Here is a 576716-nt window from a genome sequence, read left to right as displayed (position 1 = left end):
TGGGCGCAGTGTTTGCCAGAAAATCCTAGGACGATTCAGAAGTGCATTTCAGGTAGCGATTCCGGGTGTTTCAGAATTCCTTAACAGGATCACACTGGACAAGCCAGGTGGAGAAGGAACTAGAGGGAATTGAGGCCAGGGGAAGTTGGGAGGGGGCAGCAAGGGAGCCCTCTCAGCCCTCCTGAGTGTCCCTGGCCAGCTGGAGGCAACCACTCAAAGGAGAGAAAGTAGCAGTAGAAAGGATGCGGCAGGGACCAGAGAGAGCAGGATGTGGGAGGAATGAGGCTGATACTCAGGGGGGGGAAAAGAAAAAGAAAAAGAAAAGAAAGAGGAGAGTAAAAAATAATCAGAACACCCGCAGCATGCCAGGTGTCCGTCAAGGGCACTGCATCGGACCCCTCCAGGCTTCCAGGGGAGGGGAATCCTCCAAACCTGCCTGGCCTTTTGCATCCCCATTCAGTGAGTCACTGTCGGTGGAGAGCGGGTAGGGACGGGTATGCAGGTTTGTGTGTGTCGATAAGGTAGGAGGGTTGGGGCCGAGACTGAGGGGTTCCGCAGGGAGGGCGGGCAGCGTTCAGCTCCGCGGTGGCAGAGCCGAGCAGGTGCCGAGCCAGCGGCGTCTGCAGGACAGGACGTCATCTGCCAAAGCAAGGGAGAAGGCCGGCCGCAGAAACAAAGGTGCTGGTCCTCGCGTGGGAGGGGGACTGCGGGGCACCAGAGTCCCCAGTCTTGGGTCTGCCCAGGGCTCCCGTCTGCGCCCAGGGTCTGGTTAGAAACCACACCCCAACGCCCCACAGCCCCCCACAGTCGGTGGAGAGCCGACTCCCTGGCTGTGGTCGCCTGAACCCCGGCTAAGGGGGCGGGAGCAGCAGCGGGATGACCGTGGGGAAGTGGCGGGTCTTGGGGTTTCGGGAAATCGTTGAATCTCGGGGAGAGTGTGGAGCCCCCGGGTCGAAGCAGGGGCCGGCCCAGGGCTCAGGGCGGGGCTGTTGCACATGCGGTCCTGCCAGACTTGCTCCCAGCTGGAAACGCTGAGGGTGACATCACAGGTGGAAAGGCCATGTTCGAGGTCCGAGAGTGCCTTCCTCGAGGGCTTTGACGGAATGGGCGATGGGGGCTGGGCAGCAGGTACCCCGACTGCTCCCAGCGACTCCAAGCCTCCCCTACTCCCCTCACAGAGTCCCCAGATCCTGAAGAAGTCCTGGGCTCTGTTCCCGCTCCCGGGGGACAGGGGGAGCTTCCTAATTCCCTCTCAGCCAAGAGCTCCTCCTCCAATCTGGGGTGGAAGCCCCCGGAGGAGACCAGCAACTCTGTTCCCCTACCAGAGAGGCCCCCCTTACTTAATGGCCAGTCTGCCTGTTGCGGCTGCCCTGAGCGCAGACCGGGAGGGTGCTTCCTTCTGGGATGGAGAGCAAGAGGCCTGTGGTGTAGTGAGGGCCCTGGCCCAGGGAAATCTCTTTCTGCCCTTTCTTACTAGATAAGGCAGGGGCTGGAGGTGAGCCGCGTTGATTAGAATCAGCGCAATGGCTGGTGGCCAAATGAAACCAGGGGACCGTCTCAGGGGTGTGGTTTCCCATCAGCTCCAGGATTTCCACGAGCACAATGCAAAAGGACATAGACCAAGTAAACCAGATCTGAAGACTCATCTTCAGTGGTGAACAGTGATAAAGAACGGAGAGCTTTTCTTATGTGTTGGGTGGGCACCGTCCTTAGCACTGTTCTAATGCATCTCATGCATGTTCCAAACATGCACAATCCAATTTCACGACATTGTTCCTGATTTTATAGATGAAGATTCTGAGCCATACACAGCTTCTGGGGTTCTGTTTTGCCTTTGTGAAGAAGCGGGAACACGGCACTGCCCTCTTCGGAAGCAAAAACAAGCTGATGTCAGGGATTCTTCCAGAAAAGCCCATTTCAAGGCCATTGCTGAGATCACCCCCCATTCAGCAAATGTCCCAAACACTGAATGCACTTCTGTGTCTCAGCCCGCGGCAATACTGATGTTCATCATAAAGACCTTCAACTACCCAGGAGAGGTTAATTTATGATTTGCCTGCTCTGTTGAATAAGGCAGGGGGAACAAGCTTTCACAAGATCTCTCATCAAAATCAAATTACCTAAGTTAAACAGTTTAATGCATTAACCCCTCTCTGAAAAGCTGGTAACTCCTTCTAGAGGACCCTTAACTTTAAACACTGCTGCTGGTGCTCTTAGGCCGCTCGTGTCCCTTGGCATCTGCCCAGCAGGAACCAGCCGGGTCTCACCATTATTTCCCTGACAAGGACTCTCAGAAGATGGCGAGGATCACGTGGGGGAAGTTCTCTTTCTTCTCCTGGCCTTGGTCTGAAATTCCCCAAACGCTTGGGGCCCAGCAAGGCTGGGCGGCAGGCAGTGTCCCCAGCCGTTGCCCTGGCTTCCTGCCCCCTTTACACAAAGCAGTCACTGTTGCAGAAAGCGAGGGTCCTGTGACCGACCATTTGGCACTATCCCCTGCCTGGCATTCGCGTGGGAGAAGGAACTTTCTCTCTCCCTGACAATAGATTCTGACCACAAACCAGGCCCCTTTCAGAGAAACAGTTTCCCGGAGAATGGCTTTGCCTAGAGGTAAGAATGGAGTGGGAACAGAAGTGGTTTCTTGCAGGAAACCTGTTAATGTCCCTAAGAAATCAGTCCGCCCCTGGAGGCCTCCGAGAGCTTTCCACCGGCCACCCTCATGGGCGTCAGCTCTTAGCCTGCCTCTCTTCCTTTACCCTGATCGCCTTTTTGAATTCGTTTCCCACGGTGACATATTTGGTCCCTGGCCACTGTAGTTAGTTGTCTTGAATTCCAGCCCTACCTCTAAATGCCGGTGTAATGATCCTTTCTTACAGAGAGCATTCCCCTGGGTCACTTCACCTAGAACTTAACATTGGTGTACTACCATTAACCAAACTACAGATGTTATTTCGACTCCCCCAGTTTTCGCACTCATGTCCTTTTTCTGTTTCGGGAGAGTGTATTGTACCCTGTCTCCTGTGACCTGTGAAGGTTTCTCTGTTGTTCCTTATTTTTTCACGACCTTGACATTTTCAGGTATTTTATCGGATGTCCCTCAATTTAGGCTTGCCTGGAGTTTTCTGCTGGTTCGACCAGAGCTATGGATTTTCTGAAAGAATACCACAAGGGTGAAGTGCCCTTGCTTTTCACGCGGTATCAGGAAGTGCATGATACCAATATGACTAAATAAGTGGTGAGGTTAACCTTGATCACATGGGTAGGGTAAGGTGGCTCTGCCAGTTTCCTCCACTGCAAAATGACCATTTTCCCCTTTCTAGACTCTTCTGATTGGAAGTGAATCACTAAGCCCAGCTCCTACTGCAAGGGAGGGAAATGAAGCTCCGCCCCCAGAGGAGGGAGAATCTACGTATGTAAATGGGAATTCTTCTATAGAGAAGATTTGTCTCAGCTCCTTTATTTATTTATTTATTTATTTATTTATCTATCTATCTATGTCAGTATGGACTCAGGGATATTTATTTCATTATTTGAATTATAATGCAGTGCTTTTTCAAATTGTTGCACAAATCGTTCTGGCTTTGGTCATTGGGATCTCTCTCAGGTTGGCTCCTGTGTCTTTTTCATGGGCTCCCCCTCTTTTTTTTATAATTTTTTTTTATTTTTCATTATCTTCTGACTCTCTGACACTCTACAGGGCTGCAGGCTCACCTGTCTTTTCCCTGCCTTAAAATCTGTTCTTTCTCCAGGGAGCCCTGGTTCCATTTGTTGGAAGATGGTCTTTGGAAACCAAGTTCTGAGAGCTGGGTGTGCTTTTTGCTCCTGCGTCCTGGCTCTCTGCCCTCTCTGTGGACCCAGCTGGAAGCATCTGTATGTGGAGTGACCAATGTGTGTGCACTTATCTATATTTCTACACCTGCCTCTAGACATCCTTAAATAAAATGAGTTCACACCTGTCTCTCCAACTCGAACCCAACACCACTGGGCTTGTCCTGGCCTTCTGCCTCTCCTGCTTGTCCCTCCTTTCTTTGACAGTGTCAAACCGAGCTCCCGTTGCCTACAACATACACATGTATTTGTTCAACCTTGCTCTGCCGTAGTTTCAGAATTGCTAATCCATATTGCTGTGAAAGAAATTTTTAATGAGAATACAGTGTTTTTGAATAGTTCTTTTTGCCTTTAGCTTTTCAGATTCCTGTCGAAACGCTACTTTTCAAAGTTACTTAAGTCAGCTCTCTTTTCCCCCTCTTCTCGATGGGTGCCTTTTAATATTTTCAGAGCATTCTGCATGATGCTTCACCTTTGATCATCTCATTATTTCACGCGAGGGGAGAAGAAACCACGACATGCGGAGGAGGAACTGGTTGCCTCAAATGATCATTTGGACCCATGATTATACTTGGGGACTTCGGGCTTCACTGGACGACGCTACCTTTCCTGGAGCTGCTGTTCGCTTGGTGGGTCTGGGCTGCAGGGACAGTGGTGACAATGTCTGGTCAAAGGAGGAGGTGAAGTATGGCTATGAATCTCTTCCTTGGGTAGGCTGAATCATCAAATGTCAGGAGGAAGGAGACTTGGAGATCTCGTGGCTCAATTTCCCTTATCGATGGGGAGACTGAGGCCTAGAGAAGCAACAGGACGTTTTCCAGATGAACTAGCTGGTTAGAGCCATAAAGCTGGGGTAGGGGAAGGGATGGAGATAGGATCCAGGCCAGGACTCTACATTCCTGTGTCTGTGCTCCTCTCCCCACTCTGTGTGGGCTACAGGGTCAGAGGTCACAGGTCTGCAGAAAAAAAGCCCCTTGGAACTTGTTTAGACGGGTGGGAGAATTCACCACCCTTTCCTGAATAGAGAGGGAGATCCGGGAACGTTTCTTCATACCTGTGCATTCTGAACTGGAGGGCAAGTGCAGGAGCGGGGGCACCTGGGTGGCTCAGTGGGTTAAGCCTCTGCCTTCGGCTCAGGTCATGATCTCAGGGTCCTGGGATGGAGCCCCACATCGGGCTCTCTGCCCGCAGGGAGCCTGCTTCCTCCTCTCTCTCCGCCTGCCTCTCTGCCTACTTGTGATCTCTGTCTGTCAAATAAATAAATAAAATCTTAAAAAAAAAAAAGAATTGATTGATGTGCAGTTGTCCCTGCATGTCACACAGTGGTGATCTCATGCAAAAGTGGCCACTGGAGGGATCTAGTGAATTCCAGAACTACCTTTAAAAAAAAAAAAAAAATCAGTGTCATGTTCTTTCTTCACTGTCATCCCTCCTGGTACCTAAAAAATTGAGATAGGTGTCTGTCTTGCCCAGGTCAGGAGGTTATGTTAAGGCCCCTAACTAACTGGAAAGAAAGAATCAAACTTCTTTTTCTTTTTCTTTACTAACTGCTGATTTCTTAACCTCCAACCTCATACATGGAACACTGTAGGAATTCAATAACTATTTATGGGATGAATGAATTGGGATCACGTGAGGTATTTCAAGTAAAAGGACTGTTTCATCTCTGAGGCCCAATACAGATGTAAGGGATTGTTAATGGCATTAGCTAATGCTCTGTGCTAGGGCAAGTTGCTTAACCTGTCTGGACTTCAGTGTCCCAATTTACAGCATAAGATGATCCCGGCTCATCTTGTATCTGGAATTAAGCTAGATGATCTCTAAGGTCCCTTTCAGATCTATAATTCCATAATTTTAGTGTTCACTGTTATTATGAAGAATATTGTGAAAATTTCGAGATAGATTTAAGACTTAAAACTATCACAAACCATCATGTGATAAAAGTATCACAAAGCAAGGATGACAAGTTGATTTCTTTCCCTGTGTGAATTCTGGTTGATTGGTAGTGGCTGCCTGAAGTGCAATGTTGAGAAGGACTCTAGGTATAGGATTATAATGATTGATTAGTGATGTCTGTCATGGACACAGAATACAAAAGAGTAGGAAGCGTGCCAAATATCTACCATCTCCAACCAAGATGCTCAAAATAGCAGCTGCCCTAGAATTCCTGAGAACAATGTTATTTTTCTTTGATTTTGCCTGGTAATGTAGACATGCCCTGGGTGAGGCCAGAGCTTCCTGGAGGTAAACCCAGAGCTATATAGACTTGTAGTAAATCACCCTTCTCTCTTTCATTGCTTCTCTTTTTTATTTATCAGGCAAATAAAGCAAATTAACATGATTGATTAATTGATGATTGAGAAGTGAAATTTAATGAACACAACTGATTAACTGATGGTTGAGAAGTGAAATTTTAGACTCAGAATCTTTCTACCACCCTGAGACTCAAACAGATATGTGGCCTCTGTTCTTGAGAAAAATTGAGAATTTGGAATATCATAAAAATTCCATGTATAAACATGAACCCATTCATCCAAAAAATATGTGTTGAATACCTACAGTGTTCACTCAAATGCATGATACTGAAAACACGGATTATCTTTCCAGAAATAAAGCCTTTCCTTCTTCTCATGTCCACTGACTGGTCATTACAGATGGGTCCACGAGCTTCCTGAAGGTAACCAGTGCTTCCCTCTTTCTATCCTCGTGGTGAGGAAATGATAAGGTCTGGGTCTAAATCCCAGGATTTCTGAAGGAAATATACCAGTGAGGCTTCTTAAATCTCTCCTTGCCCATGGGGGATGCTACCCAGTTCAGGAGAGACCTTTTCAGCCCTCAGGTACCATCCTGTAGCTCCATGTGCTTTTGAAACCCAAAGACACTGTAAACGTGAGGAAGTTCCGGTTCCTCCCTGTACCCACAAGGGTGGAGAGGCCTCTGCATCTTGCTTTGGCGGTCATGTGTACTGACTCCTCCCGTCATCACTTCATGGCTGTCCAGAAATGTGCCTCAGTGAAGGAGTGGTGAAGGCAATCTTGGCCTCTCTTCTCCCTTCCGGGTGGTCTGGCTTTGCCGAAGTAACATTGGCTTCTGCCTACCCTCCCTCAGGATTGGTCTTTCTCTTCTGTCCAGGCAGTTCCTGAAAAGGCTGCCCTGAGTGAGTGATTACTTCAGGACTTGAAATAGCTTTTTTTTCCTGTCCCAGATATGACACAGTCACTTCCCCAATAGAACCATCGCTCCAAGAGGAACAGCGTGTCCTTGTAATGAAGCCAAGGGAGGTCACATGACCAGACAGCGGGGGGCCTCCTGAGACCTTGTTTCTCCTTGTTGGCCAGGAGTTGTCGACTGAAGCCTGTCTGTGGCAGACCCTGGCAAGCCATCCCCAGCTTGCCCTCTTCTCGGGTTTCAGTCCTGAACAGTTTGTCCAAGGAATTCATGTTAATGAATGAATGTCTAGGAGGGTGGTGGCGAGAATTTCGGGAGAGCATCTTTGGTGGCCCCGTGTCTGCACGTGGTTCTGCACTAGAAGAATCGAGGAATCCCCATGGCCGCTTACCTTCGCCCCAAGCCGCACCCCTCAAAGGGGCCATAAAGAACAGACAGGCAGCCCATCTTGCTGATTTGGGGAATTCTTGGCCTAGTCTGGAGCCAGTTGGAGTAGAAAGTGTGAAGCAGGGGAAGGAAAGGTTTTCCTTAGTTTTCTGGGTCAGATGGGAGAGAAAAGGCATCTAGGAAGGATGAAGACCAGCCCAACCCCAGCCCCGGAGTCCTGGACCTCACAGATATGGTCGAGTTTTATTAGGATGTTAGCAGGCATTCCAGGGGGAAAATATGATTTAGGCAGCCGTGCAGGAGCAGGGGTGAGAGAGCTGAGAAAGGTCTTGAGGAGGCCCAAAGAAGGGGAAAATTAGCTGAGTCAGAAGCCAACAAGAGGAACCTGAACCAGAGGAACTAGGTCCGTAGAGGCAGAGACAACCTCACACTGGGGGAGAGAGGCAGGGTTTTGTCCCTTTTTTTTTTTTTTTAACTCTTGAATCTCCAGGGTCATAAAAATCTATAGGAGACACAAAGTGGTCTTACATTTATTTAGCTAAACCTTGCAGTCCGCTAGAAGTCACCTTTTGGGTGAACGGGAGAATCCCCGATCAGACTAGGAAAAACCTCCGGAATGCCAGGAACCTGGGCAGACTTTCCAGGGCCATCTGGTTTTGCTGCTCACCCCCTTCCCTTCTTTCCAAGAGTGAAATAGCAGATAAATCCAGAAGCTCCGGGGATTTTGACCTCTGGAAGAACCGAAGCTGGCTGCCAGCCAGATGAGGCCACGTAACTTCGATTCATACATGGCCGGTGGGGAGAGCCATGAGGGGCTGCCTGGGTTCAAGTGCACAGTTGCAGACAACAGAGTTCACTGCAGCTACCCTCAGGAGGGGATTTAGCCGAGGACGTTGGGAAGCTGGCAGAATGCTAACAAGAGCTGGAGGGGGGCAGGCTCCAGGCTGAGCCTCTACAGACAACTCTCAGAATCAGGCTGCTGGATTGGGTTGGTACGGACTTGCTGTCCTTGCCGCCTCCGACCTGGCAAACCTGCTTTTCCTGCCACCTGCGGGACCCACAAAATACGTGCCTGCATCCCTCCTTTTCCGAATCAAGGTCTCAAGGGTGTACAGCCAAGTGCCAAACTCAAAGCCACGTGTCTGTACCCAGCAGCAAGGGAAGCTGGGAAATGTCTACACACAGGCACACCCCTGCACACACAGGTAGACACACACAATCAATGTGAATATCCCGACAACATGAAGAGATTACACCACGCCTTTCAAGAAGGAAGGAATGGCGGAGACTGGCTTCAGGGGTCTGTGAGCTGTGGCCTGGGCTACTCAGGAAAAGACAATGTGAAGAAAGTCCCCCAGGGTGTGGGTGAAGAGATGGAGTCCCCCATGGACCTCCCTTGGTAGAAGTATGCTCAGTTGGTCTTAGGCAAAATGAAGAATTAAGAAATGCTTGTGTTCTAGATTCTTCACAAAACCAACTGTCATCACCATTCATTTATTTTTAAGATCCTTCCAAAGAGAGATTTGAGTCACCAGGGCATAATTTTGCATATTACAATACTAGTCCATTGTGGGCATTCTGGAAGACACAAAGGGTCAGACAACACGGCTGCTGGTCTTCATGGGGAGTCAGGCAAACATAGACTCATGTCAACCTTATGGAAGTAGCCATATGATGAAAAGCACCAAATGAACAAAAACCACAATGGCAGTCAAATTGCTCAGAGGAGAGCTGTGGTTTGGGTGGCCAGGATGGCTTTTTGGAGAGGGCAGGACAGGAACTGTGCCTTGGACAAGGGGGTAGGATTTAGACAAACAGTCCTGGGGCGTGGGGATGAGAGGAACATTGTTCGGAGTGAGTGTGGTGTAAAATATGTCAACACAGCCCATTGGAAGAAATGGTCAGTTACGAGCCTAGGAGCAGTGCAGGGGTGGGGAGAAGAATTGTGGGAGATAGAGAAACTTGAACTGGGATCATGCTTGATTGCCCTGTGTATTCATGAGGACTACTTTCGTTTCCAGTGATAGAAATCCACTACCTGTGAACTTAAGAGAAAGGTGGTTTATTGTTTCATCTCCTTAAAAAGCCCAAGGCTTGAGTTTGAGACACAGCTAGATCCAGGTGCTCAGCTGTCATCGGGACTCAGCTCTGGGTTCGTCTTGTTGGTTTCACTTTCCAGCAGGCGTTCTCCATGTGGCCGTTCCTGGCAATGCCAGGCTTACATCATCTCGGTTCAGCCATCTCTTGCTCAATGTTTCTAGTGGGATTCTCAGAATTCTCAGGGCTGAGTCTTGTTGATTGGCTCTCCTGGGTCATGAGCAACCACTCCCTACACCCATCTGAACTAGAACTCTGACCAGGGGAATATGGGGTCTCTCACTGACCAGTGAGGTGACCTGAGAGGGCCCAAGACCCCAGGGAAGGATGGTCGCTGTAGCAGCTGCTCTTGGTACCTCATCCTTATTCCCTTAGCCCTTCCCGTTTTAGTGGACATTGGCTTGATTTCCAGCTAACACCTGCTTCTCTTTGCCTGAGGGCTTTCTGCGACCACCAGAGCCCACCTCCACACGTCCAAGACCAGCCAGTGGAGCCAGGGAATGAATGAACAGTTCCTACGAGCAGTCCTCCATCAATGACCGATGGGAGTTGATGCATACACGCTTCAGCCCTCTTTTCTCTTGGGTGGGAATACTCTGAGGTTCTTCTTCTCTGATGTTTCTCAGAGTTCCCCAGTCGGATTATATTCCCTTGGCCCAAAGCAGTCACTCGAAAGCTAACGCACTCTTTATTGAGTTCTTTCCCTTTCCTACCTCCTTTTCCTACTTCCCTGCTGGTGTCCTTGAGATCATCTCCGAAGAAAAGCACTTACCCTGGAATCTGCTCCCCCAAAGTCTGCTCTCACAGGATCCCACACTGAGAGATCCCTCAATGGAAGAGCGGACGGCTGTTGCCAGAGTAGAGGGGAATGGACACTGGGTAGGTGGGAACAATGGGTGTCAGCTTCCCTTGGTCAAAAGATGGGGCCTCTTTCATTTCCTTGCCCCTAATTTGTCTACTGCCTCTTAGGGATGGGAAGCCAGGTCCTTGAGGGAAAGGACCCAGCTTGCTCACTGGGGTGGCCCCAGAATCTGGTGCACAGCCGATGCTAAAATGCTTATTGTACCGAATTGAATTTTATAGTCCATGAACAGTGATAAAAGAGTTTCCTGAATCCATGACTGGCATGACTTTGTTTTTCCACTAAGATTAAATCAAGTGGAGACCGTGAGCAGTGGACATCGGAAGGAGGGAATCCCAGGAGATGTGTTCAGCACCAGTCACGGTAGTTTGGGCTTGAGGTGGTAAGGGTCTCTGCGTAGACCACGGTGACTAGCACACACAGGAGCTCAATAAATGTTTGTTGAATGAATGCAGGCTAGCGGTTGTGGAGGGGTCAGTGTCATCAAACAGATACTCAGGAGCAAGTGGAACAGCTAAGGTTGGGCTGTGTGGTGGGACAGAAGGCTGAAATTCTTTGGGGAATGGGACTTTGTGGGGAGTTAGGCTGCAGACTGAGCACTGTAGGCTGAGAGCCCTTAGTTTCAGATTATCGCTGGATGTTCCCCAACCCCACTTTCTTTTTTTTTTTAAATTTTCATTTATTTATTTATTTATTTATTTATTTATTTATTTAAAGATTTTATTTATTTATTTGCCAGAGACAGAGGGAGAGAGAGCGAGCGAGCCCAGGCAGACAAAGAGGCAGGCAGAGGCAGAGGGAGAAGCAGGCTCCCTGCCGAGCAAGGAGCCCGACGTGGGACTCGTTCCCAGGACCCTGGCTGGGATCATGACCTGAGCCAAAGGCAGCTGCTTAACCAACTGAGCCACCCAGGCATCCCCCAACCCCACTTTCGTTCCTCCCAGGCACATAGCTAGACTACGTTCCCAGTCCCTCTTGCAAGTAAGTGGGGACATGGGTGAGTTCTGACCCTTGGAATGTGGATGAGAGCGCCATATACCACCTCGAGGCTTGGCTCCTACAGCATTTCCTATGAGCCATCACTCTCCCTCTTGTCTTTCATTTGCCCGCTGGAGGCTGAGGAGGCAGCGGGGGACTGTGAGGACCTAGAACGTGATGGAGCCACTAGGTTGAAGGGACTTGGGGCCCCGGACTGCTGTGTGGAACGGAGTTCATCACCTTTGGTTTCTCATGGGTCCAGGACGAGAGTGAGAAATATACTGATACCGTGTGAAGCCCCAAGATTGTGGATTGCTACAGAGCGGTCATTTGTTGCCCTAGTACAGAAATAACTCATTTAAAAAAAACAAACTCATTTGAAAGTAGGGAGGGAGAGAGTGGAGGCCGGCATCACCAGTGAGGAAAGAGCCCTGGCTGTGATTTTCCTCCCATGAACTGAAAGCAGACAGACATGCCCGCAGATGCAGGGGGTTGGGAGAGAGAGCTGGTCCATCGGGGAGGTGTTGGGACCCCTTCGAAGCATGAAGGCTTTGTGGCGACGACAGGGATATATATCCAAGTGGAAGCTCAGGGGGACGTTGAGAAGAGGCCTGAGATTTGGTTAGAATCTCTCCTCGCAGAAGTGCTTCCTGAATCAGGGGAGGAGTGATTGGCCCAAGGAAGAGCTTGGAAGGGAGAGCAGTAGGGGGTCCCGGATGGAATTGCTGTGGCTTTCCAGAGTCAGCAGATGGCAGGGGAGCTGGTAAAGGTGTGTCAGAAGGGAAGGAGATGCCTGTGGAGACTCACAAGTCAAGGGTGGAAGAAGATTCTTTTTTTTTTTTTTTTTTTAAGAGATTTTATTTACTTATTGGACAGACAGAGATCACAAGTAGGCAGAGAGGCAGGCGGAGAGAGAGGAGGAAGCAGGCTTCCCGCTGAGCAGAGAGCCCGATGTGGGGCTCAATCCCAGGACCCTGGGATCATGACTTTAACCCACTGAGCCACCCAGGTGCCCCTGGAAGAAGATTCTAATGAGATTATCCTTCAAATGCTGAAGAGAGCCGGAACGGGCCTTACTTCTCCATGCACGGAGACGAACTGCGAACTGTGAGGAAGGTCACGGTGTGGGAGTGGAAGCAGGAAGATGCTGAGAAGAGAAACCAGCCACAGAGCTGAGTGACCTCGCTTTGCCTGGCGGCTGAGCTGGTTGGGGGAGACTCCCCAGGCATCGCTGGGAGAGCTTTGTGCCAGGAGACAGGGAACAGGGAGTTGTTTTTTGTGTCTCAGGTAGGGACGAGAGAAGGACAAAGAATGAATAGCATTAGGTTCCTGTGAGCACAAAGGGGCCAGGACTCAGCTACATTGGGTACAACTGCTAATGTGACCTCCTCAAGTACACAGAACCCACTCAGGTCCTGGAGGCCCCATATCTTACGTGTTCCAGCTCCTCCAGTCATGTATGTAACACAAAGCAAGCTGTTTCACAGCGCACGAGCCATGTGGGTTCGGGCACATTTGATCTCACTAAGCCTCAGTTTCTTCATCCATTAAATGGGGCTTAAACAATTCCAGGTTCTCCAGGGGAATTCCGGGAACTCCTCTGGAAAATAGCATGAATAGAATCTTTGTGGCCAAACCAGCCAATCTTGAGGGTCGGTGCCTTTCCAGAAGGGTAAGTGTCTCTGTCTGGTTCCCCGATCTGTTTTCCTGTTTCTCTAGGACTAGGAGGTACTATTAGTGGTCTTTGAATCTCAGCTTCTTCTGTGGGAGCTGGAAAACCTCACACCTCACAGCTGTGGCCACCTTGGCACCAGTGAGGTCAAAAGATCAAGGTCTAGTCCACAGTGAGAGGCAGGGCGGGGCCTGGCCTCTGTAGCAAACATTTTGAGGCCATGATGTGTGCCAGGCTCTGTGCCAAGGGCTTTCCTGGATCATCATATTTCATCATCTCCACGGATACTCTGCAGGGGAGGCACCATTCCTAATCTCCACACTGCAGAAGAGAACATAGGCTCACAGCGATAAAGTAATTTTCCCACTCAAGGACACAGGTCAGGTAAGTGCCAGGTCAAGAACTTGATCCAAATGGTTTGGCTTTGAGACTTCTAAAGACTGATCATCCTGGGGGAAACTGAGGCAGCACCTGGGTGATACTGGTTATTGGGGGGGAACCTCCTCCTCTCCCAACACAGAAGGGATTGCTATGTTGGCTTAAGGCATCTGGAAACAATCTTTAATGGGCAGCACTTTAGGGCAATCAATGACACCTTTACAGCTGGTGAGGGGAGAGCTTCTGGAAAGTTCCTTCAAACTCTACCCAACCCTCTTTCCAGAGAGGAATGGGTAATGTTAACCCACCACCTCCTCCCCTCCCCATCTCCTCCCACTCTGGGATATGGCACAGCTACCAGTTCTGGAAAGGGTCCCACTCCAGACTCAGCCCCCTTACCTCTGGGTGTGCTGGTGGTGGTTGCTTGGTGGTCTCCTTCACCGAGGCCTCCCTGATACTCCAGCCTACATGGAAGCCCCTCATCCCCTCACCCTGCTTTATTTCTTCCCCATGGTACATGCTATGTATTGTTTTATGTATTATCTGCCCCCCTTAATGGAACGGAAGTGCCAGAGGAACAGGATTTTATTTTGATCCGTTGTATCCCTAGTGCCTAGAACAGTACTTGGCACCCAACAGCTGCTAATAAATATTTGTTGAATGCATGCCCGTTTCCCAATCGCTGTGCTAAGTTCTGCCCGCGCATTATCTCACTGAATCCTCAAAGGCCTGTGGTTTGCCCACACTGGACCCCAGAACCAATTTCGGGAGATAGTCAAGTAGATATGTCCCCTCACACCCCTCCCTGCACCCTCCTAGCAGGACCTAGGTGTGAGAAACCGTAAGGCTGGACCAAGCGGGCATCACAGGCTGTGAAATTCACAAGGCTGGGGGTTTGGTGGGATTCCTCCCCGGCTGCTGTGAACGGCACCATCTGATCCCAGCACCTTCACGCCTCTCCTGGTGTGAAAGTCTTGAAGGGCACAGGACAGTCACAGCTCCCAGAACCTTCTTTCCAGAAATTAGCAACAAACCAAAGAGGAGAGAACCATTTGTGGGTGAGTGGGGCAGCGGGGTTAGGGGGTTGGGGGGGATGGAGGGTGGGAGGGAGACTTCTGCCCCTGCCCCCCTATTGATCCCGGAGAGGGTGATCTCAGGACATTGGGGTGTGGGTGGAGAGCTGGGGGTGGATAAAAGGAAGTTTTTTGGCCTTTTCTTCTCCTGGATTCTTGCTGCTGCCCTCCACTGCCTCGGGCTCAGGGGGAATGAGAGCTTTGGCCTGGCCAGAAGTCACCCCAAGGGGAACTGGAGTAAACTGGCCGGCCCTCAGCTCATGAGGGCTCCTTTCCTAGGCTGGGCCTTTTCAGAAAATGGGAAATTCCCTTGTATCGCACCCCGAGAGCTGATAGCTTACCCCCAGCCCACTATGGTAGAATGTATTTAGGACTTTGGGGGGCCAATGGCAGCCTAGTGCGGCTCACAAGATTTCCGTGTGTATGGCAGACACACGTCCATAACTTATTCGCATTGTGAAAACGTAACTGGTCATGTAGACGACACCCCTGCCCCCCGCCACACCATCCATACCACCTCACACAGCTCCCCTCTTCCTGTTTAATCCCAGAGGCTGCATTTAGGTTCCGTGAAAACCAGTACTCAGGAGGGCCTTTTTCTGACTGTATGGCCAACACCACAGCTGGCAAACATTCTTAGAGGCTGCCCAGTGCCAGCTGCTCCAAGAGGGTGGAAAGCTGGAGGAAAAATCCATCCCCAGCCTCGCTCCCTCGCCCCCCAGGGCTCGCTGTCTAGGTCTCTAGGAGCACAGAGCTGGTAGGTGAGCAGAGGAAGAATCAACACCTTCAGCTTCTCCTGCCGCTGGGTGGACATCACGCCATGAATTTGCTGTGCGATTGGGACAAGCTTCCCTGGTTTTCTGCCTTTTGTTATGATGCCATCAGCTGTTCCCTCATAGTTCCAGGGTAGGAAGAGCCCTCTGTTCATCCCTGACAGCACGAAACCCTGTGGGTTTGTGTACACAAGAGGCCATCAGATGTCTGGAAAAGAAGGGGTGAGGTGAGAGGGTCCAGACCTTTGCCTAAGCAGCAAGGGTTCCCTTCATGCCTAAGAAACTGGTCAGAGGTTCCCAGTTTTGGGATGGTGCTCTGGGGCCCGCATGGACATGACGACAGCCTAAAGTGACCCGGGGCTGGTTCAGAGGCAAACTCCTGGGCGTTCAGCATGGAGAACCTGAATCTGGCCTCCCCCTGGCCCTTTCCCAGAGTGGTAGACTGTGTTTCAGAGAGGGTACGTGTGACCCACTTAACCTTGGTCATGGTCAGTGAAAGAGCTGGTCTGGAATTGGGAATGCCTGTCGCTAAATTCACTGCTCTTATACCCCCATTTTATATGTAACCCATCAATAGTAATTTAACGTCTTACATGCCTGCATTTTCATGATCAAAATTACAAGCAATATTTTTTGGCTAAGAGGTTTAAATATTTCCCGGAGCCTGAAAAAAGAAAAGAATACGACTTTCCCCATTGCCTGTATCACTTCCCTGGAGGGACATGACGACCCCATAGAAACGTCAATAAAACAGAACTTGAACCTGGTGTACTGAACAGGGCTTTAACACCTGTTTCAACTCCCACATCTTGGAAATCTTGGGGAGGTATGCGTGTCCATCTGGGTGGGTGTGTCTGGGTGTATGTGTGCATACTAGAAAGGGATTTTTGTCATAATAATTTTTGTTGCATCGGTATCTGGAGGGGATTTCTGGAAGAACTCGTTTCTTCTAGAAGTGCCCATTTTTGGAAGAATCTGTCCATCTTTAGATGCTCAAGCATTATTCATTGCCAGTGGTGGTCACTGTTCCCAAGTCTTGCTTTTTGCATCTGCGGGCAATCCTGCGTAGAAAGTACCCAACTTTCTATACCAGAAGTTCAATTATAAAGTGGTTATGGGAACTGGGAATACATTTTCTCATTAAAAACAACATTATATATGGCTATGTGGTTTAGTTAATCCTTGAAACTTGTTTAACTTCATATATAGTTGAAATGCTGCCCATTTGGAATTAATGTAAGTCTGAAATGCTGCCTTTTCACCGTCAGTGCTTAAATAGAAAAACTATAAAACCAAATAAGAATTCCTTTTCAATTATCATGAATGCTGGTGGTAGGGGTGAGCAGTTTTATTAGGCATGGAGGCAAATGAAGACTTTGAGAATTCTAGATGGGACTTTTAGGTATTCTGAGGGCCTTGGGTGTGAAGGTCCTGGTTTCTTAGTATGGTTAATTTGACTACCAGACTATGCCTTCTCTTCCTTCTCTAAGGCATTGTTAGCCCCACTATTTAAGTTAATCAGATGTGATTAGGGCTTTGCTGACAAATGGAATAAAGTAAAGAAAGAGAGAAAGAGGGAAACATTTTCCCTCTTGAGATCACTAGGTAGAGCCCGAAGAAAGTGGGCAAATGAACTGCCTGTGTATGTGAGTGGGGAGACCCCATGTGTGTGGATCCCCTGGCACTCACTTTTTTGAGGGAAGGGGAGCAGGAGAGAGCTACTGCACAACCCCCTTGCATGGCTCAAGTCCAAGGGTCAAGGGTAGCCCAGAGCCCTGAACTCTCCTGGTGTCTGATGTGAGTCACCCCAAATCAGGATGTCCGCCCCACTCTGGCAGCCCAATCCCATGCAGTCCTGTGAAAGAAATACCCTGCTAGCCAGTAGGAGGGATCTGCATTTTCTGATGCCTTCCTGAGATGTGAACCCAGCCGGAACCCCAGAACAGCTCTGTAGACGTGAAGGCTGGCGCCCTTTGGGACATCTGATCACCCCCATACATTTGGAGAGTGGGGAGAGGATAGGGGAGGGGCTGGCTAGAAGGGTTGGAGAGCATCCCAAAGGGAAGATACAGGGTCTGGGGCAAGAGAGGGGGACTTAGAAGATTTCGAGTGGGGGCATAGCTGCACTTGTCTAAAGGCAACACTATGAGATGCTCTCCTGAGATGGGCCCAAAGAGACTTTGAATGACACAGAAAGAAAAGGGGGAGAAACTGGCATTTCAGGTCTTCCCAGTAAGAGAAGAAAAGGGATGGTGGGTTGAGGTGTGATCTGTTCCACGTGCTGTCAGCCAGCAACATTGTCCCTACCCCTGGCTTGGCTCAAATTAGAGCAAATAGAATGATGTTTAACTGACATCTCGAGTGCTGGTCAGGGAGAAAGCAACCACAAACTCACGGCGATTGCCAATGCTTGGATTAGAGAAGTAAGGTTTGATGGGTGCGGCCTGAAGGTCATAAAGTCAATTGATGGTTTTCGTTCTTTAAATCTACCCATAAGTCACACCAGCTGTGGATCTGAACCACGTGCTTTTGGTCTCCAGTGGAAAGGCTTTTAACAAATTCAGGTTTCTTAAGAAGCCATCAACCTACACGGAGGGAAGTTTTAAGAGACAAAATTGTGGAGCTCCTTGTCACATTTACGGTAAGAATGCTGTATTCTTTATAAGGAAGAAATTTCTCTTGGGTCTTTGTTCTAGGAAGAGTTGTTTTCCTCCTAAATACTCGGATTTTCTTTTATGGATTCTCGAAATCATATAATGGACCCTGTCTCCTTTTTTATTGCTTATATTAAAATTTGAAGTGATCTTGAGTGAATACAGAGTCACAACCTGCGGAATTAAAAATCTCACTGCATCTTCATCTTTTTTCCCTTGTTTCCTTCTTTTCTTTAATTTCCTTGTTTACCCATTGTTTTGCCTTCATTATAGTGCATGCATTTTTAAAAACTCATCTTAAACTATTTTGGGAACAAGGTGGTTAACTAAATACAAAGGCGGCAAAGGGGCGCTAGCTCACTCGGTCCATTTGCTGACTGTGGTCGGGTGGCTCGAACAACAGGCTATTCATGAGTACAGGAAATTTGCAAGACTGATGTTAGAAACTCTGGAAGTACCTGCACTATTTATAGTTGCATTTTTAAACAAATTCTTGAATCTGAGCGGTGAATATGTGCCATTCTAACTGGAAAGGTAATTATCAAATTCCTTAGTAGTCATTTGGCCATAGTATAGAAGTGCCCCTGCACTCGGGGAGCAAAAGACTGGTGACGGCTTTCATCTATGCAGCACTGTTTTCTTTTTAAGGTTAATTCCATTCAAAGATCAAAGTCCAAATACTTAATCAAAACCACTGATTTCGCAAATCCTCGGCCAATCTTGGACTAGATTTGCAACCACCAAGTAGTGAGGAAAGCAAAGCCAAGTGGGACCAGGCCTTTAAAAAGTACATTGGGTGTTGAACTATTTTTCTTTTTTCCTAGTTAGCACTAGTTAGCACTGAACCTGCTGCTCTTCAAGTTATCTCTCCTGTCAATTGGGAAAAGAACTAAACTGAAGCTAGAAATGGTTTGAATAGGGCAAGGAAGGATGTTTATCTTCTAAATACAGTTGACCCTTGAACAACACAGGCTCACATACATGTGTTTTATTTTTTTTCCAGATAAATACAGTACATTACTATAAATGTGTTTTCTCTTCCTTATGATTTTCTTTTTTTAAAGATTTTTTATTTATTTGATAGAGACACAGCGAGAGAGAGAATGCAAGCAGGGGAAGTGGGAGAGGGAGAAGCAGGCTTCCCACTGAGTGGGAGCCTGATGCAGGGCTCGATCCCAGCACCCTGGGATCGTGATCTGAGCCGAAGGCAGATGCTTAACAACTGAGCCACCCAGGCGCCCCCTTATGATTTTCTTTTTCTTTTTTTTTTTTTTTAAAGATTTTATTTATTTATTTGACAGACAGAGATCACAAGCAGGCAGAGAGGCAGGCAGAGAGAGAGAGTGAGAGAGGGAAGCAGGCTCCCTGCTGAGCAGAGAGCCCGATGTGGGACTCGATCCCAGGACCCTGAAATCATGACCTGAGCCAAAGGCAGCGGCTTAACCCACTGAGCCACCCAGGCGCCCCCCTTATGATTTTCTTAATAACAGTTTCCTTTTGCCAGCTTCCTTTAAGGTAAGGATACAGTATATAATATGTGTAACATACAAAATAGGTGCAGATCAGCTGTTTATGTTACTAGTAAGGTGTCCAATCAACAGTTGGCTCTCAGTAATTAAGTTTATACAAAAAAAAGTTTATACAAAATTTATACATTGATTTTCCACTGTGTAGGGAATGGTCACTCTGAACACCCATGTTGCTTGAGGGTCAACTGTATTTTCTTAGTTGAAGCACCCCTTCCGTTTCTCCCTGTGTCATCTGGTCCCAGGAAAGAATGGTAAGGAGTCTACGTGTTCACCGGTGGTACAAGTACTGGGTACAGTACAGCATTCTGGGGGTGGGCAGAACACAGGTGTCATTTGGGGAAGTGATTCAGTCTTCTTGGGCTTGCTTCCCTACAGGACCAACCAGAGGCCAAACTGGGAGAAGGAAAAGATTGGTCCTCATTCTTTTGGCCTCTTTTCCATGGAGAGTGATTCTGACTCTCACCTGCTTTGAATAGAAGGTGTCAAGGAGATTTTTCTGGTACAAATATTAACAGTGCAGAAAGTTGGCACTGAGTATGGAGGGGAGTTTGAAAAGGAAAGAATCGAGGTCACTGTGTTCTTTTTTTTTTTTAAGATTTTATTTATTTATTTGACAGAGAGAAATTACAAGTACACTGAGAGGCAGGCAGAGAGAGAGAGAGAGAGAGAAGGAAGCAGGCTCCCTGCTGAGCAGAGAGCCCGATGCGGGACTCAATCCCAGGACCCTGAGATCATGACCTGAGCCAAAGGCAGCGGCTTAACCCACTGAGCCACCCAGGCGCCCCATCACTGTGTTCTTAAAGAAAAGACTTTAAAGGGTGCCTGGTGGCTCAGTCTGTTAGGCATCTGCCTTTGGCTCAGATCATAATCTCAGGGTCTTGGGATCAAGTCCTATGCTGGGCTTCCTGCTTGGCAGGGAGCCTGCTTCTCCCCCTCCCCCTGCTCCCCTGCTTGTGCTCTCTCTCTCACAAATGAGTAGAATCTTAAGGGGAAAGAAAGACTTTGAAAAAAATCACAACTTGTAAATTTCAAAAGACCATCTTCTTTATAGTTTTTCTTTATGAGCTGTAGATACAATAAATACTCATTTGTACACACTTGCCTTAAGAAAAGCCCCTTAATGGGCTCCTGGGTGGCTCATTTGGTTGAGTGTTGGACTCCTGATTTCAGCTCAGGTCATGATTTCAAGGGTTGCGAGATGGAGCCCCCCCGCACTGACCCTGCCATTGGGCTCCGCATTCAGTGGGGAGTCTGCTTAAAGATTCTCTCCCTCTGCCCCTTTCATCATTACCACGCACAGGCATGCTCTCTTTCAAATAAATAAATCTTCAGAAAAAAGAAAAAAGAAAAGACCATCTGAAATGCACAGCAGTGGGTTTCCAGGGAGTTGTTTTTCTCTTGCTTGGATCTAAGGTCCAATTTCCCTACAATAGATGTGAGTGACGATCTGGTTGGGTGCTAAGTGGGGGAAGCCTCTCAAGTCAGTACGGAAAGAGGAGAGTCATGTCCCGGAAAATTACTGCAGAAGATAACTCTCCTACTAAGACAGGATATACATAGCTTTGTGCATCACACACTAATGGCCTTGCCTTTAGGGACCAAGATGCATGAAAAGATGCACGTGTTTGTCCTCCAGAATCCACAAACGGTGCCAACTGGTGCTAAGCTTGGTGAAAGCTGAAACCGGTCATGGAGGAAATCTCTCCTATCCTGTTCTCCCCCTGTGGAGCCCACCTTCACTGACAGGAACAGGCGCTCAGGAAACATTTTCATTCTTCAGATTGCTCTCTCTCTCTCTCTCTCTCTCTCTCTTCCCACGTTGCACTGTGAGGGCTCATCCTACAGCTGGGTTTGCAAGATAAGTCATTATAGTTGCCTAATTGCATCTTGTCGATCAACAAAATTAACATTTTATCTTAAGGTGGACTTATTTAATTAATTGAATCCAATGTATTAAAGTTTAATGTGAATTTATTCCCACTTCACCTAAGATGGGTAGGACTGGAGTAGGTGCAGCTATAAAAAGCAGGGCTTTTCAGGAGGGCGATGAGGGTGCCTGTCCACATTTGCTCTGAAGCCCAATTTGGAAGCTCTGGGCTGCGGTAACAAAGGTCTTCTGTGAGGATGACTCCTAACCACAGGTCACTTTCCTAACTGGGGTCCTGCTCTGGGGCTAGGCTGGGGTGGAGAGCAGGAGGAGTGAGAGGTTGGAGGGATGGAACCCTCCTGTCCTTCATCCCCGAACAGAAATAGGCATCCACAGGACTGGTCTGTCACTGAGAGGTGTTGGGGTCCCAGGCAGAGGGAACATTCACCCAACACCTAACACCCAACACATACTTCTGGTGCATCTGTGAGATGTGGGGCACCTGGGATAAGCTGGCATCTTCTTGAGGGGACAGCTTGCCCAGATTCCTTCTCTCCTCCCATGGAGGCAGAAACAAGGTGATAGAGATGGCACCATTAGGGCAGGGCCTTCTCGTTCAGCGACTTGCCCAGCCCCGCTGAGCATGTGAAGCAGGCCAGTGGGGTTAAGACGTGGGTTTTGGAGTCGGACAAACCAGGGTTCAAATTCTACTTCTGAGACTTGTGAGCTGCATGATGTTGGGCAAGTTGTTCGGCCTTTCTGGGCTTCAAGCAAGTTATGGAAATAGTCCGTTCATGGGAATGATACTTACTGAGCACCTTCTATGGGTAAAGGTACCGATGTTCTCTGCCCAAGAACCTTCCAGGCTATGGGAAAAGACTGATACTTGTATTTGGAAGGACAAACCATGGTAAGTGCTCCAAAGGGAACAAGAAGACTCCTGTGAGACCGTGTAGCCTCGACCCTAATCTGGGTCATTGTGGGGAGAGGGCTTTAAGGGAGGGCTCTCTTAAGAACTGCCATTCAAGTCGAGAACAGTGAGATGAAAAGGTTGCTAGCCAGAACAGTGAGGGAGAGAACGTTCTGGCAGGGTGGAAAGCATCTGTCCCACCACCATCTGTCCCCCTACCATTCTCCCATTGGCAGAAGATGCTCTTCTTAGCTAAAAAGAAACTTGCTGAGCCTCTGGGGAAAACTCTGTCACTGCCCAGAGCCTCCCAGAGAGATGATTCTGTGTCTCTAAGCCTCCGTGTCCCACCCCACAGGATGTGCGGGGCTGGTGGTCCTCAGGTGGCAGCCCCCAGCCTTCCCGGCTCTTTTCACCTCCCTGAGAGCATGTCTCTAGTGAGGCTGGCCTCCCAAGCTGGGCGCCCGCCAGTCAGTCTGGCCAGGGAAGGAACTATTTTGGGAATTTTTATGATGGAACAATATTTTTTTGGTAAACAAATGGAAAGCTGTTAAATAGGGAGGCTCACCCCCCAGCTCCAGGTTCACCTTTCTCCATGTGGAGGTGTCACAGAGGCGGCACTGTCCAGCGGGGAGAGAGTCCCCAGGGCTGCGCACCCCATCATTTCTTTCAGGATACACATCTGCAGAGCCTGGGAAGCTGCCCCCTCCCCATGCCCTGTCTTGGGTCCCTTGGGAAAAAAAAAAAAAAGGCTTAGTGCAGTCTGGGGGTAGTAGGTGCCATGTCTGATTAACCCCCTAAGGCTTGAGGGTGGCGTGCACTCAGCTCTCACAGGGACCTGAGGGACATCTGCCATCCTTCTCTATCTCCCTTGACAGGGAGGGCACCAAGGCCCAGAGAGGGAAAGCCCCTTTCCCAAGGCCTCAGGGCTCATCAACAGCAAATACGGATGGAATCCAGGTACTGGGCTCCTGTCCTAGTCCTCTTCTCTCTCTTCGGGAACCGTAAGCCAGACCAGCGGTCAGGGAGAGGAGAAGGGGCTGTGAGGTTGATATCTTGCAGGAAGCCTACAAACTCTCCACTCAGAGTCAATCCTGAATACCAAGTTCCTCAGCACCGACCCACCCCCCACCCCCACTGACAGGGACCTTCTTTACTTCGGAGGACCTGTCCTTGATCCTGGCCCTGCCCTGCCCCGGCTAGGCTTCTCCGGGGGCACTCACCTCTGACTGGCTGCTGCAGAGCCTGGGGCTGTGTGACCCAGGATCCCTCTCACTGGTTGGTGCTGGGACCACTCCTGCCTAAACATATTTCCTCCAGCAGTTACATCTCCTCTTGTTCTATCTGCAGCTGCCTGGACTACCTTTTCTCAGACTGGGCTACTGTCATTTTTTTATGTTTGAGTTGAGAAAAGTTAATTAGGGTCCCAACTAAAAATAGGACAAGTGTATTACCTTCTCTTCAAGACAGAACTAAGAGGCCACTTTATTATTATAGGAATGCTAGCTAGCTACCTCTTACTGAGCCTCTATTGGGCCCTCATAAACATGTTTTCACTCAGCCAAATAAGGATTATTTGTCCCACTTTACAGATGAAGATACTGAGGGCCAGAGAAGCCCAAGATCACATGACCAATGAGTACGTAAGGGAGCTGGATTCGTTCCAGCTCTGTCTGGCTCTAATGCTATAGCTCTCCCCACCAGGATGCCTCCAGGTATGAGACAAAGGGAATCTGGCCACGACAGTGGCAGAAACATGCAGTGGAAGGGACTTTGTATGCAAGCTCCAAAAGATTAAATGTTGGGACTTAAAGGACAAAGAGAACATATCACCCAAGTTTGGGGTCTTGTACTGATCAGGAGTCTTCCATTTTTGAACGGTAGAAACCCAACTCAATGTAGCTTAAAAGAGAACTTATCTTGGGGCGCCTGGGTGGCTCAGTGGGTTAAAACCTCTGCCTTCGGCTCAGGTCATGATCCTGGCATCCTGGGGTGGATCTCCGCATCGAGCCCCACATCGGGCTCCCTGCTCAGCGGGGAGCCTGCTTCCTCCTCTCTCTCTGCCTGCCTCTCTGCCTACTTATGATCTCTGTCTGTCAAATAAATAAATAAAATCTTTTTAAAAAAAGACAGAGATAGAACTTATCTTTATTTGGGTGCCTGGGAAGTCTGGGGAAATCTGGCTTTAGGAATAGCTTGATCCAGGATAGGATTTCTTTATCTCCTTCTCTTGATACCACATGGAGGCATCCGTGGTTGCTAGAGCCCCAGAATCATATTCTTTCAGCAGAAAGGGACAAGTTTTGTTCATAGCTTTAGTGAGAAAATCCCAGAAGGACTCCAGTTAGCTGGCTGAGGTCATCTGCACATCTCTGAGCCAATCACCCTAGACAGAAGGATGGAAGTTCGCTCAGCACTCAGCACGGGAGAGTCACTGAGCACAAAGGGATCCAGTAGGGCCCTGCTGAGAGGCTGAGTCCCTCCTGGGGGATGGACGGTGGGGACCTGAGTCACAGATCCGAAGACTGAGCCCTGGGAAGGAGTATGCGGAGAAAAAAGGAATGGTAGCCCGAAGTGCAGGATGGTCGCCCCAGTGGCAGACAACCTTTGCCAAATGGACCGCAAGCCTCATATCTGGTGGGCAGACCAAGCTGGTCTTACAAGATCTATAGACTCTGAAAAATCCCATTGGTTCCTGGTGCCTGGTTGGTTCAGTCCCCAGGGTCCTGGGATCGAGTCCAGCTTCGGGTTCCCTGCTCATTGAGGAGCCTGTTTCTCCGTCTCCCTCCGCTGCTCCCCCCCTGCTGTCTTCTCTCACTCTTGCTCTCTCCCAAACAAATAAATAACTAAATAAAATCTTTAAAATAAAAAATTCTGTCGGAGTAATAGGATGGGGTTGGCCCCAGGCGAGTTATGCCTTCTGGGGCATGTCTTTGCTGCACCTGATGGTACTCCTCTTTAGTTAAGTTCAAGCTAAGTCCATCAGCTCCATTTATTGAACACCAACTATATGCCAGGCAGGTGCATGTATTATGCACCAGAAGTATGGTGATAAAAGTAAGAAGCAATTCTGCCTTTTTAAGTCATTCATTCATTTAACCATCATTATTTCCCAGGTACTGTGTTAAGCCCTAGGTGTGCAAGTTTTGGTGAAATTCTTATTCTAGGCAGGCTGATGCATTTATGCCCCACCGATCATAATTCATCCAATGTATAAGTGATTTAATCTGCATGTAAAAAAAGTGCTTTAGGATTATACAGATAAAAGTGACTAATTTTGGATCAGGAGATACAAGGAAAGCTTGATAACATATCTGAGCTAGATTAGCAGAACAAAGGAGAAAGGTAAGTCTGGCAGGCTCTGGGGATGGGTGGTGAGTTGTTTGGGCGGGGAGAGCGCCCAGGGGCAGATGGTGGGAACCAGAGCATGGGTAGGAGGCCAAGCTTGAAGACCAGTTGCTTTGGTACCTTGGAAGGGAAATCCTTGCCTGGGACATGGGTCCATGCTATTCACTCATCTGCTGGTTTCCTTCTTGGGTCTCTGGTCAGCAGCATGTAGCGGCACATCCTGTTTGTGTCCAGCTTTGTTGCTTCTAAATCTGTAAGCTCCCCATGGGTGAGATTTTTCCCAGTTTCCACTCATTTTTCCTTTGCGCCGAGCCTCATTACGGGATGGGTCGTAACCAGGTCCCCCGGCGCTGATGTGGGCCTGGGGTCTCTCATGGAGAGCCTGGCCACAAGCTCTGCTCAGTGAGTGGGGAGCAAATCCAGGATAACCTTGTGCTGAGCATGGCAGAGTCACCTAATGGCCTCTCCATGCGCTGACCTATTAGAAGCCTCTTTATCACAACAGCTTAGTCAGTACCTAAGTGTTTGGTGGAAAGAACTTTGGACAGCTAGTTCTTTGCCTTGTGGTCTGGGACAAGTTACCTTGTCTTTCTTTTCTTTTTTTTTTTTTTTTAAAGATTTTTATTTATTTATTTATTTGACAAAGAAAGAGAGAGAAAGAGAGAGAGAGAGAGAGATCACAAGTAGGCAGAGAGGCAGGCAGAGAAAAAGGGAAAAGCAGGCTTCCTGCTGAGCAGAGAGCCTGATGCGGGGCTCAATCCCAGGACCCTGAGACCATGACCTGAGCCAACGGCAGAGGCTTAACCCTCTGAGCCACCCAGGCGCCCCTCACCTTGTCTTTCTGGACCTCTGTTGCCACACCTGTTGAAGGGGATACGAGTAACTCTTTCTTGCTCCATGAGAAGCATCGAAGGGGCTCCAGAGGTGGCTGGTTGGAAGAGCGTGGGCACAAGGCAAAAGAGTGTGGGAGCATTTTCAGGGCAAGTGAGTGATGGTCTCTGACCATGGTTTATCCCTTAGTCTTTTCCTCCTTTGGAGTTTTTGAGAGGCTCCATTAAACCACTGGCCCAGCTAATCAGAGCTGCTTGGTGGGGTGGGGGGTGGCTCTGTGTTCACCATCTGCCCAGAATAATTCCCTCCAACCTTTAAAGTGCTCAGAAAACACAAAGTTTGTCTTGGCTGTAATGGGCCAGACCTAAGGAAGTGATCTGGGTCAAAAAGCTTTTACACAATTGTAAGTAATGGAACGTACTGAACCCGGTTGAACCTCATTAAAATGCCGTCTCGGGCTGAGTGTTTATGTTTCATGCTCCTGATGTTTGAATGTTTAAATTCACGTGAAAATCATAAGCACCGAGATGAAATAGCTGGCAGGTTTTGGGCCACTAGTTCAAGACGGAGCGTACTTGATGGTGACAGCGGTGTTGATGGAGCACAGGGACCCTGAAGCGCGTGGAGGCCCAGCTTGCCCGTGCCCCGAGCTGCCTGCTCTGCAGTCCAGCCATCAGCACAGTTTGCCTTCCCTCAGGGGCCCCGGGAGTTTGTGCTTGACACACACCTGGTTGATCTATGACATGAGAAGGACAGAGCCTGTGGGATTTGGGAGAGGCCAGCAAAGAGCAAAGTTTAGTGGTTTGTTGGGGAAATTGAATGAAAAAGGGAAAAAAAAGAAGGGTGTCCAGGAAAGAAACAAGACAATGCGTCTGAAAAATTGGAAACAGATTTCGTGACTACCTCACAGTAGGAGAAGCCTCAAAGAAATTCGGGCTCAGTCACTCATTCCGTTCACGAAACAATAGATGTATTCATTGTCTACTGTGCGCGAGGGTCCTGGGTTAGTAGGTTCTGGGACAAAATCCCCGACTTCAGATGATGCGACTATTTAAAATGATAGCGGGAGCCTGGGTGGCTCAGTGGGTTAAAGCCTCTGCCTTCAGCTCAGGTCATGATCCCAGGATCCTGGGATGGAGTCCCGAATCCGGCTCTCTGCTCAGCAGGGAGCCTGCTTCCCCCCTCTCTCTCTGCCTGCTTGTGATCTCTCTCTCTGTCAAATAAATAAATAAAATCTTTAAAAAAAATAAAATGATAGTTATGGAACCTAGGTAACAACACGGAAAATGCATATGGTAGGGATTTGGCAGAAAAGGCAAGGGCCGAGTGTGTACAGTGTGATGACAACTGGCTTAGAAAAACCCAGATACAGAGGAGGAGGAAGTGAGAGGAAACCCGGGAACTAGGCAATGATTGTGTTAGGATCGTGGGGTTAGGCTCACTGGCCTCTAGTCTCTAACTTTCTGTGCTGTAGTTGTATCCATTCATAAATATATATATATATATTTTTTTTTTAAATAAGAAGGGCTGTCACCAGACAAGCTGAGCCTCCCACGTGAACTGCCTGTCCAGCCAGCCTTCCAGAAGAACTTCACAGCAGACAAGCCCATCCTTTTTGCACCAGCCCGGCTGCTGGCATTCTCCAGGTGCTGGGCCCTCTGCTTGGCGTCTGAATCAGAGATGTTAAAGCTTGGGAGGTGCCCGGATAGGTCAAAGGGCACCCCTGTTCTCCGTGACTGCAAACCCAGCAGCTCGCCGGTGGAAACGGAGAGGCCCCCGACCCAGCACAACCCGGGCGCTGGTATTTTCCCTGACTCTCGGGGCCGGGCGCTTGTCCATCTGGGGCACGAGATGAAGGAGTTGGCCAGATGCCTGCCTTGGGAATGGATGGGCCAGGCTTCGCATGCCAAGTCCAGACCAGGCCCTCGCAGCAGTGCCTGCTTCCCCTGGAGAGAGTGAAGGTTCTGTCTGCCCCTCCAAATAGGCCTGCTTGGGGCACAACTCTGGGATGTGGCTTTGGAATCAGACAGACCCAAATTTTTAAAAACTTTACAGATATTTAATTGAAGAACTACATGCACATGAATAAAGAAAGAAAATGGTACAGAAGGGCTGATAGTTAAAACCAGATTTCCGTTCCATTCTTTGGATTGAGCCTTGCCTCTCGGAGGCCATGGCTTTTAACTGCTTCAGTTTTGGGTTCTGCCGCTTTACCTTCTGATCTCTAAGGAAGACTCGAATACTGCCGTGTTCCGGGACCCTCCGGGATCATTGTCTGTTGTCTCCCTGCTCTGATAACGCAGAGGTTTCGCTCATGTGTACAGTTGGGGAGACATGGAAAAGCACCCTCCAGACCTTCCAAAACGGACTTGCCTTCCAGCTGTGGGGAGCATGGGCAGCAGATGGCCCCCAGCTGCTGGCTCCTGCTGGGTCAGCCTCGGAGGGCCCGAGAGCCACCTGGCCCCAGCTCACACCCTCTGTGGGGCAGCCTGAGCCCAGCGACTGACACACAGAGGGAATAAGGCCCTTTCCCCGCACCGTGGGGGCTCTCACGGGAAATACTCGCTCCAGGCCAGCTTGGTTGGGTCTGCGTCACAGCTGACTTCTCTCCCTGCCCGATTTTTTCTTTCCCTTCTTTTCAGGGTGTCCCTCCTAGTAAAGCTCATGCACCCAGGTCCCGTCTCAGCGTCTGCTTCCAGGGAACCCACCCCGCCAGTCACCCTTGTCCCTTTTGCGGTTTTTCGGCGTCTATCAATCTGTACCGTGTCAGCCCGATTGAGAAAGAGCTACATTCCCCCGCATTCCCTCTCCGTGGTGGTTCCAAGTCAGGGTGAACCACGAGCGACGTTGATGCAAAAGTCGGACGGCAGAAATGAAGCAGTAGTCGTTTTTGTTTGCTGAAGGTTGGCATGGGGCCAGGTGCTGCTGGAGCTGGCAGGGGGCCTCCGCTGGGCGGCTCACCTTGCTGGCCGGCTGCCCAGGGCTCCTCCAGCTCCTTCTCATTCTCCTCCTTCAGCTCCTCCGTGTCCTGGGCCAGGTGCACGGGCAGCTCCATGCAGGGGCACCTGCTTCCCCAGGAGCTCAGCCACATCATAGAGACCAGAGGCTCAGGGACCGATGGGGGTTTCTGGTGGCCCTTGTGGGCTCCAGCTGGTTTTTCCTTTTCCCTCACTTCCATCTTTTCCTCTCAACTGCCGGTACTGCTGACCTCAGGCCCAACACCAGACACAGAGGCCGGGAGCTCACGCATACCGTTGAAGCAGCTCCTGAAACTGCATGAGGTCTATCCCCCTGATGACTCCTTTTTTCTTGAATTCTAACTGATGCAGTCACTACTCCTAGTTCCTTTCTTTTTCTTTTAAGATTTAAAAAAAAAATATTTTATTTATTTGAGAGTCAGAGAGCATGAGAGTGGGGAGGGTTAGAGGGAGAAGCAGACTCTCCGCTGAGCAGGAAGCCCGATATGGGACTCGATTCCAAGACTCCAGGATCATGACCTGAGCCGAAGGCAGTTGCTTAACCAACTGAGCCATCCAGGCGCCCCTTTTAAGATTTTATTCATTTACCTGTGTGGGAGAGCAAGAGCACAAGCAGGGGGCAGCAGGCAGAAGGAGAAGCAGACTCCCCGCTGAGCAGGGAGCCTGATGTGGGGTGAGACTCCAGGAGGCTGGGATCATGACCTGAGCCAAAGGCAGACGTTTAAGCCACTGAGCCACCCAGGCATCCCCCGAGTTCCTCTCTTGATGACTCTATTTCATCCACTCTCAGCTGTACCTGACTCCTTACCCCATAAGGTAAGATCTTAGCATCATCGTCTCCTCTACCCCCCACCCAACCTCTTCTCTCCGTTGATATTTTTACTGAATTATAATTGACATACACGATTGTATTAGTTTCAGGGATACAAGGTAGTGATTTGATATTTCTGCACATTACGAAATGATCCCCAGAAGAGGTCTGGTTACCATCTGTCATGGTACAGGGTAGCGGCCGTGTTACTGCCTGTTCTATTCCCTGTGCTGTACTTTTCCTTTCTGTGATTTCTCTATTTTATAACTGGAAGTTCATTCTTAATTCTTTTCACCCGTTTCACCCGTCACCCCTAAACCCCCTCCCCTCTGGCAACCACTAGTTTGCTTTCTGTATTTATGAGTCTACTTTTGTTTTGTTTTGTTTGTTCATTTGTTTGGTTTTTAGATTTCACATAAAGTGAAAGCATATGGTATTTGTCTTTCTCTGTCTGCTTTACTTCTCTTCGTGTAATAGCCTCTAGGTCCATCCGTGTTGTCACAAATGGCAAGATTTCATTCCTTTTTACGGTTAATATGCCTTCTGTAGCAATACCACAACTACTCTAGCCATACACCTACTGATGGACACTTAGGTTGCTAAGTGCTTTTCTGAGTTATTTTTTAATTTCTACATTGTCAAGTGTGGTCACATTATGACCTGTCCTAAAATCATAGTGAAATTTTCCCTTCTTTGTTCAGAGTCCATTTTAAAAGTTGAAGACCAATGACTAGCAATGGGAGTAGTGCATTTTGTGTGGATAAACATCACAGGGTCTGGTGATGGTCTGTGATCGTATTTCTTTCCCTGAATGTTCAAGGGAAGACACCTGCGTCACTCAAACACAATGTTCTTGGCCCAGAGACCAAATAGATGTTCCATGTGCCATCATTTGCTCAAATTCATCTTACCTCTTTTGTTGTTTCATTTTTGGACCATGACTTTCTTGATTAGTGAGTTGCTTTTCCCAGAATTTTTGATTACTTTCTTGTTTCTGTTTGGGCAAAGAAAACTAAGTCTTTGCCCTCCTGTCCCAAATATTATCTAGCTTTTTACTCATTTTATGTGTTTCTGGGACTCTATTATATTCTTCTTAAAGGCTTTTTCCTTGGGACCCATTGATTTTATTGGACACCAATTTCTTTCAAGGCAGCTGTCATTCTAGGATTTTTTTCCTCCATTGGACTCTGGTTAATTGCACCATTTCCTGCATTTTCACCTCATCTTTATGTTCCTTTGATGGTCATTCCAGCTTTGTTGGAGTACATTCTTATTTCTCGCATCTACAGAGAATGCCCTAGAAGGAAATATCAAGTCCTTCCTTGAAGATTCGGCTGTGCGACTCGGACAAGTCCCTAACCAACTTGCGCATCAGTCTCCTCAACTACAACTCGGGGATTATGTCACCCACGTCATGGAATCGCTGTGAGGATCACATGTGATAACATTGGTCGAGTACCTGGTCTTTGGTGCTGAGCAAATTTTGGCTTATCTCCCTAAGTAAGTTACCTTTAGATCTTACGGTACTCTCCTTGCCTATGGAAGAAAGTCCAAACTCTTTAGCATAGCCCAAGGCCCTCCATAATTGAATTCCAATTGACCTTTTCAAATTGATGGCCTATTACTCCCTTCACATACCTTGTGCCCTGTCCAACTCTTCTCTAACACACCTGTGTCTTCTAGCCATCAGTCCTGGACTCTGCTCCCTCTGTCTGGAAAGCCTTTCTGAACTTAGCTTCTATGTATGCAAACCCATTTCCCTTTTCAAGTGCTCCCTCTGCCATCATCATCCTTCTCTGATCTCTAGCTATATGCGGTCCCACTCTCTCCTCTGGCTTTTACCCCTTCCCACTGGCTATGAGAGTTGTTGTGGTCACACACTTGGCAGGCTGCCTAGGGATGTACCAAACTCTTTCAATTTTTCTCTGCAGCTGGGGCAGCCACAGTCTTGAATGGTCCTCTTTTTTTTCAGGCTGGGCAGAGTCCAGGATGCCTCTAGGCAACGTTTTCAGAGAGCCAGAAAGTACTGCTTCCTTCCTCTCTCCTGCCAGTGGTGGCTTCCCTCCCCCACAAACAGCCCCTCCCCACCCCCACCCCACGGAAGGCAAACCTTAATTTTAGGGCAGCCACCTTTTTGCTGAGGTCTGATGGCTGTAGGAAAGTGCTCTGCCATCAGGTATCCCTTCCGGTAGGATTTAGTTAAGGGGACAAAGTACACATGCCTCTGGGAGGCACACATTGAGTATAATTTAGTGACATTAGCATTCACTCACTCACTCCCGTGTATTAGATGACTCTGGTGTGCCAGGCACTGTGGAGGGCTTGGGCACACAGAGAGAAAAGACATAATCCCTGCCCACCAAGAAATCACAACGATCTTAGTTTAAGATCACTTTCCAACCACGAGGTCTAGCTAACCGCAGGACATTGAAGCATTTGAGGGTGAGTAGAGGGTTGGGTATATGGGTTGGGATGGTGCAAGAGGAGAGTCTGAAGGTCCTGGTTGGTGGGGGGGGGGGTTCCTGGATGGAAGAGGATCCACAGAGTAGTGAGGTGCCTGAGACAGATTCTTCTCTACATCACAGCTTAGCCCTAGGGGATAATGGGGGCTGATGGGTCACCAAGTGAGGCAAGAGGTTGCGGAGAGGGTGGAAGGGAGGGTGATGCAGCCTCTGAGTACAGGGTTCTACCTACCCCATTCATGCTCCATACTCTCTCCTGACATGGGTAAGGCCTCCTCCTCCCCTCCACCCACCCCCCGCCCCGGAGGAGGGCAGCTCTTGTCACAGTACCTGTGAGGGAACCACAGAGAAAGTGGCTGTGGCTGAAAGTGCCTCAGCTCACCCGGCTGTGTTTTCAGCCATTTCTGTTCATTTGCAGGATAAGCATGGGATGCACAGGACAAGAAGGATGGTCCAAGCTGGTGTTCATCCTGGTCCAGACCCAGTCAGTCTGACTTGCACTGATGCCCAGGGCGGCCAGCACTGGATGTGCAGAGGCTTGGGGCTGTGTGTTTCTGAGCAGACATTGCAGCCTATGAAAGGCTGAATTCCGTCCGGTGGTCACATCCCGCACGGGCTGCCCTGCGGCACACAAAGCTCCTTTTGTAGCCAGTGGGACCGAGGGAAGGGGGAAGCTGAGTTCTTAATGTGACCAACCAACTTCCAGCTTACATCAGTCAATTTCTCCCTGAACCTTTCCAAAACAAAGCTTTGCTAATGCGGAGCTCTGGGAGCTCTGGGAGCTGCCTGAGCCCTGGCACAGTCCTCAGGCCCAGCTTCTCCTCACCCTTGGCCAGAGTTAGCGCTGGTGAAAACGACGAGGACTCAGGCTCTGGGAAACCTGGTGTGCAAGTTGGTTAAGTAACCACCCACAGGTCATGCGGCCAGTAAACCTGTAGCAGAGCTGACTTGAATCCAGATCCGTGAAAGCCTTCTCGTTGGGCTTTTGTGCTCTCTGCCCTATCCCTGAGGAAGGCTCTCCAGGAAGTCCACCTATATAGTCAAAGACTGCAGGTTCTTGTGGCTAGAAGGGTCCCAAGGGATGGCCAGTCCAACCCTTTTATTTCATGGGGGGCCAGGGGCTTTGGGATCTCTGTTATCTACAGAGATAGTGATTGGGATGGGGCTCAACTCCAGGTCTCCCCACTCCGTATCAGAAGATCTTTTTGCTGACATTACGCATGACTTTTCTTCGGGAGACGTGCATGCTTCAAGAGGGCAAAATTCCCTTGACTCTAAAGAACCAACAGATGATGGTGGCACCAAATGAAGTGACCTATAGGCCAGGGGCGTCCTGGTTCTTTTTTTTTTTTTTTTTTAATATTTTATTTATCTATTTGACAGATCACAAGTAGAGAGGCAGGCATAGAGAGAGAGGGGGAAGCAGGCTCCCTGCCAAGCAGAGAGCCCGATGCGGGGCTTGATCCCGGGACCCTGAGATCATGACCTGAGCCGAAGGCAGAGGCTTTAACCCACTGAGCCACCCAGGCGCCCCTTTGCCACATCATTCTACAGACCACTGTCTGGAATCAGGGAAGTGTTGGGGTAATTCCTACTGGAGCCCCAAAGTCTTGAGAACCAGGGGAGCCATGGTTGGAAGGCCCCATCCAAGGGCAGGAGAAAACCAGTGTTCCAGATCAAACTGGCAGGGAAAAAAGGGATAAATTCCTCTTTTCTCCACTTTTTGCTCTATTCAGGCCCTCAATGGATTGTGTGATGCCCACCCACACCGGAGAGAGCAATCTATTTCACTGAATTCACCAATTTCCCTGCTAATCTCCTGCAGGCACACTCTCACAGGTACATCCGAAATCATGGTTTACCCGCCATCTGCCCACCCCACCCCCCGCCTAGTCAGTTGACACAGGTAGTTAACTATCACAATGTCCTTGCTTTGCACCTGGTTCGTAAGTCTGCTTTTCTTCTTCAATTTGAAAAGGAATCAACTTCAGTTCCTCATTCCCATCATACCCTCCACACAATCCGAGGGCTTCCCAGTGCTGCAAGGCCTACCTGGTTGGAAGCAAAACCATGGAGCTCACTTACGGCACAATTACAGCTGCAAATGGCCATTGGGAAGTTGGATGTCGCTGGTGGTTCTGTGGCTGTGACACTGAGCCTTTAACAGGCTGCAATGTCTGCTCAGAAACACACAGCCCCGAGCCTCTGCACGTCCGGTGCTGGCCGCCCTGGGCAAGGTCTTTATGCGCATTGGATGAGGGCCTGTAGCCAAATAGTTTAGAAGATAGTCAGTGGAGCCAGATGAAGACCTGGGTTCAAATCTTGGCTCTGCCATGGTTTACAGGCCCTGTGACCTGTGGACCATTATGTAACCAACCTGTCTGCCAGTTTCCCCATCTGTAAAATGGGGATACTATTAGGGTTGGTTGGGAGGGTTAAATGAATTCACCCATGAGATGTACCTGGAACACTGGCACATAGTAAATGTTCTATAGGGGGTAGTTGTTATGATTATTACTGGAGGAATAAGTCAACACCATAAACATTGAGTGCCCGAGTGAGATTTGTGGATGCCAGGAGCATTGGAAGATACAGAGTTAATAAAAACAAGACACGGGTCCTGCTCTTGATGGGTTTTTGTTCTACAAGAAGATACTAGAAGATACTCATGTGAAAAGGGAGGCATGACACTCAAGTGAGGAGGATAAAGAAACCTGTGTTTTGAGAGGGGGTGTGGGATCCCAGAAGGGGAGGAGCAGAATCAGGCCAGGACCTGAGCTCTCTGAGCTCTCGGAGATGGGAAAATCACCTTGAATAATTTGGGGCAGTTGGAAAGGAAAGTTTTTTTCAGGTTAGAGACCTGATATGTGTGTGTGTGTGTGTGTGTGCGCGCGCGCGCATGTGTGTACCCACTCACAAAAAGAAAAGCCAATTTTTTTTTTTTTTTTTAAAGAAAAGAGAGAAAGGAACTTTTCCTCCACCTCCCTGTAACCTCATTCCACTAGGCGGCTTCATGAATTCATTAACACATCAGCTATGGTAACTCCGTTTTAGCACAATCCCAGCTCCCAGGGTGCGTGGGGGAATTCTGAGAAGCCAGCTTTGCCTGTCGGAGGGAGAGGGAGCTGAGCAGAGATCTCCAGGTCAGAGTAGAGCGGGTGCCTTATCCCTCCAGCAGCCGACTGGGGCCCAGCCTCCTGGCACCAGGAAGAGTAGGGCTCAGGGGTCATTCACATGGAAAATGACTTATGCATTGATTTCTAAAGCAAGATTTCTTGAAAAATAACAGAAAAAGAAAGGAAGACGTCAACCTGATTTAGAATCTCTTCACTCAGTTATTTTGAGCCTGTGTAACAAGACCTCAATTATTTGGAACCCCAGAGGGATACATTGTTCTGAAGGGTTAAAACTTGGGTGCCCAAACTCAAATTTAAATCATTTTGATGGGTTTTAAAAAATGTGTGCATGTTTTTTCGCTTTGTTTAATGAAATATCCGGAGCATGACTTGGGGTGCCTACGGTAGGGCTCCGCTGCCCTTATGATCTTGTACAGGATCAGGCTTGAGGCAAACTCAGCAGGCCCAGATTACTATGTATTTTGATTTTTATTGAAAAAACAAAACAAAACAACGACAAAACAAATCCCACCAAATACTGGAATTCTAGATTCAGTTCTGGCATATAAAAAGCTTAGAGGCTGTCATTCCTGTCCTTCTAAGAAGAAAAAACACAAAATGAAAAAGCAACAACTTTTCTCAAACTCTTCAGAGAGTGGGGCTTGCAGAGCATATCAGAACCTTGAAATCTGGAGAGACAGGTGAAGGCCGGAGCGCACGGCCGGCACTGGCTTACCTGGAGCAGATGCTGCTAGAGTCTAACTAGTGGGTCCCTCAGCCTGGACCCCAGGGTCATGTCTTTTAAACTTTCTGATCACCTCCTGTTTTCTCTTCTCATCCTTTCCAGGCTTAGCTATGCTCTGTGGCAAGCTTTATATCTATTCTTGCTGTAGGTAAGGTAGTTTAGCAAGTGGGGTGATGGGTTGCAGGGAGCAGCAGACAGACAAACAGATGGACAAAGGCAGAGGAAAGGCTCAAGTCTGGGCCTTGGTGAGTAAGTAAGGGCTCAGTTTCTGATCATCTCTCAGCTTTTGATGGTTCAATAGTATGATATTATCCGTTCGGACAAAGGTGACCAGTACTAGGAAAGCACCATTCCATGGAAATATGGTGGAGACATACCTGTAATTTAAAAATTTCTAGAGGTAATATATTAAAAAGTAAAAAGAACAGATTAACCCAATATTTCAACAGGTACTCAATATAAAAGTTATTAATGCAATACCTAACTTTTTTTTTTTAAGTCAAAATGCAGTGTGGACTTCTCAGTTGGTACTGGCCACGTTTCAAGGGCTTAGTAGCCACATGTTTGGGCCAGCACAGCTCCAGGGGATTGTATGAAACTGGAGTTAGGTTTGGCTGCTAATGGCAAAAGTGACCGAAACAACACAGAAATACATTTCTCTTACATAAATGTTCAGGTGAGCATGAAGGGCTGTGTGATAAGGCTCCTTTCTTGTGGCTTCTGTCTTATATCTTGTTGTCCCACCTTGCATGGCTTCTTTCCCAAATTCCTCAACAGTCCAAGATGACTGCTTCCGCTCCAGCCAATGCATCCATATTCCAGCCAGCAGTAAGGGGAAAAGGAAGAAGAAACCCTCTGTTAATGATACTCTAAGCAGTTCCACACATATTACCTTTCCTTCCATGTCTTTGACAAGAATTTAGTTGGAGGACGCTACCTCGCTGCAAAGGAGCCTGGGAAATGTGGCCTAGATTTTAAGTAACCATGGGACCAGCTAAAATTTGAGGGTTCTGTGAGTAAGGAAGGAAAAGAGAGCATATATTGCAAACCAACTGGTAGTGTTGGTCTCAGACCAATTTACACGAAAGAAATGCAGATTAAAATGGTAAACCAGAATGCCAATTTATTAACAGTTGATGGGACTGTAATTGCCAGCTAGATGGGAGTGCCTGGGTCAGCTGATGGTTGCAAACTCTTCCCAGTAAGATAATCTAAACGGTTGGAAGATTAATGGATCAGGCTCTCATGCTCTGATGGACCCCTTTCCATTTAAGGACATACCACCCTGCCAAGACCCCTGAAACATTCCTTCAGCCATGGGGGAGCCCTCTCTCTCTGGGAAGGCACCAGAGACCCTTGGACAAACTCCTGCCTTCAACGGTCCTTTATCTGAGTTCTGTCCTTTCCTCATCGTAGCTTTACGCAGCACAACTCTGCTTACATTTGTTACATTTTAGACTTTGAGAGGGCAAGATTTTGAAGACACACGAGCCCCCTGTTGTAGACTTTGGAGATAACGACCATCTCATCAGCAGCACTCAGTCACTCGAATTTATTGAGCACATATTGTGTGCCAGGTGTTATATTATGCTGAGAGTGAATAAGAACCTGGCTTCTATTCTTAAGAGGTGATCACGATGTCTAAAGAATTGGGAAGGTAATGATGGGCAGGGTTAAAAAACGAGTAGGTGTTCACTGAGCAAGAAGAACGAAAAGTCATCCAGGGTAGAAGGGACGGCATGTGCAAGGGTTTATAGACATCAAAGAACACGACACATGGGAGCAGGACATGGGTGGGTGGGATTTGAGGGGGAGGAGCTGCGGGCAGGATGCTTCCGGGGCCACTGGGGTGGTCTCCTCAACATCCATTCCCTCTTGGTAACTACCTGATTTTCCTTTGGATGTGCACCCTCCCTACACTTCCCACACACTTCTGAGGAAGTAGACTCCACCCTGCACCTCGGGTGAGGTGAATAGTCCAGGATGGACTGATCCGCAAAATCTCTTCTTGCCTAAGGGACAGCAGGTGACCCAATTCTAACTCCAGAGCCTGGAGAGGACTTTGCTGGCAGCTTCAGAGAGCCCAAGGATGAGCTCTTTCTCCGTCTCCTTCTACATGGCCTGGAGTGCGGGTATGATGCCAGGAATTGTTGCAGCCATTTTGTCACCATGAGAGAAGCCTGCCAAAGGATGAAGAAGGCAGTGCCATGGAGGACAGAGGGAACATCCTGAGAAACAGGGGCTCTGATGACATTGTTGAAGCATTGAGCCAAAATTACCCTGAAGCCTGTTCTTCTACCCCAAGGCTTTTAGCAGGTTTGGGCCACAGTGTGAGAGACGTAGGGGCTTAGCCTTTATCCTGGGGGCCAGAGGTATCTGTAAATAAAATAAAGAAAATCTGTAGAAGATTTTCTTTTTTTAAATTTATTTATTTGACCAAGAGAGAGATCACAAGTAGGCGGAGAGGCAGGCAGAGAGATGGGGAAGCAGGCTCCCCACCGAGCAGGGAGCCCAACGCGGGGCTCGATCCCAGGACCCTGAGATCATGACCCGAGCCAAAGGCAGAGGTTTAACCCTCTGAGCCACCCAGGCGCTCAAAGAAGATTTTCTTTGTTCTTTTTGTTTCTTTGATTTTCTCTTTTCTTTCTCCCTTTCTCCCTTCCTTCCTCTTTCTTCCTCTTCCCCCCCTCCCCCCTCCCCTCCCCCTTCCCCCCTCCCCCCTTCTTTCCTTCCTTCCTCCCTCTCTTCCTCCCACTCTTTCTTTCTTATTCCCTTCCTCTTTCTTTCTCGGACATTGCATGCTTTTTAAAGACTCACATGGGCAGCTATTACCCCAAAGAAAATTCTCTTAGTAAGGAATTCTGAAATGGTTCCTGAAAACTTTATTCCATAGAATTATTTATAAGAGGAAAGAAAATAGTGTTTTTGGTACCGTGTTTTGCTTCTTTAACACCTCCATTTGGTCATTCCTTTCAGGCGCTAATCTCCTTCTGCTTTGCAGTCTCTGTTTTCCTTTCTTCCACCTGCCAACCGCAGCGGCCTGTGTGTCCCTATGACCGTAACTGCACTTTGGTTTCTGGCCCTCCTACAGTTGCTTTGGCTGACTCTCTTCCCAGGGAAGGCTTTCAAGCAGGGCGTGAGCTGACTGACCCACATGCTAGGACATTGCCTTGGGGTGCCGGGTGCAGAGCCTGGACCAAGGTCAGAAATGAGGACCTGAGCTGAGAGAAGAGAAGAGGGTCAAGTTTGAGGGCCACTCCAGGGACAGAAGCCAGGCTGGCTGGAGCAGAGGCCGTGAGGACTGGGGTAGGCTTCAGGAAGCCGCAGACTTATCACCTGACGACAGGAAGGGACACACTCTCCTCCCTCCTCCTGCCTCCATCAGCGTCCCCCGGTGAAATCACCACCACCGCCAGACTCTTCATTCTCCTCTCTTGTAGGCTTCCTGGCCTCTGATTACAGTTCCTTAGGGGCACACCTGTCCTCTTCCCATCATGCCTCATCATCGTCCCCCCTCCGGGATGGGGCACACAGTTGGCACTTGGTTCGTGCTGAGTTGGATTGAGTCGATAGCATACCGGTTCTCGCTGAGCCAGGTGTTAGCTGCGCCCTCCTCCTGCCCCAGGGCTGAGTCATCTCTTTCATAAGTCGCCTTCAAAAGCTGCAGCCACGGTACCCGGCTTCCTTGTTGTTGGCAAGTGTTGGCAGCCCGTATGCCAGAACGCCAGGGAGGCAGCCACTAGGAACGCGCTGGGCCGCAGAGAGCAAGCCAAGTAATCAGGCCTCGTATACATTTACAAGAGGAGTGTGTGTGCTCCCCGGGAGATCTGTAACAACACCCCCTTTCCAGGAAGCAGAAGCCAGGCCTCCTTCCTTTCTCTTTTCTCACCTGTCCTGTCTTGTGGCCAGAAGCACATTCATGGGATTTCCGTGTTTCTAAAATAAATCAGTTTCACGACCATACTCTCTCAAGCTCTCCATTTTGCTCCCCGGGAGCCTTAACACCTTACCATCCTACTGGGCCTCCAACGCTGGGGTTCCACTTCACAAAATGTTAACACTTGAGCTCCCTTCTGGAGAGGGATCTCAGGTTTCCTGAGAACTGTCTCCCCCTGACCATCCCTCGCTGTCAATAATTTATCCCATAGAATGGTGACTGTCTTTGGGGTTGGTCACAGGCGGTACGGCCTTTGAGGGAACAATACTAACCTTTTACAACTTTGTGGGGCACCCCTCCTTATGCCCTTTTTATGGACCTCCACACGGTTCTTGAGATGTGCCTTCTTCCTCCAACCCCCAAGTTTTCCTCCTTGTCTCTCCAAGATTCCAGCTCTTCCCCTGCCTGGTCTGCCTCGTTATGGAAACTCCTGGTCCTGCTAGCCCGCACTTCTGAGCAGGGCTCTGAAATTCAGCTCTCATCTGCCCCACTGTTATGTTGTTTTCCCTGTCGCTATGGCAGGGATTAAGACTCTAGCCAGGGAAGGGAGGCTGAGGGAAGAAAGTGAGCAGGAAAAGCAGGAGGCTGATGGGAGAGAGCCTGATTGGAGGGTGTCAGAGCAGGAGGAAGCAGAGAGAAATTGGCCGAGCGTGTCAAGGGCGGAAGAGGGATTCCTGTTTTGTTCTATTTTGGTTTTGGTGTTTGAGTTTGGGTTTGTTTCCGGAGATGAGGAGACATACATTTAGTGCTGAATCCTGTCCCTGATGCAGAGTCATAGTTAAAGAAATGATCTCCCTTTGTCCATAATCCAGTGGCAATCTCCAGTCTCCAGATGAAACTGGAAAAACTCTCAAAATAACTTTTAGCTATTCTTAATTCATGTTATGGACAGGCCTGCTGGGTCAGTGTGACTGTGTGACTCAATACGACCCCAAGACCGGGGCTCTGACCTTCAAAGATTCCTGCCCTGGCCCCTTTGCCTCTCTGGGGTCAGACATCCTCAGGACCAAGGGAGATGCCCAAGCAGAGCCAAGGCCCAGGTCCACTTACTTTATTTTATTTATTTATTTATTTTAAAAGAGAGAGTGTGCTTGCATGCACGAGCTGGCAGGGGGTATAGGACAGAGGGAGAGGGAAAGAGAGAATCCAAGCAGACCCTGCACTGAGTATGGAGCCCGACGAAGGGCTTGATCGCACAACGCTGAGATCACGACCTGAGCTGAAATCAAGAGTCAGATGCTTAGAAGACTGAGCCACCCAGGTAGCCCAAGATATATTTTATTTAACAATTTTTTAGCTTGACTAATGCAGTTTAAATATTTATATATATAGTATATGGGTCTTTATTTGAATTCTTGGCCTGGTCCCACAAGCCTATGGGAAAATTGAAGATTTGCCCAGCATGGATACTTCTAGTTCCAGCTGTGCCTCCCAAAGTCTTTTTCTCCTTGTCCCATCTTCCTCTAGCAAATGACTGTGTTCAAAGACTCCAGTGCTATGTGACTCAGTTACTTGGCTTCCCATAGCTCTAGTAAGGGTGGCAGTAATGGAGTAGTACCATTTTGTGTCTCTGTCTATTCTTTCTGGTTGTTTAGCTTTTGAACCCCTTTTCTGTGTTTGGGAAATATCTCTATCCTGTGGACATGTACACACATACACACACACACACACACACACACACACACACACTTTTATGAGCCTTGGTAGGGAACAGAGCTCACATCCCAGTAAAGAGGACAAAAATGCTAGGAACTTGCTATAGCAGATGCCACCAGTCATCTGTGATATCTATTCTCTTCTTTAGTAAGAGACTCCCCAATTTATAGCTGGAGACTTGGCTATCTGGATCAAAGACTACATTCTGCTAGATGTGACCAAATGATCGAGTTTCAATCATTGAAATGTAAGCAAAGTGTTTGATTTCCAGGAAGTGGTTGTAAAGGAAGGGGGTCATTCTTTCTCTTTCCTGATAGCTGAAATGTGGACTTGATGGCAGGTGCTCAAGCAGCCACATTGGTACATAAGGAAGCATGCAGAGGCCCTCCAAGGAGCTTCAGCAGCAATCTTGCACACTTAGCCTTCCAATTTTTTATACAGAGTGAAGTAAATTTCTATTTTGCTTAAACCACAACTATTTTGAGTTTTCCATTATGTGGCATGGAACCCACATGTTCACAAATAATATATTTGTCTTCCCAGCCTCCCTTGCATCTAGGGCACAGCATGTGACCAGGCTCTACCTACGAAAGGCTCTCCGGTCAAGGCAGCCTCAGCAGGGAGCTTGATTTCCTAGAGCAGTGGTTGTACCCAGTGTCCAGGGCTAGCGGTATGGGTGAGGCACCCCACCTCAGTGCTTGGTGAGGGCAGCATGTCGTCACTAGGCAGAATGGCCTATTCTTGGCTGCATGGCTTCAAACTGGGTCTTCCCGCAAATTATCCAATCTCCTGTTAATCAGTTCCCTTTCTGTTGACATCTGTCAGAGCTGGTCAGTAACCCACACCCTCAGCCCCTGTCAAAATACTTTTCAGCAGTAAGAGTTCACCAAGAATGTTGGTTTTTGCCATCAAATGAGTCCACCGATGAGTCTGTAATCTGTTAACTCAGACTCGACATGAGGCATGAGTTTCATTTAAAAGTCAGAATTTTCCAACACACTTGTTTCTAAAGATGCTTCTGATGGGGGCAGAATTAAGTTCTTTTTGAATATTTGGTGTCTCTTGTCACAAGGATATGTGCCATCTGCTAGTTGAAGCCACAGTATTTTGGGAGGATACCAGCAACCGAAATTAAATATGAATTTAATTAAATTTAATCCAAAATTAAATTAGAAGCATATGCCAAGGGCAGTAGCACTTCACTTATCCAGAGGTGATTTATACAGCAACCTCAATTATTTGGAACAGGAAACAGAAAAGGAGCAAAAACCAACGAAACCCAAAACTGATGAAGAAACAAACAACCACCTTCAAAACAAAACATAAAAGAACGCTGGCAGCCAAAATAAATGTCCCAGAACTCATCCCTCAGAGTTTATGCATTTACCCAGAGGCAAGCTGTTTAGACCCTCCTTTAGTTTTACTCTCCGTGTAGATACAACTCCAGAGAAGATTCGGGTGAAGGACTCCCCATTCCAGAGCGGATTTGAAAAAGTCCCTTGGGGGAGGCGGAGGCTGCCCAAGGTTGACATTCTGATAGGAACGAGGTGTTTGCTAGTTTGTAGGAAAGGCAGAAACAAAGGCAGAAGCGGACAGCAGAGCCTCCCAGCCCGTTCATTCCGACAGGAACCACCCCGTGTTATTGTCCATCCACAAGTGCGTGCTGTGGTCTGTGTCCCCCCAAATCCATATGCTAACTCCTAGTCCCCGAGGTGATGGTATTAGGAGGTAGGGTCTTGGGGGGGGGGGTTAGGTCATTTTTGTCTCAAAAATGAGACAAGCGCCCTTACCAAAGAGGCCCCAGAGAGATTCCTAGACCTGCCACCGTGTGAGGCTATAATGAGTCTGCAACACGGACGAGAACCCTCTCCCGACCATGCTGGCACCCTGACCTTGGACTTCCGGCCTCCAGAGTGGTGAGAACTAAGTTTCTGCTTTTATACATCCCCCAGGCTGTAGTATTTTGTTGTGGCAGCCCAAAGAGCCCCAGAGCACTACGGGGCCCGCAAAGGGAGCCAGTATCTAGTGGCAGTGAAGATGTGGACATTGGGGGGTTCCCCCACTGCTGGTGGGAGAATAACCACTTAGGAAACTGGCTTGGCAGCACCTTGTAAAACCCAGCATGTGCAGAATTCTTGACCCAGCCTTTCCTCTCCTGCATACAGATGGTCCCAACTTACAAGAGTTCAGCTTACGAAAGTTCGACTTAACGATGGTTTGAAAGCCATATGCATTCTGTAGAAATCGTACTTTGAAAAAAAAAAATTGTAGTTTAAATTTTGAACTGTGATTTTTTTTTTTTCTGGGCTAGCCCGTGGCACGACACTCTCTCCTGACATTGGGCATAGGCAGCCAGCAGCAGCTCTATAGCAAGCCATGCAGTCTCAAGGATAAAAGACCGATACATTAACAACGGTTCAGTTTTTTGACTTTCGGTATACGATTCAAAAAATCAATATATTGAAGGCTAAGCTATGATGTTGGATAAGTTAGGTGTATTCAATGCATTTTTAATTTATGATATTTTCAACTTATGATGATGGGTTTGTCAGCACATAACCCCATTGTAAGTTGAGGAAGACCTGTGCATAGAAAGAACCCTTGCCCATGGTCATGGAAGACATGAGCCAGAAAGTGCATGGCAGCGCTGTCCAAAATAGTATTCAAAATCCCTCAGACACCCACCCAACAGTAGAATGCACAAATGCACTGTGGTATGGTCTGCAACGGAATATTATATATATACTCTCTCTATATATAATCTCTCTATATATCCTCTATATATAGAGAAAATCAACAAATTACAGCCACACCTAGCAACATGCATGAAACTAAAAAACACAACATTCAACAGAAGGAGCTACTCACAGCAAAATACACAAGTCAGGTTCGAGTTATGTGAAGTTCAAGAACCAGCAAAACAAATTCTACTGTTTGAGGCTATAGGGACATGTGGTAAAACAAAGAAAAGCAAGGACAGGATTAATGTCTGAATTAGTTACCTCTGATATGGAAAGAGGGGGCTGAGTATAGTGTAGTATTATCGTGCTGTAGTGATACTCTTTTTCTTATCCGGGTGGTGGGTCTATTGGTAGCTACTTGGTTTATATTCTTTATACTGTATATACATGTTTTACTCATATATATGATCTATCCCACCAACAATTTTTTTTTAAAAGAAGGAAGAAACAAAAGCAAGAGTCAGGTTTTGTCCAATTTTCTCCGTTGAAGACGGCGAGTTGGCATTTAAGAACGTTAGAAACATTTCCACCAGTAACACTTAAAAGGAAAAGAATTTGGGAACCTGGAGGGCTAAGTTTCAGTGATCTGGAAAGTTCATTTATACATGATTGTGGCTCAGCTTCTTCTCTCCATACAATGGAGATTATAGGTAGTGACCTGGAGTCCCATCTGTTTTCCAGTGAATTTCTGAATTGTGCATTGGCTAAAAAAGAAAAATGAGAGGAGTCTTGGTTGAGGCTCCTTGGAGATGGCACAGAGGACTTTCACCAACCAGCTCCAAGCCTGCATTTTGGCCTCCTTCCTTCCCTCTGGCAGCCTCCCCATGGGCATCACCTGGAAGCTGGTTCTAGAATCTCAGGCTCACCTTAAAGCTACTGGATGAGAATCTACTTCAAATGCAGACTGAAGTATGAAAGCAGTGCTCAAGCCTAGACCATGACCAAGGACCAGATACCCAGCTTTTTAGACTTTCAGGAAAACCCACCTTTCAAACAGGCGCAAGGTGGACACTCAGTACTGAACTCCATGTTGCAGTAAATAGTGCACAGAAAAATTTGAATGCACGCATTCATTCAATTAATATTAGCATGAAATTGCCATTCTATAGGTCAAAAATCATTGAATATTGTCAGATTGACATGGTCTGGCTTGGAATATTCATTGAGCTCCTATTATTGGCCAGGCACAATGGGAGTATTAGGGATACAACAGTGGGCCAAGCCAGCCTTGGTGGCTGCCTTCGTAGATCTCACAGTCTACCAAGAGAGACAGCAATTAATTTTTTAAAAATCCACACAAATAACATGAAATCACAATGGTGACAACTGCTACAAGGTAGAGGTCCCTGGTGCATGGATGGCCCAGGAGTTGACATGTTTCTGGCCAGGGGGTGGGGGGTTGTGGCCAGAACTAAAATCTCATGGGTGAGGATGGCGTGGGAGTGTGGGGTTCCAGGCAGAGGGCACAGCAGTGTTAAGGCTTCCTGTCACTGATTCCAGGAAGACAGAGGCTCTGCCCTGAGTGCAGGACCCAGCTGGCCTGGTCTGGATCTCTTCTCTCCCAAAGGACTACCAGAGACGTAGCTGAGTTTATCCTCGGCAGCTCCCCATGCTTTCTGCTTTTCCTGCAGCCTCTGTGTTCATAGAGGCTACTGGGGCTTTCTCTCTCCCATGGGAAGGGATTGGCTGACCATGGTTTAATGACCCTGTAGCCAGATCTAGTCACTTCACATCTGTGGGCCCTGATTTTGATCTTTCTTGTTCGAATAAACATTGATGGTCTTGGGATAGTTCTGTCATTCGTTCCCTGAATGCCCGTGATGAGCTCTCTTGCTGGTAGAACTTTGCATGTGCTGATCCCTCTGCCTGGAACGCCGTAAGACAACCTGTTCGTGTCTCTTCATTCCGAACAACCAGCTTACTCTTGGGCATTGGCAGCACTTGTGCAGGAAGTCCTCTTTATCCCTTACCCCCAGATCTTGTGTCCCTGCAACCCCCCACACATAAGTCAGCCCAAAGACGCATCACCCTTTAGCGCCAAATCTCATTTTCCTCATCAGTCCTCCCAGCTCTGGGTGCAATAAATGCTCAATACTCACTTGTTGAATACAAAACATGAAACACTGTGTTGAACCAGACACACAGCTGCAGCTTCACATTGGGGGTTGGCCTGCTTGGCTTTCTCACCACCATTATTTCCCCCTGTGATACTTGGAGCTGCAGTGGCCACGTTTCAACCAGGAGAGAAAGGCCAATAGAATCAAAGAGACAATAGTACAGACATTGCCGCACCGCAGAACCAGAACTGGTTCTGAAATCACTATTATGTCTGGGCTTCTCTTCATTTAAGGAAGGCGAAAGCCTATTCAGTCCACTGTTACATAGATTTTTCGGTTATTTGCAGCTCATAATGTACCTGAGAAGCTATGTCTCAGTAGCTGCCAGCACTGGTGTTGGAAGAAGGAGAGAATAGAAAGTCTACTGTTTGGCTTGTCAAAGAAGGAAATTAACATTTCTTGAGCATTTTTATGTCCTAAGTTTTTACCCTAGTCGCTACCTATATATGACATTTAACATCACAGTCCGTCAAGGTAGAATTATTCTGCCATCTCCCAGATGAGGCAACAAAGACTCGAGACCTGCGTGACTTGCCTCCAGCACGCAGCCAGTGTGGCAGAGCTGGTATGGGGGGTGGTCTGCTTTCTCTGCTCTGTCCCACCACTGCCTGAAGAGAAGGGGGGTGGGCTCTTAGCAGAGTCCACCAGCTTTTCTTGGGGTGGGCATCCTGGGAGCTTGTCTTAAATCTAAATCTCTCCCCAGTTGACTAGGATCCCTCTAGCTCAGCACCCTTTGTGTCCAGCAGCTATGCTAGCTTCATAAAGGTCAACTGGGTGTAGTTAGATCAGCAGCGATGGCTTTGTGGGTTAGCACTGGCCACTGTCACTGTCACTGCCAGACACACCCTGCAGTCTAATGGACCAGTTCTGGTCGGGGGTGGTGGTCACAAGTGAGGTCTGGGGGCAGGGAGGAGAGGGAAAGGAGAGGAGAATCAAAGTGTTTAATTGGCCCTGGGCCGCTATCCCCTGGGGCCTTGATGAGCCTAAGGTTAGCTCTTTACCTGATTCTTAGGGCCTTAAGGCTGGTCATTGATTCTGAGAGCACCTTCAGCCAGATCAAGTACAGTCTAGTAAGGCTTTGGAAGGGAGCCTGGAGGGCTCCAGAGACAGGCGGCAGCTGGACCACTTGGTCTCTCCTGACCTTGGGATCCAATTGCTGCAGCTGAGAGCCAGGTCCTTCCGAGGTGGGTCTGAGCATTCAGTGTGTGCACTTGTGTGTTGGGGGGGAGGGGCTCCACCCTACCGGCTGACCTAGCCCTGTGGGTTGTTATGGCAACCTCTGTTTGAGCCAATCTCAGATGGTATGGTTGTTTCTGAAGGCAAGCTGATAACTTCCTAGCTGGAAGCGTTGATTTAGGCTGGACTGAGAGACCCTCTAGATAAAGGGACCACCGCATTTCTGGCTTTGACACCTTGGGCTTCCAGAACTCAACTGTAAGAACCAGTATTTGTACTTTTGGCTGGGTACGGAAGTCCCTTTGAGGACCAGCAGGAATAAAACTGTCCCTCCACATTCTGAGTCCGGGCCTGAAGGCAGGCAACAAAGGTCCCCTGATAGGAGGAAGAATGCTTCTGGAACTCCCTTTTGCTGGCTCCTGGCCTCCCTGCTTATGTACTAGATCTGTGTTGACTGCTCTCTTTCCGTGCATATTTTCTGGGAAATAGGATGCAGGTTCTCCTCATGAGGACTAAGCAATAGTTTATGCACATGCTGACCGTTGTGCTAAGCACTCACACACCTCATTTACCCTCACTGTAGCCTCAGAGTGTACAGAGGGGAGCTCAGGCTGCAGAGGAGGGCACTGACGCTCCTTGCTAGGGGAGGCTTGCCAGGGGTCATGGAGCCAGGCGGTGGTAGGGACCTGGAATCGAGCCCAGGTTGTCTGACTGTGGAGCCCTTGCTGGAACCGCTAGCACACTCTCTCAGTTTGAGTCCTGTGAGCAGCCTGGAGGGGGACCAGGCATGTGTATATGGGGAGGTGGATGAACATAAGCCCAGGAAATACAAAGGCGACCCAGGTAAGTGGGGCCTTCCCTTTCGTTGCCATTCTGCATTGCATGCCCTGTGGAGAGAATGTGTAAGAGGCACCCCTCCCAGAATTTAATTATCTGGAATAAATATCAACTTGCTTCCTCAGAAGTTCAAATTTGGTTTAAAATAGCAATGCAGTGAATTCCAGTCTTTTTAGATTTGTAATGCTTCGTTGCTTTTCCTTGTTTCTTTGTTTCTTTTTTCCTCTCTCTTTTTTTTGATTTTGTAAATATCCCTTTGGCAAAAGGACATTTATCTATGATATAAAATTCAATAAAAAAAAGTTTGCTTTGGGTGCCTGAGTGGCCCAGTCGGTTAAGCATCTGACTCTTGACTTTGGCTCAGGTCACGATCTCAGAGCTGAGAGGTCGAGCTCTGTTCTCCGTGTGGAATCTGCTTGAGATTTTCTCTCTCTCTCCCCCGTCCCTCCCCATGCTCATGTGCTTATACTCTCTCTCTAAAATAAATAAATAAATATTTTTTAAAAAGGTTTGCTTTGAAATCTTCAAGGAAACCTCTTAAGATAATGGAGATGCCTAAAGCTGCTGTTACCTAAACTAAATGGAGCATATTACTAGACGTGTCCCCCCTGTGAACATACATCAAGTCGTACACTTACAGTCTGTGAACTTCTATGTTTGTATGTTGAACTCCAATTTAAAAAAATGCACTTAAAGTGTAGAAAAATAAAAGAGTGAGAGCCCTCTCTGGACAGTGTGTAAATTAGAATGAGGATCTGGGCATCTATGATCTCAGTTTTTTGGTGGTGCTGGTGTTGGAATTCTGGGTCTCGTGTGCACCTCTCAGGGCCCCCTAAGGCTTGCCTTCAAGGCCCACCCTTGTGAAGACTTTTCTCATGGAAGCCGGCTGGGGCCCTGTGTACCTGCCCTGTAGCTTTCAGGGCCTCCAAACCAGAGTTTGCACAGAGTTGAGTGCAAAGACCTCTGTGTGTGTGTGTGCACATGCACACACATGTGCAAGACAGAGAGGCAGGCCAGCAATTCTGGAAGCAGTTAGATTGTTTTTATTTGCAGGGCAGCTCAAGCACATGCTAGCTGTGTGACCCTCAGTGAGCTCCTTAACCTTCCTGAAACAGTTTCCTCATTTGCAAAGTGAGGATGGTAATTGGGCCCACATGAGACAATTGTAGAAAGAAGGATCAAGTAGTATAATTCACATAAAAGGCTTAGCTCAGGATCTGGTACATAGTCAACACTAATCAAGAATAAGGTATGGAATCAGCATCTCTGGGAGGGAGACTCAGTCATCCTGTTGTTAACAAACTCTGTAGGTTGTTAACCTACAACCTATAGGCTGTGAGGCTGACACATAGCCAAGTTTAGGATTACACTCTGACCTGGCCTCTGTCCCCACCATGGCTTGTGGAAGATCTAGAATGCTAATCCTCTTCTCTCCCTCTCTCCCAGATTAGAGCAGAGGTCTTCCTTTTGGAAAGGGTGCATGGATACCAAAGGAAAGTCATTTCTTCCTTCCTCCTATAAACATCCACTAAATGTGTGCCAAGCACCGTGTGGGGGAAGGATGGAAAGACGGTCAGGTGTGACTCCTGCCCTTCAGGGGGCTAAGTGATCACAAAGGAAACTGCCTGACAGCAGGCAGTATGGTGAAAAACACTGAGCCCCTGGGTTCTGCTTCTGGTTTTGCTCCATTTGAGTGTCTCTGGGCTGTCATGTTTACATCTAGAAAAGGAAGGGGATGGACTGGATGATTTTTGAAGTCCTTCAATCCCTGAAATTCTATGAATCCTTAAGTGAGTCCCTAAAAATGCTGTATTGTGAAACTCAACACAAAGGAAATATCAACCCAATTAAAAATGGGCGAAAGACATGAATAGGCACCTCACCAAGGAAGATACACAGATAGTAAATAAGCATATGAAAAGATGTTCCACATCACAGATGAGTACGGACTGCAGATTAAAAAAAACAATAAGATACCACTACACACCTATTAGGTCAAAATCCAAAACATCGACGACACCAAATACAGGTGTCATGCAGGACACGGAGCAAAAGGAGCACTCACTTGAATCTGCTGGGAATGCAAAAATGGTACCTCCACTTTGGAAGACAGTTTGGCTGTTTCTTACAAAAGGAAACATAGTCTTACCACACAACCCAGCAACTGTAGTCCTTGGCCTTTGCCCAAGTGGGTTGGAAAATAATGTCCACACAAAAACCTGCATGAGAAATGTTTATATCAGTTTTTGTTCCAAAACTTGGAAGCAACCAAGATGTCCTTCCATAGGTGAATAGATAAATTGTGGTATATCCAGACAACGGAATATTATTCAGTGTTAAAAAGAAGTGAGCTAACAAACCATGACATTGGAGGAAATTTAAATGAATTTTGCTAAGTGAAAGAAACGAATCTGAGAAGGCTATATACTATATGATTCCAACTATATGATATTCTGAAAAGGCAAAATTAAGGCAGTAAAAGAATCTTTGGTTGCCAGGAGTGAGCAGAGAAGAAGAATGAATAAGTGGAACACTGGGAATTTTGAGGGCAGCGAAACTACTCCGGATGATACTATTGGTGGATATATGTCATACATTGGTCCGAATTCAAAGAATATACAACACCAAGAGTAAACCTTAATGTAAACTATGGACTTTGGATAATAATGATGTGTCCCTATAGGTTCATCAATATAATACATGTTCCTTTCTGGTCAGGGTAGGGGCAGAGAGTGTAGTTGACCTTGAACAACCCATGTTGAAACTACATGGATCCACTTGTACATGGGGTTTTTTCTTCTTTTCTCTTCTCTTGTCTTCCTTCCTCTCTCTCTCTTTCTTTCTCTCTTTCAAGATTTTATTCAATTATTTGACAGAGAGAGAGTTCAAGCAGAGGGAGTGGCAGGGAGTGGGAGAAGCAGGCTGCCACTGAGCAGATAGCTTGATGCGGGGCTCGATCCCAAGACCCTGGGATCATGACCCAAGCCGAATGCAGATGCCCAACTGACTGAGCCATGCAGGAGTCCCTATACGTAGATTTTTTTCCCCAATAAATACGGTACTGTCAATATATTTTCTCTTCCTTATGACTTTCTTTTTTTTTTCTTATGACTTTCTTAATAACATTTTCTTTTCCCTAACTTTTATTGTAAGAATACTGTGTATAATACATATAACATATGAAATAGGTGTTAACTGACTGTTTATGTTATCGATAAGCCTTCCAGTCAATAGTAGGATATTAGTAGTTAAGTTTTTGGAGAGTCCAAAGTTATACACAGATTTTCAACTGCACAAGGTTTCAGTGCCTCTGACTCCCAAATTGTTACGGGTCAACTATCAGTGGGAAATCTTTGTACCTTTTTCTCAATTTTTCTGTGAACCTAAAACTGTTCTAAAAAATAAAGTCTATAAAAAATCAAAACTGGGGCACCTGAGTGGCTCAGTGGGTTAAGCTTCTGTCTTCGGCCCAAGTCATGATCTCAGGGTCAGAGGATCAAGCCCCACATTGGGCTCTCTGCTCAGCAGGGAGTCTGCTCCCACCCCCCACCCCTGCCTGCCTCTCTACCTACTTGTGATCTCTCTCTCTGTGTCAAATAAATAAATAAATAAATAAATATATAAATATATAAATAAATAATAAATTCCTCCAAAAAAAAAAAATCTAAACCAAAACCAAATAAAATGCCAAATAGTGCATGGTTGGGAGCACAGGCTTTGGAGTTCAACTGTTTGAGTTTGAGGCCTGGCTCTGCCTAACTAGCTGTGACCAACAACAACTTAGCTAAACATTCTGTGCGTAGGTTTCCTCATCCATGAGATGGGGATAAGAATAGTGCCTGCTTCATGGGTTTTTGCATGTATTAAATGAATTAATAAATCTAAAGCATTTAGCCCAGTGCTTGGCACTTGGCAAGAGCCCAGTCAATATTAGCCACTGTTTACAAAGTGAACCTTTGAAAGAGTCGATTCCAAACAATTGGCTGTAGCTACCTTTTGACCATAGCAAACCCTTGCGCTTAGGATAAACCATCAGTTGCCTGACAGGATAGCTTCTCTCTGCTGTATGTTGGGGTAGAAGATCTTTTTCAGAACCAGAGCTTCCAAGCCCACATGTGTTCTGAGGCCCAGAGAAAATGCCTCTTAATGGGACCATGCCAATGAGCCAGGCAGAAAAAGCAGTCATATATCTATGTCTCATTTGCCTGAGTGAGCAGGCAGGTCCCCCAGTTCCCATTCTTTCCTTCACCAGCCAAGCATTGTTATGTTTCTGATGTCACTCTGGGGAAGAAATCTCTGTGCTTGATTAAACTGAGGTTGGTGTTGAAACTTAAGGTGATCTTACTATCTTTTGACCATAGCAACCAGCCTTGAGCACCATGAGCTGTGAGAGATGAGTTCATCAACCAGTGATGAACTTGGATGTTATGTTGCATACTTAAAGTGCACTTCATAGTTATTGGACATTCTCCCAAATCCCTCTAATGGGATTATTGTGTTTGCAATTTGTACACATACACACCAATACAAGTAGTTTGATTTAGATTTTTGTTTTATTATTATTATTATTATTATTATTTGGTGGGCAAAGCAAGTTTATTGAGTGATAATACAAAACTCCCAAAGAGGGAGGGAACCTGAGAGAGTTGCCTTGGGATTTTTTTTTTTAAAGGTTTTAGTTATTTGACAGAGAGATAGAGAGCACAAGTAGGTAAAGCAGCAGACAGAGTGAGAGGGAGAAGCAGGTTCTCTGCTGAGCAGGGATCCCAACGTGGGGCTTGATCCCTGGACCCTGGGATCATGACCTGAGATGAAGGCAGATGCTTAACCAACTGAGCCACCCAAGCACCCTAGGATTTTTTCTTTTTATTTATTTATTTATTCTTTATTTATCCATTTATTTATTTATTCTTTATGTATCTATTTGTTCTTTATTCTTTTTAGTCCCTGAGAATCTTAAATAATATCTATTGCTTATAGATAAAGAATGAACCAGTTATTAACGTAATTAAGAACTATAGGCACTATAGTTGACCTTGGTCCAAAAGGGTCAAGTGTGGTCACAGCCTGTAAAGTGAGTGAGTGCCCCCAATAGGCAACTACACGTTCCCCTCCCGAGAAGATTTATTCATGTCACACACTTTCACTAATCATGATCTCTGTGGTAGAGGACATCCTACAGTGCTGGATGTGAAAGTCTCCCGAGCTCACATGAACACTTAAGCTACCCTATTTGAACTTCATAGCAGCCTTGTTAGACGGATCTGAGGTTCTCAAAGGCTGAGCCCTACTCAAGCTTTGTCAGTTGCTAAATGACTTAATTTGGACCCAGCTCTTTTGCTTCAAAGCCATATTCAATCTTTTAAGTTTTTTCTTTTTTAAAATATGTTATTTATTTATTTGACAGAGAGAGAGAATAAGAGAGCACAAGCAGGGGGAGCAGCAGAGGGAGAGAGAGAAGCAGGTTCCCTGCTGAGCAGGGAGCCCAATGCAGGGCTCCATTGGCAGGACCCTGGGATGCTAACCCATGCTAAACCAACTGAGCTAACCAGGTGCCCCTCGATCCTTTAAGTTTTAACATTTTCTCCCTTTGCTTGATGATGTGAACTGGTTGCAGGAGTAGGCATCACAGGTTGCACTTCTAAGAGCTCCCTTCCCTCTCCCCTGGCAGCGGCAGAGCCCCAATTTATTTTGTTCAGGGGTCTATGCCTCCTCCCAATGACTAAGCCAATCACCGTCATCCTGGCACCCTGGCCAGACACTTGTCTAGAGGTGGGCATGTGACTCAGTTCGGTCAGTGTGATGTGAGAGGAGGTCTAAGAGGGAAAAGAAACCGTCTTCTTTCTCTGATGGGCAGAACTCTCTATTTCCATTGGACTGGCTTTATTTTGATTCCTACTTTCTGTGGTTCTCTTGTGCAGAGCACCTGGCTGACTTCCTCTGAGTCCGGGCCCGTGGGCCTTGGCTCATCTCTGGATGACTCCAAGGCTGGGTCTACGGTTTGGTGGCACTTGGCAGCAGCTGCACCCAGGGCTAGAAGCAGGGAGCCGCAGGGTGCAGCTGTCCGGGCTCGACATACCTGAGTGGCTGGCCCAAGGGGAGCCTTGTGGACTCAGGAACCCCGGTTGCTCTCAGACAAGCCTCTCAGGGCATAAAACCTGAAAGGGAGCCCCCGACCAAACAAGCAGTTCATTCTGATGCTTCAGTAGCAGCAGGAGGCGGGGTGACAGGCAACGGCGCCTTCTAGAAGTGAGCACTCTCTGTGAGACCATGATTACTAAGCACTGTGGCTTGGAAAAACCCTTTCTTTGAGCGGCCCTGTCCCAAATAAGAAACCTCCAATAATCAGAAACTAACTTTTTACACATGGACAGCAACTGCTTCATTCGTAGTACCCAGGCCAGCTTCCCAAATGGATTTAGTGATCTTCATGGGAGGGTAACATTAACAGCACAGAATGATTGCCTAGAATTTCTATTTTCAGAGCAAGTCTTCTATTGGTTCACTTTATTCTTTTGTCAACCTTATAAAGAAGGTAAGGAAGGAGTTACCAACAACTCATGTGACAGTGGGAAATGCCCTTATGAGTACATACCCAACCATCCCCAGACTGTGGGTTAGACGCGTTACAGACAGCCTCATTAGTCCTCATGGTGACCCTACTTAGTGGGAATTCCTACCTTCACTTTACCTAAGATTATAACGAACCTCAGAGCAGAGATTAAGTCTTGGGGCTGGGATTTGAATCTAGCCTCTGCTGCCCAGTCACACGACATGTCTGGGTCTCAATTTCCTTAGATGGGAAATAAGGGGTTTATAAAATGGACTCTCTAAGGTCAATTTCACGCCAAACTCCATGATTCTATGAACGTTTTCCTCTGCCTTAAAAAAATGGAATTGAAGTATAGAAATGATCTTTGCCCAGCCCAAAATAAGAACCTAGAGGGATAAGAGAGCCCTCCTCAAAACGAGCTCTCTGGGTTCCCTTCTCCTTGTTCGAACAATGAACAGTCGGAGTCATTCCTGGTACTAGGACATTGAGATCAACGTGCTGCCCATGTAGCTGGCTTCAGTGCCCTTGTCGATTTAGCTTCTGGGCAGTCTTCATTGCTGCCAATGTCTTGTCTCTAAAAAAAATCTCCAGCCTCTCCTCCTAGGAAAGCAGCAGCTTGATACTCTGACCCAGGCTGGGTTCCAGGACCCAAGACTGGACACCTTGTCAGGGGAGATCTAGCTTTCAAAATCTCCCTTCCTGAGGCATCTCAGTTGTGGAGCATGAGACTCTTGATCTTAGGGTTGTGAGTTTGAGCCCCATGTTGGGTGAGGAGCCTACTCAAAATAAAATAAGATATATATATATTTTAAAAAGCTCTCTTCCTGAACCCTTACTTGTTTCAAGCACTGTTCCAAGAGATTTCCAGGCAGTATCTCTTTGTATATTTAAATCTTTATAAAATCTATCTGAATTGGATATTATCACACTCACCCCATTTTAATAATGATGAAATTGAGCACAGAGAGGTTAAGTAAGTTGCCCAAGGCCACAGAACTAGTATGCTTCGAAGACAGGATGCAAACAGGGGCAGTCTGGTTCTGGAGTCGACACTCTACCACTAGGCTTTATCGCCTTGCATGATGCATTAACCTTAAAAGACCGGGCAACTAGTTGAAAACCACACCTACGGCCACAGATGACAACTTGAGACACTGAGATAGTGAACAAGTTGGAGAGAGAGTTAAGCTTGGGCAGTGGAGCCTGAGGAGATCCCCTGGAGCACTGACTCTTTGACCCATGGGAAGAAGGAGCTAGTCTCCAGGGGCACCTGGGTGGCTCAGTTGGTTAAGCGACCGCCTTTGGCTTAGGTCACGATCCCAGGGTCCTGGAATGGAGCCCTGCGTTGGGTTCCCTGCTCTTTGGGGAGCCTGTTTCTTCCTCTGCCTCTGCCTGCTGCTCCCCCTGCTTGTGCTCGCTCTCTCTCTCTGTGTCAAATAAATAAAATCTTAAAAAAAAAAAAAAAGCCTCCAAAAAGCGCCCCCCCCCCCTTTTTAAGTAGGCTCCACACCCAGCATGGTGTGGATCCTAAGATCAGGAAATGAGCTGAAATCAAGAGCTGGACAGTTAACCAACTGAGCCACCTAGGCACCCCTCCAGAAAGGCTTTTTAAAGGACATTCACCCCTGCGCCAGTGAGTAGACTAGGCCTGGGGCACCAAGCTGACTTGCATAAGAGTTTCTGACAGGTTGAAGAAGGTTGATGCTGATGGTTTCTCTGTCTCATAACAGCCCTTAATTCTCCTTTGTACAATTGCAATAATTTAATTAGCTAATTATTCATTCACCAAAGAACTGGGCCAGTCTTGTTCATGGTATTGCTACAGCTCTGCACAGAGAGAGAATCCAGTATTTGTTGAATGAATGAATGAGTGAGTGGAAGTCTGGCCCTGCGGTCTCAAGGGTACTTTGAGCCAGAGCTCTTGGGGAAGGCTCTTGGAGGGGAGGGCACGAAAACAGCAAGTTGGCATTTGAGGAAGTATTTGAAAGGAAAGGCAGGCTTTAAAAAAGAGGAAGGAGAGGATTAGGGAGGTGTATTTAAGAGATAGAGAAACACTGGTGGAGGCCAGAGTAGGGAAACATGGGCATAAAACCTGAAAGGGAGCCTGTGAGTCTGGCCAGGGCTACCAAAGAAGCCCTTGTCCAGAGGCTTCCCTCTGCAAGGGGAGGCCTCCCTCAGAGCCTTGTCCTGAGGCCAGCCCAGAGATTTCTCCAGATACAGAAGTGAGCTCTAATTTTAACAGTCTTATCCTCAATTACCCAAGGATAGCAGATTGCCCCTCCGTTCCTGGTGTGGGAAAATTTTTGGTCCTGGGGTGAGTTTCCTAGAGTCTGGCCTGGGGACTCTCCTAACCCAGGTAGGTTGCTGGGTGAGTGGGGCTCTTTGGGCCAACTTAGGGCCACACTTAGAAAAACAGGCGTCAAAACCAGGCCTAGATTACCTGGAGCTGGAAGAACTTTCCTAGAAGTGCAAATCCCACCCCTGCCCCCACTCAGCCCGCCCACACAACAGCCCAGTCACTGGGCCCCCTTGGCTCCTTCCCACACCTTTCCCTACCCCACCACCAAATTGTTGAGTGTAAGAGGAAACGCCACCTCCCACAGAAAACCGAGGGGACTTTTTTTTTCCCTTTGAATAAACATTTGCTGAAATAACTTTTTATTGGTGGTTGTTTTAAAACACATAGCATAAAAAGTGTCCTGAGAATTATTCCCATCAAAACTTTTGTTCGGCTAGATCTGTGTCATCAATGTGGGCCACAATTTCCTCATCTATAAAATATGGTCCCTTTCTCATTTAATATCCTACCAGCGTGCCCAGCACCTGTTTGGTGAATTTTTAAGCGCCGAGAGCCCAGACTGCTTTTGGCATTATTGGAGATACAAAAAAGTCATTTGCTATTTCCTAGCCCCTACTTCTCATTTATTGGACTGCCAATGGGGAGCTCAGTATGTGATAGGCGCTACTGGAGTTTTAAAAACAAAAATATAAGGTGTTCTCGCTACCTATAAGGGAACTTCAAGCCCATTGGAATGACAATACATGTATGAAATAGATCAATTTAAAATAACATAGGATTTTTTTAAGAGATAGAAGTTTTTTTTTTTTTTAAGCTTTTATTTATTTATTTGGCAGAGAGATAGATCCTAAGTAGGCAGAGAGATGGCAGAAAGAGAGGGGAAACAGGCTTCCCGCTGAGCAGAGAGCCCGATGCAGGGGGTGGGTTGGCGCTCCATCCCAGGACTCTGAGATCATGACCTGAGCTGAGGGCTGAGGCTTAACCCACTGAGCCACCCAGGCATCCTGAGATAGAAGTTTTTTGAATACACTGCAGGGAGCGGTGGGCAGGACAGCAAAAGAGAAGCTGTCTGCTAAAATAGCACATGGTTAATGTTAGCTGGGCAGGGAAGTGCTGTTTAAGTTTAGAAGGGGGGAGATCACTGTGGGTTTGACAGATCTAAGAAGACTCCATAGAAGTAGGGCTTGGGTTGGCTAAGTGATGTTGATGGTGATGGTGATAAGGAATATAGCCACATTTATTGAACTCTCAGCATATGAAAGGCACTGATATAGTATTTTGTAAGTATCACATTTAAACCTTACACCAACCCTCTAATGTAGGAACCATGATTATCCCCATTTAACAGACGATGGAACTGAGATCCAAATATTTTAACAAGGAATCCGACCAATCCATAGTAATCCCTGCAAAGCAGGTGGGGATTGAGAAGGAAGGACAGAATGGAGAAGGGTCGTCAGTCGCTCTAGAAGCAGTATTAATGTGGGGGCTAGGTGGAAACCCCTTTGCAGTAGAATGTCTACATTTTCAGGTTAAACTCCTTCTTTTAAGAATGGCTTGAAGCTTCTTGAATACACACCCCTAAGGTTATAATGTACCTTTCTCGTCTGAACATATGGAACCGATTATCTCAAATCTGATTTTCTGTTATATTTGACCATACTGACACCCCATTTTTGCTTCCCTGGCAGTAGGAAGTCCACTCCTGTCATTGAGGGAGAGAGAGGATTTGAGGAACCTTGAGGTTTTGTGATTCTGTGCCTGTGCCTTCCTTTCTTCTCTCTTCTGCATCACACTTTGTCTGCTAACTTCTTTGCTTCCTCTTACTTCTCCAGTTTGTTCATTATTAGCATCTCCTAAGACTGAATCATAGGCCAGCTTCTGCTTATTCATTAACTCAAAATTTACTAATCAGCTATTATTTGAAATTTAATCTTTCTAAAAATTGTCTTTGCTCCGAAGGAGTTTGGTGATCCTACCTAAGAGTCCGGGTGTTAATTTCAGAGAACACCTGTGTATGAAAGCCTTACGCAGTGCCATCCCCAGCATGGGTCTTTTGTCTTCTATCGGGGTGTTTTCAGGACAATTTCAAAAGACAATATTCTGGATGCAGATTGTATCACATTTCCTCTAGATCGCTCAGGTCCTCATTCCCCTCCATTTTTTATGAATATCATTCATCTTCCTGGGCCTCTAGTCTGTCATCCTCTTTAGACAGGGACAATTACCTTCTTTTTGCTTTGCCTCCTCAAACAGAGTGGCAAGTGGTGTGTGGCTCCGAGCAAACATTCAAACAAGGTTGTCTGACTAAATTATTTAAGGGACTAACTGAACCCTGAGCTGTGAGAAGGCAGCTTGGTGCAGTTCTGTATTTAGTCTCAGATGGTGGAGTGGCATTTGATGGGTGAAGCAGGAATAGTAAGCAGATAACATTCCCCCATGTCAGTTCAGCTGTCCTTTATAAGCTTGACTTTGGGCCATTTTATTCATGTATTCTTCAGGGTTTTTTTGGTGGCAAGTGTCAGAAAATCCAACTTAAATGATCTTCACAAGCAAGAGAAAAGGGAGGTATTGACGCCATCACTGTGAATTCTAAAGACTAATTCAGCATGTTCTTGTGGCATGTTAGGTTCAGGGACTCAAAAGATGACGTCATACTGTTCTTCTCTTTGTATGTGTTGGCTCTCTTCTCTTTTCTCTCTCTCTCTTTTTTTTTTTTTTTTGGTGGGGGGGTTTGTCTCACTTTTCTTCTGTGTGTTGATTCTATTCTCAGTCAGTTTCTTGTCACATGACAAGAAAAATGGCCACCGAAAGCCACAAACTATATTCTCACATTAGTGTTTTAAAGGAAGGGAGTACCCCTCTTCTTTAACATTCACATATCAAATCTCAGGAAAGACTCTGATTGGCCCTGTTTGGATCAGGTGCCCACCCCTGAACCAATCATCACAGCTTTGAAAATAGACTACTCTAATTGGCCACCTCTGGTCACACACAGACATTTGGTATGAGGATAAAAGGGCATCATGACAGAGACTCCTTCAGGGCCACAGAGAGAGGGAGAGTAGTGGTTCTCCAAAACAAAGGAATGCTGAAGAGAACAACATACAGCCACTACACTCTTCTTCCTACTTCCATGTGGGCCAGAATTTTAACCAGAGAATTTACTATTTCTTCACCCTCCAAAGACTTATTATGTTAGATTAAAGAGAAAGTATTGAAATGACTGCATTGCTGTGGGTGCCAATGTATTATTCGGCCTTTAGACGGCAGAACCTGGGTGGCTCGGTCAGTTAAGCATCTGACTTCAGCTCAGATCATGATTTCAGGGTCTTAGGATTGAGCCTTATGTTGGGAGTCTGCTTGTCCCTCTGCCCCTCACTCTGCTCATGCTTTGCACTCTCTCTTTTTCAAATAAAATCTTTAAAAAACAAAAAAAGCTTTAGACATACTTGTTGTTTTATAAAATTCTCATTGGTGGGTATTGGAAGAAAAGCCTTCTCATTCTCAACTCACAAATTTTCTTCTCAAATACTTCAACATTGAAAAAATATATATATCATGTATTTTAATATGATATATTTTATTGTGTATATGATATATGTTATATATGATAATATATTTTAACAATATTAATATACAAATGTATATCTTATTATATTTTATCATATATCATATATATATTTTTTTAATATATCAGATATATATATCTTTTAAAACTTTAAGCCAAACCACTCCCCAAATCACTATCCTGTAATTTCTTCTCACACCTGAAGAAAGAGAACAGGACCTTCATTTCTCCTGGTGTCTTCTGGTAGGTGTTTGCTTGAGCAAGGAAAGAGGAGGAGGAAGAAACCATCATGAACAGGTCTCTGTAATTTGCAGAATATATAACAGTGAGTCTCAGCTTCTTGTTTGATATCCTAATACCATCCTGCCCTTCACCAAAGAATTCTTTATGTTATTTTCTTTAAAATTAGCAAATTAAAAAAACCCTGGTTTTTAAAAAATTTGTGATAATTCCGTGAATCACCAGGAACACAGAAAAATTAATATTGAAGTTGACTTTGCTTGTACAAGGAACTGCGAAATCAAATGTCCTCAGGGGCTCAGCTGGTCTTGTAAATGACCTGGCAGGCTGGGTGGAGACTGGGTCAAACTGGGGTTCTTAAGTCCCATCTCAGGGGGCATCTTCTAGTGGGATGCAACCCACTGCAGCCATTAAGGAGTAGGTGTTGTGGCAGATATTAGTTATTCACTGATACATGATTCCCTTCTCCTCCACGGTACCTGGGATGACTGAGCTTCTTTATCTCTTTGAGATTAAAAATGGTCATATGGGGCACCTGGGTGGCTCAGTGGATTAAAGACTCTGCCTTCAGCTCAGGTCATGATCACAGGATGCTGGGATCAAGCCCCATATCCAGGCTCTCTGCTCAGCAGGGAGACTGCTTCCTCCTCTCTCTCTCTGCCTGCCTCTCTGCCTACTTGTGATCTCCGTCAAATAAATAAAATCTTAAAATAAAACAAAATAAAAGTGGTCATGTGACTTGATTTGGCTAATGTAACCTAGAGTGACATATTTCGCTCCAGGAGGAAACCTTTAACTGCCTGGCCCTCTCCAACCTCTCTCTTTTTCCCTGCCATTGTGGCCATGCATACTCTCGCAGATATGGTGGTACAATACTGAGCCATCACCTGTGGGACTTCCGCCCTGGACAATCACCAGAACCCATGGTTGTCTCAGGTGGGTAAAAAAATAAGCCTTTCTTGTGTCGAGCTGCTGAGTTTTGGAAGCTGTTTTGTCCCGCAGCATAACCTAGGTCATCCTGACCATTAAATGTTGTCTGACTCATCTTTTTCAAGAGAAGTTAGAAATCTAGATTTTTGTGTGACATCTTTGATATGTTAAAAAAAAAAAAAAAAGTAAGGTTGAGACAGCAAAACCAAATTCAGCCTGCCAGTTCACAATCTGGGGCCTACAGGGTTTGATTGGAACAACTAATGAATGCCTTTTCCAGGGTGCAACAGTCCTATCAGAACTTAGCCGCACTTACAGTCTGTGTACACACCAGCTCTCTGTGACTTCGGGTATTGGTGGTCGTTAGTGTTCAAGACCTTGCTCCTAACGAGATCGGAGGTGGGGACAAATGAGGAATCCCGTCTTAAACTTTGCGTACCTCACAGGCCATGATATAGGACCAACAAATACTAGTACAAAGACTAGTGGATTGGTTGGTTACTCAGACCTGTCACTTTCTTCCTTAATATTGGAGAAACAGGTCTGGGGAATTAATTGTTTTACCTTGCCAGTTCACTTTTTTTTTCCTTCTGCAAAGAGCTTGGGAGTCATAGTTGTCCATTGTCCATTAAGCTTTCAAATGCAATTGTGTGAATAAGGCAGAGATACAAAACCCAGTGTGTTAATTGAGACTTTCTTAGTCGCACCGCAGGTCTTTCTTGACTTAGAGTGGGGTCCTTCCTTGGCTTATATACCAATATGCCCATCATAAGTTGACAATATCTAAAGTCAAAAATGCACTTAATACACCCAACCTGCGGGGTGCCTGGGAAGTTCAGTGTGTTGAGCCTCTGCCTTCGGCTCCGGTCGTGGTCCCAGGGTCCTGGGGTCGAGCCCTGCATCGGACTCTCTGCTTGGCGGGGAGCCTGCTTCTCCCTCTCTCTCTGCCTGCCTCTCTGCCTACTTGCAATCTCTCCCTCTGTCAGGTAGGTAAATACAATCTTAAAAAAAAAAAATACACCCAACCTGCGAACAGCATGGCCTAGTCTACCTTAAACATGCTCAAACACTTACATCAGCCTACAGTTGGGCAAATTATCTAGCACAAATTCCATTTAATACTAAAGTATTGGATAGCTCATGTAGTTTGTTGAGCACTGCACACGGAGAGTGAAAAGCAGAATGGTGGTATAGGTATAGAACCGTGGTCAGTGTACTGGTTGTCTACCCTCATGATCGCGTGGCTGACCTGGCGCTGCGGCTGGCAGTCACTGCCCAGTTTCAGGAGACAGGATCGAGTACATATCACTGGCCCGGAAAAGATCGAAATTCAAACTATGGTTTTTGATGAATGCATATGGATTTTGCCTCATCGTAACACTGGAAAATCATCCGTTGAACCATCATGAAGTTAAGGACTGTCATAATAGGAAATCTAAATTCAACCTGCCTTAGGTGGGATATAATTTACTGATTCTTCAGCTAAAAACTCCAGAGGGAGGGATGACATCAGCCATGGCCGGCAATGCCCTCAGAGCTTGATGCCTTTCCCTCCCTCGTTTGATTATCCTATACTTTTCTTTGCATTAGCTTCTCTCTCAGTGGTCCCCCTCTGGCAGTTTCAGGTCAAAATTCCGGTAGTTTCTCTTCCCAGGAGATCCTCAAAACCCCTAACCTCCTCAGACCCACTTAGAATATATGACACTCTCTCAGTCAGGCCACTGGCCAGGCCTGGGTGCATTAATCAGGCCTCTTTGAGTTGCAAGTGGTAAGAAAGCTAAATTCAAACTGTCTTAGGCTGGTCTCTTGTCTGTCCCTAAGAGCCAGTGGTTAGCTCCATGCAGCAGGGTAGGAAGAGGCAGGCCAACATCTCCATAAATGAGCCAATGTATGGCCTCTCTCTCCAGCTACTTCCAGAGGCAATGACTGTGTAGAGATCTGGGAGGGGGCGATGTGGCTGGCAGGGAGGGCTTGAAGCTCTGTTTACATGGCATTCTATATACAGCTGAAAAAATCCATATCAAATAACAGAGAAGACCTAATGGATGTTTTAGGGAGGTGGAGGGGGCTAGAGACCCCCAGCTTACTCCTCGGTGCCACCCCTGTAGCATATTTAATTTGTGGGGGAAGCAAAGGCCCAGTAGGACTGCCGGTGGCCCAGCCATGTCCAAAGCAGGCCCCGGAGAGGACTCGCTCTAACCACACACGCTAATTATTAGTCCCCACACATAGATCAGTTTAGTTTTTTCAAAGTCCCAGACGAAGACGCATAACGTAACATTGAGCCTGTTCCATGTTTTCTTCCATATAAACGTCCAGACCTCAGTCTCGTGGGGGAAACATCATAAGGCAGTTTCACAGTACCCAGCTTTGATCTTTCTGCCGTAGTAAAGGTGTAGTTGGCCTTTCTGGGGCTCCAGTCATGCTCTTCCACAAGACTAACCGATTACTACTCATTTTCCATTGTATATTCTTTGAGGCCCTTACTTTGTTTTCACTGGCTCACTTCAATGTTTTGAGGGAGACAGCTGATGGCGAAGGTGAAAATGGTCAGTCAATGTCATGGGTGCTTGGTCTGTCATCCGGTGGTAAGACCAGTCCCCTCATCCAGAAAGATTCCAGCGCCCTGGGAAGTAAGGAGGATAAAGCCTGACTGTACTCACACTGACGGCTCCTTCGGTTTTGCTCATCCGGTCCCATCTGTCTCAAGTCTTGTTTCTTTCACTCTGAGCATCTGCGCTCCAAGAAGGCATGAACTTTTTCTTTCACTTCCTTTCTTCTCTGGGTGATGACCTGACATCACTCTGGGAAGGAGGCTGAAGGTTACCGAATATAAACACTGTCACTCCTACTGGCCTAGGCAGAAAGGTAGGCTGCGCATCCAGGGGGTCCGGAGGTAGGAGATGCCAACCAGGGTGCCAAGGCCCTGGGAGCCCCATGTGTGCAGGGGGACTCTGTGTCTCTGTGCCTTTACATACTGGAAGGTGCATTTCCTCTGGAGTCGCCATTAACCATCTACCACTCAAGGAGTATGAAAGGCGGGAGTAAGTTGGCAGTGGAAGTCATAATGGGGAAGAAGAGGCCATTTGGGGTCGACTGAGAGCTGGGTGGGCTCACGGGAGCGTCCCTGAGCCGAGAGAAGCCTGCTGGAGTGGGACAGAAAGCCCAGGGGTCAGCCTGTGGAGCCCCAGGGAAAGCGGTGGGCTCTGGCCGCAGCCCCAGAGAAGGGCAGCCCCCTGCCGGGAGCCACCCCGGGCCGCAGGGCGCCCAGGTGGGCTAGTGGGTGGGGGTCATCCTCCGCCCAACCTTCTCCACCGGAAAATAAAACCGGCTCGCGAGATCCTCCCCTCACTCCCTCAGGCATGCAGAGTCCGAGGATGAAAACGTGCTGAAACCCCCTCACCGTTTGGGGGGAAAAGCGCTAAGGACTGAGGAAGATGGTTCAACGCAGGCTGCGAGAGCCTCCGGGAGCTCTGGGGCTCGTCCCGCCGCGCCTTCTCCCTTCCCGCGCGCGAGCGGCGGCTCGGGTCTCGGGGTGGAAGCGGCCGTGCGCGGGGATGCTCTTACATAACCGCCGCCGCGTCCTGCTTCCCCGCGGGGTGGGCGCCGGGGGACGCGCGGGAGCCGGGGCAGCGGCGGCCCCTGCGGGGAGAGCAGCGCGGCGCGCGGCGGGAGGAGGGCGCCCGGGGCGGCGGGGGAGGTGAAGGTCAGTGGGTGTGAGGCGCCGGATCCACACCCCCTCCTCCCTGTCCCCTCCTTCCCTTCCTCTCCGTCCCCCTCTGACGTCTGGAGCTGGCAGCTCGGCGGGTTCCGCATTCCCGACCCCTCCCCGCCGCCCAGGGGCCGCTATATAGCCGGGGCTGATGCAACCCGTCCCGCCGCCCGCCACAGCCTGCGGGAGGGACGCTCGGCGGCCGCGACGGGGGGCGCTGGCGGCGGCGGACGCTGCAGCGGCGGCGGGGCTGGCGCCGCGGCGGCTCCCGGGCCGGGACGGGCCTGGGCACCGGGCGGAGCTCGGCGGCCGGGCGGCAGCGGCGCTGCGTGGGCACGGCGCCTGCAGCCGGGCCCCGGCCCCGGGGGCGCCGCCTCCGCCCGCGGCTTGTGCACGGTGGGTGCGAGGGCGCGCGCCGGGGGGCGCCGGGCGGGGCGGGGCGGGAGGGGCGCGCCGGGCGCGGGCACCTGGGACGGCGGCCCCCGCGCGGGCTGGGGCGGGGAGGCTCCCGCAGCCCCGGGCCGCCCCCCGCGACCCCCCGCGAGCCTGTCCGGGCGGGGGGCGCTGCAGCCCCGGGGCCCCTCCGGCCCGGCGGCGGGGAGCCGGTGAATGCCTTTTGGTTCCCGCCCAGGGACGGTAGACTCCGTCGGCTCGCGGGGCAGCCGGGACGCTCCCTCCCGCGCTCTCCTCCCCCGTCCGTTTGCAGGGAGGTGCTCCCTTCGGGAGGCGGGGAACGCGGGTGAGTGGGGAGAAAACTGCCCGGGGACGGGGAGACGGGCGGCGGAGGTGGAGGTGGAGGCCGAGAGGCCGGGGAGGTGCAGGGTGCTGGTGGTGGAGGGATGACAGGGACCTGCTAGCAAGTCGTGCCGGCCCCCACCCCCTTCGCTGCGAGGAAGCGCGGCTCTCAGAGGACCTGGAGAAGAGCTGGGGCTCTCAACCCATTGGAGAGAGCTTCTTTCAGGGCCGTTGCTCCGGGGATCTGGGCTGGGAACGGGCTGGGGGCGAAGGGGGCGGCCCGGGTCCCCCGTGGACTCCCCCTGGTTCCCAAGCCAGGTTACATAAGGAGGAAAGCCTGCTCCTCTAGGTAACCTGCCCCTCCTCTCCTGCCCAGCCCAGTTTAGAAGACTCTCTTCTGCCCCGCCCCTCAAAGGAGGTTGAGGGATTGGGCCATTGGGGCAGGATCTCAGGACCCTGGAGTGGCAGACCCAGCTTTGCCTGGGTCAGTGGGAGGAGCTGGGAAGATGGGAGGTCTTGGCTCTTCTGCCGGGATGGATGGGCCATCCTTGCGGCGGGAGAGGCTGGTGGAAGAGGAACTCAACTGACCCCTTGGGTCAGCTCCAGTTGCAACGTTGCCGGACCCTTGCTCAGTGTAAGGCTCTCCCTACAGTGTAAGTTCAGGGCATCCGGTTATGACCTGACGACATGTGCTCAGGGCAGATGTGCTCAGGTCTGTCTCTCAAAACAGGCCTTGCAGACTGCGTGGGTGTGCGTACCCCGGACTAAATCTTAGTGGACTCTCCTCGAGGTCTTACTTTGAGGAGCATCTGATCTGAAGCTTTGAACCGCGATGGGGTGCCTGCTTGTCCTTTAAGACCTTGCTGCAGGCGGTGTGCCCAGATCGTCTCCCCCCCCACCACCTTCCTCCCCTGAGGATTTTTAAAAACACCTCCCATTGCTTTCATCTTTCCAGCAAATCTGGCTGCAGCTTGGATGGACGCCTTATCTTCCTTTGCAGGTTTCTAGGGGAGAGTTTAACCAGGTATCAGGTGTGAGCGTGGCTCTGGTTTTATATAAACCTAGGACCAGGGAAGAGAAGCAGGATCTATTCTTGTGCCTCTGGCTGGTGAAGGTTGTGCCTTGTTTAAAACAGGGAGGACAGATTTGTCAAAGACTCTTCTGTTCCTCTTCTTCTTTGGCTTTGGTTCAGAGCTGCCGGCAGCTCCAGAATCTTCCTGAAGAGCTGGGTGCTGTGAGATCTGAAGGGCTGTTGGAAAGCATGGGCGTTGAGGCCTCTGACTTTCCTCCTAGGTGGGTTCCAGCCACCTCCAGGGAGATGTGTTGGGAAGTGATAAGTGTCCCCGAAGGAAGGATTTGGATGAAGATCTCTCTACTCACTCACCGCCTAGCTTTTGCAGCCGCTGGGGTCTGTTGTCTCCCCCACCTGTTTGCGGGCCTGTGGGCATCCTTTCCAACCTACAGAATCCTTGGCAGGATGGGAAGGCCTAGGCTCCCCGGGCCCTGTTTGTCATGGAGCTGCTGGTGTTGCAGTGGACCGCCTCGCACGCCGAGGTCTCTGTTTCGAGCCAGGCTCTGGAAGAGAGGGGCCCTGTGCGATTCCAGGTTGGCCTGCTCCGTATTCATTCGGCCCCAGCTCAACTTGAGCAGCCAGACCCAGGGCTGAGGGCAAGCTCCATTCTTTTCTGCTTTTCTGCTGCAGGATGCAGTTTGCTTTTTTTCCATGTGAATGAATTATGTTTGCAACCGAAATGGGAGGAAGAGAAAAATAGAGTGAGTGTGTATGGGTATGTGTGTGTGCATACCTATATAGGTGGGGGTGTGTGTGTGTGGCAGCAGGCACATTATTTTTCCATTTTCCTTTAATTAAGGCTCTGTGGAGGTGTGTTTGAAAACAGAGGGTCTCCTATGCCTTTGAGGAGGGTGAGAACACTGTTTTGGCTGCGTCCCGGGCCATATGCAGCGTATGGTGGCCAATGAAACTGGGCCTGGCTCATTCTGTTGCTTGTCTTGGCAGTCGGTTCCGTGGCTTGTGTTACCAGCTCTGGAACTTACGGGCTGCCAAGCTCTGTGTGCCTGTGTGTGTGTGCGCGCGCGTGTGTGTGTGCGTGTGCACGTGTGCACTCTTGTGCGTGTGTGTGGTTTGGCTTCTCGAAGCTCCACAGAGACAAATGCCTTAGCGACCCAAGGTCGGAATTTTTAGTCTGTTTCTTTACATTCATAGCGGGCTGTGGCAGGCCCAGCCCCAACCCACCGTTCTGGGTTTTTGGTTTTTGGTTTTTTTTTTTGTATTATTGTTATGTTTTAGTCTGTTTTCTTGCTGCAGCCCCTGGGATTCCATTTGCAGAGCTTGATTTCCAAAGCTTGACCTGGCCAATGGGATTTTTTTTTTTTTTTTTTAAAGGGCCAAGAATTTGTCACACAGTGTGTGCAGGTCTGTGTTACGGGTCATACTGTGAACTGCCCCCACCAGAGATGGGCTGAGCGGGGAAGAGAGGAGGGAAAGCTTGTCCAATGGCAGTGCCTTCCCAGCTCTTCGCTGTTTGGAATAAGGATCTTGGCAGAAATGCCTTGATGTGTTTTTATTGAGCACCTACATTAGGCAGTGTTTATAGGCAGGGCCTTATCAAAGGCATTTCTCTGGTCTCCAGAGAAGACTCTTTCCTGGGAGGAGAGGTTCCAGTTTCTTCTTTGGCTGGGATGACATCAAAGATCATGCATGCTGGGGTGTCATATGGATGGCTTGTGATCCTGTCACCCCTCATTCCTTTCTTGGGAGGATGTAAGGACTGACCCCTTCTAAGCAGTGCGGGGATACAGTAGATGGAAAGACTCGGATGATGCTGGCCCGCTGCCTTTGGAGGCCAGCGTGGAAAACCCTGGTGGTGTCTTGTTGCCAGTGATCTATGCAGCTGTGTTCTGGCAGCTGGAGGAAACCTTAGGAGAAACTAAGGCAAAGCATGGGTGCTGAGCCTCGTTTCTGCACCTTTGCACCCACCGCTGATCGGGCATCCTTTAAAAAAAAAAGATTTTATTTATTTATTTGAGAGAGAGAGTGCATGAGAGAGCACAAGCAGGGGAGCATCAGAGGGAGAAAGAGAAGCAGGTTCCCCACTGAGCAGGGAGCCCGACATGGGACTTGATCCCAGAACCCTGGGATCATGACCTGAGCCAAGGGCAGACACTCAACCCACTGAGCCACGCAGGCGCCCCTGATCAGGCATCCTTTGTTTCTCTTCAGTAGTGACCTGGAAGCAGGGTGGTTTTGCCCCCTTGGGGTTTAGAGCTGGAAAGTGGGACAGCAGAGAGTCCCCTGGGGAAGAACCCTCTTCACAGTCATAGGAAAGGGAGATCAGTGCTAGGGGGGAACCGTGCGGAAGGGAGGTCGCGGGGTCATCCAGCACTGGTGTCCCTGCAGGAAGGAAGGCCTTCATGGCCACACTGACATCACGCTCACTAGGTACAGGCGCTGTTCCAGGTACTTTCCAGGTATTAACTAATTTAATCCTCTTCTCAGTCTTACAGGGCAAATAACATTATTATTCCCACTTTACAGCGGAGAAAAGTGAGATGTGGCGAGGTTAGGGAACTCGCCCGGTGTCACACGGCTAGTAAGGGGCAGAGCTTGGACTCCTCTTCAGATGATGGGGCTCCATCGTTCCTACTGTTTGCCTGCCTCCCTGTCCTGCCTGCAGAGCTGAGGCCCCCATCGGAGACGCCGGTGCCACGCGCCTGTTCTCGGTTTTAGAGTTTTCTCCGTTCTTCTGCTCCTTGCCTTCTGGATCATCTTATCTTTTGGAAGCTGATTTATCCACCTCATTTCAGATTCCAGGAGGGAGATCATTCCAGATGATTCCTTAGCTCCAAGAACAGGTTTGCTCTTTAATTCTCTGAGATTCACCATAGTTAATATTATGTTTTATCATCACTGGCCTGGCACCTTTCTGTCTGCCACCCCTCACCCCTTCCTGCCCATGGACTTCTGTCCCCCCACTCCTCACCCCCGTTTTCCTCCTGGGAATCTTCCCAGGCTCTGGCTCCCAAGACCTCCCACCCCCTCACGTTGATTCTCAGTCGCTGGCTACCCACTCGAACCCCATTAGTGTTCCTGGACCCTGACCCGTGAGCAGCCTTGATCCTTGACCTGCCCCCACTCACCTCTACTTTCTCTTAGTGCTGAGCCTTGTGGCCCCAGGCCTTTTGCACTCTTTACACACCCATTCCTGGCTCCCGATGCCAGCCCGGTCCAGCTGTTTGCCTAGAGGGGGGCTGGCCTTCTCAAAAAGACCCAGGGACTTTAGAGCTTCCCTTAAACTTTTATTTCTATGGGCAGAGTTCATGATGCAGATCCTGACTTTCTCTTAACCTACGTCCCACCACTTCTAATCTGTCTTCACCATTCTAGATTAAAATGATGATTATTGGGCACTTTCTCACAAGATAGCCCTGTACAAGGTTCACCCATCACAGCAAGACTGTTATTTCATTAAAAATTGTATCTTACAGAGTTACGTACAGTACACAAGGGAAGAAAATTAGAGGGGAAAACTTAGGTTCCTCTACCTTTCCTTCTTTTGGCTGAAATGATTCTTCATCTTAGTATCTTCCAAGGGGACCCAGTCTGGAATTGAAGTATATTGTGGCTTTTCTTGTGCTTGTACAAGGCAGTGCCCCAAACTGTGTGCCTAAGACCACCCCCACCCCTCGCCCCCAGAAGTCAAAACAGAGAGATACAGATGTTGGATCTCTATTTTAGGTTCTTGCCTCTTGGACCCATCTGGTCCCTATCTTTTCCAAGCCTGCTTTTAGGGAGCTGCATCAAACCTCCCCAAATCTTGGGTTTCAGAGCAGCTTGGTGTCTGCTGTGACCTCCTGAACGCTTTCCGTCTTATTCGTGACTTACTTGTCAGTCTCATCTCGGATCTGTGCATTACCCAGTTTTTCTTCATTGGCTAGTTTCCAAGTTGTTCCTGGTCAATGTCCCAAATTGCCCAAATCTTCTTGGATTCTGGGCCTGTCTTTTGAGGTCAAAGCCCCATTTGCCAGTTCTGGTCTTCTGCCAACGTATAGAGCTTGCTCTTTATTTATGCATCCCAGTTACTAATGGAGACATGGATGGTGTTTATCTTGCTTTCCGACCTCCTGGGCTCGAAGGGAAAAAAATCTCCGGGTTCTTCCCCTAAAGCTTTTTAGTGCGTAGCTCTCCTTTTCCTCCTAAATTGTTTCCGTATGGAACAAGCAGTTCGGGAGATGATTTCACCTCTTGTCATCTTTCCTATGTCTTCCTTGAAGTGGGTAAATTCCTCCTGGCTATTATTGGTTCCCAGCCACTGCCCCCCTCCCCCATTTTTATAGATCCCTAAATCACATCAAATTATTTTATTTTTCAAATCACCAAAGTTGCCTTTCAACCTTGGATTGTGAGCCAGCTCTTTCCAGTTAATGAGGACCCGGTTATGAAAAGCAGCCGCTGCAGCAGCTCTGTCTTCTGCCACCCTCCCCAGCCCCCCCCAAACACTCCCCCCACCCCAACTGTTTAGGATGACTTCGCGCTGGTGAATGTCAGCTGTTGCGATGGTCTCCTAGGAATGGCATGTGTTAAGGACTTTGTGGTTTGTATCTGAGCAGTTAGGGGCGCCCTTGCGGGGGTGGGGGTGCTGCGAGAAAAGGGGGATTTTTGCTTCTGTAGAGGAAAACCTGGTGGCTGAATCTCTGAGTGCAGCTTGCCATTGGGATGGGTTCACAGGGGAGCAGGAATGGCAAGAATTTATGGGGCTGCTGCTCCCAGGGGGTGGTTACCCCTCCGAGGGGGTCCCACAGTAGCAAAGAAACCATTATATTTTGGGATCATTTGTTAGTGTCTCATTTAGACCATCTGTATGAAAATAAACAGAAGCTGCGAGCAGAGCTTATCATTCCCGGAATAGAGTGGGGTCTGGCTTCCATCTTTCTGAGATGGTTTAGGCAGGGAAACATACAGAAGCCTCTGGAGTATTTTTCTTGGGGTCTACTGTGGGAACGAATGATCTGGAGGTGGATGATGCGTGTCTAAAACTCCCAGAGACAAATCCTTATCCCACTCGCTCAGTTTTGTTCCATCGTGACTTTATTTTTCATCGCTTGTTCATTCATTCGTTTTTACTTATTTATTAATTCACCAAGTATTTGTTGGTTACCCTTTCTGTGCCGGAGATGACGCTAGGCCCTGGGGTTCCATGGGGCAGCAACCAGCCATGACTGCTGCTTCCCTCTTGAACTCACCCCTATGCTTGCTGAGTGCCCACACGCACCTTTTGCCCAGTAGGAATTGGCCTTTGCAGTACGGGAAGGTTCCGGGGCTTCTGGCCAAGGAGGGGATTTTGTGCTGTATTTTTGCTTGGCTGCATAGTGGAGTTGTGATGCCCCCATCCCGTTAGGGGTTTGTATCCAGCTGAAACACCAGGCACAGAGCATTTCCCTGCCTCCTGTTGCCTGTCTGGTTTGACTAGCTTAAGCATCCTTTTTTGGGGGGGGGGCGGGGGGGGTGGTCACTGACTCCTTGTGGCATGAGTTCAGGCCTGGCAGAGGGGATATGGGAAGGTTTTCTCCTCTTCTGGAAAGGAAATGTGAGTTTCCTTTGTCAGCTTGGCTCAGGTAGCCTCAAATCACTCCCCACTGCCTGCCAGGTGTCCCTGTGGCTGGGCCCAGGCATTATTTTGCCACATGGAATGAGTCTTTCCATTGGGCCCTTTCTTGTTCTCCCTGGGGGAGGCCCTGGGAAATAGCAGCTCATTCAGTCTGCCCCAGAGCCACCTTCTGGTGCGGAAACCTGCAGGCCTCTCTGCATTGCAGGCCTGGCTCTGGAGGTAGGGCAGGGTGCTTTCAGTCCAGTTTAGGCTTAGGAAGGGTCACAACATCTTGACCCACCACATAGATGTCTCAGGGGCCATGTCCACATCTGGGCTCCCCCCCAGCATACCATGGGCTTGTTTGGGGAATTTCCTAAACCTGGATCTGCATGGAAGGCACAGTAGAGGGTCCTCAGTGCAAGAGAGTGATCCTTTGTTAGGGTCTAGTGTCTCAAAGTCCACCATTAAAAGATTATTAATATCTGCATATATATCTCTTGAACTCCAGTGGTGGGGCAGGGGGTACAAAAAAGACAGAGTGAGAAAGCTTTGGTTCTAAAATCCAGAGACCGGGAGTCCAGCCCTGGCTTTTCTTCTGTGTGACCTTGGACAAGTCATTTCACCCCTCTGAGCTTTAATTTCCTCATGTGCAAAATGAGGATGTGGTTAGATAAGCTCAGGGCCTCCTCCAGCTCTAAGATGATGACTTGATGTGAATGAGTCTCAGATCCTTTTCTGAAATGGCCCGGGGGACACTGGGTGCTAAGGAGGGGCGAGGGGCCGGTTGTGGGAGGCAGAGCAGGTGGAGACCAGACATAGGGCCTGGGGTACCAAGTATGAACTCGGGTGCCTGGCAGGGAACTTTGCACAAACGGCTTCATAGGCGGGTGCGCTGGGGTGCTGAGGGCAAAATGGCAGGTCCATCGTCCACTCACACACACACCCCTTTTTTTTTTTTTAAAGATTTTATTTATTTATTTGACAGAGATCACAAGTAGGCAGAGAGGCAGGCAGAGAGAGAGGAAGGGAAGCAGGCTCCCCGCTGAGCAGAGAGCCCAATGTGGGGCTCTATCCCAGGACCCTGGGATCATGACCTGGGCCGAAGGCAGAGGCTTTAACCCACTGAACCACCCAGGTGCCCCCCCCATACCCTTTTTTAAGGAAAGAGATGTCCAGCGGAAGTCTTTGAGTCTTTGTGGTTCAAGGGTGCCAATCCCTCACATGCTTTTCCCCTCAGAGTGCAGAACCTATTGAGAAAGAGACACAGGGTTGGATGGGGAAGCAAATTTCACCTTTAAAAGAGAACAGAGATGGAGAACATGGTGTGTACTTGTGGTCAAAAGGGGCTCCCTAGTGGGCCTCTGTCCTGCAAAATAGACCTGGCAGCGTGGGTGGGGACAGAGAGTTGTGGGTTATGCCCCCCGGGGGCCACTCCTGAGGGAGGCCATGAGCCCAAGACAGCATGGCCATAGGAGACCATGAAATCTGCCCAGCGGGAAAGTGTGGTCCAAGGGATGTCACATCTCCCCTGTCTCACCAAATACATCCCTCTCCGTGGGAAGAGGCTGATGGAGGTGGAAGGGTAGGACAAAGCTCCCCCAGGATTTCCAGGATCGTTAAGGTTTTGATTTTATGGCCCTATGCAGAGGGGTGGGAAAGGAGAGAAGTCCCCTTTTGCAGGACTGGAATCCTGGAGCAGCTTTGCACTAAAATATGACTTACAAGGCTGTACACATCAGATCTCCATATTCTCAGTGACTCCTGACTCCTAGGTGGTCATCAGTTGGGTGGCTGGATAGATGGATGGATAGATACGAGCCCTCGGAGGGACCAGATGAGTCTGGCTTTCTTGGTAGACATGCTTTTCTTCACTGCTATCTGTGTCTTGAAGGGACCCGTTTCTTACCCACAAGCTTCTCCCCGTAGAGAGAAGGAATGAGTTCCCTGGTGTTGACCTCTCTGACTTCTGTCTTTCTCTCATGCCTGCAGCTGTCTTCCTTTATACAGCTTCTGGGTCTGGCAGAGCCAGAATATGTGTTTGCTTGGAGAATAAAGAGACCAGGAGGGCTTTTCTAACCCAGGGCTCCGCTGGGCAGGCACCCACTAGTGCATTTCATCTTTGCCTCCGTATTATCCCCATAGAAACCAGACGCACGCACTCACCTGCACGCTTACCTTGAACTTTGACTTGCTTCATTTCGTATTCAGGGTGACTTAACAAGTATGCAGAGCGGGGTGTGTGATCTGAGGGGAGGCACCGCACCAGAGCAAAAATAGCTCCTTCTCAAACAGGTGCACCGGGGCCTGAGATCCCACGGTTGTAACCCGTTTTCTTCAGAGGCAGCCCGGTGCGGTTTAAATCCCGGCTACTCCAGTTTTAACAGTGTACCAACTTGAGCAAATTCTCTTCCTAAGCCTCGGCTTCTTCATCTGTGTAATGGGTCTGACCCTGTCTTACGGGGTCCCGGAAGGATTACCGCAGTGCCGAGCACATAGCAAATACCGAGTCAGTGTGGCCTTTGCTTGGGTTAAGCGTTGCCTTCAGTGGCAAGAATAACTTTGGTGGGAACCAACGGATCAGAGTTCTCCGCTATCACAGAATGGATGTAAAGGCAGGAGGAGCAGCTGGGCGGGAAAGGGGTTCAGGGGAACATTAGTGAAAGAAAGGAAGAGCCCCCCGCAAGGCATGGGGGCTTAAGCCTGGCTGACGGCACGTGTCCTGATCTTCTCCTACCCACTCCAGGCTGGGCTGCCGCTCCTCCTGCTATGATGCCTGGGCAGATTCCAGACCCTTCCGTGACTGCGGGCTCTCTGCCAGGGCTTGGCCCCCTGACCGGACTCCCCAGCTCGGCTCTGACTGCAGAGGAGCTGAAATACGCCGACATCCGCAACATTGGGGCCATGATCGCCCCCTTGCACTTCCTGGAGGTGAAGCTGGGCAAGAGGCCCCAACCCGTGAAAAGTGAGGTGAGCAAGCCTTGTTCCTCTGAGGGCACTCCGAGGGTAGACGCCTGGGTTACAGCCCCAGCTCCAGCCCTGCGTTCACTGAGGGACCTGAGCATTGCTGTTCTGCCTGGGGTCTGAGGACCGGTAGAATCTATGTCACTCATTAGAGATGCGGCAGCTCAGGCCCTCTCCAGAAACTTCTGCCTCAGAATCTGCATTTTAACAGTCTCTCCTGAGGAATTCACGGAGACATGTTAAAATTTGAGAAGGTCTGGCTCAGGCAGGATGCTGAACCTGTGTCTGGTTCTTCTGGAGGCCAAGGAAGGGTGATTCACAATAACAATAATGAATAATAATGTATTGGTGGTCTCTTTGGGCTGTTGGGACCATCGGGGGAGGTGGTGGGCACATGCGCATGCTTTGGAAGCCATACAAGAGAATGCCTACCTATAAAAATTATTATCGTGAGGCACCTCCCTGCCTCTTACCCGTCTTGGCCCCAGGCTGGAGCTGAAGGTAGGCACTGGGGGAGAGCGTGTGGGAAATCCGTTTCCCAGCAGCTGCTGGAGACAGGCATGGCGACGGTCACTCGGTTCCATCTGCTTTGGATAATGTTTGTAGAGGACCCGCAGGTGAAGCGCTGCCTCCACGGGTCCCTTGAGGCACAGTTCCCATGAGCCTTCTTTGCAGAAGAGCAGCGTTTCCCTGGGGACTGGTGAGAAGCAGAAGTCCTCTGCGTGGGTGAGCCTCTGCGCAGGACACGCCCCCAGCCACGTCCCCAGGGGTGGCAGTTAGTCCCAAGACCTGCCCCAGTGAGGTTCTTCATAGGCAACGGTGCCCCTGGATGTGGGTCCCTCCTGTGGCCTGGAGCTCAGAGGGCAGGACACTCAGGAGGGAGGGACTTTTGCGTGGGGACGGGGGTCTGGGTACTGCATTGGGTTTGTTATGCTACTGCTCTGCTCCCCCTGCCTCCCAATCCCCAGGAGTGCCATCAAATCTGCAAAAGGGGGTTGCGGGGGCTTGGTCAGGGGTGGCAAACTGGCCGTTTGCGGTCTGGATCTGGCTTTCAGAGGTGTTTGGTTTGGCCCGCACAGTGTTTGAAAAGAAACCTGAACCAACATTTCACCTGGAAATTTGGATTTTAATCTTTGATTACAAACTCGGGAGACCTGGTCACACGGTACCCCGCTGTAGCCTGGCGACATGGAATGAAGAGCTCTACCTCACCTCTTTCCCCCTCCAATTTGCCGCAGGCCCCCACCCCTCCCTATTGTCCTTGGTTTTGTTTCCCCTTTTGCTTTTGTTAGCACAAGCTGCCTCCATTTACCTTAACTGCTTGGCTCCGCTGGAGCAGGAGACACCTGCATGCGGTGCATTGTGGGTGCCCGTCAAAGCCTGTTAAGTTGGAGATGGAAGTTGACGGTAATTACAGTCTTCTGAGTTGATTTTGTAAATCAACGTGCTGTTAATAGCACTTCCTGGCTTTTTTAGTGCTCTGTTTTCTTTATGGAGGGCCCTCGTCTTTGGTCTTTTTGCTATTCCCTTTCCCAGGCTCATCACTTGAAAGCATCCGTTTCTGGGTCGTTCCACAGTATAATTGCCTCTGAAAAGCAGCAGCTGAGCAGTTTCACTGGGGCTCTGAGGCTGAGGGACCCGTGAAGAGCCAGGTGCCTTGGTCCAGGGCTGGCCCAGCAGGGGATTTGTCCCCGGGGGCTGAGTTACCACCCCGTTCCCTTTCTGCAGAGGGCACCCGAGGAGCTTTCTTTTTCTTTGGAAAAGGGCTTTATTTGGGTTGGGTATTTTTACATTTCACAGCCTCCCCCAGATTGGTGGCATATGCCTTGTACCTGACAGTGACGCGCTGTCTTCACAGGCCCCCACAAACGCGCACAGCCAGGCCGTGAAAATAACAAGCCGTTTTTAGGGCGTATTTGCATGTCCCCTCCCTCGCTGTCAGACTGCAGCCCCACGGGGGCGAAGAGGCAGATGGAGCCCTGCAGACACTGCTGGCATGGAGCGAGCTCAGCCCCGCACTGGGAACTGACCTCCAAATGCTTCCTAGGGCAGACCTAAGATTGGGGGAGGGTTATTCTTAGAGCAACGGAAAAATAAAGGAGGTGGGGAGAGAAACTTGCCACTGGAGAATCTTCTGTCCCGACGATTTCTTTGCACATGGCAAACTGCCTTTGGAGGATTCTTCACGTTGGCATTTTAAACTAGTAGAAGTTTCTTGAGGGATAATGAGATACTAGCTCACAACTATTAAGCATTTAAGTTGCACCGGGCCCTGTGCTAAGTACGGATTATATGATCTTCAGATTCCTTATTCCCGGATCCTGGTGATTGGGTTCTCCCCGTTTTAAGGTGGAGGAATTTGAGGTCTAGGGAGGAAGAGATGGAGACACCCAGGATCATACCGCTGGAAAGTGGCGGAGCTGGGGCTGTCTGGGGGCGCTGGCGCAGCTGCTGGGGAGGGGGCCCGGGCTGGGTGCGGTGCTAGGCGCTCTTTGTCAAGAGTGTCATGGAAGGGGTACCTGGGTGGTTCAGTGGGTTAAAGCCTCTGCCGTCTGCTGGGGTCATGATCTCAGGGTCCTGGGATCGAGCCCTGCATCGGGCTCTCTGCTCAGTGGGGAGCCTGCTTCCCCCTCTCTCTCTGCCTGCCTCTCTGCCTCCTTGTGATCTCTCTCTCTGTCAAATAAATTTTAAAAATCTTAAAAAAATATAAAGAGTTTATGGAACCCTTAGAAGTGACTGTTACCGTGATGGTGGTTTGTGCCCCCATGACAGATGAGGTCGATAAGACTTACAGAGGTCCAATGCCATGCGATGAGAAGTCAGCCCAGCGGTCAAACTTTATAGAGCCAGAGTGTTAACCTTAGACTGTGCTGCCGCCACCGCCCACCTCCCCACGGCTCTCTAATCCTTCCATGTGTCTAATCAGCCCGCGCTCAGGCTGGGGAGGCCAGATGAACCCAGCCTTCGCCATGCTCCATCATTCTGAATGCACAGCCCTGTTAGTGCTGAATCCTGCACTTCTGGAGCCTTGTCGTCCCCCAGGCCCCGGAGAGAGAGCTGGCCGAACTGGCCGGCGGGCGGTCCGCCTTGCAGAGGCCAGCGTTCCCTTGGGCCGTGGCCAAACACACAAAGCATTTCGGTAAAGGAACATTGGAGGAATTAAGTTAAACGACAGGTTTTGTAAATGATAGAGTGCTTTGTGCTGATGTTGTTATTATTATGTGGTTGACACTTGAATTGTTTTGTGCCAAGAGCTTGGCTGCAGTCCGCTGGTCCAGCAGATAGTGCTAAGCAACTACTGTGTGCTTGGCCCTGTGCCAGGCACTGGGAACTGAACCATAAACAAAGGAGAGGAAGCCCCCTTCTCTTGGAGCTGTATATCAGAGTCGGGGGCACCCAGAAATGCAAATAGACGAAGTAGTGTGTGATGTAAAAGGTCAGGTAGTGGTCAGTATTGTGAGGACAAATTTAGCCGAGCAAGCACATGGAGAATGGCCAGAGGGCTCGTTTGGATGGCTGGCTGGGGATTCTGGAGATGTCATATTCGGGGGGATGGAATTTCTAGAGCCGATGCTTCTCCCTAGCCTCTTTGTTCTTCTTGCCTTTCCAACAGTCCTTTTCAAGACAGCTGTGCTCTCTAGCTTTCTCCAGAGTTGTCCTTCTTTGGCATTTCATTCTGTAGCCCCTTCCAGCCGGACTCCTCAGCCAACTAGCCCCTATTGGCCTGAAGATCTTAGCCCTCCCCAGGGCATCTCCGAGTGCGCTGCTGGGCCCACACCCTGCCTCTGTGCCTGGAATGCATTTCCAGCATGGACAGAGGGAGACCAGAAGCCCCCCCCCCCCCTTGCACACATGAGGGCACATACACACACACTTAACCTGCTAGAGGGGACAGCTCACCCTCTGGTCCACTCTGCAGGGCCCTGGAGGACATTCAAGTTCAACGGGGTTTGGACTGGATGACCTTTTAGGAAAGAGGCTGCAAACCATCATTCCATGGGCAAGAGTCAGCCTACGGATGAATCTCATTTGGCCCTGACTGTGTGGTTTCATTTCTTGCCCTTTTTTTTTTTTTTTTAAATTTTTAAAAAATTGAATGTGTTGTTAGATTTAAAAGCCAGGAAATGTGGAATTTCTGGCTCCTTTAAAAAAAACCCAGAATATCTGGTCAGTCCAGGCCTACACCCTCATAAACACCAAGAAGCTAGAGCTGAGTAGCAAATGCTCACTGTATTAGCACAAGCCTTTAGTTTGCCACAGTCCCCACTATTCCCTGTTGCCTTCCACACAGCCTGCTTTTGAGTGTGTGTCCTGTGTGTAGGCCCCAAAGACGGGGATGACATCTTACATTTCCTTTTATTTCCACCACATTGTGTGCAGTCCCTTGCATGGATTGTATGTTTGATATGTGCTTGTTGGTTTAAATGTTAATTAACTGTGTCAACTTAGCAAGTCCCTTAACTTTCTACCTCTTGATTGCTGTATCTCTCAGTTCTTATCTCCAAACATTGTCCGTTTGTTTTTTATTTCTGGACTTTAGGGACTTTAGGCAGAAAAGAAAGAAAGAGAGAGAGAAAGAGAGGAAGAAAGAAAATCATGAAAATCAAACCAACTGTTTCTAAAACTTAGCTAATCATCAAAACTGCTTGCAAAACTTGATAGATGCAGATTCCCAGGCCTGACCGTCGGCCCATGGACTCAGAAGCTATGAGAGCAGAGTCCACGGAATCTGTATATTTAGTAGGTTCAGAGATTCCTCAGCTACACTTGGGGACCTTTTACTGCTTATACCTCTCCTTGGGCTCTTCTGATCCTTGATTGGGGGCATTCCGAGGGCTTCACCTTGAGGAATCAGGGTGCGCATCCCCTCCTGGGCTGTCTTTCCAGCACACCTTCCATGTGGAGACTGGGTCCGCGTCCTTGTCATTCTCAGAGCAGGAAAGACCTGGCCGTTTGTGAGTTTCACACTGGTCATTACCCAACATCTACCAGGGCCCCCCCCAAAAACACTGTGGGGCTTTTCACCACTGATGAAGTATGAATCTGAGTCTGTGGGCTACTGGGTGGTCTTGGAAGGTGTGCTCATCCTTGGCCACGGGTGGTCATCCCAGAGTTGGTGCACCAAACTGTTCACCCGTGTTTAGCCTGAGCATGTGCAGAGTTACCCCAAATCATCTGATGTGCTGGGTAAACGTTGGCGTAAGCACGCTTGTGTTTTTAGTGATTTAAAACATAAAAGCAGCCCACTGACATTTTTTAGCAAGCTTTGCATAATTGGTTTTTAATTTGCGGCTCTTTGAAATAGCATTGGCCTTCTTTCCCCTGACTCAGACACTTTTTCTGTCTCATACTTGTTTGGCAGAGAGATCCAATCTGTCCCTTCTTGGAACAGGAATCTCCCAGCTCATCTTTGAAATCCTGACTTTCCGCTTTAGTTCCGTCACTTTGTTAGCACGCTGTCAAGAGCCGTTAGCTTTTTTATTTCCTTTAATAGTTTCATTTGAGGGAGAGCGAGCGATCACTATAGGCCGCTCTGGATGTTTTTATCGTTGACCCCCGTGTTACCGAGTCCCCTGGGATGCAGGACCCCAAGCCTTCACAAGGGTTCTGATGCTCTGGGTTCACCTCATCGGTTGGTCACACCTGCTGTTGTTTGAGGGCAGTGTCCCTTGGAGAGAGGGTGGTGGGGACATGGCTGCGTCTGTGTGTCCTTAGAAATCAGACACCTCTGCAAAGTGCAGGGAGTCCTGTGCTGCCTTCTTAGAGTCTCTGCCTTAAGATGGGGGTAATCTTAGTACTCACCCCTTGGGGCTGCTCTGATGAGCAAATGAACGAATTCAGTTGGAAGGTCTCACGTAACGCCGGGCGCTCAGTAAGATACACAACAAACATAGGACAGAAATGTGCTTCACTTTTCCAAGGTGTTAATTATGCAAGTTACTTTGGATTATCGATTCCAACACTGTTCCTTGGGCTTTCATTTCTTTGAGGGTAATTTGCCCTTGGATATGGTGAGTGGCCCGAATGTGTGGAGGTCCCAGGTGTCACGGGTACAGGACACCATTCTGGCTTCCTAACCCAAGGGTCTGCTTCTGGAGCCTGGAAAGAGCTCCGGACTTGGGCTCAAGTTTCTGGGTTTGAAGTCTGGCTCCTTCGCTTACTCCCTGTAGGACCTTGGACAGGTCGGCTGTCTCGTTGAGCATCAGTTTCTTTCTCTATAAAAAGAGGAAACTCATACTCACCGAGTTGCATCATGAAGATTAATTGAGGCGCAGTGTAAAACGATGACCTTGACTCCAGCACAATATGATTGTAAATTGCCTCTTCTAGGGGCTGCGGCCCATGTGCAGTGAATCACACCACACATTCTGACAGCATTGGCCTTTCCAGTGTGTTGCACCTTTGACCTGGATTTCGGGGAAGCAAGCAGACCTTCCTGTGTCTGGTTGTTCATGCAAGAGTCATGCAGCCAGTTTTAGTTACCGCCGCACACTGTAAATGAGAAGGCCCTTCGACCCTCTGTCTTCTCCTAAGCTGCTTTGTGTGACCCTTATCTTGTTTCCTGTGGTGTTAAGGTCAATGCTAGAGTCCGTGAGCCATCAGTTTTTTTAGCAGCCGTACAAAGTGGCCTCTTCTGTTAAGGCTGGCCGTCTTTCTTTGGTGTCCCCAGGTCCACTGGCAGCCTGGACTCAGAGTTGGGAAAGTGGGTCATCTCGCCGGTGAGCTCCGCTGGCTGAACAGCGCTGGAGCCAGCCAAGCTGCTCTCCCTTCTACCACGTCCCCAAGACACAAGACCACTTGGCCTGAGGTTGGAGCTCTGAGACCTGGGACTTACAGGCAGATTTGGGCAGGCTGCAGGTGCTGGGAGTCAGGTCATGGGCTTCCTCTGGGTTTAGCAGCCCCTTGAGGCTGTGCACATTGTGCCCGTGCTGGGGCTCTGTGTGCTCTGCTTAGCGGCTGTGGCTGCAGGGGTCCCCTTCGCTAAGCACGGTGCCTGTGCGTGTTCTGGATGGCAAGCTCCCACACAGTTTGGCTCCATAACCCTTCTTCCTGCCCCTCCCCACAGCCAGCACCAATAGAAAAACTTGGCTCTTTGGAGGCACTGTAGCAAAGCAGGACTGTTGCATTGGAACAATTGGGCTCTGGAGAGGTTACTAGGCATTTGAACTTCAGTTCTGCCTTTGTATAAATGGGGGAGACAGGCCCCTGTCTCACACCAGATGCAAAAATTAGCTCAAAATGGATCTAAGACTTAATATAAGAGCTAAAACTATAAAACTCTTAGAAGAAAACAGCTGTTAATCTTTGTGAGCTTGGATTAGGCAATGATTTCTTAGATAGGACACCAAACTACAAGCAACAAAATAAAAAACAGGTACATCTGACATCGTCAAAATTAAAAACTTTTGTCCTTCAAGGGACATAAAGTAAAAAGATAGTCCACAGAACGAGAGCAAAGTTTTGCACATTATAGATCTGATAAGGGTCTCGTATATAGAATATGTAAAGAGCTATTACAACTCAATAATAAAAGTGGGTGATGCGCATTTCTTCAGAGAAGATACATGAATGACTAATAAGCACAAGAAAAGATGCTCAACATCATTAGCCATCAAAGAAATGAAAACCACTGAGAGACCACTTCACATCCACTAGGATGACTATACTAAACTTGTAACAAATATTGTAACAAATATTAGTGACCCTTTGGAGAAGTTGTAATCCTCATACTCTGCTGGTGGGAACATAAAATGGTGCAACCACAGAAAATAGTTCTCAAAAATTCCACTCCTAGATAGGTACCCAATAGAAAGAAGCAGATGTCCATGCAAAAACTTGTACATGAATGTTCATAGAAGTATTATTCACAATATTTCAAAAGTAGAGATGACCCAAATGTCCATAAGTGGAAGAACAGGTTAAAAAATATGATCTACCCATACAGTAGACTATCACTTGGTCATGAAAAGGAATAAAATACGGATACTTGCTACAACATGGATGAACTTGAGAACATTTACATTTAGTGGAAGAATCCAGTCACAAAGAACCATGTGCTGCAGGATTCCATTGATAGGAAATGTCCAGAATTGGCAAATCCATAGAGATGGCAAGGAGAACCATCCCTGGGGCCTGGCGCTGGGGGAGATGGGAGAGGTGGGGAGCGGCTGGTAAGGAGCGTGGGGTTTCTTTTGGAATTCATGAAAATACTCTAACATTTATGGTGGTGATAGTCACACAACTTTGGGAATATACTGAAAGCCATCAAGTTGTGGACTTCAAGAGGGCAAATTGGTGAATTTCATCTCAATAAAGCTGCTTTAAAAATGAGGAAGGATAATATCTATGTCACATAGGTGTGGTGAGGATTCGAAGACATAATGCTGTAAATGGCCTGGCATGTATCCGGGCTCCAGAATTCGTAGCTATAGTGATTAAAACCCCCTATTAAGCCAACAGCGGTGAAAAAACCAGGATCTCATTAGGGGCATTTTCTCCTCTTTTCCTTTTTATTGCTAGGGGCCATCCAGAAGCAACGAGAGCTATCTGGCAGGATTGTGTATGGAACTTGGGAGGAAATATGGAGTAATTCTGCCTACTCATTAGAGTCCCCTGGAGAGTTAAAAAAATATATATATATAGACATGAATGGAGCCTAGAGACTGAATCAGTTGGTCTGGGTGGAGCCAGCAGGTGGCTGTAGCCTGTGGCCGTTGGTGGAAACCTCTGGTGCCATATAAACCGGCCCAGGTCTTTGAAGGAGTGAGGACATCTGGGTTCAGGATAGAAGGCTCACGTGAGCAATGCACTTTATAGTTTGCAAACTGCTTTTGTAGACATCATCTCTTTTGATCTGTTTAACAACCGTACAGCGGGTGGGTGTTATTGGTGCCATTCGTTGTGAGAGAACTGAGATTTTGAGAGGTTAAGTCACTTTTAAAGCATAATTTTATTCTGTGCTTTTTTAAAATCAAGACCCACACACATGCTCATACCTATTAGTTATCAAATCTAACGCTTTGGGGAGCACCACGGGGGCGATGCCTGCCACCAGGTTAATTGACTTTGTGTAGACTTCAGAACAGAGCTTTTCCTGCTACTCCTCTTTAACTGATGAGCAAGCAGGGCAAGCTGGTACAGTGTGATTTACCTGTGTCCGTATTCACACACGTGCCACTGGTAATTACGGATCGGCGTGTGCAAGGGAACATGAGATGGGAATAATTTGGATCCTGAGGCTGTCAGAAATCCGCAGCTGTTCCCCATAACCTCGGAGCGAAAGGCTTTACATCAGTCACCACACACCTTATTGTTCTCACTGAATGACTACAGTAAGTCTGTGATACAATGTGAGCCCCTTAATAAAATACCGCCTGTGTCTGTTTAGTATAGCGTGGTATTATCTGAGCAAGAGACTTCTGCTGCCGAAACCAATCGGAAATCCACTGGCTCACGTTGGCGCACCTCCAAGTGGGGTCTGCAGAGCAGTGGACCAGCATCCGGGAGCACGTTAAAAGTTCTTGGGTCTCATTCTGAGACCACTGAAGCAGCTGTTCTAGAAGGTGGAGTCCAGAAATCTGGGAGGAAACAAGCCCTCCGGGGCATTCTGATGCTCTCTGTGGTTTTTGTTTTGTTTTTAAGATTTTATTTATTTATTTGAGAGAGAGAGAGAGATTGAGAGAATAAGTGGGGGCCAGGGGAGGGGCAGAGGGAGAAGCAGACTCTCCGTAGAGCAGGGAGTCCGACATGGGACACTATCCCAGGACCCCAGGATGATGACCTGAGTCGAAGGTGGACGCTTAACCCGCCGAGCCACCCAGGCGCCCTCTCTGCAGGTTTAGATGACCCTAGCGTCTCTTCCAGCTCCGACTGACCATGATCCTCTCTGAGAATGCTACGAGGGTCTAAGAACACGTTTTTCTCGACAGCGATCTCAAACTGTCTGGAGGGACCTGCACGCCATCAGCTGTCCATTCATGTGTGCGGCACCTGAATTTGTGTGAGGCGGGAAGCCCTTCTGAGTTTGCAGACATTTCCAAACCAGTTATTTCCAGGTATTGAGAACCTCCCCACTGCCAGCATTCACAGCCTAAGGGATTTCTGAATTAATGAAGCTGCTTTATAGTTTCAGAGGGAGGATCAGATAAGCTGTTCATTGCTGTAGCTGGCTAGAGTTCTCGGGGCTTTGCTCGGAGAACCTGGGGCTGGGGGAGCTCTCTGGCTCCACACCACCCCCACCTCACCCCCACCCCACCCCCACCCCTACCTGCCTGCGTGCTGCAAAGCCCTTCCTTCCCCATCTCTCAACTTTTATTGCATCCATTTCCTTACATGTATCACCCATGGTGAAACCCCTCCATCCTCCGGGCCAAGGCATCCCTGGCTGTGAATTCATCTGGTCGCGTCACCTGGGTGGGATTTTTATTAGCCAGAGTTCAGGACCCGCAAAATAGAGGTCGCCTGTTCTGCTCAGTGATTTGTCTGTTATCTATGCCTTATGCCTGAAAGAAATTGGCTGAAATCCGTGTTTTAGCTGCACACCCTGCATACAGATGAAACCGAACAGCATTGGTGGAGAATAATTAAGCCAAGGACCTTGATTTTCACCTTCATGATGAAAGACAAATGACTTCCAAGGCTTTAATAGGATGATGGTACTTGAAACGTTCTACTACTTTGGCCAACTCGGGACTTTGAGAACAGCTCTGCTCATGAAAATTCTTTGCAACAACTGCATTTTCATTTAATTGTAGGTAGTCATTTTGCAGGAGCTCTTGTCTGTGTTTTTTTTTTTTGGTTTTTGGTTTTTTTTCTTTTTTTACCCCAGTATAATCAAGGCATATTACACTGCTGTTGTTAAAGAATTGGTTTTAACTGTGTTCTTAACTCTTTTCGAGAAAATTGATTTTCCCTGCCAGATATATTCTGCTCCTTTCCAGTCTTTTGGGGGGTGGGGAGAGTCTTGTGGGGGACACTGTTTCTCTCTCTTTCTCATCTTTTGAATCGAATGTCAATTGGGCAAGAAAATTGACTGATGGCCTCGTGGGAAACGAAACCTCACCAAACCATAAATATGAAACAGGCCTGAAAAAGACGTATTTCAACAAAAGCCATCATTCTTCAAATAGCTCTTCTCTAGCAAAAGGTTTTCCTGACAATCATCAGCTCCTTTCTGTTCAGTGCTAGACTCTCCATCCCGGCCAAGGTGATTTTTCCCGTGTCTCCAGGCCCCCAGCTCCCTTTTGCAGGAACAGCATTTGTGCTTTTCTCGGCTGGACCATCCACAAATGGGTGTCACCCTGCCCAGCTGGCTTGTTCAGGCTTTGTTCCAAACACAATGCTGTCTTTTCTTAGCAGTGGAAAGGGGCTGTTCTCCGCTGCTTTCTGAGAGAATGGCCCTTTCCTATTCTGCTCATAGAAACCAGCCCCAAGCCTCAGCAGCTTATTGTTTTCCAGGTTCTCTTAACCCAGGAGAAGGTTCTTACTAAGGACAGGGGGCTGGGAGGGCCAAGGTCAGAGGGATGCTTTGTCTTGCTGAGATGTGTGGCGACTGAGAAGACAGTTCAGTTGGGATTGATTCCCCACCCTGCCCTAAACGCCCCCCCACCCCCTCCCCCCCCCCGTGGGCTCTGATGCCCCAACAATGGCAGCAGCGTCAGGCTTTCAGTACAAAAAGAAAGCGTTCCCTCCCTCTAGAAGGTGTTTAGGAAGTGGTGGTGGTCAGATGGCTCCTGCCACCATCTGACCGGGGACGGAGGCAGACTTCCTCCCCTTCTTTGAGCTTGAGCTTCCTGGCCTGTGGGTGCCGCAGGGTGCTAGGATCTCTAGGTCTGCTCAGTTCCGGAACCTCAGGATGGGGCTTACTTTGCAGCCCCGCCACTCCCCGCCACTTCCTGTGGACGCCGAGTGCGAGTGCGCTGAGCCGGTGCCTACCCACCTGCGCTCGCAGCCAGAGGAGGCGAGTGAGTCATCCTGGCAGGTGGAGGCCTTGCCCCTGGCAGCTCTTGCTCACTCAGAGCCTTCACCTGGTGGCTGGCTGGGCTGGCTTGATGCTTTGAGTGAGCCCGGCACCCACCACGTGGGTTTGCTCCTAGGTGGGTGTGTTTGCTGTAGCCTGGCCATGGGGGCATCCGGGCTGAAGTGGAGAGGGCACGGAACGGGCATGAGGAGTCTCGCCCAGGTCACCAGCTCTGTGGATCAGGCCTCCTTTTAGCAAACATTTAGTGAGCACTCCGGGTGGCCACAAACTCAGCGAGGTGCAGAGCACACAGAAAGCCAACGAGACACGCGTTGTGCTCTCACAGAACTCCCAGTTTCAAGGAGGGGGCAGAAACTTAGGTCACAATACAGCATGACAGGGTCCAGGATAAGCTCAGAGTTCTATGGGAGCCCAGAGCAAAAGGATACCTCCTCAGCCTGGAAGGGATGAGAACCAAGGAGGGCTTCCTGTAGGTGGTGATGCTTGATCTGAATGTACAGGGTGAGAAGAAGCCAAGGAGACAGCAAAGGCATGTGGCCTGCATAGTGTGGGGTATGGAGAGGGTCTGGGCCGCAGTAACATGGGGGCGGTGGGACAGATGGCAGCTGAGACCAGAGTTCATGAGGCCAAGTCAAAGCCTCCCTTACTTGACACATTAAGGGGCTTGAGCTCTATCCTGAATCGAATGTCAATTGGGCAAGAAAATTGAGGACCCAAGACCGGTAACTGGGTCAGATTTGCATTCTCGAAAGATTCCCCTTCCGTGGCTGGGATGGAGGATAGGGCTGTGCAGGGTCAGGAGGCCTCCTAGGAGGTCTAGGAGAGAGAGAGAGATGGAAGGAAGGCCTGGAAAGTGGCAATGGGGAAAAGGAGGATTCAGGATGTAGAGTGGGACGGCCTGGGTAGCCAAAACTGGACATAAAAAGAAGGACACATGAGTGAGCCTGGAGGCCTGAAGGTCTCCGTCCAGTGAGCACGTAGGCCACGGTGCCAGCCTGGGGCAAGAGTAGAAGGAAGTAGCTCATCAAGGATAAAGACTTTGAGGGGCTGAGGGACATCCAGATTGAACACCCAGACCATCAGCTGGATGTTTGGCCTCATGCCAGAGATCTGGTTGGCATTCGTACACAGACGGCGGTCGAAAGCACAGTGATCTGTGGCTGGTGCACGTGGAGTGAGAAAAGCCACAGGCCAGGGGTGGGACCCTGGGAGACATCAGCCTGAAGGGGACAGGAAGAGGGTCCTGGGCAAGGGACAGAAAAGGAGAGGCCAGAGAAGTAGAAGAGGGACAGACGAGGTCAGGGTTGTGCTTCCAGAGCACAGAGAATTCTAGAAAGAGGGAGTCAGGTGGAGCCAGAAGGCCCCGGGGGCAGGGGGGAGCTGAGCAAGCAGCATCCTTTGGACTCGTCAGTGAGGACCCAGGCCCTACCCTCGAGCATGAGTCTTGGAGGAAACCACTCCCTTCTCTGGGGCTCAGTCTTCTCATCTATAAAATGCAGGGGTTGGCTTAGGGGTTTCCCCTTTCTGGCTCTAAGAGTCTGTGAAGTGACTATTTCTGAAACTTTTTAAAAGGGAAAAGGTATCCTTCCCACATCCTCCTGCCTCTCCCCTCAGTCAGACCAACACTGCTCTTGAAGGCTGGGGGAGTAAAAACCCAGGGAGGTCAGAGCTGGCTGCCGCCTGTGGGAGCTTTGACTCCAGCCCCCTGTCAGAAGGCAGTGTGACGTCATGGATTCGGAGCCCTGTCTACTCCTGGCTTGGCAACCTTGGGCTGACCTTTGCCTTGTTTCCTCGCCTGGGAGAGACACCCCTAAAACCCCCCTTGCAAAGAAAGGTGTTAAAGGTTAGCAAGAAGTAGGCAATATTGTGTTTATTAAAGATGAGCCAGAGGATGGGAGAGAGAAACTGATTGGCCCACGGTCCTGGAGGGGGACATCTCGGTGACTAGAGCCAAGTGTCTGAGGACCCACCCTGCCGGAGTCTGTCCCCTGCTGGGGGTCCTTAAATCAGCTGCCCACACAAGTTCAGCCCTTAAAGTGTTCTTTTCAAGATGGAATTTGTTGCCAACTTTGAAAACTGGAAGATTTTACTTAAAAACTCATATTTTCATCAAGCCTTGAAAACTTGGAAGATCTGTCCGTGCTGAGACCATGCAGCCAGTGTGGGGCCAGCTGGGGTGTTCCTGTCTGCAGACCCCAGCCCCGTCCAGCCCTCTTCCCTCACTAATGGTTCCTTGCTTGGCCCCTGGAGGTGACTAGAGTTTGCAACTCGAGCCTTAGACTGACCATTTGGCTTGAATTTTCTCTTACGGCCCTGCCCAGGATTTCACAGCTGACATCCAGACTACGGCCGTTGAGAGAGGGGGAGGCTTGCTGGAGAAGACAGGAGAGGAGGGCAGAAGGTTTCCAGCGGCTCGGGCCCTGGAGAGATGCTGATGGAAAGGGGGGCTTGGCCCCTGCGGGGTGGGGGTGGTGGGGTCAGCCAGGGTGTTGGACGGAGGCCCCCGGGGTTTCCTCATTCCTCCCTCGGGGAGGAGGAATTGTGGAGGAGGAGGATTGTGGGCCTGGCCCTGCTGGCTTGCAGAGGTCTTGCCCCTGAACTGCCCTGCTCTGTGTGTGGATGCGTGGCTGGACAGGGGAGTGGCGAGGAACCGCAGCCTGGGCTCAGCGCAGCCGTGTTTATGTGGGGGAATGTCTGGTATGTTTGGTATTTGGGTGTTTACTTCCCAGGGTGCTCGTGGGTCCCTGGTGTTGAAATGTGGCTCCTCCGTGCCGTGTGGCTCCTGTGGGGGGGTGGGACCCTAGTGTGCCCGGCTGGGGCTTAACATGGAGGCTGTAGGGCTGCTACGGACAGCTTGTGTGCCTTAAAGCACCCTCAAGCCTGCCTCCCTCCACGTCCCCCCCCTTGGGTCTCCTGTGCCACATTCCACCACATGGGGGGTGGGTGTGCCCCAGGCTGTGCCAGCACTGCCTCCCTACCTCACCTGGGAAGGCAGGCCGGAGATCTGGCACGTGGCGGACACGCCCTGTGTCCCAGGCCCTGGGCTAGACTAGTTCTGGACTAGAACTCAGTCCTTGTTACAAGCTTGGGCTGTAGTGCTCAGTGCTTTCCTTGCACGGGGAGACTCAGAGGCCCAGAGAGGCCATGTCTGGGCTCAAGTCTGGGCTCCAGACTTGCCCAGGAGCACACAGGCCTCGGAGGCCCTGAAGGCTGGGCTGACTGCCCTGATGCCCTGAGTCTCCACTCGGCCTGCTTCTTTCTGTCCGTGCTATGGTTCCTAGCGCATGACATGGCCTCTCAGACCTCCGGCCCTCTGGCGAGTGTTGGGGGCTTGTCGCCTGCCTGACTGCGCTCGCCTTCATTGCTCCGTCCGTGGGAGAGCGGCCCTGTGTCCGGCGCCCCGGGTTACACAGCGTCATCGCTTGCTCTTGTCCTATCTCTTTGTCGGCCCTGCCAGATATATTTTTGGAAATGCTTATGAAATATCAGAATTCAAAGTCAAGTCTGGGCGAAGGTTGCCACCACGTGAAAGCCACATGGCCTGCGAGAGGGGAGTGGCGGGGGGCCCCTCCTCAACGCCGGTCAGCTTGGACGGGACCCATCCAGCGTTCCTTGTGCAATGAATTGTATTTATTTTAAAAGACCCAAATCGGAAAGAGAACAACATAGTCATGGCCCTCAGAGCCAGGGGATGAGGGCCGTGACAGAGACCACCAGCCCTTCAAAGAGCAGGAGGCACTTGGGCCCTGAGGCCAAAAGGCCTGGATCGAATTGGTCCCTGCCTCCCAGGCAGCCTTGATATCTTTGCTTTCTCATCTGTAAAAATGGGGGAGGGTAACAGGACTGTCCTAGATGGTCTCCTGAGACCGATTAGCCTCCTGGGACTTCTAGGCCCAAGGATTTGATGATGCCTGCTGAGGTGACCCACCTCTGTTTGCTCAAGTCCTTCTGCAGCCCAGCTCTGCCATATTCTCAGTGTTCTAGAAGCATGGCTCCTGGGTAGCAGTGATTCCCCCCCCCACCCACCCACCCACCGAATCCCTGGGGGACACCTTCTGCTCCTCCATTATTATCTGGCATCACCTGATTTCCTAAGGAAGAGACCCTGGTGTCCCAGAGGCGGAAACCTTCTCAAACTCCCTTCAGGCCACAAGAGGAATTTTTCAGGGTAGTTTCAGGGGTATGCATCAGGGATCCAAGGGGCAGGACCCAAGGGCCCCTCCAGGGGTGGAATCCAGAGGATTCTCCGCATGTGCTTTCTGTCTGTCCTCTCGGCCTGAATGAACCGCCGACCTCTGTTCATGCGTCTGTGTTCCTCTTTCTAAAGGCTCTGCCTGTCTCTGTATTTCTCTCTTTCCTCTCCATCTCTGTCATCACCTTCTCTGTCAGGAGCCCCCCCCCCCCCTCTCTGGACGGGGTGAGGCAAACAGGATACCCTGCAAGAGGCCGTTGAAGGAGGCAGTCAGTCTCGGGTGGCGGCGCTGGGCCTGCGTGAGCTCGAGAATGAGCGCCTCCTTCCCTGTGTGTCCTGGGCGCCTCCCTGGCCGCACCCCGGGGCCTGGCCCTGCTTTCCTCTCTGTCACCCACTCCCTCTTTTTGTCTCCCCGATGCCCCTCTCTGGTTGAGTGTTTGTTTCTGTCCCGACACAGGGTGTTCGGTTTCTGCTCGTCTCCGAACATCAGATCCGTATCCTGGTCTTTCTGCTTCTCAGGGCCCAGGGTTGAAGGTGGCTGCCCCCCGGCCCAGCAGCCCGATTTCAGATTTCCAGGAGCGAACACAGCCCAGCTTGGTCAGCCGTTCACACCTCGTCCAGTCAGCCGTGGTCAGGGGCTCACGTCCCCCAGCCCCACAGCAGAGCTCTGAGAACAGCCTCTCTGAGGAGGGACTGCCTGGCAGGAGGACCCTCTCGGCTATGGGTCCCCAAGCCTGTCCCTCCAATGGAAGTGTGGCACAGGGGCCAACGAGAAGTGTGGCACAGGGGTACCCCTCTCTTCTCACCCCAAAACACCGACAGCTTTGCCCTGGGCCTTCCTGGGAACTGGGGAGAGCTAGAGCTCACTTTGAGAACAGGCACCCATCTCCTGGGTCTTTAAATGTGTCCAGCTGCCTCCCTCTTAAATATTCTCATAAATTCCAGCTGTATCTGCAGAAAACAAATCGTCATGCCCCATTTTGGGGTTCCAGTTTTAGAGGGCTGAACTGTGTGTGGTGAGAACACTGCCTGCTGCCTCACCTCCTCCCGGCCAAGTGCTTGAGGGACCCTAGGGCACATCGGAGCTGTGGAAAGTAGCCTTGACCTGTGGGGAGAGAAGCCTGGGAGGAGGGTAGAGGCCGTGGCAGCGGTGCAGGGTGGTCTCCCTTCTGGCCCAGGCAGGGGACACAGAGTGCCCGTGGGGGAAGAGAAGGCTGAGGGCACTGCCCAGCTCCCTGCTTATTTTTGGCAGGACTTCAGCTGCCGTTTTCTAAATGTTCCCGGAGGGCTCTTGTGTAGCGGCAGGAGGATTTGGAGAAGACGCGGTGTCCGTGGGGGAGGTGTGGTCGTGGGGCTTCGGGCCATTTCTGGCTTTATTGGGAGATGTCAGCTGAGAGGGAGCAGGGGTGCAGGAGAGGCCTGGGGGGTGGGCTTGAAGGCTACTGGGGGGCCGTGGGACTTTAGCAGGGGTTAATCTTCACTGCCCAGCCCAGACTGTGTCCGGGCCTATTCAGGATTTGTGCAGACCCGCTGTACGCATCAGGGGCCTGCCCCGGATCGAGGCTCTGTGGTCCATGTGCTTCTGGGGAAGACAGGACTGAACCCCCAACCTTTGCTGGCCTCCTGTAGGCAGACCAAAGAGGCCAACCCTGGTGGAAAAGGCTTCTTACTAGCACCAAGGAAAGGCTTATGCAGAGACAAACACAGGCAATAAATCGCTTTTATAATTCTAGAATCCAAACCCGTGCCATCTTTTCCTGGCATCTTTTATTTCATTCATTCAACTAACATTTGCGGAGCCCGTATGAAGCGCCGTGTTCTGGCCAGGTGTTGGGGCTGCTCAGGTCCCCCATCCTTCAGCCTAGCGGGGAGGACAAATATGACGGGACATGAGAGAGACTCTTACAGTGGGGTACTCAGTGCTGCGGCAGCACAAAGCAGTTAATTCTGTCTGGGGAGTCAGAAGAGCCTTCCTGGGAGAGGTGACATTTGCTCTTGAAGGTGGAGTAAGAGTTCAAGGAGGAAAGGAAGGTCATCTCAGGAGGGTCCAGCTGGCGTGGAGAAGGGGGAGACATTTGGAGAGAGGGTGATGGCTGGAGGGGGTGGATGAGGCGGGACAGGGAGGCTGGAGCAGTCCCCCATGTGGGCATCAGCCTGGCCCAGCTGAGCTCTTAAATGCCCAGCACTGAGCCCCTTCAAATCTGTGGCAGGAGCAGCTTCCGTTTGTGTCTGGCTCTGTGCAGGTCTGGTGGTGGGGTCTTGGAGGACAGAGCTTGTATCTCCTGGGAAGTGGCTTCCCTGCCAGGACCCCGGCTTGCCCCGGCCCTGTGAGCCCTGCACTCTGCCCGGGTTGCACACATCACCTCGGCAGTTTGTGGGCAAACCCTCCTGGCCGAGGGGAGATTGCACTGCCAGCCACTTCCTCCAGTTCCTTCCCTCTGCCTGTCGTCACGGTTACCTCGGCGGTGCTGGGGGTGAGGTTGAGGTTGGGTGGAATCAATTTTGTCCGGGTTTCTATTTTCCCAGATGCAGGTCAGCCAAAGGGGCTGTCACTTCTGGTTCTGTTTCAAGGGAGGCCAAGGGGCTGGGAGGTGCTTGGGTGTGGCGGTGTTGACAAGGAGCCTCTCCCGCCAGCCTCCCAGGAGGGGTGGGCGTGGGTCAGGGAAAAGCTCAGAGGTGGTGGAGAAGGAGAAAGGGCTGCCTCACCAAGGCCTGTGCCGATGGCCGTGGGTGCTGGTCTCCAGCCAGGCTCTGGGTCCTCAGCTCCTAGAGCATGCCGGGAGTGCACGGAGAGAGGCTGTTTACTTTCCTGGCCTGGAGCCCTGTGGGCTGAGACCTTGTTCCAGGCCTCGGGCTGCCAGATTCACCCCCACTGGCTGGAGAAGTGAGAGAGTTGGCAAGCCCAGAGCAATCCGACGACTTTTCTAGTGGCCTCTGACTCTAGGCTGTCCCCTGCCCAGCTGGTCCCGTGTGTCCTCCAGATCCTCCTGGTAGCTAACCGGCAGCGAGAGGCACCGCATCATACTGATCCTGATGGGGCTGTGTGGGGCCTGTGGTCAGTCAAGAGCAGAAGGTTGAAGTCAGAGAAATCCGAGTTGAAATCCCAACCCTGCCATTTCTTAGTTGGATGGCCTTGGTCTTCAGTCCCTCCAACTGTGAAATGGGTCAGCAACAGGACCTTCCTCACTGATTGTGAGGATAGCATGACCTGTGTGGGAAGCATTTAAGAAAAAGGCATGGGAGAGCAACTCTTGTTGTTATTACTAAGGAAACAACAGAACCTGCAACTTCCATTGAAAGTCAGGGTTGGTGGGCTGTGAATTGCTACCTTGCCATTTATGGGCCCTGTCTTATGTGTGGGGAACTTTCTAATGTGTCCCGGGGGAGAAGCAAGCCAAGCTGGAGACTTAGGTAGCCCCTCTGCTTGTGTCCAGCTCAGGGCGCTCTGGGGAGCCCTGGGATCCTGGGGTGCGGGTAGGTGTCAGAGCAGGAGTGTGCAGAAGACAGGAAAAGAATCAGAGCTGGGTGAGGAGACTGGGGAGTCTGTGTGAGAGCACCAGGAGGTAGATGGGAGCCTCTGGAAGGACCAGGAGGGAGGGTAGCCCGGGGAGGTGGAAGTGCGTGGGAGTAGAATGTGAAATCTGCGTTCATGCCCAAGGCATTTTTAAAGGAAGTGCCTGGGAACCACTGGCCTGGAAAATAGTGCCCAGAAGGCTCGGGCTGGGCAAGGGACCTCTGTGTGAGTAGACTTGCCAGGCTCGGAGCCTCCTGAACTCTGGCAGAACCCGACCGCCCTGCTCTCCCAGGCCACTGACCCCTCCCGGGTTTGCCCACCTGCTCCAGAAGGATCCGTGGGCCGGCTGGGAGACGTTTCCACCCCATCAGCCGGGAAGCCGTGGGCTGGCAGGCAGGGGCGGCTCACTTTCTGCCGAGACGTGAGTTAGAAGGGGGACGGTCCGTCCGTCTGTGTGTGTCAGGAGGGACGCTGTCCTCCAGGCCTGCCTCCACGTCTGACCGGCGGCTCTGTGCCCTCACAGCTAGATGAAGAAGAGGAGCGGAGGAAAAGACGCCGGGAGAAGAACAAAGTGGCAGCAGCCCGATGCCGGAACAAGAAGAAGGAGCGGACGGAGTTTCTGCAGCGGGTGAGCGGGGTGGTGGGGGTTGGGGGGGTGGGCCGGGGCACCATGTCGTTCTTCAGAGTGAGCTTGTTACCAAAGCCTGTGGGATCGAGGTGGACCTGCTGGCATCGGTCCCCCCGGCCGCTACCCCTCGGTCCTTCCCTGCCTCCCAGCCAGTGCCCCTTCCCCAACCCAAGACAACCCAGGGCCACTGGCCTCAGATCCCGCCCAGCCAGATCCCCGGAAGACCAGAGAAGCTGGGAGGAGCCAAGTCCCCTCTATGAGATCAGACCTGGTGCTGAGGGACCCACATGGCCTAGGACGGTGCCGACTCATTTCGAAACCCTGGTGGCTGCCAAAGTTGTCTAGGGCGTATGCTAAAGATGTAGGCGACAGCCGCTGAGCTGGGAGCGGTGTTCCTGGCACCTGGAGAGTCTCCTAGCACCAGAGAGGCAGCTGGTGGCACCCTGAGCTTCAGGGGGCTCTTCCAGTCCCGCATCTCATCTGGCTGGCCTCAGCCTCCTCCCGTCCCCCCAGGGGGGACCCCCAAGCCTCTGCCCTCAGGGACCTTGGGGTCTGACCCAGCTCTGCATGCATGAAGACCACCAGAGGGGGTCACCTTCCCCCACCCCCCGCCCAGGCCCTCAGAGCGGGTCCTGACCCTTTCACATGGACCGTGCCAAGCAGGGTGTTTGTTCTCCATACCACCCCCCCAGCCCCCAACCAGAGTCCCAGCTCTTAAGCCTTTGCTATGTCTCAAAAATGATAGATGTCGGTGAAGGAACATGACCAGGAATGCTCATCAGTCCAGGCTGGTGGTCTCCAGCGTCCCACTCTGGATCGTTTGTTCATTACCAGGTAGTGATAGTAACACCAGTATCCGTGGCTCCGGCTCTGTTCTGTGGGATGCAGCAGGTAGCCGCCATTGCTAACGTTTGTAAAGTCGGGCAGTGTGCGGAGTCCTGTGAGTGTATTATCTCTTCGTTGGCTTGATAACTGTGTGAGGTTGGTGCCTTCATTATCATCTCTCTACAGATGGGGAAGCTAGGGCACGGTGAGGTTAAGTTACTTGCCCAGGACCCTCAGCAGCTGAGTGGTAGAACTGAGATTCAAGCCTGAGGCTACTTCAAAGCATTTGTTCTTAACACTCTGCTAGTTTTAATTCATTCATTCATTCATCTGTGTGTTCATTCTTTTTTTTTTTTTTTTAAGATTTTTATTTATTTATTTGACAGACAGAGATCACAAGTAGGCAGAGAAGCAGGCAGAGAGTGAGGAGGAAGCAGGCTCCCCTGCCGAGCAGAAAGCCTAATGCGGGGCTCAATCCCAGGACCCCAGGATCATGACCTGAGCCAAAGGCAGAGGCTTTCAACCCCTGAGCCACCCAGGCGCCCCGTCCGTGTGTTCATTCTTTCACTCAGTCATTGATTCATTGACAGACATTTTTAGACATGTACTAAGTTCCTAGCACTGTGCCAGCTGCCATGGGGGACACATAGGAAGGAGCAGACATAGTCTCTCCTGTGGGAGCTGGAGACAGAAGGCTCATGTGGCCTCGGTTTTCTCCGATGCTGAGGAATATATGGGTTTCTTCTCATGCTTGCAACAAGCAGAGAGAAAATCCAAGGTCACAGATGCAGACAGCATGGGGCCATGTCTACACCAGTGGGCTGTGAGTATCTGGGGTAGGCAAATGGCTGTTACAGGTCGGAGTTAGACTCCAAGAGCTGGGAGCCTTCTTGGAAGAGATGGTGGACCAACACTGGGCTGGAAGTTTTCAAGAAGGTTCCAAGGCACAGGTCTCCCACAGGCCCCAAGACGGATGGAGGGTCCCGCACCTCCTTTCCAGCCCTGAGTGCCTGAAGAGCTGGGCGGGGCATAGCAGGGAGTGGAGAAGTCTCACACCAGATGCCCGCCTTCCAGGGCTTGTCAGCCCGTTATCAGGCAAGATATGCCAAGTGAACACACACTGGTGCAGTGAAGGGCGCCCGATGAATGCTGCTAGCTGTCCTTCATGTTCCGGGAACATTTGCTGAGCACCTACTGTATGCAGACATCTCACAGGCCTCGTTTAATCTTATAACATTCCAGTAAGATAAACATTGGTTATCCCCATTGTAGAGACTGACCTAAAGCTCAGAAGAGGTCACATTACTTTCCCAAAGTCACACTGCTAGCAAGTGCTGGAGCTGGAATTCATTTATCCCTTGTTTATCCATCCATCCCTCCCTCCTCCCATGCAGTGTGTAGCAAGTACCCGCGGCAGAGCAGACAAGCAGGTGACGTCTGCATGGGACAGCAGACGGAAGCGGGGACTGGTCATGCGCGCTGCGTCAGGCACTGGGCAAGCCGGGCGGGCTGATAGAACACGCCGCGAGGTCCTAGCCTAGCCCCCGCTGAGGAAAGACTGCTTATCGAGACATAAAAGAGGCACAGGAGCTAAGGAGATGAAGGACAGCATGGAGGGGCTTAGCAGGAACCGTGCAAGCAAAGGTTAGAGGCAGGAGGTGTTTAAGGATGTGGTTACAGAATTGAAAAACATGTCAGTGTAGCTGTAGCTACACTATCGCTACAATGTAGCTACAAGGTAGAGTACAAGGGAGAGAACGGAGGGACAGGCAGCCCCCGGTCCGGTCCTCGCTATGTAGGATCATCCTCTGTGCTGCACAGTCTAGGGCAGTCCCCCTTTATGCCTCTGGTCCTGGCCTATTTATCAATAGCTCCCGCTTTCACTCTCACAAGTGTCCCCATTATGATGATGGATTATGCAGTCATGGAGAGCAATGGAAGGTTTCCGTTGGAGAGAGACAGACCTTGGAAAGATCCCTCCGGCTGCAGTGTGGAACAGGGATTGGGGCAGTGGGAAGGCCAGTTACTTGGCTATGGAGGTGTCCCTGGTGGCCTCAGGGTCTGGGAGGGAGGTTTGGGCAGGCCTGTCTGGACCCAGCCCAGTCCCCATCCCCTCTTCCCCTCTGGCCTTGGAAACAGAGTTGGGTGTGAGGTTTAAGACACAGACACAGATGGCTGTGTTGATGGCTACAGACCTGAGGAATTCTCTTGCCATTTATTCATTTATTATTTTTAAAAAGATTTATTTGTTATTTGAGAGAGAGAGAGAAGGGGCAGAGGGAGAGAATCCCAAGCAGACTCCCCACGGAGCACAGAGCCCAACATGGGGCTCCATCTCACCACCCTGAAGGTGGTGAGGTCGTCCCCACTCTCCGGCGAGGATTTGGAGCCTCAGAGGGCTGGAAGTTTGCTCAAGACCCCACAGCAGCTGAGGCAGGACTTAGAGCCTGGGGCTTCCTCTCCTGCCAGCATGCTATTTGGGTTGCCGGGCTCAGGGAAATTGGGGTCTGGTTCACAGGGACATAGCTCAAGTGGCAGAGTTGGGATTTTAATTCAGACAGGTCTTTTGGGCTCAGGAGGGGCTATACCAGCCTTCTTCCCTATACTTACCAAAAATGTTGGGAAGCAGAACTCTACTTTAAGTGCATTAGGTAAATTTTTTTTTAAAGATAAAATCAGAGGGGGCGCCTGGGTGGCTCAGTGGGTTAAGCCTCTGCCTTCGACGCAGGTCATGATCTCAGGGTCCTGGGATCGAGCCCCACATCAGGCTCTCTGCACAGCAGGAAGCCTGCTTCCTCCCGCCTCTCTCTCTGCCTGCCTCTCTGCTTACTTGTGATCTCTGTCTGTCAAATAAGTAAATAAAATCTTTGGGGGGAAAAAAAAAAGATAAAATCAGAGAATCTTAATGCTGAAAGTCCCCTGGGCCAATCATTTTATTTTCTGGGAGGAGACAGAAGCCCCAAGAAAGGAATTGACTTGGCCAAGGCCCCACTGCCAGGATGAAAAGCCAGAACACCCAGCCCCTCACCTGTATCTTTTCTCCGGCCTTTGCTGAGCACAGTGGAAGAGACAATGTTCATTCGCTTGCACTGATTCTATTCTAAAACAACAAATGGTTTCATTTTCTGTAGGGCAATAAATATCTACCAGAAGGCAAAACAACAAACAAAAACACAAGCAGAGTTATTTGCTTTGTAATTAACGTGTGACGATCCTAGCCCATAATTAAGAAACCCCTAGTTTCTTAATTAATTAGGAAAACAGACCAGGTAGTTGCTGTTATAAAACCACAAACAAGTTCTACAATCGTGGTTAAAAAAAAAAAGGTTCTTCTGAACTCAGCTTCTACTTTCCCAATAAATAAAGACATAGCACCACCCCACAAAACAGAAGGAAATAAAACTACAAAGCACTTAGTTGTGTTCTGACAGTCGGCCGGTCAGAGTTTGGGATGGTCCACGATATATTCTGACATTTTAAAACCAACAGAACGCAGTGCCGTTCCAGTGATGAATGAATGTGGGAAGCCACTCGCCTGCTTGGGTTTCTGTGTGGCACGGATGTTTGTCCATGACGTTGGTCCGACGCGCGGCCAAGGAGGTGGGGAGGCGTGGTGCCGATTGCGGCGTGTCTGACACCGGACCGCACACGTCCGCTTTTAATGTCCACTTGCGTGCAACCCAGCAGCTTCCTTGCCACCCCCAAACAGCAGCCCTGTCCCCCACCGCAGTCCTTGGACCCCTCCCCCAGGCGGCCTCTCTCATTCTCCAGATCCAGTCACCTGGGCCTGCCAGGCTTCTCTGAACCATCCTCCTCCTCTTCTCCTTCTGTCTCTTCAGAGGCCCTTGCTCAACGCTTAAAGTTGAGCCTCTTCCTTAAGCCTCCCTAACCTTTCAGTTGACGAGTGTTTTCTCTGAGTTCCTTTAATCCCCCACGAGCATCATCTTTTATATTTAAGATAACAAAGACTCAGGGTAGTGAGGAAACTTGCTCTAGACTCTGATTCCAAACCCTGAAGCTTTGTCTTATGTGACTCTAAATCCACCTTCCAGAAGGCTCTCTGCCCTTCTGTCCTAAAGTGACCTATGGTCACAGTGGAAGATCTCATCTCCTAAACACATCTTCAGCTTATTTCCCGTGTCTGGGTCCGTGTTCACTCAGGGCTCCCTTCCTGAGGTCCCTCTCCTCCACACCAACCGACCCTCTCAACTCAACCGTGTTTTAAACCTGGGGCCAGACCTAGCCATTAGGCCTCTTGGAAGGTGTTCTAAGCCCTGCACCCCTGATGGGCCCATAGTAAGCTCTTCCCCGCTGTGTGGGTCCTGGTCCCCAAGACATCCGTTGTAAGTCCTCACAAATGCTGGTGGGTGTTGGAGCAGAGACTCCCGAGACAGAGCCTCTGAGGACTCAAACTTGGAGCTAAAACCTTGGCTCAGGGGAACCAGACGGTCAGAGGGTTTGCGAGAAGTCCCCAAGGTCACAAGCTCATGAGACCCAGTGAGCAGGCACCCAAGATTAACACCTACGTGACCCCAACTGATGGGTCATGGACTCGTGGTTTCCACATGGGCTCTCTCCTGGCTCCCGGAGATGACGTCTCTTGGAATTCTGAGAACAGGGGACAGGGCCAGCCTCCCCATCATGCTTCATCCTGTTGAACCAAAAACCACCATAGCTGGTTTTTAATATTTTCCCCCTGAGCATTTTTTTCCTTTTTCGAGGTTGTTCTCCCCCAGTGTCTGGTCACGAGGCCTGTGCATCTTGGCCGTCTGAGCTGCCCGGGCTCCCATGCTGTGACCCGAGAGACCAGTGCAAAGACAGTTCAGGCAGGCCAGTGGGTGGGAGACAGGCAGCGGCCCTGGGATGTGTGTGGGCACCCCCCCCGAGGGCCCCCTGAAGGAGGCTGCTCAGCCTGGCCCCGCCGGCCCCTGGGCCCAAGCTGGCGTCATCCAGCTCAGCTGTTGCACACGCAACCGCAACCACAGCTTATCCTTTGCTGCTACAGGTTGTTCAGCCTTAGCTGTGGACATTCTGTCTAGATGGTTCTTCTTGTGGGGCCGTCCTGTGCAGGATGCTTAGTTAGGGGTTCCCCCCCCAGCCTCTACCCACTCGATGCCAGCAGCAACCCCCTCCCCAGTTGTGACAACCAAAAACATCCCCAGTCATCGTCCAGATGTCTCCCGGTAGGCAGAACCACTCCTAGTTGAGAACCAGTGGGCGAAAACGTCGCCGGCCCTTGAGTAAATTGTAGCTCTCGAACTGGTTGCCGGTTTTCAGACACAGTCCCATAAACATTATTCAGGAGCTTTTCAGCCTTCACCGTTTTGACCCCCAGACCTTGAATTGGTATATATGCTCATCCCCTATCCTCACTCCGAACAGGTGAACGCCCCCAAAATCAAATGGCCAGCATGGCTTCTTTTCCTTGGAAAAAGGGACTCCAGCTAAGCTGGAAGTTCACTGGGAATCTCACTTGGGATGTGAAATTTTATTTTGGATCCAGAAGGATGGCAGCTGAGTGCCTCCCAATGGGCACAGCTTCTAGATAACAGAGGATAAAGAAGAGGCTGTTTAAATGATTTGGGGCTAATAATCAGGAAACCCATGTTTTAGGAGGAATGACATGACCCCACTGGGCTTGGGGATCCCACAGGCCAAAATATCCCCAATGTACAGTTACACATCACACATCTAAGCACCTCGCCACCACACTGCCAACTGTGGGCCCCGTCTCACCCCCTCTGGACCCTTCTTGCCCCTGCTGTAGTGCCCCTGGACCCATATTCTTCTCCTACCCTTTGTTTCTGGGGCAAGGGCCGGGAGGCGGGAGCGTGTTGGCATATTTGAGTGATAACAAGGAAGTTGCTGTGGCTGGAGTGCGCTGAGTGAGGGGAGGGAGGTGGGACCAGAGACGGGCTGGTCCCCGGAATGTAACCCGGGTTCATCCCACATTGACCCTGTCCCGTGTCACCACTGTGACGGGCACTGCTGCAGAAAATCACTTACCCCAGGGGCCCAACGCTTCCTCCAGTGGGAACGTGACAGGCAGAAGACAGGCAGAGGCCAGCCGGGGATGCCTTGTACCTCCCCAGGTAGAGTTGGTCCCCAGCGAGAGCTTACAGCCCCATCTCTGTTCCAGGAATCTGAGCGGCTGGAACTCATGAACGCGGAGCTGAAGACCCAGATTGAGGAGCTGAAGCAGGAGCGACAGCAGCTCATTCTGATGCTGAACCGGCACCGCCCCACCTGCATTGTCCGGACGGACAGCGTCAAGACCCCCGAGTCCGAAGGCAACCCGCTGCTCGAGCAGCTAGAGAAGAAGTGACCATGGGTTGGGAGCAGGAGGACGAGGACGAGGAGGACGAGGAGGAGGATTTGGGAAGAGGGGAGAGAACCAGGGCTCCCAGAGGGCCCTTCCTTGCTGCATGACAAACTTGACAACGAGGCTCAGCCCAGCCAGTGCCGGCCGGGCTTTCTTTTTTTTTTTTTTTTTTTTGTGAAACTCTGATCAGCCACACAAGGGGAAGAACGGGCTGACGAAACCAGAAGGACCAAGCGCTGAGACCAAAGTAGACCCTCGGACGGAGCTGCCGTGCCTGGGGCCCAGCTCGAAGAAGGCACGACAGAGACCCCTGGCCAGAGAGACACCCCAGCGAATGGCCTGGGGCGCCGCTCTGGCCTCTCCACTGGGTGCCTGTGGAGGGACCTCGGAGCAGCCAGGAAAAGCCATGACTTGCAAACGAAATGTGGCTGGGCATGGAACTCAGAGACCACCTGCAGCCTGCCTGCCCCCGGCCGTGCCTCCCAACCCTGCTGCGAGGCCACCAGGGTCCAGCGTGGGTCCCGCTGGGAGCAGCAGCCGGGACGCACCCTCGGCGGCCCTGCCGGAGTTTGCTGCGGGCACGAGGCGCGGGCGCCCTTCCAAAGCACATACTCACCGAATGTTTACAGACTGGCTGTCCTGGCAGGGCTTTCAACTGCACATGTTTTTTTATACTTTCTTTTTTTTTTTTTTTAATATTTTTTACAAAAAAAAAAGATTTTATACAAGCAATATATATATGGATTTCTATAATCACTCGATGTGATATAGTATAAATATGCTACGGTTTGTTTGTTACGAGCAGATATCCAGCAGTTATGGCCATTGTGTGTAACCCTAAGTACTGTAGTCGTCTCTGGGTGTTGGGGGTGGCCGGGGCGGGCGTGGGGTGCATTTCCATCCTGGTAAACCCTTCATAGTACTCAGTCCTGTATTGCTCAGTAAACGTTACTCTTACCTACTCAGCTGCCTCTTGTGGTGTCTACCTAGGGAGTGGGGTGCAAGCCACGCTCGGGGGGGCCTCCCAGTGTGTGGCATCAGGGGATGTTTGGAGCATCTGCTGTAGGCCCTTGGTTTTCACCATGGCCCTCCCGGGTAAGTGTTTATATGCCCATTTTACAGATGCGGAAGTCGAGACTCGGAAAAGTTCAAGAACTCTGCAGTACTTCCTTAGTTTCTTTCCTCTGTGAGTGTCCCAAGTGTGTGCCCTGTGTGTGCCAGCCAATCTCCACGGAGCTGAGCAGTCACCATAAAATGACAATTATCTTGTTCTCTGCCAGTGTGGATAGTTGTTATTTATGACCTAGTGCCAATGATTTCCTCTCTTCTATTCTCTAAAGGTAGCTGCAGAGTTTGTGTTCTGTATTCAGCTCTTCTAGCGACAAATGCTGGGATTCACGATTTCTAGGTTCATTCGGCTCCTGCATGGCCACAGTCATCGGTGTTGAGCTCCTCATCCCCTCCCTGGGCCTCCCCGTGCCTTCCTGCCAGGTGGTCATAAATGAGGCCTCCGCCCAGAGTTGCTGTGAGAATCAACCGTGCAACCCCAAAGAAGGACAAGACCCATTAGCAATCAGATGGGCAGAAACCAGTATGTGTTGGTCAGGATACAAATTAAAGGGAACTTACAGAGGCCACTAGTGGGAAATCGGTGTGACTCCTGTGCAAAGCAGTTTGGCAATTACCGGTGATGCTAACGCGAAACGCATCCTTTGACCCAGCAATTTCCCTCCTAAGTCTGTGCCCTGGAGGAACTCGAGCACAGGGGCCCGAGGAAACGGCCAAGGTGTCACTGAAGCTCTGTTTGTAATAGAGAAACTGGAAACAGCCTAAATACACATGAAGAGAAGACCAGATAAACAAATTGTATTTTTATAGAATCAAATATTATTCAGCAGCTAAAAAGAATGAACCAGAGCTACAGGTGTCAGTGCGGATAAATCTCAGGAACACAGTGTTGAGCTGGAGAGGATGGCAATTTGCAAGAGATTATATGCAGTCTACCATGTATGCAATCTTCCTGAACATGTAAACTGATGCTTTACTTTTTACGGGTACACACAGAACTGGATAGTGGAGTTATAAAGGCATGCACAGAACTGCTCTAAAAATCAAATATCAAAATCAGTAATGGGGAATGCTCCTGGGGGGAGGGGAAAGAGGGGGTCGAAGGCAGCATCTTCAAGGCTAAGAAGGACACTGGGTTTCAACTGTATGAGTAAGATTTCATTTATTTTAAAAAACTGGAATCAAATATGGAATAATGTTAGAATTTGTCAGAGGGGAGTGATATCGTCACATTCTTCTGTATGCTTGGTATATTTCATAATAAAAGAAAACTTGCCACAGCGCAAATAGGTTTTGTTTTTCCATTCCTTCCACAGCAAACTCAGGAAATAAAATACAAAATCTGAAATTACAGTGGAGTTCCAGCAAGTGCTCTTTGAATTGATGCAAATTTAATGGAATGCCTAGAGGGAGAGAGAGATAATTCAAAGGGTGTGATTTGTTGAGCTGGCCCTTGTATTCAGTAAGGCCAAGCCCAGGAGTGAAGGGACCTTGGGGAGTGTTGATCTGCTGCTTTCAGTGGGTTCTGGTCCCTGCTCTCTGCAAACTGCGCAATTAAAGACATACGTGTTTTTCCTTAAATGCTGACTTTTTATCCCAACCCGAGGTAAAATGTAATCCACCGCACCTTTAAGTTAAGGCTCAAAGCAGAGTAAGGGGGAGGCATTTTAAAGAGCTGAATGCCGTTTCCACAGGCATGTTCATTTCTTGCTGTTGCCCTAAGGAATCACCACAGATTTAGTAGCTTAAGGCAATACAAATTTTAATGTCTTAAAGTTCTGGAGATTGGAAGTCCAAAATGGATCGCACTGGGTTAAAATTCAGGTGTCAGCTGGCCTGCATTCCATTTGAAGGCTCTGGTTGGGGGGGGGGTCTGTTTTCTTGCCCTTCCAGTTTATGGAGGCTGCCCACATTCCTTGGCTTGTGGCCCTCTCCCTCTCTAAAGCCAGCAGTGGCTAGGTAAGTCTCTCTCACGTCTCATCCCTCTGACACCTCTGACACCGACTCCTCTGCCTTCCCTCTTCCATCTTTTAAGGACCGGTGTTGATTATATTGGGCCCACCTGGATAATAAGGACAATCTTATTTTAAGGTCAAGTGATTAGCAGCTTTAATTCTATATGCAACCTTAACTCCCCCTTGCCGCGTAACACAACATATTATAACATAATATATTATAACATAACATAATATATTCGTGGGTTCTGTCCCCGAGAGGCCATAACTTCGCCTCCTGCAACAATAATTTAAGAGTTGGAGGTTCTTACAGCTCTCCTCCCTCCCTGGCAAGTTAGGTTGTTTTGCATCTAAGTGTTATGAGAATAGAGTCTCTATGCGGGGCGTCCCCCGTGCCTGGCACTGTGCTTGGCACAGAGCTGATGGTCAACACACAAGCACCATACACACAGACACACAAGCTCACAAATACACTCACAGATGTATGTGATACAGTATAGACATAGGCAGATACAGCTGTGCACAACACACAGACACACAGGCAGATACACACAGTTATTCACGTCAGGTGTGACTGAGCATAAAGTAATGAGATTGACACGTCTTACTCCTGTATATGACATTTCTATAATTTTGGAATGAACTTCTTCTCCATACTGACAAATCATCTTTCTTTGGGAAGAGCTTGTTATGGTTAATGACAATGTTAATCAAGTTGGGCATACTGTTTTGGCTTAAAAAACCTAAATATGTCACTGAGTTTCTTGTTTGGTTTTTAATACTGCTCTGGGGGCAAATCCTGAAGAAACAAGTGGAGTCCTAATGCTTGGACCACCTGCAGTGAAATTAACATTGAAGCATCAGCCTCCGCAGTTCTGCGGGTTGGTCCTCGTCTGGGTGGACGGTCCTGGGCACCTATTGTGCCCCATTTAAAATCCTCAAACTCTAATTCTAGTGCATGACTGGGTCTGAGCAGGTGTGGACAACCTCACACAGGTGCAAGCTGATCGTGCCCTCCCCACCCTCGCCACAGGCATGCCCTGCATTCCCACTTCCTGTCCTGGGAGACGTCCCGTGATCCCCTCCACACCTACATATATGCAGCCTGGAAATTCGGGGGAGTTGGCACCTGTAGGTCCTCCATTGACTAGCTGGGGGGAGGGAACAATAGATGAATTCTTTTCCCTTTCATCCTCCAGGTGGAGAGTGTCCAGGTGGAGATTTCTGGAATGTGTTTCCTAAGCTTCCTCAAAAGGTCTTGCAAGATTAAGCAGGTCCTGTAGAAGTGACCCGCAGAGTTGGCCCAACTCAGTAGCGCATCTTGTATTGGTTTTCTCTCCTGCCCTGTTTCACTCCTTTGTTCCCTGGGATCACTTCCCAAATAAAGAACCTGAGCCCAAGCTTTGGTCTCAGGGGGAACCCAGGTGAAAAGAGTTGGTGTCAGAAGTAGCCCTAGAAATCAGACCCTCGGGTTGGGATAGATGGAGGGATTCACTTGCCAGCCAGATGGCAGGGACAGGAAGTGGGATGGAGAGAATCCCTGACCTACAGAAGCATCACAGTTACTCGGTTGTCTCCTGTGTGGATTGCGATGTGATACAGGCGGGAAGGGAAGTGGTTATCTGCGGCACCTGTATGGTATGAGGCTAAGGTATGGAGTTTGAGCGGGTTCCCTTTTGTTAACTGTGTTGGAAGTCTTGGGGGGGGAAAAGATGCACAACTTAGTTTGGCCAACCGTCAAGTCAAGACATGCACAAAACCAGAAGACATCCTCGGCAGTATTTAAGGAGATGTTTGGTTCTTCTAGTCCCAGGACACAGTGCTGAGAATCAGGCCCAGAATCTAACTCCAAAGGTGGCAGACTCATTAAAGAGAATGAGTGTCTACCCTTGAAAATGTTTCCATATCGAAGTCAGTATGCTAAAGGGAAAAAGGGAGGACCTTGAGAGCTGAAATGGGGCCGTTTGGGTAAATGTGACTCTTGAAATCCTAGAATCCCTTGAACCCTCTGGACAGGCAGAAGCAGCCCCCTGCCCCTTACCTGAGGCAGAGTGCTCTTGAAGCAGGTGCCCAGCAGCACGATGGTCATCCTCAGGACCCACCTCTGCCACACTCATGACCACCAGAGAGAGAGGATCATGTGTCAGGACAGTCCGAGTAGGAGAAATACAGTCGCTGCCCCATAAGGAAATCGCCTATTTGTCGAAGGACCTGCAAGACCTGGGTGATATGGATTCACAGGCACAAGGGAGGCCTATGGGGATGATGGTGCCTCGAGGCTGTTGGACCAGCAGGGCCTGGACATCAGTCTGGGAAGGGGAGCACCGGGCACGGGAGCACTCAGCTGTGACTTTGGGCTCAAAGCCAAGGCACTGGCACTGGGAACGTGCCCTAGTGCATTGCAAGTATCGCTCCTCGAAGCTTCCTCATGCCATGAACCCACAGTATGGGAAGTGGAGATCCTGAAACAGCCCTGGCAGAGACTCAACGAAGGGGTCAGAAGGTTCAGGGAGGAGGCTGTGTTCGCATGGGTTTGTTATACGAGACTGGAGTCCCCATGACCTGGACCACGGTCCTCAGGAGGGCCAGAGGAATGCTCACTAGTGCAATGCTGAGCTACTGGAGAGGGGCCACTAGCATCCTAGAGAAGCTCTGAACATGTCAGGGTGGACCGAAGATGCTGCCATAAAACTGGGGCTCCCTAATATCAGCAGGGGTTACCGAGTTCCAGAACGGTAAAAGCCAGGAGAAGGCAATTAACTGGCATCATGGACAGCAAGGCCCTCATCCCTTTCTAGGTCTAAGTCATTTCACAGAGCCAGAACCCACGAACTGCAGGGTAGGCTGGGTCCCCTTGAGGAAGACCCTGAATTACTTAATAAAACATTCAGGAACCTTCCCAAAGGGTATCTAGACAGCGAGGAAGGTGGAATTCTCACATCTTTTGGGCACCACTGTATCCCACATCCCGGTTAAAACTCTGGGTATGAGATGACCGTGATGTTGGAATATCTGAAGGGCGAGATGCTCTCCTGGCTAGAGACTGGTTCAGTGAAGCTAGGAGGTCAAGGGTATTCGGGCCAGAGTCCGCCTGTCAGGGGGTTCAGTGCACCCGCAGACCCTCCCCGTAGCTCTCTACCCAGAGCCTGACCGATAGGAGGGTTTTGATAGGAGAACCTGAGCCAAAATGCTTCAAACTGCCCCCTCCATTCACCGGCGTGAATCCGAAGTGATGGGTATGGGCCAAGAGCAGCTGCGGAGAACAGCGCCCCCCATCGATCACTCCCGGGATGAAAGGAAATGGGGGCGGGCCCTATCCTATTCCCGCGGGACTCATTCGCTGCGGGGACGGGGCGGGGGAGACCCGGTGGATTGTGCCGGGCAGCGGTGGGCTCCTGGTACTCCGAGTCACTGCTGCGTGTGGACGGGTTATCGCTGTTCCAACACACGGTCCAGCCCCTGGCGTCCGGTAAGCAGCTAATAATTGGTAGATGCTTTCTTCTTAATTCCCATCACGAAGGAGAGTCAAAAACAGCTCACTTTTACTGCAAGGAAGGCAGAAATAGCATTCGTTGTCTGGCGGGTGGGGGGGGGGGTGCTGTACTAACTCTCCAGCTCCCCATCGGAATATGATTTTCCAGAGTTTTGATCTTTCTGTCCTTCCACAGAATTCAACTGCTGGCCTTATACTCAGGGCCTGATGCTAATAGGACCCGCAGAGCGGGACGTGGCCCGCGCTCTGGATGCCCCAGTGAGGCGCGCGAGCACCAGCCCTTGGGAAAGAAGCCCTGTGAGTGATCCGGCGCCTGCAGCGTGGGTGGAGTTTTTATTGGTCCTGTGTCCAGGCGTTCCAAAGCACCCCCTTCAAGATGAATGACAGGTAATCGCACCTTGCACCCCACCGCTGAGAAAGGGGCTCAGGGCCTAAGGAACATCTTTGGGTTTTGGAGGCAGCATATCCACCTCACTTAGGAATACTGCTCGTGGGATAGCTGGGCGGCTCAGTGGGTCAAGTGTCTGCCTTCGGCTGGGGTCACGATCCGGGGGTCCTGGGATTGCAATGCATGCATTGGGTTCCCTGCTCAGTGGGGAGCCTGCTTCTCTCTCTGCCTGCCGCTCCCCCTGCTTGTACTCTCTCTCACTCTCTGACGTCTAAGTAAATAAAATCTTAAAAAAAAAAAAAAAAGGCAATACTGCTATGACCCCTTCTGCAGTGACTTGGAAAGCTGCCCGTCTGGAGTGGGGTTCTTTAGCAGCTCAGGCTGTGGTGCAAAGGGCTCTGTCACCATGGGACGTGTCCCTGTAGGCTCTGCCCTCATATCACCTGGCACACCCAGGGGTCTGGAGGTTTCCACGGTGCAAAAGATGCTGCTGTTGTGAATGTGCAACCCATGAAAAATTAAAATAAAACCTTATGTACTGTCTCCCATGGTCCCTGTGAAATCTATCCACGAGGATCAGCTTTCCTTGCCTTCCTGCAGGCCTGGAACTTTCGTGCTCCCTGTCAGGTAAGAAATGGCCCTGTGTCCTTGTAAATCTCCATTCTCCATCTGTTCATTAGAAGGTCCAGTCTAAGAGGAAAGCAAAACCTCTAAGATTTTGTGTTCAAATCTTCTCCCCTTGCCAGCGCAGGCCAGCTTCAGTCTGATAGTCTATAGCCCAAGGGCAAACTGGGCAGATGTATCCGTAGGAAGCACTCTCCTCTGGCCCAAGAGACCGTCTACCTCCAGTTTCTTTCTGGTACAATCCAGCATGTTCTAGATGGCCTTATTGGACAGACCAACGCCAGCTACACCAGCCCACACTGGCCTTGGGATCCTCTTGGTCGTGCCCTGTCCAGAGACATTCAGGACATATGGACCTGGCCCAGAACAACCTCTTCTTCAAGAGGTTCCAGGGCAGCTCCTTCTCTCTTGGCTCTAGGGAAAGGAGGCACCAGCCCCTTCCTCCTGCCTGGCAGAGAAAAGGAACAATGCACCACCATACTTCTCTCAAAAGAATGGTTCTACAAATTTTTTTTTTCATCTCTTTACATCTGGAGCCCCCTTTTTCCTTTCTTTAAAGATTCTTATTTATTTATTTGAGAGAGAGAGAGAGCATAAGTGAGGCGGGGAGCGGAGGGTGCCAGAAGGAGAAAGAAGCAGGCTCCCCCCTGCTGAGCCACGGGTGGGGCGGGGGATGGGTGGCGGGACTGGATCCCAGGACTCACCGGTGATGAAGTGATGAGGAAGCAGAAGGCAAAGCTGAGGACAGGCTGACAACCTGCAACCCCCCCACCCTGCCCCCACCCTGTCCCCGTGGGATATTTGTGACATTCCTCCTGAAAGCTCCCAACTGTCTTCACGCTCCTGTTCTGCCTTGCCGGAGGGAAAAACAACCTTAACTTGACAATGGCAAGGCCTCCCTGTATCCTGGGAGTCTTCTTTAATACATGAAAATTCTTCTGAAACCTCCCTTTCCCTTACCTCCCCAACCCCAAGTATATAATCAGGCACCCCGTCAAATCCCGGGGTAGCCGTTCTTTCTGCCCATGGGTCCTCTCCCCAAGCTTTAACAAAATCACATTTTTTTGCACCAAAGACTCTTGGCCATCAGCTCCAGACCCCACCCTACTGAACCTCACCTATATTCCAAAACCGCATCCCTGGGATCTTGACCTGAGCATAAGGCCTAACCTACGGAGCCACCCAGGTGTCCCTGGACCCCTTTTCATGCCCTTTTCATTCCAATCATCCTGGAACCCATTCCTTAAAATTCATAAAGACTGCACTTGCTAATGGGGCTTCCCATCTATTGTGCCTTGGTGTTTCAGTCAAATCTTTAATTTTAACATCCTGGGCACATTGTTTCTGGAGTTAAATCGCAGTGAGGATTTCAAAGGGTCACTGACTCACATGACTCCGCTTCTTAAAGACAGGCTGCCCCCTTGTGCAGACGCTATGGTTCACCAATGAACTGAAGGACAGATCCTAATTTTTATTGAGTATCTACCATATACTCTCGTGAGGTGGGTGTTACAGCTTCAAGTCCCACGTTATTGATGAGGAAACTGTGACAGCACTCCGGGATTCAGTCCAAGAACCATTTCCTGAGCCAGGCTGGAAGGCAAACGGACCTGGTCCAGAATCCCTGCCTTTGAGGAGAGCAGTCCCTCAGGAGACAGAGCAACAGGTAGGGACCTCCTGTCAGGCGACCCTCAAGCTGTGCCCTTTCCTCCTGGGGGAAAAGAAAACCCCAATTTGGGTGGGCATCCACCACGGTTTGGTGACCATCTTGTCATTTTACTCCTCTAGAGTAGCTTTCCTGTCAGTGTTTTAATCTTTGACAGCTGCCCTGGCCCTCTTTGGTGGCCAAGGGGCTGCCCTGTGGTGGTGGCTATGTCCTCAGGCTTTTCCACGTGGTGCCCCTTCTAGTCACTCAATCCCAGCTTCTACTGCCCTCCTGTGAGAAAAACCCTGACAAACCAGCCACAGGCCTCGCAGCCCATTCAAGCTCCCTGAAGGCCCCAGATCCTTCCCTCCCAGCCCTATTACGGTGGTATTTATAGCCCAAATCTGAAGGGTATTATTATTCTCCTTCCTCTGCCTTTCTTTGCCTAAAATAAAGACTCAGTCCACTCTTCTTTTAAGCCAGATTTGCATAACACCATCTGGGAAGAAACCTCCTCAGGGCCCAGGGCCTCTGAACTCTGTCTTTTTACAGGGGTTCTGAAAAAGCTCTATTTCTCTTTGAAGGTTCTGAGGAAACCAGGAGAGACTTCCCTCAAGTGCATTCCCTTCAAGTCGCTGAACCTTTGCATTTCTAAAGCAGCTTGTAGCCCGGGCTCTGGAGACTTCCTTTCCCTCATTAGAAAGGGAAGGGGGGGGTGGTGAGTCCAAGGTCACTGCTTTGGAACTCCTGAAGTATGCTCCAGTAAAATAGTCACTTTCTGGGGCACAGATTTGTGGGGTCCCACTCTGCGTCAGGTAGGTGGAGGTACGGGTAGCCCCCTGCGGTTGGCCTCCATCCCTGCCTGGGCTCCCCACCAAGGAGCAGATGACCCAATGGGTCCCCTGAAATCCACAATTTCTACTCCTCCTCCACTGGACTGCCATTCTCTCACTAAGCCTTTGCAAAAGAAAAGGAGGGTGTCTTTCATCATAAACTATAGTTAAACGATTAATAGGATTTGCTAAATTCGTTACATAAATACAAAAACTGTTTACAAGCATAATACATTTTGCTGTCAATTCCTCCTCACTAGGAATTAGTACTAGTAGTCCAGTCAGGCAAGGAGGCTACAGTAAGTCATTCCTGGTCACCTTCATCTTCTTTACTTGAACGTTAACTTGAAAAACACACAAAAAGTGTTTAAATGACTTAGAATTGAGAGAATGAAAAGACAAGCCAAAAGCAGGGAGAAAATATTTGCAAAACATGTATCTGAAAAATATCTGGCATCCAAATTATACAAAGAACTCCCAAAACTCAACTGTAAGAAAAAAAAAAAGAAAAACTATCCCTGACACCTCATCGAAGAAGATATACAGAGAGCCAACAAACATGGGAAAAGATGCCCGCATTGTATGTCACCAGGGAATCACAAATTAAAACAACAAGGAGATCCTACTACACATCTATTTGAATGGCCAAGATCCAAAACACTGGTCATACCAAATCCTGGTGGGGGTACAGAACTTCGAGGACATAGGAGGCATTCATTGCTGGTGACAAAGCCAGCTGGTAAGTTTCTCTGGAAGATAGTTTGTCGGTTTCTTACAAAGCTAGATGTATTATACAACCCAGCAATCGTGCTCCTTAACATTAACCCAAATGAGCTGAAAACTTAAGGTCCGCCCAAATGTTTAGAGCAGCTTTATTCACCATTGCCCAAAATTGAGAGGAGCCGACATGTCCTTCAATGGGTGAGTGGAGCGTCCAGAAGATGGGATATTACTTAGCAACAAATAGAGATGAGCTGCCAATCCATGAAAAGAGGTGGAGGAAATTTAAATGCATGTTACTAAGTGAAAGAAGCTGGCAGGAAAAAGCTACATAGTATATTGTTTGTTATATGTTGTTTTGGAAAAGGCAAAAGTATGGGAAGAGTAAAAAGTTAGTGGTTGCCAGGGTCTGGGGGAAGGGAGGGAGGAACAGGTGGAGAAGAGGGGGTTGTTAGGGTGGGGAACTATTCTGCCCCATATTGAAATGCGGGATAACGGTGCATCTGTGACATTATACCTTTGTCAAAACCCATAGTTCTGTACAACACAGAGTGAACTCACATATAAACTATAGACTTTAATTAATAACAGTATGTTAATATTGGTTTGTCAATAAATGCACCAAACTAATACAAGATATTAATAGTGTATAAACTGTTGCGGGGAGCTATGGTATGGAAGGATAAGGGAGTTTATGGGAACTCTCTGTGCTTTCTGCTCAACTTTTCTGTTAACATGAAAGTGCTTAAAAAAAAGAAAAAATCTGTTGGGGCATCTGGGTGACTCAGTGGGTTAAGCCTCTGCCTTCAGCTCGGGTCATGATCTCAGGGTCCTGGGATTGAGGCCTGCTTCTCTCCTCTCCCTCTGCCTGCCTCTCTGCCTACTTGTGATCTCTCTCTCTCTCTCTGTGTCAAATAAATAAATAAAACCTTTAAAAAAATCTACTAATTAAAAAAAAAACTATAATTCTGTCTTAAAAAAAAAATCATGTAAAGTAAGAAGTAGCCGTTCCAGCCCATTTCATCACCCCACTCTACATATCCCCAATAAAGTAACCGTTGTTTATAATCTGGTGTGCACGCTTCCTGACTTTTCCCCTAAGGTTCCACAAATATAGCTATATTTGTATCTAGCTATCCGCAGCACCACACATAAAAAAATTAAAATGAAATCAGGCTTTACATACCATATTAGCCTGCAACGTGTTTATTTCACTCATGTTATGGACCTCTTTCCAGGCTGTACATGTAGATCTAACTTTTTTGAAAACTGTCCAGTGCCATGGGCACTAACGGTTTGATTGCTAAATAGGAGTCACAAGAACAAATGGACAATGCTTGCAGATCTGCAGTTTACTTCAGGTAAAGCACTACAAGCATTGAAGCAAGAGAGCGAGGGCTCCAGACAGGCCAAGTGTAAGCTTCAGTCGTTCTCGCCTGCAAGACCCATACAGATGCACTTTCTCTCTTGGGTCGCAGATGTGTCCCAGAACACCTCAGACCTAGAAAGTCCCAGATGGAATTTCTTTTCTTTTTTTTTTTTTAAGGATTTTATTTATTTGGCAGACAGAGATCAATCACAAGTAGGCAGAGAGTCAGGCAGAGAGAGAGAGGGAAGCAGGCTCGCTGCTGAGCAGAGAGCCTGATGCGGGACTCCATCCTAGGACCCCTAGATCATGAACTGAGCCCAAGGCAGTGGCTTTAACCCACTGAACCACTCAGGTGCCCCCAGATGGAGTTTCCACATGGGCTTCTTCTTTCCTGCTAGCCGTACAAACATATTGCTTTCTGTATAACCTGCACGAGCAGCAGAGAGCTCCAGGAGTCTCTCCAAAACCAGGTACGAATCATTAATTTCACCGTGATCAACAAATAATGCCCCCAAAAGTAAAAATAAAAACAAACACTGCTGACAAGCTGGTAAAAGCCCCGATGAAACTCCTCAGATCCATGGTTACAAAACAGCACACTTCATCAGCACCGATCATGCCCAGGGCAGCGGTCTGCACCATCATGAATGCCTTGTATTTCTGTAAATCAGCTCATGCCAATTTCAGGTATGCTAGAATGAACCCGCACAGCGCGCCATGGTACGTACGAAACATACGCTAGTCAACCCTTCCCATACTGATGAGTGTTTGAGTTCTCTCCCCGCCTTTCCTCACTGCTGTTATAAACCTGGTCACAGCGGACATCTTCATACATGCATGCTTTTATGTATTTGTATGTTAATTTCTGTAGCATCCGTCCCTCAAGTGATATGGACAAATCACTTTCCTTTGCTTTTCTTGATCTGTCTTTTGTGTCTTCTTTTCTCTGTATTTTAGGAGGATAGGGCCTCACTGTGTGTGATTGCTGTGCTCAGATGCTCACGTTCCTGCTGAGGTTTTGCTGAAGTGTCTTTCTCTTCATCTCTGCACCTGCTCCACTACCCTCCTGTCCCCTGGCTTTCTGTGTCTTGATTCTCTTACCCTCTGCTTTTAAGCCCCAAGGAATGTGATTACTTCTCTCTGGGATCAGGGCCCTGCACAGTGAAAGGGATCATTTCTCTAGGGGGGATTCTATTTTTTTGAAAGAAGACTGTTACCTAATAGAACATAACACCCACAGGCAAAGTCTAAGGAAACAAAACAAGTTTACGTTAAGTGCTAATTAGGTGCTGAAACAGATGGTCTCTGTATCTCAATGGCTTAATTTAAGAAGAGTTCAGTTCACGATGGGGGGGGGTCCTTGAGATCGAGCCCCCTGTCGGGCTCCCTGCTCGGCAGGGAGCCTGCTTCTTCCTCTCCCACTCCCCCTGTTTGTGTTCCCTCTCTCACTGTGTCTCTCTCTGTCCAATAAATACAATCCTTAAAAAAAAAAAAAAAAAGGTTCAATTCTCTTCTAAAGCCCCAGTCCTGATGTGGTTAGATCATTCTCTCTACCTGAACTCGTCCCTCTTCAGGAATCGAAAACATTTGTCTGCTAGGAAGACTTCTCTTTAATGACCTCTGCCTCCCCCATTTCACAGCCTCCTGCTCAGAAACAAATCTTCATTTCAGATTATCAGAGTCACATAGAGGATGGCTTCCCCTGGCCTGGGGCTAAAACCCTAACGCCTACCCACTCGCCCACACCCACCTACTCTCACACACAGACATACATCCTACCCTGTGATTTGGGGCAAGCCAGTTAACTGATTAGCCTTAGTTTCTTCATCTGTGAAATGGGGCTAAAACCCTTCAGAAATGATGTCCCACATGGAAAGCATTTAGGACAATGCAGGGCACATAGTAAGAGTATCTTAAATGTTCCGTATGGGAACTGTGAACTTAGACACAATTCCTGCCCTTGTGGAACGTACAGCTTAGTGGGAAAAGACAGACATCGAATGCATAATTAGAGATATAGTGAGTGATTAAAAAATGTGGGGGCGGAATTCAATGACGTAAGGGGTAGGCGTTATCAGAGGGCCCTTTTATCAGATGGAAAAGCTTCAGCTCGGGGAAATTCACTATGTTTCTCTGGCTCGTGCTCTTAGCCAAGTGGTGCAGCTGGGACTCAGGCCCGATCTGCCTCATCTCCAGCCCCTGTGCTTAGGGCTCCACGGTAACTCTCCAGAGCCCTACGTACTTTGTGGGTCCTTTCCTCCATTAAAAAATATACTAAAAATTATATTTTTACAACTGTACTGATATAAAGACAACTAAAACCCCAGCTGGGTTATGTTCCTTTTTCTCCCTTCTGATCTTAAAAGAAATTATAGCATTTTCATGGCCTCCTAAAAGTATCATGGCCCTAGGCACTGTCCATGTGCTTATCATAGGAAGTTGAATGGGATATAATCTGGTCCCCTGCCAGGGGAAGAGCTAGAAAAAGAAAACAATTAATATTAGTAACAGCGATTTTAGTTTAGATGTATTAAGTGCTTTTAAATCTGTCAATAAACTAAGAACTCGTAACTAATATTAGTTTCACTTGGCAGACAAGGACACTGAGACCCAGAATGTTGCCATCGCTTGCCGACTGTGATGCACCGGTTGCGATGCGCTGGTTGGGGACGGGGGTAGGATTCAGTCTGCAACCCACAGGTCTGGATTCTTCCGTTTCACGCTGCCTCCCGACCGTAGTGGGGAAGGTGGTCGGAGAGCTCCCTACACAGGGGCGTGAGGAAGGCGCTCAAAGTCAGGGTCACTGCTGACAGAGCAGGGGGAGGGTCTGGGTGCACTGAGGTCAGGGGAGACTTGGCCTCTGACCATTGTCTCTCTCCTCAGCACCCAGATGTCCCCAAGCACCGGGAGGGAGGCCTCTTTCCTTTCCTCCCACTGGTTTACCCTCCACACCTCACCCCAACATGGCTAGCCCGAAGCATGCCGGGAAGAGGTTAAGAGGCACCCGTTGAGCTGTGAGCGTCAGCATGGTGGGTGTGAGAGGCGTGAACCACACGCACTGGGAGTGTTTCATGGGCGCGGCCAGGATGAAGAGGCATGTGGGAAACACTCCTACCTGCACCACGGAGCTGACCTCGTCACCCAAGTACAAGAGGAGGGTGCCAGGGATGTATGTTTCTGTCAACAAAGACTCCTCCGACACGTTTTGTTGCTTTTTACCATAACCCTTGTGAGATTGGTACAAACAGACTATATTGTATGTTATCACGTTTTTTAACCTTCCTTCAAATCTTGCCATAGCTCCTGCCGATCTTCCCCGGTGTGACATACAAGGCCACCCCCCTGGCTGCCTCCTGCTCTGGCTCCTCATGCTACCCTCCCACCTGGCAGAACAAGCAATGCTGCCTCCAAAACTGTTCCAACCTGGTCACCTTGACCCCTCCCCTAGGACAACCCGGGTTACGTGACTTGCCTGAGGACACACAATTAGGAAGTGAATGAAGCTGACTTAAAACTAGATTTGTCTCACTCCGAAGCACGTGGCCAAGAGAATTCCCTTAGGGGATCAGTGGTGTTCCATCTAGTCGTGTGAACTAGGCAAGTACGGTGCAGCACCCCTCCCCCTTCCCTTCACCTGGGGAGCACCTGTGTCGAACTTAAGACTCAGTTCAAGCACTGCTACACTTTCAGTGGGTTTTTCAGGTTTGAATCTCATTTAACAGTGATCGAGGGGGTTGCAGAGTCAGGATGTGGTGATTTTCTTTGGGGAAAAGATGTCACACCTGAAGACGAAGAAACGGCATGGAGGCTTTGCATCTGGAGAGAACAGTCATGCCCGTGGCTGCTGCCTGGACTCCCAGGGCCGCCCGGCTTCTGTCTGGGGTAAAGGTCGCGGGGCTGGTGTGGAAGCAGGAAGTGGTAACTCCTTAAAACTCTCAGTCCTTCACACCTTCAGTGTGACTCATTTTGATGAAATTTAACGAACTCTGAGCACCTGCTCACTAAGTAAAGCCTTTTTTAGCTAGAAAACTCCACAACTACCCCCCCCCCCCAAACTGCAGGAGCTTAGACCCAGCAGAGTGGCTAGTGACCTCCGAGGACACTGCTCCTGCCCAGCCAGCCCTCACCTGCCTGTGCCCCATCCCCTGTCTGGATTATAGGGGGCTGGATTTCCAGGGGCTCACAGGTGAGCAAGTGAGAGACATTTGGACAAGAGAATGCCGTATCATCCATCCATCTATCTATCTATCTATCTATCTCTATATATCTGTATCTATGTATATATATATATATATATATATGTATATATATATCTCTATATATCTGTATCTATGTATATATATATATACGCACATTTTGTTGCTGCTGTTGAATTTCTAGAAAAGGACAACCAATGTGTATATACTGATATCAATTTCATGAAGCCAAAAAAATATGTAAATCTCTATGTGTTTCTGCATCTAAATCTACATTGATTTCTACATCTATCCAGAAGGATATTGATTAAAGCAACACCGTGAATGGAACTAAAGTGTATTATGCTAAGTGAAATAAGTCAGTCAGAGAAAGACAATTATCATATGATCTCACTCATATGGGGAATTTAAGAAACTAAACAGAGGATCATAGGGGAAGGGAGGGAGAAATAAAACAAGACGAAATCAGAGAGGGAGACAAACCATGACAGACTCATAATCATAGGAAACAAACTGAAGGTTGCTGGAGGGGAGGGAGTTGGGAGGGATGGGGTAATTGTGTGATGGACCCTGGGGAGGGTGTGTGTTATGATGGGCACTGGGTATTACAGAAGACTGAAGAATCACAGACCTATACCTCTGAAACCAATAATATGTTACATATTAACTAATTGAATTTAAATTTAAAATTTTTTTAAAATGTTAAAATAACTGTAGTTTTCTCTGGGTGTTGGCATTTACAGGGGTTTGCTTGACATATTTCTGTATTTTCCAATTTTTCTACGGTTACCATGCGTTAGTTAGAAGATCTGAACAGCAAGTTCAAAGCCAATTTTCTTTTAGATGGCTAGGATCCCGAATCTAGGAAATGCTCCTTGAGTGATCGAGGAGGCCCTTTCTCATTTTTCCTGTTCACCTTCCGTCCTTCCGTGGTTGGAAGAACCTCAAAGGAGCCTCTGTCTTCTCTGACCAATGCCTTTGCTGCCCTCTGGTGGTTATTTGGGACCTCAGCAAGTTTGACAACCCCCCAACTCGCCCCCCATCCTTTGGTGGTTTTTTTTTTTTTTTTTTTTTTTAAGATTTTATTTATTTATTTGACAGAGAGATCACAAGTAGGCAGAGAGGCAGGCAGAGAGAGAGGAGGAAGCAGGTTCCCCGCGGAGCAGAGAGCCCGATGTGGGGCTCAATCCCAAGACCTTGGGATCATGACCTGAGCCAAAGACAGAGGCTTTAGCCCACTGAGCCACCCAGGCGCCTCTGGGCTGTTACTTCTACTTCAGATTTGCCCTCTCAAGTTCCATTTCTTAGAACTGTCCCCTCCCCCCCATCCCCAAGGTTGAACATCCTTTTAAAGTCAGTGAAGTTTGTCCCAGCTAAGTTTTAAAACTCTTCTAGAATTTTTTTTGGAATACAAAACTGAATTTAATAGTAGAAAGGTATTATAAAGAGAAAATGATCACTCCCAATGTGAAGAATTGACAGAAAATAAGAGGAAAATTATAAAATGTCACTTTTGTAAAAAACCAAAGTCCTTCGGTCTTTATTTCATGGCCGGAGGGCTTGAGTTTCTCCACGGGCCAGAACCCTGAGCATGCTCACCTGCTACTTTCTTACAGTTGACAAAAGCCATCTTTGGTTTTGGTCAGCATCATTACTACCAAAGCCACCCGCATGCCTGCAAAAGGACGGCGCTTCTCACGGTCTGAGATGGCTGCTCTGTTCTCCACCAGAATCACAAGCAGTTAGGCCCCCAGCATGGGACGCTTTGAGACCATGTGGCTTTAAGCAAATTGTGTCACTGTGCTGTTCAGCTGTAACAAGGGAATTGTAACCATGCCTGCCTGGATTTACCAGGCTCTACCACTTACCATCTGTTAACCTTGGACACGTTACTTAACATCTCTGTGCCTCAGTTTCCTCATCTGTAAAATTGGGGGAAAGTAGTGACTAATTCAGAGGGTTGTGATTAGATCAGTTCCTGGAACATAATTAGTTCTCAATAAATGTTTTATTATTATTGTTACCATTACCAGTTACCAAAGCATATTATTAGTTCAACGTCATTCTAAGAATGCATGTAGTTAGGAGAAAAGGATTATTTGGAAAGCCTTTCCTGTATTAGGAACCATTCTAGGTACTATTTAATAATCATTGCAATCCTTCAAGGAAGGTGTTATCTTCATTTTACAACCATGGAAGTTGATATTCAGGAAGGTTAAGTAATTCACCCAAGATCACACAGCTAGGAAATATAGAACATGAGTTCGATTCCATTGGTTTGGCTCTGGAGCCTGTGTTCCTTCCTTCTGTTTGGTTGACTGCTACTTCCTAAGGGTAGGCTGTTTTTACTAAGTTTTTTTCCTAGAACACTTTATCCCCCAATCCTACTTGATTATGAGTTAGGGTGATACCAGTTGCTATAACACACACCCCAGAGCCCATGGCTTTACACAAAAAAACTTTATTTATCATGTGTATGGTAAGTCATGAGGGCATTCCCATTTGGTGGAAAGGCCTTCCCCATGGTGAGTCTGAGACCCAGGCTCCTCCTGTATAGTGGTCCTGTTCTTCCAGGGGGTCCTTTGGAATCCTCTGCATTCAGATGATGAGTGAGCAAAGAACATGGAACCTGCCAGATGGTGGTGCTTACTGACCCCGGCTGTAGTCCCTTAACACACAGCTCTGCCACAGGGGAGGCTGGGAAATGTAGCCTGACTCCACATCTGAAGGCAACGGAACTTGGACCTGCCTGCCAGTCTCTGCCATGCATATGTCGAACAGCCGTGAGACCTGGGTTTAAATTATAATTCCCCTCTTAAGAAATCTTGACCCCTCAGGTCTGGCCTGGGTGCCCCTCTTCTAGACTTCCTTTCCTGTGGCATTCATTGCATGGAATGATTATTCACTCATCTATCCTTCCGTTCTTCTGGGGGCTTCATTCGAGCAGGGGTTAAGCCGGTCTCCACCACAGCTGAATTGCCAGCATTTGTGCGGAGTCTGGCACACAGCCGGCGCTCAATAGTTGTTGAATGGATGACGTCTGGGGCCAGTGGCCGGGGAGGCAGAGGATGTGGGTGGGAGTGGTCACCAGTAAGTTTCAGAACCATGGATGGGAACAGGGCTGGAAAGCCCTCTGAGGTTGAGGTCAGGGCGTCTGTACTTTAAGAGTGGAACCGAGACACCGCATGTGGTCACAGGTTGTCTGTGTCTCTGCACCTGCCCCCGAGGATGGCCCCACACCGACGTCTCTTCCCTCAATCAGTTCCAGTACATGTACTCTATGGGGCCTGGTTTTGAACTTAGGAAACAAACCACCACCCTCACGATAAAATGGTGCATCACATTTATTTATTTACGATTTATATCCTATCCACTTGCCCCCAGAAACTTTGCAGTAACTTACACAATGAATGCAATAAGAGAAAGAAACCTGAATCATAGTGAAAAACCAGTCCAGGTGATCATAGATCACTGAAAATCAGGTGACTCTGGAAATAACAAGATAAGGGTTTTTTCCTTATAAGCCAAGTCTTTATTTTGGGACAAAACTTAGTGTTTTTAACATTGGTCTTTTTTTTTTTTTTTCCTTTTCCCCTCACTGTCCCTGGGCATCTGGCCTATAGCTGAGATTGGGATTGAGAAGGGACTATGATTAACTCACGGCCCCTCTTTCCGGGGTTCCAAGACCCTTTTCGGCTCCAAGCCCTCAGGCTCATCCCTGCTCCTCTTCCTGTGCTACAAATCCCTTCCCGCAACCCGATGTTAAGAAGAAAGGGCACCTGGCTGGCTCAGTGGGTTAGGCGTCCGGGGTCTTGGGATGGAGCCTCCGTCGGGCTCCCTACTCTGGTCCTTCTCTCTCTCTCTCTCTGGTCCTCCCTCCACACCCCCCTGCTCGTGCTTCTTCTCGCTCTCAAATAGATAAATAAAATCTTTTTTTAAAAAAAGTTATATCCATGAACAAAAGCCACAAATCCAGTAGAACTGCCCTTATATGAAAAAACTCAAGTTAACAAGACAGAGGGGATAGCCCAGCACGGTGACAGGGCAGGAATCCCGGCCTGGTGCCTCCAGCTGGTGACCTTGACAAGTTACTTTATGGTTCTGAGCCTCCGTCAGCTCATCTATGAAATGGGCTCATTGAAAGCAGAGACCCCTGGTGGGTATGAGTGGTCGATGACACCAAATGCCCCCCAGGGGACAACGTATTATATCAGACACCTGAACAAGGGCAAGTGTATGGGGCTACTGCTCTCGGTACCAACTAGGGGTGGGGGACCTGGAGCCTGGGGGAGGGTGGGGGAAGGGAATGGACTTTGGGGCCACTAGGCTTAGGGCTCTTCTTGGAGGTAAGGACGGGGTATCTCTCATGACACTCCCAGGGAAAGCTGAGCTTTTGGGAGAGGCGGACCACAGTTTCCCTGCTGCCTTCTCCCTTCAGAAGGCACGTGTATTACAGTGTCACTGCAGGTTGCTTCTGGGATTAGGGGTGTAGGAGCTTGTCTCTGGGCCTGGGATTCTGGGGACAGGAGGCAGCTGGGAGCCTGGGCTGAAACCCAGCCAGTGAATCCAAGGCAGGAGGGAGAATCTGTAGGCCGAGGAGCAGTGGGACCTCAGCAATGTTTATATTCCAGAAGCTTCTCTGGCCCACATAGGCCAGTTCTGTGCTGATTCATAAAAGGGAAGGGAAAAACCCCCCTAGGTTCCAGGTTCCAAGGAAACAAATTTGCAGTAAGTTTAAAAAAAAGAACCAAAGCCAATCTGAGCTGGAGAAGGGGTTTCCCCTAAACTGTCCCTCCATACACTCAGCAATCGACAAAGATGCTGAGAAAGTGCAGGGAGGTGGCCTTGGGGGAACGGGCAGCTGGGGCCTTTGTCACCAGATGAACAGCCCACGACCCCTTCCCACAGGCTTCCCAGCCATCACTCCCGAGACGGCTACACTGATTTCTCTCTCCTCAGTATGGCACACCACAGCACAGATGTTGGCCAAGGAGGAAAAAAAAAAATCCCCATGAACTTATCATCCCATCAAATCAACGGTTTTCATTTTTCTGGGCTTCTTCCATCCTAGTCTTTGTGTTCGACCACGGCCCGACCGCACTTACAATCTTAACTTTCTTTTTCTTCCTTCAACATTGGGTGATGTCAGGCAACTCCAGTTTCCTCATCTGTGGCATAGGATTCTCAGAGCCCCCACCACGCGGACGGGTGAGAGCCTGAAAGGAGATCACGACTATAAAGTGCATGGCACATAGTAGGTGTTCAGCAAACGGTAGCCGCCATTATTATTTCCGGAAGCATCTGTTTCGTTTTCATTCTACTAATACCAATACTGGTATTTCTGTACTATTAGAATTTTTCAGCTTTTTTATATATATATGCGATAAAGAAAATTGGAACAACTTTTTTTTTTTTTTTAAAGATTATTTATTTATTTATTTGACAGAGAGAGATGACAAGCAGGCAGAGAGGCAGGCAGAGAGAGAGGAGGAAGCAGGCTCCCTGCTGAGCAGAGAGCCCGATGTGGGGCTTGATCCCAGGACCCTGGGATCATGACCTGAGCAAAAGACAGCGGCTTAACCCACTGAGCCACCCAGGCGCCCCTGGAACAACTTATTTTATAAGAACTCTGGTCACAGGGAAATATCTGTTATGATTAGCCTTTAAAGACTGGCATGGATCTAAGTCTTTGGTACCTGGGAGACCCAGTGCATGCTCACACTCATTTTGACCTGGGGAGATTGTATTGGGGGTGGCGGGGGGGACCCTCATTATAGGCGAGGCCTTTTCGGCCTGCGTGGATGAGTGGACGATAGTAGGACATGCTCGTTTCTTCAAAGGTGGCTTCTACCACCCAGTCTCCCTGCTCCTGTGATAATCTGGGAAGGAAATTAAAGCCTGCTGGCAATCTCAGGGCAGCCACCCACTCACTGTGTGCTCCTGGAGACGTGACCTTTAGTCGTTGGTGCAGGGAAATCCAAGTGTTGCGCTTTGTCTATGACACTGCAGAGAAGGGATGGTGTTGGGAAAGTGCTAGTGGGTGCCCCTCTGTGTAGGTGAGAGGCTGCCTTGGAACACGGGCTGGTGGAGGCTCTTTCTGATTTCATTTGTGGCTTTGGTGAGCCAGAACCTCATCAGGTGCTGCATTTCCCTACTACCCAGGTGAATGCATATATCCAGGAGACTATTGGAAAAAAGGAAACCACATATAGATATAGAATTTAAGGCTCAAAATGGTCAACCCAGACAAAACCAGTCTCCTCTCTCGGACTCAGTTCTCTCATCCCAGCCATGCGGCCTGCAAAACTGAACAATCATGGAATTAAATTATCCTTGGCTTTGGGGAGGGAACTGGGAGGTCACTGGACATGGGCTCTCGGACCTGGTCCCATGTCAGAACAACTCTTCATCCCCTTGGATTCTACATCAGAGGCTCCAAGGGGCGGGCAGTTTGGTCCAGCACCTCATCAGTTCAGTTCACAGGATGGACACCCTATGGCTGGCTGCGCCCGGCAGTGTCGTGAATGCCGCCATGACCGTGATGGGGCCCTGCCCTTGGGGCCACACAGTCAACTCCAGAGGAGAGACAGGATGCTGCCTGTGGTCATGTTCACGATGGCAGTGGCTGTCGTCCCCTGAGTGCACTGAATGCAAAATCTCACGGAACCCTCCAAGTGGCTGCATGACATCTACACTGGAAATATCCTTGGGTTTCAGGTGAGGAAGACAAAGGTGCTGAAGCATGAACTAATTTACCCCAAGTCACAGAGCCGGCAGGTGTTGCAGCTGTGATTCCATTCAGTCGTCTGACTCTTGATCCTCCCCCACAACCCCCCCTTTTTTGGAGGGGGGTGGTTATAGTAAACCTTTCTTGATTTCATTTAACACAATTTCAAATGAAGTCTGTGCATAGATGGACATAAGAGATAGCTGAAATCTCAAGGTAGCAGGGTTTCCTTTCTTGATACCCCTCCGAGTAGACTTTCAAGGCTCCAATTTGCAGACATGTGACATTTGACACCTTGAGATTTTATCTAGGGGCACATAAAGCAGCGGCATCATCAGTATTCACAGACCCAGGTGTGGGAGGCTTGGTGCTGGATTAGAGTCATGGCCCTGGCCCCGGGCTCTTAGTGATTGCTTTCTTTCTTCGTCTCTAATTTCAGTGTCATTTTCTTTCTTCTTCTTCTTCTTCTTTTTTTTTTTTTAAGATTTTTATTTATTTGACAGACAGAGATCACAAGTAGGCAGAGAAGCAGGCACAGAGGAGGAAGCAGGCTTCCTGCTGAGCAGAGAGCCTGAAGCAGGGCTCGATCCCAGGACCCTGGGATCATGACCTGAGCCGAAGGCAGAGGCTTTAACCCACTGAGCCACCCAGGCGCCCCATCAGCGTCATTTTCTTCTTCCTCACCTGTCCCCATCTCCCTGTTTGCCTGTTTTTTCTCCTCCTGCCGTTTCCCCTTCACCAACCTCCTTCCCTTCTCCTCTTTCTCTTCTTGTATGAACGATCAAGACGTTGGAAAATACTTAGGGCTTCTGTTCTCATCTTTCTTCATACACTAAATAATGGAAACGGGCAGATTTCCGGTCCCACAATGGTCCAAACAGACATGCGATATACTTGATGGGATTTCTTCCACATTATAATTCCAAGTTTGGCAATTGGGACCATCCTGGGACCAGCAACAGAGGCTGCAGGCTTGCGTCTTTCAGAGCTGTAGGTAATGCCTTGTCCGTAATGCCAGCTGAAGTCCTGGCATAGCCAGAGGTCACGTGCGTCATCTAGAGCTGATACGCTCCCAGGTGTGGGAAAGCCCTGGAGGTGGGAGGCCTTCTCCTTTTGCAAAGCCCGGGATGCCACAGGAGACAGCAGGTCAGTCCATTCTAGACCATTCTGCAATGAGAAGAGACCTCAGAATCCTTAGAGCCCATGCTCTTAACCAGTGTACGTATTACATTTTTTCAGCTTGAAATAATTCACAAGTCAATGGGAGAAACAACCGTGTCACACAGGCTTTATATTTTACTCAAGCTTCCTCAGCCCATTAGAGGAGGCAACTGAGGCTGGACGAATGGCGCCCTCAAGGTCACACAGCTAGTTGGTGGCAGGCAGAGGCAGAGCCAGGTCCCTGGTGGTGACTGATTCTAGTCCTTGGTTCTCTCTGTCATGCCACACTACCCCAGCAGGTGCGGTGAGGGAAGGCCTCCCTGAGGAGGAGGAATGACCGGGGCCTGAAGGAATGGAAGGGAATGTCATGGGTGGTCTTAGAAGGGGGGCCGGTCTTCCTGATGCCAGTTTAGGCTCCTTTGTGACTTTTCCTACCTGAACCATTAACTCCTCAATGGTAGGCATTTGTCTTCTCCACTTTCTGCCCCGTTTCAAGGTTCTTGGTATGGGGCTTGCACAAAGGGACAGTTGGGGGAACTGGATGAGACTCGATTCTTCACATTCTCTCAGATCTGATTCCTCGTTTTAAGATATTTGCTGACACGCTTGGCACCAAACAGAGACTCAGCCTATTTCCTTTCTGCTTCCTTCTTTACTTCCCATGGTTGGTACTTTTGAGAGGGTGTGCCTCGCCACAATCTCTGAGAATGATCCAGCCGCTGGCAGCCATGTTTGTAAGACCAATCCCAGACCCACTGTGAGCGGCTGAGTGGCCCAGGAGTGGGCTCCGGACTCAGAATGGACCCGAGAGAGCCTCTCTTTCTTGGTTTGGAACTGTGACTTGAGGGGCTCCTCAGCCTCCTCTGATGACTTGAGGTGGGGCTCTTTTGGGTACAGGGAACCATCCACCTTCAGGCATATGGAGGAGGCCAGGGCAGAGGGGGGAGGTAAAGCAGATGTGGAGGGCACAGTAACAAGGAGAAATCCTAAGACCCCAGAGAGAACCCTGAGAAGCCAGCTACTCTGTGCCTGGGGAGACCCCTGCCCAGAGGAGGCCTTCACCTCCTTTGGAGGCACATCCTCCAGTCAAACGAGAAGGGCAGTCTGTTGCCTGGAACCCTTACCATAGGCTGATGTTATCGAGTTTCTGCAGAAGGAGCTCACTCAGCCAGGTCTCTCACAGAGCCACTAGGGGAAGTCCTTGGTTATGCTCTGTGCTGGAGGAACCACAGTCCGGAAACAGGGCATGTAGTTGAAGGGGAACTTTCTGCTTTTTCTTAAAGGGAGACCCTAGGCCTGGTGATGGGCAATTTGACCCAGTCTCCAAAAGGAATGGGACTTCAGCGATGTTAATTCATATTTTTTTTTGGTGGGGGGGTGGTAAAGATTTTTAGTCAATGGTCTTCACAGTGGCATGAATGGGAGAGAAGAGACCCCAGTGGTCACTTCAGCCGTTGCACTAGGTCCTGGAGAACAGAGATGAAGTAAGACCTTCCTGGCTCCCAGTTAGTGAGCGAGACGGACATGGGGATACAACTTCATAACCAGGAGATGTAAAGGTACAAGCAAGGATGGTCCCTGAAGAATGTCCGACCCGGTGGGTCAGAGACTGTTTCCTAGCGAGGATGACCACTGAGCGGAGGCCTAAGGAGCAGACAGGAGTTGGCCAGGCCAGAGAGCATAACAGACAACCCAGAGGAAACAGCAGGTATAGAAGCGCAGTGTTGAGAAACCCAATGGTGGCTTCTGAGAAGGACAAGTGTCCAAAGCCGCCGGTGCGTGACGTCTCCAGGCTTCGGCCAGAAAGCTTGCCAGACAAGAGAGTAATAGGCAGAGTGAGGTCTCCAAACCGCTTTGTGTACCCAATCTGTTCGATATTTTTGAGCATCTGAAAGATGTCTACGCATATTTATAACATCGACATACAACATATGTGTTTCTGAAGCAGTACATGTACATTTATTGACGAGATAGATATTAGTTCTTATACTAATATGTTAAGTACTCATAGGTTAAATATGATCATAGCTTCTTCATTTCCTTCTTACCTTTTTTTTTTTTTTTTAATACACACAGAAATTCTAACATAATCTCCCCACCCCACAGGGCCTGTGGAGAACTGCTCTGCAGATGTGATCGGAAGCCCTGAAGAGTCTGGGCCACCATCTCCTCCTCAGAATCAGCCAGATGTGTAGCGGTGGCCTGAGTCACAGCCACAGCTGATAGTCCCTGTGCTGGGTGATTCAGATCAGGAAACCTCAGGAGCAACAGCCTAGACTTCTAGAAAACCCTGTGCCTGGTGATTCCCAGTTTGAATTCCTGGATGAGCGTACCCCTGAGACAGGGCTTTTTTTCTTTTTCTGAGAAGGTAACTGAAATTTGGACCTTATGGCCTGAGCGCGGTCAACAGAAAAGTGCAGAACTCACCAAGGCTGATCTCTTCCTGTGGACCTCCCCTTTTCTTTGCCTCTGGCCCAAGAGTGAGGGCTTTCTGAGGCACTGGAACCTTCTCTTGTCCTTGGGGCTGAGCTCCTTCCAGATGAAATGCCTTACGAGGGCTCGCAGAGGACAACCCCCAAGCTTTAAACAAGGCCACAATGACACCAGCATAACCAACGTGGGAGGAATAGCACACTGTGCTAAATTCTTTATAGTCCTTTTCTCCTCTAACTCCCCCTGCAAACCCACGGGAGTAGGGGTGCTGCTCTTAGGATCCCTACTCCCCAGACTGGAAATGAGCCCAGGAGAACCTTCCTCCATTAGCAGTTATGTCAATGCAGACCCCAGGTAGTGAGGATTCCCAACCCCAGCGGCTCTCCCAACAGTAGAAAGCTCCAAACACTGGATGTTAGATCCCCGACTTCTGTTGCCATGTCTTCACAAGCTGCTGTCCTCTTAGGTTCTGCTCACCAAGCCAAGACTAAAACAAGTCAGGGGAAAAAGGGAGGCGTGATGGTATTTACTCAGAACTGTAGGACATAAAATAGTTTTATAAATAAATACTTTAAATGGTAAAAAATTTAAAAAATTATTGCTTTGTTGAGGTTTAATTGATACACAAAAATGCACATAATTAATGTATACATTTGGATGAGTTAGCACATATGTATACACTGCGTGAGATCAGTATTGCAATCAAGGTAATAAACCTATTTGTCCTCCAAAGAATTCCTCGTGTCCTTTTGCTCTGTGTGTGTGTGTGTGTGTGTGTGTGTGTTAAGAACAGTTAACAGGAGTTATAGCCTCTCAACAAATTTTCTTTTTTTAAGGTTTTATTTTTAAGTAATCTCTGCACCCAGTGTGGGGCTCGAACCCACAACCCCGAGATCAAGAGTCGCACGCTCCACTGACTGAGCCAGCCAGGCGCCCCTCAACAGGTTGTTAAGTGCCCAACACTATCTCGTTAATTATAGGCACTACGTGGTACAGCCTGTCTCTAGAACTTATTCATCTTGTACAACCGTGAACTTGATACCCACTGAACAACGTGCTCCTTTCCCCTCCTCCCACTCCCTGTCAGCCACCGTTCTCTTTTCTGCTTAAATAAGTAAAAAGTTAAATCTAAGATTTTTTTTTTTAGATTTTTTATTTTATTTATTTGACAGAGAGAGATCACAGGTAGGTAGAGAGACTGGCAGAGAGAGAGAGAGAGAGAGAGTGAAGCAGGCTGAGCAGAGAGCCCGACGCGGGACTCGATCCCAGGACCCTGAGATCATGACCTGAGCCGAAGGCAGCGGCTTAACCCACTGAGCCACCCAGGCGCCCCTCTAAGATTTTTTTTTTAAAAGATTTTATTTATTTATTTGACAGACAGAGATCACAAGTAGGCAGAGCAGCAGGCAGAGAGAGAGGAGGAAGCAGACTCCCCACTGAGCAGAGAGCCTGATGTGGGACTCGATCCCAGAACCCTGGGATCATGACCTGAGCTGAAGGCAGAGGCTTAACCCACTGAGCCACTCAGGTGCCCCTAAATCTAAGATTTTTAACAAATGAAACTGCAGGGCACCTTGTAAGCCCAGTCGCTGTCTGCCTCCCTGGTGGGCCTTCTATCCGGGAACGCGGCGGGAGAGGCCACAGGATTCGTGGGTCTGTTGGATGGAGGTAAAAGGAGAAACTTTGTCCCCAAGATTACCAGAGTGGACTTTTGTTGCTGTTGCTGTTGGTTTTAACTACTGTAAACGTGACTTACGGATGTGGTAATAACATTTCAAACAATTATGAAAAAGATAAAGAAAATGTGCAAGTTTACTGAATCTCCAGGCCTACACTCCTAGACCTACTCTCTAGAAGCCAATGTTTAAAATTGTGTTTGGGCTTTGTGCTTCTGGTGGTTATATCCAGAATTCTAAAATATGTTTGTAGTTCTCTTTCTCAACTTATCCCTTTTAGACGTTATTTTAAGACACCCTCCCCCCACCTCACTCTGAATATTGAGGAATTTAATTTGGTTATGTTTTACCTCATTTTCCCCACCTCCCGATTTTTTTAAAAAAGATTTTATTCATTCATTGGACAGAGAGAGCAAGCACAAGCAGGGGGAGTGGCAGACAGAGGGAGAGGGAGAAGCAGTCTCCACTGAGCAGGGAGCCCGACTCCGGACTCGATCCCAGGACCCTGGGATCATGACCGGAGCCGAAGGCATTCACCCAACCAACTGAGCCCCCCCACCTCCTCTGCCCCCACCTCCCAGTTTTTACTTGTATTTTTATTTTGGACCTTCATCATTTTAGACATTTTACTGAAATCTGTATTTCTTGGTCTATCACCTTCTACAGAGTCCTTTTTACTATATCTCTTGCTCACACTAGTAAGTCATTTGCAAGTCGTTTCAGTGGGATTTTCCTGTCAGGCATGTGGGCTAATCCATCCTGAACCAGAGATCTGATGCAGTTTTTTTTTTTTTAAAGATTTTATTTATTTATTTGACAGACAGAGATCACAAGTAGGTAGAGAGGCAGACAGAGAGAGAGGAGGAAGCAGGCTTTCTGCGGAGCAGAGAGCCCGATGTGGGGCTCGATCCCAGGACACTGGGATTCTGACCTGAGCCGAAGGCAGAGGCTTTAACCCACTGAGCCACACAGGCGCCCTGATCTGATGCAGTTTTAAAAGTAAACTTGGGGGGCACTTGGGGGGTTCAGTTGGTTAAGCTCAGTGGGGAGCCTGCTTTTTCCTCTCCTTCTATCCCTCCCTCTCTTCGTGCTGTGTGTGTCTCTCTCTCAACTAAATAAATAAAATATTAAATAAAATAGAAGTAATCTTGGGGCATCTGGGTGGCCTAGTGGGATAGTGTCCAACTCTTGATTCAGCCTCAGGTCATGATCTCAGAGCTGTGTTGTGCTCTGCACTCGGTATGGAGTCTGCTTAAATGTTTTGTTTTTTTTTTTAATTTATTTATTTGACAGAGATCACAAGTAGGCAGAGAAGCAGGCAGAGAGAGGAGGAAGCAGGCTCCCTCCTGAGCAGAGAGCCTGATGCTGGGCTCGATCCTGAGTCGAAAGCAGAGTCTTTGACCCACTGAGCCACCCAGGTGCCCCTGGAGTCTGCTTAAGAGTCTCTCCCTCTGCTCCTCTCACTCCTGCTCACGCTCTTTCTCTCTCTCTCTCCAGAAAAAAAAAAAAAAAAAATTCATAGTAATCTTTAGACAATAACAAAATTGGAAAACCCACAAGTCCATCTGTTTTCTCAGCCCCTAACCCTAATCCTACCATATGTCTTCACGGATCCAAGAAAGCTACCTTGACCAGTAGAAAGAAAGAGGAATAAGAATTTTGTATCTTCTTAGACATATGTTGGGGGCGATAATGGGCGCACAGGGGCTGTTAGTTACTCTATCCCACCTACTTCCAGAGAAGAAATATAAATCAAAACTAGGTTAGTTCCACAGTCAATTCAGATTCTCTTTACAATATACTCATGATAGATTTCCCATGGGAATTTCTCTCTATTTAAAAGAGTGGCCTAGGGGCGCCTGGGTGGCTCAATGGGTTGGGCCACCGCCTTCGGCTCAGGTCATGGTCTCAGGGTCCTGGGATGGAGCCCCACATCGGGCTCTCTGCTCAGCAGGGAGCCTGCTCCCCCCCGCCCCCGCCGCCTGTCTGTCTGCCTACTTGTGATCTCTCTCTCTGTCAAATAAATAAATAAAATCTTTACAAATAAAAAATAAAAGAATGGCCTACAGGGAAAACGAGTCCTTGCCAAAAGGTAAACGAGTCCTTACTTCCTTATGCGGCACTTAGTACGAGATTACATGGGCCTGGCCATGAGCCTTGTTACGTAGGTTTCTGAGGATGATTACCTCTGCTGTGAGAGAGACTAGATGAAGGGAAAGCTGGAAGATCACAGGGAACACGGGCGATATGGGAACGTGCATGTCCAAACATGGAGACTCTAGAAGTCCAGACAAATCACACTCTGGTTGCTGAGGAGCCAGAGTGACGACTGAGTTTTGTGTGACGTGAATTGGGACACTTGACACGTTCATACCTGAGGCCCACAAAGGGGGGGGGTGTGACCGATCTTGTATGAGTTCCTCTATTTTACTGAGCTATACGATTGCTCTGTGTGTATTTTGCCCTTTTTCCCACAACAGCCACAGTCTTAGAAATCTATGGCAATGTTCTAAAATTTCAGTCTCTTGTAGGTACGTACTAGTTGAAAGTCACTTTTACTATCTTCATGGGATACATGTTTAGTAGAGAAAATAGTGAGATAGTCATTGTTATCAGATAGTGTCTAGTCTCCTGATTAAACACATTGATGTCTTTTCTTAAGAAAAATAGGAATATGTTAAGATAATGTTTTTCAACCCACTTTTTATTTTAATATGTTGAACATCTTTGTATGTCATTAATTTTTTTAAATTAAATATTCTTTCGTAACATCCTTGGTCACGGCAGCCCAGTGTTCTCTTGCACCGTTGTCTCTGGTCAGTCTCCTTTCGCGCGCTAAGTTGGATTTCTGCTTATCTGCTAAAGAATGCACATTTCCCACCTTTTTTTCAGTCTTCTGGAAATCCATCAAGCCTCTGGTCTCCCCTGTCCTCTCCTTCTACCATCAGTTTTGTTCTGAGTCAACTCCTTATTGCCCTTCTTTTCAGTCATTTCAATAGGATTAGGAAAAGGTTGCCTGGGTGGGTCAGTGGGTTAAAGCCTCTGCCTTCGGCTCAGGTCATGATCCCAGGGTCCTGGGATTGAGTCCCGCCTGGCATCGAGCCCTGCATCAGGTCCTCTGCTCAGCAGGGAGCCTGCCTCCCCCTCTCTTTCTGCATCCCCTCCCCCCACCGCCTGCCTCTCTGCCTCCTTGTGATCTCTGTCTGTCAAATTAAAAAAAAAAAAAAAAAAACTTAAAAAAAAATAGGGACTAGGGAAGAAGGGACTACTCAGTGGTTCTCCCAGCCAGGCAGCCGTTCAATCTCAGTGGGCTGGCCTCTTTGTATAGTCTTTTCATTCAGTTATTTACTTTTCTATTGCATGTTGCTCTGATGGTCAATTTTGTGTATCGACTTGATTACGGGTCATGAGGGGCCCAGATATCTGGTTAAACACTATTCTGAGTGTTTTTGTGAGAGTGTTTCTGGATGAGTTTAACATTTACATTACATTTACATTTACAGTTGATAAACTTACTAAAACAGGTTGACCTCCTGTCGAGAGTTTAGTTAAATTACTTTGTGGTGTTGCTGCTTTGGCGTTCGCTTGGTTTGGCCAAGTGGCCTGGAGGGGCGTAAAGCCAACACTAACCCCTCATGCAAGCACATGCCCTAGATGACAGCCCACAGGGTCACAAGCAAATGCAAGATCCTGATGTGACTCCCCCAACAGTGCTGTGATCAACAGTCCCCTTTACCTTCCAGGGTCCTCCCCTTCTGCACCTCTTAGCTAAGACCCCCAAGGATCTTACCAAAACCCTCCCCTTCTTGGTTTAAATTAACCAATAGGGGCTCCTCCTGGGAACTCCAAAGCACTTTACCCACAGACTCTAACAAAGGCCTGTGTGCCAGACCCTATCTCTCTCTCTGCTTATGCCCTGCCTTGAACTCCCAGTGTGACTCCTTGAAGTATACTGCGTATTTCTTCCAGGACCTGTGAATAATAAACTTTTCCATCTCAATTTCTCTTGTGGCCTTTGTTGAGCCTGGGATCACCATTCCATACCCTGAGTTTCAGTTAACAAATGTTAATTTTTAAAAGTCCTAACACCTCCTTAATGTGGTGGGCTTCATCTAATCAGTTGGAGGCCTGAATAAAACAAAAAGGCCAACACTCTCCCAGATATGAGGGAATTCCTCCTGCCTGCAAGCTAGGACTTTGCTTTTTCCTGCCTTCAGACTCAAATTGAAATATCAGTTCCTCCTGGGTGTCAAGCCTACTGGCCTTTGGGCTGGAACAACACTATTGGCTCTCCTGTTTCTCAAACCTTCCAACTTGGATTGGATCTACACATCAGCTCTCCTGGGTCTCCAGCTTGCTGACTGCAGATCTTGGAACTTGTTTAGCCAGTTCCTTAAATTTCCCCCTCTTTCTCCCTCTCCCACCACACACACACACACACACACACACACACTCACACATCAAGTGTTTCCATTTCTCTGGAGAACCCCAACTATTACATACTACATCCCTACAAGTGACATTTGCCTTTTTTTCTTAAAAAGCTGTTTAAAAATAAAGAAGAATGTTATACGTACCCAGATAAAGAAAAACAGAAAATTTATGACTAGCAGACCTGCCCCACAAGAAATACTAAAGGTAGTTCTTCCAGTTGAAATGAAAGAATGCTAGACAGCAACTTGAATCTGTATGAAGAAATAAAGAGCACTAGCAATGATAACTATAGCAATTAAAATGCAAAATAAATGTGTATTTTGTTTATAACACTTTTGCTTCCAATCTTATTTAAAGGATAGCTGCATAAAGCCATAATTATAAACCTGTGTTGATGGGCATAGAATGTATAAAGTAGTAATTTGTATGACAATATTAGCACAAAGTAAGGAGGAATGGAGTTTATAGGAGAAATTTTGCTTGTATATTATGGCAATTAAGCTAGTATTAACCTCAACTAGATTGCTATAAGACATTAATTGTAATCCCCAGGGCAGCCACTAAAAAAATAGCTCAAAAGGTATTGTAAAAAGAAAATAAATAAATAAAAATTATATACTAGGAAAAAATCTACTTAACACAAAAGCAGGAAGTAATGAAGATAGAGGCACACACACACACACACACAAAAGACATAAGACACTTAGAAAACATGTAGCAAAATGGCAGACATAAATCCTACCTTATTGGCAATTCCATGAAATTTGAATGCATTAAACACTCCAATCAAAAGGCAGTGATTGACAAAATGGATTTGAAACATATATAATCAACCACATGCTATCTATAAGAAACACACTAGATTCAGAGACAAAAATAAGGTGAATATAATAGAATCAGAAAACATTACCCTAAAGTTACAAATGTACTGATCCAAAGGGGCACATGTACCCAAATCTTTTAGCAGCAATGTCCACAATAGCCAAACTATGGATAGAACCTAGGTGTCCATCAACAGATGAATGGATAAAGAAGATGTGGGATATATAATACAATGGAATACTATGCAGCCATCAAAAGAAATGAAATCTTGCCATTTCCAACGACTTGGATGGAACTAGAAGAGTGAAATAAGTCAATCAGAGAAAGACAATGATCACATGATCTCCCTGATATGTTGAATTGGAGAAGCAAGGTGGGGGGCTTGGAGGGTAGGGAAGGAAAAATGAAACAAGATGGGATCGGGAGGGAGACAAACCATAAGAGACTCTGAATCTTACAAAACAAACTGAGGGTTGCCTGGGGGAGGGGGGAGGGAGAGGGTGGTGGGGTTATGGACACTGGGGAGGGTATATGCTATGGTGAGTGTTGTGAAGTGGGTAAGGCTGACGATTCACAGGCCTGTACCCCTGGGGCTAATAATACATTATATGTTAATAAAAATAAGCAAATAAATAAAATTCCACCTGGGGGGGAAAAAAGGAATCAGAAAACATATACTATAGGAACAATTGCCAAAAGAAAGATGGAGGGCTACACTAATATCGCACAAAATAGACTTGAAAATAACTATCATTACTGTGGTAAAGGACATTTAATGATAATAAATGAGTCACACCATCAAGAAGACATAATTATAAACATATATGCATCTAAAAATAAAGTCCTTAAAATACAGGAAGCAGGGGTGTCTGGGTGGCTTAGTCAGTGCGTTGAGTGTCTAACTCTTTTTTTTTTTTTTACTTTTTTTTTTTTAAAGATTTTATTTATTTATCAGAGAGAGAGAGGGGGAGAGAGCGAGCACAGGCAGACAGAATGGTAGGCAGAGGCAGAGGGAGAAGCAGGCTCCCTGCTGAGCAAGGAGCCCGATGTAGGACTCGATCCCAGGACACTGGGATCATGACCTGAGCTGAAGGCAGCTGCTTAACCAACTGAGCCACCCAGGCGTCCCGAGTGTCTAACTCTTGATCTCAACTTGGGTCTTGGTCTCAGGGCCATGAGCTCAAGCCCCGTATTGGGCTCCATGGTGGGTGTGCAACCTACTTTAAAAAAATAAATACATAAAATATAATACAGGAAGCAAAAACTGACAAAATTAAAGGGAGAAATAGGCAATTCAAAAATAATAATTGAAGACTCTAGTAATCTACTTTCATTAATAGACAGAACAACTTGACATAATATTAAGAAAAAAAAAATAGAAAACTCAAACAATACTTTAGGCTAATTAAACCAGATATCAATAAAACATTCCAACCAACAAAATTTAGCAGAACACACATTCTTCTCTAGTGTACCATAGGATATTTCCAGAATAGACCATTTGGGTTGTTTTGGCTTTTTTTTTTTTTTTTAAGATTTATTTATTTATTTTTGAGAGAGAGAATGGGGAGGGACAAAGAGAGATGGAGAGAGAGAATCTGAAGATGGGAGAGAGAACTCCCCACTGAGCAGGGCTTGATCTCATGACTCTGAGATCATGATCTGAGCTGAAATCAAGAGATGGATGCTTAACCAACTGAGCTGCCAAGGTGGCCCAAAACAGACTATTTGTTGAGCTATAAAACAAGACTCAGTAAAGTTATAAAGATAGAAATTACACAAAGTATGTTTTCCAACCACAATGGAATGAAACTAGAAATCAGTAACAAGGAAAAAAATAGGGAAATTCACAAACATGTTGATACTAAATACCATACTCCTGAATTACCAATGTATCAAAGAAGAGATCACAAGGGAAATTAGAAAATACTTCCAGATGAATGAAAACAAAACATAAAAACCCAAAACTTACAAGATGAAGCTAAAGCCATAGGAAATTTATAGGGAAATTTATAGCTATACATGCCTGTATTAGAAAAGAAGATAGAGGGGTACCTGGGTGGCTCAGGGGGTTAAGCCTCTGCTTTCGGCTCAGGTCATGATCCCAGGATCCTGGGATCGAGCCCCACATCGGGCTCTCTGCTCAGCAGGGAGCTTGCTTCCTCCTCTCTCTCTGCCTGCCTCTCTGCCTACTTGTGATCTCTGTCAAATAAATAAATAAAATCTTAAAAAAAAAAAAAAGAAAAGAAGAAAGATTTCAAATCAGCAACCCAAATCTCTACCTTAAAATCTAGAAAAAGAAGGGCAAACTTACCTGAAGGAAGCAGAAGGAAGGGAATAGAAATAATTAAAGCCGATGTAAATGAAGTAGAGAATAGAAAAAAAAAAAGAAATAGAAACACTTAATGAAACTGAAAAAGGTCCTTTGAAAAGATCAACATAGTTAAAAAGAAAAATCTTTAGCTTGACTGAGGGGGAAAAAAAAGAGAAATAGAAGGCTCAAATTACTAAAATCAGGAATGAAAAAGGGATATACTTTTGCTCTTACAAAAATAAAAAGGATTAAGATTATAAGAAAATACTATGCACAACTGTATGCAAACAAATTGGATAAACTAGATAAAATGGAAAAATTCCTAGAAAGATACAAACCACCAAAACTTAGTCAAGAAGAAATTACAAAATCTAAACAGACTGAAAATAAATAAAGGAACTGAACTGGTAGTCAAGCACTTGCCACAAAGAAAAGCCTAGGACCAAATGGCTTCACTGGTGAATTCTACCAAATGTTTAAAGAATAATTAACCAAAATTGGAAAAAGGAGAAAATTATAAGAGGAGATAATACTCCTCAACTCATTCTGTGAGGCTAATATTATCCTGATACCTAAGATAGAGAAATAAATCCTAAGAAAAGAATATTAGAGACAACTATCCCATTGGAATACAGATGCAAAAATCCTCAACAAAATACTAGCAAATTTGAATGTGACAACATATAAACAGGACTTTACAGTATGACCAGGTGGAATTTATCTCAGAAATGCAAAATTGGTTCAACATATAACAAGTAGGGGCACCTGGGTGGCTCAGTCGTTAAGTGTCTGCCTTTGGCTCAGGTCATTATCCCAGTGTCCTGGGATCAAGACCTGCATCCGGCTCCCTGTTTAGCAGGAAACCTGCTTCTCTCTCTCTCCCTCTGCCTACCTCTCCCCCTGCTTGTGCTTTCTCTCTCTGTGTCAAATAAATAAATAAAATCACTTTTAAAAAACATGTAAAAAGTAATCAACAAAATACACCATATTCATAAAATAAAGGACAAAGCCCACATAATCATCTCAGTAGATGGAGAAAAAAAGTCTTTGACAAATCTTTATTATAACTTCAACAAATCTGAGGTAAAAGAGAACTTCCCCGACATAATAAAAAATGTCCATGAAAAACCCATAGCCAGCACTTTGCTTAATAGTGAAAGTCTCACTGAAAGTTTTCCCACTAAGATCAGGAACAAAAAAAGGATATACTCTCTCAGTGCTTCTATTCAACATTGTGCTGGAATTTTTCAGCAGGGAAATTAAGCAAGAAAAAGAAATAATTTTCTTCCCAGATTGGAAAGAAAAAAGTAAAAGTATCTCTATCTACAGATGACATGCCCTTTTATAGAAAAAATCCTAAGGAATAAGGAATACACACATACACACACAATTGTTAGAGCGAATAAAGAAGTTCAACAAAGTTGCAGAATATAAGATCAATACACAAAAATCAATTATATTGCTAAACGCTAGCAATGAGTGTTCCAAAAATGAAATGGAGAAAACAATTCTATTTATAACAACATCAAAAAGAATAAAATACTTACTTAGTACTAAAGTTCACCAAAAAAGTATAAACCTTATGTACATTAAAAACTATAAAACATCACAGAAAGAATCACAAGAAAGAAGATTTTCTTGTTCTCTATGTGGCATAGTATATGGATTGGAAGACTTAATGTTTTTTTAAAGATTTATTTATTCATTTGAGAAAGAAAACATGAGCAGGGGAAGAGACAGAGGCAGAGAGAGAAGCAGACTCCCACTGAGCTAGGATCCTGACGTGGGGCTTGATCCCAAGACCTGGAGATCATGACCTGAGCTGAAGGCAGCCACCTAATTGACTGAGCCACCCAGGCACCCCAAGACTTAGTATTGTTAAGAGGACAATATTTTCCAAACTGATCTGCAGATCAGATGCAACCCATAACATATTCCAGCTGCGCTTTTTGCAGAAATTGACAAGCTAGTCCTAAAATTTATATGGTATTACATGGATTCTATAATAGCCTTAAAAATCTTGAAAAAAAAAAAAAGAATAAAATTGGAGACTCACATTTCTCAGTTTCAAAACTTAATACAAGGCTGGTTGGTACTGGGATAAAGACAGACATATAAATCAATGGAAGAGGTTTTAGAGTCCAACAACAAGCCCATATAATTAGTTAATTGATTTTTGACAAAGGTGCCAAAACCACTCAATGAAGAAAGAATAGTCTTTCCAAAAATGGTGCTAGAACAATATTCACATGCAAAAGAATGCTTGGATCCCTAGCTCATATCATACCAAAATTAACTCAAAATGGATAAAAAACAGGGCGTCTGAGTGACTCAATCAGTTAAGCATCTGCCTTCAGCCCAGGTCATGATCCCAGGATTTTGGGATCAAGTCCCACATTGGGCTCCCTGCTCAGCTGGGAGCCTGTTTCTCCCTCTGCCTCTGCCTCTCTCTCTCTCTCTGTCTCTCATGAATAAATAAATAAAATCTTTAAAAAATGGATCAAAAACCTAAATATAAGATTTAAGACTAGAAAAGTCTGAGAAGAAAATGTAGATGTAAATCTTTGTGACTTTGGGTTTAGCCATAGTTTCTTAGATATGATACCAAAAGCACAAAGAACCAAAGGAAAAAACATACATAACATGGACTTCATTATAATTTCAAATGTTTGTGTTTAAAAGAATACTATCAAGAAAGTGAAAGACATTATTTCAACAAAAAATGTAAGCCATCAAACTCAGGTTTAAATAATTTCACCAAGAGCATAACAGTATTATAATTAAACCTGGAAGAAGAGTTCAATTCATCTCCCTACAGATTTGTGATTAAAATCTCATCCCAAATTATTCCAAAATCTTGTCCCAACTACCATAAAATGATTATACCATGTTCAATAATCCCTAGAACCTCACTAAAAAACCAGTGTAGAAAATAGTATATCAATCGGGTAAAATCCTCTATGCCCCAAATTTGTAACATAATATAGCATATATATATATATATATATTTTTTTTTTTTTTTTTTCTTTCTTTCTTTTTTTCTTTTAGAGGAAAGTAGGTCAGGGCACCTGTGTGGCTCAGTTGGTTAAGCATCTGACTTCAGCTCAGGACTTGATCTTGGGGTCCTGGGACCAAGCCCCGTGTGGGGCAACCTGCTCAGGGGGGAGTCTGCTTTTCCTTCTCTCCTTCCTCCCTACTTGTGCTTTCTCACTCTCTCTCTTAAATAAAAAAAAAAAAAAAAAAGTAGGGATGCCTGGGTGGTGCAGTCAGTTACACGTTCAGCTCTTGATTTCAGCTCAGGTCATGATCTCAGGGTCTTAAGGTGGAGCCCCAGCTTGGGGCTCAGAGCTCAGTGGGGAGTCTGCTTGAAGATCTCTGTCCCTCTCCCTCTGCCCCTCCCGTCACTCACTCACATACACACACCATCTCTCTCACATAAATAAATAAAAGCAAAATAAGAGAGAGAGAGAGAATTAATCAATGTAATTCATACCACTAATGGAATAAAGCAGGGAAACCATGAAACTGTATCAATAGATTCAGAAAAGGCATTCGATAAAATTGAACACACGTTCAAGATGAAGGCTATCAGCAATTTAGAAATAGAAGGGAATTTCCTCAACCTGATGAATCAGAACCTGTAAAAATAAACCTGTATCTCACAGTAGACTTACTGATAGAAGACTGAGTGCTTACCTCTTTTTTTTTTTTTGCTTTTTATTATTATTTTTCTAAGATTTTATTTATTTATTTGACAGACAGAGATCACAAGTAGGCAGAGAGCCAGGCAGAGAGAGAGAGGGAAAGCAGGCTCCCTGCCGAGCAGAGAGCCCGATGCGGGACTCGATCCCAGGACCCTGGGATCATGACCTGAGCTGAAGGCAGAGTCTTTAACCCACTGAGCCACCCAGGTGACCCAGTGCTTATCTCTTAAGATCAGAAGGCGAAGATGTGGAGCACCTGGGTGGCTCAGTTGTTGGGCATCTGCCTTTGGCTCCGTTCATGGTCCCAGGGTCCTGGGATCGAGCCCTGCATCGGTCTCCTTGCCCCACAGGAAGCCTGTTCTCCCTCTCCCACTCCCTCTGCCTGTGTTCCCTGTCTCACTGTGTCTCTCTCTGTCAAATAAATAATAAATAAATAAAATCTTAAAAAAAAAAGGTGAGGATGTTTACTCTCAATCCTTTTTTTTCCACATTGCACTACACAAAAGAGAAATGCAAAAACTCAAGGAGAAAAGTCAGGGGTGTTGGAAGGAAAGAGTAAAGCCATCTGCCCTCCTAGACAGTGTCACACTCATGAATGACTTTAGCAAGCTTGCAGAGATTTCCCTCTGGGAACTCCCCCAAGAGAAATGAAAGCGAATGACCCCAAAAGGACTTACACATGAGTATGCATAGCCACTTAATTGATAATCTTCAAAACCTGAAGACGACAACTCAAATGTCCGCCAGCAGGTGAATAGCTAACATGTTGCCCTCCCAGGAGGCCTATTAGTTCCGGCCCCGTGGCCACTGAGGGGGAGAGGGTAGAGAGGCAGCCCACGGAAGCGAAAGGCAAGCAGTTCTAACCTGGCCCGGAGATGTCTAGCTGAGGAGCAGGGAACACCTGGTCGGGACGTCGAGACGAGGGTTGTCCAGCAGGAGAGGAGTGAAGGCTACAGACAGGGCTGTGAGGCCCGGGAAGCAGCAACAGAGAAAGGCTAGGCTGGCACAGTAACCATGAGGAGGGGGACTTCGGGAAAAAGGCTGTAAAGAGGATTTTTAGAACGTTTGTATGGAATACCATTCCCTCTTCTCGGTGTTTCTTTTGGTTGAGACACAGGACTGGCTTCAGCTCTGATATGAATATGACCGCAGCAATGGCTCCTTGTGCTGGGAGTTCACGAGGCCCAAGTACCAAGCACTTTAAGAAGGTCCCACGCCCTGAGGTAGGCACTGTTATCCCCATTGCATAAGCCGAGGCACAGAGTTTTCAGTGCTCTGCCCAAGATCATGTCACTAAGTGGCAGAGCCAGAACATTCAATTTCATATTCAAACCTAAAGCTGATAAGCCATTTCCCTTTTTCTGACCTGCCTTGGCCACAGCTCCCTCCATCCGTACCCTCTCAGGGTTGGGTGGGTGAGGGGCTAAGGGAGGGGGGCCCCAAAGTGATTTGATTCAGGCCTCACATTCCCCATGCACCTTATCTCCGAATGAGGCCATATATCCTGTCAGAGACTCTCAGTCAGGCCTGAGGGAAGGGGGGGTTCCTTCTCCCCACCTGACAGGACCACCTCCAGTGAGTCATGAATTAATAACTGTATTATTATATTAATAATTGTATTATTATTGTATTATTGTAGATAATATATTGTATGCAATATTACCTATATTTATTATTGTGTATTATTGTATTATTATTGTTACCTCATTTTCATAGATCTTGGTTTTTAATCCAGTGGAAAACTAAAAAATGGAGTGGCTTTTTTTGATCTCTGAGAGGCCTTGCTCGGAAGGAAGGAAGGAAGAGGGGAACGTGCCAGAGGCAGCCATGCTGATGCCCACTCTGGGAGCTGTCAGCACGGCCACACACAGCGGCTCTAAGGAGATCTGTGAGGAAACGATGAGGTCCAGATGGGCTGTGAAAATGTTTCTGTTGGGTGCTTTTCTTGAACTCCATGTTCTCACCTGGGCCTTGTTGGCGCCCTCCCCAGAGGGCATCTGGCTAGGTCTGGAAATATTTTTGAGTTTCACTACATGGGGAGGGGGTGACTGGCATCTAGTGGGTACAGACCAGAGATGTTCCTCAACATCCTACAATACACAGGACAGCCCCCACAACAAGGAGTTGTCTACCTACAATGCCAAAGTGCCACCAGTTGAGAAACCCTGCTTTCACCCTTCGGGACCCGCTGGGAGCAGGGCTGCCATGCCCTTCTAAGAAGCTTCTACAAGCTCTCATCTGGGTTTGAAGCCCCAGAGGTTTGGACTACAGGCCATGCCCTCAGGGAATTTCCCTGCCTTCACCTGGCCACGCCCTCTGGGCCCTTTGCTGGAGAGCTCTGCTCTCAGGTAAATGTTTTCCCTACATGTTTGGGAAACTTCAAGAAAAATCCCCTTTAGCCCTCTTGTAAGCAGTGAAGAGGTACCGTACAGTGAAAAAAAAAAATTAAGACAGCTAGGGGATTTTTATTATTTAAGTTAAATAAATAAAAGCAGCGGTTGACCCTTCAGATTTCAAAGGTGGCCCATCCACCGGCTGGCCCTCGAAATGGCAGTCAGATGGAACTGGGGGCAGGCCGAGTGGGTTTACTATTCATGAACTCATGTTCTCGCCTGGGAGCTGGGAATTGGGACCTGAGGGGACACAGCCTGAGGGGTGTGAGCTACAGCTGACGGGAAAGGCCGCCCACCCCTCCCCCAGCCACCAACCACTTCAGTGTGGGGCCCTTGGGGAAAGTCTGATCTTTCCTAACTAGAGTGTGGGCTCTTAGGGAATGAATGCCTTGGGTTGAAGTTGAGTTCCCAAGCGAATTGTTTCTCAGTGGGATTGAAATGCCCCTGGCGGCCAAGGGCTGACGACACCAAGCACCTGGCAGGGCAGGGAAGGGCCGCCAACACTTCCTGGCCCTCAGTCCCCCTCAGGGGCAGTCTTGCGTGGCATGCCATAGAGGCCTAGACTCTGCGGGAACTTAAACGGGTCAAGTACCAGCTCAAAGCAGAGGATGAGAACAGATTTGGAGCCAGCTAACTTCAGGGTGCTGGAATCTTCTTGTCTGTGTGGGCGGCTGAGGGAGTGAACTGAGAGGCGAGAGAGCCGGGTCGGTGGGTGGGGTCTCTCCCTCCTGGGCCAGGAAGCCTACCTGGACCGGGAGGCCACAAAGTGTGCCCTCCCGGAGAAATGGCCTTTTTGAGATTTCCCCTACTCAAAAGACTGCCTGTTAGAACCACCTTGGGGAGCTTCTTAAAAATACCCTTGCCCAGACCAGTTAGATCGGATTAGCTAAGGGTAGGTCCCAAGCGAGTATTTCCTTCCTTCTTTATGGCCTTGGGAGATTTTGCACCTCCTTCCAGGGAGGCAAGCCTGATTTCTGAAATGATTCTCCTGAAGGAAAAGTACCGACCTCTATAGGCAGCCCCCACCAGGGCTGGAAGCACACCATGGACACTCGGGAGGTTTTTGCTCTCAAAAGTGTTTTAACTTAAACCAAAATGTTTCCAGACCTAGTCAGATGCCCTCTGGGGAAGGTGTCAACATGGCCCAGGTGAGAACACTGAGGTAAAGAATAAGCACCCGACAGCAACATTTTCTCGGTCCATCTGGATCTCAAGGCTTCCTCACAGATCTCCTCAGAGCCTCTGGGTGCTGACAGCTCCCAGAAACCTCCTTGGTTCTGCTGTTGGTTCAGCCCGTTTCCTTCATGACTTGGTCACAGCATCCTTGCTCTTGTAAGACACAGGTCAGTTAGATCCCAAAGTCTTGGAAATGAGCTGAGTTTCAGCAAGCGTTGGACTGAATAGAGTTGAGTTGACCCTTGAATAACTTTGGGGTTAGGGGTGTGACCCCTGCCCAGTTGAAAATCCACATATGACTTCTGAATCCCTCAAAACTTAACTACTAATAGCCTGTGGTTGACCAGTCGCCTTACAGATGAACAGTCTCTTAATACCCATTTTGTACGTGGCGTATATTATACCCTGTATTCTTTTTTTTTTTTTAAGATTTTATTTATTTATCAGAGGGGGTGGGGAGAGAGCGAGCACAGGCAGACAGAATGGCAGGCAGAGGCAGAGGGAGAAGCAGGCTCCCTGCCGACCAAGGAGCCCGATGTGGGACTCGATCCCAGGATGCTGGGATCATGACCTGAGCCGAAGGCAGCTGCTTAACCAACTGAGCCACCCAGGCGTCCCTATACCCTGTATTCTTAAAAAAAAAGTAAGCTAAAGAAAAGAAAATGTTGTTAAAAAGACTGTAAGGAAGAGAAAATACATTTACGGTGCTATACCATATCCCTCCCAAATCTGCGTATAAGGGACCTATGTAGTTCAAATCCTTTTTCAAGGGTTAACCATATACATCTGTCCTGGCCTTGGAAGCTATAAGGAATAGGAGAGATGAACTGATGGGAAGAAGACAAGTTTGTGGCAATCAACACCATCTGTTTTCAGTTACCTTAAGGAGCCTGTTTCCCTGCAACACATCCTTCCCCTCTGAAACAAGGCTGATCTAATAGGCACCAGTATTATGACATCAGTTATTAAAACCCTGAAATACAGATTGGCAAACAGAGGCTGCCCTGAATTCTTAGAGTTCCCCCTCCCCCCTCTCCTTTCCCCTCCTTCAGGACCACCCCCTCTCCTACCTACGATGATTCAGCCCCTCAAAGGGTATTTGCTCAATAGAGAGGTGGCCTGGGTCTATTCTGATGGGGGGGGGGGGTTTCCCTCGTTATACAAGTGTGTCAGCCTTGATTATAAATCATCTCGATCTACTCACGAAAGCAGCTTGCTCCAAGGCTCTCTGCTTGCTGTATCTCCTTAGAGCAATACAAGTTTGTTTGTTTGTTTAATTTAACAAAAATGCCTCTTGTGATGCTCTCTTAAGAACTTTACAAATGTGAATTTATTCCATCCTTGTGACAACCCTATGAGATTGGTAATGGTACATTCTCCTATTTTATAGATGTGGAAATCAAGGCACAGACAGATTAAGTAACTTGGCCTCAAGGTCACCAGCTAATAAGTGGAGAGTTGGGCTTGTAGGTCAATCTGGCCACAGGTCTGCCGCTCTCAACCCAAGAAAAGATAGTCGTGAGCTAATGTGTTGGGGCTTATCCCTTTGCCAGACTTAGATTCACGAAGTAGACTCCGGCATGTCTTCCTCTCTTGCATTCCCTTCCATCAAGTTGATACCTGGGGAGAGGGAAAGGGATCTTCCTGAGGTCCCAGAGTGATTGGACGCAGAGCTAGGAGCAAAACGTTGTCCCTTGACTCCCTCCTGGTCTCACAGCAGATTGCTTGAGTCCAGCTGCATGTCCCCGCAGAAATCTGTTTGGAAAGTGTGGTGGTTATAAGAAACGTCCACAAGTTTTTGGATAGTCCTCCCTTCGAAAGATGGAAACTTCTTTGCCTCCCCTCATGTGTGGGCTGGACTTAGAGTCTTGCTTCTACCAAATATAATAAAGGAGAAGCATTGGGAGATTAGGTCATAAAAGGCACTGCCTCACCCTCCTCTCTCTCTCCCTCTCTCTTTCTCTCTCTCGGTTGTTCTGGGGAAGTCAGCTTGGTTGTTCTGGGGAAGTCAGCTGCCACGTGCGACCTTGAAAAAGTTCCTTAACTTCTCCACGCCTCAGGATTTCACATCCGTAAAATGGGGGGAAATACTACCTCCTAGGGCTATTGTGAGAATTGAATGAATCAATGTATGTGTCTGGCACATAGTAAGTGATCTATAGCAAGGATGCTGGGCACAGTTGTACTGTTCACTGTTCAAGAGCCCCAATCTTAGAAGTCAAATAACTGCTCACTAGTCTGAGCCCTTTGGCCTGGGATTACCTACCAAGAGGGGGCACTGTTTTCTCAATTGTACCAGGGCCAAGTAGGAGCTAACAACTGTCCTGACAGGTGTTCCTTGTCAGCATAAGGGATCTGAGTGTCTTGTAAATGCTACCTTAGCATTATCCTGAGGCTTCAGGCTGATGTCTACCAAGCGGATACTGGTTATCACACAACTATTCTTTGGTGGCTTTGTGGACATCTCCCAAATAACCTCAGAACGATGCCAGTATCCCAAGCCTTGCTACGATCTTTCAGATACAGAGAAAAAATAAAAATTAAATGTAAAAATACTGACAATGTAAAAAGCCTAAAATCATGCATGGCAACACCATGTATCGGTTCAAGCGTATGTATAGATATGGTCCCACCATAGAGAGATGTGCAGGACTATTAAGACCATAATCTGAAAAATGGCTATCCTTGGGGTGGGGAGGGAACAAGGTTAGGAAGGGATGTATGGTACAGGGGTCTTCAGCTCTGTTCATAATTTATTTCTTAAGCTTAATGGTGGATACACAAGTGTCTATTCTTTAATCTTAAATATGTAAAAATAATTCACAATCAATGATTCAGTACTATTGAAAGAGACCATCTTTCTCTGTGAGAGATAGTTTTTCATTTTTATCTTCTTTAATCTCTGTTAACTATTAAATCCAAATATTGATTTGGAAACAAGAATGAAGCAGTCATTCATTCAACAAGTATTTGCTTGTATTTACTACATGCTCAAAGAACAGAGAACATCTGAATGTAGTAACACTGGTAAGAACCTTAGTTATTTAACTACTTCCCCTTCTTTCTATGAAGGCACGGGCTCTGTCTTAGTCCTATGTATGATTTCTGCTCTATAATAGGTATTAATAAATGTTAAATTAAATTAATTAAATTAAATTAAAACATAAATATGACCATTTTTATCCTTATAGAGTTTCCATACACTAAGGGTGAGGAAGGATCTAGGATAATGCAGGTCATGACAAGGGCCCCAAGTCTGAGCAGAGTTCTGTAAGAATTCATTCATACATTTATTCCCTTGACAACTTTTCACCAGGCACCTACCAGGCGTTGGGCATGCGATCGTCCACAAGAGAGGCACGGTCATCGGTTTTCACATCACTCGCTTCTTACCACCTTCATCACTACCTCGCCGGTCTACATTACCAACATCTTTTACTTGGTTTATTACAACAATAATAATAACCCAATGCCATAATCCTGACTAGTCTCCCGATTCCACTGTGTTCCTCTACAGTAAAATCTCAATGGCTTCCAGAAAGATCTCATTAAAACCCAAGTTAGAGCTCGTCACTCCTCTGCTCTAAAACCTTCCAGGGCTCACCTGTGGGGGGTTTGCAGAAATGGCCAGGAGTCCTTAAATCTTTTATCAAGAGGTGAAGTCTATTTCTCAGTCCTCTGAGTCTGGGCTGGCCTTGGGATTCTCTTTGTCTAGAAGAATGTGCCAGTTCTGAGCCCAGGCCTCAGGAGGTTTTGAACACCTCTGTGCTGACTCTTGGAATCCAGCAACTGCTAGGCAGACAAGCCTGTTGGGGGCAGTGAGAGGCCACGTGGAGCAGAGCTGACCCAGGCAAGGCCATCAAATTGTCAGCCAACCTCCTGGCTGTCTAAGGACACAGACAGAGCCCGGCTTGGCCAGGCTTTCCTGGAAGAACCTTCCAGATGACCCACAGACTCATGAGCGAAATAAATGGTTGTTTCAAGCCTGTGAATTTTTTGGTGTGTGGTTTGCTGGGCAGCAGAAGCAAACTGATTCACCATCAGATTCAGGGAAAAAGTCAAAGCATAATGGTGTCTCCTGCATGAGGACACTGCATGTAGGTGCTCAATAAACATTTGTCGAATTAAATTCATAAATGACCTAACAGTCAAATGAGGGAAACAGGGACAACAAACTAAGTAATTAAATTAGTAAAATAATGACAAAGTTTGATAAGGGCTATGAAGGACATGAGTAGTGGCTAGGGTAGAGAGAACCACAGATCAAAAGTGGGAAGGTGTATTTCTGAGGCTCCAAGTCTTTCAGGATAAAAGTCCAAGTTTTCATCATGGCCTCCAGGGCCCTACACCACCTGGGCCTGATACCTGCCACCTTCATCTCCTGCTGTTCCTCTAATACACCAAACACTTACACCTCAGGTCTTTGCCAGAATGTTCCCTCCCTTCCTTCAAGTCACTGCTCAGATGCCCTCCTTTCAGTAAGGTCTTCCTGACCACTGTGTAGAAATAACAACCCACTGACCCTCAGAATCCCCTAACCTCCCCTCGACTTTTTTCTTCTTCTCCACAGCACTTGTCACCAGCTGATGTCACCGGCACTTGTCTGTATTAACTTCCGTTTACTGTCTGTCTCCTGCACTCGAGTATAACTTCCAGGAGGGAAGGAATTTTGTTTTGCTCAACATACCCTTAGAACAACATTGCCTTAGGACAGAAATCCAGCCAGTGGATACAAAATCCCATAAGGGCCATGCTTCCTATCAATCCTAAGACTAGCAAGGCAAGCATTTGGCTTTCAGCCATACTGGGAATAAAGCAGGGGTTTTTTCAAAAGCCAGAATGCCCAGGTGAGTGTTGCATTGCTTACTGAGAATGCTACAAGTGTGCTCACAGTAAGACCAAACCCTACAAGAAACACCTGTCTTCAAGAACGCATTGTACTGTCTGCTGGGAGCATTCTAATCCATGCCATCATTTGCTTCTGGAAACAGGCCAGAGAGGTGGGCAGGGCCGGTTTTTATCACTCTTCTGTTTACAGAGCTAGAGGGGCATCGAGCTCAGGTGAGCTAGCCAAGGCCACAGGCATTCTGATAAAGTCAGGAAGCAAATCCCAGTTGGTTTGACTCCGAGTACAGTGCTCATTTCACTGTTTCTCACTGTTCTGGCATTCTGGGCTTTGACCCGGTGACTTTCTTGAATCATTAAGATTCAAAGCCAGCCTTGAGGTCCTGAAGACCCTCCATGTGAAAGGCTTTTCTTCCCTCCAGACAGCGTGCTGCCGAGAGGCGTAGTGATGAACAGACATTTGAAACATCCACCCCAGAGCTTGCTGGTGGCTTTCAGATCCCCGGGGCCTCTTCTGGGCCGGTAGTCAGGCGAAGACCAGGCTGCACAGGGCGGGCGAGGAAGGCCTACCCCAGGCCAGATGGGCAGCTGCTTTCAGGTAAAAACCAGAAAGAAATCCCAGTCTCACTGCTTTATTTTGGTTTTAAGAATCAAGTCGGCTGACAGTGGAAACTCTTTCCCTGCTGCCCTGTCCTCTCTGCCCGTGTTGACAGGAGCCAGGCTTGCTAATTCGGGCTGGGGATTTTCCCTGCCTGGGCTGTTTTTCTCTTTTATCTTCATCAATTGAAGAGAGCTGTTCTTCCTTTCAAACAGACGGAAGGTATCTGGGGTTTTGTGTATTTTTTTTTTCTTCCTTTCATATAATTCTGCGGGTCTTTTCCAGATATGTATTTTCTCTCAAATTAACTTCGAACTTGTTTAAGTTTCCGCCCATGTGACTTCCAGTGTGAGTTACCAGAAACCACAAGAGAGAGAGAGCGCGCGCGCACGAGCCCCAAAGCGAGCGACATGTCCCTGTGGGGAGCAGTGCCTCGGCACCCCAGAGTGAGGAGGACGCAGGGGGCAGAGGCGGCTGCAGGGCGGGCAGAGGAGGGAGCTGCGCAGGGGGGTGAGCTGGTGGCCCGGGAGCCCTCAGGAAGGGAGGCCGGCTGGTGACCCGAGAGCCCCGGTGGCCCCCGGGGTGTGTGCAGAGCCCGGAAGACTGCAGCCATGCCTCACAGCTCCGACAGCAGCGACTCCAGCTTCAGCCGCTCCCCTCCCCCTGGCAAACAGGTAGAGTCCCCCCTTTCCCTGCAGCCCACCTTCTCATTCTCGGGAGGGGGGTCCTCGGAGCTCGGGCTACAGGTCCCCGTCCAGGGAGCCCCAGGAGGAGCGAGGAAGTGGCTGGGGGCAGGAGCGCCCTGTCACAGGACATGGTGTTTGCAGCTAAGCCACATCGGTTGGCCAAGACCCTTCTCCTGCACCCATCCCACCCAAGCCCCTTCCCCTCTCCATTCCTAGCGGGGCCTGCCCCCCTTCCTTTCCCCTGTGCCCCCACCCCGTGGAGCTTTCTAGGAAGCCAGAAGGAGAATGTGCATCAAGGAACCCTAGTCTCTCAAAGGAAAGGGTGCCCCTTTCCCCAAGGCGAGAGGCACCGCGTTAAGGAGGCGGCTGGCATGCCCAGCCCAGGCATGTGGTTTCGTGGGAGGCAGCCATCAGGGTAAGAGAAGGAAGGGGCAGGGAAAAGCAAAGAAGAGGAAAAGGGCAAGCTGGAGGAGGAAGCCAGGCAAGCCCAGAAGAATCCATGTTATCTACTGGGGCATGGTCCCGGCTGCTAGAAAGGCCAGCAGGGAGGGATGGAGCTGCCACCTAAGCCTCTCCCCTCTGTGGCTTCTGGACGGGGAAAGGAATCAGGAGAGGGCGTTGGAGCTGGCTGTAGGAGCTCAGCTCCACTCGGGGAAGCCAGAGCCATTGAGGTAGAGAGTCTGGGAGCGTTTGGAATCGAGATTGTGACTTCCAAGTCCAAAGTTTTCAGCTTGAGGCTTGCCCAAAAAGGGGGGGGGGCACTCTGCCTGCCCCCAAAGCTTCTGGAGCTTTCTCTTCACCACTTTCCTTGACATCCCTCTCCAGACAAGGGCTGCTTCATTCTCACCTGATACATCAAGGGATTAACATTTCTGCTCCAAGTTTGTGGTTTAAAAACCACATTCTTTCCTTAGCACAGATACCCAAGAGGGCTTGGAAGGTGCTGCATCTGAAGTAAAAGTGTAAAAACGGATAATCCAGCATCTGTCATCAATGTCTCGCAGAAGAGCAGCAGGCTGGGGGGAGTCCTGGTGGAGACCTCTAGAGGGAAAGAGTCGAGTCCTCTGCTCCAGATGGTATCACGGCAGCTCAGGCTGCCTGGAAGTCTGTACTCTTCTTAGGAAGGAAATTACTCATGGCTTCCATGGTAACCTAGTTCCCCCTGCCCCTTCTAGAGAAGCACTTCCTTCCCATCTAACCTGATGCCCTCCTACCGCAATGGCCTGGAAGTGTTGGGCACGCTGGTGAGACATCTGCTTGGTGAGCACTGGCTTGCCCTGGGAACAGTGTCTCTGGCTCCTGTGTGGGCATGAGAGGGAACAGGGCAGGCGCTGTGGACGATTTTACTCCTATACTCATCCTGCAATACCTGGAGGGGGGCGAGGAACTGGAGCAAACCTCTTTGTCCAAGTAGAGGACATGTCCATCTGTGGGATAAACTTAGAGGATACCCAGAGGTCCTCTTGTCCTAAGCAGCCATCCACTACCTGCCACAGCCAGGTAACCACCACCTTTAAAGCTATTCTTGGCTTCTAGTTTGTATTAGGCCTTGTGCTCAGGGCCACGGGAAATGTCAAGGTCACTGAGCATAATGAAGGGAATGCTCGAGAAAAAGAGGCAGATCTGGGATGGGGACCTCAGCCTAGGGATGTGGCAGAAGACACATGAATACAAACCAGTGAGGGGTGGGAAGTCCTTGGAAAGGTGTCAGCCTTAGCATCAGAAGATGGAAGGGCCTGGATTACGGTAGCCCCCTGGGCAAGCCCTTTGAGCCTCAGCTTCCTTGCATATAAGATCGAAACAATAATATTAACTGCACAGTTAATTAAACAAGGAGCTAATTAATTAAAGACAAGGAGTTAATTAAACAGGAATTAAACAAGAGCACCTCTGAAAAAGCACTTGCGCAGAAGTTGGCATATAGTAGGTGCTCAGCAAAGTTTTGGGGGCAAAAATAGCAAGAAAATTCTAGGCCCAGAAGTGGGAGAGTAAGGGTGAAGCAGCCCCAGAGAGAGGAGAGGTGATAAAACACACTTCATCGCCTTCGCCATTTTTTTTTTTCAAATACAGCGCTATCGAGGCCCCAGGGTCTTTTTCCTCTTCCTGTAGCTTTTGGCCAAAATAGCTATAGGGACCTAAGGGAGCGTAACAGTGTGAGGAAGAGTTCTCTTTTGGGCTCAGCCTTTTGAGTGGGCAAATGAAAAGATGAAGAAAGGGGAGGATGGATGGACAGATACCAAGCAGCCCGGGAACCTGCTTTGACTCTGGAGAGAGGAGCACGTCCCTCTAATTCCCGTCATCTGTGCTTCCCAGGACTCATCCGATGATGTCAGGAAAGTTCAGAGAAGGGAGAAAAATCGCATCGCTGCCCAGAAGAGCCGGCAGAGGCAGACACAGAAAGCCGACACCCTGCACTTGGTGAGTGCTCAGAACCTTCTTCAGCCTCTGGAGCCTATAGGCTTTGCTTCCCACCACCCATGGATGCTTGGACCACAGTTTTGAGGCTTCCTGTGGTGGGGGGGGGGGCATGTGGGTAAGCAGAGGGGTAGGGCTGCAGGGTGAGGTGCACAGGAGAGGCTCTCCTCTGGGTGTTTTCAGATTTAGTAGCATGGAATGAGCTGGGGTGCTGAAAAAGAAATGAGCCCTTCTTCCTGACCCCCAAGAGGGCATGAGGTGTCAATGAGTTGATCGTATGAAGGAGGCAGGCTGGGTGGAAGCAGACCACCGGCTCAGAGATGGGGTAGCCAGAGAGAGCTCTATCCCTCTCGAGCCTAGAGAGCAGAAGGCAGGACTGTCTTTGGGAAGAATTTAGAAGGTGTCAAACACTTTGGGGAAGCCCTGATCCCAGTGTTGGGATCGCCTATGGTCCCATCCCCTAGGAGGCCAGTGGCAGCCACCCTGGTCCCTGCCTTTGGGACAAAGAGGTCCGTAGGGTGCTATACCCTACTCCTCTTTCCAGAACATCATTATGATTTTATTTTGAAGTATCTTTTATGCTGTCCCAAGGGGTCTGTGAAAGATGTGGTTTCAAGTGCACTTATCTGAGATGGTCCCCATACTGGTTGAGTTTCCTCCGGTCTCAAACTTTCTAGAGAAGGCTTTGAGCCCTAGCTTGAGCAAGAGCCTTGGGTAATGGTGAACTGCAAGTCCACCAGAGGACCAAGGCTCTGGTCATGTTGCTGAATTCTGGCTGCGTGCTTCCCAGAGTGGTGCTTTCTCCTTACCTCCCATACCTTAGCTCTCTTCATTCTGCCCCTTCATTTGGTCCTCAGTCAACCAGCTCTTACTTCACTGGCTCCATCCCCGTCCATCCTCCCGCCCCACCTCTAGCAACCCCATCATCCTGTCCTTCCTCCTGAACCATTCCTGAAGCTCTCGCTTCCTAGACCTTCACTTCAATGGTCAAGGGCAATTGGTACCCAATATACCAATTTGGTACCAAGTGCGTTTGTGTTTATTTGAAAGATTACCGTGGCAATCAGTCAGTTAGAATAGTTGTTTTAATTGTATCAAAAAAGAGTAAGACACAGTTTTGGAGGAGGAAAGAGATGCTTCTTTTAGCGTTGTAAGGAAGCAGAGAAAAGTCAGTACCAACATCTCTGACGGGATGCTTGTGTTTTATGAGAAACGTATTCAGCATATCTTCCATTGCGTTCCAACGTAGTTTTAAGTTCATAATATTTGTGGAATGGAAAAAAAAAAGAACGAATGGACACCAAATTCTCCCTTCTTTGTGATAATTATGATCAGCTGCCTAAATGGGAATTTGTCAGTAATGCTGCTACTTATGGGTTCTCTGTGATTTCATCATAGCTGAGGGTCCTAACACACTCCCGTTTACTATTTGAAGCTTGAAAATCTATGATCACTCACTTGTCTCTATCAGAGTCTGATTTTTTTTTAAAGATTTTATTTATTTATTTGACGGACAGAGATCACAAGTAGGCAGAGAGGCAGGCAGAGAGAGAAAGAGAGGAGGAAGCAGGCTCCCTGTGAGCAGAGAGCCCGATGTGGGGCTCGATCCCAGGACCTTGGGATCATGACCTGAGCTGAAGGCAAAGGCTTAACCCACTGAGCCACCCAGGCGCCCCTCAGAGTCTGATTTTAATTCAATATTCTTTACAGCCAAAAAAACAAGCAAATATATAAAAATTGGGAAGGATAAAACCTGCCTTTTTGTATAAGCAGGCAATATCCTGAGACTGTAAAAATACTGTGAGCTTTATAAGTTTGGAGTATTAAAAAAAAAACAACAACTAAAAATTAAGGGTAGCTCAGCGGCTCTGCACTCAGAAGTACAGGGTTTGGGGGGAAAAAAAAAAAAGAAGTACAGGGTTTGAATCCTAACTCCCCCACTTGATATCTGTGTGACAGATCTTAGAGACCTTCAACTTCCCCTAGACTCAGTTTCCCTATTTCTACATTGGGAAATGACAGTGACTACCTCATAGAGACAACACATATAAAAAGTTCAATGGAGTGCCTGCTGTACAATACTCAAAAAATTTAAGTATAATAAGAGTAGTTTTAATAATAGTTATTATTATAGAAGCAAGATAAATAATCATAACTGGGGCACCTCAGGCGCTCAGTCCGTTAAGCCCGGAAGTGGTGGACTCTTGATTTTAGGTCAAGTCATGATCTCAGGGTTGTAAGATGGAGCCCCTCGCTGGGCTCTATACTCTGTGGGGATTCTGCTTCTCTCCTTCTCCTCTCCCTCTACCCCTTCCTCTGCCTGTGTGTGTACTCTCTCTCTCACACACAATAAATAAATAAATAAATAAATCTTTAAAAAAAACCCACAATTAAAATTAGATATCTATCTATATCTATCTATCTACCTATCTCAAAATCTCAGGGTTGAGAGATTTCTTAAAGGCTGGAAAGTTCAGACACATTTTTGATGCTTGAGAGTCCTCTACACACTCTCCCCCAGCCCCTATGACCAAAATGGTCCCCAGTGTATGCCTGCTCACTTCTGATGACAGAGAGCTCCTTTCCTCCTGATATGAGCCAAGGAGTCCTCCCTATCATGCGCTGCGTCACCCCCAGTCTTTGTCCAAGCCTGGGGGACGTATCAATGAGGGGGACATGTATAGTTCTTTGCTGTGGCAAGGTTTTCAACGGACTCATCTCTCTCTCTCTCTCTCTCTCTGTAAGACAAGAGTTAGAACCAGAAGACTTGGCCCATCTTGGTTATACTAGCCATGACGAGATTGAGAAGATCTCTGGGGCCAGGGGGCATTAGAGCCCCCAGTCATGCCGTCACCACAGTCATATCCACACCTCCAGCCTCAGCCTCTAGAATGTTCCCATCGTCCCCACACCTGGACACCAGCTCTTCCCCAGCCTTTTCTTTGGAGCACCCTAGCATTCATCTTCACTTTTTGGGAAGCTAGCCTGGGGGCTGCAGCCAATGCAGCTTGTTTCTTGACTTCAGGTAAAAGCTTTTGGCAGCAACATTCAAGTCTGTCACCATCAGAGGGGTTGGCTGTGGTGTGAAATGTTAATTTCCTCTCAGACGCAATCACCCATCTTCCCCGTCCATTATCCTCTTAATTATGTTTGTGATTCAGGTAGAAAATCTTCTGGTTTACCACTAGCATTCTTAGGGTTGAGAGCTGGGTTTACCCTTGACTCCATGCTTGGCTCCACATGTTGAGGTTCTGGAACAGTTTTCTGGCTCTTTCCGGCTCTATGACATAGCCAGAGGACCCATCTGCCAATATTTTAAAGACTAGCTACTGAGAGCACTGTAACAAATAAAGACCATGTCTGTATTGCTGTGCTAGCTTCATAGGCTGGGGTAATGTTGTTTTCTCAGTTTCAGCTTTGTCACTATTATCTCTCTTAAAATACCAAAAGCATTACTTCATTTCTCCAGTGAGAGTGTGGGATACTTACTATTTAACATTTTCAGTATCTATCCTATAAATGGTTTACAACAAAACACCGAAAACTGATTGCTTTTAAAAAGCAGAGTAAGGGGGTGCCTGGGTGGCTCAGTGGGTTAAAGCCTCTGTTTTCAGCTCAGCATGATCCCAGGGTGCTGGGATTGAGCCCCGCATTGAGCTCCGCCCCGCATCGCATCGGGCTATCTGCTCAGCAGGGAGCCTGCTTCCCCTTCTCTCTGCCTGTCTCTCTGCCCACTTGTGATCTGTCTGTCAAATAAGTAAAAAAATCTTAAAAAAAAAAAAAAGCAGAGTAGGGAGGAGCCTCTTTCTACAATTGTTTAATCTTATGCCAACTTTAGAACATCCTTGGCATTCACTACCCTTCACATAAACTGGCTCAGGTGCTTCTTTTCATAACTGTGATTTCAACAGAGTCCACATTCTGTTTTAATTCTCTCTCGTTGGGTGTTTCACACAAGCCCCTGCTACACTTATTTCCTTTCCTCCCACAGACAACTATGCAATCTGTTAGGTGCAGTAAATGCATTGATTAAAAAGGAGAAAGGTATATAATTTTTTATGAAAATTTTATTTTTTTAAGTTTTCACTTAAATTCCAGTTTGCAAACATACTAGACCTGTTCATCTCCAAAAGACATCAGTAGCTAGTAAGTGGATCCAAGATGATCAGCTGAAAGATTATTAAAATTAATGAGGGGCCTGTCAGCTTTCAAAGTTAACACAAACTGTAATGACTTTCCTATATGTAAACCATAACCAACTAGAAAATTTCATGGGAGAAAAGATTCCATTTATAATACCAACACTGGCAAGTGGAAGGAAGGAATATGTTTTACAAAAAAAAAAAAAAAAAAAAAAAAAAAAAAAAAAAAAAAGCAGGGCTTAATTTTTAAAAACTTTAAAATTATTCTAAGTGATTTTAAAAACACTCAAATAAATGGAAAGATCTGCCTTATGTAAAAATAGCAATTTTCCATAATCTAGAAATTTAACTTAATGTAATCCCAATAAAAACCCAATGTAACTTTCTGGAAGTAAGGAGGAGACTTAGATTAGCTATTCTAAGTTCTTAGTGAGAAAAAACATGTGACAATTTCCAGGAAAATTTTAGAGGGGGTTAATTAAAGAAGATTAGCTGACCAAGACAATTAAAGTGAATTTAAGTACAGAAATCAAAACAATGCGGAAAAGACAGAGCACTGGGCAGAAGAGAATACAGAAAGAGATCCCAAAGCAAACTGAAATTTAAGACCCAAGTACCTATATCAATTCCTAAGAACAAGGCACAAGACACAAGAACAAATGTAAAATGATGAAGATGGCATTTTAAACCAGTGAAGGCAGCCAAATCATTCAATAAATACAACTGGGACAACTGGCTAGCTGTTTGGGAAGAAGAAACTAGAGTCTTCATTTCTCATACAACATGCACACAGATTAAATATTAAAAAAAAGAAAAATAAAGAAATTTGGGGGGAAAGAGCACTGAAAAATTATTTTGGAATGGACTTTCCCAGATAAAGTCCAAAACCCTGAAACCGTAAAGGAAAAAACTGATATATATTACCTTTATACATAAAAAATGAAAATTTCTATATAGTTCAAAATACAATGTGCAAAGTCAAAGGCAAATGATGGATTGGGTAAATATCTGTAACACATATGACCAAAAAAGGGCATATTTACTTCATATATGAAAGCTCTTATGAATAAGAAAATGATGATTAACAATCCAAAAGAAAAACGAGCAATGATTATAAATGGGCAATTTACAGGGAGCCTGAGTAGCTCAGTGGGTTAAGCCTCTGCTTTCAGCTCAGGTCATGATCCCACGGTCCTGGGATCGAGCCCTGCATTGGGCTCCCTGCTTGGTGGGAAGCCTGCTTCCTCCCTCTCTCACTCTCCCTGCTTGTGTTCCCTCTCTCACTTTGCCTTTCTCTGTCAAATAAATAAATAAAATCTTTAAAGAAATGGGCAATTTACAGAAGGAAATAAATAGCAAATAAATATGGAAGATTCTAGACCTCATTTAGGGAAATGACAATTAAAGCAACAGTGAGATACCCTGCCGGACTGGCAAAGACAAAAAATGTTGCTAATATGGGATGTTGTCCAAACAATGGAGAAGCAGGCACCACAACATACTTCTAGTAGGAGCTGGTACAACTCCATTAGAAGGCAATTTAACCATGCCCATCAAAAACACTGTAACCTGGCCGTTTTACATCTAGAAGTCCATTTACAAATGTACCTACAGATTACACAGTTATGTACATGTGAAGATAATCATTGCTGCATTGTTTCTTATAGTAAAGACTGGAAACAAGATAAATATCCATGGATAAGGAACTAATTAAATGAACTACAGCAGTCCATTCGGAGGACTACAATGGAGTTGTTAAAATAAATTACATCTGAATGTGTTAATCTGAGAAGATTATCCAGCTTCTATACTCTTTTTTTCTTTTAAGACTTTATTTATTTGTTTGACAGACAGAGATCACACTTAGGCAGAGAGGCAGGCAGAGAGAGAGAGGAAGGGAAGCAGGCTCCCCACTGAGCAGAGAGCCTGACATGGGGTTTGATCCCAGGACCCTGAGATCATGACCGGAGCCGAAGGCAGAGGCTTAAGCCATTGAGCCACCCAGGCACCCCTAGCTTCTATACTCTTAAGTGAAAAAGATGTGAATATGGTACATAGTTTGCTCCCGTGTACGTTTTTAATAGAAAGAAAAACATATATGTGCATGTGTATATGAACTTAAGATTTTTCAAAAAGGTTTTCCCTCAAGGTTAACCCTTATTTCTAAAAAGTACGATGGCAGGTCTAAAGCAGGGGAGAGATACTGTGCATTTTTCCCCTTTTTTATAGAGTTCGGATGTTTTTATCATGTGCTTTTATTTTTATAATGCAGATATTTACATTCTCAACATCAGTCATTACTACATATGCATTAGGATGATTTCTAATTTGACTTCAAACATTGAATCGTCTTCTTCTGTGACATTTTATCCCTTGAACATCCTACATAAATATCTCAGTCCTTTGGGAGAACCAACTGTCCATTGGGGCTTGTCAGGAGTGACCCTAAAGTCTACAGTACTGAAAAGCCTCTATAAGGGATGGCAAATCAGTGTCACTTGTGTGACGGTCCTGGTTGAGTGCAGTGGCTTGAAGGATTTTGAGTCCGTGTCCTAGGTCAGTGGGAAAGAGAGTTGAGATCAACTGAGCTGCTTTGTTCATGAAAAGGCTAAAGGTAGAAGAGATGGTAGGCAGAGAGTAATATTAGCCCAGAGCTATGCCTTTGACAAGTCAGATCTGGCCTCAAGAGTAGAACTGGAAGCAACGTGGAGTAACAGGGCCAAATCTGAAAACTGGAACTTGGGTACTCCCTTAGCCGGGGGTGGGAAAGTTGCTTTCCTGGGGCTGGCTCCTGAAGGAGTCTTGGACTAGTCTAAAAAAGAAACATTTATAGGTTTCAGGACATATTTTAATGCCATATATAACAAATGTTATGAGCATAAATTATGCATGAAATGAAGTTTAAAGCTATTGCTGTGAGGAAAAAAGGTATTTACAATCAGAGGAAAATTGAGTAATGGAAGAAAAGCAGCTCAATGAAGATGTCAACCCCCAGGCCGCCTTAGAATGGCACTATTGTTCTTGGTCTTCTGGGGAATACTGGAAGAGAAAACTGTTTGTGGTCCTTTTTCACTCCTGGAGTTCTTTGCTTTCTCTCTGGGAGACCCTGACATAAGATTTATTGGCATTGAGAAAGCATAGGTCAGAAACAAAAAAGCACAGAAGGAATATTCTGGCTGTTCCACCCTTAAAAAAATTCAGTGAAAACCAGCCAACCACCTATAGAAAAGAGGCATTTGTCTTGGGCCTCTGTTACTATGAATTTCTTTTTATTAAAAACATATTAATTAAATACATGACTATGTACCGGGCACTGTGTGTTAAGTGCTCTATCTATAGTATCTCATTTAATCTGCACAAAAACCTGTTTTTTTGTATTATTATTGTAATATCATTTTTGTATTAGGTTAAGTAACTTGTCCAAGGTCACACAGATTGTAGCTAGGTCTGACTGACTTAGGGAGAGTCCATATCCCTAACTATTACACTATATTGCCTCTGCCTTCAGACTCTCATGAAGATGTATTCATCTTCTCTGATATCCTCCTTGAGTCTCTTCCTGACTTTACTTTTTTTTCTTTGAGGAACATCTTCCAAAATTCACACTCGTTCCTTCTCCACATTAGGCCTAGTCAAGAAATTAAAGTCTCTATGAAATATATCAATATATCCATTGAAACCCCCCCTTTTTTAAAGATTTAATTTATTTATTTGACAGACAGAGATCACAAGTAGGCAAAGAGGTAGGCAGAGCGGGGGAGAAGCAGGCTTCCTGCCGAGCAGAGAGCCTGATGTGCGGCTTGATCCCAGGACCCTGAGACCATGACCCGAGCCGAAGGCAGAGGCTTTATCCACTGAGCCACCCAGGCACCCCTGAAACCCTTTTTAAAGAAAGCTGTGTGGCAGTAAATATTGACATCTCATAAGAGAACACTCCTTGGCACAGCAATTCTACTTATAAGAGTTTGAAAGAAAAATGATACACAAAGATACCTAATTCATCATAAACACCATGAACTGATAAATATTTTATCAATACTATAAAATTGGACAGATGCCCAACAAGAAGTGATTAAGCTATATTATGATACATTCAGACACTAGAATTTTATACTGCCACTGAAAATGACTATGTAGATCTGTAGCCCCGAAAGATATCAATGACATAGCACTGAGGGAAGAAACAGGAACTTATGAAGAGTATGCAGTCTAATGCTGTTCATGTAAAATTTGTGGGTTTGGGGTACGTTTGCATGCATAAAGAAATATCTGGAAAGATATTCTCCAAAATGCGAATAGTGGTTTTTTCTGAGTGGTGAGTTTTGAGTAGTTTACCTTACTCTGGTATTTTTCTATATATTTTTTATTGTGATGAATGTGTACCATTTTAAAAGTAAGAACAACAAACTAGTAGACTATTTTCATTTGGGGGAAAAAAAAAAAATGTCAAGGCAATCCACCACTGTTAAAAGCTTGTACCACTGATGATGAGTCAGTATGGCTACGTTAGGGAGGCATATTTGAGAGGAGGCCAAGTCCATGCCAGTCCTGACATTTATAAAGAATTTCTGTTCAAATGAGATTACAGGTCCCAGGTCATAAATTGATGGTGCCCATTCAAGCAGGAGTCTTCACAAAGCTGCCGTTAGCAGCACCCAAAGGTCTCTCTCCTGAAAAGAATGGGAGTCTCATCAAAAAGTTATCTTCTAAGCTGCTCAGGGATTTTCTTAGTTCCCTCTGCGGGACTCAGTCTGACACCTTGCTTCCTAGGGGGCATAGATTGGTTCCAGAGGACAAAGTCCCCTTCAGATGGTGGGATATCTGTAGAGTCTCATTTTGGGTCCACATGGTAGCTTGGGGGAGGGCGACTAACAATAATTATGGTTATATTCCCTTGTTTATAAGATCACAGAATTAAAAGATAACTCAGAGATGCTGTAGACTAACCTGCCACGTAACCAATGGGGACACCGAGGTCTTTCGCAGGACACCCAAGAGCCCAAACCTCTTGCCTGCCCACCATTTGCTTTTGTTTTGTACCGCTTTGTTGAACAGGACTTTGCTATGCAGATGGTGTTGCTCTTACATGTCCTTTTGCAAAGGGTAAGCCAAGAAGTGAGCCATTAACCCGAAGGTCTGAATGACCTAGACAATCCTAGTAATAGAAGACAAGTATATATAGCATGAGATGAGAAAGAGAGTACAAGGTTGAGAGGGACTGAAGTTTAAGTATTCCTTTATGTTAAAAAGATCTTAAAGTTGCAATCCAAAATTAAAAGCATAATACTACATTGGGGAAAATATTTGCATCAAATTAAATAAATGCAGATTTCATATTTATACCATAGAAAGAACATCCTTTTTAAGAAAAACTTCAAGACTCCAATAGGTAAGTGGGCAGAAGCTATGAACAGAAAGCTTGTGTAATGTTTTTCCTACCAAAATGAAAATAACCCAATTTGCTATTCTGATTGTGAAAATGATATACACTAAGAGTTTCTCAACCTCGGCACTATTGACATTTTGAGTTGTATCATACTTTATTGGGGGAGAGGGTTATCCTGTACATGTAAAATAGAAAATCTACCTTCTAGATGCCAGTAGCAGCAGCTCACCCCAGAGTGGTGATGATGAAAAGTATTTCCAGACCTTGTCAAACATCCCCTTGGGGGGGGCAAAATTGCCCCCAGTTGAGAATGCTGTACTAGAGAACAGACACATAGAAAATCCTTCCTCCTTGGTAATCAGTAATTTATAAAATTACAATGAAATTAAGAAGCCTGGGGCGCCTGGGTGGCTCAGTCGGTTAAGCATCTGCCTGCGGCTCAGGTTATGATCCCAGGAGCCTGGGATGGAGCCCCACATTGGGCTCCCTCCTTGGCGGAGAGTCTGCTTCTCCTCATCCCTCTGCCCACCCGCTCTTGTGCATTCTCTCTCTCGAGTAAATTTTAAAACTCTTTAAAAAAAAAAAAGAAATTAAGAAAACTTCAGAAGCCTAATTGGCAAAATACATTATTTAAAATTATAGTGCTTAAATGCAAAAGGGGTTGTAGTAACATTGACTTGTATGTTCACTGCTGATGACACTGTATATCTTATGTAACCTTTTACAGCATTACAACCATGAACTGGAAGACTGGCCATGCCCTTTGTCCCCCTAATCTCACTCCTACAAATTTATCCTAGGACATGATTGAACAAAACCCATTATGGGTCAAGATGTTCATTGCAGCATTATTTATAATAGCAGCATTTTGATAGCAACCAAAATGTCCAACATTAAAAAAAACCATTTTAGGTAAATTGTGGCTCTTCCATGTGATGACATAGCCATTAAAAATGATAATTATGGTGATGATGTAGATGTGACAAAGTCGTGACAAAGCAAAATATAAATCATCTTTACAATGATTGACATTTCATAAAAATAAGTGTGTGTATCTTAAAAAGATGGCAATATGTGCAAATGAAAACAGTTGTGTTGAAAGTACTAGGATCGTGGGTGGGGGGGCGCCTGGGTGGCTCAGTGGGTTAAGCCTCTGCCTTCGGCTCAGGTCGTGATCTCAGGGTCCTGGGATCCAGCCCTGCATGGGGCTCTCTGCTCAGCGGGGAGCCTGCTTCCCCTTCTCTCTCTGCCTGCTGCTCTGCCTACCTGTGATCTCTCTCTCTCCGTTAAATAAATAAATAAAATCTTAAAAAAAATAAAAAAGGATCGTGGGTGGTTATGAGTTTTAAAAAATATCTTACATGTAGTTATACTGTATATTTTTTATTTAAAAACAAGAAAATGGTTAGAGATCTGTGTGAACTCAGGAGGACACTGAGGACAAGGGCAGCAATGATATCATTGAGCTAGAATTTGACGGTCAAGTTTTAGTAAATCCTACCATTTAGCCTCCAAACGGGAACACTTTTGGAAGTGAAAAGAGCTCACATAAGAATGACCCCAGAACAGCGGGTATGGACTGGGACTGTACCAGTGCATATCTCATCCCTCTCAGTTTAGGGAAACTAAGGAGGGTGACCTGGAGCTCTTCTAAAGCAAGATATTTATTCAAAAGCAGGATAAAGTTCAGAACCAAGCAGAGAAGACTAGATTCCTAGGGCCAAAGTACACTTTCTTACAACTGAGGATCCTCTAACCAAAACGTTTTCTGGGTGCTCAACTGGTACAGGTACCCAGAAAACATTTTGGTTAGAGGTGGGACAGTCCAGAAAATTCTATAAACAAAGGCCAATTTCCCAGTACTGGATCCAGTGCTAGAAGAGATGATTGATCCACTCAACAAGTATATATTAGTGTCCTACGTGCCAGGTATGGTTTTTTTTCCAGGCACTGAGAATACAACAGGGACAAGACAGAGACCCTGAATTCATGGACCTTACATTCAACTGGAAGTCACACTGGAAAACAAGCAAATAAATGAACAGGCCAATCAAACCAAGTGAAGAGAACTTCAAATAAAATCAAATAGTGCAGTGTTGAATGTGGTTAAGGGGTGGGTGGGGACAGTGATCAAGGAAGGTCTGAGACCCTGATATTTGAGATCAAATGTGGTAAGAGAAAGAGACTGGGAAGATCTGGGGGAAGGGTGTGCTCGGCAGAGCCTTGAGGCCAAACTTTGTGTGGCCAGTCAAGGGTCAGAAAGATGCTTTGTCGGACCAGGCCTTTGAGAACGTGAGATGCTCAGGAACAGGGGTGATGGAGCCGCAGGTAGCAGGAACCCGATGGGAGGCGGGTGGGTCAACAAAACTAATTCAGATCTGCCTGGGGCTTATATCTGAACCTAAACTCTGATCTACAGACTGGAAAGCAGTAACACCTCACTGGGCTGTTCAGGAGTTCAAAGACAGGGCAAAGACAAAAACAAAGCAATAGTGTATTTGTTTTGTTTTGCATTGAGGTGAAGGTTATATTTATTCATTCATTTGAATGCAAAGCACTTGGCTTTTTTTTTTTTTTTTTTAAGATTTTATTTACGTATTTGACAGAAAGAGACATAGAGAAAGAGGAAACACAAGCAGGGGGACTGGGAGAGGGAGAAGCAGATTTCCTGCAGAGTAGGAAGCCTGATGTGGGCCTTGATCCCAGGACCCTGGGATCATGACCTCAGCCGAAGGCAGCAGCTTAAATACTGAGCCACCCAGCACCCAGCACTTGGCATTTTCCTATAAATCAGTCAGATGAAGATATCAGATATATTATTATAGATGAAAACATGTGCCCTTCCTTCCAGTTGTTTATAAAAGCTTTAAGAGCACTAACTGGCCTGGTATTTTGCCGCCACCGCTGGGCAAGTCCCCTTCATTTGGTATGGATGGGGAAAGTCAAGTTCCAGTTAAGGAAACTATACGCAGAGTTCTTAAAATGCTGTTAATTCTGCTACTCCCACCCATGGCTTTATTTTGGGGAACAAGAGTGTTGTTAAGTAGGGATCTGACCTGGGCCTTTTTTAAACAGGGAATCTCTTAAACTCATTTGTAACCATATAAAGTAGAAGCTATAAAAGATATTAAAGTCTTGGTTAAACACTCCATTGGAAGTTTCATGGATATCATTAAAAGACTGTCCATATGCAGGGTTTGGGAAATTATTAGAGGCTAATTTGGTAGTCAAGCAACATGATTTTATCAAACACTTACTATGTGCCAAGCGCTGTCCTAGTCAATGATGACGAAATAGTGAAGATAGCAATAGACCCTCACAGAGCTCAACAATTTAAAGGGAAACTAGTTAGATACTTATCATTAATGAAATTCCAATAGATACCCTACCTCCTGCTTTCCATTATCACAATGATCTGTTCTGGGTTACTTGGAATTGTTTTCACCAAATATAACAGCAGTGTGATAGAGAGGCACTTTCCCTTAAACAAACATTTACTTTCAAAAGATTTTTTTGACTTACAAACATTCTCCCACTTTTCTAAAGTTATTTATATTATACTTACATTATTTATCCTATATATTAAAATAAAAATATTTAATAAAATAAAAATATAAATATATAAATTTAATAAAAGTAAACATTGCCCAATATTTATATCCTTACATATATATTAATTTTTTAAAAAAATTCAATTAAGTTAACATATTCTGTATTATTAGTTTTGGGGTAGAATTTAGTGATTCATCAGTTGCATATAATACTCAGTGCTCACTATGTCAAATGCCCTCCTTAATGCCCATCACCCAGTTACCCCAACTCCCCACCCATCTCCCCTCTAGCAACCCTCAGTTTGTTACCTATAGTTAAGAGTCTCTTATGGTTTGTCTCCTTCTCTGTTTTCGTCTTATTTTATTTTTCCTTCCTTTCCCCTATGGTCATCTGTTTTGTTTCTTAAATTCCACATATGAGTGAAATCATATGGTTTTATCTTTCTCTGACTGACTTATTTCACTTGGCCTAATACCCTCTAGCTTCATTCACGCCATTGCAAATGGCAAGATTTCATTCTTTTTGATCGCTGAGTAATATTCCATGGTATATATAAACACTACATCTCCTTTACCCATTCCTCTGCCAATGGACATATATATTTTTAAGAGGAACCAGCTATGCACATGATTCATTAAGCTCACCTGCAAAGTGTTTTCAAGTCTTGATGCCGGAGACCTGTCGTCAAATTGGAACCTCTCACAGGGGTGAAGTTCAGGAGTTAAAATCTTTTTGAAGCTCTTCAGGTGACCTCAGTGTGCAGCCAGGTGCATGTGGTAGAATGTGCAGAGTGAGTCTGGGACAACTGGGGGCATAGAAGTGCCCAGACACTGTCCCCAGAGGACCGGTAGGATTGAAGAAAAAAATAACTTAATTTAAACCTTTGTGTTCATGGCAATTACTAGTTGTTTGTTTTTTGGAATTGGGCTTGCTAGTGATAACCTTCCTAGGTTGAGGTATCAGTCAGGATTCCATTCAGCTACAAGTAATAGTGAGACTATCAAACGGGCATCACTAAGTCTCGGATAACAAGGAATTCAGAATGGACAGGCCAGGGCCGAGTGCAAGAACATCATCAAAGAACCGGGCTACTTCTGTCTGTGTGCAGGTATCCTCGCTATGCGACTTTCATCCTCCAGGCTGCAGTATAGCTTCTGGACCTCCAGGCACCAATCTGGGTTGAGGGAGGGTGGCTTTTGTCCTGGTGAGGCTTTACCTTTTCAATTGGAAAGGGTAGCTCCACCCCCAGGTACTTCGACTTAGATCTTATTGGTCAGAATCTGTCACATGGTCTTGCCCAGCTACAGGAGAAGCTGAGCATTTGATAAATTCTCTTTCTAGCTCTCTGGAGGAAAGCAAGGAGGAGGAGGCTAGGACAGTAGAGATTTCTTCAGAATCGGACTTGTTTGTTATTCAGTGCGAAGACCCGTGGCTTGATGATTCTTCTTTTCTCCTCATTGGGTGAGGAAGTGGAGTTGGGGCCATTTTCCCCGGGACTGGTGGGAGGGGTAGGCATAGATCCTCCCAGGGCTTGGGAGATGTCCTACGCCGGTTCGCAGACTTCTCCAGAAACGGTGGGCTCCACGCTGTATCTGTGTCTGGTGGATTGGTGACTGCTGGAGACGGAACATATTTAGGTGTGAGAGATAAGCTTCACTTACCATTCTCATGTTTAAGTGTAGGTGAGAGCTAAAAGGTCACCCAATCGATAAATGACTACGTGTTCTGCTGAAGAGGAACACGCAGGGACTATTTTCACTCTTCTGGAAATCATGATTAGAGCCTTCAAGGAGAAGGTCAAGGCACTAAACCAAGCCGGCAGGGAGGAGGACCACAGACCTGCTCACAATGCCCGGAGAGTCCCTACCAGAGCCTGGGGCCAGAGCCTGTCCTTGGCCTTGCTCCTAACTGGCTTCCTTGTGGGTAAGGGAACTGTCTGGGGATTCCCCATCATTCGTGAGCTCTTTGAGTGACCCCCTTTCAGCCCCTCCAGTAGGGAATTTCCCAGAATGTTCCCACACCCCCATGAAGCCTCTTCCTTAACCACCCCCAAGCTGCCTGTAGTTCAGGGTTGGCATCAACCTTCAAGCTGCAGAGCTGGGGGTGAATTATTGTCTGGATTTGTAAGAGGTAGGAGAGAGGGAAGATGAAATTGGAAAGCCAACAGGGCTGAAGCCTCCCAGGAGATAATTACCAAACATCGTAAGATTTAAACAAACGTCAAAGACAAGGAGAAGAGGGTGGGCACAGACTCCGAAGCCAGGCTGCCTCGTGGTGCTGCCTCTTCACAAGCTGTGTGACCTTGAACAGGTTACTTAACTTCCCTGTACTTTTAGGTTGTCCTCTTCTGCAAAATGTAGATAATCATGTTATCTACCACAAAGATTAAAGATAATAATACCTGTCAAATACTTAAAAGAGTGATTGGTACATGGTAGCATTCAATAAATGTGAGTTATGAAGTCAAGCTAGACTATTCTTTTAAAAATTTGGTTCCCACTAATTTTTCTTGTATAAATTGAGTCTACGTCTCTCTGCCCCCAGCGACCTTCTCCTTGGCCTTCACACACACTCCTTCCTAACAAGTGGACAGCGTTAAAGGCTCATACACTCAGGTATTTAGTTTGGAATCTGAAATATTCGAGAGTCAAAGAGGGCTTGGAGAATTTCGAAGCTAATGGTTCCTTCTAATGTTTTTCAATATTCACTGCACTGGGAGCCTCTAGCAACCCAATGCCAGACTGCACCCCAGACTGCTTAAATCAGAAACGGCCACCGGGACTGGTAAATCTCCCCAGGGGGTCCCATGGATCCCAGAGTGTGGCCGCGGTTGAGAACCATTGTTGTGGTCTAGTCTTCCTGTTCTAACCGGAACAGGGGCTCAGAGAGGGAAAGCGAGTCACAGAGGCTCACCTAACCAGGACCCCAGTTTCCAGTTATTGCTGATGGAAACTGCTGTCGCCGTGTGCTCTGGACCTCACTCTGCATGAGTGAGTTCTCTAAAAGAAGAGCTGGACAGAGGATTCCCTCCCATCTCTGGGCAGGAATGCCGACGATCAGCTCCTCGACCGGAAGAGTGTGACCAACTCGGGGTTCCAGTGTGGTATTTAAAGATCACCAAAATCGAGACCCAGTGCTCCTTCGGGATACTGTAGGGCAGCCGAGGACTTCTTAGTGATTTCTGAAGACCTTCGGTCACTTAAGTCACCAGTTTCTCAGGGGAAGCATTGGGTATGCCAGAGTAAGAATGGGGGCTAAAGATGGGAAAGCCTCGGGCGCCTGGGTGGCTCAGTGGTTAAGCCACTGCCTTCGGCTCAGGTCATGATCTCAGGGTCCTGGGATCGAGTCCCGCATCGGGTTCTCTGCTCAGCAGGGAGCCTGCTGCCTCCTCTCTCTCTCTCTCTCTGCCTGCCTCTCTGCCTACTTGTGATTTCTCTCTGTCAAATAAATAAATAAATAAATCTTTAAAAAAAAAAAAAAAAAGATGGGAAAGCCTCAAGCCAAACCCTCTCTTGCCCCTATGTGGTTATGGGGCTTTGGGTCAGTCGCTGAAGTGTCTGGACCTCGCATAAAATCAGTGTCTTGAGGCAAATTCCAAAGCCCTCTCTCCCAGCAGCTGCCTCCACCAGCCTGTGATCATTCCGAGGGGGTATTTTGGGTAGCTTTGTCCCAGGGTCTCAGTTGGCCTCATCTGAGAAGTGGGGATCATGGCAAGGGCTGGCCTCCCGTGTCCATCTCAGGGGGTTCCTGTGAGGAGCCTGAAGGACAGAAAGGAATTCTGAAAAGCGGAAAGCAGGTCACGCAGAAGCCCAGATGCCGGCATACCGCTCCCTGACTGACAGAGGACATGCGTGTGAGAGGCCAAAATTTCCTTCCCAAACATTCCTCTCCCCTCCCCGCTGAGTCCTAGGTTTCCAGCTGCCACTGGGAAGGGAAGGGAAATTGAGGGATGTTGTCATTGTACCTGTGAGTAAACACCTGCTCCCATTGGCTGCCTTGGCTAGTTTGTCCCCGTGTGAGTGCTTTCCAGGGCATGACTGCCCCAGGAAGGGTCAGAGTGGACTGAGCCGGGGACAAGTTGGGAAGAGGCCCCCCCCACGCCCCCCCCCACGCCCCCCAGCCACTTCCTCCTGCAAGGGAAGTCGAACTCTTGGTCTTGCCAGTGCTGGCTGGCGGCATGGCCCCTGGGCTGCCTGGTCTGGTTTCTCTGGGGCCCTAGCAGGAAACCATCTTGCTTCCCAAGGTAAAGACAAGCTTCTTGTCACAGGTGGTTGTTTTCTGGTCAGAGGCAGCGGTGGTTGTGAACCCTCTCGCAGAGCTCTGGAATCTGCAAGCCAGGAGGGGGTGGTGGCGGTGGGGAGCGAAAGCTAGAGAGAGCTCAACAGAGCTCGCTTGGGGAGGAGGAAGAACCTGCTGTCACTTCCCGAAAGCGGGGCCTGCCTCTAGGCGGGGAGAAGGTCAGAGCGGTTGGTCCCTGTGGCCCGCCTACCCCACCCCTCCCTTCTGCCTCGGGGTTTGCCCAGGCTCTTCAGAGCACAGAATTTACAGTAAACGTTGTCACCAGTGGAAACTCTCAGAGGGGGCGAAGAAAAGGGCTAGAGGAAGGGGCGAGGACTCCCGGCCCCCAGTTCCCGTCTTAAAACCACCCCCCCAACCCAGTCTCATGGGTTGCTTTCTTCTACCTTTCGGTAAAGAGGGGATGCCCTGAGTCTGGGATGTGCCTGGAAACAAGGAAATGGTAAGATAAGGGAGCTGCCATACCTCGCAGAAGAAGCCGGTGCCTCTGACTCCACCACCGTGGGTCTGAGTGTCCTGCCCAACCCCATCCCATTTCAGAGATGGGGGTTTCCTTTGTACTGACCTCGGCACCATTTTCTAGCTCAAAGCCACATACAGGAAATGCCAGGCTAGGGCTGAGCCTGCTTGTATCCGTCCTTCACAAGTGGATGGAAGCCGGCCTGATGGGTAAGGCCACAGGCATAAGCTCCTCTACCACTTAAAAAGGGACTCTGGGGTTCACGGATTAGGGCAGTTGCCAGCCTACCTAGCTCTCTCATTGGACCACAGCTCCTGCTCCTGGTGGGTTATGTAAGGCACCTCTTAATCGGCAAGTTATCTTACACCTGCTCACTGCCCATCACGGTTTCAAGTCAACTGTTCCTCCAGCCATGGGTATCATTAGCCAGTCAATCAACAGACATTTGAGTTCATACTGTGTGCCAGGCACCTAACAAATAGGCACTTGGTAAGTGTTTGACTGATTAAAACCAATGTAATAGTGTGTTTAACTTGTTTTTATTTTTTTATTTTATTTTATTTTTTTAAGATTTTATTTATTTATTTGAGAGGGAGACAGTGAGAGAGAGCATGAGCGAGGAGAAGGTCAGAGAGAGAAGCAGACTCCCCGTGGAGCTGGGAGCCCGATGTGGGACTAGATCCCGGGACTCCACGATCATGACCTGAGCCGAAGGCAGTCGTCCAACCAACTGAGCCACCCAGGCGTCCCGTTTAACTTGTTTTTAAACTTGCCTGATCCTGAGTTAGGATGACCTGGGGCACTTGTTAAAAACTCAGGGAATTCCCAGATTTCACCCCAAATCCCAAACCCACTGAGTTCAAATCTCTAGATTTCAAGAACAGCCTGAAACTCTAATAAGGCCTTCAAATAATTCTAATACTACAGCCAGGCTGACCTAAGTCAAACAAAACTAGAAATATTAAGGCCTGGTTGCCAGCTCAGGTTGATTTTTGAACTGAAGTGTAACTTACTTACCTCTCCAATGCCCTTTTCTCTTCCTCTGTGGCACCAGGGATTAGATGAGTCAATCTGTTTGATTGACTCAAGGAATGTGAACTTTCAAATCACATTGGAAATGCAATTCCCTTAGGTAGCTTTGTTTTCCAGTACACACTAATTACGAGAGTGGAATTGTTGATTAATTAATGATGTGATCAGGAATCAGCACTCTTGGACCCAGAGTTTGCCTGATTAGCGTTTATCTGATGGTGTTCTTAGCAACAGGGGAAAGGTGTTTCTGGAAAAAAAAAGCACATATGCATGAGCAGAACACACACAGGGGGCTTTAAACCAGACTCTCGAATGGACTGGCCAGCAGAATGAAACCAGCCAGCAGAATGGACTGGAACTGAACCTTGTGGTGTGTTTTGACCACTCGATGTTTATAAAGACCCTGGTGTTCTAGAATCTGGTTAAGTAGACAGTTAACCATGGACTTCCTTAGGCTAAAAGCCCACCCTGGAAACATTCGGAGAGCTTGCAGTATAACATTGGGTAGAAAAGCATGAAATTAGTATAAGCTATTCTCTCAAACTCTTTTCCATTTTTTCAGGCTCTCACCTGTCAGCCTGTTTCTCATAATATACACTTGCCGCTCTCAACCCACATACACACTTGCAGAGACCCACATACACACACACACGAAGGCGCACACTCCCACCCATTCCCACGTGCTCCTCTATCAGGTGAGATCCTACGAAGCTGCCACCCTTATAGGGCAAACGGACAAAACCCAGCAATTTTATGGGTTCAAGCTTGTATCTGGGCACACATATGCATTTATAAATGCACCCATGCTTCTCATATGACACACGCAAATACATGCACACACACGTGCAGAAAAAAATCACTGATAGCCCTCCCCGCGGCTGTGCTGGTGAGAAGTGAACCTGTTTCCTCGCGCTCCCCCTTCCTCCCATCCTGTGCCTTCCTAGAGACTGATCTCTGATGCTGACTTTTCTCCACACAGGAGAGCGAAGACCTAGAGAAACAGAACGCGGCTCTGCGGAAGGAGATCAAGCAGCTCACAGAGGAGATGAAGTATTTCACGTCGGTGCTGAGCAGCCATGAGCCCCTGTGTTCGGTGCTGGCCGCCAGCACGCCCTCGCCCCCCGACGTGGTGTACAGCGCCCACGCCTTCCACCAGCCTCACGTCGGCTCGCCTCGCTTCCAGCCCTGACTTTCCAGACATGGGGTGGTGGGGGACGGAGCCCCCCAGCCCCCAGCTGCCTTGGCAGGCCTCAGGAGGGGCACACGGACTGTGGCCAGGCTGCCCTCACCCCCAGGGCCCTCTCTCCATCCGGAGACCCAGAGGCAGAGGCCCGGACAAGGGTTGAGCACAAGACTGGAGCATCTGGGAGTGTGGTAGGCCACCCAGTGGTGTCGCCGCCTGTCCGCGTGTGCTGAGTCCCCATGCAGATGGGAGGCCCAATCGAGAGTTCGATCAGACATGATACCTGAGACCCATGGCATTGAGGGAGGAGGGTAGGAGAGGGCGGGGGTTATTTTTCTAATAAATTTCTTAAAAGAAACCAGCTTGGCAAACAATTGTCTTCTTTTACACACTTCCTTGAAACCCTAAGTTCTGTGGGGTTGGCACCTTCTTTTGTCCTTAGTCCGAGACTCATTAAACCTCCGTAGACGGCTAATGTCTCTTCTCTCCCATGGTTTGTGAGCCTACTTGGGAAGCTGGGGCTTTTCAAAGCATCTCCAGTCCCCCCTGGAGGCATCTTCTTGATTTCCTCCCCCAGTCACCTCACGACGGCCTCCACCTTCCATTCCTTCCCAGACTGCCGGCGGGCCATGCTCCGGACGTGGGGAAGGACCAGTGTGAGATGCTCTTCGGAGGAGGGGTCAGCTACGCTCCCTCAGCTCGGCCCAGACAGCCAGCCCTGGAAACTGCTGCTTGCTGGGCCCCGGGCAAGGTGTTCCAGTAACACAATGGCAACCCCAGGAACACACAGCCTCATGCTCTCACGAGGCAGTGTGTGGCTTGGGTCCATGGGGACGTTCCTGCTAATGAGCCTACATTGGGCTCCACGGGCTGCCATTTTGAGCACAGTTTGAGGGCAGCAGGGCCTCGTCAACAGGCTTGTCTTCCAGTCTTCAGATTGACTAGTTTTGGCAGAGCCTGAACCCAGTATGTTCTGGTTCCCCTGCTCCAAAGTCCACCTGTTCCTCACAGATGCCTGGGCCGAGTGCCCACTGGCCTGCACAGCACACACAGCCTCACCCAATGGTGGGCTCTGCCCACACCCACAGCCTCCACTGAGTCATCCAGGGACAAACGTGACAGGGAGGTGTCTGGTTCAGCCCCTTCAGCGGCCACCTCATACTCATCCCTTGGTCCTTCAGAGGGAGAGCCCCTGTCCACGGTCTCCCCATGGGCACCTGTCTTTGGGTGGTTGGGATGGTGACCACAGGGAAGGAGTGGAGCAGCTCTGTTTCCCTGGGCCAGCTCCTCCTCAACCAGTCGATAGCTGGGGTTGGTTTGATCCAAGATCTCAACCCCGGGGCTCCCCTACCCGAGTCTCTCCTACCCCGCTGGGATCTCACCCGTGTTGGGCTAGTGTGACTATGGACCTCTGCAGAGCTCTGTAAGAGCCGTGTCCCAGCGTGTGGGACCACCGGACCTCCTTGTAGCCTGTCTATGGGAGGAGTCCACCCCAAGGGCCTCTGAGGACACACTGGCACCCACGGTCTGCTCAACCCTGAAGCCAATGCCTGTGGATGCCCAGAGTGCGGGCACTGCACGCAGAACCTGCTGGAGACAGCTCGGAAGACCTTCCCCAGATTTCAGCATTGCTTCAGAGGTAGAATCAGACATTTTAATCTCCGGTCTCCTACAATACTTGGTAAATGGGGCTTCCTCTCCCTGCATGGGCTCAGTGTGGATTGGGGTGGGTGATGAGGGGCTGCGGCAAGGAGGACCCCCTCTCACCAGTTTCCTCAGGGTCTGGGCAGAGCAAAGAAGCCTGGGGTTACTCCAGACGTTACGGGCATCGTATAGAATTCACTTGTCTTTCACATTCTCAGGAAGCAGAACTTCAGGCTTTGCTATCTTTGCAGTCAGCTCCATGAAGGCCCGGCCTCTCATGGGAGGTTGGGGCAAGCTTCCTCCCCACCCCTCTCCAGCACTGTGATTTTCCCCCAGAAACCCCCGCAGAAGGCACATGACCTGTGCTGGGCATCTACTGAATGACCCTCGGGGCCGAACTAGAAAAGCAGGGCTCACGTGCGCGGTTCCCATCTCTTGACAAGAACTGCTCTTCCTCTTTCATTCTCTACTTTCTAATGACCCTGGGCAGTTCTACTTCTCCTTTCTGGTTAATCTGGTAGAGAAAGCATCAAGCTGAGCCTAGGGTGAGTGCTAGTGCTGACTTCATCTCCACATAGGAACATTGGAGGGGCAGCTCGGAATCCATTCGAACTTCCAAAGCTCTGACCGCGGATGTCCCCACCACCAGCTCCATCCCAGCCTCCTGCCCCTGACAGGGATCACTCCCGCAGGTCAGTGGGCCATGGACCCATACTCAAATGCCTCCATGGCTCAGGCAGCCTCTGTAAATACATGAAGCTCACCAGAGGTAGGGCAGTTGGGAGTGGTGGGGAGTGTGGTAAACTGAGGAGTGAATGCTTATCTGCCTAAAGCAGGCAGCTGCCCCTCAGTTCTCTCCTGTGCTGCCATGTGGGAGTGTGGCCCCAGGGTTGCCATATCTGCCAATGTGTCAAGAAAAGTCTGGGTGGCTCAGTGGGTTGGGCCTCTGCCTTTGGCTCAGGTAGTGATCCCAGGGTCCTGGGATCGAGCCCCATTTGGGGCTCTCTGCTCGGTAGGGAACCTGCTTCCCTTCCTCTCTCTCTCTCTGCCTGCCTCTCTGCCTACTTGTGATCTCTGTCTGTCAAACAAATAAATAAAATCTTAAAAGAAAAAAAAAAGAAAAGTCTGAATCAGAATTTATGCATGAAATCTTCCAATTTTCAAAACACTCTGCAGACCAAACAAAATAGGTGTGTGGAGGAGGTTGGCCCCTAACATTTGCAGGGGCTGGGGCAAAAGTACAGAAGCCACATACCATGTGTCTAAATACTTACACATTAAAAATCAAGCTTATAAAACAGACTAAATACATTAAACAAAACATGCTTTCTCCAGCAAATATATCTGCACAACAACCTGGAAGGTGGGGTTTGAATGTATTTTTTTTTTAAGATTTTACTTATTTATTTATTTGACACAGAGAGAGAGAGAGCACAAACAGGGGGAGCGGCAGGCAGAGGGAAAGGGAGAAACATGTTCCCCGTGGAGCAAGGAGCCCGAGGTTGGGCTCCATCCCAAGACCCTGAGATCATGACCTGAGCCAAAGGCAGAAGTTTAATTGACTGAGCCACCCAGGCGCCCCTGAATTTAGACTTCTTCGACGCTTCAGAATGTTGTGTTAGCACGAGGAAGCACAGGGACAAACGGCTCCAAGACCGCAGGCTGTCCTCTTCCGATCCCTCCCCTGGTTCTTCCTCAGCAGCCTCAAGTCCCTGCTGGTGCGCATCCCGGCCCGCCAGACTTGGTTCCATCTACACACCTCCCCCCACAGACAGCCTTTCCTTGGCCACCCCTGGGGTCCAGGGGTACATATACCAGTGGTCTGGTCTACCTTGAAGAAGAAATATCCAGGGAAGAGGGCTACAACTTCTGGAAGCCAGCTTCAGGTCACCCAGGCAGGGGACTCTGGAACCTCCTGGGTATACGGAGCATGCTTTAAAAGGGGACAGAGGAGGGCACTTGGGTGGCTCAGTCAGTTGAGCGTCTGACTCTTGATTTCAGCTTAGGTCACGATCTCAGGGTCATGGGATTGAGCCCCATGTCTGGCTCCATGCTCAGTGCAGATTCTGCTTGAGATGCTCTCTCTCCCTCTGCCCCTCCCCCTTCCCTCCCTCTCTCCCTCTCTCTCTAAAATAAATAAATAAAAAAATCCTTTCCCCCCAGATTATTTATTTATTTGTCAGAGAGCAGGGAGAGGGGCAGACAGGAGGGGAAGGCAGAAGGAGAAGCAGGCTTCCCACTAAGCAAGGAGGCAGATGTGGGACTCGATCCTAGGACCCTGGGATCATGACCTGAGCTGAAGGCAGATGCTTAACAAACTGAGCCACCCAGACGTCCCAACAAATAAAAGTCTTAAAAGAATAAAGATAAAAAATAAAAGGGGACAGAGAGCCCTGGATAGGCGTGACCCCTTGGGTCCAAGGACTCCTTGCCCCATGGGAAAGGGACTAACAGAAGGGTCAGTGCCTGTTCCCGTCACGTGGTGAGAAGAGCATAAGGACCTCTCCCGCCCAGGGCTGAGGTGGCCCTGCAGAGGTCTTCGAGTTGTAACTCCGATCTCGGGCAATGAGGTTGCCCCAGAAAGCCCAGGCTCAGGCAAAGCTCCGTGCAACAAGACGCGGGCATATGACAGCGTCGTCACTATCTGTGACTTCTATGTGAGGGTTCCTGGGGAATGTTTATTTCCCCACCTGCCACCCTCTGTGTCTGTCTCTTACCAGCAGTGTTATTCCCTGAGTTAGTGTCAAAGCAAATTACAGGAAAGCCAGATTTTTACTCTTCAGATTGAGAAGTGTGGGTGGGGAGAGAAAGGGAGGCAAAGTCAACTGAAAGTTCATGGGGTTGCCATCTGCTGGACCCAAACTTACCAGCAGTGTTTATTAATACCTCCAACCAAAGTCCCAAAGTGGCTGTAGCTTTACAGTAAAGGAGATGAGCCGGATGGGGAGTGGGGGGCACTTCTTATCAGGACAGACATGCTGTCTCTCTCTCTGGTCCCCTAGCCTCCTTCCTCTCTCGGGTTTCAGTGTCCCAAATCCCCACTGCTCAGGATTCCAAGGGAGAAAAAGGGCTCATGGACTTAAGACCAATGCTAAGGGTGTGGATTAAATCAGCTTTTATGTCTGCCTGAGAGGACGGGCATTTCTAAGAAACACCCAGAAAGAGTGATGCCTGACCCAAAATGGCGGCATTTGGAGCAAGTGTGTAGAGCAGATATTTAATGGAATTGTTGCCACGTGAATGACCAGTTACAACACCGGCCTCACGTGGGTCTCGGGGAGACAGGAAATGAGGGTACAAAGAGAACATCCCTCCTAAAAATCTTGTTTTTCAACTGCTCCAAAGATCATTGAATTCATCTCCTTCCAGAAAAATAGAATAAAAACTTGATCTTTGTTTAAAGACTCTACCAGCAGTCAGAGACAAGAAGGAATTTACTAGGGACATTTTCACAGACAAACTCCATTGCTGCCTGGGAGTGAGTCTGGCTCCTTCTGGAAGAGTACTGGTAAGAGAGCTTGCCCCTATACCTAGAAACAAAGGCTAGGAGCAGTGGCAGGAACTGAAAATTGATCTCTCAAAGGCATTCTCCCCCTTTTTTTAAATTACAGAATTCTCAATTTTATCTAGGATAGCAATGTACCCAGCTGAAAAGATTACATTTCCCAGACTCCCTTGCAGCTAAGGATGACCATGTGACACAGACCATTGAGATACAAGGAGAAATTGCTGTTTGGGCCTATGGGAAAGCTCTTTAAAATAAAGGTGGGGCCATCTTAAGGGTCCCTTGGGTGGCTCAATATGTTAAGCATCCAACTCTTGATTTTGGCTCAGGTCATGATCTCAGAGTGGTGCGATCGAGTCTCTCATCGCGCTGTGTGCTCAACAGGGAGTCTGCTTGAGGGTTCTGTCTCCCTCTCTCCACTTAGCCCTCTCTCCCCACTCCCCCCCACAAATAAAAATAAATAAATCTTAAAAAAAAAAAAGGTGGGGCCGTTTCAGTTGGCACATGCCTCTCTCCTTTCTGTCTGGAAGACAGATGCAATATACAAAGTAAGGCAACCATTTCAGGACTATGAGGCAGTTGTGTGCAAAGGAAGAAGAGAGTCTGGGGGTCCCTGGTCATAGTGCAGAAATGTGATGATACAAGCTCTAGAAGGCCTGCGTCTGGGTTTTTTGTTTTGTTTTGTTTCTAAGTGAAACCAGAAACGAACTTATTTGGTGAAGGCATGATAAGCAGAGCTACTAAGGGCCACTAACCTAATTCAGCCTGATGCGGGAGCCAAGAAAACAAAGAGCCAAACAGGGAATTTAAGCCATTCCCCCAACTCAGCGGTTCTCAAATGGGGGTGATTTGGTCTCTCAGGGGAACATTTGGCCATGTCTGGAGACATGTGTGGTTGTTATGGTTTGGGAAACAGGTGACGACCAGAGGCCAGGGAGGCAACTAACCACACAGCATGTGAGAATTCTCCAGTCCCACGTGTTAGCAGGGCTGAGGAACCCTGAGGAACCCAGCAGTTAGTCCTCGTTGCTTCCAGGCCCCTGGACCTTAGCCTGCTAACCTGTCCCGGTATCCATCCTTCCTCTCTTGGAAACAAATCCAGTGAACAGGCCACACCAAAAAGTTCATGTTTGAGGCCATATTTTGCACTTGAAATAAGCCTTTGCTCTTCCTCTGTGCTGTTCCCACTGTCTAGAATCGCTCTGTCATCTTTTCAGTGGTTCTCTAGGTGGGGCCCAGGAATTTTCATTTTTAATAAGATTCCTTGCTGATTCTCATCTAAGTGGCATGAGATTGATGACTTTATGAAGCCACATTTGTTTTTCAAAATTCTACCCCTTTTTTAGAATCCACCTCCATTGCCACAGTGCCTTCTTGGTGATTTTAGGTGACACTTGGTCAAAACACATTTTAAAAATCAATATATATTCATCCTAATAAATTTAGTGGTTTTCTATTTATTATAATGAGACATATGTTCCTCTACAGATAAATTTACTCTTATGAAAAACCGAACTTATTTAAAGAAAAATATGTTTGGGGCGCCTGGGTGGCTAGGTCAGTTCAGCCCCCGACTTGATTTCAGCTCATGATCTCAGGATCATGAGGTCAAGTCCCGTGCCGGGCTCTGCGCTGGGCACAGAACCTTGCTCCCTCTCTCTCTTCCTCTCCCCCTGACTCACACACCAGCTCTCTCTCCCAAAAATAAATAAATAATAAACATGCTAAAAACTGCTTCATGTAAGAAATATCACTTTTGTAATGGACACAGTGTGTAAATAAGTGCTTTGTTTTCTACCTTGTTGCTGGTGCCTAGAAGACAAGGAAGAAGGGGTTTACTCCTTTTAAGCAATATGAATAAAACCTCCATGTTGTCCAAAATCGAGATCAGTTACAGTCTTCTTCTGTCTAAAAATACGTATATTGAGATTTTTAACGTCTAGCTAACATAGGGTATAAACACTACAGTTTGGAAGCCCAGAAGCTTCCCTGAAATTTCCCCCTCTTGTTTTCTCTAGAGAACATCCAGTTCTGAAAAGTGAAAAGCATCATATCTCATTTCCCTATCTTGCGGCATTTGAAGAAACTGACACTGAACTTTCCAAAGCATCTCTGAGCGTGCAGAGACAAAGGTCCCCATTCCTGGAGATCGGTTCTTCATAGCTGTGTCACAGGAACAGTGAAGTCAGGCTGAAAGTCACCTCCGTACTGGGCCTCACACCTTCCCCCTTAGCACATCTTCTGTAAGTGAAGACAGCCATTATTCACCCAAATGCTTACCGGTGGCCTGCTGGCACATGGCATGACGGGGGTTTAGGAGTTACTTAAGGTGACTCCTAAGGAGAAGACATAAATCCTGGCTGGGACCCCGGAGACCTTACACCCTCTGCCCCTCAGCTCACCTCAAACCACTCTCATTTCCTCCGTGCTGGCCTCTGGCCCTTTCCCTGGTTCTCTGCACTCCCTCAGAGGGCAGAATCCTGCCCTTTGATCTGCTCTTTATCCCGTATTTCCCCCGCCCCCATCTAGTCAACTCCTACCTCTTCTTCCAATATCAGTGACAGGCAGTTTTGTCAGATCCCCAGACCACCTCAGATTGCTGCTATCACATGGTTTCAGAGTTCCACGTCCCCTTCTTTCATAGACATTAACAGACTGAAATTCCAGATTTATTTGGTTTATTTATTTATTCTAGTTTTATTTATTTGGAATAAACATGGGACACTAAACTCTGAGGGAGCCAAAGGTAACTTTAATTTGAAGTAGATAAGCCTTGACAATATCAGAGATACTTCATTCATGCCTTCTTTCCTTCGTTTATCAAACCAAGAAATATTAAGAGTCTCTTGTGCTGGGCACTAAGGATATAATCAAAACAGAGATGATCTTTACCTTTGCTCATGGGTTAGTGAATGACTTATGCAGATGGACATTTGACTGGCTACCCTTGGTCACCACGGGTAGCTTTGTCCCTGATATGGGTGGATGTCCTCTCTTTATCACTGTCTCTCAGTGGTCTCAGGAGAAACCAACATGGCTGTCATATGTGAGGCTCTAATTGAAGAGTCTGCATGGGAATGTGTCCTTTTCTTCTCTGAGTCAGAGGACTGGTTCATGGAGTGTGTGTGTGTGTGTGTGTGTGTGTGTAGGTGGGGAGGGAATAGAGAGCCAGCTGGCAGGCCAACTTCTATTGTACATTATCAAGTGAACAGACTTGGAGGAATAGGACAGAGGCTGAGAGGAGAGAGGCAAGTCTCCTCTTCCAGAGTCTTGCTCAGGACTCCATCTTGCTTTTACATTGATGCTGGTCCTGGCCTCTGAAGGGTGACATCTGGACACCAGGCTAGACAGTGCGACTCAAGAAACACAGCTCACTACCCTAGCCTCCTCTGGTCCCACCCAGTCCTACCCCAAGCTCTATCATCTCTGCAAGAATGAGTCCTTTCACTGGATTCGTGCTATTATGAGATCTGATTGATACTTACTGTTTATACGTGGAGCAAATGTTTATTTTGTTACTCATATTCCATTGTCAGAATAAGAATTGTCTTGGGCTCTACATTTCTAGAAGGTAGGCTTTGTCCTTCATTCATCTCATCACCCATCCATCCAGTCTTTCATTCAGTCAACAAATATTTACTGAGTTCCCACAGTGTGGCAGGGTCTATGCTGAGGGGCTGAGAATTGCATGGGGCTGAGAATTGTGCATGGGGCTGAGAATTGAAACACGAGTCAAACGTCGCTGATCCTTGCCCTCATAGAACCTGGTGGCCTCCAGGAAGGTTAGGGTACTAGGGTGGGGGTCTAGTTCTGTCTGGTCTAACCCACGGAGGCTGGGGACAGGTTACCACTCAACTGTGACCTGAAACTAGGATACAGGTGATGAGAGGGCTCATTTCTCCTTCTCCTTTGGTAAAGTACCCTAATTTCTGTTTCAATGTGTAGAGTCAGGTGCCTTGCTTTATCTGACCCAGGTGGAATCATGTGACCCAGGCTAGGACAAACAACCTCTTTCCTGGGAATCTGACTCTTGAACAGAGCAAAGGAAAGACCCAAAAGATGGGGGGCGGGGGGGGGGGGGTTGCTCCACTCCAACTGGGAAGCTCTGGCCAGAGAATTCCTATGCTGGAAAATGTCCTAGTTCTTGCCTTCTTCTGAGCCTTGTTCTCCAGCCTTTCTTTGGCTTCTGTGAGCCACACAACATCCTTCCAGCAAATTCACTTCCTGCTGAAGCCAGCCCAGACAGAATCAGCTTCTGCTAAGAAACCCAAAACACAAAAATGAAGAATCATACCGAGGCCTCCCAGGATGCAGGGGGACTGGTTCCTAATGTCGGGCCCAGCAGGGGTACACTGCTTTCCCAGGGCTCTCTGGGATGCCCTGTTCTCTGTCAGAAGCTGGGCATGCAGCCAGAACTGCACCAGCCTCTGGCAAGCCTGACTTGGATATGACCCATTCCTGCTTCTGGCAAGCATCCCGAGCTGTAATTTGAAAACCATCCCTGGGAGTTTTAACTGAACCTCCAGACTGCACTCCCCATCCCCATTGGTGCACGGTGTATGGAGCCCAGCCAACCTGCTCTGGGCGGTATTCAAAGTCAGGCCAGGCGCCAGCCAATCAGCGTGGACGCTGGAGCTGGCGGGGAGGTGGAGCAGGGGCAAGGCAGGCCCGCCGGCAGCACCCAGGGACACTAGGGCAGGGGCTGGAATGTAAATATTTAATATTTTACTGCTCATTTTAGTTGCATCTGGGTGCATGCCCCCTGGGTATCAGTTCAGCGCCTATACGTGTAAATACTGAGAGTAGACCTCTCCTCTGTGTCTAATTCTGCTGTCCTCAACCTTTGCCCCCAACTTGTCCCTGCCTCGCCCAGGGCTTTGCGCAGAGCAGCTAGTTACTTTTTACTTTAAAGAGTAAAAAATCCCAAGGTAGGAGAAAGAAAATGAAGAGAAGAGAAGAGCTAGAGGAGGAAAGGCAGGGGAAACGTCGAGTCTGTTCTAGAAAAACCACGCTGTGGGCCTTCCTCCTGCCTCCCCACTCCCCCACCCCATAATGTTTATCGGCATGCTTATTTTAAATAAGCACCGGGGTACTCTTCAAAGAGGAAAAAAGGTACAAAGTAAGGGTGATGCATGAAAGAGTAAGAGGACCGTGCAACTTATCTTCCTTTCCGGGCGGAGGTGATACCAGCTGCCACTTACCCAACGTTTACCTCATTTTCTATTCACTCTGTCCTGTGCGTAACTTTTACTATCCCCACTTAACAGATAAAGAAACAGACTCAGAAGAGGTTAAATGGGGGAGGGGAACGCCGCTGGCTCAGCATATGGTACCCATGACTCTTGGTCTCCGCGTTGTGAGTTTGAGCCCCGCGTGGGGTACAGAGTATCTTAGGGGCGCCTGGGTGGCTCAGTGGGTTAAAGCCTCTGCCTTCGCCTCAGGTCATGATCCCAGGGTCCTGGGATCAAGCTCTCTGCTCAGCAGGGAGCCTGCTCTCCCCTCCCCAACCCCCCGGCTGTTGCTCTTTCTACTTGTGATCTCTGTCTGTCAAATAAATAAATAAAATCTTAAAAAAAAAATCAAATATTAAAGAAAAAGAAAGAAGCTAAACGATTTTCCCAAGGTCACACAGCCAAGTGTGGAAATGGGACTCAGACTCGCCCTTGATACCAGGAACCTGGAGCTGTTAAACCAAGCTTGGGTGCACTTTAGGGGATCTATAGTCCCAGGTTACTGCCGGGGGCTGTGGGGCAGCAGCCCTATGTTGGTGCTGCCACCTAGTGACAAGACAGTGGAGACAAACCCCCTCTTTCCTTCCCCAGTCCTGGCTCCGTCCCAAATTGCCAGTTAAGAGAGACCCAGGGAGTTTGAGTTCTACTTTGGTCAACCTTTATGTGCTTGCTCAGTATCCCAGAGCACAGCTCTGAAGGTGCATTGGTCGGAAGACTGATCTGGCGATCAACCTCGTCCCCATGCATAGCCTCAGAGGACACTACTGTGGAGATCACTGTTGACCATATCCTGGGGTAGGGCCAGGTCTTCTGTCTCAGGATGGGTCCTGCCCTGTCCCCTTCACGGAGCACCCGTTAGGTCCCTCGTATCATGTTAAGCAGTTTGATTTACATTATCTAATTTTATCTGATACCCAAAGGGATCGAAGCAACATCCTCAAGTTTATAGGACTGGAACCCAGACCCTCAGACTCCAAGGGCCAGGTTCTTCCTGCTCCTCCCCCTCCCCCACTCTCAATTCGACTCACCCCAAGAAAACTTGTTTTTGTGAGCCTAGTCATCCAGATGTGATGACTCAAGGGTCAATGTGGGGCAGACCGTCAGAGGAGAAGGCCCTGTGTCAGCACAGCGGCTTTCCTGACCTTTAAGGCAGCGAGGAGTTACCTCAATCTGAAACGTGTGGCTGGGGAGTGATTCTAGTCTCAGCCATATGCAGGGGCCCAGGTCAGGCCGTCCCACTGTGCACAGTGGCACAGTGATGACTTTGAGTCGAAGCTACCTAGGAAACAGCCCAGTGCAAGGACACTCAGACCTTCCTCTCTCCCCCTGAAAGCAGGAAAAAAATCTCCCATATGAAAACTACCCTCCCTATACTAAGAAGTACAAAGACATCCTTATCACCTGAGATAGGGACTTTCAAGTCCAGAAAGCTGCAGAAATAAACCTTGTTACATTTTTTTTTTTTTTACTAATCTACTCCCTCAGCCCAAATTCCACTTAGAATTCCTACCTAACCAAAGTTTCCAAACACCCGTTTTCCATATTCTGTAAACTCTTCACAAATGTATCATTTCTTTGTCTAAAATATATAAAGGCCAGCTGCCTCAGTCATTTCTTGGGGTCTCAAATTCATTCTTCAAAGTCATCATCTCTGGGTGCACATCATAAAGCTTTGTTTTCTCGTCCTGTTAATCTCTCTCATGTCAATTGAATTCTTAGTCCAGCTGGAAAACCTTGAAAGGTAGAGGAAGAATTCATAACAGAACAGGACACACTAGCAAGACAGATAAGCAGAAGCAGTTCCCACTCCCTGTGTTTGCAGCTCCTGCTGGGTCTCGTTCCCAACCTAAGGTCACCTACACTGCAGAAACCAGGAGAGACATTTTTCTTTTAGATCCAGCTTTTGGAATCTTGTTGCAAATGGAGAGAGAATAAAAGGTCACCTTCTAGAAGGCAGGCCGGTCTCACAAAACACGTCTTTCACTCTGCTCAAAGTTAACCCAGAAACTTCTCTGTTTAGTCTTCAAAGGTTGTCTCCAAGGTGCATCATTTATGTCAAGAAACCCACTTGAGATTCTGTGCTACATAAACCAGTCACCCAGTGATAAAATAAACAGAACAGAACAGTCAGCTCTGCCCCTAACACCATGGATCAAATGAGGGCAGATACTAAGTAAGTGACATACACCAAAGTAGATGTTTTTACCTGAAATATCTAGATTACCCATCTAAGCCCATGATTTCTTACATTTGGTGGTCATTGCACTGCTTCGAAGATCTGATGAAAACCATTTCCTTTGTGAAATATATACATACTCATCAAATTTGGGTGATATGATTTCAGAGATTCATAGGCTCCTAAAATCCCCTTGATAGACCCTGAGGTAAAAACCTTTCATCGGCCAACACACCATGCACCCAAAACTCAAGAATCACGGCACCAGGAGAGAGTGTGATGAACTTCCTGAACTGGAAGTCAGGAGTTCTCATCAGTCACCACAATTTAGTGAGCCAGGAGGTTTTCATATTTGCAAGAAGTAAACCTACTTGACATGAAGCAGAATGTTTGACCCAAAGACCATTCTGATGGGGCAGCTCCGATGCAAAGTGTCATCAGTGGGGAGAAAGAAGGACGGGGATGAGGATGGAATGAGGAAGTATGTTAGGTACGTTACTTGGTGATTTTTCTACAGTTGGAACCTTCTTGATATAAAAAATGTCCCTTTGACAAAATGCTCTTGTGCTAAAACCACCACGTACAGTGCCTTCCAAGGGCAGTGAACGAAAGATTAGAACATATGTGAGACAGCTGGCTGTCCATCGGGTAAAATCACAAGGGCACTAGGACCTCAAACTTTTTCTTATAACCAAAGTGCAAATGCTCTTTGTAAGAGGAATACTTGGTCAAATCAGCCATTTACCCAGTAGACATAATTTTTGCCCATTCTTTCTCCGAAGGTCTTCTTTGGCTCATAGAAGGGTGGAGGGGGCATAAGAATGCTCGAGATTGGGAGAAGGGGTAAGGAAGGAGGCTTGGAGCTAGAAGCATTGAAACCAAAGTGATCATGTCATGAGTTCTATCAGTATTGATCTGGTTTCAACTGAAACTCAGTCGATAGTGTTGGTTATGTCATTTGCCTCAAAAGCAAATCTGGCCCTCAGAGTATTAGTCCTGGTTTGGGCTCCAGCTTCACTAAGTGTCCTGAGTAGAGATTTTATGCTATTGACCTATCTTCTCTCTCTTAACAGGAGCTACTGTTGTTACTGCTGGTGTGTGTGTGTGTGTGTGTGTGTGTGTGTGTCCACATAGGCAGGTCTATAAGCGTGGGTCCGTCTGCAAGTCTGGGAGAGAGTCCTAATTCTTTCCATACTAAGTGCTTGTGGGTCTTTGATTGCTAAGTTGACACAAGCCCTGTTCCTATTTGCATCTCTCCTTTGAGAACCAGCTCTCCTCCCTGTGTATTTCTGGTTCTTGCTCTACTCTCCATTCACTTCTTGATCCATTCATTCAACAAAAATATATCGAGCACCCCTGTCAGGCAGACAGCGAGGGACTAAGGATGGAGAGGTGAAGAAAGCAGACCCGTCCCTGCCTGCACAGAGCCTACCGTCTGCTGGGGGATGTAGAGACCAAAGAACTAGCTCTACTAATGAATGAATGACAACGGTGAGAAGTACCACGGAAATGAGGCACTGAGAACTAGGAGAGTGTACACCAAGGACTTGACCTCTTTCTTGGAGGAGAGGAGACCTGGGAAGTCTGCCTAAGGAAGTGAGATTTCACCTGAATGCTGAGCAGTGAATAATGTCGAGAAGATGAAGAGGGTAAAGAAGTGTGTTCTAGGGAGCAGGAAGATTGCTGCTCAGTGTGACACTGGGCGGCCATCTCTTGGCTTGAGGTGTCCAAATACTGGAGAGATGACTTAACCTCCTCTTAACTCCACTGCCTCCAGAAGTACTGGTGCTGGGTGACACTTCCACAGAGGGACCCCCCCCATTTTTCACAGGAAAGAAGTTGGCCTGTCCAGTCCCCCTGTTAATACATCTATGCTTCTTGGGGCGCCTGGGTAGCTCAGTGGGTTAAAGCCTCTGCCTTCGCCTCAGGTCATGATCCCAGAGTCCTGGGATGGAGCCCCGAATAGGGCTCTCTGCTTGGCAGGGAGCCTGCTTCCCTCTCTCTCTCTGTCTGCCTCTCTGCCTACTTGTGATCTCTGCCTGTCAAATAAGTAAAATCTTAAAAAAAAAATTATATATATATATATATATATATATATATCTCCGTGCTTCTCACCCCGGGCAGACACTTCAATTTCTCTCCATCATCCACTGATGTCTCCTAACTGTTCCCCTGATTCTAGCCTCACTCCCCTGTCCACTCCCCACTTTGCAGTCAGAGTGAGCCCATTACAGCTCAAGCCAACCGCATCACCCCCTGCTTAAAACCTTCTTGGAGCTTCTTACCTCAATTAGAGCTCAAGCCCTTGCCAGAGCCCGCCAGAGCCCACCAGAGCCCGCTGAACCCGGCCCCATCTCCCCATCTGACCTCTTCTTCTCATACTCCCTACTGCGGCTGTTCTGCCTTGAGCATAGCAGAGGTGTTCCTTGATACTTCTGTGCCTGGAGCCCCCTTTGGGTCTAGACATCCACATGACTTGTTTCCTCACTGATGCTCAAATGTCGCCTTAGAGAGGCCCTCCCTAATCCCCACCTACCTCACTCTCCATTTTGCTATCTTTCATGATACTGTCACTTGCTCATTCATTGCTATCTTCTCCTTGGGATTAAAACTTTCAAGGAAATTTGTAATGTGTTCACCACTGTATCTCTTGTGCTTAAGGCAGTGCCGGACTTGTGGTCAGGGCCCCACCACGTTTGTTGAATGAATAAATGAACAAATGGCTATCCCCACCCCTCGAGCCACCTTTCATCCCTGCTTCCTCCCAACCTCTTACTAGCTTTAGCAAGAGAAAACAGGGAATTCTCGAAGTCAAGACCCCACAGATTCCTTCTGACGTCCCAAACTCTCAACACGCTGGCTGGAATCCTTCTTTTGATAGCCATGGACGGGGGAAGGATAGGTTAGCTTCCAAAATGAGTGAGTGCCCGGGATATAGGGGGTAACAAGCTCCTTGAAGGTACCTGGTCCAGGCACAGAGGGGAGACTGAGTCCTGGCCCGTGTGCCACAGAGGCTGTGGGGAATGGAAACAGGTTGTGTCAGTAGTTTTGTGTTGTGGTTACCTGATCTGCAGATAGAGCGAGGCCATGCCAACAGATAAAATGAGGTGACACATGGCTGTTGTCATTGCGTGAGTCTGGTAGCTGTTTTCCATCTGAGTTTATACCCGTTCCTCTAACTCAGTATTTCCCAGACTGGAGTTACTCAGGTACCACCACCATTTCTGCTGCCCCCAGGAACCATCCGCACTGCTCGTGACCTCATTTTCGACGTCAACCCACTCTTGTTACTTGAATCCATAGCTTTTTAAAAGGAAGCGAGCCAATCAGGGAGACCAAAAGGAAAGGTGTGAGCAGCTCGGCAGCTCCAGCCCTGGAGGGAGAGCCGGGCCCAGACGGGGGCGACAGAAGCAATGGCTCTTGCCCCAAAGGTGGGAGGCGGCTGGGTGTGGGAGTCAGTCAGGTCTTGAGGGGTAGGCAGAGGAGAGAAGAAGGGAGGAGGAGAGGCTGCCAGGCCCTGGGAGTCTCATGGACAAGAGAGAGAAAGGACGCAGTGGCCTGGGACCGAGAGTCTGGGGTGGCTGTGAGGGACGGATTCTGAGGTGCTGTCGGTGGGGGTTTGGTGAGGGCCATGGGAACAGAGCAGAGCACTGAGGGTCAGGGCAGGGCTGGGGAAAGCTTGGAGGGCAGGACACATGGGAAGGGGACTGCAGAGAGCATAGGTTGAGACAAAAGCAGGGTGTGGTTTGGAGAAGCGGGGGCAGCAGCATGGAGCACACGGAGAGTAGACCAGAAAGAGTGAAGGGGAGGGGGGCTGGGGGTGCGGAGGGGAAGCTGAGATGGAGACGGTGTGAGGAGGGAGGAGAGGGACTGAGCAAAAATGGGTTTGAAGGGAAGGGCAGAGCCGGTTGCCTTTCCCAGTAGGTGGGGCTGTCCTCCTGGGACGCCACAAACAAACCAGTGTTGGCTCTACTGGGTGGTGGCCCCTGTGTTGCTCACCTGCCGTCTGGAATCCTCTCACGTCCACGGGGACACGGAGCCCTACTGTAAAGAAGCGGTACCCGGGACTCTGTGGACGAGAAAGCCAGAAACGTGCTTTCCTGCTGGACAGACAAAAGAGTTCTTGGAAGCACGGGGGACTAAGCAGAATGTCGGAGAATGAGAAAGAAGATGGGGAAGACCAAAAAGGAAACTTGTCGCACAGAGATCGGTAACAGCAGGAACTACCAGCTTCAAAGATACAAAGCTGTTGGGGCGCCTGGGTGGCTCGGTGGGTTAAGCCTCTGCCTTCGGCTCGGGTCATGATCTCAGGGTGTTGGGATGGAGCCCCGCATCGGGCTCTCTGCTCAGCGGGGAGTCTGCTTCCCTCTCTGTCTCTCTGCCTGCTGTGCTCTCTCTCTCTCTGTCAAATAAATAAAATTAAAAAAAAAAAAGATACAAAGCTGCGTTTGGATTCTAGACTCCTCTACGGAATCACACAGGCTACTGTGCGTGAGAAATTAAGTGGGCCCAGCCCGTCCTTGAATAGGATCATGTCCCCGGGTCATTGATCTGGCAAACACGATGGGGTCCTTATTAAAAAAATGGGGATCCTTCCAAGCACCAAGGGTGTAGAGAATAGGTACCTCCCCTCTAAAGGTATGTGATTCTCAGTACATTTTTTGTGTCAATGGTCATGGAAGGCACCGACTTCTTCTTTTTTTTTTTCCAGCATAACTTACTGTCATATTAGTTTCAGGTGTACAATATAGTGATTCAACAATTCTCTGCATTACTCAGTGCTCACCCCTTCACCTATTTCACCCATCCTCCCACCCACCTGCCCTCTCGTGACTATCAGTTTGTTCTTTATAGCTAAGTCAGGTTTTCTCGTAGTCTGTTTTCCCCTTCGCTTGTTTTGTTTCTTCAATTCCACCTGTGAGTGAAATCGTATGGCATTTGCCTTTCTTTGACTGACTTATTTCACTTTGCTTAATAGGTCCATCCATGTTGCTGCAAATGGCAAGGCTTCATTCTTGTTCATGGCTGAGTAATATTCCATCACATACATATCCATCATCTCTTTATGCGTTCATCTACTGACGGACGCTTGGGCTGCTCCCGTAATGTGGCTATTGTAAATAATGCTGCAGTAAACACGGGCATGCATGTATCTTTTCCAAATAGTGTTTTCATAGTCTTTGAGTAAATATGCAGTAGTGGAATTTGTGGATCATATAAATTTATTTTTAATTTTTTGAGGAGCCTCCCTACTGTTTCCCAGACTGGTTGCACCAGTTTGCATTCTCATCAACAGTGCATGAGGGTTCCCTTATCTCCACATCCTTGCCAACACCTGTTGTTTCTTGTGTTTTTGACGTTAGCCATTCTGACAGGTGTGAAGTGATACTTCATTGTGGTTTTGATTTGCATTTCCCTGATGGTGAGTGATGGTGAGCATCTTTTCATGCGTCTGTTGGCCATCTAGATATCTTCTTTGGGAAAAGTGTCTGTTCATGTCTTCTGCCCATTTTTAAATTGGATCATTTGTGGGTTTTGTGTTGAGTTATTTAAGCTCTTTGTCTATTTTGGATACTACCCTTTTATAGGCTATGTCTTTTGTATATATCTTCTCCCATTCAGTAGGCTGTGTGGCACTGATCATTTGGTCTGTTTGGTTAATTGCTGCTCTCTTTCTGGAAACGGTCCCTCCTCCATTCCAATACAGCCCCCTTGGGAGCTGCCTCTATGGGCATCGTTGGTGGGTCTAGGAATGGGCATCTGGGGGTTTGTATTTAGGACAAAAAATCAGGGCAGCCTCTCTCAGGCAGCTGAGGCTATTAAGAGGCGAAACTCGTCTTTAGGAAGAGGAAAAAAGAAAGCTGACATTCAGGATGCTACAGACTGTTTGTGCCTCCCAACAGTGTGTCTCGTATTTGAAACATAATTGAAACATATTTGAAACATAACCCCCAGTGTGAAGGCATTAGGAGGTGGGGCCTTTATGAGGTGGTTGGTTCAGAAGGGTGGAGTCCTCGTGAATGGGTTCCGTGCCCTTCCAAAAGAGACCCCAGAGAGCTTCTCACCCCTTCTCCCATATGAGGTCAGCAAGATGTCATCTGTGAGCCAGAAAGGGGACCCCACCAGACACCACATCTGTTGGCACCTGGACTCTGGGATCTGTCAGCCTCTCAAACTGTGAGAAATAAATTTCTGTCATTTACAAGGTGCTTTTTGTGACAGCCGCCCAAATGCACTGAGACGCAGGCAGAGATCAGGAAGGAAGGAGCCCTGAGCAGCACATTGGCTCTGGCAGTTCCCCAGGCTTTGGCCACACTCTGCCCTTTCTACCATTTGAGTGGTCAACTCTTTCTCAGGTAAAGGCTTTGAGCACCCCCAGTGTTCTCGAAACATGAGCTTTTTAAGCTTCAGCTAGTTCAAATTGGGCACCAATATAGCAATCAATGCAACAATAAAAAGAAAAGGTTATTGAAAAAATCGGGATCCAGTCGGCATGCTCGGTTGCCCCATTTGAGACACGAGAAAACACTTTCAAGACTACTTAGTGCTCAGGGCAGCTGACGGCACCACCGGCAGGGACTTCATGCGACTATTACTTCGGAAAACTTAAAGAGAATCCATAAAAATGTGGGTTTCGTTTTGGACTTGTTTCTTTCTAATTTTTCTATTTAGTCACAGAATCAAGGTGAACCTGAGCCAAGCGTCCTGCCCGGCAGTCCCGAGGGGGCGTGGTGCCAGAGTGAAAGTGAGAGGATGAATTCGGGACTCCCTACTTTCCATAAAATTTGATTGTTGGATTTTCATGGGAATTTATACTCAGCATTTAAAGCAGCTTCTCTGGCCTTTCGATCTTGCAGGGGCTGAGAGGAAGGGGTTGGGGGCGTGGGCAACAAAGGAAGAAGGACAGAGGAACCAGAGGCGGGGGGGTGATGATACAATTTTGCTTCTCTCTCCACAAGCTTTCCTGGGAAGTTGTTACCCTCCCTCCAGAGAGAATTATCCCGATTCCTCCCTCTCCCTCCACTCCCCCATCCAATCCTGCCACCTGCAGCTCCTCCCCCATCCCCTCACTGCCGCCACTCTCGGTTTCCAAACTCCCTTCTCACTTGGGTGAGAGCAAGGACCTCCCAAGAGGTCCCTCTGCCCCCATGCTCACACCCCCCCCCACCTCATTGGGTTCTCCCCAAAGCAGCCAGAGCAGTCAGGACTCTCCAAGAAACGATTCTGATAACGTCCCTTCATCTGATTGAAACCTCTCAATGGCTCCCCTTTGCTCTTAGGACAAAGTAAAAATCTCTTCATGATGCTTGCACCATCTAGCTGCTGCCTCTCTGGTCGCCCTCACCCTCACTCTGCCCTAGCCACACTGATGTTCAACTCCTTCCTGCCTCAGGGCCTTTGCACATACTGTTTGCTTGATTAGAATGCCCTTCCCCCCCTTCACCTAGTTAGTTTTCACTCTTAAGAGCTGTCTTCACTCTTAAGAGCTAACTTCTCTGCCCTAGATAAATTATTACCAATAACCCTCAGAGCACTTGTAACAATTTTACTTATGCATGTGTGAGAGTTTGCTTGGTGATTGTCCTCCAAACTAAACCATTAGCTCCATCAGGGCAGGAAAGGACTATGCCTGTTTTACTCACCAGAGGATCCCCAACACTGGCCATAGGTCTTACCTGTCCCTCAAGGTCCTGTTCAAACATCTCTCTGAGAAGCCCTCTCTAGCTTCCTGCTTTGTCAATCCATGAGCCAGCACTGACCCTCACCAAGAATTTACTGCCCCACCCTACAATGACTTCCTCACTAGTCTGTCTCACCATAAGTTTGTGGACACCTGGAGGGTAAGAATACTAAGACCACTGTCCTTGTTGTGTTTGGTTGCCCTGACGCCCAGCACAGTGCTTGGCCTGCAGGAGACAAGTGTGTGAATGAATGAATAAATGGCTCTGTTAAGAAAGCCTGGGTATTATCCGCAAACACGGAGGGATTTCACCAGATGATTCTGTCTATCCTTTCTCTCGCACTCTGGTTTCAACATCACCTAACCCTGTCTGCTCAGCACCCCTCTTGTCACCCCACGTACCTTTAATTGTTGCCTTGGTGATCAACAAATCTCACTGCTACCACACTTCCTTTGTTTCATTATGCAAAGAAAACCTCACACCTCTGGACTTTCTATAGATTATGCAAAAAAAAAATCTTAATATCTCCTTCCTCTTTGACTCTTGTTTAGCGAGACCTTTCTCATGTTTATGGAGGAACTTTGTTTTCTAATTATTAAGAAATATTTAAAATCTATAAAAAGCTATCAAGAACAACATAGTGAGCACCACGAACACATCAAAACGTGGACAGATGCGGAAGTACAATGTGATCTGGGTCCACAGGCCTTTTCTTTAGGATAATGACTGATACCATTTGAGGCCTCTCAAGATACAGCCCTGTATACCCAGGGAACTGAAACATTCATTTCAAACCATGCGTCCAGGACAGAGCCTGGCCCTGATGTGTCCAGCTAGGAAGCTTTCATTCTGTCCTGTCTTCTAAGGAGAACAGGTCTTCCCCGGCTCTTTAAGACATCAGCAGGCCCTGGTCCCACTCCCTTCAAGGACAGACTCGGAGACACTCTGAACTGAGAGGACCCTGGAAGGGAAGGAATCCAGAATTCCATACCACGGGACTGATCTGGGGCTTTCCCACTCTATGGGCTCTATGGTAGCCTTCGGGGGGGGGGGGGGAAAGACAAAATAAAGGAAGCCTGAGTATTCAGGACAAGCTGTACATGTTGCCATTCATTTTGAGGCCATCCGGAGATGGAACTTGCCTAGGAGTTGCATTTCAGAAGGCAGTTCAATCACACCTTCACTTCCCTCCTCTAGGCCAGACATCACACAAGAGAGATTGAGGTTGAATGTGAAAAGGGCAGGATAACTTGAGAAACTCAAGGCAGTGGATGACTTAAAGACCTAAATAAACATGTACGGTAGAGGGGTGCCTGGGTGGCTCAGTGGGTTACAGCCTCTGCCTTCACCTCAGGTCATGATGTCAGGGTCCTGGGATTGAGTCCCACATCAGGCTCTCTGTTCAGTGGGGAGCCTGCTTCCCCCACGCCTCCCTGCCTGCCTTTCTGCCTACTTGTGATCCCTCTCTGTCAAATAAATAAATAAGTAAATAAGATCTTTTAAAAAAGAACAACCCCCTCTCCAAACCCAAGAACATGTATGGTAGAGGGTGTACATGCAGGCTGTGGAAGAAGCCTCTAAAGCATACACTGGAAAAGGCTTCCTGGAGGCAGTGGCACTTGCCCCCGTGAAAGCTGGTGTGGGCAAGGCATGATGTCTGCACCATGCTTGCAGGGAGCGACAGGTGTTTCCACCTGCCTGGAGGGCCAAGTGGAGTGACTTGTGGTGGGTGTTGTGGCCAGAGCAGTATCACAAAGGCTTCGGTGCTCAGCTGGGGAGTGGGGACCATCTGCAGTTGAGGGGTGGCTGCTGGAAGAGTCGAGGCAGGAGAGAGGGCTAACGAGAACTGGAACTCTGAAGAGTGGCGCAGTGGTGAACCGGAAGGGTCAGACCAATGAGGAGGGGGTCGCAGCATCAAGGTGAGGAGCCACAAGAAGCCCAACGAAGGTGGTGCCAAGGGGAAAGGAGGAAAGGGAAGATGGTAAGGATGCCCCGTGGACACTGAGAGTAAGGGAAGAGAGGGTTCTGGGTGGTTCTCAAGATACTTCTCTGGCTGACCTGGGAGCTGGAGGAGCTATTCATTGAAAGACAGAAATCCAGAGGAGACGTGGACCTTGGCATGATCTTTGGATGATGGGACAGAAGTTTCATCACAAGAGGGAGTCATACGTGGTTAAGATCCCCCATGGAACCTACAAGTGTAAAAGTCATTGGAAGCAGAAGGAAGGTCAGGGAGAGTGTCAAGCAAGTCTAGGGGGTGGGTTATGGGGCCTCTGACCACACACCTAGTTTTCTGAGGTGACACACGGCCCAAGTTTGGAGGCCCCGGCTCAGCTGAAAAACCATCCCTGAGGTTCCAGAGTTGAGTCTCAAGTGTCCATTTTAGCACCAACATAAAATCCATGACAGAACAGACCACATCCGCAGATATCACAGTGGGCCTCGGTGAAGAAATTCAGTCTCCACTGAGTTTGATTCAATTTTTAAAGTGTAGAGTTTTAGGGGGTGACTGGGTGGCTCAGTGTGTTAAGCCTCTGCCTTTGGCTCAGATCATGATCTCAGGGTCCTGGGATTGAGTCCCACACTGGGCTCTGCTCACCAGGGAGCCTGCTTCCCTCTCTGTCTCTGCCTGTCTCTCTGCTTGTGATCTCTCTCTCTCTGTGTCAAATAAATAAAATCTTAAAAAAAAAATAAAGTGTAGAGTTTTGGGGGGTGGGGTGACTGGGTGGCTCAGTCGTTAAGCATCTGCCTTCAGCTCAGGGCATGATCCTGAGGTCCTGGATAGAGCCCCTCATTGGGCTCCCTGCTCAGTGGGAAGGCTGCTTCTCCCTCTCCCACTCCCCCTGCTTGTGTTCCCTCTCTCCTTTGTCTCTCTGTGTCAAATAAATAAATAAATAAAATCTTAAGAAAAATAAAGTGTAGAGTTTTTTAAAGCCAAATATATACAAAGTTTAATAAATCAAATAGTCATGTATCGAGGATATCAGTTGGTTAACTACCTTTCCTACTCCCCCAAGCCAAGGACTTCTAACTTTTATTTGATAAGTCTTTTGGTATTTATCTCCATAACTCTAAATCAGATAGTATATTGATACTTTCTGACTTTGTCCATGTTAGGCATTATGCATTGACCTTCCAATATGGCAGTCAAAGATTTAGCTCTGTTTACCCCACCCTCCCCTCTACCACACACATGTGCTCACTTCCCATTCCAATCTCCATCTCCCAATATAGTTACATCATACTTGGTTGTATCAGCTTCCAGTCTTCACATTGTGATGACCATGTGATTCACACCTGAGTCACTTAAGATAACCATGATTTTCCCTTCTTCCCTCCACAACTTTTTATATTCCACTGGAATTAACACTTGGTCCCTCCCATTTACTTAATTACATTTGTGATATGTTATCACAAGTCCAAGCTGTAATTCACCCCAATTGTGTAAACCCCTCTCAAGAGTTTCGCACACAATCCTATCAGTGTCATCTACTTGAGTAAAACTTTCCTGGAGTTTTTTGACTAGCTTCCCTCTGAACAAGGTGCTTTCTGTGCCTGGCCCGTAATGGTTCATCTGGGGTTTTCTTTTACTATGATCCTGGTGATTCCAGTTCCCTGCCTCTTGCATTGGAGTCCCCATTTTCTTGGATCTAACAACTTATTCTCTAGGCTTCCTTGTTTTGGTGGAGCGCGTCCTTTAGCAGCTTTCTGAGAGAGAGGATGAGGCACTACCTTTTTTGGGAAACTCTGCATTTCTGAAAATGTTTGATTCTCTTGTCATACTTGTTTTGTTTTGGTCGTTTGGGTATGGAATTCGAGGCAGGAAATGATTTTCTTCTGAAGGCATTATTTCCCTGACTTCCGGTTTCCAGGTTGGATAACTCTGATGACATTCCATGCCTGCTTTTTTGGAATGCATTTTATGAAACCTCTTTTTCAATCTCTGGAAACCTCTCGTAGCTCCTTTTTGTCCCAGTTTTCTGAAATTTCATGGTGAAGTGTAATTCAACTCTATACTACCAATAAGTACCGAGAACATGTGCTGCATGAATGATCCCACCAAAAGCTCCAAAGTATGCAAAGACATACACAAGTCTTTAAGGACCTGGAAATGTATGGGAGTGTGGGAGACAAGGGAAAGTAGGATTTGGTGAGGATGCACTATTACACACATAAGATTTGTAAGAGCTGCATTTCCACAAATTCTAAGTGTTGGTATTTTTTAAGAGGGACTGATCCAGAATCTCGATCTGATTCATTCATTAGCAATTTAGACTTCCTATGGACTCAACAAATTCCATGCCTCACCCATCCACAGTCTTGGCTTATCTGGTAGGACGTTGTGACTTCTAGTCCTACTTTTATTGCTGGGAGTTGTTGTTAGCCTCTAGAGGGCAGACTTTGCTGCTATTCTGCTGAAGGCCAGGAAAGCTTGTTTTCAAGGCCAGAGGGTCCCTCCAAGTCCCAGGGAACCAGTTGGGGTAAACAAGGGAACAGGGCCCCCTTTCAGGAAGCAATCTCTAAAGTGTATTTCTCCTTCCTCTTCAAGATTACCTATACTTAGGACATATCTATCAATAGGTAAACAGATGTAACACATAGTAAGCTACTCAGTAAATGTTTTCTCAATGGATGAACACAGAATATTTCTCTCTATGTAATATCATCCCAACATTTACATAGCTATCCATCCCTGGTGGGAATCAGCCAAGCACTACTGTGATGGCTGCCACATTATTATTACTGAAAACAATTTTGCCGATATTTTTAATTCTCATTTTATAGACCTGGAGGATAGAGAGATTAGTAAACTGAATCCAGCCCTCACGTTAGATCCTTAGATCTGGCTCACTCTACCACAAAAGGCCACCCCAAATATCACTGGAATGACCAGTGGTTAGACCAGTGGGATTTGTCACCAAACTCTAAACTCTAGCATTTGTTACCCCATAGCAGCACACAGTAGGGGAGAGGAGGTGTGCTGGGTGGAAGAGAACTCACAGAACCATATTGTTGCTTGTTTTTTTTTTTTTTAAAGATTTTATTTATTCATTTGACACAGAGAGATCACAAGTAGGCAGAGAGGCAGGCAGAGAGAGAGAGAGGAGGAAGCAGGCTCCCTGCGGAGCAGAGAACCCGATGCGGGACTCGATCCCAGGACCCTGAGATCATGACCTGAGCCGAAGGCAGCGGCTTAACCCACTGAGCCACCCAGGCGCCCTTGTTGCTTGTTTTGATGCTAAGTAGCTGTGGGGCTCTGAGCTACAGGCTCCAACTCTCTGGGTCTCAGTTTCCATATATGCAAGATACAGGTAAGAATACATTATAAAGGGGCACTTGCCTGGCTCAGTCAGTAGAGCATCTGATCTTGATCTTGTGTTCAAACCCACACTGGGTGTAGAGATCACTTTAAAAAATTTCTTTCTTGGGGCGCCTGGGTGACTCAGTGGGTTAAGCCGCTGCCTTCGGCTCAGGTCATGATCTCAGGGTCCTGGGATCGAGTCCCACATTGGGCTCTGTGCTCAGCAGGGAGCCTGCTTCCTCCTCTCTCTCTGCCTGCCTCTCTGCCTACTTGTGATCTCTCCTGTCAAATAAATAAATAAAATCTTTTTTAAAAAATTTTCTTTCTTTCTTTCTTTCTTTCTTTCTTTCTTTCTCCTTCTCTTCTTCTTCTGAATACATTGTTAAGAGTTGGAGAGATGTCTATGATGATCTAGGAATTAGACGCAGTAAGAGGTCTTAGAAGGTCTTTCAAGAGAATAGAGGTTCTGTGTTCCTTGAAGAATGATAGGAAACACTGCTGGAATTTTGAGAATGGGGACTGTTAAATTAGTGTAGAGATTCTTCCTGGGTATGAGTTTTCTCTCCAAACATTCCACGATAATCCAAGACCCCATAATTTCTGCAAAAAAGTTGGTGCCTCCAAACAGTGTTCCCCCTCCTAGGAACCAGGGGGGCGCTCAAATGTGGCTACCTGCTGAGACGACCTGGGGACCTTTAAATGTGCAGACGCCAGGGGTCCCGTCTTAATGAACCAGAATTGGGGTGTGGCTGAAGTACTGGGAATGGTGAGTTCCCCATGTGCTTCTAATGTTCAATCCAAGTTGAGAACCGCTGCCCCAGGCTTTAAATTCAACATTCACAACAAAGGAAAGCAGTAGCACCCAGTGGCTCTCAAACTTTGATGTGCAAACAAACAGATCACCTGGAGGTCTTCTAAAATGTAACCTCTAATTCGGGAGGTCCAGGGTGGACTGGGCTTCTGCCTTTGTAACAGGCTCCCAGGGGCATGTCCACACTGCTGTTCCCAGACCGCCTGTGAGCAGCTAGGCTATAGCTGGAGTGAATACAGACTTGACTGAGAACTATGGTTCTTCAAGCCAGCTGGGATCTTAAGTAAGAAGTCACTTCACTTTTTGAGCCTTAGTCTTCTGATCTTAAATGCAGGCTGGCCATGGTAACTACATCATAGAGTTCTTGTGATGCTTTAATGCCATAATGTAGCAAACATGTTTGGCACGATACAACAAATATTAGCTTTTGGATTCTTAGGATAGCTAACACTCATGGAACGATTGCAATCCGCCAGGAAATTTTTAAAGCACTTTCACGTCTTTTATCATTCAAGCCTCAAAACAACACTGTAAAGTGTGTACTTATGATTTCATCATCCCTATTTTATGGGTGAAGAAACGGAGGCAGGGAGGTAGAGTATCTTAATTTACATCACACACCTGGGAGTAGTTAAGCTGGTGTTTGAACCCAGAGAGAATCTGGGTCCCGCACCCCCCCCCCCACCCGCCCCGCGCTCCCGGGCTGAAATGGACACTGGAAACAGACATTTCTGCTCTGCAGTCCTCACATTCTGGAGGCGATGACTTGAAGGATCCCCTCTGTCACGGGCTGGGATCAACAGGTGGCAGCCCAGGGCTACTTAAAGAAATACCCAGCAACAAGGCATCCAGCTCTAAAAACTCTCCAAACTCCTGGCTACTCTCCACCCACCGGTGCTTGCCTAGGTGACCAGGGACCGACAGGAAAGAAGAGGCGTACCTCATGGGTTCAAATCTGAGTCCCCCAAGAAAAGACCACTTGGGCAGGCAAAGCAACGAGCGAGCCATACGAGTCTCCTGCAATTTGCGTTTACCCGAGGAGCGCAACCAGACCGAGAAATCTACAAATCTCTTTATACCCAAAGTTCGGTAAGGATCCGGGAGCTCGGCCAATTGGTAAAAAGTCGGGAAGCCCTCCTGGATTGCCCAGAGCACTCTGGAGGATCCGGGCATCGATGCCCACGCGCAGGGGATGGGGACCCGCGCCGAGGAGACTCCATCTGTGGGATTACCTCGGCAGAACTTCGGGGTTTTTTTTCCTGCGGGGGGTCCCCTGAGAGAGGCAATGAATCTGAGGGGCAGTGCAGGGGGTGGGGGGGGTTAACCCGGCGGTTTCCATGGCACCCGGGGCGTGGGGGAGGAATGCACCCCGCAAGCTGTGGCGAAACAACTGCGCAGCCGGACCAGCCCGGCTCGAGAAGGCGGGAGGGAAGGGGGGGGGCAGGAGGGTGGGGGAAGCCGGCTGGACAGGGGTGGGGCTGTCACGTGCGCCCGAGGGGGCGGGGCCCCAAAGCCACCCGGGAGCGGAACCGTGTCCCACCTAGAGGCTCCGTGCCAGGCGCGAACTTTTCTCCACGACCGAGGGACAGAATTGGCCTGAACCCCTGGGGTGGACTGCAGGCCCCCGGAGCCAGGACCGGGCTGAGGTGTCTGCGGCCGGCCTGGGGGGGGGGACAGCGGTCGGTGGCAAGAGACACCAAGGAAAAGTGGGAGCAGAAGCTTGGGGGTGAGTGAAGGGAGCCCGGCTCGCGGTTTTTACGCAGCCTCGGGTCTCCGTTTATTCTGGGGTTGGGCCGGGGGCAAGTGCCCTTCCAGCTCTAAGGGAGCAGCCGAGGCCACTGTCCCTTGAGACTGCCGGAGTCCTCAGCACCTGTCTCGGGCTCCAGGAGAGGCTGTGGTCATGGTGAATGAAGATCCCAACCAACACGAGCACGATGGCAGCTCTGCACAGGAGCCTGCCCTCTGGGCAGACCCCAGCGCCTCGGGCCAAGCCAGTGTGTCCGCAGAGCAGAGCGTGTCGGCGCCCCCCAGCGTCTCCATCCACCCCAGCGTCTCGACCCAGCCCAGCAGTTCGGCCCACCCCTGTGTCGCGGCGCACCCAAGCAGTTCGGCCCACCCCAGTACCTTGGCCCAAGCCGGTGGCTTGGCCCACCCCAGTAGCTCAGGCCCTGAGGACCTTAGCGTGATCAAGGTGAGCAAACGCCGCTGGGTGGTAGTCCTGCTGTTCAGCGGCTACTCCATGTGCAACGCCTTCCAGTGGATCCAGTACGGCTCCATCAATAACATCTTCATGAAGTTCTACGGGGTCAGCGCCTTTGCCATCGACTGGCTGTCCATGTGTTACATGCTCACCTACATCCCTCTGCTCCTGCCTGTGGCCTGGCTGCTGGAGAAATTCGGCCTGCGCACCATCGCCCTCACCGGCTCTGCTCTCAACTGCCTGGGGGCCTGGGTGAAGTTGGGGAGCCTGAAGCCACATCTCTTCCCGGTCACCGTCCTGGGCCAGGTTGTCTGCTCCGTGGCCCAGGTCTTCATCCTGGGCATGCCCTCCCGCATTGCTTCCGTCTGGTTCGGGGCTAACGAGGTGTCAACGGCCTGCTCCGTCGCTGTCTTTGGCAATCAGGTGGGTTGAGCTGTGGGTGGGCCGTTTGGAGGAATGGGCGTCATTGTCATAGTGAGGCCCTCTGTGTTAGGTTGCACCTGAGTGTGGGGGAGCCTGTAGTTTTCTGACTTCAGCAGTGTTTGTGACTCTGGGTGACTTTGTGGCTCAGTGGGAGGGAGGGATTGTGACTGGATGGCTGTGTAAGAGAAGGGCAGGGGAACAGAAGGAGGAGACCTAGTCTTTGACCGACAGTTCCTCCTCCCCCAGCAGGAAGCATGCTTCTGGACCGTCCTCGGGTTTATGATCTTCCTGACCCCCGCAGTCCACGGCTTAAACCTGGGATTTCAGGAAAGTTATTCTTTCTCAGGGAGCAGCCCGTGGGCATCAGGTTATTCTGGGATTGTCAGAATTTGATGGGTATTTTTAGCCGGACCCACCGGCTTTCCTAGAGCACAGAATCTCCTGTACAACATACAATCACAGAGCGCTGGCTTGGTGGTGCTTGGCCCTGTGCTGACCGTCTTTTATACACAGCTGAAGCCAGGACAGTGGAAACAGTGCTCTGGGACACACTGATTTCCTGGGGGTTGGAGCCAAGACTAGCAGGAGGGAATAGAAATCTCACCCTGAATTTCTAAGGCCTAGAAACCTTTTTGGAAAGGCGTGGAGAGCTCCTATCTCAATCCCTTTTCTTTTCTTCTTTTGAAGGAAGATCTCAAATTCTTTGCATCTCAGTGAGGTTATGATCCAAAATGCTAGGCATATTATGACTGCCTTCTCTAAATATTTGAAGCAAGTATTTATGGGGTTCTGCCTCTGGGTCCCACTTCTTCCCAAGCACCTGCCATTGTTTCCATTTTATTTTATTTAACAGAGGACCAGTAACCCTTAGTTCTTATCGGATTTTTTTCCCTTATAGGAGAGTAAAACTGGGAGGTGAAGGGCAGGACCTTTCCAGCCTCCCAAGGGTTAAATCTCTGTCTGAGCAGCAGAACAGGATTCATAGGAGGTCACTGCAGTCTCAAACCCCTTGTTTGGGGACAGCACGTTGGCTATGTGGGAGAAGCCCCTCCTCCGTGGCCAGGCGAGATCAGAGAATTCAAAAATTTTTTTTATAAATCATAAAGCATAAACTAATAGATTTTCAGACTCCTCCTCACACATCTGTGAGGGAACTTGACACCAGTTAAATCTTTAAAATTTAATAATACTGTTTACTCATTCCCCACCCCCCAATCCCCACCAAGGTCAGGAAATGCTAAGAATTTTGCATTTTAAAAACACTCTGACAGAATATATTTGTAGCACAGAGCCATCTACTCCATTTGATCTTTTCGGCTTAACCCTAAAAAAATGTATGAAAAACCCTGAAAAAATGTATTGAAAAATTGAATTGTTTGTGCTTCCTCCTGTAGGGATGAAGATCTATGTTTGTTTCTTGGCATGTGTTTTATTTAACCTTTCTTTCTGAGGAAAGTAGGGCTAAATGGAGGAGAGATAGTACTAGAGTGGTAGCAAGAGCTTTGCTGCTTAGAAAAAAAGGCTCCCCAGAGTTGTCTAAACAGACTTCGGATGGTATTCCGCACTCTGATTCTTCTGGGCCTGTGAACCTCACACTGATCTGCTAAACTCTGTACCCTGGTAATTCTGAGCCTCCCTCTTCTAGTGCCTCCAACCACTCTACATGTGCACCAGCCCTGCTGGCATCAAATTCGTCATTCATTCATTCATTCAACAAGGATTCACCTAGTGCCTCCCAGTTTGCCAGGCACTGGGCTAGGCCCACAAAGATAATCCCTGCCTTTGCAGAGTTCCCGTACAGGATTTTAAAATTGTTCCAGGCACTAGGATTCTGATAAACAAACGAGTAAACAAAACCAAGGACAGCATGTATAGGATTTATTTTCAGTTCTCCAGAAGAATTTTAATACCTTGTTCGCCTGACTGCTTAGAGGAAATTGAAATGGAAGCCAATGTCTATCAAACACCTATTATGTGCAAGGTATCTCTCATCTGTTATTTATTTTCTCAACTCTGTGAGGTAGGTGGAATTTGTCCCTGTTGTTACGGTTACGGGTGAGAAAATTGAGACCCAGATGATTAGAGGAAACTTATCTGGGGTCCTACAGCTACTAAGTGGTAGAAGGGAGATTTGATCGCAACTCCACCTCCAAAATCCAGTGTCGGTAGGCCAGTGCTGAGTTGTCATGTGGATAAAGCATATGTTTTTTAGTTTTTAAATTAGATTTTTAAATTAATTTTTTATTTTTTTCATTCATTAATTTTTTCTTAAAAAGTGGCGCCCAAGGCAGGACTTGAACTCATGACCCTGAGATCAAGACCTGAGCTGAGATCAAGAGTCGGACCCTTAACTGACTGAGCTACCCAGGTGCCCCTAAAGCCTATATTTTTACGAAGGGGGAGGTCAGGATTGTGAGGGTGGAATTTTGTCCCTTGTATCTGGTTGGTGAGGGTGATTAAGTTTCCAGCAGTTTTCTCCAGAATCAGAGAGCCTCTCCACCTGTCTTCTGTTTTGAAGGGCTGGGCGTTAGTATCACCTCTCCACCTACCCTGTTGTAAACTGCTGAAGGGCAGATTCTGCCTCTAGAAGCCTAGCAGGAGTCACAAGCAGGTGGGGCTCTCTTTGGCAAGAAGAAACCAATGAGTCCTCAGCGGGGCTGAGAGAGGGAAGGAATGCTAGAATTGCAACAGAGCCTCTTCACTTTGGCTCTGGCCATTTGCACAGGTGGTGACACCTGGCATCTGACAACACTTGTTCCATTGCTTTCAGGGAAATGACCCATGTGGGGTTTTCAGGGACGTGAATGATATTATAGCAGAAGGATTGGAAGAAAGCCCCTTCCTAGAGTCTGGTGGTAGCTTGGTGGCATTGGACGGGAGAGAGGTAGGATCTCGAAGGGGCCGAGTCAGTGCCAGCCCCGAGGAGGAATTTACAGCACCGAGATGGCAGAGGGACTTCCTCAAGGACCCTTGGGCAGCTGAGAGCCCAATGCCTACCAGAAAGAGAATAGGAGAGAATGTTTGCTTTTTGGGTTGCGAAAAATATCAGAGCCCCCCCCCTTTCCTGGTTTCACTTTCCATGGTTTTAGTCCCGTGCGGTCAACCTGGAAACAGATGGTCCTCCTCCTGACCTACAGGCGCATCATCCTACACGATGTCACAATGCCACATCATTCCCCTTGCTTCATCTCATCACACTGGCATGTTAGCCTGGCACTTCATTGTAAGAAGGGTGAGCAGAGTACAGTAAGACAGAGAGAGAGAGAGAAAGAGAGAAAGAGAGAGAGAGGCGACATTCATGTGCTTTCATTGCAATGTATTGTTACAGCAGTTCTAGTTTATTGCTAGTTAATTGCTAATCTCTTATGTTGCCTCACTGACAACTGAACTTTACCATGGTTAGAGGTAGGTATAGAGAAACACGTCATACAGACAGGGTTCAGTACTATCTGCAGTTTGAGGCACCTGTGGGGGATCTGGGAATACAGCCCCCATGGATAAGGATGGACTTAGCAGTCTGGTGCAGTCACCCTCCAGAATCGGGCGTGTAGCGGCCATGCCGTTTGGGCTTTTGGAAATAGTACCGCCCAATAGAAACATAAGGCAACCCACGTGCACAACTAAATTTTCCTACTAGCTACATTAAAAATAGGTGAAATGTTGATTTTTTTAAAAAGTAGAAAGAGCAGGTGAAACTGGTTTTATTAGGATATTTTATTTAATTCGGTATATCCAAAATAGTCTTTCAACATATAATCAATATAACAAAATCACTAATAAGCTATTTTCCATTCTTTTTTCATACTGAGTCTTCGAAAATCAGCATGTATTTGACACTTAGAGCCTCACCACATTTCCCAGGAATGGGCTCAATAGCCAGATCTAGCAGATCTAGAACAATGATGCTATTTACGGGGTGGGGGGGGGATATCCTTGACCCTCTTGGGGCCCTGGTTCGGTCTAAAAATTAAACTGATGGAGACAGGTTATAGGAGAAAATCATCCAAGTTTATTTAGTATAAGTATTACATGATTTCCTTCCTAAGGAAATGAAGAAACACTCAGACCTGTGTGGTTTCAGGCCAAGTTTGATGAAAAGTGCATCATCATAGAGGAATATGACAGGTTAGGAGTGTAAAGTTAGTGTAGTGAACGGGAGGAAGCTGGGCAAGGCCTACTTGTTATGCTTCTCCTTGGTATCCTTCTGTCTTCAGAGGTAGGGGTGCTCCTTTGCTCCAGCTGTGGGAGGGGTAGCTCTTATAGGAGAGTTTAAGACCTATTTCAGGGAAGAAGGGTGAGGAGGAGGAGGAAGTCAGAGTGGTTTTCCTACTCTGCTGTTTTCCGAAACTCCCTCTGGGTGTCGTACTTTGGAGGAGCATGTCCTGACCCACATCATATCTAAGTGTTTGGAAATAGGTTCTAGCAGATAAAGACAGACCCTAGGAATCAAAGTCCAGCCTTGAGGACGTGGTGTTTGCCCGCTGGCTGATCGAGTGGTAATACCAGAGAGGCTGGGTGTTTGAGACTGACTCAGGGGTCAGGGTCATGAGGTGGGTGGTCAGCCCACTCTTGTTCCCAGATCATGGTCATTTGCCATGGAGATGTGTTAAAGTCTAAGCTTACCGTTCTGGATTTTCTAATGTCAGAGGCCTTTCATGGTCTCATTGAAGTTGGGGGAGGTGAAGGCAAACTCATGTTCTCTTCTGGTCATTGTTCTTGTTCCTTAAAGCACACAGAGTGCCTGCCCACGTGGCTGACCACTGCTGGCCTCCCCTTATGCACTAGAAGACAGGAATAGTCCAGGGCTGGGAGGGCAGAAGGAGGCTAGAGGTGACTGACGTGCAGCGGGGGTGTGGGGGGGTGGGGCTGGGACCTCACCCTCCTGGGGGCCAGCCAGGTCTTATAAATGTGACAGTCAAAAGGACAGTGGGGTGTGATGGGGTCATGGCAACTCGAGAGTCCATTTCCCATCTAAAGACAGCAGCTGCATCAGCTCCCGCCAACTGTTGGTATACAAAGTATGGCCCAGTGCTGCCAGATCTTTTTTTTTTTTTTTAAGATTTTATTTATTTGACAGACAGAGATCACAAGTAGGCAGAGAGGGAGGAAGGGAAGCAGGCTCCTGCTGAGCAGAGAGCCTGATGTGGGGCTCGATCCCGGGACCCCAGGATCGTGACCTGAGCTGAAGGCAGAGGCATTAACCCACTGAGCCACCCAGGCACCACCATTTTTTTTTTCTTTAGGGAGAAACCAGAGATCCAGATTTTTAGATCAAGTCTGTTTTAATGATGATGATGATGATGATGATGATGATTATGGTAAAAGAGACATAATGTTTATCATTTTAACCATTCACAAGTATACAATTCAATGTCATTAACTACTTTTACAATGTTATGGAAGCACTACCACTATCTATACCCAAACATTTTCATAAACCCTCAACCACTGCATACCCATCAAATATTAACTCCTCCTGTCCCCCTCCCTCCAGCCCCTAGTGACCTCTGTTCTACTCTGTTTCTATGAATTTGCCTCGGCTAGGTACGTCACATAAGTGGAATCATACAACGTTTGTCTTTCTGGGTCTGGCTTATGAAATCTATTAAGTGCTGATAACTAATTCATAGGTGTGTGCGTTTAGTTATATTCCATCTTTTGAAACTGTGGGTCAGATAAAACTTGAGTTTGAGGCTTCTGGGGAAGATATAGTGGAAGGGAATGCCCGGTCTCCTTTGTTTATCGGGACACCCTTGCCAAAGACGCAGGCCAGCAGAATGAGCTCGGAGGCGAGCAGCTCTGGGGAGGAATCCAGACCCGTGTTCCCAGCGAAAAATGGCGATCATCTGCCTCACCCTAGGGGCTGGGTAAAAATACAGATGCCTGGGCCCCGAGGTGGACTTCCTTACCTGGACTCTCTAGGGCTGGGGCCCGGGCTCCTATCTCTTCACCTGGCTTCCCAGGTGAGACCAGTGATCAGTTTTTTGAAATCACTAGGAGGAGAGAGCAACAGGCTATGGGAAGGCAGCCTCTCGCTTGCAGCCACGTTGTTGTCATGAGAGATTTATTGCATGTTTGCTGAATGTGTCATGAGAGATTTATTGCATGTTTGCTGAATGCTGGTCTGGTGGGCAATGGAGGAAGCAATGGGGAGCTCAGGCATTCAGCCTCCAGACTGAGGGAAGAGGCTGGGCTGGGGTAGGGCTCATCATTTGTATTCATTTAAGATTTTAAAAATATACTCCCACTCTGGGTGTGGGGGGCACACCCTGGTGGAATGTGAGGTGGAACCAACCTCATGCGCCCTCCTCTTCATTTTGTTCCTTTAACCTTCAGCTCAGGGCACTGGAGGAGGCTCGGGTTGGCCTGGCATGACTTCTGTCTTGTCTTTGTTCCTTTGGTGGCATTGTTGCAAGTGCCTGGCAATTCTCATGGAATCATGTCTAAGTCTTCGAGTTAGCATGCTCAGACCCCGACTCCTCACCGTTTCTTTCTATCCAGTCTGTCTCTTGTTCTCTCCCAGCCTTGTCGCTCTACTCTCACCAGTCTGGCTCCTTAATTCTCTCCTTGAAGATAGACTCACTGTTTGGGGAATAAGCCTCAGGCTGTGAAGAGTGATGTCAGCAACATGGTGGGTCAGGAAGCTTCAGACCCTCACCCCTCACAGAAATGTTAAGTAAACTAAAACCCAGCTAAAATCACTTCTTCATAGGAGTTCTGGAGATTAGTCAAAGATAAACAGCAACTAGGCAAACACCCAACCAAGAAAAACCCCCATTCAAAATGGTGGGAGATTTCATGGCATTTTTACTTAACTTTTCCTCCCCCCCTTCCTCCCACATGCTGTACTCCCAATAACCAGGTCCTTTCTGTAAACTGAATTTGCAACACTCTAACCTAATTGTATTTTTGTACACTAACAATGAACAATCCAAAAAAGGAAATTAAGAAAACAAAACAAACCCAGGAATAAATTTAATGAAAAAGGTGAAAGACTTATACAATGAAAACTGTGAAACATCGCTGAAAGTAATTAAAGAAGTCATAAATACATAAATACATGAAAAAGACATCCTGTGTTTGTGGAAGACTAAATGTTATTAAGATGGAAATATTACCAAAACCAGATTCACAGATTCAGTGTCATCCCCATCAAAATGCCAATGATGTTATTTGCAGAAATAGAAAAATGGAAAAAAGAAAATATCATGTGGAAATTTAAGGGATGCTGAATAGCCAAAATAATTTTGGAGGAAAACAACAAAGTTGGAGGTCTCACACTTCTTGACCCTAAAACTAATAACAAAGTGGTAGCAATCATGGCAGTATGATACTGGCAAAAAGATATAACATAGAGACCGATGGAATAGAGAGCCCAGAAGTAAACCCTCACATATGTGATCCAATGATTTTAACAAGGGTGCCAAGGCCAATGGGAACATTTTCCTTAATATTTTTTAGAGCAGTTTTAGGTTTGCAGCAAAATTAAGTAGAAGGCACAGAGATTTCTCCCTACCCTTCTTACTGCCACTCCTCAGCTCTAGTAGCCTCCCCAGTTGTCAACATCCCCCACCAGAATGTTACAGTTGTTGAACCTACATTGATACATCATGACAACCAATCTCCTCAACAAATGGTGTGGAGAAAACTATAACCCACAGTGCTACATTTGTTACAGTTGATGAACCTACATTGACACATGATTATCACTATTTCAACAAATGGTGTTGGTAAAACTCTGTAAGAAGAAAACACAGGGAAAACGCTTCGTGATCTTGGATCTGGTAACGATGGCAATCATTTCTTGGTTGTGATACTAGAAGCATGGTCAAAAAAAAAAGAGAGATTCATTGGACAATATCAAAATAAAACACTTCTGTGCAACACAGGACACTGATCATTAGAGTGAGAAGGCAACTTGTGGAATGGGAGAAAACATTTTCAAATCATATATCTGATAAGGGTTGATATCCAGAATATATAAAGAATCCCTATCGCTGAACAAAACAAAACAAAACTTATTTAAAAATGAGCAAAGGACTTGAACAGGTATTCCTCCAAAAAAGATATACAAATGGTCACTACGCATATGAAAAGATGCTCATCATCAGGGAAATACAAGGCAAAAACACAATGAGATTCCACCTCACACTTAATAGAATGCTATGAAAGAATAAAGAAGTGTAGACAAGCTTGTGGAGAAATTGGAACCCTTGTGCATTGCTGATGGGAATGTAAAATGGTGCAGTCTGGAAAACAGTATGGCAGTTCCTCAGAAACTTAAAACTAGAATTACCATATGATCCAGCAGTTCTGCTCCTAGCTATTTATCCAAAAGAACTGAAAGCAGGAAGCTAAACCTGATATTTGTATGCTTGTTTTTACAGCAACATTATTCACAATAGCCATAAAGGTGAAAGTAACCTAAGTGTCCCTCTACAGATAAACGGGTAAACAAAATGTGATATACACATAAAATGAAATATTATTCATCCGTGAAAGGAAATTCTGACCCTGCTCCACATGGATCAGCCTTGGAGACATTACGGTAGGCGGAATAGGGTAGTCCGCCAAAGGAGAGATACCACGGGATCCCACTTATATGAGGTATTGATGTGTATTTTTTCCTGACACCAACCAATTCTCCAATTCTGTGCCACCAACTGAGTGTCCTACAATCCGATTTAATTCTGACACTGATTACTTGGAGTTAATGCCGGCCAGCCAACCCCACAAGTTCAGGGCTCAGTTCCACAAGACTGCCCCCACTTAAGATGCCATCTCCAAGTCTTGGGGGCCAGCCAAACTTCTCACCCACTGGTTATACATTGAAGGTTCGCATGACCCCTACTCAGGTTCTATGATTGGCTAGGATGGCTCACAGAATGCAGGTAAACATTTTGTTTACTAGCAAGGTAACTTTACTTGTTATTATAAAGAATGCAACTCAGGAACGGCCAAGTGGAAGAGATGCGGGGTTCTCTCTGGGCCTGCCACCCTGCCTCTCCACCCTGATGTCATGTGTTTTGACCAGAAAGCTCACCGAATTTCCTTGCTCGTGTGTTTTTATAGAGCTCAATCTCTAGCTCCCCTTCCCTCTTTAGACGTCAGGGGAGGATGAGGCTGAAAGTTCCCAAACTCGAATCGTGTAATTTTCTGGAGATTAGCCCATCCTAAGGCCATTGACAGGCCATGCTCTGAGTCACTTCAGCATCATAAATTCAGATGTGATGGAAAAGGGTTTCTTAGAAGTAACAAAAGACACTCCTACACTCACGAGATGCCAACAGCTTTCAGAACTCTGTACCAGGAACCGGGGACAAAGAGCAAATATGTTTTGATGATACCACAGGTACAAAGAGTACTCAGATTCATAGAGACAGAAAGTAGGATGGCAGTTGCCAGGGACTAGGGGAGGAAAGAACGGGGAGTTACTGTTTGATGAGTATAGCGTTTCAGTTTGGGAAGATGAAGAATGTTCTGGAGACGGGTAGAAGTGATGGTTTGCATAGCAATATACTTCATGCCACTAAACCATACAGTTAAAAATGGTTAAAATGCTAAGTTTCATGCTATGTGTATTTTACAAAAAAAAAAAAATCCATTGCTTGTGAGGTGTTTCCTTCTGGCTGGGTACCTGCTCACCTGTCTTCAACTCATTAGTGTCTGTGCTTGGAGGAGAGCATTCTGGGCCCTCTGTGTGCTTGCTGAGTTCACTGGGACACTGGGATACTTTGTTTCCTGGTGGTTTGTGTTTCCCCCTCTTCCTTATCTTTTCTCCTGTTGTTCCCTCCCTCTCTCCGCGCCCCCCCCCCTTTTTAGCTACACGGGAAACTTATCAGAGGGCTGGAAATTTGACTAATAAACCTCCCCCATATCTCAGAGCAGGGCTCTGGGTGTAACAGGTGCTGACAGATGGACACACAGATTAATACACAGGCATTAAGGTGACTACTTAGTTGAGAGCTCCCGTCATTGGAGGAAGGAACTGTCATACCTGGATTTGTCTTTCTGATGTGATTCAGTCTTGTTCCTTCAATGGAAAGAGCTATGCAGTCCTTACTGTGTGCCTTGAACCATGCCAGACCCAGGGTGGTTGAGAACACCATCGTTAGCTCTGCTGTGTTCCTTCAGACAAGTCCATTAGGTTTTCTACGTTTTGATTTCTTCTTTTGTAAGCGGGAGACAATAGTGGCTATTGCAGAAGGTAAAGGAGAGGGTTAAGTGAGACATAATGGAGGGCTCTCAGCTGGCAGAATTTGTTCGATAAAAAGGTGCTCAATGAAGAACAGATGTTATCAGTACTACCGTCAATAAACACAATTGCTCCTTTGCACAGGGCGCTCCTGATCTAGAAGGAGAGGCCAACAATGAAAGACTCATAATACCACCATGTATGTTCATGGGACCTTACAGGTCACACAGCACATGGGAGGACATTATCCCAGTATGAGCATAATGGGGAGCAACCAGGACAGCTTCCCTGAGGAGGTGATTTTTATGAGCTGATTTTGCATGAGTGGAGTGACGAGGGGTTGGGTGATTAGGGAGGGCGGGCCATTCTGCCAAGTGTCCAGGCAGTATCACAATGGGGACTCGTCCCACTTGAAAGCCACTCAAACGGACAGCTGTATGTAGGGCTCAGAGGTGGTGTTTCTTTCGCAGCATGTGGCGATGACACCCGTTGTCTGTGATGAAGACTTTCGAGTCTCTGGGATAACACAGATGCTGTGTTATCATCAGTCCTTCGTCTCACAAACCTAAGTTTAGGTGGACACAGCTGGTTTCTACTGCCTGGTTCTTGATCTTTTTCCAGCAATGCTGTTAACAGGATATCCCTTTCTTGACTTAGACTATGCCCCCCCATCCCCAACATCAAACAACCCTGAGTGGATCGCAGGATAAGGGCTGGAACCCCATCAAGCATGATAAAAAATTGTGTGGTTCACGTGACAGCCGGTGTCTCCTCTTCTTTCTTTGTTCTGTCTCCTGACTTCTACCCACTACCATTCCTGAAGTGAACCCAATGGAGCATCTTTCTTCTCTTGGTTCTGAAGGACTTTTTTCTTTACTGAGTTGTTCCGAGGGGGGAAGCCTTCTTGCAGGCTCCAGCTGTCCACCTTGATTCTTCTGCTTTCTGACCTCGTTGCGGGCATCTTTCCTTTTTTATGCTGTGCAAAAACATGAGCTCAGCTTCTCAGCACCAGGCGGTTCAAGAGGACGCCTTGCTCGGGCATGCGGGCAGATGATAGACATGCCATCGGGGTGCTGCAGGGGAGATGGGAGGTGCACTGGGCTCTCCTTGCCTGCCGTCTTCTTGCAATCTGTGTGTCTCAGAACCTCATAATGGAGCAGTGTTTGCTTTGGAGCCTGATTCCTTCTCTAGAGCGGAGGTGAACACAAGTCCCGTGCGTTTCCAGGAGACCGCTTTTGATTGGACAGCTCTGCTGGCTCCTGAGGGGGTTGTGTGGGGAGTGAGAGGACACAATGATGGAGCCAATTTAGGAGTTGGGTTTTTTTTTTTTCCCCTCCTTTTCCCCCTTCTTCTCTCCCCTGGAAATGCATGCTTTCTGCCCCAAATTACTGTGTTGGCATGGCTGGGTCTCCTCTGATGGCTCTGGAGACCGCTCTCTGTACACGAGGCCAACTGTGGTGTCCGTCTATTCCGAGAAGTGGGCGGGGCCCATTCCAATGGGCTGTTTGTTCGGGGTGGTGGCTGCCCTGTGAAGCAATCTGTGCCTCCTCAGACCTTTGCCCTGGGCTTCTAGTTCAGTGCTGGGCATGTCTGTGGAACCACTCAGTGAGCTCACTCGGAGGACTGTTTCCTCTTTCCCCAGGAACTCGGCGGGCATACAGATTCCTCTCTCTCCCCCCACCCCTGTCTAGGACGCACAGGGAAGTTAGCTCTGAAGAACAGAGCTTGACTTCTTGACTTCTTGCACTGAGGGCAGCCGAGAGTCACTGCGAAGGGAGGGCTCTGCACCTCCAGCACCAGAAGCACCTGCGAGGGTGGAGGTGTGTGTGTGTGTGTGTGTGTGTGTGTGTGTGTTGTTAAAATGCAGATTCCTAGGCACCAAGCAGACCCAGGGAATCAGTGTCTCGGGTGGGGCTCCGGAATCTGTGTTTTTGATCCTCTGTTAGGGATTCTGACACTCTCTGAAGTTCGAGAACTCCTGGGATGAAAGAGTCGTGGAGCCCGGACCCGGTGCTGCTCGCCACTGTGTTTGTGGTGTCCGGCAGGACACTTGCCCTCCTCGGGCATCAGCCTTGTGATCTGTAGCAGGGAAGTCTGCCTCCCAGGGTTGTTACCAGAATTAGGTAAGGGAGTGTGTGAAGGCTCTCGGAATCAAAAAAGCCCTCCGGAGACGGTTCCTGAGCCCACACCCACCTGCTCCCTCCGCACCACACTCTCTGCAGGGTCTTTCGATTTCAGTCACTTTCCTTCATCTCTGCTGCCATCCCTGAAGTTTAGGCTGGCAGATGCCCCTCCCCAGGTCCATACGTGGGGCAAGTGAAGCAGTCCACACCCCATGTCCACTCTCTCAGCCTCTCAGCGGTGAGCTGGTTGGGGCCAGCAGTCACCACCCTCCTGCAGAGAGGTCACCCCCCGTCCCCGCCCCACCGCTTGCTTGTAACATACCGACCAGAAGAGGCCACGCCTGGCACACAGCAGTGACTAAGGCTCTCTGGATGGGAAGGGGGATGTCTGGTGCTCTGGCTTTTTTACACTTTAGCCGTGGGACCTTATCTTCTCATCGCTGAGAGAAGATTCCAGAGCCTTTTCTGTGATTATCGTCTCGTACCCCGTCACCTACAGCCTCAGGAGGAGAGGAGTTGGGGTGAGGGAAGAATGTGGCTTGATTCAACTCTCTGACTAATCTTTTCCACCTTTTCTCTGTAACTAGGCCCCAGGAGAAAATCCCCTCCACCTAGAGCCTCAGTTCCCGAAGCCTTGGAAGCAGGTGGTCAGGAAAGGCAGCAGGTGGTGATAAAGCCTCCCTTCCGGGCTGCCTGAGCGGGGCAGGGCCGGGAAAGATCAAGGCTCTCCGGTTTCTGGAGCAGCTTCCTGGAAACCCTCCCCACGCCCTATGTCCTGAGTATCACTGGAGTGTCACTGTCCCTGTCCCAAGGGACAGGCTCAGGCCCCGGCCTGCCGTGTGGCCTTGAGAAAGGCATCTCAACAGCCCTCCCTGTTGGTGGAGCAAGACCGTCCTTGCCAGTGTTTGCTTCTCAGGCTGTTGTTGGCGGGGAGATGAAGTCGGGTTCCCAGAGCCCAGATCACTGGCCAGAGGTTTGTTTCAGGGACCGAAGGAAACACGGACGTTCTCTCCTCCCATCGGACTGCTTTCTGCTTCCCTGTCCAGAAAGAACTTTGATAAGAGGTGCTGGGTAAATGTGTTTGCCACTTTCTGATGACCCAAACACGTTCCTCAGCTCTACCACAGACGCCCTGCAAAGGAGTCCATCAGGCCCTGGGTCATCTGGAGTCTCCGACCACGTCTTCCAGGCACATGTGGCTGGTTGGTGCCTTGTTGCGGCTCAGCGAGGTTCTGTGGGAAGACAGCGGGGCTGGGAACGGGACCATCATAAGTCCCAATATTTACTTCACTGCTCTGAACGCAGCAAGTTGCTTGACTTTGGGCATCCTGCTGTTGACCTTGACCTCACCGGGTTGCCTTGCTGCTCAGGTTGTATTTTGTGCAAACCTAGGCTCTTAAGTGCCTTTAAGGAAAAAACGACTCTGGACTTGCTCAGTGACACTTAAGGAATAAAACGTTGGACATGCGTACAGCGCATGTCCCGTTGCCTTTGTGAAGTGCGGTGGTTGGAATGCACTTGGCTTGAGGACGGCAGCCTCTGTCTGCAGAGCTTGGCATTCTTGCCCTTTAGAATCTGCTTTTCGTTTCCAAAAGCTCTCTGGTCATTCTGGCTGTAGGAGCCCGTCCTAGAGCTTCTGGGTTCTGGAGTCTTCCTGCTAATTTGAGCCTCTTGGCCTGACCCATTCTGCAGCTTCAGGAATCCTGCAGAACGTTCTGATTCTTTTTGATTGCCAGAAGGGGCTTTTGCCAAGGGTTAGCACAAAGCAGCTTTTCAATCTATACGTGCCCAGGATGGCTCCTTTCTTCAATGAAGGTGGGTATCCGTGGTGGCACAGCACAGAGCCGATATGGTCTTCACGGAGGACACGTGGCCCAGAGTGAGGAGCCTTCTTTTGAGGACGTGGTGGTGTTGGCCTTCCACTATTTCCACCCAGGGCCTTTACAGTTAGTGGCAGTGATCAGTGGTAACACACAGGGACTGGGGGGGCTTAGGCTGTCCTTGTGAAGACATTGTCTTTTTTCTTTCCAGAGTTCCTCCTCAGAGAAAAGGCTACTCCATTATCTGCCCCAGAAATGGCTAGTCCTGCATTCTCATGCTGCCCCCCAAAACCCATGGCCTTTCGAAGGGTTCTCCTGCCCTGGGCCACATCTCTGTCCCTTGCAAATAACCCACACAGTCCCCTGGCCATCCCCTCTGTCTTCTTGAATCCTGCTTGTTCTGGATTTCATTCCCTCCAGCCAGCCTCCCCACATGCCCCCGGTTGATAGCAGGTAATGTGACTAATGGGAGCCAGGGAATGAAGGCTCTCATCCTCTTGGCCGGACCGTCTCAGGAAGGACAGCTTGGGGTTAAAGGTCACACACTGCGCTTCTAGAACTCAGTGCTCTCAGGAGCTATGGTTTTTTTGGTTGTTTTGTTTTGTTTTGTTTGAGACAGTGCAGCGCAACTGTCATTTTTGTATTGCACAAATGTTTGGTGAGCATCTGCTTTGTTCTGAGCAGCAGTCTGAGTGCTAAGCATGAAGCAATGAATGGGAAAGAAAAGGTCCCTTAGTTTACATTTAAGAGAGGAGAGATGAAACTGTAAGGCAGCGAGTAATGGAGTGACTAATGGTGGAAATATCAGGTCAAGCAGGAGAGGAGGCATCTTCAGAGCAGGATTTTGGGAGATGTTCTTGTGTAAGTAGGTCCCTGAGTAACTCCCTAGATCACAGAGCCAGATCTGATGGTGCTGCTTCCTTGGGGGCGGGGTTAGCTATGGGTGGCAGAGATTTCTTTCTCTTTCTAGATTTCTCTTCAGGATCACGAGGCAGGGTTAGTTAACTTGTGTAGTCGACTTCACAAGCTAGGAAAAAGCGGCTTTGGAACCACCCTGTCTGTTTCTGGTGGCACACCCTGCAGGAAGAGGAACTGGGTCTTTCCATGGTAACCCACAAAACAATAACTCTTCCAGGGCCTGCCCCCTGAGTAATCACCTGGGTCTGAACTTCACCCTCGAAAATCAGAAGGGGAGGACTGTCACTCAGAAAGTCCAATCAGACTTTGAAGAAATGTGGGAGGGATAGAAACATTTATTGTCACACGAACTCCTTTTAGGGATGACAGCATGGGACACTGCATGTGTCTGGGCTGTTACCACCATCTGTACCCAGGACAGCGGGACTGATCCATTGGCTACTATGTGCGGGCTTCTGGGGCAGAGTTGGTGCGAAGTCCCAAAGCCTTTGAATAGAGCTAAGCACGTTGCCCACTTCCAGGGCGGAAAACTGGGAGATAGTGAGGTCTGTGCTCCGCTGCTTTGGCTGGCCTGGCGGTTCAAAAGATGCCCCCTCGTTTTTCCTCTTTTGCAATAGAGTCATGGGGAAGTTCTTTGAGCCTGTGGTCATCGGCCCTCAGCAGTGTCAGCAGAGGGACCTTTGAGTAGTGAAGCCAGCAGTGCCACGGGCTCTTAGTGAAAAGGGAGGTAGAGGAGGCTTCACATCTGTGTTCATATAGACCTAGAATGACCCCTTTGCAGACGTCACCAGGAGGACAATTTCAAGAGGAACTCTAACCCTGAAAAGAAGGAGTGTGAGTACTGAGAGCCTCCTGAGTGGATGGCTGCAAGCAGGAACAGATAGGAAGCTCAGCTTAAAAAAAAAAAAAAAAAAAAAAAATTCCCTGTAGAACTCAGACCCCTCCCCTAAACCTAGCATCTTCTCTGTTTATAGCCTAGTGCACCTCTGCTCTTCAGCTACCTTGCACCCCCCCCCCCCCCGCCAAAGATGAGGAGTGAAACCCAGCACCAAGGCTGTAGGTCAAGATCAAGGTATATTCGATAGCTTATAAGCTTGGTGATACAAGCGCTTTGTCTCCTCCCTTTCTTTTTAGTACGACCATTTGGTGCTCAATCACTACTGAATGTAGGTTTGATGATGGGAAGTCCCATATCCCAATGGCTTCCATCTCTGATCTTCAGAGCCCAAATCTGAGGTCTTCTCTAGGTCATTCCTCCTCATTTTCTGCTTTCTTGTGGTGGTAAGCTCTTGGAATGGACCTAATTGCTGTTATGCCCAACCTGTCAGCTGTAGATACTTGAGTTAGGTCTGAGCTGCACAATCCTGAGTTATCTCTTTACTTAGAAGCTGTTTCCCAAGCACCTTCTCTCCCCTTGGCATTGTGCCTTGTGCCATGTGGGGAAGAGTCACAGAAGGCAATGTAAATCAGTGACCCTGTCCTCAAGGTGCTAATCATCTATCTGGGGAGACAACACCACCCTATGTGAAGAAAAATCCAAAAAGCATCCCATAAGAATAAGAAATCGTGTAAAGTCTAACCAAGTAGTAAACAAAACAGACTATGGCTGGAAGTACCTCTCATCTCCAACAGCTAGACCTAGAGGGATGGGCTTGATTTACGGAATGGAGCATACAAGACTGGGGGACTTGTCAGGTGTCTGAAGGTACTCACTTCTGTGACTATCACCCTGCCTACTGGATTTGGAGTCAGTCTTGCTGTTAGAAGCTGAGTGGCCTTGGGCAATTCAGAGTTGTTTTCTCATCTATAAAAACCAAGTTCGACACAACGATGCCAACTTTAGGTGGTTGCCATGGGGATTAAATGAAATAACGTGAAAAAATCACTTAGCGCGCTGCCTAGCACATAGTAGGTGCTCGTTATGCATCAGAGCTCTTCCTTTTAGTTTTGCTAACAGCGAAGACCTGCTCATTTAACCCAAGGCTTAGGGTACAGACTCTAGTCCAGATGGCCTGAGCTTGAAGTCTGGCCTTATCACTTATTATTATATGACCTTGGCTAAACTACACAAATGTCATTTCCTCAAATTTTTTCCTCCTGAATGATCAATTTTTAAATTATTTTTTTAAAAGATTTTATTTCTATTATTTGACAGAAAGAAAATAGAGAGCGCGCACAAGTAGGCAGAGGGGCAGGCGGAGGAGGAGGGAGAAGTAGGCTCCCTGCTGAGCAGGGAGCCCAACACGGGGCTTGATCCCAGCACCCTCGGATTGTGACCTGAGCCAAAGACAGGTGCTTAACTGACTGAGCCACCCAGGCGCCCCTGAATGCTCAATTTTAAAATAAGGATTAAAAGATTGCGCTTGTATGTGTGTATGTGGCTTGGTAGTGCCGTGGTGACTCGGGCATGTGAGCTCCACGTATCAGCGGCTATTAGTTCTTTCCCTGAGAAGCAGGCCGTCCTAATATCTCTAACTGCTGCTTCCTGCATTTCCCTAACCTCTTTTCCCCTAAAGGACTGAAGAAACCCAACAGTGTCCAGGTGGTAGAAGCCCTCAGCACAGTTGTAGATTTGAGGACAGACCCTGTGAATGGGGCGGGAGCCCTAAGGACGTCTTGGGTTGACTAGCTGTGACCACCGTGACCTTGCTTCCTCAGTTCTTAGAGACCTCCGCTTAGCCTTCTAAATGCATAAACCCCCCTTGGTGAGTGATTTCCTCCTAAATCAATGGGATTGTTTTTGTTCCTGAAGGTCTGCTCTCTCCTTAATCCTGAGTTGGTCTTTTCAAAAGAAGCCAAAGGCTTGGATTTGGGAATTTCAAAAATACAGTCATATGAGCGGGCTTTGCAGGCACATTATTGCTTACCATGGCATTTCCTAGGAGCTGCCCAGCATTCCTAGGTGGCCAGAGGCTCATTTCTATAATTCAGCTGGTGTTCAGCTTTCATGTTTCAATGTCCCGGCACCCACCCCATTCTTTTTGGTTTTTTTTTTTTTTTCCCTCGGGCATCCGCAGACTCAGTGCCCGGATGCCCCTTCTGCACCTCCCCCATTGGTCCAAAGATGGCTTTCCTGCCCAGTGCCTTTCCTCTGGCCTAGTACCTTACATTTGGGACCCTGGAGCCCCTGTTTGTATCATTTTACCCAGACGTAGGTGTAAAAACAGATGTTTAAGCGACATACTGGAATGTGCTAATGTGTGTTTCCATAGAAGCATTTTTGCCATGTTTAAATGCCCACACCAGCACATACCGGGGATGGCCAATGAGTGTTGAAGTCACTCCTGAGTTGCACCTAATTCCCCACATGTATGTGGTCCCAGGAGACAAAGCGTCAGTGGCGCCGTGCTGTTCATGCCGAAGATGCCCGTGTCGAGCCACGCAGCCCCAGAAGTGTGTGGGCATAATTAGGTATGGGATGGAAATCAGGCTTACCGCATTTTTAGCACATTTTGGTGTCCATAAATTCTTCATGGACTCAAATGACCTTTTGTGTAGTAACATTTCCTGACATTGGTCTGTGTAGTTGAATTTTTTTTTTTTTGAAGATTTTATTATTTACTTGACAGAGAGAGAGACAGAGACAGAGAACAAGCAGGGGGAGCAGCAGAGGGAGAGGGAGAAGTGGGCTGTCTGCTGAGCAGGGAACCCAACACAGGGCTCGATCCAGGATGCCGGGAGCATGTCCTGAGCCGAAGGCAGGTGCTTAACCGACTAAACCACTCAGGCGCCCCTGTGTAGTTTAACTTTTCCTCAACTGTGGTACTCTGTGAACCTTAGCTTCGGGTTAATTTTTAGAGTGTAAGACCATTGCCCGTGAACATAGAGATGTGTAGGTTCGCACGTGTATCTCGTCACTCATGATATAAAAATACCCTCCTGGGGGCGGCGTTGGGCCGTGTGCTTTAAGATTGTTCACGTGGGTTGATGGGCTTTAAGAGTGTGAAAATCTAGATTGAACCCCAATGTATCTTTCACGTGGCTCTGATTTTAAAAGGGCCTTCAATCATGTTTTTGTTTTGTTTGGCTTGGCTTGGCTTGGTTTGGTTTTAAATAGCAAACTTTCTCTGAGAATTTGGTCTGCATTTCAATTTCCGGCAACGTCTTTCCCCAGGTCCAGGCTCGTGGCTAATCTGGAAGGGGAGTGAGGTGTTCCTGACATGCCAGTGAGCTGAAGCCTCTTCATTCAACACCCGTTTATTGAGCGAGCCCCTGCTCTGTTTACCAGGCACCAGACTAGAGTCAGAAAAATGGCAGAAGACCAAGGGATTAGAGGAGTTCAGGGCAAGGAGATCTCTCCTCGCTAGGATAATCAAAGAAAACCCAGTAAAGGAGCTGATGTTGAGATGGGCTCTGAAACATTAAAAGAGGGAGCCCTTTCCAAGCGGGGAAGCTGCTTGCATAAAGGTAGAAACTAGACCACGAAGAGACTGGAATCGTGACTCGTCCAAGTCCAATCTGGCTGGAGTACCAGGGACACAGCAGGAAGTGGGCGGAGAAGGGCCTGGAAAGACAGTTGAAAGTAGGTGAAGAAAGCCAAGAACAGCAGTCTGAGGGGTTTGGACTTCCTTCCTCCCTCTGAAAGGCCTGATTCCTTGGAGGGAAACCCCCCCCCCCCCCCCCACCGCTGACAGGGGCTTGGTGGCCAGCCCTGCGCTGAGGAACGTGTGCCTGAGTGTGTGGCACAGGGCGGTAGAGGAGAGCCCATGGTTACCCACTCAGAGAGGGCTCCAGGGAGGGCTTGGGAGGCTCGGGGACAGAGTGTGTGTCAGAGCACAGGGTCAGGGGTGACTGAGAGAATGGAGAAAGAGCCACAAGAGGGAAGGAGTTGGAGAGGGAAGACAAGGAGAACCAGGGAGGGCAGTTTGAAGGCCCTAAACAGACCATGACTTCAAGGCCTGGTAGCTTCTCACGGCCGCCATTACTGTGAGAGGGCGTGAGGGGAGAGCCGTGGCTGTAGCCACCCCTTGGTGTGAAGCTTCCTGCTGCGCAGTCCACTCAAAGGAGCTCATGTAGACCCCAGAATAACCGCGAGAGCTAGACAGTGTAACTAGATAATGGTATCTTCCTTTTGTGCATTACAAAGCAGGCACAAGGAGGTAAATCCACTTCCCACAGTCAGACATGTAATAACAGGTAGAGCTGGGATTTGAACTCTGATCTCTCTGATCCCAGAGCCTGAGTCCCTAACCACTATATTAGAGTGATGATGTCTTCCAGGACTGTTGAGATTGAAAGGAGGAAAGGTGAGGGTTTCTTTGTTTGTTTGTTTGTTTTTTAAAGATCTTATTTATTTGAGAGAGAGAGAAAGAGCATGAGAGGGGGAAGGTCAGAGGGAGAGGCACACCCCGCGTGGAGCAGGAATCCCAATGTGGGACTCGACCCCGGGACTCCGGGATCATGACCTGAGCTGAAGGCAGTTGCTCAACCAATAAGCCACCCAGGCAACCCGAGGGGTTTTTTTTTAAATATATGCAACATAGGTGTGAATTCTTTGAGGATTAAGTGAACCCATGAGGTCAAAAGCAGACCATGTTTGAAGTAAGACAAAGACTTGTCTTTGTTTTAAAGGGCTCTGTGGCAGGGAAAGCTGCCCACCAAGTTAGGGGACATTTTTTATCCATGACACCAGGATGTCAGCTCCTGGGAGCCCTGAAATCCCAGAGACATGCCTGGCCCTGACCTGGTGACTGTGCCCAGGGGAAAAGAATGAAGCAATGTCCCAGAAATGGCCCAACCCTGGTACAGAGTGGGGTCATCTCTGTCTGGATGGCAGGTATGCCCTGGGGGAGGAGTGAGCAGAAGAGGGGGTTGGGTGAGTGAGAACTTGTTTGCTGAGGTGGTTGCCTTCTATCAAGAAGAGCAGTGTCCACCTTACCAATGGCCCAGGGACAGGAGGATGAGGTGCATAGCAGCCTAGCAAAGGATTCAGATGGGGACCAGTGGTCTGTCCCTGGAATATTAGGACCAAAGACCTCACCATGGTGTTGGCACAGAGCTCCCTGCCTTTCGTGGAAGGCCCAGGGTCCTCGTTTGATGGCTTGGGTATCTTCATGGCCACACGACATGTAGGAGGACAGCTGTGTGCCACGATTCTGACTCAATGGTGACTCCAGGCTTTGCTGAATGTCCCATTATGGTCAGCAATGGGGATAGTGGTCCTGTGGATCTTAGAGCCAACATAGCACATGCTTTGTCCCATGCAAAGAGATTAAATTTGGAAATCTTAGCCTCTTAAAGGCAGCCTCTAATCTTAGCCTCTTAGAGGCAGCCTGGTTTTCCGGGTTTCTGTTTGCTCTGCCAAATGCAGAGTAAGCAAGAATGACAAGGAGTGCTTTACACAAAGTATGGCTTTTTCCTGTTCCCCAGTCCTCTCAGGCGGCGCTGGTACAGTTTTGACTGTGACCTTTGCTTTGGAAGTACTCCTGACCACTGATGCTGCAACAGCATTTAGACATCACCCTTGGGTTTGCAGAGAGGGCAAATAGAAAACAGGGTGTGAGCACTGAGTACCCCAGCCTGCCTTTTCATGCCTGTGTTCATCACGCTTTTGTTAAATGCCCTCTTTGGGGTGAAGTTAACCACAGGGATGAGTCTCGCGGGCTCCAGATTCAGAACGGCTGCGTGTTCAAACTTAAGCTCTCCCGCTTCCCGCTGTGTGACCTGGGGCAAGTCACTTTTCTGTACCTCCCTTTCATCGACTATAAAACTGGGACAGCGGGACACCCACATCTCTCTTTCTGGGGTGGTTTCAAGGATTGAGATCCTCCACTCTGTGCATTTTATGATCAGTATCACATGCTGGGCTCTAGAGATCAGTGGAAGCCCTGCCCTCCTGGTACTTACAGTCTGGTTGGGGAGATGGATGGCAATTGAATAATCACACAAGTATAAAACTACCTGGGTGGGGCCTGACCTCAAATGAGACACTAGAGAAAGCTTTCCTGACCAAGTGCGGCTTGAGCTCAGGCCTGAAGGATGTCTGCATTGACTCGGTGAACCGGAGGAGGGAGGGCATTCTAGTCTGGTCAGAGGAAGCTGGTGCAAAATCCCTGTGGGTCCTTGGACATGAAGGTGCTTTGGACATTTTTTTTAAAGAAGATTTTGTGTATTTGTTAGAGAGAGCATGCATATGAGCAGGAGCAGACTTCCTCTTGAGCAGGACACGGCACCCAGACACCCTACTTTGGATGTTTGAAAGATGGAAAGGAGGCCAGCGTGGCAGATGACCCCCAGTGCAGAACTTCGTGGGTGTGCTTAGGTTTTTACTTAATTTAAAAGCAAGGGGAAGTCACTGCAAGGTTTTAGGCAGAGGAAGGACATAATCCAATCATATTTTGCCAGTATCACTGGCTGCAGAGTGGAAAATGTCTGCGAGCAGAGCCACGTGGAAGCTGTTAGGACACCCATGACCAAACTGTCACCCAAGCTCCCTTGATGGGTGACAAGGATTGCCTACATATGAACCTACAGGTACTCAGGATGAATCCCAGACCTGCAGGATCACAGTGGGGTCAAGGCTGGTGGCCTTTTCAGGCAATGTGGGCAATCTTGCTATTGGTGCTGTAGAAATGACGAGAACCTAATTCCACTTGAAAAGCAATTTTTTTTAATGATTTTATTTATTTATTTGACAGAGATCACAAGGAGAGAGGCAGGCAGGGAGAGAGGGAAGCAGGCTCCCCACAGAGCAGAGAGTCCGACACGGGGCTGGATCCCAGGACCCTGAGATCACGACCTGAGCGGAAGGCAGAGGCTTAACCCACTGAGCCACCCAGGCGCACCTGAAAAGCAATTTTTAAAGCATAAGTTCCTGTAGAGACAAGACTGGATGGTTTGACTGTGTATTGTGTTTTTTGCCCACAACTAATAATTTGTTGAGGATGGTAAAACTAGGACAAACGCTAGGACATAAACCAATCAAACCAGTTAGCAATTATTTTTAATCATTTTCATTCATGGCCCGGGTCTTGTTTTTGTAAATGCTGGAAAGGTGCCGGCACACCCTCTTGGGGCATCATTCTCCCATCTCTTTGAGTTAATCTTGTACTGAATTGGGCTGCAGGTCTCTGATTTTTACCCTTGAGGTGTCCTAGAAAATTCATGACAGAACTCGAATGGGTGAGAACCTAGGCTTCCATGTTGACTAGTGTCCTACCAACTTTTCACAGGAGATGGTAGGTGAGCTCAGGTTCTGGAGTCAGAACTGGTATAGGAGGGCTAGCTCTTCTGCTAGCTGTCCATGTGACCTTAGGCAGGGTGTGGACCATCAGTGTTTCTCATTTTTGTCTTTATTGTAAAATTTCTTGGGTTAAATGAAAAAGATTAATGCTGTTAGATACAGAGTACATAGTAGATGCTCAAGAAATAGCCAGCCATCCTCATGTATAGACAGAATGGAGTGTGGTCTCTGAGGAATCAGAGTCTGCTCTGGTGTAGAACAAGCTAGGAGGGCTTCCCTACCTCCTCCCCTGTAAACCTTTTTATATTCCCCTTACCCCTCTGAATCCAATGTGGTTTGTAGAAAGAACAGGGACCCTCATGGGCAGACCTGTGCGATACTGCCAGCTTTGCGTAGAGAAGATTTTTCCACCAGTGTTCATCCATCCATCTGTCTAGCTAGCCAACATGATTGAGCACCTGCCAGGGGACAGAGTGAGGAATTGGGAGCTGAGCATAGCCTGTAAACTCTCACTGAACACAGATCTCAAGAAGAAGGAACAAATACAATTTGAAAAAAACAGAAGAGGCAGCAGTCCAATTCGGATGTTTTTGTTTTCCACACTGACCATGAAAGTACCTCCAAAGTCAATTTCCTTCTGAAGAAAGTGTACCTTGTGGCAGTGTTGCTCTCTGGCTGGGTCACCACGGGTCCCTACAGCTGACTGCCTCAGCCTGCTGTCTGGAGAAGCCTTCCATGTGGAATAGCACTCATTCAGGCCTCATGTATAGACAGAATGGAGTGTGGTCTCTGAGGAATCAGAGTCTGCTCTGGTGTAGAACAAGCTAGGAGGGCTTCTTTCTCAAGGCAGAAGATTACTGAGTATTAGGTTTTCCTGTATCAAGGTCCTTTGGGGAATGAAAGAATCATAGAGACTTGGATGATATCCCATATCTGTCCTCATTCTTTTTTTTAAATTTAATTTAATTTTTTCAGTGTTCCAAGATTCATTGTTTATGCACCACACCCAGTGCTCCATGCAATACGTGACCTCCTTAATACCTAGGGACATTTTGGGGTTCGGTTGAACGCCTAGATCTCCAACACCGAAGTAGTGGGAGACCAGATAGAACCTGAAGGGGGCCCTGTTTTCCAACTGTGCCCGTTGTATTTGTCCCTTTGTCTTTGGCTGGTTTACACCCCTTAAATTATTGGAGATCAACCCTTAAGCTAGACTTAACTCTGGCAAATCGTTGTGACCAAGGATCAGAGAAGACTCCAAGGACATGAAATATCTTCTCTTCTGGAGAAGTCTGCTCACTTGACCCTTTCTCAGGACTCTTAGCGCTGTCAGAGACCTGTCAGGCCCAGTGGGGGAGGCCCTGGGGGGAGAAGCTAAAAGATCTGTTTTCTTATCTCAAATCTGCTAGAACTCCTATGACCCTGTGTGACTCACCTCCTAGAGCTTACCTTCAATTAACTTCCACTTGACCCTGTATTAATCAGGCTGTACTAGACAATGACAAAGGAACTTTCAAAACAATAGCATCCTATGATTTCAACCCACAATAACCCCATTTGTGTTATTCTTTTATATCTTTGTTTTAAAGTCCCTGCCCCCACTAGATTATAATGTTACTTGAAAGCGAGAATTGTGCCATAACCATCGTGGTACCTTGGTAAAATATCTAGCAGAGTACTTTTCACACAGTAGATGGTTTAAAGATCTGTTTGATTTATTGATTATATATTGGCAAATTTGGAAGAACCCTATACCGAGCCTATCGATGATGACTTTTGCCACTGTTCCAGAGCTGAGAACCACCATCCTGAGTGGTTGTAACTGACAGGCTGGAAAAGCAATCAAGGTGGTCAACAGACAGGTGTAACAGACGTTGTTATAGGGTGGCATGAAACTAACTCGCCTTCTACCCGCAGTTCCTTTCAAGTGCAGTAAAGAAAAGTGGGACCTTAAAAGATTAACTCGTCTTCCTTCACTTTGGGAATTTGAGGCTTGCCTGAGTTCTCAGGCTGTTTTCTGATTTCTGCCTTGGTATGTATGTGTGGCAGAAGGACTTTCGGGAGTTACGTCACAGTAAGCCATCACTGAATCTAGGCATTTGGGAACTTGGTAATGCCCGAGTCATGTTATCTATCAGATCCTGGGAATTTGAACTGTGAGGCAGGAATGAGATGTTTTAATTCGTGGGTGTGTGCGCATGCTTGTTTATAGGCAGTTTTCATGTCCCCATGTCCTGTGTGTGTACCTTTATGTGGTGACATGTGACTTCACACTGTAGATGCTTTGTAAATTATGAGTTATTTACACAATGAACTTATTTTTTCACATGTGTGAGTGGGGTAGCAATTTTAGGCTTTCATCTCCTACTGAATGCAAGTTCTTGGGGTTATAGGGTATAGAATTGAATTTTTCTGTCAGCTAGTCTCAAAGCTCCAGGTTAATGGATTCAGTGAGATGAAAAATTCAGTGGGAAAAAAAAATCAATGTTGTTTTACTCTACTATAGAGTACATTGTTCATTAGTCTGCAGATAGAGAAGAGCCAGCCTGCCTTGAGAACCCCAACTCTAATGTTTTCCAATAGGTATCGATAGGGTGATCAGGGGTAAGTTTCAATCAATAAAAAGAGTTGAGTTGTCAATGAAATGAAAGATCTCTCTGGTGTTTTGAGAGGGGGGACCAATCCCTGTTGGGGTTTTAAGGAGGCCTGGAAGTTAGGGTTTGTGCTTCTTATCAGGAGTCTCTTTAAGTTTATGCTGTCATCTCTTGGCTGTTGGAAACTGTGATTGATTGTCTCTGTCTTCTATAGCTTGGAATTGCAATTGGGTTCTTGGTCCCTCCTGTTTTGGTACCCAACATCGAAGACCGGGACAAGCTTGCCTACCACATCAGCATCATGTTTTACATAATAGCAGGCGTGGCTACTCTGCTTTTCATCCTTGTCATCATCGGTAAGGTCATTAGTAGACTGATGGGGGGCCATGAAGCAGGGAGGTTCTGCTGACTTGGGTGGGGACCTTGTGAACATGACCTTAGAATACCATGGACATTTACAGAAAGTAGATGCCAGGCTGCTAGTTGAGGTCTTCAAATGTCTTAGCCAATAGAATGCTAGCTGTTCTTGTGTACTTTGTTAGCTGCTCAGTAAGGATTTAATTGTAATCAACCGGTTCCCCAATAAAACCTCACCAGAGTTAACGGGCAGGCTATTGATCCCTGTGATGAAACCCCCTGAGTGTTTATGATATATATCACAGGCACTGTGCTAAACATGCCTGATCTCTTTGAATCTTGAGGGAAATTCCCATCACCAATCCCATCAATCCCCTCTTTCCCACAAAGAGGAAAATGAGACTTAAGGGGAGTTAAGTAAATTATTCAACATTAGATGGGTAGTAAGTGGCAGAGATCGCCTAACCCTGTGTAACTCCATACTCTAAATTTCTGGAACGAAACTAAAACAGAATTGACCCACAAACACTAATATTCTTGTAGATTCATCTGAGAATACGTGGGGACCACATTTTTTGAGGCTTTTTTGTTTTTTAAACTATAAGAGGAATACATGTTGGTTATGGAACAATCTGAACAATATGAAAAAGCATAAAGAAAAGAATAGCCAAGGTGCCTGGCTGGCTCAATTGGTAGAGCATGTGACTCTTGATTGAGCTCAGGGGCGTGAGTTCAAGCCCCATGTTGTGGGTAGAGGTTACTTCAATAAATAAATAAAATAAATAATTAAAATAAAAAGAAATAACCATTAACTTAGACGGTACCAGTTAATCCCTACCACCAACCTCAGACAACCACTATTAATTTTATGTGCATGTACATTTGATCGTTGAGATATTGATTACTATATTTATATATCCTCTTTTATCATCTGAATGGTATTACATGTGTTGTGATAAATTCAGAAACAGCATAGTAGAGGCTTTTTAATTTTCAGTTAGTCATTCGCCTTTAAAGGTTAACCAACCAGCTTTCTTCCTAACATTCCATCTTACGTGGTAAATAAAGGTCTCATTCTTCCCTGCCATCCCCACCTCCTGTTTTATGATTGTGCACCCTGTTCCACTGTTCTCACTGAGTCACTCTCTCCCCTTGGGTTCCAAGATGAGAAAGTCTGATGGCTTTTCAAAGCTGGCAGGATATGTTGGGTGGAGGACTTGCTGTTTCTGGGAAGGGGAGAAGCTACGGGAGTGTGGATGGCCTCAGGAAAGAACAGTTCTTCCAGGGTCCCTCTTACTCAACCAGACCTTAAGTTTCAACTTGTAACGTGCCCAGCTTCAAATGCCTGCGCTCGTAGCAGATGAGCATGTGGTTCTTTGCATTTGAAATCCAAAGGTAAGACATTTGTATGTTTTGACATTGTATTATCAAGCCAGAGAGTGGCTAATTGAGTAAAGAACTGAAAAATCTGATCTGAATTCTGGTTTGTAGTTTCTCCAGGACCTTGGAGAAATGGAAGAGAGATAGCCTCTTGCCTTGGTTTCTTTCCCCTCATGCAAAGGGAGGTGAATGGACAAGACAGTGGATGAATGGTTTCCAACACCAGGAAGTAATCCAGGAGTATTTCTGGAGAAGGAAGAAGCAGGGCTCTGAAGTTAGGGCTGGAAGGTTTTCTGCGGTGGGAGGGAGGGGGGGCTTTGATCTTCAAGAGAGTAAACCTCACGTGCAGAGCTTCCTCTAACTAGAGACAGTTTATTGACCTTTCAGGAGCATTCTCATGGCGTGTGGAGAAGCTACATGGAGCTTGCCTGGACCCAACTTGGGGGGGAAGCAATTTAACCAAACAAATGGTTACACTTGTCTGCCCCCAGAACCTGAACAGCGATCAGTGCCATCAAATTTTTGTACCAGCTGTGCTGGAAATCAAATACAAAATGAATGGTTTTCGTGCTCTCTCTCCCCAGTCCTTCCTACCCCTTCTGCAGGGGTGTGTGTTAATTCTCTTGTCTCTTCACGAGGCAGACATTAGAGTCAGAATGTGACAAACTAGGAACTGACTTGAGGTTTTTTCCAACAGAAGAAGATCTTTTCACTTATTCAGGGAATATTCCTTGGCTGCCATGTGCCACGCTTTCTGCTAAGCAGGGGTGACACGGTCCCTTCCCCTTTGGGAGGAGCTCTGGTGCTAAGCCATTCACTGGGCTCACTAACCCCAAACTTTCTCACTTTCTCTCTCTCCATGTATTACTACTATGTTATTTTCAGTGTGCTGTGATATGTTATTTGCTGATTGATTATGGGACTCCTTGACCCTCGAATGCTGTGTGGGAGGCCCAGGGAGTGCAGCCATCCAGAGGCCATGAAGAAAAAGCCACAGGTGGTGAGAAACCACTTCAAGAAAGAGGGACTGATGGATTTAATTGAAGAATTCATATTTCCTTTTTGAGTCTTTTTAAAAAAAAGATTTTATTTATTTATTTGACAGAGAGACAGTGAGAGAGAGCATGAGAGAGGAGAAGGTCAGAGGGAGAAGCAGACTCCCCATGGAGCAGGGAGCACGATGCAGGACTCGATCCCGGGACTCTGGGATCATGACCCGAGCCGAAGGCAGTCACCCAACCAGCTGAGCCACCCAGGCGCCCTCCTTTTTGACTCTTAACCTTTTCTCTTGTCCACGTGTTAGCTCTGCAGGGGTGGGGCCATGGAGATTTGCAGTGATATCTCTGTTTCTTTCCTTTCAGTATTCAAGGAGAAGCCTAAACACCCCCCCAGCAGGGCACAATCTCTGAGCTATGCCTTGGCGTCCCCTGATGCATCGTACTTAAGTTCCATTGTCCGGGTCTTCAAAAACCTCAACTTTGTGCTGCTTATCATCACCTATGGTAATGTGCACGTGTGTCCAAGAGTGTGTTTAAATTGGTAAAGTAAGACCTGATGTGTCTGTGTGTCTTTCTCTTTCCAAATCCCTAGTGTGTATATAAAGCTATTGCTCAGGGCCAACCCAGAAGAGTCAGTTGTGCCTCAGGGCCTTTGCATGTTCTGTGAAGTTCACTTAGAAAAGCATTCCCTCCCAAATCAAGTTGTCTTGACAAATGCCTGCTGATCCTTCAGGTCTTACCTAAGTATCACTGCTATAAAGGTGACCTTTACCTGTTTTATTACGCTGTTCCTAGTGCATCTTAACACTTACATTTAAAAAGAAAATTCCAGGTCTCTTTTCCCCCTAGACTATGAATGTTCCAAGGGTAGGGATTTATGGCTTTTCATCTTTATAGTTCCTTAGCAGTGGCCAGCCTGGATTGGACACTCTAACAGTTATTTAGTGAATGAATGAATGAATGAATGAATGAATGAATGCATATATGAGTCTTGCCACATAAACCGGTCCCAACCAATCCTCTGTCATTTTGTAACACTAACTCCTTTTTTTACCTGAATACAAGACAGTATCCCTCTTTTAGTTCCCTTTTTTGCTTTTGGTAAGATACAGTTGAATATGCATTAAAATTCTTTAAAAGATTTTATTTTATTTATTTTAGAGAGGGGGAGAGAGAGAGAGAGAGAGAGAGAGAGAAAGTACATGAGTAGGGAGAAGAGCAGAGGGAGAGGGAGAGGGGAGCAAAACTCCCAGCTGAACGGCGAGCCCAACATGGAGCTTGATCCCATGACCCCCAGGTCATGACCTAAGCTGAAACTAAGAGTCAGACACTCAACCAGCTGAGACACCCAGTTACCCTTACTAGTTAGTTTCTTAAAAATCAAGAGTCAACAGTTGTGTAACATGCTTAGTAACCATTAGAAGGAAAGAAACAAGGTTGGTTTGACATAATTTATGTTTAGTGAAACTCCAGTGGGCTTTAACCTTGTTTTTTTTTTTTTTTTTTTAATAACAATAACATTTGCTATGTGCCAAGACTTCCCATGTATGATTTTATTTATTTAACTCTCATCATGCCCATGTGAGGTCGGTACCATAGTTTTCCCTATTTAACAGAGGAGAAAACTTAAACTCAAGACAGGCTAAGTAACTAGCTCGAGAAGACACAGCTTTGCATTGGCAGAGGCAGAATTCAAATACAGGTTTATCTAACTCCAGAGCCTACACAATTAATGCCTATACCCCTTTTTGAATTATGCCAGAGTTTCATGTTAGGCTTATTATCATGCTCTTTATCTAAATTAGAGTGTTTATCTGCGGAGGCACAAAAAAGTAGTATCACACACAGGAGAGTGGCATGCCTATTTTTCAGGCACTCACAAAAATAAGTGATCTCTCACCTGGAAAAGTGTTGGATGAACAGATTAGTCTTCAAGGTCTCAGGTCTCCATTTCTCATTCTTTCCAGCTTTTCCGTTCTGAGAATGTCTCTGCCTTCACCCATAATATACAGACAGACTTTCCAATACTTTAGATGTCCAATTAAAGAAGTTATGTGAGTTGTCCATAAGTAGGAGGCACTCATGTGTAGATGGGACCAGTCACTTAGTGGGGATATTTGGAGTATATCAGGCCATATAGATGGATAGTAAAGCCACATGACCTTTGGGATCCCTTTCAGATTCAGGATTGCATGGCTCCAAGAACTTTTACTTTTCCTTGAGTTAAATATCTCAAGTGCATTGACTTTTGAACACCATAAATCTTTTTTTTTTTAATTTTTTATTTTTTATAAACATATATTTTTATCTCCAGGGGTACAGGTCTGTGAATCACCAGGTTTACACACTTCACAGCACTCACCAAAGCACATACCCTCCCCAATGTCCATAACCCCACCCCCCTTCTCCCAACCCCCCTCCCCCCAGCAACCCTCAGTTTGTTTTGTGAGATTAAGAGTCACTTATGTTTTTGTCTCCCTCCCAATCCCATCTTGTTTCATTGATTCTTCTCCTACCCACTTAAGCCGCCATGTTGCATCACCACTTCCTCATATCAGGGGAACACCATAAATCTTACTGCATCTGACATCAGGGTATTTTAGCCTACCTTGGCATTCTAGAGCAGATGAGTGCTTAATAAATTTTTTTAATGGGTGAGAATAATGATAGTGGTGATAAGTGGGCAATGATCCCAGTGTATAGGCAGGGAAGCAAAGCAACTCTTCCTCTTATTGCATGGCTGGTTGCTTATATGGTCTTTAATTTGGCAGCATTGTTTTAATACTGCACTTCTGCACATTCATCTATTTGGTTAAATGATAACACAGGAAATAGGGAAGCACTTCTGGAATGGTGGAGTGAGGACCTTGGATAATCTGTTCTTCCATAAAGCAACAAGTGCACTGGATTAAAAACATTGTCAAAATCAAATTTCCAGAACTCTTAAACAAAGGTTTGCAACAATCCAAGGGACATTTATTCAAGGGAAAAAAAAATGACTGAATAACAACAGAAACAGTGAGCTTTGTGTTTTAACTTGCCCTATTCCAATCCGCCTCTCCCAGTCTATGTGGTAGCCTTGACAACCAGCAGCCTAGCAGCCATGGTATTTGGGAGAACCAGCAGCCTCACAGCCACTTGGTGGGGCAAAAACAATTCTGGAGCTCCCCCCAAAAACCCCATTCCTAGGTCATTATATGATATCTGACAGTTCCCTAGAAGAGCCCCATGCAGAGGACTTGCTTTTATTTAACCTGACTCAGAGCTTGCTCTGTGGGAAAAGCACTATTTCCAGGGCATTTGTTGAAAATCATCACTGTTTAGTATCATAGCTGCCTAAGGTAGTAATAACCAGTTTAGGAAACAGGAAGCTGGCCAAAAATCTTGAAACAAAAATCTAGAGAATGAGATGGTCATAGGAGCTTTGAAAAGCTCTCACATATTCTTAGGAATTTAAATAGAAGTCCACATGCATATGAGCCCTAAACTCTCACCTCTGCTGACCTTGAGGCTCTGGGCAAGGAGGAAGTGAAGGCTAAGGCAGGGTTGACACCTGCCTGCTGGAGCATTGAAGGAGAGCCTCAGACCTCATACAGAGGAGGTCCTTGGCAAAGGTGGAGACTTACTGGTTTAAGGTATTTAAGGAAATTTCTGTCTAATCATTACCTCACCACTAAACTGATGTAGCAGAAACTTCAGCAGCTGCACATGACAAAGAATACAAACTTTAAAAAATTAGTCCAGGAAAGTCATCAAGCAAACAGCAGCAACAGCAACAAATCCCAGGGAGGGATGAGAATCTCATTTCCAGAGCTGACATGGTATTTAAAGTGTCCAGCTTTATCAAAAGATTATGAGACATGCAAAGAAATAAGAAAGAATGACTCATACACAAGGGGAAAAAAGCACTTAATAGAAACTGTTCCTAAGGAAGCCCAGATGTTGGACATAATAAAGATTATAAATCAACAATATAAATAGTGTTCAAAGAACTAAAGAAACCATGCCTAAAGAATGAAAAAAAAAAGGTGGAGAATAAAGTTTTACCAAATAGAGGATATCGATAAAGACAGGAATGAAAAAGAACCAAATAGAAATCCTGGAATTGAAAGTACACTAACTAAAATGAAAAACTCACTGGAGGGCTCAAAATCAGATATGAGCTGGCAGCAGAAAGAATCACTGAACTTGAAGATAGGTCACATGAAATTATCCTGTCTGAGGAACAGAAAAAATAAAGAAGAAAAATGAGCAGAACCTCGAGACCTGTGGGAAACCATCATGCAAACCAACATACACATAATGGGAGTCCTAGAAGGTGAGGAGAGAAAAGGTGAAAGTTAATTGTCATTTAAATTGGGATAGTGCTACCCAGAAAAACAATTTGCTTCTGAGTCTCTAGGAGCATTTGACTCCATTGCAGAGATAGAATTTATTAACTTTTTTTTTTTTTTCCCATCAAAGGTCTGGGGTTATTCCAGTGAGAGAGAGTTAAACTAATCTGGATGTTTGCATATATTTAATTATAGTTAGAAAACTGCAAGCCTTTTTCCATGATAGATAATTGGACTTGGTGACTAAACTTTGGACCAACAAGGAAACGATTTTTAGGCTTAATAACAGATTCGGAAAGAATTTTATTGAGCTATTACTGTGTGTCAGACCCTCTGTTAAGTGCTTTACATAGATCATCACATTTAATCTTCAAAACAATCCCATGACATCGGTTCTCAACTCCATTCCATTTTATATTGAGGATGCTGAGGCTCCATTTAGTTCCTTGCCCACAACTGGACAGCTAGCAAGCAACAGATCTTGGATTTAAACTTCTGTCTGACTGATGCCAAAGCCTATCTTCCTCACCACCGTGCCATTTTTGTGTCCTTATGGAGAAAGGAACATCTAGAGACAAAGCCAAGCTCTTTTAGCCTCACTTGTCTCAGTGGTCCTTGGGTTTACCTCGGGGAGGTATTTTCTTCTTCAGGTTCAATCCTCTAAGCCAGCTGCCTAGGAGTTGCCTTCTCCTAAGATGCAGATCTAGAGTTCTGGGGTTTTCGAAGCAGGATCAACTTATATTGACCAGCCATCTTTGGGATTTGGAAATGATGGGGTCTTGACTTTAGCATCTTTCTAAGGCTTAGAGGTCATGTAAAGGCAGTGTTTGGGACTCAGTCCACCTAAGAATCACTGCTCTCCTCCAAATTAAATCTTTGCTGCAAATTACAAACAAAACAAAACCCTCTATAAATTCACCTAGATGTTTTGAAGCTCTCCCGAGTGTCCCACTACCCTCCTGTAGTTTCAGATTGGGCTTTGAAAAGGGAAGTGGTTCATAATTTTTATATTGTACGTATGATATTCATATTTTCCTCTGAATTACATGCACTTAAGAGCATGTGGCTTGAATCAAGCCGATGACAGCATTTCATGGGCATGTTTGCTGGACGTGGGTGAACATGTCTTGGGATAAGAGCCTTGAATGCTGGAATGGTGAATTCAGAGTTGGCACATAAGGAATTGGTTTTAATGTCTGCTCTGCCAAATTACTCAATGTACCTCCTTCACCCATCCTGTGCCCATGAAATAAAAATCTCTGAAAATAAGAATCAATTTTGGTTCCCACTGGAGTGCTCTGAAGGGAAATGAAAGCTTCTAAAGCAGTTGCATGAATCCACATTGCTGTTGTGTTGGTGAACTTGATTTCCTACATTCTTTCATTGGTCTGAACTGCATTTCACCAGGTAAGGAATAGCTCCCACATAGCTGGTGGGATCTCCAGTACTGTCTTTCTAGTGGCTTTCCAAGTCTTCCCCAAGCTGCTGAGTCTGTTGCCCAGAGTAGAGCCTGGTGAGGGCTTTGGAGGAATTTCAGGGGGCTTTTTCTTGTAGGCCTCTGGTCATACCCTTAGAGATACATTTGAGAGATATAATAAAGGCTATCCAACTAAATTGAATGTCAGGTAAACAGCACATTTTTTCAGCATAAACATGTCCCATGGAGTATTGGGGGCATATTTATGCTGAAAAAGTATTACCTGAATTTCAAATTATAACTGGATGTGTTGTTTTTGTTTTTTTTTTTCCTAAATCTGGCAGCCCAGCTTAGAGAGGAGGGGGCAGAGATGGGTTTTGTGTTTGATATTGCTGAAATCACAGGAATAAAAAAAATGCCTTTTCCTCTAGTAAAATACCACCCCCCATCCCCTTCTCCAGGTTTGGCAATGCAGGAAGATCCAGGGCTGGAACCATATTCTCTACAGGTCTGCCAGAGTCTAGGGGCCCAGTGGATCTTAGGATTTGTATCAGCAGAGTCGGGCAGTGGTGTGGCATAAGAGAATAACCTTTCCTTGGCTACCTTCTCCTTGAGTCCCTAGGCCTTGCTTTCACATGGTCCCCTCTTCTGCCCTATCATCAATGGCACAACAATTGCCACATTGGAAAAAAAATCATTGAAAAGGCTTCTCTTCTAAAGAATGTCCTCAAAGGGAACACTATTCCATGTTGTACCCCAGCCTTGCCTTCTGAATAATCTTCCAGTGCTGGACACCCAAACTCACAGCCCAGCACAGGAAGATTATCACCTTCCCCTGAGGCTTTCAAGGGCTTTACTACTGCCCACTCCCCTATGGGTTTAGGGAGGCTGATTGTGCTTCCTCTCAGATACTACTTGAGAGTAGGCATAGTATCCTTCTTGTGATTCCCTGGAGCTTTGATGAGGTGAGGCTGGCCCTTTAAAACGAGGGTTTACTACAAGTCCAGGAAGGGCCCAAGGGAAATGAGCACAGGGTATCCAGAGCCCAGAGATAGAATCTGGGATCAGTGTTTCACAAGCTTGCCTGATGACAGAATCGCCTCAGGTGCTTGGTTGAGTGTGTGCCTGAATTTCCCTGCCTTTCTTCTAGAAACCCAGTTTCAGAAAGTCTGGGTGAGGGCCTGGGAATCTGCTCTTAAAAGGCATTCCAGGTGATTCTGGTTTGCAGCAGCATTGAGTATCTCTAACGTAGGGTCATTCTCATGGTCTTGAAGCCCCTTCTCATACCATTTGCCGCCATGTTAAACTGGGAGCCTGGGCCTAGTCTTGGACCTTCCGGATTCCCAAGGTCATTTACTTATGAACTCTGCTGAGTCTAAGAAATGGCTAGGGGGGTTGTTGTTGTTGTTAAGTGGGCTCTACACCCAGTGCATGGCTTGAATTCAGGACCCTCAGATCAAGACCTGAGCTGAGATCAAGTCAGATACTTCACCGACTTAGCTACCCGGGCACCCCTGTTGTTGTTATTATTGTTGTTATTTTAGATTTTACTTATTTATTTAATTTTAAAAAAGATTTTATTTATTTATTTGATAGACAGATCACAAGCAGGCAGAGAGAGCCGGGGGAAGCAGGCTCCCTGCTGAGCAGAGAGCCCAATGCAGGACTCCATCCCAGGACCCTGGGATCAGGACTTGAGCTGAAGGCAGAGGCCTAGTCCACTGAGCCACCCAGGTGCCCCTTACTTATTTATTTAAGATAGAGACAGAGAGAGAATATGTGAGTGAGCAATGGGGGAGGGGCGAGAAGGAGAGGGACAGGGGCAAGGGGACTTCCCACTGAGCATGGAGCCCAAACACAGGACTTGATCTCATGACCCAGAGATAGTAACCTGAGCCAGATTCATGATTCTGATGCTTAACTGACTGAGCCACCCAGGTGCCTGTTGTTATTTTTAAATTACAGATTCTTAGCTCTATTTTAGGAAAATCAGATTTAGTAGACCCAGGGTGAGGCCCAGGAATCTGCATTTTTAAACTCTTATGCACTTAACTTGGTGTCTCATTCCTCTGGGAACCTGATAAAGGGAGTCAGTGAACTGCATTGAGGCAACATCACATATGATAAAAATGACCTCAGTGTTAAAAATGACTGTCTGGATTGGGGGACCTTTTCATATCTGCTAGGAGGCCATTCTTGGTGCTTCTCTGAATATGCTGACTCTTTTAGCTGGGCTGTCCTCTCTGGGGCCCTAAAGCTATGCCTCTGGAGATGCCACCAGCAATAGTGGCTCCTGCGAGGTGTTAAACCAGGACGGCTGCCATGCCCACATTTCCCTGCGCCTGTGCCATCACTGTGAGGATGGGTTCTGGGTGGCTCCATGATCTGGGCTTCGTGGAAGAGGAATCCCTGAGGCTGCCCTGCTCGTGAGCTGTGTCCTGTTACTTAGAGTCTTCTAGGGCATCTAATGTCAAGTGTACCAGTGATGGTCTTGTGAGCCTCAAAATGCTCACCCTGGTGAGCATTATAAAGTGACTTTCTGTATTTGTTTTAAAACTGGGTGCATTTTCCTCATCTATAAAATGGGGATGATAATATTAACTATCTTGCTATAAGGATTGTAAGATACCTAAGCGGTATCTAGTACATAAAAATGTGCTACTGCCACCTTCCTCCCCACCCGCCTCCCCACTCTCCTCCTCACTTTCCTCCCCACCCTCTTCCTCACCGTCCTCCTCGCCATCCTCCTCACCACCATCATCATCATTATCATCATCGCCGTTGGGTTAGTTTCAGTCTCATTAAAGCTACTACAGCTTTGCACAAATGGCCTCGTGGATTCTTACCATGTATTCTGGTGTTCCTTTTATCCGTTGGATGAATTGATGAGTTAGGAGAGTCAGCTCAATGCTCTTTAGGGTGCTTTCTGGTTTCAGATATGAGATTTTGTGTGACATTGGGCCAAAAAGAAAGCTGAATGGGGACAGAAAAGAGAAACCACCCACAGAAGGAGTGATGTCACGGGTCAGAGGCCTGGAGCAGTCTGGAGTGGGGACGGGTCATCAGGAGGAGATGGAAGGTGTCCAGTGGTTCTGCTGACCCTGTAGGTCAATAGGTCAATGCTTGAGAGGAACGTAGACGGTTTTGACCTGGGAGTAATGTTTCTAGCACCTGTGTTTCCAGGGCAGAGTTAAAGGGATCTGCGGGCAGTGGTGTGGGCTGAGAAATGGTTAAAATAGTTACTTTGGGTTGTTTTGGAGTCTTGAGTAGCCTCCTACTTTCTGGGGACACCACTCATAATGGCAGTGAAGCTGAGGACTTCTGACCTCCCTACCTGCCAGGGGGAGACGTTAGCAATGGTCCAGCATAAGGCTGCCCCTAATGCAGTGTGTCTCCCTCCTTCTTTCAGGTCTCAATGCTGGTGCTTTTTATGCCTTGTCCACGCTGCTGAATCGCATGGTGATCTTGCACTACCCGGTAAGGTAGTCCCTTGAGCACGCTGAAGAGAGTGAGAGCTCTGTCCATCCCGGCAGGAGCTGGGGCAGTGGTTAACTCTAGTGCCCCTTGGACCCTGCCCTCGCCATTCCAGACAGTGTCGTATGGTGCTGTGCTTATGGGATTTGGAGGGAGACGGCCCTGGTTCTCAGCCCTAGCTCTAAATTGTATGACAGGCTGGTTAGCCTCTCATTCTCCTTTCTGCAAAAGAAACAATTCCTTATTGAAAGATTATTTTTTAGCGTTAGAAACTAATACTATGTATGTGTGCCCATATGTATATATTCATATGTTCTATGTATGTAAAGCACATAGCATGGCGCCTAGCTGTACAGTAGGTAAACCTACAGACATACAGATCATGTATGAAAGATTTAATTTGTAAAATAGGGGTTTAATAGAGTTTAATTTTGAACTCTTGATTGCTCAACTGGAAGCATTTCTTCTTCTTTTTTTTTCTTTTAAAAGATTTTATCTATTTGTCGAAGAGGAAGAGTACACATAAGCAGGGAGAGGGGCAGAGGCAGAGGGAGAAGCAGGCTCCCCACTGAGCAAGGGGCCATACTATGGGACTCCATCCCAGGACCCTGGAATCACGCTCTGAGCCAAAGGCAAAAACTTAACTGACTGAGCCACCCAGGCATCCCTGAAAGCATTTCTTAAATGTTTTTGGAACCAGCAAGGGCTGGATCCTAGGAGTGGGATACTGTGTGTCCTGGAGTCAGGAATCCCAGGTCCAACCCCCTTTTGAAAGGAGAGGGGTCTTGGGGTACCTGGGTGGCTCAGTGGGTTAAACTTCTGCCTTCAGCTCAGGTCATGATCTCAGAGTCCTGGGATCGAGCCCCGCATCGGGCTCTCTGCTCAGTGGGGAGCCTGCTTCCCCCTCTCTCTCTTCTTGCCTCTCTGCTTACTTGTGATCTCTCTCTGTCAAATAAATAAATAAAATCTTTAAAAAAAAAGGACAGGGGTTTCACACTTGCAGAGGTGGTAGGCCACTGTGGCTAACGTGTTCCCATTTTGGAGTTTGACAGGTCTGAGTTCAGATCCTAGCTCTATTCTTAATAAATGCCTCACGACCTCCCGCTAGCAGGTTCATCTCACTGTGCCTTGTTTTTTTTTTTTTTTTTTTCTTTTTTTTTTCCATCTATAAAGCGCAGACTATTGATTTCTAACCTCACAGTGGGGGATTTTGAGAAGTAAACGAGATTATATAACTGTCATCTTCCTATTCTTTTTGGCACTAATAGCTCAAAAATAAATACATTAAAAAAAAACAACTAAGCACAGAATATTTGGATATATGTATTTCGGTCTCCCTGTTTGTGAAATGGGGATAATGACAGATAAGATAAAAGGGCTGCCGTAAAGATTAAATTTAAAAAGATCTACTTCAGAGTGGCTCCGGGACAGTTCGGTCACCTTGCCCTGGTATGTTCAGAGAATCAGCTCAAATGGAGCCTGAGTTACTTGCCTTTCTTTCCCCTGTCACCTCCTGCTGACTGTGCTCTATCTGGTGTCTTGTCCCATTCCTGGGTGATCATGGGGCTGTGGTTTTCCCAGGGGGAAGAAGTGAATGCTGGAAGAATCGGCCTGACCATCGTCATTGCAGGAATGCTTGGGGCCGTGATCTCAGGCATCTGGCTGGATAGGTCCAAAACCTACAAGTAAGTGTCCTCCTCTTGGACTGACAGTTGAGGACCCTTATTTTGAAATGACACATTCCTCAGCAGTTTGGCTCCAGAGGGTTGGGTGTGAGAGTTGGGGGTCTCAGGGGTCGAGCGGTTCACATTTATCTTCTCTAAGCCTCAGTTTCTCTATTTATTAAATGAGGGAAATAGTACCCATTCCATGGGGGATCTGATAAGATCAGAGACAGAGAATGTGAGGCCTAGCCCAGTATTCTTTCCCCATCCCCCCATGTAGTTTGAGAAAGGGGCAGATAAGGGAGAAATGAAAACAAAGGTAGAAAAATGCCAGCGGTTGCAAAGTTAATGGAAACCCCAAAGAGTGGCGATGAGGAAGTGATGCCCTACCCCGTTCGCCTGGCTGCCAGGGGTTAAGCAAGGTGGATGGGCTTCCTCTGGATTACACCGTATCATCTTGCTACTGCTTATACATCCTTCGTAAATACCGTGATGGTCTTGGGGCCTGAATGCCCAGTGTGTTTCCAGGAGCCCTGAGCAGCCTTTCTAAGATTTTAGTGTATGCCAGGCTCACCCAGGATGCTTATTAAAAATAGATTCCTGGGCCCCATCCTCATGGCTGCCAGGTCAGTGGGGGAAACTGCCTTTGTAAAAAGCAGCCCACCCAGTGCCTCAAGCCAAATAGCCAGGCTTAGAGGAAAGGCTCTGGAGAATGGAGACCCGGCACCCTTCCCTTTTTGTTGCTCCTTTCCAGTGCTGTGTATACACTAGGTGCTCAATTAATGCAGGTCAGCTGGGGAGCTGCCGGGGTTGTCCTACCCTGGGGCAGGGTGGCTGCTTTGTCGAGGCCCCCAAAGCGCCCAGTGTCTGGAGGCGACAGACAGTGGCAGACCTGTTCTCTGTCACACAAACCCACTTCTGTGAGGCTCTGGTCAGACCAGGTCTGACTCTAGCTGCCCCAGACAAAGGGCAGTTGAGGTCATCCCTGGGGATGTGGCCGCCTGGCTGAATGCGACGTGGAGCCTGGCTTGGCTTAATGACTGCTGGGGAGGTTGGCTGCCGTCTCGTCTCTGCCATCTGTCAGTGGCTTGCTTCAGCCCGGCCCGAGGGCAGTGAGGACTGGCCACGCCCCAAAACCAGTGAACAGCAGTGTCCCTCTTCCTGGGGCTCGATCTGTGGCAGGAGAAGGAAGGGATTGGAATGGTGGTGGGGCTGGGATGTGCAGCCAGATGACTGAGAAGAACTAGAAAATACAGGGAAAGGGCTGAGGGCACACTTGAGGATGTAGACACCACTGTTTGGTAGTGTCCCTGATGTCCAGCTTCTGCCATCAGTGTGAGATCCTCTTCACCCTGTGCTATGACCCAGGCAGAGAAAGATGCTCTGTGATTGGGGCATTTCAGTGCCCCATTCTCTTCTCCCTGAGGTTCCCAGATTTGACCTGTTTGACATGGTGCCTCCGAAATTGGGGGTGTCACATCCTGTTATTTGAGGCTGGGACTACTTACAGTTTTTCTAAATGGGTCAGTGGTTTAAAACGAAGCTGTAGTTAAGCAAACTTGGTAAGAGGGGAGCTTGTATGGCCTGCAGAAGAAATGGGTGTCCATGAAGTTGTCTGCTGTGGGGTGGGTGGGACCAGACGCAGGTGCAGGGTGGAGAAATGTGGATGCCCGTCTGTCCTCCACAGCTGCTTTGAAGCCCTGAGTGGGAGGGGCATCCTTTGCAGCCTCTGGCCTTGAGCTTTTCCAAAGAGGCAACCATGTAGTGTGAATAAGTGTGTTAATGTATCAGGTCCTGTGTCCAGCAGTAGAAAGAGCAGCATACGTTTCAGATCCCAGGGCTGGGTCCAAATCCCAGCTCTGCATTTACTCAGTGGGTGACTCTGAATTAACCTAAGGGGTCTGTGCCTCAGTTTCCTCATTTGCAAAATGAGGGGTAGTCGTACGTTTCTTGTGGGGCTTTTGTCAGGCTCGAGTGAGACAATAAATGCACGTGAAGCACTTAACAGAATTTCTGGCATCCAATAAATGCGGGATTAGTTTGATATAACCAAAGTATACATCTACGGACACCCCCACTGTGTTTCTGGTTTCAGGGGGGATGAGTGAGGGTTTTTGGCTTTCAGTGTCTGAGTGCTCCTTTCGGGGGAAGGTGGGCAGGGGGATGGCGGAGCCCGCAGCCTGCCATCAGCAGGGCAGGGGGAGGAGCATAGGTCCGGTGGCAGGGGTGGGGCTGCGGCAGAGTCACGAGTGGGCAACGTGGGAGGAGAAATGTAGGGAGGGGTGCACGCAGGGCGAACCCCCGACAGGAAGCAGCAGACGGCTGATGGTCCTTCTGAGAGGACTGGCAAAGGGGCATGTCATGGGGAGTGGGCAGAGCTTTCCCACTTGGGAAAGCTTAGTTCAGGGCTGGAGAATGTTCTTGCTTAGCTTCTGCTGTCTGGAGCGGAGCAGTTCGGGTTTGGTGAAAAATCTGCACTGCCCCGCGCCATTGGCAGGAGGAAGTTCCAGATGACAGAGAATCTAAAAACTCATCTCACTGCCCGCCACGGCCATGGGGTCTTGGGGCAAAGCAGACCAGCAGGAGGAGGTGGCTTCTGAGCTAGTCCCGCACGCCACTGCTGCCTGACTGGAGCTGATGTTTGTTCTGTGGTTTGGTTTTATTTTTTTATTTTTGTTTGTTTGTTTTTTGGTGGAGGACAAGGAAAGGAGAGGGTTGTGTCCTTCTTGCTTGGGGTGTAGCATGATATTGTTGAGAGGGTTCTGTGGGAGTTAAACACACACATGTAACAAGAGGGCCTCATCCTCTCCTGGGCTTCCCCTTTATAGCACTGGCCACAGTGTATTTAAATAACTACTTGTGTGATCATTGGTTCAGTGTCCATCAACTTTATGGACAGAAAGTTCTGTGAGAACTGATGTCCCAGTACACAGCAGAGGGCTTAACACACAGCAGGTGCCCAAATGATACTTGTATAATGAATGAATGAATGAATGGTCCTGTTATAGTCAGAAGCCAGTGACTCAACTTCTTTGTCTCTGCTTTTAGAGAGACAACCCTGGTGGTCTACATCATGACGGTAGTGGGCATGGTGGTGTACACACTGACGTTGAACCTGGGATACCTGTGGGTAGTGTTCATCACCGCTGGCACAATGGGGTAAGTGTGACCTCTGACCTGTCTAGCAGGAAAGCGGCATCCTATGGCTCATAGTGCTGCCGCCATCCTTGGAAGCAACACTCGTCCCTTTGTTGCCTTCTCATTGATCTCTGGAGATGTGGAAATCATGGCCAGAGGTCTTGTTTACTTGCAACACTTCAAAAGCCTGCCCGGAGCTTCCACGCCATTGAGATGGAGTCTGTCCTTCACAGAACTCAGGGAGGCTAGGAAATGTTTAGAGTCTCTTGTAGCTCTGCCTGGGACAGTGGGGTGGGCAGAAAAAGTGCACAGGGCTAGGAATCAGGAAGTCTGGGTCCTGGTCCCAGTTCCGCTGCTGACCTTTAGATGACAGGTGCATCACCTAACTGCCCTGAGCCTCAGTTTCCACATCTGTAAATGAAGATAAGAGTGGCCTGTCTTGTAGGGTTGTTGCAAGGAGTGAGAGAGAAATAAGTGTGAAAGTAGCCCAAAGTGTGGTACAGATGTAAGAAATTAGAGTTGGAACTTTCTGGACCTGTTGTATGAGAAAGCGCAGGAAATAGCACGTCTTCCTTGGGGGTCTCTGCTTAGCTGCATATCCCCCTTATTTTCCTGTGGGCACTACATGAGTGTGTGTGTGAGAAAGAGGAAGACAGAGACAGAGATACACAGACACTCGGTCCTTCTCAGCTGGTGAAACTCCAGAGGGAAAAAGGAGGACACTGAGATCCTCCTTCCAGATCCCAGAGAGCAGGGAGATGCTGTTCAGTGTCCAGGGAGTTCCCACTACCAGCACGGGGCCTGCAGACCGATGATGCAGAATTTCTCAGCTGAGGGCTGAACACCGCAGGCATCCCCATTCCTTCTGCCAATGCTGACAGTAATTGATGGTTGGGCATAGAAGAAGCTGGGGACACCCAGGGGGCTCCTGAACATGAAGCCTCCATAGGAACTTCTTCCTGACCTGCAGGGGTATCTCTTTCCTTGGTCACCAGAGGGATGGCCTGGAATATCTGGGTGACCAGAAACAAAGCAGGAAAAGGAGTTCTAAGGAGGGCGAGGTGGGCTCCCTATCCTTCTTGTTCTTGAATTCTCCACTACCTTGTTTCTGTGATCTGGCCTTCAGCTTCTTCATGACGGGCTACCTCCCGCTGGGATTTGAGTTTGCTGTGGAGTTGACATACCCAGAATCGGAAGGCATATCGTCTGGCCTCCTGAATGTATCTGCCCAGGTAGGACTCTTATTTGGTGGTAGCCCCAAAACAGTGGCTCTTTTTTCCCTACTTGACTGGGCTGCCGCTGGCATTGTATCATGACGGCTCAGTGCTCCCATGGACTAGTTGGCCAGGCCCTTGTTTCCAGTCTCCTTTGTGTCTTTACAGGTGTTTGGGATCATCTTCACCATCTCCCAGGGCCAAATTATTGACAACTACGGAACCATGCCTGGGAATATCTTTCTCTGTGTGTTCCTCACCCTTGGAGCAGCCCTCACTGGTGAGTTGGGGCCTTAAGACAAGATGGTGCTTAGGCCGCTTGTGAGCTTAGGCTGTTGGCGATTTGAGACCTCAGTGTTTTGATTGATCATACAGATCCGGGGTACACTTGCAGAGGGGCCGAGGGGAAGGCTTATTAAGAAATATGTTTGATGGGGCGCCTGGGTGGCTCAGGGGGCGCCTGGGTGGCTCAGTGGGTTAGGCCGCTGCCTTCGGCTCAGGTCATGATCCCAGGGTCCTGGGATCGAGGCCCGCATCGGGCTCTCTGCTCAGCCGCGAGCCTGCTTCCTCCTCTCTCTCTGCCTGCCTCTCTGCCTGCTTGTGATCTCTCTCTGTCAAATAAATAAAAAAAGAAATATGTTTGAGGGGCAGTAGCATATTTTGGTGGAATGAGCCTAGAATTTGGTGCCAAAAGACCCTTGTTTGTATCCAAGACTGTGACACTGACCTCCATAGCTGTTTGACCTTGGGCAAGTGGACCAACTTCTGGAAGGCTCACTTTCTTAAACTATAAAATGGGGGTTGTTGTAAGGACTAGCACAACATGTGAAAACTCCCTGGCAAATATAACGGGTATATAAATGAAGGCCTATGTCATCATTGGCTTCTGCCTGTCAGGCACATCAGTGATCCCCAGGCTCTGTCAAGTTGGTGGTGGGAACCTCCATCTCCCTGGGATATCTATAGGTCTGAGATACCTGTGACCCTTCGGAAAGTGAGGACTCCCTCTCTTGGGTGAACTTCATCATTGTTCTCTTGTTAATTCTGTGTTTTGGTGTTCTTTCTCAATCTCTTGACCTCAGCATTCATTAAGGCAGATCTCCGGAGGCAGAAAGCAAACAAAGAAACTCCCGAGAATGTGAGTATGTGGAAGCTTGCTGGGCTGAAAGCGGGGTCCCAGGCTTTGTTTGAGGCTGTGGCAGCATGGGGGGCCCGGGGGGCTCCCACTCTGGGGGCCTCCTACTCTGGAGGCCATGAGATCAGCTCAACTCACATAAACATGGCGCCCAAGAGTTTCCTGGGTGAGTGTTCAGCATGGCTGTTGTGCTGCTCTTTCCTGGCCTCTTCTGCTTCCTTCCCTTCTCCTGGCCTCCCTGCTGTGGTCCCCAGGATATGTCACTGTTGTCACAGTCTGCTGAGCAGCAACCCCTCCTTGGATCCTGAGACAAGTCCCGAGACCCTGGCTCCACTGCTTTCGCCCAGGGTTCAGTGGCTGGAGAGGAAAGGTGGGAGCCTACCTCGAATGTGGTGGTGGTGGACCCAAGGCAGTGGTTCTCCTTGCATGTTCCAGCCCCTTCGTGCAGTGGAGCTAGAGGGGCTGGCACCAGTGCATTTCCAACAGGGCTCACAAAGGGCGAGTCAGGGAGTAGGCATTGATGGTGGTAGACGGGGGAGGACTAGGGGTATGATTTAAAACACAAGAGGGTATCCCGTCTGCTTTAATCAGTTAGGGACTATTTCAGTCAAAATGTTAGGTATCAAATCAGCCAGGATGAAAGCAATTTCTAATGTGAGGAGGAAAAGTGGGATATTACTTAAAAAACAAACAAACCACCCTAAAACCCATTACAGAGATAATACATGTTCTTTGTAGGAAAACTAAAAAAATACAGAAAAGTATACAAAATTTAAAAATCATCTGTAATATTATCACCTAGAGATGAAATGCTGGTTTTTTTTTGCAATACTTACATGTCTGTATCTACATATAATATATATGTATATCTATATTTGTTATATATATGGATATGTAAATTTTTTTATATTTTACTGCTATTTTATTTTTTTATTATTTATTTTTTTTAAATTTTTTTTATTTTTTATAAACATATATTTTTATCCCCAGGGGTAACAGGTCTGTGAATCTCCAGGTTTACACACTTCACAGCACTCACCAAAGCACATACCCTCCCCAATGTCCATAACCCCACCCCCCTTCTCCCAATCCCCCTCCCCCCAGCAGCCCTCAGTTTGTTTTGTGAGATTAAGAGTCACTTATGGTTTGTTTTCCTCCCAATCCCATCTTGTTTCATTGATTCTTCTCCTACCCACTTAAGCCCCCATGTTGCATCACCACTTCCTCATATCAGGGAGATCATATGATAGTTGTCTTTCTCCGCTTGACTTATTTCGCTAAGCATGATACGCTCTAGTTCCATCCACGTTGTCACAAATGGCAAGATTTCATTTCTTTTGATGGCTGCATAGTATTCCATTGTGTATATATACCACATCTTCTTGATCCATTCATCTGTTGATGGACATCTAGGTTCTTTCCATAGTTTGGTTATTGTGGACATTGCTGCTATAAACATTCGGGTGCACGTGCCCCTTTGGATCACTACGTTTGTATCTTTAGGGTAAATACCCAGTAGTGCAATTGCTGGGTCATAGGGCAGTTCTATTTTCAACATTTTGAGGAACCTCCATGCTGTTTTCCAGAGTGGTTGCACCGGCTTGCATTCCCGTTTTTGTTTTTTTAAACAAAGATGGAATCTTCTGCTTTTTTACTTGTGAACACCTTATCATGTCATTATAACATGCTTCTCATTTCTACACAGTGTTTCAGTGAGTGCACATGGATAAACCATGATTTTTTTTAAAAGATTTTATTTATTTATTTGACAGACAGAGATCACAAGTTGGCAGAGAGACAGGCAGAGAGAGAGGGGGAAGCAGGCTCCCTGCTGAGCAGAAAGCCCGATGCGGGGCTCGATCCCAGGACCCTGGGATCATGACCTCAGCCGAAAGCAGAGGCTTTAACCCACTGAGCCACCCAGGTGCCCCCAGGATAAACTATGACTTAACAGTCTTGCTGTCTGTGGACATTAAGGTTGTTCTCAATCATTGTTATAAACAATATCATGACTAAAGTCCTGGAAGCTGAACCTTTGTGCATGTTCCCAAGCACACTATTTCCTTGAGAAATGGATCCGTGCTCATGCACATTTTTAAGATCCTGGTACATATTGCTGAACTGTTGTCGAGTAAGGTCCTATCAACACTATCAGAGTATATTGCTCTAGAAGTGTAGGAGTGCCAACACGGAGGCCTTATCATTTTGGAAAAGCTTGCCAGTTGGTGAGGCAAAAATGGTATCCGAAAGAGTATATTTAGTATTGTAAGGACATATGTGGGCAGATGGATAACAAGCTTTCATTGATTATTTGTCTTCTGATATCACACTCTGGAGTTGGCGAGCCAGCGGGTAGCATGTGGAGGGCAGAGCCTAGCGCAGGAAACTCACTGGGGAGACAGGGAAGGCCTTGGGGCTGAAATGCTGCTCTCTAGACTGGCGCGAGGACCCTGCCATGACCTCCATGAGGATGGGCTTTCACCTGGCCCCACTACAAGGAGGCATCAGGGTTTGAAATATAGAGTGAGCCTGGGAACAAGATGCCTATCATAAAACAGGAGAGATTTCTTGTGAGAAGGTTTCAATTTGGAATGTGACATCTTGTGTCAAGGGATAGGAGATTTTGCTGTTTACTTTGTAATCTGTGTTTGCGTTGGCAGATGTAGGCAAACAGGAAGAAAGAAAAGGTCACCTATAACCCTAATACCTGGAGATTACCTGGAGATTAACATTGCGGTCTGTCATTCAGGGTTGTTTTGTGGGAGTCTTCGGGAGCAGGTTGGGGTCCTAGCCTGCTTGTTTGCTTAACAATAGTTTGACAAACTGTCCACAGTTACATTCTACCACCTCGTATCTATGTAGATATATTTCCATTTCCTCTTGTTTAATATTTAGATTATTGTGATTTTTCACTATTCTCATGGGCGTATCTTGGTGCACAGGGATCAGGTTTGTTAGTCAAGGTTGGAGCTGTTGGCTTGGTCATCTTCTGTATGGAGTATAGGAAATAGCACTGAGTAGAAGTAAGGAGACAAATCCGGGGACGGTACTCCAAAGTCTGTGTCCCTGGATAACTCACCATGTGCCTTTGAACCTCCCTTGCACCTGGGGAAGCCTATTGTTACGGGAAGGTCAGAATCATGGTGCACTGACACCCTGGGAAGGCAGGGCTGTCACAGAGCCTCCCTCCTCTGGAACCCACCATTATGTACCCCATGGCAGTCCGTGTAAGGGAGACCCGGCCATCGGCACACAAATTCATGATCAGTGCCAGCTGAAGACAGGGCACCCAACAGATGTGGCCAGAGCTGCTCTTTCTAATCAGTGAGATACACAGTTTTGGTTAAAAAAAAAAAAAAAAAGAAAAGAAAAAGAAAGAAAGAACATCTAGCTTGGGGCTAATGGCTAATTGAGATGATGAGAATCTTGGTTTGGGTTTCCGTTTTTCTTCCAGTTGGTGGTTCTCCGCTAGAGACAGCGGCTGTACTTCTGCCCCCACTAATCTCTGTTTCTGGTTGTGATTTCAAAGTGCTGGCTTTGGCGGGGGCAGGCGTGCGTGGGCGTGCACGTGTGCGTGAGCGAGAGGCAAGAGGCTGCTTGATTGACGTAAGCAGGCGGCTGGTGGCCTGAATGGAAGCTACTCATGGCTGAGGCTGAGCTGCTGGCAAGGAACTGGCAAGAGAATGGGCAGGATGGGTTTCTACAAATGTTGCCCCAGCTGCGAACTAAGCCTGGGACAGTCCCTAGGGGAGAAGCACCATGTGTCCAGCTGGCACTGGGCCTGTAGATGTCCCTTGAGCTCTTGAGTGGTGATGGTGCAGTGCTGTGTGCCCGTGCCAGGGCTTTCCCACCGACAGAAGAGTGCTTGAGGTAAGAAGCAGGGCACAGCACATACCTAGGGACCGCAGAAGATCATTTCCAGGTCATACTTAATTCCAGACCCACCTGAACAAGTGTGAGCCACAGGACTATGCTTATCCTGGGCCATCTTGCCCCAACAAAGTCAAAGCCAGACTGATCCAAAGTCTTCTTCCCTAGGTATAAGATATATATACATAATTTTAGCCACTGAGTTTATATCCTGCCTTTACAAAAATTCTCTCTTGCCTCCATTCCCTGCATACTATAATAATATTCCTCATGCTGGGGGCCGCCTCCAAAGGAAGGTAGTCAGAATTTCTGCAGGGGTTGTAGAGCTGACACTTTGGAGAACTACTCAGTGGTCAGTCCAAGTGAGTTTTAGGCAGTCAGAATGGGGAGGGAGGGTGGGCTCTGCTTCTCTCGCAGGCCCCAGAGGGAGCCTGAACCCTCCCTCGGAGGCACTCGGAGCAGGACCGTTTGTGGTGGCCATGGTGTCACAGAGAGCTGGCCTTTCTGGCTTTTCTTTGATGACACAGTGAGGGTGTGTGTGTGTTTAGAGAGCACACTGGCAGAGGCTGGGTGCTGCTTTTCTACTTCCCTTTGTTTGCTCCTGGGGCTGCTGAGGGGCCTCTGGCTCTTGGTTTTCCCACTGATGACATCCGTGACGGGCCGCTGTTTTAGCCAAGGGTGCAGTCCTTTTCCTCTTCACCCAAAGGGCTGCCTCCTTGTTGTGCCTTGCAGAAGCTCCCGGAGGAGGACGAGGAGGAGGAGAGCAACACTAGCAAAGCACCCACCACTGTGTCTGAGGAGCAGCTCTGAGAGGAAAAGGTGGTGGCCACTCAGGGAACCAGACAGCACTCCCCACCTCTTCCATCAGCGCCTACCGCCGGCACGTAGGCCTTCGTCGCAGCAGCTTTTGGAGGGAACCGGCTGGCATACTGGGGGCTTGGACGGCAGGGCCTCTGCCATCTGGAACCCACTCAAGAGCTTGCATGGTCTAGCTGGGGAAGATGGCACCTTCCACTGGGTGCCCGCTCCATCCCCGCCCCCCTCGCAGGCTGTGGGAGCCGGTGCTGGAGAGACTGCTGGAGAGCCGTGGCGCCTCGTCTTCCCCCTTCCCCTCCAGCCCGCCGGGAGAGGGCCTGCAAAATTATCACGGAAAGAAAGCTTATTCAGGATATTAACTTTTTTTTTAAGAATCATAAGACCCTTAGAAGCCCAGTTCTAAGGAGAGGCGGCTGCTCCAGAGAGGGGGTAATTTTGGGGTCATCACATTGTGGCTAATGTTCTGTGGGAGAGAAAGCACCAGCAGAAAAACATCAGAACGAACCCATCAGGACTCGGCCTAGCTTCTCCTGCCTTAGGGAGGGTCTGTTTCCAGACCCTCTCCTAAGAGCTGATCAAACCCAACATCAATAAACTTGACAGAAACTTTGCTGCGACTGTGACCGTGCTGTGACCGTGAAGGAGAAGCCTGTCTGGGAGGGTGACCTGCCTCGCAGCCTGAGGCCGCTTGTGAAGGTCCAGCCTTTGGGAACTGTGGTAGCTAGATTTGGGGACAGGATGGTTCTTTTCTACCAGATCTCTGCCCAGGGACTTCTTTGTGTGTGTGTGTTGTCGTCACCGCCGATGCCTTGAGAAACTGTCGTCGGCCTTAGTGCTTCCTTTCTCTGAAGGGAGGGGAAATCCCAGCCACCTTCCTGTAATCTTTCCTGAAAACTTTGTTTCATGTCCACCCTGAGAAATCCACAGCTTCGGAGAGAGGAGAGGAAAGGGGCAGAAGGAAAAGGAATTGAGTTGGCTTGAGTTAAGTGCCTTCTGCCTCCGAAGGGGATCGTATTCGCACACCCAAACCCTCTCACTGTCCCCTTCCGGCAATCACCTTTTAACAGATGTTGTGAATGTGTGAAACCCCTTTTTTTTCTTTCTCAAGGGATTCCCTTTAAACCAACTCAGGGTGACCTCCTCGCCTGCCTAGCCTGCTGTCCGGCTCTCCTCATGGGCTGGGGTAGTGTCCCCCGAAAGTAAGACATTTGAATCATTTCTCCTGTGCTGAGCAGCTGTGATCATGTCCATGGTGCTGCTGGGCTGTGGCCACTGCCCAGTCTGGGCATCTGGGGGCAGCCTGGCTTGGCAGGGGGGCTGCTGTCTGAGGGGAGCCGTATGTGTGTGTGTGTGTGTGTGTGTGTGTGTGTGTGTGTGTTTGTGTATACAGGCATTCCAGATGTGCTGTATGTAAAAGAAGTTCACACTTCTGCTGGGGGAGGGTTGGGGGGTAGAAGACAGGTGGAGAGGAAGCACGTCTTGCTTTTTGATAAAGAGAAATGTGTTTACTCTCCAGCTCCTTAAAACTTTTTAACAAAACGTTTACCAGATTGGTCATTCCTTTATTTTAAAAGAGTGATTTGTATTTTCTACTTGTAATGCCAGATGTTTTAAGACAATAAAAGATTCTCCAAGTGGCCTGCCATGTCATTAGACGGGGCAGAGGTGTCTTTGGGTAGCCAAGAGTCCAGCTCATTTGTGGGGCCCGGGCCCATGGGACGGAATTGGAGGGGCCTGGGGCTAGAGAAGCAGTTCCCAGAATCCACTGCAGAGGTGGATCCTCTGTTCACATAGATGTGACCCTCCCCAAGGCCTACTGTTTCAAGACAAGGCTGGAAGACTGAATGTGTGCCTATGTGGTGCCTTGTATCTCACTGGCCTACACATGACCCTGCCTGCCTTCTGGGCTGTGTACACATGTGGATGGTCCACACACGGGGGGGCCGCTCAGAGCCCACTGTTGTTTCTGGCTCTGCCTCAAAGTGTGGCCGAAGTGTTTGCCGTTGTGACTGCACCATCCGGCCCTGGCCAAAGTCCATGCTTTTGGCCTCTGCTGTTGTGTCACCATTTTTCCTTCTGAACTGTCTGACCTACTGCCACTTCTCCCTTCCCAGGTGTGTGTGCCTTACACTGTGGCTTGGACATGCTGCTCTCAGTTTTCTGTACGTTTCTTTCTTAGTGAATGCACAGCGCCTGTGGCATTCTGGCACCATTATCTGTTAGCAGTTCTCAGCTGGAGAGAGACTCGACGAATTCTACTTTAAATCATCTTGAAAGGGAGCCAAGGCTGGCTGTTAAAGAATGATAATATTCATGATGCATTCTATTCTAAATCATCTCTTCAGATCCTTCAGGTCTTGTCTTGGCTTATCTGGAATTATGTTTCTATGACGTATGCTTAGAGCATCCAAATCCAAACCATGCATGCTTTCATTCACTTTCTAAGGTGAGCTCCACGTGCATCTACACTCACATGCTAACTCCGTAAGATCACTGCTTTTCTTACTACCTCTTGACAATAGTTGGTGGGTCCCTGGGTCCTTGAGCTGTCCTACCAATTAGGGTGTATTTGATCAGCAAAAAGCTGTGATTCTCCTATACTACGGCTCAGAGAGGGGCAGGAGTGCTCCTGGCTTAGGGGAGGTCAAAGTACAAGGACTGATCCAAGCAGAGAATTTTTCTATTTATTACAAAATTTGTTACACAAATAGAGCTGACCAGAAGGTCTAAAAACAGCCCAGACTCTTCCAACCCTGATCCACTTGTAGACACAAGTATACGAGCCATGCTTACTCACAGGCGAGCCCTTCTTAGAAGAACTGCCTGTTCCTCGGATGGTTCAGAGTCTTGGGGCCAGCAGCAGAGAGGAGCCCAACCTCGGGGGGCGACCTCCTGAAGCAGCCCTTGGTGGCAGCTGCTCTGGGTGACGCAGCAGCTGTAAGTTTCATAGTTCACGTGTTCCCACCACACAAGTCAGAGGAAGGGATGAAAATAAAGGGAAAAAGCGGAGGCTGGAAAAGGGATCCTGGAAGACTGTGGGTAGGGGAAGGGCACACAGTGGGTTTCTGAGGTGCTGGACATCTCTTGAGCTGGGTGAAGGGACAGAGTATTCAATCATTTAAAAGGATTCTTTCAATTGTATGTACACATTATATTTTCTGTATGAAGGTTGTAGCTTAAAAATTTTTAAGTGTAAGAAAAACCCCAAACCTAAAAGGCTAGGAGTGGTAAGAGGGCTCAGGATGGAGCAGAAAGAAGAGGACGGAGGATGAAGGAAGGGGCCGCAAGGTGGAAGACGAAGTCTCAGAGGTGGTTAACGCCGGCCTCAGTTTCTCTTCTTCTGTCTGGATACTGGTTCGACTTCTAGGTACCGGAGGCCAACTAGCATACCCAGGATCGAGAAACCTTAAGTAAGAGAAAAGAAAGGTGGCGGACATCAGCACAGCACTTTCTTATCCTCTTGTATGTCTGCTCTCCCACCCCCGACCCTAGGGTACAGTTCCCATAGGAGGTCTGGGGGGCAGGTGCTTACTTGCCACCATGAGGGGGGCCAAGACGCCAATCGTGGGAGCTGCGGTCCCAAAGACAAACAACTCGGACAGGAAGTGTCCCAGGGCGAGGAGGAAGGTCCAGAGTGTGATGTGGTACAGCCTACAAGGGAGCAGACAGAAATGGGAACTGGAGGCCTGCTTGTTCAGTGCAGGGGACAAGCAACGGTCCGATTCCCACCTACCTCCCCCCCCCCCCAAGTCAATCCAGACTTGGGCCCAAGAAAGACCCATCTGCTCCATTACATCAATTTACCCACTATGAGAGCAAAACTGAAGGTTTCAAGGGCTAGACTGAGAGGAGAATGGTCCTGGCATCCAGAGTGGGTCTCCAAGTCGTAGCAAGGTGGTGAAGCCAGCCAGAGCAAAGCAGAGTCTGGGTTATGGCACTCCTAGCAGTATAGACAGCTGGGGAGCAATCACGCTTACACATTCTACTTACTCAGACTGGCTCTGTCTGTAGTCCAAGCCCACCTGGTAGGTGTTGGGCCAGGAGCTAGTCAGTGCTCAGAGGATGGATGTCATAGAATGAAGGGCCTGAGTGCGGCAGGAGCAGTGAGGACCTCTCTGGGGCTTTTAGATGCTCTTGCTATGCGGGCTGTTGTTATTTTGGGTCTTAGCCTGGGAACATGATCAGGTGGAGGACACAGTGATAACCTCATGGGAAGAGAATGTGTTCCTCAGTTTTGACGAAGCGGTGGAGGGGAGATAGGCTATAGAATGACTGACCACTTAGATTGGGGATATCTTTTTTTTTGACAATGATTTTTAAGATTATGAAGTATTTCAAAGGTACAAAAAAGCACTGATGATAGAATACTGTAATTATCCCATTTGCAACCAAAACCCTGCTCCATCCAATCGGGATGTTTTGGCATTTTTGCTCCAGATACTTTTTTCTAAGAAATGAAACATCACAGATATCAGTTAAAGCATTCTATGTATCCTTATCCCACCCAGATCCAATTCTCTTGCCTCCCCCTCCCCAGAAGGAATGGGTATGTTAAATTTGAATTTTATCATTCCTGTGCATGTTTTTATACATTTAGTAAATATGTATATATGGGTGTTGATTTTGAATTTCTGTTTAGGGAGGAAATAGAATCAGAATGTATTATCAGAAGAGCATGGACTAAAGTCCCAGGTTACAAAAGGCTAGAAACAGAAGTCTGCACTTATGGCTATCCTGTGTCAGGACGAGGGAAATGAATGGGATTATTTAATTCTTTCGCCCTCCTAGTCACCCTGCCCTCAGATCCACTAGTCTCATTTTATACATAAAGAGACTAAGAGGCAGAGGTCAACAGCTGATCCCCTGAACAACATGGGTCCACTTATATGTGGATTTAAAAAAAAAACACATTGTAGTACAGTACAGTAAATGCATTTTCTGTTCCTTATGATTTTCTGAGTAACATTTCCTTTGCTCTAGCTTACTTGATTTTAAGGATACAGTACCTAACACATAAAACACACAAAATATGTCTTAATCAACTTTCTTATCAGTAAAGCTTCTGGTGGGTAGTAGGCCGTTAGTAGCTAAGCTTGGGGGGAGTCAACTCTATACAGCGGATTTTCGCTATAATGAACTTTTACAGCTCCAAAAGGAGTTATTAACAGAATGGAGATAAGAGCCCATTTTCTTGTTTTCATGCCTGGGCCCCAGGCTGTTTCCACTGCTACTTTCACTGGGAACCATACTGCTTCCCAAAATACACGTCAGTGTAGAATGAGTCAAACCATAGTTTCAAGTTTAAAAAAAAAATTTTAAAAAACTTGGAGAGATCACAGGGTTAACAGCCCTGCTTCAAATCCCACTTGAGTCAGTCTTCCTTAGTTCAAATTAATTGGGTCTCTAACATGTAGATCTGCAGACTTGGGAATGAAAATCATTACCTCCCAGGGCTGCTGGGAGACTTAATCAAGGTCACGTAGGTGAAAGCTCCAGGCATCATCAGGGGTGCTCAGTAAATATCATTACCTCCTCTTTCCCCAAATGCTGAGAGCTTAGATATGGCAGAAAAATATTTTGGTGTGAAGTTGACATTTTGGTGGCCTCAGCCAGTGATCTGAGCAAACTTCCCCCTTTTGACTATGGTGAGGATGGTTGGCAAGGAAGTTCAAGCCCCCTCCAGTGGTCAGCACTGGTTATAGCGTGATTCAGACGAGAGGCTATGGTTGTCTGCAAAATGTTTCAGCCTGGCCTGAGTACCCTAGAGTGGCAGAATATAGGAATCCTGGGTTCGCTTTCATCCTCACCTATGGAAGGGATACAAGCATGCAGCAGTTTCCTCGTAGGTTCCTTTTTTTGGGGACTGGGGTTTCTGTTCATTTCTATTTCTTAAGGAGGAATGTGAGAATAAGGTAATATGTGGGTGGCTGTTCTAAAAAGAGTGCACTACTCTCCTTCTTTAGTAGAAGAAAGGCTGATTCTTTAGTGAAGAAGTAGAGGGGTGTGATGCAGGCCACTGGATCATGACATGGCTTGTTGCTATCCACTTCTAAAGAATTTTCAAACTGTAAAGACCTGTGAGGCCTATTATGGTTTCTTTTTTTTTAAGGCCTGGAAAGAATAGAACCATTAACTTTTCATTATCCACTTTCTAGGCTAATGTATGAAAATTAACAGGTCTCCAAGGGGAGGCCCACACTGGGTATGCCTAGCACCTGATTTCCAACCACCGGATGCTAAAACTCTTCCTTCCCTTACATACGTCTTGTTGTGGATGTCGATGGCACAGAGGCAGCGAATCACTGACGACAGCAGTGTCCAGATCCCAAAAGTCCGAGCCTGGAGGCCATTCACTGTAGAGCAGAAAAAACCAAGAGTGTCGAGAGGGGACAGTCAGGGTTCCCTCCAAACTCCTCTTACTTCACTGGTGGCTCATGGGAGGCAGGCTGCTGAGCCTGAACTCCCTTCAGCTGGGCAGAGGGGAGGCTCTGGGGCTGCACATGGTAACGAGAAGGAATGGAAGGAATCCCACACTGAGAACTGTGCAGCTCCTCTTTGGATGTCTACAGTTGAGCGGGGGCATTCCAAGAGTAAGAACCCAACAAAGAGCCCACTTAGGCCGTATCTCCTGACTGTAGCAGTTTCCACCTCTGTCCTGAACACCACTCTGGTGCAGGTGATGTCCAGCCCGACTGGATCAGGACAGGTCTGGGGGAATGTTGCACACAGTGGGGCATCAGGACAAGATGCCTAGGAGGTCAGTAAACCTTCAAGGCTGATGCAGTAGAGAGCTCAGAAATCCTGCAACATATCTAGATGCTCAATCTGGCCTTGAAGAGACCAAAGTCTTCTCCTGAAGCCAGATCTATATTATTTGAACAAAGCCCACACTGGGCAGGTTTCCTGTGCACTTGGTACTGGAACAAAGTGCTGCTTCCTTTGTGTTTGCTGAGGCCACCCTACTCTGGGTGGCTTTGTTATGGTATTGCTGTAGGAAATATCTTGTCCTGAAAGTAGGGATCACAGTCTACCACAGCAGTGGTTCTTAACTCTGGGCATTTATGAGAGTCAACTAAAGAAGTTTTATGAAATTACCAAGACCTGGGTAGCAGAACAATTAAATCATACTCTTTGGAGGTAGGCCCTGGGAGTAAGTATTTTCTAAAAAGACTTTCTTCCTGGGTGACTGTAGAGTTCTTTATCTAATATATTCTGTGGCAGGGGATGCCGTGAAAGCAAAGATACTTCCTTTGCTGGTCTATTGAGCAAGAGAAATTTCAAGGGACAAGACTGATAACCGAAGGTCTATTTCTTTTTCTTTTTTTTTTTTTTTAAACAGATTTTATTTATTTATTTTTGAGAGAGCGAGTGCATGTACAAGTGGGGGGAGGGGCAGAGGGAGAAGCAGGCTCTGAGCCTGATGTGGCACTCCATCTCAGGTCCCTGGGATCGTGAACTGGGCTGAAGGCAGATGCTTAACTGGCTGAGCCACTCAGGCGCCCTGAAAGGTTTATTAATGTTTACTTGGGCTTTCAGGATTTTCCATCCTTTGGAAAACCACACAGTGATACCAATTCCTACAACACTGAAGACCTTCAGACGGTATAGTAAGGTGAGAAAAAAAATTCCACATGCCAACCAAATATCTAGTGGTTGGCCCTGGAAGGCTACATTCTTGATAAACCAATTTGATAGCTCTACTGATGAAAACGCTGAGGAAAGAGTTCTAACTAGACCCAGAGCCCGAATCTGGGTCTAGTTAGTGAGATACAAAAATGGAGTATTTCACCAACCCTAGGCAGGTAAGGCATCAGGCAAAATTCTGTGGGATGCTCCAGAACACTGTTCCCATCAGCAGAGTACCATGAGAGCCTCCTGATTATGGGGGGAGGGGGGGGCGCAGTCTCTACTTCTGGGATGGAGACAGACAATTCCTCCCAGCCCTCCATGCTCCCCACCTCCCAACAGTTCTTCAACTTGACTATACACCCTTGAGTGAATCGCATAACCCCTGGGTTTTTCTGTCAACTTTAAACTTAAAGGACTAGACCGGATAATCCCTAAAATCCTGTGGATCTACAAAGGGTTCCTGGACATCAGAAGGCAGCATTTGAGGGGGACACGGTGGAAATGTCCTACCTACTTTCCCAGGTACTTTACTCCGATTGAGCTTTGTTCAAAGGGAGCCTTAGCCTACTTTGATCTATTCTGTATGGAGATGTTGCAGAAACATGAGCTAGGTCACAGCCCGAATCTGGGTTAGCTATAAATGCGACACAGAGTTGTCAGCTGTGTGAAATGGTGCTGCAGCTCAAACACCATTATCCCACACATCAGTGCAAGGAAGCACAAGCTGAAATGTGAAAATACGCTCAGCAGGGAGGCTCAAGGAACTGGGAAAGGCCACCAGAGGCCTTCTGAATTCCACTCTGGGAGACCAGCTCAGTGGAATTTCGGATAGCTTCTTGGGGGCTCTTCACAGTTTAAGAAGTCCTTAGGTCAGTAACTCCCCATCTGGAACACAGAATAAACTATATGTGGCACAACCTAGCTTCTGAAGAGGAATGAAATAATATGAACAGGTTTTTTATAGCTTTCTAGTGGGGCACCCCAGTGTCACCAAATAACTCTCTTCTCACTGCCCTTGTAATACTTTGTATTGCCTGTAATATGCAAAGGACAGTATAAAATGGATGAAAAGATACTCAGACAAGCTTGGGAGGAAAAAGGGCCAAGTGCTATCCACAAAGGCCATTATTCTAATGGCCACCAAAGGTTAGATTAGCCAGCATCAGAATCACCTGGGAAGTTATGAAAAATTAGGGCCCCACTCGGGGTGGAAGTTTCAGGAGCTAAGTCTAGAGAAGAAAACGGACACCTGTGCTGTGTGTGTGTTTGTTTTTGAACGTCCTATAGCTTGCTCTTAGCACAGCCCAGTCTGGGAACCACAGTTTGGGACCACTCCCATGAAGGATACAGTTCTCCGATTTCTTACCGAGATCCGGCTTGCCTGTGTAGAGCTTTTCATAGAGAAAGGTGTGGTCTCGGAAACTCTGCAGGGTGTTCCCTATGGCTATGATGGACACCATAACCAGCCAGCTTCGTAACACGTTCAAGAAACGGCTCATGACTTCCCTCCAACCCAAGAGGGCTTTTTGCCTTGGGAACAAAGGCAAAAAAACAGGAGACAGCAGTTAGCTTACTCAACCATAAGCTCTCTGGCTTGAGTAGTTAACTTGTGCCCCACTCCCGGAGGCTACACGAAGCTTATCTTGGGAATCACTTCATTAGTTCCTTTCCCAGTCCCTGAACTTACCTACACTCTGTTATTTTAACGTACCATTCTTATTTCACAGGGTTTGCAAGCTGCCTGGACATTTACCCTAAACCCAAGGATGCTAACCTTTACCTAGAGCGACAGAGGCTAAATGCAGGGCTTAGAAATGGTAAGCCAACCAAAAATAATAGAGAAAAAAGGGAACAGACAAAGAGGAGGTGTACAGATAAGACTATCAGATAATAAAATGGCCTTCTGTTTAAGAGTTATAGAAACCGGTCTTATTTATTTACTCTCACTGCTAGTGGTGAATCAACAGGATACTTTGCAGTAAGTGGCACAGTACTTACTTTTGTCTAAACAACTTCTCCACAGTGTTAGCCTAAATCAGAACCCTTTTCTCTTGGCTGGAATCAATCTTTTAATATCTTTCCTTCTAGCCCAGTTTTTTGTTCTGTTTTGTTTTATGACATTCCCTTGTAATCCAAGTGGCTCACTTAGATCTACCAACAGATACATGCCTGCCTATTGATGACAGACCCTTTGAAGCTTACAAAAGCCATACACATTTGAGTGGTATCTATGGAGTGAGGGCAATATGTACACTCTTGGGTTTCCTCTACTCTGGTTCTCAGGTAATTTGTGCTCTATAAACTAGAACAATATAAAAGCTAAAAGTAAATGAATTGCTGTGACTTGAGAACTATCATGAAAATTATGTGGAGGAGAACCAACAATGTTGGTGTTGCGCTGCAGGAGAAATTAGGATAGCTAACAGGTAGTGGGCGCTTGTATGTGTCACGCACTGTGCAAGCACCTAACATAAAGTATCTCATTTAATCCCTAAACAAGGTGGATAGGCACTATCACTATTTCCATTTGACAGATGAGGGCTGGCACAGAGAAATCAAGTGATTTGCTTGAGGTTACACAGCTAACAACATGGCAGAGCTAAGCTAAGAACCCTGCTCTGCAATACTGCCTCACTGAGAATATTTTGATGAAGTTTCTATTTTTAAGGAAGGCAAGCACATTATACCCACTTCTGTCTTGAAGTTGTATACAAAATACATTTACATTATGTACTTTTTGTTTAATAAAAAAAAAGCTTAGATGAACCCTTGAAGAGCAATGATTTCAATCAACTTGATTTATTTTTCTAAAGATCTTACTTATTCATTTGAGAGGGAGAGGGAGGGGGAGAAACAGGTTCCCCACCGAGCAGAAAGCCCGATGTGGGGCTCAATCCCAGGACTCTGAGATAATGACCTGAGCCAAAGGCAGGCACTTAACCAACTGAGCCATCCAGGGGCCCCTCAATCAACTTGATTTAAATAAAACTCATGTAGATAAAGAACCCAATAATACAACAACTTCTTCTCATCTTCATTGTAGTGTTGTAGTCTGTGTTTTTTGGGTTTTGTGTTTTTTTTTTTCTTTTTTGGCTGTCTTTTGTTTTTCCCAAAGTTTATCTGTTGTCAGGTTGACTTCTTGGGCCTGAAGTGGTGATAAACCATCAGGCTTCCTTTGACACTCTGACAGAAGTTTCAGTATGGTCTTAGGCTACCCAGCTGAAGTATATGTGAAAGTCAGCCATGACCTAAGACAAGGTGAAACACTAAAAAGAAAGAACAACCAAAAAAGGGCTCTAGAGGAGGAAGCGAAATCCCTCAGGGAATGGTAGATTGCAACAATGGATGTTATTGAAGTCCAGAGAGAATAGAGTTTTACTGGCGATCAGAAGCGGTCAGGGCATGGGCCAAGACCCCCTGATCCTCCTTATTTTTCCCCATTTCTCAACAGGTGACTCAGGCTTTCTCCTCCCAGGGGCAGAAAAGCCATGTGGATGGCTCCCCTCTTTGAGAGAACTTACGCCCATTTCACCGAAGCTCTTAGAAATCCCAACAGATAGCTGATGAGGGCAAAGCCTGAGCACTCTACTGAACTGCTCTACCAAATCCCTCAACCCCATTTCCCTAAAGCTTCAGGGCCTCCTAAAGTATCTAACATCTGTTCTCAAATTTTGTCCTGGCCTGGCCCTGCAAAGGTGTGGTGTTAAAACTAGTCAGGGGGAGGTTCCCACCGTTCCACAATCATTGTGTAGCTGTACGACTCTGGGTGAGAAATCTGCAAAAAGGAGCTTTAAAAATACCTATCTCAAGGGTTACTGTGGGAATTACATGAGAAAGTGAAAAGGTGCCTTGCTTGTCCTGTGCTAGGCTCCGAGTGGCTGGTCATTCGTTCATTCATTCTTTGGTTCCCCGAACCTACCAAGCCTTCTTCATCTTCATAGTCCCAGCTGCCCCTTGTCAAGGTCTCTCGAAACCCCTTGTTCCCCCCCAAAAAGGTTGCTATCAGCGATCTTCCATCCTTCTCACCTCCATTTTTCCAGACTCTCCCTATGCTCTCAATCAGATGCCGCCAAAACGCCTCCCTCCCTCTTCTCCCCAACACTCTCGGTACCTGGTGACCGGACCCCCAGCACAGCAGCAGCAGCACCAGCTGGAGCAGCGGCAGCAGCAGCAATAAGAGCAGCAGCAGCAAAGCCTCGAAGCACATCTAGCGAGGAGTCCACCTGAGCCATTTGTCCTCGCCCCCGCCCACAGGCCGGCTCCAGGATTGGGTTGTTTCCGTCAGCCCTCGCTCTGATTGGCTGCTCCGGTTTTGCTCGAGCAGGAGATGGGGCGTGCACCCCTTTACTGCCAATCAGTGGTTGCCGCTGCCCAAGCTTCACCCCGGTACGGCCGCTCACGCAGCGAACCCTCCTGTTGAGCGTGGCGGAAGGACTCCGGGGCTGGAGTCTACCCTTTAGGAGTGGAGAGAAAGAGAGCGGAAAAAAGAACTCTATAGACTTCTCCTGAGAGCAAAGCTCTGCGCCCGCATAGCGCGGCGGTGACGACATTCCTTCGCGCCCGAAGCCGAGCGTTGTCAGCGCGGGGAGGCGGGCGCCTGCGCAGTGGCTCCGAGCGGGCGGTTGCTTGTTGGTTGTTGTAGTAACGGGGGAAGCAGCCGTCGGCGGCTGCCGTGAGCCCGGCTGGGGAAGGAGGAGGGTGGTAGGCGCAGAGCGCGGTCCCCGCCGGCCCTCCCGGAGCCATGGGAAGATGAGACAGGTAAACGCCTGCGCCGGCGCGCTCCCCTACGGGAGGGAGGTGAGCTCCCGAGCCTGGGCGGGCGCCGGCGGCTACACTTCCCTCTCGGAGTCCGGGGCTAGCTGTTGGCTTCCGGGCGCGCTGGGCTGAATCGCAGCGGCACAGTCATGCCTGTCCTTCCCTTGGGGAGCATCTGAGGATCTACCCGGGATTGGGGTGAGCCGGGGGTGGGGCCGAGGGGCTGATCCCTTTAGGGCGAAGACGATTCTTGGGCGAGTGTCCTTAATCTTCTTCCCTCCGTTGTCTCTGCTCTGCTGGCGGCCTGGGACAGGTTTGTCATCTCTTCCTCGCTTGGAGGTTTTGCTTGTTTTGTTTTAATTTAAAGGACTTTCCAACATTTGGGGAAAGATCTAGAAATCCCGTCGGGAGTCCTCGGAAGAACGCATTTGAAGTTACTAGATACTGCCCATTCCGCTGAAGATCTGTAGGGATCGTCATCGGGATCGGCGGTTTTTTGGTCCCGATTACGATCTTACCGTATTTTGAGTGTATAGCAAAATAAGATTTGCAGAGATGGACATCACATCGTTATCTCTGAGTAACAGGATTATGGTCATTTAAACTTGTTCATTTTCTTTATCTGTAAATTCGATTTCATTCTTAAACACACAACACACTTGTACTTTTTACATATGCAAAAATATTTTAAGTTAGAAATATCCTATTCTAATGTCTATTTGAGATTCAAATCATAGTTTGTGATTTTTAGTAAGGAGAATAATTTTTGAGAGTGGAAGGACAGTGTTTTTGTTTTTTTGTTTTTTGTTTTTTTTTCCCAGCTACTTATCACCTTGATTGAGGAGAATATATTAATCTTTTAGTTTAGTGGTTGAATTTGTTTTAGTGAAATATGAAGGCATTTCAGCTGTGTGCTTGTTCTAGTGTCTAAAGAAATATTTTCAAGGGTAGTAAATCTTGAGTTTTTATTTTTAACCCAAGTCGAGCTTTTCTAGCGAGGAGTCTATGTTTTAGTCAGTCAGCCACCTATCTCAGACTTTCCTAGAAGCTAATTCTTGTTAGGTTTAGTATATAAAAGAAAAATGAGAAGCTCAAACTTAATAACAGCTCTTTAAATACATAGAGGACAGACAGTATGTTTGAAACAATCTTGAGTTTTGTGGCATAAGTGAGGCACTGTGATAGAAGGTAAGCTTCTTACCTAAATGGGCACCATTTAGGTAAACATTCATATTTATTACTTGGAAGATCAATAGCAATAATCAATAAATAGAAAATGCCATTGTGTTTCAAATCATTTGGCTTTCTTGCAGGAATCAGTGCCACCTAAATTGTTTGATCCGGTGAAACTGCAAGAAAAGGTCTCTGAGGCCCCCATCTGCTGACTGCATGACAAACCCTAAAGGAAATGCCAGTCGTGATGGCCCGGGACCTGGAGGAAACAGCATCATCCTCAGAGGATGAGGAGGTGGTAAGCCAAGAGTAAGTAAGAGCGAGCCTGCGTCTAAAGCCTTTGCCTTTGGGTAGAAAATAATTCTCTTTTAGTTTTACCTTCGTTTATGCAGTCTCCTTCCTTTGGTGTAGTTAGACTCTGGTTTTAGTTTCTATCCTCAGTCTAATCCAGGATTTTATGAGTTGGTCACGCTTAGCTATCTGAAATGAGAGAAGGCTCTATTTCTGGGCTCATGAATGAACATTGGCCCCAGGTACTACTCTTTGTGAACTCTCGATTGGAGCTCCTAACGTGAGAGATTTTAAATTTGTAGATATGGAAGCAAAGGAGGTCTCCAGACCCTGTGAGGTATGTTACGTTATTTTCTCAAAAACCTTTACAATGATAGAATGATAGTCTATAGAGAGGTCAAGTAACTTACCAGAGTAACTGTGGGACAGTACATTAGAATTCTGTAACCTCTGCTGTGCCATTGAACCACATTGCTTTCCCGAGTTATTAGGAAAGAGTCAGGTTTCTTGATTGCCGGATTCTTGTAACAATAAAAATGAATGATGGGAGTAAGTGTAGCTTATCATTTAGCATAGATGATGGTGAGGGCCTTAACTGATGTGTCTCATTTAATCTGAAGATGCTATTATTGCCACTTCAGTAAGCTCAGCCTTAAAGATCAAAGAACTTTTTCAAGGATGCAGAATGTGTGATGAATTGAGAATCAGACCCAGTTTTCGTGGATTTTGAGGCACTTTACTCTTTTGCCTCCATTAGCATTATTCCTTGACACAGAGGAAAAAGAGAGTCTGACTTAAATTTAAGATTAGTTTTTCAGTTTCTCTGTGAGTCCTCTTGGATATGTGTGTGCTATGTAACTTGAAAAGTCAGAGTACTATCTCTCAGGCTGTTTTATAGGGGTATGGTTAGGATCAAATAGAATGATATGTATGAAATGACTTTTTAAATGAAGATGTGCCATACAGTTGTTAAGGGATTATTCCTACTGGCTTTAATTTTGAATTTAAAGTGCATTTCTTTCTATAAAGTAGAAGATAACATTTAATGTAACTAGAAGAATTGGGGAGGGTATATGCTATGGTGAGTGCTGTGAAGTGTGTAAACCTGGCGATTCACAGACCTGTACCCCTGGGGATAAAAATATATGTTTATAAAAAATAAAAAATTAAATAAAAAAAATAATGTAACTAGCAGAAATTATTGAAGCATTCATAAAGCTTTAGGAAAGGTTTCTTATCACTGTAAGGTCATAGAAAATAAAAGAGATTTAGCATTATATTTGGGTCATTCTTATTCAGGATAATTAAATAGATAATTCCCTCTGGTCGCTTTATCTTGTGACTTTTTGCTTTCTGTGTGCTGCGTCTTACCTATTTCACAAAATTTTTAACTTCTACAAGCATCAGTCTAATTTCAAGATCGTTCTTTTACTTCATGGTGTTTTGGTAAGTTAAAAATAGTCAAATATTGACAATTCCGGACGACAGTTTCAGATTTTCAACCTAATATTGCAGTGGGTACTCGGTAAATAGTTGCCAACTGAGTGACCTACCGACCCAATGAATAAATGGAGACTTTCTGCTTTAGATCATCCTAGAGCAGGGGTTCTTAAGGTTTTTGGTGTCATGTATTCCTTATCAGAATAATATTTTTAGATGCTTAAAGTAAAATACACATCATTGCGAGTAGTACCAATTACCTTGAAATACAGTTATTAAAATTAAAAAAAACTTCAAACTTGTGATATTGTAATATGTGCTCTTTGCTTTAAACAAGATTACCCATTTAAAACCTGGGAAAGTTAGATTTTATTTTGTAAAGACAGCAGCCTGAAGATTGTTTTGCTCAGTTTGCATAAGCTCATCATCCTGTGGGTAGTTGGAGTAGTCTTTTTTTTTTCCCCCCGATTTATCTATCCATTTTAGAATTGGGGGGAGAGAGTCTCATGCAGTTTCTGTGTTGAGTGCAGAGTCTGACTCAGGGCTTGAGCTCACCATCCTGAGACTGTGACTTAAACTGAAACCAGGAGTGGGATGCTCAACCAACTGTGCCACCCAGGTGCCCCGACCCTGTGGGGGTAGTCTTTGATTAGCAGTTGTAAGTGGGGAATATTGGGAAGCATCAAAGGTGTCTGGACCACCACTGTGATGTGTCACCATTTAGCAGCTGAATGATTGCTTGGGAGGAGAGCTGCCCAATTGTTGCCCAGCTTCATCATGCTAGGTGAAGAAGATCGTGACCACAGGTGATCCGGTGGCAAGTGTAGTAACTACCGTAACTTAGAGGTAGTGGTAAATGTAAATGATATTTTGAGATATCTGCAACAGCTGTAATATGGTATAAAAAATGTATAATTTCAGACAGACTCAAAGACACAAATAATGCTTTGTTGCCTATATTCATAATTGAGAAATGGCTGAATTTCTAGTACAAGTAAGTGAACCTACAGGTGTAATTCCCTACCCCAATCCAAATTCATGGATTTTTTTTTTGCTCTTCCTTTCAGACTCCTGGTGACTTTTGACAGTTAACATTCCATTGGCTCATGTCTTGTCTATCAGACACTTATTATATACATTAGGAATCTTAAGTTAATCTGATTTACACTTGGGGTAATATGCTTACATTTTTAAAGTTTCAGAACTTTAAAGTCCTTAAATCATCCAAGGGTGCTGATCTGATCCAAAGATATCTATCCGTGGGCATCTGCTAGATCTCCTCAGATCCCAAGGCTGTGTTAAAGTGTTAATGGACTTTAGGGCTAGGATCTGTCCAGGAAATCCTTGTTTTGTACAACATTATTTCAAATACTAAATTTAAAGGGGCCCTTTTTCTATATTTAGCTAGTGGATCCCAAATACAAATTTATATATAGATGTGGAAGGATGTAATATAAGGTTTCTTCAGGTACTAAAAAAATAATTGCACTTTCTATTATAAAAGCCAGCTTTAATAGCAGTTCATAAACATATACATGGGGAATAAAAATATCTTCAACAAATATACAAAGTATGTTTGTATACAAAGTATACAGTGAGCACTACAGGAGTTCAGAGACAGAAGGCATCATCACTGTGGGCTGGAGGAGCTGGGGGAAGGCCCCACATGGGTAGTGAGATGTCTTGGGCGTAAATGTGGGATCAAATGGATGGAAGCAGGGAAGGCATTTCCAGTGAGGGCATTGGTATGAATTAGGCCTCGAAGCTTCAAGTAATGTAGGCTAGGTCCCAGGAGTGAATAATATATATGCCTCATGAAATTCCTTCTTAAGAACCAAAATGTTGAGCATTCAATAAAGTGAACCTTACAACTGTTCTACTTTGGTAATTAAGCATCCAAGTTTTGTGTTCATTCATGCGTATACGAGCATATTTTCTTAATATATACCAGTTTCTGGTGTGAATGAAAATTGGAAGTCCCAATTTTCAGTTTCCTCACCATTTTGAATCTTTTGCCTTTAGCACCACCTGGTGGGAGCGTGCTTTTAAGGATAACAGCATCTGCCCAGAGTGTTTTGGTTGACTGTACTGAATTCATAATGTGTCTACCACATCTTTTATCTTTTCATAGGTTGCAAGAGGAAGGATTTCTCTGACAGGGATTTGGCTTTCCGCAAATAGCATAGCTGGGGCCTTGGCTCATCTCAGCCGTATATCTGTTTATTGTGTTCCTGACCCTTGTCAGGCGTCTTAACTTGAAGCAGTAATCCATTATTTGTAAATGGGAGGGCACAGTGGTGCCAGTTTGTAGCTAATGCTAGAGTGACAGGAACTTTGGATGATTTCCAGAGTTTCTGTCCAAGACTTTGCAGTTTAGGCTGCCTATTTTTTCTCTATCCTCTGACTTAGAAATAGAGCGGAAAAATTATAGTTGGAAGAGATCCTAGGAATCATCTGGCCCCCTGCCCACATTTTACAGGTGTTTAAGATTAAAAAGCAAGCAAACCATGAAAAAAAAAATCCTTCTTGCTAAAAAAGTGCCCGTGATAAATACCGTTTCTCACAAATGGGTGCTATTACCCAAGTCAAGAAGCAGGAACAGAGAAAACAGGAAGTGAACTAGGTATGGTGTTCTTTGCTTTTCCTCACTGAAACACTTTGGCAGCTCATTCTAAGTCTCAAGGCTGCCTCACTTCTCAGACTGGTAGCCTGGCAGCCTGTGCATTCAAAACGGGGATTTTTTTTTTTTTTTTTTTTTTTTTTTTTTTTTGTCAGAGAGAGAGCGAGCGAGAGCGAGCACAGGCAGACAGAGTGGAAGGCAGAGTCAGAGGGAGAAGCAGGCTCCCCACGGAGCAAGGAGCCCGATGCGGGACTTGATCCCAGGACGCTGGGATCATGACCCGAGCCGAAGGCAGCTGCTTTACCAACTGAGCCACCCAGGCGTCCCAAAACGGGGATCTTTTTAAACTTGGGTTGGGAAGGTCTGACTTGACCCTGAGATTTGTAGTATGACCTTTTTTAAAGGATGTGGTCATATGAGTGTTTGAGAGCAGCCCAAATTTTGGCTAAATGGATCTTATTCTGCTTAAGGAACTGATTAGTGTAGGTTCCCCAAAGGGTGGGTTTTGAGGTGTTGTGTATATAAAACATCACTGAAATGTGATCAGGGAGATGGGAGGGTGTTAGAGCGCAGTCAGGCACTTGGGTTCAGATATCTGTTCCCTTATCCAGCTCTCTGATCTTGAGCAAATCACTTATCCTCCCCGAGACACCTTTTTTTTCAGTTCATAGTGCGGACAAGTGGATTAAGTGAGACAACATGTGAAAGCTCTTACTTTAATTCCTGGCACACAGTAGGGGCTCAGGTCATTTCTTTCCCTTCTGGCTCCCTAGCAATAAGGAGGTTGAAGATTTTCCCAGTCTGTGAGTAAATACCTATCTGTCTAAGATTGATTAAACAGATTTCCTGAGGCTACGGTAAGAGCATAAAGTCGGAGGTCCTTTTCTGGAGAGTATTTTCTGGAAAAATATTGTTCCATTTAGTATAGGCTTGCTTTAAAATAATGTGGTTTTAATTGGAGCGCTTGTATTAATTTTGGGTTTCTAGCTCAGAATCATAGGATGGTTATCAAATTGTCTTAAAAAAAAGGGACTATAGGGCATAAAAAGTTATATAAATTATTTGTGGATGCTATATATGCTAGGGATTAAAATAAAAATTGTCCTAAATAATAAAATGAATTTTAAAATTTCATTTTAAAGATTTTTTCCCATGGTCCCCCATAAAGGGAATTTATTAACTTATATTTAGGAAAGACTTGATTCTGTAATGCCACATTTGCCTCTCAGGATCTCATTTTTCTCATTCTTCCAGTGGGATTCCCACTGACTTCCTCCTTTACCTGTAACTCCAGGCTTTCCTCTCGGGGTCATAAAATGACAATTGCACTTACGTACCTCCTTCTCTTATACCATCCAGGGGAAGAGGCCATCTCTTCTGTAGCTGCTACAGAAGAGAAAGAAAAGATCTCTTTCTCAGAGGGTCTCACTGTGTACCTTCTGGCACTCACTGGCTGCATTTGGTTTATGTGCTCATTCCGGATCCACTAACTAGAACTGAGGGGTAGAAGGCCCTGATCGGCTGAGGCCAATCGAAGGCCATCCCCGGAGCAAGGATGGAGTTAATCATAACTAGACCCCATGGCTAAGAATGGGAGCTAAATGGTTTCCCATCGGACATTTGGGATTATTGTTCCAAGAAGAGGGAAAGTTGTTAAGCAGCAAACCACGGTGATCTGCTTCAGTCATTAATTCAGATTTTGAGCTGTCACTTAATAAATAAAAGCCTTTCGTTATGGCTGTAGGGATCATCCGTGTATCATGTGGACCGGAGGCTGCAGGAGAATTCCAGTTTTGGTGTTCCACGCTGAGGCTATTCTGACAAAGGACAACAATATTCGAGTAATTGGAGGTAGGTATGGCCTCCCCAACGGCAGGCAGGGCTGGGTATGGCCCTGGTAACCTCGTCTTACAGAAGTTGGTATCATAGGTAAATAGGAAAAGGGCCTAGGTCATGAGAAAAAAACCAAATCTCATGATTTTTTTAAATATACTTCGGGGTTATTTGGAATTTCTTAAATTTTCTGCATCTGAAATTGCTTTCCTTTGAACTTTTTCTTCAGAATTATGTGCATGTGTTACTGTTATTTTTTGTCGTAACAGACACAAAACAAAATGTGCCCTTTTAAACATTTTAGAATGTACACTTCACTGGCATTTAGTACAGTCTCCATGTTGTACAACCCACACCACTGTCTAGTCCAGAACATTTTCATCATCCTAAGTCAACCCCATTTCCATTAAGCAGTCACTCCCTATGGTTCCTTACCCCAGCTCGTGGTATACTGCTCATCTCCTTTCTGTCTCTTTTGATTTGCCTATTCTGAATATTTCTTACAAATGTACTCCTACAATATGTAGTCTTTTGTGTCTGGCTTTTTTAACTTAACAGAATGTTTGCAAGGTTCATCCGTGTTGTAGCATATATTAGTACCTCGTTACTCTCATGGAGGGCCATGTTTTGTTCATCCATTCTTCAGTTGATCGATCGGTTGGTGGTTGTTTCCACCTTTTGGCTATTGTGAATAGTGCTGCTCTGAAGATGCACGTATGTGTTTTTGTTTGAGCACCTGTTTTCAATTCTTTTGGGTCTATGCCTAGGAATGGAATTGCTAGGTCTTATGGTAATTCATGTTTAACTTATTAAAGGGCTGCCAAAGGATATTCTGTAGTGATTACACAATCCTACATTCCCACCAGTGTTGTAGGAGAGTTGCATTTTCTCCACATCCTCACTGACATTTCTTATTTTTTGTTTTTTAGATTATAGCTTGACTAGTGGGTGTGAAATGGTATCTTACTGTGGTTTTGATGTTCATTTCCCTGATGACTAATGACACTGAGCATCTTTTCATGTACTTCTTGGTCATTTGCATATCTTATTTAGAGAAATATCTGTTCAAAGCCTTTGCCTTTTTTTTTTTTTTTTTTTTTAAATTGGCGCCATACCCAGCGTGGATCCCAATGTGGGTTTGAACTCATGATCCTGAGATCAAAACCTGAGTGAACAGAGATCAAGAGTCGGATGCTAACCAGCTGAGCCACCCAGGCGCCCCCCGCCTTTGCCTCTTTTTGAATTGGGTTACTTCACTTCTGTTGTTGAGTTAGAAGAGTTCTTTATATATTCTAGATACTAGACCCTTATCAGATATTCGATTTCCAAATTCTTGTTCCTATTCTCTGGTTTGCCTTTTTATCTCTCTCTCTCTTTTTTTTTCCCCCCCAGTTTGGTGGGGATGCACCATTCCTGAAGTACTGCAATACCATGTTGTTGCGTGGAGTGGACAGAGCAAGCTCCTATTCCATCTTTCTGCTCCAAAAATCCATTTAATATATTGTCCTTGGATAGAGGATGTATCAGATATTAAACTGATAAGAACAGATACTACATATGATCTTAGCCAAAAGGCCAAGAAGCGATATGTCTTTTTATATCTTGATAGTGTTCTCACATGAGCAAAAATTTTTCATTTTGATGACGTGCAGTTTATCTGTTTTTTCTTTTGTTGCTTATGCTTTTGGTGTCACATCTAAGGGAACCATCGCCTAATCCAAGCTCATAATCCCTATGCTTTCTGCTAAGAGTTTTATAGTTTAAGTGCTTACGTTTAGAGCTAAATGGTCTTTGATCCATTTTGAGTTAATTTTCCTATATAGTATGAAACAAGGGTCCACCTTCATCTTTTGCATGTGACTATCCAGTTGTCCCACTGTGATTAGTTGCAGAGACTGTTCTTTCCCTATTGAATAGTCTCGGCACTGTCATTGGAAATCAGCTGACTATGGATGTATGGGTTTATTTCTAGACTCTTAATATTCCACTTAAATCTTAACTTTATACTGGTGCCATGTTGTTTTGATTACTCTGTCTTTGTACTAAATTTTTAAAAATTGGGCTGTGTGAGTGCTTTAACTTTATTCTCCTTTTTCAAGATTTTTTAGGCTATTCAGGATCCCTTGCAATTCCGTATTAATTTTAAGATCAGCTTTTCCATTTGTGCAAAAAGGCTGTTGGGATTGTGATGGGGAGCATATTGCCATTTCGTATGAAGTCTTCTAGTCTGTAAACATGGGATGTCTTGTCATTTATTTAGGTCATCTTTAATTTCTTTAGCAATGTTTTGTAGTTTTCATTGTACAAGTTTTAGAGTTCCTTGGCTAACTTGATTCCTAAATATTTTATTCTCTTTGATGCTATCATAAATGGAATTATTTTTTCGGTTCCATTTTTGGATTATTCATTGCCAGTGTGCATAAGTACAACCAATTTTTATAAGTTGATCTTGGATTCTGAAACCTTGCTGAACTCATTTATTAGCTCTAATTGTGTGTGTGTGTGTGTATTCTAGCATTGTCTGTATGTAAGATCATGTCATCTGCACATAGAGATTTTACTTCTTCCTTTCCAACCTGGATGCCTTTTGTTTCTTTTTCTTGCCTAATGGCTGTTCCTAGAATTTCAAGTACAATGTCAAATAGTTGTTGTAAAAGTGGGTATCTTTCTCTTTCTTGTTTCTGATCTAAGGGGGAAAGCTTTCAGTCTTTCACCGTTCAATATATTAGCTGTGGATTTTCATGAATGCCCTTTATCATGTTCAAGAATTTTCCTTCTATTCCTTTATTTGGTGGTTTTTTTTTTTTTTAATCATGCAGGGGTATTGGATTTTGTTAAATGCTTTCTCTGCATTAATTGAGATTTTTTTCCTTCATTCTCTTAATGTGGCGTATTACATTGATTGACTTTTGTATGTTGAACCATATGTACATTCCTGAGATAAATCCCACTTGGTCATGGTATAATCCTTTAAATATGCTGCTTGGTTTGGTTTGCTGTTATTTTGTTGAGGATATTTGCATCTGTACTCATAAGGGATTTTGATTTGTAGTTTTCTTGTGATAGCTATCTGGATTTGGTATCAGAGTAATGCTGGCCATTTAATGTGTTCCCTCCTCTTCTTTGGAAGAACTTGAGAAGGATTGGTGTTGATTCTTTAACTGTTTGATAGAATTCACCAGTGATTCCATATAGTCTGGGCTTTTCTTTATTGGGAGGTTTTTGATTACTGATTCAAGCTCTACTTGCTACATGTCTACTCATATTTTATATTTTGTATTGATGCAGTTTTGGTAGTTTGTGTGTTTATCTAATTTGTTGGCGTACAATTATTCTTAGTATCTTATTATTTTTTATAGTATTCTTTTTTTTTAAAGATTTTATTTATTTATTTGACAGAAATCACAAGTAGGCAGAGAGGCAGGCAGAGAGAGAGGAGGAAGCAGGCTCCCTGCTGAGCAGAGAGCCCGATGCGGGGCTTGATCCTAGGACCCTGAGATCATGAAGGCAGAGGCTTTAACCCACTGAGCCACCCAGGCACCCCTTCATAGTATACTTTTTATTTCTGTATTTCTTTTTATTTATAGTATTCTTTTTATTTCTGTAAGATCAGTTGTAATGTCCCCATTCACTTCTGATTTTAGTAATTTGAATCTTTCCCCTTTTTTTCTTAGTCTAAAGGTTTGTCAGTTTTGATCTATTTAAAGAGACAATGTTTACTTTTGCTTATTTTCTCTATTGTTCTTCTATTCTCAATTTCATTTATCTCTACTCTTCTTTGATATTAGGCAGTGCTCTGAATTCTGGGGTTAGCCTGTAGCTGTCTTCAGAGGTTACAGAACTCTGAACTCTGTCAGGACTGGATCAGAACTGTTGTGTGATACAGTGGAAAGAGTCTTACATGGGTTCTCAGTCACTGGTTCAGATCCCGCTTTGGCATTTACTAGCTGTGAGTCTGGGGCAAATCACTTAAACTCTCTCATTCTGTTTTAGTATTAGTTAGGTGGAGATAATAGCTACCTTGTAGGCATTGTTTATGAAGAATTAATGAGATTATTCAATATTTGGCACATAGTAGGCACTCACAGTTTGTGCTATTTACTTATTGAATAGGATCTATTCTACTTTGATATGACTTTAAGGTCTGTTCTTGCCCCACAATAAGCCAGGAGTTCAGAGGACAGTGAACACCTGCTTCTGGGATTTGAGTCCTCCCTCCCCAAAGGGTCCTGTTCTAATCCCTTTAGCAAGTTGCTAGGTTACCACTTAAAGGGATATGGTTCACTTATATTTTCTGAATTTGGAGGAACTGAAGATTTTGCTAATAACATTTGCAAAGAAACTCCCTCTCAATATGATTGGAGTCAAACATCAAAGGTAGGTAAAACAACAGAAGTAAATAATCTCCCCCAAACATACATGTTTTAGTCTGCTTGTCACATAAATGAATCTCTGTATTCCGTGACAATAAGCAGACCCTTCTTTTTTAGAATAGGTAGCATTTATTGGAAATCAGTATTCATCAGTGTTGTCATCTCGTTTTTCAAGCAATTCCTTTGTTTTTAGAACTTAAATGTCTTTTTCTTTCCCTTGACACAATCTTGTGATTAAAGAAAAAGCCACTGTACTTTTTTTTCAAACTTTGTTTTCAAATTTTCTGTATCTTTCCCATTCTTTGCGGTTTCGTGGTTTTCTAAACCTCCTTTATGAAAAGAACAATTTTTAAAAAAGATTTATTTACTTTAGAGAGAGAAGAAGAGAGAGTGAAAACAAGAGGGAGGGGCAGAGGGAAAGAGAGAGAGAGAATCTCCAGCAGACTCCCCACTGAGCACAGAGCCTGACGTGGGGCTGTGTCCTAGGACCCAGAGATCATGACCTGAGCTGGATTCAGACATTCACCAACTGAGCCACTCAAGCACCCCTGAAAAGAACGACTTAGAATGAGTATTTCTAGTTACTGCCTCAGATTTCTGAATTGTTAAATACTCTGGGTCTTTTTTTTTTTTTTCCCCCTCCTCTCTTAAATAGCTGACATAGATCTGCTCAGATCATAATCCTGTGTTTAAATCCCCTTGAGAAGTGTTTCTGGGGCATTAGGTACCTTCTGCTGATCTTAGAGTGTTAGATGCCAGCCTTGTTTTTTCTGTTATCTGTTAAATGTTCCATTGAATTTACTTTTAATATTTTTGGTACAGTATGATTTTGTATACTTTATTTGGGAAATATTCCAGAAATAGATTTTTTTCCTTACTTATCTCCATGTTTTTTTCAAAATTGCGTATACTTTGAACATGTAAATGGGATTGCATTTTAGAGGCAAGAGAGAGATTTTCAGTTTAAGGTAATCTGTTCCTAGAAAGAAACATCTTTTTATAATTATTTGCCTCTGCATGTGTCAGTTTCATAAGTTTGCATTTGTGTAGGCCAGCACTGTCCAATAGAAATATGATATAAGCTAGGTATATACAAGTTTTCCAGTGGCCTTATTAAAAAATGTAAAGAGAAATAGGGGCGCCTAGGTGGCTCAGTTGGATAAGCGTCTGCCTTCAGCTCAGGTCATGATCCTGGGATCAAGTTCTGCCTTGGGCTCCTTGCTCAGCAGGAAGCCTGCTTCTCCCTCTGCCTGCCGCTCCCCTTGCTTGTGCTCTGACAAATATATAAAATCTTTAAAAAGAAAAAAAGAGCAATAAGTGAAATTAGTATTAATAATATATTTTATTTAATCCAAAGTGTCACTTCCACATTTACTCAGTATAGAAAAATTTATTAAGATGTTTGACATTTAGGGGCTCCTGGTTGGTTCAGTCAGTTAAGTATGTGCCTTTGGCTCAGGTCATGATTCCGGAATCCTGAATTGAGCCCCACATGGAGCTCCCTGCTCAGTGGGGAGCCTGCTTCTCTTCTCCCTCTGCCCTTCCCCCTTCACGCTCTCATTCTTGCTGTCTGCCTCTCTCACATAAATAAATAAAATCTTTAAAAAAAAAGATACTTGACTTCTAGTGTATATTTTACACTGTAAGTATACAGTCTCAGTGTGGTACAAAATTTTCATCAGAAGTTTTTATCAGTATTTAGACTTTATAAACATTATAGATGAAAAAGTAAATTCTTATGTTCAGGTTATTTCCAAACAAGTTTTCCAATAACTGAATTAAGTGTCAGTTTTCACATTTAAATTTAAATTAATAAAGTTAAATAAAATTTGAAATTCAGTTCCTTGTAACACTAGTTACATTTCTTCTTCTACTTTTTTTTTTTTTTTTGAAGAGAAGGAGAGGCAGCGAGGGAGGGACCGAGGGAAAATCTCAGGGAGGCTCCGCACCCAGCACTGAGCCTCATGTGAGGCTGATCTGACAACCTTGAGATTGTGATATGAGCGAAAGTCAAGAGTCAGACTCTGAACTGACCGAGCCACCCAGGTGCCCCACACTACTTACCTTCCAGGTGCTTAGTAATTATATGTGGCCCTCGACTACCATCTTCAACGGTGCAGGTCTAGACCTCATTTTCTGACACAGGCAAAGCTACACTGTGTTGCCATTGGAAGGGTTATTCTTTTATTCTAAAAGTTAAAAAAAAGAAAAGAAAAATCTGTTTTATCTTCATTCTAGTTTCCCAGGCTATTTTTGTCCAGACCTCTTAGGGCATTCATCACTCTCTAGGTGCTTCTGTGCTGACAGATTATTGGTTCCTTGTTTTAGTTCACGCTGCTGCTGCTGGTCCTGGAATTTGCCAGGAGTCCTGATGCTTTAGGTCGCATTCTGATGCACACGGGAGTGGTTGGAGAGTAGGAAATTCTGTAATCTCCTGGAATCGATGCAGTGTGTGTCCGGAGGCTCAGATAGCAGATGTTTGGCAGTTCGCAAGCAAGAACAGTTCTGTGCCCTGCTTCTTGTTTTTATATGGAAGGAAATACGGATAAGGTGGTTATTTCTTGGGCAGTGGGACTGCTCAGTTTATAGTCGCAAAGCCTCCATTTAACTCTTGCTGTGGGAGCAGAGCCCAGGACTGCCAGGTCTTTCAAGTGAAGCCCAGAAATCGAGATTTTTATATGAATTCTTTCAATTTTAAAAAGATTAGCGACTAATTCGGCTTTAAGTTTAAAACACCACAAAGAATAAAAAACCATGTCTGCAGGCTAGATTTGGCCCTTGGGTCACTAGTTTATAACTGGTTATCAGCATTGTTGGACACAGAACATGAACATGCATTAAAATCCCCAGCAATCACACATGCCTTATGTCATTCCACCCTGGTTTTCTTGCACTCCCCTTTTAAACATGCACAGGGTATCAGAGTTGGGTTATAGCTAGTTGGTATGGATTAGAAGTAGTTGATCACTGCTTGCTTGGGTCATTGGGTGCGGTGATAATTGCATTTTTCTTCTGTGTTAGGAAAAGCAGGAGAAAAAGTATTAATAGCTTTTTTATTTTTAAAATTGCTATGTAAAATGCATAATTTATGCATGACACTATATATTATGGCTATTTTACCACATATTTACTTTTTTTTAAAATGATTTTTACTGTTAAGAAAATTTTTTATTATGAGTGCTGGGTGTTACATGCAACTAACTGATGAATCATTGAACACTATACCTAATGATGTACGATATGTTGGCTAATTTAAATTAAAAAAAAGAAAAAAGTTTTTACTACGTAGCAACAAATGTCCTAAAAGTTTTACACTTGGTCATTGATGCAGTGCTTACTCCTACCCCATGAGGTAAGTACCTTTATTATCAACCCCATTTGAGAAGGGGGGAAATTGACCGTAGAGAAATAACTTATTCACGATTACAGGCAGGAAGTAGTAGAGCCAGGATTTGAGCCCTTGGCAGTTCCACTCCAGAAACATATTATTTCTCTTATCAAATCTCCCTTTCCTCCCCAGTCCCCGGATAATCATTGTCTGATTTTCTGCTTGCCTTAGTGACTCCCTTCCCCATGGCCTGGCACTGTGAGGTGAGCATTGCTGAGCAGGCGTGGAATCAGGTACACTTCTGGTCTCCAGCACGGATGATGCTTTTGGCTTTTGCATGTGCAGAAATGGAGATGTCAGTGGTCGTGGTTATCATAACGAAGAGTCCTGATTTCCTTTCAGTTTCTAAACACTCACTCTAAAAAGATTAAAAACCCTTAGACAAGCTGTAAGGATAGCACATTCATTGAATGTGTTCATCTTGCCATTACCTGGTAATGTTCTGTTATATTTCTTATCTCTCTCTGAACCATTTGAGAATTAGTTCAGATACTTCATACCTTAACGCCTTATTCAGCAGTTGTGTCCCTAAGCTCAGGCGCACCCTCCGCATAACAACAGTACCACGGGGACACTCAGGAAATCCGCCATTGGTAAAATACTCTGGCATACAGTGCTTATGTGCATTACCCCTTTTGTTCCCCTTTTGATCTTTATAGCTGTTATTATTTTTCCAGAATCCGGGAATAAATCAAAGATTATATTTAGTTTTCATATTTCTCTTCTAATCTCCCAGACTTGGGGTGGGTAGGGTTATGTGTGTGTGTGTGTGTGTGTGTGTGTGTGTGTGTGTCTTTCAAGGCATTGACATGTTTAGAGATTTCCCAACTAGCTGCTTTGCAGATGTCCTTAAGTTTGAGCTTGTCTGATTGTTTCTGTGTGTTTAGACTCAGGTTTAAAAATTTTGTAAGACTATCACTTAGTGCAGTTGTGTCCTCCTCAGTGTATCACATTAGGAAGGATGTGATGTCATTGTACTGCATTACTGGTGATGGCAGATTTCATCATTTGGTTGAGATATTGTTCACCAGGTTGGCTTATTGGAAGGGTGCCTTTCTTCTTTGTTACAAGCATTCTCTGGAGTGATGTTTTGAGATGCATGGATATCCTCTTTCCCAATAGTCTCTCACCCATGGGTATCCATTGCTTTTAGTCTGAACTACTTCCTCTTACGGTTTTTATAAAATGCTGATTTTCTATTTCTTTCCTTCTGTATTTATTAGCTGGATTTTCTGTAAAGAAGAGCTTTCCCTTCCATGGGAGGCAGAATAATGGTCCTTCCAAAGATCTCTACCTTCTAGTCCCCAGAACCTGACATGGCAATGGAAAATTGAGGTTGTAGGTGGAATTAAGGTTGCTAATCAGCTGACTTTAATTACAAGGGCCCTTTAAGTAAGAGGAGGCAGGGCACCTCGGTGGGTGGCTCATCATTTAAGCGTCTGCCTTCGGCTCAGGTCATGATCTCAGGATTCTGGGATCAAGTCCCGCTTCGGGCTCCCTGCTCAGTGGGGAGTCTGCTTCTCCCTCTGCTTGCTGCTAGTGTGCAAGTGCTCTCTCTCTCTCTGTCAAATAAATAAAATCTTAAAAAAAAAAAAAAGTAGGAGGAGGCTAGATGCTATATGAGAAGGACTAGACCTACCATTGCTGGCTTTGAAAATAGAGGAGGGAAACTATAAGCCGTGGATCGGGGGCAGCCTCTAAAAGCTGAAAAAGGAGTAGAAATGGACCCATCCAGAGCCTATAGAAAAGAATGTAGTCCCAGTCTTGCCTTGTTGACAGCTGTATCAGACTCCTGATCTACAGAAATATCAGAAATATTGGTTAAGCTGCCAAGTGTGTGGTAGTTTATTTTAGCAGTGATAGAAAACCAGGATACCTTCTTACCTTCTTATCAGTGTGGACGCATTGGGAAGGGAATTGTAGTTTATCTCTGACATATTCATATCTGTGTTGAAATGGTCTTAAATTTGGCCACTGGGATCCTTGTGACATAGCCATTTTTGAGCACTTTCTTCTTTCTTGGCAGAACAAGATATCCCAGGCCTGTCTTGTGCTTTCCCTCCCCACCTTGGAGTCACAAGACAAACTCTTAAGCAGGGCACCGTTTCTTACCTTCTACTCTGCGCCGAAACCAACACCTAGGACTCTAAACTTTCTTATGACAGTATTGCAAAGGCAGCGTAATAGTGATTAATCACTGGGGAAACCCTGTAACTGGGCTTTAAAGTTTGCCACAAGAATGAGAAGTATGGAGTGTCTGGCCTTTTCATTCTGTTTTCTTCCTGTGTCTGCTTTGCATGGTGTTCCTGCCAGGGCTGGGCAAGTAGCAGCAGGGATTTATGGAGATTTTCACATAAATTCATGAAAAGATGTGTGTCTCTTTCTGGAGGCTGAATTTTGTTCTAAGGCCTGTTCATAAGTTTCTGTATTATTCTCATTCGGAAAGTGTTCAGTATGCAGTCCTTTAAAAAAGTTGTTCTGCACATGGGGTACCTGGCCAGTGGAGCCTGTGACTCTCAGGGTCATGAGTTTGAGCCCCACACTGGGCATAGAGATTACCTCATTAAAAGATGATAATAATAATAATTGTTCTGTAGAATTCTTGGCTAATTTTCTCAATTTGTAGGGATGCATAGAAAGATTGCCTTTAAGGGGCCAGAATAAATGTTAGTCTTTGGGGATATGTAGAAATCTCACGTGATTACAGACTTTTGTCTTAGGGAGCAATGACTATGCTTGTAGAGCCTGGCAGGAAACTGTGGTGGGGACTGTGCTGAACTAGAGTGCCAGAGCCTGTGCTGAAGAGAGCACTGGTGTTTCCCTGTTGACTCTTGCCCTGGCAAAGAGAGCTAGCCCAGGGATGCCGGGGTTTTCAAGAGGGGTCCAGAAATCTAGATTTTTACACAAATCCCAGTACTTTCAAAAGGTTGGTAATTCAGTTTTATTGAGAAATAACACACAGGGAGAAATTAACAAACTATCTGTAGATTGGATCCCCAGTTTACAATCTCTGGCCTAAGATACACTGGTAAGCAGCATCACTACACAGAGGGCTGTCCAGAGCAGGGGTTCTTAGCCTTTTTCTGCAGTGGACCAAATGTGTAAGGGGTGGGGAAGCCGGTGGGTCTGTTGTCAGAATAACGTGTTTTAAGTGTATAAAGAAATCTACAGGATTATAAACAGAATCAATTGTATTGACATGGAGTTACCAAGATATTTCTGAGAAGCTAAATTTGTGACATATATGCATTTTTATTTGTGCATTAAATAACATGATCTCGCGGAAGGTCTGTTCATTAACTGTAACTTCTAAATACTGTGAGAAGTGATATTGTGAGATCACCGCAACAACTGTAAAATAATATTAAAACACCTAGTATATGTAGGAGGCAGGGTCACAGGAGTTTGCTACCACTGCTCTGTCTTGTGCCTACATTCATAACTGCAGATCATGTTAAATGTAAACTAGCAGTGGAAACGAAGATGTTACAACCCCCAGTGAACCTCACGTTAAGAACCCTTAGTCCAAAATGATCTGCAGCCCGCTCATAGTAGCGTGAGGGGAGCAGTATATATTCTTGAGTATAATTAAGAATTAAGTCACACAGTTCAGTTTTGTCTCTACAATTAACTTTCTGGTTACTGAATTTGACTCTGTTTTTTTTTTAGAACGTTATCATTTGTCTTACAAAATTGTGCGAACAGATAGTCGCCTGGTACGCAGCATTCTGACAGCCCATGGATTTCATGAAGTAAGTTCATTTTTACTATCTCACCTGATCTGCTGCAAAGCTAAAAATCCTAACACCCTGACTACCGGTTAAGAGGACAGCTCTAGAAGGTTCATGGGACCTATGCTTAGTGATAATGCAGAGCTTGCACTGGATTTCCAAGTGGCTCTGTCAGTTTCTCTTGAAATACATGGAAAACATTTTCACAAGATTTCTCTCTCTCTCTCTCTTTCCCTCTCTCCCTTCTCTTTCTCTCTTTTAACAAGCAAACAAAAGCCCAAACATTTTTCTTGCTATGATTTTTTGGGTTGGGGTGGAGACAGACTTGCCCCTAAGGAATCATCTGATACCTAATTAAGGTGCTTTGATTGCAAGCAATAGAAACAGAGGCTGCCTAACTTAAACCAAAAAGGATTTGTGGTAAGGTATATACAGCATAGGGAGCAGAATCAGAGGAAGGGTTGAGAAGGCAGGCCTTTGGAAGGAGAGAGCCTAGGACAAATCCTGGGGATCTGGAAATAGGAATCAGGACTGTCTCCTCAAGGCACTGCTACAGATGTAACTCAGCTCCTTTCATTGTCCTTGTGCCCTTCGTCTCTGAAGAATCACATTCTGGAGATAATATAGCTGGTCTAGCTTGGGTCATGGATCTACACCTTGTAAGTGGGGAGGGTAGTGTGACTGGCAGTCTTTTGAAACTAAGTAGTATGTTATTCCCCCCCAAAATTGGGAAAATTGGGATATTGATATCAAAGGGACAGACAAAAATGTTTGGATGGTCTTACCTGTAGATATTTCGATAAATTGATAAAAGTCTAGTTGTTAGCCCCTTACCTCGGGTTGAGGTTTGAAATAGAGTAATTGAGGAAGTTCTGTTACTAGTTCATATCCTGTCCTGTTGTTTTATCTCCAGGGCCTAACATGGTACATATCCCATCATAGGCATCAAGTACATAATTAACAAATGAATTCTTAGGAATTAATGAATGGATGTATAGTCTAAGTTGGTTTGCCACCAGAGGGTTTTAGTTCTGATCAGTACTTTATATCCATCATCTGCAGGGATATAAGGACACCCTGAGAAAGGAGTTGTGGGGTTGAGCCCTTTCTCATACTTTGATATGCAAGAATGTTAAGAGACATAACAGACTGCTTTAGAAGGATTCATTTTTTCTACTTTCTGCATTTGAGATTTGCCCAACTATCCCATTCTTTAAACTTGATCGTCCCCATGTTCTTTATACTCAGATTTTATTTTATTTTATTAGGCTCACATATTAAGTGGGCGCCCACTGTGCTCTGCACGTGAGAAATTTCTATGGCCTTTCTTGCTGTCTCTCTCTCTGGAGAGAGGCTATCTCTGATATTTTCTTTGTCTTTTTATCTGCCCTCAGGTTCACCCAAGCAGCACTGACTATAACCTAATGTGGACGGGATCTCACCTGAAGCCCTTCTTACTTCGCACACTCTCTGAAGCACAAAAGGTTAATCACTTTCCCAGGTAATGCTCTTGTAGCCACTTTGCTCCATTTAAAGGTGCCTGACATTGGGCATGTAGCCAGTAGAGATAATTAATGTCCTTAAAAAAAGAAGTCTGTGATACAGGGCAGCAGTCTGCTGATCAAACTGAGGTGTTCACATCCATAAGCGTGTATTGGACTATGTAGACATGGATGGTTCTGAAGGAAGCTGTTTCTGGATTGTAAATTCCATAGGTTCTCTTTCCTAAAATTGCACAGCTTGAGAGCCCTTCATATGGATGGTTTCTCCCTTCTCACCTCCTTTTTCCAGTGTTACTGTTTTCCCCTTTATTAACAGTGGCCCCCTTAGAATCTTCATATGGTGCAAACATTGTCCTTGGGTGCAGACAGTTTTCAGGATTCTAAACAAAAGTACAAAAAAACCATGATGTCAAATTCAGTTCTGACAAGGACAAATGACCAAGCAACAGAAACCATCACGATGGTGATTTCCATTTCCTTACTTTTAATGGAACTAAAGGAGGACATAGGTTGTTAGCTGGTAGACCATTAATTTGAATTTTTAGTGATAGATCATCTTGTGACTTTCTGACACAGAACTAGGGAGGAGTTCAGAGAATTGAATGTCATTGCTGTAGAAAACTCCTTCTAATCACATTGTTAATGGCAGCCTAGGGAGGCAATGCTGCCTAGTGGCTAGAAGCATGAGCTCTGTAATCAGTTACCTGGGCCTAGATCCCAGCTCTGCTGAGTGACCACCAAACATGACCTCTCTGAACATCAGTTTCCTCATTGGTGAAAAGATGTTGCTAAAGACAGACTTTGTATAACTGATATTAGGATTTAACCTATTAGGATCTAAGATGTTTAAAACAGTGCATGCCTGTCACATCGTAAACGTTGGAGAAGTCTTAGCTACTGTTTTTGTGACCAGAGTTTCTTAGTGTTTTCATCCACGAAAAAGAAAATAGGAATAAAACGGATGCTAAAGGGGCACCTGGGTGGCTCAGAGGGTGAAAGCCTCTGCCTTCAGCTCAGGTCATGATTCCAGGGTCCTGGAATTGAGCCCCGCTCTCTGCTCAGCAGGGAGCCTGCTTCCCTTCCTTTCTCTCTGCCTGCCTCTCTGCCTACTTGTGATCTCTGTCCTTCAAATAAATAAATAAAATCTTAAAACAAAACAACACAAAAACGGATGCTGAAACCCTGCCTTATTCTGGCAGTCATACTCAACCATGGAGAGATAGATAGATGACTTTATAGAGAAGAAAGAAACAAATCTCATTTAATGAAGAGAAGGAAATCCAGTACAAATTTTTTAATTTGGTCAGTAGTTATGTTTTGTATTATTTCCAGGGCTTATGTCCTACAAAATATCCTTATGTACTTATGTTAACAGGCTTCATTTTCAGTTACTTTCAGAGGCTTTTCTCATTTTTATCTCATGAAATTTCTTTCTTGATTTTTCAATTCTGTTGTCTTATATCTCATCACCGTGTCTAAGTACCTGGCCAGTGTCAAATAGTTTCTTCATCATCTGGGATAAATGTGTGTTTTGAGTCTTCATAACAAGTTCCAGTTTTATTTGATGTCTCAGCTTCATTCACAGAGAGTAATTTAAACTTTATTTTCTTCCTCACTGTTTGAAAGATGTGGATTTGTCTGAAAGATATTCTAAATGTGTGACTGGATGATTGAAGTCAATCAGATGCATCTGTTTTAAATAGGCATTGAAAGAGTCCTTGAAATAGCCCACATTAGAGTCTGCATTCCAAATTCATGTGAGCAGTGTATTATTTATTTTAATAGTTTCTGAAATACTCCCGTTGGTATATAAGAATTCTGTCTTAGTTTAGGCTCAGTCAGTATTCATAAATTCAATCCTATCTTCTCTTGAATACTTCTGGAATGTATTATTCTTGCATCTTCGAGCACATTAATAATCCATCATCTAGGGGTGCCTGGGTAGCTCAGTGGATTAAAGCCTCTGCCTTCAGCTTGGGTCATGATCACGGGGTCCTGCAATCAAGCCCCGCATCGGGCTCTCTGCTCAGCGGGGAGCCTGCATCCCTTCCTCTCTCTCTGCCTACTGGTGATCTCTCTCTCTCTCTCTCTGTCAAATAAATAAACAAAATCTTTAATAATAAAAAAATATAATCCATTATCTAAATGCAATGTCCCTTGTGGCTTCTGCTGCTCTGTTTCTCATGTTTTCAATCCAAAGGCTTGAACTCACATGCAAGAGGAATTCGAGCACTAAAATGTTTCTTATTGTCAACTCTTTCTTAATACAGTTTTTTTTTTTTAAAGATTTTATTTATTTATTTGACAGAGAGAGATCACAAGTAGGCAGAGGCAGGCAGAGAGAGAGAGAGGAGGAAGCAGGCTCCCTGCTGAGCAGAGAGCCCGATGCGGGACTCGATCCCAGGACCCTGAGATCATGACCCGAGCCGAAGGCAGCGGCTCAACCCACTGAGCCACCCAGGCGCCCCCTTAATACAGTTTTTTAACTTTTTATTTTAAGTAATTTTAGACTTCTAGAGAAGTTGCAAAAATACAGTTACTCAGTATGCTTTACCTTGTTCTTCTAACATTAACATCAGTTACAACTGGTATAATTATCAAAATGGAGACTTGAACATTGGTATAATATGCATTTTAATCAAAATTTATAATATTTATGGTGTTTTGATGAATCGTGTACTACAGTAGTTGCAGTGAGAGTCAATTTAGTGTAAGTGGTTTTTAGCCGAATGATTACAGGGGATTTGAAAATAATGCATATTAATTCACATGCATATTTTATTGTAGAGAAGGTGTGCTATGATATAAAAGATCTGCAAGCATTAAATATGTTCTGTGAGGCTAAGCCATTCTCTGGGGGAAATGGCATAGAAGAATTAAAAGCAGGGGTGATTGGGGGATGATTCCTGGGTGGGAGGATGAAGGAAGCTTCTGGGGGTGCTCACACAGGTGACCAGAATTCATCATGCTTTGCGTATGTGATTTGTAGACTTTTCTGCATATATATTACTTCCAGTAAGAAGTGTATTTTAAAAAGTGAAAAATGTACTGACAGAAAAGAGCCTTCTCTTTGATAATATTTTTAAACTGTATGGTGGCTGTTGAATCCTGATGTTATTTGGGTTCCCTTGAATATACTGAAAAGGGTAGTGTTATGATTTTATTTTAAAATAATACTTACCATTCATTGGCTCATTTGGGACAATTTAAGTTTTGTTTTTTTTTTTTTAAGATTTTATTTATGTGAAAGAGAGAGTGAGCAAGAGAGTGCACAAGCTGGGGAAGGGGCAGAGGGAGAGGGAGGAGCAGACCCCACTGAGTAGGGAGCTCAGTGTGGGACTCGGTCCCAGGGCCCTGGAGTCATGACCTGAGCTGAAGGCAGATGCTTAACTGACTGAGCTTCCCAGATGCCCCTATTTAAGTTTTTGATGAAGAATCTTAGATGTCAACTAAAGGATACATAGTTCCCCAAAATTTGTATAGGGGGCATTAAGTAGAAGGATTTGGAGACCACTAGGATTGGGCATCTATAGGAGAATGTATTCCTTTTCCTTGTCCTTTCCTCATTATTTCTTAACTGATGATAAACATCACTGAGGATCCTTTCTAAAAATAGACAATCACACACACACAAAAATATACAATCATGGATCCCATTGCAGATTCAGGGACTCACCATATCCTGGGAAAGAGTATATTTAAAAAGTACCTTCTACTGGGTGATGAATATCAAGGAGGGCACGTGTTGTGATGACCACTGGGTGTTGTTATACACAGTGAATGAATCATTGAACTCTATCTCAGAAACTAATGATGTACTACTATATGTTGGCTAACTGAACAGAATAAAAATAAATAAATAAATAAATCAGTGCCTTCTAGGTGCTTAATCTTCCCAGGTAAATATATACCTAGAAAGCTATATATTTAAAAAGCACTAGGGTAATTTATATCTGGGAAGATTTAGGAATTACATTCTAGACTAAATCAGCATTATAGTGTGGACCATCTGTACCAAAGTCACCTGGGACACTTGTATAAAATGCAGAATCCTTAGCTTTATCCCAGAATTGTGAGAGCTGGGGCCCAGGAATGGTAATTTTAGTAATTCACTTTCTAGGTGATTCTTATCTGAAATTTAAGTCCTCTCTGTATTTATGAAGAGGACAGTGGGTTTGTGATACCTAGACTTATCAAAGCTACCTTTGAATTGAAGAAATCATAGTGAAAAATTAGAACGGAGGAAGAGACACAGTAAGTTTTTAGTGGTTACAGCAAAGATTCTTAGATGGTTTTAATTAGTGGAAGAAACTATGACTGGAAGCCAGTAGTGGAGCTCATGAGTCCAGCTGAGGCCAACTGAAGTAGCTGCTGTAGAACTCCAGAATGTACTCGCTGATAGGTGGCATTTGCTGCCTGAAGCTTATGGGTCATTTCCTTGCTTTTCTTTAACATTTTATCTTTTACATACCCATCTTCTAGGGATGTAAATTTAGTTATCAGTGGGATTCTTTTTTTCTTTTTTTTTAAGATTTTATTTATGTGAGAGAGAGACAGTGAGAAAGTACATGAGAAAGGAGAAGGAAGGTCAGAGGGAGGAGCAGACTTCCCGAGGAGCTGGGAGCCCGACACGGGACCCGATCCCAGGACTCCAGGATCATGACCTGAGCTGAAGGCAGCCGCCCAGCCAGCTGAGTCACCCAGGCACCCGTCATTGGGATTCTTAAAGTAGTGATCTGAGACTTTACTCCAGTAGGCCCACTGTAGTTTAAAATTAAGGTCTATCTTGGACGCTATCTAGGAGAAACATTTCAGACCCTTGATTCTTGTTTTACTAATGATGATGCAAGTTCCGTGTAGTTATAGCAAAGGTTGGACAATTACTGCTGTTCAATATGGGTAAGGTAGCCATATCTTTTATTTTCCTGAATGGTACTATTTTCAAGTATGCCAACCTTTGCCCAGGCCATGTTTCTCAGAAGGTCACATCCTCTAGATATCTTTGTAAAAAAATTCCCAGAATGCTTTGGGTTTAGAACTTGTTAGTTGGGGTACTAGTATTTTTTCATTATTTGGGTAATCTAGATTTTTTTTTTCTACTACTAAAGAATTGTGATTCAGTGAACATATAACATGTAGTGTTCCAAAATGTTTCATTTATTTTTAGTAGTGAATAGTCACAGGCTGCTAATGAAGCTAGAATTTATTTGATGTATTTGGTTTGTGGATCTTGAAAATTTGAATATATTTATCAAAGTCAAACTTAGAAACAGTCTTTTTTGCTTCTTTATATTTGAATTCTGTTTTAGAACAGATTTTATACTCATAAGACCCATTTGACAAAAAGAATCAGATTTCAATCTGATTCTAAAACTGTAAAAAATTCTAGGAGAAAATCTTCATGTGCTTGGATTTAAATCATAAAGATTTCTTAGACATAACAGTAAATGCACAGTCCGTAGGAGAAAGATATGGATAAATTGGATTTCCTCCAGATTTAAAATGTCTGCTCTTTGAAAGACATTGTTAAGAAAATGAAAAGATAAGCCACAGACTAGGAGAAGATATTTGCAGAACACATATCTGATAAGGAATTTGTATCCATAGTGTATAGTGAACTCTCAAAACTCAATAATAAACAGCCCTTCTTTTTGCAAAATGGGCTAAAGATATTTGAACAGATGCTTCACTGAAGAAGATAGATGTGAAAGGATGTTACACATCAGTAGTCACTAGTGGAATTAAAACCAATTGAGGTACTACTGACTACCTGTTGGAATGGCTGAAAACAAAACAGAAAAAACAGACAACACCAAGTGCCGGTCAGGACTCAGTGCAATGGAAGGCGGAAACTTTGCCAGTGGGAAATGCAAAACGGTACAGCCACTTTGGATCATAGTTGCTTAGAAAGTTAAATATATACTCACACATGTGTTAGTTCTAAAACGTGTCCACAAATTCCTTGACATGGCCTTCAAAAAGCTGAGCTTCATTTCTCTGTTCTTGGGTGTAAGCCAGCCTTTGTGCCTTCTAATGGATAGAATATGGCAGAAGTGACAGCCTGTTGCTTCTGGGGCTGTCATTAAAGACATTGCAGCTTCTTCGTTGTTCCCTTTCCCTCTTGAATCACCTGATCTGGGAGAAACCAGCTGTCATGTCACAAAGACACTCGGTCAGCCTTACAGAAGAATTCACATGGGAAGGAACTGAGGCTTCTTGTCAACGACCAGCTCCAGTAGAGAGAGCTATTTGGCAAGTGGGTCCTTCAGTCGTAGTTGAGCCTCATGACCGCAGCTCTGGTCAGTGTCTTGACTGTAGCCTCATGAGAGGCCCTTGGATAGAACTACCCAGGCCTGCTACCCCAACACTCCTAACCCACAGAAACCCACAGAAAATGTTTATCATTGTTTTGAGCTATAATGTTGTGGCAATAATTTATAATGCAAAAATAGATAACTAATAGAATTTACTAAACAATTTTACTGAACTTGGCAGTCTCATTCCTGGAGAGATTGGAACTTATGTCCATACAAAAACTTACATTCTTACAAAAGTCTGTGCGTAATGCTTTTAGTGATTTTATTCATAATCTTCAAAAACTGAAAAGAGCTTACATGTCCATCTACTGGCAAATGAATAAGGAAACTGCAGTCTTTCTGAGCAATGGATTACTCCTGAGCCCTAAAAAGGAGTGAGATCCTTATGCAGGCAACAGCAGGGATGAATCTCAGTTGTTGCCAGTCTCGGGGAAAGGAACCAGTCTCAAAAAGACACATATATATGATTCCATGAACTTGACCTTCTGGAAGAGGCAAAACTAAGGGACAGGAAACAGGTGAATACTTACCAATGGCAGAAGGGGACTGGAAGGATTGGCTCCAAAGGGACCGGAAGTAACTTCTTGGGATGCTAGAACCATTCATGGTAGCAATTAAATAATTGTATATGTTTGTTAAAACTCATAGAATTATATACTAAAAAGGGCAAATCTTACTGTAGGTCAGTTATACCTCAGTGAATAAATCTGAACAAAGAAATCCAGTTCATTAAAATGATTATTAAACTTTGGGGTTGACAGAGTGGTCGATCTCATGTAATACTCTCCTCGGTACCTATTCCAGCTCTGAACTACGAACTCTGTAGTATGTGGTAACACAGGAAGGCCTCGGAGTCAGACTTTACTGAAATGGAAAACTTTTATGATTTTTAGGTCCTATGAACTAACCCGGAAAGACCGACTCTACAAAAACATCATCCGAATGCAGCACACACACGGATTCAAGGCTTTTCACATCCTCCCTCAGACCTTCCTTCTGCCAGCCGAGTATGCGGAATTCTGTAGTAAGTGCTTGGCTGCGAATGGCCCCTTCCTCCCCCGCCACCTCACCCCCGCAACTGAGCTCAGGGCAGACTTACCCCAAGGGCCACCTTGAGTTAGTAACTACTTAGGGCTTTTCAAATCTTTAAAACAGTGTGTTTCTTTAGTGAAACAGCTGGAGGGATGACTTTAAAACCGTGTTCATTGTGATTGTGTCCCTGTATGTTTATTTTTAGTAAGCCTGTTGCTCTCATTTCTAGAAGGATACATGGGTGTCACACCTGTGCCCGTCTGGTACGGAACATTTCTTTACTAGCAAGAGTCAGTGCCTATGGAAGGGTGTATATACTTCTGCCTTTGAACTATATATGCTTCCTTTTTGTTGTCTGCTTTTTCTTGCCATTTAAGGAGTATTCCTATCACCTTGATTTCTCGACTTGTATGGCTTATGAGGTACAAGTATCACACATTGTTTAGTGTGAGGGTTTAGAGGTACCCGTTAGTCACACTCTGGTTGGAGTATCCTGACAGGGGTTAGCCCAGTAGGGATCTAAATGTCCACTCTCTTGCCTGTAAAGCTCACTAGGAGCATGTGGCTTGCTTTCCAGTCTCAATGGGGCCTTCTAATTCCTTTTGCCTTGAAGTCAGCTATCTTCCCCAGGTGCAAGTAGACGAAATGGGCTATTTCAGACTTTTCTCCTGGGGGCAGAGCCTGATCAGGAGGCCTGGTGCATGGAAGAGGTGTGAGTACAGAGAAGGTGGGAGGCAGGTCTTTTGTGAGAGTCTGAAAAGTAACAATAATAAAAGCTAAAATGGAACGAACATCTCGTTTCTATTAGGCCCTCTTCTGAGTGGCAGTTCTACTCTGAGGTAAGTACCGTTGTTATTCCCAGTTTTACAGATGAAGAGACGAATGTACCGAGAGGTCAGGAGCTTTCCGTAAGTTGTGTAGTTTGCCAACGGTGGTTCAGACTCTGTGGTTTGGCATCAGAGACTGTGTTCTTACCACCAGGCCTTACTGCTTGAAGACCTGGGGCTGTGTGTGCACAGTGTCCATTTCCCAGTACCACCAGTGATAGAGGCCTCTTCTGTGAGAAGGGTCTAAGGACAGACACATAGATCCCTTTCTTCTCAGTACATCCAGGAGAGAGACTACGCCTGCCTTAGGAAGCACAGAGAGAGGAAGAGGAAGTTCTCTCTAGACTTCCTGACTTGTGATTTTCTTAACCTGTCGGACATAACAGTCTGGTCTGGTTGCCCAGTGCGGGGTGTTCATCCTCTGGGATTTCCTGCTTCACGTTTGTGAGGCCATTTCTCTGATGGCACTCCCTGTTCAAGCGAGGACCATTAAGATTAGATATGTTCAGTGTTTGCCCACAGAAGGCTCTGAAATGGCTCAGAAGAGACTAGTAATTAAATGAATTAAGTTCAAAATGACAGTGGATGCAAAGCTGAAAACTTACAGTTAAGAATTTTTGTTATGTGACTTTAGCCATGTTACTTAAAGCACTCTGTGTCTTAGCTGCCTCCTCTGCAAAATGGGGATATTACTAGTACTGACCTCATAGTATTGTTGTGATGTTTAAGTAGGTTAATACATGGAGGGCACTTGGAATGGTACACGATAGGTGCTTAATAAATGTTCAGTGTTACTCCTTATTTCAAGTTATGTTGAGATGTATTGTTATGTAGTAAAGGTAAAAAATTATGCAATAAGCCAACATGATAGCATAAAAATACTTCAGTTAATGTGTTAGCACATGTCCCAGATGTGAATTCCTCCTGTTAACTTCTACAGTAATTCCCTGTTGACGTCTACAGGAATCTGAGATGAAAATTCCCTTTGTCCTCTCTCTGCTATTTCTTATTTTTCTGTTCACCCTTTGGAGGCAGGTTGCGGGGGATGGGGTGTTCCTTCAGATGACTGGATAGACTTAGGGTTCCTCCATCAGTTCAAGCATGACCTGTCTTTTAGAAGGATTGCTTCTTTAGTGTATTAGTTTAGTGTATTTTTGAAACTTGTGTGTGTGCTACTTTTTAACAAAAATGAATTTGAAAGGTTAGCAGAACACATGGAATTAATATAGCCATAACTCAAAGCCACCATGCTTAGCCCCAGGGCAGTTACTATAGGCAAATGGTGTTCCTCAGTCCCCCAAACAAATCACTTACTAACGTCATCACCAAACACCACAGCAGGACTCACTGTGTTTGTGGAAAAGGGGGAACAGGGACAACGTGATAGTAGAAGGGTCTTCTCGGTTTCAGGCTTGCCAGGATGCCAGTGATTCTTTACCAGTTGTCTAGAATCTATGACCTCTGCACTAAAATTCATTTGGCGGTGGGGAAAGGAGCCAACACTGTTAGGTTAGTTGTGTTGCTAAGGTTACGTCTTAGGGGAGAAACCCACCTACTGGTACCACTTCCTCTTTCAAAGAGGCTTTCCTCTTCTTCTCGATGTCTGTCTTAAGTTCTTCTCTTCCTTCAGTGTCATGTCCCCTTAGCATATTGTAACCCAGAAATTTCCATTTTCTCCATGACTCGCGTTCCTGTCCCTCTGCAGCTCACTTGCGTGTGTGCGCTAGGAGAGTTTCGAGAAGGAGAGTGGCACAAACAGGTTAGCTTTTAGAAAAATAACTGTGAAATGAATCGGAGGGCACGGGGGAAGAATACGGTGATGACTTGGAGGTTATGACAAGACGTGTAGTTGGATTGAGCTAGGTAGCTGGAGTAGAAGAGAGGGAGCAGAAAGAATGGTAGAATAAAGTGAACCAACTGGCTGTGAGTAGTGAGGCAAGGGCCAAAGATGGCTGCAGCCAGGAGCCTCGGCACGTCTTTCACCAGGGATCATAACCAGGACTGTAAAGGAAGCGCTATTAAAAGGGATGAAGAGTGTGAAATTTGGGGCCGGGTACGGATTGGAGAGGCCTACAGGTTTCCACGGGGTGATTTGCAGGCAGCTGTAAAGCCAGGGTTGAGTTCTGGCCAAAGGTAATAGATCCTGGAAGTTGCAGGGATGGAGGAAGAGGTGATTATTAGAGAAAAAGAGAAGAAGCACCCCAGAGAGGAGAGTGAGCTTGAAGACATGAACAAGGGAATGGGGTCCCGGAGGAGATGGGAGAGGGTTAAATCAAGAACAGACATGTGGAAAGAGGCTCCGCATCACTCATCAGGGAAACGCAAATCCGAACTTCAACGAGATGTCACCTCACACCTGGCAGAATGTCTAGTATCAAAAAGACAGGAAATGACAAGTATTGGTGAGGTTGTAGAGAAAAGGGAGCCCCTTGTGTACTGTTGGTGGGAAAGTAAATTGGTGCAGCCACTATGAAAAACAGTGTGGAGGTTCCTGAAAAAATAAAAATAGGAATAGCATATGACCCAGCGATTCCAGCTCTCGGTATTGACAGGAAGAAGATGAAAACACTAATTCAAAAAGTTATGTGCTTATTGCTGCATTATTTACAACAGCCAAATTCTGGAAGCAACCTCACTGTCCATTGATAGACGATGGATAAATGTGTGGTATATATACACGATGGAATATGACTCAGCCATAAAAAGAATGAAATCTTGCCATTCGTGACAACATGGGTGGACCTAGACGGTATTACACTGAGTGAAATATGTCAGAGAAAGACAAACACTGTATGATTTCACTTATGTGTGGAATATTAAAAAACAAGACAAATAGATAAACAAAAATGAGAAGACTCCTCAATACAGAGAACACGCTGGTGGTTGTCAGAGGGGAGGCAGTGGGCGGGGGGGGGGCGGTGAAACAGGTGAAGGGGATTAAAGAGGTACAAGCTTCCGGTTATGAAATAAACGAGTCATGGACATGAAAGGTACAGTGTAGGGAAGGCAGTCAGTATTGTAGTAACCGTCTGTGGGGACAGATGGTAACTATGCTCATTGTGCTGTTTCATTGTGTATATAGATGTTGAATCACTGTATTGTGCAAAAAAAAGTAAAGGGCACCTTTTCGATCACTTGTAAATTAATGTCCTCTTGCGCCACTTGCACACAGTTTGACTGACAGCGATTTTTTTCATCCAAGCTAAGAGAAATCACTTAAGGAATGCTGTCATTTCAGGTGATCTAGTGTTTGACCCCCAGTGGCACTGTCTGCAGTGGGAGCTTCCGGAGGTCCTTGGGTTGACTGAGGCAAGAATCTCAGATTCCCATAGGCTGTTCGTGATAGTCATAGACCAGTATGAGAGAGTTGCCTTATTTATTTATTTATTTATTTATTTTTAAAGATTCCATTTATTTATTTGACAGAGAGAGACCACAAGTAGGCAGAGAGGCAGGCAGAGAGAGAGGAGGAAGCAGGCTCCCTGCTGAGCAGAGAGCCCAATGCGGGACTCGATCCCAGGACCCGGAGATCATGACTCGAGCCGAAGGCAGCGGCTCAACCCACTGAGCCACCCAGGCGCCCCCTTATTTTGTTTTTATCCTCTCATTCAAGAAAGAGCGGAAATGGTGGAAGTAATGTGTAGTTTTGCTGCCTCCTCCTTCCTCCTTTCCTTCCCCTCTCTGCTTTTGTGTTGATGTTTGAAGCCAGTTCAAAAATATAGGTATTTTAGCCTGGTCGCCCTCCACTTAGAAATATGGAAACTTCTTTGGGTGTCTGAGTGGATAAACCATTGTTGAAATTTAAAATAATAAACTCTTGTCCTTTCTTTCTCTCTGTTTCCTCTCTGTCCCTCTTTTAATCTCCCAATATTTTGAGCAGATTCATATTCAAAGGACCGGGGACCTTGGATAGTAAAACCAGTGGCCTCTTCTAGGGGGCGGGGCGTCTACCTGATCAACAATGTAAGTATGCAGCAGGTGGCACCCTCTCTTCTTCCTCTTCTATTTCTTTCTTTCTTTCTTCTTCTTCTTTTTTTTAAGTAAGTTTTAAACACTCCATGTGGGGCTTGAACTCATGATCCCAAGATCAGGAGTCACATGCTTCACCAGCTGAGCCAGCCAGGCGCCCCCTTACCCTGCCTTCTTACTAGTTTTTTCTTGTTTCACCCCTTGTCTTAGCTACTAATATGATTTTTTTTTCAATTAAGAGTAGGTGTTCCCTTCTGAAATCTGCATTCAGACATGTGAGTCGATGGTGGGTAGGAGTTGGCTACTAGTCGCCTTACCAGCAGTAACCTCTTCCTGTTCCAGCAGTTACTCCGTGGCTAAAAAGTCAGTTGATCAAATGTTAGGGAAGAGAAGCCTTTGGTGTCAGCAGAAAAGAGGTTCCTTTTCCACTTGAAGCATATTGTCATATTAATTCCTCAGTACCAATCATTAATTGGTAGCATATACATTTAGTTTCTAGTGTGAGAATTGTGGGTTCCTGCCCTCGAGATCATCGAGGAAATTAACCTCAGTTTGGTATGGCATCCTTGATGCTGTTTCTGCATCTCCCTCCCCCTCATCCTCTTCTTTTTTTTTCAAAACTTGTCAGTATCTTGATTCTTTGCAAAATCCTTATTAAAAGTGGTTTGTAAGTTGAACAAATACAGAATAAATAAAGTAAAATCTCAACCCCAGGCTCACTTCCTAGAAGACTTTTAACAGTAGTTTATAACCTAATGGAGTTGATTTTATGTTTCTTTTCTTGGCTTTCCGTTGTGTTTGTTAAGCCCCAGTTTGATGCGTATTGTATTCACATAACCTCCTGCCTTCCCTTCCACATTCCTGTTCTTTATTGTTTTTATATTTTGAAAGTTTATACAATTATACTATCTTCAGTAACTGTGATTCCATTTCTCTGCTTTATCTATAAGTTGAGTAAAAAGAATTAAACTCAATAGTAACCTCACAGCATTGGAATTCTGAAAAAAATTTTCTAAGTTTTATTTGTTTAAGTAATCTCTACACCCAACGTGGGGCTTGAACTCACGACCCCAAGACCGGGAGTCACATGCTTCTCCCACTGAGCCAGCCTGACACCCCTGGAATCCTGAAATTGAACCAGTATTTCACTCTGGGTCTTTCCTCATTTTTACTCCTGGACATTTGGTCAGCCCTTTTAGTCTGGAAACTAGTGTTTTTCTTTGTTTTAGGGAAAATTATCCTTTTTTTTTTTTGCTTTTGTTTCTGCTTCTAGACCTCATTCTTGAGGCATCCTGGGTCTTTCCTTTATGTCAACTTTCCTCTGGTTTTAAATTCTGTTTCTTGATCTTTCTGGATCACCAGTTTGGACTTTATCCATTTTAGTATTCATTTTATCTACTATATTTCTCTGTTGGCTATCATATTTTATATAAATCCTTACTTTCTGTTTGCCTTTTTTTTTTTTTCAATTAAAAAAAGCCTGTTGTTGCTTAATGGATTAATGGGTGCGGTATTGGCCTTAGTGAGGATATCAGTTGAAAGTTTTTTTGAAAGTTTTCTTTTGTTTCATGAGTTTTCTTGGGATTGTCTTTTTTTACCCCCTGCTGTTAGGTTTTCTCAGTGTCAGTGACCTTGGGTGTATTTATGAACTAAAGACTAGACTGAAACTGACAGCTGGCTCAGGTTTTGGGTACTCTTGTTTAGGACTGATTCCCTGCAAAGTTTCTCCCTGGACAGAAGGCGAACTCAGGTTGGTGCGAGGATAAATGGTGTTGACTGACAGGCCGAGCCTCAGGTGGGTGTGAGTGAGGAGCATGTGTCTTCCTGCCGCCCTGCCAAAACAGAACAGGCCTAACTGTGAATTACAGAGGAAGATTCTGGTGATTTCCCTTCTGGGCAGCACTATCTTTCCTGTCTTTTCCTCTCTGTGTCTGTTGTAGGGATAGAGCCGCCTCAAATTCCACTCTTCTGTCAAATCCCTCTGCCCACACAAGATGTCCTCCTCAGAGTATTATCATTAGGTTTTATCCTGAGGGCAAAGCTCTGGGTGTTGGAGGAAGCCCCCTGAATTAATTAAGAATTAATTATCTGATTTTCGTTCCTTGGCCCACTCCTGCTCCTCATTTTTGTTTCCTGCCAGCTTGGAGCTTCTCGGAGGCTCCTTGAGAAGATCATTCTCACCTCTGGTAATTTGCTTCCTTTGCTCTGTTTTCTCAGCCTGATCCCATCTGCTTTCTGTCTTTGAGGGTTTCCTTCAACTTTTGGTCTCTTACTGGCTCCTTTAAATGTTTTCTAACTTTGTTATCATTTCGTTCTTTTAAAAATATCTTCTCTGTCCTTCCAGTGGGACTCTGGAAGGGAAGAAGGGGAGGTAGATATGTGTGTGTGTGTGTGTGGTCAAGTACTCTGTTTTCAAATTCCCCAATTTTCTTTTTATGTGGTCCGAGCTATTTCCTACATGTGCACAAACTAACTTTCTGAGAGGTCTTTCACATCGAAAAATCCTTAAATTCAGTCTGGACTGAAAACTGTTCGGTGACTACTGATGACTGGACCTTACTGAGCCTCGTTCTAGTATAGGAGCTACTCCAGCCTGAGGCCTAGGCTACAAGTCCCTTTACCTGGCCCTGGATCAGTCCCTCTGGAGGCCTTTTGCCCCTGAGTCTCTTGGGACAGAAGGCCCTGGTCATATGGCTTGGAGGTCTCTTTTCTTGTTTCTGTTCTGACCTTGGCGTGAAGGCTCCTGTCTGACAGCTTTTCCTTCGGCTCCGTGCCAGGAGCTCCAGTGTTGTTTGAATCTCATAGACGGCACTCGTTTGGGTTTGGGTTTAGCTGCCAAATGGAATTGCTATTGAAAGTCAACTGTGGTACAAGTTTGCTTTTTATTTTCTTAGACATGAGTCAAAAGGAATAGGATCTATTTCCAGCTCATCTGGGACGTTTTTCTTTTGGAATGCACTTTTGCTCTAGTGATTTGTTATTTTGAAACCAACATCATAAAGAATAGAAAAGTTAAACTTTCCTTGGTGGGGCTGAGAACCCGGTGCCCTAACTCTTCCCTGGATGGAGTTTCATAGAGGGTGACAAGTCTTTAGAGAATGCGTTTGGCAGGCTTTCCTTCTGCCTCCCACTTCTCCCTGGGCTGAATCCCTAGAGACCCCCTGCATAGATCAAAGTACTTGGCAGGACCCTTTGCCTCCCTCCTCCCCCTCAGTGCAGCTTTGGAATGAGTCTGATTCTTTGAGGTATTTGGTGAAGGTGCCAGACAGAAGCCTGGGAAGATGCCAGTAGGCACCAGGGGAGCTGGCAGCATGTGGACATAATGGGAAAATATTCCCATTTCACTCCAAAAACTGGAATTTTATCACCTTTTACTCAGACCTACAAACCATGTAGTTAATACTCCTCTCTCTCTCCTTACACACAAGGCCTCACCATCCTGTCTTTTCCATACCTGGATCCTTTCCCATGGAATATGTGACCCATTAGCCAACTGGATGAAGTAACTCTTTCCAAGGCTGCTGCCTGCTTTCCTTTTAGATTTGTTGGGGTGGAGGGAGTGCTCAGGCGGAGGGTCTGTGAACAGAACTAACGGGAGTGGGTGAGGGACTGGGGGGGTGGGTGGAGTTAGGTGTGAAGGCCAAATGAAAACATCTTTCCTTGTCTTCCCCACTGGAGAGGGCCTCTTATTAAAAATTCCCAATTATAGTCATAACCTTCTGGAAAATGTCTACAAATACAACTTTTACCATTACAAGAACAGGATAAAGGATAGAAAAGGCGTTACTTTTATGAAATACCAAAGGGAGAAGCGTGAGCTCTTACAGACGGAAGTACCTTGGCCTCTCAGCTGACATGCATGGCTTCTTAAGATGTGCTCTTTACCTCTAGAAATACAGCACAGAGGAGCACAGTTGCGTTTGCCCCAGCTCCCTCAGTAACCATGACTAAATGCTGTATTTTCCCAATTTGGTGTATTCAAGTTGAGGAGGGAAAGATCTGGCATTTTCTGATTAAGGTACAAATTTGATTATGGAGGTCAAATTTCGTCATCCTCTTCTAACACATTAGCCATAGTAAATACAACATTAATGTTTTCTTTGAGATTTTGAAGTAGCAGGAGAATAGGTCACTCTATTTACTTCCTATATTTGTGAATATAATTCTTTATAGTGCTCTTTCTGTTTGTTTCTGTTTGTTTATATGTTGTTATCTTAAGTGCTCTCTGTTTTTTTATCATGGTTCAAGAACTATTTAGGGAGTCCTTGCTGTGTGCCAGGTGCTGCCACTCCTTAAAACCTTTTGAGGAATAGGGATTATCTCTTAATACTAACACTGATAGCTAATGTGTCTTAATTATGACTTAGTGCGCAGCTCTGAGTGGAATGGCACGTTGTGCGCCGTGATGAAGGCTTAGTAAGAACTTAGTAGAACCATAGAGTTACTCTTGACTTTATACTGGTAGGTCTTGAGCATTTAATGTGTGCCTGTCATGGTACCTTCCAAATATAAACTCAGTTAGTCTTTAGAAGAACCCTACGTGGTTACTGTAAGTGTTTCCTTAGTAAGTGGTAGAGTCAAGATTATAACTCAGGTCTAGTTGATTCCAGAGCATAACACTCTTAACCACTGTACCATTCTGCCTTACAATAACTTAACAGATACCATGAGCTTTAATCTCAAAGTCCAATTAGAAACATGGATATGTGTCCAGCTTTCCCAACAATTTAGACCTTGCTTTAGCATGCTTTGGAGGGCAATTTGAGCTTGGAATTGAAATCATTTGAAATGAGTTAGTTGGGAAATGATGAAACAGGCTTGAAAATACCAAAAAGCTTTCATTAGTTGCTTCTTAGTATAACATTATACAAAGAAACTATACCCAAACTATTTTTTTCTTTGATGAACTACAATTTAACTCTTGATGTAGGTAGAAATGAGAGGCTCAGGCCACTGGACAAATATTAAATAATGTACGAGATAATGCATAACTCAAGGGATACATGTGTATGATGAGGGAGGGGAGGGAGGAAGTGGGCAAGGACATTAGATGTGTCATGGAGTGATGGCCATCGCCAGTGTAGTCTCTGGTTCCGAGGACAGTTGGATGGTCACGTATCTGCCGCAGCCTATAGGTGTTACTCAGTGGGAAGAGGTCTGCATTTGTTTAATTTTAGGTTTGGAACGCAGCCCGAGGCTTGCTCCTTTGTACTATGATTCATCACTTCTTACATACTAAGCTGACTCAAAATGGAGATAGTGCTTGTGAGAAAGTGATCAAGAAATGTAAGGGAGTCCGGAAATGGTGTGGGCAATCAGGTCCATGAGTATGAATCAGCACTGACCGTCGCTGGGTCCGTGTGATGCAGCAGTGGGAGAAGAGCGGGGAATCTCTTTATCTTAACTCTGGGGTTGCTCATCGTGGTTGTGATGATGTTACAGGCCACAAAATTATCCTTATTTCATGGTAACTGTAGTATTTGGGGGTAGCAAATGCATTATTATAAAGACCGTCTTGTGAATTTGGGGGCTAGTATGTCAGGTCAGAACTTTGGGGAAAGATGTGAATCGTACTCTAAGAGTTAAGTCTCTGAGGCAGACTGGCTGGGTTCCAGTGCTCCTCTGTCACCATGTGACTTTGTCACCCTCTCTGACTCTTTCCTCATCTGTAATATTCGAATGGTGATATACCTACCTCAGAGGGTTGGGTGAGGACTGTAGGAAATATTACTCGTGAAGAATTAGAACAGAGCTGGACGTGTAGCAAATGTTCCATGCATTTATTACATTTCTTTTCATGCAAATATTAATAGTTACTTCTGTTGCTTCTACTGTAGCCATTATCATTACAATTATGAATATAGCCACTTCCCTTTTCCAGTCCTTTTGTCCTGTATAGATTGTGGTGGCTTCCAACTGACTTTTCTGTCTTCATCTAATCTCAATTAGAGTTGTGCTATTCCATATATTTTAATCTTACTATTAAGAATCCACAAACATTTCCTCCTTCCCACCATGTTCAGGCTAAACTTCCTTTGTTGGGGGTTCAAATCCCTTTGCCGGTGGTGTCCCCTCCCTCCTGAGATTCTAACCAGACCTTTCATTATTCCTCAGGTCGGTCTTTTAGCCCCAGGTCATTGGTCTGCGTCCTCTCCTTTAACTAAAGTTTGTGCCTGCCACCTTTCCGTGGCAGCTTCCTTTCCTTTCCACCATGTGCTAGTAGCTTTCAACACTCGCTTCTGCGCCTACTCTTCCAGAATAGATGTTTCCTCACTGATTCACAAAACTGGGCAGCGCTTGTACTGAGCAGTCCCACGTCTTGCACTTGTAACTATGCTGCTTTGTGTTCTTTTAACTTGTACATTTTGCTGTCCCCTTACCTAAATATTAAAGCCTTTGGAAGGACGGGTTAGGGTCTATGAGGGCAGGGATTCTCTCTGTCTTCACTGGATCCTCAGTGCCTTATGAGTATCAAACAGTCCTCATGATTCTTTATTGTATAACAACTCTTTTTTCATTGAAAAACCCTTTAAGATCTAGTTCAGTCTTTTTAAAGTAGCATAGGAAATACAACTGAATGAATCAATGAAACATCTGTCCTGTTTCTCAAGGAAAATGCCAGGATCCATTGGGAAAAGATCTGTAAGTTCTCTAAGCAGCTTGATGAAAGCCTTTGCTTAAGAATAATGGTAGTATTTTAAAATTTCCATCACACCTTACATTTTGGAGAAAGCACGTTTTTATTTATTTTTTAAGTAGCTTTTATTTTCTTGGCATGTAACTTTTTAATATCATGTATGTAAATCTTTAAAGCTGTTATTGCTCTCTTTATTACGTGAGAAGTGGTATGTAAATTTATTTTTCCCTCATTGTAATTGGATACCCATAGTGTTTATAAGTGTTGTGTTACCTGACCAGTTGAATGTAGGGGTAGGTTGGAATAAAACCTTCCTTAAGAGATGTAGTTTTCCGCTTTCTTGTTACTGAAAGGGCAAGAACTCTGCTCCCTCATTGTGAGTTAGGATTTCTGTCCTTTTATTCTTTCTCTTTATTCAATAGCCGAACCAGATTTCCCTGGAGGAGAACATCCTGGTCTCCCGTTACATTAACAACCCCCTGCTCATAGACGGTGAGTTGAGATTGGGCCCTTGACGGGCTCAATCTTGCTAATTTTAAAGAATATTTTCACAGTCTTCTCTAGTAAGTCTTTATGAAGCTGGCATAATTCTTGGCAGCTGTGGCTCCAGATGAGGCTGGTGCCTTACCTACCTCATAGGATTATTTTGAAGATGAAATGAGAGAATAGAAAAGAAAAGTGCTTTGTAGTACATCTACGTGAGAGCTGCACAGTCTGTATATGTAAGCTCTCTTTCTCAATGGATGTGTATGATTGATATATATATATATATATATATGTATACATATATATATATGTTTATTTATTTGTAGGAAATGAGTAATGACTTATTCTTAAAGGGCAAGGTATGCAGGCAGTATGTGTTTTGTGGGGAGAGGAAGACTATTCTTTCTTTCATATTTCTTTATGAACCCCAATTTTTTTTCTAGATTTCAAGTTTGACGTGCGCCTCTACGTGCTTGTGACTTCCTATGATCCTCTTGTCATCTATCTCTATGAAGAGGGATTGGCTAGGTAAGAGACTTTGGGGGGAAGGGGTGTTTATCAAAATGGCTCCATTTAACGAGTGTGTTAAGATCAGGCTGTTTCTCTTACATTCAACTCAGAAGATGAACCCAGATGGGCTTCAGTTGGCTGAACATCAGTCATGTTACTTTGCAGTCTCCCTTGCATCTCTGTACATAGGAATGTGCCTCTCTATATAAACCCACACCTTTCCCAGCAGGGATCCAGGATCACGTTGTGTTTTCAGGCCACGGTGGTAGTTATGATGACCCTAGGGTCATACCTGAGATACCCTGAGATAATTTGTCACTTTTCTTCACAACTGATCTAGGAAGGAAGAAATCCAGTATCGATATACCTGTTCTATAACAGACATTTATTTCAGTCCTCCCAATGACCTTGTAGTTAATGCAGTTTTGCAGTTGGGGAAATGGGCTTCCGGGGGTGAGGAGAGAACTTGGTCGCTTTTCAGAGCTCTCTCACCTGGATGGTAGTGGAGTGGGGCTTTGAACTGGTGGATATCACTCCAGAGCTCATAGCTTGAGCTGTTTCATGGCCTCTTGTTGCCCTTTTGTATTTTGGAGACATTAGCTGCTTTTTTTTTTCCCTACCTGTAAATAATAAACCCTACAGTGGTTGTATATACATTCTGTTTCTCTTGATGTACTTTTTAGGTTTTAAGATAATGAAAGTGACTTACTTACAAAATTAAACTCAAGTTTTAATAATTTGAAGGTTTTTTTCCACAGCCAGAAAATTTTACCGGTGATATAGGCCTTTTAATTTGTTTAGAATAAGTATGTAATTTTGCTGTGCTTGTATTCTTTTCCCCTACAAAACTAATATGTAAATCTCTTTACTAACTAGCTTGCTCTGAAGTTCCTTTTCTGCTTGGTGGCCTTATTGGACCCAGCAGTTGAGGACTTACTTTGCATCTGCAGTCAGCCACAGCAGGCTAAAAAGTATGGTCTGTATTTGTGAATTTTAGAAAATGCACTTGGAAGATGGGAAATATCACGGTTAAGAGAAGGCTACCTATCTAAGTTTAGGTGCTTTGACAAGAATTATTGTCCTCTGAAAGCTGTTATTTTCTTTTTTTTAAGAATTTATTTATTTATTTGACAGAGAGAGATCACAAGTAGGCAGAGAGGCAGGCAAAGAGAGAGAGAGAGAAGGAAGCAGGCTCGCTGCTGAGCAGAGAGCCCGCCGACATGGGACTCGATCCCAGGACCCTGAGATCATGACCTGAGCTGAAGGCAGAGGCTTAACCCACTGAGCCACCCAGGTGCCCTGGAAGCTGTTATTTTAGAATGTTATTTTAATTCTGTCATGGACTCACATTTTTTGATGCATCCTGTGACTGGAATCAGGGTGAGCGCCTTTAACTGGCTTGTAGCGGGTTGAGGTGAGCCTCCCCTTCCCCTCTAGGTGGCAGCGACAGCATTCAGAAACACGGTCATGGAAGATTCCTGAGTCTGAGTGTGAGGAACACTGAAGGCTACTGAAGCTCTGTGGTTCTAGACTCTTGTTCCTTGGAAGGGAGGGGGAAGCTAAAATCTTTCTCAGTTCTTAGGGAAAGGGCTGACCCGGGCATCTGAGCACACCAGGCCTCCTAGCTCACATCAGCTTTTCATAGGCAGACAGTTTTTTGTCGTGTTTGTAGACACACGTGCTCTCAGACTTTGAAGTAAAGGTTTAAAAGCTGAATCCCCATACTATGTAGATCAAAAAGAAGGGAAAAGAAACCCTTTCCTCCTGCTCAGGAGTATAAGATGCTTGAGGTGTTTCCGTTTTCTAAGTCGAGGTACATGAGCTGATCCTCTTGTCCAACGTGAGCTTCTCCACCTCCTTCCCTCCCTGCCTCCTCACCCCATCTTGCCTCCTGTGCCTTTTGCAGGGACTGATGATGTCCTGCCACAAAGTGAACTTCTTGAATCGGGAAAAGACCTCAGGGTTACACCCACTGTTTCTCAAGGATGCCATACCAGCATCTTCTGCATATTATTCTGAAGACCTTGCACTCATGCTATCAGTAGCCCTCTCTGTTGGTAAAATTTAGTGTAGCTTTCAGGCCTCAGTGGTTCAGATATGATATGAGAGCACTACAATGTTCATTATAGAACTTCCTCCAGATATGCGAGTGCTGTGTCTAGCGGGTGTGTGTGGGAAATCAGATCCACTAAATTGAGTAACTGTCTTCCCTCACCCCCAGCAGGGACTGAGTGTGTGTATGTGTGGGTGTGTGTGTGTACTTTTTTTTTCCCCACCAGAATTATTTGGAAGACAGTTTAAAAAAACAAAAAAAACTCAGACCAAATTGAACCAAGTAATAATAGGACTATTCAGGGCTTGGGCTCAGTTAATGTAAAAGTATAGGTACATCTCCAGGCTTCACACAAGTATGGTGCAATATGGCCTGTGCCTGGCTATTAGTGAGGCCTGCGAGGCTCCACTGCCGTTCACAGCCACTTCCACGTACCCGAGCTCCTGTGTCTTAACTCACTGTGTATCTTGGCATTCATCTGCTTCTTTTTAATCCTCAGAATCTGCTCAACTGTGTCATTACATTCAACAATAGTCCATAGCGTCTCCAGATCTGCAGCCTCTGGTAATTTGGGGTCACGTGTGTTTTCTGTAGACATTGCTGAAGATAATCAGTTCGGGATGAGATTACTAGGCTGTTTTACTTTGAGGCTCAACAAGGAAAACCGTAATTTTTCCTAAAGAGAAAGCATTGGCAGCAAATTTAATTGGCTTCCTCTTTAGAAAAGAAGGGCTTTCTCCTGTGTCACTTCTGTTTCGGGCCCCAAATTAATGCTTAGGAGACATAAAGATTAAGTGCATTTCCCAAGACTGTTTTGTAAACTAGATATTTTGTGTCAATTCTTGACCTTTTTAAACTTACTAAGAAAAAGACCAGAAATAGTTTCTTTTTAGATTAATAATTTCCAGTTGTCTTTGTTGTTTTATTAGCACAGAAAAACTGTCATTGTTTTCCTATACATTGGCAAACTATGGAGATGTTTAGAAAAAGAATTGGGTTCCTCATATTTGGGCCCAGCATTTTTGCCCCAGAGGTTCACCCTGTTTTTGAGTTTGACAAGTGTGTTCCTGCTTTGCACCAGCAGGGGACACTCAGTTTCCAGAGAGGGATACCATTCTCTACCAAAATGGTGTAGATTCTTTTTCTTGTCAGAGGTGGGATCCAAAAAGACTTTGTCCTGGATTTTACAGTTTCAAGTGGATCCAGTATGTGGTCTAAACGATTTGATGAGGCCTTTTTTGAGACAGAGCTAATAGGCACATTTTCACTACAACGGGAAAAATAAAAAGTCAAAATTGACTTGAAAACCAAGTGTGTTGTCAGACACCCAAAGATAGGTCGCACTGGCAACTCGAGGGCAGCAAAGGTGCCCATCCACAGAACTGGAAGCTCCCATCCACACTGGAAGGTGGGAGGCGAGGGCGGTGAGAAGGTCCGTCAGGCGCTGCCTCTCTTCTGCCTTAGCCGAGTGATTCAACAGGAATTCAGAAAAGACCCCAAAGCATTTGTAATGCCTTTCCCTTCTTCCCCACCCCCCAGTTCCTTCTTCAGTAGCCTTCCTTGCTAATTAACACTGGCTCCGCAGGGATATTTACCTTTTCTCTGCTGGATTCCTGTGGTTTTGAAAGAATTCAGGTACTCGTTGGTTGCCAAGGAATTCACATTACCTCACAGGCTGCACACTGTCCAGAGTCTGCCACAGCAGTGAGGGGGGGTGGGGGGCTGTGGAGACAGCAGCGAGGGCAAGAAAACCCTCTCCGGTGCTCATTGTCACCCTCGCTGGCAGGCCCCTGCTGTTTGTGAAGTTTGAGTCATTTCTGGCTCCGAAGACCAGGGATCAGGCTGGTAATCTCCTCCCAGACGGCTCCGTGGGGCGCTGCCTCGTCACTGCAGCGCGCTGGCAGTCTCCCGCCTGCAGCTGGTTGACAGCAGATCAGAGAGCCCTTGGGCCTCTCGTTCTTGTCCGTAAGATTTGTCTGGGTCAGGCCAGGATGAAACCCAGTGGCTCCTGGCAAGGCCGCCGGAGGTGCTGTCTCTTCATTCTCTGGACCTTTCTGGCTCAGCATGGCTACACCTGCTGCAAGATAACTCAGGTGCCCCAGCCAGGGGCTCCACGGGGCTGGCTTCCTTTTTCTTTTGTACTTTTGGACTGAAGGTTTGTTAGATGATGTGGACTCTCAAAGGGGAGGGGCTCACTGCCCTACTTCCAGATTATCTCTGACTCCGGCTATTCTGCTGTGTCCGTGAAAAACAACATAGGTTTTGAATGGAGGAAGAGGGTTAAAAGGATTCCACTAAGTCTGTGCTTTCCTTCCTGTTTTGGTTCCACACTGGTGATGTTCCTGGGACAAGCAACTCATGTGCAGTTTCAATTCATACTTGCCCAGTACCTTCTATGTGCCTAACACAGGATCCCTACCCATGGACACTCAAGAGTTTTAGACAGATCGTTATTGTTGTCCCCATTCTCATGGAGAAACTTTAAGAAGCAAAAAGGAAATGTAGCTTTTGACTTCAGAATTCATTATTAGGGGGCACCTGGGTGGCTCAGTGGGTTAAGCCTCTGCCTTCCACTCAGGTCATGATCCCAGGGTTCTGAGATCGAGCCCCATGTCAGGCTCTCTGTTCAGCCAGGAGCATGCTTCCTCCCTTCTCTCTCTGCCTGCTTGTGATCTCTCTCTCTGTCAAATAAATAAATAAAATAGTTAAAAAAAAAAAAGAATTCATTATCAGAACAAAGATTATGTATTTCAGTGTGGTTTATAAAAAGGCATATACTTCTCCATCGGTGGGCTATGAAATAGTAAACAGAGTTTCAGATTTGGCAAAGAAGTCCAGGCTACCTCCTCCCCCTTATTTTTTATTTTTTTGGTTTAAAGGTCAAGGCTGTGAAATGCTGTTGTCAGAGCTTTTTCTAAATTTTGATTTCATTAAGAGGGAGATTCAGGACTCAATTCATCACTTTGATTTCAGTATGTGCCAGCATAAGTATTTGCAAATGTGGTCCTGGGGTGGCTGGTGAATTACGTCTTTTAGGTTGCGGCCAATGAAGAGCTCGCGTTGAAGCTTGCAGACCTAGATGGGTTGAAATTTGATATGTGAAGTTCTAAATCAGGGGTCACAAACCTACAGACTCCCAAGGACATTCACTGAGAGGGAGCATGAGTGTGAGTAGGGGGAAGGGCAGAGGGAGAGAGAATCCCAAACAGACTCTGCCTTGAGCAAAACTTGAGGCTCCATCTCACATACCTGAGATCACAACCTGAGCCAGAATCAAGAGTTGGACACTTAACCGATCAAGCCACCCAGGCACCCCGAGAATATCTAGATTTTTATTGAGAAACTTACTTCTGTTTTTAGACTTTGAATTTTGAAACCATTTCAGACTTCTAGAAAAGCTGTAAAAGTAGCGCAAAGTTACATTTTACCCTGCATCTAGAGATCCCATTCGGATTTTGCCATTTGTCCTAATAATGTTCTCTGTAACAAAAGCCTCTGAGCCCGGATCACGTGGTTTATTTAGTTGTCATGTCTCTTGGTCCCCTTTGGTCTGGAACGGTTCCCTCAGTCTTCCCATGACTTTTATGACCTTAGCATTTGTAAAGATGACAGGCCAGTCATTTTTTAGGATGTATTTCCATTGGAATTATCTGATATTTTTTCATGAGTAGACCCAGCTTATGTATTTTTGGCCATAATACCACAGAAGCGATGCCATGTTGTTATTGCATTAAAACTGATGGCACGCGATAATGATTTATTGGTATTTGACCACTTGGTGAAGGTTATGTCTACTAGATCTGTCTGCTGTAAGATTACTTTGTTTTCCGCTCTCTCATTAATAAGTGTCTTCTGAGGAGATTTTGAGACCACATAAAATCTCATCCCTCCTCTCGCTTTAACTCAGTGATTTTACTCTCCATTGATGTTTCTTGCCCGAGTTATTACTATGACAGTTGCCGAATGATGACTTTCTGATTCCATTAATCCTTTTCCTTTTATTTTTTGGCATTTTATTCCAAGGAAGAGCTGTCTCTTCTAACCGTTTATTTATTCATTTATTTATTTATACCAGTGGGGACTCAAGGACTCCTCTGTTTTATTTGATGGGTTATAATCCTTTATTATCAGGATTTATTTTGACATCATATTGTCTCAGATTTGGCCAGTGGGAGCCCCTGTAAACTGGCTTTTGTGTCCTCTCATTTCTTTGAGCACAAGATGTTTCAGGCTTCTCTCATTCTTTCTGCGCCCCAGCTCTAGAATCAACCATTTTCTCAAAGGGGCACTAGTTGCTTTTAATGGAGAACAGTATTTAGAAATCAAGACCCAAGAGCTAGATAATCTCATTGCTCTGGGATATCTCTGCTTTCAGGTCCTTGAAATGGGTAGACCAAGGAAATCTATGTTTGTGTGTGTGTGTATATATATATATATGTATATAGACAGAGACACACATTGCCTTTCATATTTATTTTTGTATCTGTTTCCATACGTTGAAAAGCAGGAATTTATACGAATACCTCCAGTTCTCCTTCAAAACTACAGAGTTCATTTGAGACTTTCTCTGTCCTTGTTTTCTATCTCTCTTCTCCAACAGTGAGAAATCTGACTCTCTTTATCTTCCAACATATTTATTTACCCAATTCCCTTGTGTGTAGCCAATCTCTGGACCTCCTTGGCCACTGTCTCTCTCAGATGCCCTCCTTGTGTGGACTCTGACCCTGTGGGACCGCCATCCTGCATGGATAACCTCTGTGTCCTGCCTGTGGGCCACCTTCCTGTGCTTTCCTCCATCGTCCTCCATACCAGTCATGGCTGTAGGAAGGAAGGTCTAGTTTTTAAACACTGGCCAAATCATCCAGGTGTTTTGTTTTGTTTTGTTTTGTTTTAAAACAATTTGTGGGCTAATCAGAACTTGATTGGTAGGCTGGTAGAACCTCTAGTCTAGATAATACGAAGGAGATGTTGGGAACTGGTGACCAGAGATGAACATGGTCTTTTAATAGGGGCTTTAGTGAGAACCCTATCATTTTAGGAGGGAAGAGATGAGTGTTCATACACCTATGTGGCCTTCTACATTCCCCATCGGGCTAAGCAAAATAGAGGATGGCTTTTGGCTCTTTTGGTAACTTTCCACCGAGCCTAAGTTTGTTTTTGTTTTTGTTTTCTCTAATTCTCACTTCTGACTGCTTTTTACGCTCTTTAGAAGCCCCCTGTGTGACACCAATAATCTCGTCCTTGCTGGAGTTCAGAATATAAATTCCTCAGGGAGAAGGAAGATTAGGACGAAGAAACATTGTTAGAGATGCAATCCGATTGAAAAAAGAAGTGTAGCAATGACAGATGAGTGGAGTACCAGGTTACTCAACTGGCAGGCTTTTGCCAATCTTTTCATGTTGTCGATCAAGTTAGATCAGATCATCATGTCAAGGAGAGATGAAAAGCCTCTTTCTCTGAAGCAGAACCTTTTCCCTCCCTCTCCATCATTATCCTTTTGAGGGGGAGAGGATGGCAGGAGGTATGTCACTGTGAGGTAATGTCTGGGTGAGGCAGGCAGGCCCCGTGTGGGTCCTCTTTGCATTTCTTAAGAACTTCAGAGAATGACTGTCTCCCACTTGATCGGGGAATGGCTATAGAAGGAAGATTGGGATGCATAGGTAGGGTTTACTTACCGTGCAGTGACATGGTTAGAAGTTAGGTGATAACTACTACTATTTTTCAGAAGTTTCTGAAAAATCAGAGGTCCTTCTCACGCACAGACATAATGGACATCAGACCCTTGTCCCTTAGCCATACATGCCTGGTCAGCATTGTCTCTTCGTCCACATCCTTCTTCCTGTCCTCATGTTTGTTTATTTTAATTTCAGGGTTTTTTGGGGGTTGTTTTTCACTTTTCTTTCTTTGGCTTTCATACATTTCTAGTGCAGGGAATTAGGAAGTGGAGATAGTGGGTGGGTGAGAAGAAATAGAGAGGAGGAACATTTTTAAATGCTGCCCTTTAATGTGGTAGAAATTCATGTTGACTTCATAGTCTGAGTAAGCATATGTAAATAATTTGTAAATCATATGAAAATAAACTTGTGGCCTTCCAGGACTTTTTTTCACACACTTGGATGTGCCTCTTGGGAAAACCACTTTAGCGAAGGGTGATATGGTTATGGCGGTATGTAAACAGGGGTTGATATTTACCATAACCATTCGACTCAAGTGTCCTTTTGTTGATGTTGAGCATCACTGGAAAGTTTTCTCTTTCCCTGGTTACTTCCTTCAGAGGCACGTATATTTTATACTTTGGTCTTCTTTTGGCAGTAGTCCAGGGTATCAAATTGCTGCTCTGTTTTCAGTGGGCTCCATGTTTAATCCCTCCGTCTTTTGCCTTCATTCCAAATTCAGGAATTAGTCTCCTACACGATGCTCATATTTAAGCTGTTCTTGCAGACCTAGGCTTTGTGTGCTGTTAACGCTGCCATGGTTATTTCTTAACATGAACTTTAAAGATCAGCTCTGGTATTTCTGCTGATGAGTTTTAAATCTATATAACGTTATGCCGACAGTTTTTTCTTTTTGCTTCATGTTGTCCATAGAATTCTATGGTGCCACGCACTGTATCCACACCCACGGGGTGTTTCTTGACCAGCTCACGCCCTGTCATCCACAGCATCCCACACACAATTTCCCAGGCATGGGTAACTCTGTTTTTATTTTTCACTCTTCCTATTGGTCTAAGGTTCTGTAAAAGTAGCAGCTACATGTGTTGCAGAGTCAGTGTAGGGGGTGGGGAATATTGATGAATTTATTCAAGTTTCGTTTTTGAACTTAATGTTACTTATGGAAATTAAGTGTGTTATTACAACAGCCAGATCTGCAGACAGCATTATGGAGGGTGAGAAAATAATTCAGTTTAGGGAGAAATGATTATTTCAACATTGAACCAGTTATTTATGGGACAACAACATTGTGACTAAGAACATGAGTTTTGGAGTTGGGACAGCCTTGGTTTCGATTCTGGGTGTGCTATTTTTTTTTTTTTTAAGTTTTCATTTAAATTCCAGTTAGTTAGCATACAGTGTAATATGTGTTTCAGGTGTTACAGTATACTAATTCAACACTTCCAAGCAATACCTGTGCTCATCATAACTAGTACCCTCCTTGATCTCTCCCCACCCTTCACTGTGTAGAAGTTTTTTATTTTGATGTAATCCCAATAATTCATTTTTGCTTTTGTTTCCCTTGCCTCAGGAGACATACCTAGAAAGAAGTTGCTATGGCCGATGTCAAAGAAGTTACTGCTTGTGTTCTCTTCCAGGATGAACTTTATGGTTTCAGGTCTCATGTTTAGGTCTTTAATCCATTTTGAATTTATTTTCATGTCTGATGGAAGAAAGTCTAGTTTCATTCTTTCACAAGTGGCTGTCCAGTTTTCCCAGTACCATTTGTTGAAGAGACTGTCTTTTTCCATTGGATATCCTTTCCTGCTCTGTCCAAGATAAGTTGGCCATAGAATTGTGGGTGCATTTCTCGGTTTTCTGTTCTGTCCTACTCATCTGTGTTTCTGTTTTTTGTGCCAGTACCAGTACCACCCTGTTTTGATGACTATAGCTTTGTAATATAACTTTGAAGCTGGGAATTGTGGTGCTTCCAGCTTTGCTGTGCTTTTTCAAGGTTGCTTTGGCTATTCTGGGTCTTTTGTGGTTCAGTACAAATTTTAGAATTATTTATTCTAGCTCTGCAAAAATGCTGTTGGGATTTTGATAGGGATTGTATTAAATGTGTAGATGGCTTTGGGTAATATAGACATTTTAACAATATTTGTTCTTCCAGTCCATGAGCATGGAATGTCTTTCCATTTCTTTGTGTCCTCTTCAATTTCTTACATAAGTTTTCAGAGTATGGATCTTTTAGCTCTTTGATTAGGCTTATTCCTGGATATCTTACTCTTCTTGTTGTAATTGTAAATGGGGTTGGTTCCTTAGTTTCTCTTTATGCTGTTTCATTTTTGGTGTATAAAAATGCAATGCATTTCTGTATGTTGATTTTATGTCCTGAGACTTTACTGAATTTATCAATTCTAGCAGGTTTTTGGTGGAGTCTTTTGTGTTTTTTATGTATAGTATCATGTCATTTGCAAATAGGAAAGTTTTACTTCTTCCTTGCTGATTTGGATGCATTTTATTTCTTTCTGTTGTGTGACTGCTGTGGCTAGGACTTCCATTACTGTGTTGAATAAAAGTGGTGAGAGTGGACATCCTTGTCTTGTTCCTGATCTTAGGAGAAAAGCTCTCAGTATTTTTTCCCATTGATAATGTTAGTTGTGGGTTTTTTCATATATGACCTTTATTATGTTGAGGTGTATTCCCCCACTAAGCCTACTTTTTGAGGGTTTTTATCAAGAGTGGATGTTGTAGGGGCGCCTGGGTGGCTCAGTTGTTAAGTGTTTGCCTTCGGCTCAGGTCATGATCCCAGGGTCCTAGGATTGGGCTCCCCATCCAGCTCCCTGCTCAGCGGGATGCCTGCTTCTTTTCCATCTCCTACTCCCCCTGCTTGTGTTCCTTCTCTCACTGTGTCTCTCTGTCAAATAAATAAAATCTTAAAAAAAAAGAAAGTGGATGTTGTTAGTGTAATTTTGGACAAGTTACTTAATTTTTCTAGGTTACCCTTTAGTTTTTATATCTACTCTAAAAATGAGATATAATATTATCTACTTCAGGACTTGCTTTAAGGAATGAATTAAATACTATATATGAAACACTTACTATGGGAGTGGGCACTTACCAAGCACTCATTATTTGTTAATGATGTTAGCCTCCTTTTATGAATACCACATTGATCCTGAGTTCTAGCCTGCATTTCCTTGAAACCCTGTTCCTGACATTTAACTTACGTCCTTTCTGTCAGGTTTGCAACTGTGAGATATGATCAAGGAGCCAAGAACATTCGGAACCAGTTCATGCACCTGACAAACTACAGTGTGAATAAGAAGAGTGGAGACTATGTCAGGTACCAGCTCCGTCTGAGCCAATATCCACGTGCGGGTGTGGTGCTCGTGGAACGTCAGCTCGCTGTCCTACATTTATCTTCATGGAACCTACGGGAAGCCATCGTCATCTAACATATTTAGCTCCCGCTTTTCCGTTGCTTGCCCTCCCTTTTAGAGTGTCGCCTTTCTGTACCAAAATATGCCTTCCCACATTTCGTCTTCACCGTCTTTCCTCACTTCACTTAACGGGTGGGAATTTAATAGGCATATGGAACTTTTTAGAAGTCAAGAAATGAGGTTATTTCAGCACTTGGCAAAATGTATCAAAAGCTTTAAAAATATTGGTACCCTTTGACCCAGCATTTCCATTTCTAGGAACTTAAGCTTAAGAAATAACAAGAGATGTGCATACAGTTTCAGAGACAAGAACGTTCACGACTGTACGTTGTCAGGTGGAAAAAAACAGATCGCCCGACACTACTTGCAGTTTAATTTCTTTTTTGAATATATAAGATAACTAAAGCTGTCTATGTTTGCTGAGGGAGAGAAGATAGAAACTAGAAGGATATATACTAAAATGTTAGCAGTGCTTAACTGTGGTGGACAGGATCATGGGCGGGTGACTTCCGTTTTCTTCACTGTGCTTTTATGTATTTGCTAAATTTTTCTGAAGTAAATACTTGTATGATTGGGGGAAAAAAAGTTAGGAATAAATTAAATGAAGAAAGAAATGAGGCCATCTCAGAAAAAGATTCGGTGGAAGGGAGTGCCAGCCCAGCTGTGTGGAAATATTCCTTCTGCTCTGTTTTCTTTCATCCTGATAATTTTGCCAGAAAGTGGAAAAATAAAAAAGAAACCCAAACAGTTACTTTCTCCTCAGACTAAAAATAGGTGTCTAGAAGGTCCAAGGAAAGAAAGAAAAGAATCTGGAAGTGATGGCATAGTTGCCAGAGCTCTATAGATTTCATGGAGTGTCCTGTGACCAGTGTTGGGAATGGCTGAAGATACTGTATCCTTCACTCTGGAAGATGAGCGCAGCTGATGGGTGGTGGGGTGGTGGTAGGGAATAAGGGGGCAGCTGCGAGACATGGTTGCATGTTGCAAGACCCTTCTGGTGGTCATGGCATTGTACTCCGTTTGCTAGTCTGCTGCTCTGGCCGTGGGGTACTTACCGCTTTCTTGTTGCCTCAGTGCATTCTCCCTTCAGTGTTACCTCAGAAAGTACCAAAAAAAAAGACCTGTGTCTACCACTAAAGAGGAGGGAGCTTGCTTCAGATGCTAATGCGGTTCTGTGCTGGGTTAGCTCATTAAAATGCTACATGCTACATTACCGTAAGCTCACTAGCCCACAGACTCAGTTCTGGTCTGAAAATGGCATTAGAAGTTGTTCTGTGGACTCATGGGACATTTACCTCAAAGACTAGGTTAGTATCCCTGAGCGTTTCACTTTATTAATGTATCCACTCTTCCGTTAACATTCTTCCATACATTTCTTCCACCTTTTCCTGATACATTACTGTTTGCTTAAAGAGGAATTTGCTGCCTTCTCCCCTACCACCCCAATCAGGGAAGACATAGGCATTTTCATTTCAATGGTAGATACGGCATATATATGACAAAAAGGACCGAGAAAACTTGCTGAGTGGAGGGCAGCAAAGGGAATGTTTTCCTAATGATCAAAAGGACAAGTATTTGTAAAAAATCTGATTTCTACTTATAGGCCTATTTGCGTGTGTGATCTTGATCCATTCCTTTGTTTCAGCTGTGATGATCCAGAGGTGGAGGATTATGGGAACAAATGGAGCATGAGTGCCATGCTTAGGTATCTGAAACAGGAAGGCAGAGATACAACTGGTGAGTACTAGGCCTTTTTCCTTGTTGACCTCTCTCCTCTATCTAGCCTGCCCTGGCCTCTCAGCATGAATCACGCTCTTTTAGTTCTGACCGTGTTGCTGAGACATCTGATGGGGTCATTGGTGGTGGTGTCAAGTTTTCCTGTCCTGTTCAAGATGGAGAACAGGCTTTCCATGAGCCCTGAAATTCCTTTCCTTATTTCTAGTTTGGAAGGCACCCTAAAACCTTAGCCTTTAGTGAATTAATCCTTCTTGAGTGTTGAAGTGCAAACTGAAATACTCCATATTGGCCCGGGGTGCAAATTCATCCATGTTGATCTCTCTCATTCATGTTGCTGAGTTGGAGAATGAGCAGCGTCAAATATGAGTTCAGGGCTTGGCGTCAAAATGGACACTATTGCTGAGCCTTGAGCAGGGTGGGAAGTGCGCAAAAGACTAACGCTTAGTCCCCGAAGGAAAGAGTGATAGGAGAAGGCTGAGAAGGGGGGAGTAAGGCTTCTTTTCCATTCCTTGTCTGTCTTTTGTTGTAGCAGGCCACTCGAGCACAGTCCCCAGCACCTATTTTCTGGCCTGCGTCAACTTATTCATAGATATTTGTAGATAAGATAACTCGCCTTCTCTGAGAGAAGCACAGCCACCACCTAGAGACTTTCTGGAATGAGCACACATGCTTTTATAAATCACATGGTGTTCTGGAATCCAGTCTTTCTACTCCATGCATTATAGTGTTTCTTCCTACTTCTTCTACTGCTACTGCTGCTGCTTTTTCTTTTTCTTTTTCTTTTTCTTCTTCTTCTTCTTCTTTTTTTTTTTTTTTGTAGCGTTGATGGCCCATGTGGAAGACCTGATTATTAAGACTATCATCTCTGCTGAACTAGCTATTGCTACAGCCTGTAAAACCTTTGTTCCTCACCGCAGCAGTTGTTTTGGTAAGGAGAATCAAGAAGCTTAATATGTTTTATGAAAAGGGGCTTGGGAAGTTGGGATCCTGGGGTAGACAGGCTTAGTGATTCTGCAGGAGTAAGAGGTGTGTGGTGGACTTTTCTTTCTAGGCTCACATAGCACATGAAGGTCCCACTGAGAGGCCAGTGGTGGAGGTCCCCTGAGGACTCACTAGCTTTCTGTATGGGAAGCAGGGGTTGGAACCAAAGTATGGGTCTCTTTGTCAGAGAGCAATCAGAAAAAGCCTGCAATGGGCTGTACAGGAATCCAGCTCTAACAAATATATTCCAGAGCTCTTTGGCAGCCAGACTGGGAACCGTTCCAAGAAGCTCTGGCTGGTACCAGTATGTGCTTTCTCCCAGTTTCCAATGACTCCTCCTTTTTGTTTTAGTCTTCTTTCTAGAGGATTTCTCCCCCTGCCTCCCTTTCTTCTCCTCCTCTTCCTCCTTCCGTCTCCTTTTGTCCCATCCGTGACTCCCCAGTTGCACAGAGAAGGAGTAAGACATAGTTCACAGCTCCTAGATCAGGAAGCCTGTTGCCTACTGACCCACCGGCTGTGACCGGCTCCAAGGGTGCCTGCGCATGTTTGCTTTCTGTGTGGATATGAGCTTTTCAGTGATGGCCAGCAGAAGCGTCTATAAAGTCCCACGGGGCTTTTAGCAGGTGGTAGGCTTTGTTAGTAAAACACACCAGGATCATTGCTGGGGGGATATTTAAAGTAGTGCAGTAATGAGGATATACAGCATGGTTTGCTCGGGAGGCAGGGTAACAGGAAAGTAAAGAACATGGGTGTTAGAGCCTGAGGGAGTTAATTTAAAAGCCGCTTGTTTAAAAGCCATTCCCTTAGTAGTTTTCTCATTTTCAGCATGTTACTCCAGTCCTGTTTCCTCAGCTTTAAAATGGCGGTAATGATGGTACCTACCTCCCAAGGGTACTGTGCAGATGAGATGAGATGAGATATACAAAGCAACTGGCCCAATGTCTGCTTCTCAATTTGTACTCAATAGAAATTATTTCTTTGTTATTTTTATAACTAGAATTAATAATTCTTGACCTCTTTCATGGATTATCATAATAATCTGTACTTGAGGGACACTAAACAAAGGGAGGTATTGAGACTCTGAATAGAAGAACATAGATTAACCAGGACCTGAAATTATATAGGAAAAGAAGAGGTTGTGACTTCTTTTCTAGATGTAATTATGTTCATATCTTGTAAAACCCTCACATGGCTCCTTAGGCTTAACTAGTAAATAGAAACTTGACATGACTTCAAGGCTTCTAAGGACTGACCCCAGCTGCATATTCTAGAAATTCTAGAATTTTCTAGAATCTCCTCTTATATTTCATAATCCAACTACACCGCTGAGCACTCCATGCCACTGTGCCTTGGTGTAAATTCTGCTATCCTGTCTGCCTGGCACACTTCTGTTCATATTCTAAGACTCATGTTCACTATTGCCTTTTCTAGGAACCCTTGCTTAACAAAGTGCCCTGTTGTGTCTCCTTTCTCATGCTGTTTGATCCTTTGTTCTGTTATATTCTTTTCCTATCATATTGTGATGGTTTGTTTACACATGCACTTACTTGGTAGTCTCTGAGCTTATACTCTCAATTCTCAGTAGCCACTGTGTGTCTCCTTCCCCTCTTACCGTCTTTTTGTCAAACAGACCTTTCACTGTCTGCCTAGGCCTGCCAGCTCCTTCCCTTCCCCTGTGTCTTTGCACCTGCTTTATCCTGTGTCTGATAAATATTTCTCATGTTAACTTTACTTATTGATTACCGACATCTTTTCAAGATGAAGTCAAGTGTCAATTCTTTGGTGAATTTTTCCCTAAATATTCCAGTCACAGTTAGCCCTCCCAGCCCCCAGCTTTCCTTTCATAATCTGCGGTGGTACCTGATTGTCATCTGGTACCCATTTATGTGTCTCACTTCCCTCCTGGACTAGAGGCTCCTTGCAGACAGGAGTGGTATCTCCCTAGTTTCTGTTCCCGTTGTGCACAATAGCATTGTTTTTGCTTTTAGAGGATGTTCAAGAAGTGTTTGTTGAGAGAATCATTGGTACTTGCTTTTTTGCCCTTTGGTGGCCTGATAGTGGGCTTCTCAGTAGATCTGATTTGGTAAGGGCCTAGAGCTCTTAGTGTTATTCTAAACTGTCTGAGCAAGGGGTGATTGAACATATTTTCAACTTCAGAAACCTCACTAGGTTAAAAAACTTCCTTTCCACATCTATTTGACTCTTATATGAGGGTAAATTTCCTGCTGTAAAAATCTTTGTTGTAGAAATGATCATAAGCTGTTCTGAAGGTTTCTTCTTCTGTTTGTTTTATTACCTGATTGCCTTTTGGGAGCTTGAGAATTTCTGGAACTTAGTGGCAGTAGAGATTCCGATGTGAGTAAGTAGTGACTTTCTCTGACTCAGTGAAATACCCCTAAGTCCATTTCATCATCCCTGGGTCCCCTTTCCCCCTCCCTCCTCTTCTTCAGCTTTAATAAAGTGAGTGCATCTGGAGTTTTTTAAGTTGTTGACTGTCTTGGCTTTTGTGGTTCTAATTCCACTTCCTGTCAGCCCTGGGATTTTGTGTGCTTCGTTAACCTCCCCCATCAGATATGATTCTGCATACGTGTGTATATTTGTGTGAGTCTCTCTGGCTCCCACTGACTCCTGTGAACTTCCCCTGGGGTTTAAGTTACAAGGAATAAACTGGGTTTGTTTTTTTTTCCTTCTTTCTTTCTTACTTGTTTTAGAGTAAGCAGGAATCGAGAGCTTCCCGGAATAATTTGGCTTACATAGAGCATTGGTGCTTTTAGTGGAAGCCAGTAGTCCAGTGATGGGGTCCACTATATTCTTTCAAGTTGTGGTTTCACACGTACACGTTAAGGATCTGGGCCAGGAGCAGTCCATTTCTATCTAAGCATTTCTGTCCTTATGATTTCTTTCCCACTCTACCACCTGTAATGCCTGACGATTGCTTTTTGGTACTGCCAGTATTCTATTCATCTGTTTATCTATGCATTTAACTTATTTTCAGTCCCTGCTGAAAGGCATAGATTGTAAGTGTTGTTCTTCTCAAGCTGGATTTTACATGGATGATATCTACATACACCTGCATTGTATTATTGGTATTTAAATGTAGACCTAGGAGCCTTCGCAAACAATCTTAAGACTTAGCCGTGTAATGCCTTCTCATAGATTATACATCTGGAAAGGACCCCAGAGAATAATTAGTCCATAAAAAGAAGTTGAGACCTGACAAACTGGAGCCCTTCCTGAGGTCCCAGAGCTCATGAGTGGAAGAGCCCACATGAAGGAGACCCAGCCTGGAGGGCAGGGGCCCACGGGATGGTTGGCTGTCAGGTCACCTTAATCACTGGACTCTTGTCTTACAGACTTTTTGATGCCTCTCCCAATAAAATAGATTTCTGGCACTCTAATTTGTATTGCCTTCAAGGTTGTAAAAATATGGTACCATGTGAAATGTATGTGTAAACAGCAACCCTTTAAGTATGCTTAGGAAATTGGCACTGTGACATAACTGGCAACGAGAAGGGCTTTTTTGACCAGTTGGAGAAAACCAGCCAAGAGCAACAGGATGTTAGCTGTCCTTTACAGATGTTGCTGCTGACAGCAGTTTTATCTCTGTGTGTGAGGACGGCTAAAGTAACAGGCCAGGAGCCTGGTCCTCTCTGGCTTGGGACTCCTCTGAGCCAGCTGCCATGCCACTTGTAGAGGCGATGTGGCTGGCCTTGTTTAGGTCAGAGACCAATGACCTCTTTGCTTGGGACGATCCACGCTCAGTACAGCTCTGTCTGTTGAATGAATGCTACTTTGGCCTTCCATTGCTCTTATTCTAGACCATTTCATAGGGTAAGCTGACATTCTCAGAGGGTGGGTGTCCATAAATATTTGTGGAAGACACAAAAGTGGGCAGCATACATTCCCCAATTATGTAAACTGCTTGACCATCACCAATAGAAGTCAGCAAACAGTTCATTTTTCTTTCTTTCTTCTTTTCTGACAGTTCACTTTTCGACAGAGTCTCCTTTCTGCTTTATTCCATGCTCCTCTTCAGGTGGGAAGGGAAGGGAAGTTCACTGTGGAAGGTTCGGGGGAGGAAGTACCTACTGTTGTCAAACACTTTTCATTGGTTATTCCCTTTAGCCCTCTTTTGAGAGTTTTATTGGTATTTGTTACCCATGGTTTTATAACAAAGACAAGGGATTTGGAAAGGTTAAATAATCTGTTCCTAGGTCATGCAGTTAACAAATGGCCAAGCCAAGTTTGGGAGCCAGGTCTCTCTGGCTCTTTCTCCACTCACATAAAGACAAGTTCTGATGAGTCTGACCACTTTTGGCACATCCCATATCCTGGATTCTTCTCCTGCCCTCCTGTAACTAGATCTCAGGAAAAAGGATATCACTCTCTCTAGCTGATCAGGCCTGAAAAAGACACTCTTTCGGCTCTCATCAACAGTACTGAGTCCTAGAAACTGCTTTCAAATCTACCTTTACATATGGTAGCCAGATACCATGTTGATGTATTGGACTAGTTAACGAATTGGCTCTGGGCTTTCTCTTTTATTTAGCTCATTTTCCTGTGGGATCTTGATTTGCTTTTTTCCAACTTCTCCTTCTGGACCCCAGATAAAGACTTCCTCCTTAGGTTTTCAACTCAAATCCAAAGCCAAGGTAAAAAGAATTTCTTTATACAATAGCATTTGACTGACAGTGCGGACTGGCTAATGTCAGCACTTTCCACTGACTTAGGATCACAGCTGCAGCCGGGGCTTTGTTTCTGGAGAGGGTGAGTGGATTGATTCCACAATTAGTGGTGTGACATGTTTAGTAATCTTTTAGGCGTTGGACGTGTTATTATTTGCCCTATCAAATCTTTTTTCCCTCCCTTCCTAGACCACCCTTTATCAGGTTTTTAAAAATATGTCAGTATGTAAAAATCTTAATAAAAATGCCTCTTATTGTCTTTATGGTTACTAGCTGTATTATGAATATTTCGAGTCTTGTCCTAGGGTTACTTTGGGGGAGTAGCTACATATTACTTGGTCTTTTTAAAAAATCATACAGTATTTTTCACTTAATTGGTTTTCTTTTAGCCTTTTCTTTTCTTTTTCTTTCTTTTAGCATTTCTTGATTGCTTTCTCTGTGCTTTTTATGGTGTAGGCTGCTTGTAGTATACAATGAATGAGGCATGGCCCTATCCTCCAGTGGTGTGGAGGAGCAGACATGAAATGATAAATGACAGTACAGGGAGCAGAGGGACTCAGGCACTCTTGGAATACACCAGAGCTACTGGCTATGGCCTAAGGGAAGCCGGGGAAAGCCATTTGTAATGGAGGGAATAGGATGTGCCCAGCACAGTGTCCAGACACAATGTGACATTTTTTGAAGTGGGAAGCTCACTGTGACTAGATAGAGAGGAGATATGGAAGTAGAAGCGGTGGGAAGCGGTGACAGGAGAGGAGATATGGAAGTAGATTGGAGCCTGATTGTAGAGGACTGACATGTTTAAATTTATCCTATAGATGATAGACAGCCACTGGAGTTTTTTGAGCCAGGAGAGCAGTAAGTTTATTATTATTTGCTTTCATTTTTATCATGATATGACCCAAACTGGTAAGACAGAATTACAATAAAGGGAATACTGTACAACGTGACCAGAAGTAACTAAAATCCTGCAGGAGCCAACCTGACATCAAGTGTCTGTTGTTGGGGCAGTTCACAGTTTGTCTCTATCTGACAGACTGATGTCTTAGAAATTCTGATAGCCATATGGAGCACAGACTGCAGCGGGGAGAGACTAGTCCTAGGGAAATGGATGGGGAGGTAAGAAGTATGTAGTGATAATATAGACTGAGCAATCCCACTTGTAGCTTGTTTACCCAAGAAAAGTAATACATGTTCACACAAATACCTGTATGTGAAGGTTTAGAGCAGCTTTACTCATAATCATCAAAAATCAGAAACAACCCAGCTGTCCATGAACTGTTGAATGGACGAATAGGTTGTGGTATATCCATAACAGAGAATAAAAGGAATGGACTACACTGTTGAAACACAGTAACGTCAATAAATCTCAGAAGCACAATGCTGAGTGAAAGGAGCCACTCTCAAAGTCTAATACCATATGATTTCATTTATTTGACTTTCTGGAAAGGCAGAGATCAGATCAATGATTGCTGGTGGGATGGGGAGTGAGAATTGAGTCTAAGGGGGCATGAGGAGTGTCTGATAGAATTGTCCTTTATCTTAATTGTGGTGATGGTTAAGTGACCATATACCTTAGTGTAAACTCATCAGACTCCAATTGAAAAGGGTTTTGTTGTATGTAAATTATACAATAATTTTATTGTCTCGCTTTAAAACAAGAAACAATAACAGGTGGATGAATCTCAGAAAGGCTAAATGAAAGAGCCAGACTCAAGAGAGTACATACAGGATGCTTCCGTTTATAGGGCTTTTTGGAATGGACAAAATGAATCTATGGTGAAAGAAAGAAGAATAGTGATTATCTGGGGGTATGATGAGGGGAAGCAAGGTATTTACCAGAAGGGGCATGAGGGATCTTTCTGGAATGATGGAAATGTTCTCTATGGGTTGAGATGAGTGTGGATTACATGGATGTATCCAATTACCATGCATGATCAAATTGTACACTTAAGATCTGTCCCTTTCATTTAATATGAATTCTGTGTCAAAAAGGAATTTATATGATTGGATTAAAGAGAAATAGAGAAGAGATCTGGTAATGTGTAGGATTTCCGACGTGGTGAAGAGAGTGTTTCTAGCTTTGGCAACTGGCCGATGGGGTTACCATTTTCGAAGGTGAAGAATAATGGGAATCCAAACAGGTTTGGGGGAAAGATAACAAGTTATGTTCTGTTGAGGTTGAGTACTCATGGGATATCCTAGTGAAGTTATCCAGAAGGCGATTGGAGTTAGGGATTTGGTGTCCAGGAGACACTTGACTAAAGATAGAGATTTGAATGTCATCATCATGATATTAATTGCAGCCATGAGAATACATGAGATCACCCAAGAAGAGAAGTAGAATTGAGAAGGAAAGAGCCCTGAGGATGCCACCCTGAGCAAACCTACCAGTGAATAGCTGGGCAGAAGAGAAGGTGTGAAAGGAGGAGGAGAAGCAGAAGAGAGCAGTGGCCTGGAACCAAGGGAGAAGAAAGTTCCAATAAGTAAGGGGTGGTCAACAGTTTCAGATGTTTGGGCTTCGCAGTAAGGTGGTCTTTGGTGATCACAGTGAGAACAGTCACTGACTTAGAGCATGGGAGCAAATCCCTATGGGCTGGGGAATGGAATAGGCTGTAAGAAGGTTAAGGCAGTTAAGGGTAGATCGCTTTTACAGGAAGCTGCATTCAAGAAATAGGGAGAAAAGGGCACCAGTGAGAAGTAGAGGTGGTGCCAGGCTTCCCCTCACTTACTCACGAGAATATTTTCAAGTTTGTTTTGATTTGGCTGGAGACTGAAGGAAATACATCATGAAAGAAAATTTTCCTAAGGAAACATTGTTGAACAAGGTGGGAGCAACAGTTCTTTGAAAATACTTGCTCTTCTGTTGTGAGAGGACAAGAGAGAGGAACAAAGAAAGTAGCTCTCAGAGCGGGAAAACCTAGTTTGCCTGCACCCTTTAATGACAAGAACACTGCTATATCTCATCCCGGATTACCAAGTTTTTGAAATTCTAGACACTGGCAAAACACACAATATTGAAGGTGAAGTTTAATATTCTCAGTGCAACCTCCTTTTTAGCTTTTAAAATCTTAAATGTCCATGAAAAAGACCAGTCATAAGTTAAAAGGTTCATTATAAGGACTTTGTAGCCTGTCAAGGGCCCAAATTATTTTTCTTAAGCTGAGTTGATTATTTTAAGAGATAAACCTGATACAGATGCTACTTTTTCATACCATTTACCATTTCCCACCTCCCAAGCCCCGTTCCAGTCCCAGCCTCTAAGGGGAGCTGGGCTTGGCTCTGGGTTATAATGCTGTCCCAAACTTAGCCCACTTTTAGATGGTAGTAGATCTAAGCCTTGTGCGCATACAGGTACAGTCAGAGCCAAAACTGATTTTGAGATTGTTAAGCACTGACGGGTTTCATTCACCTGAGTAAAAATGCACTTGGTACTATAAAGGGCATTTTCTCTCTTTGGGTTATTTTATTTTATTTTTTTCTTCCTAGAATGTTAGTTCTCAGACTTTCAGCTGAGATACTTGGAATTTGCCTCTTAATTTGGGAAATAGTCCATGTGTTGGCTGTTGAATGCAGGGTGTTTAAATAATGGGGCTCATGGGTTGTCATTCTGATTTCAGCTTGTCTCCGTTTGTGGTTGGTTCTGCAAGTCTGGTCACTCTGTGCATCAGGCAGTATTCTTACCCTGTTCCTCATACTGTTATTATTAATAATATTACCACTTTATGAAACAGTTGAATCCTGTGTAATCCCGCTTGTGTAATGTTAACATGAGCTTATAGATTTAGCAATTAAGTTTTTCTTTTTAAATGCCTTATTGAGCGCCATATCACAAAAGATTTTTCTTTCAGATTAAAAGGGGAATATTCTAGGATATATTTATAATTAAATATATTTATAATATAATTTATATTTATAATATTTAGGATGACTGAAGATTAGGTAAAATATTTAAGAAGAATGTACTGGCCATTAAAATTATGAATTTGTTACCTACAAGAGATAGGAGCTTTCTATTCTTTACATTTTGAAGTACCAATAATTGGCTCTTGTGTAGTTACATGAAGGAAAATCCTACCTCAGACTCTCTTTTGGTTTGAGATTCGTTTTGCAAATTAAATTGAATCCTGAATAAGTACCATGGAAGCAAATTCATTCATGACATCTTTTCCTGTGAGAAAAACTTGAATATGATTGTCTAATCAGTGTTGCATAAATAGGAATTTTGGGTTTAGCGGTACTGAGCATACAGGTTCTGAAAGGTGGTGGTTAATAGAGAAAAGTGAAAGGAGAAGAGAAATGATGTCCTCACATGCCACAGTGAATAAATGGTAGAGTCATGAGAAGGAACCAGGTCTCTAGATTTCCCTTCTAGGATTCTTGGTCCCATATCAGACTTCCTGTTCAAAAGACAGTCTTGGGCACCATCTTTCTAGAAACTTACACTTACTTTTCTGTGTTCTTGAGAGGATTAAGAAATGGGAGAATCCTTCTTGAAGTAAAGACATTTGTTTCAAAATGAGTTTCCGGAAGATCCATGGTTGTGTTCTATAGGTGTGAGCTGTGGCCTGTGACCTCTGGCTGAACTGTAAGGAAGCTCATCTTTTCTCTTGAAAAGAAGATGTAGACAGTTTATTTGAGGGACACGGAGTGGGAAGTTTGAGAATGCGTGGGACTTCTGAAAGTCAGATGGATTTGATGTGTGTATCCCAAAGAGGACTGTGGAGAGGGTCTCGTTAATGATAAGAGTAAAGGTTGCCAGCTGAGGTTCCAAAATTAGCGTCATATTATCCCTGCATCCTGGGAGAAAAGCCCGCTTATGTTCTTGCTTTACTCTTTACAACAGTTGAGGAATTAGGGAAGAGAATCTGTAAAGAAACCATGAAAAGGAAACCAGAAACCATGGAAATTGGGTCTCTGGCTCCTTCCCTTTTTCAGTGATATTAGTGGTGCAGGATGGCTTATCACAGTCCTGCTCTGTCTGCCACGGGTTCCCTCCTTTCTCTTCTTTCTTTCTATATTGAGCCATTGTACTTTATTTTCTGTCTCCAAAGGGAAATTGAAACCATAGGAGAGGGGAAGAATAAATATATTTTACAGTGAACTATCTTCTTGACCTAGGCTGCAAAAACAAGATACTAGTTTAGGAAAATGTAGTGGAAGGGCCCAGGGAGATTCCTTCAGGAGATTTTTTTGTTTCGGAATATGGTGGGGGGACAATCCAGAACAAATCCAAAACAGCTTTGAAGCTTTGATGTTGGATGCCTTTGTGGCATTCCCATTCCCAACTTTTTTTTTTTTTTTTTTTTTTTTTTTTTTTTTTAACCCATATGCACAGCAGAATCTTGCCAACTTTTAGAGGTCAGGTCACTTGCTGTGTAGAACTCAGGAATGTCAATAGAGTGGATGATAAAAGCAGTGGAATTTTATAACATTATCTCATGATCTCTAGAACTTGATTAATTTATTTTGATCTGGAAAGATTCTCTGCTTCTACTTCCACTCATTACTTATACTCCCCAAATTTCTAGTCCTCTGGTGGGAGTTGATTGGCTTCAGTCTTTCAGATCTTTGTTCAGTTTTAACATAGAAAATGTTCTTGTATGCTATGTTTTGTTTCTAGAACTCTATGGCTTTGATGTGCTCATTGATTCTACTCTGAAGCCATGGTTGTTGGAAGTAAATCTCTCCCCTTCTTTGGCCTGGTAAGTAGTCTGTTCCTTCAACTGGAAAAGGACAAACCTTCAATGAATAGCACTAAAAAAACTTTTTAAAAAAAGTGGTTTCTCTTGGCGCTAGATTTTTTTACCCTAGTTATTAGATAGAAATGACTAGAGTTTCTAAATTTGAGGGATTTGTGACATGTGATTAACCTCCAGAGGGTAACCGTGTATCCCTACCTTACTAGTCAATTTGTGTTTTGATAACTGTCTTCTTGAGCATCTAAGGGATGCTTCTTGTGTTCATTTTTATTTCCAGTTCTCTCTCTTTCTGTCTTTTAACTTTGTAGGTGTTCTGCCAAGACTAAAGAAATACATGAGATATTATATTTCCTTTATTGCTAAAGGTTTGTACAGGTTCAAATCCACATATACTGTAAGGTACAGAGCTGGGCCTAGGGTAGTATATATAATGTTTGGTCCTTTTACCCTTTCTATATTCTGGTATGCATCTAAGATTAGAGTCTAAAAACTTCAAAACAATCTTAAAACTTTTTAAACCATCGTTTAGAAGAAGGAAAGAAACATATTTTTTCAATACCAGAGAAGATTGTGCTTATATCTGCAGCTGTAGCCAGAGTTTCTATTAGCCATACACTTCTCTAAACAGCTAGAGAACCCTAGAGATTTATGCTACAGACCACCCAGCAGCTGCACGTTTAAGGATGAAAAATGTTGGCAAAATGCCAAGTCATCAAATAAAGACAGATTAACTACTTCGTGGGGTGGGAGTTCAGCTTCAACCCAGCAGTAAGGTATAGAACTAGATATCACAGAGATGCTTCCGATGTTGGGCTGTTCTTTTGTTAAGTCAGCTCTTAGCATATTGCCCAGCCAGGTGCATCCTCTGATGTTAGAGATCCCCGGAACGATGCACTGGTCCAGCAGCCAAAGTAATCTGGTTCATGGAAGAACACCTCAACACCAAAGCCAACATGGCAGTCACTGGCACAGGGAGCGTCCAGCTTTCAGCTCATGTTTGTGTTTCCATGTGGGTTCCTGCTGCATCATCTGGTGATATTTTGGTATAACTTGTATTTTTTTGCCTTCATTCGCAAGCCTAAAAGCTTAAGGGATTGATTTAGAACAGAAAATGAAGCCTTAAAAAATGTACAAAGATGACCAGAGTTTCTTCTCTTGCATGTGAATGTGATTTGACTCTTGTAGCAGTAAAAAATAATTTGAAGGATGGACACATTTATGGAAGAGCATATTAAAGGCCTAAACACTGCTAATGATGCAGTGTTCTTGTACATGGTTTGAATTGCACAAGACCTTCTGGAATAAAAAGATTGCATGTCAGGGAATCAACTTTGGTGCTGGACCTGCCCTACAGAGGATGAGTTTAGCAGTGGGCTTTTATTTCAAGTATTTTTGCCCAGATTTCTTTTTCTTTTTCCATGGGTTTGGTATGCTTGATGTGTTGCTTCTCATCGACATTTGGAAGCTCTGCTATATTGAGGCCCATTAGGGGTAGCTCTTCTGTTAATTTCTAACATTATCGATTGGCCTTTCTTTCTCTCTTCTATTAGCGATGCACCTCTGGACCTAAAGATTAAAGCCAGTATGATTTCAGATATGTTCACTGTTGTAGGTGAGTAGTAGTGTTTTCTGAAGACTCATATAAAAGCTAACCAGAGCATCCATTTTGTTGGGCTTTCTAGGTGTTGCCAGTTGGCAGTTCCTAAGCCATGCTGAGTGTTTTGTACTGAGAAATTATATTTTCAGGCAAGTGTTTATATGTTTTTACTCCCCCTGGCTCCATCCTGTCCTGAGGCTGAACCACAACTAGGGCTGAGAATTAATTCCTGGGGCACAGGAATTACGAGCCGAGGAAGAGCCTTAACCAAAGGTCTGGAGACCGTCTATTTTTTTCCGAGCTGGGAGAGTGTGACTGACTGAAGAAGCTTTGTTACAAAGGAGAGTGGCTCTGTTTCTGCTAGGCGGTCTCCGCTGGTGTCAACATGGTCCACCCCCCACCAATAGTTATAACTGAAGGAAGTCCAAGAAAGAAATTCCTTTTTTGGCAGATAAGCCAAAAACTTTGAAATGGAGATGGGCAATCGGATGGGTTTATTGTGGGTTTGTTGTCGTTTCCTAAGTACTCTACTAAGGCATGACAAAACACATTTGAAATGAACTAGTACTTGGTGGACCAGCAAATGCTGTAAAACTTAGCCACACTGGTCTCCCTGGATGGGAGTCTGCTTCTTTTTAGGAAGCAGGTGAAGTGAACGCACACCTAACTGATTAAGCCGTAGATAATCTAAGAAGCCCAGTTTGCCAGGAGACCACCTTCAGCTGTTCTAGGAGTAGATTTTTTTTTTTTTTTAAAGATTTTATTTATTTATTTGACAGAGATCACAAGTAGGCAGAGAGGCAGGCCCGGGTTGGGGGGGTTGGGGGGATGGCGGGAAGTAAGATCCCTGCTGAGCAGAGAGCCTGATGCAGGCTGGATCCCAGGACCTTGGGATCATGACCTGAGCCGATGGCAGAGGCTTTAACCCACTGAGCCACCCAGGCACCCCAGGAGTAGATCTTGTAACAGGACAGGACCCCTCACCTGCTCTTGGGTTCTCCCAGTAAAAACAACATTATTTTCCAGTCACCCTCTAGGAGGCCACTTTAAAATAATTTGTTTTTATAAACAACTGTGTATTTTTAAATGGTGATTTACACTTTTTACTCTGAAGTTCATCAAAAATCCACATCTCTTTTTCAATCAGAATCAGCTCCCAGCAAGGAAGGTTGATTTATCTGCATATTTTCCATTCTCGTGCTGTCCAGTTTTGAACTTGAAGTTCAAGTGAAGTGTGTGTCTGAGAGAGCCATGCCTCATTCTTCTGAGGATAGATCTCTAATATTTATGACTATGAAACTGATTTTGTATCTCTAAAGAAAAGGTACAGCTAAACCTGCTAATTTCTTAGAAAATGGTAGGTTTTAATGTTTGCCATTCACCATTCAGGATTTGTGTGCCAGGATCCTGCCCAGAGGGCATCAACCCGGCCAATTTATCCCACCTTTGAGTCTTCCAGGCGAAACCCTTTCCAGAAACCTCAGGTAAGCAAATTCAGCAGCAGGGAGCCCGAAGAGGCTTATTGGAAAGTGGTAGCTGATGTAAATGAGTGAGCTGAAGCGCTACAGATATGACGTCACTGAGAGCAGGAGAATATGGGGATCATTCCAGACAGGAGGCAGTGACATTACGCTGTGGCTGGTAGCATATGCTTTCAAACCAACTTACTGTCTGCTTTTTGTTTTTCTTTTCTTTTGCCTTTTTTCATTATCTGTCCTTTTTTCTTTTTCTCTTTAAGAATCACCTGCTTTTTTCCCCAAATTGATATGCTCATAAACAAGGCACAGAGAGGGAGCCGACAAATTCCTAGTCGTTACTCTGCTACATTCTTTCTGATCTTCAGACAGCTTTGTGAAGAAGATGCTCGTTGAAAGAACATCTTCTCTACAGGTGCTCAGTGATCATGAGGTGTTAACTGAGGTTCAGTGAGATCAAGGCCTACAGAATCCTGTGCATGTCTGAAATGTCACTTGATCAAGCATCGCTCCCGTCTTTGTGTCCTCTGCATCTGTGTTTCAGTTAAACCAATCAGCTCATTGTTCTGCCTGCTCGGTCCATCATCTAATCCATCCCTGCCTGTCTAGACCGGGCTAGTTTTACTGTGTTCTTTGCCTTTAACATTTCTTCTTAGCTGGAAGGTCCACCTTCCTCCTCTCTTCCCATCTGGATTGATGACCTTGCCTGCTCAGAAGTCTCAAGATAATTTTCTGTTAAATCCATCCCATTCCGTCATGACTCCAGTGCGTGGTTCTGGCATTCATTGATTTGTTGCTTTGACATTGTCCAGTGTTCCTCTGCTAGACTGTAAGCTCTTTGAAGGCAGAAATAGCTGCTTCTTCCCCCTGCCTCCCCTTTCCCTTTCTTCTCCCATCCAATGATTCCTTCTCCACTTCTCCCTTCTCCTGTCACCACTCGTTCTGCATTTTTTCCTTTAGCTTGCTGGTCTCATTTTGAGTATTGCTATTTCTGTTTGCCACGCTCGTCACTCTTACTTACACAGCTGTATTTCTAAGTTTTCATTAGAACAGCGTCTGCAAGCTCTACTGCCTAAGAGGGGTTGCGGGCAGACAATGGGAATGGGTAAGAGGGCCGGGGACAGTACAGCTGGGAGGAAGGGATGCAGCTGTGCTGAACTAGAGCCTCTGCCCCATATTAAAAAGGGGCAGCTGTTTTGCTGATGTGCTCTAACTGATCATTGCCATGCATGAGTGTGGGACACGTGTTGTCAGAACCTTCCTCCTGTCAAGAGAAAAGAGAAGTCTTATTTTAAAATATTGCCAACCGGTCCAGTTAAAGAAAAAATACTTTGCAGACCAAACGCAACATGTCTTTGAGCTAGATGCACTCTGTGACCACCTGCTCTAGGATCGTCCCCTCTTAGCAATAGAGTTGCGATGTGGGACGGGGTGTACTGGATTTTAAGGGGTATTATTATCTTGGATTAGAAAGAAAACCAGGCAGCAGCATTGTTCTTGATCAATACATTATCACAGATCAAAGGTTTTCTTTGATTTTTTAATAAGAAAAAGTAGAGGATTGCCCTAAGTGTACTAGCAAAACTGAATTTAGGCCATCACATTCCTCTGCAGGTAGTTTCCTGTGGCAGAGCCACAGGGTAGTGTGTAAAGGACTGCAAATGTTTCTGTGCAGATTTCACAAGAGTTCCTGTCAAATTTTACTCTAGGGGTTAGCTGTATGTCAATCTTGGATGAATTGACCCCTTTTCTTAGCCTGCCTCTCAGCGTTTATTAGCTGTTCTTTGCAAATCAGAGAATCCGTCCACCATTTGATTTGCTAACTGGTAGGTCATGGCATGACTTCATCCATAAGGAGCCTATAGGACACTTCTTTTTAAAGGGTTAAAAAACTGTAGATTAGTTCTATGTACTCTGGAACAAATTTATCAGGTGGAATAGTTGGCTTCAGGATGTGATAGCAGGATTTTGCTTTTCTGCTTAGAAGACGAAACTGGGATAAATACACTGTAGGAGAAAGTGGTGTGAAGCATAATGATGTTCTGGTCTTACAAGCACAAAGTGTAGGGCTCTTGCTTTTGCTTTTTGCTTGGAGATCATCTTCTCCTTTGTGAGATCATAGACATCATAGAGTTGGAAAACCTCACTATGGTAGGAGAAGATAAGGCTTTATTCCATTTTTCTATCTTTTGTAGCGTCCAGTGTCTGCACAGTGTCAGTCCTCAGATGCCAAACTGGTAAGTTCTGGATCACTTGGAGACTTCATTCAGATTCTTATTTCCAGTCCCCAAATGGAAAGTCTTTTAGCTTTGCTCTTTCACAGTCTGTGTTTGATGTACCTGCTTTTTGAACTTTAATAACATAGAGTTTAAGTGAAAATGAATGCACAGAGGTCTTTCCATATATAGAATACAAGAGTAGAGGCTGCAGGAATTTATGAATCCTCTTTTCCTGATAGTGATCGTGCTGTGAAGGAGGCAGTTGGATTTAAATGACGAACGGGATTTAGAGGCATATCTATCGCTTTGACCAGAATATTCCAGGAAGGAAATATAGTTCACAGACACCCTTTCTTTTCTTCAGATGTCTTATGAAAGGTACTATTGTCAGTAGCTTCATACTGAAAACATTTTCACATTGGGTATTGGGCTGTATTTGATTTTACATATTTCTTATACATCGTGATTTGCAGTTTTATGAATCGTGGAACCTTTGCCATAATAAGTGTCTGAAATGCTACCTTTAAAAATAAACTCAAGGGGTGTCTGGGTGGCTCAGTCGTTAAGCACCTGCCCTTGGCTCAGGTCATGATCCCAGGGTCCTGGGATCAAGCCCTGCATTGGGCTTGATCCTGCTCAGCAGGAGGCCTGCTTCTCCCTCTCCCACTCCCCCTACTTGTGTTTCCTCTCTCGATGTTTCTCTCTCTCTGTGTCAAATAAATAAAATCTTCAAAAACAATAAATAAAAATAAAAATAAACTAAAAATATATATTTTTTAAGATTTTATTTATTTGAGAGAGAATGAGTGAGAGAGAGCATGAGAGAGGAGATCAGAGGGAGAAGCAGACTCCCCAAGGAGCTGGGAGCCCTATGCGGGACTTGATTCCAGAAGTCCAGGATCATGACCTGAGCCAAAGGCAGTTGTTGAACCAACTGAGCCACCCAGGCGCCCCAGAAACGAAAAATATTTTATCTCCAACTCCTAATGAACAGTATTTGTCCTCCTTCTGTCCTTGTTAGCATATTTGAGATTAACTGTCATTTTCTTCTACGAAGATCTTTGTTTTCTTTTAAACATCTCGTCGAAGTGACGGGGTAGCAGTGACAGTGCTGCTCCTTCCTGCTAGCTGATACTCTGAAATGAGGGCTGTAGATGTGTCAGACATAAGTGTGCCCCTGCAACTAGCAGTTCTTCAGCAAGAAGCTCCAGGATATTTATTTTGGCCTTGTACTCTCAGTACTCTTTGATACAGTGACCGGACAGCTTGGGAGCTGGAGTCGTAATTCCTGCAACTACTGTTTTTGACAAAGTGCTTTATATGGTTTATATGAGTCCAAGAAGTGAAAAAAAGGCTTATTGGTTGTCTCGTCTAGCGTTTGGTCACTGGCTGATGTGGTTCCGTAGATGTTTTGTTGGTAGAATTCGAAACGCTGTAATGTTTAGTGTTTTATGTTTAGCGAGAACCTAGGTGTGCTAGCTACTTTCTGTGCCAAACAGAAAACCAAACAAAACAAAAACAACCACAAAAAAGCCCCAGAGCTGTTGACTTCTAAGAGCTTACATTCTGAATACCTTTTAGGGATATCGACTCTTCAGGAGAACTTGAAAAAATCCTTAATTCATAGCCTTCAGAATTTGATTCCAAAGAATTGTCTTTGCTGTGCAATTCTAATCTTAACTTCCCTTCACCGTTTTAATTTTCTCATGTCTGTCTAGCTCTGCTTGCCAGAATGGCCATAGACTGTGATAGCCTGTGGCCAAGCAAGGCCTCTCCCTTGTGGCTGTGTAATTGAACACTGCTCCAGTGACACAAAGTCTTTCTAGCTTTATTTGGCCAACTTGATACATGTGGAATTCTCTGACTCTTGTTCTTTGCAGTGTTCAAAGTCACCGACTTTGTGTGAATGAAGCGTTCTCAACCCCGTGGGGGTTTTGTCTGAGCTAAGTTAGAAATGAAAACAAGTTCTCTGCTCTGGCCATGGACACTTTGTCAAGCTTTCTTCTTCTGTTGCTGTCAGATTGCGCACTCACAGTTTTTTTCCCGTTGTCTATTCCTTTTTAGTACATCGTCTCTTTCTACATTTCTTCCTTCCCTTGAATGCTTTGAGTTCAGATTTCCCACTCATCAGAAGTCACTTTTCCGGGTCCCCAGGCAGATGACATAGTTTCATGGAAAACACACAGACAGTCAGATAGCTCCTGGTTCAAATTTGTTCTGCCACTAACTAACTAGTGTTAGACTTTGGGCAAGGTCCCTTGTGTCTCTGAGGCTCAGTATCCATGTCTATCCAATGAAGATAATACATACATGGAGATAGGGTGTGAAAGAAACGATAAAGCCTAGGTAAAAATTTGGGCTAGTTCTGAACACATAGTTTACCTTGGACACATAGCTCCCTTTACACTTTTGGGTCCTGTTAATTTTCCTTTTACGCATTTGTTAGCGGCATTGGGCGTTATTTCGATATTCATATCTGTAGCCATTCTTTTCACATTTGCTTTCATCTACAAATGCAGATTAATTATTATCTTTTTATTTATCCATCCTCCCAGACATCAGTGAAGGTTCTAAGTAGTGCTCAATCAGTACCCATTCTAAAAATCGCATCCTAACTTGATTCACTGCTGTTTATCCTACATAACATCTTTCAACTCTTTTCAGTCTTTGTTGGTGTGTTTTATTCATTATATTATGACACTAAGCCCCAATCAGAAATATAATTTAGAATGGAAATTTTATGAAATTTGTATAAATGCTTTTGTAAAACCCAAGGACATTAAATGTATTTGCTCTATTTCCCCTTTTTTGTAATTTTTGTCCTAAACATAAACATTTTAAGCATGTTTTAAAATAAATAAAGCAGTCTCCATACTTACTCTTTATGAGCTCATTAAACTCTAAATGTTTATGGATTTTTTTCTTTTATTATTTGTTCCATTATTTTACTAGGAATTCAAGTTAGACTTACCAGGCAGTAGTCACCAGAAGCACATTTCTTACATTTTTGAAGATTGGTACCTCATTTGTCTTTTTCTAATCCTCTGGTACCTCCTCAGTTCTTCATGATTTTTCAAACATAATTGTGAGTGGTTCTGTAAGTTTTTGTTTTGATTTTTAAAGCCAGTTCCCTTAATAACAAGATGCATGTCTTTTAGACCTGCTGACTTGTATTTACTCCACATTTCCAGATGTTGCCTGTCTCTTTATGACTGTAACACAAGTCTACTTACTTTCCTTTTTTTTTCCCCCTGATTTCAGAGTATATTTCTGGTTGTCAATTACATTTAGACCTTCTCTATTAGCCATTTTTTGTTTATTTCCCACTTAGATTTATTCATTTGTGGTCCTTTTTGTTGCTTTTTTTTGATAGCATTAGTTCATTTTGCTTTTTAAACTAGATTTTACCTTTTATTTTCTAGGTGGCAAGGTGTGCCATACACAAATTGAGCTATTTCTAGCTCATTTGTTTGTAACACAGAATTCCAAACTTTGTAAAACTGCATTAGGACATTTTTATTCCTCGTATATGTTCTCTGTCAAAGAGGTTTTATTCTTGCCCCTCAATTATGGTATCTTTTATGATGCCTCACCTTTTTCATATTCTGAGTTTTGTTCGATTCTTCTCATTGCTGGTACCTGCCAGCTTTCTCTAGGCAGAGAATCATTTTTCTGATTCAACATTTGTTTTTTTTTTCTTCTTTTAGTGGAGACAAGGGGTTCCTCATCTCAATGATTCTCAGTCAGTTCTTCCGTAGTGATAAAGGTTAGATGTGTAAAGGTCTCTTTTCTGCATATATTTCTAAATCATAAGTTGCACTAATGATAATTTTACATCTTTGGTGCATGCTGCATGGCAGAATTCTGGCTTAGGCAGTAAGTTGGCAGTTTAAAATCTATCTGAACACCCAGTAGTTAAAATCCTGTGTCACCTAGACAGAGGCAATGGTTCTAAGTTCAGAAGAACTTTATTTCCTCAGTGCATATTCAGTCAGTTCCTGTGCTGATAGGCACAAGATCAGTACCACAGAATGGCTTGCACTTGGAGAGTTTTGCTCTTGTTTTTGGCAGTCCTGATGGCCTTCCGAATCTGATCCCCCCCCCTTTTTTTTCTTTGCTTTTAATCTCCAGGTATGTCTTTCTTGGCACTCATAAGCATTTCTATATCCTTTCTTCTTTCTTTGCTATCCTTTTTCTCAGTGTTTTCTCTCACCTGTGTCTATAATTCAGGTCACATTTCTTTTTTTTTTTTCCCCTAAAATCTCTAATTTAGTTTATTAAGCCATTTGGTTTTAAAAACATAACACATGGGGCGCCTGGGTGGCTCAGTGGGTTGAGCTGCTGCCTTCGGCTCAGGTCATGATCTCAGGGTCCTGGGATCGAGTCCCGCATCGGGCTCTCTGCTCAGCAGGGAGCCTGCTTCCTCCTCTCTCTCTCTGCCTGCCTCTTTGCCTATTTGTGATCTCTCTCTGTCAAATAAATAAATAAAATCTTTAAAAAAAAAAAAAAATAAAAACATAACACATATAATTCAAAGTTGGCCCTTCTTGATTTGCATAAAGAATGCAGGCTGTCCATAAAATTCCACCGTGCTGGAAGTAGTAAACAGTAGGAGGACACATATTTAATCTCCAGTTCATTTCATTAACAGATGTTGGTAAGGATTTAACTAATGGTCTATGACAGTAGTGCTTTGTAGTACATATGTAGCCGCACATCTCTGTAGACCAGTACAGCCAATATTATGCTGATACAGAAAATTCTCTGTAATCTCAAATTTATTGAAAAGCTGAGATTGGCAAAATACTTCTGACTTTCTAGTCTGATATTTTTTAGCAGCCTCCCCGAAGACCCAGGAGACCTGGATGGATTTTAGAGAGGCATTTGAGATACATAGACATTGGTAGTTACAACTTTCCATGCCTCCCTCTCAGCCTTTTTAGTAGTTTAGTTTGAGGCAGATAGGTGAAGAGGTAAAAGACGTTTCTAGTCATCTTTTTTCCGCTAGGCATAGCATTGACCTTTTTCTTTGCAACCTCGTGATATTTGTGGCAATAAAAGAGTAAAGCCATCAGCCGATGGGAGTTCACAGCTAGAGCACTCACCTAACAAACACCATTACCCTTCAGCCACTTCCGTTTTCAAACCTCCTGAAGGCCCCAGCTGGTAGGACCTCCTGAATTCCCCCGTGCCTCACCCGCACAGCTCACGTGCATACACAAGTGGCCGGAGTTAGAACCGTGGGCCGTGCATAATGAAGGAGTGTTTGTGAACCTGTGTTGGAGACAGCTCTTTGAAAGTGACTTGGGAGAGAAGACTGAGAACTTTGGGGGGTGTCAGTTTAGTGTTTCTAGGAGCAGGTTTAGATGAGTAGAAGAAGGTGGCAACATCATTGTAATCTCAGTCACTGGAAGCCAGGAATATTGTTCCACCTCATAGCAATTCCACAAGATGAAAATTAGGTCCTAAAAAAGAGAGAAAGAAAAAAAAAGATAAAAAGTTCAACAAGTAAAGTACAATTACAAAACCAGTCATAAAAAAACAGACAAGAAAATGAACAACAAAAACAAAAGAAAGACAAAAAGCAAAAAAATGAAAAACAAATTGGAGGTGCCAGTTAGATGTTTTTCAATAGTGGTTTGATCCATGTTCTTATAAATATGATGATGCATTTCTTTTTTTTTTTTTTTACATTTTTTAGAGATTTATTTATTTTATTTTAGAGAAAGAGAGCATGAGCACCAGTGGAAGGGGGAAGAGAATCTCAAGAGGTTCCACGTTGAGTGTGGAGCCTAACAGGGGGCTTAATCTCAAAACCCTAAGATCATGACCTATGCCAAAACCAAAAGTCAGTCACTTCACTGACTGTGTCACCCAGGCTCCCCAACCATGTATTTCTTAAAATAGCTAATAACTACTTCCTAAAATATTTTTATTACTAACCTTTAATACAGATTTTAGCTTACCAACATTTTAAAATCAGTTTTTCTATTCTAAAATGCCTAATTTGTATTTTTATTATACATTTAAATGAGTGCTTACTTCATATTCTCTCTTACATAATTTCAGAGGACTTTAAGGTACTTGTAAATAGTATGAGTGATGAGGCAACTTGACCTTGGATAAGGCACTTGACTGCCAGTAGTTTTCTGATCAGAGCCGTGTCATCACATGTGAAATAAAGTATTTTTAACCAACGATAAGTAGTGTGTGAAATGAGAAAAGTCCTTAAAGCATCCGGTTAATATTTTGGCTTTACTGAATTGTCACTAAATAAGTGTTCACACTTTAAAATCTTTTCGAAAAGATGATATTACTTGCATGATTCCCTTCCTAAATCTTTGAAGTTGCCCTTTGATTCCCCTCTCATCCCAACATGTGCTGTTTAATGCATACCCAGAGACTGGAAAGGAGTTAAATTTTCCCCCCAAATCCTCTGCAAAGTGTAGTTCTAACCATGATTAATCTGCATTTCAGCACATTCATTCATTTATTTATTTCTTCATCAAATATTTATTGATCTCTTACCCCATGCCAAGTACTGTTCTGCGTGCTGAAGATATCATAGGAAAAGCTAAACAAGTGAAAGTCCCTGCCTTTACGTGTTGCTATATTCTGCTGATTTCATGGTTTTTCGCGCTAAAGGTATCTGTCTCATCATGGAGTCTCCTATCAGGAAATCTGTCTTTTATAACTCCCATGCTAGCTTTGGAGGTTGGTTTGTATTGGTCTCCTGTGTGTCAAAGGTAAAAGCATTCATGATGTGTATAGGTGTATCTTTTAGTTTTTCTTGGGCTACTGTAACCAAGTACCACAGAAACTTATTCCTCACAGTTCTGGAGGCTGGGAAGTGCCAAGATCAAGGTGCCAGCAAGGCAGGTTTCATTCTGAGGTCTCTGTTCGTGGTTTGTAGACAACTACCATCTTGCTCTGTGCTCACATGACCTCTTTGTACATAGGCAGAGAAAGAGAGTGTACAAACTCTCTGATACCTCTTCTTTTAAGGGCATTAATTGCATCAGGCAAGAGTCTCACCCTGATGACCTCCTTTAATCCTGATTACCTCCCCAAAGCCCCTCCAAATACCATCAAATTTGGAGGTTAGGGCTTCAACATACAAATTTGTGGAGGGACATAAACCTTCAGTCTGTAACAGTGAGCATTGCTGAGAAGGTTGAAAGCTTTTCCATAGAGAGTGTATGCAGAGAGAAAAATAAACGTAGTTCCTGACAGTAGGACTGCTTTTCTCTCATCATGTTCTAGGAATTTAGGAAGACAATTTGCATGCACATTTCCTGAGTTATTGCTTCTTCTTCTTATTGGCAGATGTATTTGTCTTATCACTTTATCTTTTTCAATAATAGTGTGTTCACAAGCTTCATACCATCTGACTTCCTCTGTTACCTTTATATTTCTTTGTTCACATAACATCAGAATTACTTGAAACTTTCATTCCAGATGACCTTTGTGATGGGCATTTGGAAGACTGAATGAACATGGCCCATTTGGCTGCCACCTTGGAGTGCCCAGGCAGTTGTCCTTGGTCATGTTTTTTGAAGTCCAGCGGCTACAGCGTTTCTTTTGGTCACATCTCTTTTCTGTGTCACTGATGACTCTTACCTCAGTTTCCACCCCCTTACCCCACGCCCGAGTTCTAAAACATCTCATGGCCCCATTTTCACCTGTGACATAATAGATTGTTCCTTGGCTTTCGACTTATGTCTCATTTCTCCTAACCCACACTTCTCCACTGCTGAAAAGAATATAGTTATTTACTGAAATAAATGCTCGTTTAATCTTATGTGACAGTTATTTTCAGATTTCTTCAATATGTTTGAAAATGTCAGATGTACTCTAAAACCAGGATTAGGATTAAGAACTGGATTAGAAAGTCACGTGGACATCTTTCTTGTTTTTCTCCTAGTTTTCCTCTCAACCCATAGTATTTTTCTTCTATTCTGTTTTCTCTTCTTGCCTTTGAGTCTACTAGCTTTCATTTATTTCCCAGGGTTTAAGGCTAAGAGAGTAATTACAGAAAATGGGCTTTGGATTTGAGTTTATCCATATTAGGGAAGATAATGATGTTGAGGGACTGAATAAAGAGAAATGAAGAAATGATGATGAAAACATTTTGTTTGTTTCTGTTTTTCCTTCTCCTTAGCGTTCCCGTCCACTGTCTGCCAGTGATGCGGAAATGAAAAACCTTGTGGGCTCAGCCCGAGAGAAGGTGCCGGGGAAGTTAGGTGGTTCTGTGCTTGGTCTGTCAATGGAGGAGGTAAAGATAACTCCATTCCAGGCCTTTGTGGGCTAATATATGGTTCAGTGAAATTTACTGAGTGATTTATAACATTGATGACCAACTCGTATCTTACATTGAACATTGAACAAAGATTCAAGATGGGAGAAACTTGTTCTTAGAAAACAGAATCTTAGATGGAATTAACTTCTCCCTTCATTCTTCTTTCATATTTGTGGGTCGTAACTCTCTTCCTCTGCCCTGTAAACACATGGATTGCAGTTTTCAAAATGAGTGCTTACCCAATTTTCTCTTTCTCTGTATAGATCAAAGTTTTACGGAGAGTGAAGGAAGAAAATGATCGGAGAGGTGGATTTATTCGCATATTCCCTACTTCGGAGACATGGGAAATATATGGGTGAGGTGACTACCTTTTTTTTTTTTTGATCTGTGCCTCAGGTCCACAGAATTGGGTTAATTATGACACAGGTGTTGGCATTGCTTTCCATGTGTGTCTTTCTCACTTTGTCTATTTACCCAACCCAATACCTAGAGCATTAACAGAAATTTAACCTACCTGTGCATTATTCCTTTAAAAAAAAAACCCTGCCTCCTTTCTAATAGCCCCTTAACCCCAGGTTAGACACTTTTAAAAATTTTAATGGTCATCACTACCTTTGAAGTAAAGTAAGTTACAGTAATATTTTACATTTTACCAAGAGTGTATGAGAGTTCTAGTTGCTCCTCCTCTTTGTCAGCGGTTGTCAGGCTTTTTAGTTTTGGGCATTCTGGTGGGCATTTATCTCTAAATAATGGTATTGAGACTTCATCTGTTATTGGCCATTTGTGTATCTTCTTTTTTTCCATTTTAAATTTAGGATTTTAAATTTTTTTTGTTTGTGTTATAAAGGACTCTTGATACAGATCCTTTCTCAGACAGTCACATTGAGAATATTAATATTTTCTCCAAGTCTGTGGCTAGCCTTTTCATTTTTTTTTAAGATTTTATTTATTTATTTGAGAGAGTGCACAAGTTGGAGGAAAGGCAGAAGGAAAAGAAGAGGGAGAAGCAGACTTCCTGCTGAGTGCAGAGCCCTATGTAGGGTAGGGCTCAGTCTTAGCACCCCAAGGTCATGACGTGAGCCAAAGTCAGATGCTTAACTGAGCCACCTAGATGCCCCAAGTTTTTTCATTTCTATAATGGTGATTTTCAAAGAACAGGAGTTTTTAAGTTTCAGTGAAGTCCAATTGACCAAAAAATTTTAAAAGATGCATTTTGTGTTTCCTGTCTAAGAAATTTTTGACAACCCCAACATCATAAAGCTTTTTCTCTTAATGTTTTCAACTTTGACTTCTTATATTTTGGTCTGGGACAGTATTCACTTAATTTTTGTGTATGGTGTGAGGTTAGGATTGAGGTTCATTTCTCTTCATATGATGTAATACGTTTATTTCAGCACCATTTGTTGAAATAATTCTATTTAATTACCTTGGCATCTTTGTTGAAAATTAGTTCAGATATATATGTGGGTCAATTTCTGGACTTTATTCAATTTCACTAATTAATCTGTCTCAATTACTATAACTTTATATTAAGTCTTAAAATCAGATAGTGTAAGTCTTCCAACTTCTTTTTAAGTATTTTGACTAAAAATAAATAAATAAATAAAGTATGTTGACTATTGTGTCCTTTATATTTCCCAGGGCATTTTAGAATTCCCTCATCAATTTCTACACAAAAGCCTGCTGGCTTTTGATTGGGATTGCATTGAGTGTATAGATTAATTTTGGGTCAGTGGGCATTTTAACAATATTGTATTTTCCAATCCATGAACATGATAAATTTCTCCATTTATTTTGGTCATCCTTTTTTTTTTTTTTTTTTTTTTTTTTTACTTTTTAAGTTTTTATTTCAATTCCAGTTAGTTAGCATACAGTGTGATATTGGTTTCAGGTTTACAGTGTAGTGATTCAACAGTTCCATATACCATCCAGTGTTCATCATGACAAGTGCACTTATTTATATCTTTTCTTTTTCTTAGCAATGTTTTATAGTTTTCAGTGTAAAGGTCTTGAATGTTTTTTTTTTAATTTGTCACTTAGTATTTCATGCTTTTGAACAGTATTAAAAACATTATTTTTTAAATAGTTTTATTGAGTTATAACCTTTATATATTTAAAGAGTATAATATGTTACGTTCGTTTTAACATAGGTATATATACCTGTGAAACTACCACTAAAATCAACATAATGAACTTATCCGTAACCTCCAAAAGTCTTCTTGTGCCTCTTTGTAATTCCTCTCACCTGCCCCTCCTGGCCCTTCCCTGCCTATCCTGGTCCCCAGGCAGCGATGATCTGCTTTCTGTCCAAGATTAATCTGCATTTCCTAGAATTTAATTTAATAGAATTCTACCGATTGTTCTCTTATTTGTTGGGTCTTTCTTTTTACTTTATTATTATTAAAATTATTTTTAGATTCATACATGTTGTATCATGTATCAGTGGTTTAATTCCTTTTTATTGTTGAGCAGTATTCTATTACACGTATATGCCAGAATTTGCTTATTGTTCATCTTTTGATGGGCAATTTGGTTGTTTCCATGTTTTTATTACAAATGAAGCTTCTTTGAATGTTTATATACAAATTTTTATATGACATGTACTTTCACTTCTCTCGGGTAAATACCTATTTGTGGAATGACTGGATTATATTATTGTATATGTTTAAATTTTTAAGAAATGGCCACATAGTTTTCAAGAGTGGTTGTACCATTTTATATTCCCATAATAAGTGTATGAGTGTTCTAGTTCCTCCACGTTCTTACCAACAGTTGGTATGGTTAATTTAATTTTAACTCCTTAGGAGGTGTGTAGGGATAGCACATAGGTTTAACAGCATTTCTGTAATGACTAATGTTGAGTGTCTTTTCATGTGCTTATTTGCTGTTTGTATGTCTCTGTCAATCAAATATTTTACCCATTTTTAAGTGAGGTTATTTGTTTTCTTATAACTAAGTTGTGAGAACTCTTTATATATTCTGGATATTCCTTTATTCCTAGCACTTGAAAAATGTTCCATTATCTTTTGGCTTGCATTTTTCTGGCAAGAAGCATGTGGTAATTCTTATTTTACTTTATTTTATTTTTTCTGTGCAGAATGTGTCTTTTTTTTCTCCTCAGCCTGCTATTAAGATTATTTCTTTATGACCCATTTTCAACTCATTTGATTATGATTTATATGCCTTGGTGTCATTTTCTTCATGTTTCTTCTACTTGGATTTGTTGAGCTTCTTGTTCCGTGGAGTTATCATTTTCATCAAATTTGGAAAATTTTTAGCCATTATATCTTCGAATATATATATATATATTTTCTGTTTTCTTGTGCTCTCCTTTTGGGACTCAGATTTCATGATTGGCTGATTCTGATTTCAGTTGGCTGATACTACACTACAAGTCTAGCCCTGCTCATTTTTTTAAGATTCTTTTTCTTTACTTTGGATGGTTTTCTGTTTCTCTGTTTCTAAATTCATTCATCTTTTTGTCTGCAACCTCAAATCTTCTATTAATTCCGTCCAATGAAATGTTCATTTCAGTTACTTTATTTTTCAACTTTAGAATCCAGTGTTTTCTCTTTATATCTTCTTTTTGTTTTTTCCCATTATTTTCATGATTTTTTAGATTTTGTGCATATATTATAATATTTATGGTAGCTGTTTTTAAATCTTTGTTACTCTCTGTCATTTCTGAGTCTGTTTCTATTGACTGATTTTCCTCATGTTCCCATTTTTTCTTTACATGTACAATGATTTTTAAAAATTGGATGTTGGACATTATAAATGTATTGTTGAATTGGTTTTATTGCCTTCTTTAAATACTTCTGAAGGTTTTTTGGCCTGATAGTTAAGTTACTTATAGATCAGTTGAATCTTTTCCAGGCTCATTTAAAAACATTTAAAAAAAATTTTTGGTATAATTAACATACAGTATAATATAGTTTCAGGTGTATAATGTAGTGATTCAGCAATTCTGTACATTACTCAGTTCATTTAAAACCATTTCTGTGGTTTGTTTAGGGTAGCTTTTTGTTTAGATCTAGGAAAGTTTTACTATTAAAGACTCTTTGGAGATGTCTGTTAAATGAGCCCATTTAACCCAATTCAATGAAATTTCTCCATTCTGGCTGATAGGAACCAATCAGTGTGTAGCTTTGGATGAATTCTGGAAAGTACTCAGCTTATACTTTCTCTTTAATATTCTTTACCTTGTCACTTGCTTGTTGCCCAGCCTGTGGACAAAATTACCCCATGACTAAGCAGATTTGTGTTCACCCAAAGACTCAGAGTCCCTTGTGATGCTTTTTCTTTTATAACTATAAGGTTAAGAATCGATTTATGGTTAACATATTTCTCATCCTCTGGTGATTGGCTTTTGATCTAATTGGGGTATTAGTGGTTCTAAGTATAGAGCTAGAACTTAGAAGAATAAAAGGTAGTACCCATTTTGTGTTTTTGTTTTGAAAACCCAGCTGTTCATAGAGAAATCTTCCTTTCATCTTACAAAATATTCTATCAATGTAATTTTACCTTAGAAAGACCTAGGAACACAACAGAAAGATACTGCTTGGGTTTTCTTTTGATATGTTTTTGAAGAATTTAAATATTTACAGTTCCTAGAAAGCATTTTTTAATTAATGAAAGTGGAAACCTCTACTCTTGAGTATTTCAAGAGGCAGGACCTTAACTTGCATACCTTTTGTAAGGAACCAATTACAGGTAGTGTTGTGGTCTCTTAACAGAGTCCAGTAATGATAAGTTTGATTATACTGGTTTGATTCTGAACCAGTGGACCAAGGACAAAGACTAAGAGAGATGGAGACCAAAATATCTCCTTCTTTACTTATAAAGTCTAGGCTGGGAGATTTGATTATTATCTGTCTACAAGCAATCACACTTTTTGTGTTCAGCAAAAAGTTGAACTTCTAATATGGGCAGATTTGCATGCCCATTTGTAGGCAAGGTTAGACTGAGCTGTGTGGGAGGAGCACCTGACCTTATTGGACCAGTAGAAGATACGTACCTCCTAAGGGGAAATTGTCTCCCAAGAGAAAAATGGGACTTGCTCATTGATGCATTTTTGTTTATTCTTCTTAAATTACCAGTCTGGTTAAGTCACTCCACCTCTCCTGGGTCTCTGAAGAAAGTGGCAGAGTTGGGCCAAGAATATTAAACTAATTGAACTGCTGTCATGTAGGGTGGGGACGATGTATTTATCTACTAACAAATATGCCTTTTTACTAATGTATATTCATTGAGTATCCACCAGGTATCTAGGACTGTGCTTGCTGCTTTGGAGTATAAAACCAATATTAGATGGCACCCCTGCCCTTTGAGAGTTAACAGTGGGATTAAGGAGAAGTTATTTATTCATATAATAAAAAGAGCTCATTTGTATGGATTTTCATCACTATAATGTATTTCATGCATATCGTTATTCCAATTTAATGATACAGAAAGTAAGGCTCCATAAGGTCACGTGACTTGTCCATGATCACACAGGGGACTTGATTCAGGTATTCTGACTCTGGATCTGACTTTTTTCCTGCTACATCATGCTGCTTTCTGAGAAGAAAACTTTTCCTCTATGAGACGGTGTATGACAGGTCCCTCCTTGGGCATATGGGAAAAGCTAAGGTAGTTCAGACAAGGTCACTTCTCTAGTCTCAGAGCAGTCCTGTCAGGGGAGGCTTTGTGCAGCAGACTGGACTTGAGGTGCTTTTTGAAGGATAGATTGTAGATTATTGGAGAGGGTGTGAGGAAGTGTCCAGACCAAGGCGAAAGGATCACTGGGAAGTGTGGTGAGAGAGGAGTTTAAGGGAGCTTGTCTGGCTGTACGGCAGGATCAATGTTGAGGAAATGTCTGGAGAAAGCATGAAGATACTGGTTGTGTAGCTTATCCAACTTTTGAAAGCTTGGAAGAGAAAGATTACGCCACCTACAGTAAGCGACAAGGAGCCACTGGAAAGTTCTTGAGAAATAATGATTGAAACCATGTTCTGTCACACTTTCACACCCTTTATGCATCTCCTTATTGCCAGCTTCATTTGCCCTCTCTCTTATATATGATTTTTGGCGGTGGCTTTGTTTTTGCCTTACAGTTTTATTTTCTGAATGTAGGATATCACTTTTTATTAATCCAAGAAATCCCATCATTTTTTCTTTTTACTTTCTAAATCAGCTCCTCCATTTATCCTTTTCATTTTATTGTATCTTCTGCTCCTCTGGTATTTTATAATTTTAATTTAAGCAACTTTCTCTTTGCCACTGTAGAGAACCGTACATTTATTTAGAAACCGTATATAAGTAACCTGTCCCTTCTGTGCTTGATTCATGGCTTTATTTCCATGTTTTTTTCCTTCAGTCAAACTTAAGAAATAGCCAGTTTCGTTCTTTGTCTTTCAGGTCCTACCTGGAACACAAGACCTCCATGAACTATATGCTGGCAACGCGTCTCTTCCAGGACAGGTAGGGATTTGCTGATCTTGTAAATTTGCTAATCTTTTAAAATCATTAGATCATGTGATAAGGAGAAGGCACATAGAAAAGAAGGAAAGAGGGTTTATTTAAAAAAAAGGCTTTTGTAAAATCTCTGCTACAAAGGGCCTTAGAGAAAACACAGTATCATACCTATTGTTCCAGAATTCATTAACTCTTATCACCATATACTGTTTTTAGAGGCCACAAATTAAACCATAACTATCTTTAAACAATCTTAACAAATGCCCTAAACTTTATTCTTTTTAAAGGAAGACCTGTACTTTGTGTCTTTTTACATTAGACACACGTCACGTTAGACACAATTTTTTTTTTGAGATTTTATTTATTTATTTGACACAGAGAGATCACAAGTAGGCAGAGAGAGAGGAGGAAGCAGGCTCCCTGCGGAGCATAGAGCCCGATGTGGGGCTTGATCCCAGGATCCCGGGATCATGACCTGAGCTGAAGGCAGAGGCTTTAACCCACTGAGCAACCCAGGCACTCCCTCTAGACACAATTTTAACAGACATGATCATGTGTTTTTCTAGACCAGAAGAGATTAGAATAATCAGATTAAGAAAGGTAGAGCAAGCAGTAATTCACAAAATAAATACACCAGGAGTTGTAAAAAATGACAACTTATAATTTCAATACAAGGGATATTAGGGAAGAATGATGAAAAATGGACATTGGAATTCAAATAGCACAACAATCAGGCACTCCTTAGTCCCACATACTTTTATTATCCCTAAGACATAATTGTCTTGCAGTACAGTTTAGTAATTGACTATCAAAATAAGAAACCTCAGTTATTTAGAGAAATTTACATTATATTCAGGGTGTATGTACTTTTTCGCAGGATGCTTAAAACAGATACCCAGATTTCAGTCATTTCTTCAAATTTCATGATGTATTATCAGAAAATATGTGCACTTTGCCATTTCTCCCCTTAAATTTGTGGTTATTACCATTGATGGAATAATTACATTGCTTAGCTTCTAATGAAAGAGACCTTCAGATTCACTTAGAAGACTAGAAACCCCTTTCTCTCTAACGTTTCTCTCTCCTTCCCCACTATCGTAGAAACTTTTATAAGGCTCCTTTATATTTAAGGGTTCAGGTGTTTTACCAAGGTATGTTTTGTCTAGTGTAGTACTTTTCATTAGTTTGGTTTTGCAGCGGGTGAGTCTCTTGAGTCTGAAGATTTAAGTCTTCCATCTGTGGAAATATTCCCCTTGACCTCTCTTTTTCCTCTACTTGAGAACTTCTGTTAGATGAATTTTGAATCTTTTGCTATATGTTCCATGTTTTGTTTTGTTTGTACTTTTTTCTCATTCTTTTGATCTCATTGTTTCTTAGCTTTAAGTTCTGGAAAGTTTCTTAAACATTTTCTTCTAAAATTTTAAATTGATCTGCAGCCCGATTTATTTTGTTATTCAGTACCAGACAGGCGAATGTTGCTCAGTTTACCTTATTAAGTTTGACAAGTGCCATTTTATTTTATTTATTTATTTTTTGGGAAGATTTTATTTATTTATTTATTTGACAGAGAGAGAGAGATATCATAAGTAGGCAGAGAGGCAGGCAGAGAGAGAAAGGGAAGCAGGCTCCCTGCCGAGCAGAGAGCCCAATGTGGGGCTTGATTCCAGGACCCTGAGATCATGACCTGAGCCAAAGGCAGAGGCTTAACCCACTAAGCCACCCAGGCGCCCCAGCAAGTGTCATTTTAATATCCAAGAACTACTTTTGATTTCTGGCTAGATTTTAGAGTTCATGTCTATAATATTAAAATGCTTCTGGTACCATTACATTGTGCGGGTTTCCCCACAGCACCAAGCACTTGCCCACCTGTTTGCATCTGAGAATTCAACTCAGTTCTGGCACTATCTGTCCAGAGATTAGCATCAGATTGTGCAGTTTAAGGGTTCAGGCCTACAAGACTGTGTTATTCCCCACTTCCTCCGCCTTTGCCCGACTTTGGACGCCTGTTAGCAAGGCCAGGTTGTCAGCTGTGCTGCCAACTAACTGGCCACAGATTGGGGTTTCGAACAACCTGGGCCTGGACCTTTAATTCAGGCACAAGTTGCAAGTCCAGATGGTTACCTGTACTTCTGACCGACCAGCTAAAAACTGGAGGTTCCTACAAGTCTCTCCTTCCTTCCATTTGATTAATTTGCTAGAATGGCTCACAAAACTCCGAGGAACATTTGCTTACTAGATCACTGGTTTGTTATAAAAGGATATAATTCAGGAATGGCCAGAGGGAAGAGACACTGAGGGCGAGATATGGGGAAAGGATACAGAACTTCCATGCCCTCTCCAGGTATGGTAGATTTCCCCAGATCTCCATGTGTGCCCCAGCCTGGATGCTGTCCTTTTGCATTTTTATGAAAGCATCATTACTAGGCACGACTGATTGAATCATTGTCCGTTGGTGATTGAGTGCCCCATTTCCAGGCCCTCTCCCCTTCCTAGAGGTCAGCTGGAAGTTCCAGCCCTTTGATCACATGGTTGGTTCCTCTGGTGACCAGCCCACATCCTGATGGTGATCCAAGGCATTCCCAAAGTCACCTCATTGGCATAACCAAAGGCACCTTTATGGTGCTTACTGCTTAGGAAGTTCCAGAGGTTTTAGGTATACTGTGCCAGAGATGGGAATGAAGACCAAATACATATTTCTTTAATTTCTTTATTTTTTAAAATGTACTCATTTATTTTAGAGAGAGTGTTGTATCAGTCTGGACTGACATGGACTCTGTGTTTGAGGCTCAGTCTTTCCAGCCTTGGGCTTCCCATTGAGGGAGAGGGAAGTAAACCTTTCCATTTGGGAACCATCACCAGAATGAGATAGCATTCTCCTAGGGGGAGCATAACAGTGAAGAGATTTCAGAGGTAGTAATATATGTTGTTTCTTTATTAGTGATTCAATAAACAAGATCACCAGTGGGTCTGATAATCACTGTAAATTCAAAAGTATGATACATGTTGCAATATTTTGAGATACCAACATCTCTAAAGTAATGTGAAAAAAGATGTGTTGGTTTTGTCGGGGGTGGTTTGGTAATAAAATCATATGAAAACTGCTGCAGATGGTTTCCCACATGTGTATGAAAGAAATGCTAAATTTCAGTTGGAGGATTGATTTTAGCCTAATGTCTACTTTTTCACGTCCACCGATGGCCAACCTCTCCGTGTCAGCTTACTCTTCATGCCTCCTCCTCACACCCCGCTGTCCCATGGAATGGCCTTCTGTCCATCCCTAAGTTCTCCTAGCTGCCTCTTTCATCCTCTCACCCAGGCTGGGAGGAAGTTATGCAGCCCTTCCAGTCCCTCAGTGTGATCAGATTGCCACCTGCCGTATCATTGCTTGTTTACTTACTAGCCTGTCTACTTTCTAAGTTGGCTTTGGAGAGTAGTACTTTGTTACCTTCATCTTTGTCCTTGTCAGTTTCTAGAGCGTACCACCTGGTAGGCACAGGCACACAAACATGCACTGGAGAAATGAAATCCTATTTGTTGCAAGCCCTAACATCTTCCAGTAAGTTTGTTTCTCTTCAGTCTGAACTGCTATTTTTCCTCTTGAAAATCCCCTTGTATCATTGTCAGAATTATTTTCAAACTAATTCCCTAATTATATCTTAGGGAAATAATCTTCCTAATTGTTCGTCTTTCTTACGTACCCCCTCCCTCTCATCCCGCACCAGCCACCCTGCCTGGCAAACAGTATCTTACCTGCTGTCTTACAGTGTGATGGCAGCTTTACCCTGGCTGCGTATTAGTAACACCTGCAGATTTTGTCAACCCTGTTGATGCTCTGGCCCCACCTCCAGGCTGAAGTATTGGTACTTCTAGAAGCCGAGGTGATTGTAAAGTGAAACCATGACTGCATATTATTGAAACAAACCATTATCTGATGAGAAAGTTAAAATCATCTTGAGCCTTTCTGATGATAAGGAGACATTGCCATGAAAAGAAGACACGGGAAGGGAAAGACTAAACATTTTGAAGACCAACTTTTCACTTGGTTTTCTGTAAATAGAAAATCTTGACATTGATTGCATTGCTCTCCTTCCATAACGTTTTTGAAATTTTTAAATGATAAATTTGAAATGATAAAGCTTTAAGATGAAGAACGGATTAAAAGAACCCAGGAGTTAGGTAAGAGGTGTGTGGTTTTAAAAGGATAACTGACACAAGGGATCCTATGGCCATGGGATTGTTCAGTGAATCTGGGGTGATATCTCCGTGAATCTACACAGTGATAAAATTGTACTGAGCTAAATATACACATTCACAAATGGATACAAGTAAAACTGAGGAACTTAAAAAAGAGAGAGTGTGTATGTTAAATGAAAGGAAATTAAATGAGGAGAGAATGTTTTAAAAATAAAAGCTAATTTCAACATAAATGGCATTCACATCCTATAGTGAGAGCCCAATCCTAGTTCAGACACTATGGAGAGCATCTCTTTTTAAAAGGGTTTTGTTTTTTTTAATTGTGAAAAATCGATTTCTCCTGAGCACCCTTTTTGAACCCTATGAGGATTGAGATTGTTTTCCTTTACTAATACATAAAACAATTCGGTGAAAGCCTAAAGAAGAGCACTGGAGTCTGAGACCTAACCTCTGGGTTCCCATTTGAACGCACTAAGCCTCCAGTCTTGGGCATGTCACAAAATAATCTTACCCTACCTCCCCCTTTTTTAATAAACAAAACTCATAGTAATCTTCTTTGCATGGTGGTTGTGAAGAATAAGTTTGATTTGTAACTAAAGGTACAAATGCAGGTAATTGTTATGCTACTTTGCTAGAATCCATTTATCCTTTCCCTTTTGTTTTTTATTGCTCTTCCCCCATGCTTATGGGACTCTCTTTTTCTCAATGCATCTCTCTGCTTCTCCCTGGCATAATTCCATGTTATCCAGGAGTATGAGTGTGTGTGCACGTGTGAAGTCAGGAGAGAATATCTGACCACTCCTCTAACCCAGTTGTCCTTTCTACTTCTGTAGGGGAAACCCAAGAAGAAGCTTATTGACAGGAAGAACACGGTAACTGATTTTTAAAAGTTGAGAGATTCTTTCCATGTGCACAACGTGTGACCACGCAGGGGCTAAGTGTGATATTTTATGTAACCGTTTTTGGTTTGGCTCAGCAAGAATAGTAACAAAAAAAGTTTCTGAAAACTTTTTTTCTTTAAAACACTATTCCAAGGCAACTTTTTACAAAAGAAGTTTGGGATTTATTTATTTATTTTTTTATAACTACGGGTGTATCATTTGGTGGTGTGAAAGACACCAAAGTATAACTGAGATTTCAGAACTGTGTTAGAGTCATGTTAGACTCAGATAAGTGGTTATGGTTGGCCTTGATATACTTGGGACAAGTAATTCAGTGCCCTGTGGAACTGAGCAGAACTGTTCCCAGTTTGCCACAGAACTGAAAGTATGCAGAACACCTGTGACTCTTCACTCTGGTGTGGGAGAGAAGGGTCTCAGAGAAGGGCTGGGGTGGCCTTGTCCAACCAAAGACCAGACCCCCAACAACTCTTAAACCTAAGCATACAACCCCCCTAGCTTGAGATCTTACATACGTCCCCTTTGTGCTGTGCCTCTTTAGAAATCAAAATGGCAACAAGGAGAAAGAGACATACTGTATCTAGCATTTAGTTTTACATTTAAGGATTAATGAAGATAAACCTGGTTTCTCATCGAAACCCCTTGAAGCATAAATCTAATTTTTGTTTAAAGAAGGATAACATGTTTTGTTTAAAGAAGGGAAAACTGGGGAAAGTCAAGTTTGTAACTTCCAAATGAAAGCCACAATAAATTTATAAGTTTCCTCCAGTTTTTAGTCAAAGAAAATGCTTCCTGGAGTATATTGCTATGAATTTGGCAATTAGATAAAAACGAAACAAAAGAAAAAGATCTTAATAAGACTACTTAAAAGTCAGTGGGTTCTGGCCTTTCTTTGTTTTTGACATTCATTTTATATTACCTTCAGGAGTTTTTTGGTGGCATAGAGATAGAAGCAGAGGAAAACTGGCATATGGCTGACGTATGGCAGACCATGTACATGAAATACATCTTAATACATTTAAAAAATAAAATCATAAACTGCATGGTCTTTGACCATACTGGAATTAGAAAGCAGTAACAACAGAAAAATCTCCAAATATTTGGAAATTCACACATTTCAAAATAATCCATGGATCAAGGAAGAAATGAGGGAAATTGGAAAGTATTTTAAATTGATTAATAATAAAAATATAACATTAAAATGTGTAGGATGCACTAAAGGAGTGTTTTGGGAGAACTTTATAGCTTTTTAAATGCTTATATTAGAAAACAGAGGCCTACATAACTGATCTAATGTTTCATTTTATGAAGCTAGATAAAGAAGGGTAACCCAGCGTAAGTAGAAAAAAGGAAATAATAAAGGGTAAGAATCAATTAAATAAAAGACAATAAATAATACCAGTAAAATCTAAAATTGTTCACTGATAAGATAGCAGAATTGATGAACTCTTACATAAATTGGTCCAGTGAAAAAAGAGAACACTAATTACCAGTATCAGATAGGAAAGAGGAAAATAATTTACAGACCCTACAGACATAAAAAGGATGTTAAGGGAATATTATTAACAACCTTATGCTACAACTTTGATGACCCAGATGAAATGGCTGAATTCCTTGGGAGGGAACACTTAGCAAAACTGACACAAGGTAAAATAGAAATTTTGAATAGCCCAATATCTATTCAGAATATTGAATTCATAATAAAAAAAAACCTTGCGACAAAGAAAATCCCAGGCCCAGTAGTTTCACTGGTAATTTCTTTCAAGCATTTGAGGAAGAACAGCACCAATCTTACATGAACTCTTTCAAAAATACAGAAAGGGACACTTCGCAATTCATTTATGATGTCTGCGTTAACTATGACATCAAAACCTTGTCTTTATCAAGACATTTTTAAAAAGAAGAAAATTACAGACATGACATAGATATGACATGACACAAAGTTTCTTCAAAGATTTTTAGCAAATTGAATCCACCAGTATAAAATAGGGTAATACACATGACCAAGTGAGGTTTTTCCTACTAGTACAAAGTTAGTTTAGCATTTGAAAATTAGTATTATTCACCATGTATGAAGGAAAAGAATTAGTTGATCATTTTATTAGATACAAAAAAAGCATCCAATGTAATTCACACTTATGAGAAAAACTCTTAGCAAGTCAGGAGTAGAAGGGAATTTCTTAAAGGCCTTGTGTGAAAAATCTATTGCTAATATCATACTTAATGGCAAAATATTGAAGGCGTCCTTCTATATTAGTAGTATCGCAAGATGTCCGCTTCTGGAATTTGTAAGCACTTTATCCTGGAAGTCGTGCCAAGCCTGTACAATAAAGCAGGGGGTGGAGAGTAGGGGAGAAAGGGCATAGAGATTGGAAAGGAAGAAATCAAATGTCTTTAGTCTTAGATGACATGATCTGGTTAATATGAAATCCTAAAGCCTCCACAGAATAACTACAAGAACAGCTAAGCACTTAGCGAAGATACATGGCCAATATACTAAAATCGATGGCATTTTAACATAATAGCAGTAAATAAAAATTTAAAATTTTGTTTATGATAGCATTTGAAAATGTGAAATTCTTAGGGATAAATTTTATAAACTCTGTTCAATACTTATACAGTAAAAGCTTATTAAATATTACTGAAAGAAGCCCTAAATAAGTGGGGAGATAAGTGATGTGCATGGATTAGAAGACTCAATATCACCAAAAAAAAGTTCATTCTCTCCAAATTGATCTAAAGATCTGGTGCAATCCTAGTCTATTCTATTTTATTCTAATCTATTCCAGTAGATTTTTTTTTTTTTGTAGAAATTGACTATATTTTTTTTCATCACCAGCAGAAAATGGCTTAAAGAATTTTTTTTAATGTGGAAATACAAGGATATCCAAAGGAATATCCAAAAGTAATCTTGAATGTCCAAAGTAATCTTGAAAAAGACTTAGGGTAACTGACTGAAAGAAATACTATAATGCTGTAGTATACAAAACTGTGGCAAGCCAATCAGTGGAACAGAATCAAGAGTCCAGAAATAGTCCTATATTTATATAGTCATTTGAGTTCATTAAAGGGCCCAAAGTTCAATGAGGAAAGGAAACTTTTTTTTTTATTAACATATAATGCATTGTTTCAGGGGTACAAGTCTGTGATTCATCAGTCTCACACAATTCACAGCACTCACCATTGGAAACTTTTTTTAAGAGATGATTTTATTCAGGCTATCATAATAGGAGAAATGTCATTGTTTTCTTTGTTTTGTTTTGTTTTGCTTTTGGGGTGTTTTTTGTTGTTGTTTATTTATTTATTTTTAGAGAGAGAGAGAGTGGGGCAGGGGAGGAGCAGAGGGAGAGAGAGAAAATCTTAACCAGGCTCGACCCCTCAGCATAGAGCCCAACACGGGGTTCAATCTCACGACCCTGAGATCGTGACCTGAGCCAGAATCAAGAGTTGGAGGATCAGCTGACTGAGCCACCAAGGCGCCCCGAAAGGAAACTCTTTTTAACAAATAGAGCTGGAACTGGATATCGTGCTCTTAAAAATGAACCTCAACCCCTATCTCCCAGAAAAATCAGAGATGATTCATAGTCATAAACATAAAAGCTATTACTATAAAACTTCTTGAGGAAAATATCTTTGTGATTTTGGGCTTGGCCAAAGTTTTTAGCATGACACAGAAAGCAATACCCAAAAAGGGAAAAAAATGATAAGCTAGATTTCCTCAAAATAAAAAACTTTTGCTTATCATCACATACTGTGAGGAAAGTGACTAGGCAAGCCCTAGACTGAGTGCAGATACTCATCAAACAAAGGACCGGAATCTAGGAAACATAATGAGCTCCTCCTGCTAAAGAATTAGACAATTAATCAACCCTTTTACAAATGGATGAAATATTTGAACAGACACTACCAAAAGAAGGTGTGTGAGTAGCCAATACGGTTGTGAACATGTGCTTAACATTAGATACCAGAGAGTTGCAAATTAAAATCGTGAAATACCACTAAACATCCAGCAGAGTGGCTAAAATTCTGTCATCATGTTGCACACTTTAAATGCCTTATGATTTTATTTGTCAGTTACAGCTCAGGAAAGCTGTGGGGGTGGTTGCGGAGCCCAAGTGAACGACAGCATCAGATGGTGAGGGCGGGGAGCTGATGGGAGTCTGATAAGTTGTCGTTGGCAGCATAACCTTGTACAAGCACTTGAGAAGGAGCCTGCCAGTTTGTTAGCCTAGAAAGCGCCATGCTGAGATCTTTACCCAGAAGGAATGAAAAAAATAACCACAGAACGACTTGGTACAGAATTCTTCCTAGCAGCTTTATTCATAATATTCCCAAACTGGAAACAACCTAGGGGCTCCAACAACCAGAAAGTGGGTAAACTGTGGATTATTCACAGAGTGGACTAATCCTGCACAATAAAAAGGCATAAATATGGATACACACAACACAGATGAACCTCAAAAACATGCAGAATGAAAGGAGACCTACACATAAGAGTTCTCACTGAATAATTCCATTTGTTTGAAGTTCTGGAACAGGCAAACCCAATGAAAATATGATGAAAAAATGTAAGACAATGGTCTCCTTTAAGAGTGTGAGGGGGAGGGATTGACTAGGAAGAGGCCTGAGAACTTTCTGAGGGGGTAGTATTATCAGAGTTCAGGTTATATAGTTCTAGGCATTTGTCAAAACTTATTAATGGGCATTTAATTGGGAATTTCACTGTATGTAGTGTTTAGCTCACCAAAAAACAAAACAAAAGCACCAAAACACCAAAAGCCCTGTAAAACAAATACTGAACTCTGGTGACTTAATGATGTGCGTGTTAAAACTTTAGGAGTAAATTGCACTGACTTCTGTGTATAACTTTGAAATGCTTTAAAAATTGGATGGATTGATGGTTGAATAGAAGAAAGGACGGTTGGATATATGTGCTGAAAGAAATATAGCAATATATTCAGGGCAGAAACTAGGCTGTTGGTACATGGATGTCTGCTGTCCTATTCTTAAAACTTTTGTTTGTGTAAATATTTTCATAATAAAAAGTTGGAAAAATAAAATGAGGTAGATGTAGCTAAAAGGTAGTGCAGCTTATTTATACAGAATTCAATTGTTTATTCAAAAATATTAAATATTAATGATATGTCATCTGTGGGCTGGGCAGTCTCATGGGCCTCTCTAACCCAGTGGTCAACAAGACAAGCATGGTCCTTACCCTCATAGAACCCTAATTGTGTTTATCAGAAGTGTTTATCACACTTTCTCCATCATTCCCTACCTCCAACCCTTGTACTATTTGAATTTATTGCTCTGCTCATGGTTTCTTAGAAGCTCACAATTGTTTCTTTAAAATATTAGATTTGTTTCATTTTCTTTATTATTTAATTGGCTAAATATCTATTTTCACAGCCGTGTGTGTGTGTGTGTGTGTGTGTGTGTGTGTGTGTGTGTGGTGGTGGGGAGTGCAGTGTTCATTTTTTGGGACGATGGTAAGCTAGGTTTGGAGTATTTTTATTAATTTGCTTCTGGTTTCTGCCCCAGTGTGTCAGGACCATCCCTATTCTTGGCCCAGTTACCTGCTCTAGAGAGAAAGTTTCTAGAAGACTCACTGTCCAGTTTATCCACTCAGAAATCCCCAAAACTCCTACATAGATCAAAAGACACAGCCTTTCCATCATTATCAGAGATTGAAAACTCCCAGAGAAAAGATGATGATTCCTTGACCTCAAAGGGAATACACTTTGAATTCTAGGGAGTTCAGTTCTCTGAGAGAATTCATAGCCAACCAGTTAGATCTTGAGTTCTGAGTATACACAGTCAGCTGCCTGCTTTCAGACACTGATATGGATACTTCTTTCCTGACCCAATGACCAAGATCCCTCTCTCTCTGCTGACCTGGTTACCTCTGCCTGCATGGTATTTTGCCCAGTCCTTATTTGAACTGGGCCTGATACCAGTTACTTCCCTAACTTACGGTTTATCTTACTTTAATGCCTAATGTAGCTGCTGCCTTCCCCTTCCCAGCCCACTTCCCATTCACAGCGTGACTGAACTTGGCTTTGTCCAACATCTGCTACCTTTCCTTGTTTGTGCCTCTGACTCTTAACTCCTGACCTGTACTCAATATCTGGAGATGCCCTATCACTTCCCCCACCCCATTCCTCTTAACTAAGTAGACCCTAAGAAAGGAGTTCCTCTTGTTGGAATGCTTGAGACTTGGTGTGTCTCTGGGCCTTGGTAACTTTCCTAGGACACTTCCCCCATAAGCCTTAGCTCTGTGCTACCATATTCACAGGTATCAGCTGTCCCTCCCCTTGTCTCAACCTCTGCTAAATCTGTATTTATTAAGTACTATATACATTAGAAGAATATTTGTATAAGTCTGAGTAAATTATAACGAATAACAATAAAACAAACACCTCTAGCCACCACCCAGCTTAAGAATTAAAGTGTTGCCAGTGTTGCCCAGTCCTCCGTGTAAGGTTTTGGGTAGCACTCTTATGGGCCCTGACATAAATAGTCAGCCAGTATGACCGAATACTTAAAAACACTTAAACACTGTCATCAGGTATATTTTTGTTTGACAAATTCAGATAGGCCATTAGTGAAGTTTTCCTGTAGATTCCAATTTTCCCATTTATCTGCCAAACCTTGTAGAATTCACTAGAGGTACCATATCCGTCCTGTCATCATTACAGAATTCTGTCAAGCTTAGCCTTGGAATAAAGGAGAGAACTCTCTGAAGACTGTAGCTACCATCTGGTTTTTTCCCATAGACTAGCTGCTGACGGAACCCCGGAACTGAAGGTAGAGAGTATGAATTCAAAGGCCAAACTGCACGCTGCCCTCTATGAGCGGAAGCTCCTGTCTTTGGAGGTGCGAAAACGTCGGCGACGCAGCGGCAGATTGAGGGCCGTGAGGCCAAGATACCCAGGTACCTGCTGGTGAGCTTACGCCAAACTCCACTGACCGGGTCTTGCCGTTCTGACTTAATCAGCTTCTTAAGTAAGACTCAATGAATAAGAACCTTCCTGATCACATCTGCTTAATTTTTTTGTATAGTCTTTTTCTCCGAAACTTAATTTCAGAAGGATTGTAAGTTTTTAAACCTTCCATTCTGTGATATTTGTACTGAAGAATAACTAAAGCATACATGTTTTTGGCTTTTGCTCTTATTTCAGCATCATATAACTAGCTGGTACTCTAGAAATACTTGAGGTATAAAAATATGAAGAAATGCTTTAGTTTAAGTTTAATGGAATCCTGAGCATCATTATCTGCTTTTTTATGATGAGGTATTAAATCTAGTTCACCCCTTGACATTGCTGAATGGTATAAATATTTTAACCATGAACAGACAAGGAGGATAATCCCAGATAATCTCATTTGTAGGTCTATTTGTCACTGACCCTTTCTCTCCTCTCCGCCCCCACCCCCTTTGTTGAGCACCTGTATCTAGCACGTTAGTCACTAGGGCTTCATCAATGAATAAAAAAGATAGGTCCCTTGTCCTCACAGACCTGCCAGGTCGGTGAAAGAGATAACGAGTAAATGTAGGATAGAAAGATATTCCCCAGCTCTGTGTACCTCCATAGAAGGTGCCCTTCTAGAAACCTCTAGCACACTGTTGAGATTACGTAGATATTTGCCTGAAGTTGTAAGAGAGCCATTGCTATTCTCCTGAGAAACCTGAGCTCTAATGCAGTTGGATTTCTAGAGTGCGAAAGGCTGGAGAGGGATGTGTATGCTGTTCGTTTTGTGCCTCTTTTGTGGTCTGACTTAGAGATGGGTTTTTACTAAAAAGATGGAAGGAAGGTATTGGGAGAGAGGAAAATTTAATCCTTTTTTCAGCAACATTAGTGATTCTCCGCATTTAGTGATCACTCAGCCGGCTGAAATGAATGTTAAAACTGAGACAGAGAGTGACGAGGAGGAAGAAGTCGCGTTAGACAATGAAGACGAAGAGCAGGAGGCTTCCCAGGAGGAATCCGCAGGGTCCCTTGGAGAAAATCAAGCCAAATACACCCCCTCATTGACTGTTATGGTAGAAAATCCGCCCAAAGAAAATGCCATGAAAGTTTCTGAATGGAATAATAAAGGTGAACAGTGCTGCAAAATGGAGACTCAGGAGCCAGAGCCTAAATTTAACCTGATGCAGGTTCTACAAGATAATGGCAATCTTAGGTATGTACCTTTGATAATTATAATAAAACCGATAACTTGCATTGTGTACTAGGTACCGTGTTGGTGGCTTTGCAGCCATTTTCCTTTTCTTACAACATCCCTGGGAGATAATGACTGTGATTTTATTATTATTGTTACTGTTAAGGAAACTGAGCCCTAGAGAAGTTGCTTGTCCAAGGTATAGAGCTATGATCCACAAGCCATGTCTCATGGGCCCAACAAATGTTTGTTGGTTTGAATGTCAGTCACTATAAGTGCAGAGTTCAAGTGGCTCATGGTTTAGGGGTACTCACTGGGCAGGGGCCCCAATATGGACAGAGTGCTCTTAGGACACAGAGAAAGGAGTGACTGGTCCTTTCTGGGAAGGCAAGAGGGACTTTAGGGAGGTGGCAATATTTGAACCAGGCTGTAGCTGCTGAGCAGGGATGCCAGGAGGGCTGGGAGGTGGCAGCTGTGTGTTGGAGTACCCGTAGGGGAAAGAAAGGCAGAGAGATGCGATGGTTTGGTCAAGTCATTCAGCCCCTCAACAGCGGTTTATTGAGCACCTGCTTTGTGCAGAAATTGTGCTAGGCTATATAGTTATGTGGAGAGAAGGGTGCAGTGAGAGATAAGACCGAAAAAATGGATGTCATTTAATTATAAAGTGCTCCAAGAGGAGCTGGGACTATATTTTCTAGATGGATAATTTTTAAGCCGACGAATGATATGGTCAGATCTTGATTTAGAAGGTAAATTCTGGGTGCACTGTGGGTCAGTGATTGATAAGAGGAGAATGAAAACCAGGAAGGTGAGTTAGCAGCTGTCACAGTAGTCCAGAGCCAGAAGATGAGGCCTTGACCAGAGCCATGGCTACTGGAATGGAGAGAATGGGATGGACCGAGTGAAATTTGCAGTCAGTCAGTATAAGGAGCATAGGAGTTGGTTTCAGGACAGAAGTGTGTTTCATTTGGGACACAGTGAGACGGAAGGGCTCTGGGATTAAGTGGTTCAGTGGATAGGTGAAGATACAGCTTTGAAGGTCAGAGTTGAACAGAACTGGGCAGTTGGGAACGTTAGAGTGGGTGAGCTTGTCCGATTCACTTTAGTCCAGAAGCATAGACAGGAGAAAAGGAGGAGCGTTGAGCCTTGGGGAAGACCAGTGTTTAATAGTAAGAAGATAGGAACCAGCAGCTAAGGGAGGTAGGCACCAGGCCTAGGAGGAGGGAGTGTGGTAGAAGCTCCAGAATGAGAGTTCTAAGCTGTAGTGTGCCTCAGACAGCCCGAGAGAGCACGCAGAGTGAGGAGAGACTCCTGCATTTCTGACCCAGGGCCAACTTGTGAGTTGTGAGAAATTGTGAGTTGTAGAAATAAGAAAGCAGGTGCAAGCCAACTTTTTCAGAGGATTTGGCAGTGAAAGGGAGTTGAGAACACATCAGCGAAAGCAAGCGTAGAGAAAAGGATTGTGGTGTTTTTTTTGTTTTTTTAAGATGGGGATTCTGGAGTGTATTTATAGACTAGGGGAAGAAGGGTTTGATGGAAGGAGCATTAGGGGCACCTGGGTGGCTCAGTCAGTTAAGCATCTGACTTTCGATTTTGGCTCAGGCCATGCTCTCAAGGTCGTGAGATCGAGCCCTCCATCGGGCTCCCCGCTCAGAGCACACTCTGCTTGAGGTTCTCTCTCCCCCTCCACCTTCCCCCGGGTCATGCTCTCTAAACAAACAAACAAACAAACAAATAATAAATAAAATTGTTAAAAAAAAAAAAAAAAACGAGGATTAGAGATGCAGAAGGGCCCTAAAGGAAGGTGGAAAGAGGCCACTGGAGGGGTATCTCTTACTGTAAGTCGGAAAGAAAGCACTGGGATGAATGCAATAGAAGTTAAGCAGGAAGGAAGGTTAAGTATTTATGCATTTTGGCCTTTATAAGTTAGAGGTCAGTTCTTATATTGCAAGGCTGGTGGGTAACTTTGGGTTTCAGGGAAGTGGGGAGATGAAGTTAAGGTTTGGAACAGTGTCCATAGAGAATAGCAGTAGTTTTGTTCAGTGGACACCACACCAAACTGTCCGAAGACCTGGATTCTCACTTTTTAGGGCTCACTGACGGACTGTGTGATCATGGGCTGCTTAGAGAGCTTCTCTACGCCTCAGTTTCCTTTTCCTTTAGACCAAGGTATGGGGTTAAACAAATGTTTTTCAAACTGTGCTTTCTGGAGGGGAAAAAAGATTCCACTGAATTGAAATAGAACATTTGAAAACCACTGGACTATATTCTAAGGCCCTTTCCAGCAATAACATTCTACTTAGCTGTTGTAGAAATAAATTATTTCTTCATAAATCTCAGGGATCTGACTTTCAGTGAGTAAACTGTTTCAGTTGCCTGGTGTGTGAATGCAGATCAGTGGTTTTCAGACTCTGCTGCCTTGAGCTACCCATCATTCCGTGGGGCATCTCTGTGGCTACTGAGGGGTCTCAGGGAGGTCATGGCAAGGATTCGAGACTCTTGGCCCTAGCCTTTAGTTGTGTAATTTTTATACTGAGGATCCATAGAAGCCTAATTAAAAAAAAAAAAAATAGGGGTTTCTTTGGTATAAATCATTCTAGTTTTCATTCTTTCATCTTTTGGGGTTTGTTGCGTATGACTAGCTGACCAATGTCTACAGTACCTTAGGGCCAGTCCCAGAATGAACAAACCCAGGTCGTTTCAAGAAGATTTATAGAAATGAAAAATACAGTACTTGTTCCTTTGATTTGTGGCAATGATTTGCAACAAAGTAATGGTTGAAATCTCAACCTCCAAGTGATAATTCCCTTATCCGAAAGACCTTTATGTTTTAGCGTTAGAGGAATAGTTAATAAAATCACTTTGGAGATGTCTGAAACATGCCATTTCTACCTCATTTGATAGCAAGTGAATTTGTGGACCAAAATTAAGAATCTTTTTCACTTGTTTTGTCATGAAAATAATCTTGTGGAGAGAAGTCTTATGGGAATGGTTGAAGGGAAAGTGGCATGTGGTCTCCAGGTGAACAAGAGTGTAAGTGTTGCCCTTGTTGAGAAACATTTGAAAATTTAAATTTGTTTCTTCAAAATCATATTGTACTCCCATAAACTCTCCCCATTAGTAAAAAAGATGTAGCCTGCCTTATATTTTATGCTCTGAAGATCTTCTGTATCAAACTCTCAAGAGCAAATCTACTTCTCAACCCGATTCCCCTCCCTTTCAGTCCCTCTGCCACGAACATAGCAGTTAGACCTAGATCTTCTTATGCTGTCCACTTCCCTCTGGATAAGTCCTTCATCCTAACTGTGGAGGAGCAGTGAGTAGAAAGCATTCAGTGATTGCATGTGTGAGGACTGTAAACAGAGTTTGTGTTGGGCCCTAATCTTCGCTGATGTAATTTTGGCTGTAGCGTCAGAAGGCCGATCAGCTGAAGTAACCAAAATCTGTCCTGAAGGAAAACAGATCTGCTACAATTAGCAGCTGAAGTGAAAATCATCAGTGCGTCTCTGGTATTTCTGCCTTCTAAGCCATAGCTTGAACAGATTTCCTTATTTCCAACCTAGACCAACAAGCAGAAATGTGCTGGGTTTTTCAGCGATGTCGCTGAGGTGCTCATTACCATATGTAAAGATTTCTTTTTCCCACTGAACATCTGGGCCTGTCCTAGCCTCTCAGTTCATCTCTGCCAAGCTCTGTTGGACCTCACTCATTTGTTCTGGGCTCCAGCCATTCCTGTCTTGTAGTTGAGAAAAGCGTGACCTTAAAAATTTGGTCTCAAAAGTTCCTTTGTAGGATTTATCTATTTCCTGCATTGGAGGCCTTTGCACACCAGAAATATTAGTTGCCATAGCAAAAGCATACTTTTGCCCCAACTGATGAGTATATAAGGGCCTCTATGTTCTTGTGAAGATTCAGTACTTTTCCTGTCCATTTCCCCCAAGGAAGTTGTTAAAAAGTTCAGAGATAAGGTAAAAGAGTAGGAAACCTGATTTCCTATTCTTGTTTGATTTTTTTCCCTCCCACATTAATAATAGAGAAACTAAATAGGATTCTTTAATAGAAAAAAAAATCTCATATACTCTAGAAGGAATCTTTATAGTCATATGATTGCATGATGGGCTTCATTTGTCTCAGCCATCCTAACAGGACGATTGTCACAGTCCACTTCGAGTGAAGCTAGTACATATTTGGTAGGCTTACCATTCTGTTTCATAACAAACACTATGTTGTTTTGGATTTCTATAGCAAAGTGCAGGCCCGGATAGCATTCTCTGCCTATCTCCAGCATGTTCAGATTCGCCTGATGAAAGACAGTGGAGGTCAAACGTTCAGTGCCAGTTGGGCCGCCAAAGAGGATGAACAGATGGTGAGCCTCTTCTTGCTGGAACCTTTTTTTTTTTTTTTTTTTTTTTTTGGTGTTCTTTGTTGGGTTCTTTCTTTTTATTTTTTATTTTTTTATTTTTTTTATAAACATATAATATATTTTTATCCCCAGGGGTACAGGTCTGTGCATCGCCAGGTTTACACACTTCACAGCACTCACCATAGCACATACCCTCCTCAATGTCCATAACCCCACCCCCCTTTCCCAAACCCCCTCCCCCCAGCAACCCTCAGTTTGTTTTGTGAGATTAAGAGTCACTTATGGTTTGTCTCCCTCCCAATCCCATCTTGTTTCATTTATTCTTCTCCTACCCCCTTAACCCCCCATGTTGCATCTCCACTTCCTCATATCAGGGAGATCATATGAGAGTTGTCTTTCTCTGATTGACTTATTTCGCTAGCATGATACCCTCTAGTTCCATCCACGTCATCACAAAGGGCAAGATTTCATTTCTTTTGATGGCTGCATAGTATTCCTATATATATGTATATATATACCACATCTTCTTTATACAGTCATCTGTGGATGGACATCTAGGTTCTTTCCATAGTTTGGCTATTGTGGACATTGCTGCTATAAACATTCAGGTGCACGTGCCCCTTCGGATCACTACGTTTGTATCTTAAGGGTAAATGCTCAGTAGTGCTATTGCTGGGTTATAAGGTAGTTCTATTTTCAGCATTTTGAGGAACCTCCAAGCTGTTTTCCAGAGTGGCTGCACCAGCTTACATTCCCACCAACAGTGTAGGAGGGTTTCCCTTTCTCCACATCCTCACCATTGCTGGAACCTTTTTACTTGCCCTCTTTCTTTTCTTCTTTTTCTTCTTCCTCTTCCTAACCCCCACCCCAATTAGGGTAAAAAGCAATATACTCTTCGGTGAAAGAGTTGTTCCACACTGTAGATTACAGACTTCCCTTACTTTAATGTGATGTAAATCTTTGATCTGGGGCCACATCCATCACACCATGTTGAGGGCATCAGTTTATTTTATCCTAAAAATGGAAATTGGTTGCTCATTAGATGTCAGGCCCTGTCCAAAGCCCTCAAAAAGAACAGCAGTTTAGAACCCTTTAACTCTGCGATTTTCCCATTGCATTAACTCTTTGACATAGGCACCGTCATCCCATTTTGTAGCTGAGGTAACAAAGACCGAGAGCAGGGATGTACTATGCCTCTTGTCCCATAGCTTGTGTGGGGTGAGACTGAAACTTGCACTCACAGGTTAAGATTGTACAGTGTTTTCTCTTCCCTTGTTTCCTTGCATCACAAGGCATTTGTTTTCTGTCCTGAGGGGGTCCGGTTAGCCCCGTGAAAGTCAACACTTTGTTGTAGGTTCTCTGAGAGTGTACCATCCTCCATTTTAACATTAATTCTCTAGTAGTTGAAGTTTTATAAAGTTGTGGAAACAAACCATGTAGTAATTTTTGCTATCAGTCACTTGAACATGCCTAGGATTTAGTATTCTAGGAAGGTGTTTCTTTTTGAATTGGAAGGACAGGGAACTTCATGCTCTTTGTAAGGTCAACACTTATAGAAGAATCCACAGCCCTTCCGTAGCCTTTGACCACAGGGATCTGTCACCCACAAGAGAGAGACCTTTAAAGTCTGAGAAAGCTGCATCCTTTGTCCCAACTCATTGGTGACCCTCCCATAATTTTCAGTTCTCCACAGACAAGAAGCATACTATGTGCCAGGCTTATTATAAAAACACAGTGGAAATCCCAGAAAACAACCTGTGAATTTAAAGTAGCCAGTACAACCCAGAGATAAAACCTTGTGTGTTGTGAATAATCCTTGAACCATCAGTGGAAAATGTTAGCTCTGCTCTTTCCAAGTGGAAAATTGAAACTGCCTTTTTGAGAGTCAGTTTGTCTGCTCCACGGTGAAAAAATAATGTTTTAGTGTAATAGCTTAAACCACCCGATAGTAAAGACAGCAGAGTAGAACCGTGAAATCCAACCTGTGGTTATGAGGCTGTTCCTTCATGCTGGAGTAAATTGGCACCAAAGAACAGTGAACCAAAATCACATTCAGGAATTTAAAAAAAAAAGCTCAGAATAGAGTAACTCCTGCAAGCGCTGGCTTGGAACCCCACACAGGATTTGGGGGCAGTGGGGGGTTACGAGAATACTTAGGATCATCACTGCAAAACTTAATACTAGTTCTGTGCATTCCTGTTTGAAAATCTAGCTGGAGAGCACACCTTTAGCCCTCCCTTCCTTGGTAACTGCAGCGGGGGCGGTCTTGACCAGGAAGGGAAGGCTTAGAATTGTCTTCTCTGCCCCAGGTTAGGGTTTGACATTCTTTATCACAGAACTCACAGGAGGCACGTCCATAGAAGGTCCTCAAACCTATCATCTTAAGGCAATTTTAACATGTTGTGGGGGTGTGAGGAGGGAAGAAACAGTTCTCTTTAAGGCCCTTGGTCTCACAAAATCTCTCTTGGAAGTATTTCTCGTGCTGTGAATGATCTAATTGGTATCTGTTGAGATTTCAAAATCCTTGGCCCATGTCAAGTGAGATGTACTCTTTGGACCCCTTAATGACTTTCCTCTGTGCCCCTCCTAACCCCCTTTCCCATGGGAAAGGGAAAAAGAAGCTACCACCTCTCACATATATACAGTATTGGTTCTTTCTTTTTCTTTATCACTAAACTTTCTAAATGAGCGGTTTCTTTTCTTTATTACCTGTGCTCTCCTTGGCCTCTTCTTCCTATTCCTTTTCCTCTACTGAAAGTGTTCTCTTGACGTTATCTCACAGTGGCCAGATCCACAGCCTTGTCTTGGTCCTGGGTCTTCCCAGCTCTGGTCTCTTGGGAGCTTTTGACATGGGGCCGTTAAGTCCCTTGGCTTCCATGACACTCTTTTCTCCTAAGGCTTTTTTGTTTTTGTTTGGTTTGGTTTGGTTTGGTTTGGTACATTTCTGGTGTTTCTGCCATGGGTTTTTTGTTCTTGTTTTTCTGATTCTTCCTCCTCTTTCCTATCTCTAAGTATGAATATTTCTGTTTCTTTCTCTTCCTTCTCACCTTTGATGATTTCATCTGCTCCTATGGTTTTAATTTCCACTGTCTATCCTTGAAAGCTACTTCCCCTAAGTAGCTCTCTCTGATCAACCTAGCAGTGGTATCTGCATATTGAATTATTATAGCACTATTGGCATTTGAGTTGTGGTACTTTTACAGTTACTTCTCTAATATATAATTATTTGTGTACATAATTCTTTTGATTTTCTGATTGTCAGCTTATTGAGGGAAGAGTAAGTTTCTTTTGTCTCTCTGTCTCCTTCTTATACCTAATGTTTTTCCTCTGGGTCTTATTTGTTGGAATGTTCAGTGTACCTGTTCTCTTCTCTATTGGATAAACCCTTCCTAGCTTGTCTTCTGGTGCTTAGTACAATCCCTGTTTTCTTTTCCCTGACAACTCTTAATAGGAGCTAGTGGTTCGCTTCCTTAAACGAGCATCCAGTAACCTCCAGCACTCACTGAGGATGGTACTACCCAGTCGACGATTGGCACTTCTGGAACGCAGAAGAATCTTGGCACACCAACTGGGTGATTTTATTATTGTGTACAACAAGGTAGGTGGTTTTTCTTTTACTTGTATGTTTTAGATTGCTATAGCCTGTTAGTGGGCTAGAAGCCCATGTCCTGCGGGGTGGAGAGGTCCTTCTTTCTTCTAGTGTTGTCAGCCCTTGTGTGTAACTGTTACAGGCAACTGGACCTCACCTCTTAACCTAGCTGGTCTGTATAGCTACTTACTACTTCTAAAAGCCCAGTGGCCATAGTTAATGCTTATCAAAAAGCATATTCCCTTTGAATGCTGTTGAGGCTGAGATGCACTATGGACTATGTGAATTTGCATTATCATTATTATGCCTGTAGACAGTGGTGAATTGACTATTTGAGAGCAAATTAACTGTGGATTTAATAGAATGACATAATCTTCTTTCCTGAGAGAGTTACACTTTGTATCAGAGAACATCTTAGACGGTGACATCATTTTACAACCAAGACTAGGAAATATACTACTTGGTTAGAATATTTTGCAAAGTATCTGATGTCCAGAGGGTCTTAGAATGCTTTGGAAGTATCAGTATTTGGGAGAAAAAAGTATGTCATTTAGCAGTCATTTAGCAGAAGGGAGAACTGACTGAGGCCTGGAAATTTAAATGGCGTTTGTAAGAATGTGTAGAATGATTAGTAGAATATCAGTATACCAAACCGATAGCTGCTATTTACTCCAGATCTGTTGAGAATTTTGAGATGTCTTCTATAAGTGAAGAATTTACTCAGTTTGGATGCTGGTATAGGAGTAACTTCCAAAACCTCTCTTTCCTCTCCCTAATTGTAACAAAATCCAGTATATTTGTTGTTATATTGGTAAAGCTGCAAGTGTGAGCACAGATGTTACTAAGCTACTATAAAGTTCTTTTTGAATGGGTTATGTGGGCAGAAGGCAAAAACACGATACAAATTTATATTTATTCTGCAAATTTTATTTGGAAATTCCAAAATGTTTTATGAAATAATGGCAGAGAATAATGTATCAAATTTATAGGTGGCAAAAGTACATGGGGAAGTAAGTGTCTTTACTCTAGAGACAGATGAACCCAATGGTCATGAAACCAGCTGATGAAGTATGCATTTATCAGGAGTCAGTTTTATCTTAATTGTTTTCTTGTGCGGGTTGGGGACTGGGTAGGAAACAGAACAGATGGCTGAAAAGAAATCGAAGAAGAAACTTGAAGAAGAAGAGGAAGATGGGGTGAATACAGAAAACTTTCAGGAGTTCATCAGACAAGCAAGGTAGAAGATATTCTTGATTAATAAAAACGATCCTCCTTTATCTGCCATACTGCCTCGTTCAATTCTTAATACTTCCTTGTTTCTAACATACGGATGTGAGTAAAATCGCTCTCAGAATGAGAAAAAGAGTTCCATAGGCTTGGCCTCTCTGTATCTCAGTCAATTATGTTGTTGTTGTCATGGTTTCAGTTATCAAAACACTGCTGCTGGGTATTTGGGCTGTATTTCTAGACAGCCTTCAAAGTACACACCACTTTGGAGTACTGAGAAAGCCCTTTGGAAAGTTGAAGTTAGAGGCTCCCAGTGTTTACTGGATCTGAATTTATCCCTGACCTACTGATGCAGTGGCGATGACCAAATTTTGCCTACATTGAGTGGGTTGAGGAATTGGCAGTTTCTCAGCACTGTGAGGGTTACGCCTAATTTATATAAAATAGAACAAGTCCTTCATGAGTAGAGTTAGCCTTTAAGGATTGAAAATCTCAGCAGTCAGCTCTATCTTGATGTAAATCAGTCAGGCCATTTTGTCCTTTTACAATATGTTTCCAAAGGAAGAGGTAACAAAGGCATTTCATTTAAAACTTTGTAAGACTCATACTGGAGGGCCTTTTTCTAAAACAGAAAGTCATACAAAACTACTCAAATAAAGGGTAAAACATCTATACAGTCCCATTAATTAGTCTTCAGCCATCGAAGTCACTGTGGCAAGAAAAGCAGAAAAAAATTGATTCTCTGTTGGTTTATGACGTTAAATCAGGTGGTGGGTTATCAGTGACCAAGATAGCATGATCTGTGTTTAAGACCTTGTGTAGACTTAAGTCTACACTTACAGCCTCACTATCGTGTGCTTAAAAACACACAGCAAACAAGTACATCATTTTGTAGGAGTTTATAATAGTGTATTGTTATTTTGATGACATTCTCGGGTCTTGAATTGTATGATTGATTATTCAGGTATAGGAACAAAGCAAGAAATGGTTTCTCATATCAACATTATACAAATAAGAAATACAGAGTATCTTCAGAAAATGACTTTATTTTAAAAGATTAATATTCAGTTCCTCCTAGGGATCTTCAAGATCCTTACAATATAAACAAATAAAAGGAAAGCGAACTTTTTTTGAAAAGTGGTGTATATTCCCTTACCAGGCCTAACTGGAGGCTGAAAGTGACTGATGTGTACTAAAACAAGTGATACAGAGTTAGTGATCGAATATGCTGGAACCTGTTTATTACTGTTGTACGTTAAGTGTTGATTGTCGGAAACTTCTTCTAGCATTGGCTTACTATGTTTGAGGGGGTATACGGAGACCTCCATCGAGGCTGGTAAATCCAGATACTTGCAGGAGTCAGACAAGGAAACACAGATTATGAAGTGAGCAAAGGTAAAAGAGAGGAGGCAGCAAGCAGTTTGTATTTTGACCAGCCTGAATCTTTTCTTTTCCTTTTCTGTGAATGACAGATCATTCACACATTTGTGACCTCAGCTGCATATGGGCCTTTAGTAGTTCCTTGAGGTTTTTACTATATGGCACTTCGCTACTCTAGAGACGGTGGGGTTTACTCTGAGATTCATAGAAGCAGTTTCCTAGGTTGTCATTACAACATATTCTCAGGATGGGATATAGGTCATTTGTGATAATGCGGGACTATTTTTACCTATTCAAAGGCCACGAATCTGGGATATAACTTGGCTCCAGGAAAAAGATGCAGAAGGCCATTGAGAACCTCCCACAGGTGTTTAAAAAAAAAAAAACCCATGCATATGGGAGCACCTGGGTGTCTCAGTGGGCTAAAGCCTCTGCCTTCAGCTCAGGTCATGATCCCAGGGTCGTGGGATCAAGCCCCACATCGGGTTCTCTGCTTATCAAGGGGCCTGCTTCCCCCTTTCTCTCTGCTTGCTGCTCTGCCTACTTGTGATCTCTCTCTCTCTCTCTCTGTGTGTGTCAAATAAATAAAAATCTTTAAAATTAAAAAATAAAAGAACAAAAACCCATGCATAATATGTTTACCAGAAGAGTCCTGTGGGCCCTCATCAAACTCCTTGTACTTTCCATTTTGTGAATGTTCATAAAGTGCGTACAATTTTAATATCTGAAATGACCTAGAACCATCTAGTTCCATCTCCTTCATTGTAGCAATGTTCAGGGAACTGTTCTGTGGCTTTCCTGGTAGGTCTCCTTATTTCGGACAGAGGGAATTAAAATGACGAGTGGCTCCTTTAGTGAATACACTTCAGTTATCTGGAAGTGGAGGGCAAACCGTGAAGGGCCAGATCATAAATATTTCACACTTTGTAGGATACCTATGATCTTCATAGCATGTTCTTCTCTAAAAAGATAAACACCGTTTGTAGCAGGAAGCCATACAAGAACATGTTGCTCATCAGCTCGCCAGTTTTGAGCCCGTAAAGTCTGTAGTTTATTGACCTCTAATACAGAACTTGGCTGCCCAATAGAACTTTCTGTGTGTTGTGGCTACTGAGTACATGAAATGTGGTTAACTAACTGAGAAGAATCTTTAAATGTGCTTAATTTTAATTCACTTAAACTGAAATCATCATATATGCCTCCTGGCTACCATATCAGACAGCGCATCTCGAAAATTCGCTTTGGGTTGAAGAAAGCCTTATCGTGTTGAAATTTTTCAGACTGCTTTGTTTGTATTCCTGTGTAACCATCTACTAGTAGGGAGTTTTCAGCTTGTACTCTTCATTTTCCCCTTCTCCAGCTGACTCCATTTCCAGAATAAAATCTAGTGGAAAGATTTTTCCAGAACAGCTTCCTGTTCTGACCATACTCTCTCTCCTTGTTTCAGTGAGGCTGAGCTGGAGGAGGTGTTGACTTTTTATACCCAAAAAAACAAGTCTGCAAGCGTCTTCCTGGGGACCCACTCAAAAAGTTCTAAAAACAGCAACAGTTATTCTGATAGCGGGGCAAAGGGTGGTAAGTATGACGGTTTATTAATGAAAAATAAGAACAAGTGAAAAAATGAGACGTGCCAAAGAGAGCCGAGAATCCTGTGCTGCATGAGCACTAACAGGCTCCAAGATGGTGAACTTCTGCAGCGCGGGGGTTGGGGCTGAGGGGGCATTCCATTTTTGTCCTCAAAACAAGAGGAACATGGTCCTTTTAAAAATTTTTTTCATGAAAGTAACAGCAGAGAACTTTTGAGACAAGGTAATAATAGCTAACATTTGAGCGCTCATATTACTATAACCTGCTGGATGTGATCTAATTTTTTTACTTTTAAAAACCATATGGAGTGGGTGGAATTACTCAGTTTCTTTTCAGATGAGAAAACAAAAGCTGAAAGTGACTGAGTAACTTGCCCAGGAGTTCCCTTCACGGTGCAGTGGGGTGGGAATTTGAACCTCCTTTGGCCCCACTCAAGGCTTATGCTCTTCATCTGTGCTCTTCTGCCTTTCCTAATGGTTATTTCCCATTCTTTTATTTAAGTTTTTTGCTTCCTCTGGCTTAGCTGCATTGGCATTTGGGGCAGAGGAATTATTTGTTGCATGGGACTATTCCATACCTGGTGGGATGTCTAATATCCTGAATTTCACATCCGAAATGCCTTTAGCTTTCTTCAGTCACTGTGAGAGCCCAGGATGTTCCCACGCATTAATTTCTTTTTCTTTTCTTTTTTTTTAAATATTAACGCACACTAAAAAAAAAAAAAAAATTTAACGCACACTTTTTAAAAAATTATATTAAAATCAGGCAATGGTCTGACAATAAAAAGGCTGCTTATGGAATACTGTTATGTTCAGCTTTACTTACAGGTTGTTAAATCCTTAGAACTAAGGTATCCCCCAGAAAAAGATTAATGGAAACATCGATTGCTTTTCAGACTTGATAGTTGCTACTTCAAAAGGTGGTTTTATATAAACGCTAAATTAAAAAAAAAAAAAAAAACCCTTTAGAACACAATGAATTGCTTTTATTTCGGTATGCATCCACATCTCAGCATTTAGTGGTCCTGAACAGAAAAGTGGGAAAATGCAGCAATTTGCCAGGAAGTCAAGCCCGCCAATTTCGGGGATCTGCTGTGCACACTTTCTTAATCCCTGCTGAGGACCGTGAGAAGAGTTCCCTTCGGGGGAACTCGGTGATTGGGGATTTGGGATTAATGTGGACCGAACTCTCTAGCTCATGTCATCTGATTAAAAAAAAATAGCAGTGATGTTCTGTTATAAACAAAGCTCTGTGCCTTAAAGTAAGATTCATTTAAAATCTAGATGGGAAGCATAAGACATAGAGGAAATCTACACCAATTCTGTCGGTATACTAAGCACTAAATTCAAAGACAGAGACTCGTTCCCTGCTGTTAAGACTACCATAGTCCCATGTGGGAATAGTGAGGATAATTGGTCATTATTATTTATTAATATTATTTATTATTATTAAAACATGGAGTGAGGGGTTCCTGGGTGGCTCAGTGGCTTAAAGCCTCTGCCTTCGGCTCGGGTCATGATCCCAGGGTCCTGGGATGGAGCCCCGCATCGGTCTCTCTGCTCAGCAGGGAGCCTGCTTCCTCCCTCTCTCTCTGCCTGCCTTTCTGCCTACTTGTGATATCTGTCTCTCTGTCAAATAAATCAATAAAATCTTAAAAAAAAAAAAAGTGGAATGAGTTTTCCCAAACAAATAGGGTAAAGGCCTATTTATATTGAGCTCACTGTATAATCGAATATTTCTAGAAGTCCCAGCCCAGCCCTCTTCTTTGAACTGTCCTAGCTTATCTAAATTCTGAAGTTAGTTGATTCATCTGTTTTTTTATTCCTTCTACGCATTTCTTCCGAGCACCTGTTGTGTGTCAGACATTGTTATGGATGCTGGGTATAAAGTGACCAGGGCTGTCGTGGTACCTTGACTCATAATGTTTATTGTCTAGAAGATAGAATTGGGTGCGTAAATGTAGGAAGAAGGTTGGTGGAAGCTCTGAAAAGCTCCTCTAACAGTGTTGAGGAAAAGAGGCTGAGGAGTTCTTACAGTGAGGTTGGGGTAGAGAAAAGCTCGTTAACCTAAGGAGGTGAGGGCCTACATACTACACTACAGATAGTGATTTTTTTCCCTGGGGAAGCCCTGTGGGGAAGCCCTGACAGCATCTGTTTGTACATATAGGTCCCTGGAAATTCTGGAGTTCATGTATTAAGGATGACCTCTACATAAGAAGATCTAGACCTATCTAGACCTATCAAGAATAACTAGAAAGGCAGTAGGAAGGCCTCAATCTAGGAAACCACACTGTGACATCTGGTAGCATCTGGACTGATTTCAAACAGGAGCAGACTCGTGTGACAGTATTACCACGGCTGGTGGTGACACAGAAAATAATCCCTATGTCCTTATTCTTTCATTCTGAAAGATGGTGTGTAAATTGGCGTTTCTTGAGTTTTTATATGAACTCGCCCTGACACAAGATTTTGGAAGATTTCTGCAAGGATGTGATTAGCCCTGGCTGTCATGTTTCACAATTCTGTGGTAGGGAAAACAAACAAACAAACAAAACCCACTAGTTTATTAGAGTGGAATTTATTTTATTAGAGCGATTTTGTCTTGAATATACTGATCACCCTATCTTAAGTAAACTCACTCAGCTTGCTCTGGTAAAACTTAGACGTTCACTTGAAGATCCAGAGCTATTGTGGGCGCCTGGGTCGCTCAATCGGGGAAGCATCCCACCCTTGATTTTGGCTCCGTCGTGATCTCTGGGTCGTGAGATGGGGCCCCGTGCCATGCTCTGTACTGGGTGTGCAGCCTGCTTCAGATTCTCTCTCCCTCTCCCCCGCCCTTTTCCCCCCACCACTCTCTCTCAAATAAGTAGGTAAATAAATAAGACACAAAGTTATAGTAGTATTCAGGTATCGTGCCAACAAATATTGGGGCTGTTCTAGCTTGGCTGTTGCACTACTCCATACGATTTCTTTGCTCCATATGATTTCTTTGTTCCAGTGGGTACCGCCGACAACCTTGGTTTCTTAGTTCCCCTAGTTTGAATTCCTGGTAAAAGCATCTGACTGCCCTTACTCTTACTATTTTTTTTTTCTTTTCCAGGCATGTCCTAGCTTGTTGCCGTCCATGGATGTCTGCCCTGGGTTTAAGAACTTTTCCCTGGTTCAGTTAGCTGGAATTGGGGTTGGGGATAGTTGGGAATCTTCTGACTGGTTGCCCACTCAGCAGGGCTGTGAATGTGGCCAGCCTTGGGAAAGTGTGGTGGGGTAGGCAGTGTTCCTGCGATCAATTAGGAGTTGTGTTAAATTTTGGGAATAAAATTATATGTGGAGCGTTTGATTAGTAGGAGAGCCTAAGCTCAGTATTTATCTTCTGTTTCAGATCACCCTGAGACCACGGAGGAAGTGAAAATAAAGCAGCCCAAACAGCAGCAGGCAACAGAAATTCACTCCGACAAATTATCTCGTGAGTGACTTCAAACCTTCCTAGATTTGCCGCTCTCTTATAAATCACTAAAAGGGAAGGAAAAAAGTCATCAGATAGTAAATGATTCTAAAGCTCAAGGCATTACCCCCAACGAAGCTCCTTTTCTTTGTTCTTTTCTCTTGACTTAGAATTTCCTTCTGTTTACTGATAACCTGTTTTCCTTCTGAGGAATTTTTCATTTTCTTAGTATTTAGAAATTCTGAGCTCTTTTTTTTTTTTTTTCCTAGAAGGGTGAAAAGCAGAGGGAGAGGAATTAGCTGTCACCACCAGAAACTTTTGTCTTAATGTGCTTACATTTGTAAAATGCCTGCTCTGGTTGATGGAGGTAGCCTCAACGCCAGCTCTTAGAAATTCTAGGACTAAAAGTAAACTGTTTCTGTTGCCAGGTTGTCTTGGTGGGCATAATTCATTAAGTTCATGATGCCCAGTCATTAAAGTCTCTATCTTTGATGATTTCTGTTTCATGCTATGATTATTTTGATGTTTAAGAATGTTTACTTCATGTTTTATAGAGTTATATGTCAGTTTTTCCTAAAATGATCTGTTTTATTTTGTTTTATTTGTTTGTTTTTGTTTTAATAGGATTTACTACTTCAGCAGAAAAAGAGGCTAAATTAGTCTATACAAATTCTTCCTCTGCTTCTTTCTCTGGTCCTGCTGCTACTCTTCTGCAGAAAATTCCCAATACCCACTTGTCATCTATTATTACAACCTCTGACCTGTCAGCAGGGCCTGGCCACCATTCTTCTTTATCTCAGATTCCTCCAGCTATCCCCACCATGTCTCACCAGCCAACAATTTTACTGAGCTCAGTCCCTGACAGTGCCTCTCCCTCCATACATCCTGGGACACAGAACGCACCAAGCCCTGCTGGCCTGCCACGCTGTCGATCAGGCAGTTACACCATTGGCCCCTTTTCCTCTTTCCAAAGTGCTGCACACATCTATAGCCAGAAACTGTCTCGTCCCTCTTCAGCAAAGGCAGGTGAGTGTGAGAAAATGAAAGGCAGCCTGTGATGTCAGCTCCTCCCCGGCCCCGATTAAAAAAAAAAGAAAAGAAAAGAAAAGAATGCCATCTCTTCCCTTTGCCTTTTCTTTTGAAAGATAAAGGGACACATGCATTGTTCTAAGGAAGAGTCTTGCATTTGGTCCAGTAGGATTCATCCATTAATATAAAATGAATCAGGATTTCTTTGAGATGCTGGATAAAGAGATGAATGACAAGGAGCTTACAGTCTAGTCAGGAGATGTTTCCATCACAGACCTGCAAGTGTCTATATACATTCTTTCTGAGTAAATTGTTATTTTTCAGTGTATTTAAAGTCAAGTATGACCTGAATAAATAACTAAGGAACTCTTAAGGTATCTAACTTTAATTGAAGTAGGTAGACCCATATTATCAGTGAAGTTTTTCCCTCCATTTTTGATAACAGTTTTTTTGAGATACAATCCATATACTGTGAAATTCACCACTTTAAAATGTGCAATTCAATGGCTTTTAGTATATTCACATAGTTGTGCAACCAACACCACTATCTCTTATTTTAGAACATTTTCTGTATCCCTGAAGAAACCCCATACCTTTTTGTAGTCAGTATCTGTTTTCTCCTTCCCCCGGCCCTGGCAACCACTAAACTACTTTCTATCTCTGTAGATTTGCCTACTCTGGACATTCTATGTAAGTGGAATTGTACAATTAGTGGTGTATTGTGAATGACTTATTTCACTTAGCACAACGTCTTCAAGGTTCATTCGTGTTGTAGCATGTATCAGTGCTTCATTCCTTTGTATGGCTGAATAGTTTTCCATTGGATGGGTATACCATACTTTTGTTTATCCGTTTATCACTTGAGGGATATATGGGTTGTTTTCACTTAAGTGCTGTTATGAATACTGCTGCTATTAATGTTTGTGTATGAGTTTTTGTGTGGACCTATGCTCTCATTTCTCTTGGGTATATACATAGGAGTGGAATCACTGGGTCATATGGTAGCTTCATGCTTTTTTTTTAGTAACTTCCAAACTGTTTTCTTTCAAAGTGACTACATCATTTTGGTTCCAGCAATGCATGAAGGTTCCAGTTCCTCCATATCCTTGCCAGCCAATCCTTACGATTGTTTTTCTGATTTTATCTATTCTAGTGGCTTGGAAGTAGTGTCTCATTTTTGTGGTTATCATTTCCTTTCCCTAATGACTAAGGATGTGGAACACTTTTCATGTGCTTTTTGGCCATCAGTATACCTTCTTTGGAAATATTTATTCAAATCCTTTGCCTGTTTTTAAATTGAGATACTTGGTGGGTTTTTTGTTTTTGTTTTTTTTTTTTTGTTGAGTTATGTTCTTTATGTAGTCTGGATACAAGTCCCTTGTCAGATACATGATTTTGAAGTATTTTCTCCCCTTCTGTTGCTTATCATTTCATGTTTTTGAAGCACAAAAGCTTTTAATTTTGATGACATCCAATTTATCTGTTTTTCTTTATGCTTATGTTTTTGGTATCATATTTGAAAAATTATTGTCTAACCCATGGTAACAAGGATTCATATGCATGTTTTTTTCTAAGAATTTTATAGTTTGGGTTCTTTCATTTAGGACTTTTATCCATTTTGAATTTAACTTCTGTGTAGATGTGGCATAAGGGTCTAACTTCGTTCTTTTTCACGTGTATATTCAGTTGTCCCAGTGTCCCATTGTCTCAGTTCAACCATTTGTTGAAACAGTATTATTTCCCTATTGAATTGTTTTGGCATTCTTATCAAAAATCATTTAATCATGAATGTAAGGGTTTATTGTGGAGTCTCATTTCTGTTCCACTGATCGATATGTCTAGCCTTATGCCAGTACCACATTATCTTAATTGTTGTAGAATTATAGTAAGTTTTGAAGTCACCAAGAGTGATTCTTCCAATTTCATTCCTTTTTTCCATAGTGTTTAGAATATTCTGGATCCCTTGCATTTTCATATGAAGTTTAGGATCAGCTTGTCAATTTCTGCAGAAATAGGTAGATGGGATTTCGATAGGATTGTGTTGAATCTGTAGATTAATTTGGCAAATACCTTACCATTGATCAAGTTTTTAAACAGCTTAGTAATATCCATGTTAAGATGAGTTACAGCTAAGCTGTTTTGTAAATAGTCAATTTATATTTCTTAGCATCTGATTTCAAATGAAATGAATATTATGCAGCTTGAATCAGATATTGAATGTCTAATAAGTCATAACTATGAATATGGGCATGTGTGTATGTACTAATTCTGAGTGGTTATTCTTGTGACTTAATCTAAGATCAAGAGTATTAATAATCAATAATGTTCTGGTTTGAACTGTTTTCTCCCATTTGAGAGAGATTAAGTAAGATCATTGTCTCCAATACCTTGTATTAATCAAAATTTTCTTTAAAAAACCTTCCTTTTTCACATTTTTCCCAGAGAGGGATAAGGAACAGCTAGTTAGTTCAAAAATATTTTTAAATTTCTGTTGTGATTTATCCTTTGACCCAAGGATTGTTTATAAGTGTACTGTTTAATTTTCAGATAATTGGCGTTCTCTGCTTCTTGTAATTGTCTATTTCGCTTATTCCCATGGCAGTCAGAGAACACATCCTGAATGGCTTAAACAGTAGTAGACAACAACATAATAAATGACAACAATAGCTTCCAAGTGATTTGGGTTAAATTTTTCTGTGGTTATTGAATAGTTTGAGAGTGAGAGTAGGATATGATTTAGCTTCACACATTTTAAAGATAAATACACAGTATAAAATTTCAAAGGTTCCCACCAGAAGAGTAAAAATATGGAAATTCTAAACCTTTTGGAAGAAGAAAAATGAATTGAGAAGGAAGCTTAGAAAAAACTTAGAAAAAAGGAGAAATGAAACTGAATAGCAAACCAAGTCCCAATGTCAAGAATCAAATAAATGTAAATGGGCTGAACTTGTTAGAAGAGTGTCAGGTTGAATTTTTTAAAAATCCAGATGTGTGCTGTTTACCAAAGAGAGATACACCTAAAGAGAAGAAGGAGTGGTTGAAAAATAAAAGGATAAAGAAAGAGGGGCACCTGGGTGGCTCACTGGATTAAGCCTTTGTCTTCAGCTCAGGTCAGGATCTAAGGGTCCTGGGATCAAGCCCTGAATGGGACTCTCTGCTCAGTGGGAAGCCTGCTTCCCTGTCTCTCTCTGCCTGCTGCCCTGCCTATTTGTGATCTTTCTCCCTCTGTCTGTCAAATAAATAGATAAAATCTTTAAAAAAAAAAAAAAAAAAAGAAAAGAAAAAAGGGGAAAAAAAAGAAAAAAATGGCTCGCTTATTAAAAAAAGGATAAAGAAAGAAATGCCATGTAAATACCAACCAGAAGAAACATGGTATAACTATATTAACATATGCTTAAATAGACTTTGAGATAGAAAATTTTCTTACAGGTACAGACAGTAATTACATAAGACAAAAGGTAAAGGTTTAGTTCAGCAGAAAGATGAAGCAGTTCTAAGGGCACCTAATAAAAATAACTTCCAAATATAATATTTGTTCCAAAACAAAGCTAGATACAAGTACATGAGTACATGTCTTTGTGGGAGATTTCTGCATACTCCTGTCAAGTACTGATAGACTAAACAGATTGTTTTAAATCAGCGAAGATAAAGAGGATTTAAAAAAGTTGATCAGCTTTATCAATTTATCATACATAGAACTGTGTATCCAATAATTAGAGAAAACACCTTTGTAAGCACTCATAATATATTCATAAAACCAGTCATCCTACATCATTTAAGACAAATATCACGGAATTGGTATCATACAGGCACATTCTCTTTGAATGTGCAATTCAAAATTGAATGGCAATAACAACAAGTTATAGTGTATAACAAATCCTCATGAATTTCTGGATTAAAAAGAGTCAAACACTGGGTGTTGTATGGAGGTTTGAATCACTATTTTTATACCTGAAACTATCATTAAAATATATATTAACTAACTGGAATTTAAATTAAAACCTGAAAAAAAAAACATAAAAAGCATCAAGGAAGAAATCATAATGGAAATAAATGTAAAAGTATTAGAACTGAATGATAATGAGAAAACTGTGCGTCTGAGTGTATGGAGCGCTATGAAAGGCAGTATGAGGAGGGATATTGACTGCCTTAAAAACTTTATTTGTAAGTAAAAGAGGCTGAAGATTAATTTCTAAGTATTTAATTTCAGACATTATAAAAACAAAACATCATAAATCTAAATAAAAGAAATAATAAAGATAGGGCAAAAATAAATCAGAGAATTCAGAAATAAAGTACACTAGAGAATATCGAAGCCGGGAGTTCTTTGAAAACCCTAATAAGATGGACAAACCTCTGGTGAGACTGATCAAGAAAAGAGCAGACCTGGAGAAATAGTACAAGGGTTGGAAAAGCTATAGAACATGCAAATATTGTGGAGGTGACAAAAGAATTCTTAACTGTTTTATTCCAATAAAACTGAAAACTTATAAAACGGACAAATAGAAAAGTATAACTTACATAAAATTGACTCAAGAAGATGAAAGCCTCAACAGTCCTGTAAATATTAAGATAAGTGAAACAGTAGTTAAAAATCTCACAGAGTTTGAGGCCCAGATAATTTTATAAGGAAGTTCTAACTGTCTTTCAAGGGGCAGATAATTCCAATCTTAAACTCTTCTTGAGAATGGGAAGAGAAACAGTATTTATCTCTTTTTGAATGCCTAGTTTTATCTTAATAACAAAACCAGTTGAGTATAGTATTGGGGAAATTACAGACCAGCTACGTTTATGCACACAAAAGCAAAAATTCTAATTAATATATATATCAATATTGGGCGCCTGGGTGGCTCAGTGGGTTAAGCTGCTGCCTTCGGCTCAGGTCATGATCTCAGGGTCCTGGGATCGAGTCCCACATCGGGCTCTCTGCTCGGCAGGGAGCCTGCTTCCTCCTCTCTCTCTCTGCCTGCCTCTCTGCCTACTTGTAATCTCTCTCTGTCAAATAAATAAATAAATCTTTTTAAAAAAAAAAAATATATATATATATATCAATATATAAGCCAGCCAAATCTAGCAACATATGAAAGAGATAGGACACTGTAAACAAGTTTATCCAAGGAACGCAGGAGGGGCTTAACATTAGAAAATGTATAACTGACATTTGTCACATCAGCAAACTAAAGGAGAAGAACCATATTCATCTTAGTAGATGCAGAAAAGAATTTGATAAAATTCCACACTCATTCATGATAAAGCTCTCAGCATACTAGGAAGAGAAGGGAGCCCTCTTAAGCTGAAAAAAGCTATCTGCCAAAATCCTACAAGAGGTATCAGTGTAAGTTGGTAAATGTTGAAAGAATTCTTTTAACATTAAGAGCCATAAAAAGATGCCCACTAATATTGCTTCTATTTAATGTTTTACCAGAACCAGCATAGTAAGACCAAAGAAATTAAAAGCACAAGGATCAAAAAAGAGGAAATAGGGCGCCTGGGTGGCTCAGTGGGTTAAGCCCCTGCCTTCGGCTCAGGTCATGATCTCAGGGTCCTGGGATCAAGGCCCGCATCGGGCTCTCTGCTCAGCAGGGAGCCTGCTTCCCTCTCTCTCTCTGCCTGCCTCTGCATCTACTTGTGATTTCTCTCTGTCAAATAAATAAACAAAATCTTTAAAAAAAAAAAAAAGAGGAAATAAAATTTGCTTATTTGCAGAAAATACATTGTCTGCATAGAAAACTGAAAGCAATCTACAGATACATTTTAGAAATAAAACTTCTGTAATAAAATAGGAGCACCTGGTTGGCTCAGTCGGTTAAGCATCTGACTCTTGATTTAGGCTCAGGTCGTGTTCTCAGGGTCATGAGATTGAGCCCTGTATCGGGCTACGAGTTCAGCAGGGAGTCTCTGGGAGATTCTCTCCCTCCCCAACTCCCCGCACTTGGGCGCGTGCGTACATGCATGCACTCACCTTTTCTCTAAAATAAATAAATCTTTAATAAAAACTTCTAGGATAAAGTAAGATTATCTTTAAGATTACAGGGTATGAAGCAAGTGAAAACATAAGCAGAACTTCCATAAATCAGTAAGAAAAAGATAACCCAATAGAAAAATGATCAGTGGTATCAGAAAAGAGATAACACACGCTTAGCATCATGATCAATCTGTGAATGTAAATGGAGACTACAAGGAGATTTTTACCCCCTTAGAAGTGGGAAGAATTAAGATACTTGACAACACTAAGTGTTGGAGGGGATGTGGATCATCAGGAACTCTCATATTTTGCTTATGGGAGTGTAAAAAAATGCCACTTTGGTATTATCACATAAATTTACAGATTTATGTACTCTGATTCAACAGTCCCATTCTTCGGCATCCATACAAGAGAGGTTCTTTCACACATTCACCGTGAGATGTATTTAAGAGTGTTCACCGCTACACTGTTTATAATACCAACACACCCACGGATGGGGGAAGAGAAGAATAAGTGGTAGTGTACTTGCAAAATGGAACACCAAACCCCAGGTTAATTAATGCATTTTAAGCTATGCTTCGCAAGGATGAATCTTGAAAGTATGGTATTGAATGACAAGAGCGTATCTCAGGAAACTGCTACAATAAGATACCGCTTTTGTAGAGCTTAACACCAAGCAAAATTATCTAGTATTTTGTTTATGCATACACACACATGCATACAAATACATTACTGAAGATATTTTTTAAAAGGAAGGGAATGAATGATAGGCGATAAGGGATGTCTCAAGAGAATCACACAGTTGATGTATATTCAATGGTAATATGGTTTTTGAGTTGGGTAGTAAGTTCGCAGGTTCACTATAGTATTCTCTATAACTTACACATCTGTTATGAAATTTTCTATGTATCACACAATAAAGTAAACATGAAACAGTTAACAGATTTCTATAAAGCAGTGTCACCAAATTGTATATACCAATGATCACAGTTATATAAGCATTAAGCCAGAAAGAAAACATGTTACAGTGTTTACTAGGTTAAATTTTTTTTTCCAGTGAGATGTGTGACTTTCATCATAGAAAAAATATGAACGTTGATTTTATATTAAATTTCTTTTTGCCAGAATTTCGGTGCTCAAAAATAATAGAACTCTGATACTGTAGTTAGAAGAAGAGCATTTAAGTCTGAAAGGAAAATGAGTCATTTCATCAATAACAGATTATTGGTGCTTTTCTAATTACACTGTTTTGCTTTCATCTGTTGTCCCTTTTGAGCTTGGTAAGAAGGTGGGTTATTTGACCGTGGATGACATAGACTACTGACTAGTATAGTCCCATTACAAGAAATATTAAGAATTATCCTGAGTTTTAAAACTACGCTTTTTTATTCATCAAAATTAGTGAATTCTAGGAGTGGTTGTTTCCCACTGCATATGATGAAATTTGGTGTGCATGAAGCTTTCCCGGTAAACAAAAACATGTTGATAAATGCTTGCGACAAGTTGTCAGAGATCCCTGGGCTTCCGTAAAGTATCTGTTGGCTGAGATTTCTCTGTCCTCACCCTAAGTTTTTCAGGGCTTATTTCCTAAGAGGATAAAAACTTCTCTCTCTCTCTCTCTCTTTTTTTTTTTTTTTTAGCAGGCTCATGCCATCCAAACAAGCCGCACTCGGGAATGGCTAAAACACAAAGAGAGGGAGAAGATGGGTCTCTGTACAGCAGACGGTATAACCCAAGCATGGTCACGGCCGAGCTGCAGCGGCTGGCTGAGAAGCAGGCAGCCCGCCAGTATTCCCCGTCCACCCACATCAGCCTCCTCACCCAGCAGGTACGGACGGTTGGGGAGCCAAAGAGTTCTTTGGTTCCAAGGATCGCATTAAGGACAGGGGACTCTGTCTTTCCCTGCCTTTGCTCACTTCCTGTATGCTGATGCTTGTTGAAGGAGTATTAGTTGGGGCGAGCTAAAGAAAGAGTGTTCCTCTTCATCTTTAAAGAAAATGAGCTTCTGTTACAGGTATTCCAAAGTTAAGTCTGCTCCTAACTCTGATGTACTCATTTCATGGATAAACTGACTTGAATGTTCAGCTGTCAAAGAGACTTTTAAAGGATCTTTAAAAATAACCTCTTTCTTTGGTAAAATTTTCCAGTGAATTCTCATCTTAGAAATCTTTTTACCAGAATGCCAGAGCATTACCTTTTCCTTTCCTTTTTTTTTTTTTTTTTTAAAAAAAACTATACCACCTTTCATCTCTTGCTCTCAGGATGTTTTATGGCTACTGACTGGTAAAATATTTCAGTCCACCTTTAGTCAACACATGGCATTCTCCCCATTTTATAGATGGGGGAAACTGAGGCTGAAAGAAGTGATACAGTCAGGGTCATTCGGGAAGCTGGATGGATGGAAATAGATACCACATTGTTGACCTTAAGTATAGATGCAATAACAAGCCTACAACACAATGAAGTTAGATGAAACTTCTACAAGAACTTTGGGATTGTTTTTGCCTTCCTTGCTGATCGTCCTCATGGTATTTAACCAGAAACCATATCTTCTCCCTTTCCTTAATGCAAAATGGCATCAAAGTCCTCCTAAGAAATTACTATAATTCAACTCCACAGTTACATTTTGCTCTATCTCTGCCACAGAGTCTTAATTAGTGGCAACTCTGTAATGGTAATCAAGTCTAGGAAAAAGTGAAGCTGAAAATGACTACGAGCATATGTTAAAAGTAGGCAACACACTGCTCCCTGGTGGTACCCTGCTTCTCCGTACGAAATGTAGAACCAAAATTAAAGGTAAGCTTAAGCTTTACTTCAGCCTCATCCCATGTGTGAGGCTATAATGAAAATTCTTTTTCAAATCCCTAATCATTTGAAGGGAGTAGATGAGGAGACCTGATTTGAAATAGGAAGCAAAGAATCTTATGAGAGCAGTTTTGAGACTTGAGAGGGTGGGTGAGGTAGATTTTACAGATAGAGTGATAGGAGGAAGGTACTAGAATGTTACGACGATGGTAGAAGAAGAAGGAATTTTGAAATGTGAAGTGGGTGTGTGGAAGGGAGAGAGCCAGTGGTCTGCTACTTGTTTTTCGCTGGGTCACTGACAAGAGTCTATGTTCCCAGTTTATAAATGAGCAGCTAGAAGCACCAAGACATTAGGAAATTTTCTTTGCAGTCATAGTAAAAAACATAGCCAATATTAGTGTTTACATATTTTCAGCTTCTGTCATTTGGTAAGCTGCAAAGCTTGCAAAATGACAAGATTCTGATCCTCTGGGACACCAGGGAGATAGTATTCTAATTCAAAGTCATTTCCTTCAGTCCATCTTTCTTGTCGAGGAAGAGCTTTAGAGCTAGAGAATTGAAAAGTCCATCAGACTCCTGTACGTAGGAATCTGAACTTACCATTAGATGTCAGTCTTAACTTTTAGAGTCTGGTAAGAGGGTGGTTGGTGCTCCAGACAGTACTGAGGGAGGGGCTGGAGTCTGGAATAAGCAGGGCTGGGTGGGGGAAAGCGAGCTAGACCAGCCATCTGTAGATCTGTCTTCCACCACCACGGACCAGCTGTGGGACCAGCTGTGATCTCGGACAGTTCACTCAACTTCCAACCTAAGGGTCTGCTCTTGTTGTTGGAGTAGGCTCCTGAGGATAGTATGCAAAAACTACTTTGTGAAGTCTAAATATCAGATATTTGGAAAATATTGGTATTTCCGCCATAAAAGGCTTTCAATAATAAGTTATTTCTAATTTGATTCAAAAAGTAGTTTTTAGATAAAATATAGTGTTACCCAAATGAACTTGGTTATTGAAAAGCTCAATTACATGTTATCTGGGTGCTACCCCACAGAGCAAGTAATTCCTTAATTTGGAATTTGGAAAATTTTTATCCTTCTTCTAGCAAATAATAACCTGTTACAATGGCTTCATAGGGGCTCTGGCCCATGTGTTTACTAGTGGGGGTGCAGAGCCAAAGTGGGGGCTGCTCTGCCTTCTCTCTCAGCTTGGGCCGTGAAACCTTCATGGCAGATTCATCAGAAGCAGCGTTGTGTTCAGTAATTACTTCGAATGCATTTTTACTCCCTCGTACCTGCGAGTATTTCCTTATTTCCAATTCCTATTTCATGTTTGTGTTTTCTTTCCTTCCTCCTTCCTCCTTTCCTATCCCTTTTTCCCTTCCTTCCTTTCAAATCCAATAGGGTTCATGTTTTCTTCCCCTGCTTCCTTTTTTTTTTGATAAGATCATTCTGGTTAAATTTATTCATTCTATTGTTTTAATGTTTTCTAATTGGTTGTTTTCTTTTGTCTTGACTAATTCCCTTCCTTCTGCTTTTGCTAGCTTTTGTTTTTTCCCAGTCTCTTAAGTGGGGATACTTACTTTCATTCACTCTTGTCAGTCACTGTATTTAAAGCTATGAATTTCCCTCCGAGTATCACTTTCATCATATCCCATGAACTCTGATGTATCTTTACATTGCTTTTCTGGGTAAGGTGTTATGAAACCTACCACTACATAAGAAACACGAATTTTTAATTACTTGTGTTTTGGAAGATAAGTATAAAAAATTGAAATCCTTGGGTCATTTTTGAAAAATCATTTTCTTTTGTCTGTAATTTCAGCTGCTTACCTCATTAAACCTTTTAGTGGCATTGTTCATAACACTTTTAATTCAAGTGTGGTTTTTTAATTTATTCATTCAAAAACATTTTATTAAGCTCTTAGGAATGTTCCAGGCTTTGGTACTAAGCCATGGGGATGATATAAGACATAGTCCTTGGCATGAAATAACTCACAATCTGGTAAGGGTGACAGCCACATAAACACATCAGAGTGCTAGCATGGAATATGCACGAAAGAGATATTTCTAGGGAATAGCAGAAGTATCAAAGGGCACGCTACCTATCCCAGCCTGTGTATGGGAGTGAGAAGGCCAGAGTAGCCTTCTTGGAAGAGATTATATCGAAACTGAATCTTGAAGGTAGGCAAGTGGGTGGCAGGAGAAGGGTGAGGGCAGGTTCCAGAATAAAAGCTAGCCTGTATGTGTCTAGAGAAACAGTAGGCTGATCAGTGGTATTGGAGGGGAGGGAGTCAGCAGAGAGCAGCTAGGATGGAAGCTGGAAGAGAACACAAAAGCTGATTTAGGGAAAGCTTTCTCTGTGAAGGAACTCAGCTTCATCTCATAGATGACGGGGATGGAGGAAGGGGGCCCAGAGACAAGGTTGGCTTTGCCTTTTAGCTTGGTCACTCAGGTAGCTGGAGAGGAGGGTGGGTTGGAGGGCGAGGCAGCGTCACCACGTTTCCTTCCTGCTCACTGGCGAAGATGCTGAGGAACAGTGAGCTAGCCAGAAGTAAAGAGGCAAAGTACCCTGACAGCCCCAAAATTTTATAATAAAACTTGGAGGTACCCAGAATTTACATGAGAGGCTACATTGTTATGGATTTGCGTGGCCAAGAACAGAGCCTTATTTAGCTTGTGATTACTTTCACTACTTCGGTTATGATGTAACTCTCTTTATAGCCTACAGCACAGGCGAACATCAAACGTTCCTTGCCCGACGAAGTAGCCACAACAGCCACTTCAGAAATGTTTGTGCCGGCATGCGTGCGCCTGAAATAGTGCTCAGAAGACATACGTGTTCAGCAAGTACCCTGCAGACCCGAGCAGAGAGCAGGCCAAATTTAGTTCTTCCCCTTGGCACATGAGAGACGGTCTGGGGCTGGGGTTCTTGGGAAGTGAGTGTGTCCATCTCTGAAAGCAGGGTGTTCTAGAAGCATCTTTCTCCTGTGGTAGGGAGCGCTGTGGTCGCTGACAGGAGTAGAGCTTCGGTCTCCCTATCTCTGCCTCACTCAGTGCTGGGAGAGGTGTGCGCTCCCACTGCCGCACTCTGCCCAGACGGCGCCCTCTGTGGTCACCGCCGTGAGTGAGCAGAAGAATGTGGCGAAGGAGCCCAGCTCTGTGGTGAGGAGTGGGAGGCAGCCACTCGGAGGGAGCACCGGCCCTCGCTGTGCGGGCGAGTGTGAGGTTTCAGGACCCGGCTATCATTAGGAGCAGCTCCAGCTCTTCCAGCCTGGGAGTTTAATCAAAGGAATAACAGCAGACCACCCAGGCGAGGGCTCCAAGGCGAACGAATGTGCTGCGTCAGTCTCTGTTCCTCAGCCAGCCAGTGCCCGGGATGTGGCCAGGCCTCCTGGAAATGTGCTGACAGATACATAAGAGGGAGGAGACACTTTCTGCTTCTCACATTTTTCATGTAGATGGAGAGTGGGAAAGAAAACCATTCAATTTCTCTCATTTTTTGCTCCTCACCGTGGTACTTTTCTAGAGTAGTTCTAGAGAAGGGTATATGCTGAGGTGGAGAATGTTTGGTTTCCGCCAGCTGCTCATTTCTCTCACACATTCATGTATGAAGGAATTTCTCAATCATTTTTTCTGCTTCAGAAGCTGCCAAGGTGGACCTTGAGTGAATCTTACTTTCAGAATTTCCAATTTGAAGGTGAAATTGGCAGAGAGGGAGCTGAATTTCCGAAATGATGATGAATGTTCTCCAGACCTGAGGCAGATGGCCCCCAGTTTATCACAGGCTTGGGTGTTTGGGAACGCTCCTCCTGCCTCTTCAGCATGCCCGGACGCATTTGAGCTGCTCTGTGTTTATGTTCTGATTTGGTGGTGGTTTTCCAAGTCTAGCTTCTTCGGTCCTATGTTCTTTCCGGGTAGAAATAGTGATACTTCTTTATATCATATATATTACTTTTTCCCATTTCTAGGAACAGAAAAGAATAAATGGAAAAAATAGGAGCTCTTGAGTCAATGAGACTTTGGAGAAGTTACTTAACCTCCTTGTGCCTTGATTTCCTTTTCTGTAAAATGGGGTAGTTTTAATATCGAAATTAATTCTCCTACTGGATCCCTGGATCAGCTGGAGTGATCCTGTCTAATTCGCTAGCTCTTCTCTCTCTCTCCAGGCTTTCAGCCCCCAGTGTTCCTTAGTTCCTTAGCTTACTCCATGGTCTCTTGTTCTAAAATAACCTTTCTTTCACCCTGACACCTCTTCAAGTTCTTGTCTTCCCTGTACTGCCAAATGTTAAAGTAGCATGCCCTTGCTGCCCCAGTGCCCCTGCCCCTGTCCCCTCCACAGTTACCCTTGCAGTCTGGCCTTATCTCTTACCATGTTGTCCAGCTCTCCCTCAGAGGTTGCCAGTGACCTTGGAATTGCCAACTTCGGTCACCTGTTTTTAATCCTCCTCCTGCCTCAGTATTCGGCCCTATTATTAACCACCTCCTACCTGAAAACTTTTCTTAGCTTCTCCAGCCCTTTAGCGATTCCCGTGGGAGCTCATCCTCCTCTTTCCCCTGAAGGCTAGATTCCATTTGCAACATTTTTTAAAAGCCACTGGCATAGAGACCTCGAATGTGTAAAACCGGCAATGGTAGGCTCCCCCAGTTAAAGACAGTGGGATGATGCCTGGGCATCTGCTTCTTCCCGTTCTTTGGAGCTCTCCCCCAGCGTACCTCTGAAGTCAGGGCACAACACAGCGGTTTTTTTCAACACACAGTTTCCCCTTGGGTACATGTTCTCCTCCCATAGCTCCATCTGGCACTGTTCTGTGGATTTCTTCCATGCAGGCATCTTTAGTGTGAACCTCTTTGCTGAGTGCCAAGCCCAGACTTCCAGCTGTCAGACATCACCCCCTAACTATATTATCAGCATCCAAAATACGCAGTGCATTTTTAAATTTTTTTATATAAACCAAATTTTATTTACTTATTTATTTTATTATATTAAATTAGCCACTGTATAGTACACAATTAGTTTTTGATGTAGTACTCAGTGATTCATTAGTTAAGTATAACACCCAGTGTTCATCACAACACGTGCAATGTATTTTTTAAATTTTTTTATTAACATATAATGTGTTATTTGCCCCAGGGGTACAGGTCTGTGAATCATCAGGCTTACTTACTTCACAGCACTCACCATTGCACATACCCTCCCCAATGTCCATAACCCAACCACCCTCTCCCTACCCCCGCACCCCCCAGCAACCCTCAGTTTGTTTCGTGAGATTGAGAGTCTCTTATGGTTTGTCTCCCTCCCGATCCCATCTTGTTTCATTTTTTCCCTCCCTACCCCCCGCAGCCCCCCACCCAGCCTCTCAAATTCCTCATATCAGGGAGATCAAATGATAATTGTCTTTCTCTGATTGACTTACTTCGCTCAGCATAATACCCTCTAGTTCCATCCATGTCGTTGCAAATGGCAAGATTTTATTTGTTTTGATAGCTGCATGGTATTCCTTTGTATATGTATACCGTATCTTCTTTATCCATTCATCTGTCGGTGGACATCTGGGCTCTTTCCATAGTTCGGCTCTTATGGACATTGCTGCTATAAACATTGGAGTGCACGTGCCCCTTTGGATCACTATATTTGTATCTTTAGGGTAAATACCCAGTGGTGCTATTGCTGGGTCATAGGGTAGCTCTGTTTTCAACTTTTTGAGGAACCTCCATGCTGTTTTCCAGAGTGGCTGCACCAGCTTGCATTCCCACCAGCAGTGTAGAAGGGTTCCCCTTTCTCCTCATCCTCGCCAACATCTGTCATTTCCTGACTTGTTAATTTTACCTATTCTGACTGGTGTGAGGTGGTATCTCACTGTGGTTTTGGTTTGTATTTCCCTGATCATGCACCGCATTTTAAATATATTTTGAAAATATTCTCAAAAAAACATTCCAGACAGGGTGCCTGGGTGGTTCAGTTGTTAGGCATCTGCCTTCAGCTTGGATCGTGATTCCAGGGTCCTAGGATCGAGTCCCGCTTTGGGCTCCCTGCTCAGCGGGAAGCCTGCTTCTCCCTTTCCCACTCCCCCTGCTTGTGTCCCCTCTCTCACTGTCTCTCTGTCAAATAAATAAATAAAATCTTTTTTAAAAAAAAATGTTGAAGACATCTAAAACCTATTTGTTCATCTCCCTTTTCTCTCTCAGTATTGGTGACACGGCAGTCCTCCTCGGGACTTAGGTATGGTGCATTTGACTTATCACTGTCTCTGTTTGCTTCTTCATTCTCTCTGCATCCAGGCATTTGCCAAGTCTGGTTGATGCTGACTCCATAATGTCTCAAATCTATCTTCCCTGTTTCATTTTCACATCGACTATCCTGCTTAAGGCCTTCATGATCTCACCTGGACAGCTGCAGTTACCTCCGAAACGGTCTCCTGTCCACCTTAGTCTTTGCTGTAAAGGAATCTTTTTGAATCACAAGTCTGGTGATAAGAACTCCTTTGCTCAATAATCCCGAGGGGGCTTTCTGTTACACACAATGTGAAGCCTGAGCTATTAAATGTTATTCAAAGCCTTTATTTAGAATCTGGCTCCTGGCTACTTCTCCAGTCTGTCCTCTCCCATCACGTGTGTTTTTGTGCAACTCACTCAGAATTTGTTCGTTTCCACGCCTTAGTTTTTGCTACCTTCTTGTGGGAAATGTTCCCCTGTCACCATGTCTGACTTTATGCGTCCATCCAGGCTCAACATAGATGCTGTTTGGTTCACAACCGTCTCGGGAGCTTTCCTGGTATAATCTGAAATCTGGCCTCTGTACTCAGAAAGTAGGCAGACACCAGGGAAAGAGGCAGGCCACTCAGTGTTGGTAGGTGGCAGTTCCGGTGCCAGCAAAGGGAACTTACATACGAGGCTTGTCTTGGGCAGCAGCAAGATGAATGGATCCCCACGCCTGCTGCCAAATCTTAGAAGTTTGTAAAGAGGCCCTAACTGGGGCGCCTGGGTGGCTCAGTGGGTTAAAGCCTCTGCCTTCTGCTCAGGTCATGATCCCAGGGTCCGGGGATCGAGCTCCGCATTGGACTCTCTGCTCAGCAGGGAGCCTGCTTCCCCCCGCCCCCTCTGCCTGCCTCTCTGCCTACTTGTGATCTCTGTCTGTCAAATAAATAAAATCTTTAAAAAAATAAAAAATAAATTAAAAAAAGAGGCCCTAACTGGGCTCAGTCATGTGTACTGTGCACATGTTTTCAACACATCACCATCTCAAAGCCATGTCCTTAGAGAGGCATCTGGGAGCAGGAAAGGCAAGTGGCACCCACATTCCAAGGATGGAAGGAGGGGCTGAGGAGCTTCTCCGTGCCCTGGGCCAGCTCGTGGGTCCGTCGGCAGCCGTGTCTTTCTCATGGCACTCCTCAGCAGGTGCTCCTTCGCTTGGATGCATGTCACTTCATGCCTCACTCTGTGTCTGGAGAGCTGTCTCCTGCCTCGGGAAGCTTTGGGGGCAGTGTCCTACACCGCCTCAGAACCTGACTCGTGGGTAATACTCAGTAAATGTGCTCATTCTACCAGACTGTAAGTTACTTGGTTGAGGATGGGGACCCATTTTTTACCATTTTTTTTCAGCGTTGGTATAGGGCATGCCCTGAATACGTTTTTGAGTAAAAAAATGAATGAAGAACCCGCTGCTGCCCCAGCCAGAAGTCATCTTTCCATGCTCCCTGCTCCTATAGCCCCTCATTAGTTTCTCTGTGTAGTAAACCTGTCATAGTGATTTTGCATCTCTTTCCCTTTGAGTTAGATCTGTGTGATGACACTTCGTTCTAATCTGTCACCTAGCACAGCACCCTTGCACTAGGCAGAAACTTGTCACAGCCTTGCTAAGTTGGAAAGAACTTCTCTTCTTCATTTTGTTGGTTTTTATATCCTTTTTTAAAACTCTTCTTCGGGGGCTCCTGGGTGGCTCAGTGGGTTAAGCCTCTGCCTTCAGCTCAGGTCATGATCTCAGGGTCCTGAGATCAAGCCCCGCATCAGGCTCTCTGCTCAGCGGAGAACGGGCTTCCTCCTCTGTCTCTGCCTGGCACTCTGCTTACTTGTGATCTCTCTCTCTGTGTGTCAAATAAATAAATAAAAGCTAAAAAAAAAAAAAAGTAAAACTCTTCTTCATCCTTGTTTTCTCATTGATAGTTCCACACCTGCCCTTCATCATAAAACAGCCAACGTTAACCGAATGTCTGCTTTGCACCGGGCACTATGCTGGGCTCTTTATGGCCATGATTTCTTTAGTCCTGGGATGTAAATACTTATTTATAACAGGTAAAGCTGGAAGGATAAGTGACAATTCTAAGGTCGCACAAATGGCAAGTGACTGAATTCATGATTCAAACCCAAGTCTGCCTGGCGCCATGCTCTTCCCCTCAGAGTTTTCCCGCCGCCTCCTGTGGGAATCAGGGCTCTAACCTCTCATTAGCTGCACATGGCAGCAGAGTGCCAGCTGAGACGGCGCTTGAGCCTGCAAGAGAGAGCCGAGGACTTGAACTTGCTGTTTTCATGATTAGAAGTGCTTCTCACTCCAAACAGGTTGAGAGGTGTGTGGCTTTGTCTAGATTATCAGTTATTTGTTGAGAGAACAAGTATTTGTTGAGTGAACTCTGCATCAGATTATTTTATGGTGAAAGCCATTGATCCTTTGAGCAGGCAAAACTCAGCCTTCTTAATCTGCAGAGATGTAGAACGAGTGGATCGATTTACTGTGGTGGTGGCAGTTCTCATTGACTCCTAAAAGCCAAATGTATACATTAGAAACACTCTCAAGCAATTTGGCTGTTTTGTGAGGTTTCCCAAGAATGTCTCAAATCCTAATCTGGAACTCTTTTCTGGATTTTGGAGCGCTGAATGTTGATATGCATATCTGTGTCATGTAAATGACAATGTTCAACAGAAAGGGGATACATGACAAGAGAACTTGGTGTTGATGTACTAGAACTACAGAGATTCCCAGCTTTTCCTAATCCCTTTCAAAATTTAGTTAACATTATAACTCACATCTCTTGGTGATCAGAGTGTAAATTTCTTGAGGTTCATTTTATTGGCATCCAGGAACTCATACAGGAGTTGAAACTGTCTTAAAACATGTTGGTTGGTATGGCTGATGATTTATACATTCTCAGGAGGTGCCCTTGAAACAATGGTTAAAAAGGTAGCTGTTTAAGGATTTTTTTTTCATGTTCTTGATTGAATATATATACTATTTCTCTAGTGATGAAAATGATGTAGTAAGTGCAGATCAGGCACTTTTGGTTTTCCTTTTCTTTTATCTTGAGGAAAGTGGATCTTGGTCCACTGGTGTTTCCTCTTCAAAGATGGCCTTCGGTTCTTGCTCATACACTAAAACCAGTCAGAAGGACTTGCCGCTGCATTTCCCTATTCCAGATCACTCAAAGCCCCAAGGCCAGGGGGAATAAAAGTTTCCAGGGCAGGTTCTATTGATCTAGCCATATTCTGATCAGTCTTTGCATATGAATGGCACGAAGACATTTATTCTCAAGGTGATATTGTTGTAGTTCTGAGGACATTATGAATGCAGATTTAGACAAATTGATCTTCATATCATCCCGAGTGATTCTTAACCTTTTCGGAGTCAGCGATCCCTTTGAGTGTTGCATGAAGGCTCTCTTCTTCTGGGGAAAAAAAAAAGTGCTTAGACTTAGAAATTTGCTTCAGACTTAGAAATTTACAAAATTTCAAAAGGTCCATAGACACCCCCCAACCTAGGCTTCCTCTCGATGCCCTTTGGACCCTTTGTCTCCAAGTTAAGAACCTCTGAAAATTTTAAGATAGCATATGGCCAATAATACCAGTAATTTGGCTAAAAGTGATCACCTTTATTCACACATTCTGTATATATTTCAGTGATATCCTCCGAGTAGGGTGTCATGTCAATGAAAGCAAGGATTTTTGTTTTGTGCGTTTTTTTCATGGTTCTGTGCTTGGTGCTGAAAAGAATGCCACAGAGTAGTTGATAAATATTCATTGGATTAATGAAATAATCTTTTGATGCTGCATCTCTTGGCCTCCCTTGAGCTGAGACGAGATCCCGAAAGCTGCACTGGGAGCGCTGTGTCACCAGTTGACTCACGTGTTAAGCTGTTATTTGGTCTTTCATGTTGAATTCCCAATCTCCATTTTGATAAATAAGATACATGACATTTACAAAGAGCCTGGTGAAACTGATGTTCAAGATCTGTTTCACTCAAGATAAAAGGAAAACCCGAAATGCCAGATCCATCCTTCGTAGACGATTTTCATCACTGGAGAAGTACTAGAGAATGTATGCAACCCAATTTCAGATGGAGTCTTCAGTGCCAAGGAGAACATTGTGCAGTCAAGGAACGAAAAATGTATGCAAAGCTCTTATTTCCCGCATTTGAGAACCTTGCCCAAGGCTTCAAGACCAGGTAAAACTCGTCTCTAAAATTATACAGGGCACTAGCAAGAGCAACACTTACCTCCCTCTAATCACTGATTATTTTATTTCCCATTATTGCAACGCAGTCCCTCCCTTGTGGTATTTGCAGAAAGAGGTCATTTGGAACCTTTAATTTCCTCTCTGGCCTTCCAGTGACATTAATCACTTTTCCACTCACTAGTGAAACTAGCTGCTAGCTAGAGGCTGTGGGGGTTGTGTGTGTGTGTGTGTGTGTGTGTGTGTGTAGGTATGTATTTAGGACTAGATGAGAACCACTTCATTTAGTATATAAATACTTTTGTGCCTGCTGAGCTAAATTCCGAGGATACAACAATGAATGAGATATAGTAATTTGTGGGTCAAGATAGGCAAATAAACCTGCAGTTATAATATAGTACAAATCATGGCATGCAGCTCTTTCAGCTCTACCATTATGCTCTTTTTTTTTTTTTTTTTTAAAGATTTTATTGTATGAGAGAGGAAGAGAGAAGGCGGTGGTGGGGGGTAAGGAGAGACAGACTCAGTGCTGAGCAGGGAGCTCAATCCCAGGACTCTGAGATCATGACCTGAGCCGAAGGCAGACTCTTAGCCGACCGTGCCACCCAGTCGCCCCACAACCACTATGCCTTTGAAACAGTTTAATGACAAGGCTTCTTTACTAGCTAAGGGAGATTGTTTATAAAAAATAAATTTGACATTGGGAAGTAAAGTGCAAGGTAGTAGCAGCAGGATTTCAGGATCTTACTGTGCTGAAGGGGTTGAAGGACTTTCTTAGAGCAAATGATAAAATACCAAATTAAGCTTCTGATCTTTCCACTTCCACGTTGGGGATAATCCCTGCCTCCTGGCATAGTTAGTTGCTGGTTGGATTTCCCCCAGCAGCAATGATAATCCTTGGTACTATGTTAAGAAAGGTAAAGGTCACGTGATAACCCACAAGCCCCAGTCAGCGGAGGGCTGCATTTGTAGACATGGAGAATTCGTGCTCTGCTATACCTGGAGAGTGTCTTGTCCTTAACGGGCTGATCACAGGCATACACGGAGGCAGCTGCTTTCTGATCAATCTGGTAGCGGCTTGAGGGCTCACACCGGCTGCCAGCATCTTATTTTTCAGTAAGCTGTGTTATCTTGTCAACATCTACTAAAACTTCACCATCCTTAAGTATCTGTTTGATTTTGTGGTTCCATGGTAGCACTGGAAGTGACCGCACATGAGGTCATTAAACACTGATTTAGGGAGAACGGTGCCTGGAATCCAGGATTCCATAGTCACTGCCTTAAGGTTCAGGAGCAGATGCCCCCGGAGAGGCTCCTTCAGGCCATCGCCTCCTCTTATTACTGTTTTTGGTTCCAAACTCCTGAATGGAGTTTCTAGTTGGTGACTTGGGCTAGAGAGTGTATGATCCATTGTCTTCTTTTGCCCACCAGGCCTCAGATCTCAGGCCTAGACCAAAGCCATCTAGTCAGACCTCTCCCCACCCAAGCCCACCCCCTAATCTTGATCCTCAGGCCGTTCTGTTGAAGAGAGGCATGGAAAGATAAATCTAAGAAAAGGTATATTTGCCCTAAGGCCCACTCTCTGACCCTCCCTTCTTAAAATGCCGGGCAGCACCATCTTGGCTTACCAGCTGCATGGGAACATAAATCCCAAAGAGGGCTGATGGAAGAAGAGACCATGAACAATGAACACATAAACTCAGGAACTTTTATCCTCTGCTTCCAAAGCAGGTCTCCAGCTACAAGGCCCAGCATTCTTCCTGAGCTTTAGGCGGAAAGTGAGAGGAGCCCAGCAGTGGTACATCCTGCATCCCAGACTTGGTACCTTTTGCCTGACTGCCGTGGCTTTCTACACATCTTGGTTTTCTTTAATAGCCCCTTTCACCCCAGCCCATGAAAATAGCACTAGATTTCTCTACCTACACCACAATTCTGACATAGTACTACTCTTACCGGAACCCTTGAGCAAACTTCCTGTTATGTCTTAGGTCAAGAGCAGAATCTTTTAGTCTGGCATTCAAGGATCTCCCCAGCCATTTTTCTTTCTTTTCCTATCTTATTGTTCTGAGCTTTAGCCAAATTAGACTGCTTCCTGTTTTTCAGACATTCTTCCTGCTTATCTGTCTCTGCATTTTTACTTAGGCTTTTTTGCTTTAGGAAACCATGACCACCCTGCCCTCCCCCCCAGTAATCCTCTTACCTGTCCTTTTAGGCACAGCTCAGAGGTGGTCCTGGAATTTCCTTTGCCTTTTTATTGGGCCAGTTACCACTTTCTAACGGCCTTAAATATTATCTGTCTAGGTGTCTTGTCTCACTTACTATATTATCAGTTCCTTCATGGCTTAAGGGCAGGGGCCACATTTTAATCTGTGTATCCCCTTAGGATTTTGAAAATTTATTTTAATTCAGTTAATAACATTATAGTGTATTACTAGTTTCAGAGGTAGAGGTCAGTGATTCATCAGTCTTTTTTTTTTTTTAAAGATTTTATTTATTTATTTGACAGAGATCACAAGTAGGCAGAGAGGCAGGCAGAGAGAGAGAGAGAGAGAGGGAAGCAGGCTCCCTGCTGAGCAGAGAGCCTGATGCGGGGCTCAATCCCAGGACCCTGAGATCATGACCCGAGCCGAAGGCAGTGGCTTAACCCACTGAGCCACCCAGGCGCCCCTTCATCAGTCTTATATAATAGCCAGTGCTCATGACATCCCATGCCCTCCTTAAGGCCCATTTCCCAGTTACCTGATTCCCCCCTCCCTCCTTCCTGTTCCCTTAGGATTTTACCCGAGGCCTTGCTTATGCTAGGCCATGCAGTGGATCTTTGTTGGATTCTCTCTGAGGTTTGAACTTCTTTTGCACATTCAGGTGTGCAGCATTTCTAGAGCATTCCAACTATAGCTACAGTGATCTAGTTAGGCCTGGCCCTGGATCTTCTTTGGATGCCAAAAGGTTATGTATCTGGGTGGGTGGTGGGTATATTCTGGGAAGCCATCAGGGCAATGCCATCATATTTTAATTATAGCACTGGCAGCAGCCCTCCTTTTAGCAACAGCAGTAACAAGCAGTAACACTTGGGCGGGCCAGCCTCCGGAAATTGGCCTCCCTCTCTGTGTTTCTCCTACCCCCTTTTCAATCCATCACCTGTATTTATTCCTGCTGTAATTTAAACACCTGTCTAGATGGAATGCGGGCAATGTGTCCTTACCCCACACATTCAGATATTTGCTCACCTGCCTTATTCGGAAGGCTGGCTCTAAGATAAACAGAGTTGGTATTAAAAGAAAAAATGCACCGAGGTCACCGTGGCAATGGACATGAAGAAGGGAACAGGAGTGGAACCTCTGGATAAGCTGCTCCAGGAGAGTGGTAGCAGAGGAGGAGGAGGAGGACAGCAAGGGGTGAAGCATCTGCCTACGGTTTAGGCAGCGGTGGGATCCTGTGACTCGATTTTCCCACAGGCAGTCATTCACTTAGCTGACTAGCCTGAGAAAGGCCGGGGTGGAAGAATATTCAACAAGCTGATTTTTTTGTTTTTAAGATTTTTTATTTTATTTATTTGACAGACAGAGATGACAAATAGGCAGAGAGGCAGGCAGAGAGAGAGAGCGGGGGAAGCAGGCTCCCCGGCGAGCAGAGAGCCCGATGCAGGGCTCGATCCCAGGACCCTGGGATCACAACCCTAGCCTAAGACCGAGGCCTTAACCCACCGAGGCACCCCGGCGCCCAAGCTGATTGTTTTTATGTGTCAATGTCTTGGTTGTTTTTTAATGACCACTGTTTCTCAAGGCAGCATCACAAGTAGACTCGGGATTTTCTGAACCTTGTTCTAAACTGTTTTATCCACGTTTGCATCCTTGGCAAACTGAATAATTATTCATGTCATCATTTGAACATCCAGACAACGTTGAGAAATAGTAAAATTTTAAATTTCCTGATGGAATTATCTTCTCTACTCCTTTCCCTTGCTTACTCTTCACCCCATCAAGGTATTTCTTCCCTTTTTTGAAGATCCCCTGACCTTTGTGCAGGGGAACCCTTGAATTCTCTTTCCTTTGTCACCATCTCCTTTGACAAGTCCTTCCTTGACATTAACTTGCATGTGAATTACCTGTGGATCTTGTCAAATGCAGATTTCCTTCCCTGGGGCTGAGACTGGCTAAGAGCTTGCTTGTCCATCAAGCTCCCAGGGATTGCAGTTGCTGCTGGTCCATGGATGGAATTGTAAGCACCAGGCTCAGTGGGGCAAGGCAGTGGGAGTACCAGAATGCCTAGAAACTACAAGGTTGGGAGATTTTCAATCAAGGTGACCAGGAATTGAAACTAGGGGCTGACATGGAACAATTATTTGTGCTTGGGCAAGTTATTTTGCCTCTCAACCCCAATTTCCCCATCTGTAAATGAGGACAATAATTCTACCCACAGAGTTATCTTGAATATCAAATGAGTTTATACACACACATACGTGCGTGCGCACGTGCCCACACATGCACAGAAAACAATGCCTGGCAAAAATTAAGTGCTCATTGAATTAAGCTATCATTATTGCTAATAATACAACATTGTTGTTACAATTGCTGTTACTGTAGTGAATCTAAGAGGTTTTGTATTTTCTCAAAAATTTTAAATGTTTTAGAGGTCCAAACAGACTTAAACAGTACTTATAGATGTGTACTCTTTCTCACACATAAAGATGTTGATATCCATTATCAGCAAGACATGTTATTTGTGTCATAGTTTCAGTAATTAAAAGGGTTTTAAACTATCCGACCCATCTCCCGGACTATTGTGACCAGTGGCCTGAATTCCCGAGTTGGCTAGCCCAGCCTTAGTAGCATAGAATCTGGTTATTGACCCAGAGAAGCCACCTGGCCCAATGGCTACACCCTCTGCCTTAATAGCCTAAAGTTCCTAACAAAAAATGATGAGCTATCTCTTTCATTACTGATGGTATGTCTTTATGTGCTGTAGTTCTGTCCTTTAAAATTCTTTAGCATGAAATGTTCATCGTTAATGAAAATCAGATACATATATGCCATTTTCCACTTTCTCTTCATCTAATGAAACTTTGTTTACCTGGAGGAATATAGGTGGACAGAGAAGCAGATGCAACCTGATGACAACCATATTCGTCATCGTCCTGTCCTGTTAAGGAGGACCTTCAGATGTGAAGCCTAACTGGCTTGTAGAGTTTAAGGCCTGGCCCAATGCTGGGAGATCGGCCCTGCTCTTAGATCTTCCCTAGTCAATGCCAGGTGTTTCTAGGGCCCCAGTTGATGCTTAGGTCCATTTTTGTTCAGTGACTCCTTCTGCCCATCCTAGGAAAAAACTGGGAAACTGAAAGGAAGAACCAGATGCTTTCTTAAGTCATTTAATCTAGATTCACTTGGACCAAACTCTTAACAAGGCATCAGTCTGTACAAATAAAATTCAGCCAGATCTGGTGGAGGCTTCAAAGCCTTCATACCATGTGGCTATCACTACTGTATTAGGTGATACAGACTGTAGAACATTTTCATCTTCACAATATATTCCACTGGATTGTCCTGTTCTAGAAACAGGGGTTGAAAAATAGGTTCATCTCCTTTGTCACTTCTGATTGATCAGCATTGGCTGTCTGGAGGACTGTGTAAAGAAGGTTCTGAGGCCATATCTAAGTGAGCCCCAAATTGTTTGGTTATTTACTAGCAATGTATGTCCTAGGAAGACTGAGCTGGGTGGGTGGAGGTAGTCATGGCATAGGTCCTGGATGTCTCATAGACAAAACCACAGAAGTAAGAATAGAATATTTAAAATAGAGGGTCAGTTGTTATTATTTAAAGAGACAGGTTATATTTTTAGCAGGAATTTTTTGGAAAGAAAGATGAGAAGCTTTAATAGCTTTGTTATTCTTTATAATAATCTCTCATTAAGTAGTGGTCCCTTTTGCTATTTTCAAAATAAATTAACAATGATGTTTTGCTTTTGTGTAGAAGGAAATCACAATAGCTACCCTTTTTTGGTTTATCCATGAAATAAGGAATTGATATTACATGTAAAAACAAAACCCACCAGGAATCTAAAATTAGTTTCATGTTCATGCCATGTTTTTACTATACCTGCTAAGAAACAGAACTGATTGAGGATGGGTGTGGGTTTTTTCATGCGCTCTGGTGAAGGATATTAACAATATGCATGTTATTAACAAATGGGGAATGAAATTTAAGGCAAAGAAGAAAAAGCTGGCATAGTTTGGTAAAATCAATTCTTGTATAATCACTATTGTCAGAATTTGAGGTATCTAATTATATTTTGAAAAATTTCTAATAATTAAGGATAATTTAGGATAACTAGGGCTGTTTCCTACTAGTTTTAAAATGGGAAAATGGATTTTATTTTTTTAAGATTTTATTTATTTATTTGTCAGAGAGAGAGAGTGAGTGAGCACAAGCAAGGGGAGCAGCAGAGGGAGAAGTAGGCTCCCCACTGAGCAGGGAGCCTGTTATGGGACTCGATCCCAGGACCCTGGGATCATGGCCAGAGCTGAAGACAGCCACTTAACTGAGCCACCCAGGAGTCCCGGATTTTATTTTTTTTTTAAAGATTTTATTTATTTGTTAGAGAAAGAGATAGAATAAGAGCACAAGCAAGGGGAACAGCAGGCAGAAGCAAGCTTCCCACTGAGCAAGAAACCTAATGCGGGGCTCGATCCCAGAAACTCGGGATCATGACCTGAGCCAAAGGCAGATGCTTAAACTGACTGAGCCACCCAGACATCCCTAGAAAGTGGGATTTTAAAACAAGAGTACCACTTCTGCAACTATTATGTAACCTTGAGCAAATTAGTTACTATAAACTCTCTGAGCCTTAGTTTCTCCATCTCTGAAAGGGAGTATAGCAGTGTCTGCTTCCATGAGTAATGGGTAAGGAGTGAGATATAAAACCTCACTTTTAAGTACTGGCCATTGCTACTGCAAGGGCTCAAACATTAAACTATGTTATTTGGGAAAAGTATACCACATGCACTTAGAGGAAAACATTTCCTGTTCTCATCTTGGCCCTGCACTTAGTAGGTATTTTTAGTGCGGTTGTGATTTTTGTGCAATTGTTTACCCTTAGAGTTATGTGATTTTAGTTTCCTCTTTTGTGAAATGGAGGTAACAGTAGAACCTGCTTCAGGGGGCTTGCTCAGGATTACATGAGATAAAACGCACATCGTGACAATGCAAGGACATCTAATACATGGCACATGGTGAACATTCAATAACTTAGCTATTATGATGAAAATGATGATGTTTGAATTAGGGGTGGCCTTGCCAAAAGAGAGAAGATTCAACAAATCTGATACTTCTTTTCCTTCCCATTCACTAATCTCTAAACCATACAGTTGATACTAAACATGGTGAAGTGTGTACATTTTGTTTATTTTATTGCTGTTCCGCTATAAATTATTAATATGCCTCTGTTATTAGGGTTTTGGCACACTAACGGAGGCAGTAATTGGAGAAGCTGTTAGTTATCACAAAGCCCTTTCTCACTTACTGTTTTTATAAGCTGCAAGCTCGTGTCTAATTTGAAAGGCCAGGGAGTAGAGCAGCAAGGAAGAAGGCTCAGTGTGGGGCAGGAGTGAAGTCAGTCCTACAGGGAGCGGTTTGGTCGTCTGACAGTCTGACTGCTTTTGCCACTGAGGTGCAGGAAGAAGGCAAGGCTCTTCCAAGACTCCACAGGCCAGAGAATCCTGCCATAACCTGCCCCGGGATCTTCCCTCCCCACTTTTCTTTAGTCCCTGTGTGTCTTCTCCCCTGATAGCAGAAGAAGGGGGTCCGAAATGATCATAAGGCAAGGTTGGCTTCTGAGGCTGCTTCTAAGACAGACCCACATTGGAGGGCGCAGCTCTGGTGTCCTGGACCTCAGCCTCCACAAGCACCAGGAATCACTCCTGAACTACGGAAAACGCGTTCTTCCCCAGAAAAATATTTGAGTCCTTTGGTGTGAAGACCTAGTCCTAGGCCGTTTTCATGTACTGAGTTCCCTAATTAGGGATGAGGCACTGTACAGTTGCCAAAAAATAAATGATCTATGTTTCTTTCATAATTTCCAGATGAGGGGTGCCCGGGTGGCTCAGTTGCTTAAATGTCTGCCTTTGGCTTAGGTCATGATCTTAGGGCCCTGGGATGGAGCCCGAGTTAGGCTCCCTGCTCGGCAGGGGGCCTGCTTCTCCTTCTCCTTCTGCCATCCCTCCCCGCTCATGCTCTCTCATTCTCTCAAACAAATAAATAAATAAATCAAAAAATAATAATACTAATTTTCAAATGAAAAAGACATGACAGTGCTCCAGAATTCTCCTATTTGTAAATGTCAAAATTACTAGGTTCTTGGGACGGTTTCCCAGGAGAACAGTTTTCCGGGAATGTCCATCCCCTGGGCCCCTCCTCTCTGGCGTCTCACACCCAGCACCTGCCTTCACACTGTGCCCTCCCTCTTTTTCAGCATCCTCTCCCTGTGCAACGGATTTTGAAATGTTTTTCCAACCGTCCTTTCTTTTCGGACTCATTGCACAGGCTTTAAGCTCACCTCGTGTCTGTATTTCTCATCATACCTGACATTTTCTCGTTTGGATTATAAGGGTAATCCATGCAGTTCATAAGTATGTATCTATGTGCATGTGTTGAAGGAAATTGGGTCTGCTTTCTGTAGTTGTATAGTATGACTTTTTTTGTTCTTTAACTTCAGATATCAGCATGGTTCTTTATCTTGAAGAATTCCTCGAGGGGCGCCTGGGTGGCTCAGTGGGTTAAAGCCTCTGCCTTCGGCTCAGGTCATGATCCCAGGGTCCTGGGATCGAGCCCCGCATCGGGCTCTCTGCTCTGCAGGGAGCCTGCTTCCTCCCCTCTCTCTCTGCCTGCCTCTCTGCCTGCTTGTGATCTCTGTCTGTCAAATAAATAAATAAAATCTTTAAAAAAAAAAAACAGAATTCCTCGAAAAATTGTGGCAATACTTAATATTCCCTCATATGCACAGAGCAAAATTTACTTAACAACACTGTTAGCCATTTTGATCTTCCCATTTTCCAATATTAAAAATATAAAATATTTCCAATATTTCCAATATTCCAATGCTTCTTTTCAAAATCTGTTCACAATATAGGGTCATGAGTAAGAAGATGAGTTTTGGAGGGACGCCTAGGTGGCTCAGTTGGTTAAGCAGCTGCCTTCGGCTCAGGTCAGGATCCCAGCGTCCTGGGGCCGAGTCCCACATCGGGCTCCTTGCTCGGCAGGGAGCCTGCTTCTCCCTCTGCCTCTGCCTGCCATTCTGTCTGCCTGTGCTCTCTTTCTCCCTCTCTCTCTCTGATAAATAAATAAAATCTTTATAAAAAAAAAAAAAAAAGATGAGTTTTGGAGTTCCAAAGACCATGTTCCAGATTCTAGTTCGGCCATTTGTTCCCAGGCCTCAGTTTCCTTCTTTGTAAATGGCAATTATAATGGTTCTTACCAATAAAATTATGACAGTTTAAAATGGGTTGTATAGGGGCACCTGGGTGGCTCAGTGGGTTAAGCCTCTGCCTTCAGCTCAGGTCATGATCTCAGGGGAGCCTGCTTCCCCCTCTCTCTCTCTGCCTGCCTCTCTGCCTACTTGTGATCTCTCTCTCTCTCTCTGTCAAATAAATAAATAAAATCTTTGGGAAAAAAAAACAGGTTGTATATAATGTACTCATTTATATTTTTTATATTTATACAGAGCTTCACACATTGTAAGTTCTCCTAAATAGTAATTGCAGTTATAATAATCACTATTGTTAATCACGGGCAGTTAGTTTTGGGGGTTTTTTTGTTTTCTTTTTTTTTTAATATTTTATTTATTTATTTGATAGAGAGCAATCACAAGTAGGCAGAGAGAGAGGAGGAAACAGGCTCCCCACCGAGCAGAGAGCCCGATGCGGGGCTCAAACCCAGGACCCTGAGATCATGACCCCAGCCGAAAGTAGAGGCTTTAACCCACTGAGCCACCCAGGTGTCCCATCATGGGCAATTAGTTTTTAGCACAGGTGCTGAAAGTAGGATGGTAGTACAAATACTATGATGCCTTTAATAATATTGCCAAGTTCTGGAATGATTCTACCAATTTATAGACACATAAATAGTATAAGTATGTATCTAATATCACCCCTTGCCTAAATTAGGTAGTATATTTTTATTATTGTATATCCATGTATACACAAAAATGTTATCTTGTAATTTGCGTTTCTTTGATTGTCAGTAGAAATGTCTAGTTTTAAATGTTGGCTAATTATATTCCTTTTTTGTAAATTGTTTATTAGGGTCAGTGCCCATTTTTCTTTTGCCTGGGCATCTTTTTTCTAAATCAGCAAGTAATTTGTGTGTCATAAGAATCATTCTTTTATGTATAACTAAAATTTATTGTGATTTCGAACTTGCAGATGAGGAAACATGGGCCAGAGAGGCTAAGTAGTTTGCTTAGTGTGTCAGACAGACCCTTGCCTGGCACAGAGTTAATACACAGTAAACTCTTGCTGTCTTTGTTACTAATCTTTGAATTTCACAGCACCTGACACAGTCCAGCACTTTGCACACAGTAGGGGCAGAATCCGTGCGCGGTTAACTTCTGTTGGCACCAGCCACCCTTACTTCTCCTCTTTGGTGTGCGCAGAAGCCAGCCTTTAATGGCCGCCCTGGTCACAGCCACCGTTTCAGCTCAGATGATCAGCATCTCTTCAACTCGACTTGATTTTCTCCATCTGTTTTTTAATGAGACTTTTTGAAAATGCTGTAAAATCAGGTTATTTCCCCCTCACTTCATTTCTAGGTAACAAACCTGAATTTGGCAAGTGGCGTCATAAACAGAAGCAGTGCTTCAACCCCCCCCACCCTTCGGCCTGTCATCAGTCCTAGTGGCCCGACATGGTCAATACAGTCAGACCCCCAAGCTCCTGAGAGCCACTCCACCCCTCCTGGAAGCAGGTATGTGAAGGGTCTTGGAGCCAGCGTTTGGGGCGCAGAGACAGCCTGGGTCTGAAGAGGGCCATTCTCACCTTGAACTCCCTGCACTGACACCTGGGAGACACGTGCCTTTCCGCCTGTCCCAGTCCTCTGGCACTTGAATGGAGAGCCTTGGTTTACTCGTAAGACAGTTTGCGGGCAAACCAAAGGCAAAGCAAATTTCTGATGCAATTCAGACAGGTGAAAAGAGGAAGATTTCCCACTGTGTTCGATCCTTGCCTGTAGCCCACATTTTCTTGTTTTGACTTTTGACATTCTCCCCTTGTCTCCTCATTCTTGTTTATACCTTGTTCTGTGTTGTGTCTCATTAAGTTTGGACTCTTTTTGTTGAAGGACATACTTGTTTTTTATGTTTTCATCTGGGTTATATAATTAACCTCAAATAGCCTCCCTGGACAATGCTCCTTTGGGAAGAGGGAAGGAAATTTCCTTTATGTAGTTGAGCAAAGAGGCAGAGGATAAAATCCAAATAGATTCTGGCCATAACATAAGCAACTTCTAAATTAAAAAAGAAGCCACTGTGTTGAATTCTAGTCTCAATCCATATTTTAAGTCCCCCATTTAAAAAAAAAAAAAAAAGTAAGAAATGGATTCCCAGGAATCTTGCATTAGTGGCTATTAAAAATGGCTCTGATTGCATCTGTCCCTGAGTGAAGTGAGCTAGAGAGGAATGTGACTGTTACGATGAAGTATTCTGTTCCCTCCAAGTAAAGATAATTGCTCCCTCCAAATAAAGAAGCTCTGCCACAGATGTCCCAGCGAGTCCCCACCCCACACCAGCACTTCCAGCCTCCACCAGCCGGCCAGCTCTTAGCATGTTGCCTTGCCTCGTGGTTGCAAGGGGTGACCAAAGACTTAAGGATGAAGGAAATACCTATTTGCCATTGAAGTATCTGTTAGTGTCAGAATTGTTACTGAAGGAACTAATTTGGGAAGCGGAGACTCTGCCCAGGAAGCAACATAAACATAAGCACATGACATCATGCTTGAGTACAGTGTCTTTCATACCAGTAATCGTTGTGGTCAAGGGTGAAAAGAATCATCTTAACTGAGAGTTATAAAGAGTTGGAAGACTGAGAGGCAGGACTGTTTCAGGCAGGACATCCTCCCACGAAGTTCTCTGTGCAGAAGTCTGTCGTTTGGTGATTTACAGTCTACAGAATAGCCACATTCCTAAAACATAAGTCGTAAAAAAGAATTCTGTTTATACCGTAGAGCTTTATTTTCCATATAAAATATTTCCAAATATTCCATTTTCATTTTACAATCAGAGCCTTGTTTCTATGGCAGACACGTTCCCTGCAATCTTAGGGTATATTATCTGCCTGTAGGACAAGGCTGGAACCATTTTCCATACTATAAACAAAATGTCGAAACTCCACATCATGGCTGGGTTCAGAACCTTCTTTGGGTAGCACCTGTTTGGCAGTGCTAAGACCCAGAAAGATGTGGGAATCCGTCCAGGTCAGAGTCCAGACCTAGAGTCCAGCACTGTGAAAGGCCTTCGCCTAGCCAGACTGTGCTTTCCTGAGTGACAGGAAAATAACACATTATACCATTGACTTCAGAGCCCCAGCACCAGAAAGGGGCCCGTGCAGAGTCCTCGGGCTTTTCCCCTTTCGGGTTAGTTGTACCCAAAGCAGCCCTCTTGTCACCTGCTCTTCAAGCCAAAGGGTCGGTTGTCAGGTCCCATTTCAGTTGAGAGTAGCCCTGAAAACCTTCCTCTGAGCCTAGGTAACCTTTGGTTGCCAGAACAGCCTGGAGGCACCTTGTGGAATTCCCAGAGGTTTCTTTTTTTTTTTTTTTTTTTTTTAGAATTTATTTATTTATTTGACAGAGAGAGATCACAAGTAGGCAGAGAGGCAGGCAGAGAGAGAGAGAAGGAAGCAGGCTCCCCGCTGAGCAGAGAGCCCGATGCGGGACTCGATCCCAGGACCCTGGGATCATGACCTGAGCCGAAGGCAGTGGCTTAACCCACTGAGCCACCCAGGCGCCCATCCCAGAGGTTTCTACCCAAAAGCAGCGCTAAGTGAATTCTCCAGGGTTCTACCAGAGCTGGCTGTGATGTGGGCCACAGCCATACCTCCAGCAGACATTCTACACAGTACCGTACCCCAATTTCCATTTTTATCTGGTAAGTCACTGTTTTGTGGATGGGCTCTGGTCCCTCGCTTAGTAGTAAGGGCGACTAAGCCCAATGAATAGAGGATTAACAGCCTAGAGATCTGAGTTTTAGTACTGGTTTTGAAAGTGACCCTAAATTATTCATTGAATCTTTTTATGGGGTAAGCATACTTACGTGTAAACCGGCCTGTTTTGAGAGCTTTTAGATCGCCCCTATGGCACTTTGATCTCCCTGGAAGTGGCCGCTACGTAAATAAGAGGTGCTCTTACTAGTTCGTCTGTCACAGCAACAGTGGATTCCAGCGCTGATAAGCTCTGATAATTCACTAAACCAGGGGCTGCCCCATCAACGGTGACAAGACGTAAAGAGAATCCTTCGCTGGCTGTGCTTTTCATCTGCATGTTGGAGGATTCAGTGACTTGGTAGCCACAGGAATGAAAACTGGTGACTCACGAGAACTCGGCAAATCGTGTTATTTTTCATTTCCCTGTGGTGTTGCTATTGTTCTCGATTTTATGGATCACACACGTTTTCACCAGACAATCTTGTTCTTCCCCCGCTGTTTTGAAACCACCCCAAACGCAGCCTCAGGGCTGTTGTCTCCCATTGGGTCAGTGTGAGCTCAGCCCGGCTCCTCAAATCCCTTGGTTCCTCTGGTCTGTCTGGAGTCCGTGTTCAAGCTTTGTTGTGGGAGAGGAAAGAGGAGAGCCCATGACTTGCCCAGACAGTCTGAGGCCTGGCCATGTAGCTTGCAGTTCCCTAGACGCTCTGGAGCTGGACTTGGCCAGCCATTCCTCTGTTGTTACTTTTCAGAGGTAATAAGTGAGATTAATTGCAGGCCATTCTCCAGAAGAGAAAGTAGTCAGGGCCAAAACCAGTCACATGTTGAGAAGTCTGAGGTGTACCTCTAAGCAAGGCCGATTCAGAATTCTACAATAGGACCTCCGGGATGCAGGTACCAAGTGTTCCTGACCTCCTTCTTAAAGGGATCAGTTTCGCTTTCCAGATGCAGATACCTGGGTGTCTAAGCTTTTCTTCAGCCAATGAGATGGGGGGGATTTTTCAGGCAGCCCTTTGAGTGTACGTTTTCTAGGCCCATGGGATATTGTTAGGGGCTCAAAGCCATAAGCAGAGGCATCTCCCCAGGACTGCCAGCCTTGCCTGGAGTTGGGCAGGACGTTTTCTAGGTGAGGAGCACTCAGTGGGCTCACAGGGCATCTTTCTTTCTTTCTTTATTTTTTTCTTTAAAGATTTTATTTGAAAGACAGAGGTCACAAGTAGACAGAGAGGCAGACAGTGCCGGGTGGCGGGGAGGAGGGTGGGAGCAGACTCCCTGCTGAGCAGAGAGCCCGATGCAGGGCTCCATCCCAGGACACTGGGATCATGACCTGAGGCGGAGGCTTTAACCCACTGAGCCACCCAGGCGCCCCACAGTGCATCTTTCTGTTTGAGACCTGGAAGGGTTACTGTAAAGTCTTGGCTGCTGCTTGGAATGATTTGGGAAGGACAGGGCCTCAGACGGCTTGGCAGGAACCTGAGGCCCTGTTTTTTTCCAGTCCAACCCTTCCTTGTGGATCGAGCTGTCAGGGAATCCCACGAATGTCTGGCTTCTGCCCCTTTGTATGTTTTTCCAGTATTTGTCATTGAATTATTTTTATCCATCTCTGGCTTTTTCACACATGCAACCTGGGGATTTGTCTGTTCCTCGATATTAAAGGTGGGGGAGGTTGAAAGCAAAGCCATGAGTTTGTGCCTCCTTTTTGCGACTGGGTAAGACCTCATGGGCTTAGGGTGCTCGTCCTGGCTAGCCCCCACTGTAGAGAACAGCACGGGGGAACAGGGTACAATGAAGCGCCAAATCTTTGAAATTGGGGTATATGTCACATTGCTCTGTTCCTCTGTCCTCTCACTCTCTGGAGCTAAATTATAGAGTCTGATACCCTACTTTACATAATTTTTAAGAACAAGTTTTTCAGAGATTTTGATTCTAGTTTAGCTAATATTTTTCTCCCTTCTTTAGATTATCTCTTCTAAATGTTGCTGGAGAGTCAAGTCTCTTTTCCATTTTTCATTCTTAATCCTCAGAAATACCAAGTTTGTTGTTGTTGTTTTTAAAGTCCTATTCATTTTCTCCCTGTCAGGCATTAGGTTAGATGCTGGGGAGTCACGATAAATAAAACAGGATAGTGCCTGATCTCACAGAGCTTGCAGTCTGTGATGTATCTTTCACATTCTCAGCGAGGGTAGTTCTGGGCGCTGGGTTGGTCTAAAAGATTTGGAAGACGTGTTTGTTTGTTTGTTTGTTTGTTTTTATCACTAAGAGGTTACTATCTAGCAGAGAAGAGGAGCCATATACACATGAAACAATTACAGAGTAGTGTCCAGTGGCATAGAGCAAAGATTTAAATTTTACAGCATAGGCAATCAGAAGAAAAGATAGCAAGAAGAGTGTATGAGGTTTTAATCCTGTCACCTGCTACAACGTAAGAGAACATTGTGATAAGTGAAATAAGCTGATCACAAAAGGATAAATACTAACTATATCATTCCATTCATATGAAGTGTCTAGGTAAGTTAGAAATGTAGGTTGCCAGGGGCTGTAGGGAGAGGGGGAAGGAATTAGCATTTAATAGCTACAGTTTCAGTTTTATAGATAAAAAAGTTCCAGAGAACTGTTGCACAACCATGTGTATATATTGAACTGCATACACAGAAGTGGTTAGATGGTACATTTAAGCATAGGGGGTTTTTACTTCAATGGAAAAGAGTATTTAAGGGCTTAAAAGAGAGCACCACAATTCCACAAAAATTGTACTTAGTGACTAAAATGGCAAAGTTTTGCTCCTGTCCTCTGCCTCTCTGTAGGGAGATTATCCTGAGCCTAGTCCTTGAAATGCTTCTGTTTCTTTACGAGTGTGTTAACTTCATAGGAGAGGGGGCCGTTGACCCCTATGAGGAAGGTGACATGGTGTAATAGAAAAAGAAGGAGCCATTGAGTTGGAGGGGCCTGGATGCGCCTCACTAAGTATGTAACCACCGGCAAGTTACGCTGCTTCTCTGGGCCACAATTTCCCCATCTGCTTAGATATGCAAGTAATACCTACCTCTTAAGTTGTTTTAAGATTTAATTGAGTAGTGTATGTGAAAGGAGCCAGTGTACTGTCTGGATTTGCTGTAGGTTGTCGATAACATTTCGTTTTCTTCCCCCAAAGGAGTAAAGTTAAAATGGGATTTGCTTGGGATATGGTGTTGCTACACACTTGGGTTAGTATCTTGTACAGAGGGAACTGGCCGTCACCTACAGGTGGTGTGCTCCTCGGGCTGGAGTACAGAGCCGTGCCCTTTCCAGCTGAGGAAGGGAAAGCACAGAGTGGGGCCAACAGGAGACTCTTCCTTTTTCTCTGACCCCTTTCTTGAAGGGTGACTTCGTTCTGCTCACCAGGCCCTTCCTTTCTGCTATCTTCTTCTGAATGTTGAAATTTCCACTGCAGCTCGATGTTCCAGCCAGTAAACACTCATATTTTCCATCTATCCTGGGGGTCGAGCTTTGGGAGAACTTTTCTCTGGAGGAGTTTGGAGCTTATAATTTTGTACTTTATACTGTTATGTAAACAACACTCTCTAGCCAAAGAGCACAATCACAAAAAGAAACCAATTTGGGGGGGGGGGGGTGCCTTAAAAAAAAAAGAAAAGAAAAAGAAACTCTTTCATGTTCAGAGTTCTGTAGAAGTGATATTTCACTTCTTATTCTCCTTCCTTCGTTCCCATAAAATAAAGTTAACCTGACCTTCCTCCTCCTGAGTCTTAGCTCTCACCATTCCTTCCCCTTGAGTAAAATGTTTCTTCAGCACAGGAGTGATAAAGGCCTGTACTTCTATCTAAAATTTCTCTGCTTCTTTTCTCACTCGCCCAGGCATATAACCTCTCAGGGGTTATGCTCTGTGTCAGTTCAAGCTCTGTGACAGATTCCACAGTTCCTTCTTCCCCGAGAGCGCTGAGGGCCATAGGTGTTTGTGCCAAGGGCCGAAGGGTTGGGCTTCTGCCTATTGAAGGAATGTGGGTAAACCCAGGAAATGTGTCAAAAGATCGCTGGCTGGACATCATAGCAGAGCCTGGGCAAAGTATGTGTGGGAATGTTGGGGCCTAGTATCAGGAGTGAAAGAAGTAGATCTTTTATCTGCAAGCCAAAATGCAGGTTGCTTTGTGGTGTGCCAGTGTAGTGTTTTTTCAGTTCAGCAAGCCTCCCCCCCCCAACCCCCCCAGAGTACCAAAGAGAAACCACCTCACCTTTCCTTGGGACTAACACATAGGCACACGTGTACACTTGCATGCACACAATCTTGGAGGCAGACCCTATCTTATTTGACTGTTCACTTTATGATTTTATATTCATCCACAGTTGGTGATTATTTTGGCTTTAAGAGGCCTGAATGCCAAAAGTCTACATATTAAGCTGAATGAGACTCCTTTTCTAAAATGAAGAAGTTATGTTAGAGTTACTTTATTCATAATTCAGTTTAATTCTCACGTGGTTTTTCTCTCCTTTCATCTTTCCAAGTTAACTCCATTTACCAGCCTTGAAAGAGCTTAGAAAAGAGTCAGAGTGGCAAAGAACCTGTCTTTCTTTGTGACTCCTGTAGAGATTCATGCTGATCCAGTTTTAAAGCTTCCTGTTGATTCCATGAATTTTTAGAAGGAAGACCAGCCAGCTTTCCCAAATCTGTAGCTGAAGATCCCCTCCTCCCTCCCACTTCTTTCTGTTTTATTTCATATTATTTTATTTGGAAGGGAGAGGGAGAAAGTGAATCCCAAGCAGGCCCCACGCCCAACATGGGTCTCGATGTCACAACTCTGAGACCATGACCTGAGCCGATATCATGAGTCAAATGCTTAACCAACTGAGCCACCCAAGTGCCTCTCCCACTCTTCTTTTTGTTAAGACTTTCAGCATGTTACCAATTAAGTACAACTAAGAAATCATTGCTTTTTTTGTTGTTTTTTAAGATTTTATTTATTTGAAAAAGAGAGAGGCAGCACAGGGGAGCACAATGCGGGGCTTGATCCCAAGACACCCAAGATCATGACCTGAGCCAAAAGCAGATGCTTACACAACTGAGCCACCCAGGCGCCCCTTCTTTTTTTTTTTTTTTTTTTTTTTTTTTTTAACACCTAGGATTTAAGAGGCTAAAAGGAAAAAACTCCCTGTATCTCTGTTTTAACAAAACAATAGACTGACAGTATCTGAAAACGAGTAAAGATCCTCTCTTCCCTTGCAGCCACTTGGAGAAGCAGTTTTGGCTGAGGTTCTGGCCTGGGTTTAGCTTCTTGATAATTCTTTGTTCCCTTTCCAGAAAAGAAAGAAACAAAATTAGACCTGCTGAGGACATGATATTCCCATACCGCTCCATTTAATGCTTAGACTAGAGACACAGTAGGGAAAACAGGTATACCTAATCTTAACACTGAGGTTTACACGATTCATTTTTATTGTGAAGTCAATATCCATAAATTAAAATTTTAATCACAAACCATGAAAATGCTCCTAAAGAAAGATACCTAAGAGAAGCTAAACTTAAAAGGGCATTTAAATATGGAGCCAAGTGTTCTTTGGGAGATGCAAGGAAAGCTGGAGATGGGAGAGAGGCAGTGTATGAGGGCTGAGGAATTCAAAATGTCACATCATATGGCCGGCCCCTGGAGTTCGTAATAAGTAACAGTAGAACTCTTGACTTAATTGGACCATTCTTCTGCTTCAGATGCAGTAAAGAGATGTTTTGACTTTCGTGAATTATCAGGCTAAAACTTGTATTAATTTGGCTTCAAAGCCAATAATCAATACCATGTTCGGCCTGGTTCTTTAAAAATAAGTTTTACTATCTTTCCATGATGAAAATGAAATATGGGTGCATCTCTGGAACGTGACTATAATCTAGAAGGATTTAGATGAGAAAAGCAGGCCTCTGGCATAGCAGGTAAGGAAACCATAAAGGAGGTTAATAAATGGGATATACTTAAAGGCTAAAGGAAATCAAATTATGTTCTTCTGAAACGTTGCACCAAGGAAAATTAAATAGATGAAAGAATCTGTCTATATTATTAGTGTTCTCAAATCTCTTGCTTAGCTACATGAACCCAATACATTTGGAATACCAGCCCTCAAAAGAAGAGTTTTGTTACCTTCCGTCCCAAATCATTACTATATTGAGATATTTGAAAAAGAGGAAAGGTGGCTACTGCCATTAAGTAGCATCCCGGATGGGAAATGGCATCATCTGGTAGTTGTTAAAATAGTATTATCCCCAAATAGTTAACTCACATTTACCGAATATCTCCTACTAAACACAAGACACTGGGCTGAGCTCTGAAGGAGGGTTAGACATGGTCTGTGTTCTCCAAGAGGAAAATTAATAGCCCTGTGGATGCAAATACTGTGGAACAATATGTGCTTAATGGTTGAGGGAGAGGATTATCCTATAGGTAAGAGTTCAGAGGAGAAATTGATCACTAACTGGAGAAGCTGGCGAAAGGTCTATGGAAAGGAAAGGGGCATGAGCTGAATCTGGAAGGGCAGATGGAGTGTGGATGGGCCAAGAGGCTAATAGTAATAAATTAAGAGATAATTGCACATTTACTTTGTGCTCAACACTATTCAAGGATCAAAGAAAAGTGATTCACACTCCTGCTAAGTTAGAGGTGACAGCTTAGGCTGGTATAAAGAATATTGCCCTACACTAAATGAGAACATGCAGCCAGGAATACTTTATCCAGCAAGGTTGATGTTCAGAATGGATGGAGAGGTAAAGAGCTTGCAAGATCAGCAAGGTTTAAAAGAGTATGTGACCACCAACCTGGCACTACAAGAAATATTAAGGGGGATTCTATAAAAGAAGAAAAAACCCAAGAGTGTCATGCAACAGAAATTTACAGAGACAATCTATAGAAACAAGGACTTCACAGGCAACATGATGTCAATAAAAATATATCTTTCAGTAATCACTTTCAACATGAACAGCCTAAATGTTCCCATAAAACAGCATAGGGTTGCAGATTGGATAAATCGACAAGACCCGTCCATATGTTATCTACAAGAGACTCATTTGGAAGCTAAGGATACATCCAGACTGTAAGTGAAGGGATGGAGAAGCATCTTTCATGCCAATGGGCCTCAAAAGAAAGCTGGGGTAATGATTCTCATATCAGATAAATTATGTTTTAAACTAAAGACTGTGGTCAGAGATAAAGAAGGACGCTACATCCTTCTTAAAGGGTCTATCCACCAAGAAGATCTAACAATTGTAAATATTTATGCCCCCGAAATGGGAGCAGCCAACTACATAAGACAACTGTTAATCAAGGTAAAGAGTCATATCGATATGAATACATTAATAGTAGAGGATCTTAACACACCACTCTCAGTAATAGATCATCCAAGCAGAAAATCAATAAAGAAACAAGAGCATTGAATGACAAATTGGACCAGATGGACCTCATAGATATATATGGAACATTCCACCCTAAAACAACAGAATACTCACTTTTCTCGAGCACACATAGAACTTTCTCCAGAATAAATCACATACTGGGTCACAAATCAAGGCTCAACCGATACCAAAAGACTGATATTATTCCATGCATACTCTCAGACCACAATGCTTTGAAACTGGAACTCAACCACAAGAAGTTTGGAAGGAATTCAAACACTTGGAAGCCAAAGACCACCCTGCTTAAGAATGTGTGTGTGTGGATCAACCAGGAAATGAAAGAAGAACTTAAGCAATTCATAGAAACCAATAAGAATGAAGACACATTGGTCCAAAACCTATGGGATACGGCAAAGTCGGTCCTAAGGGGGAAATACATAGCTATTCAAGCCTCCCTCAAAGAAACTGAAAAATCCAGAATACACCAGATCTCATTATACCTTAAAGAACTGGAGAATCAACAACAAATTCAGCCAACCCCCCACACAAGAAGGGAAATAATCAAGATTAGAGCAGAGATCAATGAGATAGAAACTAGAGATACAGTAGAATACATCAATGAAACTAGAGCTGGGGGTTTTTTTTTTGGTTTTTTTGTTTTTTGTTTTTTTTGAAAGAATCAATGAGGTTGATAAACCATTGGCCAAACTAATCCAAAAGAAGAGAGAGAGGACCCAAATTAATAAAATTATGAATGAAGACGGAGAGATCACGACTGACACCAAGGAAATAGAAGCAGTCATTAGAAATTATTATCAACAGTTATATGCCAATTAGAGAATCGATTCCATTTACTATAGCACCAAGAACCATAAGATACCTGAGAAAAAACATAACCAAAGAGGTAAAGGATCTGTACTCGAGGAACTACAGAATACTCATGAAAGAAATTGAAGAAGACATAAAAAGATGGAAGACCATTCCATGCTCTTGGATCAGAAGAATAAACATTGTTAAAATGTCTATACTGCCTAGAGCAATCTATACTTTTAAAGCCATTCCAATCAAAATTCCACGAGTATTTGAATTTCAAAGACTGGAACAAACAATCCTAAAATTTGTATGGAATCAGAAGAGACCCCACATTGCTAAGGAAATGTTGAAAAAGAAAAACAAAACTGGGGGCATCACGTTACCTGATTTCAAGCTTTACTACAAAGCTGTAATCACCAAGACAGCATGGTACTGGCATTAAAACAGACACATAGACCAGTGGAACAGAGTAGAGAGCCCAGATATGAACCCTCAACTCTATGGTCAAATAATCTTCGACAAAGCAGGAAAAATTAGACAGTGGGAAAAAGACAGTCTCTTCAATAAATGGTGCTGGGAAAACTAACTGGACAGCTATAGGTAGAATAATGAAACTTGACCATTCTCTTAAACCATACACAAAGATAAACTCAAAATGGATTAAAGACCTCAACGTGAGACAGGAATCCATCAGAATCCTAGAGGAGAACATAGGCAGTAACCTCTTCGATAGCAGCCACAGCAACTTCTTTCAAGATCTGTCTCCAAAGGCAAAGGAAACAAAAGCGAAAATGAACTTTTGGGACTTCATCAAGATCAAAAGCTTCTGCACAGCAAAGGAAACAGTCAACAAAACAAAGAGGCAACCCATGGAATGGGAGAAGATATTTGCAAATGACAGTACAGACAAAAGGTTGATACCCAGGATCTATAAAGAACTTCTCACACTCAACACACACAAAACAGATAATCATGTCAAAAAATGGGCAGAAGACATGAACAGACACTTCTCCAAAGAAGACATATAAATGGCTAACAGACACATGAAAAAATGTTCATCATCATTAGCCATCAGGGGGATTCAAATCCAAACCACATTGAGATACCACCTTACACCAGTTAGAATGGCCAAAATTAACAAGACAGTAAACAAGTGTTGGAAAGGATGTGGAGAAAGGGGAACCCTCTTACACTGTGGTGGGAATGCAGCCACTTTGTAAAACAGTGTGGAGATTCCCTAAGAAATTAAAAATAGAGCTTCCCTATGACCCTGCAATTGCACTACTGGGTATTTACCCCCCAAAATACTGATGTAGTGAAAAGAGGGGCCATCTGTGCCCCAGTGTTCATAGCAGCAATGGCCACAGTTGCCAAACTGTGGAGAGAACCAAGATTCCCTTCAACAGACACCTTTATTATTGAGAAGGATAAATTGGAGGAGATAGCCTCTGAATATGGCACAGTTGGGCTTGGACCTCTCAAGTCTATGTCTTTCTAACTTGTTTTATTTAATCTAAGGATTTTCTTTATTGGTTAATTTCTCTGATAATTAAAAGTTTTAGAAGACATAAAAAGTCCTAATGCACCATAGTCTTAAAAATGAAAAGAAAAACAAATAAAAACTTGGCCTGATTTCCAGAATGCACACCTGCATCTGGTCCCAAACTTTCCCGTATTATTCCAGTATTATTTCTCTCTACACGGTCAGTTCCAGCGGTGATCAGAAATAAGCCTCATGTGTTTGCCTTCAGCACTTCCGTGCAGGTGCTGCTCTATAGCCCCCCTGTATTAGCTGACTCTCTCCTTATTGTCACTCCTTCAACAGAAGTGTAAGCCATCCTAGTACAATCAGATCCTGCGCCTTGGGGAGCAGTAGGCACTTAAAAATAAGAACAGATATTAAATGAATATTTAAGGAACTTTGACTTAAAGGAAGGAGTGGGTGGACACCTGGCCCCTCACAGCATCTTCACGTGTCCACACCCTGTTCTTTAGGGTTTGGCTTAATACAGGCTTCCCTGTTCCTTGAGTGATACCATTAGGATTTCTCTTCTTCTCTTCCCTCCTTACGCATTGGACTCCTATTCTTAAAAACTGTAATTCAGAGGATTCTCGGGCTAAGTACACAGTTTTAATTCCTAGAGAATGGAAATGTGGGGCCTTCCTATCCTATTGAACTTAACACTAGGAAAAAATGCCCTACCTAGTTGCTTTATTGAACTTAAAGCCTGAAACACCCCCTCCCACCCCACCCTTCCCATGTCATCGGTCTTTACTGCTTCTCCTTTGCACCCTATTCAGTTCTTTCATGTTATCCAAAATTTAGAAGTGCCCGACAAGCAAGAAATCCTCTTTCATCTGAGGGGTAGAAGCAGATATGGGAGAGGAAAAGGCAGAGAACTTTTTAACCCCCCTCCTTCTCCCCATCCCGCCTCACGCTCAGGAGTCTTAAGAACCACTCTTAGAAGATCGTGCAAGTGGGACGGTATCCACCATCTTGGACAGCCCAGAATGGGATAGTTATCTCTTTCCTCCGACCTTTCACATTGGGTTGCCTAATGACTTACAATGTTTACTGAATGTATGTTTTTGTGAGGTTCAGCTTTTTGGTGTTCATTACAGTGCTTTCTCTCCTCTCATTGTCCTTCATTGGATAGATTTACTGGTATTTCCTTCCTGAGTGGTTGGTATGAGGCAGTGTCGGGCCACCATCTCTCTACTCCATGTTCAAGTATCATTTCTTTATTTCTGCTACAACAGCTGCCACTCCTTCTCATATTCTGGCTCTTAGAATATTTGTCTTAACCTGTCATGTTAGACTGTAAACTTTCTGCGGGGAGACACCGAGTCTTACACAATTCTACGTCCTTACAGTGACCTGTACGAAGTCCTCAGTTGATGTTTGGTGAATAAAATCAGTGCTGTCCAGTGCAGTAGCCACAGGCCAGGTGTGGAAATTTAAATTTAAATTAATAATAATTAAATAACATGAAAAAAATCAGTTGCTCAGTTCTATTAGCCCCATTTTCACAGGCTCATGGCTTCCTTATTAAGTAGCACAGGACTAGACAGCTGATGGCTGACCCAGAAGATGTGATAAAGACCCAAGCTTGGTCCGAGGATTAAAAAAATAAAAAGGAATGAGTTTCCAAGAAAGGCGTACTCTTGATTTTCCTCTTAGGGCCTTCTGTAGATGTCAAGCCTCTTTTGTTTAGATCTAGAGATTTACCACAGATGCTGTTCTTGAACTAATTTGCGGTGCTGGGAGGGGCATGTTCTGATGCCTTGGGAGCCTGGAAAGCCCAGAGCTTCTGTATTACTAGTGTCTAACCAATCAGACCTGGGCTGACCGAGAGGAAGGGGATTTTTTTCAAGCAGATCCCAGCATGATCATTTTATTTTCTGCACTATGCCCATGGCTGAATACTGGGGAGAGGTCCCATGTCCCCATGCTCACCCCGCCCCCCAGCCCCCCACCTGCTCGGCCAGCAGTCGTGACTTGGCTTACAGAGAGGCTCTAGCCCTGGGGAACAGAGCCAAACATGCGGAAGCCGTTCGGTGTCCTAGCTCCCAGGGAAGCTGTGGTGAGCAGGGGGAGTGGGTGGGGTCCTGCTGGATGGCTTTTCAGAGAAGCCAGATCTTTGAAGTTTTGTTTTAGCAGCTGCCAGGTATGCTGCTTCAGCACTTTGCAGGCCCCTCACTCTGCTCCCATCTCGCATGTTCTCCACACTGTGTGTGCGTCGTGTACACAACGGGGCTTCAATGTTGGGAGGGTAAATACCAAACTGTGGGCAAGTTGCTCCACACAGCGCTCTTGCTTGTTGCTTTTCCACGACTCTGCTGTGAAGCAGCTACTGGAATGCTCCCTTCTCCCTTTGCAGCTCTGACCCCTTCTGACCACCTGCCAAAGGAGAGGCAAACAGCATCCTTTTCTATTTAGGGGAAGTAGTAAGTTTCGAAAAACTGAAGGTCCTACATTCCTCTGATAGATTGGGTTATCACTCTGAGAATAGAAATCTCCCTTTTCTGAAAGCACAGATGGCAGACCACCACCCCCACCCCACCCCTGCTGCCGCCATCAAGCAACCCTGACACTTTTGGTCTTGGAGCAAATTTCTTGAACCTACCTTTCGTACACCTTTGGATCTTCAGCGTTCAGCACAATGTCAACAGTACGTATTTATTAAATGATTGCCCTGGAGCTGCTGTGCTGTGGGGAGGGCCTGGGTAGGGGCTAGGTAGGCAGAATGTGCCCTCTGAAGCCACACTTGGAGCTGTCCGTGCTTCCTTGCTTTCTCGCTTAGTGACTGTCTCCTCCCAGCCAGTCTGCGGTCGCCTCGAGCTGTTTCCAGTTTCCTCCAAACTTGCCCCTTCCTCTGGACTTCATTCTTCTGGAGTATAGTCTGGTCCTTTGTGTAATCAATCAGTCTGTCCATCCATCCATCCATCTATCTTTGTTTTTTCTCTCCTGAGATGTAAGTCTTTACAAGGCAAAGCCTAGATTTTATTTTTATCCCAAGAACCCTGGACCAGGAATGGGAAGACCTAAGAGCCAGTCTCAGGTCGACCTGGAACTTCCTGACTTGGGCTAAATCATCTGACAAAACTTCAGCCTCACTTTGCCATGTGGGGAGTGACGATGCCCGGGTTGTCTGGGGTTTCGGTGCCATCCTGTATGTGAACGTGCTTTGTGAGCTATAAAGTAGTTAGATAGTTATAAATAATTATATAGGTATATAGTTATATACACGTTTCGGTATTATCTTTGGTATTAATAGCACTTATCGCTGTAGAATAGTGATGTTTGTTTATGCTGTTGATGATACATAGACTAATCTCCCCCAGAGCTGAGGTAAATCACCAGCTCAGCCCCGCATTACTCAGCTTGGCACAGGTTTAAAGCATGAAAGGGGCCATTCCAGGCCCTCTCTGTCATCACCTCTCTCTCGGTCTGCAGGTTCTTCCTTTCAGACCTGCGGGGTCATTGTTTTTCTTGCTAGTCTCCCCCGTCTTCTCCCCTCGGGCCCTAGGCTGAGTTTTCTCTTTAACCCCCTCTGTTCTTAGCAAAGCAAAGTTGAGCCGTCCCATTTCCTGCTTTGGGTGGAATGTGCCACCCCCCAGTGTACCCTTCTTTCCCTAGGTGGCCGCCCACAGCTGTGCCCACCAGCAGCACCGGCCCTTTCGTCATTCTACCTCCAGCCAGCCCCACGACCTCGGCAGCAGCCCACTTGGGACCCTTCCTATTTGCCTGTGCGTGCCCTTGCTTTTCTGCCAGGCTGTCCCTTCAGTCTCCCTGTGCTCCCCCCCCGGCCCCCGGGGCATCTTTTCTTGCATTTCTTCCTTTTCCTGGGCTCAGACTTCATCCAGAAAAGCTCCTCCCCCTTTCAAGACCCTGAGGTTTGGAGCATCACCACGTGCCTGTCACCCGGTCCCTGTCACCTTTAGTAGATAAACAAACATTGCCATTTTTTTAGAGCAGTCATATGGTTTGAGAAGGTCCAAATTTGTTTGTTTAAATTATTGAAGATCTCACATTTAAGTGTGATGACCTGGTATTTAAGAACATGTATTGTAGAGACAGACCAATTTGGATCCCTCCTTTTTTCAGCCACTTACTAGCTATGTTAGGGCAAGCTCTTTGAACCCACTATTATTACATCTAAATGAAGACAGAATGCCTACTTCCTAAGGATATTCTGAGGAACAAATGAAAATTAAGACATGAGAAAAGCACTTTTAGAAAGTGCCTGCTGTAGAGTAAGTACTTAGTAAATGGGAATTCCTGGAAACATTTCCATGTCATCTGTCCACACCCTGTTTTGCAGATATTAAAAATTGAAGTTAAGTGATTTGTGTAAATTCTCACCCCTACCTTTAATAAAGTAGGGACTAGAACCCAGGGCTTCAAATTTTCTACCTGATAAATTTTCCATTTGATTCCTCTAACTCCTCCGAAGGCTTGTTCTAGTTTCCTTTCTTTGGGTGGAATGTCCACTTACTCATCCGTTTGTTCATTCAGCAAACATCGCGTGACTGTGATGTTCTCAGGCTCTGGGTGGAGAGAGACCAGAGTGATGAACTCAGTTGGTTGAAAGGTTGGTCCAGTGGGTAGGAAATAGTTGCGTTAAAAAATATTCACCATCCCCAAAAAAACCATACCAATAAAGGGCATTTGGGGGCCTTGGGGCATAAGCTCTGTCAGAAGAGAACCAGAGTAGGCATTGCAGAGGATCGATTGTCGTGTTTTCCCAGGTGACAGTGGCAGAGAAGCGGGGAAGAGCACCACTGAAGTGCAGCGTCGCCAGGCAAGTAGGGAATGGTTGAGGAGGAGGGCAAGTTCAAGTGCTCAAAGTGCCATTCTAGGGGGATTTTATCCCAGTATCTCCCCTGTTAATTAACATCAACCGAAGAAGTGGGGGCGGGGTGTACGTAGATGTGTGACTTCGCCTTCCTGGGTCTTTGTACCTCAGGTTTCCACTCTTTCTCTTCCCCATTCATTCATAACTGGGAAACTCTTTTCATCATTCTGGATCCAGCCCAGTGCTAACCCTTACTCTGCACTTTCTACCATCATCTCACACAGAGGCGGCCTACTTGCCTGTGGCAGTCACACTGTGTCATAATTCATTTTCCTGTCTTTACCACCTCCTTTGAAGTGAAGACTAAAACATCTTTATACTGCTGTCCTTTACTGGGGCATCTAACACGTAGTAGCCACCAACCTAATGGATACTGAATGAACATAAATGCTTCTAGGTTCATAATCCCAGCCCCGACTTCCACCTGGGCAGCTCTTTAGCCAACGCCTATCTTCGGCGGCACAAAAATGTGGAAGGATCAGGTCAAGACTTTCTCTTTAACCAGAATCGTAACTCAACACGCTTGCCATCATTAGGATATGATCTCGGCTTCCTCCAGTACGAAACCCTAACACTATAAGTTGATCAAAAACCTGCTGCGGTACAAAAACCATTTTGTGTTTACAACACACCTCCACATACCAGAACTGTGCTCAACACACCTGATGGGACTGGAAGACTGAAGACAGCCCTCAGTCCAGTGACTTCCAACCTGTGGAATCAATATTAAAGCAGAACAGTGTCTCACAGCATCCACTAAACTGTCCTTAGTCATCCTGACTTGGCCATTTCTCAGGACTATGTGGCTGGAGTAGTACTATTTATTAACAGCCCTGACTAGACGACTACACTCTCAAGGCGAAGTTTCTTCGTATTCTAATAAACACACAATCTGTGTTTGGTGCCAGCTTGCTGTTACATTTTATTTCTCCCATATTGCAGGGCTCTGCAGTGTGCTACAAGATCTGAACAGCTCGGGGCACCTGGGTGGCTCAGTGGGTTAAAGCCTCTGCCTTCGGCTCAGGTCATGATCCCAGGGTCCTGGGATCGAGCCCCACGTCGGGTTCTCTGCTCCGCAGGGAGCCTGCTTCCTCCTCTCTCTCTGCCTGCCTCTCTGCCTGCTTGTGATCTCTTGTCTGTCAAATAAATAAATAAAATCTTAAAAAAAATTAAAAAAAAAAAAAAAGATCTGAACAGCTCGACACTCTTTCAACAGACATAGCTGTAGCACGCTGGGGTGGCTCAGTCGGCCAAGCATCAGACCCTTGATTTCCACTCAGGTCGTGATCTCAGGGTCTTGAGATTGAGCCCAGCATGGAACCCAATCCTGGGCGTGGAACCTGCTTAAGATTCTCTTCCTCTGCCCCTCCACCCAAAAATAAATAAAATGTATACTTAAATATCTTTTACCTACTGGTCAAGGTTCCACACTTACAAAGTTTTCCCAGTACAGAAGAACTGAGTATCTCTCTCTCAAGGCTTTAGTGAAGAGATGCGTTGTGTTGGAATTCAATAGCAGGCCATCTTGGTAATCTACCCTGACATTGTGCCATGTTAGGAAAGTGGGCCACTCGGATAGGCTAGTGCTTTAAAGTGAAGTTTTCTTTTCCTTTTAAAATGTGTTATTTAAGTAACTACATAACAAATTATCTCCAAGTTTAGCAGCTTAAACAATAAACATTTACTATTATCTTAGTTTCTGTGAGTCGGGAATTAAGGAGCAGCTCAGCTGGGTGATTCTGACTTTGGCTCTTTCATGAGGTCCAGCAAAGATGGCGGCTGAGAGGGCTGCATCATCTGAAGGCTTGTCTGGGGCTGTAGGCTCTACTTCCATGATGGCTCACTTTCACATGGATGATGAGATCATGCTGGCTATTAGCAGGAGGCCTTGGTTTCTCACCACAAGGACTTCTCCACAGGGCTGCCTGCCTGTCCTCATGACATGGCAGTTGGCTTCCCTGAGAATGAATGACTCAAGAGAAAGAAGCCACAATGTCTTTTATGACCTAGACTCAGAAGTCACATACCATCATTAAAATTTTTTTTTTAATTGTGGTAGAATACACATAGCATAAAGTTTACCATTTTAACCCCTTTTAAGTTTCGTTTGAGTAGCATTAAATACATCACATTGTTACGCCACATACTTCCAGAACTCTTTCATCTTGCAAAAGTGAAACTCTGTACTCATTAAACAGTAACTCCCCATTCTCTCTCCCCTAGCTCCTGGCAATCACCATTCCACTTTATGGCTCTATGAATCGGACTTTTCTAAGTACCTCATATTAGTGGAATCATATAATATTTGTCATTTTGTGACTGCCTTATTTCATGTAGAAGAATATCCTCTAGGTTTGTCCACATTGTAGTATCTTTCTGAATTTCCTTCTTTTTAAAGACTGAATCCTAGTCAATTGTATGTATATACCACATTTTGTTTATCCACTTACCTGTTGATGGACACTTGGAGTGCTTCCACCTTTTGGCAGTTGTGACTAATGCTGCTATTAACGTGAGTGTGCAAATACTTATTCGTGTCCCTGCTTTCAGTTCTTTTGAGTAAATACCCAGTGTGAAATTGTTGGACCATATGGTAATTCTGTTTTTTCCAAACTTAATTATTTCACTTGATGTTTCTTGTATAAATATCCTACTTGGCGGCCATAGACAGAGTCTGATTCCTCTACACAGGGACTCTGGTGTAGCTCCTTAATCGATGGTCAATGGTGAGTTCCTTAGAGGGTTACCTGATTTAACAGGGTCTCTTCCTAGAGGTTGGGTGACATAGCTATAGATCTTGGAGGTAGCATCCAAGATGGCCTTGGCCAAGTTGCCCACAGTGGCAGTGCATCCCCTGGACAAGGTGTAGCAGTCACTGATACACGAAAACAGCAGCAGCTTTTTGGGCAGAGTGGCTGAGATCATGCCAGTACCTCTCAGGCTGGGGAATGAGGCCCACTGGCACAGAGCTTGAAGCTGGTTGCCTTGCAAGGGTTGGTGTGAGACTCATCAGTCTTATTCCCCGAGTACCCTCACTGCATAGCGACATTGAAGAGATTGGCCAGGGTGATGGCCCTGTGAATGGCTGTGGCTACCTCCTTAGAGCATCTACCCAGATTGACCTGGTTCTTGTAGTTTCCCAATGACGACAAATGCCTTGAACCTGGTTCACTGGCCAACTGGGATCTGCTTTTGCACAGGCATAATCCTCCAGCTTACCCTTTCTAGTCATCTCTGGGAAAAAAGGCCATGATCCCTTAGGCTCCTTGATGGGCAAAAGAGAAAAGATAGATTTCCCCCAGGGACTTGATCGTGCCCTTGACCATGTGGCCCAGCTTCGTGATGGACAGCCACTTGACCTCATCCTTGCCTCAATGAGCTCTGTGGCTCAGCACACCTGCAACTCTGGTCCCAGAAGCTGTTGCCCAAACCTCTCTGGGAGTCATTTCCAGGTTTCCCACAACGCAAGCATCATCTGCCGTTTGGTGTTTTCTTGGAGTAAAAGGGCAGTTCTCTTTTTAATGTTTTGAAGAACCATCATGCTGTTTTCCATAGCAGTTGCACCATTTTACATTCCCAGCAGCAGTGCACAAAGGTGACAGTTTCTCCATATCGTCACCTATATGTGGCATTTTCTGTTTTTGATAGTAGCCATCCTTACAGGTGGGAGGTGATGCCTCATTGTGGTTTTGATTTGTGCCTCCCTAGTGATTCGTGATGCTGAGCATCTTTCCATGTGCTTGTTAGCCATTTGTGTGTCTTCCTTAGAAAAATGCCTAGTCGAGATTTTTTTTCAAAGATTTTATTTATTTATTTGACAGACAGAGATCAAATAAATAGGCAGGCAGAGATAGAGGGAGAAGCAGGTTCCCTGCTGAGCAGAGAGCCCAGTGCAGGGCACGATCCCAGGACCCTGAGATCATGACCTGAGCCAAAGGCAGAGGCTTAACCCACTGAGCCACCCAGGTGCCCCCTAATCAAGATTTTAATGGAGTTGTTTTTTCGTTTTTCCAAATTTTAGGTGTTCTCTATGTATTTTGGGGGTATTAATCCCTTATCAGATACGTGATTTGCAGATATTTTCCCAGTTTTGTAGATTGCCTTTTTACTCTGTTGATAGTGTCCTTTGAAATGCAAAAAATTTTAATTTTGTCTTATTCAAGAAATCATTGCCAAATACACTGTCATGAAGTTTGTGCCCTTTGTTTTCTTCTAAGAGTCTTAATCATTTTAGCTCTTAATGTTTAAGTGTTTCAAATACACTGTCGTTTCTGTAGCATCTTATTGTGACACAGGTGACTTCTATTGAGGATGGGAGGAGATGACACAAGGATGGGGAATAGTGGGAGGTGGGGGTCGCTGGGGGCCATGTTGAAGGCTGATTCCCACAATAATTATGGCATATGGTTTTTAAAGTTAAATAGTTCTGTAAGATTTAGACTGAAAATGGGAATCCTTTGGTCTTTCTTTCCTCTGCTAGAATGTTAATTTCCACACCTCAGTAATAACTGCTTTCAGTTATTCTTTTAAGTTGTTATTTACCTTCTTAATTCTAAATCATATATTTATTCCACCATTTTGGACTTTGCATTTTATGTATTATTTATTAACTTCCTATCAAGAGACGGAAGTTTAGCATTCTTAAACTACCTCCTCCCGGCATAACCCCTACCACACACACACACACACACACTTTCCCTCCTCACATCCTTGCATTACACATATAGTATGATTTTTTTTGTTTGATCAGTGTTCACTGTCTCCATTATCACAACTATGCCCTTAGAAATTCTTGGGCTTCTTAGAGTCATCATTTCTTCTCTCCTATTTATCTACTTCTGTCTTCTCTGAATTTCTGGAGGATTCTCTTAATAATATCTTACATTGTCTGTTTACCTAGTCCAACATGATACACATTGTGAAATGAAGAAATGTTCTGCCTTTCAAATTTCTTCCAGTCCAAGACAATCTATATATTGCTGTAAACCCACAGTGGGTGATGGGGGGAATGTATGTGTGCGTACACACACGCACACACACACATTGTAATTAATATAATAAAATATACATAACTATACATTTTCCAGTTTCTATAGACTGAAGTATTTGCATATTTTAAAAAATTAGTTGTACAAATAATACGCACATGTAGCCACATGATAAAATAATCTAACAAATATATACAGATTGTGAGGAGGTAAAGCCCTCTACTCAGAGGCAGCCATTGTTAAAAGGTTTATTTATATATTTTTGCAAATATTTTTCTGTGCCTTTTTTTCCTTCCTAGTGTCTCCAATGTTTTTTGTCTGTTTGTATTAATTTACTGAAGTATTTTTAGCTACTTAGTAGTTTCCTAAAGTATGAATACTCGGTAATTTATCACCGTTCTCCTGTTAAAGAGCAGTATGTTGTATCCGATTTAGGCATGTGCAGTGAGCCCGTCCTACATAGATCTTTTGTGCGCATGTGCAAGCATCTCTATAGGTCATGTTCCAGAAAGTGGAATCTGTTGCGTCAAATGCTGTGTATACTTTGAATTTTTCAGAGTGACTGTCAAATTGGCCTCTACAAAGTCTCTATCAATATGCCATCCAGTCTGGAGTACAGAAGCAGGCCCTTTCCCCATACCCTTGCCAGCATTCCACCATTGAGCTTCCTGTCTCTGCTGCCGGACTGTCACATCTGCCATAAACTCCCTCCCGTTTTTACTGATGATGAAATTAGACTAGAACCTATCTTCAGATATATCAGGGAGGCTTTGTTTTAGGGGAGGAGTACAGCTGAGATCGGCCGGTGGTGGGAAGATAAAGGGTTCTCTGTGGTCTCTTTCTTTTCTTAATGTCAGCTAAGACTAGAAAGAATCCCCGTGAGTCAGCTTCTTTCCACCACACTGCTTAGGTGCTTTTTTCTCTCCTGGTTTTGTTTTTGACTGATTTCATCCGTGGAACCTGACCCTTCCCCCTCCTGAAGTAATGAATAACCAGCAAAGTCACAGAGCCCAGCAAACCGAGTGAAGGAAGCTTAAGGAAAATATTAAAAAGGAAGAAAAGTGTTTGATGTACTTTTAATATAAAATGTGGAAAAAGTAGGGGAAGGGGGTGGTTGGGGCAGGGAGGGGAGAGGGAGATTATTCACGGTAATGGGAACCAAATGTTGGCTGGGAAAGCTGCAGCTCTCACACTCTTCCTGTAAACCCAGCGGCTTTTCAAAGTGATAATAATGAGGAGCCAACAGCGCAGGACACGCCTTAACCCTTCCATACCTGGACAGCTTCTTCCAGTCAGCTTTTTTTTTTTTTTTTAATTTTACTTTATTTTTTATTGTGTTATGTTAGTCACCATACAGTACACCATTGGTTTTTAATGTAGCGTTCCATGATTCGTTGTTTGCGTATAACACCCAGTGCTTTTCAGAGGCTGGTCCACTTTGAAAGAGTCCTGGTACGTGGAGAATTTCTCTTGCCCTCTTGACACCATGACAAAAGGCAGGGTGGGGAGGCAAGCAGTAGAGGACTGAGTGAACCCGCTTGCTAACCGCCCCCCCCAACACTGCCTCAGTTTCTCTTTCTGTGATGGGCTTTAATATCAGACAGCCAAGCAGCCTGCTTGACCAGTAGCCTGCCATTTTGGAAGCGATGATAACTTCTCTCTCTGCTGTCCAGAAGGGGACCTAGAAGGAGATGAGGACTGCCACGTACCGGACAGGCGCTCCCTCTCCATCAGTAATGATCCCCCTGCATGAACGCCCTCCGTGGAGTGTGGAGTCCTTTTGGGTGCCAAGTAGGTGCACTCCTCTGAAGGCCCAGGCCTCTGTTTCTCTTGGAAGTCCTCTCATGCCTCTGTGGAAGGGAAGGGCACTCCCTGACGGCACTTCCAGGCGGTCAAGAACGGGTCTTTTAGCCCCGCCCTTTGGCCTTAGAGGGAGAATGGAAAGGGGCGAAGGGATGAAGATGCTGGTTCAGGTGGCTCTTCACTTCCACCTGCATTTAAACTTCGTTTAGGCACTTTTAAAAGTCCATTTTGGCTAAGAAAGAGAGAGAGAGAGAAAGGAAGGAAAGAAAGGGAAGGAAGGAAGGAAGAAGAAAGAAGGGAGAAAAAAGTCAAGTCAAGTCTTACCTTTTGATGTGAGATGTTGACCGTTTTAGAGAGGCAGCCCCACACGGAGGGCCAGCGCGGGCTCAGGCCCAAGGTTAGCTCTGCAGGCTGCTGGGCTTCTCCAGGCCTCGGTTGCCTGATCTGTAACTCGAGGCGTGAGTAGGCTCTGCCCCCACTCGGAACGTGAAGGGCTTCCATAGGTAAAGCACGGAAAACATGGTGCGCACTGCCGAGCATCTACCTTTCTCCGTCTTCGTGGTTACTCTCATATTACCCACGCCTGAAACCAAAATATCTCTTTGGTTTCAGATGGTTTAAAAATACATTGTTGGGGGTGATTTTACCTTTTTCGTGTTTTACATTTAAGTCTGTGATCTATTTTGAATCAATGTCTGTATGAAGCATGAGGTTTATGTTGCATCCTATCAGCATCCTCCAGCCCTGTTGGTTAGCAACCAGATGACTAATTTAAAAAGGTTATTCTTCCTCCATCACATTGGTTTTTCAAGCTTTGTCAAAAATCATTCCAGGGCGCCTGGGTGGCTCAGTGGGTTAAGCCGCTGCCTTCGGCTCAGGTCATGATCTCAGGGTCCTGGGATCGAGTCCCACATCGGGCTCTCTGCTCAGCAGGGAGCCTGCTTCCTCCTCTCCCTCTCTGCCTGCCTCTCTGCCTACTTGTGATCTCTCTCTGTCAAATAAATAAATAAAATCTTTTTAAAATAAATAAATAAATAATTCCATATTTGTGTGGGTCTTGGATGATTTTGTTTTATTTTAAATATTTTTGGTACTGAGTCTTAGACTTTTTTTTTTTTTTTCCAAAGTAGGCTTTGTGCCCATTGTGGGGCTTGAACTCATGACCCTGAGATCAAGAGTCATGCCCAGGTTTTGGTGATTTTTCTATTCCTAAAACAAAGACCTGCCTGTAGCAATAACTGTTAATTAGAATATCCTTGGCAAAGACTCTTAGGTTCCCATTTTCTGTTCTTCCACATAACTATGGAATCAAACAGATTTAGGGTCAAAAACAGCTCATTCACTTACTCTGTATGTGAAGGTAAACCTGTTATTTAGCATAAGCCTCTGTGTCCTCAATCTCTAATATAGAACAGTAACACCTGTCTCCGTGGGTTTCGGTGAAGGCCAAGCACAGTAAGGCATGTGAAGGGCTTCACTTGAAGTCAGACACTTAGGAAGTCCTCATGCTAATGGAGTAGTGGCTGAGAGCTGCCTGTCTCCCTGCTTGGCCATCCTAGGCCATACTTAATCACACCCTTTGCCTTCCCCAAAGCTTACCTTTTTTCAGCCTCTCCGTGGTAGCTTCATCAGGAGTGCATGAGTGATTCCAGTTAAAGCTACTGTGCTGTGCTTTACTTAGATGACAGTTCTGACCAGCAACATTTCTATTTCAGAACAGCAGATGAGAGATCGCTGTCTTACCAGCTGTAATTACAGCATCCCTCGGCCCTCCCCCACCCCCTACCATTAGCCACACTGGGTTTCCTATTCTTTCCTGCTCTCTTATATGCTGTTCCTTCTACCTGGAATGTCTTTTCCAGTTGTCAAATTGCTGGTCATCTTTTGAGATCATCTCTACTTTGAAGCCTTTCTTGATTTTCTCCATAGGACGTTGCTCCCTTTCTCTTATTTTCTAAAGCTAGCGTACTGTTTCCAGCACAGCGGCATACGGAGTTTGGGGAGTAGCAAGAGTTTTTTTCCTCTGTTGGAAAAATATACATATATATCTTACAATGCATAAATAAATAAAATATATTCATATGTGTTCACATTAATATGAAATGATAAAAGCAGGATAATATAATCGCAGTATACTGGAACAAGACAAGTGACACACAGCAGAGTCCCAGGATGGCAGGATAGGACTAAGGGTGACATTTTTTTCTGCTTTACATTTTTCAGTAGTTGGACATTTTCGTAGTCAGCATGTGTTAATTTTTAAGTTGACTTTTGTGTTATTTAATGTGCCTTACAATTTACTATTAATTCAGAAATATGCCTCCCTAATTTAAATAATGAGATTCCATTCTGCCATTGGTTAAAGGGGGAACAAAAGAAAGGGAAGAAAAAAAGAGCTAATTGAGTGCCCAGTTTATGCCAGATCCTGTGCTTTGATGATTTATCTTATTTATTCCCTGAAAACATGCAGTAACATGAGTATTGTTATCCTTAAATATAGATGGAGAATCAGCCTTACAAATATTGCCATTTGAGTCTAGCTCTTTGTCTTCTTTTTCTTTTTTTATTGTTAAAATATAGTACCTCTTAAAAAAAACAATGCAATACCTCTTAACCCCCCACCTCTTTTGCCCATCCTCTACCCCCTCCCCTCTGGCAGCCACCGGTTTGTTCTGTGTATGAATCTACTTCTGGGTTTTGTTTGTTTTGTTTTCAGTCTACTTTGAGTGACATCATGCAGTATCTAGCTTTCTGTGACTTATTTCACTTGGCATAATACCCTCTAGAGGCATCTGTGTTGTCACAAATGACAAGCTTTTGTTCTTTTTTATGGCTGAGTAATATTCCGCGTGTGCACATTGTGTACACTGTATCTTTTTCATCTGCTCATCTGTTGATGGACCCTTGGGCTGCTTCCATAGCTTGGCTAATGTAAATCATGCTGCAGTCAACATAAGCATGCATATATCTTTCCTTTTTTTTAAGATTTTATTTATTTATTTGACAGAGAGAGATCACAAGATCCCTCTCTCTCTGCCTGCAGAGAGGCAGGCAGAGAGAGATGGAGAAGCAGGCTCCCCACTGAGCAGAGAGCCCGACATGGGACTCGATCCCAGGACCCTGAGATCACAACCCAAGCTAAAGACAGAGGCTTTAACCCACTGAGCCACCCAGGTGCCCTGCATATATCTTTTCAAATGAGTGTTTTTGTTTTCTCTGGGTAAATACCCAGTAGTGGAATGACTGGATCATATGGTAGTTCTGTTTCTAACTTTCTGAGGAATCTCCTTACTGTTTTCCACAGTGGCTGCTCCAATTTACACTCCTACCAGTCCCACACAGGAGCTTTTCCTCCACATCCTCACCAACACTTACTGTTTCTCGTCTTTCTGATCCTAGCCATTCTGCCTGGTGTGAGATGGTGTCTCATTGCTGTTTTGATTGGCAGCTCCCTGCTGCTAAGTGATGATGAATATCTTTTTATACATCATCTTTGGGAAAATGTCTATCAGTCCTCTGCCCATTTTCAAATTGTGATTATTGTGGCTTTTTTGGTATCAAGTTGTATAAATTCTTTATCTATTTTGAATGTTAACCTCTTACTGGGTATATCTGCAGATATCTTCTTCCATTAAATAGATTACCTTATCATTTTGTTGATAGTTTCCTTTGCCATGCGAAGCTTTTTAGTTTGATATAGTCTCAATACTTTATTTTTTTCTTTTGTTTCCCTTGCCTGGGAGGCATATCTCGAAAAATGTTGCCAATGCCAGTGTCCAAGAGATTACTGCCTATGTTTTCTTTCAGGAGTTTAATGGTTTCAGATTTCACATTTAGGTCTTTAATCCATTTTGAGTTTATCTTTGTGTATGGTGTGAAAAAGCGGTCCAGTTTCATTCTTTTGCATGTAGCTGTCATTCAGTTTTTCTAGCACCATCTATTGAAGAGACTATTTTTTTCCCCATTGCACATTCTTGCCCCCCCTTTTTTCCATTTTATTTTATTTCTTTTCATTGTTCCAAAATTCACTGTTTATGCACCACACCCAGTGCTCCATGCAGTACATGCCCTCCTTAATACCCACCACCAGACTCACCCAACCCCCCACACTCCTCCCCTCCAGAACCCTCAGTTTATTTCTCAGAGTCCACAGTCTCTCATGGTTTGTCTCTTCCTCTGATTTCCCCCATCTCATTTCCCCTTTTCGCCCCTTTTTCTTGAAGATCAATTGATGATATAAGCATGGGTTTATTTCTGGGCTCCCTATCCTGTTCCATTGATCAATGTATCTGTTTTTGTGCCAGTGGCAACATTTTTTTTATTACTGTAGCTTTCTGTAGTATATTTTGAAGCCTGGGATTCTGATACCTCCAACTGTGTTCTTTCTCAGTTGCTTTAGTTATTTGGGATCTTGTGTGGTTCCATTCAAATTTTAAGGCTATTTATTGTAGTTCTGTGAAAAATGCTAAATTTGGTAGGGATTGCATTGAATCTGTAGATTGCTTTGAGTAAGATGGACATTTCAACAGTATTAGTGTCCAGCTCTCGCAGACTTGAAAACTCATACTCTTTTTACTAGCTTAACTTCCCTACTCTTCGGAGGAGGAAGATCAGTACTAGACTTTTCACAGTGGCATCCCAAACTAGTCTAAGACCTATTTATTAATGATGGTAATGTGCAAAAGAGAGGTAGAAAGATTTCTGAAAATAAACCATCATTTGTAGAATGTAAGAAACAACCTGTGAACAAAAGTGGAGACAAATTTAGTTAGAAGCTGACCTTGACCATAGTCTGTGAATCTGGACCGTTTTTCACTTTCACCACTCTCAGGCTTTGTGTTTGGGCAGAAAACATCACTAGCCTGAAGAGCGAACTCATTAAGTATATGGCCTGTATTTAGAACTTGGATGAAACTTCTATTTGCTTTCTATGCTGACTTTTCTGATTGTAAGGTTTTGGGGTTTTGTTTTGTTTTGTTTTTTAATTTCTTGCACAGATTTGACCGAGCAGTTCAGGTAGATTAGGATGACTACTTTAGTCTTCTTGGTTTCTTACAGTGGCCTGATCATACAGGCACTGGTCAACATGTCTTAGAAATATGATTTATCATTTTAGCTATGTTTTAACAAACGCATTATTCAATAACTATGGTATGTTAGGTTGCTTCTCAGCTTTTTTGGCTAAGATCAAGTAGTTGGAGAAAACTATGTTATCATGAAAAGGATATAAAGAAACAGAAATAATGAAAGATGTCCCTTTTAGACTCCAGGCTATTTATGGACTTAGTGTGTGGGGAACCAGGCCATAGACAGACGTAGAGAGAAATCATACATTTCTTCACCAGCAAGTATAATGTCTGAATTTAGAGCTCTAGAAGTAAAGAATTTTTGAGTCAATCCCTAAAATACAAATTTTATATTCCCATTTTTATTATATTCATAGCAATGCTGATTGCTTCTCTATATGAAGAGGACCCACTTTATGGTATAAGAATATGGATTGCCTGTTGATCTCTGAGATATCAGGTTATGTCCCGTTGAACCTCAAAAATAAAATCATAGAAGAATAACATGTAGTGCTTGTGCACTAAATTCTTTATGTATACCTTAACTCATTTAAAAGCTTTTACTATGTGATAGCAACTGTTCTCGAAACTCTACATGTGTTAACTGATTTAGTGCTCATAGCTACTTTGTAAGATAAGTACACTTATTCCCAGTTTACCGACGAAGAGACTAACTACAGAGAAATTTAATGATTTGCCCAAGATACACATTGGTGAATGGCAGTCAGGACTCAAACCCAAGCAAGTAGTCACAGAATCCATGCTCTTCTTCTTTTTTTTTTAATATTTTATTTATTTACTTGACAGGGACACAGCGAGAGAAGGAACACAAGCAGGGGGAATGGGGGAGTGGGGAGGAAGAAGCAGGCTTCCACTGAGCAGGGAGCCCTATGTGGGGCTCAATCCCAGGACCCTGGGATCATGACCTGAGCCGAAGGCAGATGTATAACTGAGCCACCCAGGCGCCCCAGAATCCATGCTCTTAGCCACTCTCCTAGTGATTCTGAATGGTGTGTGTGTGAATTACTGGAAAGGCTTATGAAAACAGAGATTGCTAAACCCAGATCCAGAGCTTCTGGTTCCAATAGGTCTGGGGTAAAGTTCGATTATTTTCATTTTTAACAAGTTTCCAGGTGATGTTATGCTGTTGGTTCTGGGGACCATACTCTGAGAATCACTGTCCTGGAGCTGGTAATGAGTTAATATTCAGTGCAAGCAGCTGAGGACCAGAATCACGAGTTTCAGTGGTATCCTATCAGAGGCAGGTGCCTGCATTTTGCACAAGCTGTGACATTGAACTAAGCCCCTCTAATAAATCTTGGGGACAACACATTCCTCTTTTGTTTTTATATTTTCTCCATGCCTACTGTGGGGCCCAACATGGGGCTTGAACTCAAGACCCTTAAGATCAAGACCTGGGCTGAGATCAAGAGTCCCAACATTTAACCAGCAGAGCCACCCAGGCACCCCAGGGGACAGCACATTGCAGTAGACTCGTCTTGACATAACAGAAGCATATGCCATGGTTGCTGTGCCATGGACTTCATGAATGAGAGGCCATTTCCTAGTATGATGAAGTATTGTTTCCACAGATTGTACATTGAAGGTAGCTTGGGATTGGACCCCTACAGGCAACACACACACACACCCACACACACACACACACACACACACACTGCAGTAAGACAAAGGATTTGACCATTAGTACACATTTTATTTCCTTCTTTTTGGTCCTATAGCTTTGAAGGAAAAAAAAAAAAACACCACCTCCTGTCTTGCGATTTCCCCAGTATTTGATCTCTTTTATAAAAACAACTTTATTTATAAAGAAAAGAAAAAAGCACTGGTGGAGAAGGTAAAAGGTTTAAAAAAAGAAAGAAAAGAAAGGTGGAGTTTTTTGAGTTATCCCTTGGGCAATTGAGGAAAGGGGCCAGAGACAGGTGACTGAAGCCAAAGCTGGAGGCTTGACTCTTCCAACTTGCCTGCTGTTTTGCTTCCTGGGGAAAAGAGGAGAAACGAAAGGAGCCCGCCTGATGCGATGAGGCAGGAATTCTAAGTTTGTGACACTTTGCAAGCTGTTTGTGTGCACTAGGTTTGAACCCAGCTACGATTCGGTGTAGAAGTTGTTGGAAACTGGCATGTCAGCTGCCCGAGACAATCTGCACGTTAACTTTCACTTTGAAAACTTTTCCTGGCTTGTCTTCGCAGGGTGTGAAAGCTGGCCGGTGGTAGGCCGGTGTACAAGGGCCAGCTGCTCATGTGTACCTGCCTTGTCACAAAGGCATCAGATTTTTCCCTTCATTTGTTGAAAACCCTGCTGAGCTGGACTCGGTCTTCATTGTTGAATGAACTGGTGTCAGGGAGTTCTCTTTTGGCTTTCTTAAAGGTCACTCTTTGCTCACTTCTTTTTTAGTTCACAGCTACATTTTTCAGGCTTCATGTGGTGTGCTGGTTATGCCAAAGTAAAGAGCTGCATCAAAGACATTTCTTGTTAATAAGGTTGAGGATCAATCTGTCTTTTCAGATCCAGACTGCTAATAGATAAAGGACAAGGGAGTCTCCCTCTGTTTAACTTGCTGACTGCCAGAATCCTAAACTGCCTTCTAGAACAGTGCTATGAACTTAACCTTTGAATGGTTAGGTTTTAGATCCAGCTTTGTGTTCCATAAAGCCTGCCCCCAGATTCCGTGCCAGATGTACTGAGAAAGCCCAACTTTGTCCTTATTTCCTCCTCCTGGGGATCATTCCATCAATCACGGGGTGGCACAAGTGTGGAGACGGCAGAAGTCTGGTTCACATTCGGGATCCATTGTCAAGTCCAGCTGGCTGGGCTCTCACTGTATTTTTAAAGGACAGGCATATCGGTGCTTAGCTTTTTGACCTGATACCTCCGTGTGTTCTTCCCAAATTTATATCATTGTCACATGGTATTTAATAAACTCAAAGTAGTGGCCAAAATCTCACACACACACCCCGCCCCCAGACAACTTCCAGCTATCAATACTGCTTCCTTTTCCTTTTCTGGATCTCTGCTTATTGAGTGAATAAATCAGAAACCTCCCCTCTCAATTGCTTGCAATTCTGTATTTCAAGTTATGTATCTTATTTGGACCTTGCTCACATTCTAATCTCTTTTGATTTGTGCCTTTTCTTCTCTCTCTCTCTCTCTCTCTCTTTTTTTTTTTTTTTTTTTTTTTTTTTTTTTTTTTTGCCTCTACTGATTTTGAGTCACCTTATTTTAGCATGTTGTCCTACTTCCACTTTTGGCTTTTCTGTTAAAAGAAGGGTAATAAACAGTAGGTGATAGATTTATTTTGGGGAATGCCAATTGAAATACAGTCTCTCCCTTATTTAGGTTCTTAATTTTCAGGGCACATCTTTGCCTCTTCCAAGTGCTGTTCTCCTCAAGGAAAATGAGACAAGATTCATGGTATTGAATCAATCTTATTTTTCTCTGCTTAATAATTGAATTACCATCTCCAAAGAGGAGAATTTCTTAGGATTACTAATTCATGATTTATGGTTTTAGTCCCTGTGATTCAGTGCATGATTTAATGTGCAAAGAAGCTCATACACTGAGAAAGGAAGGGAAGAGACAGAAATAAATTAGATGCTGAATATGTAAACTAGTAACAGAGGCGTCCATTTCAGGCCCAAATTGAACAGGTTAGCAAACCAGTGATTTGGCAGCTGTTAGAGAAGGGAAAGAGAATTACTTAAGCTTAGCACTGATTCATGAAAAAAAGAAAAAAAGCCGTGCTAGACCAACCTCATTTCCCTTCATGGTAGAATTACTTTAGTAAGAGAAGATCAGGGGACTAAGAATTATCTTAACTGGGTTTTAGCACAGCCAAATGAAATTTTGTGAGCACAGAAGGGAAATGTGAATGAGATAATACTGTCATTAGGATTACCTGGTTACTAAATAGGCAACTCTTTTTTTTTTTAATCTAAGGTCAATTAATTAACATACAGTGTATTATTAGTGTCAGAGTTTAGTGATTCATCAGCTGCATAGAACACCCAGTGCTCATTATATCAGGTGCCCTCCTTAATGCCCATCACCCAGTTACCCCATCCCCCTACCCACCTAACTCTACCCAAACAATGCGTCCAGGTAAGTTTGAGAATTAGGTCTCTGGGGCTTTTTCACTGGCTCCTAGTTCACCATTTTTATCAATGAATTCATTCATTCATTCATATTCATTTCAGCCCCTACTACAGGCTTGGCACTTACATAGCTAGAAGACCTACTGATCCCATTTGCAGACAACATGAACATGGGATATGGAATACCCTGAGTGACAATACCAAACGATGATTGGATCTGGCCAAAATGATGCATCTGGTTCATGGGATTTAGTAAGGAAAAGCATAAAGCTCTTCACACAGTTTCAGAAATTCAAGTGTGAAGAAGTCCTAGGGTTTGGGTTGACTTTAAGTCTAATAGAGGTTAACAGTGAAATAAGAACTGGCAAAACCCAATAATATCATGTGGGGAGGTTTTCACAACAGATTGCCAGATGAGAAAAGCAGTCTACAAAGCAGATAGTGCAGAATCGCTCTGTGTGAGGGAAAGACACACAAAGGAAGTATATACATCAAAATGTTTACGGTAGCCATCTTTGTTGGTGGACCACAGATAGACGACTTGTTTTTTTGCCCTTCTTTTTGTATTTGTCAGGTTTATGGCATTGAGAATATATTGCTTTTGTTCCTAAAAAAAAAAAAAAAAAAAAAAAAAACCATTACTTTTGTTTCATTTTGCAAAGATGTAGGGAGATGTAGGCACTGCTGGTAGCTTAGGCTTTTACTAACCAGATTAGGGGCGGGAAGAGGACTGTGATTCTCTCCCTCATTCATGCTCATATCCACAGCCTGAACAGCTGCCCCTCCCTGGTAATCAGCATTGTGAATAAACCCAGTTCCACACGGGGGCCAGGGTCCTGCCCAAGGTTCAAGCATTAACCATCTGGGTCAGCTTGGAGCAGCGGGCCTCCATCATTAGCATGCCACCATGCAACATCCATCTCTGGTGGGGAAGACTGGCAGGTGGCAGGGCCCCCCTGCTCATACACACTGAGCGACTCTCAAGTCCTTTTCCAGATCCACTAGGTTGGCGCCCCCATTATCACCCAGTTAACCCACAATACTTGGAAGGAGGTTATTTAAATACTGCTTTGCTTATCTTCTTCCCAGCTTGCTCATATGTGCCTTAGTGCCCTTGTTCCTTTTCCCAGAGGTTTGCATTCACATCCATGGGAAGGATGGTATTAATAGCTCCCATTTATTATGTGCGCCAAACACTGTGCCAAATGCTAAATCCCATTTAATTCTTGGACCATCCCTTTGAGAGATGGGATCGGTTTTTATTCCCATTTCACAGCTGAGGAAACCAAGGCACAGAGAGGCTAAGTGAGTGGTAGAGCCAGGATTTGAACCCAGCTGTCTTGTAGAGCACATCTCCTGGCCACGAAGCTGTGCTTCCTTCTGTTCTCGGGGTCATCCGGTTCAGAGCCTGGGGTGTGGATCCAAGGACACAGGGCCTCTGCTCTTCCTCCAGAATTCTCTCACTAACCCAGCCCTTGGATTGGTTTTGATTCCTTTCCAGAACCTAAAACCTTTCATTTCTTTCTGCCTTCTTTCTTGGATTATTTCTTTAATCCTTTCCCAAGAGCCTTTCATCCTCTCATATAAACAAAATATTTAAAGGTTTTTAAGCCCTTTCACCCTGTTCCCAAGCAGGAAGATCAGCTTGCATTTATAATTTTATGTAACTCTGTGCTTTTGACCTAACATATAGGTCTTTAGGCGTTTACCAATTTTCCAGATAATTTCTGAGCTTTTCTATCTCTCTGATACCACTCCATTGTACTCCAGCTTTTCCTACAAAAGTACCATTTCAGTATAGCTCCACAGATTCAAAATGGAAAAGGTCGAAGTGTTCTATATAGTTTTATCTCGAGGAGCAAACTCCAAAGGAAAAAAATTTAGTCTTTCAGCACCTGCATTTTCAGAGATCATTTAAAAATAATATTCCAACACAAAAACTTGCTCAAATCGAGGCACCTGTCACTACAAGTGTAAAATCTCTTGGCAGGTCTAACTCATTCCACTTATATAATTTCAGGCACAAATCTCATTTGGCTAGCTATCACTGTTCCCAATCAGCAGTTACCAACAGCAAGCCTGAAGACTTGTTAGTAGACAGCTACGGTGTTATTTATTAAATTTGTGTCTAAATGCAGTTGGACTTTTATTCTTTCGCTAATGAAAGTTCACGGTCGTTCACTGGATACCTCTAATAAGCAGACTTTTTTCTCGGAGCTCACAGCATGCAATTTTAATGCTAAACTTAACTCTCACTGACCCCTTGACTCCCTTCTAAGTACATATTACTCCTAATCTCATAATATATCTTCAGGCACAGTTGTTCCGAGCCAGCATTTCTTTCTGCCTTTCCAGACTGCTCATTTACCATCATTATTGCCACTCTGCTTACATTCCGCTCACTTCTCCAGACCTTCTCCCAGCTTTTTGGATCCTTCGGAGGCTGGTGTGATTTTCCTCACTCACGTTACCACGTAGGCTGGCTCCCGTTGACCCCGCCCAGCACTGTTGCTCCTCGGCTTTGAACACCTCCGGAAATGCCACCTATTCCAGAGTCCGGCCCTTCCTGGCTTTCTCCCACCTCCTCCTCTTCCTCATGGACTCCGCTTCACAAGCGCCCTTCCCCCGGATCTGGAGCTCTTTGGAAACAAGTTTTGTTCTTGCTAGTCCCTAGGAACAGGGTCCAGTAGATGGGTTGAATTTATTTTGTGGGATATTTACTTATGTGTGTTGAATGCTGCTGAAATGGGAGAACTATTTAGGCCTGTACCTTTAGACGGAATCCCCGTATGGCAACACGCATGAAGAGAAAAAGTGATTTTACCACAAACATCAGGGAAGTCAAGAATAGGGATGTAACATACACACAGAATGGGAAATACTAATAATTCGGTTTTTCATGAAAGATAAATGTCTTTCTTTGGCTGATGTAAAATTTACATAAAGTACATGGACCTTAAGTATTTAATTCAGTGAGTTTTGACAACTCTGTACATCCAAATAACCCCACGCAACACAAGATGTGGAGCGTCTCCATCGCACTCACAATTCCCTGTGTCTCTCCCCAGTCAGTAATCCTCCCTCCGTAATCACTCCTTTGACTTCTCTTATGATAGATTAGTTTTGCCTAATCTTTTTTTTTTTACTTTTTTTTTATCATGATGAAATGCACATAACATAGAATTTACAAACCATTTTTAGGTGTACGGTAGAGTGATATCAAATCCGTTCACATTCTTGTATAATGGTCACTACCATCCATCACCATGACTCTTTTCAACTTGTGGAACTGAAAATTGTACCCATTAAGCAGTAAATTCCCCTCTTCTCGCCACCCCCCCAGTCCCTGCAATTACTGTTATACTATGTCTCTATGATTTTGACTACTCAAAAGTACTTCATATAAGTGGAATCATGCAGCATTTGCCTTTTTGTGACTGGTATCTCTCACTTAGCCTAATGCTGTCATGGTCCAACCATGTTGTAGCATGTTGTAGGGTTCCCTTTTTAAGGCTAAATAATATTTCATTGAATTATATGCCACATTTTGTTTATCCATTCATCCTCCGCGGACCCTTGGGTTGCTCTCACGTTTTAGCTATTGTGTTACGAACATGCATGTAAATATTGTTTTGCCTATTCTTGGACATATAATATTCTTTTGTATCTGGCTTCTTTCCTTCAACACACTGTTTTAGAGATTCATCTATATTGTTGCTCATATCAGTAGTGCAGTTTTTTGTATTGTTGAGTAGTAGTCTATATGAATATTCCCACAAGTTATTTATCCCTTTTCTTACTGAGGGACATTAGGAATGGTCTCAGTCTTTTACTGTTGCGAATATGAACTCAGTGAGAATCCTTATACAGGTTTTTTTTCATAACCATATGCTTTCACTTCTTTTGGGCATATACTTAGGGGAATTGTTAAGTCATATATATATATATGTTTTAATTTATAAGAAACTGACAGATAGTTTTCTTAAACTATTGTATCACTTCACACTCACATCAGCAATGCGTGAGAATTTTAATCACTCACATCTTTACCAACATTTGGTATTGTCATGTTTGATTTTAGTCATTTTAATAGATGTAAAACACTATTTTCATTTTCTTGATGACAGCTGATACTGAGAACTTTTTAAGTGCTTTTTTGTGTTTTATTGGCCATCCGTATATATATTTTTATAAAGTATTCAAATATTTTATACATTTTTAAATCTAGGTTATCATTTTGTTAAAATCAATAGTTAATGGTAGGACTTCATTATATATTATCAATGAGGAATCCTTTCTCACATATATGTATTGTAAATATTTTTCTTCGGGGCATGGCTTGCCTGTTCATTTTCTTAGTGATACTTTTTTTTTTTAATTTTTTTATTTTTTATAAACAAACATTTTTATCCCCAGTGGTACAGGTCTGTGAATCGCCAGGTTTACACACTTCACAGCACTCACCATAGCACATACCCTCCCTAATGTCCATAACCCCACCACCCTTCTCCCAACCCCCCTCCCCCCAGCAACCCTCAGTTTGTTTTGTGAGATTAAGAGTCACTTATGGTTTGTCTCCCTCCTAATCCCATCTTGTTTCATTTATTCTTAGTGATATCTTTTGGTGAGCAGAGATGTTTAATTTTAATAAAGTTTATCAATTTTTTTCATTTATTATTAGAACTCTTGGTGTCTTAAGAAATCCTTCCCTGTGCCAAGCTTACAAAGACAGTCTCATATTTTCCTTTAGAGACTTAAGTTCAGGGGTCTGTGATCTAGCACAAATTTATCTTTGTGTATGGAATAGAGTAGAGGTTGAGGTTCATTTTTTTTTTTTCCATATGGATATCCAGTTGTTTCAGCACCATTGTTTAAAAAACTTTCTTTTCCCCAATGAATTCATTTGGCACCTTGGTCAAAAATCAATGGACTGTGTATTTATGGGTCTATTTCTGAACTCTTTCTTCTGTATCATTGATCTGTCTTCTTCACTGTTATGCCTGTGTTGTACTATGTTGATTGTGGTAGTTTTATAGTGGCCTTGAAGTCAGGTAATATAAATCTCTCTTTCAAAATGATTTTGACTCTTCTAGAGTCTTTGAATTTTCCATTTAAATTTTAAAATCAGCTGGTCAGTTTCTTCAATAGCGACCAAGCCTCCCGCGATTTTTACTGTGATTGCTTTGGATCTGTAGCTCAGTTGGGGGCAGTTTCCAATTTTGGTAGTGGTTGATTAAGTTTTTATCAGATCAGCCCACTGGATAAAATACAAAATACAACTACCTGAAGGCAGTAAAAGGTAAACAAAAGCTGGCGCACACACTGGAGTAGCCGGTATTCAGAAGAAGGAGATGAGCATTTAGAGGAAAGGAACTGCAAGAAGTGAGCTTTGACTTTTATCTATTGCCTTTTAACCTGAAGTCAGATCACAGTTTGCTATTAGAACTTTGGTAGAAATCCCCAGTAACTGGCTTGACAGTTACTGTCAAGGATGAAGGATGGAGTTCAGGACAGCCATGCGTCTTGGAGAGTAAGCGGAGAAACCCTGGCATGAGGCAAGCAGAAAGGGGAGTATATCCAAACTACACAGTTAAAGCTAAAAGAATTGAACATAGATCTGAGCCTCAGCCCACTGAGGGAAAGAGAGAATTGCAGCTGGAGTTCAGCCAAGCTAACTGCCTGCTTAAAACACACACTTGGTCTTTGGAGCAGTATAATACGATCCAGTATTTATAACATTTCGCGGTGTCCAAGTTATAATATGAAATTATTCAGCATCTGAAAAAACAGGAAAATGTGACCCATTTGTAGAATAAAAGATGGGGCCATTCTTAAGAAGGCTCAGATGTTGGAATTAATAGTAGAGGATTTTAAAGTGGCTATTATAACTATGAATAAGGATGTAAAGGAAAATATGCTTCAGTAAATCAAAGAGGAAATCTCAAGACAGATTCCAGATGGAAATTGTGGAACTACAAAAAACAGTATCTGATGTAGTATAAATATCCTAACAATATTGAGTCTTCTGATGGATTAACATAGTATACCTATATATTTATTTAGATTTTGTTGAATATTTCTCATTAATGTTCTATAAACTCAGTGTAGAGATTTATACTTTCTCTAGTATATTTATTTCTAGATATTCGGTGTATTTTTATGAGATTACAAATTGTATTGCATTCTAAAATTTAATTTTCACTCTAAAATTTAATTTTCCTATTGTGTCTTACTGGCATTTAAAAATATAATTGTATTTTGTTTATGGACCTTGATTTCTGCAACCTTATTACTGTGTTTTTATAAAATTCATAGGATTTTCTGTGTAAATAATCACATCTATGAATAGGCAGTTTTTTTTTCTTGTCCTATGACACTGGCAATGTATTCCATTACTAATTTTGAGTAGAAGTGGTGAGAGAAAGCACCCTTCCTTTATTCCTATTCTTAAAGGAAAAGAGTTCAGTGTTTCACTAATAAGTATGATGTTAACCATAGATTTTTATAGATATACTTTATTATATATTATTAGGTATACTTTATTAGATTGAGAACCTTTCTTTCTTTTATTGTTTACTAAGAGTTTCTGTCATGAATGGCTGTTGCATTTTGTCCAATGCATTATACCATCTTACAATGTTGTATTATGATTTTCTTCTTTATTCTTTTTAAGTGGTGAATTACATGATTGATTTTTGAATCTTAAACTATTCCTGTGGCAAATACCACTTGGTCATGATACATGATCTAATTTTTATAGGAGGTAGATTTTTTTATATAGAAGATAGATAAGGATTGATTGGTTTTATTTGCTAATATTTTGTTAAAGCCTCTTGTGTATATGTTCATTGGGCATATTGATCTGTAGTTTTCTTGGAATGTCTTTGTCGTGTTTTCTGTTAACATAATAAGTTGGGAATTTTTCCTCTCTCTCCTTTATTTCTGAAAGATTTTGTGAAAGAGTAGAATTATTTCTTCTTTAAATGTTTGGTAGAATTCATTGAAACCATCTGGGCTTAAGATTTCTTTGTAAAAGAAGGTTTTTGATTACAAGTTAAATTTCTTTATATACATATTTATATCGAGAGAGCTATTTAGACTTTGTCTCATCGTGTCACTTTTAATAAGTTGTATTTCCAAGGATTTCTTCATTTTATCTGAGTTGTTGAATATTTGGCATAGAGCTATTCATAATATTATGTTGTACTTTTGATATCGATAGACTCTATGATGTTCTTCTTCATTCCTGATATTAATAATTTATGTCCTTTTTTTCTTTGTGATCAGCTTGCTTGGCACTTATCAACTTCTAAAGTCTTTTCAAATAGCCACCTTTGATTTTGTTGTTATTCTCTGCCTATTTTCTATTCCATTGTGTTAAAAAATAAACTGAAGTATATTAAGATTTGGAAGAGTTCATTGGAGCAAACATTGATTTTAACTGGGCAGTGACAAACTGAAAATGGCTAGGAGCAATCTACCAGCAGGAACTAAGGGCAGGGCTTTTTTTTTTTTTTTTTTTTTTTTTTTTTTTTTTTAAAGTAAAGCCAGGAAATTACTTGATTGACTACAGCTTAAGCAGTTGCCTTATGTGGGAAAGCCTAGTAAGCTGTTTGTGATTGACTGTTCTTAAATATCATTTTCTCAGACTTGAGTGCCTTGACATTGGCTTAGGTTTTGGTTTGTTTATGTAGGCTGCCAAGGCTTAGAGCCACCTCAGTCCCACCTCAGTCTGATGGCATCCTTGTTTAATTGCTGTATTGATTTCTGCTCTTAATATTATCCTGTTTTTTATTCTACTTACTGTTTGTTTAACTTGCTTTTTTCTAACTTCTTAAGGTAGGAACTTGATTGTTAATTTTATACATTTCTTTTCTAATATAGACATTTAAGAGTATTTAAGTATTCTTTGATTTTGTTTGTGTCTTCATTACCATTCAGTTGGATACACTTTTAAATTTATCTTGTGACTTCTTCCTTAATTTATAGATTATTTAGAAGTGTGTTGTTTAATTTCCAAATATTTTGGAATTTTCTAGATATATTATTATTGATTTTTAACTTAGTAACATTCTAGTCAGACTATACTCTGGATTTTGATCCTTTGATTTTTTATTGGGACTTATTTTATGGTCCAGCATTTGGACTATCTTGGTGAATTCTCCACGTAAACTTGAAAAGAATCAGTGTTCTAAAGTTACTGGGTATAGTTCTTTGTAATTGTCAGATAGACTGAGTGGGTGGAGAGTGATTTAAATGTTTAAGTCTGTACTGGCTGGGTTTTGTTGGTTTTGCTTTTTTCTCCCCTAGCACTTTAAAATACCTATCCTTTGTTTTCTGATCTTTGTTTTCTGATGATGTCAACAATGCAACCATTTGCATTGTTGGTCCCTTGTAGGTAACGTTTCTACCACTGCCAGTCAGCACCCCATCACCTAGCTACTTTTAAGATTTTTTTTTTCCTTTATTTTTAGTTGTCAGCAATTTGAGTATGATGTGCCTTGGTGTAGATTTCTTTGTACTCCTGCTCAGGATTTGCTGAGCTTCTAAGGTTTGTAAGTTAATGTCTTCCATCTGCTTTGGGAAATTCTCAGCCTTTATCTCTTTAAACATTTCTTCTGCCCCATTCTCTCTCTTTGCCTTCTGGGATTCCAATTTTATATATGTTACGTATTCTCCTCTATTGCATTTAGTCTGCTATTAAGCATTTTGAATGAATTCTTCATTTCTGATTTTGTGTTTTTTCACTTCTCAGGTTCTTGTTTGGTTCTTTTTTTAATTTTTTTTAAATTTTTTATTTTTTTTAATTAATTTTATTTTTTGAAGTTTCTTTTTTATAAGAAGCAACAGATACAGAATTTGGAAAATTCTTGAAGATAAGCATAAGTTTGGCCAAAATTCGTGAAATTCCTGTGTCATTGATATTTCAGAAATTGTCATAGCATCCATCCCCTTTTTTCTTTGGAAATGATTTTTCAAACGTCTCCACATTTGGAAAAAATTCTCCTTTGTCAACAGCTTCATCTTAAATGCTTATTATATTTTGTAACATCATTTTCTGTTAAAACAGATAAAATGGTAACTGATGCCAATTATTGACATTAATCTACTGCTTTAGAATAATTAACAGAATCAAAATATTCAGTGTTATTTCTTCATCTTTGCCATCACTGTGCTATCACTGATTACTGCAAATGCAGTTTATTTTTTTAATTAAATTTATTTATTTTCAGCATAACAGTATTCATTATTTTTTCACCACACCCTGGTTCTTTTTTTTAAATAAGAATTTCTGTTGAAATTCCCCATCTATTTATACATGTTGCCCACCTTTTACACTAGACACTTTTACATATTTATCCTGGTTATTTTGAAGCCCATGTCTGTTAAGTCCAACCTTTATGCCATCTCTCAGTGCCCGTCTATTGACTGTTTTCTCTCATGGATCACATTTTCTTGCTTCTGCATGACTTTTATAATTATTAATGGTATACTAGACATTTTATGTAAAATCAAAGTCTTAAGTTAGTAAGTTAAAAGTATAACCTCCCACCCCCCAGAAAAGACATGCTTATCCTTTTCTCAGGCTGCTAATGTATGGAAGGAGGCCAGGAGGAGAAGGAGTTGAGCCGATCTAATTGGTAACTGAGCTAGGTTTGGACTTCGTTGCAACCTTAGTGAGATTCCAGTTCACCTCTGACTTCAGATGTTTTGAGAGCAGAATGTGAGCTCCAGTAAGATTCTAAAGACCCTTTTATGCTTTACAATCATGTGGTCAGTTTTCTGAACCACACGAAGTGTCTGCTTTTCATCCCGGATGTCAGCTTTTCGAGTAGCTGAGGAGTCCTCTTCCAGTCGCACTTTCTCTTCTCCCCTGTCCCGACTCGATTGCAACAGGTTTGTGGTTCACAAAGTGCTCTTCTGGGTGTGTGTGGGGGTGGGGAAGGGCAGAGGGTTAGTCCTCAAGACTCTTTGAGGAAGCTAATAGGGTCAAAATGTTTTCCATTGTAGCGCTAAGACATTTTTTGCCTTTTTCACTATGTTGGCATTTGCACATGGTGCAAAAACAATGGTGTTTTTATAAAACTCCTCATGCCTTAGTACAAATTAAGGCCGTGGCACCAAACTATAGTAGTAATCATGGTAAGTTTTACCACGAGAGCATTTGTAGTTGCAAGAGAAATGCCAGTGCTACTTAAGAAAATCCTTGTTATGCAATAATAATTATGAAATCTCAACTCTGGATTACATATCTTTTTCATGTTCTGTCTGACAAAATAGGAAGTACATAGAGAACACTTCTGTGTCCTGTGTGATTGTCGTCTCAAGGAAAAGCACTTGTGGGACTGTCTGAATTACAGTCCAGACTAGCTGCTTTTCTCATTAAACATTTTCACTTGAAAGAACAACTGGTAGACAAACTCTGGTTATTCAGATTTAGGTGTTTGGCAGGTATTTTCTCAAAAATAAACTGAACTGAGCACTTTCAGGAAAACAACTGATGGTATTTGTTGTCAGTGATAAAATTCTAGCTTTCACAAAAAAATTAGAATTATGGAAAACTTGTATCCACCATTATGGATTTTATAGCTTCCTAATACTTGAAGACTTTTCTGATGTGATTGAGTAATATTAACACATGTAATTTTTTTATATTGTATAATGAAGTGTGTCAACATTTGGAAGGTCTGCATAACTCAGTGAACCATTACTCCTAAAGGCTAATGCATGCATTATAAAATCTTGTATAAATAGAAAGATCCATTCAAAGTGCAGGATAAACCAACAGAGTATGAAAAGTTCATTGATTTGGTTTCAGATTCTATATTACCACTAACTTTTAGACTATTACTTATTGAGTTTTGGTGAAGGTCAAAGAATAATATACACGTTTCACTGAAAGGGACTTGGGTCGGTCTCCTGCCCCATCTCCAGCCTTCAGTCTCCCCATGCACTTGGTGAAAGAATTAGTGGGTGGCCACAGGACTCACTCTGTGGCTGGGCTACAAGAAGTCTAATATATCATACCATCCCCCAAGCAGGTTGAGTTTGTCAAAAGTTAGGTGGTGGTGCCTTAACCCTTATCTGTGGCAGATACCTCCTCCTTCGAGGGGTCCATTCTGGCTGAAAGCTTAAGGCTTGTCATATCCTGGAATTTCATCCATCAAGTTTTCTGCACGTCCTCAGCATTTTGTTGGGTTTGAAGTAAGAATGTTTTAGCAGCTTATTCAGCTTGTTCTTTGTGTTAAGGTAGGAATGACAGTCTCAAAACTTTCTAGAGCTTGCTCAGAAGCAGAAGTCCAACAGATGCTTTGGAGTATTTTTTGGGCTTTGCCTCTGATTTAACTACAGGAGAGGTAACATCCAGGATGGAGAATGAGGGAGCGATATAAAAACCAAGAGGTTTCTAGTTCACTACTTCTGAGACTGGAGAATAGGACTTCCATTTGGGCTCAGGAGTTTTGAAGGAGAGTCCCAGAGGTCTGTGCAGCTCTCTCAGACTCTCTCAGTGGAGCCCCCTCCAGAGCACACAAAGGCAGCCGCCACCTTTCTATATGGGTGGAGGTCTGGCTGAAAGACCCTGGGGAGGAGGTTAGGACAGGAAGGTATAAACAGTCCTTTTTCTGAGATTGCCAGTAAAGAGTAGATGGCAGGGGCGATCAGCACTAACGGAGGAGCAGGAAGTAGATCTGAGCAGAAAACTGAATGCATAAAAAGATATATGTGCCTCTGCCCCAAACCCCACCCTCTGTTTAGTGGATTGAAGAGGAGGCAGATTCATCACTTTCCAGATAACCTGTTCTGGCCCGCAGCATACAGCAGTTGTAGCACAATTGTAATAACCCTTTAGAGGATACTGTTCAGCAGAGCTTTTCTGCTGTGATTGTCAAATAGACTGAGTGGGCGGAGAGTTTTTAGTAAGCCAGCGCCCTGTTGACTTCACAACTAATACCGTGCTGATGGCTGTGTTGTGCTAACTTGGCCACACAGAATCCTCTGAAGGTGAAGGACTGAATTCGTGTTTTCTGTGTGCTACCTTGAAGGACTGTAGGGCAGCCGTCAAATGGAATCGTTTGGTAGGGGAAGAATAGTAATAATCGTAGTATTCGTGGTGGTGATAGGCTGTTGCAGCCTTTCCAGGATGCCGGTACTTTCACTTCTGTTAGCTCTTGAACCCACACAGCTCTTGAAATAGGGCCTTACTGCCCTAGCCCCATGTCACAGATGAGAACAGTTGACACCGAGAAGTTAGCGTAATGCAGGCCCTAGTGGAGAGGACCCTTCCCTGCTTTGTTTTTCCCTGTGTGGTCGTTATGAATATGGCCCTATTCCAGCTGCCTTGGGAGGCATTGGGGATGGGAAGCGCAACAGTCCATGCAGAATCACTCTAATTTTGTCCTTGGAAACATCCCCTAAAGCCAAGAGAAGTCCCTAACCTACCCTGCGTGATGCCTTTCTGATCTCAAAGCTTTCTAATTCTGGCCCGCACTGCTTTGTTCTGCTTGGAGGCCTTGCTCTCACCTGTAAGATGTCCAGCATTTACAGCTCCTTCGCGGCACTCACTAGGTACTGGGATTACTTTGGGACTGAGAATTTGTAAACAAAGAAAACGTAGCCTCTGTTGTCCTTAATATCTTCTACATCCACACACTTCCCAACCCTCCCTTACATCTGGCAACTCAAGTCTTGCTGGGACTGGGCGGAGGAGGCTGGGGACCTGGACTGCGGGATCACCCTCTGTAGGACCATCACATCAGTCTCAGAAGATCCGAAAGCCTGGCGATTGCTTTGCTAAAAACCAGCACGTTATAAAAACCAGTGCCTGGAAGTTTCTTACAACCAACATCCATTTGATGGAACATATTAAAGCAGAGGAGAAAGTCTGTATTGGCTGGAGTTAAATGCAGAAACATTCAGCCCTGCCATGCCACAGTGTAATATAGAAAGGGAGATGAAGTTCTAAATGAGCGGGCTAATGAGAGAAGGTGATGTTCAGAAAAATATGCCATATTGTTGCCTATTAGCCACATAAGTAGTAAAGGCGAAATACAGCATAGTTTGCTTTTGAATCTTTGAATTTGAGTCGAATGTTAGACATTTGGAGCATTTCCACAGCTAATTTTCTTGGCTGTCTCTACTCTGTTCTAGAAGTAATATAAAACCCTTAGACATTATTTGCCAGGAGTATGTACCATATTATATTTTAGTATTGAGCAAAGAATAACCTAAAAACCAGAGAGAATAATTAAAGCTCAAAATTTTGATGGCGGTAGAAAATATATTGCTAGTAGACTACAATGAATCAAGGGTCAGGATGGATTTTGGCTGGAAATGGAAACTATTCGATGCTGTAGAAGGGAATACAAGGGTATGTAATCTCAGGTAAAGTGCAAATGAGAGTGCACCTGACTTCTTCTGAGTCTGTCGCTATAGAACTTGCATATTACAAACCCCAGAGGCTTGTGTTTTAATTGTGAGATGCCATGGCCTGGATACCACCAGCATCACTCCGTGCAAGCAAGTTTCCCACCACATTGCCTTGCACAGCTGAGCACTCCTGCTCCTACCCGGGTGCACTCTAAAAATTCCTGCCTCTGGTAAAAGTTTCTACTTGTTTGAGAAACTTTCTTTTGTGATTTGGAGACTGGGCTTAGGCTACTGATGGGGATTAAAAACAGCTTTTATTGTAAAAGTTTATGATACTGCAGTCTGTACACTATGTGTACGGTTGGATGGACAGACCTCTTATCTGTAGTCTCTTATATGACCTTCTCTTATTCTCTGTCCTACCCCTGACACTCACAGACCCCTGCTTTGTGGACACACACCTAAGAATCTATCCCTGATCATTTTTGTATAAGAGGGCTTCATTGCTCTGATTTCCAGTGTACAACAAGAGGGCATTAATAAGCCGCTTTTAGGAAACAAAACCCATCTAGCCTGCCAGTGAGATGAATTTTGACATAATAACTGTAACATAGTTACAAAAACCCTTTACTATCTAATTCCTGAGTCTAGATGGCTACTCGTGGCTATAACCATCAAGCCAGAACTGGAAGTAGAATCGCAATTGATGCATTTTCTGACTTTTGGTGCAGTTATCCAAATAATAGTTTCATTCTAAATTTGAGTATCTGCCCTATTTGATGGAAATCTCAAAGTTATTCAGCCAGGCCGTTCCTACTGTTCCATCTGTCTCTTCCCGTGTGCTCACTCGTTCAGTGGACCACCCCCCCGCCTCCTCCCTTCTGTCGGTTCTACCTGATGCCTTTCTCCACCACCCCTTCCACTCGGAGCCTGCGCAGTTCCCCGAGGGGCTCACTTGTTTCTTGTACATTCTCTTCACTAAGCTTTTCTCTTCCCTCACTAATGAGAAGAGAGATACCAGCTTCCTCTGGCTCCTCCTTTCCTCCCCCTGTAACTCCTGTTTGACTCCCACTCAACACTTTGTGGAATAAATGGGAACATTTCACTTGCGTATTTAGGTACTTACTTCTGTTCAGTCACTGGTCGGCACACGGCTCTGTATCTCTGGAAGTCCCTTGGGAAGGATCCTGCAGTGCAGAACAGCCTGCACTGAGGGATCCCTGAAGATCAGATGTCGTACTCAGAAAAATTCATAAAGAAGCTCTGAGCTTTTTGATAGTGTTCTCCGAGAAGATTAGCCGAAAGCATGTAATTGTGCCACTGAACTAGGGGAGCCGAACTGTGGGAGGAGGTGACTTGTCAGAGGTGAGAGTGTGTGAGGAGTAAACCCTTCATCTGTGGACTTCAGAATACATTACACAGACTTTCCCTTAGCTGGGTATTTGGAAATCCCTTCGAGAGAGGCAGAGAAACCAAAACAGACCCCTGAACCGATGAAGTAATGTGGGAGGAACGGACGAGAGAGAAGCCTGGGCTCCTGGACTCAGCAGACCTTCCACCTTGGTCCTTTCCCCAGGGCCCTGTTGGGGTCGTTAGGGATCAGGCTGTAAAGAACTAGGTGCCCTGTAGGTCAGGCCTCAGGAAGGTCAGCATAACCCCAGTGTTGCTGCCTCTCTGCCATTGAAATGGCCCCTAATGCCAAAGGAAATATGCAGAGGAAATGACGGCCGGATGATTTAAATCACTATGACTACTTCTCTTCAGTTCGGCACGGTGTCCTTTCTGTAAGCCCCGATGGGGTAAGATTGTTGACTAGGAAGTTCTTCTTGTTTTTTCTGTGTACAATTTCCTGGTCACTGTACTTCAGAAAGGAAAAAAACAAAGCACAGGTTTGTTGAAGAAGGTCCAGAGGAGAACTAAAAATGAGAGAAAAGGGCTGCCAGGTAAGACTGTTCTAAAAATTAATGGGGACCTTTTTTAAAAACAGTAAGGAAATACATACAACCTAAAATTTACCATTTCTAAGCGTATAAATTCAGTGACATATAGTACATTCACAGTTCGTGCAGGCATCCCCATCATCCATTCCAGAACTTTCTTGTCATCCCAAATTTAAAACTCAGTACCCACTGAACAGTAACTCACAATTCTCCTATCTCCCCAGACCCAGCAACCACCATTCTACTTTCTGTTTCTATGAACGTAACTCACCTAGGGACCTGACAAAAGTGAAATCATGCAACTTTGGTCCTTTCGTGATAGACTTATTTCACGTAGTATGATGTCTGCAGGGTTCATCCATGTTGTAACATGTCAATATTTCTTTCTTTTTTAAGGGTAATATTTCATTGTATGTATAGACCACATTTTGTTTATCCATTCACCTGTTGATGTGTTCACCTTTTGGCTGTTGGGAATAATGCTGCTGTGAACATTGGTGTACAAGTGTTTAAGGCCCCTCTTTGGGTTATGTACCTGGGTGCGGGGGGGAATTGCTGGATCACATGGCAGCTCCGTGTTTAGCTTTCTGAGGAACTGCCGGCATGTTTTCTACAGGAGCTACACCATTTCACGTGCCCACCAGCAATGCACAGGAGTTCCGGTGTTTCCTCACGCTGGCCAGCATTTGTTTTTTTCTATTTGTTTTGTTTTTAATAGTCGCCATCCTAATGGGTATGGAGTGGTATAAATGAGGACTTTTCTGCTTGGAAGAAACAGACTGAGAGGGCAAGTGTAGGCCTGTAGTTATGAAGACTTCAGCTGGGATATACACAGACATGGTCACCAGAATCTAAAACTTTGGAATCTGGGCAACAAAGAAAGTCAGAGTATATAGTAAAGAGCCCAGCGTGGGTACTGAACAGTCCCAAAGGCCGCCAGCCCTTCACCTTCTTCAGACGCACGGGCTAAACCTCAGCTTGGTCGGGGACTCCATGGAGGTAAATTTAGAATAATGAAAAAAGAATCTTCTCAGACCAGTTATTTTATCCCATGAGGGATGCATGAGCTCACTAATGGGTGGTTAAGAAAAACCATGAATTCTGTATAATTCACCCCTATATATTTGAAGTTGATTTTAGAGGAGATGACTACGCCTCTGTCCCTCCCTGACATTTAGCTTGCCATCCTGTACCGGAAGCTCCCGGCTCCGCTCGGGAGCCCTGTGGACATCACAGGGTAACTGAAGGGACTATTTTCTTTATTTAACCTTCACCAGATACATTATTTAACCTTCGCCAGATACTGTACACCGGAGAACGTGCCAGGCCTCGGGATCAGTGCTACGACTAGAACGGAGAGCAGAGCTGACCCTGACTTTGTCTTCACGGAGCTCCAGTTCAGTGGGCGAATCAGATCATTTATCACACAAGTAGATTTGTAATCCCGCACTGTGCCTGGCTCTACACAGGAAAAAAAAAAAAAAACCACCTGTGATACTTCTCTTTTCCGTTAACGTTGTTCCTACAACCTCTCTTAAGAAATCTGCTTTCTTTTCTCTCCAGGAGCCTTCAAACAGGTGGCTTTGCCTGGGAGGGAGAGGTAGAAAACAACGCGTATAGCAAGGCTACAGGGGTGGTCCCGCAGCACAAGTACCACCCCACAGCGGGCAGCTACCAACTCCACTTTGCCCTGCAGCAGCTTGAACAACAGAAACTTCAGTCCCGGCAGCTTCTGGACCAGAGTCGAGCCCGGCACCAGGTAATTCAGATTCGGCTTTTCCACATGCTAGTATCGTCCTTCTAAGAGGGGGTCGGGGGTGGGTGTGGAAGGGTGGAGTAAGATCAGTGGGAAAGGTAGGGACACTTTCCCCAGGGTTTACCAACACCACCATGGCTTGGACAACTCACAGAGAGTCTCCTCTAACGGAAGAAATGTTCTGAAGCCATGATGTTGGCTTCGCTGGGATGTAACACTGATTCAGTTTTGATGTTTTCGTTCCTTTGAATATTTTTTCTTTAGAAATCTCTTGAGCGTTTCCCCTTTCTGTTGCATGGTGGTAATTCAGTAAGCTCCCAAAGGAGCTACTTTCCATCTTCCTAAGAATTAGCCTTTGAAGCAATTTTATTTTTCTAAATGTACTACTCCCTTATCATTACACACTTGGTTCACATAAGCACACGTTAATCCTTCATGACGTATCAGAATTTTCAAGGTATAAATAATGTTTCAAGTTCTTCTCATTGGAAATGGACGTAAGTTTGGCTTTTGGTCTTCTGGTTTGACAGTACACAAAACCTGTGAATCATTGGTTTCCTCTTCATTGTCCCTACAGTGACAGAAACTCCTGAGGGTATGCACGAGGGAGCTGTGTAAGGCATGGTACTAGTGTGTCAGTGGGGCCCAAATTACAGGGAAAGGACTTCACAAAAATTCAGCCCTTATAGCATTAACTTTTTCTTGATGATTTCAGGGTTATCATTAGAATCAATTACTATGTTCTACATGTTGTTTTGGGCTAAATCAGTGCTGATTCTATGAGCTGCCCTTTTATCTGGTTACTTGAAGAAACATATCGGTTTAATTTCTTCTATTTGCTCTTATAAACATGTAGTGCATAGTGTACATTAGTTTGTGCAAAAATTAATATTCACTCAAAGGCTAAGGCAGCATTTCCCAAAGTTTTTACTTCTCCTCTAAATAAAGCAGTTACCATTATGCTCTCTGTGTCTACTTAACCTTTTCAGCTGTTGTCCAGATCCAGACATTTTATTATTTTGATTTCATTCACTACATGCTCATCTCTTTCTATGCTGGTGTACTCTCTATATTATATTAACTCAGTGTAATATATGAAAAATTGCAAGTGTCAGTAGTTATGAAGTAGTTCGGTAGGTCATTTTTACTGGAGGAAAATCCATACTCCTTACCTGGGAAGCATGGAATGTAGCATCTCATTTTGATCACCACACTGCCCTCCGTCCTCATTTAGAAAGTCCTTGGGATAGGCAGTTTACATTTCAGAACTGTAGATATAAATGTGTATCTTAGATTTTTTTAAATCTATTTAATTTCTTAAACCTTGTAAACTTCTGAACTTCTCATCATTCAGGGTACTTGAGAATGCCAGCTTAATCAGATCCTGGACAGCAGAGGTCTCAGAAACAGCCTTATGTCCCTTACGTGAGCATAATCGATGATCTAATGAATCTAGACAGTTGGGCCCTTTTCATGCTTCCATACCTTGAAATGGTGATGATTTTTAAAGTGATTGTAGGGCACTGGAGTTTGGAGGAAAGAGAGACCATTTTACTGATTTCCACTTTTAGAAACTGCTTCATGTAAAAGCCCTTCTCATTCTTTTGATTAACTTCCAGTGACTCACATTCCTTTGAAAATTCAGAGTACTGCTCTTCTTGTGTGGATTTTTTTTTTCCAGTGAGGATTATACTGGTTTAGTTTCACTGAGCTATGAAGTATATGGAAAACATGTTTTTTAGAATCTGTCAGAGTATCTGTCTTAGGGAGGAGTTAGAACTCCCAAGAAGGGAGTTATCTCGTGTCTCCTGGAGAGGGAACAGAAAAGCATTCATCATAATTTTATATATGTTTATAACATCATTTGTTTCTTCCCTCTGTTCTTCGAACCCATAGCTGATTTAGGTAAAAATGAGTCGGGGTGAGGTTCTGGGACTATGGGAGAGCTAAAGAAACTAAATTCATAGCTTGAAGAGTTTATAACTAAGAAAATGGCAAATAAGATATTAAATGTCCCCTAGATTTTAAGCCTCTTTTTCTAGCCTACCTTATGACTGTGCTAGACTCAGCCATTATAATGATCACCCCATAGTTGATGGAAGCCTGCTTTGCATTCTCTGTGTTTCTGCCCTTGGGTTAACAGAGGTGGTTTCTCTGATGAACTCCTTATATTTTGGATTCATTCTTCTGAAGTATCCATAGCCATTGATATAAGTAACAATTTGGTTAATTGTCTGTTTGAGGGTAGAATTGGAATCTAATTTACTTAACATTCAGCCATAAGAAATACCTGTGGATCAGGTCATTAAAGGGGGCTTTCTATTCTATTGTACTGTAACGTATCGAATTATATTGATTTTATGCATGGACTGTGGCTTTCATAGTGATTCCCTAAAAATATTTTTGGGAAACATCATGCAACCTTTCTTGCATTACACATAGAGGAAGTTCTCCATCCCTTTCTGCACTTAGGTAGCCAGCTTATTAAAGGTATTGATTTCAAGAAGGGAAACTGATTCAGGATGTGTTCGGAAATGGACATCTCTAACCATTCATGCCGCATAAGGTTTGATCTTCATCTCTGTCTGGCATTGCACTCATAAACTGAGAAAGAGTCATGCACTGAATCCACTTCAACTAGGGGCACCAGGGTGGCCCAGTCGTTAAGCATCTGCCTTCGGCTCAGGTCATGATCCTGGGGTCCTGGGATTGAGCCCCACATCGGGCTTCTTGCTCTGCAAGCCTGCTTCTCCCTCTCCCATCTCCCTGCTTGTGTTCCCTCTCTCGATGTGTTTCTCTCTGTCAAATAAATATATAAAATCTTTAAAAAAAAAAGAGAGAGTGAGACTGGAACTGTAACAAGGGCATTGGAGAGGAAGTCACTGAGAGCCATGGGCAGGATTTCCAGGGACTGAGGAACAAGGAAATAGATGTGATCCAGTCCATTTGACAGAGAGCAGGATAAACAAAGTAAGGCAAAATGGAAACCATGCACTTTTACACACTGATGAGTAAAACCAGCAGTTTTTTTTTTTTAAAGATTTTATTTATTTATTTGACAGAGATCACAAGTAGGCAGAGGCAGGCAGAGAGAGAGGGAGGAACGCAGGCTCCCCGCTTAGCAGAGAGCCCGATATGGGGCTTGATCCCAGGACCCTGAGATCATGACCCGAGCCGAAAGCAGAGGCTTAACCCACTGAGCCACCCAGGAACCCCAAAAACCAGCAGCTTTAAAGAAGAAATCATCCTAAGTCAGACAGGGATCAGTAAACTCTTTTTTGTAAATGGCCAGATAGTAAATACTTAAGGCTTCGTAGTCCATAGAGTCTCTGTGGCCACTACTCAGCTTTGCCACGGTAGAACGGAAACAGCCGTAGACAGTATGGAAATGAGTGAGTGTGGCTATTCTCCCATGAAAATTAATTTATTAGAAACGGGCAACAGGCCAGATTTGTCTAACAAGCCCTAGTTTGTGGACCCCCGATTATGGGCAACAGAACCTCTTGGAGGGCCTGTTAAAACACCGGTCGCTACCCTCACCCCATTTCTGATTCAGTAAGTTTGGGAATGAGGCTCAGTTATTTCCAGTTCTAACCTTTTCCCCAGGTAAAGCCAATGTTTGTCTTTGGGGGACCACACTTGGAGAACCATTGAGCTAGAGGGAAAGCGATTACAAACATCTCCTCTTCAGTGACTTCTTTTCTGTCCTTTGGCAGGGTGACCAAAAATGTTAAACTTAGTGTTGCCTTTATAAAATTTCAGGCACTCATTGTTTTATAGGAACTTTGTTTCCATCTTGTTCACTCCATCTGCCACAGTCTCCTTATAAATAAGTTTTCCAAACTTGAGAACTGTCGTGTACACTTTTCTTATCAGGGTACATTTTGCTCAGCGATCACTGCTCCGGCTGCAAGTTTTATGGTGGCTAGAAGATAAGTAAGGGGACAGATTCCTCCCTCTTTGTTTTTTGTGTTTTTGTTTTTTAATTTTTATTTATTTGTTTGACAGACAGAGATCACAAGTAGGCAGAGAGGCAGGCAGAGAGAGAGAGGAGGAAGCAGGCTCCCTGGCAAGCAGAGAGCCCGATGTGGGGCTCGATCCCAGGACCCCAGGATTATGACCTGAGCGGAAGGCAGAGGATTTAACCCACTGAGCCACCCAGGCGCCCCTCCCTCTTTGTTTTTGATAGTGATAGCCAACACTCAGTAAGCACTGTGGCCCCAGCGCTGTTCCCCGTGCTTCACATATATTCATTTATGTCACGGGACTGTCAGGGTGGTTGGAGACGTGACAAAAGTCAGCTCGGGGTGGTGAAATGAATCCATTATGTGTTGATCTATCCCAGTGTGCGTCTTTTCTCTGGTTTACACTCATTGCTTCCCCCTTCCTTCTCATTCCGGCTTCCTGCCCCTGAAGGAGAAGGCTAGAACACTTTTCTTTCAGCTGCGGCAGCAGCGACTGCTGGTGACATCAGCATGAGTAGCCCTCGTGCTGGGGGGCTGCGAGGAGGGCCGCACCGGCTGTGAGGCCCAACTGACCTGATTCTAATTGCCGACATTGAGCTGATGTTATTCTTGGCCCAGGACAGAGCGATTACTCAGTAGTTTCTGTTAAAGTGATCCTTTGTTAAACTTCTGCTCCCAGCCCCCTCTCCTTCCCTCCCACTCTCTTCTCCGCCTCATCCAGACTGAAAAAAAAAGCCCCAAAAGCAGAAAAATTAAGGACATTTTGATGGCCAAGGCAGAATTGCTGAAGTTTCTTTTAAAAACAGAGGGGAGAAAGAGGGGGTCTTAAATATTTAAAAATCTTCATTTTTCACTGGTTGCACTCTCTAGCCAGAGCAGTTCCGTTTTTAGTAGACTTCATTTTGAACCTAGTGAGAAATGAAACTGCCTCCCGAACTCCTTTCATCCTTCCGCCCCATCGGGCTTTTACTTCCCCCTGCCCACTGTGCTCTCTCTTGCCGGACTGACCAGATCAGTAAGGGCCAACAGGAACTCATGTTCCTGGAACAAGTGTGGGGGCTGGGGGGCTCTGGGTTCACACCAAAGGGTCTCTCAGCATCGAGTACGTCTTGAGGGCCATTTGTAATGGACTTTTGGCTAATGGCACGTGTGTCCATGCACAACCCCACAGGTGTGAAAGGATTCCCATATACGCCCAGCCAAGGCTTGTTATACTGCTCCTAAAAGTCCACTGCATGTGTCTAGAAAAATTCTGCCCCCCTACAGGAGTGAATACTGTTTCTCCAAGCCTTCAGCTGCTGTGTGTTTGTTTTGTGGGGGAGGGCAAAGAAAGAAATTCAGCAGGCACCCTGGCTTTTCCAGGCAGCCAGCAATAACACGCTGGCTCCTCAGCATGGCACAAAGAGAGCAAGCAAACAGGCTGACTGTGTGGGGGGAGTCTCTCCATCCTTCTAACAGAGTGTCCTGGAGGAGGATTGGACTGGAGCTATTCAGGAGGAAGAACTTGTGTGTGTGTGCTTAAGTTCCTGGAGCATGTCATAGCCTACTGCCGGTTTGTTTTGTTGGGTGTTTTGTTGCGTTTTGGTTTTCCTTCTGACTTTTATCAGGAACTCATACAACACTCAGTTTCTAGATGATGGCGATGATTGATTGATTTTCGTAGAACCGTTTGATTTAGTAGATTTTTGCCAAGCCAAATTCTGTTCTTCTTACCTAATAAAAATACGTTGAAAACATGTGAAATGATACACGTAAAACTACATTTAGCTGTTCGGGAAATGGGCCCCCTGGACAGGCTTTAGAGTCAGATAATCTGGCATTTAAATCTTGCTTCTGTCCAGCCCATGCGTGGGACAGGCTGTTCAGACTTCTCCGGTCCGCACTTTGCTGATGTCTGCTAAGGACAGGATAATGTGTATCGGTACATATCGTGAGGATTAGATTTCTCAGGGTGTTACCACGGGTCAGGCACTGGACTGGGACTTCACCTACATCATCACGTTGAATCCTCTTCATAGCCCCATTTTACAGACAAAAAAACAGATCATCACTTAAGGTGACTTTCTCAGGGTCATGTAAGCAATAAATAAAAAACCAGGTCTTTTACCCCAAGTATGCCTGCAGACACAGCCTCCAGCCTCTAGACTGTCACGCTGTGTGCGACCACCCTGATGACATATGGAAGCGTTCGTGTATATTTTATACACACATACACACACATATGTATGTATTAATCTATGTGTATGATTACATAAATTTTAAGTTGCAGTTCATACATTCACCAGTGTACTTACTGATACCTATAAAACTGTATTTGAAAAGTCCTCTGCAAGTATCCTGACTATTCTGCTAGCATTCATCCATCATATACACTGTCATAAAAGAGAAGGTCTACTGAACATACATAAACCCAGGTCTAGACATTCTACCAGTATCTCAGATTCTTAAAAAAAAAAAAGTCTTAAGAAAGTATTCCTTTAGAACTCTTGGAAACACCCACTGTTTACCCTCTTTTGTGTTTTTACTATATAGTAACATGGTTAGGGACTGCTGAGTCATGCAGTATCCTGAAATAAGTTCTAGAAGTTGAAGATTTGAAACACTTGTGGCGGTTGTTATTAATAACATAGGCGTTATCTCTTCAATTATCACGTTGTCCTTTCTACCCTGTTACTGTTGCCGGTCATGAATTTTATTTCTATGATGACATATTTGAGAAGACTACTGGGAAACATGACCGGTGTCTGCAAATGGGACTACCCTAGGTGATAATTTTGCATGTTTACTATTATGCTTGCTTTTTCAATTCCATATAAATCTGATTCTTAATATGTTGTTATAATACAGATACCGTTTGTTATGCTGATTCAACATGACTTGTGATAGAAGTCCCCTGATGACTGCCAGGTTGCTTTCTTTCTTTCTTTCTTTTTTAAGATTTTATTTATTTATTTGACAGAGATCACAAATAGATAGAGAGGCAGGCAGAAAGAGAGAGGGGGAAGCAGGCTCCCTACTCGATAGGGAGCCCGACTCAGGGCCCGATCCCAGGACCCTGGGATCACGACTGGAGCCAAAGGCAAAGGCTTTACCCCTTGAACCAGCCAGGGGCCCCACCAGGTTTCCTTCTAAGCTGCCACTGGAAAGTGCCCCTCTGGAATCTTGGTTGGGGGGGAGGTGAGGGGAAGGGAAATGAACACAGAGTGAGTGCCACCTGTGTGCTGGATATAACACTGTCTCCATCCCTCCGATGAGGGAACTCAAAGAGTTTAAGTAACTTACACAAGGTTGCATAACTAGCTAATTACAGAGATAATATTCAGACCCGGTCAGAGCTTCCGAAGCCCCTTTCCACTCTATCACCCTCCCTCTTGAGAGAAGGGATTATTCATTTGTTTTTTGTTTTACACATTTATCCTCAATCAGATAAAGCATTCCAAATTTATTGATGCTACTGCTGCTACAGACCCATACATGCAAGTACGAAAGAAAGGGTCAACGTAATGAATCGAAGTATAGAACTCTGCTTGGTTGTGGGTATGTTAAAAGGCAACTGTTCACCTACCAGCCACTTGGGCTCAACCTTATTTGTTGTATGGCCTTAACATGTGGTCTTGCTACTGCTGCCTGGCAACCAGTTTCCTTCCCTGCCCTCACTCTGTGACCTCTGGTTTGTTTTTCTCTGTCTGTGGGCATAGGAAGGTCTTGAAACCATAACTGTGAGATAACAAAAGACCTCCTCCTTAAATATAAAGAATTTCGTTCATCTGAAGTAGACACAGCCCCAGAAAGAAGCATAGCAAACGGACAACAGCCAGGTCTGTGCAAAGATACACAGTAGGGGGCGCCTGGGTGGCTCAGTGGGTTAAAGCCTCTGCCTTTGGCTCAGTTCATGATCGCAGGGTCCTGGGATCAAGCCCCGCATCAGGTTCTCTGCTCAGCAAGGAGACTGCTTCCTCTCTCTCTCTCTCTCTCTCTCTCCCTCTCTGCCTGCCTCTCTGCCTACTTGTGGATCTCTGTCTGTCAAATAAATAAAATCTTAAAAAAAAAAAAAAAAAAGATACACAGTAGGTCACCCATTTGAGATTCTGAGCCAAATAAGACAAACCATACATCAAAAGGCAGAGGCCAGTTAGACACTTATAAATTCTGAATTTAAAGTTGTGAGGGAACCTAGAGGGTGCTTTGTCTGATTATTTCATTTTACTCACCAGGAGACGTAAGACACGGACACATCATCAGGAGAACAAGGACCCTGATGGAGAAATAGTTGCCTAAAACTACTAACTAATAAAACATAAGAGACAATGGAAAACGATGCTCTGAATTATCTTTTTTAACCAATTCAACTCTGAGTCTGGGGTCATTGCTGATCTTTTTTTTTTTTTTTTTTTAAAGATAGTATTTATTTATTAGACAGAGAAAGAGAGATCACAAGTAGGCAAAGAGGCAGGCAGAGAAAGAGGGGGAAGCAGGCTCCCTGCAGAGCAGAGAGCCTGATACGGGGCTTGATCCCAGGACTCTGAGATCATGACCTGAGCCAAAGGCAGAGGCTTAACCCACTGAGCCACTCAGGCGCCCCCATTGCTGGGGTTATCTTTTTGAGGTTATCTTTATTTATAGACATACATACATGCATGCATACTTTAACTTTTAAAATTAGTAACAAAACTTTGCATATAGGCAGATTTTTTTCAAGCTTTCCTTCTTGGAGTAAAGCTAGCAAAATCTGGGTCTTTTAAATGCAGCTGATGAAAATTGGACACATTGCTAGGTTTGCTCTAGATTTGCTTTGGAAGGGAAATATGATTTCAGTGGATTTGCATTTAAAGGGAGTCAGCATAACATAAATGAGGAAGGCTGTGTTGTGTAATGGGGCTCTGAAATCAGACTCCTGGTGGGCATGGGTCCTACTTTACTACTTAGTAGCTGTGCCATCATGGACAAATTATGGAACTTTTTTGTGCCATGGTTGCTTCCTTTGTATAGAGATGATGATGGGACCCACCTCAATGCTTGGGAGGATTAAATGAGATAATAGCATGTAAAGTGCTTAAGGGCATGTTGACCCATGAGAGCTCAATAAAAATTCATAGCTCTTGGGGCACCTGGGTGGCTCAGTCTGTTAAGCATCTGCCTTTGGCTCAGGTCATGATCACAGGATCCTGGAATGGAGCCCCAAGGCTGGCTTCCTGCTCAGCAGGGAGTCTGCTTCTCCCTCTCCCTCTCCCTCTGCCCCTCCCCTGCTCATGTTCTCTCTGTCAAATAAATAAATAAAATCTTTTTTTAAAAAATGCATAGCTCTTACACATAGCACAAATTTACCCTCTTAATAATTAAGGGTATGGTACAGGATTGTTGACTATGAACATTGTTGTGTAACAGATCAATAAAACGTGTTTTTTTTTTGTTTTGTCTTTTGGTTTTTTTGTTTTTTAAGATTTGGGGGTCCCTGGTTGGCTCAGTTGGCTGAGCAACTGCCTTCAGCTCAGGTTGTGATCCTGGAGTCCTGGGATCAAGTCCCGCATCGGGCTTCCTGCTCAGCAGGGGGTTCTGCTGCTTCCTCTGACCTTCCCCCCTCTCATGCTCACTTGCTCTCATTCTCTCTCCTGCTCTCAAATAAATAGTCTTAAAAAAAAAAAAAGACTTTATTTATTAGAGGAAAGAGCATAAGCAGGGGGAAGGGGCAGAGGGAGAGGGAGAAGCAGGCTCCATGCTAAGCTGGGAGCCCAATGTGGGGCTTGATCCCAGGATCCTGGGATCAATACCTGAGCTGAAAGCAGTCGCTTAACCGACCAAGCCACCTAGGAGCCCCAATAAAACGTTTTCATCTTGCATGATTGAAACTCTATATTCATCGAACAACTTCCTGTTTTCCCCTCCCCCGACCCCTGACAACAACCATTCTAATTTGTATTTGTATGAGTCTGATTACTTTAGGTGCCTCGTATAAGTGGAATCATAGTATTTGTCTTTTTCATGACTAGCTTATTTCACTTAGCATAATGTCCTGAAGGTTCATCCATGTTCTAGCATATTACAGGATTTCTTTCTTTTTTTAAGACTGAAAGATATTCTATCTTATGTATATACATTTTCTTTATCCATTCATCTATCGATGAACATTTAGATTGCTTCCACATCTTAGCTGTGAATAATGCTTCAGTGAATATGGTTGTGCAGATTATCTCTTCTATTATGTATTCCCTTTTGTTTGTTTGTTTGTTTGTTTCTGTTTTTGAGTGTATGTGAGCAGCAGGGGGAGGAGCAGAGGGAAAGGAGAGAGAGAGAATCTTAAGTAGACTCCACACTTAGTGCGGAGCCCGACACGGGGCTTTTTCATGACCCTGAGATCATGACATGAGCCGAAACCAAGAGTTGGCCACTTAACTGACTGAGCCACCAAGGTGCCCCTATTATGTATTACTTTTAACCTAAAATGTGCATAGCATTATGATTCCAACTTTGGGGTTTTAGTTACCACCCCCTACCCTGTGCCAGAAGCAGAAGCTAGTTAAAATGATATTAAGGAAAGAGTTTTAGGAGAAGTTCAAGTTTCATAAAGTATTAATTGGCTACTTTTTTTTTTTACCTATATTTACATGTTTGAACAACTGAAGATAAATGCAAGTTAATATATTCACAATTGCCAGAGAGATACGAGAAGAAAAAGTAGAAAGGATGGGGGGGAAGGTCATCTATGTGACATCTTAGGGCTAGTCAGTTTGACTGGGTTTTCTGGTCATGGGCTGCAACTCTGGCCTTAGCCAGCTGCCTCATGGTTGGACTTCTTTGGTCATAACACACTTCTGGCCCAAAAGCAGTTCAGTTGTCTTGATGCTGGTTGGTTGAAAAACCAACTCAGAGACTACTGCTAGAATCATCGTTTTTATCAGATGACAGAGTCTGAGGCCCAGGAGCATATCTAAGTATCTCTTAATGACCGGCATTGTTTCTCAAATGTACAGGTAGAGTAGACTTAGGAACTGCCTAAAACACAGTGGTTTTTGTTGGTGTTTAAATTTTTCATTACAGGTAAGCAGCTGTATTCACATCTTGGAGAGTAGATCATTTGAATTACTAAGAGCCTTCAATCTTAGTTGGTAAAAGAGACAGAGCCTCTTAATTGATTTTAGAAATAAAAGGGTATGCCAGAGAACTTCTGGTATCTTTGACCACTCAAAGCCATATCTCCGGTATTCGCGTCATCAGTCTCTCTCCGTATGAACAGTAGCATCTTCTGGGTTTCTGCCCCATCCCAGAGGTTGTACTCTTGTTTCTCTTGCTCAGACTCCAGTCTTGTCCCAGCTGACAAACATTGTGAATGGAAGACAGCCAAGAACTCCATACAATGTGAGACAAAGGCCTTTTGGAAGTTTGCTTTTGCTAAAATAGAAACAGCTACCCTCACCCTCACCTTGGCCCCAAGCTTTTCGCAGCATCATATGATTGCACAAAAGACACAATGTGTTCTTTGCATCAAACAGCTCTTGGCTGGTTGTAGTAAGGTGAGTGATTAGCATCGGACATGCTCAGGAAGATATACCAAAACCAGTACTTGAGCTGCCAGAGAGCAACATTCTAGAAGCAGTTTTGTGTACTATGTAATGGGAACTTTATCCAAGTTAGGATAAAAATCTCAGTGGGGAGAATAATGCATAAAAATGTTTTCTTTTATGGAACCAAAGTAAAAGGGGCACAAAAAGACGTTAACCCATTGAAGTAAAGGTCAACATTTCCCTACTTTATCTCCCTTAATTTTCCAAAAAAAGAAAGAAATGAATTTAGAGTTATTTCAATACAAAGAGTTATCCAGCTCCGCTCCATCTCCAAGAAGCCCAAGCAAAGACGAAAAGAAGTGTTTTTCTGGAAGGAATTAAAAAAAAAAAAAAGGAAGGAAAAAAACCTCCCAGAATTTAATCTCTGAACAGTATTATCTTTCTAGTAAGAGAGCCCAGATCTTGCTCCCCCATAACCTTCCAAGTTGCAGTCTGTGTTCTGTCTATCAGAAATTCCTCCTTCCCACCCACGAGTACCCTTCTGTTGTGGGAGAAGGAGGGCCTTTCCAATCTTTGGCTTGGGGCCAAGCCAACCCTCAAACTGTGGTTTTCTCTGAGTCTCCTTACTGAAGCAAGGCTGTTTCCCACACCCAATAAAGAAGCAAAAGTCCTGTATATGTTGACCAGGTCTTGAGTGGAGGCCAGTGCTTACACAGCTCTCACATTCCCGGGACATTGACTGATGACCCTGTAGCCCCCTTCCCAGTTGTTAACCCACAAGCGCAGCGTGCTAGTGTTGTGTATCCAGCCCTCACCTTTCTTTACGATTTATATAGAGAGAACCTGATCTAATTCTTCTGTCCATTTATGAATGAATATCAGGGCAAAACAACTCACATAATCTATCGTTGATGGAATTGTAGGATCGGGGCCAATACATGCTATGAGAGGCCTGGAGAGGCTGATTTCTGCCAACAGTCGAAATAAATTCATTTATATATCTGCCTCTTAACATTGCCTCAGTACTTCCCTGGGTTTCTTCTTATCAAATTCAGTTGCCTTAATTTCATTACACTTAGCCTTGGTTTTGGTGAAATACCTGGGAACTTGTCTACATTACTGACTCTTTGGAATTTTGGAGGGTATGGAATTGTGATCATGTCCTTATCTATTCAGTGTATTAGAGTATAGTTACTGAACAGCAGCTGAGAACCTAGAAGCTTTTTTGCTGTGTTTGGAAAGACTCTGCTTTTTTGAGATGCAGTACATTTATTTAATGCTTAAACAAGGGTGACTCTGATAGATTGAGGATTATGGCTCAGCTCAGTTAAGATTCCCTTTCACTGCATCTAGCAGACTCCTCTCCCCGCCAAGGCTTACCAAGTTAAAGACTTTTTTCCCCCATATAATCAGAAATCTAGAGTTAGGCTCTCTTGACCTCTATGTTATTGTCAGGAGCCTATGCTTTCCCCGTCCTTATGCTCTGCAATCCTTAGGAAGTAACTTCCACCCGATGCTAGCTAGATACCTGTGTTCTGGGAGGGAGGAAGAACAGTAAAGGGCAAAAGTTGTGTATTAATCAGTTTCCCCCCCTTTAAAGAGCTGTCCTGGAAGCTGCACCTAGAAATTTCTGTTTATATCTCAGAACTATGTCACATGGCTATTTCTAAGTACAGGAGAGGTTGGGAAATACAGTTTTTAGCTGGGCATACATCATTGCCCAAACAAAATAAGGGCAATATTATTACGAAAAGGGAAAGAAGTGTTAGTATCCGGGCAGGTGACAGTCTTCTAAGCAATAAATTATCCTAATTGCTTTTATTTTGTTATTTGAGGTGAAAATTGACCTTATCACCACAGAACATCAGTGTCTAAGGGGCTGCCACAAATTGGCATCTAAGAAGATGAATTTATTTTTGTTTGGGATCTACTAGAAGGGCTTACTTATGTTTTGTGGCTAAGTATAAGTTGAACACAAATAATACACTGGGCCCTATTCACAGTCCAGAGAATGGTCCTAGTACAAGATTACATCTCTATGTAAATGTAAACTTGCCTGTTTTCTTGTTATAGGAATTTGGTAGTTGCAAAAAAAAAAAAAAAAAAAAGATAAGTCTTGGTTATATGAGTTTTATTTTTAATTTACATTGATGGGGTAAATATTTATTAAGCACCTTTTATGTACAAGGCCTTCTACTAGGCACTGTGAATGAAACAAAAATTAATCAGATACCAGTCTGGCCATCACCAGTGTGCATTGTCCGGAAGGAGAGAAAAATACAGACATCAATGGCCGTAACACGAGGTAGAATGTGCTAATGTGATAAGACGCATACAAATCAATTGTTGCAAGCATTCAGAAGAGGGAAAGATCATTCCTGCCAGAGAGAAGTGAGTAAACATGACCTGGAGAACCTAAGCACATGTTTTCATTTTAAGAGTTTGCTTTCACAGCTAGTGAGCGTCATCATAAAACCAGAAAGACATGTTGATGATGCACAAGCAGTGCCCTTCCCGGATCATTACAGAGAGGCAGGCTTGCATGTCGTCGCATCCTTTGGTTCCTCGGTAAACTGATGTGGAGGTTTGGGGAGGATTGGAACATTTGTTGAGTGTCTAGTAGGACCTTGGTGTTTGGTCTATTACAAGAATCCTTTATTGAATGCCTGGGCTGGATTTTCATACGTGATCTTCATTTAATCCTCAGTAGTCCAGCAAAGTAATTCTAATTACCTATGAGGAAGCTAAGGGTCAGAGAAGTTCAGGAACTTGAAAAGGTCACCCCGTTTGTAAGTAACAGAGCCTGCATCTGAGCCCAGGCATACTGGACTGCAAAAGCCCTGCTATTTTTCCACTTAGACCTGAGTCTCTGCCTCTCACTGATGACCAAATCTGGATTTGTAGGCATAGTAAGTATTGAACAGTCAACTCTTTTTTCAGCCCTGCATAATAGTGAGTCCTATTCCCACCTGGTTAAAACTTGAGCGTCACTTGGATACTTTGACTTGTATTCAGAGTTAATTTTGTTACCTGCTTAAGTCTTAAGAGAATTGGACTTCCTTTCGCCTCTTGAATAATGTATTTTTGTAATAAATAACTACATATAGGTGGTACAAAATTCAAAAGGATACAAATGATATATAGTAAACAGTTTCCCTTTCTCCTGGACCCCCAGCTAACCAGTTCTTTTCCATGGAGGTCACTAGTTTTTTTTGTATATCCTTTCAGATTTGTTCTTTGCAAATAGCAACTTTATGTGTGTGTGTTTCTGTGTGTTTGTGTATCTGTGTGTGTTGGTGTATGTGTGTGTGGTTCTGTATATTCTTTTTGCTTTTTACAAAAATAGGAACTTACTTCTGATCTTGCTGTTTTTATTAATTTTTTTTATTTGTATTTAGATGTTCCAGCAAGATGTTTTAGCAAAAGAAAAACTCAGAGATCTTGAAAATATGGTTAAGTTGTCACTTTGGCAACGTGTATCAAATCGATGTTCTTTACTGATGGCAGTTCCTTTACAGCATGAAAAATAGCACTCAATAAAGAATATTTTCACTTCCAAGAGCCCTTTGCTAACAATGGCTTTTCTTCCTTGGTTCCCCTTCCAATGACTTTGTCTGTGCATGGCTGCTTTAGAGCTCTGCAGTCCTCATTCTGATTTCTGGTCTTCCCTAGCCTGAAGGAGGCACCTTTTTTCCCTTTCTTCCCTTCTTTATTATGAACAAAAATATTGATAGGGGCCTGAATTGGGGCACTTTCGAGCACTCTTCAATCTATGCTCACGTGTCAGGATGTAGTGGTGAAAAGAGGAACCTACAGGAGCCCTTTCCTGCCTCCCTCCCCTCCAGCTGAATGTTTCCCACAGATGTGGAGACCCTCATGTATGGAAATGGTGCTTGAAAGGAAAGGATTTGTTTCTGAGTCTGCCTTGCTGGACTTTTTGGTTACTTGTCCTCAGAAGGCTTGCCGGAGCAGAATCAGGGCTCCTGGGCCCTCTCAGGCCATCTAAGACCTTACACATGTACAGACACCGCCCCCCTCCCCCAGTGCCAACCCACGGGCTCTGCCCATGGGCTTGGGTCTTCCTTTGTTCCCCTTCTTTGGGTCAGAGATGAAGGTGAGTGAAGAGCTTTTCAATTTCTGTTTTGGATGGTTTGCAGAGATGAACATCTCAGACTGTTCCATTTGAGAATGCTCTGACCCTCTTGCTCTGAAATCATTTTGCTCTTTGTCAGGCCTGTCCATGTGATACATTTCCTCCGCATGAGACTCTTTGATCCCCCTCAGACCTGTCTAGCCCAGGACCTTTGGCACATTTCCATGAAATGGGACATTCCAAGGCATGAGTATAGAAGGATTAGTTAACATTTTACTAAAGCTACCAATTTATCTTTTATATCTTAAAAAATTAAAGAGTCATAAAAAAGTCATAAAAGATAATACTAATAAAGTCTATCTAGAAGGTAAATGTTTCCTAAGAGTATCTGATCTTATTCCTTTTGGCCTTGCTGTAAGGAAATGACATTTCTCCCATGTCTCTTTAAATGTAGTGTCTACAGATGGAAATCAATTGCCAGAAATTCTTTTAATAAAAAAGACCTTATGTGTTTTGTCAACTTCATTCTTTTTTTCTTAGTATTATTTCACATTTAAAGCTTTCATAATGCATGGATATTGAAAGCAGTATTAATAGTATTGAATGATCAGTAACAAAATTTGCGACCCCAAAAAACCGAATTTCTAATGAGGTAAATAAGTTGTAAGGATTTTTTAAGCATGTACTTGAGAAAGCATACGTTTACATCCATACGTTTACTATAGACACGTGTTGGTGTTTGTGATATTTAGATGGTGATTTTTAGGTCTTTATTGATTTGTAGGCTTACCCTCTGAGCGAATATACCTTTGTGTTGATCTTAGATTCGTTTAGCAAGCAGTATTCAGATAGCAGTTTTACTATCTGTACCTTATTTTTTTGAAGATTTTATTTTTAAGTAACCTCTGCACCCAGCATGGGAGACTGGAACCTATAGCCCCTGAGATCAAGAGTCGCATGCTCTACCGACTGAGCCCACCAGGTGCCCCTGAGGGTGTTTTGAAATGTAAAGTCTTTCGTTAATCTTTAGGTCCACAAGGTGTTACTGTGTCAGAAAAGTTAAAGTTAGTAACGAGCTTGCTTGCTGGCTGGCTTGCTTTCTTTCTTCCTTTTTTTTAAAGATGGATGGTAACAGAATGCCACCTTTCTTTTCTTTGTTTTTTTAAAAAGATTTTATTTATTTATTTATTTATTTATTTATTTATTTATTTGAGAGAGACAGAGAGAGAATGAGCACGCACGCAAACAGGCAGAGGCAGAGAGAGAAGCAGGCTCCCCGATGAGCAAGGAGCCTGATGCAAGACTTGACCCCAGGACTCCGGGACCATGACCTTAGCTGAAGGCAGCGACTTAACCGACTGAGCCACCTAGGCGCCCCAGTAACAAGCTTTCTGTTCCTCCTGTCTCCACCCTTTCTGCTCACTATGCCCTTGCCACCCTGGCTTCTTTCCACTCCTCAAATGTGTAAACCTTCTAGAAGAGTTCCAAGTTCTCCAAGTGGGCTGGCATTGAGTCAAGCTTCAAGCCACTTCTGTTTTGTGCGTTATTTCTTGTGCTTGACACCCACTAGGAGACATTCGTTAAATATTTGTTAACAATGAAGGAAACGCAGGCTGAGAGAGACCAAATGCTTTTCTGATTTCTGGAGCTGGAAAATACACAGTATCCAGATACCCTGATTCCTAGCTCAGTGTACTCTCAACAAGACGTCTCCATTTTATGCTTCCAGAGATTTCCCTTCTCTGAGCGTGGCCCTGCACTGGCCTCATTAGAGAAGTTTTCCCTCAAAAATTACCTGAATGGTTTCCCTTTTCCTTTTGTCCCACTTGAGGATTACAAGCCAGATGTTCATTTATAGCAGATGGGTTATAAAGGGCATCTCCATTGCCTGTCTTTTTTTCTTTTTCTTGTAGGCCATCTTTGGCAGTCACACACTCTCTAACTCCAATTTATGGACAATAAATACTGGTGCAGCTTGCAGAATTTCAAGTGCCACCGGTAGTGGCCAGAAGCCAACCCCTCTGCCCCAGAAAGTGGTGCCGCCTCCAAGTTCTTCCTCATCGCTGACCCCCAAGCCCCCAGCCAATCATAAACAAGTCCTCAGAAAGACCACATCCCAGAGGGCCTCCAAGTAAGTTTTCCTTAATCTTCTTTTTTGTTTCTCCTGAGTTGTGTCAATTCTGTGCTAAGAGTACTCTTTATTTATGAGGCTCTCAAAAGTGTTTGTGCTGAAATGTTGAAGACAGGAGCCTGTGATGGGGACTGAAAGCTAACTCTGGTTCTCAGCATGGGCTGCAGGTCAGAATGTGTACCTTGTGGGAGGGGCAGGTGCGGCTCTTAGCTTCCCTGGGGATTGTGATGAGAGCTGATGCAGGTTCAAGATCATTGCTAAGTCTTCCAGCCTCTGACAGGAACTGAGATCAGACAGTGTACCAGGTAACGGTGCTGAGCTGTGGGCTTGGAGAAAGGAGAGGAAGGCTTCTTCCTGATGTATTCTGTTCTTGGTCTTTCCACAGAGTCTGATCTCTTCAATTTCCTGTAAAATTCAGTACTACCCCCCTAACCCTTGTTTGTTGTTTACTTCTAGGCATTTGGATGGGAAGACATTGGAATGGGATTTCAAACTGGGGTTGAGGGGGTGGTAGTTAACTTCATTGACATTAGTATACAGGCTCTGTGGAGCAACGTGTTTCTAATACCTTTTATAGTCTGTCCATTTTACCTCAAAAAGACACTTCCGTGCCCAAATCAAATTTTTTCACATTCCATCCTTCACTGTTGCCAGCCATATTTTAGCTAACGAACCAATCGTAGACTAATAAAGAGTATTAGTTCTAGTAGCCCTTCTCCATTTAAAATTGGGGAACTTTTCAAGGATGCCTGTAAAAGGCAGGTGTCCCCTGTTGGATAAATACCTAGAGGGGGTTTGTATCTTTCTCTTGCCCTCGTTAAGGTTCCTCGTTCATGTGTCCTTCGCAAAATCAATTTTAGTTGTAAGAACGAATCCTAGGTCGCAGAAAAAGCAGTTCCTCTTTTTTCCCCTTGGACTGTGAATCAAATTCTGGATTTGGATGGAAACCAGCCCCTCGTGGCTGTTTTAATTATACTGCTGCCATTATTCATTTATCCAACAAATATTTACTCTGTGCCTACTAAGGGCCAAGTGCCATCGTAGGAAGAGTTGGCATTGTAATGACTTTACAGAACTCTCTGGAGCAATAGAGAAGGGCAGTCGGAAGGGGGGCAGTTTGTGGTCAAAGGCCAAGAGCACAGTAAGAAGGACGCTGTATGGCTCCTCAGCCTGGCAGGAGTAGAGGCGAGTCTTTAAAGGTTCAGCCTCTGGAGCCAGACTGCCTGTGCTCACACCCTCCCTCCACAGTTTACTACCTGGAGACCTCTGGCAAGTTGCAAGGTCCTTAATCTGTTAGCCTCACTGTCCACAGTTCTGAAGCAGGGATAATAAAGAGTGCCTGCCTCATAGGGCATTGCTAACTATTCGCGGAGTTAATCCACGGAAAGTACACAGAACAAGACCTAGGACACGGAAGAACTCAGTGAGCCGTAGTTGCCATCATAAGCATTCGAAAACCATGCTCCTTTTCACAGGTTCATAAGCCCACAGTTAGTAGGAAAATCCGTGAGTCAGATACGAATGTTGAATTTGCCAGTGCACTCCCTGTTTGTGGCTCCTCTAAGTACTGCCAGTAGCCCGAGATGGCCCACGGTGGCCTGTATAGCTGGCTGGTCTGCGGGGGGGACGGACGTGGGCTCTGTCAGCAGGCAGCAGCCCCGGACGTTTGAAGATGCCGTCCACCGCCCTGAACTCATTGCTGGCAAGGGAACTAACTCTTCAGCCCTTAGAGATGGAATTGCAGCTCTATGGACAAACTTTGCTGCATTTTTGTGGTTTCTTCTCTCTGACAGGCAGGAGTGTGGGAAAACCGGAAACAGCTCAGCACCAAAAATGCACAGAAGGGGGGAAAAAAGCAAGATTTCTTCAGAATTGAAGAAATACAATCCAAGTATCAAAAGGCATGCTGCAAGGCGTTGTTCCAGGAAATAGTTTCCAATTTGCCTTTAAAATTCTAACACAAGTCTCCGAAGCTAAATAAGTTAGTACTAATGGAGACCTTACCATTTCTCTCACTTACATGTAAAATGTAGAGTTGCCAGGGCCCCCCTGTTTTTAATATTCTTCAGACTTTCAGGAAAAGGAATAACATTGTTCTTATCTGACCCGACTCAATGGAAAGTTCCTTCTAGAAAGTATTCAGGTAAAAAAATCACCTTTTTATTTTATAGTAATTTCAGATTTACAGAAAAGTTGTACAGACAGTACACATGAGGGTAAGAACACCCAGTTCTCCCCATTGTTAACATCCTGTATCACCATGTACATTTGAAGAAGGTGCCTTACTGAGAAACCGTCATTCGTACATTATTATGAACTAGAAATGCCATACTTTATTTGGATTGATGAAGTTATTTTTAATCTAGAGAAAACTTTCATGGCCCCTGAAATTAGGATCCTTGAGTATCAGCCGATTTCTTCTTATTGTTCTAAAGTAATTCATTCTCCTTGCCAGCCTAGCAAGTTACTTAACATTTGTGTGACTTCATTTCCTACTTAAAATAGGGATAATAATAGGACCTGTCTCATGGGGTTATTAAGAGAAATAAATGAATTAATGTGAGGCACAGACACGGTGCCTGGTACATTAAACGTGCTGATTAGCGTTCGCCATTATACCGTGTCATTCTTAGGTTCATACTAAGATGGCATTTCAAGAAATTTTCGGGTAACTTTTTACTCTTTTCCTGCAAGATATTTTGCTTCATTTGCTGTGAGCTCATTTCAGCCTTTATTCTGGCTCGGTTCAGATTAATCAGGAACCCTCAGTTATGAGTGGTGATATTGAGTCACACTCAGGAATGCCATAGTTGCCCCAAGAGACACAACTAATGAGAAGTTGTAATGAGCTATTGACCGTGCCAAGCCCTGTGTTTTGGGGTTGAACTTCAAACTTCTCCTAGCACAGAAGTTGGCATTGGACAAATATAGAAGCAATTTCCAAGAGCATCAAAGTTTCCACATCCTAGAGGGTTGAGTTTAGAGAACAATAGAACATAAAAGATGGAATGTCATTTGGAGGTTGGTGCAAAGGGAGTTGGGAATCAGAACAGTGGGGTCCTATTTCTTTATGATAATATTCAAGTGACTTTCCCTCTAAAGACTTCAATTTCCCATCTGTAAAACAAAAACCACTGTCCCCACTGAATAATTAACCAAAATAACTTGTTTTCTGTCTGTTCTGTTGAAAGCTTTTTTGAGCACATACATTTTTTCATCCTGTTGCTTTACAGCCATTTCCTTGTCCCCACTTGGCCCAGAAGTTCTTTGTCGTAGTTCTCAGATCTACATATTTGTACTACAGGATGACAGGCTAGGATCAGCGACATGCATCTGAACTGCATCTTCCATGTAAAGGACCTTTTTCTCAGAGCTTTCCAGGAAACATAGGGAAAGAAACCTGCGGAGATTAAAGTTTGCCAGGGACATGGGTGAAACTCACAGACTAGCCATGACAGGGAAGGGCAGAGTCAAAGCTGTGGTGCCTAGGGCCGCTCTGAAGAAAGGTCCGAAAGAAACCCCAGACTTAACTACAGTGCTCTTCTTTAAATAGCTGGGGTTACCTTTCCTTGCCCAAGTTGTAGGATGTTCTGCACCAGGGTGACCTCAGCAGAAATTGAAGGTAACTGCTTGTTCTGTGTCAGGACCCAGGACAGAGGTGTTTGTTAATGGCTGCTGGGCATCAGGAAGGGAGGAGGGCGGCTAGGAGCCCAGCAACGGCGGGGACACCGGGACTCATTTGTGGGAAAGGATTGCTGACGGGAGCAATATGATGAAAGATGCAAAGATTCTCAGAGATTAAGTTCAGACAGATAAAAAATGGGGATCGGGTTTTTAAAAAATGCACTCTGTCTTTTTAACAGAAGCATCATTAATGTGAGAGAAAGGGATCAGGAGTTGAAACGGTCCAAAAGTTAGGTTTTGATGTGAGGATACAAGGTGTCGTATTATAGCAACCATCTTCTGTCAGTCTTTCAGCCTTTTTTATTATGTGCAGTTTCAAGAAATATGATCGAATCTGTGGCATTTCCATCTTAAAGACAGGATTCTCTAAATTATGCATTTTCAAAATATGTATTATAGACTTTTAGTGCTGAAAGATAAAAGACTGCAGGGTAGTGAAAGGCTATGAGTGGTCCACAGGTGGTCCTGGCAGAGCCAAAGCCAAATCTGAGTCACCTACTGTGCTAACCCCAGACTCTTCCCAATAGACCACTAATTTCAAAGGCCCCCCGCCAACCCGTTCAGATCCTTTCTGTACAGCAAATGACAAGTTAATCATCCTAAAATATTGCCTCCGGGAAAATGCAATGTAAGCACTTAAGAGCACGCTCCCCTCCCTTTCCACGCCAGTTTTACTACTTAAGTGGCCACTGAAATACTCAAAAGGGGGAAGAATTATTGTCACTTTCCTGCTGCAGTCTTGGGAGAATTTCTGTTAGATGTAGCCCTGGAAGGACTGGATTAAAGAACAATACTGAAGGCTTTCATATACTGCCTTCCTATGAGAGTGAAGTCTAGAAAACGAATGGAATATACAAGACAACACCCTCTCACTCGAAGGGGAAGGGCCTGGAAGTACGAAGAGGGCTCAGGAGCTAGTCAAGGGGTCCCCAACTTAGACTCTTTCCTCTCTCAGCCTTCAGCATTTGGACTTAAGCAGTAGCATTAGGATATCTCGGGGTTTTGCTTTTGGCGTGGATGATGACATTGGTCAGAGAGCTGGATGCTAGGAACCACACGGAACCAGAAGTTCTGCTGGCATGTGTGTGGTCCAGTGAGGAGGAGAAGTATGTGAGAGTCATGGAATGGTGGGTCTTCCTTTGGTGATTCATACTTGGGTAATTTAAATTAAAATCTTACTTCTCCTCCCTGCAACTGGGATGTTAAAATGGTAATATAACTGGGGCACCTGGGTGGTTCAGTTGGTTAAGCATCTGCCTTTGTCCTGGGATCAAGCCCCATGCTGGGCTCCCTGCTCAGTGCAGAGCCCGCTTCTCCCTCTCTTCCCTGCTCCTGCTCTCTGCCACTGTCTCCGTCTCTAGCCATCTCTCTCTCAAATACATAAATGAAATCTTTAAAAAACAAAATGGTAATATAACTGTTGGATATTTCCCATGTCTCACTTTTCTCTCTTATCTGAGTAGGAAAATCCCTTTTTAAAAGATATGGGCAGGATCTTATGGGTTTTACAGAATCCGTATCAGTTCCTCCATGATCATGAGTCTTTAATGGCAAACTTAGATGTTCCTTTCTGAGGACGAGCAAATATTTAAATAAGTGGGGCCTAGGAATAGATGATATAGCTTAAAAGAAAGCTCAGGAGAGGACTCAGGGGAGCTGCCAGCCTCTGAAATAAATTCAAGCAAGTGAGAGAACAACATTTTAGAAAATCCCTAATGTGTATTCTTGAGAATTTTAAGTATAGACCACATTGATGTGTAGAGCTTAAAAAAAGCCATCTCACGTAGAGACTAAGTAGTCTATGGTCAGGGAGAATATGAAAACTACCTAAGTGAAAAATTGGGCTAAACACGGTAAATTGGGCACTGCAGAAAATTGAGTTAGTGAGATAGAGGACAGACTTCAAAAATTCCTTCAGAATTCTGAGGACAAAGTATATAAAGTTAGAAATGTTGACAAAAGGTGGATTCACCCTAAGATAATGAATTCCAGAAAGGGAGTAGAAGTAATAGTCATTATTCCCAGCAAAACAGAGCTAACTTAAGGACATGAAAGGTTTTGAACAGTATAATAATTAGTGAGATTAAATTAATAGATACAGTTTTGTGCCCTGCAGAGCTCCCATGGAATATTTTTCAAAACTAGAATATTTTAATTAAAGCCTCAAAATTAGTAATTATGTAGGATGATGATAATAGAATTACATCATTCTCAAACCACTTTACAATAAAATGAGATATTAAAAGTCTGGATAGAATGCCCAAATAATTTTGGAATTTTTAAACATTCTTTTAAGTAACTTAGATCAGAATGATATTGCAAACTATATTAAAAGTAATAATTATACACATCAGACAAGACAACGATGCCTTCTTTTGCCACTTTAATTTAACATAGTGTTGGAAATTCCAAACAAAGCAGTTAGGCAAGAAAATGAAATAAAAAGCATACAAATTGCAAAGGAAGAAATTAAACTATCACAATGTACAACTGATTTGATATTATATATAGAAAATATGTAATGTTTTCTAAAGACTCCACCACAAAACTGTCATAACTCATAAATGAAATCAGTTAAGTTTCAAGATACAAAATCAATATACAGGGGCACCTGGGTGGCTTAGTGGGTTATGCCTCTGCCTTCCGCTCAGGTCATGATCTCAGGGTCTTAGGACTGAGCCCCGCATCCATCCAGCTCTCTGCTCAGCAGGGAGCCTGCTTCCCCCTCTCTCTGCCTGCCTCTCTGCCTACTTGTGATCTCTGTCTCTCAAATAAGTAAATAAGATCTTTAAAAACAAAACAAAACAATATATAAGATCAGTTGCATTTCTATACACTGACAACAGACCTTCAGAAAGAGAAATTAAGAAACAATGTAATTGCATCAAAAGGAATAAAAAATACCTGGAAATAAATTTAACCAAGGAGGTGAAAGTTCTATACACTGAACTCTGTAAGACATTCATGAAAGAAATTGAAGAAGATGCAAAAAAAAAAAGTTATTCTGTGTTCATGAATTGGAAGAATTAATAGTGAATACTACACAAGGCAATCTACAGATTCAGTGTAATCCATATCAAAATGAAAAGGTCACCTGTCAGATGGGAGAAGATATTTGCAAATCATATATCTGATAAGGGGTTAATATCCAAAATATATGAAGAACTCATACAACTCAGTAGCAAGAACAAACAATCCAATTAAAAATGGCAGAAGAGGGGCGCCTGGGTGGCTCAGTGGGTTAAAGCCTCTGCCTTCGGCTCAGGTCATGATCTCAGCGTCCTGGGATCGAGCCCCGCATCGGGCTCTCTGCTCGGTGGGGAGCCTGCTTCCTCCTCTCTCTCTGCCTGCCTCTCTGCCTGCTTGTGATCTCTCTCTGTCAAATAAATAAAATCTTAAAAAAAAAAAAAAAATGGCAGAAGAACCAAAAAGACATTTTTCCAAAGAAGACATACAAATGGCCCACAGGTACCTGGAAAGTGCTCAACATTATAATGACATTATAACATTATAATCATCAGGGAAAGGCGGATCAAACCTACAAAGAGATATCACCTCACACTGTCATCAGAAAGATAAGAGATAGGTGTTAGCAAGGATATGCACTGTTGGTAGGAATATAAATTGGTGTGGCCACTATAAAAAACAGTATGGCAGTTTCTCAGAAAAATAAAAAATAAAGCTATCATATGATTCAGAATCCCACTTCTGGATATGCCTCTGAAGGAAATGAAAGTAGGATGTTGAAGAGATACCTGCACTCCCATGTACATTGCAGCATTATTCACAATAGCCAAGATAGCGTAAGAATCTCTGTGTCCATCAGTGGATGAATGGATAAAGAAGATGTTACACACACACACACACACACACACACACACACACACACACGGATTACTGAACCATGAGAAAGAAGGAATTCCTGCCATTTGTGACAACAGAATGGACTTTGAGGGCATTAAGCTAAGTGAAGTGAGAGAGACAGACAAAAACTGCATGGTATCACTTAAATGTAGAGTTGGGGAAAAAAAAAAAAAACTCAGACTTATACAAACAGAGTAGGAAAGTGGTTGCCGGAGCGGGGTGGGGAAACAGGGAGAGGTTGGTAAAGGGTACAGACTGCCAGCTACAGAGGATCTGAGGATCTGTGTAAAATGTGGTGACTATGGTTTATGACACTGTATTGTATAATTAAAATTTGCTAAGAGAGTGGAGCTTAAATCTTCTCACCAAATAAAGAAGGTGAGCAAGGGATAGATATGTTACATAGCTAGAAAGTGGGTGGGGATCCTTTCACAATGTGTATGTATGTCAAATCACTACAATAGATAATTGAAATATCTTACAATTTTATGTCAATTATACCTCAATAAAGCTGAAATATTTTTTAAAATAATAAAAAGAACTGTATTTATCAAAACTTACATTTGAAATATAGTCAAAGATATACTCAAAGGTAAGTTCATAATCTTGGTTATTTTCATTGTTACAGTGTAGGAAGATTGAAAAGAAATTAACCAGGATACAAATAGCAGATTAGCTTCAACTGATACACTGGCAGCAGCTGATTATCTAGAGTGCCTTGTTGACATGAATTATTAGCACTTCTCCGAGCCCAGCAAGAAAGAGTGCTTTGATAGATTAATAATGTCTGCCACAGACAGGGAGTATGAGTAATGAATATGCACACCACATGTTTGTCATACCTGAACTAAAGGATTCCTTTCTTGATGTTAGAAAAGGGTGAATAAAACAAAACTAAGAAAAACAGGTCAAAGGAAATAAGAAAAGGAATATAAATAAAGTGAAAAGCAATAAAAAGTTAAATTCAGAACCTTATTTAGTTTGGGGTAGAGCAAACAGGGAAAGAGAAAATAAACTTAGCTCTGCCATAAAAAGAAGAGAACTAAAAATAACAAAAAGGTTTTTAAAGTAGATACAGGGTTGGGGTGCCTGGGTGGCACAGTTATTTAAGCATCTGGCCCTTTGTGTGAGCTCAGGTAATGATCTCAGGGGTTGTAAGATAAAACCCCTTGTTGGGCCCCACGCTCAGCACAAAGTGTGCTGGGGATTCTCTCTCCCTCTCTCTCTACCCCTCCCTCCCATTCTCTCTCTCTGTCAAATAAATAAATCTTTTTTTAAAAATGAAAGTAGGGGCACCTGGGTGGCTCAGTTGTTAAACGTCTGCCTTTGGCTCAGATCATGATCTCAGGGTCCTGGGATTGACCCTCACATTGGGCTCCCTCTCCCACTCTGCTTTTGTTCCCTCTCTCACTGTGTCTCCCTCTATGAAAAAATAAATAAATAAAATCTTAATTTTAAAAATTTTAATTTAAAAAAATTTAAAAATGAAAGCTATAGGGGAGACTAAAAAATTATAAGAATACTGCATAATTAAATGCTACTAAATTTTAAAAACTGGATGTAAGTTTTTTTCAAATATTTTCAAATATATTAACTATTCAAGATTGGTTTTTGTAGAACCACCCAAGTAGAACAAGGTAGAAATCTTTAAACTATCTGAATTTGTTCTTTCAAAAAATAGGGTACATGGGTAGGCCTAGGAGGCAATTTAAAATATCATCTCTAAAATAGTTCTTTGAAACTTTTTTTCCAAAATCTTTGGAGACTTCCAAGTGCCTACAGGATAAAGTTGAGTCCTCACTCTGACACGAAAGCCTTCAGCAATATGTCCTCTGTGTGTCTGTAGCCTTCCCTGTACTATTTTACAGTCTGCTCTACACCCATGCTTCTATTTATTGTTCCCACATGCTCATGTTTTCCCCTCTTCTTTGTGCCCTTTGCCCTCTTTTTTTTTTTTTTTAAGATTTTATTTATTTGTCAGAGAAAGACAACTATCATATGATCTCCCTGATATGAGGAAGTGGAGATGCAACATGGGGGTTAAGGGGGTAGGAGAAGAATGAATGAAACAAGATGGGATTGGCAGGGAGACAAACCATAAGTAACTCTTAATCTCACAAAACAAACTGAGGGTTGCTGGGGGTGGGGGGAGGGAGAGGATGGGGGGGTTATGGACATTGGGGAGGGTATGTGCTATGGTGAGTGCTGGGAAGTGTGTAAACCTGGCTATTCACAGACCTGTACCCCTGGGGATAAAAATACATTATATTTTATAAAAAATTTTAAAAAATAAATAAATAAATAAGATTTTATTTATTTGACAGAGAGAGACACCGAGACACAGGGAACACAGCAGGGGGAATGGGAGAGGGAGAAGCAGGCTTCCAGCCGAGCAGGGAGCCTGTTGTGGGGCTCGATTCCAGGACCCTGGGATCATGACCTGAACCGAAGGCAGATGCTTAACAAGTGAGCCACCCAGGCGCCCCACCCTTTGCCCTCTTGAATCTTAAGTCCTGTGTTTTATTCAAGATCAGGTTTTAATTTATCACGTTGATCCAGCTTTTCCAAGTGCCTCAGCTAACTCTATCATCTACCTCCTTGTCTGATTTTTCCTTTTTATATGTGCTCTTCTCCCCATAATTCTCTAGGGATAGATACCTTGTCTTTACCCTTTATCACGCATATCTTGAATGTCCATTGTGTTGGGCGTTGCTCTAAATATTGCTGATAAGACCAGTGGACAGCACAGATACAAGCCTAGTTTCCAGGAAGTTTATTTTTAAGAGAGGGGAGAGAAGTGTATATTCCTCAGTCCCTGGGCTGGCTTCTATTCATGACGACCTCTCAGGCAGTGGTGGTACAGGGGGCCGTGGTGAAGACGGAGACGTGCCAGAAGTGTTGATGGTGCGGTATTGTGTATGTGTCAGGGATCACCAAATAGCAATGACCTCATCAGTAATTATTTATACCACGTAGGGTAGTAGTGTACAGGAGGCAGGAGAGCACAGTTGTTAACAGCCCAGGATTTCTAATTAAATTTGAATCCTGGCTCCTTTGTCAGTTGACTGTTATTTGGGGCTACCTCTAAGCCTCTGTTTCATTATCTGTAAAATACTACCTACATCATGGAGTGGTTCTTAGGGTTAAATGAAATCATGTATTTCCCTGACATACATCAGTGTCCAATGCATGTGTGTTGGTATAGTTATAATTTCTGCTGCTGCTGTTGTTCCCTATTTAAAAAGATGGCATTTTCATTGTTATTATGCTGATATTCCTAAGTGTGGTTTGCCTCTAACTGACAAGGCTATGGAAATTCAAATGCATTCTGAGATCCTGAACACTAATAACTCTAATGACTATTGAAGGCAAGGGCTTAGCTTCAAATAAAACAAAAGACTAAATTTGGACGTACCGACTTCCAGTCAAGTTGTCTCCACAGTTTACACTTAGTACCCTCCCTCTGCTTCAAATACATAGCAGTGATTTAAAAAAAAAAAAAAAAAAGAAAGAAAGAAAGGAAGAAAAAAAAAAAAAACAGAAGGGCCTAACTGAGCTTCAGAACAAGGGAAACATCTCCTTGGTCCCCAAATGGACAGAAATAAGTGAGAATCAGTGAATGATGTTGAAACAACAAGCTTTCTGAGCTCTGCTTTAGAAGCAGGTAGTGACAGCCTAGACAGAGTTCAGCTCAAGTGGCAATGTCAGGGCCTGAAAGTGCCCTATGCAAGAGGAAAGACTTAAGAAACCGAGCTCATTAATTGAAAATAAAAGAGTAACTTTTCAGCTGGGGAAGATGTTGCCCCCAGAGGATGTCTAGCCATGTCTGGAGTAATTTTTTTGTTATCATAGTTGAGTAGGGGTGGGGAGTTCCTATTGGAATCTAATGAGTAGCGTCTAGGAATTTGCTGGTAAGCATCCTGCAAAGCACAAGACAGTTCCCCACAAAAAAGAATTATCCAGTCCAAAATGTCAATAGTACCAAGGTTAAAAATCCCGAGCTAAGGAATGCAGCGGGCTCTCCTCATCAGAGACTTGATAAAACTGGTGTGGACCCACAGCCTGAGGGTACAGCTATTCATGTCCCAGAATTCACCTGGATTCCTAAGTATGACCGAGGCAAGGGCACTGAAATACCAGTATAAAGTCTGGTTCTTGACTGGGGTAAGAAGGCTGGGTCAAAGCCACTGTTAGACCTTCAGACAGGAAGGGCTGAGCAAGTACAGAGACAAGAGGGGAGATGATTACTATTCAGGATGAGCCTGCAAACCAAAATTGCAAAACACGTGAATAAATCTGAATCTAAGAAAGATTGCCAACAAAGTCAACAAGTGGAACATGAATTCCTTATGAATGAAATTAATATTTTTAAACAGCCAGACATATTAGATCTGCTACCTGATAGGATTATCCTTTTGAATATGACATGTAACTCTGATCATAGTATCAGAAGGGAGAACTGAGGGAGAGGTAGACAAGTTACATTTTAATAAATAATAACTGAGACTTCTCTGGAATTGAAGAAATAAATGTAAATGTCCTCAGCTGAAAAATTCACCCCATGTACCAAAACAAATGCACATCTAGACACATCAGAGTGAAACTGCAGAACACTGAGCATAAAGGAAGCCTTACCTACTGTTTGATAGAAAATTCACAAAGGAACCCAGAATACTGGCATTCTTCTTTTAAGCAATAATAGATGGTAGAAGACAAGAGCTAATAGCTTCAGAGTGTTGGGGTAAAGTAACTTTCAGTCTAGAATTTTATACCCAGCTAAACTGTCATTTAAGAAACCTGCCAAAGTACACAGGCAATTTGAGATATTCGAAGTCTAAGATGATGTACCACCTATGACCTTCACTGAAAGACTGGGTGAGGACTGGATAGGATAAAAGTGAACACAGAAGTGGGGGATAACATGAAGGCAGTGACATGCAAAACTTTTATTAAATGATAATAAATGTTAATGACTATACACATCATTGGTGTTTTGAAAAACTAAAATATGTTTAAGACAAAGACAAGATTAAGGGACAAGGGGATTCAGTGGATAGTGAAAATAATAACAGTTCTAAGGGCAAGACAGAACTATTGAAGGAAAAAAGGTAGAAAAAAAGCTAAATTTTACACTTAGAAAAAAACAGCTAAATAATTGACATACAATCTGTAGCATTTTTTTTTAAGATTTTAGTTATTTATTTGACAGAGATCACAAGTAGGCAGAGAGGCAGGTAGAGAGGCGGGGGGAAGCAGGCTCTCTGCTGAACAGAGAACCCAGTGCAGGGCTCCATCCCAGGACCCTGAGATCATGACCTGAGCCAAAGGCAGAGGCTTAACCCACTGAGCCACCCAGGCGCCCCACAATCTGTAGCTTTTAAAATAACAGAGGGACTGAGAAGAGAATGGAGAAACTTTGAATCCAGTGGAAGGCAGGAAAAGAAAATAAAAAAGCGAAGAAAAAGGGTGATAAGTGGAAAATAAAAACTAAGATAGTAGAGATAAATCCAATTATATGAGTAGTCACAGTAAGTATTAACAGGATTATACTCTTCTATTGAAAGGTTAGATTATGAAATTGCATTTTTAAACATGTTCAGTTATAGTCTGCTTGAAAGTAAAATTTCTATTGAAAGGTTAGATTATGAAATTGCATTTTTAAACATGTTCAGTTATAGCCTGCTAAAGTAAAATTGCACAGTGCAGAGGGTGAGAAGAAGGTAAACCATATAGTAATTAGAAGGAACATGAGTATAGCAATAGATAAAATAGAATTAAGCAAAAATCATTAGTAGGAATAAAGAAAAGAACTGGTATGCAGTTAACATCATAAATTTAAAATATATAAATCAAATGCTGGCAACAGTATGAGGAAAAATTGAAAAATTATCGATTGTAGTGGGTAATTTATTTGAATCTACTACTATTGGTAACTGATTGGTCCCTCAAACAAATTTCCGAGGATATGGAATATCTGAAATGCAGAGGAACAGTGGCTTTTCATCTTTTTCTGACCACCATTTATAATAAAAAAATTAAACTTTATATGCAACTTAGTAAAAATATCTATATTATGTATGTGAAATAAAGCTTCACAAAATAATATTTCCTATTATTTTACAAATACTGTGGGGTCCCCTAAATTGATTTTACAACCCGCTTATGAGTCAGAACTCATAACCTGAAAAATATTAATAGCTATGCATAGACTCCTGCAACCAAAAGGGAGACTATATCTTTTCTTCAAGTATATGTTTACAAAATTTCAACATATGCTATCACAAGTGAAGGCTCCACACATTTCAAAAAAAACCCATATCAAACTGTTTGCACTTTTTTTTATAAGATTTTATTTATTTATTTGACAGAGATCTCAAGTAGGGGGAGAGGCAGGCAGAGAGAGAGAGAGGAGGAAGCAAGCTCCCCGCTGAGCAGAGCCCAATGCAGGGTTTGATCCCAGGACCCTGGGCCACCCAGGCGCCCTAATAAATACACTTTAATTAGGGAAGATCAAAAGGTAATTTTTGAAAAATGTTCGTGTGTTTGAAAAATTTTAAAAATACAGTACATAATACCCATGTGTTAGGTAATCATAAAAATCATAAAACACTTAGAACTGGATGCCTATGGAAAGGGCTTTAACTTCATATTTATTAAAAAGAAAAGGACGGGACACCTGGGTGGCTCAGTTGGTTAAGCCTTTGCCTTCAGATCATGATCCCAGGGTCCTGGGATCAAGCCCCAGATTGGGCTCCCTGCTCAGCAGGGAGTCTGCTTCTCCTGCTCCCTCTGCCCCTTCCCCCAACTCGTACCCTTTCCTTCTCTCTCTCACTTTCCCTCCTTCTCTCTCTCTCAAATGAATAAAATCTCTTTTTAAAAAAGACAAGAAGGGGAGCGCCTGGGTGGCTCAGTGGGTTAAAGCCTCTGCCTTCGGCTCAGTCATGATCCCAGGGTCCTGGGATCGAGCCCCACATCGGGCTCTCTGCCCGCAGGGAGCCTGCTTCCTTTCCTCTCTCTCTGCCTGCCTCTCTGCCTACTTGTGATCTCTGTCTGTCAAATAAATAAATAACAAAATAAAAAAGACAAGGATTGAAAATAAATGAGATAATCATTTAACTTGAAAAACTATAAAAGGAATAACAGTAAATTAATCAAAATCAAAATAAAATAATAAAATACAGAAATCCCCTACAACAGCCTGGCACAGGGGAGAACAATGTCTGGCACATGGTAGATGCTCGTTCAGTACTTGGTGAAGGGATGAATGAAACTGACAATAAACCATAGAGGGGCTCACCTCTGGAGAGACTAATCCAGTAAATTTAAAAAAAAAAAAAAAAAAAAAAAAAGGACCACAGAGAGAATATTAGGAATAAAAAGGAATATAGCAGCAAAGATAATGGATTATGGCTTAGATAACGTGTAGTGTATTTTTTTTTAAGATTTTATTTATTTATTTTACAGAGATCACAAGTAGGCAGAGAGAGAGAGAGGAGGAAGCAGGCTCCCCGCCGAGCAGAGAGCCCAATGCGCGGCTCAATCCCAGGACACTGGGATCATGACCTGAGCAGAAGGCAGAGGCTTTAACCCACTGAGCCATCCAGGCGCCCCACGTGTAGTGTAGTTAGAAAATGGCGTCGTGTGCACACTACACAGAAGTTGACTTCGCGATGTGTTTCCTGAATTGGTTTTGGAACCAGAACCCAATTTAATAATGTTCTCATTGTTACTTGTTAAGGATTAGCATATTAGCTTCTGTTTGGGCAACGCATACATAATCCCTGGCCTGATGGATAAAAGGAAAAGCACAGAGACACCTGTGCACGTGTAGGTGGTGAGAAACTCGAGAGGATTCATCTGTGAGTAAATGTTTGCTAAGAAAAATCAGTACGTGTTCCTTTTGGAATTTAGTTCTTTAACCTAACTTGTACCTTGAGATTTCTTCTCTCCTTTGGGAATTGAAAGAGGTTGGTTTCACCAATATTTTTAAAAATGATCAAGTTTGGGGTTTCTTTTCAGGACCTTCTCAATTGCTACCCCTCCTGTCAGCAACATCCCCGGCAAGGCCAGCATCTCTAGCTCTCCTCTTCCTGCGAAATCCTGAGCATTTTTCGTTTGTGGGTCCCAACTTCTGTAGTAAGGTCATCCCTGATGTGGTGGCATGGATCCAAGATAAACTTTTACGAAACCATTGGAACAGAAAACTAGTACCTCTGTGTTAGAGATGTGGAAAGTCTTGAAAAGAACTCGAAGAGAAACAATATAGCACCAAACCACAGTCAATCTTGTGAAGTAATGAACAAAACAGATCTTAAAGAAGGGATATCATTTTCAGTAAAGTTTCCACTGATCAAAATAATGGGAGGGGGGAGAAAAAGGAATAGAGGAAACCACAAATAAAGGAAATAAAGAGCATGAAAAAGCACGTCAGAAGCCTTACCAGCAAAATGGATAGGAGGGATTTTGCTTATTAGAACCCTCCCTGACTGGTGATGATCCGTCTCATAGGCCGGCTGGATCGTGTGCTCTTGACACCAGTGGAATTCCTAGCCAGCTGTCTGATCCGCATGTATACCCGAAGTAGAGACTAGAACTAGAAGAAATCTTTCAATAATAAATGTAGACAATATTCCTGCTTATGAAGATATTATTTATTTGTAATGCATTACTGAAACATTTTCTTGGAAAGGCTGAGAGGCTGTTCTCTCCTCCTCAGAGTCAAGCCTTTTCTTAGACTTCAGGAAAATGCAAGAGATCAAAGGAGTAGGCAGAGTGAAGCCAGTAAGTTGGATTCTGGGTTAGAAAGTGCACACTTAATACCTAAAGAAACTCTTCAGTTACTGGCCCTGAATCTATCCCAAGGGAAGGTCCTGCCTTAGTTGAAAAGAGCCTGTCATTATTAATGGAATTTTTCTAGTTAGACTTCTTCACTGCTGCCATACGCGCTATCATGTACGCATGGCCATGTGTCATGTCCGCACTGAAGGTGCTCAGTTCCCCGGGAAGCCTGCCCTTCCTTCAGTGGCTTTTGATAATTACACAGTTCGTCCTTTGGAGACAGGTCTGAACTAAGCCCAGCACCACAGCTGAGACTGTAGGAAGTCTCAAACTCCTGACATTGGGCTGTATCTTGGGCTCCTCCATCTCCTGGAACCTGCCCCACTTCCAAGAAGTGCAATTAAGAAACGCCGTGGGGGGCGCCTGGGTGGCTCAGTGGGTTAAGCCGCTGCCTTCGGCTCAGGTCATGATCTCAGGGTCCTGGGATCGAGTCCCGCATCGGGCTCTCTGCTCGGCAGGGAGCCTGCTTCCTCCTCTCTCTATCTCTCTGCCTGCCTCTCTGCCTGCCTCTCTGCCTACTTGTAATCTCTCTCTCTCTGTCAAATAAATAAATAAAATCTTTAAAAAAAAAAAAAAAAAAAAGAAACGCCGTGGGACTACATAGTCCCATGTAGCACTCTTCTTGGTTTAAACTGACTTTGGTGTAGTATAAAATTAATGGCACTTATCTTGTCCCATCTTTTCGATTTTCCTCTCTGCAGAATTCTTGAAACTTTTAGAAGTCACTTTTCTGAGTTCATCTTCTAGCCACCTCTTCATATTCCTTATGTACTATGGTCAGCGACAGGTAATGGGACTGCACCAGACACACATGGAACTTCGCACGTTCAGCTCTCCAGAGAGCAAGAGAATGTGCAATTTCAGTAGCAGCTGACTCCATTCGACGTTCCTCTTAGGATGGGTTGGGATGGGCTGAACGGGAGATGTATCCTTCCTGCCCATGCATCTCCTTCCCTACCAGCCTCTCAGGTAGGACGAGCCCCCGTGCTGTGTGCTCTTTTTATGCAGAAAGCCATGTTAGATGACAGGCCAGCCACTTCACACAGGTGAAGAAACGGTGGTTCGTTCTGATGCTGAAAATACGTGTATATTGGATTTATTGAGAGGTCGTTTGTCAATCTCCAATAGACCTCTCTTCGGGGAGTTGAAGAGTTATTTTGACCATGCGATTTCTGCCTGGTGGATTGCCACTTAACTACCTTCTGACTTTAATAGCAAATTACTGTTAATGTCTAAGTTCTGAATATGTTGTGGTCCTTCTTCTGTAGTTTGTTTCACAGTCTTATTCCATACTGAATCAGAGTCACCAAGTCCCCCGACTTAGTATTTCAGTGGATAGATAGGCTTATGGCGAATGCAAAGATGGTTGGTATTTCTAAGTAAAAATACCAATACTAATAAAAGTTAATGTTTATTTAGCCATTAATATAATGCCAGACACTGCACTAAGATTCACCATCTCATTTAATCCTTAACAACCCTCTGAGGTGTCTTGACATCAAAGCAGTGACTGACTTAGACAAGCAAGGGAACACGTACATACCTTTCTGTGTAACTATTTCCCAAAACACAGGTGCTCCCAGGAAAGCAGCAAAGAATTATTGCAGTAGGAGGCCAGCAAGTACAAATTAACGTACAGATTAACATACATCATAAACAAGCTGTGGTTCAAAAGTTCTCCTTTAGGAGTGGGTTGTCCAGAAGCTGAAATGTGTTTTCCCGGGGACATGATGTCATCACCACAAAAGCCTGTTTACCCCTGGTGTGCCTGAAGTAGTAAAAACACAGACCCCAACCATTTTGCGTACCAGCATTTTCATGGAAAAAAATCACTCTGAATTTCCTCTTGAACGGCTGCTGGACACATTTCTCCACCGCTGGGAAAATGGGGAGCCTATGCTAGAAACAGCAGAACCATGAGCAGTGTTCGAAGGCAGAATCAGACGTCGCTCCCAAGGCCTGTGGCGGAAATGGATGGGGAGAGGAGTGTGGAAGAGTGACCGAAGCTGGGGACAAGGGGGACAGTCATAGGCGCAGGAGATGTTGGGAGAGGAACAGGAGGACGTCCATGAAGGTGAAGGGCGGGATAAGAATTCTAGAGAAGAGGGGAGAGGACAAGGAGTTTGAGGACCTTGAACTCCTGAGTTGTAAACACGTAAGAGCTCTGCTCATCCCTCCGGTAGATCCCTGTTCCCGGCTTTTGTTTCTTCTACTGACTCCAGTGTTTTGCCTGCCTCTCTCCCTTTCACTATTTAATTCCTCTGTGATCCTGAGACCAGCCCTGTGGCTTTTCTAGACTTTGCTGCCCCTCATGTGGTCGAGCGGCCCTAAGGTTTGTGATTTTTCTTTGGATGGTTTTTAGTTTCTATGGAGGAAAGAACCCATCCCAGGCTCCAGAACTTTTCCTTTTTCACTTGGATCCGGAAGAGCCAATATTAGCTATAGATGCTTTGGGTAGTTCTTTGGGTCCATAAAGGGCTGAAATAAAATGCGTAAGCATTTCAGGGGTAGCTGTCCAAGGCTGAGGCTCATGGGAAAAGGGAGAAGCCCTCTGTTCCTTTCTCTCCTTTTTTTTGTCTCCAGGTTCCTTGTCCTCCAAAGCCGAGTGGAAAGGAGTGGGCAGGGCCCAGACAGCAGCTTCTTGGAGGGGAAGGGTACAAGACAGTGCCATCCTCGCCTCACTGCTGGGGTGTGCTCTCGAGGGATGTGTCTCTGTTGAGGGCGTAGGGACCACCTGATCACCTGAGCATCCGCCAGGGTCTCTAAGTGCCCTTGTGCCACCTTCCCCTTACCAGCAAGTCAACGTTTCCCTTACTTCTCTAGCGATAGAAACCAGACACCTGTGGAGCTCGGAGAAGCCTCAGTTTGCAGGCTTTATCCCAGACCCACTGAGTCAGTATCTCCAAGGGAAGGGCCTGGAAAGCTCGATGATGAAGAAGTGATCCCAGGTGGTTCCTGTCAAGGACGTTTGACAGACACTACTTGCCTGCCCCTCTACCTTGTTCATTTTTAAAGGCTCGTAGGACATTCTAAACCTCTGTCTCAGATTCATTATACACATATGCTGTTTCCTCTCCATGGAAAGCTCTTACCTGTTCCCTACTCTTGGCCAATCCCTACTTCTCATAACTTCATAACTCGGCTAAAATGTGATTTTTTCAGACCATCCTTGACCACTCTCATCGCCATCTGCATCAGATCCCCTTGCTTCATCCTCTTAAATCCCCTTGTGCTTTTTCTCCCTGGCAGTTATCACATAGTTTGTACCTTGTGTATTTGCCTAATATCTACCTCCTCACTAGTACCAAGCACAGTACTCCAGAAGTATTTTTTGCATGGATGAACAAATGGAAAACTAGTGCTCGGAGAAGGGTTTCACAGGTTGGATTGAACGCTGCTCAACAAATAACGAACTGAGCATAGGAAAATTTGAATCTTCCAAGGTAAAATTTGCACACATCAACTGAAGGCAAAGTAGACGGGTCTAACTAGTAATTTGTATTTATGGGACAATGGATCAGATTATTTTTAAAATACTTAATAAATACCTAATGTGTGCAAAATGCAGTATTGGAAGCTATGGAGACAACGGTGAGTAAGGCGGATAAAATCTCTTGTCTTTGTGGAGATTTTTAGCGAGGATGACAGAACTAAAGCAACCAGTTACACGGTCTCATAATTATAATTTTGTAAATGCAATGAGAGCCTGTAGTAGGGAGACCTGGCATGGTCTGTAAGCGAGTCACAGAATTTCTAAGACATTTGGCTGTGGAATCTGGGCCCAGAGCATGCAGTACCCTGCGTCCTGTGTCTTGTCAGAGCTGCCGTGAGGGCAGGTGCTTCTGTATAATGGCTTCTCAGCCTCAGCGCTGCAGACATCTTGGGCCTTGCGGACACCTTCCAGCGTGCCATAGGAAATACTTAGCTCCATTCCTCACCAGAGGCCAGTAGACCCCACAGCTATGACACCCCCAAATGTGTCAACACTGCCAAATGTCCCTTGTGGAAGGGCAGGAGTCAGGGCAAACTCTGTCCCTCCTTTGTACCTCAGTTGAGAACCACTGGCCTACTTGAAACTTGGTTTTTTAAATAATGCCTCACCTCGTGATTTATCCAGATCAGTGCTGGGAACAGCATTTATTCATCAATAAACGCGTTTGCTGAGTGCCTTTTAGGCACCAGGCACTGTGTGAGGCACCGGAGACACAGTCATGGTCACGGCCTTGTGCTTTCTGGAAACTACCTTCCAGGGGAGGGAGCAAGGCAATGTTTCAGAAGAAGGGAGAGGTTGGTCCTAGAGGTCCTTTCAGTGAAGACAACAAGGCAGAGCCCCCAGAGTGCGGGGATTTGAGTTCCCCCTCCCTTCTGCTGTCTGACCGACCTGCTTGTGTTTCAGGGGCTCCTCCGCGGAAGGGCAGCTGAATGGACTCCAAGGCAGCCTGAACGCTGCGGCCTTTGCGCCCATCACCGGCCCCACAGGTCAGTGGGCACAGCCATGGAGGCCGGGATGACGGGGCGGGGGCCACCCTGGGCGTGTTCTCACTTGTGCCTCAGAAGAAACGTACAGTTCAAAGAATGAAGGAGCATCCGGGCTTTTGAAGCATTGCAAATGGCCGCTTGAGGATGGAATGGTTTTCCAGAACTAGTTCGGGGTAGACAACGTTTCTCGGTCCGGGAGAGTGTAATGGGATTTGCAGCATCTAGTAGAAAGGCCTGTGTCTGACTGGTGTTCCTCCCCGTTCATCTCGGATCCCCACCCATAGTAGCTCCCGCTGGCTCCTCCGCACACTGGAGCCCTTGTCTTTGGTCGGGGGCCTGTCACACTAGTGTGATGGCCTGTTGGTCCATTGCCAGATACCTACTGAGGTCTTAAAGCCTCTCAGTGTAGGGACCCACCTAAGTCAGGCAGCATCGGCCCAGGGAGAGTTTTCTAGGAGTACTAATTTGTAAAAAACATGCTGATAAGTAATCAGGAAACTAAAAGAAAATCACGTGGATTCCTTTCCACAAATATTTCTTACTAAGCACCACCCATGGAGAAAGACGCTGGGCACTGAGGGACACAGAGGGTGCACCAGGCAGACCCTGCGGCCAGAGACCCTACAGACTCAGGGAGAGAGGAGAGTCAGCAGGGAGTGGGTACAGGCTGGGTGGTTCTCAAGGGCCTGAGGATGTGTTGAATAACCATAGGCAGCAGCGGCTGAACATCTGGTGTGTTCGACGCAGTTCTGAATGCTTCACACATGATAACTCATTTGTTCACCAAATAGGCATAGAGCAGGAACTGTGTTGCCCATTTCACAGCTGAGGAAATAAAGGCACAGATTATGAAACACATCCCAAACCTCATAGCTAGTAAATAGCAGGGCTGTCTTGGAAGCCCAGAGACTTGGCCTGGGCTCTTTAGGGATTAGAGTGCATGTTTCTTCTAGAGGAAGAAACATATAAGCAGAGGGTTGCATGCTGACAAGTCCCCCAAGAGAGGGGAGGCGTGGGGCCGAAAGAGTTCCAGGAAGAAAGAATAAGGCCTGCACAAATGGGGGCCGGGGTCGGGGTTGCACATGCACGGTGTCCTGAGAGCCCTTCTGTGTCACCGTAGCTAGGGACTAAGAGCTTGGGCAGGGAGCAGCAGGAGAACAGGTCATGGCGATAGCAGGGCCGGTTCGTGAGCGGTGTAGGGGAACTTGGTCCCAAGTGCAAGAAGCAGCCATCGAGGAGTCTAGGGCTGGGGTGTGGAGGGTGTGTGTGGGACATCATAGACATTCAAATGATTATAAGACCAATGAGAAACTTGGTTGGACTGTATCCTGGGGATAATTCCATATATGTCATGGGCTTCCTGTGGACCTAAAGGACAAAATATATAGACAAAAGCTTTTATAACGACACCCATTCAGGTAGTAATATAAGAGTATAAAGATTTTGCTCTCCACTGAAAATCTTGAACCTGAATTCAAGAAATACTTGATGGATATCTACTTGCTCTTCCCCTCACCCAAAAAAGAATTGCTAGAATATGGTAGTTATTTTTTAAGGAAGTAAAATTTCCCCCTGGAACTGTTACAGCCTGGGAACTGGGTGGCTGGGAGAATTTTGCACCACAGACAGCTGAGTATCTCTACCCAGATAACTGCTTCAGCCGGGGAGGGTTGCAAAGCATAGGAGAGGCAAGAAACGTGCCTGCCACATTTGTATGTCCAACTGATGTGTCACGTGCAGACTTGAACTCTCTGCGTGCGCTCTGGCTGGGGGAGTTGGAAGTTCGAGGGCTCATACTCTCAGCATCTCATCATGAATTCATATTTCCAGACTGAAGTTATCTGTTAGGGATTTTGTATCAGTCGTAATGAACTCGGTAGCCTCATAAAGCCACAGAGCATAGAGAAGTTGTGTGTCTCCCTGGATCCCGATATCTAGTTTTCCCTGCTTCTGTCTTAAGACAAGTGCATTATTCTTGTCACCTTGTTTAGGCTGCCTGCTCTTTACTGCTTTTGTCTCCAGTGACTCTGGACCCCTAAAGTGCCTTGAATTTGTTTCCGTTCTGTGCCTTTCCTGGTGTTCCTGATCCTCAGTTAAAGAAACACTGATGAACATGGTATTTTCAATCCTTCCCAATCAATATTTTGCCTTGGCAGTATGACAGCAGCTAACCCCATTAGAGTTACTTCTGCGGCTAGTCAGGAACTACCTGGCACTTTAGGGTTTCAACTACAAAGCATGTGTTTTTCTCTATGACACATAGATTTAAAGGTGTTCTTCTAGGAGTTCAGAAGGGTGTCCTACAAAAACGAGGGTAGGTTGGCATCAGCAACATTTTTCTTTAAACCCATAAGAAGGGCGAGCAACCCCCACAGTTGTCAAAGTTGACATGTCTCTCAGAAATGGGACATGTCTCTCAGAGATGGGACGTTTCTGCCCCAACAGGAAGCACCACACAGGTATTTAAGCCCCTGTCTAGTCTGGTTAACTCAGCTGGTTAAACGTGGTATTATCAACGGCATGAATATAGCAGAAGTCTGTTTCCTGGCCCCTTGACCCTCTACAAGTCTAGCCAACCAGGCCTTAAAGCTGTGTCACTTTGTTCATCGGGCGCCTGAATAAGATAACTCGTTCAGCCCGGCACACTGTTGAAAAACAACTCAGAACCCTTTCCCCCTAAAGGTGACCTAGTGACAGTGTTCTTCTAATTGTGAACATTAAATGAGGTAGTGGATGTGAGGGCTGCTAGCAGAAGGCCTGGAATGCTCCACGAACATTACTTTTTCCTTGACTTCCCTCCTTCAAGCTAAACATTCGGAGTTTGCTGTGGAAGGAAAGGTGTAGAGTCAGCAGATTGGGAAACTTGAGAAGGAAGGCTAGAGTGAGGGCCTTTGGCTCAAAGCCAAAGCCATTGGCCTTCGTTCTTTGTAAGCGTGGCGTTCTTGAGTTCTGAAGTGGAGATGGTGAACTAAAATAGCAGGGAGCCACAGATTAGATAACTGGCATTTCTCTCGTGCTGGCTTGATAGTGTAAACCACCATTCTTGTAGGGTCTGAGGCTGTCCCAGCTGCCCTCATCCCTGGCCTTAGCTTCTGCCTACGCCTTTTCTGTCCTGGAGCCCAGCCTCTGCCCGCCCCCCACCCCGATTTGTTATTGTTGTTTAAAGCTCTTACGGGTCTGTAGTTGGTAGAGGGATTTGTACTGCCTTTTGAACATCAGTGTTAGATTTCATTTATAAGAAGTGAGAAACAATGTCCTTGTTAAGTGTTGGTAATTTGGGGGCTTGGTAAAACACAGTTTAGCTATATATCCTCTTTCTTTGCATGGGGGTGGGGCAGCAGGACATCAGTGTGACTCTGGCTGCCCACTTCACCATCTCACCGTAAGACAAGAGAAAGGGACTTATTATAACAGAGTAAACCCAGTGGAGCGTAAACTCTAAGGATCTAGAAGTCACTTTAACTTTAGAAACAAAATCATTTGCCCAGCAGTTCTCAGCGGAATGACCTATTTTTATTATTAGATTCTTATGCCTTTCACCAAGCGTTATATAGTTGTCATGGATCCTGGATGGATCTGAAGTATAGCAGATTAACAATGAAAATAAATAAACCTCTTGAGATGCTTGCCCTAGCGGCTTATATCCTTTATTGTTCCCAGAATGTTCTTTTCTCCCTGGAGCCAGAGGGGTAAGAATTTGGGTTGATTACCCACTCTAACAGTGTTAGAAAACAAGGGGCACAGATTTGGTGTTTGGCAAGAAACTCAATGTCAGCATCTGGGCAGTGTTCCCCTAAAACCTAGATTTGGTTTTGCTTGTTTGTTTTCTTGCAATACACATAGCTGTTTATTTTCTCCGTTCTTTATGTCCGATGTATTTCTCAACCCTCTCTTTCCTTCTTTGGTCCTTCTGTCACCCGCCACCTGATGCTATATTCTGGGCAGTTTTCCAGGCCTGGTGTCCCTTGCTATTCTTCTCTCTGATTGTCGTCCTGTCCTAAGACTAGTTTTAGATTTGACCTCTTGTCCTTTCACCAAGATCAAATAAAGTGTTAAGTAGGGATTTTTTTTACATTTTTCAGGATCTTTGGAAGCTCCCCAAGTTATTTTCGCCAGATCCAAACCCTTGCCCACACAATCTGGAGCCCTTGCTACAGTTATAGGACAGAGAAAATCAAAGTCGGTGAAGTCAGGGCCAATTTAAGGTAACAGTAAGAATAAGAGCATATTTTTTTATGATAACTTGCTGACTTTATATCACAGCAAGAGGCTTAATAGCTATCAAGAGAAGTGACAGTTTCTTAGAATGACAAAGAAATTTTGATTTTATAAAACCAGAACTCAGAAGGACTGTGAGTCAAAGTTAAGCTACTGCTAGCATGCTTCTGCACTGGCCGACCAGTAGGTGGCGCTGTGGCAGTAAGAAATTTCCTTACTATTATGGAGGCTTTTGTTTAAAAATACGGGGACATGAAACCAATCAAAGGAAGAAACTAAAGCCATAATCGAGTTATCACAGGTAAAGAGTAACAGAATACACTGGAGAACATGGTATTTGAAGGTCAAATTGCAATAGCCTCTAAAGAGAATGAATATTGTTAAAGATATTTATTATTAAAGAAGGCTGTTTGATTAGAGTTGTGTAGTTTGTGAACTGGACTTCCAAGTAATGGGAGGCAGGAAGGAACACAACTTTGAAAAAAGGTTTTTTTGGTGAGGTTGATTAATATGCTTTTTTCTGAGTTAAGATAAGCATATGCTGTCATTGGCAGCAAAACAAACTGTAAACCCCATCCATAAAAATCTCCAACATTAAAGGGATGGCCTGACTTTGAGCTCGTGAGGCTGTACTCACACCACTAGCACGGCCCCACAGTGTTTTGTTCCCAGCCCGTGGCCTTCAAAACTTTCAGAAAATTCTATGAAACCACAAGGTTGTGATGATTCCTTTCCTCTTTGCTCTACCGTACACACTAAAGCATTAAAGGCATACTGCTAGGAGCTTAATACCTTTCTTACCTCTAGGGAAATACTTACAGACTTATTTGAGAAGAATTATTCATCAAAATACCCCAGGAGAGCAAAGGAGGGAGGAAAATTATTTACCCACCACAGGATTCATTTACATTGGATCAGAAAGCTTCAAATATCTTTCCCCAGCCCATCTAAACTCTTTCCAAAAAGGAATGAGAAGAGAAAAAGGAACACCAAATCCATGGCTTGGTCATCTACCAAAATGTACCAATGAAACCAAAAACAACCAGAGTTGTCTTGGTAATACTTTGCCAATGATCCTTTAATTCTGATACGAAGCAGCCTATCCAGGGATGAACAACTAACAAAATAGAGAAAACTAAAGCGAGAAGGTCCATATTTCCTTGAGGAGACTGGCAGCCAAAAGAATGAATGTGACACCAAGCTCCAAACTAAACCACTGGCCTGCCAAGAAGTACTAATGTCCATCAGTTTCCAGGACTGAGAGACTTGGACCTGCCACAGTTGTAATATCACTTTTCTTGAACCTATTTCATTAGTATCTCTTACAATCCACCCAGAACATTGCATGGCAAAATAAGATCATCCGCAGAGAAGCCTTGGGAAAGAGCCCATCTCTCCACATGTCAGTCTGTTGCAAGCAGCCCTGCGGAACTGAGCTGCGCACAAGCTAGGGGTGGGTGATGCTGTACTTTGTGATGAGCTGCGGTGGTGAGACCTCGTGCCGTGTGTGTATGGACTCAGAAAACAGAGTGGGTCAGAGTGCCGCTGAAGGACCGGCCTCCCATAGTGCAGCAGAACTGCTGGGAAGCCCCAGAGGCAGCCCATTGCCACCTGCCAGGCCAAATAAGAGAAACAGGTAGTTTACAAAGTGAAGCGGGGAGAACCCAGAGTCCACCTGGATGCTTGCTTTCTCCTTGTTGTGAATGGGGTGTAGGCAGATCACTGCTTGGCAGACATCCCTTCAACCGCAGTCACAAAGGAATGTCATCACGAGCTCTAACAGTCCTAGAACCCCTTCCTGTATGGGTTTAGGGAGGCAGGAAGGAGATGAGAAGATTGAAGTGTGTTTGCATAGCTTATTATCTAAGACTGAGAAAATGTCAGTTGTCCTTATCGAACAATGAGGGAGCCACACTGAAGGATACTGGGGACTGAGATTCTCCAAGTCGCCCACTTTGTTGTCGCAGGCAAGGGCCGTATTTAAATACATGCGCGATTCTGTGTCTTCTTAGGTTCTGTGTCGTCTGTTTGGCATCTCTTCGTCACAGAGCCAGTTAACTGTGTTTTCTGTATTCTTGACGCTTTTGCATTTGGGGCCTTACGGAGCCAGGGGGAGTGCCTATCCCACGGCTAGCTGATTCTGAAAGATCCTATCAGCTTGCCCACGGGTATGCCTTTCAGACAGAAACCAGCTAATCCCAAGTTTATATACCCAACCACCTCCTTATCTAACTCTCACATGGAAAACCCACATTTCCCTTGCCCCAGATCACTCCAGGGCCAGCTTCCAGGCAGCTGGAGAGCACCGCTGTAGCCCAGAGGCCACCAGAATTACTAAAACAAGCCAGTCTTAAGCCGTTTACTCTGTCCTGCCTTGCCTTTTCCAGGGAAATCCCAAATAAGGCTCTGGCCTAGACTTTCTCCTCACTCCTGTCTTCCATCTCTGGACCACACTGGTGTTTTCCCCTGTGAGGCACGTAGAGACCCTCTCTCTGGGACCCTAAGTAGAATCAACTTCCTGCCAGGCCTTGTTCTCATGGCCTCCATAGCCACACTGACTGGACCGTACCACGCTCAACTTGTACATTGTACACGGCAATGGAGAGACTATCTTTAATATGTCTAGCAGGGAACACAGGGAAACATCTGAATCAGTTAGGTTTATATCACCAAGTTCTAAGCAACTGGCCACAGCACTCACTTCATTCTAGGCTGTATTCTACAAGTGATGTTTTCACAGTGTGTGTGGTGCTAGCCGCAATCTGGCTGCAGCCACACAAGAAGGATGTGAATCCCTTTACGTGGCCAAATCGCCTGGCTGTCAGCCATGGAAATTTCATGCTTTCCTGTCCCGAGGCCTCTTTCTTTTCATTTAGTAACTTTCTACGTTCAGAAACAAAACTCAAGCTTAGCAGAGCAACCTGGTTGGAAGTGGGGGAGGAGACAGCTTGGCTTTCAGTTTAGAGGAAGTAGGGGGATACCTCTAAGATCCCACCCAAAAGGGGGTTCATTTGCCTTAAAGAAAAGGAGGGAACTCTGATTTCTGAAATGGATTAAGAAGTGGACCACGGAGAGAGATAACATCAGAAAATTGATATTGTCTCTTGCTGAGCTGGCAAACTCCCAAGAGAGGAGTGATGATTCTTCCATTGTTAACAATTACTACTTTGTTATAAAGAGACTTGGAAAGTGCAGTGGCCCCTTTCTCAAATTACATTTATGTTACAGAAGCACACACACCCACTGGAAAAAAAAAAATTGCTTGGCACCCTGGGTGGTTAGACGTGTGCCTACCACCCCAGCTCGTAGCGGGTTCGTGTTGTCCTGTGTGATATCCATTCACTTTGGGTGGAAATGGATCCTGTTTATTCTTGTATTCCTGAACTGGGCAGGTAACCAGCATAGCATTGCCTTACTTTGTGAGCTTTTATACTTATCACTACAAGTTATCAGTCTATACTCTGGATGTGTGGAACCCACACATCTTGCTGCTGGTTTCAAAGAAATGCTTGTTATAGGCACATACCTTTGCTTTACCATCCGTATAACCTCGGGTCATAATTGCTCCTCAAAGTTCTAAAGAAAGAAAATGGCATGCTAGGCCATGCCTGTCTTTGGAAAAAGCAAGTTTTGTACATGGAAATATTTACATCTCTGCTTGCCTGATCTGTAGAATTTACTGGGCCCCAGAGTGTGTGGGTGGGTAACTGTAGGGTGTGGAGAATGGTGGCTTGAAGTCTATTTCTCCATTGGCATTGATTGCCATTGACATTTATTCTTTCGAATTATAAAGGAAAAGACTGGGCCTCTCTTGTCCTCAGAACGAAGAGCATCGCTAGGAAACATAAAACAATAGTCTCTTATACTTCTTTGTGTACTCCTCTTTCGAACATGCCAGCATTTCCATTCAGGACGCCTGTAGGTATCAGGAGCCTTCTTCTGTTGAAACCTAAGGCCAGGTTAAGTAGATACCTGCCAGGAGCACCTGGGAGGCTCAGTCATAAAGCGTTGGCCTTTGGCTCAGGTCATGATCCCGGCGCCCTGGGATCGAGTCCCATATAGGACTCCCTACTCAGCAGGGAGCCTGCTTCTCCCTCCCCAGCTCCCCTGTATTTGTGTTCCCTCTCTTGCTATCTCTTTGTGTCATAAATAAATAAAAAATCTTTAAAAAAAACCCAAAACCAAAAAAAAGTAGTTACCTGCCACCCGAGAGGAACAGCTTGAATGTGCGGCCTGTCCCCTTAGCCGTATGGGTAAAACACGGCATGTATCCCCAGTACAAAAGGAGGGTGTAATCTGGGAAACCAACCTGGTTGTAAGACAGTGAAGTGAATGGAAAGGTCAACTGGTTAGAAGTTGGGATTTTAATGTTACTTCTTTGTTCATGGTTATCAGGTGAAAAAAGAAAGAAAGAAAGAAAGAAATCCCTCCTTTTTACATTCGATTGGACCAAAAGGTGACGGAGGTGTTTCTCCTCCTCCCATCCACCTCTCCTCTGCTTCCCAGGGAAATTAAGACATGTTTGTTCGTGGGATGAACCCAAATGAAGATGTTTTAGAATTTTTTTTTTTAAAGATTTTATTTATTTGCCAGAGATAGAGAGTACACACAAGCAGGCAGAGAGGCAGGCAGAGGCAGTGACGAGAGAAGCAGGCTCCCCGCCGAGCAAGGAGCCCGATGTGGGACTCGATCCCAGGACCCTGGAATCATGACCCGAGCCGAAGGCAGCGGCTTAACCAACTGAGCAACCCAGGCGTCCCAGATGTTTTAGAATTTAACAGGTGTTTTGGTTTTTTGGTTGTTTGTTGTTTTTTTTTATAATTTCTTATGGCTGAACTGCAAAATAATACTGGGTAATAAATTGCTTGCCGTTACTTGGGTTTTGGAACACGGCATCTTGAAAACGCAGCTCTTCTTTAGAAATAGGACTCCTCGCAGGCCTTGTATTCAGCCATCCCTGCTGCTGTTCTCGAAGATAAATTGCAGTTGTGTGTACGTACATATTCTTACCCTCCTCTTTTATGCGGAGAAGTCGAGTTGTCTCTGTAGCCTTTTGATTAATAAAAGAGAGACCGCCTCAGTTTACCTCTGTTAAGGAAAGTTCATGTACATCAGCATAGGGAACAGCCTCGGGGGCCAGACCTCATAAAAACCTACCACTTATTTGGGACAGTTAGCAATGGCTAATCAGTGGCTCAGCAGCATGTCCTGTGAGGCAGGACAGCTGGCCTCCACCCTTCTCCTGGGTAGCACCTCTGCCTTCCTCAGGACCCTGCCTCTCTCAATGTGGTTGTTTCTCTCTCCGTGTGCAGCTATCAAAGGACAGAATTCAAAAACCGGGCATTCATTCACCCAACAAAGTGCCGCCGGTGTACAGAGCTAAAGGGGGCGGCCGCTGCCTGCAGACCAGGGCCAGTCTGTGACCAGGAGAGCGTGAAGACATGACACAAACCTGCCAGCTTCAGCATTTCTGGCTGTTTTCTTCAGGTGGCGCATGCAACAGACTTTTCATCCCTAGCATCAAGTCTTAAAACATAAAAGCACCTGCAGGAAAATAACAAAATATAAAGGGAAAACCAAGGCCAAAGGTCAAGATGGTTCACATTTTTCAAATATAAGACCAAATAAAATTATGATAATCACGGTTAGATTTGGTTCTGAGTCTTCTCTAACAGGCCAGACAAAAAGAGAAACCTGATACATCGAGGTCTATAGTTCTCATTTTCAAAAAGGAAGCCATACTCTGGAGGAAAATTATTAAACTTTTTCCTAGCTGCTTTTTTTTTTTTTAATTTTATTTATTTATTTGAGAGAGTTTGAGAGAGAGAGAGAATAAACAAGGGGAGGATATGAGTGGTGGGGGAGAGAGAGAGAGAAGCAGACTCCCCACTGAGCTGGAATCCAGATGTGGAACTCCCTCCCAGGACCCGGAGATCATGAGCTGAGCTGAAGACAGACATTTAACCCACGGAGCCACCCCGATGCCCCTTCCTAGATCTTATCCTAAAAGAAGTATTTCACATGCTTTAAAACGAGGACACTGAACAAAGTAATGGTGCCCTCACAGCACAGCGGTGTGTTTCACGGGACTGCTTCTCGGTGTGAGCTACACTGAGGCTAAACATGGCAGTTCAAGTCAGTGAAGACAATTTTGTGAACTATTACAGTCCAAGTCGCTTTGTGGTCCAATATAATCCAATGACATAGTGGTTCTGTGGAGGGGTGGATGGATTGCATGTGTCTTAGATAATCCTACATATCCTATACCTTCCCTCCGGTGATGGCTCGGTGAGAGCTAGTTGTGCTCTTAAGCAAAGGTGCAGAGGCCTAGTCTTCTACATGGCTCGTTGAAGATGGCGCCGATGTGCTCTGGAAAGCAGGTGGCAGAGGAAACGTCTCCTGGAAACTGGAGCCAGGCACTGTCTGACCTGTCACAGCATGTTTGCTCTCTGTCCCTTTATTTTGTCCCTAGGCACCTCATGCCTGCTTCTCCCCAGTCGGGCTGATTCCTATTTGTCCTTTCCAACCCTAGCCCATTCCCACCCCCAGTATGATTTAGGTGCTTTTTTTACTGTACTTACAGCTATCTGCTGGGGCATTTACAACACTCTAGTACTTTCTGGATTCCTTGACCATTCCCCCGCCACCAGGGCCATAATCCCCTTGAAGGCAAGGAGGAGCTCTCACTTAATTCTGAAACCCTAGGGCCTAGCACAATGTCCAGGCCATAGTAGGGATGTAAAAGACTGATTAAATGGATGAATGAGTGAGTTTTCATATTTCTCCTAACACCTGGAATCCCCTGTCCCCATATACAAATCCTTCTTATCCTCTAAAGGTCTAGTTAGGTTTTGGTCTTGTCTAGTACGCTATATTCATATAATTAGATTTTAACCTTGCATTTTTTAAATCCCTAGAGCATTTACAATTTATGTCACAAAGTTTGGCACCTCATTATATTTTTGTCATTCTTTTATCCTACTTTCTCCTTGGGTAAATTGTCTCCAGTAAGACCATAAATTCTATGACCGCAAGATTACATTCTGTATGTTTGTGGAATCCATAAGAACACCCAAAATGCTTCATTACTTGTAATATCAGCCCTAAAGAAAAGATTACATAAAACACAAAAAATTTTCCTGAAAAATAATCTACTCCCCCTGTTCTCCTGGCTTCAAATAAAATGCTTACCCTCAAATTAAAATGCTTTAACCTTAAAGATTTCATAAATAATGTATTTTATTATTAAACAATCTTAAAACTCAGAATAACCTTCCTTATAAATTACCTAGTACAGTATTTCAAGCGTATCAATATTATAAAACTACTTCCTCGAAATCAGAGAATGACTGGTCACTGTCCTTCTGATTACAACTTCTTATACCCATTCAGAAACTTAACTATAAACTTCCTTGTTGGGACACGTGGGTGGCTCAGTCAGTTAAGGGCTGCCTTTGGCTCAGGTCATGATCCCGAGGTCTTGGGATCGAGTTCCACATCGGGCTCCTTTCTCAAAGGGGAGCCTGCTTCTTTCTCTGCCTCTGCCTGCCACTCTGCCTACTTGTGCGCACGCTCTCTCTTGCTCTCTCTCTCTCTCTCTAACAAATAAATAAATCTTTTTTAAAAAAATTTTTAAAAAATAATAAACTTATGTGTTACAAAGCAGAATTCAGTATAAAGATGTTCTACTTTAGACCACATCCAAGGATCTCACTTTAAGGGAACAAAGTCAAAATGAGGTTTAGTTTATTTGGAAAACGTCCTCCGTCAGCTTTTGTGCCTCTACACCAGCTGATCGGAGGGAGCTCTTTGACCTTATAACACAGATTAGGTTTTGTTTTTGGATACTCAGATTTTTTTTTAATTCTTTTTTGATTTCTTCATGAATTTTTTGGGATTCTCCTAAGTTGTCTGCTACCTGACACTGGACACCATACTCGAGTTGTAGAAATCCACCTAGTGTTATGTGTAATGTAAGATGTACCCTTATGCTTCTGAAGTCGTGTGTTCTGATTTACTTTTAGCATACTGTGCTCTCCAAAACAAAAGTCCTTTCAACCCTTACCTCCTACCTTCCCTACCTAGTCTTGCTTCAAGTTCAGTGCCATCATATGGCGTTTTCTAAAAACTTAAAAAAATAGAATTACCATATCATTCAGAAATTCCTCTTCTAGATATATAACCATAAAAACTGGGAGCAGAGTCTTGAATAGATGTTTGTACACTCATGTCCATAGCAGCTTTATTCACAGTAGCCTAAAGGTGGAAGCAACCCACGTGTCCATCAATGGACAAATGGATAGACAAGATGTGGTATGTACATACAATGCAATAGTATTCAGCCTTTAAAAAGAAAGAAAATTCTGATACACGTTACATCATGGACGAACCGAGAGGATTTATGGTAACTGAAATGAGCCAATCACAAGAAGACAAATAGTATATAACTCTACTTATTTGAGATAGTTAGAGCAGTCAGATTCAGAGGCAGAAAGCAAAAGGGTTGTACCAGATCTGACCAGATGGGAGAATGGGGGGTTATTTTTCAATGGATACAGAGTTTTAGTTTTGGTTGCTGTTGTTGTTTTGTCTTTAAGTAAGCTCCATGTGGGGCTTGAATTCAGGACCCTGAGATCAAGACCTGAGCTGAGATCAAGTCAGACACTTAACCAACTGAGCCACCCAGGTGCCCCCAGAATTTCAGTTTTTTAAGATGAAAAAAGTTCTGCAGATAGATGGCGCTGATGTGCATAGCGTGAATGTACCTCATGCCATGAACTTCTTCCCTTAAAAGTGGTTAAGCTGGTCATTTTTCCCCTGTCCCCATGTCTGGCGACTGCAAACCTGTTCTCTGTATCTATGAGCTTGTTTGGGTTTGTTTGTTTGTTTGTTTGTTTGTTTTCTTAGATCCCACGTGTAAGGGAGATCATGATATATGCCTTTTTCTGTCTGAATTATTTTACCTTAGCATAATGCCCTCACGGTCTGTCCATGTTGACACAAATGAGAAGATTTCATTCTTTTTTATGGCTGGATAATACTCTATTGTGTATATATATAACATTTTCTTTATTTGTTCATTCCACTAACGGACACTTAGATTGTTTCTACATTTCGGCTCTTGTAAACAATGCAACAAACAGAGGGTCAACATGCAGTGAATTCGTGGTTTTGTTTTCTTTGCCCAGAATACCCAGAAGTGGAATGCTGGAGCATATGAAAGTTATATTTTTAGTATTTTGAGGAACCTTCGTAGTGTTTTGCATAGTGACCATACCAGTCTACGTCTCCGCCAACAGAGCAACACTTGTTATTTCTTGTCTTTTTGATACTAGCCATTCTAACAGGTACGAGGTGATATCTCCATGTGATTTTAATTGTATTTCCCTGATGATTAGAAATGTTGAGCACCTTTACCTCTACTTGTTGGCCATTTGTATGTCCTCTTTGGAAAAATGTCTGTTGGGTTCTTCTGCCATTTTTGTTTTAAGTAGGCTCCATGTCCAGTGTGGAGCCCAGTGCGGGGCTTGAACTCATGACCCTGAGATCAAGAGCTAAGCTGAGATCAAGAGTCAGATGCTTGACTGAGCAACTCAGGTGCCCGTCTTCTGCCATTTTTAATTAGATTGTTTTTATTACTGAGTTATATGAGTACTTTATATATTTTGGTTAATAACCCTATATCAGATATATAATTTACAAATATTTTCTCCCATTTGGCAGGTTGCCTTTTCATTTTATTGTTCTCTTTACTGTACAAAAGCTTTTGGGTTTGATGCAGTCACACGTGTTTATTTTTGCTTTTGTTGCCTTTTTTTTTATGTCAAATCCAAAAAAAATCAATCACCAAGACCCATGTTAAGGAACTTACCACCTATGTTTTCTTCTAGGAGTTTTTTGGTTTTAGGTCTTACTTTAAAGTCTTTAATCCATTTTTGAGTTAATTTTTGTGTCTAGTGGAGATAGGGATCCAATTTCATTCTTTTATATGTAGCTGTCCAGTTTTTCCAACACCATTTATTGGAGACTGTCCTTTCCCCATTGTATATTCTTGGCTCCTTTGTCCTAGACTACTTGACCACATATGCCTGGGTTTGTTTGAGTTCTTTCTTCTGTTCTATTGGTCAGTATGTCTGTTTTTATGCCAATACAAGATGTCATACTGTTTTGATTACAATAAGCTTTGTAATATGATTTGAAATCAGGAAGCATAGTTCCTCCAGCTTGGTTCTTTGTCAAGATAGCATTGGCTCTTTGGGGTCTCTTGTGGTTCCATACGAATTTTAGGATTGTTTGTTTTATTTCTGTGAAAAATGCCATTGGAATTTTGATAAAGATTATACTGAATCTGTAGATTGCCTTGTGTAGTATTGACATCTTAACAGTATTAATTGTTCCAATCCATGAGCATGGATTATTTTCCATTTATTTATGTCTTCTTCATTTTCTTTCATCAATGTCTTACAGTGTTCAGTGTATAACTCTTTCACCTCCTTGGTTAAATTTATTCTAGATAATTTATTCTCTTTGATATGATTGTAAATGCAATTAAATTTCTCTTCATGATGGTTTGTTGTTACTGTATAGAAATGTAACAGATTTTTGTATATTGATTTCTGTATCCTGAAACTTTACTGAGTTTGTTTATTAGTTTTAACAGTTTTCTGGTGGAGTCCTTGAGGTTCTTTCTGTATAATATCATGTCATCTACTAATAGAGACAGTTTTACTTCTTTTCTAATTTGGATGCCTTTTATTTCTTGTGTATGGGTCTCACTAGGACTTCTAATACCTTGTTGAATACAAGTGGGAAGGGTGGGCATCCTTGTTTTGTTCTTGATCTTAGAGGACAAGCAGTCAGCTCTTTACAATTAAGTAGGATGACAGCTATGGGCTTTTCATATATGGCCTTTATTGTGTTAAGATATGGTCCCTCTTTACCCACTTTGTTGAGTTTTTATCATAAATGTATGGTGAATTTTTTCAAATGCTTTTTAATGCATCAGTTGAGATAATCACATAATTTAATGTTTATCCTTCATTTTGTTAGTATGGTGTGTCTCATTGATTGATTTGCATATATTGCTCCATTGGTGCGTGTGTGGAATAAATCCCACCTGATCATGGTATGATCCTTTTATTGCATCGCTGGATTCAGTTCTCTACTATTTTGTTCAGGATTTTGCATCTACATTTATCAGAGATATTGGTCCGAAGTTTTCTTGTGGTAGCCTTGTCTGATTTTGGTGTCCAGGTAAGATTGGCCTTGTAAAATGACTTTGAAAGTGTATAGAAGAGGAGGGAACTCTTCTGCATTTTGGAAGAGTTTGGGAAAGATTGGTATTAATTCCTTAAATATTTGGTAGACTTCACCAGTGAAGCTGCCTAGTCTTGGCCTTCTATTACGTTGGAAGGTTTTTGGTCACTGACTCAATCTCATTTGTGTTATGTGTGTTTTACCACAATTTTAAAAAGACTAATGATTATATATGTAATATGCCTAGTAAAGTGTTTGGCACATGATAGGTACTCAGTAAATGGTAGGTCTTACTATCAGAATTCAAAGCACATGCTATCATTAGTTCCCATTATGATCTTTGAGGTCATGTTATTGTTAAACAATGTCAAAAGTTAGGTTCCCTAGAAAGTAAACTCTAAGATGGCAATTAGTGTGCAAGAGGTTTATAGTTTGCAAGAGGTTTATTAATGGATCAATTCCTATAGAAGGGAAGGGAAAGGGAATGGGACCAGGCAGCGGGAGAAGTTGGGCTGTGGCACAGTGACAAGGGTGGTCTCAGTTGGTGCCACAGGGAGCGTAAAGCCAGCCTTGGGAGCTGTAAGTTGTGATAAGGTAGCTGGGATGCCACTTTTGTACGTACTTTATGTTGATCTGTCATTAGATACGGGCTGCCTGGGAAGAAGACGTGCCCTTGAGAACTAAAACTCATGTTTCCGTGGCTCCTCATCCTTTCCGACTTATCTCCAGTCTTCTGTATTAATGAGTAAAATTTCCGTGCTGTCAGTCATCTCAGTGAGGGAGGAATCAGGGAATTTTTAGCTGTGGCCACAGTAGTGCTTTTCCAACCATCCGTACTAGAGCTCTAGTTATTTTCCTTTCCAGGCTTACGTGGACTGGTACTTTTGTAAAATACATTAAAAATAAATTACTAGAGAAACTAAATAAGAAAAGAAGACATCTAACGCATGAGCTCAAATTCATTATTACTAGATTCACCAGGCATAAAATTGCTGGCTATTTTCGATAATGGACTTTAACTGCCTACCTTCGAATTCTAAATTTTTCTCAGATGGGTACCAATCCAGGGCTCCACTCTAAATAGTCCTGGGTTGTAGGACTCCTGCAAAGCATTGTTGGAGTCTTTCCCAGCCGACACTGGCCAAATACACATTGGGTTAAGTGAATGTTGTGCTCAACCTCGAGACCTTTGCTGTTGTGGGGGAATCCATAGTTCTCTTCAGGTCTGCCCTAAATCCAGGAATATCGTGAACACCACAGGTTCTGGGTGTAAATAGTCCTAAGGCCATTCCTCACTCACGTTTTCATCTGCTTCCTCCAAGAATCCATTACATAAATGAGAAAAGAGATGGAGTCTGTAAGGATCTAATGGACGAAAGGGGCAAAGACCATGTTCTCATTTTGTTGACCATCGGGCAGCTCATGTTCCTGACACTAGGATAACTCCTCTGTTAGCATCATCCTCTCAGGACATTTGGTGTCGTGATAGGGAGATCAGAGAACAGGGAAAGGAGGTCTGCCAAGTAGAGTATAACCTTCAGGAAAGAGGAACTGGTAAAAACAAAGGGGTCTTGATATAGTCAAAGAATTTATCAAGCTCTATCATCTAATTCAGGGAATTTAGCCTAAGCCCATGGTTGTAGCTTTGGTTGATCTGTGAATCCCCTGCCTTTGTGCCTTTATTCAAGAGAGTACTCAGAGTGACCCCAAAACTAAGCATGACTTAAGTGTCTAGTTTGAAACATGGATTCAGTTTCCCTACTGGCAAGTAGTCAAGCTCCAGTCACCAGACATTCTCATTTGGACCTATGCTACTAGCTCACCCCATCAACCCTCAAGCCATCCCTACTCTCTTTCCATTCTCCACATCACTGTGCGCTGAGCTTCTCAGAATGCAAACTGTTTCTGACACACACACACACACACCACCTAAAGCCCTTCAGAAAAGCTGACCATTACCCTTAAGATGAAGGTAAACCTAGGTAAGAGGTCTCACGCGGCATGCCTACCTTTCATCCCAACGTCACATTGCCTTGCCTCCAGGCGTTCTCCACACTAGCCGTCCTGGCCGTCTCTGAGCTCCCCACACCACCCCGGCTCCACAGAGCTTCCGCAGATGCTGTTTCACCCCTCGTGCTCTTCTCCCATCCTCGGGCGCATTTGCTTCTCTGGCCTCTCTGACAGGACATGTCCCCATTACAGAGTCCTGGGTAGCGCTCCTTTGGAGCATTTGTTAAAGTCCCTTGCGATTTTCCTGTAGTGTCTGTCTTCCTCACTAGACTGTGGCAGCGTTCCCTTCGTACGCCGCCAGTAGAGCAGAAAACCTGGTGTCAGGCAGGCCCGCAATAGGTATTTATGGATGAATGAGTTGGCCATTCTCTTCCTCACTGAGAGAAAACAAAGGGGCAGAGACGAGGAAACAGCTTCAGTGCACGTAACTGATGGGCGGGGAAGCTGGGTTTGAATCCGGATTTGACTTCAGAGCCCTTGCTCTTTACCGGTATAATAACAGCGACAGTGGTCCGCCATTTTCTCAAGCGCTTGTCATGTGCCAGCGGCTGTGATAAGCATTGTGGTGCTGTCACAGTTCATCTTCTCAACCCTATGGAAGAAGGAGGCTTTGTTCTCTAGTTTGCATATGAGCAAACGGAGGCTGAGGGAAGTGAGGTACCTTGTTCGAGCCACACAGTCAATGGCAGAGCTGAAATCCAAAGCCAGACAGCCCTATTTCAAGAACTTGTGGAGCTGCCTAGTCATATCAGAACGCTAGGCCTGTCAGGATGATTTCATGTTTCCATCTTGGAGCTGGGTGGCTGGTAGCCCCACTCTCCAGTCTGGGAATCTCTCTGAAGTGTCCAGTGGTTATCTCCAGTCACTCAAGGGAATTCCTGGTAGTGTGGAGACATCTACAGGCGAGGTGGGCTTGCCTTTCCTCCAGCCACTTCATGTTCCCTCTTTGGGTGGAGCCAGACAGGGGAAGGGAGAGGATAAGGATCAAGATGGGCTTGTGCCTCTGCTCCCACGGATGGGAGGGCTGGGGAAGGTGCTAAGCTTGCCCACACTCCCTGCCACACCTCTGGAGGGGCAGCAGTTCTGCCTGGCAGAGGGAGCTTGGATGGGAATGGAGCAAGGAAGCTGTGCAGCAGGAGGGGGTGAAGGTGGGAGGGTTGGGGGGAAAGAGAGGGGACAGAAGAGCTTTCTCTTCAGGTAACAGAAACTCAGCACATCAATGGCTTATATAAGTGAAGAATTTATTTTTCTTCCATGTCAAGAAGTTCAGAGACAGCTAGCACAGCTCCTCTGAGACGTAATGGAGGAGCCAGGCTCCTCTCTTCTGCTCAACCAACCCTAAAGCATTGGCTTTCTTTCTTTTTTTTTTTTTTTTGGTCACAGGGTGGTTCCTGTTCCTACTGGCATTGTGTCCATGTTCCAGGCAAGAAGAGGGGTTGGGAGGAAGGGCAAAAGACAGGTTCCGGCTAAATTGGCCCACTTTTTTTTTTTTTAAGATTTTATTTATTTATTTGACAGACAGAGATCACAAGTAGGCAGAGAGGCAGGCAGAGAGGAGGGGGAAGCAGGCTCCCTGCTGAGCAGAGAGCCTGATATGGGGCTGGATCCCAGGACCCTGGGATCATGACCAGAGCTGAAGGCAGAGGCTTTAACCCACTGAGCCACCCAGGTGCCCCTAAATTGGCCCACTTTTTTAAAAAGCTTCCTTGGAAGCCCAGCAGTTCCAACTAATCCATCACTGGCTGACCCTGGACCCCAGGCCCACTTCTCCTAGCAGCAAACGAGTGTTTTGGCTGCGCACACTGCCTCTCTCAGATTCTCCGAGAATTTCTTATTGAGGCATAAGGGGAGAACAGATGTGAAGAAACATCCATTAGTTTCTGTCACAACACGTTTTCTTTCCATAGTCTCCTCCCCTGCTGGATGGAATTCATCACCTTTCTCCAGCCCTTCTCCACCAGCTTCTTGTCTCTGCCGAGAAGAACACCATTCCTTAACCTAAGACTTGCTCTTAGTATGTGGGGGCTTGAAAGTACCTGATACCTGGAGGTTTCAGGAACACAAGAGAGTCCCCATCTTCTTAGAAGAAAGGTCATTACAATGGGGTAAAAATGAGGCATAAAGAAAAAAAAAAAAGGAACCCTATGAATTCATTTCTTAATTAAAATGATAAATTTTCTCTAAACACAGTATAAATTGACAGTATAGCACATTCATTTACGTGAACTAGTCATTATTTGCTCTTGATTTTTCTGTAGCAGAATGATTATGTATTCTCAAATTATGCAGGTTAACCTTGTTGTAAGTTTAACTTTATTCAACACTAAATTCTTTTCATGTGTGTTGTCTTCCTAAGGTTTTGCTCACAGTACAGCTACTTCAGAAACTGAAAGAGGTTATTAACGACCCCTGTTGCATTTAAAGAAATGCTTCTTGTGCTTCAGGTCTTTGCCTTGATTCTCCAAAAAGAATACAGCTGGATCCTGGTAATAATGAGTCAGAGAATTTTAAACAGGACTTAAAGCTAACAATAAGTACAAAGCTATAAATACGAATAAAGTAATCAAGACAGTGTGGCATAGGACAGATCAATGGACTGGCACTGAGAGTCCAGAAATAAATGCATCTGTGTATGGCCAGTTGCTTTTCCACAAAGGTGCCAAGAAGAAACAATGGTCTTTTCAACTTAGGGTTGAAGAGACTGGTGGTACTGGAACAATTGGCTGTCCATATACAAAAGAACGAAGTGTGATTCCTTCCTCATACCATACACAGAATTAACTCAAAATTGATAAAAGATCCAATGTAAGGGTTAAAACTAAAATTCCTAGAGGAAACATAGAAGTAAATCTTCGTGTCCTTGGGTTAGGTAACAGTTTCTTAGATATGACATCAAAAAGCACAAGCAACAAAAATTAAACGGGTGTTAGACTTCATCAAAATTCAAAAATCATGTCCTTCAAAAAGTGCCACCAAGGCATCACAATTCCAGACTTCAAGTTCTATTACAAAACTGTCATCATCAAAACAGTATGGTACTGGCACAAAAACAGACACATATATCAATGGAACAGAGTAGAGAACCCAGAAAAGGACCTTCAACTCTATGGTCAACCAATCTTCAACAAAGCAGGGAAGAATATCCAATGGACAAAAAACAGTCTCTTCAACACATGGTGTCAGGAAAATTGGACAGCCACATGCAGAAGGAGACTGGACCATTTTCTTACACCACACACAAAAATAAAATGGATGAAAGACTTCAGTGTGAGACAGGAGTCCATCAGAATCCTAGAGGAGAACGCAGATAGCAACCTCTTTGACCTTGGCTGCAGTGATTTCTTGCTAGACATGCCTCCAAAGATAAGGCAAACAAAGGTAAAAATGAACTATTGGGACTTGGTCAAAATAAAAAGCTTTTGCACAGCAAAGGAAACAATTGACAAAACCAGAAGACAACCAACAGAATGGGAGAAGATAACTTGCAAACGACATATTAGATAAAGGGCTAGTATACAAAATCTATAAAGAACTTACCAAACTCAACACCCAAAGAACAAATAATCCAGTCAATAATGGGCAGAAGACATGAACAGACATTGCTCCTGTATGACAAGAAGACATTTGAATGGCCAACAGACACACGAAAAAATGTTCAGCATCGCTCGGCATCAGGAAATACAAATCAAAACCACAGTGAGATACCACCTCACACCGTCAGAATGGCTAAAATTAACAAGTCAGGAAACAGCAGATGTTGGCAAGGATGTGGAGAAAGGGGAACCCTTTTATACTGTTGGTGAGAATGCCAGCTGGTGCAGCCACTCTGGAAAATGCTATGGATGTTCTTCAACAAGTTGAAAATAGAGCTACCTTATGACCCAGCAATCGTGCTACTAGGGATTTACCCCAAAGATAAAAAATGTAGTGATTCAAAAGGGCGTGTGCACCCCAATGTTTATAGCAGCAGTGTCCACAAGAGCCAAACTATGGAAAGAGCCCAGATGTCCACTGACAGATGAATGGATAAAGATCTGGTATATATATATATATATATATATACACACAATGGAACACTACTCGGCCATCAACAACAAAAAGAAATCTTAGCATTTGCAATGACATGGATGGAGGGTGTTATGCTAGGCGAAAACGTCAGTCAGAGAAAGACAATTATCATGTGATTTCACTCATATGTGGAATTTAAGAAACGAAACAGGACCATAGGGGAAGGGAGGGAAAAATAAAACAAGACCAAATCAGAGAAGGAGACAAACCATAAGAGACTCTTAATCATAGGAAACAAACTGAGGGTTGCTGGAGCGGAAGGGGGGATGGAGTAACTGGGTGATGGGCATAAAGAGGGCACTTGACATAATGAGCACTCAGTGTCCTATGAGATGATGAATCACCGAACTCTACCTCTGACACTGAGAATACACCATCTGTTAATTAATTGAATTTAAATAAAACAAAATTTAAAAAAATAAATTTTATAAAAAGGTGCCATCAAGAAAGTGAAAGACAGCCCATAGAACAAAAGAGAATATTTGCAAATTATGTATCTGGCAAGGGACTTAACTACAGAATATATACATATCTCATACAGTTCATATAAAAAGAGAACCCTATTTAAAAAATGCACAAAGCATTTGGACATTCCTCCAAAGAAGATATACAAATGGACCATAAGCAACTGAAAAGCTGCATCATTAGGCATCAGGGAAACTCAAATAAGAACCCCAACGAAATGCCACTTCACACCCACTAGATGGCTGCAATCAAGACAGATAACCAATAAGTGTCCTTGAGCATACAGACAGTGGAACTCTCATGCCTTGCTGGTGGGAATGTAAGATGGTGCGACAGCTTTGGCAGAAGAGTCTGGCAGTGTCTCAAACAGTAACATAGAGTTACCCTAGGGCCCAGCATTTGACTCCTAAATGTGTGTCTAGGAGAAACGAAAACACTGTCTACCTGAAAACTGTACATGGGGCACCTGACTGGCTCCATCAGTAGAGTGTGTGACTCTTGATCTCAGGGTAATGAGTTCAAGCCCCACATTGGCTATGGAGCCTACTTTAAAAATAAATAAATAAATAAATAAATAAACAAACAAACAAAACCTTCTCCCTCTCCCTGCCCTCCCCAGCCCCTGCTCTTGTCCCCAACTTGTGCTCTCTCTTGCGCTCTCTCAAATAAATAAATAAAATCTTAAAAACTGCATGTGAATATTCATAGCAGCATTCCTCATTAGCCAGAACAGGGAAGCAACGTGAACGTCTATCAGATAATGAATGGTTAAACACACTGTGGTATATCCATTCAACAAATACTGTTCAGCTGTCAAAAAGAATGAAATACTGATACAGACTACACTATGGATGGACCTTGGAGATGTAAAGCCACTACATACTGAATAAATCTATTCACGTGAAATGTCCAGAATAGGCAAATCATCTACAGGAAGTAGATCAGTGGTTGCCTAGGACTAGGTGAGGAGAAGGGAGTTTGGGGAGCGGCTGCCGAGAGGCACAGAGGTTTCCTTTTGGGGGCAGTGACAATGTTCTAAAGTTAGGTTGTGGTGATAGAAGACCACTGAGCTATACATTTGAAATGGGTGAATTTTATTAGCATGTGAAATAGATCTTAAATCTTTAAAAAAGTGTAATAGTAAAAAGTAAAAAGACAAAAAAAGCCTTCAGTGTAAGCAAGTTGTATACTTCTCAGAGAGCCAGGTTTTTTAGTAAGTACTTATTTAGTGCCTCCGGTTCATGAAGTCAGCAAACATTTGTCCCCTTTGTACGGGGTGTGCTGTAAGGTCGTGAGCAGGGAGAGGCCTGCGCCCCGCTCTGGCCCTGGTCTTTGACGTTCCCAAGTAAGGTGGTGTGCCTCGGGGACAGCAGCTGTGCCTGGGCCTGGCCTCTTTTGCTTTTTTCCCATTTGGAAAGGTGTCAGGCTCCAGAGCATTTTTGGGGCTTTAGTCAGCACAGAGCAAGGAGGACCTTAACTCTAGTTTGGGAGCCTTAAGCTTCCCCTCGTGCTCCAAATCCAAAACAGAGCAGCTGAGAATGGGGCTAGCCGTGCCGCCAATTGCTTCTGTCCCATTGTTAATCCCCCTAATTCTGCCATCCACAGGCACCGCTCGCATCACACTGTCATGTTGCCCGCCTGTGATAGGGGCGAACAAGTGGCTTGGCTTTGAAAGGTGATTCTTCGAGACACCTCGAGTGACCCAGCTCCTGGCGTGCCGGGAAGCTCTTGACGTTCATCGCCCTGGGGCACCAGAGCTCTCTGGCGGAGCACACTTGCCAGCCAAGCCTGGCCTGAAGAGAAAGTCACCTCTGCTGACACCCCCAAGATCCTGGCCTAGCGGGCAGGCTCGCCAGGGAGAGCATTTCACTGCTAGGTGCAGACCGTGAGAAACCTCCCGTGCTTTTTGGCTCTTAGAGAAGCAATCACGCTCTGGCATGTGGATTATCAAATCCCTTGGAAGCATGGCACAGCTGGCTTGGTGGTAATTATGTATATTGTACATCGGATTTTTGCTTCGCTCTGTCATTACCTGGTCAGGACATTACAACTTATTTAAAATTTCATCCATCTTGGGACACCTGGCTGACTCACTCAGTAGCGCGTGCCACTCTTGTTCTCGGGCTTGTGAGTTCGAGCCCCACATTGGGTGTGGAGTTCACTTTAAAAAATCTTAAAAATCTTTAAAAAATAAAAGTAATAAAATTTCATCTATTTCTCTCAGAAACCGTGGATTTTATGCCCCCCCAAAATGAGTCCCTTTTCATTCGATATGTACTTTTTTCACAGAGCCCTAGAACTAACTCATTCTAATTTCTCTCTGTTCCCAAAATGATGAGTTTATCCATGTACTGACATGTTGGTTATATTTGCGAAAGGATACCTCCTGATGGCGTGTGGACCGAGAAATGCAGCTGGAAACTGGGGGGTAACAGCGCGTGGTAGCGTGTGACTTACTGTCATGTGTGTCTCTCTAATCCCCACTCCCCCTGTGCTCCTGGCGCTTACAGAGCCTAAGGAAAGCCTCGTCTCCCTCCTGGGCTCTCCCCTCTCCCTGCAGGAAGGGGAGTAGCAGGAAATGGAATCTGCCCGGGTCATGGGATTTTTGAAAGAAACAAAGCATGATCTGATGAGGAGCAGGTTAATCCTACGATTTCATTTCCCTTTCAGAGAGGGCGGGGGCTGGATTGTGAGATGAAGTATTTGGTTTCACATCTGTTCCAGGAATTATCCTCGGCATAAATCCATTTTTCTTTTAAGCATCCTAAAGCATCCCGGGGAGCTTCTCCTCCCATGCACCCTCCCCACCCCCACAGCCCATTTCATGGCCACAGAGCAGCTGACAGACCCCTGGAGAGATCTTGTCATTGTTGTGGGAGGAATCTCTTAAGTCCCAGAGGTGCAAATTTCTGTGGGCCAGTACTATCAGTTTTGGGTCTGCGCTCCATGAACAGTTTCAAATAAAAAGGAAGTAGCATACCAGCAGTGCGGTATAATGGAAAAAGGAGCAATTTTTTTTTTTAAAGATTTTATTTATTTATTTGACAGAGATCACAAGTAGGCAGAGAGGCAGGCAGTTGGAGGGCGGGGGAACAGGCTCCCTGCTGAGCAGAGAGCCTGATGCAGGTTCAATGCAGGGCTCCATGCAGGGCTCCATCCCAGGACCTGAGCCGAAGGCAGAGGCTTTAACCCACTGAGCCACCCAGGTGCCCCAAAAGGAGCAATTTAAAAATCAGAGGAACTGACTGTCATCTTAGCTTTGCTGCTAACTATTTGTATGATCTTGGGCAAGTCACCAAACCTCACTGGGGTCAGGACCCTCATCTGCAAAATTACAGCAGTGTTTTCCGGGGTGTTCTGCAAAATGCAAGTCTTCGAAGTCATATAAATTTGAGAAATTCCATTTATGCTATGCCATTTTTTAAGGATATATATATATATATATTTATATTTCTACATCTGAGGAGTCTTTCAATAAAGAAACTTGTTTCTCACCCAGCGTTTCTTGAATTTATCTAACACTAGGACCCTTGGTCCTATAATGCTGATTAACATCTTGACACTTTGAGAAATGAAGTAGAGATCTGTCATCTGTCACGTGCCTGGTGTGTTTGCCAGCCTCAGTTGAAACTAACTTTTTTTTTTTTCTTTAAGATTTTATTTATTTATTTGACAGGGAGAGACACAGTGAGAGCGGGGAACACAAGCAGGGGGAGTGGGAGAGGGAGAGGCGGGCTTGCAGCCAATCAGGGAGCCTGATGCGGGCTTGATCCCAAGACCCGGGCATCATGACCTGAGCTGAAGGCAGACACTTAACGACTGAACCACCCAGGCGCCCCAAAACTCACTTTTCAACTTCCAAATCTCATTCCTGGGGGAAAGAAACATAGTTTCACATACGGCAAGGTGACTTCTAGTTTTAAAAACTGCACTTAAGAGCCAAAGCAGTTATTCAGACCAACACAGGCTTTTGACTAGAGTTTTTAAAAAGTTGTGTGGATCTTCTCTTTTCAACTTCCACCTTTCAGACGGTCAGCGTGTTCGTACGGGCTTTGGGGGTATGGTAGGAATTTTCTACTATTAGGTTCTCATAAGGAATAACTGAATAAATCACAAGATCCCTACTCTGAATTCAGAAACTAAAGCATATATACTAGGAAAAATGGAATTCCAGATTTTATAGAGTGAGACAAAGAATGATTACAAATTTATATTTTGAGAAATATTAATTAAATATCTACTGAGAAAATGCAGAGAGAACAGGGACTCACAGCAGTAAAAGAAGTAAAACATGAAAGAAAACTCAAGAAACAACTGGATCAGGGGTCGCATGGGAGGTTTAGGAGGGGAAAAGAATGTGAAAATAGGATCAGGCAAAGACGTACTTTTAGTACCTTGAAAAGTAGCAGTCGCTGATAGAAATATTGAGGCTGAATATTGAGACTGAAATTAAGTTCTGGCTAAGAGCAATTTTAGCCAGACAATCCTAGCCTTAGTTAGAAAAAAATAAGTATGGCTAATAATATATCTTATAAGGAATAAGAAGAATGGTTTAGGGACGCCTGGGTGGCTCAGTTGGTTGGGCAGCTGCCTTCGGCTCAGGTCATGATCCCAGCGTCCTGGGATCGGGTCCCACATCGGGCTCCTTGCTCAGCGGGGAGCCTGCTTCTCCCTCTGCCTCTGCCTGCCATTCTGTCTGCCTGTGCTCTCTCTCTCTGATAAATAAATAAAATCTTTAAAAAAAAAAAAAAAAAAAAAAAAGAAGAAGAATGGTTTACTTTATCACTCAGTTCAGGGAAATACCACCCACATATTTAAAGTGTCAGTCTTTACTGATACTGAGTTTTTGGTAATGTTGACTTTTTCCTTTCTCACCTTACTCTCTTTTGTAAAGCTTTTCATCCTTTGCTTGCTTGTGAATTTTCATTCTCTGGAATCCTGTCTTTGGTACTGTCCCATAGTTCCAGCTGACATCTATATTTGAGCTGCACTAATTTCAGACCTGTACCTTCTGCCAGGGCTGTCACCTATGACTTCTCAGATTGGTTATGCACTTCACAGTTCTGGGGGTCCTGGATTAGAGACCAAAAAAACTTGTATGCCGCAGCCCTGCCCCAGCCCAGACTCCTCTCGGGATCTGTATGTCTCGGCTGCCTGTAGACATCTCTCCTAAGTGTCTCACAGTCCTCTCAAACCCAACACATCCCAAGCTCAACTCACCATCTTCTCAGACACACCTCTCCTGCTGTCCCTCCCTGCTCACCTTCATCAAAGGTGAAACCAGAAACCTTAAGAATCTTTCTAGCTGGTCTCCTCACCCCACATATCCTGTTCGTTATCACTTATTCTATTTCTCACCTTAAACCTCTCAGATCTTGTGTCCGGTCTCCCTCATTGCCACTGCCTCGGTCCAGAGTCAGCTGCAAACTATGGGACAGTCCCAAAGACAGGATTCCGGAGTCCAAGACAAAGACAGAGTCAAAGTCAAAGACAAACTGTAGTCAGCTGACCATAGTTCCAGCTCAGTTCAGACATGTAACACTTTTGTTTGAATTACTACCATGTTTTCCACATGGGTATCTTCACCCTCGGGCTCATCCTGCGTTGTCCTCCACGCTGCTCGTCAAGTGATCTGTTAACAACAGTTAAATTATGAGCACTTGCCCCCACTAAAAGTCTTCAAAAGCTCCCTTCTAAGTGCAGTGGGTAACCAAAGGCCTTCATGGTCTTCTCTCTTCTGTACTGTGTATTTTCTACCACTCCCCCAGCAGGAACCTTGACATTCCAGTCTTTCTAGGCCACTTGCCACATTGTCTCAAACTCCCGTACTGTTGTAGGCACTGTTTCTTCATTCAGGGAAATCGGGTCTCTTTTTGGCTGACTCTGGCCCCTGCTTCCACCTCCAGATCTTGTCATCATTTCCAGAACTTTTCACTGACCACCGTGCCCACTTCCATCTCTTACCATCAACTCCTGTAGCATCCTTTGCCTCCCTCTGTCATAGAATTTGCTAAAATATTTTATTTGACTTGTTGGCCTCTTCCACTAGATTTATAAACGCCCGGGGGGATCAGGAATTGATGTCACTTGCCAAGTCTGTCTCTGGACAGTGTTAAGATCAAGTGTGTATATCCTGTAAATTATGGGATTTTTTTAGTAACTATTTCTATACTTTCTGCCCATTGGACTTCTCAGAGGAAACCTTAATTCCATGCCATTTTTGCTGTGAACTTTTCCCTGGTGTTCAGGAGCTGTATTCCTTCACCCAGAAATTTATTTGGGGAGGGGAACAAACATATAATCAAATACCTATCTTTGATAAGCTAAAAATGTTAAATCCACTACTTACTAATTGTTAAAAAAGATACAGAAATGTATACATGTATACAGACATCTTCTAGAGTTGACTCAGTAACAAACTAGGGTGAATGGGCCCATATCTTATGAATTGACCATTTTCGGAATATAGTTGTTTGCTTACACCTGCTTTTCATTCATCCCAATCATTCAGCCCTCATCAAAAAGAAAAACATAAAATCAATCATCTTTTAACTAAAATTTATTTCTGTAAAGCAGCATCTTGAGTCCCAGGAGAAAACAGTAATAGACAGATACTCAGTAGGTTTCTGTTCATTGGTGAGCTTGTGCTATCGTGTTGTGTCTAGAGCGCCCCAATGGCATCAGATTCGTCTCCAGTGACCCATCATTGTGGAAATGTATAAAAAACACCTTTTACCGAAAGTACGCCTTTCAGAATCCCTTGTGAGGCCCCAAATCCCGTTTACCAGTGGTAGAGAGTAGAAGCATGTGTTTTTAAACAGTGAATTTTGATAGCCTCACCACCCCTGATACCACTTCCAGTTAAAAACCAATGTTCTCCTTGGCCAGTAAGCCATTAGCAGTCCAGGCAGGGAAGTTAAGTCCTGACTGACTGAACAGAGTGGTGCGGGATGATGAGAAAATGAGACTAGCTTTTGTTTTCTACACCCATCATAACTCACAGCTGTTTTCCTAATGTTGATGGAAAATGATCACTGATGGCCTCATCACCATGAGTAACCTTGTTTGACCCACTGAGAAGAGAGCTCTGGTGACTCATTAAAATACAGTGCATTCTGGAGCACCTGGGTGGCTCAGTGGGTTAAAGCCTCTGCCTTCGGCTCGGGTCATGATCTCAGGGTCCTGGGATCGAGTCCCACATTCAGGCTCTCTGCTCAGCGAGGAGCCTGCTTCCCCTTCTCTCTCTCTCTGCCTGCCCCTCTACCTACTTGTGATCTCTGTCTGTCAAATTAAAAAAAAAAAAAATACAGTGCATTCTGAAATGTGTTAAAATGGCTTTTTTTTTTTTTAAAGATTTATTTATTTTAGGGAGCACATGCAGTGTGGAGAGAGAGAGAACCGTAAGCAGACTTTTCACTGACTGCGGAGTCCAGCGCAGGGCTCGGTCCCATGACTCAGAGATCACGACCCAAACCAAAACCTAGTTTTGCTTAACTGATTGTGCCATCCAGGTGCCCCAAGATGATTATTTTTTTATTAACATATATATTATTTGTTTCAGGGGTACAGGTCTGTGAATCATCAGTCTTACCAAGATGATTATTTTTTAAATAGATAACTTTTCTTAACTGAGTCAGACACTCGTAATAGGTATGTTTAATATTAAAATTAGTTTTGAATCCTCCTGTGTCCGGGGTCTACCATCTGGAAACAGAAGAGGCAATTTTGGAGATGATCCAATACCACATTTAAAAAAACTCTATTACAAAGCTGTCATCATCAAGACAGCATGGTACTGGCACAAAAACAGACACATAGATCAATTGAACAGAATAGAGAGCCCAGAAATAGACCCTCAACTCTATGGTCAACTAATCTTCGACAAAGCAGGAAAGAATGTCCAATGGAAAAAAGACAGCCTCTTCAATAAATGGTGTTGGGAAAATTGGACAGCCACATGCAGAAAAATGAAATTGGACCATTTCCTTACACCACACACGAAAATAGACTCAAAATGGATAAAGGACCTCAATGTGCAAAAGGAATCCATCAAAATCCTTGAGGAGAACACAGGCAGCAACCTCTTCGACCTCAGCCACAGCAACATCTTCCTAGGAACATCGCCAAAGGCAAGGGAAGCAAGGGCAAAAATGAACTATTGGGATTTCATCAAGATCAAAAGCTTTTGCACAGCAAAGGAAACAGTTAACAAAATCAAAAGACAACTGACAGAATGGGAGAAGATATTTGCAAATGACATATCAGATAAAGGACTAGTGTCCAAAATCTATAAAGAACTTAGCAAACTCAACACCCAAAGAACAAATAATTCAATCAAGAAATGGGCAGAGGACATGAACAGACATTTCTGCAAAGAAGACATCCAGACGGCCAACAGACACATGAAAAAGTGCTCCATATCACTCGGCATCAGGGAAATACAAATCAAAACCACAATGAGATATCACCTCACACCAGTCAGAATGGCTAAAATCAACAAGTCAGGAAATGACAGATGCTGGCGAGGATGCGGAGAAAGGGGAACTCTCCTACACTGTTGGTGGGAATGCAAGCTGGTGCAGCCACTCTGGAAAACAGCATGGAGGTTCCTCAAAATGTTGAAAATAGAACTGCCCTATGATCCAGCAATTGCACTACTGGGTATTTACCCTAAAGATACAAACGTAGTGATCCAAAGGGGCACGTGCACCTGAATGTTTATAGCAGCAATGTCCACAATAGCCAAACTATGGAAAGAACCTAGATGTCCATCAACAGATGAATAGATCAAGAAGATTTGGTATATATACACAATGGAATACTATGCAGCCATCAAAGGAAATGAAATCTTGCCATTTGCGACAACATGGATGGAACTAGAGCGTATCATGCTTAGCGAAGTAAGTCAAGCAGAGAAAGACAACTATCATATGATCTCCCTGATATGAGGAAGTGGTGATGCAACATGGGGGCTTAAGTGGGTAGAAGAAGAATCAATGAAACAAGATGGGATTGGGAGGGAGACAAAGCATAAGTGACTCTTAATCTCACAAAACAAACTGAGGGTTGCTGTGGGGAGGGGGGTTGGGAGAAGGGGGTGGGATTATGGACATTGGGGAGGGTATCTGCTTTGGTGAGTGCTGTGAAGTGTGTAAACCTGGTGATTCACAGACCTGTACCCCTGGGGATAAAAATATATGTTTATAAAAATAAAAAATTTAAAATAAAAAAAGTAGATAACTGGAAAAAAAAATACTATAAACCTATTAACAAATTGTAGAAGAAGAAAATTTCACCTTTTAAAACCACCTATGCTAGGGGTGCCTGGGTGGCTCAGTTGGTTAAACATCTGCCTTCAGCTTGGGTCATGATCTTGAAGTCCTGGGATCAAGCCCTACATCAGGCTCCTACCTCAGTGAGGAGTCTGCTTCTGCCTCTCCCCCTGCTTGTGCTTTCTCTGTCTCTCTCAAGTGAATAGATTTTAAAGATTTTTAATCTTTAAAATAAAAAAAAATCTATGCCATAATCACATTTCTATTTGTACAATCCACAAAAAGGAAAGTTCAGACTTAGAGTCTCAAATATTTTCATTTCAAATGAATACACAAATAAAATAAAAAGATGTTTGTACAGATTAAATGATGAAGACTTAATATGAAATAATCCATGTACTTTGCAACCTGGATAATTCTGATTTGGTATAATCTTTGCAAGTCCCAGTGTTGTTGAGACACTAAAATGCAGGATTTATATATATTTTCCCAAGTGTGGGCACACCATCTCTTTGTGTATTAGCTCCCCCCTAAAAATGAGGGAATTGGACAAGATGCTTTCAAACACTCTTTTAGTCTGAGAAAAGGAAAAAACAAAACATCTCTCTAGCTATACTGTAGGAGGTAGACAAATGATAGAGACACGGAGCTTCCAGTCAGCTAGCTGGTTGTAGCCAAGGTAGCCTAGCACCATCAGATAAGGCTGTCGAACAAATGAAATGTATTTTCTACATCTTCTGTACCAGTCAGTTGGCAGTTTTTGATCATTCATGAATTTTCTGGGTCCTAAAACCACTACCAGGATGCGAGGGCTTAATCCCACCTCCCCATCTGTCAGCACTATGGGCCAGACCCTTCCAATTCTAAAAGGCAGTGAGATCTCCTTCCTTCTGATTTACTTTCACAGGCTCCTGGGACATCACTTTTTAAAGGCCTAGTCAACAGATTAGGGAAATCATTCACGTTGAATTTTTACTAGAAAAAAAAAATAATTCACAAATATCCTTTCCTATAAAAATAGAAACGTGACCATTTTGGCTGGGGAGGAGTAGCAGAGAGGGTGGGGCAGAAAACTTCAAAGATTGCTGTGATGTAGATATGCGATGAAATTGATTTTCTAGAGGTTCTATTGAATAATTAGTATCAATACTATTACCAAAGGCATCAGAACTCATTAGAGATAATTGGCCAGGGCTCCTATAGAACCATTGGGGGGAAAGTCTCTATTGACAACAGATTGATTGTTTTTGTTTTTTTAAATGTTTTCATTATCATTTGAAGGAAGAAAGCAGCAAACAGCAAATATATAAGGTGACACAATACAGTAGGAAAAATTCTGGACTCAGGTTCTGTTACCATACCTGCTACTTAGTAACTGTGATCTGAAACAATTAGTTAACTTCCCTAGGCTCAGTTTCACTGTCTATAAAATGGAAATAGCATTCATTTAGAGATGCGTCTTGAATGCCTGAATTTTGCCTGGCTCCTGACTTCGGATAGTTTTCATGTCTTCTTCATGGGGTTGCTGTGAAAACTAGATGGCATATTGCATGTGCAAATGTTGCAGCATTGATGTTTTTCACTATCAGGTGACACCTAGAGCAGTCTTGACCTCTAGTCGTCAAAGACTTATTTTTGGCAAAAAAATAAAAATAAAAAAATTTACAACTGATTCATTTGCAGCAAGGTTTGAAGCAAAGAAAAATTTGACCTTAATCCCAATTAACTATAAATTCAAGTAGCTACAATATTCTTTGCCCAGGTAGTCTAGTTAATACAGGTTTTTCTTTGTTGGTGTGTGAGGTCATTGGTGGTTAGTAGTCATCTAGTACATTGTAAAATGCATAACACATTTTACCCCCAAACTTATGGCTTAAAACAAAAAACATTTGTTATATCACACTTTTTATGGCTCAGGCATCCTAGCTTAACTGCATACCTCTGGCTCAAGGTCTCTTGATGAGGTTGTAAGCAAGCTGTTGGCTGGGAGCTAGGAGCTCATCTGAAGGTTCATCTGGGAAATCTACCTCCAGTTCACTCACATCGTTGTTGGCAGGCCTCTTTCCACTTGGGCCTCTTCATGCTGTTATGGTCTGAAATGTGACTCCCAAATTCATATGTTGAGTCTTAACCCCCATTACCTCAGAATGTGACTGTATTTGGACATAGGGCCTTTGAAATGGTGACTACGTTGAGAGGATGGGCCCTAATCCAACCCGACTGGTGTCCTTATAGGAAGAGGAACATAAAACATACCAGGGAGGCGCCCACACGGTGAAAGACTCTGAGGACACAGGGAAAAGACGGCCATCTGTAAACCAAGGAGGAAGACCTCAGAAGGAGCCAAACCAGCTGACACCTTGATCTTCCAACTGAACGATGAGAAAGTAAATTTCTGTTGTTTAAGCCACCCGTGTGTGGTATTTGCTTGTGGCAGCCCTACCACACTAATATAACTGCCTTACAACATGGCCGCTGCCTTCCCTGGGCAAGCAATCCATGAGAAAGTGAGAAAGCACCCACACAGAAGCCACAATCTTTTTATAACTTGGTCTTGGAAGGGATACCCCGTACTTCAGCTATATTCTCTTTGTCAGAAGTGAGTCAGTAAGTCCAGTCAGTCCCTACTCAGAGGGGATGTCAGAGGGCATGGATACCAGGAAGTGGAAGTCACTGGAGGCCATCTTTAAGGCTGCACCACCACACTAGTTTAGATTTGTTTTTAACAAAGTAGAAATTAGAAGTCAGCAGATGGGCAAACTGGCATATTTTACATGTGTAGATTCAACATCATCAAATACATGGCACCCTGGCTGATAGAGGTGTAGTATGGCCTATAGGTTCTTCATCATTCTGTGAAGCTAAGATTGTTCTGATCTGGAAAATAAAATTTTGACCTTTAGGACAAGGTTTTCTAGGGGTGGAAAAAAAGATGATTTTGTGAACGAGATTGTAGAGAAGTGGTCCAGTGAATCTTGTCTGTGTCTAATACAGTGATGCTCACCCAGGGCTGTATATACCAAGGGGGTATGCAGGGGAATGAGAGGGAAAGAGGAGGGAAGGTAGCATGAGTCATAAAAAAAGCATAGCAAACCATAATATAATCTTCTGTAGGAAAAGTGAGAAGAAACAGCTTTTATAAGACAAGGTACAGAAAGTAAATCTGAACAAAATCTTGGATGATAGAACATAGGTCGTAAAGAGTTGAGAAACAACTCTCTCTTTTATGGTTAATAGACAAAAAGGAGGGATAAGGGATAGCGGGTTAGAGGGGGGCATGCGGGGAGCCATAATACCCAGAGAGGGGGTACATAGTAGAAAATCCAAGGAGGAATGAAAAATGATTAATGGGCTCTATGGATTAGTTTGGAGGCAAACACAATCTAACAGACATATGCAGGGGCCTTTTGAGAGCCAGTAGGAAGAACTCTACAAGAGGAGGATGGGTGATAGTTGAACCCCAAGCTTTAGTTCAAAGGATCCAAAGGACATCTGCTCTGTCATGATTGCAAGCTGACATCTGATTCCTCGCTCAGTATGCTGGAATTCCAATAGCTTTAGGCTCTAAAATTAGTGGCATCGTCAGCTTGATTGTCTAGTGTTTTTCTAACAATCAGTCTATGTGGCAAAGTTGTCATTATTCCCAAGAACAGTCAGATTTCTTTTCACCAACAGCCCTCCTTTTGACGTCTTCAATGATGCTATCGTGAGGTTAAACTGTCCCTTTACCTTCCAGAACATTCTAAAAGCTATCACTTATAATAACCCCTCTGAGTACTAAGCTTCAATAATTTGGCTCCTGCTTCATCAGAACTCCCCTTTGGGTGACCCTTTGTTTTAAGAGAGGAAGAAGCTGTTTCCTGTTATCTCCTGGTTGCACGATAATGAGATGACAGACCAATTCTGGGTCTCTTTCAGTTTTCCTTACACAAAGCTGTGGAACTAGAGCAGGACAGTACAGGGATCTCACAAGATGACCCTCCCTAGAAAGGTCCCTTTAGATTTGAATAGTGATTCTATGGCTAATCTAAAGAGTTCCCCCTTAAATAGTTGTTTATGTTGGTATGGAACACTTTCTGAGATACATTGTTAAATAAAAGATACCCAAGAAGCCCACTGAAGATTATGTTCCCATTTGTATAAAAAGGGGAGCAGGAATATACATTTGTATATGCATAGGCTGCTCTGAAAAGGACATACACACGCACACATACACACTGGGAATGAGTCTGAGGTAGAAGACACTTTTAACCCTATACCTCTTGTATTATTTGATTTTTTTTTAATTTTGTGCATGGATTACTATTTTTTCGTAGTTAGAAGCTATTTAAAAATGCCTTTATTTTTCAGTCATTCATAGAATTTTTTAATTCCAATATAGTGAACATACGGTGTTATATTAGTTTCAGGAGTACAGTATAATGGTTCAAAAGTTCTATACATTACTCTGCTCATCATCAAAAGTGTGCTCTTACTCCCCTTCCCTGTTTCAACCATCCCCCCTCCTACCTCCCTTCTGAGAATTTCCCCAGTTTGTTCTCTGTATTTAAGAGTATTAAAGTATTTAAGGTTTTTTTTTGTTTGTCTCTTTTTTTTCTTTATTCATTTGTTTTGTTTCTTAAATCCACAGATGAGTGAAATCATATAGTATTTGTATCTCTGACTTATTTCACTTAGCATTATGCCCTCTAGATTCATCCACATTGTTGCAAATGGCAAGATTTCTTCCCTCTTTATGGCTAAGTAATATTCGTGTGCATGTGTGTGTGTGTGTGTGTGTGTGTGTGTGTGTGTGTGTGTGTGTTTGCACCACATCTTTATCCATTCATCTGTCAGTGGACACTTGGGTCGCTACCATATTTTGGCTATGGTAAATATTGCAGCAAATGCAGGAGTGCATGTATCTTTTCAAATTAGTGTTTTTGTTTTCTTTGGGTAAATACCCAGTAGTGGAATGACTGGATCATATGGTATTTCTGGTTTTAATTTTTGAGGACCCTCCATGCTGTCTTCCACGGGGACTGCACCAGTTTGCATCCCCACCTACCATGCACGGCGGTTCCTTTTTCTCCACATCCTTGCCAACACCTGCTTTTTCTTCTGTTTTTTATTTTAGCCATTCTGACAGGTATGAGGTCATTGTGGTGTTTGTGTTTGTTTTGTTTATTTTATTAACATACAATGTATTATTTGTGTCAAGGGTATGGGTCATTGTAGTTGTTTTTTTTTCTAAAGATTTTATTTATTTGTTTGACAGAGAGAGATCACAAGTAGGCAGAGAGGCAGGCAGAGAGAGAGAGGAGGAGCAGGCTCCCCGCTGAGCAGAGAGCCCGATGCGGGACTCGATCCCAGGACCCTGAGATCATGACCCGAGCCAAAGGCAGCGGCTTAACCCACTGAGCCACCCAGGCGCCCCTTTAATTGGATTCTTTAGGTTTCTTCATATTGCGTTACATAAGTTCTTTATGTCTTTTGGATATTAACCGCTCACTGTATACGTCATTTGCAAATTTCTCGCAGTTGTCTTCTTGTTTTGATTGTTTCCTCTGCTGTGCAGAAGCTTTTTATTTTGAGGTCGTCCCAGTAGTTCATTTTTGCTTTTGTTTCTCTTGCCATCAAGAAGAATGCTGCTACAGCCGATGTCAGAGACATTACCGCCTGTGCTTGCTTCTAGGATTTTTATGGCTCCAGGTCTCGCATTTAGGTCTTTAATCCATTTTGAGTTTCTTTTTGTGTATGGTGTGAGAAAGTGGTCCAGTTTCATTCTTTTGCATGTAGCTGTCCAGTTTTTCCAACACCATTGGTTGAAGAGATTGGCTTTTTTTCCCCAGGCATATTCTTGCCTCTTTTGTCATAGATGAAGTAACCATATAATCATGGGTTTATTTCTGGGTTTCGTATTCTGTTCCATTGATCTATGTGTCTGGTTATGTGCCAACGCCATACTATTTTGAGTCCTACCCCTTTGTAGTATATCTTGAGATCTAGAATTGATTACTTCCAGTCTTGTTCTTTTTCAAGATTACTTTGGCCATTCAGGGTCTTTTGTGGTTCCATACAAATTTTATAATTATTTGTTCTAGTTCTGTGAAAAATGCGGTTGGTATTTTGATAGGGATGCATTAAGTGTATAGGTTGCTTTGGGTAGAATGGATGTTTTTACAATACTGGCTCTTCCAGTCCGTGAGCATGGACTGTCTTTCCATTTCTTTGTGTCGTCTTCCGTTTCTTTCATTCATGTTTTAAAGTTTTCAGAGTATAGGTCTTCTGTCGCTTTGGTTAAGTTTATTCCTAAGTATCTTATTTTTGGTGCAATTATAAATGGGATTGTTTTCTCGATTTCCTTTTGTCCTGCTTCATTATTAGTATATAGAAGGTGCATGAATTACTTTTAATATAACACAAACAGAAACAGTTTTTAAAGAGAAAGGCATTGAAGAGAGGAAATTTTAGTTCCCACATAAAGCCTTTGAACTCACGCTGTGTCCTCTCACGCGGGCGCCTGAGCTTTCCAGTTCTCCCCTCTTGTCATCGCAGTTTGAAAACTCCTGACAGCAGGGGCTGCTAGCCGTGGGGCACCTGCTCCGCCCCGAGTGCCGGGGCTTTACGTGGAGTTGCTTCCCCTCATCACCACAGCCGTCGCATGAGGATGTTTCTTCCGGTCTCCTTTTCAGCTGCGACTTGTCTATTTCTTCCTCTGGGACTTTTTAGAAGATGGAGAGGACACGGTTCCAAGATAGATTTTCTGTCCAATGCTTGATCGGCACTTTACTTCAGCAAAGACCGGAGGGACCCTTCTTCTGAGGGGTGCACTGGTCAGTTTCGCCCTTGAGTTTCTCTCTTCTGTTCATGTTTCCTGTCTCCGCGCTTCTGATTTTAGTCACGTTCCGAACTTCACCTTCATTCTAACAGTACTGACCAGGGAGCCTCCACTGCGGCCACCCAGACTCCGTTACAGCGATAAATCTTTCAGACACATAAGGAGAAGGTGTACCTACTCAAGTGGGCTCACTTGAGTAGAGAGAATTAGGGTGACTCCAGCTAAGCATCATGAGATCTTTCCTATGCTCTGTCTCTCTCTCTGCCTCATGTTCCTTCTCTCCATCTTCATCTCTTTCCATTTCTTTTCACAGCTCTGTAAACCTCCCTCTTCCTTCTTCATGACTTTTCTTCCTTGGAGCCAATCAGTGGAGGGTAGAGTTGAAGCAGCTTCAGCCTTATTCTTTCCAGTTCCATGACCACAGAGTACAAACAGTATTTCTCTTTTTATGTTAGGATATAGAAATCCGGAGGAAGGGCTGTGATTGGCTTGGCTTGGCTTGGATGATGTGACCAACTCTTGTGGCAGTTGCTGTGGCTCCGGGGGGATGGGGACCTTGGACAGGTCTGGATCACCTGCCAGCTTTTGTGATCAAGAGGCTGCGAGACTCTCTGAACTATAGAGAACAAACTGAAGATTACCAGAGGGGAGGTTGGGGGGCAGGAATGGGTGAAGTAGAGGAAGGGGATTAAGTAGTGCACTTGGCCTGAAGAGCACGGGAAAATGTATGAAATCACTGAATCACTGTATTGTATAAACTCATATAACACTGTGTGCTAACTATACTGGAATTTTTTTAAAAAATGCTTATGGTCCTGGCATTCGTAGTCTGGCCATAATCACCAGGTCGGAATAGAGCAAGTGGGGAGCTGGCAGGCAGATGGGGAGGGATATTAGGAGACAAAGACAGATAAAGACAGATTTCCCCTACTTTTAGCCCAGAGCTTTCTTGCAACTGTGCAAATATGGGGTTAAATAAGACAATGTGTGTGATAAATAGTTCATATGGTACCTACAGCAGAGTAAATGATAGGGCAATATCTACGGACTAGCTTCTTTGATTGACTGTCTTCTTTAATTGTGGCAAAAGGCACTTAACAGGATTTACCACTTTAACCATTTTTAAATGTACCATTCAGTGGATTAAATACATCCATATTTTTGTGCAACCATCACCACCATCCATCTCTAGAACTTTTTTTTTACAAAACTAAAACCCTCCCCATTCTCCTCTCCCCCACCTCCCGGAAACCCCTGTTCTCTTTTCTGTCTCTATGAATTTGACTATTCTGAATATCACATATAAGTGGAATCATGCAGCATTTGTCTTTCCGTGACTGGCTTATCTCACTTAGCATAATGTCTTCAAGGTTCAGCCATGTTGTGGCATGTGTCAGAATTTCCTTCCTGGAAGGCTGAATAGCCTATTGTATGTATGTACCACGTTTTATTTATGAATTCATCTGTCAGTGGATAGTTGATTTGCTTCCACCTTTTGAGTTTTGTGAGTAATGCTGCTGTGAACACAGGTGCAGAAATGCCTGGTCAAGTCTGCTTTCAGTTCTTCTAGATATATGTCCAGAAGTAGAGTTGCTGAGTCGTGTAGTAATTCTATGTTGAATTTTGTGGAGACCCGCCATATTGTTTTCCATACAGCTGCACCATTTTACACGCCTACCAACGGTGCCCAAGGGTTCCCTTTCTCCACACCCTCGCCAACACTTCTTTTTTTATTTTTATAATAGCCATGCTAATGGTTGAAAGGTAGCCATGCTCATGGGTGAAGAGGTTGTAAGTTATTTAAATTAAACATTGGTAACTGGGCTAGTACAAGTGCCATTGACAGAAGTAGAGCACCGAGTATTGGATGGGACAGATAACACTGAGTATTTTAAAAGTCAAATTTGACATGGTGGCTGAACATTCAACCTAGAAAAATCTTCTCAAAACCAGGGCACGGGAAGAGTTTAGATCCAGATTTTAGATAGATCAAGCCAGATCCAGAGTTTAGCTGTAAGTGGATAAATTCTCTGAGGGAAAGAATGTTTAAAAAAAAAAAAAAAGAAAAGGCAGCCAAGTACAGAAAAGAAAGAGGCGACAGTGGAACCATCCAAGGAGGCAGACTTGAGAGGCACTGGTTATTTCAGAATCTCAGAGACCCACAGAGGGGAGGAAGAGTCCAGAGGATGGGGATGATTGATGAGCGCAGATGACATTATCTAATTACCTGCAATTAAAATTTTGTTAAATTGAATCATTTTTGTGTGAATACCTTCCTGAAGAGTCCCTTATAATTTTCAGAACACCCGCATGTGGATTATTTATTTAGCCCTTAATCTGGTGAAGTACACAAGTTGTAATTCCCATATTACAAGAAATAAACTGAATCTCAGGGAGATTGAGGTTTTCCTTAAGTTTGGTACCTCTCGTTTTCCCAAGATGATCAGTTTGGTGGAAGCTGAAGACAGATGATGCCAAGTGGGTATCAGAGTAGTTTCCCCTCAAACTAGTGCCCTGGCATCTTGTCATCCCTAGCATGGGCGCTTTCCCTTAATACTCCCGGAAACAATTTCTACTGGCCCCTCTCAAGTTCCTCTGAAATACTAAGGAGTTTGAATCTCTAGACTCAAGAACAGTAATTTGTGAATGATGGGGTCATAAGCAAACAGAGGATCATCAAATCAGTTAATGGGTCATGACCAGGCTCACCAGAGCCAGTGGTACATGTGTCTTCCCAATGCTGTGAACACTCGGTAACTTCCTCATGTTGGTTACTTGAATTTGGCTGTGGTTGGAATCTGCCAACACCACAAAGCTGGGACCTTTGTTCGTTTTACCACAGAGAACCAGTTGTTAAACCTTCACTAGCATGCCACTGATCATAACCATTTCTTCCCCTTCCCTCCCACCCCTCCTGCAATGGAACAGAATAGAACAGAGAGAAAAAGATTGAGGGTCCATCTGTGATAAAAGTAAGAATTGTTTTGTGAGATTTCTGTTTAGGTCAAAAAGATATTTATGTATGTATTCATATAACATGTATTTTTCACTAAAAATAAGTTTGAAAGTCAGTGGTCTAGGGTCCTTCCATTTACCTTCCTCAAGTACTTGAAAGTCTGCTCTTCTGCTGATCTTTAGGCAAAGAATTACTAATATCCAGCATTTTTTTTAAGATTTTATTTATTTATTTGAGAGAGAGACAGTGAGAGAGAGAGCATGAGCGAGGAGAAGGTCAGAGGGAGAAGCAGACTCCCCGTGGAGCTGGGAGCCCGATGCGGGACTCGATCCCGGGACTCCAGGATCATGACCTGAGCGGAAGGCAGTCGTCCAACCAACTGAGCCACCCAGGCGTCCCCTGGCATCTTTTTTGAATGAATGCTGTATCTGCTGTGGGAGGAATGAGACTGAATTTGTATCAGGCTAGAAATTAAGGTTCTAGAATAGACAAAATCCTCCTATATATCAGTTCTTTTGAACTCAAACCTACATAAAAAAATCTCTTTGTACACCCCACCAAAGATTTTTGTAGACCGAACATGTATTTGTCCTATGCTCAGAAAGCAATAATCATAATTGTAAGTCCCAAAGATTAGAAGGCCAATAAATAGCAGAAATCAGACTTCAGCACATAACCTTGGGTTACTCTACCATTTTTCATTATGAGAACTTTCTATAAAGAAATTAAATCTTTTTTTGAAGTAAATAAACTTTTTGTAAATCACTTTCCTTTTAATGATTTAGTGATTTGTTTTATAAATCCAGATTTTATATATATTTTTATATATACGTACATGTGCATTATATAGAAACATTTTATATATAAACATAATATATATAAGGGCGCCTGGGTGGCTCAGTGGGTTAAGCCTCTGCCTTCGGCTCAGTCATGATCTCGGAGTCCTGGGATCGAGCCCCGCATCACGCTCTCTGCTCAGCAGGGAGCCTGCTTCCCCCTCTCTCTCTGCCTGCCTCTCTGCCTACTGTGATCTCTGTCAAATAAATAAAGTCTTTAAAAAAATAATATATGTAAACATATATATTAATATCCCAGATATGCTTAAGTGGATTATTTCAAAACTAGATAGATGTATAAAGATCATGGAATTAGACGTCAAGAAGTTTGATTCAGATCAGCCTTGCAATTTTTAAATTTTCATTAAAGCGAAGCTACTAAACATTTTCATGCAAAAAACTCACAGCCCTGCAAACATGTTAAATGGTCTCCCCTTAACTATCAAAATGGAGTTACAAAAAGAAACATTTTTCACTGAGTAACATTGAAAAGTTGTCCAGACAGGTTTCTCTGTTCCGCGATATCATTCTGTCCTGCCCATTTGACTGCTTTGTTGAAGTAAGAAAATGAACCGGAGTGAGGGGACATGGTTTTTACAGGTTTATAGGAGTTAAATATACTTTCAGAAATGAGTTAGGGACCATTTTTCTTAGAAGAATTCAGCTTCTTGCATATATGAGTTCAGTTCCTTACAGTCAAATTCCTTAAAATAGCATCTTATTAAAACTCTTCTACACTTACTTGCAAGCAGAAATTCTCCCCCATAGACGGACCCTTGACTCAGGTTGCATTTAGCATCTGAGAGTCCAACCAAGTGCCCATATGTTTCGCTAGACATAAAGAAGGATTTCGGGGAGGCCTGAGCGCTCGGGGTACTGCTGTGGTCCGCCAGCTCGCTCCCTTCTCCCCTGGGGCTGGCTTCAGAGCGCCTCCGGGGCTGCCTTTGCTCTGAACGAGCCCCTTGCAGCTGTGCCCGGCGCCTCTGTGTCACCAGGCAGGGTTTCAGGAAATGGATCTGATGCTCTTATGCCTGTGTTGTTCATTCCTACATACTGGAGCTGTGCCCCGGGAAGGTGAGGGGCCAGCAGCTTGGCCCTCACGCCCCAGCTGTCCCTTTCTCCTAATGTCACTCAGGATATAAATAAAGTGATTCATTCGCTCTCTTATCAAACCAGAACATTGCCAGAAGGTACCATCAGGGCCACTCTAACCCATTGGAACGGCCTTAGGGGCCCATCTATGAGGCACAATGTAGAAAGCCTTTGCATTTAAGTCATTTTAAAAATTAAGTTTTTAATTTTATTTCTCCTGTTCGCTTCAGACCTGGGACGGAGAAAAATAACTGCAGGGACACATTCGTGTTGTTTGAGGTCTGGCCTTCTTTAGTGGCGTGGAAGTCATGATGCATCCTCTGATTTTTTTCTTGTTTGGAAAAGCCGTGAGTCAGATGACCTTATTGAAAATGTGCTTCCCTTTTCTCCACGCAGCCGATGAGTGGTAGGAGCGCTGGTCTGGAGCACGGATTGCTGCTTTTCACACGAGGCTTTGGTGTTTGCAGAAGCCAAGTTTGCATTGTTAGTTGGCAATCCTTGGCTGCCCATAGGGTACACTGCTGTTGACCGTTGTCCCCATCATTGACCCAGTGTTTTCCAAGCAGCCCCCGTATAAATAAGTACGTGGCAAAATGCTAGGAGCTGGCTCAGGTCATGTGAAGTTGTGTAAGACGCTGTCCCTGCACTTAAAAGAGTGTATCCACAGGACAGGAGCAAGACAGAGCCCCCCAACCCCCAAGAAAGGTGTAAGAAACAATAATTTGGGTGGTTCGGGAAAGTCTGTCAACCACCCCTTCAGGGGACATACTGCTCAAAGTGAGCACGAGCATGATCTTTTCCCTTAGCAGTTCTGCATGCCTAACTGCTTCTCCTCATCACTCACCTGGCAGATGTTGGCCATAGTGTTTAAAGTATTTTTATTTGCTGTGTTACAGTAGCACAATCTGGTTGCTTACTGTGATACTACTGGAAGAACAGTGGGCTGGAGGACAGATTGGGTTTGTTGGACTCCAATAGTGGCCAAACCAGTACAGTGTCTTTTACAAGGGCTTCAAGGTTTTTAAGGGTAATTGATAATAATTTATGTCTATGGGCTGGTTGACTTTAAAACTAACCTAAGAAGATGCAGCCTCATTTATTTGTTAAGCACCAAGTGAGTGTATAGATAGTACGAACCATAGGCATTTCAAAAAAAGAGAGAGAGAGAGAGAATTTCCAGGTCAGGACATCAAAGCAAAGAAGAAGATGGACAACTTCAATGACTGGTTTTTCAAAATCCTACCAAGAAAGAGCCAAGCTGTGATCATGGCCATGGAGGCAGTGAGCAGGGAAACACAGTATCATTGTTGTCCTGTGTATTGTTCCTGCCCTGGGGTTATCAGCAGGCAGGAGTGGAGACCCAAGCAGCTCTGGACCAGGATTATGGCAGGTGTCATGGACGACAGGCAGAGCATCTAATTGAAGACCCGTCACATGAAGATAGGACCCCAAAGGGCCGTATTCCCCATGTAAAGGTCAACCAGAAGTAAACCTTCCCTTCCCACTTTACCTCTTCTCCCTCAGGCACTGAAAGAAAATTGCCTATCTGGAGCCTGGGTGCTGAGTGAGATGGAGTAGGGGGCTGTCCGCTGATGACTTATAACCACAAACTAGCCCTTGTGTAAGGTTGGGCATGAATTCATATTCCCTAGGTACCCTGAAAAACTTCAAATGGAGAATTTAATCTGAGGTGATCCAAAGCTAATAGCGGCCCCAGGCACATATACTTTGCAAATGCATATTTTTTTCTGGAAGAATCTTCCTTCAACTCAAATCCCAAATAATTCTTACAGGTAAAGGTCTAAGAACTGTGAGATCGCAGTTTAAAACCACAAAACAAATAAGGAATCATTGCACCATAAGCAAAAGTCAGCAAAGTAACAAATAACAACAATATTAGACCCACAAAGACTGAGATACTGAAATTACCAGACAATGAAAAATAAAATTTCTCATGTGTTTAGATAAATTGAGGGTGTAAAAGTATGAGTAAAATCAAAAGATAAAAGTTATGACTAAGCAGATTTGAGAAAGAACTCTGTAGTACTTCAGAATTGCAAAGATACAGTAATTACAGTTTTCAAATCCATGAGTGGGCTTAACTGCAGGTTAGAGGTTAAAGATATTTAATGAGCTCAGAGATATATTTAAAGAAATTACATGATCTGCGGAACAGAAAGAAAAAGTGATGAAAAGCCAAATGAGAGGACTTGATAGATATTTAGACAATTGGAGTTCTGGAAAGAAAAATTTAAAAAGAGACAGTGACAATATTTGAAGGGATAATAGCTAAAAATATTCCAAAAACTAATGGAAGATACAACTGGCTATAGTGACTCATAAGAAATCCACATCTAGACACACCATACTTTAGAATACTAAAGACAAAAGATGTGAAATTTAAGTCCCTAACGGCCAAGGAAGGCTTTCCAAAGGAATGCCAGCTTGATAACAGCGTGCCCTTCGACAGCAGTAGTGGAGCCAAACTATGGTGTGAGATTGCCATTGGTGAGAAAAAATAAGTACCCCACCAGAAATGTATTATAAGCAAAAATATCTTTAATGAATGAGGATGAAATTTCCATCATGTAAAACCCAGACAAATTTGGCATCGGTAAACCTTCACAAAAGGAAAGATTCTAAAGAATAGACTTCAAACAGAGGAAGATGATACCAGAGAAAGGTCTGAGATGCCAAAACTGACTTACGAGCAAAGAATGTAGAAAAACATGAGCAAATAAAAGCGTAATAATCAATAAAGTAATCATGTTCTTGTGAAGTTCAAAAAAGAAGGGGATGAAAATATCCAACACCAGTATTGTGTTAAGCAAGACAGAGGTATGATCAGAGTTAAGTAGTCTAACTTGACCTTGTAAAGCAAAAAGGTAAAGATGATCATTCATTTCAGCTTTCCGTAGTCAGTATATACGAATGCAAAATAAATAGAGTTACTACTAAAAGAATGGAAATTATAAAACTTGAAGGAGGAAAAGAAAACACATGAGTATGGACGAATAGAAAGCACAACTTAAGACGGGGCGTGGGTGGCTCAGTCGGTTAAACACCCAACCTTCGATTTCAGCCCAGGTCATAATCTCAGGAGTCCTGAGATCGAGCCCCACATTGGACTCCATGCTCAGCAGGGAGTTGCTTGAAGATTCTCTCCCTCTGCCACTCTAATATAAATAAATCTTTAAAGAAGAACCCAACTTAAGACAGTAGAAATAAATAATAGTATTTGTAATTACAAAAATGTGAGTGGACTTAATGTTCCAGTTAAAGTGAAAGATTGATTCACTCAGCAAATACTTACTGAGCAGCTACACCAGGCACATAGCACAGAGCAGTGAATAAAGCAGCCCCAAAACCTTAACTGGAGATACAGACAACAAACCACCTAAGAAACACAGATAGTATGTTACACAATGGTGAGTGTTCTAGAGAAAAATAAAACTATCCAAGATAGAGAATGGGGAGAGTGACTAAACTTAAAAAATAATAAAATAAAAAAGTTTGCAAGTTGTATATTTTTTTAGCAATGGTACAATTGCTTTGGAAACAAGGTTAGCAGTTTCTTAAACCTTTAAGCTTAGGGTTACCATATGTATGACCCAGCAGAAATGAAAACATATGTCCAGACAAAAACCTTGTACATGATTGTTTATAGCACCATGACTGCTAATATCCAGGAGGCAGAAACAACCCCAATGGCCATCAAGGGATGAATGGATAAATAAAATACACACACACTGGAGTATTATTCAGCCATAAAAAGGCAGACAGAACTGCTCCATGCTTTAACACAGATGACCCTTAAAAACATTATGCCAAGTGAAAGAAGCCAGACACAAAAGACCACATATTGCATGATTCCACTCATATGAAATGTCTAGAAGAGGCAAACCTATAGAACAGAAAACAGATTAGTGGTTGCCTAGGGCCAGGGGACAAGATGAGCAAGGGCAATGGCTAATAAGTGTAGGTTTCATCTCCTTGCAATGAAAATGTTCTAGAATTGATTGTGGTAGTGGAGGCATAACTCTGAATATACTATAAGCCACTGGGTTATACCCATTAAATTGATTGTATGCTGTGTGGCTTATATCTCAATAGAGCTGTTTTAGTGTTTTAAATCAATAAACAGTAACCTCAATAAGAAAATAAGCAAAAGCCATGTCCAGGCATTTCACGGAAGAAAAAAACATGTATGCACAATAGATACTTGGAAAGAGGCTCAACCTCATTCCTAGCTGGGACAATGCTCATTAAAACCGCAGTAGTGGTACACATTGTGTGCCCACTGGACTAGCAAATATTTTACACTCCAGCAATCCCCCTTCTCCACATGTAGGGGAGGTAGAGAAGCTGCTCTGGGGGTTGGAAGGGGGAATTGGTACAAACCACTTTGGAATGTAATAGGGCATTATTTTGAGAGGATTGAAGATGGAAGCATCCAGGACCCAGCAGTTACACTCCTAAGTATACAACTGAAGACATTTTCCCAGCTGTGTGCTGAGATCACGTATAATAATAGTTACGGCAGCACTGTCAGATTGAACCACAAAATTGTGAAAACAACACAATTTTTATGGTTAGGAGTGTATGTAATAAATAAACCTGTTTTAAAAAACCAAACAAGGGAAAGATAAACACAGAATTCAGCATCGTGGAAACAGGAAGGCAGTGGGAGGGCTTCACAGGGGATGCACGGTGAGAGTAATGTCCTTGTAAACTGGGTGGTGGGATGTAGGTCTGTATGGTCAGGGTGGGGACAGCGGTCCAAGGCAGAGTGGGTTCCTACAATCCAGCATTCAGCAAAGACTGACACAACTCAGAAGCGTACATGAAACAGTTTTCCCTGTAGTTCAACACCGAACGCTAATAATGCTGACCTTACATTTCTAGAAAAGCTTAACATATTCAGCATTTTATATTTAAGAAGCAAAAGGGATAAAATGTTCTTATCCAGGTAAAAAGCAAAAGGAGAGAGGAAGGGAGGAACTAAGAAAAGCACAGAAAAAAGCAGCAGAACAGGAATGTGTTAGATTTCCAACCAAGTGGTTAAAATGAAAAGTCTTCAAGTTCAAGGTGAACATTTATTTGGCCACAACTTCTTTAGTCTTCAGTAGTGCTAACTAAACCAGACGTTGCTGTTAATAAAACCTTGCACACTCTTCATTTCGGTCACTGAGCGGCTGGTTCTCTCTTTTTCAGATCCCGCTCACACTAAAAGATGAACCGCGACTGCCCAGAGGAAGAACCTATTTGCTACTCCCGCACCTGCGGGGGCGTGACCGAGGCTGAAGCATCCACCTGCGCTGTGAGGGGTCCACGGTACTTTTTTTTCTTTTCTTTTCTTTTCTTTTCTTTCCTTCCTTCCTTCCTTCCTTCCTTCCTTCCTTCCTTCCTTCCTTCCTTCCTTCCTTCCTTCCTTCCTTCCTTCCTTCCTTCCTTCCTTCCTTCCTTCCTTCCTTCCTTCCTTCCTTCCTTCCTTCCTTCCTTCCTTCCTTCCTTCCTTCCTTCCTTCCTTCCTTTCTTTCTTTCTTTCTTTCTTTCTTTCTTTCTTTCTTTCTTTCTTTCTTTCTTTCTTTCTTTCTTTCTTTCTTTCTTTCTTTCTTTCTTTCTTTCTTTCTTTCTTTCTTTCTTTCTTTCTTTCTTTCTTTCTTTCTTTCTTTCTTTCTTTCTTTCTTTCTCTTTTCTTTTTTTGCTGCCTCAGGCCCCAGAGCCTTCAAGCAACAGCGGCAGTAGATTGTTGCCAATCAGCCAATCCAGGCTTTTACTGAGATGACGGGAAAACACATCAGCTGGGTTTTGACTGAACTTGGCAGTGGGGACATTCAGCTGATACGTCCTATACCCCAGCAGAGCACACATGTATCTTCTATCCCTTGTAGCCTCCCCCACAAACCTGCTTAGGTCTTCTCTGTCCCTCCCCTGCTACCACACAGAGATGATATAAAAGAGGCTCTTTGGCTATTTGCATTTTGCTTCCTCTTCTTTTCCAGATTGCAGAATTAAGCTTTACTTCCTACAAGCCTAAAATCCCAACAACATTATCCACCAAAGTTGTTCTTCCCTTTTCCAAGGGTTCGGGGGAAGGGGGAAGCACGCATCACAAGTTTCCCAGAGAGTGGAGGAAAGTCAGTGTGTTGCTGACCACATGAGCCATGGCGAAGGCACCCTTTGGAATTACTGATTTCTAAAATTAATAAAGTAATTCTATTTTTATTTTCTTTTTTCCATGTACTAATTTCCCAACAATCAGTACTCACAAACAAGCCTGAAGTGGGACCAACTTCTCGTTTCCTTTCATTGCTGGGCAGTTTTTTAAACTTCACTTTGGAAATGTGAACTACAAAGAGATGTTTTATTCTTCCATTTGGTTTCAGCAGATGGTGGGTCCAGGCTGTTCCCCACGAGCAGCTCCTGAATCTGGGAAGCTCGTATGTGCACATGTCTCCATCATCAGCCCGCAGCGGACAGGTCCTCTAGGGGTCCTCGTCAGAATGAGGCGGCACAGTCCCCCCCCACCCAGATGCCTTTCCACTTGACCTCTGCTCCCTCTCCTCCCCTTTCCCTGGTCCCCTCTCTGGCTTCTACTGAAGAAAAAGTTTGAAGGGCTGACAGCTACCCTGGGAAGTTCCAGGGGGAGGATCCAGAGTCTGGGTTTTTCTACAGCAAGGTACTCTAGACTGAGCATTGAAACCCCAAAGGAGAATTGACGCCCAACAAGGCAGAGAGAAAAGGGACTTTACTGACCTCTCAGTGAGTGCAAACAGGTTTGAGCACAGGGAAGCATTTTGTTTGCTTGTGAGGAATGAAGACTGTCACTTGAGGGAGAGGAGAGAATGTATTCCTGATGTGCCTGGGACTTCTGGTTAGTCGTCTGAGGACCATCTGAACTGTTGGCCAACTGGGTTGTGAACTGGGTAGGAGACAGGTCCTTCCCGACTCCCCGGTGATGTGTAGAACTGGGAAATAAGGTACCTGGGAGACTCCATGTATGGATCGTGTGAGAAAGGATAAGAGGGCATGAGGCCAGGACAAGAACTCGGAGACGAGCGAGACTATGTGGAATTGCCCTAGGTCACCGTTAGAATCGGGTCCTCGGGCTCGTTTCTTACTGCACACCCCATGTGCTTATCAGCTGTTAAGACCAGACTCCAGATCTCTCTTTCATTTAACCAAGTACTTTTTTGTGTCATTTTTACTGGTACTGGACTTCTCTTGGTAATAAACGAGACCGAACATATGATTCCACCCTCCAAAAATGGTGTCATTTCCAGTGTCCCTCCCTCCCCCTCCCCCGAAATAAGTGTGTATCTTTTCAGACAGACAGACGATGGCTCAAGTTTCTGTCGTGCCTCTCAGTGACATGTGGAATGGAGAGGCTGAACTTCAGACCCCCGCCCATATTTGTATCTGCTGATAAAGATAAGAATAGAGCTCTCGTATAAAAAGAACATTTGGAATCACAGCGTGTTCTGTTTTCTTTGGGATACTTCAGGAAACATAACTCATTGCCTTGGTTCACTAGGATGAGCCACAGGCCAACATTTTAGTGACGTCCTGTGAGGTTGGAGAAGAAAGAAGGTTTATTCTGGGGTCAAAAAGATGATTCCCTTCTTTCTTAATTAAGCCTCAAGGAAGGACCAGTGATGTCATATATAAGACACTGCTGCTCAAAATGTAGCTTTTAGGCAGCCTGGACCTTCCCCCAACGCCTGAAGGTATCTCTAAAGCTACAGGCTGAAATTGCACTTTTTTTTTATTTTAAATCACTTTATTATTACTGTGTTCAGATAAACACTTGGGTGTTTCTTTCTCATGCCCAGTGAAACTCGAGAGTAGCTGCCACAAGTGAAAAGACTGCAGCTTGGGAAAGCAATGGCCCATGGCCATGGCCACGCTGCATCCCCTCTCTAGGCCCACTAGCTCCCTTGGGTAAGATGGACCACAGACCCAGCAGCCATGATTTTAGGGTAGGGACACAGCTCCCCAAGCGCTGTGGAAGTAAATGGGTGCCACAGGGGATGAAGCCTGAGAGAGAAGATCTTGGAATTGGCTGGGCATGGACAAAGCAGGAAAGAAGGTCTTGGCCAAACTCAGGAATTCAATTTGGGAGAATTCCAGAAGGAGCAAGATACACACATCTACACACACACACACACACACACACACACACACAGGCAAGAACATATCCCATAGACCCTTCAACCTGCAAATTTTAGCTTCAAATAGACTTTTTCCACCAACGGTAAGGGGATTTCAGTAGAGAAGCACGTTTTGGGGGAGTTGCTAGATGGTTCCTCTGCATTGCAGACGGTTGCTTCAGGTGGACATTAATACCACAGTAGAATTCTGCATCGCTCTGGGATCTGTGACCGCAAAAGAGAACTATGGGATTGCACTTCCTCGCCCTCTCCCATCCCCAAATCACTGACAGAGGCATTCCTGGCAGGCTTCCCTGATAACAGAATTAGCCTCATCTTCTTTAGCCATTTGCCACAGACAGTTTCTGTAATTCTCAACTGCCTCAAGGGTGAGATTAGATTTTCAAAAATGACGATGTTCGTAATTTATAGCACAGCTACAAACAAACACATTTCCACAGGCAAGGGTTCACCGCAAATGATTTTTGCCCAGTTAAATGTAGGTCACGTTCATACAACTTTCTGCAAATCTGAGCCACTGCCTCTGTGTGTCTGAGAACAAAATAACTCCACAAGAAGGAAGGGAACACAGACGGTTCAGTCTTCTCAGACGGCAGAAGGTAGTGCGGCGTCCCACCGTCCAGGGTGCGCACACTAAGCAATGCTTTCCATGTTTGAGATGCTCTGCCCCATGAGCCAGTTACCTCAGGTTAGTAGACACGAACATGGGATTAAGAAAAGAGCAATCAAGGATATTTATCCAGTCAGACTAAACACCTTAGGACAGGCTTTTACTGTTCTAGAAACAATCTTCCAGAAGATGAAATGATCCAAGATTCCCCAAAAATATTTATTTATACAAAGATTTTGAGAGTAATATTTGTATTTGTCTTTATACCTCAGTCTATGTGTCTGGGGCCAAGTCATTGTGTGGCGTGTGTGCGACCTCCCCGCACGCCTCACCCATTCTAGCACCTTCTTCCAGGAACACCAGATGAACGCAGGGTCTGGGGTGGGGGGAGGGAACCCATAATGCCCCAAGACTGCACAGACCCCAAATCCCAATATGTGCGCCCTTGCCCTGGAAGGTGTCTAGCCATATGTCCGAGGGGAAATGCGATCGAGGAAGAAGGCGAGAGGAGGGACCCAGAGGGCAGACAGGAGAGCGTTCGTTCCCACCCTCTGCTTCTGAGTTCAGCGTGTCCAGATGGCCCCACAGAGTTGACGGTCCAGGAACTCCATTCCCTGGATTTTTCTCCCTGTACTGACCCTTGGTGCTGCTGATTGATGTTGAGAGGACAATTTGCAAAACTAACACATTCCTCCTTAATCCCAGGTAGCCCAAGATACAATTCTGGGACTTTGTCTAGGTCACCTGTCTGAAGGAAAATGCTTGCCTTGAATCAGGTACTCCCCATTCCCTAGAGCAGATGTGGGGCAGCAATGAGCCCATGTGACCTCAGAAGTGTCTTCGGGCCTGGCCCTGTCCCGGCTGTTCTCTGCCCTTCCTCCTCCCTAGGGTACCCAGATCCATTGTTGCCTGATGCGTCCCCGTGTCGACTTGCCATCCCTCTTCCTCTGTCCCCACCACCTCCGTCTACGTCACAGAAAATCTGTGTATTCTGAAGCGTTGGGCCTTCCCCTAACCAACCCCACACTTTCTTTACCACAGTGATTCCCAGAGCCAGCAAGGAGGAGAAATGTCCCGAAAGGGAACTTCCGTCTCGGCCATCCGCCCGGAGCCGCAGGTTGTGGGCTCCGGGCCTCTAGGTGAGGTCTGTTGCTTTTGTTTCCCGAGGAGCAGGCGGTCAGGCGGTGGCGGTCCTCTGTCCTCTCTCTCCGTCGCAGGCAGGGTCTCAGCTACACTTACAGGACTTGACCACCATGTTAGACAGCTGTTCCACCTTGGGGGTCCTCCCGACATAGTACAGGATGGTCAGGGGCTCCAAGTCCTGGGGCACACAGCAAGGTGAGGCGGATGCTTCGGGGTTCAGGGTGTTGTACAGTCCCAGCACCTGGGGAAGACATCATTTAGAGGGCGGCAGGCCAAGCCGCAGACCCGGAGCCCTCTACCATGTTCTGGGGGCCTCTCCAGAGACGGCCGCTTGTAGACTGGCCATGGATGCTCTCTGGGTGTGGGTGAACACCTATACTGTGTGGGCTGAGCATTATCAGGCTAAGCCGATGACAACTAGTGGGTGACTTGAAATGCCTCGTGAAATTTTCTTAGCCGTTAGGAGACACTTCTGGTTTTGCTAGCTATAATGGTTACTCCAGTGAGAAGCGATCTCACTAAATGCTGCTTTGGGCCATTTAGTAAGCCCCAGAGTGTGGGACCCCAGACAGGATGCAGTAACCGTGAGCTCTCCGGAACCATGCTTCCCAATGGACTGCACTATTTCCGATTCCCCTCGAGGGAAAGAAAGGCAAGCTAGTGTCAGAATCCTGGTTTCCCCCTCTCTCCCTTTTCCTTCCCATTGTTGCCTATAAGCTTCTTCTTTGTGCTTTGCGTGATCTTTCAAAATCCCAAGAGGCTGGAATTCCCAGTCCTTTCACTGATGGTAGAAGCCTTTCTGCCCCAACATCCCTTGCTAGCCGTGCATGCGCATCTCTGACATACGGTGTTGGGACAGTACATTAATTGCCAGAATAGTAAAAAGGTTCATACAGAACAAATAAAAAGCCTGGTTGAAACCATGGAGGAAATTTTAAAGGGCAGAATGTGGTGGCATAGAGTCAGCCCAGGATGCCAAGATCAGAACCTTCAGCAAAGGGATTTTACTCTCCCTGGATCTTTATTCGCTCATTCAACATTCAGTCCTCACGCATTCGTGTGAACGAGTGGCCCGGCGGGCACGGCCCCAGAGCCCCACATCGCATAGCCCCACTCCATACCGTGCTGTGGGTTGTGTCCGCGCTGCGGAGGTAGGGGCAAGGGCCTGAGCAGAAGTTGGCGTAGTAGCCCTTAGGTTCATGGACCCATTTCCAGCCCAGATCTTGTCGGAAGTCAATGTAGAGAGGGCGCACACAGCAGTTCTCCTCCAGATTGCTACAACAACAAATAAACATTTATAGACCATCAACCTAAAGGAAATCGATATCAAAAACTTCAACGGGCCTCATATTTGTACCTGGAGTCCTTCCTGGTCATCCTAAGAGGTGGCCCTAATCCATGGAATCCCACATTCAAGTGCATTGAGCAGTACATACCATAAAAGCATCTTCCTGTACTGAAGACCATGATCCCAAGGTCATAATAGGCAGATAAAGACAAGGCATGAGGAAGAGGACAAAAGGCGAAGGTGGTCCTGCCTCCTTTTACATCATAGATCAAAGCAGAGAATAAATCGCTTCACATAAAACCAAGCACTGCATGTTCTCGGCCAGCTCAGCTTTGTGGAGGTTAGTTTTATTGTTACCTTCCTAAGGAGCACTCAGCAAGATGTGAACTCTAAGCTCATGTGGCTTACATACGTTAGCCTGCTAACACAGGAAACATGGCGGACTACAGAGAGAGAGCTTCTATTCCCAACGGTGTAATTAGGCAGCCAGACCAACCTGAGCCTGCTGCTACAGGCTTCTTGTGAACAAGAAATCCTTTGTGGTTTAGGCCACTGTTCCTTGCAGCCAAGAGCACCCATTCCTAACAGATTATGAGCCACACAGAGCAAACTACATGCCAGCCTTCAGATGGTTAGCGGCCAACTACATTGCCTCTATTGCACCTTCAAGTTCAACATCCCTCGTTCACGCAGTCCCTCCTTATAAGACATGGGTTTAGATCTAAAGCTCTAATTCATTCTCCCCGGCTCCATCCAGGCATCCTCCTCTGCAACCAAACTGACCCATTCGTGTTCCTTCCTTCCTCCCCCATACCCCTGCATGCCCAAACCTCACTCATCTGCCTAGGCTCACATTGTGCACCCTTCATAAGCCTTTCCTGCATCCACAGATGAACTACTTGCTCCGGATTCTTAAAGCACTCTATCCTTCGGACCTTCTCACGGATGTGGTTGTTTTTTTCATTTTAGTCATTGCTAGGTGTGCTTTATCATCCCCTCATAAAAAAGGAAGAAAACTAAATAAGAGAAGGGGCTCACTCTTTTTTTGTCTTCCTACTACTTCCTACTACTTCTGAATTAGTTCGTTAATTTCTCCAGCTCCAAATCCCCTGGTACACAGAGACTGCCTTCTTTCCCCTCACCCAGGAGCATCCTTGGACAGTTCACAAGGAACTGAGCACTCCTTTCATGGAAAGCCCTGCATTCAACTGGTGCAGCCACTCTGGAAAACAGTATGGAGGTTCCTCAGAAAGTTAAAACTAGAGCTATCCTACGACCCAGCAATTGCACTACCAGGTATTTTTCCGAAGTACAGATTCAAACAGGTATATGCACCTTGAAGTTTATAGCAGCGTTATCAACAATAGCCAAACTACGGGGAGAGCCCAAGTGCCCCTCCACTGAGGAATGGATAAAGAAGACGTGAGTATATCTACAATGGAATACTACTCAGCCATCAAAAAGAATGAAATCTTGCCGTTTACAATGACATGGATGGAGCTAGAGTATTATGCTAAGCAAAATGAGTCATAGAAAGACAAATACCATGATTTTACTCATATGTGGAATTTAGGAATCAAAACAGATGAACATAGGAGAAGGAGGAAAAAAAGAGAGAAGGAAGAAAACCATAAAAGACTCTTCACGATAGAGAACAAACTGAGGCTTGCTGGAGGGGAGGGGAGTGGGGGGACAGGCTAGACGGGGGATGGCCATTAAGGAGGGCACCTGTGATGCTGAGCACAGGGTGTTGGATATAAGGGATGAAGCACTAAATTCTACTCCTGAAATCAATATGACACCATATGCTAACTAATTAGAATTTAAATAGCAAAAAAAAAAAAAAAAAAAGTCCTGCATTCATCCCTCCCACACACACAAACACATGGTAGGAGTACTTTACAACATAAGAGGCAGAGGGGCTTCGGCCAAGTCTCTCCAATCCAAACTATCTTAGCAACACTCTCCTGGCCATGGGCTTCAGCCAGGTCCCCCAAGAGCTGGGCTGTTGGAAAACCTGCGGCTCCCAGAAAAACAGGAAGATGTTGGGAAGAGGTTTTCAATCTTCTTTCCTAGAGAGGTTTGTGAATAGCATCCAGGACCCAGCTTGGGCGTGGGGACCGAACCACAACGGGCACACAGTAAAGGCTGCCTCAGGAGTTCATGGTCATGAGTGGGCCCAAGCTCACCGGAAGCAGTAATTGGTGTCCAGGGCCCGCTTCTTCCTCTGCCCGCCCTGGCCTGGGTTGTCCAGCCGGTGCGGGGGGATCATCATGAGGATGAGGTGGGGGTTGTGGTGGTCCTTCTGCTTCTTGAGGCGTCCGAGATCCCCACGGCCATGATCGTCCTCACTGTCGACCCCTGTGGACGGGAGGGAGGAAGACAATCTCCTGTCTAAGGAAGGCGGAGTGGAGGCTGGCCCCCTGTTCTATCCCGTCCCTGCCCGGGCATCCCGCTCGTGTCAGGCTGCCGGAAGGGGAAGGAGGAGACGAGGTGGAGGAACCGGCCTCACAGGAACTCACAGGACACCCATAGTCGGATCCCCTCATGTCTCCTCTGTGTAAACCGTCCAGAAAGCAGAGAGGCCTTCCGAGATGCTTCCTGGGATGTCAGGCCCAAGAAGCTTCCATGAAGTACCCTGGGGGTGGGGGTGGGGGGCAGCTAACATTGCTTTCGGTTGTCCATGTAGATTCTGAGACTTAGAATCTTGGGGTGTGAGTTCCCTCGTATGCTCTGAATTGATCAAGACAGCCCCTGAGTCCTCCCTATAACGTAAGGTGTCTTGGTTGAAGATCCCTTTGACGGGAGCTGGAGGGACTAGACTGTAACCATTAACGGACACATGCTCTAGGAGTTTCAAAGTGTTTCCACTGTAACACTCAGATGAGATTACAAGGGATGTGATGCACAGATTAGCAAACAAACTCTGCAGGGCCGGGGTGGTGGTGGGGACCCTCTTTCATCTGGAAGAGAAAAGACTGGGGACTGAATTAGAGCGAGTCTCAACTAAAAGAAGATCTATTTCGTGACAGGCAGCTGCCAGCTGCTGTCCATCTCCACCAGGGACAGGAACACAAGGAGCTTAATTTACACAGTGTCGGAAGGAACTTGCACCCCATGAAGGCGCACTAGGACCAGAAGACAAATGGGAGGCTTGAATCTGAAATTCCCTTTTCTGAGCATCTTTATGAACAAAGTAACTATGGACAGAGTGGGGGGGTTTCATCCTGACCAGGCCCCAAAGGTCTTCTGAGCTCTGAGGTTCTGTGACTAGGATGTCGAATGCTTGGCTTAAAAAAAGGGGGGAGAGCAGGGGGCCCCCAAATCAAGGCCATGAAGGGTAAAGAAGACTGCCCAGGGCTGGCAGCCAAGAGAGGGTACATCTCTTCCCAGACAAGCCTCTGACCTCAGGCTCTGGCGTGGTTGGTTGGATCTTGAGGAACCGCCTGGCTTTGGGTGTGCCTCAGTTATCCAGATGGGACTGTTCAAGGAAGGGGAACATCCCTGAGATCAAGAGACCGTCCAGAGGTTGAGAGCCTCAGAAACAGACTGGAAAACTGGAAAACCTGAAAAGACTGTCAACTCTTTTTCCATCTTCCTACAATTACCCTGAGCCCAAAGCCATCATTCAAACCAAGATGACTGCTGGGTAGGAATCAGGTGGCCTCTGGGGTATTTAGAAAGTTCAGGAGTCAGGAAACATATTCCTGGTCACTGCAGTAGTTCATTTCTTTTAGGGAGGGGGGAGACACCTACTATTTGTTGAGTGTCTGCGGCACTGGGTTTCACATTTGTTATCTCACTTAATTTGCATAATGACTCTACAGAAGAGGTATCCTCATCTCTGTTTCACTGACTGAGCCCAGAGAGGCAGACTGGTTGGCCTTGACTGCACCCTTCTTGGGGCTCGGTTGGGCCTCCTCTTCTACCCTGCCTCATCGACCCCCCTCCACCTACTAGACACATCCATTTTGTTACCTTTGAATTTGATTTCCATCACCTCGTGAATGTTTTCTAGGATGTCTCCATTGGGCTGAAAGGTGTGACATGGACAGTGAATGCTGATTTCCAGACCCAAGTTGGACTCTGCAAAATAAGACATGGAATCAGTGAGAACATTCTTTACATGATGGGGAAGTGTGCCCATCACCACACATGGTTAGACAGGCCCTCTGCTCCCTTAGGCAGTCATAGGAGCCGAGTGATACTGAAGGTCACAGGAGCCAGAAGGTGCCACCAAAGCTGGAGTGGACCTCCACATGTGTCACCACACTGCAGGTGTTTCTGTTATGTCATGAATAACCAAATAAAGGCATAAATTAAGGAGCATTATAAAGGAGGATTTTCCTTTTTTTTTTGAAAGACTTATTTATTTATTTATTAGAGAGAGAGAGAGCATGGGCACATGTGTGCGAGTGGGGGTAGGGGCAGAAGGAGAGGGAGAGAGAGAATCTTAAGCAGACTCTGTGCTGAGCCTGGAGCCCAGAGAGGGGCTTGATCTCAGGACCCTGAAACCACAACCTGAGCTGAAAGCAAGAGTCGGACGCCTAAGCAGCTGCACCACCCAGGCATCCCGAAGGAGAATATTCACGGTCCTCTATGTTCAAAGGATGGTATTGGGGAAAAAGACTGTCACCTGCCTACTTGAGGACAAAAAAATGAGGTTCAAGAAGGAAGAAAACTAACCATCACCCCTTCTAGGTTTTTGTTGGGAGAGGAGATGCTCAAGCCAACCTGCTCCAGAAGGACGGATTGAGGGGCCAGGGGACCGGGAGAGAACGGGGAAGGGGGTTTACCAGGAAATTCGGAGCAGAGAGGCAGTGATGCAAAAGGCCACAAATTCCTCCAGCTGGGCGGAAGCCGGCGGAGTCTGAGCCATAGAACTAGATAAGTTAGGAAGCAATGCTAGAGGCAAGGTCACCTGCAGACAAATAGCCAAATCCGTGTATGGGGAGGATGGCAGCCTTTCTGCCAGGGCCATGACTGTGGGTGTAAATGGAGTGCAAGTTTCCAGAGGAGAGAAGACGAAAATCATAGTTAATTTTGACTGTATTTTCCTTAAGGGGTAAGGACAGAATGAGGTCAAAGTTACTTGGAAGTTTCTTCCCTGGGAATCCCTGTTCAGTTCCTGGGGAAGCTGGAGACAGGGGTGGCTCGCTGTGGGGAGACGAGCCGCTCAGGAAGACCGTCGTGAAATCAGAGCACTGGCCGAAGGGCATGGCCAAGGGCCAAGGGCCCAGATGACACAGCTCAGAGAAAACCAAAGGGAGGAAATATGGAGATGCCAGGGTTTGCAGACAGATTCTCTGGTGTAAGAAGGCCAGCTGTGGCCCTTTCTTCTACCGGTGGTTGTGTTGTACTAAAATGGAGGAAGCAAGGAAATTAGTAAAATGGGTTGAGCAAAGTGCAGGGAGAAAAGGAGGTATAAGAAGAGACACATTTGGGGGCGCCTGGGTGGCTCAGTGGGTTAAGCCTCTGCCTTCGGCTCAGGTCATGATCTCAGGGTCCTGGGATCGAGCCCCGCATCGGACTCTCTACTCAGCGGGGAGCCTGTTTCCCCCTCTCCCTCTGCCTGCCTCTCTGCCTACTTGTGCTCTCTGTCTGTCAAATAAATAAAATCTTTAAAAGGAAGAAGAGGAGGAGACACATTTGAACTGAATCCAGAAGTTTTGTGCAGGGAGACCAGGAAGGGTCTGGGATACTATCAATTCTGGTGGGTCAGAGTCAGCTAGGGAAGCTCTGTCGACCCAAAGGGAGCAGCAGGTTGTGCTGTAGGAAAGGTCATGGGGAAGGACCCCTCTTCAGGACCAGCATCTCAGCAAGCTGACTCATTTACTGTGCCCAGGGCCACCCCCGTTCTGTGGGAGCATCCACCCCTGGGACCAACGTGATGTCTTCTTGAAATCTGGTGTCATCAGGGAAAACCCCAGAGTCCAAGCCAGCTCAGCACCCTCTCATGCACAGAATGACTCAAGCCCAGGGTTCTGATCACCATTAGGCAGGCCAGGATCCTCTCTTCATAAATTCCAGAACCCAGTCTCATCTGTCCTCCTGTAAGCCAGGGCAACCGCTAGGACACATTGACCCTTGGTGAGCTTGAAGACTTCGGTTCCAGAAGGTTCGCTCTGGTGGGGAGGCATGGGGCTACGATCACAAGGAAGCTGATGCCCGGCCAGAGAACAAGAAGTGAATAGAGACGGAGCCATGGGAGTGTCTTCTTCCTGGCTGAAGGCCACTGAAGGAAGGAGCAGGGCCAGCTGGGATGGGCGGCAGAGTACAACTTCTGTTACCCAGAAGGCCTCAAGGTAAGCCAAGAGAGACCAGCTGTAAGCAAGTTCTATGATTCTGAGTTAGATGGTCAAGGTGCAGGGGCACCTGGGTGGCTCAGTCAGTTGAGTCTAACTCTTAGTTTCAGTTCAGGTCCTGATCCCTGATCTCATGCATTGTGAAATCGACCCCCGCAGCGGGATTCGCACGTGGCAGGAGTCTGCTTCGATATTCTCTCTCTGTCCCTTCCCCAGTGTGTGCTCCTGAGCAGGCCCTCTCTCTCCCTCTCTCTAAAATAAATAAATAAATCTTTAAAAAAGAAGAAGAAGAAGAAGAAAGTCAAGGTGCAGACAGATGTGTTGGGGACAGTTAGGCTTAGGGGACAGGTGGTAGTGAGAGATGGACCCCTGGCTTGGCCAACAGGCTCTGTCTGGGTAGAAGATTCAGAGTGATGGCAATAATCGCCAACATTCACTGAGCATTACATGTCGAGCACTGCTCTAAGACTGTATGTGCGGGAACTCATTCCATCTTTATAATAACTCTACAAAGCAGGAGCAATTATTACCCATCCCCATTAAAAGATAAGGACCCTGAGGCTAAGAGAAATTTAATGGCTTGCCCGAGGTACCCACCCAGTCAGTAAGTGAAAGATTCAAACACCTGATGCCCAAGCCACGCTCCTAATTGTTAGAGACAAGGAGGGACAAAGAGGGGGCAACAGAGATCAACAGGGAAGATGCCTGTGTTTTCGCAGTGTCGCCCCTCACCTGAGCTATGAGGCTGGCTGTGTTCCCTCCCCCGGTCGCTAGGGGACGTCTGGCTTCGCAGGGGGAGAAAGTCCCTACCAAGGAGAAGGAGCACAAAGGTATGAGGACCCAGGCCCCTAACTCTCGGTGGGGCTCCAGCCAGCTCCGGGACCCAGAAGGCAGACTGGCAAACTGGTGCACAGCAGGCTCCCAAGTGTTTGCTGAATGAATCCAAGACCCGATATATGAATCAGTTTCCCCATCAGTCCACACCACCCTCTGCTCCGTTTGGAGTCCACCTGCTGCCTTGTTCGGGGCCACGAACTCTGAGGAGTCTCACGAGCTCTGCCTAAGTCAAGGTCTGCGTGTGATTCCCCTGTTCGAGGGGCGGGAAGCATCTGCCTAAATGGGAACTGAAGGTTCCAATGAAGAACTAACCTCAGAATTGGCAGCGGTAGGGATGGTGGGTGGGGGACTCACAGGTTTTATTACGAAATTATCTTTTTGATGTCTCAAGGAAGATGGAAATCATTCTCAGCGCAAACGTTGCATTGAGCTCTGCAGCTGGGAAAATAAGAGCTCCTTCAAGTGCCCAGGGCTTCAAAGAAATCCAGGTGGAGCTGATCAAAATCAGACAGGGAAGCTAAGAGATTAATTTCCCCAGTTTCCCCTTTCTGCAGCCATGTCAGGCTCTAGGTGGAGTGCCGTCTGAGTCAGACTTCCCAACTGTGCTGCCGACAGCAAGCAGATCCCCGTCCTGTGGGTGCTCCCAGGCTCTTGCCTTTGCGCTCAGTAGGGGAGATGGGACAGAATTCCCGGGTATCCCTGGAGTTGAGGCAGGACCTCCAGCCCACGATCAGCTGGCTCAGCAGCAAGCAATGCCCCTTCAGTGAGGACTTGCCCACTCAGAGGCCTGCGGAGCCCGGGCAGGTTATATAAGTGAACAAAATGAGCCAGCAGATCATGCTCAATGGGGACTGCCAGCCTCGTTCTTGGGGGACAGCAGGGACTGAATGGCCTATGGGGATGTGAAGGATGCCCGCCCCATTTTAAGAGGTGGCCACGACATCTCCTGTGGATCGTCACTAGGAAATCTCATTTTTCTAGAACATCCAGAAGTCCAGGTTTTATGTGACAGCTCCTGACTTGAAGAACAGAAACTGTTGACTGTTTCTTAAATTTAAAATATCCTGTAGGTCAAGACTTAGTGCTTTAGCCCCCAAACACCAAGACAAGTTTCCTAAAATATCAATGACAAGAAAGGGCTGACCGTCTCCAGGGACTCTGGACATCGGCCTGTGGGTGGACTGTGCCCCCATGGCAGCTGATGACAGAAGAAAATTCTGGGCAAGACGGGAAAAAGGAACAGATGGGCCCGCCCACCACAGACAGCCCCCGGCACTGAGCATCAGTCCTCGGGCAGTGTCCCCAAGTAAAGAAGGGGAGAAACAGCAGACGTGATATTACGAGACACCATGACTGCCAGTCGGGAGACCCCAGTCCTGATCTAGGCTGGATGACCCTGGCTAAGCTACTTAACCTCTCAGGGCCTCAGGTTCCTTATCTGACCTAATCAAAGACTCCTCTTGTGTAACAGGATAAAAAACCATGGAGCTCTCTCTAGTCCATTTGATCCTTAAAACGGCTCTGTGAGACGTGCAGGGAAGGAACCATGACCTGATGTTCCAGGTGAGGAAATACAGCAAGTGGTTGAGATATTTGGGACATGTGACATTTGATATGCATATTGTACAGCTCCCCTTGGATAACTACCAAGCCTTCCAAATTTTTGCTAACAGAACCGGGCCCCAAACCTACTCTTCTCTGTCTTCCCTGTGTCAGTAAATATTATCACCTGGGGGTTCCATCCACAGCCTCCGAGGCCATCCTAGCCCGCACACCCCTTACCTAACCAGCCCTTTGTATGGGCCAGACCTCCAAAATGGACAACAGACCCCAAGCATCTCCACGCCCACGACTACCGCCCTGGCCGAAGCCCCAGCGGCACTCCTCTGGGCTGCTGCGATGCCCCCTAGCGGGTTTTCCCTCTCCTTCCTTTGACTTCATGCAAGCAGAGGGGTCTTGTCTTTTCTTTCAATGATTTTATTTATTTGAGAGAGGAAGAGCACACAAGAGAGTGTGAGTGGGGGCAGAAGGGAGGAGCAGAGGGAGAGGGCAAAGCAGACTCCCTGCTGAGCAGGGAGCCCAACATGGGGCTCGGTCCCAGGACCCTAGAATCATGACTTGAGCTGAAGGCAGGCAGATACTCCACCGACTGAGGCCCCAGGTGCCCGCAGAGGGGTCTAAACCAAATCACCTCACTCCACATCCCAGCCCTGCTTATGATACTCCAAGGCTTCTCATTACACAGGGACTAAGTCCTCAAACCTGACCATGGCTCTGCAGGTCCTAAGTCATATGGCCCAGCTACCTCTGGCCCCCAGCTCACTCCATTCCAGCGGTGTCAGCCTGCGTGCTGCGGTCAGATCAAACCACGCGGCTGCCACCTGGGGCCGCACCTCCCCACCTCCTCTGCCCAGCACATCCTTATTCTCACCTTCACACGCCGGCCCTTCTCATCCCTCAGACCTCGGGGCACACATTCCCGCTCACAGAGAGCCTCCCTGAGCACCGCCTGCCGGATCCCACCCGTCACGGCCACACTGTCCCCTTTCTCTCTCGTGCGGTATTCATCACTGAGGTTCCTACTCCTCAGTGTGTTTTCTTGGTTACTGTGTGTCTCTCCTATCGGAACAACGGCCCCATGGGAGACGGACCTCCCTGGTCATGTTCACGGCTGCATCCCCCCCCAGTGCATAAACACGGGTTGAGTGAATGAATGAAGGGCCCAGAGAGCCAGGGACAAAGCTAGAGCTTGAACCCAGATCTGGGACTCCTCTGGTTTTGTCCTGTTCCTTCTGTTTCAGGAACAACCAAGGGTCCCGAGGTTCCCTCCAAAACGCTCAGACTAAGAGCCAACATACCTCTTCGCAGAAGCCACTCACGCACTGTGTCGGTGACGTCAAAAGACAGCCACTCGGCGGTGCCCCGCGTGGGCAGATTCTTGCCACCAATGTAGCGCTGTTTGGCAATGTGCTCGTCGGGCCGGAGAATCTAGAGGCAGAGAGAGGCGTAAGTACCCCAGCCCAGGACAAGGATGGCAGCCTAGGTCACAGTGCAGGAGCTCAGGCGAGGGCAGCGACAGGAAGCTAAAAATTCTGGAAGACTCCCACAAGCCCCTTAGTTAATGCTTCGTCCTCTCCAGGACAGACACAGATGCAAGGAGTCCAAGAAGGCAGGGTTCACAGCCAGGTCTGCTGAACTCTAGCAGAGGGAAGGCCCAGAACGGTAGAGACGCTGCTCTCCTGTCTATGGGGCTTCTGCTCTGGGAGGGGCTCACCTGGAAGAGCTCGATCCTCTGCTCACTGCGCTTGGAGCTGGGGTTGGGCACCCGCAAGACCCGGAATTCTGCTCGGAACAGGTTGGTTCCATTTTTCTCCACTGAGGACACGTTGAAGCGGAAAACCTTGGAGGTGATTCCTTTGGGGCAGACGGCCAGCTCATCTAGGAGATCAAGCATGTGGGGAGAGGGGCAGTGTGAGCGAGACGCATAGGAGACAATGTGCTGCCCAGGGACACTGGCCAGGTGGCCCAGGTCCCACCCATGACCTCCCTAGAGGCTCAAGGGCTCAGGCCTAAAGGTGGGGACAGAAGGAAGATCTAGGTGGCCCTGGAATCACACACAGGCCTAAGCCAGGAGCAGGGAGACCTGGGAACCCCAGGACACGGCACCAATGACTGGCCATTCAGGGGCAATCACCCCTCCTCCCATCGCCTGGACATCCCAACACTGACAGGCTCTCCGGCCTGCTTTCGCGCTCTTTTAAAAAACACAGATTCTCAAAAGGTCGCAGCAAATGCCCCGAGTAGTTCAAACATCTCACCGCTGCTTGACCCATTCCTGCGTTCTTCCCTTCAGGCATTCATTCATTCATCACGTGTGGCTTGAGCACATACGGTGCGCCAAGTCAGTGCTGACACTGGGAAGCAAAAATGAAGAGACATGCCCCTGCCTTCAAGGAGATTCAGATCCGGGGGAAGATCCTAATACAAAGACCCACATAACAGGACCAGCAGGAAAGTGCTGAGGGCCTTTGGAGAAGCCCAGGAGTTGCTGCAAAAGGATCCAAGGAGGGAGACAGCAGGCGGAGAGGCACCCTTCGATGTGGGTCCTGCAGGAGGAAAGGGTTGGAGGATGGAGAGGAAGGGATTTTCCTTGGAAGGACTGCTGGGAACAAAGCGGGGAAGGGAGGAGGTGCCCGTGTGTAAGACGACCTGAAGCAGCCAGGTGAGGCCCCAAGACAAGGTCAGGACAGCCAACTGCAATCTGCCCACAGGGAAGCTGAAATGTCAGACCAAGAGGCTGGATTTTACCCCACCAGCAGTGAGAGCCATGAAAAGTGTTAGAGCCGCGCAGTGACATAATTAACACCATGTTTTAGGCCCACTGAGGCAGCATCAGTATGGCAAAGGGCCCACATCTCAAGCCAGGCAGACCCATAGACATATCTTCAGACAGAGCTAGGCCATCCGCTCTGGCTCCTTCCTAAGGGTTTCTGTCCTTGACAGCATGTGGTATGCCAGCCTCTGCCACACTGCTGGCTGCTTTGTCCCTGTCCACAAGACTCAAAGCAGCAGATGCTCTTTCCCATACCTCAGCACCATACAAAGAGAAAAGAAAGATCCTGGGGCACCTGGGTGGCTCGCGGCCTTCGGCTCAGGTCGTGATCTTAGGGTCCTGGGATCAAGCCCCACATTGGGCTGCTCAGCGGGGAGCCTGCTTCCCCCTCTCTCTCTGCCCACTTGTGATCTGTCTCTCTCTCTGTCAAATAAATAAAGAATATCTTTAAAAAAAAAAAAAGATCCTGTCTTTCTCTCCTGTGTACGTTACAACCTCAAGGTCGGAGCAGCACTAACACCCAGAGAAAAACTTTCTACATGAATGGTAACAATAGCCAGAACCTGAAATTCAAGCTCGGAGACCCAGATTCCACACATAATGGACGTGGCTGGAATGAGCTCCTCATCACCCCGAGGGGTGGTGTAGGAAGTCACGGACAAGGCGGGAAGGATCAGAGGCCTGGAAACAAGCAAGTGTGCTACTGATCTTTAGGAAAGGATGAGTGAATGTTTCTGGAAATTGCCATCTGGTGGGCCTGACACTGGTTCTTAGAAAATTAATGGAACAGATGTTAGGAAAACAAATGTGTGAATGCCGCCTAACGAACCCTGATTAATAACTGCCTTCGAGAAAACAAATACTGCCAACTACTCCCTAAACCGTGTCAGAGAGAACCAGAAAGAGGCATCAGTGATAGCAATTTAATTGTTCAGCTTGCCAGTTTGGAAGCCTCTGGACGTGGACAAGCTCGTGGACTGGCAACCCTGTCACGCCCTGACACACTCGGTTCTTGAAGGAGCTGTCATCGAGGCGGCTCCTACCTCCAGTAACTGCTGAAAGAGGGAGCGGAGTGTGTCCGTGTTGCTATGGGAAGGAAAATGAAACAGAAAAGGGCACATGCCCGTAAGCAGAGTCAGAGCGGGACCAGGATTCAGGAGGCCAGGACATCGAGGAGCTAAGACGGTCTTCAGGACACTCTTGTATGTAACCATCTCTCCTTTGTGACTCCCAGACCATCAATCAGTCAATCAATCTCAGTCCCTCAGATGGACTCCTCTTGCTGGGAACTTCAAGGAGATTTCAAGAAGGAGGTGGGGAGGATCTCTCTTTCTCTCTCTCTCTCTTTTTTTTTTTTTTAAAGATTTTGTTTACTTATTTATTTGAGAGAGAGAGCGCACACGTGCATAAGTGCGGGGAGGAGCAGAAGGAGAGAGAGGGGGTGAGAATCCCAAGCAGACTCTGTGCTGAGCACGGAGCCCGATGTGGGGCTCGATCTCATGCCCCTGAAATCATAGCCGGAGTCAAAACCCAGGGTCAGGTGCTCAATCGACTGAGCCACCTAGCCTCCCTGGGAAGTGTTATTTCTTTTTCTTTTCTTTTCTTTTTTCTTTTTTTTTTAAGTCACCGGGACCTACAGATTTCTAGCAGAGTTAGAAGGGACATTAGGGTCATCTAGGGCAACCCTCTTCAGACGAAGACACCGATGTTCAGACGGATCTTGCCAGACCCACTCATTAATTAGTTGATGCAAGCAAACTGACACCAGCAAGGAAAGCTGGAAATCATTAATGATTACAAGGGAACTGCCTAGGAGAGAGAAAAAAATGTAAATATAACCTTTTTGGCATTTAAATCCACAGAATAACAATGGTATTTTAAATCATTTGTGGATTGAGATGATAAATAAACAAACTGTAGTAACACCACCTAATACTACACAGACCTCTTCCCAACTCACCTGGCCCTCTAACAGTCCTTGAGGAGAATGAGCATTAAGTCAAACTGACCATTTTACAAAGGAGAAAAGTGAGCGACATTCCCAAAATCACTCAACCAGCGGGTTGCGGCAGAGGTAGTATTTGAACCCAGCCAGGTCATCTGACCACCCCGCTCTTCTTAAAGTGGGGCCTCTGGAAGTTGGGGGGAGCCCTAAGAGATCCTCTAGTGGAGGCACAGTTTCACCAAAAAAAAAGAAAGCTTCCGTGGAGTGGGCCTAGAGTACCAACTTGGGCCCAAGCAACAGCCCATTCCCACTCAGTTCTGTGGGTAGGCCTTGCATCTTTAGGACGCTAGAGGAGCCACCCTGAAAATTACATTAGGACCAACTTTTTCCACTACGCAAAAAAAAAAAAAAAAAAAAAAAAAAAAAAAAAAAAAATCCATCTCTATATCTATATCTATATCGATATAGATATAGATATAGATATAGATATAGATATAGATGGAGGCGAATTTCTCTTTTTTGCTACAGGAGAGAAAAATAAGCAAAGGATATTCTTGTAGAGTCTTCATGAAAAAATGTGGAAAGGCTGACTGTTTCGACCATGCCTCTGAAAATGTTTTCAGACGCTGGGACTTCTGGATGTGCCTTTGCGTCTATCCGTCCTCTCTGCCTGGTCCCTGCTGCTCCCAGTGGCGGCCCACAGACACGAGCCAGGCGCTGCTTCTCACCCCCTGCCCCTTAGAATCATGTGCAGAACCTTACAAACCCGTGACTACCTCGGAGTGGGTGGGTCCAGAGCTGCTTGATGTTATTGTTTTTTTTCCCCTATCTTTCTTCTCTTTGTAAAGGTCTTCAGATGATTCTAATGGGCAGCCAGGGTTGAGAACCACAGTTTACAGTGCTCTGCAAAGGATACCATGGCTTCCAGATGCTCAGGAAGTTTGAAAAACCACGCTTCAGTGATTTAACCTTTAAATAGGTTGACCTTTCAGAAGTGTTAGACACACAGTTTGGCCAATGCATCATTTAAAAAATTTTTTGAATTAGAAGCCCATCGATATTTTAAGCCCAGGGTAAAAGGTGGGAAATTTGACAAAAAGAGCCAGGTTTTCAGCACTTCTGGCAAACGGCGAGGTCTGGTGAAGCTGGACCCACATTCCTAAATGCAGAAATCAGCAGGAACTGAGCAGTGGGTGCTTTCTCTGACCCAGGGCGTGGGTGCTTCCGGCTCCCCCCAACCCCCATCAGCCTCCCACACACCCTGTGCTCTCCTTGACCCCAAGGCCAAGGGCTCTTTGCGCTTTGTCATGGTGCTGGTGCTGAGGCTTTTCTTCTGGATCCTTTGCATTAGCTGCCTCATCTCTGTGGACACTTGGGTTGGCAGACTCCAACCTTTTCTTTTTCTTCATTCCTTTTCGTCATTGCCCACACACTCCTGTACACAGTGGACAGGCACTTAGAGAGGAGTGACAGCAGGGAGATGGGGGAGCCTGGAGAGCAAATGTGGTAAGGAGTAATTTCCGGGGGAAGGGGCAGGAAAAAGGGCACCAAGATGAGCAGAGAGGAGAGGGCCCAGAAAATGAAGAAAATGAAGAAAAGGTTTTGCCCGAGTACACTGTGTTGTAAGCTTCAGGGGGCTTAAGAAGCAGTGGGTGCTTTTTGGAAATACAGACTCCCCAGGACCTCGCCCACAGATTCTAATTCTGGAAGGGTGAGGTTGGGCCTGGGAATTTACACATTTCCTACTCACACAGAGCCCCTGGACCGTTCTTGGAGAAACCCTGACCTAGTGTGCCGAGAGCATTGGCACTGAGAACCAATGAGTTCTCAGGATACAAAGGTCTTTTAATTTTCAGAATGAACCCAATCTAAATTAGCATCCAGGAAAAAAAAAGGCCAACATATCAAATTTTCTCTTTGCTCAGGATCTCTGGGTTTGCTGGCTGTCTTCACGCCAGCCTTGGATGAAAACAAGAGTCTCCCGCCAGCCACGGATAATTACAGGCCAGAAGTTAAAATGACACCCACCCTGGTGATATCTTGATAACAAGGATGACGAAGGGAGAAGACTGCGTCTTTCCCCATCGTGGATGTCAGGGAGAACCTCTCTATGGCCAACTCCCGGTGAATTACAAAAGGATTTACGGAAGCTTGCCTTCCGCGCAGAGACTGTTCAATCGTCCCAGATACAGACACAAAATTGTTTCAGCTGCAAGAGCGTTTGGAGATTATCTCTGACTTCACAGATGAGAAAACTGGGCTCAGAGAGGTGACCAATCCACTGCCACCTGGTGTGGCTGTTTAACCAGCTTGAGGCTTTTCCTTAGATAAAGAAAACCCTTTTGTTGAATTTGGGAGAACATCTGCGGTGGTATGAATCTCCTGGCCCTAACAACAGGCAGAGCTAAGACAGAACACGCCCAGTTGGCCCCGTGCGATCTGCCCCCGGGTTACTAACAGCGCCTATCCGCCCTCCCCCAACCATCACTTTGGTCCAATATGTGATTTATTCATATTGTAAGTCAAGGTCGTATTGAAGTCTTAAGGTTAAAGGTGGAACTTGCAATGTTTATTTTACACACCGGCATTGGTGCTTAATGATATGCATTCTGCATGCAGAGCGTCTGGGTTAGAGTCCATGCTCTTAGAGCCAAATTACTTAACTGCATGTTTCTGGTTCCTCATCTGTAAGGTAGAGAATTGGGGTCCCTATCTGCCAGAAGATGGGCCCTCTCCTCTCTGCTCATCTTGGTGCCCTTTTTCCTGCCCCCTCCCCCGGAAATTACTCCTTACCACATTTGCTCTCCAGGCTCCCCCATCTCCCTGCTGTCACTCCTCTCTAAGTGCCTGTCCACTGTGTACAGGAGTGCGTGGGCAATGACGAAATGTGGAAGGGAACTCGATCTCAGCACTTCCCCAGAAGCTCTGGCACCCAGACCCTGCCAGTGTCCTGCCGCAGAGCCAGTGCCGCCACTGGCCAACCCTCACGAGCTCCGGACCGGCTTCCCTTACGCTAAGCCTCTGAGGTTGGCTTTCTGCTCCAGCTCGGCATCTGCCCACTGCCTCCTTTTAATTAGCGTGTCTTCTGCATCTGCCTCTCCAGGGCTGGCTCGGCACCTGACCAGCTGCAGGGCGGGCCCAAGCCACGTCTGCTCAGCCCCTGTGTCACCTCCAGCAGCTGCAGAGTCTGGGCCTGCTTCCTGTGTGCACCTGCAAGCCTCCCCGGCATCACCCGTGTCCTCACGGCCCTAGCTCCTCCCCAAGATCTTACACAGCATCTGGATCCTTGGGCTAGATCTACTCCCAGACTGACCAGGCTCTGTGGCCTGAGGGCGACCGACCCCCGCCTGCCCCAGCTGCAAGGTCCTGGTGCTGCCGGCTGAGCTGCCCAGAATCCATGTGCCCTTGTCCTGGCTTTCCCCAGGGCTGCCCCCTCTATGTGCCCTGAGCTGCTGCACAAAATCCATGTCCACTGGCACCTGTATGCCCTTGCCTGCATCTGGCCCATTCATTCTGGGCTCGGGATTTCAGGCTGGATGGGGCCCTTGTGACTCAGAGTCCCTCCTCCCTGAGACTCCACCTCCTGGCCTGGATCACTGAGCTCTGAGCCCTTCTCCCTCACCCTGAGCTGTCTTCAGACCTCTCCTGCGGGCCTCAGCTGTCCCTATCCGTGGCCACTGTGTCCTGACTTGGCAGTTGCCAGGAGCTGGCAGGGGGTGGGGGCGGGTTTCAGCCATTCCGGTGCCTCTGGGAACTGCAGGCCCCTGGCAGACCCTTCACCAGCCCCACCTGGAGGACACTGGGGAGGGAGCCTCTACTCATTCTGCCTTATACTCAGGCTTCCACCCCACACGGTAGCCACATCCTAAGGCAAGGCACTCCAGGCAGCCACAGGAAAAGGGAGTGGGAACCCCTCGCCAGGAACCACAGGCTCCTGGATCTGGCCTGGGCTGGCTCCCAATAGGGCCTTTTGCCCCTTCAGCGAGAGCTGCACCACCCACCGGCCACCTACCCCTCTCCCTCGTCTTCAGCCAGGTTCCTTTCACCCCTGCCGTCCCCCCCACCCCCAGCTGACCCCTCTCACCCTGCCTCCTCCCTCCCACTCTCCCGCCCCTACTCCCACGGCCAGGTGAGCCCGGGAAGAAGAGGGAGCCATGGAGTCAGGGTGGCGAGGACACCTGCTGGTAGGAAAAGCAAACAGAGCTGTTCCCAGAGTCCCTGGCCTGTCGTGGTTCACATTCCTCCTTCTTGGGCTGTCAGTTTCTCAACATCTGCCAAATCCCTCTCTCTCCTCTCTCTCTCTCTCTCTCATATTGAGGTTTTTTAAATGTCCGTTCAGCAAACACACATGACTTCCACACGTGTACAAACACACACACGGACGTCTCACCCAGAAGCCTCCCAGCTTCTCGGCACAGACGAGAAGCTCTTGGGAAGACACACTCCCAGACACATGTCCTCTCTGCACCCACAGCCACACCTCCCACCCACTCTTCCCGTGACACGCAGACACAGAAGGGCGGCCAGCAATCATCGACACGTCCAGAGCCACAACCCTGCTTTCCCCGTGTCCGCAGGCCTGGAAGCCGCCCATTTTGATCCCAGGAATCTGTCTACTGTACAAAGCCCGAAAGCACATGTACGTGTGAACAGAGGTGTGACCATGCTCACAGCTCACGTGGGTCACGTGTGTGGCACAGACCAAGGGGCCTGGACAGCAAGAGGCTGCGCCTTGCCCAGGCCTCGAAAAGCTTGACAGACATGAATCTGGGGCAGGTATCCCCTTCTTCCCAAGAACAAGAAAGATTAAACCACAGACGTGTCACAAGGAGTTGTGAAAACCGGGGAGAAGACCCAGGTCTCCAGACTCGTGGAGCCAGAAGGGCTTTCCAGAGATTCGGCCCTGGCCTCCCGGGCACCCGTCTGCTCAGTTACCTAGCCCCTCACACGTGCCAGAGCACAGAGGTTAACGGGACAGCGCAATGTAATTCCAAAGTCAAACCAGTTCAGAATGTGATGGCAGTTCAGCAAGCCACTCAACCCCAGGGCTCCCGGCCTCCCAAAAGCCCCCTGCTCTTACCAGAGTGGCTCTGTCTCCCTCCCATCCACCCACCCTGCCCCAACTGTGCATCACACCTCCTGAGCCTTGGTGAGAGTGAACCGGGGGCACCCCCCCCACCCCGCTCAGAGGCCAGCACTCGGGCCCCCCCTCCGTGGGACTCCCTACTCCAGCTCAGCCCCTCCAGAGCAGACACCCCAGCGAGAATTTGGACTTACTGTGCTCCGCCAGCCCCTGGATCATGTCGAATTTATGGATTTCTTTGGCATAGTACTCCGACTCGGTGTTTTCCTGAGTGCAGCTGTCCTCCCGCTCCCCCTGCATCTCCTCCAGCAGCTCCCGGGTGCTGTTGTAAAGGGCCAGGACCTGGTAGGGGACGTGGGTCATCACCGATGGCTCAGGGGGACTGGTGAGTCTGAGTTTGCTCAAGATCTGTCCCCTAATGGCTTCCACCCTCTTCTTCTTGATGTGGCCAAAGTCCAAGGTGGTGCAAGTGGACAGAGAGAGGCTGACCGTGGCCAAGTTCAGCAGGGCCAGGACCACCAGAGCCCTCTGCAAGTGCATCTTCCTGCTCAAGCTGGAGAGAGCGGCCGGGGGGGCTGCAAGGCCCAGCGAGGAGGAGACCCCAGCAGTCGTGCAGAAGGAGGGAGGAAAACCAGGCGGCCTCCCTAGATCCCGAAGACTGAGGCTTGGCAAGAAGGTGCATGAACTCACTGCACTGCGAGAGCTTCAGGACTTCCAGGAAGCGCTGGCAACCCTGAGCGCGAAGAAGCCGACTGTGTGCCTTGGAGTTCTGGGTTTCTTCTCCATGTGTCTAAACAGGTTCTGCGGGGCTCTGACTCCCGGCAGGCCAGGTGGAGGGCAAGCAGAGGGCTGGGAGGGGTGGCAAGGCAGCTGGGAGTGGGAAGAGAGCTGGAGTTTTTCCTTAGGTAAAAATAAATAGAGCGGATATCTGATATTGCCAAATGCCGCTTGGCGATGGGGAGAAAGTGGGTATTTTAGAGAAGGAGCAGGAGGACCATGGCTGGGTCCCAAAATCAAAATCCTCGCCTTGCCCTGAAGGAGGATAAGAAAAGAGAAGGGAAAAGAAAAGGGGAAAAAAAAATTCTTAAAAAAAAGTCAGATCGCCAGTGAGTAGGTGGGGAGAGGCAGGGCTGGGCTGGGCTGGCCCCAGGAAAGGTGGGGGCAGCGCAGGACACACTGCAGGACACACTTGTCTCTCGGGCACACCATTCATGCTTTCTCTTTTGTTTACACTTCCTCGGGGGCTTTCTAAATGACTTTGTTCATGCTGCCTCTCGTCTTCATTGGCTGGGAAGTGGGGGTATGTGCAATTGGAAGGCAGGGAGGACAGGCCCCTGGAGAGCAGCCCCAATAATCCACTTGGACGCCCAGTGTCACCAGCACCTCGGCTTGTCTTCTCCCTCGGCCATTGCTTCTGTTCCCTGCTTCTCTTTAAAAAAATAAAAAGGAAAAGGAAAAGAAAATAGCAGCCAGTTCCCTGCACGCCTGCTCCGGAAAGCGGTTATTCCTTCTTTCTCAGGCTTCTTCGCCTATCTCTCCCCTCGCCTTCTCATTCCCTTGGCCTTGGCTTTCTGCTTCCCTCCCTTCCTCTCCCTGCTGCTTCTCCCTCTCCTTCTCCCTCTCTCTCTCCCTCTCCCTCGCTCCCTCTCGCTCCTCTCCCTCTCCCTCTCTCACACACACATGCACACACACTGCTTTCTCTATTTCTCTCTGCTGAAATTTTATACCTCCCTCCCATGACGTCTCTGGCCCGGGTGGGGGAGGGAGGGACCAGCGCACGCAGCCTCTTTTGCTGCACGATTTTAATGTTTTAAACAGGCACAGGAAAAGCCGAGCCCGTTTGAAAAATACTTTGCGAGCCCTCTCGTTCGACGTGGTAACTGAACTTTTTTTCCCCTCTTGGAGTCACTCCTGCTACACGTTGACTGTTTTTCTGGAAAGTTACCCCGACGAATCCTTTCCCTCCTTCTCCCCCAGCTCCTTCGCCCTCTCGCCAGCTGTCAGTCCGTCCTCTCTACTCGGCCAGTCTCTTGCTCCTGCCCCGGCCCGCCCCCACCCCCACCCCACCCCGGGCACAGCGGCCCGCCGGGCAGGGGCGCGGGGCACCGGGCAGGGGCGCGCGCGGGGCTGGCGCAGGGGCGGCCGTGCCCACCCTCGGGGATGGAGGCAGGCGGCGCGGGGAGCGACGCCCGACCGGGGTGCGGGGTCGGAGGTGGGCACGGCTCCACGGCGATCCTGGCCCCGATTCTTCACGGACAAGCCTGGAGTCGGGCGGCGGGCTGAAGCTTGGAGATGCTCCAGGGCCATTGAAAATGGTGGCGTTTTCCGGCAGACCGAGGGTGCCCTCTGGCGAGGCGAGCGCGCCAGTGAAGGAGCGCGGCGGGCCGGGGCCGGGACACCGGGGAAGGGCTGGGGGGTGGGGCCGGGGGGGCTGGAGAAGAGGGGCCGCGGCAGAGGGCGAGGGAAGCGACACCGGAGCCTGGGGGGACGGCCTCGCTCTCGGACCGACGCGCGCACAAGTGCACCTCTCTCTTCCCGGGGCCCCGCTCGGCAGCCGCTCTCGCAGAAATGTGCTCCAGATGTTCGCAGCCTCCCTCCCCGCCGAGGGTTCCGCAGGGAGCCGCGCCAGCGAGCGCAAAGTCAGCAGTTGGCCCTAGCCCATTTCCCAGATGGGTGAGGGGAAGTTTTCTCTCCGTTCGCTCTCGTTTCTCTTCTCCGCCTAAGCTTCTAGGTCTTTTCCCACGAGAAGCTCAGAGAGGGCAAGGCACGTTGCTTTCCGGCAATATAGGACTTGCCTCTGACTTGATCTCTTTCCTGGGAATCAGTGCTGCTCCCCGCCACCCCACCCCACCTCATCCAGCCTTCCTGGACCCTTCCTGTGAGGTCTGCTTCCTGCTCCTGACTCCCAGGCCTCTAGAATGTTCACTGAATGCCCAGAACAGTGGTTGATCAGCTTACAGTTGAGGAAACTGAGGCACAGAGCGATTTTTTTTTTTTTTCCTCTAAGGGCCACCCTGCTGATGGTGGTGGAAGCGATATTTAACCCAGGCTCTCTAGTTTGGGTAAGCATTGTTGTCATTTGAATAACATGTGGAAATCTAGGTGTAGAAAGCTCAAAAGTAACTTAGCTAAAATATATAGGCAGTAGGTGTCAACTCTGAGATTTGGACCCAGGAAATGTATTGCCAGGCTCTATACATTTTCTTAGGCAATACTGCCTCTGAAATTCAGCCATCATTTGAGAAATATTTTGACATTGTCTGTATGCCAGGCACTGTTCTGGGCTCTGTGGATGTAGCCCTGAAGAAAACAAACTAACAAAACTCTTGCCCTGAAGGGACCTTACATTAGGGGTGGGGTAGGAGGGGCGGGGAAACCGGCAGTAAATCAAATAATTAGGTATGATGATAAAAGATGAGCCTCATGGTGGAAAATAAAGCAGGAAGGTAGATTAGGGAGTGCCTAGGTTGGAACTGTTGAAACTTAAAATAGGGTAACAGAGAAGACCTTACTGAGGCCTTTAAGCAAACACCTGCAAGATGGGAGGAAGATTATTCAAGTTCTATCCGTTGGGACTCCCAGTCAGTCTCCAGGGATGCGGCCCTGGCACTTGGATTTTTAACAAACCCCGCAGGTGAGTCAGGTGCTCAGCGAGGTCTGGAAGCCACTGCCCTAGGGCTTCTTTCTGCTCAAACTGAGCACGGTGTATTGCACCTTTTGCTTTCAGGAAGTCAGGGAGGAAGTGGGAGTTAGGGTTTGGAAACTGGCAGTAAGGTGGTGGTAATGTAGCTATAAGCTCACACCAAATGGAAAAATCCAAAGATGAATCCCTTCTTCCTCATCTGGTGCCAAGGAAGACGAAAACAAAGGATTCATGGGAGCCTACGTTTTATCTGTCTTGGATTTTGGCAATGAATGCTTTATCAGATTAAAATCTAAACGGGTATTCTCAGTGAGGAACAGATCTTGGGGGTCATCTCCAAGAGCAATTACGAGAGAGGAGACTGAGGTCCAGAAAGGGCTCTGCCTGGCCACACAGGTGGTTATCAGCAGAGCTAGGATGAGCCCACAACTCTCCTGACATCAAGCTGTGCTCTTGCTGTCACGAGACACGCTAACACATGGCCCTACCCAGTAAACATGTGTGGGTGACTGGTTGAACTGAGTAGTTTATTGGGTATTTAAAAAGGCTTTTTAGCAGTGGGCATCTAGGCCTTACCCTAGTATGATACTAGGGATATTGCTTACTTTCAGGACCGTGAAGCCATCTTCTGGCAAGGGGGCAGAGGGTGTCTAGCTAACCAGCACCGGGGACATGGCCCGTGGTGTTGACTCAGGGATGTTACATGGAGAGTCAATAAAGACTCCACTCGGTTGCCCCATTAAGCTGGGAATTCGAGGGACATCTTCCTCTGCTGACCTAGGAATATGGCTGGTACCCAGGAATATGTGCAGGAGAAAAATACTCTAATAAGATCTGATATCAAAAAGTCATCAGGCTCT

The 576716-nt window shown here is 44.7% G+C and overlaps 6 protein-coding genes and 1 non-coding gene across 33 annotated transcripts; 4 read left to right on the top strand and 3 right to left on the bottom strand.

Annotated features, from left to right (window-relative positions):
- The first annotated feature begins 65361 nt into the window (after positions 1-65361).
- JDP2 (Jun dimerization protein 2) lies at positions 65362-131331 on the top strand. 8 transcript variants are annotated; one of them, XR_004286146.1, is made up of 6 exons: positions 66693-66969; positions 76317-76540; positions 83205-83342; positions 86464-86589; positions 96744-96848; positions 110687-111079. XR_004286146.1 is itself a non-coding variant. In XM_032344888.1 (5 exons), exons 2-5 carry the CDS (start codon positions 76340-76342, stop codon positions 103996-103998), a joined length of 630 nt encoding a protein of 209 aa, XP_032200779.1. In that variant the 5' UTR covers positions 65362-65386; positions 76317-76339; the 3' UTR covers positions 103999-104958. The 8 variants fall into 8 exon arrangements, 5 of the variants coding, with proteins under 5 accessions (XP_032200779.1, XP_032200778.1, XP_032200780.1 ...); XR_004286144.1 differs by lacking the exon at positions 86464-86589 and adding an exon at positions 130281-131331 and having other exon boundaries at positions 66696-66969; positions 110687-110898; XR_004286145.1 differs by lacking the exon at positions 86464-86589 and adding an exon at positions 111233-111458 and having other exon boundaries at positions 66696-66969; positions 110687-110898.
- A 21602-nt stretch (positions 131332-152933) lies between these two features.
- Positions 152934-176079, top strand: BATF (basic leucine zipper ATF-like transcription factor). Its single transcript, XM_032344884.1, has 3 exons — positions 152934-153243; positions 155569-155673; positions 175518-176079. The coding sequence occupies exons 1-3, from the start codon at positions 153181-153183 to the stop codon at positions 175725-175727; spliced, it is 378 nt and encodes a 125-aa protein (XP_032200775.1). The 5' UTR covers positions 152934-153180; the 3' UTR covers positions 175728-176079.
- Positions 176080-203587: 27508 nt separating this feature from the next.
- Positions 203588-256002, top strand: FLVCR2 (FLVCR heme transporter 2). The gene is made up of 10 exons (XM_032344880.1): positions 203588-204695; positions 230742-230883; positions 233626-233766; positions 242423-242490; positions 244069-244172; positions 247200-247310; positions 248416-248521; positions 248672-248783; positions 249586-249641; positions 254241-256002. The coding sequence occupies exons 1-10, from the start codon at positions 203973-203975 to the stop codon at positions 254316-254318; spliced, it is 1641 nt and encodes a 546-aa protein (XP_032200771.1). The 5' UTR covers positions 203588-203972; the 3' UTR covers positions 254319-256002.
- Positions 256003-256983: 981 nt separating this feature from the next.
- ERG28 (ergosterol biosynthesis 28 homolog) lies at positions 256984-266195 on the bottom strand. Of its 2 annotated transcripts, none has more exons than XM_032344882.1 (5): positions 266065-266195; positions 263320-263483; positions 260583-260677; positions 257857-257975; positions 256984-257729 (listed from the first exon to the last, which is right to left on the bottom strand). In XM_032344882.1, the coding sequence occupies exons 2-5, from the start codon at positions 263450-263452 to the stop codon at positions 257543-257545; spliced, it is 534 nt and encodes a 177-aa protein (XP_032200773.1). In that variant the 5' UTR covers positions 263453-263483; positions 266065-266195; the 3' UTR covers positions 256984-257542. The 2 variants fall into 2 exon arrangements, with proteins under 2 accessions (XP_032200773.1, XP_032200774.1); XM_032344883.1 differs by having other exon boundaries at positions 260587-260677.
- Positions 266196-266599: 404 nt separating this feature from the next.
- On the top strand, positions 266600-549972 carry TTLL5 (tubulin tyrosine ligase like 5). 19 transcript variants are annotated; one of them, XR_004286138.1, is made up of 37 exons: positions 266600-266711; positions 268022-268190; positions 273977-274083; positions 285496-285578; positions 286952-287058; positions 294270-294400; positions 299116-299198; positions 306264-306333; positions 306771-306855; positions 317789-317890; positions 319633-319724; positions 320545-320652; positions 331014-331095; positions 332643-332704; positions 334079-334173; positions 336360-336401; positions 344545-344658; positions 344946-345037; positions 351082-351144; positions 356166-356204; positions 363008-363165; positions 364109-364415; positions 368640-368760; positions 372209-372355; positions 373480-373583; positions 376401-376528; positions 379919-380002; positions 380606-381007; positions 381677-381700; positions 388616-388803; positions 411007-411161; positions 460757-460952; positions 478420-478637; positions 499420-499502; positions 533027-533178; positions 547710-547829; positions 548888-549972. XR_004286138.1 is itself a non-coding variant. In XM_032344877.1 (36 exons), exons 2-36 carry the CDS (start codon positions 268117-268119, stop codon positions 525805-525807), a joined length of 3744 nt encoding a protein of 1247 aa, XP_032200768.1. In that variant the 5' UTR covers positions 266600-266711; positions 268022-268116; the 3' UTR covers positions 525808-525815. The 19 variants fall into 19 exon arrangements, 8 of the variants coding, with proteins under 8 accessions (XP_032200768.1, XP_032200763.1, XP_032200765.1 ...); XR_004286134.1 differs by lacking the exons at positions 381677-381700; positions 533027-533178 and adding an exon at positions 503585-503707 and having other exon boundaries at positions 388619-388803; XR_004286133.1 differs by lacking the exons at positions 381677-381700; positions 533027-533178 and adding an exon at positions 503585-503707.
- LOC116592285 lies at positions 275463-275652 on the bottom strand. The gene has a single exon (XR_004286447.1). It is a non-coding gene; the product is annotated as a U2 spliceosomal RNA (small nuclear RNA).
- Positions 549973-551058: 1086 nt separating the features above from the next.
- TGFB3 (transforming growth factor beta 3) lies at positions 551059-572753 on the bottom strand. The gene is made up of 7 exons (XM_032344881.1): positions 572408-572753; positions 564127-564290; positions 563711-563840; positions 557689-557796; positions 555900-556071; positions 553544-553697; positions 551059-552663 (listed from the first exon to the last, which is right to left on the bottom strand). Exons 1-7 carry the CDS (start codon positions 572751-572753, stop codon positions 552505-552507), a joined length of 1233 nt encoding a protein of 410 aa, XP_032200772.1. The 3' UTR covers positions 551059-552504.
- Between the last annotated feature and the right edge of the window lie 3963 nt (positions 572754-576716).

Source organism: Mustela erminea, chromosome 5 (genome assembly GCF_009829155.1).
Source record: "Mustela erminea isolate mMusErm1 chromosome 5, mMusErm1.Pri, whole genome shotgun sequence".
In the NCBI taxonomy this organism is placed as follows: domain Eukaryota; kingdom Metazoa; phylum Chordata; class Mammalia; order Carnivora; family Mustelidae; genus Mustela; species Mustela erminea.
The sequence above is the reverse complement of the archived record's forward strand: the minus strand, read 5'-3'. Positions and strand labels throughout refer to the sequence as shown.

Bases quoted from the DNA above. Each gene is read 5' to 3' on its own strand.
- JDP2 (XM_032344885.1), top strand. From the start codon at position 66,840: ATGCCTTTTGGTTCCCGCCCAGGGACGGTAGACTCCGTCGGCTCGCGG. The intron at 76,541-83,204 runs GTGAGCAAGCCT...TGGTGTCCCCAG, and splicing joins CCCAACCCGTGAAAAGTGAG to GTCCACTGGCAGCCTGGACT. The intron at 96,849-103,812 runs GTGAGCGGGGTG...TCTCTGTTCCAG, and splicing joins GGACGGAGTTTCTGCAGCGG to GAATCTGAGCGGCTGGAACT.
- TGFB3 (XM_032344881.1), bottom strand. From the start codon at position 572,753: ATGCACTTGCAGAGGGCTCTGGTGGTCCTGGCCCTGCTGAACTTGGCC. The intron at 553,698-555,899 runs GTGAGCTTGGGC...TTGTTGTTGTAG, and splicing joins GACACCAATTACTGCTTCCG to CAATCTGGAGGAGAACTGCT. The intron at 552,664-553,543 runs GTATGGAGTGGG...TGTCTTCCCCAG, and splicing joins CGGACACAACCCACAGCACG to GTGCTGGGACTGTACAACAC.
- ERG28 (XM_032344882.1), bottom strand. From the start codon at position 263,452: ATGAGCCGTTTCTTGAACGTGTTACGAAGCTGGCTGGTTATGGTGTCC. The intron at 257,976-260,582 runs GTAAGGGAAGGA...GCTCCCTTGTAG, and splicing joins ACATCCACAACAAGACGTAT to GCTGTACCACATCACACTCT. The intron at 257,730-257,856 runs GTAAGCACCTGC...CTCTTACTTAAG, and splicing joins GGCCCCCCTCATGGTGGCAA to GTTTCTCGATCCTGGGTATG.
- BATF (XM_032344884.1), top strand. From the start codon at position 153,181: ATGCCTCACAGCTCCGACAGCAGCGACTCCAGCTTCAGCCGCTCCCCT. The intron at 153,244-155,568 runs GTAGAGTCCCCC...TGTGCTTCCCAG, and splicing joins CCCCTCCCCCTGGCAAACAG to GACTCATCCGATGATGTCAG. The intron at 155,674-175,517 runs GTGAGTGCTCAG...TTCTCCACACAG, and splicing joins AAGCCGACACCCTGCACTTG to GAGAGCGAAGACCTAGAGAA.
- FLVCR2 (XM_032344880.1), top strand. From the start codon at position 203,973: ATGGTGAATGAAGATCCCAACCAACACGAGCACGATGGCAGCTCTGCA. The intron at 230,884-233,625 runs GTAAGGTCATTA...CTTTCCTTTCAG, and splicing joins TTTCATCCTTGTCATCATCG to TATTCAAGGAGAAGCCTAAA. The intron at 242,491-244,068 runs GTAAGGTAGTCC...TGGTTTTCCCAG, and splicing joins TGGTGATCTTGCACTACCCG to GGGGAAGAAGTGAATGCTGG.
- TTLL5 (XM_032344872.1), top strand. From the start codon at position 268,117: ATGCCAGTCGTGATGGCCCGGGACCTGGAGGAAACAGCATCATCCTCA. The intron at 299,199-306,263 runs GTAAGTATGCAG...TTTATTCAATAG, and splicing joins GCGTCTACCTGATCAACAAT to CCGAACCAGATTTCCCTGGA. The intron at 317,891-319,632 runs GTACCAGCTCCG...CCTTTGTTTCAG, and splicing joins AAGAGTGGAGACTATGTCAG to CTGTGATGATCCAGAGGTGG.